The sequence below is a fragment of the Macaca mulatta genome, chromosome 11, assembly GCF_049350105.2.
Source record: "Macaca mulatta isolate MMU2019108-1 chromosome 11, T2T-MMU8v2.0, whole genome shotgun sequence".
Lineage (NCBI taxonomy): Eukaryota > Metazoa > Chordata > Mammalia > Primates > Cercopithecidae > Macaca > Macaca mulatta.
In genome coordinates, this window is record NC_133416.1 from 140073777 (window position 1) to 140610000 (window position 536224).

At 46.7% G+C, this 536224-nt stretch overlaps 12 protein-coding genes, 2 long non-coding RNA genes and 2 pseudogenes across 87 annotated transcripts; 9 read left to right on the top strand and 7 right to left on the bottom strand.

Annotated features, from left to right (window-relative positions):
• Positions 1 to 9629: 9629 nt before the first annotated feature.
• On the top strand, positions 9630 to 19485 carry PGAM5 (PGAM family member 5, mitochondrial serine/threonine protein phosphatase). Of its 2 annotated transcripts, none has more exons than XM_015109735.3 (6): positions 9630 to 9855; positions 13900 to 14078; positions 15988 to 16113; positions 16258 to 16346; positions 16524 to 16657; positions 18077 to 19485. In XM_015109735.3, exons 1-6 carry the CDS (start codon positions 9665 to 9667, stop codon positions 18225 to 18227), a joined length of 870 nt encoding a protein of 289 aa, XP_014965221.2. In that variant the 5' UTR covers positions 9630 to 9664; the 3' UTR covers positions 18228 to 19485. The 2 variants fall into 2 exon arrangements, with proteins under 2 accessions (XP_014965221.2, XP_028686071.1); XM_028830238.2 differs by having other exon boundaries at positions 16527 to 16657.
• Positions 19486 to 23910: 4425 nt separating this feature from the next.
• ANKLE2 (ankyrin repeat and LEM domain containing 2) lies at positions 23911 to 64454 on the bottom strand. The gene is made up of 13 exons (XM_028830239.2): positions 64240 to 64454; positions 57512 to 57970; positions 50390 to 50596; positions 48011 to 48204; positions 47521 to 47709; positions 41857 to 41979; positions 38517 to 38583; positions 33909 to 34081; positions 32451 to 32557; positions 31380 to 31570; positions 27379 to 27973; positions 25595 to 25726; positions 23911 to 24225 (listed from the first exon to the last, which is right to left on the bottom strand). The coding sequence occupies exons 1-13, from the start codon at positions 64418 to 64420 to the stop codon at positions 24024 to 24026; spliced, it is 2820 nt and encodes a 939-aa protein (XP_028686072.2). The 5' UTR covers positions 64421 to 64454; the 3' UTR covers positions 23911 to 24023.
• Positions 64455 to 67547: 3093 nt separating this feature from the next.
• On the top strand, positions 67548 to 73671 carry LOC114671014 (uncharacterized). Its single transcript, XR_003720921.2, has 2 exons — positions 67548 to 68351; positions 73374 to 73671. It is a non-coding gene; the product is annotated as an uncharacterized LOC114671014 (long non-coding RNA).
• A 420-nt stretch (positions 73672 to 74091) lies between these two features.
• GOLGA3 (golgin A3) lies at positions 74092 to 129135 on the bottom strand. 10 transcript variants are annotated; one of them, XM_028830242.2, is made up of 24 exons: positions 129028 to 129135; positions 121713 to 122047; positions 117568 to 117720; positions 114533 to 114645; positions 111494 to 112152; positions 110692 to 110803; positions 108661 to 108967; positions 105050 to 105252; positions 101467 to 101604; positions 99727 to 99888; positions 99038 to 99406; positions 96141 to 96218; positions 94031 to 94294; positions 91918 to 92012; positions 89970 to 90186; positions 87840 to 87983; positions 85926 to 86123; positions 84418 to 84534; positions 81393 to 81532; positions 80729 to 80861; positions 80007 to 80129; positions 78989 to 79153; positions 77667 to 77830; positions 74092 to 76368 (listed from the first exon to the last, which is right to left on the bottom strand). In XM_028830242.2, exons 2-24 carry the CDS (start codon positions 121867 to 121869, stop codon positions 76179 to 76181), a joined length of 4401 nt encoding a protein of 1466 aa, XP_028686075.2. In that variant the 5' UTR covers positions 121870 to 122047; positions 129028 to 129135; the 3' UTR covers positions 74092 to 76178. The 10 variants fall into 10 exon arrangements, with proteins under 10 accessions (XP_028686075.2, XP_028686074.2, XP_014965273.3 ...); XM_028830241.2 differs by having other exon boundaries at positions 117448 to 117720; XM_015109787.3 differs by lacking the exon at positions 129028 to 129135 and adding an exon at positions 128812 to 128880.
• A 9579-nt stretch (positions 129136 to 138714) lies between these two features.
• Positions 138715 to 173275, bottom strand: CHFR (checkpoint with forkhead and ring finger domains). 7 transcript variants are annotated; one of them, XR_013401726.1, is made up of 18 exons: positions 173204 to 173275; positions 172847 to 172997; positions 169200 to 169299; positions 164624 to 164733; positions 163071 to 163130; positions 162298 to 162519; positions 159753 to 159920; positions 156192 to 156351; positions 154220 to 154374; positions 153731 to 153893; positions 150867 to 151009; positions 149105 to 149221; positions 146044 to 146127; positions 145485 to 145657; positions 144568 to 144655; positions 142757 to 142864; positions 141294 to 141366; positions 138715 to 139878 (listed from the first exon to the last, which is right to left on the bottom strand). XR_013401726.1 is itself a non-coding variant. In XM_077955936.1 (18 exons), the coding sequence occupies exons 2-18, from the start codon at positions 172983 to 172985 to the stop codon at positions 139836 to 139838; spliced, it is 1929 nt and encodes a 642-aa protein (XP_077812062.1). In that variant the 5' UTR covers positions 172986 to 172997; positions 173204 to 173275; the 3' UTR covers positions 138715 to 139835. The 7 variants fall into 7 exon arrangements, 5 of the variants coding, with proteins under 5 accessions (XP_077812062.1, XP_014965265.2, XP_014965264.2 ...); XR_013401725.1 differs by having other exon boundaries at positions 149105 to 149224; XM_077955936.1 differs by having other exon boundaries at positions 145485 to 145555; positions 149105 to 149224; positions 159753 to 159842.
• Positions 173276 to 177270: 3995 nt separating this feature from the next.
• LOC114671016 (NHP2-like protein 1 pseudogene) lies at positions 177271 to 177917 on the top strand (annotated as a pseudogene).
• An 18474-nt stretch (positions 177918 to 196391) lies between these two features.
• Positions 196392 to 473579, top strand: ZNF268 (zinc finger protein 268). Of its 23 annotated transcripts, none has more exons than XR_013401724.1 (8): positions 449883 to 450183; positions 450330 to 450414; positions 457752 to 457937; positions 462405 to 462531; positions 462823 to 462918; positions 464369 to 464474; positions 468858 to 471507; positions 473405 to 473579. XR_013401724.1 is itself a non-coding variant. In XM_077955924.1 (8 exons), the coding sequence occupies exons 2-7, from the start codon at positions 450382 to 450384 to the stop codon at positions 468874 to 468876; spliced, it is 567 nt and encodes a 188-aa protein (XP_077812050.1). In that variant the 5' UTR covers positions 449883 to 450015; positions 450330 to 450381; the 3' UTR covers positions 468877 to 468920; positions 473405 to 473579. The 23 variants fall into 22 exon arrangements, 15 of the variants coding, with proteins under 15 accessions (XP_014965232.3, XP_077812050.1, XP_077812047.1 ...); XR_013401723.1 differs by having other exon boundaries at positions 449883 to 450015; XM_077955924.1 differs by having other exon boundaries at positions 449883 to 450015; positions 468858 to 468920.
• ZNF605 (zinc finger protein 605) lies at positions 202899 to 235379 on the bottom strand. Of its 10 annotated transcripts, none has more exons than XM_077955929.1 (6): positions 235316 to 235379; positions 225995 to 226168; positions 225793 to 225876; positions 221948 to 222123; positions 215474 to 215594; positions 202899 to 208696 (listed from the first exon to the last, which is right to left on the bottom strand). In XM_077955929.1, exons 3-6 carry the CDS (start codon positions 225809 to 225811, stop codon positions 206913 to 206915), a joined length of 2100 nt encoding a protein of 699 aa, XP_077812055.1. In that variant the 5' UTR covers positions 225812 to 225876; positions 225995 to 226168; positions 235316 to 235379; the 3' UTR covers positions 202899 to 206912. The 10 variants fall into 10 exon arrangements, with proteins under 10 accessions (XP_077812055.1, XP_077812054.1, XP_077812059.1 ...); XM_077955928.1 differs by having other exon boundaries at positions 225995 to 226207; XM_077955933.1 differs by lacking the exon at positions 225793 to 225876 and having other exon boundaries at positions 225995 to 226130.
• Positions 222497 to 223016, bottom strand: LOC144333221 (uncharacterized). The gene is made up of 3 exons (XR_013401731.1): positions 222897 to 223016; positions 222745 to 222853; positions 222497 to 222519 (listed from the first exon to the last, which is right to left on the bottom strand). It is a non-coding gene; the product is annotated as an uncharacterized LOC144333221 (long non-coding RNA).
• On the top strand, positions 253072 to 279723 carry ZNF26 (zinc finger protein 26). 3 transcript variants are annotated; one of them, XM_077955943.1, is made up of 5 exons: positions 253072 to 253576; positions 259627 to 259851; positions 274504 to 274630; positions 274904 to 274999; positions 277281 to 279723. In XM_077955943.1, the coding sequence occupies exons 3-5, from the start codon at positions 274531 to 274533 to the stop codon at positions 278624 to 278626; spliced, it is 1542 nt and encodes a 513-aa protein (XP_077812069.1). In that variant the 5' UTR covers positions 253072 to 253576; positions 259627 to 259851; positions 274504 to 274530; the 3' UTR covers positions 278627 to 279723. The 3 variants fall into 3 exon arrangements, with proteins under 3 accessions (XP_077812069.1, XP_077812070.1, XP_001084497.1); XM_077955944.1 differs by lacking the exon at positions 259627 to 259851 and having other exon boundaries at positions 273507 to 274630; XM_001084497.4 differs by lacking the exon at positions 259627 to 259851.
• LOC106992524 (protein tyrosine phosphatase type IVA 2 pseudogene) lies at positions 303970 to 304500 on the top strand (annotated as a pseudogene).
• On the top strand, positions 306549 to 329218 carry ZNF84 (zinc finger protein 84). 5 transcript variants are annotated; one of them, XM_015109772.3, is made up of 6 exons: positions 306549 to 306681; positions 310940 to 311144; positions 318786 to 318854; positions 318974 to 319100; positions 319778 to 319873; positions 326559 to 329218. In XM_015109772.3, the coding sequence occupies exons 2-6, from the start codon at positions 311130 to 311132 to the stop codon at positions 328535 to 328537; spliced, it is 2286 nt and encodes a 761-aa protein (XP_014965258.1). In that variant the 5' UTR covers positions 306549 to 306681; positions 310940 to 311129; the 3' UTR covers positions 328538 to 329218. The 5 variants fall into 5 exon arrangements, with proteins under 5 accessions (XP_014965258.1, XP_014965257.1, XP_077812052.1 ...); XM_015109771.3 differs by having other exon boundaries at positions 306549 to 306585; XM_077955926.1 differs by lacking the exon at positions 318786 to 318854.
• On the top strand, positions 352648 to 375764 carry ZNF140 (zinc finger protein 140). Of its 13 annotated transcripts, none has more exons than XM_077955946.1 (6): positions 352648 to 353091; positions 355181 to 355307; positions 355538 to 355636; positions 365749 to 365897; positions 368256 to 368322; positions 373837 to 375764. In XM_077955946.1, exon 6 carries the CDS (start codon positions 373914 to 373916, stop codon positions 374976 to 374978), a length of 1065 nt encoding a protein of 354 aa, XP_077812072.1. In that variant the 5' UTR covers positions 352648 to 353091; positions 355181 to 355307; positions 355538 to 355636; positions 365749 to 365897; positions 368256 to 368322; positions 373837 to 373913; the 3' UTR covers positions 374979 to 375764. The 13 variants fall into 13 exon arrangements, with proteins under 13 accessions (XP_077812072.1, XP_077812074.1, XP_077812071.1 ...); XM_077955948.1 differs by having other exon boundaries at positions 355541 to 355636; XM_077955945.1 differs by lacking the exon at positions 365749 to 365897.
• ZNF891 (zinc finger protein 891) lies at positions 383077 to 399082 on the bottom strand. Of its 8 annotated transcripts, none has more exons than XM_028830251.2 (6): positions 399028 to 399082; positions 398042 to 398323; positions 397192 to 397331; positions 394213 to 394325; positions 388331 to 390068; positions 383077 to 383633 (listed from the first exon to the last, which is right to left on the bottom strand). In XM_028830251.2, exons 5-6 carry the CDS (start codon positions 389983 to 389985, stop codon positions 383525 to 383527), a joined length of 1764 nt encoding a protein of 587 aa, XP_028686084.2. In that variant the 5' UTR covers positions 389986 to 390068; positions 394213 to 394325; positions 397192 to 397331; positions 398042 to 398323; positions 399028 to 399082; the 3' UTR covers positions 383077 to 383524. The 8 variants fall into 8 exon arrangements, 6 of the variants coding, with proteins under 6 accessions (XP_028686084.2, XP_077812065.1, XP_077812064.1 ...); XM_077955941.1 differs by lacking the exon at positions 394213 to 394325 and adding an exon at positions 386528 to 386644 and having other exon boundaries at positions 383502 to 383633; XR_013401727.1 differs by lacking the exon at positions 383077 to 383633 and adding an exon at positions 386500 to 386644.
• On the top strand, positions 399439 to 429650 carry ZNF10 (zinc finger protein 10). Of its 2 annotated transcripts, none has more exons than XM_015109755.3 (5): positions 399439 to 399565; positions 414766 to 414857; positions 422707 to 422833; positions 423501 to 423596; positions 427471 to 429650. In XM_015109755.3, the coding sequence occupies exons 2-5, from the start codon at positions 414825 to 414827 to the stop codon at positions 428934 to 428936; spliced, it is 1722 nt and encodes a 573-aa protein (XP_014965241.2). In that variant the 5' UTR covers positions 399439 to 399565; positions 414766 to 414824; the 3' UTR covers positions 428937 to 429650. The 2 variants fall into 2 exon arrangements, with proteins under 2 accessions (XP_014965241.2, XP_028686085.1); XM_028830252.2 differs by lacking the exon at positions 399439 to 399565 and adding an exon at positions 413444 to 413622.
• Positions 473580 to 487779: 14200 nt separating the features above from the next.
• On the bottom strand, positions 487780 to 505290 carry ANHX (anomalous homeobox). Its single transcript, XM_077955956.1, has 10 exons — positions 505203 to 505290; positions 503521 to 503791; positions 500658 to 500785; positions 496930 to 497053; positions 496048 to 496264; positions 495430 to 495550; positions 494647 to 494939; positions 490670 to 490817; positions 488698 to 488782; positions 487780 to 488392 (listed from the first exon to the last, which is right to left on the bottom strand). Exons 2-10 carry the CDS (start codon positions 503767 to 503769, stop codon positions 488306 to 488308), a joined length of 1452 nt encoding a protein of 483 aa, XP_077812082.1. The 5' UTR covers positions 503770 to 503791; positions 505203 to 505290; the 3' UTR covers positions 487780 to 488305.
• Positions 505291 to 536224: the final 30934 nt, after the last annotated feature.

A 536224-nucleotide genomic window follows, 5' to 3' on the forward strand; every position in this document is an offset into this window, starting at 1 on the left:
AAAGGCTGAAACATTCCCGTGTGCATGGACTGCATTTTGCCTCTCCGTCTGTCCGTCAGTGGCTAGACCGTTTCTAGCTCCCAGGTGCCGTGAAGGATGTGGCGGTGAAGACGGCGGCACTAATGCCTGCTCATGTCCTGCTTGCCGCGGGTTTTCAAAGAACTGCTCTTTCAGTTCAGAATATTTAAGGTGGGGCCGTTCCCAAAGGAAGCTTAGGGCATTTGCAAAAGTAACAGATGCTCTTGCAATTGATGCGGAAGGTGACAATTCTGACTGTCCCTCTAACTTGCCACTTCCCAGTGAGTCCCACCCCGCTGCCATGACGGAGGATTAAGAACCTGGATCTCCAAGCAGATTCTGGGTTAGAATCCAGAGATCACAGTACTGACACCGCTCAGGGTTGCTTTGTGCCAGACCTCTTCTGAGAGCTGCGCAGGGTTGGCATTATGCATCCTGCAGCATCCCGGAGGGAGGTGCCATTGTTTTCTCTGCTCCACATGTGGGGAATGCAAGACCCCTCAGCTAGCAAGAGACGAGTCCTGATTCAGAGGCAGTCAGCCAGGTCCTCAGCCACCGTCTTTACCACCTCATCACAGGGCATCAGAGTGTCACGGCAAGGCAAGGTCAAGAGAATTCACTGGAGAAGATTTCGCATGATGTTATGTGGCTCACCACAGCCCACATCCGGTCAGTTGGCTGAACACCCCTTTACTGAGTACTGTCAGGCACACAGGGGAGAGCGGAGACCGGCAGCTTTTAGTTTCACCCTCTTGAATAGTCATCAGAAAACAGGCTTTTTTTTTTTTTGAAGCGGAGTCTCGCGCTGTCGCCCAGGCTGGAGTGCAGTGGCGTGATCTCGGCTTACTGCAAGCTCCGCCTGCCATGTTCACACCATTCTCCTGCCTCAGCCTCCCGAGTAGCTGGGACTACAGGCGCCGCCACCATGCCCGGCTAATTTTTTGTATTTTTAGTAGAGACGGGGTTTCATCGTGTTAGCCAGGATGGTCTCAACCTCCTGACCTCAGGATCCGCCTGCCTCGGCCTCCCAAAGTGCTGCGATTACAGACGTGAACCACCGCGCCCCACAGAAAACAGGCATTTGTGAGTGGTTAAATGATCTGGCAATAGTTCGAGGAAGAAAAGCACTTCTTCCTATACGTAGGTCTGAGTGCCTTGAACAAATCATATTTTAATTATATTTGAACAAAATGAATCCATAAGAAAGCCTATAAAACTGCACTGAGTTGGAGTACCAGAATTCGTCACGTGTCACCCTAGGACCTCTTTCCCTCCAAGCATGCCATCCCTTGACCCTTTTTATTGAAATGAGATGGTAATGGAAGGACTTCAAGAAGCAAAAACAGTCTCTTGAGACAGAGGAAAGGGTTTCTTTACTTCCTAAGGAACGTAGTGCCTGCAATGCCCAGATATGACTCGTACAGCATTGCCCTTTGCATAGAAAAGAAGCCGTGTACAAGTTCAGATGGTCCAGAGCCCCAGGTCCAGCTCAGCTCAGCCGAGAGTGGAGGAGCTGATGCAGCTGCTTCCACCAAAGCCTCACGGCACAGCAGAGGCCCTGCCCCAAGTGTGTGGGGAAGTGGGTGTGGCAGGGTGACCTCTTCATCTGACTTCCTCAGGGCAGAAAATAAACACCCACTGTGACAATGACAGATCTCACCCTGCCTGGGATACCAAGGATCAGGTTTCTTGGAGAAACACAAGGCCAGTAAGCATGATTTCTAAGCAAGGGGCCGGGGCAAGGGATTCACATTCTTCCCTGTGCTGAGGAACAGCCTGTCTTTCCTTTGAAATGGGCAGAGCAGTGGGTATCTCTTGCTCTCTGGCACAACAGTGATCAGTCTGTGGGATGGGAATGTTAGCCGTGCTGTCACCCAGCATATTCGTTCCCGACGATGCTCTCAAATTCCCACAAACTCAACAGCTTAAAACAGGCTTCGAACTTTGGTTCTGGTGGTCAGAAGTCCAAGACGGGTTTCGTGGGGCTAAAATCAGGGCAGCTGGGCACAGTGGCTCACACCTCTAATCCCAGCACTTTGGGAGGCCAAGGCAGGAGGATCACGTGAGGAGTTTGAGACCAGCCTGGATAACACAGAGAGGTCCCATTTCTACAAAAAATTAAAATATAACTAGCTGGAAATGGTGCCATGCACCTGTGTACTCAAAGGCTGAGGCAGGAGGATCGTTTGAGTTCAGGAGGTCGAGGCTGCAGTGAGCTGTGATTGTGTCGCTGCACTCCAGTTAGGGTGACAGAGTGAAGCCCCGTCTCTATTTAAAAAAAAAAAAAAAGGCTGGGCGCAGTGGTTCAGGCCTATAATCCCAGCACTTTGGGAAGCCGAGGCTGGCAGATCACTTGAGGTCAGGAGTTCGAGACCAGCGTGGCCCACATGGCGAAACCCTGTCTCTACTAAAAATACAAAAAAAATTAGCCAGGCGTGGTAGCAGGTGCCTGTAATCCCAGCTACTGGGGAGGCTGAGGCGGGAGAATCGCTTGAACCCAGGAGGCGGATGTTACAGTGAGCTGAGATCACGCCACTGAGGGACAGAGCAAGACTCCGTCTCAAAAAAAAAAATTAAATTAAGAAAATGAGATGGCAGCCGCGGTGTTCCCGCAGCCGGCTCCGGGAAGAATCCATGTCCTTCCTTTCCAGCTTCTAGAGGCCCAGCATTCTTTGACTCATGGCCCAGTGTCACTCCAGCCTCCGCTTCCACCCCCTCATCTCCTCCCTCTGGCCTCCCTCCCTCCCTAAGGCCTGCTGTAAGTACTCTGGGAACCCCTGGATAATCCTGAAAACTCCTCCCATCTCCAGGTCCTTAATCACGTCTGCAAAGTCCCTTTTGCCACGTAAGGAAGCAGATCCACGGATTCCAGCGGTTAGCACACAGTGGCCGCATCATTTAGTGCACCACGCCCGGCCCTGGCGTCTCAAGGGGGATTCTCCCAAAGGTCTAACATAACTTGTAGAAAAAGCGGCTGACGAAACGATACAGTTGCTCACTCGACTGTTACACAGCGTGCAGCAACCTCCACTCAGGCTTCAGGCCAGCCGGCAGCCGTGTGGGAAGAATGTTCTGGGCCTGTTGCCTTGGCCGTTCCTGCAGCCAGCCTGTGTGGGCATCTTGAGAGCAGCCTGTCGTGCATTTATGTTTCCCCAGCACCCATGCAGTATCTAAAACAGTGGGCAGGAGTGAGGAAGGCAGCATCTTCTGCGGTGAGAAACCAATGGGCTCAGAGCGGTGGGGGCCTAGCGTGTGTTCGGCATGGCTCTCCCAGGCAGCACTGAGCCTTCCCTTGTACACACGTGTGTCCTTGCAGGAACCAAAGCAGTCACCTCCCTCAGTAAGGAGTGCTCTTTGAAGGCAAGACCCTTACTGTGCATGTCCAAAGTATGGCTTCCTATAGGCGCTCAGGTGTGAATTGAATTGAATTGAAGCTGGCTGAGGATTAGGGCAGAATTTATATATGAAAGCCAAGTTTGTAAAATTTTAGTTGTTTAAATCACAATTATTTAAAACTGTTTCCTAAATTTCAGTCAAGCGTACCTGTTCTATATCATTTTTCACTTACAAGTTTTAAAGATCTATGCTTAACTTTTTTTTTTTTTTAATAGAGATAGGGTCTTGCTCTGTCACACAGGCTGGAGTGCAGTGATGAAATCACAGCTCAAGACCAGCCTCACCCTCCCGTGCGAAGCATGGTGGCTCATGCCTGTAATCCCAGCGTTTTGGGAGGTCAAGACGAAAGGATCATTTGAGCTTAGGATTTCAAGACCAGCCTGGGCAACATAGCAAGACCTCATCTCTACAAAAACTTAAAATATTTGCTGGACTTGGTGATGTGCACCTGTAGTCCCAGCTATTCAAGAGGCTGAGGCAAGATCCCTTGGGCCGAGGAATTCGAGACTGCAGTGAGCTGTGATCACACCACCGCACTGCAGCTTGGATGGGTGAGACCCTATCTTTAAAAAAAAAATTCTGTATCATCAGGGTTCTGCAATTTCAGGATAATGTGTCTCCACTTGGTTCTTTTTATTCATTAGCTAGATTAGACACTTGATAAGTTTCTTCAACCTGTAAATGTATTCCCTTCAATTCCTGGAAACTTTCTTGCATAATTTCTTTGATAATTTTCTCATTATCTTCATAAGTCTCCTGGATTGGTGTTCTAATTTTATTTTTCCTTTCCAATTTACATTTTTTCCCTTTTTTTTTTTTTTTTTGAGACAGTCTCGCTCTGTCGCCCAGGCGGGAGTGCAGTGGTGCTATTTCTACTCACTGCAGCCTCCGCCTCCCAGGTTCACCCAAGTAGCTGTGATTACAGGCACGCACTACTACGCCCGGCTGATTTTTGTATTTTTAGTATAGATGGGGTTTCACCATGTTGGCTAGTGGCCAGGCTGGTCTTGAACTCCTGACCTCAGGTGATCTGCCAGCCTTGGCCCCTCAAAGTGCTGGGATTACAGGAGTGAGCCACTGCGCCCAGCCTAATCACCTCAGTTTTACATCCCAACCTTTCAGCTGATTTTTCTGTGTTCTTCTTTTGCTGGAGTGCAGTGGCATGATCTCAGCTCACTGCAACCCCCCTGTCCCAGGTTCAACTGATTCTCCTGCCTCAGCCTCCTGAGTAGCTGGAATTACAGGCACCCACCACCACACCCAGTGAATTTTTGTATTTTTTTTTTTAGTAGAGACGGGGTTTCACCATGTTGGCCAGCCTGGTCTTGAACTACTCACCTCAGGTGATTGCCTGCCTTGGCCTCTCAAAGTGCTGGGATTACAGGCGTGAGCCACCATGCCCAGCCTTCTGTGTTCTTCTATTCTTCATTTCCAAGCATCCCTTCCCAGCTGTTTTTCTCATTCTGAGACCACTCCTCCTTGGTAGTAGTCCATTGTTTCATGAGTATAATATCCTTTAAGATCTTAGTTACCTAAGTTTGGAAATCTTCTTGTATCTCATATGCTGTTTCTTTTTTTTTTTTTTTTTTGAGACGGAGTCTCGCTCTGTCACTGGGGCTGGAGCGCAGTGGCCGGATCTCAGCTCACTGCAAGCTCCGCCTCCCGGGTTTACGCCATTCTCCTGCCTCAGCCTCCTGTGTAGCTGGGACTACAGGCGCCCGCCACCTCGCCCGGCTAGTTTTTTGTATTTTTTTAGTAGAGACGGGGTTTCACCGTGTTCGCCAGGATGGTCTCGATCTCCTGACCTCATGATCCGCCCGTCTCGGCCTCCCAAAGTGCTGGGATTACAGGCTTGAGCCACCGCGCCCGGCCCATATGCTGTTTCTGAGTTAGTTTTTTTCTGTTTATTCATTTGTTTTGGTCTCCTTTTTCTTTTTCTTTCTTTTTTCTTTTCTTTTTTTTTTTTTTTTTTTTTTTGAGATGGAGTCTCGCTCTGTGGCCCAGGCTGGAGTGCAGTGGTGCCATCTCGGCTCACTGCAAGCTCCGCCTCCCGGGTTTACGCCATTCTCCTGCCTCAGCCTCCCGAGTAGCTGGGACTACAGGCGCCCGCCACCTCGCCCGGCTAGTTTTTTTGTATTTTTTAATAGAGACGGGGTTTCACTGTGTTAGCCAGGATGGTCTCGATCTCCTGACCTCGTGATCCATCCGTCTCGGCCTCCCAAAGTGCTGGGATTACAGGCTTGAGCCACCGCGCCCGGCCTTTTTTTTTTTTTGAGACGGACTCCTGCTCTGTCGCCCAGGCTGGAGTGCAGTGGCATGATCTCGACTCACTGCAACCTCCGCCTCCCGGGTTCACTCACGCCGTTCTCCTGCCTCAGCCTTCTGAGTAGCTGGGACTATAGGCGCCCACCACCACACCCAGATAGTTTTTTGTATTTTTAGTAGAGACGGGGTTTCACCGTAGTCTCGATCTCCTGACCTTGTGATCCACCCGCCTTGGCCTCCCAAAGTGCTGAGATTACAGGTGTGAGCCACCGCGCCCGGCCTTGGTCTTTTTTTCTTTTTAGAGACAGGGTCTTGCCATGTTACCCAGGCTGAACTGCAGTAGCTATTCACAGATCTCACTCATCAGCATGGGAGTTCTGACCTGCTCCATTTCCACCTGGGCTGGTTCACTCCTCCTTAGGCAACCTAGTGCTCTGCTTCTCCCAGGAAGTCACCACAGTGGTGTGTTAAATGTGGATATCCAACTAGCAAAGCACACTACAGCGCCGAACTCCTGGGCTCAAGCAATTCTCTCACCTCAGCCTCCCCAGCAGCTGGGACTGCACGGGTGTGCCACTATGCCTGGCTCTATCTTTCTTGATTAGGATTTCCTCAAATGTCTGTTGATCCTTGATGGTTCATTAATTTTTAAGAATCAGTGCTACTAAGACATTCTTTGGAAGCTTAGTGTGGGCTGCACATGTTAAATGGTGCCTTCACTGTAGGCCAAGCAAGCAGAGACCCACTTTTGTTGAGGATCACACGTTATCAAAAAGTGGGGTGTAAGGCCGGGTGCAGTGGCTCATGCCTGTAATCCCAGCACTTTGGGAGGCCAAGGTGGGAGGATCACTTGAGCCCAGGAGTTCAAGGTCTCTCTTTTTTACTGTGCAACACAAACCCCCGTCTCTACAGAAAATATAGAAATTAGTGGAGTATGGTGGCACATGCCTGTAGTTCCAGTTACTCTGGAGGCTGAGGCAGGGGAATCACTTGAGCCCAGGAGTTGGAGGCTGCAGTGAGCTGTGATTGCACCATTGCACTCCAGCCTGGGCAGCAGAGTGAGACCCTGTCTCTTAAAAAAAAAAAAAAATTTAAAAAACTTTTTTTTTTTTTCCAGACAGAGTCTTGCACTGTTGCCTGGGCTAGAGTGCAGTGGTGCGATCTCAGCTCACTGCAACCTCTGCCTCCTGGGTTCAAGTGATTCTCCTGCCTCAGCCTCCCGAGTGTGGGATTACAGGCGCCCACCATCACGCCCAGCTTATTTTTTCCGTTTTTAGTAGAGATGGGGTTTCACCATGTTGGCCAGGCTGGTCTCGAACTCCTGACCTCGTGATTTGCCCACCTCGGCCTTCCAAAGTGCTGGGATTACAGGCGTGAGCCACTGTGGCCCAGCCCATTTTCTTTTTTTTTTTTTGTTGAGACAGAGTCTCGCTCTGTTGCCCAGGCTGGAGTGCGGTGGCACAATCTCGGCTTACCGCAGCGTCCCGTTTTCAAGCGATTCTCCTGGCTCAGCCTCCTGAGTAGCTGGGATTACCAGCGTGCGCCACTATACCCTAATTTTTTGTATTTTTAGTAGAGATGAGGTTTCACCATGTTGGCCAGGCTGGTCTCGAACTCCTGACCTCAAGTGATCAGCCTGCCTCAGCCTCTCAAAGTGCTGGGATAACAGGCATGAGCCACTGCACCTGGCGTAAAAAAATACATTTAAAAAAAAAATCTTTTTTCTTGGGCTGGTCAGTTTCCACACAGAGGAATCCTTCAGTTCTTGTCAGGGCGTTGGGGGAAGGATGGTGGTGGTAGCTGAGCATGCAATGAGCCTAGTGGCCAACATTCTTGTGACTAACCGGATGAAAGGGATTAGAGGTCCTACTCTTCCTTATGTGAACTCCGTATAATCCCGTCTTTATTACTGCATCCCGATCCGAGCTATGCTTGGTGTCCAGAATCCTCCTGTTCAGGTCCCCTGGAATGGCCTTTCTCTTAGTGCTCCACGGTGATGAAAGTGAGCTAATCCCCTGAACATGTGTGTGAGAAAGGAAATGTGGAAGGCAACCTTTTCCTCTAAATGCTCCTGCTTTCAGTTCCACAGCTCTCAGACAGGAGGCTAGCGCTGCCAACTCCCAGACTCTTCCAGACTCACTGGATTAAATGAACTTGCTTCTTGGTTTCCTTCCACATAGGCACTGGTGTTCCATTTTCTCAGGTCCATAAAGATCTGATTTCCAGTTTTCAAACTTTTGTTAACTGATTTATCTGCTGTCGTTTCTTTTTTTAAAAATTAATTAATTATTTATTTATTTTTGAGACGGAGTCTTGCTCTGTTGCCCAGGCTGGAGTGCAGTGGTGCGATCTTGGCTCACTGCAAGCTCCGCCTCTCGGGTTCACGCCATTCTCCTGCCTCAGCCTCCCGGTAGCTGGGACTACAGGCGCCGCCACCGCACCTAATTTTTTTGTATTTTTAGTAGAGACGGGGTTTCACCCTGTTAGCCAGGATGGTCTCGATCTCCTGACCTCGCGATCCACCCGCCTCGGCCTCCCAAAGTGCGGAGATTACAGGCGTGAGCCACCGCGCCTGGCCCTGTCCTTTCTTCTTATGGACTCAACTATGTCCTTGTGGATTTTCCATTTTGTTTTTTATTTTTTAGCTGGAGTGCAGTAGTGCGATCTCAGCTCACTGCAGCCTCTGCCTCTCCAGTTCCAGAGATTCTCCTGCCTCAGCCTCCTAGGTAGTTGGGATTACAGGCGTGTACCATCATGCCTGGCTAATTTTTGTATTTAGTAGAGACGGGGTTTCACCATGTTGGCCAGGCTGGTTTCAAATTCCTGACCTCGGGTGATCCACCCGCCTCAGCTTCCCAAAGTGCTGGGATTACAAACATGAACCACTGAACCTGGCCAATTTTTTTGTTTTGTTTTTTTCAGAGTCTCACTCTGTCACCCAGACTGGAGTACAGAGGCACGATCCTGGCTCACTAAAACCTCTGCCTCCCGGGTTCAAGCGATTATCCTACCTCAGCTTCCTGAGTAGCGGGGAATACAAGCGCGCACCACCATGCCAGGCTAATTTTTTTGTATTTTCAGTAGTGAGGGAGTTTCACCATGTTGGTCAGGCTGGTCTCGAACTCCTGACCTCAGGTGATCCGCCCACCTTGGCCTCCCAAAGTGCTGGGATTACAGATGTGAGCCACTGCGCCTGGCCCAATTTTCCTTTTTTTATGTTATTAATTTTTTTTGAGACAGGGCAAGCGTCCAGCAATGGGTAAGCGGTGGGGTCGGTCCACACAGGCGTCCAGCAATGGGTAAGCGGTGGGGTCGGTCCACACAGGCGTCCAGCAATGGGTAAGCGGTGGGGTCGGTCCACACAGGGAGCGCCGGTCCCCCTGGAAGGAAACCCAGGCTCTAACGAGGTTCCTCTGAGGACCCTGCTAAGCGAAATGCGCCGGCCACAGAGGGACTGTCCCGCAGGAGGCCGGGACCAGAAGTAACAGCCGGGCCGAACCTGAACGCACTTCACGCCGCTTGAACCGCACACGCAGGAACGGCGCCGGCGGAAAAATTTATTTCGGGTTCTGCCACCAAAAACATATCCTTTAAACAAATCTGCCGCGGTTTCCCAACTCCCTTAAACCAGGGCCCCAAGTTCTCCTCCGAGTCTCCGCCCCGCACCCAGCCTCAAGCCTGGGCAGGCGCTTCCGGTGCGGAACCTTCTGGAAAGCACCGCACCGCCCTCCCGGCGTCTCCACAGCTCCGCCCGCACCTGCGCGCACCGGCGTTCGCGAGCACCAGTGACGGGACGGAAGAGTGACGGGGCAGGCGGCTCCGCGAAAACACCCCTTCGCTGAAGGCTGCCCAGCGCCCCGCCGCGCCCCAGGAGGCGGGACTTCCGTCCCCGCTTCCCGGAAGCGGCCTCCCGCGGAAGCGTGTCCCTCGCGGAGCGCCGTCGGGGCCGTGGGCGCCTGCGCGGGCCGGCGCGGGAGCGGGCGGCATGGCGTTCCGGCAGGCGCTGCAGCTGGCGGCCTGCGGGCTGGCAGGGGGCTCGGCCGCCGTGCTCTTCTCGGCCGTGGCGGTAGGGAAGCCGCGCGCGGGCGGGGACGCGGAGCCACGCCCGGCTGAGCCGCCGGCCTGGGCGGGGGGCGCGCGGCCGGGCCCCGGCGTCTGGGACCCCAACTGGGACAGGTGCGCGCGGGGCTGGTCGGGCCTGGGGTCGGGATGGGGGTCAGGGCCGGTGTTACCGTTGGGATCGGGATCGGGACCAGGTTCAAGGTTGAGATCGAGTCGGGATCTGGGGTCGCCGTCCGCTTCTCCCGGCGAAGGAACCGCCTTCCGGGGCCGCTCTGCGCTGAGGGTTCTGGGGGCGGCGGGCCCTTCCCGCCGGCTTCTGTGGGCCGAGCTCCGCCTCATCGTCGCCCTTCTCTCCGCCCCTGCGAGTCCGTCCTGGGTGCCGTCGCCGGAGCGCGGGCCGGGGCGAGGCTGGGGTGGAAGCCGGGCCTCCTCCAGGGGCGTTTGCCGGAGGGCGCCCGCCAGCCGCGTGCGGTTAATGAGCGTTTGAAATATGGCCCGTGTGATTCCTGAAGGGAATGCTTAGTTTACGTCAATTTTAAACTTAAGCAGGCCGGGCGCAGTGGCTCACGCCTGTAATCCCAGCACTTTGGGAGGCCGAGACAGGCGGATCACGAGGTCAGGAGGTCGAGACCATCCTGGCTAACACGGTGAAACCCCGTCTCTACTAAAATACAAAAAAATTAGCCGGGTGCGGTGGCGGCGCCTGTAGTCCCAGCTACTCGGGAGGCTGAGCCAGGAGAATGGCGTGAACCCGGGAGGTGGAGCTTGCAGTGAGCCGAGTTCGCGCCACTGCACTCCAGTCTGGGCGACAGAGTGAGACTCCGTCTCAAAAAAACAAAAACAAACAAACAAAAATAAATAAACTTAAGCAGGGCCGGGTGCAGTAGCTCACGCCTGTAATCCGGGCGTTTGGGAGGCCGAGGCCGGAGGATCGCTTGAGCCCAGGAAGTTGAAACCGGCCTGGGCAACATAGGAAGACCCCCATGTCTACAAAAATTACAAAATAAGTTAGCCGAGCGAGGTGGCGCGCGCATGTGGTCCCAGCTACTCGGGAGGCTGAGGCAGGAGGATCCCTTGAGTCCAGGGGTCCCAGGCTGCAGTGTGAGCCGAGATCCCGCCACTTCACTCTGGCCTAAGCAACAGAGCCTGTCTCAAAGGAAAAAAAAAAAAGTGCAGGTTTTTAACATTGGTTATGTGTTGAAATAGTATTTTTAGCATATTGAATTAAAAGTATGATCGAAATTCACCTGTTTCTTTTTAATGTTGCCGTTAGAAAATTTATAATTTTCACATGTTGCTGGCATTCTGTTTCTGTCGGCCAGGACTGCTCTCGAGGCAAGGATGGTTTGCCCAGTCCTAACTGCTCCTTATACTCAGTATTCTGAGAAAGGGGCACAGAATTATACTTACTACTGTGGTTGTGTTAAGTACTTTATATTACTTTTTTTTCTTTTGTTAACCTTATTTCCTCTATTATTAGCATCATACACTAAGCGTGGTATATATATCAAAATTAATGAGCCGTAACCCATACATTATTACTAAGGTTCATGTTTCACTGAGATTTCCTCAGCTTTTACCTGCTGTTCTGTTCTAGGATCCCACATGACAAGCAATCTTCATGCCTCCTCAGGCACGTTTTGGTGGTGATAATTTCTCAGACTTGTTTCGATGATCATCACTGTTTGACGCATCCTGGTCAGGGGTTTTATAGAAGGTTCCTCAGTTGAGATTTGTCTGAAGATTTTCTCATGATTAGATGGGAGTTACATTCTTTTTCTTTCTTTTCTTCTTTTTTGTTTGAGATGGATTTTCGCTCTTGTTGCGCAGGCTGGAATGCAATGGCGCAATCTTGGCTCACTGCAACCACCGCCTCCTGAGTTCAAGCGATGCTCCTGCCTCAGCCTCCCGAGTAGCTGGGACTACAGGCGTGTACCACCACGCCATCTAATTTTATGTTTTTAGTAGAGACGGGGTTTCTCCATGTCGGTCAGGCTGGTCTTGAACTCCCGACCTCAGGTGATCCACCCACCTCGGCCTCTCAAAGTGCTTGGATTACAGGCATGAGCCACCATGCCCAGCCCATTAAATTCTTTTTTAAAAATCAGTAAAATATTCTGAATTTCTTAGGCCTTTTTAAGGAAAGAAATTAAGGTTAAAGAACTTGAAGTAGGTTGGGTGCAGTGGCTCACACCTGTAATCCCAGCACTTTTTGAGAGGCTGAGGCAGGCGGATCACTTGAGGTCAGGAGTTCGAGACCAGCCTGGCCAACATGGTGAAAGTCTGTGTTTACTAAAAATACAAAAAAATTAACCAGGCATGGTGGCACACACCTGTAGTCCCAGCTACTCAGGAGGCTGAGGCAGGAGAATCACTAGAACCCAGGAGGTGGAGGCTGCAGTGAGCCCAGATTGTGCCACTGCACTCCAGCCTGGGCGACAGAGGGAGACTCTGTCTCAAAAAAAAAAACTTGAAGTAGAACCAGGAACTGAGCCCAGCCTTTCTCTTTTAAGCAGGTGTTCTGTATTTGCTTGCCATGTCTGGGGAGAAGTGAATTGGGCCTTGTGGGCTGGGAAAGACTCGTACAGACAGAAGGCATGAGCAACTACAGGAAGGTGCTAGAAGACAGCGTGTTTCCTCTTGAGTCTGGTGTCCACGCTGTAAAGTTCCAGAGCCTCATCTGGTGAAATCTCCCGCTTCTTCCTGGAGGTCTCATGCAGTGCACGGCTTCCTGTCTCTGTGCCTATAGCTCCCAAATATTTTCACCCTGACTCCCCCATACCTGCCAATTTGAGTCTTGGCCTGGTTTATGACAGGCCCCCAGGTCAGCGCAGCCCGAACAGAGCCCTTGAGTCACGACCATACCCTTCCACAACTTCCTTTTCTGCCACTGTCTCTGAGTAAACACCAGCAGGTTCCACTTCTGCTCTTCCCAGCTCTGCCGTGTTGAACTTTTTTTGTTGCTGTTCAGACAGGGTCTTGCTCTGTTGCCCGGGCTGGAGCGCAGTGCACTGCAGTGGCGAGATCATGGCTCCCTCCCAGGCTCAAGTGATCCTCCCACCTCAGCCTCCTGAGCAGCTGGGACTACAGCTGCGGACCGCTTTGCCCAGCTAACTTTTTAATTTAATATTTTTGTAGAGACGGGGCCCCCCTGTGTTGCCCAGGCTGGTCTTGAACTCCTGGGCTTCAGTGATCTGCCCACCCTGACCTCCCAAAATGCCGGGATCCGCTTTTTCAGATTCCAGCAGCTCCGGAACAGGACTTCATAATGGGAATGGTTTCTTCCTCACTGTCTGATGTGATAGTCACTATCCCATGTGGCTGCTGAGTGTTTGTTTATTTTCTGAGGTGGAGTCTCGCTATGTCGCCCAGGCTGGAATGCAGTGGTGCAATCTCAGCTCTTTGCACCCTCCGCCTCCCGGGTTCAAGCGATTCTCCTGCCTCAGCCTCCCGAGTAGCTGGGATTTCAGGTCTGTGCCACCAAGCCCGGCTGATTTTTTCCATTTTTAGTAGAGATGGGATTTCACCATGTTGGCCAGGCTAGTCTCGAACTCCTGACCTCAGTTGATCTGCCCGCCTCAGCCTCCCATATCCTGGGATTACAGGTGTAAGCCACTGCACCCGGTCCTGAGGGTCTAAAATGTGTTTAGTATGACTGAGGACATGATGTTTTAATTTTATTTAATTTTGCTTAAATTTTTAATTGAAACATCCTCATAGCTGGTGGCTGCTGTTGGGCATTGAAGTTCTAGGCTCTGTTGAAGCATCATGGTCAGGGAGGCTGTCCTGGTCCCGCGGACACTTTCCACCTGCCCACCCATAGCCGCTGTCCTCCTTCCTTTTCCATACCCACAGGTGCATTCTGGGTGGTCTGTCTCCTGCTGTTCACTGTCTGCCTCTCCTTATTAGAGAAGATGCACAGGGCTTTGCTTATCTGTTTTGCTTTCCAGCACATAATGCAGAACAGGCCTGGAACTAGCTTTGTGGGAGGGAGAGTAGCGGTATGCTCAGAGAGGCCTCCCCAGGGCTGTGTCGAGGTCCTTGTCTTCTCTCCATGCTCTTCCCAAATAGTTTGACAATCTGGAAATAACATCTTGTCAGAAAAACTCAAACTTGGGAACAGAGGTCACAAGGACCTATCTTGTATTTCAACATCAGGCGAGAACCGCTCTCTCTGATCAACCTGCGGAAGAGGAATGTGGAATCTGGGGAAGAAGAGCTGGCGTCCAAGCTGGACCACTACAAAGCCAAGGCCACACGGCACATCTTCCTCATCAGGCACTCCCAGTACCATGTGGATGGCTCCCTGGAGAAGGACCGCACTCTGACCCCGCTGGGTATGTGGCGAGTCAGACCCTCTGTGACTCCCTTGTGTGTGATGGGGTCAGACCCTCCGGGGACACCCTTGGGGAGGTGACGGGGTCAGACCCTCCAGGGACGCCCTTGGGGATGTGGCCAGGTGCATATCCTCTGCTGGTGCCTTGGTTACGTGATGCAGCTCCTCCGCAGACCCCCCCAGTCAGCTTTCTTGAAAGTGTTTGGGGCACTGGGTCTCCTGGGGCCCATGTCTGAGGCCATCACCCCTGAATCACACATTGACATTACCAGTAACTGTCCGCTGAACTTGGATAGAAGACAAGCTTTTAAAAATGTCTTTACCTTGGCCAGGCGCGGTGGCTCACACCTGTAATCCCAACACTTTGGGAGGCCAAGGCAGGCGGATCACCCGAGGTCAGGAGTTCGAGACCAGCCTGGCCAACACAGCGAAACCTCGTCTCTACTAAACGTACAAAAATTAGCCAGGTGCGGTGGCAGGCACCCGTAATCCCAGCTACTCAGGAGGCTGAGGCAAGAGAATTGCTTGACCCTGGCAGGTGGAGGTTGCAGTGAGCCAAGATTGCACCACTGCACTCTAGCCTAGGTGACAGAGCGAGACTCAGTCTCAAAAAAAAAAAGTCTTTACCTTTTAGCAAATGTTGGACCTATCTTGTTTGCATGAGACCAAATTTGGTACATATCCTAGCAGGGGTTTTGTGCCTGCTCGACGCCTTGGAAAGCCGCATAGCTTGTGCGCTCAGCTGCTCACCTGGACCTGCTGCCAAAGACCCTTCTCTTCTGCACTCACAGGCCTACTGCCTGGCGTCTGCTTTTTTTTTTTTTTTTTTTCCGGAGACAGAGTCCTGCTCAGTTGCCCAGGCTGGAGTGCAGATGTGATCATGGCCCACTGCATGGGTTCAAGCAATTCTGCCTCAGCCTCCCAAGTAGCTGGGATTACAGGTGCCCACCACCACAGGTGGCTTTTTTTTTTTTTTTTTTTTTTGGTATTTTTAGTAGAGACAGCGTTTCACCATATTGGCCAGGCTGGCCTCAAACTCCTGACCTCGTGATCCGCCCGCCTTGGCCTCCCAAAGTGCTGGGATGACAGGTGTGAGCCACCGCGCTCAGCCTGGCATCTGTCTCTCAATGCCCTGTTGAACAGGCAGGACTGAGCGACACGATCCTGCCTGTCCCCACTGGCAGACGCTGCATAGACAGCGCCCAGGAGGGTCCTTCCACCCTGTCCTTGTGTTCCTGTGCAGGTGGATCTGTAGGAGAGATGCCTAGAGAAGGAAATGTGGGGTAGGCTAAGGTAGAGTTTACACTTTGAAAAGTTCTTTAAATGGGATAGTGTCTGTTCATGCACATATTAAAAGTTCAAATGGTAAAAATGTGCAGGGCTGTCCTCCACAGATGCCTCCCTCAGCCCCCAGAACTGTCCCGGCTGCTTGTATACAAAGAAAGTGGAGTGACAGACGCAGCTGTGGCTGCATCCAGTGGACTCGGCCTTCCCGAGGGCCTTTCCACCTGGATGCCAAAGCTCACAAGAGAAAAGGTGTCTGCACTGGTGTCCGGCCCCATGTAGCAGCTCGGGGTGTTTAGGTCCTGCTGTGTTGGCCTCCGTCATGGCGTGTGCCTGGTGGACCCTGAGGCTCAGGTTTTGGGCATAGTTAAGTGACGGTGACGAGGGGACTCAAACCACCAGCCACTGTCCGATTTCCTGCAGTTGATGGAATCGGATGCTTTTCTTTTTCCTGTATGGGGGTGAAGACAGTTGAGTGCCAGCCCCTCAGGCCCAAGCCTAGGGAGAGCAGGAGCCACGGGATGCACTTGCTGCCTGACGCGGGCTCGTGCTTGTGGGTGGAGGAGGGCGCGTTTGCGGGCGGCGGAGGGGGTGCGGGTGCGGCACTGAGGTGTTTCACCCTCCAGGTCGGGAGCAGGCTGAACTCACGGGGCTCCGCCTCGCAAGCTTGGGGTTGAAGTTTAATAAAATCGTCCATTCCTCCATGACGCGCGCCATAGAGACCACTGATATCATCAGCCGGCACCTGCCAGGTAAGTGCGGGGTGCGGGGCCTCCATGCTTGCAGCAGTGGACGGCTCGCGGCAGGGCCCGGCCTGAACTCCTGGCCACTGGGAGGTCACAGCATCTCCGCCGGCACGGCCGCCGCACCCAGGGCTTCACTGTGCTTCTCCCCAGGCGTCTGCAAAGTCAGCACAGACCTGCTGCGGGAAGGCGCCCCCATCGAGCCAGACCCGCCTGTGTCTCACTGGAAGCCAGAAGCTGTGGTAAAAACCTCCCCAGGGAGCAGCTGCGTCACCCCTGCCTTTCGTGGGCAAAGCGGCCCTGCGGGGCTCACCGTCCATCACGTGTCCGGCCATCCCACGGGCTTCCCCGGGCAGCGATGGGGTCTGTCTGCCTTGCCCGTGTACTTCCACACTGACTGTTCCTCACTCTGCCCCCAGCAGTATTACGAAGACGGAGCCCGGATTGAGGCCGCCTTCCGGAACTACATCCACCGTGCAGATGCCAGGCAGGAGGAGGACAGTTATGAGATCTTTATTTGTCACGCCAACGTCATCCGCTACATCGTATGCAGGTAGGCAGCCACCGTGCTGGTTGTGGCCAAAATAATTTCACACCTAGAGAAAAGCACTGTGCTGTTCCGGCCGGCGCCGCAGGGCAGCCCTGAGGCGGCTTGGGAAGCAGCCTGAGGGTGGCCATGCCACCCACGGAGACAGGGTGGTGGGTGGCTCAGAGGCGGTGATGGCAACACCAGGCTTTTCCACAAATGCGAATTGTGCCTAAGAAGTGCATGAAGATGCCACGGCGGATAGATCTCATCTCTGTTCTTCGCTTTCCCAGAAAGGGACCTGTTCCACTAACTGGCTGCTCCCTGCGTTTTTTTTATTTTTATTTTATTTATTTATTTTTTTTTGAGACGGAGTCTCACTGTGTCTCCCAGGCTGGAGTGCAGTGGCGTGATCTCGGCTCACTGCAAGCTCTGCCTCCCGGGTTCACGCCATTCTCCCGCCTCAGCCTCCCAAGTAGCTGAGACTACAGGCGCCGCCACCTCGCCCGGCTAGTTTTTTGTATTTTTAGTAGAGACGGGGTTTCACCATGTTAGCCAGGATGGTCTCGATCTCCTGACCTCATGATCCGCCCGCCTCGGCCTCCCAAAGTGCTGGGATTACAGGCTTGAGCCACCGCGCCCGGCCGCGTTTTTTTTTAATACGGGAAAAGCAGAAATTAAATTGTGTTTACTCGTAAGAAGTCAGCGTTTTTCTGATTTGTGCAAATCTTGAGTTGGGGTTGGGCCCCTGTCCTAAAGAGCGCAGGTCTCCAAGTGTGATGGCTCAATTCACGTCTATCCCAGCCAGATCTTCCCCGAGAAGCCCCGATTGAAGATAGGAGCAGCTCGGCTTATGTGTACCCAGCCCTGAGGCTGCTCTGAAACTTCTTACTGAGGGGCTCAGCCCCCGTTCGTAAAACAGAGCCCCCCCGGCCCAGCCTCTTTTAAGGACAGAGCCCCCTGGCTCTAGTCCAGCCTGTTTTAAGGACAGACCCCCCCTGCCCCAGCCCGGCCCATTTTAAGAACATAGTCCCCTGGCTCTGGCCCAGCCTGTTTGTTTTTATTTATTTATTTATGTATTTATTGAGACGGAGTCTCGCTCTGTCGCCCAGGCTGGAGTGCAGTGGCGTGATCTCGGCTCGCTGCAAGCTCCGTCTCCCGGGTTCACGCCATTCTCCTTCCTCAGCCTCCCGAGTAGCTGGGACTACAGGCGTCCGCCACCACAGATGGCCAATTTTTTGTATTTTTAGTAGAGACGAGGTTTCACCGTGTTGGCCAGTATGGTCTCAATCTCTTGACCTCCTGATCTGCCCACCTCAGCCTCCCAAAGTGCTGGGGTTACAGGTGTGAGCCACCGCACCCGGCCTAGCCCAGCCCAGCCTGTTTTAAGGACAGAGCCCCCGGCTCTAACGTGCCCTCTCTCTCTCTCTCCCCCTCTCTCCCCAGAGCGCTGCAGTTCCCTCCCGAAGGCTGGCTCCGGCTGTCCCTTAACAACGGCAGCATCACCCACCTGGTGATCCGACCCAATGGCCGAGTTGCGCTCAGGACCCTCGGGGACACGGGGTTCATGCCTCCCGACAAGATCACCCGGTCGTGAGGGCACCGCAGGGCTCTGGCCTCTCCTTCCCTCTGTCCTCCCTGCACAGGCCGCACGCGCTTACGTTTTGTTCCCGAGGAGACAGGTGGAAAAGTAGAAACCTACAATGCTGCATCTGGGGAGTGACTTGTGGCCAGGCTGAGAAGGGGAGAGTTGGGATCAGACAGCCTGACTTCTATACAGGGTTTCATACCTGACCAAGGAACCCCCAGGATGGCGTGGGGTTTAAGGCAAAGACCTCTCATGCAGAAGTCAGGCCTGTTGTGGGGACCTGAATGAGGCCTGACCCAGACCACCATGTTCGCAGCCACGGCTGACCCGTGCCGAGGGTCCATGCTCCGTTGGCAAAGCCAGTCAGGCACGAGGGTGACTGAGGCACACGGATGAGGAGGGCACCCAGGTTCTGTTCACAACTCACTTCACCTCATACATCCTTTTAATTTCTTAAAACCCTCTTGTCATTTAAATATTTGTCGATTAAAGATTTTCTGGATGGGCACAGTGGCTCACACCTGTATTCCCAGCTACTCCGGAGGCCAAGGTGGGAGGATCTCTTGAGCCCAGGAGTTTTAAGACCAGCCTAGACAAGGCAACATAGCGAGACCCTGTCTCTACTAAAAATACAAAAGTTAGCTGGGCATGGTGGTGGGCATCTATAGTCCCAGCTACTTGGGAGGCTGAGGTGGGTGGATCACTTGGGCCCAGGAGTTGGAGGCTGCAGTGAGCTGTGATTTGTGTCACTACCCTCCAGCCTGGGCAACCAAGGGAGACTTAAAGCAATTTTTTTTTTTTTTTGAAACGGAGTTTCACTCTTATTGCCCAAGCTGGAGTGCAGTGGCGGGATCCTGGCTTACTGCAACCTCTGGCCTCCTGGGTTCAAGTGATTCTCCTGCCTCAGCCTCCCAAGTAGCTGGGATTACAGGCGCCCACCACCGCACCCGGCTAATTTTGTATTTTTAGTAGAGATGGGGTTTCACCACGTTGGCCAGGCTGGTCTCGAACTCCTGACCTCGTGATCCGCCCGCCTCGGCCTCCCAAAGTGCTGGGATTACAGGCGTGAGCTACCGCACCCGGCCGGGGATTAAAACATTTAAACGTGTTGTGTGTACCTAGATATTATGTTAATTTAGGAAAAACTAAAATTTCTATGAAGTGGTTGTGACTATTTTCTGTAGTCGATACAATTGGGATATCTGATCTATTTCTCTGTCTACTTTGGAAATGATTGCATAATAAAATTTTACTGTTTTTCTTAAAAGGACTAGTGACTGTGTTAAAAACAGGAAACTTCGGCCGGGCACGGTGGTTCAAACCTGTAATCCCAGCACTTTGGGAGGCCAAGGTGGGCAGATCACGAGGTGGAAAGTTCAAAACCAGCCTGACCAACATGGTGAAACCCCGTCTCTACTAAAAATACAAAAATTAGCCAGGCGTGGCGGGCGCCTGTAATCCCAGCTACTCGGGAAGCTGAGGCAGGAGAATCGCTTGAACCCAGGAGGCAGAACTTACAGGGAGCCGAGATCACGCCATTGCACTCCAGCCTGGGCAACACAGCGAGACACCATCTAAAAAGGAAAAAAAGGAAACTTGTGCAGTGTGAGAAACGATGGTGCCACCAGAACCCTTTGCACAGGGTCCCGTCTCCCCATGGTGTTGACACCTCTGCCTGTGTCACACCAGCTGCCTGCTCAGAGGACTTCCGCCAGCGGCCTGGGCCCTCTCCGAATCCCTGACCAGGATGGCAAGACTGACCAGTGGCTGTGGAGACAACAGCCACAGCAACCAAACGCCATTGTCTAGAAACAGTTTGATAAGCCAGGGCTGCGCCGACTTCAAAAACAAATACCAGGCACGCTCACGCTTGACCTCAGACAGGAGCAAGGCTCTCGCGGAAGGAGTCCGGGATGCTCTCAGTCAGCTGCACAGGCGCCCACGCCACAGTCCTAGGCGGGGCCTCTGGGGATGGGCGGCACTGCAGGGCTAAGCCTTTGTTTTGCTTGGGGCCCTGGCTCCTCTGTAAAGTGGGAAAGCTTGGAGGTGGGAGCGGGGCCAGCACGCCTGGCACCAAGGCGGTGCTCAGAGCAGGCACAGGGTTGCTGGGCGGAGAAGCTCATCGCAACGTGGAATGACCACACATCAGCTGGCCCTGACCCCCACCCAGCCCGCGGCTACTCCCGTCACTCACGTCACAGACCTGAGTCCCACCCACGTGAAGATCTGGACAGACTCCCAGGTCTAAAGGGGGAAGCGGAAGGGGGACCGTGAGCAGTTTTCAGTGCATCACAAGAAACCAGTGACCCAGAAGTCTTCGAAATGCTTATGCAAAAAAAAAAAAAAAAAAAAAAAACCAAAAGGAAAGAAAACCTGATGCTGCTGCTTAAGTCAGATTTGAAGTCAAGGATTTTGAAAAGTTAAGCCACAAACTCAGTGTGACTCATTCTTTAAGAGCACACGGCAATGATAACCTGTATTCTTGTTTTTCAAGTCTACAGCCCTTGGTATTCCCAGGCAGCCTCCAATCCAAGTCCTAACCAGGCCCTGCTTATCTGCCAAGATCAGAGACTCTGGATGTGTTCAGTGTAGTATGGCCATAGATGATTACCCAACTTTCTTGAATATGAAACTTTAAATAACTTTTAGTTTCTTTTTCTAGAGTAAATTCCCAGCAAACTTTTTTTTTTGAGACATAGTCTTGCTCTGTCACCCAGGCTGGAGTGCAGTGCCATGATCTTGGCTCACTACAACCTCTGCTTTCCAGGCTCAAGCGATTCTCATGTCTCAGCCTCCCAAGTGGCTTGTTCTACAGGCGTGCATCACTGCACCTGGCTCATTTTTGCATTTTTAGTAGAGATGAGTTTCACTCTGCTGGCTAGACCGGTCTGGAGCTCCCTGGCCTCAGTGATCCGCCCACCTCGGCCTCCCAAAGCGCATGAGCCACTGTGCCTGGTAGACGTTTCCCTTCTAGAATACCTGCTGTTTAAGTGGTTCTTACTTGGCCTTTTCCAGACTTCTGCATTTGGGACAGACGTAGATTAGCAAAGTGAGGACGGCTCCCGGTTTGGCTGGTTGCTGGTGGGGGTCTAATTTCTGAATGCTGGACTCAGGGCAGGCATGGCTGGGGAGAGGCAGGGAGGGGCAGGCAGGAGACTGGGGAGTGGGGGATCTGAAGACCCCAGGGATCTTCAGCGCACGAGTGTGCATGTTGTGAACGCCCGCACGGAGGGAGCCGTGTGAGGGGAAGGCTGGGTGCTTTGGACTGGGCCAGTTACAGGGGCCTAGTGACGTCAATGATGGATACTGTCCCCCGGTTGGGGACAGGCTGAAGACAGACTGAAGACTTCTCAAATGTTAGTAACGACACCCTCACTCTGGTCAAAGTGAAAACTGCACACAAGAAGCCTAAGTGAGACTGGTGGGAATGGCATGCCACCAAATGGCAGCCAGCTGCCAGGGACCGTCATGCCAACGTTTATCCCAAAGCCTTTTCTTGAGACAGCTAAGGAAGGAGCATTGGCAGGGCAATCTGCAGCTGGAGCAGTCACAGGGTTTCCAACCACGACAAGCAGACGCCTGCGCCCTGCATGCACAGCCAGGCCCCAACCAGGGTTCTGCCATCAGCCCTTCCTGGAAAAGCTCTGCAGGTTTCTGGAAATATCCAGACAACTCTGGAGGACCCAGCTGTGGTCCCTGCCATGGCGCCGCTGGCACGCCCACGGCTGGTATGCAGCACCATGGCTGCTTTTACCCCAGAAACGAGCAGCAGACTCCCCGGGCGCCTTCCTCACAGCTGCCACCACGCTGAAGCAGGGCACTTTCCAACCAAAGCCACCACAGCAACTGTTAATGTCACCAAGGTTCCCACTGCCAAGAGCAACAAGAAAATCTGTGCTCCTTTAACGGACGCCAGAAAGTCTTTCGCAACTTAGTCCAGAAAGGGGCCTAAAACCAGCAAGCAAATCTGAGGGCGCCCAGGCTGACAGCCGTGCCACCAAAATAGTGCCGTGTGCCCGGGCACAGGTGAGGGATCTTTCCAGAAGCTTAGAATTATTACCACGTGGTTCTGAAGTAACGCATTTCATTAAGTGTTTTGTGAAGGACATAAAGCCCCCTGGGGGACACGAGAATGCCTTCGTTGGGTCTGGAATCGCCTCCCACAAACAAACGGAGAAACAGTCAAAGGCGGCCTAAGACCTGGGAAATCAGGAGCAGTGGCCTATATACAAAATCAGGGCCAAAATCTTTTACTTTCTATTTGAATTTACAACCATATACAGACAATACGGTAAGATTTTAGAGAAAACAGATCATCACTATGAATATCCATATTCTGATTTCTTTTGAGAACCAAGATGCCTTTTGAAATGCTGCTGCTTAGAAGAGCACGTGTTGTCTGTCTGGTGTCTAGGTCTTGTCTGCTACAAAACAAACGAAGACACCCTGTGTAACAAAATCAGATTTTAACATTTAAATCTTGATTCCAATATTCCTCACCGATACCATCATATGAAAGAAATAAGCCTTTTTTTTTTTTAAACAAAGTTTCAATTCAGAATTTTTACAAACAAAAACAATCTTGTATCTACTTACTATCACTATATTCTCAAAAAGCAAGTTCAGGAAATTTAAAAATGATTTTTATAAAAGGCACTGAAGTTAGCAAAAGCATTGGTGGGTTTTCATTTTGGATGAAACACTGGAAATGTTCACAGAGTAACAACTGTGTGAGCAGGTGCCCGTAACACCCAGGAAGAAACCGACCTCCAGTTAGTACCTCCTGAGCACCTAGGCAGCTCCTCACACATTCTGACCACAGACCTTCATTCAAGCCAAGGTGAAGGCTACAATCAACACGGCAAGGAACCCAAATGGGACTTAAACCTCTGAACGCAACACTCTTTATAAAGGAGATCCCCACTGAAATGAGTTCCAAAATAAAGGGTAACTTTATCGTATAATCATTTATGCTCAAAAAAGCCTCAGAATAAACTTCAACACAGAACAATTACAGCTTGTATTACTGCTCCACTGGCACCTGAACAAAGCAGGCAGTGAAGGCTCGCATGCTGAGGAAACAGGGAACACCTGGGCTCCACTGCTGCTGAGCTCTGCGTGGCTCCTGACACCGCTCCTACGGGCTGCAAGACTTCCCACAGAGAAAAGCTACTTTTATCTTCCGATCAGTAACTTAAATATTCCGAACAACCCAAATTACAACAGTTGCTGCGAGTCTGAGGCGCACTCCGGGCTCCCTGATCCCAGCCGTCCACCTCACTCTGTCTGAACCATGAGACCCACGAGCGAACTAACAGGGACTCTGCCAGCATCATGCCACCCCCTGCCCCAGCCCAGGAAAAGACAAGGCGGCAAACAATTCATCTTGGTGAGCGCAGGCAGCGCGGGGACATCAGTGCTCACGCCTCCGCCAAGTCCTTCCTTGTCCACAGCGTTTGTTGGATGCTGTGGTTAGTACCTGGCTGCCTGCCTGCAACTGCCTCAGCACCCTTTCCTCTGCTACATTTCAGACCTAGAAATTGCCACCTAAAAAGTCCACCACTACCACATGGACATTTTCCAGAAAATTGGTATCTGAGTTTGCTTTCATTAACTTCTAACTTCCAAAATATCAGAAATCTAAGTTTTATATAAAACATTTAAATCTTCTAAAATTCTCACACCCTCAAAGTGAGGATTAATAATAATTTAATCAGAATATATTCCTTTGTGACAGTTTAGCAACAAACATATGATCTTTCCTTCTTTAAAACTGAAGAACCAACGGAGAGCCCAGTGCTAAGCCTACAGGGCGGCAAGCTCAGCCAGGCGCGCCATCCTGCGGAGCTGGTTCCCGTGCGCGGGGCTGTAGCGCCCAGGACTGCCCGGGCCCGGCTTTCCGGGGTTGCTCCCAGCTGCACTGTTTCTCCCCGGACTGTAGCTGTGAGGGCCACTGAGATCTGGCAGCCGAGACTTGAACTTTCCTTTCACCGCGGGACTGGGCCAACTGCGGAAAGCAAGAAAGAACTGTTAGCAGACGGGCAGGCCGGGAGATGAACAGCGAGAGAGTGGGAAAATAATGGCCCAGGACTCACGCACACGCGCCCGGGCAGAGAGGCACTGCTGAACCCTGGCACTGTGGGCACACACACCCGGGCAGAGAGGCACTGCTGAACCCTGGCACCGTGGGCACACATGCCCGGGCAGAGAGGCACTGCTGAACCCTGGCACTGTGGGCACACACACCCGGGCAGAGAGGCACTGCTGAACCCTGGCACCGTGGGCACACATGCCCGGGCAGAGAGGCACTGCTGAACCCTGGCACCGTGGGCACACACGCTCAGGGGGAGGAGAGGCACTGCTGAACCCTGGCACCGTGGGCACACGCCCGGGCAGAGGAGAGGCACTGCTGAACCCTGGCACCGTGGGCACACATGCTCGGGGGAGGAGAGGCACTGCTGAACCCTGGCACCAAGGGCACACGCACCCGGGCAGAGGAGAGGCACTGCTGAACCGTGGCACCGTGGGCACACACGCCCGGGCAAAGGAGAGGCACTGCTGAACCCTGGCACCGTGGGCACACATGCCCGGGCAGAGGAGAGGCACTGCTGAACCCTGGCACCGTGGGCACACACGCCCAGGCAGAGGAGAGGCACTGCTGAACCCTGGCACCAAGGGCACACGCACCCGGGCAGAGGAGAGGCACTGCTGAACCGTGGCACCGTGGGCACACATGCCCGGGCAGAGGAGAGGCACTGCTGAACCCTGGCACCGTGGGCACACACGCCCGGGCAGAGGAGAGGCACTGCTGAACCCTGGCACCGCGGGCCCATGGGCCTGGGCGAAGAGGAGGAGGAGAGGCACTGCTGAACCCTGGCACCGCGGGCACACGTGCCCGGGCAGAGAGGCACTGCTGAACCCTGGCACCGTGAGCACACACGCTCAGGTTGAGGAGAGGCACTGCTGAACCCTGCCACCGTGGGCACACGCACCCGGGCAGAGAGGCACTGCTGAACCCTGGCACCACGGGCACATGCGCCCGGGCGGAGAAGAGGCACTGCTAAACCCTGGCACCAACTGGGAGAGTCAAGCTCATGGGGGTTTCCAGGAGAATCCTGTGTGATCTGAGTAGAAACCCTGCTGCTTCCACCCCTCTAGCCCTCAGCTTGTCAGCAGCTGACCCGTTCGGCTTTTCCACCCAACTGGAGATCTGTCCTGTATGCAGAGCCACAACACCCAAACCCACAGCCTGGCTGACGGGCCTGCCGGCGTTAGGAAGAGCCACTGATACTTCCGCATGAACTGGAACTGGACCCTGCAGAAGCCAGCTTCCAACAGCTGCCCTGCGGATAACAGGCTGTCTGGGGCCCATGTACCTCTGTCTGTCCGAGGGTGAGTAGCACAGGACAGCAGTCTTCCATCTGTGCACGGCTGGGAACTGATGGGGGTCGACATCTGCACACTCAAGAGCAGCCAAAACATCCTGATCGAGTTTTGACGGCTCCTCTCTAGAAACCACAATACAAGAAGCAAAAACATCTTTGGTAAAAACATGAAGACCTCTAAAATAGCACTACTTTTTTTTTTTTTATTTTGAGACGGAGTCTCGCTCTGTTGCCCAGGCTGGAGTGCAGTGGCGCCATCTCGGCTCACTGCAAGCTCCGCCTCCCAGGTTTACACTATTCTCTGCCTCAGCCTCCCAAGTAATTGGGACTACAGGCGCCCGCCACCACCCCCGGCTAATTTTTTGTATTTTTAGTAGAGATAGAGTTTGGCCATCTTGGCCAGGCTTGTCTTGAACTCCTGACCTCATGATCCACCCACCACGGCCTCCTAAAGTGCTGGGATTACAGGCTTCAGCCACCGCGCCCGGCCTCCACCCACTGTTAAAATGCAGTTTTGCATATTTGCACCCTCAGTGCTCAGTACCAGAAGGTTAGGGACATTTATCCTGTTAGACTGAGACTGACCCCAAGATGGCTTTTCTTCCTAAAAGAATTTAATTCTTAGAAGAGATCATTCACACCAGTGGCAGGCACATCCCTAGCAAATAACAGCAAACACGAGGATCACCCACAGTCCAACCAGAAGAAGACCCAGAAAGAACGTCTAGAAGCTAGACTCAGAGACGGGAACTGAAAGCACATGGCGAGTCCACACGAAAGCTTGTGTGGGGGTCGGCGCGGTGGCTCCCGCCTGTAATCCCAGCACTTTGGAAGGCCAAGGCAGGTGGATCGCGGGGTCAGGAGTTCGAGACCAGCCTGGCCAACATGGCGAAACCGTCTCTACTAAAAATAGAAAAATCAGGCCGGGCGTGGTGGCTCAAGCCTGTAATCCCAGCACTTTGGGAGGCCGAGACGGGCGGATCACGAGGTCAGGAGATCGAGACCATCCTGGCTAACACAGTGAAACCCCGTCTCTACTAAAAAAATACAAAAAACTAGCCAGGCGAAGTGGCGGGCGCCTGTAGTCCCAGCTACTCAGAAGGCTGAGGCAGAAGAATGGCGTAAACCCGGGAGGCGGAGCTTGCAGTGAGCCGAGATGCGGCCACTGCACTCCAGCCTGGGCGACAGAGCGAGACTCTGTCTCAAAAAAAAAAAAAAAAAAAAAAGCCAGGCGCGGTGGCTCACGCCTGTAATCCCAGCACTTTGGGAGGCTGAGGTGGGTGGATCACAAGGTTAGGAGATCGAGATCACGGTGAAACCCCGTCTCTACTAAAAATACAAAAAATTAGCCGGGCGAGGTGGCGGCGCCTGTAGTCCCAGCTACTCGGGAGGCTGAGCCAGGAGAATGGCGTGAACCCAGGAGGTGGAGCTTGCAGTGATCCGAGATCGCGCCACTGCACTCCAGCCTGGGCAACAGCGTGAGACTCCGTCTCAAAAAAAATAAATAAAATAAAATAAAATAAAATAAAAAAAAGAAAAATCAGCCAGGCGCGGTGGCAGGCACCTGTAGTCCCAGCTACTCGGGAGGCTGAGGCAAGAGAATCACTTGAACCCAGGAGGTGGAGGTTACAGTGAACCGATATCACGCCACTGCACTCCAGCCTGGGCGACACAGCGAGACTCCATCTCAAAAACAGAAAGCAAGCAAGCGTGAGTGGGAAAGGAGCAGGTTCGGAAACAGCACCGCAGGCGTGCACAGGGCAACACAAGCCTACCCAAAAAGGAAAAGCCGCCTGGCCGGTTCCCTCGTGACCTCCAGCTGACCCTCGTGCCCGGGGCTGCTGGGACTCAAGGACATTTTAGCGATCCTGGCTGACATTTCGCTTTCCGTCCTCCTGCGGCCGGTCCCCAGTTGGTCTGCGGGAGGAGGCGGCTCTAACAAGTCTCTTTCTACGGCATCGATTCTTGAAGTCAGGATCTTATCTTTAGTTTTCGTATTTTCATCTGGTGTCTTAGAAACGCTACTTCCTACATTTTGCAAATTCAGTTTATCAAACTCAACAGTCAAATCCGAGACAGGTGGCAGATGGGCTTCCTCCCCACGGGGCGCCTTTGGTCTCTTGCCCACCAGGGTCCTGCTGTGACTCAGAGGATGGCAGAGCCCATTTCTGCTGCTGTGTGGACCGCCTGGCTCGGCGGCTTCTATGAGGTCTGCCTCCTGCTCCAAGGGGAAGATGCTGCACCTCGCGTATCCAAAAGCACCAACTGTGGGCGGGCTGTTATTTCGAGCTGCATTTTGCCGATTTTTTATTTCTTCCAAGCTCATGTCATCTTCATCTAGAAACGCCCTCACAGAAATGGAGTTGCTGCCTGTGAGGAGGACAAGGAGCACTTCAGTGACAGGAATGACAGGAAGCCATGGAGCTGCTCCGCTCCGTCCGTGACCAACCGCCATGACCCCAGCAACCACAACTCTTACATTCAAATCCTACTCATCAGATTTCACAATGGAAAACCACCCACACGACTCCCCGGGAAAGGGCAAACAGGACCCTGCAGATGCAATCAGGCTGCTGGGCCAGGCGCGGAAGCTCACACCTGCAATCCCGGCATTCTGGGAGGCCACGGCAGGGGGGTCGCCGGACCCCAGGAGTTCAAGACTGCCTGGGCAACATAGCGAAACCCCGTTCTCTATAGAAAAATTAGCTGCCATGGTGGCACTCACCTGTAGTCTCAGCTATTTGGGAGGCTCGAGTGGGAGGATCACTTGAGCCCAGGAGGTGGAGGCTGCAGTGGGCTGTGATGCCCCAGCCTGTGCCACAGAGTGAGACCCTACTTCAGGGAAGGAGGAAAAAAAAAGCTGCCAGGCTGACTTCTTTTCTTTCAAAGGAAGGGAAATGAAAGGCCAAGGGCCGCCCAGGTGATGGGTGAGATGACCGCCCTGCACCCCCAGCTGCCCTCCAGCCCTCACTCCAGCTCTGATCTACTGCAACCCCAGGGGCTCCGAGTGTCACAGAGCCCCACAGGATCCCAGAAGATTGTGCAGAACAACTCCATGAAGCAGCACTGCTGCGCTTTAGCTGTGAAGACAACATGGAAGAGCTCCTGGGCGCAGCCCTGTCCGACAGGCAACAGAAATGTCCCATTTGGTGTTCACGATGACGACCCTGGCCACAAGGGGGTCCAGAACACTTGAACTGTGGCTCGTGCTCCTTAGGAAATGAGTCAACTTTATGTAATAGTTATTAATTAAAATGTACATAGTCACAAGACAACACAGGAAGTGAGGCCACTTCATAGAAGGGAGTTCTGTGCCACCGTCAGCTACAGCACAGCAAGGTCAGATTTCAGTGCTTCCCGTATAACCACTGCACTGACTTCTCTCTAGTTCTATGGTTGAGAGTCACAGGTGACTTTCCAAGATTCATTGCTTCTTAGTTTAATGTATGTCAGTCATTTTCATTTTCTATCATTCCAGGGAGTTTGTTTTATAAATGAAGTGTCTTGTGGGCTAATGGCTCTATTCTGACCTTACACATTCACACTCACACACACACACACACTCACACTCTCACACACACACTCACACACACACACACTCACACACACACACACTCTCACACACTCTCACACTCTCACACACGCTCACACACACACTCTCACACACACACACACTCTCACACTCTCTCACACACACTCTCTTTGACATGCACACTCACACTCTCACACAGTTTAAACTGTGTATCTGCTTTTTTAGCAGGTTCAAATCTCTATTAGTAAATTTGTTTTTTTAAAAAATAGAGACGGAGTCTCACTATGTTGCTCAGGCTGCTTTCGAACTCCTGGGCTTCAGGAATCCACCCACCTCGGCCTCCCAAAGTGCTGGGATTACAGGCGTGAGCCGCCGCACCTGGCCATCATTGATGTTTTTATGAATCACTTTTAGATTTTGTGTAGATAGGCTGGGCGCGGTGGCTCACGCCTGTAATCCCAGCACTTTGGGAGGCCGAGGCGGGCGGATCACAAGGTCAGGAGATCGAGACCACGGTGAAACCCCGTCTCTACTAAAAATACAAAAAATTAGCTGGGCGCGGTGGCGGGCGCCTGTAGTCCCAGCTACTCAGGAGGCTGAGGCAGGAGAATGGCGTAAACCCAGGAGGCGGAGCTTGCAGTGAGCCGAGATCGCGCCACTGCACTCCAGCCTGGGCGACAGAGTGAGACTCCGTCTCAAAAAACAAAAAAAAAAAAAAAAAAAAAAATGATTTTGTGTAGATTAACCTCTTCCAGCATGATCTTTCCATTCACTGCATCCGTGCTTTGGAAGCACTTTGCATCCCAGTGTCTGAAATGCACCGCGTGAAGCGCTTAGCGTCCCGGTGTCTGAAATGCACCGCATGAAGCGCTTAGCGTCCCGGTGTCTGAAATGCACCACGTGAAGCGCTTAGCGTCCCGGTGTCTGAAATTCACCACGTGCGTCCCGGTGTCTGATATGCACCGCGTGAAGCGCTTAGCGTCCCGGTGTCTGAAATGCACCGCGTGAAGCGCTTAGCGTCCCGGTGTCTGAAACGCACCGCGTGAAGCGCTTAGCGTCCCGGTGTCTGAAATGCACCGCGTGAAGCGCTTTGCGTCCCGGTGTCTGAAATGCACCGCGTGAAGCGCTTTGCATCCCGGTGTCTGAAATGCACTGCGTGAAGCGCTTTGCGTCCCGGTGTCTGATATGCACCGCGTGAAGCGCTTTGCATCCCGGTGTCTGATATGCACCGGTATTCTGGTGTGCACTCCTCTTTGTCTTTTTCCTGAAAATATGCTAAATCTAAAATATCATAGTCTCAGCCAGTGGAGTTCAGCTATTATGAGTTTTGAAAAAATGGCACAGAATGAAACATATTAGATTTTGGGTAATGAAAAAACAAGCAGAAATAGCAATACTGCTGAAAGCGATGTCATTATTTTTCAAATATCCTCCCCAACACACACCCCATTTAACATTAACCTTCCCAGCACTCTGGGAGGCCGAGGTCAGGAGTTCAAGACCAGCCTGGTCAATATGGTGAAACCCTGTCTCTACTAAAACAAAATACAAAAATTAGCCGGGTGTGGTGGCAGGCGCCTATAGTCCCAGCTACTCAGGAGGCTGAAGCAGAAGAATCGCTTGAACCCAGGAGGTGGAGCTTGCAGTAAGCCAAGATTGTGCCACTGCACTCCAGCCTCAGTGACAAAGCAAGATTCCGTCTCAAAAAACATTAACCTAAATGAAAGTACCAGACAGACCTCTATATTAAAAACACCGACAGAAATGAGAAACAGATGTGTGTATCCTGTCAGACCCCGGCCACGGGGGGCCCGTCCCAGCTGCCACGGCCACGTCTGCACGTGCTTAGACCCCGGCCACAGGGGGACCCATCCCAGCTGCCACGGCCACGTCTGCACGTGTTTAGACCCCGGCCACAGGGGGACCCGTCCCAGCTGCCACGGCCACGTCTGCACGTGTTTAGACCCCGGCCACAGGGGGACCCGTCCCAGCTGCCACGGCCACGTCTGCACGTGTTTAGACCCCGGCCACGGGGGGCCCGTCCCAGCTGCCACGGCCACGTCTGCACGTGTTTAGACCCCGGCCACGGGGGGCCCGTCCCAGCTGCCACGGCCACGTCTGCACGTGTTTAGACCCCGGCCACGGGGGGCCCGTCCCAGCTGCCACGGCCACGTCTGCACGTGTTTAGACCCCGGCCACGGGGGGCCCATCCCAGCTGCCACGGCCACGTCTGCAGGAGCTTACCAGACATGGTGGCTTTATCTCGGCAGGAGGCTTCCCTTTCTCCTGTTTCTTGTTGAGCCTTTTTGCCTATTTCCTGCTGTGTGAGATATTCTTCTAGTCTTTGCAGGCCTTCCTGGGAAGACAGATCAACAAAACAGCCCAGAAATTCCCAGTATTCAACCCAGGGATACCCCAGCTCATGAGCTAGCTCTCTGTAAGAAATAAAACACAATTAACCAGTTACGACAACAGAAAAAATACTCAGAACTACACAGAAAAAAGCCACTAAAGCTTCAAGTACCAGAGCAATGTCTGCAATCATGGCTATAATTTTACTTTATCCTTAACTGGCGGCTAAAATCACACTTCGCATTTTCTGAAACCGCACTCCTCCTCACACTTCGCATTTTCTGAAACCGCACTCCTCCTCACAGGGTAAGCAGGACCCGGCAGAGCTCTCATGAGCTGTGAACCGGCCGCGGGAAGGAAGGAGGCCTCAGCCCGACAGATCCTCACGCCAGCAACCCAGGTCACACAGTTCAGCTCCCACAGACGGACGTGTTCATGACCACGGAACAGCCCTGTGAACTTGCCCGTGGTTCTAGTCACGGCACACGAAAGCCTGGAGGTCCTTCTGGGTTCCACTTGTACACCTGACAACGGGCACGTATTTTGCAAAAATATTCTAAACAATACCACGAAGCTTTATTTGATTACAACACAACTTAGCTTTGTGGCTGTGCACTTCTTTTCCCCAAGGAATCCATACCATTATGCGGTACCTTCTATAAAATATTAAGGCTCCTTAGAAACATGTCCCAGAATCAATAAAGAACTCCAACTAGAAAAGGAAAGAAGGCACTGCAGACATCCCCCAGGTGTGGGATGGAACTGGCTTAAGCTAGAATTCTGCAACAACAACTGCAGCGTGTCCAACATCCACAAGGAATTAGACCTTCATGAAAAGAACCAAGTCTCCCAGTAAAGGCTTCCTGGCAATTGGTACTTAGAAGCTGTGATTTGATTTTCCGTCATTAATGAAAACACGACCAACTGCGTGCTCCACAGTGCCACGGCTCAGCCTTTCAGTACCTTCCCACTCTCTCAAAGCCTCTTTCTGGGTCTGATTTCTTGACGTGGTGAAGGAAGCCTGCTTTCTCTCGAGGTGGAGTTTTCCAGAGTTTGCGAAAATCTTCTGCCTATGAAGAAAAAAAAATGTATTGAGCCGTGCCAGGCACCACGCCCCTCATCTGGGGAAATCGCAGCAGCTGCCTGTCTCCTGACGCCCCTCCTTCTCTCCCCTTCACTAGCAGATCCCTGGGCCACATGCCCACCTGTGGCATGGCTGAGTGGCCGCATGGCTGCACTCTGACCTGGGGGAGGGGAGGCGATCTCCTTTCTTGCAGCCCAGTCTGGGCTGTGAGGTTCAGAACCAGGAGGGCCCGAGCGTGAGGCCTCACCCTGAGGACAGCAGACGGCTTGGAGCTGCCACACCGACACACATCTAACACTGCTCCCATCGCAGGAGAAGAAACCAGCGTTGATCTTTCTTAGTCACTCTTCCTAGGGCTTTATGCTTTATGGATCTGACCTAATCCTACCTGATACCACCTAATTTTGGAGCCATTTTTTTTTTCTTTTGAGACAGAGTCTGTGATCTCGGCTCGCTGCAAGCTCCGCCTCCCGGGTTCCCACCATTCTCCTGCCTCAGCCTCCTGAGTAGCTGGGACCACAGGCGCCCACCACCATGCCTGGCTAACGTTTTGTATTTTTTTAGTAGAGACGGGGTTTCACCGTGTTAGCCAGGATGGTCTCCATCTCCTGACCTCGTGGTCTGCCCACCTCAGCCTCCCAAAGTGCTGGGATTACCAGGCGTGAGCCACCGCGCCCGGCCTGGAGCCATTTTCATCATAACTTATTTAGAAAGTTTTCAGGACAGGATTATATGTACAAGTCAGTATGTGAAATATTTCAATAGGAGAAAGAATTGAATTGTCAATTATAAATAAAAAAACGTGTACAACCTTTGGCCCACCAACACCATCATCAAGGATTTCTCCGAACATCGGGGATGAACCCGGGGGCTGAGGCTTCCAGGAGAGGGACTGGCCTGGAGCATTTCGTCTGAGAGGAAGCCAGTGGGGGCTGCAGCCATGGGGAAATGTGGTCAGGTGGACGTGCAGATGGAGCTTTCCTAGTCACAACGGGCAGCCTCGCTACACCAGCAAGGTGCCCTGAGATGGGCCGTCGACACAGAAAGAACAGGGCGACGCGTGCACAGGACGCGGCTGGCCCAGGGAATATCTGCTTTGTTGAGACGTGTGGCTCCCAGCACACCGGCCCTGGTGAGCAAGCCACAGAGCCAAGAACACACATTTCTCTGGCCGGTGTTCTCACCACCACTCACTGGTGGACGGTTTGAGATGAGGACAGCCCTGGGCTCCACAGGACGTGGCCCCTGAGACTACGCACAGGCCAAGGCTGGAACACTCAGAACTGCAGCATAGGGACAGCCAGGCACCGCTTCCAGAAGCTTCGAGAGCAGCTCACCTTGGCTGGACTCAGGGGCCCCGCGAAGGCTCTCAGGGTCAGCACTGGGTCTCGGGGGCTGCCTCCATGGCGGCTGACGTGAGAGGCCTCAGCCGTCTGGTCTGGGGACCACAGCTCCCCAATGACTGGAGAAGAAGTGTCTTCTGCTCTCAGGAGAGGCACGTAGTAGTGACCTGAGGGAAGAAACAAACACTGGCTGCAGGCTTCTGCCCCCTCCGCAGGTCAGGTCTGGTGATCAGCACGGGGGTCACACAAGCCCTTGCCAAGGCCTCTGCAAATGGATCCAATGGACAGGGCAGAGGCTGGTTTGCGCCAGAGCTCCCTTCACTTAATGCAAATGGATGCAATGGAAACAAAGTCACACGAGGTCTCAGAGCTCACTTCACTTAACCAGCCTCACTTTCCTCCACTGCTACAAGAAAGAAAAGAAAAGGAAGCCCCAGGTAGTTAAAGGACTGAGGGGTCAGACCTGAGTGAATAAGATTAGCACACAATAGGCGCTTAATACATTTTAAAAATAAGTTATATTTCATTCCAGCCAGGTGCGGTGGTTCACGCCTGTAATCCCACCACTTTGGGAGGCTGAGGTGCACGGATCACTTGAGGTCAGGAGTTCAAGACCAGCCTGGCCAACATGATGAAACCCCATCTCTACTAAAAATACAAAAATTAGCTGGGTGTGGTGGCACACGCCTACTCAGGAGGCTGAGACAAGAGAATCACTTGAACTCAGGAGGTGGAAGTTGCAGTGAGCCGAGATCACGCCACTACACACCAGCCTGAGCGACAGAGTGAGAATCTGTTTCAAAAAACAAAAAAAAAAGTTTTATTTTATTCCTTCTCTCTTTTCCCCTCTTAGTTTCAGACAGTCTCACTCCGTCACCCAGGCAGGAGTGCTGTGGTATGATCATGGCTTACGCAGCCTCCAACTCCCAGGCTCAAGTGATCCTCCCACCTCATACTCTTGAGTGGCTGGGACAACAGGCGCCACCACACCTGGCTAATCTTTTACTTTTTGTAGAGATGGGGTCTTGCTCTGTTGCCCAGGCTGGTCTCGAATGCCTGGATGCAAGCGATCATCCCACCTCCACCTCCAAAAGTTCTGGGATTACAGGTGTGGGCCGCCGTGCCCGGCCTCCTTGCTTCTCAATTCTGCCTCTGTGGTATTTTATCACAGGTGTGGGCCGCCATGCCCGGCCTCCTCGCTTCTCAGTCCTGCCTCTGTTCTAGTTTACAGTTTGCATCACTGAATACGCATCTCTCAACAGATCTGGCATCACACGGCACTTGGATGTGAAGTATGGAAAGCACAAGGAAAAGTAATGTCCTCAGGTCCCATGGGACAGTGCAATAAAGTCACACAGGATAGTGTCATGAGGTTCTGTAGGTTGCATGGAGGCCACACACCACCTCGTCCTGCTTTCAAACACAGACCCTGGAGACCTAGACTCAAGAGGCTTCCTTTACAGTCAGTCACGCTGCTCAGGAACGCCTGGGAATTTCTTATGTTAAAGGCTTATTATAGTTTTGTTTTTTTTTTTTTTTTTTTTTTTTTGGAGACGGAGTCTTGCTCTGTCGCCCAGGCTGGAGTGCAGTGGCGTGATCTCGGCTCACTGCAAGCTCCGCCTCCCTGGTTCACGCCATTCTCCTGCCTCAGCCTCCCGAGTAGTTGGGACTACAGGCGCCGCCACCACGCCTGGCTAATTTTTTTGTATTTTTAGTAGAGACAAGGTTTCACCATGTTAGCCAGGATGGTCTCCATCTCCTGACCTCGTGATCCGCCCACCTCGGCCTCCCAAAGTGCTGGGATTACAGGCATGAGCCACTGTGCCCAGCACTTATCATAGTTTTTATGCTTTTAATTTTTTTCTAATTGTAAAAGTGCTGTATGCCCATCAACAGTCGACTGGATAAAGAAAATGTGGTACGTATCGACCACGGGATATTAAGAACAAGATCATGTCCTCTGAAGCCACATGGATGGAGCTGGAGCTGTGACCCTAAGGGAACTGACACAGGCAACAAAACCAAACACAGCTCTCGCTTATGAGAGGAAGCCAAACGCTGAGACACATGGACGCAAAGAAGGAACAACAGTCAGCAGGGCCTGCTTGAGGGTGGAGGGAGGGAGGAGGAGGGAGAGGACTGAACCTACACTGATCACCTGGTGAAATAATCCACCCCCTACACCCCGGTGATGTGCAAGTTACTGATACTACAAACCTGCATGTGCACCCCTGGACCTAAAACGGAAATTAAGAAAAAGTACGGTAATTTCCATTCAAGAGTACTGAAGGTACTGAAGAATTTCCACTCAAGAGTACTAATTTTCCATACTGAAAATTAGGGTAACTCAAATACTCTATCTTACATTTTAATATCTTATATTTGAATGCATCATATGTACGTTGGCATTTTACAGGTAATGGCAGTTTTTTCCCTCTTTTAGTGGTACATGAAAAGAAAACATATAGTATATACAGTATACGGTGCATGGTAAGTATACGGTAGAATTTACCTATAATTTACTCATAAAATACTAACGTTTACTTTTTTGGCATATTGATTTGAGTCCTTTTTAACAATTTCTATCTACAGATGGAACTCATGGTCTCTGGACAGTTTTGTGCCTGGCTTTCTGATCCTATTTGTCCCTCATAACACTTTAGAGCCCCTCATCTTCACACAAGCGTGGGTCTCTCTGAGTGGTGGGAAGGGTGGGATGCAGGACGCAGCCAGCCCTGCAGCAGGCTCTGTGGCATGTGAAGCTAGTGACCGAGGCCCCAGCATGACCACAGACGCTGACCATGCCTGGGCTTTGCACGAGCCTCAGAAGGACCAGGAAGGAGATGCAGGCACTCTGGAGGTGCTGTGTAGCTCAGCCCACAGGAACATGGATCTCACAGTGCTGCCTTCTCCTCAGCAAACAGCTGCTGGGGCAGATCTTAGAGGCAACAGTGTTTTACTATCACACATAGGCAAGGACTTCTCGGACAGAAGTACTTCCTCAGTACCATCGTGAAGCAATGCCTAATGTCAGGGTTGCAAAGCATTTCTGACAGCGTGGTTTAAAAATCCAGAGCAGACTCTCAGTTCTTCAGGATGTTCTGGCAACACAGCCGTGTGTTCCAAGGGCCTCCAAAAGTTCCAGCTGGGCCTCTGGAGCGAGGCCTCAATGGCCCTGAGGAGGAACTCTCAGCGCTAGCAGCATGCAGGATTCATGTCCTGTGCACAGCTACACACGCAGAAGAAGTATAATTAACAAATTACACTTAGGATGGGAAGAGATCAGGGGACAAGCAGAGGCTCTTGATACCTTAGAGTGGGGTTGGTACACTTCCATACAAGGTCAGACAGTAAATAATTAGGCTCAGTAGGCCACAAGTCACTGTGTGCTGGGAAAGAACCCGGACAGTGTACAAATGGTGGTCATAGCTTTGTGCCAATACAATTTTATTTTTAAAAGCAGTCATTTGCAGACCCTGCTTTAAATGGAGACAGAGTTTTAGACAGGAATGGAATCCGAGACAGAGAAAAACAGGCAGGAGGGCGAAAGGACCTCAGCGTCTGCTTCAATCTCACCAGCAAGCAGAAGCTCCAGACTTCGGGCTAAGACAGCAAAGAAGAGGCGCTTCTAGACGTGTCATCTTCCAAAGTTCACGAAAACAGAGGAAGATGGCAGGGAAAAGCCATCTCTGAAACCAGCCATTTTCACACGCCTGGCACCTACAAACCGCGAGGCACAGGGGCCAACTGGAAGCTGCTGACTACAGGAGGGCGGTCCAGAAAGTAAAGCCTCTCCCAAAGGCGAGTGGGGAGGGAACATCCCAGAGCCAAGGCAGGAGCCGGAGGAGGAGGAGGAGGAGGGCGGCGGCTTCGGAACCAAAGGAGTGACGGGGCGACCCCAGGGACGACCCCCACCCCAACACAGGCAGAGAGTGACGGGGCGACCCCAAGGAGTGACCCCAGGGACGACCCCCACCCCAACACAGGCAGAGAGTGACGGGGTGACCCCAGGGAGTGACCCCAGGGACGACCCCCACCCGAACGCAGGCAGAGAGTGATGGGGCGACCCCAGGGAGTGACCCCAGGGATGGATGACCCCCACCCCAACACAGGCAGAGGGTGACGGGGCGACCCCAGGGAGTGACCCCAGGGACGACTCCCACCCCAACACAGGCAGACACACAAAAGCCAGGCCAGCCACCCAACCAAGGAGCTCTGGGCCCTGCCTCTCCCTGAGCTGTTCTTTGTCAACTGCAGGCTCTACCTGAAGAGAAGCCATCACAATGAAGCTGCTGTGGGAGAGACCTGTGGATCCAGGGGTGAGGCCACGGGCAACAGGCAGCGACACACAACCTCAAAAAAGTTCTCTCACAGAAAGCTCAAGGAACAGATACAAGACTTCAGAGAAGGGATAATAGGAAAAGAGGGGGCAAGTGAGCTGGGAGAGCTCAGAAGAAAGGATGATCCCGAGAAGAGGCTTCCGAGGGGAGCCGGCACACGCCCGGGGAGCTCAGAAAAGCAAAGCTCTGCTCTGTTCCCCCAACACTCCAAGGCCCTTCCCACCACGGATCCCACGATCCAGGCACCAACTCCCCATCTTACCCTTTAAATACTCTCTGATCCGCTCCTTCAGTTCCACAGATTTATTTTTGCTTCTTTCACAAATCACCTATTGAATAAAAAGTGTGTCTAAATCTTATTTGATTGCAATATTTCCTTATCATTACAATGATTTTAGAAAAGTAAGTTTTAAAGTCAGTAAAGCAGAATAGTATCTTAGTGCTAAAGATTTAATAAAGCTCACAATCAAAAAATGTGTGAAGAGTGCAGTCTTTCTAAAAGTCTAAGGGGACAGCTAAGAGAACACCCTCTGGGATTATGGGTAAATTTACTTTTTCTTCATGCTATTCTGCATTTTCTAACTAACTGTCTGCAAGGAGAGGAAAACATACAAGCACACGGTCAAGTAAAAGCAGGAGGCATGTGAACATGTTTCTAACTTTCTCAGGTGTCTGAGTTTCACTTACAAGAAGCCTCATCGGCCGGGCGCGGTGGCTCAAGCCTGTAATCCCAGCACTTTGGGAGGCCGAGACGGGCAGATCACGAGGTCAGGAGATCGAGACCATCCTGGCTAACCCGGTGAAACCCCGTCTCTACTAAAAAGTACAAAAAACCAGCCGCGCGAGGTGGCGGGCGCCTGTAGTCCCAGCTACTCGGGAGGCTGAGGAAGGAGAATGGCGTAAACCCGGGAGGCGGAGCTTGTAGTGAGCTGAGATCCGGCCACTGCACTCCAGCCTGGGCGACAGAGCAAGACTCCGTCTCAAAAAAAAAAAAAAAAAAAAAGAAGCCTCATCATACATAAGCTTTTTGTTGTGAGGCTGGGTCAAGGTGGAGCTCCTAATTAACACGGAACAAGAATGTTCTATTTTTGCCACTACAGAAATCAAATTTCTCAGCCTTGGAGAACTGCAGCAAAATACAAACTTGTGCTAGAAACTACAGAAAAATCAACAACCCTCAAATAAAAGGAAGGAAAGGAGCCAGCCTGTGAGAGAAACTGACTAAAACTAGGAAAACAACCACATTTTTGAGTCTGTACTGGATTGTAAGCTTTAAAAAGTCAAATGCTCGGCCGGGCGCGGTGGCTCAAGCCTGTAATCCCAGCACTTTGGGAGGCCGAGGCGGGCGGATCACGAGGTCAGGAGATCGAGACCATCCTGGCTGACACGGTGAAACCCCGTCTCTACTAAAAAAAAAAAAAAAATACAACAAAAAAAAAAAAAAAAAAAAAAAAGTCAAATGCTTTTTAAAATGCCAGGAGTTAGGCCAGGCGCGGGGGCTCACGCCTGTAATCCCAGCACTTTGGGAGGCAGAGGCGGACGGATCACGAGGTCAGGAGATCAAGACCATCCTGGTCAACATGGTGAAACCCCGTCTCTACTAAAAATATAAAAAATTAGCCAGGTGTGTTGGCGGGCGCCTGTAGTCCCAGCTACTCGGGAGACTGAGGCAGGAGAATGGCGTGAACCTGGGAGGCGGAGCTTGCAGTGAGCCGAGATCGTGCTACTGCACTCCAGCCTGGGAGACAGAGTGAGACTCCGTCTCAAAAAATAAATAAAAAAATAAAAATAAAAAATTAAAATAAAATGCCAGGAGTTTTTAGTTACCAAATGCCATTCTTATGCTGAATAAGTACAGATATTCTCACACACACACACACACAAATTAAATCATACATATGCAAAATAATGGCAATTTCTCAGTTGTAGAATTTTTTTTTTTTTTTTTTTTTTTTTTTTTTGAGACGGAGTCTCGCTCTGTCGCCCAGGCTGGAGTGCAGTGGCCGGATCTCAGCTCACTGCAAGCTCCGCCTCCCGGGTTCACGCCATTCTCCTGCCTCAGCCTCCCGAGTAGCTGGGACTACAGGTGCCTGCCACCTCGCCCGGCTAGTTTTTTGTATTTCTTAATAGAGACGGGGTTTCACCATGTTAGCCAGGATGGTCTCGATCTCCTGACCTCGTGATCCGCCCGTCTCGGCCTCCCATAGTGCTGGGATTACAGGCTTGAGCCACCGCGCCCGGCCTAGTTGTAGAATTTTCTGGTGAATTTTATTCTTTTTGGTCAAGCAGTATTTTAAATTTTCTATGGCAAGTGGATGTATTGCTTATGCAATAACAGCAGTTACAGAGGGGGTGTAGGAGAGGCCACTGTCACCGGAAGATTCTTACAGCTTTTATTTCTAAAGGGCTGCTAGACCGTGGACAGCTCACAGCTGTAATACACAGAAACATGAAACTTGTCTTTCAGTTCTCAGAAGGTCCAGATACGTCTGGCACTTTGTGGGCACAGAACGTACTTCTGCCCTTTGTAAGGTGCACTTTGCTCAGCTGCTCAGGGTCATGATGAGGCCTGACTGACCACGCTTTTCTGGGTCAGATGAGTACGTATGTGTGAGAAGCTTAGCACAGCGCTTGGTGCACACTAAGCTGAATACAATTTAGCTGCTTTCAGCATCGTCATCCTCACCACCATCGTCACCATCACCATCACCTCTGCCAACACCATCATCACTGCGATCTTCATCCTCACCATCACATCATCACCATCGCTATCTTCATCACCATCCTCACCACCATCATCCTCATCATCACAACCATCACCATCATCAGCATCATCATCCTCACTGTCACCATTCCCACAATCCTCACCACTACCACCATCACCACCTTCACCATCACCAGCATCACCATCATCACCACCATTCTCACTACCACCATCATCACCATAATCACCATCACCACCATCACACCATAATCATCACCATCATCATCACAACCATCATCATCCTCACCGTCACCATTACCACAATCCTCACCACTACCACCATCACCACCATTACCATCTTCACTATCACCACCATCACCATCTTCACTATCACCACCATCATTCTCACTACCACCATCATCACTATCACCATCACCATCATTCTCACCAGCACCATCACCACCGTAATCATCACCATCACAACCACCACATCCTCACTGCCATCCCCATCACCACCACCATCACCATCATTCTACCACCGTCATCACCATCACCATCACCACCACCATCATTACTTCTGTTCTCTTTGACTCTGGTCAACTGACGTGTTCAGAAAGGGAACTTGATAAAAGACTGTGAGCTGTTTAAAGCAACTGACTGCCAGTTTTAGGAAAATAAAATCAGCAAACCGGGTCAGTTCCTTCCCTCCTGGTTCTACAGATGCATCATCTTCACAAAGTGCATCTGACCCAACAGCCAGGGTTCTAACATGTCCCATAAGGCAAACACACTCACACAGAGCTCCTTGTGGCTTCCCTGTGCCTGTGATAACAGACTGTCAATTTATGTCTTTTCATTTCTAACTCCAGATAGTAACTGAATTTTAATAAGTACTTACATCTTCAGGTGTTTTATCATATTTATTCCTTGGGTTTTTTACAATCAAATGGTGTGACGAAAGCACGTTGACTACATCTGCACTTCCAAACTTACAAGCAAAATGCAACGGTGTGTCATAGCCCTGAAAAAAGGTGCAGAGGAAGCACAATTATTCACACGTGTCTCATGAGGTTGCTCTAAGATGAAAATAGATATTTATACATTTATTTATTGATTTTATTTTATTTTTTGAGACAGAGTCTCACTCTGTTGCCCAGGCTGGAGTGCACTGGCGTGATCTTGGCTCACTGCAATCTCTGCCTCCTGGGTTTAAGCGATTCTCCTGCCTCAGGCTCCCCAGTAGCTGGGACTACAGGCACCTGCCACCACATCCTTTTTTTTTTTTTTTTTTTTTTAGTAGAGACGGGGTTTCACCATGTTGGTCAGACTGATCTCAAACTCCTGACCTCAGGTGATCCACCCGCCTTGGCCTCCCAAAGTGCTGGGATTACAGGCGTGAGTCACCCCACCCGGCTTCTACTTTTTTTTTTTTTAAAAGACTCACAAACAAAAAGGCCATATAAGACGCTACTTTTATAACAGAAAAATAACTGGCATTCTAGCACATACCCACTTCATGACAAGGCTTGAGCTCAGCACACTGACCCGGGTGCCCAGGCCCTGGAGGAGCTTAAATTCTCCATAAACAGCGAACAGTAGCTTTAACCAGTACAGGGCCCAGTACAACGTCATGTAAAACATGCCCAGAAAATGAAATACACAGATGGGGACCACAATCGGAATAAAGCAAAGCCCACGAATTTGGCCTGTACTCAAAGAAAAGTCTCTGTGGCACGTGACACCCAGTAAACGAAACTCTTCACTGCTGACGATGCTGCACCACGCCCTGACTGGGAACCCAGGTCTCTGTCCATGACGCTGCGTCACGCCCTCCCTCCCCCATGGGGTCGCAGGTCTCCACGCCATCTGCCTGGAGTTCCCACAGCTGCACCTCTGATCCTTCCTTATGCTCTGGGCAGTCTCAATGTCACCTTCAAATGTGGCCTATAGACCAGCAGGCCTCATGGTCAACAGTGCCCCTGAGCCCAAGACCTGAAGGGCCAACTCCCTCCCAGGCACCTCACTTGGACATCCCACAGGCAGCTCCACTGCACCGTGTAGAAAACAGAATTCATTTACACCTAGCAGAGCCAGAAACGCCTCCTCACGTCACCTCTGATTACCAAGATTCTGGCTGTAAAGTGTCTGGTGGCATCGTATGCCATGGCGGCCACCCCTAAGCTTCTGCACAGGGAACAAAAACTCATCATGGACCCTGCGGCCTGCACTGACACCCCGCCTCCACTCCTTGGCAACACAGCCTAGGTCACCCGCAAATGTCCTTCTCCAGCTCCCTCCCACCATCACCCACTAGAGGTAATAACCCTTACGACTCGCTCACACGACCCCAGAAAGGTCTGGATGTTTGAATACACCACCACGCTGCCTGCACCCCATCCTTCTGTCCAGGGGCTGGTAAGCTTTCTTGGACAAGGACCAGACAGCAAGCATTATAGACTTTTGAGGCCATCCTGTCTCTGCCACGGCTACCCAACTCCACTCTTGTAGCAGGAAAGCAGCCACAGACAAATCCACAAATGAGTGTGGCTATGTTCCAATAAAGCCTTATTTACACACACAGATGGCAGCTGAGCTGGCTCCTGGGCTGCAGTTTGCTGGCCCCTCCTCGAGTGCAATGATTGCTCTGTGTTCTCCAACCCTCAGGCCCTTCTTCTTTTCTTTTTTTTCTTTTTTTTGGAGATAAAGAAGTCTTACTTTGTCACCGAGGCTGGAGTGCAGGGGCGCAATCTCGGCTCATTGCAACCTTCACCTCCCAGGTTCAAGTGATTCTCCTGCCTCAGCCTCCCTAGTAGCTGGGATTACAGGTGAGGATAATTTTTTTTTTTTTTTTTTTTTTTTTTTTGAGACGGAGTCTCACTCTGTTACCCAGGCTGGAATGTGGTGGCGCGATCTCGGCTCACTGCAAGCTCCGCCTCCCAGGTTCACACCATTCTCCTGCCTCAGCCTCCTGTGTCGCTGGCACTACAGGTGCCCACCACCGTACTCGGCTAATTTTTTGTATTTTTAGTAGAGACGGGGTTTCACCGTGTTAGCCAAGATGGTCTCGATCTCCTGACCTCGTGATCCCCCCGTCTCGGCCTCCCAAAGTGCTGGGATTACAGGTGTGAGCCACCGCGCCCGGCCCTAATTTTAGTATTTTTAATAGAGACAGGGTTCTGCCATGTTGGCCAGGCTGGTCTCAAACTCTTGACCTCAGGTGATCCACCCGCCTCAGCCTCCCAAAGTGCTGTGATTACAGACGTGAGCCACGGCACCCGGTCCTCAGGCCTTTCTTGGTCCACATTCTACTTTACAGGACTGAGGTTCCGGGTCCTCTGCTTCAGAAACATGACCGCCCCCCTCCCGCTTCCCAGGCCCTCTGCCGTGCATCTGGGCAGATGGTCTACACAGAAAGGACCCGCAACAGAACGGCTTCCTTCTGGCCCACCATTCTCCCCACTACACAACGGCCCTTTCCAACCTGTTCTGTACTCGGCAAACCTCACCACCCCGATTTCTGCCTGTTCTTGCTGGGTAACTTCCTGTAGTTCTGGCTGACCTTCTCTCCAGCCCTGCTTCTCACCCACACCGTAATCTTGGGATGTGATCTCTCCAAAAACCCTGGTACTTTCTCAAGTTATTTTTGGTCCACACTTTAATGATTCCTACTTTTGGGGGTTATAATAAACAAATGTAACCTGAAATATCTAATTTCAGTAATTTACTAAGTTTTCTTTCTGGACACACACATGCACATTTTCTGTGAATACTGCGTGAAAATAAGAACATGTATTCCTAGTCGAACCTCATTTCCTTACTCAGTTTGCTCACACTCAGCATAACTGACGCACTGTGATGTTACTCCCCCTTTCCTAGTTCATGTACACTATTGCTTTTTTGGTAACCACTGTTTTCACTTTCACCCCTTTGTATAATTTTGCTGGCTTGACAAAATGTCAACACTCCCCCTTTTCTCTCTTGTTGATTTAAAAATTATTCTTGCTTTTCAATTTTGCAGCTCAGTCGGGCGCAGTGGCTCACGCCTGTAATCCCAACACTTTGGGAGGCCAACGCGGACGGACCACTTGAGGTCAGGAGCTCAAAACCAGCCGGGCAAATATGGTGAAACCCTGTCTCTACTAAAAGTACGAAAATCAGCCGGGGGTGGTAGTGCATGCCAGCAGTCCCACTACTCAGGAGGCTGAGTCAAGAGCATCGCATGAGCCTGGGAGGCAGAGGCTGCAGTGAGCTGAGATTGTGCCACTGCACTCCAGCCTGGGGCACAGAGCAAGACACCGTCTCAAAAAAAAGTTTTTTTTTTGCAGCTCAACATATCATATTCACTGCGTTATCCAAATAACAAAATTATGCCTCCCCACAATATGCTTCTTTGACACTCTCTTCTACCCACCACAACACGACATTCCACACTCCCGGGTTTTACTAAGAGTTTGTAATTCCTGGCTCTAAGCTGTCACTGGGCTTTCCCTCACAAAAATACATCGATTCTTCAAGAATTCTTACTTATGCATTGTTCAACCACTGAAAACCATCCCTCTTTCGGTGGTGGGGACAGGGTCTTGCTCTGTCATCCAGACTGCAGTATAGTAGTGCCATCTCGGCTCATTGCAGCCTCTGCGTCCTAGGCTCAGGGGATCCTCTCACCTCAGCCTCCTGAGTAGCTGGGGCTACAGGCATGTGCCACCACCCCTGGCTAATTTGTTTTTTTAAATTTTTTGTAGAGACAGAGTTTTGCCATGTTGCCCAGGCTGGTCTCAAACTCCTGGGCTCAAGCAATCTGCCCACCTCAGCCTCCCTAAGTGCTGGGAGGCCATCCACATGAATTTAAACAGTCGTGTACCCAGTTTTACACTAAAGTTTGTAGCTGAAACAGATAACTGTGCTGTCCTTCCTAGGGGTACAGGAAGTGGACAGGGCAGAGGATTTGAAACACCGAGCCAAAGCCCAGGCTCCCTTTAAGAATCATGTTAGTGGCCGGGTGCGGTGGCTCACGCCTGTAATCCCAGCACTTTGGGAGCCCGAGGCGGGCGGATCACGAGGTCAGGAGATTGAGACCATCCTGGCTAACACGGTGAAACCCCGTCTCTACTAAAAATACAAAAAAAATTTGCCAGGCATGGTGGCAGGTACCTGTAGTCCCAGCTACTCAGGAGGCTGAGGCAGGAGAATGGTTGAACCCGGGAGGAGGAGCTTGCAGTGAGCCGAGATTGCGCCACTGCACTCCAGCCTGGGAGACAGAGCAAGACTCCATCTCAAGAAAAAAGAAAAAAAAAAAAATCAGGTTAGCCCGTCAGAATGTTGAAGGATTGAAGAGCCGCACCTCCTCCTTCCCTAACTCGCAGAAGGAGTGCAATCGCCCAGAAAGCCCTATGTGTTCCACGAGCTTCTTATCTTGAAATGTTGAACAAGAAAACTGTCCATTTTCTGAGACCCCCCAGAAAGTAAACTGATTATCAACAACTGCTTAATTGTTGCACTAATCTATCTTTAACGAAAAGCAAATTCGTTATTTTTTTTAAGCAATGGACTTTTCAAAAATTGAAATTAGGCAAAGCAGCTTAAGCCTCCTAATGAGAGAATATTATTTGTTCACTCAAGCTGAAATTCAAGCCTCACATTGCCTTATGCTTTGTTTATGATAAATATATAAATGAGGGTTGCTTAACAGCTGTGAGCACTGTGTGGGATTTTACACCTGGCCTGTGTGAACGCCTGTTCCAGTTGGGGTGTTGATTTGACTAATACGCTTGATCCCAGTGTATAAAACTTGCTTCTCTTTCTCAAGCAGAGCAGCTCCCCTGGCTCCCTACTCTGCCCTGAAGGACTCTTGGGCTCCTGGGGGTGGAAAGGGCCAAGAGAAGGAAAAGCCTGTCTTTAGCACCCTTTAGAAGAGCTGTGCCCCCTTCACAGTGCTGCCTTGCATGGGCCTAGCCCGGGGGGGCACTCATCAGTGACTCCAACTCGCCTGCTTGCTGCACTTGGGATGAAACGATCCCACAGGTCAGGTGGAGGGTGGGGTGTGGGCACTGGCCAGGATTGCTGTCGCCTTTTCTCAAGAGCGAGGAAGATCGTTCCTATTTCTAAGCAGTCACACCCCAGCAGTCTCTTTCTCACACAGTCCTGCATGTTAGGCGCCGTGGTCTGCAGGGGCAGCTCTGTGCCTCAGTGGCTCTTGGCAGGACACTGAGGGCCTGTCTGTGGTGTGCCCAGCTCTGCCACTCCCAGGAGGAGAAAGGCTGCTCAGCTCAAGGTATCCTGTTCAGCAGAGCAAATGTCCTCTGACAACCATGTCCCCAGACAGTTCAGACACCCTTGGGGACAGCACTGCACACACGACAAAGACGCAGGGGCCAGGGAAGCCCAGCACTCGGTGCCCTCTGTCCCGTGGGACGTGGTGAGAAGGCAGGCTGCAGGGGTGTAACTATGTGTCTTTTCCCCAAAGTTATTACACCAATGAGTAACTGGTCAATAAAGCATTCTTCTGGGGAAGAAATTTTAAACAATTTAAAAAAGAAAGCGTCAGTGGAGGGTGGGCACGCACCATCTTGTCGGGGGTGTTCAGATACAGGTCAACCACGTAGCGGATGCGCTTCTGCAGCATGGCCTCGTCGTCATCGGGGTACATCAGCCTCATGAAGTCGGGGTTCTCCAGGACGTCCAGAGTCAGCCGGCAGATGGAAGCCTGGTTCTCTTTGGCAGCAACATGCATCACGTTGTACCTGCACCCTTCCTGAAAGAGACCCGCACACTCTGAGCTCCCATCTGTGACACGTGGACACGTCTGTCGCGAGTGCTGCGATGGAACCGGCCAGGCCGCGCACCCACCCGATGGAACCGCACCTACCCGATGGAACCAGCCAGGCCGCGCACCCACCCGATGGAACCGCACCTACCCGATGGAACCGGCCAGGCCGCGCACCCACCGATGAAACCGGCCAGGCCGCGCACCCACCCGATGGAACCGCACCTACCCGATGGAACCGGCCAGGCCGCGCACCCACCCGACGGAACCGGCGAGGCTGCACACCTACCTGCACAATAGTTGGGTTGTCCCCTGAGCCAATCAGATAACGGGGGTTGCTCCAGATGAGGTCAGAAAAGGTGTCTTCCTCTCCCTTCTCCACAGCTTTCCGAAGCTTGGCGGTGAGGTCCTGCGTGCGGGGATTTTTATAGCTGTTCGCTCGCTCTTTGTTGACTGTTTCTGATTCGGACAAGCACAAACCATCTGCCGGTAGGAGACAGAATTTAAGAAAGATCAGTGTCACCAAGTCACTCATGCACCCTGTGACCAGGGATAAGGAGCTTTCCACACAGGCCTCTGGGCCAACTGGGAGGCACAGGTGAGAAACGACGAGATGGGCCTGCGGCCACCAGCCCCAGCATGTAACGGCAGCCAGCGCGCCCCTGTGAACAGAGCAAGTGGAGGAGAGCAGCCAGACCCTGCCGCAAGCTTGCTGGGAAACACTGAATGAGGCCAAGTTTGGTGAACTTTGTGTTTTTTCAGAGACAGGGTCTGGCTCTGTCACTCAGGCTGGAGTGCAGTGGCACGATCACAGCTCACTGCAGCCTCGACCTCCTGGGCTCAAGTGATCTCAGCCCCCCAAGTAGCTGGGACTACAGTTGTGTGCCACCACGCCTGGCTTATATCCGTATATATAAATGTATTTTTAAAGATAGGATCTCACTATGTTGCCCAGGCTGGTCTCCAACTCCTGGCTTCAAAGGATCCTTCTGCCTCAGCTCCCAAAAATGTTGGAATTACAAGCATGAGTCACCACAGCCGGCCAGTGAACTCTGAAAGCTTGGTCAGTAGGTGGAGGAGGAATAACGGCAGTTGTGGGCAAGGGAACACTCCCAGCAATCACACAAGACCTTCGATGTGCACAGTGTGGCTGCAAAGGATCACAGGATTAAGGAGCCACCACACCCTGCTGATTTTTTTGTGGGGACAGAGTTTTGCTCTTTCGCCCAGGGTGGAGTGCAGTGGTGCGATCGTGGCTCACTGCAACCTCTGCTTTCCGGTTTCAAGCAATTCTCCTGCCTCAGCGTCCCAAGTAGCTGGGATTACAGGCACCTGCCACCACGGCCAGCTAATTTTTGTATTTTTAGTAGAGACAGGGTTTCACCATGTTGGCCAGGCTAGTCTGAAACTCCTGACCTGAGATTATCCACCCACCTCAGCCTCCCCAAATGCTGGAATTACAGGCATGAGCCACCGTGCCCGGCATGATTTCTGTCTTAAAGTGATTTCCTTCTGAGGAATTCTCACAAACTGCAAAGAAGGAAATCTGTACCTGTTAGAAGCCACTCTGGTTTCCATCCAGGAAGCACCTGTATAAGGCTGACTGAGGACAGGCAGATGACTGGAGGGAGAGGGCGCCATTCCTCTGGAGTACCAACCCGCCAGAGAAGCCCAGACAACTGTGAGCTGGGAGAGGGAGCAGGAGCTGAGGCCAGACGAAAGGTAAAGGCAGAGGCTCTACCCCACACTGACTGTGAAGAGCCTCTTCACACAAAACCCGAGTTCTGAGCTAGGAGGTGGAGAGGAGGCAGACTTCGGGCTGGACAGTTCCTACAGACAAGCCCGACTTTTGCAGATGCCCTAGTCCTAGAAGTAGGTATAGCTTCAGGTGGGGAAGGACACTGCTCTCAGGATCCAAAAAGGCACAGTGGCTCACGCCTGTCATCCCAGCACTTTGGGAGGCTGAGACGGGAGGGTCACTTGATGCCAGCAATTCGATCAGCCTCGGCAACATGGCAAGACCCTATCTCCATAAAAAAATTTAAATTCTAGCCTGGCCAACATGGTGACTAAAAATACAAACATTAGTTGGGCATGGTGGCGGGCACCTGTAATCCCAGCTACTCGGGAGGCTGAGGCAGGAGAATCACTTGAACCCATGAGGCAGAGGTTGCAGTGAGCCGAGATCGCACCACTGCACTCCAGGCCGGGCAACAGAGCAAGACTCCGTCTCAAAAAAAAAGTTTAAATTAGCTGGGTGTGGTGGCGTACGCCTATTTCTCTCCCTATTTGGGAGGGTAAAGCAGGTGGATTGCTTGAGCCCAGGAGTTTGAGGCTGCCGTGGGCCATGACAGCACCATACTCCACTCCAGGCTGGCAAAACAAGACCCTGTCTCTTTACAAAAAGAAAAGAAAAAATCCAACAGGCAGCAAGGAGAGACGTGGGGACAGATGGAAGCAGCCACAGCGCTCTTTTCAGCTTCTCCACTCAAGATGCTAGTTACTGGCATGTCAGCATCAGAGCTAGCGTGGCTTCCTGGTCCACTGAGACGCCATCGACTCTACCCCCACAGAGAAAACAAGTTACCACATACGAGGAAAGAAGGCACAAAACAGGGTGGGATCTATGTGACAGGAACATCAAGATGTGAACTGCTGCATGATTTACCTTTCACCCCATCATTGCTAAAGAGTGGCGCTGTTTTCACAGGAGAAAGTGGTAAGGACGTTCTGCTTGGAGAAGGGAAATAATCACAAATTCCTCTGGCAAATTTCTCAGCGTCTTCTCTGGTAGAAAAAGCTTTAAATCGGGACCCTTTGATCATCTTGACAGCTTGCAATGCTTCTTTTTTATTTTCATAAACATGGATCCTTTCTGGGTAGGAAAAGTAACAAAGGAAAATCAGAGATGAGTGACTGGAGCAGCTGTCACCTGGTCCACCCTGGGCTTCATCATCAGCTTCCATGTCTGTTACCCAGTCGCCCGGCTTAGTTCAGATCTTTAATCTTGAAGAAAAAGGGCCTTAGCTAGCCAAAATAACACAGTTAACAAGCTCAATTGTGTGCGTATATGCATGGGAGTAACATGATACATATTATGTTCACATATGTAATTCTATATGGCAAGATTCTATCCTAAAAACTAAATTTCATATAAAGATCTAAATAAAAATTATTAAAAGGCAAATTAAAAAAAACTATAATGATGTCAGCCAAGAACAAAAGAGAACTTTAAACACAATTTTGAACAGGAAACGCCTATTTTTTTTTTTTTTTTGGTGACGGAGTCTCGCTCTGTTGCCCAAGCTCAAATGCAGTGGTGCGATCTTGGCTCTCTGCAACCTCGGTCTCCCAGGTTCAAGCGATTCTCCTGCCTCAGCCTCCCGAGTAGCTGGGATTACAATGCACCTGCCACCATGCCCGGTTAACTTTGTATTTTTAGTAGAGATGGGGTTTCTCCATGTTGGTCAGGCCGGTGTTGAGCTCCCGACCTCAGGTGATCCGTCCGCCTCAGCCTCCCAAAGTGCTGGGACTACAGGCATGAGCCACTGTACCCAGCTGGGAATGCCTTTTTAAACATGCCAAGAAACCATCCAAAACAAGCTAATTCTGATTATATAAAAATATGAAAGCTCTGTAGTGGAACTATCACAATCAAGTTTTGTATGAGACCATCGTAAATACATAAGATGCAAACTATTAGCCAGGAGACAAAAATTTCTGAGCAATATAAGAGAGGAATGGTTACTGTCCACTACTGGATAAAAATGGCCATGGTCCAGGCATAGTGGCTCACGCCTATAATCCCAGCACTTTGGGAGGCTGAGGCGGACGGATCACCTGAGGTTGGGAGCTCAACACCAGCCTGACCAACATGGAGAAACCCCGTCTCTACTAAATACAAAATCAGCCGGGCACGGTGGCGCACGCCTGTAATCCCAGCTACTTGGGAGGCTGAGGCAGGAGAATTGCTTGAACCCGAGAGGCGGAGGTTGCAGTGAGCCGAGATCGCGCCACCGCATTCCAGCCTGGGCAACAAGAACAAAACTCCATCTCATTAAAAAGAAAGAAAGAAAGAAAAACAAAGTCTACCTTGTGACTCTGTACTTCTACTTTCGTTTTTATAAAAATGAAAACAGGCCGGGCATGGCGGCTTACGCCTGTAATCCCAGCACTTTGGGAGGTCGAGGTGAGCGGATCACAAGATCAGGAGATTGAGACCATCCTGGCTAATATGGTAAAATCCCGTCTCTACTAAAAATACAAAAAATAGCCGGGTGTGGTGGCGGGCGCCTGTAGTCCCAGCTACTTGGGAGGCTGAGGCAGAAGAATCGCTTGAACCCGGGAGGCGGAGCTTGCAGTGAGCCGAGATCGCACCACTGTACTCCAGCCTGGGTGACAGAGAGAGACTCTGTCTCCAAAAAAAAAAAAAAAAAAAAGTGCACTTATATTACATTCAAAAACACACGTTACATATCATGTTCTAAACATCTTAAAAATAAAAACAATGTTCATGTATATAAATAATAACAGGATCAATCATGGCGAAAGCAGTGAAGTAGTTACTTCTCAGCAGTGAGATCTGAGACCAGAAGAGAGAATCTGGCTTTTACTTTAGATGCCACTTATAGAACATACACATTATAAGTGATTGTAACGAGCAACCTTTACAATAATAAAGATTAAAAATAAGGCTGGACGAGGTGGCTCACACCTGTAATCCCAGAACTTTGGGAGGCCGAGGCAAGCGAATCACGAGGTCAAGATATAGAGACCAGCCGGGCGCAGTGGCTCAAGCCTGTAATCCCAGCACTTTGGGAGGCCGAGACGGGCGGATCGTGAGGTCAGGAGATCGAGACCATCCTGGCTAACACGGTGAAACCCCGTCTCTACTAAAAAATACAAAAAACTAGCCGGGCGAAGTGGCGGGTGCCTGTAGTCCCAGCTATTCGGGAGGCTGAGGCAGGAGAATGGCGTAAACCCGGGAGGCGGAGCTTGCAGTAAGCTGAGATCCGGCCACTGCACTCCAGCCTGGGCGACAAAGCAAGACTCCGTCTCAAAAAAAAAAAAAAAAAAAAAAAGATATAGAGACCATCCTAGCCAACGTGGTAAAACCCCGTCTCTATTTTAAAAATACAAGAATTAGCCGGGCATGGTGGCACACTCAGCGACTTGGGAGGCTGAGGCGGGAAAATCACTAGAACCCAAAAGGCAGAGGTTGGAGTGAGCCCAGATCGTGCCACTGCACTCCAGCCTGGTGAAAGACCGAGACTCTGTACCAAAAAATAAGTAAACAAATAAATAATAAATGACAAAAATAAAAACTGCACTATGACCATTTCCCAGTGTCACTATTCTTTTTTTTTTTTTGAGACGGAATCTAGCTCTGTCGCCCAGACTGGAATGCAGTGGCACAATCTCAGCTCATTGAAACCTCAGCCTCCTGAGAAGCTGGGACTACAGGCGCCCATCACCACGCCCTGCTAATTTTTTGTATGTTTAGTAGAGACGGGGTTTCACCATGTTAGTCAGGATGGTCTCGAACCCCTGACCTTGTAATCTGACTGCCTCGGCCTCCCAAAGTGCTGGGATTACAGGCGTGAGCCACTGGCCTGGCCACTAAGTATTCTTTAAAAAGATCTTATGTAAGAATAATATTCCATTCTATTCACGGTGTTTAACCAATTATCTACTCACAGGTATCACCACAAATGATATCACAGTAACAACAATACTAATGACAGTGTGCAATTTCCGGCATTCCAGTCAATATTGAGTTCTCTTTTTTTTTTTTCCCCCAATGCTAAATCTTGTTTAAAATTACAATTCTTGGGCTGGGCACAGTGGCTCACACCTGTAATCTCAGCACTTTGGGAGGCTCAGGTGGGAGGACTGCTTGAAGCCAGGAGTTCAAGACCAGCCTGGGCAATAAAGCGAGACCCACTCTCTTAAAAAAAAAAAAAAAATTGATTACCTAGGTGTGGGCAGGCGAGGTGGCTCACACCTGTAATCCCAGCACTTCGGGACGCCGAGCCTGGTGGATCACTTGAGCCCAGGAGTTGGAGACCAGCCTGGGCAAAGTGAGGAAATCTCATCTCTACCAAAAATACAAAAAAATGACTGCACACTGGCACATGCCCGTGATGTCAGCAATCCCAAGCCGAGGTGGGAGAAGTGCTTGAGCCTGGTAGGCAGACATTGCAAAGAGTTGTTGAGATCACATCACTACACCCCAACCTGGGTGAGAGACAGAACCCAGTCTCAAAAAAAAAAAACCAAACATAAAAAAAAAACCAATTAGCTAGGCGTGCTGGTATGTGCCTGTAACCTTAGCACGCTGGGAGACCAAGGTGGGTGGATCGCTTGAGGGCAGTTCGAGAGCAGCCTGGGCAACATGGCAAAACCCTCTCTCTATAAAAAATACAAAAATCGGCCGGGCACGATGGCTCACACCTGTAATCCCAAAATTTCGGGAGGCCGAGGCGGGCGGATCCCAAGGTGGGCGGATCCCGAGATCAGGGGTTCGAGACCAGCTTGGCCAAAATGGTGAAACCCTGTCTCTACCAAAAATACAAAAATTAGCTGGGTGTGGTGGCAGGTGCCTGCAGTTCCCAGCTACTTGGGAGGCTGAGGGAGGAGAATCACTTGAACCCGGGACGCAGAGGTTACAGTTAGCTGAGATCGCGCTATTGCACTCCAGCCCAGGCAACAGTGCAAGACTCTGTCTCAAAAAAAAAACAAAAACAGCTGGGTGTGGTGGCTCATGCCTGGGTCCCAGCTACTCAAGCGGCTGAGGTAGAAGGATCACCTGAGCCAGAAAGGTTGAGGCTGCAGCGAGACGTCACTGTACCACTGCAATGCAGCCTAGGTGGCAGAGTAAGACCATGTCTCAGATGAATAAATTAAAAAAATAAAACGGCCGGGGGCAGAGGCTCACGCCTGTAATCTTAGCACTTTGGGAGGACAAGGCAGGTGGATCACAAGGTCAGGAGTTCAAGACCAGCCTGGCCAAGATGGTGAAACCCCGTCCCTACTAAAAATACAAAAAATTAGCCAGGCGCGGTGGCAGGTGCCTGTAATTCCAATTACTCAGGAGGCTGAGGCAGGAGAATCACTTGAACTCAGAGGGCGGAGGTTACGGTGAGCCAAGACTGCGCCACTGCACTCCGGCCTGGGCAACAGAGTAAGACTCTGTCTCAAACAATAAATAACTAAATAAATAATAAAATAAAATTACAACACTTTGATGCTGAAAATGTATGCATTCATTGGCCATTTGCATTCATTAACATAAAAGGTGTGCAGGTCACAATGCATTTTAAAAAGGGGGAGGCGACTGATCAACAAAGCTCCCAACCAAGAGCAGCAGCCAGCTAATGTCAATATCTCAGTCCAGCATATCGCACAGAACCAATCTACCTGACCAATTCTAATGTTAATATCTCAGTCCAGCATATCTCACAGAACCAATCTACCTGACCAATTCTAATGTCAATATCTCAGTCCAGCGTATCTCACAGAACCAATCTACCTGACCAATTCTAATGTCAATATCTCAGTCCAGCGTATCTCACAGAACCAATCTACCTGACCAATTCTAATGTCAATATCTCAGTCCAGCGTATCTCACAGAACCAATCTACCTGACCAATTCTAATGTCAATATCTCAGTCCAGCGTATCTCACAGAACCAATCTACCTGACCAATTCTAATGTCAATATCTCAGTCCAGCGTATCTCACAGAACCAATCTACCTGACCAATTCTAATGTCAATATCTCAGTCCAGCGTATCTCACAGAACCAATCTACCTGACCAATTCTAATGTCAATATCTCAGTCCAGCGTATCGCACAGAACCAATCTACCTGACCAATTCTAATGTCAATATCTCAGTCCAGCGTATCTCACAGAATCAATCTACCTGACCAATTCTAATGTCAATATCTCAGTCCAGCGTATCTCACAGAACCAATCTACCTGACCAATTCTAATGTCAATATCTCAGTCCAGCGTATCTCACAGAACCAATCTACCTGACCAATTCTAATGTCAATATCTCAGTCCAGCATATCTCACAGAACCAATCTACCTGACCAATCTCAGTCCAGCGTATCTCACAGAACCAATCTACCTGACCAATTCTAATGTCAATATCTCAGTCCAGCATATCTCACAGAACCAATCTACCTGACCAATTCTAATGTCAATATCTCAGTCCAGCGTATCTCACAGAACCAATCTACCTGACCAATTCTAATGTCAATATCTCAGTCCAGCGTATCTCACAGAACCAATCTACCTGACCAATTCTAATGTCAATCTCAGTCCAGCGTATCTCACAGAACCAATCTACCTGACCAATTCTAATGTTAATATCTCAGTCCAGCATATCTCACAGAACCAATCTACCTGACCAATTCTAATGTCAATATCTCAGTCCAGCGTATCTCACAGAACCAATCTACCTGACCAATTCTAATGTCAATATCTCAGTCCAGCGTATCTCACAGAACCAATCTACCTGACCAATTCTAATGTTAATATCTCAGTCCAGCATATCTCACAGAACCAATCTACCTGACCAATTCTAATGTTAATATCTCAGTCCAGCGTATCTCACAGAACCAATCTACCTGACCAATTCTAATGTCAATATCTCAGTCCAGCGTATCTCACAGAACCAATCTACCTGACCAATTCTAATGTCAATATCTCAGTCCAGCGTATCTCACAGAACCAATCTACCTGACCAATTCTAATGTCAATATCTCAGTCCAGCATATCTCACAGAATCAATCTACCTGACCAATTCTAATGTCAATATCTCAGTCCAGCGTATCTCACAGAACCAATCTACCTGACCAATTCATCTCAGTCCAGCGTATCTCACAGAACCAATCTACCTGACCAATTCTAATGTCAATATCTCAGTCCAGCGTATCTCACAGAACCAATCTACCTGACCAATTCTAATGTCAATATCTCAGTCCAGCATATCTCACAGAACCAATCTACCTGACCAATTCTAATGTCAATATCTCAGTCCAGCATATCTCACAGAATCAATCTACCTGACCAATTCTAATGTTAATATCTCAGTCCAGCATATCTCACAGAATCAATCTACCTGACCAATTCTAATGTCAATATCTCAGTCCAGCATATCTCACAGAATCAATCTACCTGACCAATTCTAATGTCAATATCTCAGTCCAGCATATCTCACAGAACCAATCTACCTGACCAATTCTAATGTCAATATCTCAGTCCAGCATATCTCACAGAATCAGTCTACCTGACCAATTCTAATGTCAATATCTCAGTCCAGCATATCTCACAGAACCAATCTACCTGACCAATTCTAATGTCAATATCTCAGTCCAGCATATCTCACAGAACCAATCTACCTGACCAATTCTAATGTCAATATCTCAGTCCAGCATATCTCACAGAATCCATTTACCTGACCAATTCTAACAGTCCTCACGTAGACTCTTCCACATAAAAATATTAACAACGGTTCTCAGTCCAGCGTATCTCACAGAACCAATCTACCTGACCAATTCATCTCAGTCCAGCATATCTCACAGAACCAATCTACCTGACCAATTCTAACAGTTCTCACGTAGACTCTTCCACATAAAAATATTAACAACGGTTAACTGGGGTGATGAGATGGTGGTGATCGGATTTTTTCTTTTTTTATCTGTACTTTTCCATTTTCACATGTCATCCCGCCCTCTGCATATATGCTCTGTGTGAGGAAATCCTACAGACGTCCCCATTACCATTTCTCGCTGGGATGTCCTCATATACTGGACACACCCCGTAGTACAAGGGCGGTTCCTTAGACGCAGTCACTCCAGTTCCGTAGGTGTCAACAGCACTGGGGGGCACCGAGCAGGTCTGAGATGTCACAGCTTCCTCTTCTGGAGGATTCAGGCCCACATTGTAACCAAAATCTCTGTCTTCAGAAAAACCAGCCTCATCAGTTAGGTTCCCTTCAGCTGACTTCAAAATCCTTTGTGTGTCTTGGCTGGGAGCTGTGGCACCTGCCTCATGGTGGTCGAAAGAAGGCAGCCTTCCTCCTTGCTCCAGTAAAGCCTGAGCCAATTTTTTCTCAAAAATGAACCTTGTAGTTGACGTAATGGGTCCACATTTCAATCCAGCTTTGACGATTTCTTCTCTAAGGTCATCTGGATTCAGAAGTTTCAATCGAGCCAACACAGCATCCATTGTCATTTCACCTAGGCCCAAGACAAAAAAATCAAATAGAGTCACAAAATACTAACACCTGCTGAAGCTGGGTGGCAGGTACCAGGGTTCGTTATTTAATGGCATCAGTTTATTTCATTAAAAACTTTTTTCTTGGCTGGGCGCAGTGGCTCATGCCTATAATCCCAGCACTTTGGGAGGCCGAGGTGGGCGGATCACCTGAGGTCAGGAGTTCGAAACCAGCCTGGCCAACATGGCGAAACCCCATTTCTACCAAAAATACAAAAAATTAGCCGGGTGCAGTGGCAGACACCTGTAATCCCAGCTACTTGGGAGGTTGAGGCAGGAGAATGGCATGAACTCAGGAGGCGGAGGCTGCAGTGAGCCAAGATTGTGCTCCAGCTTAGACAACAAGAACAAGACTCCAGATCAAAAAAAAAAAAAAAAAATTTCTTTCTTTTTTCCCAGGCAGGATTCCACTTTTCATACAAACTCTCTCCTTACTATAATGCCACCAAATTTTTTTTTTTTTTTTTTGAGGCAGAGTCTTGCTCTGTCACCCAGCCTGCAGTGCAGTGGCACCATCTCAGCTCACTGCAACCTCCGCCTCTTGGGTTCAAGTGATTCTCCTGCCCCAGCCTCCCAAATAGCTGGGATTACAGGCACCTGGCATCACGCCGAGCTAATTTTTGTATTTTTAGTAGAGATGGGGTTTCACCATGTTGGCCAGGTCGGTCTTGCACTCCTGACCTTAGGCGATCTGCCTGCCTTGGCCTCCCAAAGTGTTGGGACTACAGGCGTGAGCCTTTTTTTTTTTTTTTTTTTTTTTTGAGACGGAGTCTTACTATGTCTCCAGGCAGGCTAGAGTGCAATGGCGCAATCTCGGCTCACTGCAACCTCCACCGCCCGGGTTCAAGTGATTCTCCTGCCTCAGCCTCCTGAGTAGCTGGGATTACAGGCATGTGCCACCATGCCCAGTCAATTTTGTATTTTTAGCAGAGACAGGGTTTCTCCATGTTGGTCAGGCTGGTCTCGAACTCCCGACCTCAGGTGATCCGCCTGCTTTGGCCTCCCAAAGTGCTGGGATTACAGGCATGAGCCACCATGCCCAGCCCATTATATTCTTTAAAAAAAAAAAAAAAGTCCAGGCACGGTGGCTCATGCCTGTAATCCCAGCATTTTCGGAGGCCAAGGCGGGCCGATCACCTCAGGAATTCGAGACCAGCCTGGCCAACACAGTGAAATCCCGTCTCTACTAAAAACAATTAAAATTAGCCGGGCATTGTGGCACATGCCTGTAATCCCAGCTACTCGGGAGGCTGAGGTAAGAGAGTTGCCTGAACTTGGGAGGTGGAGGTTGCAGTGAGCCAAGATCGCACCACTGTACTCCACCATAGGGGACAAGAGCGAGACCTCATCTCAAAAAAAATTACCCAAGCATAGTGGTGCACGCCTACGGACCCAGCTACTCAGGGGGCTGAGGCAGGAGGATCACTTGAGCCTGGGAGGTGGAGGCCACCGTGAGCCAAGATGGCACCCCTGCACTCCAGCCTGGGCGACAGAATCAGACCCTGTCTCAACAAATAAAAGGATGGGGGGGAGTAATATTTCTGAATTTAAGTTTCCATAGGGTTCTGACTTTTAAAAACATGTTCGTGATTGACATACTCAAGAAATAAGTAAAGCCGGGCAAGGTGGCTCACACCTCTAATCGCAGCACTTTGGGAGACCAAGGTGGGTGGATCACGAGGTCAGCAGTTCGAGACCAGCCCGGCCAAGATGGTGAAACCCTGTCTCTACTAAAAACAATACAAAAATTAGCCAGGCGCGGTGGCAGGCGCCTGTAATCCCAGCTACTTGGGAGCCTGAGGCAGAAGAATCACTGGAACCCAGGAGGCAGAGGTTGCAGTGAGCGGAGATCGCCCCACTGCACCCCAGTCTGGGCGACAGAGCGATACTCCATTTCAAAAAAAAAAAAAAGAAACAAATAAGTAAATAAACAAAAAGATAGGGGACACCCAAATGGAATACCAGCCAGAAGAAACGAACCTAACTGGCTTACAAGTGAGTAACACACCGGAAGCTAACCCACATAACTTTGGAAAACTGAGTGACTAAAGTGCTCTAAGGAGAAAGACAAAAAGAAGTGTGGCCATTACAGTGTGAACAGCCTCTAAGCAGTAGGTCTTTTCACAATGCTGTAAGTTAGCACACTTACAGCTATTTTCTGTGGACTCTAGGGCAAAGCAAATCATTTGAATACATGGTGGCTGATGAGAGCCAGGACTCTCCATGACAGAAAGGAAAGTGGGAGTGAGAACAGGGTTTCATCAAATGATTCCTGTAAAGGGCAAGAGAGTAAGCATCTCAGACTCTATGAGCCAAAGGCCGTGTAAGTGCTCAAGAACAGCCACAGGCAGGGTGTGACAGCTCACACCTGTCATCCCAGTGCTTGGGGAGGCCGAGGCGAGAAGATCACTTGAGTCCAGGAGTTCAAGACCAGCCTGGGCAATGTGGCGAGACCCTCTCTACAAAAACTTTAAAAATTAGCTGAGTGTGGTGATGTACACCTGTGCTTCCAACTACTTGGGGAGCTGAGGCAGGAGGATAAATTAAGCCCAAGAGTTTGAGGATGCAGTGAGCCCTGTTTGTGCCACTGCACTCCAACCTGGGCAACAGAGCAAGACCCTGTCTCCAAAAAAAAAAAAAAAAAAAGAACAGCCACAGATATACACAAACAAAAGGGTATGGTTGTATTCCAATAAAACTTTACTATACTTAGAAAAATAGATGGGGGCCAGTTTGGATCAGTTTGCTGACTCTTGTATTAGAATAAACCCAGGGGCCCGGGCATGGTGGCTCATGCCGGTAATCCCAGCACTTTGGGAGGCCAAGGTGGGTAGATCATTTGAGGTGAGGAGTTTGAGACCAGCCTGGCCAACATGGTGAAACCCCGTCTCTACTAAAAATACAAAAATTAGCCAGGCGTGGTGGCGTGCACCTGTCATCCCAGCTACTCAGAAGGCCAAGCAGGAGAATCGCTTGAACTGGGCAGGCAGAGGTTGTAGTGAGCCTTGGCCTGGACAACAAAGTGAGAATCCATCTTAAAAAAAAAAAAAAAAAAAAAAAAAAAAAAGAGGCCGGGCGCGGTGGCTCAAGCCTGTAATCCCAGCACTTTGGGAGGCCGAGATGGGCGGATCACGAGGTCGGGAGATCGAGACCATCCTGGCGAACACGGTGAAACCCCGTCTCTACTAAAAAAATACAAAAAACTAGCCGGGCGAGGTGGCGGGCGCCTGTAGTCCCAGCTACTCGGGAGGCTGAGGCAGGAGAATGGTGGGAACCCGGGAGGCGGAGCTTGCAGTGAGCTGAGATCCGGCCACTGCACTCCAGCCTGGGAGACAGAGCGAGACTCCGTCTCAAAAAAAAAAAAAAAAAAAAAAAAAAGAATAAACCCACAGACGTTGCATTGAAATTGGAAGTATCAGTATGATCACATGGTCTTTGACATATCGATGGGTAAAGATGTGAGAAACAGCTAGGTCTGAAGACTGGGTAATGTTACATTAACAATTTTTTTTTTTTTTTTGAGATAGAGTCTTGCTCTGTCACCCAGGCTGGAGTGCAATGGCACGATCTCTGCTCACTGCAACCTCCACCTCCCGGGTTCAAGCAATTCTCCTGCCTCAGCCTTCCGAGTAGCTGCGACTACAGGCACCTGCCACCGCCCAGCTAATTTTTTGTATTTTTAGTAGAGACTGCCTCACCACATTGGCCAGGCTGATCTTGAACTCCTGACCTCGTGTTCCACCTGCCTCGGCCTCCCAAAGTGCTGGGATTACAGGCGTGAGACATGGCACCCAGCCGAGTATGCAACTTTTGAGATTGGCTTTTCCTAGTCAGCATAATGCCCTTGAGATCCACCTACGTGGCAGAGTGGACTGCTGCGGAGTGGCACCCTGGGGTATCAATGTTTAAGTTTAACCATCCACCTCTAGAGGGACATTTGAGTTATTTCAGTTTCTGGCAATTACAAATAAAGTTGCTATGAACATCAAATACGGGTTTTTGTGTGAAAATCGTTTTCATTTCTCTAATAAAAGCTCAGGAATGCAGAGCAGATTTAACTTCCTAAAAACCTTCCAGGCTGATTCCCAGAGTAGCTGCACCACTTACCATCCCCACTCGCAATGCACGAGACCCAGTTTCTCTAAATCTCTGTTGACTTGTGGTAATATCAGTATTTTTTTATTTCAGCCCCTCTCAAAACACCACCCCCAGCCACCTTGTCCACAGCTCTGCTTGGATGATGCTGGTGGTGACGGTAACAGAGCACTCAGAGGTGCTTAACACATACCAAGTGCTGCACTTACCCAACTCCCAAAAAATCTTAACTAGGTACTACTATAATCCCTATTCCTAAATGAGCAGGCTGAAGACAGGTTAAGCCCACAGCAATAAGTGGTAGGGCCGGGCGCGATGGCTCACACCTGTAATCCCAGCTACTCGGGAGGCTGAGGAAGGAGAATGGTGTGAACCCGGGAGACGGAGGTTGCAGTGAGCCCAGATCACGCCACTGTACTCCAGCCTGGGCGACAGAGCGAGACTCCGTCTCAAAAAACAAACAACAACAGCAACAAAAATAGAAAAATTAGCCGGGCTTGTTGGTATTCACGTTTAATCCCAGCTACTCGGGAGGCTGAGGCAGGAAAATCGCTTGAACCAGGGAGGCGGAGCTTCCAGTGAGCCGAGATCCTGCCACTGCACTCCAGCCTGGGCGACAGAGCAAGACTTCATTTCAAAAAAAAAAAAAAAGAAAGTGGGTAGGGCCAGGACACAAACTCACACAATCCGACAGGAATCCCCACTCAATCATTAGAAAGCACCGCTTCTCAGTGACTAACAGTCTGACAATCTAGAGTAAAAACAAACTCAGTTTCTCCCACTAGACTCTCGCAACATGCTTCAGACGCCAGATATGTGGGGGTTTTCTCGCCACGAATCACGCAGGTCATCAGTTCTGCAGTGGACACAGGCTGGGTGTCGTCTGTGCAGTTCCATCCTAACTCAGTCATCTATTCTGACAGCATCTTCCTGGACATACCAGCAGACCCCACAGGTTAAGGGCTCAGCCCCACAAGACTGTCCCCCACTTCCAGTGCCCAGGTTGTTTGACCTGCGCTTCGGACCGACTGGGTGTAACCGGGTAACCTCCTCAGGTTGTGTTAATTTGCTAGAGCGGCTCCCGAACTCAGAGCCATGTTTTACTTACATTTACCAGCATAGGATAAAGATTACAAAGAATACAGGTGAAGAGATGCGTGAGGTAAAACCGGGGGGGAAGGCTTGGAAATTCAAGGCCTCTCTGGGCACCGCCTCCAGGAATCCCCACGTACTATCCGGAAGCTCCCTCAACCCAGCCCTTTTGGGTTTTTACAGAAACTTCATTTCACAGGCATTGGTGATCAGCTCAACCTTCAGCCCTCTCCCCTCCCCGGAGGTTGCGGGTGGGGCTGAAAGTCCCCAGAACCTCTAACTCAGCCTTGGTCTTTCCTGCGACCAGTCCCATCCAGAAGCTCCCTAAGGGCTGCCGGCCACCAGTCCACTCAGCCTACAAAAGACTTCACATTGGAGGTCCCCGGGATTTCAGGAGTTGTATGCCATGAAAAGCGGATGGAGGTGAAACACACAGTTCACAGTATCAGTTACCTCAAACTTAAAATGACCAAAACCCACCTCCGCTCTCCACATCACCCAGACCCGACAGTCTACCCCAAAGCAATAAATGGACACCTTCTCCCGTTTCCTCCCGCCCCAAACCCCTAAGTCACATAGGCCTTTTCCGTCTCTGCCTCCTGTTCAATGACCAGTAACCGCAGGGGTTTCACATTCCAAACACATCCGGGACCCAGGGCTTCCTACCCGCGCCGCCCCCCCTTGGGCCATCCCTCCCCAGGTCTCCATCGACCGCAGCAAGGTTCTCCGCTAACGCCTCGCCGGGCTCCCGCCGCCTTCCCCGGAGGCCGCTCCCGAGCCCAGAAAGCTCTCATCCCCGAACCCGGCGTGGCCCCTGCCGCCCCCGCCCCGGGAAGCCGCGTTCCCCGCAACTGCCCTTTCCGCGGCCGGAATGGCCTTTCTCGAGCGGCCCTGGGAGAAAAGAATGGCCTTCTCCCGGCGGCCTCGCCCAACTGCTGCCGGCACCGGGAGCTCGAGGGGCGCGGCCCGGGACGGGGTCCCGGGGAGGGCGTCGGGGCGGGGAAGGGACCGGGATGCAGGGGCCCAGCGACCGCCTGGGCCTTACCTGGGGCGGGGGCGGCGGCCGCGGGCGGCGGAGGGCCTGGGGTCCCACTGCGGCCCAGACCCCCAGGCCGCGGGCCCAGCCGCCGCACCAGCCACCGCACAGCGATCAGCAGCACCGACGCGCCCAGCAGCTCCCAAGCCAGCGCCGCCCACTCGGCCGCCGCCAGCCGCGGCCACAGCATCGCCGCAGCCCGGGCCGCAGCCGCCTAGGAGCCCGCACCCTGCGCCGCGCCCGCTCCAGGACCCCGCGCCGGGCTGCCCGCGCCCTGCCTGACGGCGCCACGCTAGAGGCGGCCGGGGTGGCGCGGGGGACACGGGCGGCGGCCCCGCTCACGAAGGTCCGGCGAGGGCGCCGCGGTGGCCCCGGCCCTGCACCCCAAGCGGGCGGGGACGGGCGAGCGGACGGGCGGGCGCGGCAGGCGGGGCGCGGGCAGCCCGGCGCGGGGTCCTGGGAACTGCGCGGCGCGGAGAGGGTAATGTGTGGGCGGGGGCCGGGGCGGGGCTTGTTTACTGCCTCCCGGGCCCGGGCCTCCGCGGGGCGCTGCGCCTCTTCGAGAACTAAGCGGGCTCTGCCGGGTTCGTGAGCTCCGGACCCCAGGACCGTTTGCGGCCGCCGCCCCGTCCTGGAGCTGGAGTGAGGAGGCGCTTCTCACTTTCCTGCGAACCCGCAGAACGGGCGGCCGGCGCTGGGGAGGCCCCCGGAGCTTCCCGCTTCTTCACCAAGCGACCCTGACGCGCAGTCGAAAGCTTGGATTTTGCCGGGCGCGGCGGCTGCGTCCGGAGTCCCAGCGCCTTGGGAGGCGAGGCGGGAGGATCCCCTCGGCCCAGGAGTTCGAGACCAGCCTGGGCAAATATTTTGAAAGTCATGGTAAAAGCCTCAGTTACTTTTGCACCAACCTAATTGGGAGACCCTGTCCCGAAAAAGGGAGGAGGATTTTCCTGTATACAATTTAGATTTTTTTTTTTTTTTTTTTTTTTGATGCGGAGTCTTGCTCTGTCGCCCAGGCTAGAGTGTAATGGCACGATCTCTGCTCACTGCAGCCTCCGTCTCCTGTGCTCAAGCGATTCTCCTGCCTTTCCTCCCAAGTAGCTGGGATTACAGGCGCCCGCCACCCCGCCCGGCTAATTTTTGCATGTTTAGTAGAGACGGGGGTTTCATCATGTTGGCCAGGCTGGTCTCGAACTCCTGACGTCAAGTGATTGGCCTCCCAAAGTGCTGGGATTACAGGCGTGAGCCACCGCACCCAGCCTACTTTAGATATTACGAAATGAAAATGAAAGACCTGAAAAATACAATTGATATCCTTGGTTAAAAACATAATTGATCTGAGCGAGGTGGCTCAGGTCTGTAGTTCTAGCAACTCTGGAGGGTGAGGGGCGAGGGTAGTTTCAGTTCGGGAGTTCGAGGCTGCAGTGAGCGTGATCTCGCCTGTGAATAGCCACTGCATGCCAGCCTGACCGACATAGCAAGACCCCATCTCTTAAAAAATATCATTGGATGGTACTAATGGTTGGTTGGGCACTACAGAATAAAGGGTCAGTACATTTGAAGATGGGTGAAATGGAAATTTAAACCACGATGAGATGCTGCTTTAAATCCACCAGAATGGCTAAAATTTAAAAATTGGCAGTATCAAATTTTGCTGGCAAGAGCGAACACTGAGTTAACCACTTTGGAAAATAGTGAGGCAGTTTCTTACAAAGTTAAACGTATACCTCTGCTGTATTCTGAGTGTCTCTCCCCAGTGTTCGTATGTTGAAACCGTAACCCTCAAGGTAATGGTATTAGGATGTGGGGCCTGTGGGAGGTGATAGGTCAGGGGGCAGAGCCTTATATACTTTACTTAGAAGAGGCTCAAGAGGGCCGGGCGCGGTGACTCACGCCTGTAATCCCAGCACTTTGGGAGGCCAATCACTTGACTTTGGGAGGCCGAGGCAGGAGGATCACAGGGTCAAGAGATGGAGACCATCCTGGCCAACATGTGAAACTCCATCTTTACTGCTGGGTGTAGTGGCGCACGCCTGTAACCCCAGCTACTCAGGAGGCTGAGGCAGCAGAATCGCTTGAACCAGGGAGGCAGAGGTTGCAGTAAGCCGAGATCGCACCTCTGCACTCCAGCCTGGCAACAGAGCAAGACTCGTCTCAAAAAAAAAAAAAGTATGGTGCTTCAAACTAGGAACACCCCAAAAGTATGTCAGTAGGTGGGTAGATAGATTGTGAAATTGTCATAGGCACATACTATCATTATCACATGGTTATATACTATTCAGGAACGACATGGCTGAGTCTCAAAAGTACACCACGAAAAAGAAACCAAACTCAAGAGTGCATACTATATAATTCCATTTATGTCTTTTTTTTTTTTTTTTTTTTTTTGAGATGGAGTCTCACTCTGTGTCCCAGGCTGGAGTGCAGTGGTGTGATCTCGGCTCACTGCAAACCTCACCGCCTGCCCGCACCCTGCCACCTACACCAGTAAAAGCGATTCTCCTGCCTCAGCCTCCTGAGTAGCTGGGATTATAGGTGCGCACCACCACGCCCAGCTAATCTTTGTATTTTTAGTAGAGACAGGGTTTTGCCATGTTGGCCAGGCTGGTCTCGAACTCCTGACCGCGGGTGATCTGCCCATCTCGGCCTCCCAAGGTGCTGGGATTACAGGCGTGAGCCTCCCCGCCCAGCTGCGATTTGTGTCTTAACAGCAAAGCTTGTGGTGAGAGAACTCGGAACAGCAGCTGACTGACTGGGCTGGTTAAAGGGAAAGGGGCACAAGGAGCTTTCTCCTGTGACGGAAATACTCTGTATCTCGTCTGGGTTGACAATAAAGGCACATATTTGTGAAAACTCATCAAAGTTTTGGCTACAAGGTTCATAAATGGGAAGAAAACTCATCAAACTGTATGCTTAAAATATGCCTAAGTTTTAAAAAAAAGAATAAGGAGTACCTTGTTAGAATGAAACCTGCCATTGTTGTTTTTGATTTCTAGGTACTGTGAGGACAGATCTCTGTGCTCAGCGCCTCCCAGTTTTGACCCTTTATGAACGTGTGCCATCGTGTGGTGACAAGAGCACAGGCTCTGGGCTGCCACCTGGGTGGTGTCCGGTCTGCTGCCTGCCTCTGGGTAACTGTGGGTGAATCATTTCCCTGTGCCTCAGGTTTCTCATTGGTAAAATGAGGACAATCATAGTATCTATCTGACTGGGCACAGTGGCTCACGCCTATCATCCCAGCACCTTGGGAGGCCAAGGCAGGAGGATTGCTTGAGCCCAGGAGGTGGAGACCAGCCTGGGCAATATGGCGATACACTGTACTAAAAATTTTTTAAAATTAGCTGGATGTGGTGGCACATGCCTTGAGGAGGGAGGATCACTTGAGCCTGGGAGGTCAAGGCTGCAGTGAGCCAAGATTGCGCCATTGCACTCCAGCCTGGGGGAGAGAGACCCTGTCTCAAAAATAAACAAACAAACACATACATACATACATACATAAAAAGGTAATTACATAAGTCCTTGCTACAGAGCCTCCATACACGAAGGACTTTAATAACGAGTTGTTATACACTTTTATAAACTATAAATTTAAGTTTGACGTATATGCATGCTTTATAGGGGTGGCCGAGTTCTCGCCCATCACAGGGATCTTGTCATCTGAATCATAAACCCAGGCAGCTCTGGGAGAACTGAGAGCTCATTTGTTAAATGGTCAGCTGTAGTCAACTGTTGCCACCCAGCACGCACTCTCCAGCCTTAACAACAGAAGCTCCCAGTGGGCAGTGGAGACGCTCCCGTCTCCTAAACACATCCAGCGGCCATGTGACTAAGCAAAGGCAGCGGAGAGTGAATGGATGGTGACGGACGGGGCCACGCAGCCGGCCTTCTGCGAGCGCCTACAATGCACATCCCTGTCCTTTCTCTCCCTACTCACCTCAGAGGGGGACGGAAGGTGGGACTGGGAGAGCTGTTCTCAGGCTGGTGGACGCTGTGATCAGCGGAGACAGAAGGCACTTTTGTTCTGGGCACCGTGAAGCTGTCCTGGTCAGTCCTGTTTCCATGCTTGAGTGTCCGTGGTGCAGCAGCTCCACCATCCTTGACACCAGGACTTCTGTGGAATCCAGGTAAGCAGCTAGGGTCCTGGTAGGGCCATGCCCTCACCCCCATCTAATGCATCCACTCCCAGTTAAATGAGAACAGAATAATCACAGGAGAACATGGAGAACGACTCCACTGTTCTGAAGCCAACCCTGTATTAGCCACTATTTAACTTTAGGTAGAAATGAAAAAATTTGAGATGTAAACTCCTGCAGGTAGAAGTGGATTTCTCGTGAGTTAACAAAATGAAACTTACTAGAATCAACGGCCTTTTCTGAGAGCCATTCTGATTTTATTCCTAGTTGTAGTTTAACTTCTACTTCGTTTCTGATCCCAGATGACACAGGGGCCGTGTGAGCCCCAGGGACTCAGTGGAAGCTGCAGTCTCATAGCTCGAGGATTTACTCCCAACGGGCTGGGATAAGCCCTAGATGAGCAGGGAGTAGCTAATTTTTTCTTCCCCTTCTTTTTCAATATTAATTGGATTTCCTTAAAAGCCATGTCCATTAAGTCTGTTATCAATGGCTATTTAGCACTTGTGGAAACCCAGCCATATGTTACATACAGTAGGGTTTAGTCAGGAAAACAGTCCAGGCCAGGTGGTTCAGCAGAGAAAATGCAGGGGCAGGGACGGCAATTGCAGGACGCCAGAGGCCTTCAGGTGGAGATAACGGCCCGTAGTGGAAATGCAGACTCCAGAACCTGGTGGAACCGGGGCTGATGCCGGGGAATGAGGGTGGCAGGGGAGCTGCGACCGTGACCATCAGACGCCCAGCCACAGGGACTGCCTGATGCAGACAGGCGGCGGCAGTGGTGTGGGGGGGGCGTCTGTTTTCTGGGTGAAGATGGGGCATTTTGAAAGCATTGGGAAGATAAACCTGGCGTGTCCATCCAGTCTCCAGAAATGCACATTTAACGCTCAGAAGGAAATCTTGCAACAGTTGAGGTGCTGTTGGGAGGCTCTGTGAGCAGAGATAAGACTGCCCTGTGCGTTTCAGGACATTCAGATGTGACACTCAAAAATATTTCACCGTGGGCCGGGCGCGGTGGCTCACGCCTGTAATCCCAGCACTTTGGGAGGCAGAGGCAGGTGAATCACCTGAGGTCAGGGGTTCGAGACCAGTCTGACCAAAATAGTGAAACCCTATCTCTACCAAAATACAAAAATTAGCCGGGTGTGGTGGTGGGCGCCTGTAATCCCAGCTACCCGGGAGTCTGAGGCAGGAGAGTTGCTTGAACCCAGGAGGTAGAAGATACAGTGAGCTGAGATTGAGACACTGCACTCCAGCCTGGGCAACAAGAGTGAAACTCCGTCTCAAAAATATAAGTATTTCATGTGAAGGTGGAATCCAACCCCGACAATGTGTAGAAAAGCCCAAAAATCTACACAAATTCCTGAGCCGAGGGCTACGGAGATGAGCATCCTGGTAATGCCAAGGACACGCTGCCTTCGAGGCTAGAGGTTCCCACCTCATCAGTAACGGAGGCATCGCCAGCCCTCAGCTGCCTCGGGAGCCCCCGATTGGCCTTCACGCCTCCCAGAAGCTCCACCATTTCAGCCCTTAACTGGAGTCCAGACCTTAGAAATGTGGACACTGCGAAGGTCGCCAGCAGCAAGTGGTGGAGCCAGGGGGACGGCTGTAGGACGCCCCCACACACAGGCGAGCAGAGGGCGTTGCAAACATTGGCACAGGCGGCCCAGCAGCAGTTTAACATCTCGCCCTGTGTCCAGGAGAAAGGCCACTGCCCAAGTACCCTTTTTTTTTTTTTTGAGACGGAGTCTCCCTGTGTCACCCAGGCTGGAGGGCAGCGGCACGAACTTCAATCACTGCAACCTCCGCCTCCCAAGTTCAAGTGATGCTCCTGCCCCAGCCTCCTGAGTAGCTGGGGTTACAGGAACCCGCCACCATACCCGGCTAATTTTTGTATTTTTAGTAGAGATGGGGTTTCGCCATGTTGGTCAGGCTGGTTTCAAACTCCTGACCTTGAGTGATCCACCTGCCTCGGCCTCCCAAAGCGCTGGGATTACAGGCATGAGCCACCACGCCCGGCCTGCTTCCTAATACTACCTGAGGTCTCACATTTCCAAGTGATCTGGTGATTTTTAAATCCTGAGCCTCCCATCAGCGACAACCCAAATTCCTGACAATACCTGACGCCACTCTAAGCCAGGAAGAAGTGACCCATCCGTGTCTGCCAAAACCGCTCCTGACACCCACTGCTGAGCTCTGTAGCAGAATGCAGCGTGGAGCTTCGAGCTGCTGAGACAGACACAGCTGAAAATACACCTGTCAGCCAGTCAGTGCAGTGCCTGCAAACACGTAGCAACTCCATGGAGAAAAGGAAAACGTTCAGATATAAACATGTCCCCTTAAGGGTTATTATAAACAAAAAAAAGTTATATCCTTAATATTTCAGAAAGTTAAGGCCACAGAAGGTGGTCAGGGAATTTTTACTCCGATCTGTGTAGTAATTCCCTGGGTACAGAAGCGGGTAAAGCAGTCACAGGAAAAAGTGCATTAATCCCACAGGGCCAAGCCCGGCGACTACCACTTCCTGTCCCTTTTCTGTACTTTTTAAACCATGGTGGTGTCTACTAACGTCTAACTGAAAACTCTGTATCTGGTTAACTGTTTTTTTGTTTTTTTGTTTTTTTTTGAGCTAGAGTCGCACTCTGTCATCCAGGCTGGAGCGCAGTGGCGCGATCTCGGCTCACTGCAACCTCCGCCCCCCGAGTTCAAGCAATTCTTCTGCCTCAGCCTCCTGAGTACTGGGGATTACAGGCGCACACCACCACGCCAGGCTAATTTTTGGGTTTAGTAGAGGTGAGGTTTCACCATGTTGGCAGGGCTGGTCTTAAACTACTGACCTTAGGTGACCCACCCCCGCTCAGCCTCCCAAAGTGCTGGCATTACGGGCGTGAGCAACCACACCCAGTTTACACCTGGTTAACTTTTTTTTTTTTTTTTTTTTTTTGAGACAGAGTCTTGCTCTGTCGCCCAGGCTGGGGTGCAGTGGCCGGATCTCAGCTCACTGCAAGCTCCGCCTCCCGGGTTTAGACCATTCTCCTGCCTCAGCCTCCCGAGTAGCTGGGACTACAGGTGCCCGCCACCTCGCCCGGCTAGTTTTTTGTATTTTTTAGTAGAGACGGGGTTTCACCGTGTTAGCCAGGATGGTCTCGATCTCCTGACCTCGTGATCCGCCCGTCTCGGCCTCCCAAAGTGCTGGGATTACAGGCTTGAGCCACCGCGCCCGGCCTACACCTGGTTAACTCTTAATGATCAAAATCAAAGTACGGATGGAAAAGACAGAATCTGGGAAGTCACATTGCTGAGGTCTGAGAGTCATGACCCCACCGTCACCGCGGAGGCCCAGCAGAGGGCAGCACCTGCATGATGAGGCCCAGCTGAGGAGGCGCCGCACAGAGCGGCCACCATCCTTCCCCTGGTCCACCGGGAAGCTCGCTCCCCCTCCTGTATTCCTGGCAAATGGCAACGGGCGAAGTGTGGGCCAAGCGCGGAGGAGGCGGTGCCATGCGTCTGCTGTTGTCACAAGCCACAGAAGTTGGCTTCACTCCTGCCTGAAACCGGCAGGGCACTAGAATTCTCTTTTAAAGCATGTGTTGAACAGAGTGTGTAATAACATAAGATTAAAAAGTTACTCTCCAAACAACAAAATATAAATATTAAAATGAAGCTTCCAATGAATATGAAAATCTTTACCAAAAAATAGTTTATTGCACAAAATTTAAGGAATTCCCAAGCACACTTACATTTGTAAAAAAATCAACGTGCTTTTTAAAGTTACACTTTGTCAGACAAGGTGACCCCTTTCCCCAGAACAGCCACAACTTGAGTGCTCTCTTTTGTGAGGAAATTTTTAATAAAAATGAGTAACTCAAAAGCACTGAATTTTCCAGACCCTCTAACACATTTCCCTCAGGATCCTGTGAGAGCCTGAGATCACTGTATGATGAAATTTGCCTGGACCTTCCAGTCAGTGAGCTGAGAACGCCTCACACCACAGCATCACTCAAGTCCTCACGTCAGAGGGCTCCTCGAAGGGAGGCTCCAGGACGGTTCTCTCTCAGATTTGCTGGTCCCCTCCCCTCTGAGAATCTTCACATACAACATTCTGTTTTTGTTTTTAAAGACCTCAGGGAACTAGAACTCTTACGTTGTGGGAACCCTACACCAAGGAGAGCTGAGGGCAAACTCCCTAGCACAGCACAGTGCGGCACGGACTGCGTTCTGGGGGGCAGGGCCCTGCTGGACCCACCTGAGGAGAGTCCGTTTCACATCCTATCAAAATCACTGCCTGATCCATAGTGCAGAGGTTGGGAACAGGGGTGTGAGTCCGTAAGACCCGTAGCATCCATCTCACACACACCATGGAAAAACACATGAAAACCAAGTTAACGTTGTTTTGGGAGCGTCACAAAAACAACCAGTGACGTCGTGAAGTGCCCAAGCCTGTTGTGACACACAGCGTGGGGACAAACACGCCGCATAATGCTCTGGGGACCCTGTTTTCTAAGCAATACTCCCGACTTCACTGCCTTTTCCATGAGGATATTCCATCATTCCCACTGCTGCCCACAAGAAGAAAATAATTCAAACTTTACGCACTGAAGTAACTCTGGGAGGTAGAAGTGCCGGGAGAGTCCCTTGGAGATAAGAAAAAAACCTCGACAATAAAGAAAAAGCTGGCAATTTAAAACTTCAACTTCAGTCGGGGGTGGTGGTTCACGCCTTTAAACCTAGCACTTTGGGAGGCTGAGGTGGGCAGATCACCTGAGGTCAGGAGTTCGAGACCAGCCTGGCCAAAATGGTGAAACTCCACCCCCATAAAAATACAAAAATTAGCCCGGTGTGGTGGCGGGCACTGTAGTCCCAGCTACTTGGGAGAATGAGGCAGGAGAATGGCTTGAACCCGGAAGGCGGAGCTTGCAGTGAGCCAAGGTCACGCCACTGCACTCCAGCCTGGGCGACAGAGTGAGACTCTGTCTCAAAAAACAAACAAACAAAAAACCCAACTTCCTCTTTTAGGCATCATCTTAAGAAAGGAAGCCTGAAGGCAGTGTCCGTGTGAACACAAGAGGTCTCAGATCCAGAAGCACAAGCCGTGCATGAAAACACCGGAAGACTCACCGTGGAGAGCGAGGGCAGCCAGGCCCTGCCAAACCAGAGGGGGCCCTGGCACCGGCGGCCACAGAGCACCGGGGAGGTATCACGCCCAAGGGCACACGCAGGAAAAGCGGGGTGAGAAACGCAGAGCTACCTTCCCTTGAGTATTTTCACAATTAGTTTGTCCTAAGAGAAAAAAAAATACACGGTGAACATCGCTCACTCGAGGACTTTCCATGAGAAGTCGCTCCCCATCGAATGTGTGTGATTTCTTGATTTTAATTTTTAAAAATTTTCTTATTTTTTTGAGACGGGAGTCTTGCTCTGTTGCCCAGGCTGGAGTGCAATGGCGCGATCTCGGCTCACTGCAAGCTCCACCTCCCAGGTTCAAGTGATTCTCCTGCCTCAGCCTCCTGAGTAGCTGGGATTTATAGGCGCGCACCACCACACCCAGCTAAGTTTTATATTTTTAGTAAAGACAGGATTTTGCCATGTTGGCCAGAGTGGTCTGGAACTCTTGACCTCAGGTGATCCACCCGCCTCAGCCTCCCAAAGTACTGGGATTACAGGCATGAGTCACCACGCCCGGCCCGATTTCTTGATTTTAATATTAAAACAAAGGGGTAGTGCAGCCCAAATAAATAAGAATGTAAATTACTGTATTTTTCTTTTCTAAGGGTACAAGAACAATTTAGTAAATAACATATTCAACTTAACATAAAAAGGATATATTTATAATGAAATTTTCAAGTATTATTTCAAAATTAACCCTGTACAAATGATATATATATTTTGGAAGTTCTAATACTTGCTAGAGAATATTTTTTAAATACCAAACATCTTTGTGGTTAATGCTACCTTAACCTTACCAATTAACCTTCTAAAAGTATATTACAACAGAACACAAGTAGCATAAACATACCATACTGTTTTCTCCACAAAACAGACACAAGATACGGACATGAGCACATCTGGCCTGGCCAGTGACACTCAGAACCTCGTTTCAGACCCATATCTCTGCAAAGGAGGCCACAAGGACCCATTCTCTCTCTCTCCTCATACAATAAATATTATTTTAGATTTTCTTAACAAACTAGGGGACAACTTACAGACCCCAACTCTCGCAGTGTCTGCAATGTTTCAGGAGTTGGGGTGGGAAACGGAAGATCTCACACACGTAGTGCTGATTTTAAATAAGGCATCTGTCTGAGACACCTGGGGAGAGCACAGCCACCTTCCTCACGGTGCTGGCCTGTCTCTCCCGGAAATCGCCTCTGCTCTCCACATGATGCTGGTGTAAGCACAAAGGACCCAGGACTTCTCTTGGTGACTGCACGAGTACAGGCGCTCCCTCAGACACTGGTAAAGATTTTCACTTGGGCATAGAAGTGTGAGGCTTGTTACCACCCGCCATCTACACCTGGCTGTGGCTCCAGGAGAAACGGCAGGAGTCGCTGCAGGGAGCCCCTGGCCTGCTCTCCTCCTCCTCCTCCACCTTCCTTCCTCTCCCTCTGGCCTCTCCCTGTGCCCCACAAAGGTCAGATCAGATACAGGGCCTCAGTGTCCTTGTGCCTCCTGATGGCCTTCAGGCCTGACCAAGGGTCCAAGCTGCCGCTTCCCGGTGGCCAGCCATGGTGGAATCACACAGGACCAGTGGCCCGAGAGGAAGAGACCGGCAGGAAGGAAAGACCCTTAGCAACAAAGTAAAACCAGAACAGAGGACCTTTCTGTGTAAGAATATTTGGCTTTAGAAGGTAAATAAAATAATTATATTTCTTAGAACAGAATTTTCTGACATCCCTAAATCCTACAGGTAAATTATTCCCAACAAATTTTCAAAAGGCAATCAATAATAAGACAAATAGGTTCTTCTTAAATAATATGAGCATACGCTTGTTAAAGATTGGGTTACAGGCTGAGCGCGGTGGCTCATGCTTGTAATTCCAGCACTTTGGGAGGCTGAGGCGGGCGGCTCACTTGAGGTCAGGAGTTCGTAACCAGCCTGACCAACACGGTGAAACCCCATCTCTACTAAAAATACAAACATTAGCCTGGCATAGTGGCGAGCGTCTGTAATGCCAGCTACTCGAGAAGCTGAGGCAGGAGAATGGCGTGAACCCAGGAGGCGGAGCTTGCAGTGAGCCGAGATGGTGCCACTGCACTCCAGCCTGGGCGACAGAGGGAGACTCCATCTCCAAAAAAAAAAAAAAAAAAAAGATTGGGTTATGATCTTCATTGTCTACGTACACATCCTATGGTGGGATGGCTATCCAAAAAAACAAGCAAAAAGGTGCAAATAAAATTTCATTTCTGCAGAAAAGTAAAGCTCTTACTGAACGGAACAGGGAACTGAGACTGCAGCCGGCCTGGCCGGGTGCTGGTGCCGCACACCCCGTCACGCAGCCTCTCCCCGTCACCTGCAGAGAGCAGCGTCAGTCACCGCTCGGAAGACATGTCCTACAAGTAACCCTTCAGACACGTTCGAAGCTCCTTGCCGAGAGCCTATTAGGCTTTTAAGATTTGGTCATTCCATGGGAAAAGCTAATTGTAATCTTCGAATGTTTTTCTAATCCTTGGCTCTCATTCTGTTATATATTTTACTCCTTGTTAAAGGCAAAACAAAATTTAAATTTCATGTCTTAGAAAAACATCAGCCACACAATCGAATAAATAACATTGATAAGAGAGCATTCCGGACAGCGGTACACGGAGGCGAGTCCGCAGCAGTCACTGTCCCGGCCCTTCTTTGGAAGCCCTGCTCTGACTGTGTCTCTGGGCATTGCCACGTGGGTTGGCATGACCCCCAGGGGACGCAGGGCTGGCAGTGGCTGGTTCCACCGGAGTCCAGGAGGACAGAGACTCGTGCACCGTGAGGGTGTGCTCCTCCATCTGGCGCTGCAGGCTGTCCATCTCCTGCCTGGGACAGAAGAAGGAAGGCGGCCCAGATCACACACATGCCAGGCAGAACGTGCCAACCGTGGGCAGCCTCACTCGCTAGCACCTGAGTGGAGCTGGGCAGCTTCGGGGACCCGCAAACCAACCGAGACCACAGAAGCTCAGCTATTCTCGGCACCGTTCTCTACACTGTGCAGAGGACAGTCGAGGGCGTACGCAAGAGGACACAGGCTCAAGGACCAGTCCTGACCAGGCGGCAGGGTGGAAGCTGTCACTGAGGCCTGGCACACACGACTTCCATTCCGTAACCTTCCCTCGGGGTGCCGCCTGGCCCCACCCTACACATTTCACTGAGCCTCAGGCTGCCAGGTACACTGCGTGTGGCCTTCCAGCTTCTCAGGGCCTATCACGGTAGTTTAACTCCAGGCAGTTTCCGCCTATGAGTTCAGAGGCTGTGTGTGAGTTCCCCAACCTTTATATAAACCTCAGAGGCTGTGTGTGTGAGTCCCCCACTTATATAAACCTCAGAGGCTGTGTGTGTGAGTCCCCCAACTTATATAAACCTCAGAGGTTGTGTATGTGAGTCCCCCACTTACATAAACCTCAGAGGCTGTGAGTCCCCCCCCTTATATAAACCTCAGAGGCTGTGTGTGTGAGTCCCCCCCTTATATAAACCTCAGAGGCTGTGTGTGTGAGTCCCCCAACTTATATAAACCTCAGAGGTTGTGTATGTGAGTCCCCCACTTATATAAACCTCAGAGGCTGTGAGTCCCCCCCCTTATATAAACCTCAGAGGCTGTGTGTGAGTCCCCCCCTTATATAAACCTCAGAGGCTGTGTGAGTCCCCCCCGTTATATAAACCTCAGAGGCTGTGCGTGAGTCCCCCCCTTATATAAAACTCAGAGGTTGTGTGTGAGTCCCCCCCTTATATAAAACTCAGAGGTTGTGTGACTCCCCCCCCGTTATATAAACCTCAGAGGCTGTGTGTGAGTCCCCCCCTTATATAAACCTCAGAGGCTGTGTGTGAGTACCCCCCTTATATAAACCTCAGAGGTTGTGTGACTCCCCCCCGTCATATAAACCTCAGAGGCTGTGTGTGTGACTCCCCCCCCGTTATATAAACCTCAGAGGCTGTGTGTGTGAGTCCCCCCCCGTTATATAAACCTCAGAGGCTGTGTGCACGAGTCCCCCCACCTTTATATAAACCTGCTCAAACTCTGCTGGGCACTCATTGAGTGCTGGCACCAGGAGTGTCCTCTCAGCTAAAGAGGGCATTAATCTTTAAGACTAGCTGAAGTGCAACACAGAGTATGGTCGTACTTGAGCTGCTGGAGGCAGCTGTTCAGGTTCTTGAGGGGCTCCTTGCTCACGGCAGGCGGTGGCTTCAGCAGCTCCTCCAGCAGCGAGGCGGGAACCGGGCAGTCGGGGATCTTGATGGGCGTGGCGGGGTTGGAAGAGCTGGCCTCGCCTTTTGGCTCCTTTCTCTGTTTTGAAAAGCACATGATCGGCTTTCCCACCGTCCCCTCCCTCGGGTCAGTCTCACTAGCACAGCATGTGGCAGATGGGCCTCCCCAGCGGGTGACATGGGGCCTCTGGGAAGGGGACCATCCCGGCTGCCGTGACAGCACAGAAGTCCCAGAGCTCCAGAATAGCTGGCTGAGGAAACACCTTTATTCCTAAGGCACAAAACCACAGCAAGCCACAGAGACAACCTAAGTCCTGGGTCTGCAGCGGGGCAGGGCCGAGCCACAGACTTACAGCTCTCCCAGAGGCTTTTCCCATCAGAGACTCAAGGCCTTGACGTGGAATTTCCCTAAGAAATTAAGTACGTTTTCCAACTTAGGCTCCCTTTTCTAGGACTTCAGACTTTTTCCACAGATAGGCAGACGACGCAAAACGGCCTCTGAATCCCAGCGCTGCCCTCCCACCTGCCTCCTGGAAAGCATGGCCGTGGACTGAGCACAGAAAACCGCCGGGCGCCTGGGCACAGCTCCCGGGCCCCAGCCCTACGCACACAGCAGGGACTGCCAAGTCACAGACCAGCTGCTCATCTGCTTTACAAAGCACATTGTAACAAAGTGGTATTTGTTTTTTTTTTTTTTTGAGATGGAGTCTCGCTCTGTCGCCCAGGCTGGAGTGCAGTGGCCGGATCTCAGCTCACTGCAAGCTCCACCTCCCGGGTTCACGCCATTCTCCTGCCTCAGCCTCCCGAGTAACTGGGACTACAGGCGCCTGCCACCTCGCCCGGCTAGTTTTTTGTATTTTTTTTCAGTAGAGATGGGGTTTCACCGGGTTAGCCAGGATGGTCTCGATCTCCTGACCCTGTGATCCGCCCGTCTCGGCCTCCCAAAGTGCTGGGATTACAGGCTTGAGCCACCGCACCCGGCCAACAAAGTGGTATTTGAATTCAGAAATGAGGCAAACGCTGCTGGATGAATGAAACCAGAATGAAATGATTTCATCTGTCACCTGAGCAGGACATCTCATTATCACTGACTTTATACAGCCGCTGCTCAGCGTGGGCTAAACTACATAAATGGACATCCGTTTATGTCTGAATGACTAACATGCCTGCCAGCCTCCTGTCCAAGAGCATCTACAGCACAGCCTGGCCACCCCGGGAGGGACGCGGGCCTGAGTACCGTCTTGGCCGCACCGCGGCGCAGGTCCAGCTTGAGCTGCTGGTTCTGCTGGAGCAGGGTCTTCATGTTGTTCTTCAGCTCCGACACTTTTGCCTGGAGCATGAATTTATCCTTCTGGGTCATGGACAGATCTTCCTGGGCCATCTCCAACTCAGACTTGACATTCTGTGGAAAATGAAGTCAGATTTTTTAAGTTAACAGATCTTAAACATCCTGCCAAGATCCGAGTTTGTATTTTCACAGGTTAAGCACATGTGTGTCCTCCTCGGCGCCGTCTCGATGGTCCCAGTCCAGGTCCAAAATGCTCAGGACCGGAAGTGTGTCAACTTTTGGAATTTTGAATATTTGCATCACACCTGCCAGCTGAGTATCCGTAATCCAGACATTTGAAATGTTCCAATGAGCATCTCCTTTGTCATGCTGACGCTCGCAAAGTTTCGAATTGTGGGTTTTTGTTTTGTTTTGTGTTTTTGAGACAGAGTCTGTCTCTGTCATTCAGGCTGGAGTGCAGAGGCCCAACCACAGCTCACTGCCCAAAGCGCTGGGCCTACGGGCATGAGCCCCTGTGCCTGGCCAGATTTTGGGTTTTTGGCTGATGGATGCTCCTCTGCCTGTATCTATAAATAAATTCTCACTGTGACTCAAGCCCCTCATTTACGAGGGGGACTCAGCAATTATACTCCTTTCCCGAGCAGTCAAGACCGAACCCTGAGCTCTTTGTCGAGAAGTTTATTGCAGATTGTAAAATTTTTCCCATGCACCCTCCCATTTGCTGGACTCCATGAAATCACGTTCTTGGTCCATGTCACACAGCGCAGCCAAGGGATCGGAGCCGGCCCAGGCTTCAGCCCTGCCTCCGTCCTGCTGTGTGACGTGGACCAGGTGACTTTGCGAGCGCCGCACTGGACGAGGGTGCCAGCTCCCCGGGAGCCTGGCCACAGGCCGCACGGCACGGGAACCAGGGGCCGCCCCAGGACGTGCTGCTCCTGCCTGTGCCCAGCGCCTCACACACAGATACCTGCAGCAGCTGCTGTAGCCCTTCCAGCTCCTTTCTGCCCTGCTGCTCCGTCAAGTCCAGCTGCTGCTTCAAGGACTGGATTTCTCTTTCTTTCTGATCCACCTCCCATTTGAGATTTTCCATCTAAAGAGGGGAAAGTCACATGGCCAACAATATTGAAGCGGCTTTACCGCCCAGGAAAACAGCTCTAGCTATGTGTCCGTTCATTTGATTGATTTTTTTTTTTGAGACGAAGTCTCGTCCTGTCGCCCATGGAAAACAGCTCTAGCTGTGTGTCGGTTCATTTGATTTTTTTTTTTTTTTTGAGACAGAGTCTCGCTCTATTGCCCAGGCTGGAGTGCAGTGGCGTGATCTCGGCTCACTGCAACCTCCGCCTCCTGGGTTCACCCCATTCTCCTGCCTTAGCCTCCCGAGTAGCTGTGACTACAGGCGCCCGCCACCATGCCCGGCTAATTTTTTGTGTTTTTAGTAGGGACGGGGTTTCACTGTGTTAGCCAGGATGGTTTCGATCTCCTGACCTCATGATCCGCCTGCCTCGGCCTCCCAAAGTGCTGGGATTACAGGCATGAGCCACCGCTCCCGGCCTGGTTTATCTTTTAATACCATATTCAGAAAACCATCACTATTCCTCCCCACGTAGGACGGCGTGAAGTCACCCAGGACACCTGTGAGTCCAGCCCTGTGAGTCCAGCCCCGCAAGTCCAGCCCCCGCGAACCATCACCTCTTGGTTTCCCACAGGCTGTTTGCTGAGCTGCTCGTCCAGCTGCTTCTGCAGGAGCTGGAGCTGCACCCGGGCCTCGGCCAGCTCTGCTTGGAACTGTGCTATCTCCTGGGAATGTTTCCCCTCCCGAATCCTAGCGTAAAAAAACAAGAAAGCAGGGAACTGCCGCGCTCCTCCAGCATGCCCTGCCCTCCTGCTGGGAAACGCTGCCTGGGGAAGGCATCCATCCCGGCAGGTGCTGCGAGCTGCAGCCATGCTTGGTGCCTCAATGTGCACTCGGGCAGTCCTCACAAAGTGTCTGAGACTCACCCTTCGCTAGCTCCCCTCACGGATCCCAGAGACCACAGCGCCTGGGGCCCACAGAGCCACAGCGTCAGCCCCACGCCGGGCCGCCCCTTCTCGCCTCGGACCTGAGGCTAAGTACTCGTGCTGGGCGCTCTCTCTCGGGGGAGGACACGGGGCAGTGAGCGAGGCTCAGGCTTCTGGAGACAGACGCTGGGTGCCCCTACTCCTATGATTCACACTCAAGTGCTCGGCACTTTGCAAAATATAGATGACCCTCGCTGTGCTGAAGGTGATGAATTAGACCCCGCCCGTTGCCAGGACAGCCGTGTGTGAGGCCGGGCATGGCCCAGGCCCCGCTGTGCGGGGCCCAGGCACTCACTGAAGGTCGTCGGCCTCAGCCTGCAGCTTCTGCACCAGGTGTTCCTTGGCCTGCAGCTCCTTCTTCACCTCACTCAGCTCCAAGGAGGCCGCCTTGACGTGGCGGCGGTTGTGCCCGGCTTCCACCTTGGCAGCGGCCACCTAGGAGGAAGGAAATCACATTGTCCATACCCTGCATGGCACCTGCAGCTTTACGACACGCCGGACGCGGTGGGTGAATCCACTCCCGGCCCCGTGCACGTCTTGGCTGTGGCGTGTGCTTCTCCACAGGCCTGTCGAGGTCCTTGTAAAGATGAAACCACCTGACCCGGAGCGCGGCACACTCATGTGGCTGCTGCTGTCTGTTCAGTGAACACGAACATTCATTCGAGAACATTCATTCACAAACATTCATTCAAGAGTTTTCGGTCTAAACGGTTTTTATGGTCTTCTTCCAGTTTATTCACAGCCTGGACAACATAGCAAGACCATGTCTCCACAAAATATAAAAAACTCAGCAGGGCATAGTGGTCCCAGGTATTCAGGAGGCTGAGGTGGAAGGATCACTTGAGCTCAGGAGTTCTAGGCTGCAGGGAGCGTGATCGCGCCACTACACTCCAGCCGGGGTGACAGAGTGAGGTCTGGTCTCAAAAATAAAGTAAATAGGCCAGGCGCGGTGGCTCACGCCTGTAATCCCAGCACTTTGGGAGGCCGAGACGGACAGATCACGAGGTCAGGAGATAGAGACCATCCTGGCTAACACGGTGAAACCCTGTCTCTACTAAAAATACAAAAAATTAGCCGGGCGTGCTGGCGGGTGCCTGTAGTCCCAGCTACTCGGGAGGCTGAGGCAGGAGAATGGCGTGAACCCGGGAGTGAACCCGGGAGGCAGAACTTGCAGTGAGCCGAGATCGCGCCACTGCACTCCAGCCTGGGCGACAGAGCGAGATTCCGTCTCAAAAAATAAATAAATTTAAAAATAAATAAATAGGCCGGGCGCGGTGGCTCAAGCCTGTAATCCCAGCACTTTGGGAGGCCGAGACGGGCGGATCACGAGGTCAGGAGATCGAGACCATCCTGGCTAACACGGTGAAACCCCGTCTCTACTAAAAAATACAAAAAACTAGCCGGGCGAGGTGGCGGGCGCCTGTGGTCCCAGCTACTCGGGAGGCTGAGGCAGGAGAATGGTCTAAACCCGGGAGGCGGAGCTTGCAGTGAGCTGAGATCCGGCCACTGCACCCCAGCCTGGGCGACAGAGCAGGACTCTGTCTCAAAAAAAAAAAAATAAAATAAATAAATAAATAAATAAAAATAATAAAATAAATAAATACATTTAAAAAAGAAAGAATAATTGCAAGGCCAAGGCGGGCAGGTCATGAGGTCAGGAGATCAAGACCATCCTGGCTAACAGAGTGAAACCCCTCTCTACTAAAATACAAAAAATTAGGCAGGCGTGGTGGTGGGCGCCTGTAGTCCCAGCTACGCGGGAGGCTGAGGCAGAAGAATCACTTGAACCCAGGAGGCAGAGGTTGCAGTGAGCCAAGATCACGCCACTGCACTCCAGCCTGGCAACAGATTGAGACTCTGTCTTTAAAAAAAAAAAAAAAAAAAAAAAACCACTGAAAAAAATTAAGTGAAACCTAAGCACAGAGCGAAAGCTGGAGAGCTGGGGCACTGTGTGAGCCCAGCCTGAACCACAGCCCAGCAGCAGGCCCCAGGCAAGGGTTAAACGGCTGGGTGGATGAGGCCTGTGAGGCCAAAAGAAAGCTGTTAACTACTCCTATTAAAATACTCCTGCCACATTTTTTTTTTTGAGACAGAGTTTCACTCTTGTTGCCCAGGCTGGAGTGCAATGGCGTGATCTCGGCTCACTGCAACCTCCGCCTCCTGGGTTCAAGCGATTCTCCTGCCTCAGCCTCCCAAGTAGCTGGGATTACAGGCATGTGCCACCATGCCAGGCTAATTTTGTATTTATAGTAGAGACAGAGTTTCTCTATGTTGGTCAGCCTGGTCTCGAACTCCCGAACTCAGGTGATCCACCCGCCTCAGCCTCCCAGAGTGCTGGGATTACAGGCGTGAGTCACCGTGCCCAGCCACCTGCTACATGTTAAAATTAATTCTATTTATAAGAAAACTTTATTGTTTTACCCCTTTAAAAAAAAAATCAAGAAGCTTTTTATTTTTATCTCAATTACATTATCATAGAAAAGTTCTTAAAGGCTGTGGCAAAGCCAGGTCATAGGCATGAAAGAAGCTTTACTGTTAGGCCAAAAAGTTTGAATTGTGAAGCAATTATAACTTGTAATTTTTTACAAGTTCAATTCAAACAGGATTTAAAGGAAAAGTGATGTGTTCTTTCCTGCCTTTCTCTAGAGAAAACCAGTTATTTCTTGTGTTCCTCCTAGAAATTTTCTACAAATACATGAGCATCAAATGCACGCACACACACCATGTCCCAGGCACACACGTGCACGCACACCCCCCACGTGCACACACAGGGCAAGCGTGCTGAGTAGCTGCTCTGTGCCAGGCATGGCAGAGGTAGCCAGCAAGCAGCGTTCTAACGGAGGAGCAGGGCCCAGACAGGGCACCTGGGGGTCAGGATGGGCCTCTGCTGGCAACTTGACCAATGTGTCAGTGAACACAGGTGAAGCAGGGCAGGGGCCAGTCACAAAAAGACAGCTCTCTACACAGAGAAGGGTCCACAGAACCACCCCTTGTCTGCCGAACACAAATGGGATCCTACGCTATTCTCAAGTTTGCTTTTTCAATGCAACAAGACACACAGGACACCGTTCCTAGCACAATATAAATACACATGCACGCTGAGCTCATTGGCCCGTCCTCACGGCTGCACTGCCATTTAATCTAACACCACCTTCTAAGGACCAGACCAGGTGCTCTGCAGCCTCCATGACCGACAACTGCAACGCACCTTTGCTCTCTGAAACTGCTGGAAGGAGGCTGGTGTGTGAAGGACTCTGCATAGATTTCTAGGCACTGGAGCGTCCCCTGGAACGCCCTGTGAGCCAGAAAGTGGCACGCACCTGCTCCTTAAGGCTGTTCACCTTCTCCTTCTCCTTCTCTAGTGAGGCCTGCAGGGCCTGGACAAGCTGCTTCATCTGGCGATCCTCCTCTTCTTTGCGCTGCAAAACCGCCTGCACCTAGATCAGATTGCAGGACAGATAAGGACGTCAAATGGCAAACACACAAGGCTGCACACGTCACATCACAGGCGGAGGCACACGTCACATCACAGGCGGAGGCACACGTCACATCACAGGCGCAGGCACACGTCACATCACAGGCGCAGGCACACGTCACATCACAGGCGCAGGCACACGTCACATCACAGGCGCAGGCACACGCAGGGAGGCAGAGGAAACTCCACCTCTGAAGAATCTGTGACAAAAACAGAATCCTAGGTTGCGGGAGCACAACCACAGGGCCGCACTCAAGAACGTGGCACGCCTGTGGGCCCCATGGCTCCAGAGGCTGGGGCAGGAGGATTGCTGAAGTCCAGTAGGTCGAGGCTGCAGTGAGCTGTGATGGTGCTACTGCACTCCCCTCCACTCTGGGCAAAAAAAAAAAAAAAAAAGAATGGGCCGGGCACGGTGGCTCACGCCTCTAATCCCAGCACTTTGGGAGGCTGAGGCAGGCGGATCACCAGGTCAGGAAATCAAGACCATCCTGGCTAACACGGTGAAACCTCGTCTCTACTAAAAATATAAAAGATTAGCTGGGTGCGGCGGCGCCTGTAGTCCCAGCTATACCGGAGGCTGAGGCAGGGCAATCGCTTCAACTCGGGAGGCGGGAAGCCGAGATCCTGCCACTGCCCTCCAGCCTGAGAGACAGAGTGAGCCTCTGTATTACGAACAACAACGAAAAAAAAAGGAATGTGGTGGCTGGGAACCCAAAAATTACATATAAATCAGGGGTTGCGGCCAGGTACAAACAGAGCGGAAGTGGTGGGAGCTAGGGCAAAATATGGAACTAAGACGGGAGAGTCAACACCAGCAGCCTGATGTGGCCCCCATGATTTCCCTGAAATGCCCCGCCTGGTCCTCAATCCAGAGAGGCTGTGGAGCCTGAGCAGCTGAGTGAGACCCAGGTCAGTGTTCGAGTCCCAGTTCTGAACTGCGTGAACCTCTTGTTAAGTGCCCCCTACATACAATGTCACCACCTGGGACTGGAACTCAGCCACACCCGCATGGGAGGTCTGCCCCTCAACTGAGCAGGCCTGCCCGTGAACTAAACAGGCCTGCCTCTCAATTAAACACATCTGCCCCTCAACTAAACACGTCTGCCCCTCAACTAAACAGGTGAACTGAGCACACACAGGGGCTCCAGCCTCACCTCGGAGAGCCCAGCCCTGCACCAGCAGCCGGGGACCCAGGCCTGTGGGTCACCCGACTCCTGAGCCTGTTCTCTCGGCTGCAGGCCGGGTGGGCTAGAGGTCAGCACAGGTGACTGAATCTGGGTGAGAGTCTCGGAGTGCACGCAGCCTCAGCAACTCTCACGCCGCTGCTGGCCTGAGTTTGACGAGTTTGAATACCTGAAGGTTCAAGTGGACTAGGTCTGCCTCCCTCTTGGCCAAAGCTGTTTCTAGGATGCTGTTGTGTTCCCGCAGAGCTGCGTTGGACTGTCCAAGACCCGTAAGCTTCCCTTTCTCGTGCTCTAATTCGAGAGCCAACTTCTTGTTCGACTCCTCGAGGCGTTTTATCTTCTTCCTGAAGCCTCTGGATTCTTGAAGCTGAAACATACCAACGTCACCGTGAAATTACCCGCACTGGTGATTGGAGTTCACACACCCCAGAAACAGGTGTTTTCCATAAGAAAAAGCAGACACTTAGGCCAGGCGTGGTGGCTCAGCCTGGAATCCCAGCACTTTGGGAGGCTGAGGTGGGGGGATCACCTGAGGTGAGGAGTTCGAGACCAGCCTGGCCAACATGGTGAAACCCCGTCTCTACTGAAAATACAAAGACTAGCCACCGTCATGGTGCACGCCTTTAGTCCCAGCTACTCAGGAGGCTGAGGCAGGAGAATCACTCGAACCCAAGAGTGGAGGTTGCACTGAGCTGAGATTATGCCACTGCACTCCAGCCTGGGCAACACAGGGAGACTCTTGTCTCAAAAAAAAAAAAAAAAAAAGAAAAGAAACATCGAAAACTAAAACACAGCAATGGGCCGGGCGTGGTAACTCACACCTGTAATCCCAGCACTTTGGGAGGCTGAGGCGGGTGGATCACATAAGGTCAAGGGTTTGAGACCAGCCTGGCCAACATGATAAAACCCTATCTCTACCAAAAATACAGAAATTATCCAGGTGTGGTGGCAGGTGCCTGTAGTTCCAGCTACTCAGGAGAATGAAGCTGGAGAATCATGTGAACCTGGGAAGCGGAGGCTGAGGTGAGCCAAGATCGTGCACTCCATCCAGCCTGGGTGACAGAGCGAGACTGTCTCAAAACAGCAAAAACAAAAACAGCAATGGACACCACAGGACCGTGCTTGCTTCATGATATGAAGGCTGTTGTGGTCATGGTTAGTTGCTTCCCCAGGCCCCTCTCCTTCCTCCCCATGGCCAAGAGCCCAGCGTTCTCCTGGGGCCATGGGCTTCTGGAGAAGCCTGTCCAGGCAATGAGCCCTGGCCAGGCCACTCAGCAGGGTGGGCACAAGCAAAACCATTTCAGGACAGGACATAGTGAGTGGAACAGGCAGCCCTAGGGTGACAGAGCTCCACAGAGGGGGCTGGGGAGGGAGACAGGGGCCGGGAACCAGAGGGGCTGGGGAGGGAGAGGGGGCCGGGACACTGAGCTGCCACCAGCACCGCTGAAATGAGAACTGTCTCTGAACCTGAGACAGATCTGCGTTCTTTTTTTTTGAAACGGAGTCTCACTCTGTTGCCCAGCCTGGATTGCAGTGGCACGATCTCAGCTCACTGCGATCTCGGCTCACTGCAATCTCTGCTCCTGGGTTCAAGCAGTTCACCTGCCTCAGCCTCCTGAGTAGCTGGGACTACAGGCATCCGCCACCACACCCAGCTAATTTTTGTATTTTTAATAGAGACGGGGTTTCACCATGTTGGCCAGGCTGATCTCGAACTCCTAACCTCGTGATCCGCCCACCTCAGCCTCCCAAAGTGCTGGGATTACAGGCGTGAGTCACTCGCCCAGCCAAGTTGGGTTTCTTATTTGAAACCAAAGCGTTTGAACTGAGAAGGGCTGCACTGTGAATTCTGTAACCATTCCACCAAAGAGACGGTAACACAGTGATCCTCCCCAGAGGGCTGGACTGGAATCAGGGCCTGCCCCACCACAGAGCCAGAGGCTGACAGTCAGAAGGTGGCAACACCAAAAGCAACGCTAGGCGCACAGTGAAGTTTTGTTTTTCGGGCCACACGCGTGGTGGCATGCCCAGGGATCACGTGACCTGCCCCACGCTGCCGCCACAGCAGACAGCCAAACCTCACCTCGTCCTCCAGCTCCAGCACCTTCTCCCGGGACTCCTCCAGCTCCTGGCTGGTCAGCGCAATGACCTCCTGCAGTTCCTTTTCCAGCAGAGTCTTGCTGTGACTGACAGCCTGCAGCTCCGCCTCCAGGGCCTGGATCCTTTCCTAAGGGCCAAGACAGAACGGGCACTTGGTCACGGGACAGGCCCTGACCTCCCTCACTTCCCGTGGCACCTGCAGGCAGGAGGCTGTGTGGCTGCACACACCAGACACCAGTTGCCTGACACAGTCCCACAACCTTCCTTTATGTTCAAGGAGTTGAGTTAACCGACCACAGCATGCACACGATGACACACGGGGACAGCTGGGACAAACAAAATCATCTCTTCAGTTCAATGCTTCAAAAATACAGAAGAAAATCTGACCTGCAGATAATGGCTATAAATCACCACCTGTGGCAAGCAAGCAGCACCAGGTGTAATCAGCACCACATATGTGCTCACGCACCACACATCACACACACACGTACGTACCACACGCACACACACGCTCATGCACCACACGTGTTCACATCTCACACATGCACATACGTGCTCACCCCACACGCGTTCACACCCCACACATGTTCGCACCCCACACCACACACACACACGTGCTCACACCTCACACATGAATGGATACATGCAGGCACTGGTGTGCTCTCACACCCCGCCCACTTGTTGCCTCGATGGTGCCAGGCCCTTGCCAAGCATGTTCCAGTACCACCTAACTTAACCCTCACATGAGGAGGTCCTCATTCACCTCAGTTTGACCTCATTTCACTGAGGATCAAAAAGGTGAGAAATTTGCCAAAAGCCACCACTTGCGAGGGGTGAAGCCCGGACGGACACAAGACATCGGCTCGCGGCCGTGCTATTCCTCAGCTGCAACGATGCGGCGAGGGGCTGGCTCTGCCCGGCCTTTGCACCCTCCCCACCCCAGCCCTTAGTGAGCCCAAGGAAAATGGCAACTGAATCAATCTCCCCAACAGTTTACAAAGCAATCAGGTGAGAGGGAGCACTTGATTTATTCATTTAATTTTAGACAGAGTCTCTCTCTGTCGCCCTGGCTGGAGTGCAGCAGCAAAATCACGGCTCACTGCAGTTTCAGCCTCCCCTCCTGGGCTGAGGTGATCCTCCCACCTCAGCGTCTCAAGCATCTGGGACCACAGGCACGTGCCACCATGCCCAGGTAATATTTCTGTATTATTTGTAGACATAGGGTCTCATTATGTTGCCCAGGCTGGTCTCAAACTCCTGAGCTCAAGCGATCCTCCCGCCTCAGGCTCCCAAAGCACTGGGATTACAGGTGAGAGCCACCGTGCCTGGCTGAGTTTATTTAATTGCTGGGCTTACAGGTGTGAGCCACCAGGCCTGGCCGAGTTTATTTAATTTGACAAGAAAACCCCATGTTATGATACAGTCTCTTCTTACCCCTAAATTCTTAAGTGGACAGGAAATAGAAACAAACCACATGTAAGAAGAAATACTAAGTTGTCAGTGCAAGGACACGAACTGGAGAATAATAAATACAATGCAAATGAACTCACTCAGGTAGGATGATATGCCTACCACGTAAGGTAAGAGAGCACAGAGGGCTGCGGCCTCCACAGAAGGCCCTGCTCAGAGCCCTCCAGCAAGGGCACTGGCTTGTTCTGGGCCACCGCAGCGTGGCTACCTCTAAACGCTCCCCGAACCCTGCCAAACGCTGACCCCACACCCTTACTCCTGCTTCTCAGCGAGTGCGGAGGCTGCTGGAACGCAAGTGGACCAGGGCAGGCCCTCCCTCTGCCCCAAGGGAGCAGCTGAACTTCTCTGAGCCAAGGAGATTTCTTGAGGAAAATCAGGTGAAGGCCGCAGACCGCAGACCGCAGACCGCAGACCGCAGGCCGCAGGCCGCAGACCACAGACCGCGCAGGGTTCATGAGGGTCGCGGGGCGATGCTCCGTCACTGCGGGCTCCTGGCAACCTCGACGCTGAGCGGAGTTTAGAGGCTAAAGCCTCCCACGTGAGCTCGGCCCCGCGAGGCTTTAGGGGACAACCGCTGATGGAGAGCCCTTCCCCGCACTGAGGGGCTGGCAACCCTGGCCGGGGATGGCACGGCGTTACCTACATGTAGAGCCAGGCTGCTGTCACCGCTGCCGCCCTGGGCTCGGAGTTGGCCCAGCTCCGCGTCCGCAGCCTCCTTGGCCGCAAGGGCCTCCTGCAGGCGGCGGCTGAGGATGCCCACGGCATTCTCGTAGGCCTTGTGTTTGGTCTTCATCTCCTTCTGGGCGCTGGTCAAGTCTGAGCCCAGCCGCCTCATCTTCTGCTTCTGTTCCGTGATGGCCCTGGGGTGTCACGAGGAAGACACAAGAGGAAGCTGAATTATCCTCTGACGCGACCGTCTGGCATTCTGGTTCGCAACAGCAGGCAACAGGAAGTGCGTCTCAGAAGCCCCTTCTGAAGGACGGGCTCGGTGGCCGAGACCCTGGGCCACGGGGAGGCTGCCTCCGCTCACGCCCCACCCTTGCTCTCCCCAGAACCCGGCTGCCCTAGGAAAGCCGGGTGAGTGTGTGTCTGTCCTGTGGGGGCTGCACACAGCGAAGGATCAGTCCGTATCGGGTGTTCCCGCAGAGCCAGGCCAGCGGAAGCACTCAATGAATTTTCACCATTTCCACCACCAGCGTCAGACCTGCCCTCCTCTTGGGGCAGCTTATGAACGACCCTGTGAATGCAGAGAAAGAGTCTGCTCCTACCAAACAGAAACGTTCTTGAATATCGGTAAAAATTTCAACCATCAGATTCATGAGCAAATCACCAGCTGATTAAAGCAAAGCAGCACAGACGCCCACGCCTGGAATCCTGGAGGGCCGAGGCGGGAGCATCACCTGAGTCCAGGAGCTTGAGACCAGCCTGGGCAACATACTGAGACCCCATCTCTACAAAAAAATTTAAAAATTAGCCAGGTGTGGTGGTGCACACCTGGGGTCCCAGTTACTCCAGGGGCTGAGCTGGGAGGATCACTTGAGCCCAGGAGGTTGAGGCTGCAGTGAGCTAGGATAGCACCACTGCATTCCAGCCTGGGCGACAGAAACAGACCATTTCGAAAACAAACAAAATACCTCAAAACTATGCATTTAGCTGGGCATGGTAGCTCACATCTGTCATTTCAGCACTTTGGGAGGCTGAGACAGGAGGACTGCTTGGCCCTGGGGTTCGAGACCAGCCTGGGTAACATGGTGAGACCCCATCTCTACAAAAATGAAGCAAAGCAGCACAGGGCACAACGCCAGAGGAAGAAGGCCCGACGGCATCTGCGTGTGCAAACGTGTGCCGGCGAGGTCTGTGCACCACTGGGGTAAGGCAGCCCCGACGGCATCTGCGTGTGCACGCACATATTGACGGGCATGTGCCGGCAAGGTCTGTGCACCACTGGGGTAAGGCAGCCCCTGACGGCATCTGTGTGTGCAAACGTGTGCCCGCAAGGTCTGTGCACCACTGGATAAGACAGCCCCGATGGCATCTGTGTGTGCAAACGTGTGCCGGCGAGGTCTGTGCACCACTGGGTAAGGCAGCCCCTGACGGCATCTGTGTGTGCAAACGTGTGCCGGCGAGGTCTGGGCACCACTGGGTAAGGCAGCCCCGACGGCATATGTGTGTGCAAACGTGTGCCCGCGAGGTCTGTGCACCACTGGGGTAAGGCAGCCCCTAACGGCATCTGATTGTGCGCACACGTATGCACGGGCGTGTGCCGGCGAGGTCAGTGTGTTCATGTTTATGTGAGTGTGAGGTGTGAGGATGAACATTGAAGCGTCTCCCAGGGTAGGAGCTGGGAGAGGGGATGCTGCTGCACAAAAAGTCAAACGTAAAAACACCTGGGGAGCTTCTGTTACAGGAGCTTCAGCAAGTCCACGATCAACTCGGATCATTTCGCAGAGGAGCAGCCACCAAACCACACAGACTCCAAACCTGGACCTTAACGTTCCAGGCCACCACAGCACCTCCCAGGGAGGGTGTCCCCGCACAACAGCAGCAGCCCACGGGGCTCTCCTGCCTCCCCCGGGCACACGCGGACTTACTTCCGGGCTTCTTGCTGCAACTCTTCAATTTGTTTCTTCAGCACCTCGTTGGCCTCTGTGACCGCAACCATCTGCTCCTTATCGAACTGCAACGACTTCGGAAGGGAAGGAGGGCGTGAGGAGCGGCAATGAAACCCCAGCCTGTCTCCCCTCCCGGGCTCCAGCCCATCGCCCCTGCCGATGGCACTGCACAGGCTCGCCCTGGAGGACTTGCGCCTTGAGAAAAGTCCTGAGAGAGATATTTACCTTCTTACAGACCTACAAACCACTCTTTTTTTTCTTGAGATGGAGTCCCATTCTGTCGCCTAGGTTGGCGTGCAGGGGCGTGATCTCAGCTCACTGCAACCTCTCCACCTCCCAGGTTCACAGTGATTCTCCTGCCTCAGCCTCCCGAGTGGCTGGGACTACAGATGCCCGCCACCACACCCAGCTAATTTTTTTATTTTTAGTAGAGACGGGGTTTCACCACATTGGCCAGGCTAGTCTTGAACTCCTGACCTTGTGATCCACCCGCCTCGGCCTCCCAAAGTGCTGGGATTACAGGCGTGAGCCACTGCGCTCGGCCACAAACCACTCATTATTGAGACCAACGACTGTTTCCAAACACTGTGTCCAGAGCATCAGAGGCACAACAGGACATGACTAGTTCATAGGAAAGCCTGTGGACCCAGGACCTCTCCTCCTAACCCCTAGGACCCAGGACCTCTCAAGGATCCAGACCCCTCCTTAGAAACCCCAGGACCCCTCCCTGGAGACCCCTGGACCCATCCCCAGAGTCCCCGGGAACCCTCCCCTCAAGCCCCTGGGTTCCCTCCCCACAGCCCCTGGACCCCTCCCTGAGCCCCCAGAACCCCTCCCCAGAGACCCCTGGGACTCATCCCTGGAGACTCCAGGACCCTTCCCTGGAGCCCCCTGGATGCCCTCCTCAGCCTCCACTGTGAACACTGACGGCTGCGTCCCCCACCTGCTCCTGCCCTCGCAGCCTTTCCCCAGCTCCTGCGTGCTAGGCAAGTCCCCACAACCAGCCCAGACCTGCAGCTGTGGGGTCTGAACGTGCTCTGCGCCCACTGCTGTCTCCTCCAAGCCTCCTGCAACCCAAAGAGCCGGCGCTGCCCTCGGCCCACCTCCCCACCCCGGCAGCAGCGTTAATCCATCAGCCCCCACTTTCTGACACCGACCACGCTCCTCCATCAGCTCCTACTTTCCGACACTGACCGGCGCCGGCCATACCGCCTACTCCCGGCCTCACCCTGGCTCCTGATGAGCCAGACACGCTGACCAGTCCGCCTGCTGGGACCTTGGCTCGGTCCTCTCTGGCAACTTCAGAAACATCATAAGCAAAACGACCCTCCCCAAATTTACTGTTGCTCTCCCGATTTCTCATCTCGCCTCCCGGTTCCTCAGCCTGGATGTCTGGACAGGATCCTGGACTGTGGCCTCCATCCCGCACCCCTCACCCCTCACCTCCGGCTCACCTGCTCTGCCACCTGCAGCCGAGAAACTGTCACCAGCATCCCGGACACCCACTGCGTGCAGAAGCCAGCCCAGGCTCAGCTTCCACAGGAGTGTGACTGTCTCTGGCCGGTCCCAGCTCCGCACCCAGCCACAAGGGACTCCCAGGGTCCCCGGGCCCCGGTGCCCTGCCCCGACGTGGGGTCTCCACAAAACACTCACCCTTGCTTTACCCGCGACAGCCGCCATCCTCACACACTGGATCCCGGGAGCCCATGGCAATGGGGAGAAGCTGGGTGCCTCACGGGGCCTTCTCACTCCCTCCCTTCATGCAACATCGTCACCTGGACTTACCAGGCCTCACCTGACCGCCCCTCTGGGACCTATGCTCCAGGTGGGCCATATTCCCAGCTGTTCTTCCAAAAGCCTCTCCCGCCTTGCCACCGCCCTGCCCCAGACCCGGCCCCGCCCCAGACTCGGCCCCGCCCCAGACCCGGCCCCGCCCCAGACCCGGCCCCGCCCCACACTCGGCCCCGCCCCAGACCCGGCCCCGCCCCACACTCGGCCCCGCCCCACACTCGGCCCCGCCCCAGACACACGCGCCCCCAAGCACTTTGGCCGAATCCTCCCGATCAAGTGAGTCAGTCCGACACGGACGGACCTGCAAGTGTGTTTCCATCTCGTCTCGCTCCTTCTGTGCCGACTGGAGATGCCCTTCAAGGTCGGCCATCTGCTGACGGACCTGGGCCGCCTCTCGGTGCAGGCGCGAGAGCTCCGCCTCCGCGGTCCGCTTCTCCCCGTGCACTTGCATCAGCTCCTGCCGCAGCTCCTTCAGCTCCGAGTCCAGCCTTTTCCTGGTGGCTTTCAGCTCACTGATGAGCTGGTCTTTGGAGGTGGCGTCGCGCCGGTAGGCCTCCACCATCACCTGCCGAGACAGAAGCTGTGAGCCGACGCTGGGCGGTGGGCGCGGGGGACTTCTGGGGGTCACGCTGGCTTCAACAAAAATGTTTACCACTTACCAGGGACATAACTTTTTTGAGGTAAAGATACATTTCATCAAATTTAAGCCTTCATCGACTGAGACACACCGTTATTTACCCACAGGTGACATCACGGCCTGTTTAAACAAGAGTCTATGTGTGGTGCACGAGGCAGCCACACCAGCCTCCTAGAGGTCTCTTCAATTCCAAGGAGTCTGGCTCTCTCCAGCCTTCAACTGGACTGCTTTGCTTCCAACAGGTACTCCCCTTGCTTGTGGCTCAGTAATAAAACAAAGCAGGACTCACGACACTGCTCCAGGGGCCGCCCTTGCTCAGAAATAAAATACAGCAGGCCGGGCGCGGTGGCTCACGCCTGTAATCCCAGCACTCTGGGAGCCCGAGCTGGCTGATCGCCTGAGGTCGAGTTCAAAACCAGCCTGGCCAACAAAGGCGAAACCCCCATCTCTACTAAAAATACAAAAAACCAGCCAGGTGTGGTGGCACATGCTTGTAGTCCCAGCTACTCAGGAAGCTGAGGCATGAGAATCACTTGAACCTGGCAGTCAGAGGCTGCAGTGAGCTGAGACAGCACTACTACACTCCAGGCTGGGCGACAGAGCCAGACTCCGTCTCAAAAAAAATAAAACACGGCACTCACAACGCTGCTTCAGGGGTTGTTCTCGCTCAGAAATAAAACACAGCACCACGAACAATACAGCTTCGGGGGTCACCCTTGCTCAGATCCCATAAAATCCAACAGGAGGTACTGGCTTCACTGACACAAAATTTATATTCCATGTCTTTTTGGGTAATCATAATTTGTTTCAATGCTGGAACTCCATGTGCATTTTTCAGACATTTTAAATGGCAAACCCAACCTGTGTGAACAACACCGCACAACACACAGCCTCCCAGAGTGAGCACAACAGGGTATGACAGGCGCTCCAGTGACAGCCGCCCCTGGAGATCTGAGGGGCCAAGACCCCCACCTCGCTGTGGAAGTGCATCTTGACTTTGCAGATTAAGTACCTTTAAAAAAAGTTTGGCCGGGCGCGGTGGCTCAAGCCTGTAATCCCAGCACTTTGGGAGGCCGAGACGGGCGGATCACAAGGTCAGGAGATCAAGACCATCCTGGCTAACACGGTGAAACCCCGTCTCTACTAAAAAATACAAAAAACTAGCCGGGCGAGGTGGCGGGCGCCTGTAGTCCCAGCTACTCGGGAGGCTGAGGCAGGAGAATGGCGTGAACCCGGGAGGCGGAGCTTGCAGTGAGCTGAGATCGGGCCACTGCACTCCAGCCTGGGCGACAGAGCGAGACTCCGTCTCAAAAAAAAAAAAAAAAAAAGTTAAAGAGAGCCAGGCGCGGTGGCTCACGCCTGTAATCCCAGCACTTTGGGAGGCTGAGACGGGTGGATCACAAGGCCAGGAGATCGAAACCATCCTGGCCAACACAGTGAAACCCCGTGTCTAATAAAAATACGAAAAATTAGCCAGATGTGGTGGCCAGTGCCTGTAGTCCCAGCTGCTCGGGAGGCTGAGGCAGGAGAATGGCTTGAACGCGGGAGGCAGAGGTTGCAGTGAGCCGAGATTGTGCCACTGCACTCCAGTCTGGGCGACAGAGTGAGAGACTGTCTCAAAAAAAAAAAAAAAAAAAGAGTTAAAGAGAACTCAAGATGTTACCTGTTATCTTCTTCTCAACTCCAATGACACTGGAATTGCTAAGCAATTAAACCACACAAAACTCTGTTCATACGCTTATTTCAAGTGAAGAAATCAACAACACATTTTTACCTTTTGTTGAAGAAACTGTTCCTTTATTTTTTGCGTTTGCTTTTTCAGAGTGGCAGTCTCCTGCTGCAGGTGTTCCACCTGTGGGGAACATGTGCACAGACATTACACTGTGGGCTCCAGGAGAGGACACGTCCTCACAAATACTACACTGAGGGCTCCAGGAGAGGACACGTCCTCACAGATACTACACTGTGGGCTCCAGGAGAGCACACGTCCTCACAGATACTACACTGAGGGCTCCAGGAGAGGACACGTCCTCACAGATACTACACAGAGGGCTCCAGGAGAGGACACGTCCTCACAGATACTACACTGTGGGCTCCAGGAGAGGACACGTCCTCACAGATACTACACTGAGGGCCCCAGGAGAGGACACGTCCTCACAGATACTACACTGAGGGCCCCAGGAGAGGACACGTCCTCACAGATACTACACTGAGGGCCCCAGGAGAGGACACGTCCTCACAGATACTACACTGAGGGCCCCAGGAGAGGACACGTCCTCACAGATACTACACTGAGGGCCCCAGGAGAGGACACGTCCTCACAGATACTACACTGAGGGCCCCAGGAGAGGACACGTCCTCACAGATACTACACTGAGGGCCCCAGGAGAGGACACGTCCTCACAGATACTACACTGAGGGCCCCAGGAGAGGACACGTCCTCACAGATACTACACTGTGGGCCCCAGGAGAGGACACGTCCTCACAGATACTACACTGAGGGCTCCAGGAGAGGACACGTCCTCACAGATACTACACTGTGGGCTCCAGGAGAGGACACGTCCTCACAGATACTACACTGAGGGCTCCAGGAGAGGACACGTCCTCACAGATACTACACTGAGGGCTCCAGGAGAGGACACGTCCTCACAGATACTACACTGAGGGCTCCAGGAGAGGACACGTCCTCACAGATACTACACTGAGGGCTCCAGGAGAGGACACGTCCTCACAGATACTACACTGAGGGCTCCAGGAGAGGACACGTCCTCACAGATACTACACTGAGGGCCCCAGGAAAGGACACATCTGCAGAGATGTTACACTGAGGGCTCCAGGAAAGGACACATCTGCAGAGTTGTTACACTGAGGGCTATAGGAGGTGAATGTGTCTGCATAGATGTTACACTGAGGGCTCCAGGAGGGGGATGCATCTACATAGACATTACACTGATGGCTCCAGGAGGGCACACATCTGCACAGATGTTATAGGAAGAAGCATTTGTGTCCTGACGGGAACCGGTGGTTCCTAAGGCCTGGGCTCTCCCTCTTCACCACTGAGAACATGAAGGCACAGTGAGGGGCAGGGAGGTGGGAGAGGGGATGAGGCCAGGGCGCACTCCAGCCCAGGACTTGGCAAGCCTTTCTTGGAGATGCCTGATAGGAAACGACCGCAGCTCACAGGTTGCATGTCGGTCACGGCTGCTCAGCAATGCTCCCGCAGCACAGACGCAGCCCCAGTCTCTGCAGAGGCGGGCAAGCAGGGCTGTTCCAGTGACAGTTTACAGAACCCGGTGCTGGGCTGCGCCCACAGGCTGAGGTGCCGACCCCAAGCTTTGGTCCTTGTCCTGCAAAGTCTGTTGGAGCCCAGTCCATTCAGCCCAGGAGCTTTTGAGAAATGCAGAGCCTCGGGCCCCACGCAGACCCACCCCACAGGACTGTACTCGGAGGGCCCCACGCAGACCCACCCCACAGGACTGCACTCGGAGGGCCCCACGCAGACCCACCCCACAGGACTGCACTCGGAGGGCCCCACGCAGACCCACCCCACAGGATCTGCACTCAGAGGGCCCTGGAGGACTCAGGAACACGTGTGTTTGTGGAAACACTTCTCTACCTCAGCAAACAGCTCTCGGCACACACACATGGAGCAGTCGACTCCAGAAATAGGGAAAAGCTTGTTGAGGGCCTAGGTTTGCTGTCTGAATATAGAATACACTGCACGCAAATCCTAGTTATCACTAGAGCACGACTGGAGAATGAGCCTTTTTCCCTACAACATGGAGGGCGGTCCCTCAGGAGCCCCCCTGCGAAGGATCAAAGTGCCCGGCCAAAACTGGTTTTAAATAACATTCTCTTCTTGATGAACTCTGAAAACATCATGCTAAGTGAAAGAGCCAGTCACGGCCGCGTGCAGTGGCTCACGCCTGTAATCCCAGCACTTTGGGAGGCCGAGGTGGGTGGATCACGAGGTCAGGAGATCAAGACCATCCTGGGTAACACAGTGAAACCCCGTCTCTAATAGAAATACAAAAAAATTAGCCAGGCGTGGTGGCGGGCGCCTATAGTCCCAGCTACTCGGGAGGCTAAGGCAGGAGAATGGCATGAACCCAGGAGGCGGAGCTTGCAGTGAGCCGAGGTTGCGCCACTGCACTCCAGTCTGGGCGACTCAGCAGGAAAGAAAAGAAAGAACGCCGGGCGCGGTGGCTCAAGCCTGTAATCCCAGCACTTTGGGAGGCCGAGACGGGCGGATCACGAGGTCAGGAGATCGAGAGCATCCTGGCTAACACGGTGAAACCCCGTCTCTACTAAAAAAATACAAAAAACTAGCCGGGCGAGGTGGCGGGCGCCTGTAGTCCCAGCTACTCGGGAGGCTGAGGCAAGAGAATGGCGTGAACCCGGGAGGCGGAGCTTGCAGTGAGCTGAGATCCGGCCACTGCACTCCAGCCTGGGCGACAGAGCGAGACTCCATCTCAAAAAAAAAAAAAAGAAAAGAAAGAAAAGAGAGAGAAAGAGAGAAAGGGAGGGAGGGAGGGAGGGAAGGAGGGAGGGAGGAAAGGAGGGAGGGAGTAAGGAAAAAGAAAAGACAGACAGGAAGGAAGGACCAAATAAGCAGCATCACTACTGAATGGAGGGTTCTGATTCAAAACAAAACACAGCAGAATGCATTACCTGGCCGGACTTGATGGCCAATTCTTCTCTTAACTTCTCTAAAGTTTCCGACGTTTCCTCGGTACCTTCTTCCAAGCGTCTTGCTCCTCTGTCAAACTCCTCCTTGCCACTCTTGGCCGCCTGCAGAGCCGCCTCCAAGATGATCTTTTCATTCTGCAGGAGGCAGATTGTGTCCTCCCTGGAGGCGGCCTCGCCCTGCAGCTCCCCCAGCCTGGCCTGCAGCTCATCATAGTGTGTCTGCAGGGCATCGAGAGACTGCTCCCTGCTCTGCAGTGCCTCCTGAGTCAAGGTGAGCTGTTTCATCAGGTCCAGGTGCTCCTGCTGCAAAGCCTCAAGCTGCTGGTCTCGCTGGAGCAAAGTCAACTTCACCTGGAGAAGGAATGAAGCCCACATGGCTGCGCCGGCCCTACTCCGAGAACGTGAGCCCTTTTCCTGTTCGGGTTTCAAGTAATTTTGATGGACACCATGGAAGGTCTTTTTTTCACACACAATCCTGGTGCAGAAGAACCAGCAGGGCAAACACAGAGTCAGGTCTGCAGCAGCAGCAGCAGCATCTGACCAACAGCCCAACTCTCACCTGAGCAGACACGGCCCCACAGCAGAGGACCCCCCGGGTTCCTCGTGTGCAGTCCTGGCTGCTCGGGATCACCTGGGGCCTGGGTCCAGCCTGAAGGGCTGCAGGGACTTACCTGCTCCAGCTGCTGCTCCAGGGATGCTGCGGAGTCTGCCATCCTCTGCAGCCGCTCCCTCTCGCCTTCAAACTCTTCCAGCCTCCTCTGGAGGTCCTCCTCCACCATCGTCTTTGCCTCCTGAATCTGCAGGAAGGCTGCTTCCTGATCCAACATGTCAGCCTGGGCCCAGCAAACAACGCATTTTTAAAAAGGCAGGAAACCGTAATAGTGAACAGCAGCCAGCAAGTCCCGTGCTCTGCGGAGAAACTTACCACCCTGGCATGGGCCCCATCCACGTCCCCATCCTGTCTACCAACTGCAGACTGAGGGCCCCGGGTGAGCAGCTGGGCCGCCCACCAACCAGGAGACCGAGGCCAGGTCCAGCCCAGGCCAACAACCCCGTGTGAAGGACTCGGATCCACTGGTGAGCAGAACCTCCCGGCTTTTCTCGTGTGGCAACAGGCGGGTCACAGGTGCCTGCTTTCGGGAGTGAGACCCAGACATACTCTCACGAGAGCAGTGCTTGGTACCACCAGGTAAGAGAGCAGAGGCCCCTGCAGTGAACACAGCCTGCGTCCTGGCTGTGGATGAGCCCTCACATAGGGGTACACTTAGGGAAAACACAAATTCCTAACTTGAAATTCTTTTCAGTTCTTCTCTACTAAGCCCTTGAAGAACTATGGCTGACACAACACGATTCTTATCCGTCATCCCAGCCGGGTGGCCCAGCTGATGCCACAGAGAGATGGGAGCAGTCACAGAAGATGGGAAACCACGTGAGGCTGCGGAGAGCTCCCTGCACAAGGGAAAGGTCGGCAACGAGAGCGGCCCAGCATCATCCAGCACAGAACCTCCCTCCATACACTGCCTTGGGGTTTTACACCGTTCCTTCTTCTTTAATTTTTCCACAAGGTTATCGAGTAGGTGACACTATCCCCATTTTATAAAGATGAGGCTCAAGCCTGTAATCCCAGCACTTTGGGAGGCCGAGGCGGGCGGATCACCTGAAGTCGGGAGTTTGAGACCAGCCTGGCCAACACGGCGAGACCCCGTCTCTACTAACAATACAAAAAATTAGCAGGGTGTGGTGGCGGGTGCCTATACCACCAGCTACTTGGGAGGCTGAGGCAGGAGAATCGCTTGAACTTGGGAGGCGGAGGTTGTAATGAGCTGAGATCACACCACTGCACTCCAGCTGGGCGACAAGAGCGAAATTCCACCTCAAAAAAAAAAAGATGAGGCTCAGAGAGCTAAGAAATTGTCCAGGGCCCCACAGCTAAAGAACAGCTATCAAGGCTGCTGCATTTCTGTCCTCTGGAGATGGCTGGGCAGGCAGCGGCCATGACCTCAACAGTGTGTGGTTGCTGGAGGGTCAAATGGCAACGCAGGTTGAGTGCTTAGAAAGCAAAGAAAATCTTCTCATCGCTAGGCTTCGACAGGCTGTCAGGCACAAACTCACCAGATGCTTCCTCCTTACCTACTCTGTACCCACCGCCATCCCTGACTGGCAATGACTGACGGCCGGGGCCCAGGCCGAGGCGGGGCTGGCAGGGAAAGAGCCACACTGCACTAAGCCCCAAAGGTGAGGGATGAGGAGCGGGGTCCCAAAGCCTTAATGAGCGGTCACTGCAGGCCATCCATGAGAATATTTAAGAGATACACACAGAGAGATAGAACATGTAAGAAAAAACACACCGTATCTATGTCTGTGTATGTGTATGTTCTCCCAACCTTACACGGCCCTGGTCGCAGCCTCACCTCAATACCCTGCAGCTGTGCCGCGATCCGTCCTTTCTCCTTCATGGACCTGTGCTGAGTTTCCGTCAGCTGCTGGGACAGGGACACATTCTCGAGTTTCAGGTGCTCCAGGAGACCTGCCTGGGTCATCTGTCCAACCTTCAAAAAAAACCCCCACAAAGTAAAAAGTTGCTCAATTTCAAGCAAGAAATGCAGACCAGCCTGTCCCTGGAGGCCCCAGGATGAGGTCACTGGCTGCCCCTCAGTGTCTCCCACAGAAGCCCCACCACCCACCACACGTCTTCCCACATCAAAATACGCGCTGTCTGGGCTCTGTGTGCCTGAGTGGGAGGGCGGGCAGGCCATCAGCAAGCGCTCATCATGCTGTTTGTAGCTCATCAGACTGCGGTTTGTAGCAGGACCTACCCAAAAGTCCCCACTGACGAGGCATCTCTGAGCCCCTGTGGGTGACGAGCCTTATCTTAACTGACCAAATCCAGCCAGACACACACCAGGGCCTGCCCGACAGGTGCCATTCCCGGGACGCAGCCTTTACCGCCCAGCTAGGGCCTGGCCTAGACCCCCAGGTGCTCAGGCCCACCCTGGCCAAGCGTCTCATGAAAAAGCCCAGTCCCACGGCCCTGAGGAGGATGGCGTCAGCCGAGGGAAGTAGTACTGAAAGGAGATGTGAGGACAGCCTGGGGCCTGTGTCTGGACCTGCCCGCGTCGCCTGTTCCATGCTGCCTCCTGGAGAACGAAGTGCGAGACGTGACAGAAGCCACAGGCCCCAGGACCTCAGGAGAAGGTACACGGAGCCAGGGAAGACAGACTTTGCTGGGACTGTGTTTTGAGACCATGAAAGCAGAGTGCCTGCCTGGAATTCTCCTCCCTTCTGCATGTTACTGGGAATGAAGGGATACATTTGGGTACCAAAAAAATGTATTAAAAACTCTGATTAAGGAATGCTGAACCTGGATTCCAAAGGTATTTGGAAAAAGCAGTGAGGGCCCAGCACTGGCTCATCCTGTAATCCCAGCACGCTGGGAGGCTGAGGCAGGAGGATCGCTTGAGCCTAGGAGCTCAAAACCTGCTTAGGCAACGTAGCAAGACCCTGTCCTTACAGAAAATGTTTAAACAATTAGCCAGGTGTGATGGTGTTCAACTATGTCCCAGCTACTTGGGGGGCTGAGGCAGGCGGACTGTGTGAGCCCAAGGGGTCAAAGCTACAGGGAGCTATGATCGTGACAATGAATTCCAGCAGCCTGGGTGACAGGGCAAGACCCTGTCTCCGAAAAAAAAGCAGATAGGGCTCTGGAGCCACCATCGCTTTGAAGCTTCCTCTTTTGTTGTCCAGGCTACACCACCACACTTCCTTATTGGTTTTTTATTTGAGACAAAGTGTGGCTCTGTTGCCCAGGCTGGAGTGTGGAGTGCAGTGGCTCGATCTCGGCTCACTACAACCTCTGCCTCCTTGATTCAAGCACGTCTCATGCCTCAGCCTCCCAAGCAGCTGGGACTACAGCCACCCACCACCACACCTGGCTAACTTGTGCATTTTTAGTAGAGATGGGGTTTTGCCATGTTAGCCAGGCTGGTCTTGAACTCTTGGCCTCAAGTGACTGGCCCGCCTCGGCCTCCCAAAGTGCTGGGATTATAGGCATGAGCTACTGCACCTGGTCCAAACTATACTTCTAAAATACACCTGGCATGGCTTATTTCTTTAAATACTACCTCATATAAATGCACCGCAGTTTTAAAAAACTGTATTAATCTGTGTACTGACTTGTTTCCAAGTTATGTTGTACGTAGAACAAATGTTTTCCATATGGTTCTCTGGCTTAAAAAGTGCGTAATAGGTTGAGCGCGGCGGCTCGCGCCTGTAATCCCAGCACTTTGGGAGGCTGAGGCGGGCGGATCACAAGGTCAGGAGTTCGAGACCAGCTTGGCCAATATGGTGAAACTCCGTCTCTACTAAAAATACAAAAATTAGCTGGGCACGGTGGCAGGCACCTGTAATCCCAGCTACTCAGGGGGCTGAGGCAGAAGAATCACTTGAACCCAGGAGACAGAGGTTGCAGTGAGCCGAGATCATACCACTGCACTCCAACCTGGGAGACAGAGCAAGACTCCATCTCAGAAGAAAAAAAAAAACTAACAAAAATTGAAGAAAACTTCTATTGTATATATTTGTAAATCTAGACATAAAAGGAACATTTGGTGGAATTAGTATTTCACATTCCCCTCTTGAGAAATAAAGTTTTAATAAATATATAATATTTTATCTGGAAAAAAAAATTCCACAGCTAATTAAAAAATGACAGGCCAGGTGCGGTGGCTCGCACCTGTAATCCCAGCACCTTGGGAGGCTGAGGTGGGCATCACTTGAGCCCAGGAGTTCGAGGCCAGCCTGGGCAACATGGCAAAACCCTGTCTCTACAAAAAATACAAAACTTAGCTGGGCATGGTGGCGCATACCTGTGATCCCAGCTAGTTAGGAGACTGAGGTAGGAGGATCGCTTGAGTCTGAGAGGTTGAGGCTGCAGTGAGCCGAGATCACACCACTGCTCCAGCCTGGGTGACGGAGTGAGACAGTCTCAAAAAAAAAAACAAAAACAAAAAGACTAAGGCTGACCAAAGGCGCTCTTCAGCATCTCTGACATCATCCTAATTAGGCTAGGTGCTGAGACTCGGATCGAGGTGCACGTGAACCATTCGTCTGTCAGTCCGGGTGTCTCCAGCGTGTGGGCCAAGGGGCAGGCCTGGACAGACACACGCTCCCACATATGCGGGACCAAGCTGGACATGGGCGGTGCCCACTAACGAGTGGATGGGAGAGGAAAGTGTTTCCGACAGCATGTAGGAAATGCGAGGCACGCTGGAAAGATGTGGTCCCTGTGTGTCACTGAGGGCTCACATAGCAGAGAAAGGAAAAGCTCCAACCAGGAAGAGAACCCCACTGGCACCACACACCTGTGAGACATCGCAGCAGAGTGGGGAGGCCGGCGTGGGAGGGTCCTGAGACCCAGGCAGATGAGAATTTACAGGCATGCACCACCGTGCCCAGCAAGACAGGCTTTGGAATTGAAAATGCTGGCAGAGGCTGCTGTGGGTCTCCCATGTCAGAAGGTTGTGGGGAGGCCCACGGGACACATCCTACATGGGACACAGGGTGTGCTAGACAGCAGGTTAAAAACAAAAACATGTCTGTGAACTCTAAAAACAGAAAAATCGGCCAGGCGCGGTGGCTCACGCCTGTAATCCCAGCACTTTGGGAGGCCGAGGCGGGCGGATCACAAGGTCAGGAGATCAAGACCACGGTGAAACCCCGTCTCTACTAAAAATACAAAAAATTAGCCGGGCGCGGTGGCGGGCGCCTGTAGTCCCAGCTACTCAGGAGGCTGAGGCAGGAGAATGGCATAAACCCAGGAGGCGGAGCTTGCAGTGAGCCAAGATCGCGCCACTGCACTCCAGCCTGGGCGACAGAGCGAGACTCCGTCTCAAAAAACAAACAAACAAAAAAAAAAACAAAAATCTTTGGAAAAAGCACCGTTCTACGTGAAGACAAGAAGCGTGACCTGCCCTGGAAGGTAGACGGGGGCCGTACCTGGATGTGAGCCATCTCACCCTGCAGCCTGACGCGGGCCTCCTGGGCCAGGGCGAGCTGCTGCTGGTACCACTGCCGGACACTCTGCAGGGACGAGATCTCTGCCTGTGACGCCTTCAGCTTGCTGGTCAGTGTCGCCCGCTCCAGCTGCACCTGCTGAAGCTGGCTCTGCAAAGCTGTCATCTGCTGCCGCAGGTCGTGCACTGAAATGGGGCAAGCACAGCAGCTCAGGCCAGTGACAGCCAACGGGGGAGTCCGCAGCTCCGCGCGTGCGGGACACAAGGCGGGACTCTCAGCGGAGACCAAATAAGATCAGTTCCGGTTATTCCCCGTAGCTGACTCCATGAAGTCGCCGTGAACACGGCACTAGTGGACGCTGACAGATGCTGCTCCTGGGAGAAATGCAGGGTGAGGTTCCTGCAGGCCTCTGCTCAAGCATCTTCACCAGTTCATCGATACATAACCTCCGTTCTGTGTCTCCATTTAAGACACCTATTCAATACATAGCGTCGACTCATTCACACTGAGCTCACAGCCAACAGCAACTTGGCCAACAAGCCTGAGCAGAGCTTCTCTAGGAAATAATGATGGCCGGGCATGGCGGATCAGGGGACATGGGGGTGCAGGGGGCATGGGGGTGCATGCCCAGGAGATCCAGACCAGCCTGGGCAACACAGCAAGATCCTCCGCTCAAAACAAAATTAGCCAGGCGGGGCGACATGCACCTGTGGTCCCAGCTACTTGGGAGGCTGAGGCGGGCAGATCCTATGAGCCCAGGAGTTTGAGGCTGCAGTGAGCCACAACTGCCCCACTGCCCTCCAGCCTGGGCAACAGAGCAACCCATCTCAAAGACAAATGAATTTTTAAAAACAAAAATAAAATTTAAAAAAACAAATAGGATGAATTAAAAAAAATAAATCAAAAGAAAAAAATGAAGTACATCTCCACAGAACACCTCACATCCTCTCTGTGTTTAAAACCACTAGACAGTGTTGGCCGGGCGCGGTGGCTCACACCTGTAATCCCAGCACTGTGGGAGGCCGAGGCAAGTGGATCACCTGAAGTTGGGAGTTTGAGACCAGCCTGGCCAACATGGAGAAAGCCTGTCTCTACTAAAAATACAAAATTAGCTGGGCGTGGTGGCACATGCCTGTAATACCAGCTACTAGGGAGGCTGAGGCAGGAGAATCGCTTAAACCTGCGAAGTGGAGGTTGCGGTGAGCCGAGATCACACCACTGCACTCCAGCCTGGGCAACAAGAGTGAAACTCTGTCTCAAAAGCAAAACAAAACAACAACAATAACAACCAAAAAAAAACACTAGGCAGTGTTTGGGGCCATCTTAAACTGCAAAATTATCCCCAAAAGAAATAAAACGTGGCCCTGGAAAGAACTCCTCCGGCCCGGGCTGAGCGCAAAAGCAGGCAGAGCATCCTCTCCTCAGCGGGCGCCTAGGATGACTCACATACTCTGCTGCTCCACACGTGTCCATGAATACTGAGCTTGGGGTTCAAACAAATTTAATCAAGTCGGCAAATTCACACTTATGAAATCTGTGAAAACTGTCGTGGACGCCGAGGCTCTCGTGTTCGACCCAACGATGTCTACCAGCCATCAACAAACAGCAAGGGTATCTGTCGCCCCCCGGTCAGGACTGGGCAGCCTCACCACAGTTCAGGCTGTTTTTGCCGCCCCCCGATTACTGGTCAAGTGAAGCGTGGCAACCCACAGGGCCCCAAACTACTTTAGTGTTGAGAACTTTTTGGGTTTCATAGTTTTTCTGAAGGGACTGGGTATCACGAAATGCTCGACTAAAATATTAAAGCGGTTACAGGAGTACTACTGCCTCTCGGCTGGCTTTCTCTTTCTTGTATTGGAACGCAGCCTCTGTGACGCCAGCTTGTCACCCCCCTCTGTGTCATCAGATCCAAGACCCAGTCTCACAGCCTCATGGGCGAACTGGCTGACGTGGAGTCAGTCCTCCCGGTGGCTGCACCAACACCCCCTCGCTCAGGCGATCCCAAGTCCTGAGAGATGAGGCCACCGAGCAGTCTCCCTGGGAGGACTCTGGACCCAGGTCACTCCACAGTCCCCCAGGCTTTGGTCTTCAACCTTCTGACCCTGCTTCGCCCTCTCCTTCTCGCTCCTGTCCACGCCTGCTCTGAGCAGGTCAACCAGAGTCTTCTCCGTGCCTGCTGGGCACTGGAGTGTGGGCTCTGGGACTGGCCCAGACGGGGACTGAGGGGGCAGAAGGCGTGCTGCCAAGCCACAGGGAAGCCCGCTGCGGTTCCCGTGGTCCACCGTCCTACTTGTACTCGCTGGACGAGCCCTACAGGGAGGCAGCTGGACCGACACGCTGCATCCAGGGAGAAAAGGTTGCCAGACGGACAGTCAAGGAGCTGTTCTTGAATATCTTTTTTTTTTTTTTTTTTTTTTGAGACAGTGTCTGGCTCTGTCGCCCAGGCTGGAGTGCAATGGTGCGATGTTGGCTCACTGCAAGCTCCGCCTCCCGGGTTCACGCCATTCTCCTGCCTCAGCCTCCTGAGTAGCTGGGACTACAGGCGCCCGCCACAGCGCTCGGCTAATTTTTTGTATTTTTAGTAGAGACGGGGTTTCACGATGGTCTCGATCTCCTGACCTTGTGATCCGCCCGCCTCGGCCTCCCAAAGTGCTGGGATTACAGGCGTGAGCCACCGCGCCCGGCCTGTTCTTGAATATTTTAAATGGAATCTGCAATTCTGTGGAATAAGTGGGCAGCTCTACACCCCCGAAATACCACCGGACTTTTGAGGCAGGATGCATGTAAATGATCACTGCAGACAGTCCAGGGTCTGAGGTCGATCTCCAAGACCTAATTCATTCCCCTGGATGTGCATGCAAAAATGTACACAATTCCACAAGTTCAACTAAAAATTGTATTTCCTTTAGAAAAGTGGCCTCCTTATGTGTAAATTATAAACCAATGCAACCCCCACAGGGATAGTCACAAGCCAACAGAGCTGTCAGCACCAGCCCCAGCTCGCTGGGCGCCTGCCTGGATCGGGGGCTGGGGAAGGAGGAGGACGTGGCAGCGTGGTAGGGACCAGTCAGGGGAGGAGGAGGGCGCGGCCAGGAGGAGGAGGTGTGCCGGGGACCAGTTGAGGAAGAAGGAGGGCGGTGGCGGGGAAGGAGAAGGACATGGCCAGGGACCAGTAGAGGAAGGAGGATGGCGCAGCAGGGACCAGTCAGGGAAGGAGGAGGCCGCGGCAGGGACCAGTCAGGGAAGGAGGGCGTGGCCAGGGAAGGAGGAGGGTGTAGTGGGGACAGTCGAGGAAGGAGGAGGGCGCGGCAGGGACCAGTCGGGGAAGGAGGCGGCCACAGTGGGAACCAGTCAGTCAAGGAAGACGGCATGGCCAGAGAAGGAGGGCGTGGCCAAGGAGGGCATGGCTAGGGAAGGAGAAGGGTGTGGCAGGGACCAGTAGAGGAAGGAGGAGGGTGTGGTCGAGGAAGGAGGGCGCAGCAGGGACCAGTCGAGGAAGGAGGAGGGCGCAGCAGGGACCAGTCAGGGAAGGAGGAGGCCGCAGCAGGGACCAGTCAGGGAAGGAGGAGGGCGTGGCCAGGGCCTGGCCTCACCTGTGTTGTCCTTGCTGAGCATGCTCTTCTGCATGTCCTCCACTTTGGCCACGAGCCTCTGGTACTGCTCCTCGGCCACCTGCAAGTCGTTGTTGGACGATGCCAGGCTGGCATTTTTTGCCTCCAGCATGTTCTGCAGGTCGGTCATGGCTCGCTCCAGGTCCCAGCATGACTGCTTCAAAGTGTCCACCTCCGAGCTGAGCGAATCCTGCCGCTGCTGGCTGCTGTGGCTGCACTCCACCTGCGCCTGCAGCTTCGTGCTGACGGCGGCCAGCTGGGCCTGTAGCTCAGCCTTCTCTTTAAGTGCCTGAAAAGATCCCAACAACCACAATGACTTTCAGAAAACCAGTCACTTCCGTCCAGTGTATTAACAGGAACACAACTGGCGAGTCAGTCAGGGCCTGACGGGGGACCCTGAGACCCCCAGGCGCTCTCCCAGGGCCTGACAGGGGACCCTGCCCCGAGACCCCAAGGCACTCTCCCAGCACAGCCGTCCCAGAAGAAGGCGACTTTCCAAACAGGCCCAGGACGCACACGGAGCTGCACTAGTTTTGGGCCCAACTGCACCTGCACAGGGCAGCGCTCGGGCAGGGCTGGGGAAGCACCCTTCTCCTGCGAGGACACGGGAAACGTGTTCAAAACACCAAACGTGCACATGGGCATGCCAGATATGGCATGGATACGGCACGCGCACACAGAATGCCAGACGTGTAGAGGGACCCCTGAGAGATTAACAGTGGATTCGGATCTGGGGGGAAATGGGCAAAAAACACAGGCAAGGAAAGGTGGCTGCTTCCTAAGTGCGGCTCTAGGGGCTCCAGCCAGGGCCACGGGACACAGCACAGTCCTGAGTGACCACGGCAATGCTGTGTGGCCCCACGAGCAGCAGAGAATCGCTAGCGAAAATCACCCCACCACCGACCCCAACCGGCCCCCACCGGCCCCCACACTAAGGCCTACGGGGAGGGATCCAGTTCACACATCACCAAGACAACAAACACCCAAAGCAACTGAGGAAACACAAACTCAAGGATACCCTAGAGCAAGGGGCCAGCAACCACCACACCTGAAACAACCCTCACGATCGTGGTGTGGATGCAACCGAAGCACCGATCAGTGACCCCAAGAGGATAAGAAGACAAAGTGCAGTGAGAGCAAGCCACCATTCGAGAGAGTGGCTACACAGAGGAAGGGAAACGCGTCCGGCGACGGGAGGCTCACGCTGTAACGCTGGAGAAGTGACGACTGTACAACCAGAATTAGCCTCAAAACAGCCGAAATCACCTTTTCCGTAGACACAGCTTTAGGTGGTTTGTGTCCAAGGACCATGTTGTACAAGAACACCATCTTCAGCATGAGATGTGCATTTAGCAAGGCAAGCTCCCGGCGCGGTGAGCAGCTACGGCCCTGCTCTGCGGCCCCGTTCGCTGCAGGAGGCCCCCTCAGCCCCGTCGCCTCAGGGCCTGGGTGCAATCTCACGCTTCCACGACAGAAGCAGACAGCTGACCCCCACTGAACAGATTTACTCAACTGTCGGCAGACGGTAAATACCTAGCTCTTTGCTATGGGTAAAGTGCATACAACAAAATGACAAAGGAGAGCTGAAAAAGGGATGGAAAATGATGTTTCTGGCACATGCTAACCAAAGCCAGCGTGTGTGGCTTTTTCTGCTATAGCAAAACTAGTATCAGAAAAAGCAGAAAGCACTACAAAGAAACAAGGTTCACTGTGCCAGAAAAAGGTGCAACCCACCAAGAGAATTTAACTCTTAAGGCCTGTGAGACACCTAACATCTAGGAAATACTCTGGTGAGACGCAGGGAGAAATGGACCCACGCATGATGAGGCAGGAAACTCACACCTCTTTCTAAGGCTGACAATAGACAAAAAACGTAAAGATGCAGAACACTCGGCTGCCAGACACGCTGCGGCGGCTGATTCCCAACCACATCTTGAAACCTCGTACCCAGCAGAGGAGCCACACGTGCTTTCCGACTTCGCCGCCCGCTAAGACGTCGAGGGCGTCCGTTACCTGACTCGCCTCCAGTGACAAGGCTTCCAGCTGTCCTTCGAGTCGCATTTTCTCTTTGAGCACCTGCAGCATCTCCTCCTGGGTTTCTGCTGCAGAGCTCTCCAAGGACACGCTGGGGACAAAAGCACGGGTCAGGCCTGTGCGAGCCAGAGCCATCCTGATTTTCCTTCATATTCCTCCATGTTCTCCAAATTCCACACACCCCTGCTGCTCTCTCCCAATCTTTTTAAATTAAGTAGAGAGCTAAGGCTTGCATGAACGCACGGATGAACATTCCTGCCAACAGTCGGCACCTCACAACGCGGGAACCGTTAGGAAACGTGAGACGGGCATTGTGCAGCTTAGTGACAAGTATATGCAAACAGGAGAATGGATATTTTAATAACACAGACGATTGCTGATTATTCCAACTCTACTGCTTAAAAAACAGCAGACTTGGTATGAATGAAATGTTCATGTCAAGACTAAGGACAGAATCAGGAAGAAAAGCTGTGTATCCCTGTTCCAGTGCGGAGAGTCCTGGGCTGGGGAAGCAACATCTAAGGTCAGGCCCTCTGTCGGCCCCTCCCACCTCTGCTATGGCCCCACTGACCCCTGCCCGCCCCGCCCCCTCTGTCGGCCCCTCCCACCTCTGCTATGGCCCCACCGACCCCTGCCCGCCCCGCCCCCTCTGTCGGCCCCTCCCACCTCTGCTATGGCCCCACCGACCCCTGTCCGCCCCGCCCCCTCTGTCGGCCCCTCCCACCTCTGCTATCGCCCCGCCCACCTCCACCCGCCCCGCCCACCTCTGCTGTCCCCCCACCTGCTGCAGATGCTCTCTCTCCGACTCCGCACCTCCCCGTTGACCTCCTGCCCCTGGTCTTGGTGCTCAGCGGCTGCAGCCTGGAGGACGTCCTTAATCGAGGGGAACTGGCCCAGCGTATCCGCAGGAATCTCCTGGCCGTTGACCATATAGGGGGTGTCCTGCGTGCCCACCGTCTTCGACAGAACGCCATAGGTCCCTCGGGTGGAGGCGCTGCTGTACGATGAGCTGTCGCTGTCATTTCCATCCACCTCAGACACGCTGTCTCCAGCCAGGGAGGCGTTCTCCAGACGGTCGTCAGTGTCAGGGGACAGGCTGATCTCAGACACAACGGACGCTGCGCTGCTTCTGTTCTGCTTCAGGGAACCCTTGGTAGAATCGGGAACCGGAACATTTCCCCCGGAATTCCCAGCATTTGAATCTTCAGTTCTGTAATCGGCCAGAGACCGGATTTTGCTTGACTTGGAACTTTTTTTCTCCTTAGGGTGTGCCGGAAGCCCCAGGCTGCCCACCTTAGGCCCCCGAGGGACACTGGTGCGCAGGAAGGAATATTCTTTTGTCATAGCCACGGTGCTGGCCCTTGGCAAGTTTTCTGGGTTTAACATGAGCTCAGGATCAAGCGTGCTAGAAAGTCTCGTTTTGGTTGCAGGTTGACTGGACTGAGAAGAAAACAAAAGTACAAAAATTACATTTAAAATCCACAAGCAGCATTCTTAAAATTACCATTCAGAACGGTGGCACCGATTATACTCCCTCCACTGACAATCAGAGAGCACCACCTCCCCAGGCCCTCACCACACAGGGTGCGGCGAGGCCATCCTCGGTGGTCTCACTGCTGCAAGGCCCCACTCGAGTGACCAGCATGACCACCCCTGGTCTGAAGCACACTCTTCAGTGAATGACTTCAACACGTTTAAAACAAAACAGCAAGAACCTCCTCATCAGACTCCTCAACAAAACTTTCCCGGCTACTCTCCAGTTTTTTTTTTTTTTAATAAACATAGAAACTTTCTTCAAGGCCGGGCGCGGTGGCTTACACCTGTAATCCCAACACTCTGGGAGGCTGAGGTGGGCAAATCATTTGAGGTCAGGAGTTCAAGACCAGGCTAGCCAACATGGTGAAACCCCCGTCTCTACTAAAAATACAAAAACATGAGTCAGGCATGGTGCTGGGCACCTGTAATCTTGGCTACTCAGGAGGCTGAGACACGAGAATCACTGGAACCCAGGAGGTGGAGGTTGCAGCGAACCAAGATCGCTCCAGCCTGGGCAACAGAGTGAGACTCCGTCTCTCAAAAAAAAAAAAAAAAAATTAGCTGGGTAGGGTGGCACATGCTTTTAATCCCAGCTACTCAGGAGGCTGAGGCAGGCGAATCGCTTGAACCCGGGAGGCAGAGGTTACAGTGGGCCAAGATCACACCACTACACTCCTGCTTGGGTGACAAAGCGAGATTCTGTCTCAAAATACACATATATATTTTTTTCTTTTTTTCTTTTAACTGCTCATTGACAATGCACCTGGTCACCTAAACTCTGATGGGAGATGTACAAGGAGGTGAATGTTGCTTTCATGCCTGCGAACTCAACATCCATTGTGCAGCCCACGGATCAAGGACTAGTTTTGACTTTCAAGTCTTATTACTTAAGAAATACCTTTGTAAGGGTACAACTGCCATAGTCATGGTGATTCCTCTCACGGATCTGGGCAAAGTAAACTGAAAACCTTCTGGAAAGGATTCACCATTCTAGATGCCATTAAGAACATTCATGATTCATGGCTGGAGGAGTCAAAATATCAACATTAACAGGAGTGTGGAAGAAGCTGATTTCTACCCTCATAGACGACTTTGAGGGGCTCCACACTTCTGGGTCCACACACTGCACCCGGCCTTTTTTTTTTTTTGAGACGGAGTTTCGCTCTTGTTGCCCAGGCTGGAGTGCAGTGGTGTGATCTTGGTGGTGGAAACAGCAAGAGAACTAGAATTAGAAGTGGAGCCTGAAGATGTGATTGAATTGCTGCAATCTCACAATAAAACTTGAAAGGGAGGGCTGGGCGCAGTAGCTCACGCCTGTAATCTCAACACTTTGGGAGGCCAAGACCAGCGGATCATGAGATCAGGAGATCGAGACTATCCTGGCTAACATGGTGAAACCCCGTCTCTACTAAAAATACCAAAAACATTAGCCGGGCGTGGTAGTGGGCGCCTGTAGTCCCAGGTACTCGGGAGGCTGAGGCAGGAGAATTGCGTGAACCCGGGAGGCGGAGCTTGCAGTGAGCCAAGACGGCGCCACTGCCTGGGCGACAGAGCAAGACTCCATCTCAAAAAAAAAAAACACTTGAATGGGTAAAATCCTATCAAACAGCACTGCATGTTACAGAGACACCTTTTGTAAGAGAGTGAATCACCATGGCAAACTTTACTGCGGTTTGAAGAAATTCCTACAGCCCAATCTTCAGCAACCACCACCCTGATCAGTCAGGAGCCATCAAACTTGACGCAAGATCCTCCAACAGCACAGAGATTACACTTGCTGAAGGCTCAGATGATCGTCAGCATCTTTTAGTAATAAAGCATTTTCAAATTACGTGGGTACATCCGTTTTATTTAGACACAGTGCTACTGCACACTTAGTAAACTACAGAAGCGTATACACATAACTTCTTTATGCTCTAGGAAACCAAAACCATGTAGGACTTGCTCTATTGCAATGTTTACATTTTTGTGGTGGTCTGGAACTGAACCCACAGTGTCTCTGAGGTCACCTGTGTTTGCTTTCTTTGCTTTTCAATTGGCAGATTTAGAAATAAAATGTGCTTGTTGCAAAAGAAGCAGGACCAGGCAGGGGGCACAAGCCAGGCTCCTGTGGAGTCCCCCAGAGGTGGGACCCACACGACAGGAGCAGAGTCAACCGCTGCAGAGGCCCCTGAGCCCATGGCAGCTCACAGAAGCCAATGGCAGGTCCCAGGGTTATGTGGGACCAACAGCTGTCTCTAGGGCAGGAAGCTTTCCATGAGCTTGTTTGGGAGAGGGGACTCACCCTCTCCTGCTGGCGCTTCACCCTGTACTGTTTGAGCTGCTCTTCCAGCCACTTCCGAGCCTGAAGTCGGACCTGCTCCTCCTTCTCCAGTGGCAGGGAAGAATCTGTAGAGCCTGCAATGGGAAAATGGCCATTTGGAAACTCATCAAATACCAGGATGCAGAACAATCAGGCACAAGAACTTGGTCGTTTTGTACTTAATTACCCATATATTTTACACCTAAACAATGCAGAGCCATCTTGTTTGGAAGGACAATTTCTAGATCAAGAGAGAACTGTGAGCCCCTGACACTGACCACAGGCGGGAACCACCTCACAGGAGACACACTGGTCAGGCACTGGGTCTGTGATCCCAGGACGAGTACACCCCACCTGGGGGCATCCCCCGGTAAAACAGGAAACCACGGCAAGTGACTTTTTTTTTTTTTTGAGACAGAGTCTCGCTCTGTCTCCCAGGCTGGAATGCAGTGGTGCAATCTCGGCTCACTGCAAGCTCCACCTCCTGGGTTCAAGCAATTCGCCTGCCTCAGCCTCCCGAGTAGCTGGGATTACAGGCGCCCACCACCACGCCCAGCTAATTTTTTGTATTTTTAGTATAGATGGGGTTTCACCATGTTAGCCAGGATGGTCTCGGTCTCCTGACCTCATGATCCGCCCACCTCAGCCTCCCAGAGTGCTGGGATTACAGGCGTGAGCCACTGCACCCGGCCTTTTTTTTTTTTGAGACGGAGTTTCGCTCTTGTTGCCCAGGCTGGAGTGCAGTGGTGTGATCTTGGTTTACTGCAACCTCTGCCTCCTGGGTTCAAACGATTCTCCTGCCTTAGCCTCCTGAGTAGACGGGATTACAGGCATGCAACACCACACCTGACTAATTTTGTATTTTAGTAGAGGTGGGGGTTTCTCCATGTTGGCCAGGCTGGTCTCGAACTCCTGACCTCAGGTGATCCGCCCGCCTCAGCCTCTCAAAGTGCTGGGATTACAGGCGTGAGCTGCCGCGCCTGGCAGCAAGTGCCTTTTAACAACAGAAAGAACTGGGTTTAAAGCTGGAGCTGTGCCGAGCACTCTGAGGCAGGCTCAGCTCTCACCACGCTGCAACTTCCCCTGGCTTCACAGCAGGTTCTCCTGACCCCGCTGGGAGGAGCACGTGAAAAGCCGGCACTGTGGAGTTACAGGCAGTACCCAGCCACAGGAGCTCAGCCGCCGCTGGGTCACGAGACCCCGCGTGCATTTCCTTGCGCAGTTACATTTGGGGTCCGCTTTGACGCACAGCTCATCTCAGCTCCTACAGTCACAAGCCACGTTACAAAAAGGCTCTGGCAGTACTCAAACGGCTGAAGCCTGGCGCCAGGCGTCACTGCAGAGTAAATGCTGCACAGGCTCCGCCCTCCAGGGCTGGAAGCAGATTACCTCAGTCTCCAGACAGACGAGACTCCAATCCGAGGTCATGCTCCGGGACAGGAGGGGAAAATTATAACGTTTTAGCCAAAACCAGAATTTAAAATATCTAAAACCCAGACCGTTCATTTTGGGTGATGAAAGGGGTGCATGGTGCGTGCCAACGTGTTACAGTTACAAACCCAGGGCTCCACTTCCCAGGGCTGAGTGTGTGGCCCTTGTCCTTCCTAAGCTAACAGCAGACACAGCCCGATGGCCTGGGTGCCGACCAGAGAAGGGAAGCATAATCACGCAGCAACACTTTACACACGGCACCCTCCTTACATGTGGATGCTGAGGAGATGAGCAGCTACTGTCCTAAATAATCCCTAAAATCTGAGTAGTCACCAAGAATTTCACTGCAAATGTACCATTATTAGTTTATACATTTTATCACTGAAAAGATCTCTAGTCCTTTTCACGAGGCAAAGTGGTCCAGATGGCTAGACCGTAAGTAGCAAATGTAGGTCTACGGCCATCAGACAGATATTTACACAAGTCGGCAAAATGATCAGGGTTTCAACCAAACACTGATGCAGGAGACAGGCTCAGAGCCAGGCGCCAGCAGGAACAGGTGACCGGGGCATCCCACAAAGGCGTGCACGCAGACCCAGCACTGCTGTCACACGGGCACCTGGGCCAGAGCTCACACATCTGTAACTTTAGGACCCCAAAAGTAAATAAACTAAGTTGAAAAAAATCAGGAATCTAGACTTTTTTACATGCTACTTCTCAACTTAAACGCTGGCAATGAGTTTTCAGAATTGTTTCAAATAAACACATGTGAAATGCAGTTTGATTTCAGTAATTTGGGGGGTTTTGTTGTTTTTATTTAGTTTTAAGAAATTTTTAAAAATATACTGCAGGCCAGGCACAGTGGCTCACGCCTATAATCCCAGCATTTTGGGAGGCCAAGGTATGACGATCACTTGAGCCCAGGAGTTCAAGACCAGCCTGGGCAACATGGTGAGACCCTGTTTCTATAAAAAAAAAAAAAAAAAAATTAAGAATACCCGGGTGTGGTGGCGTGCACCTGTTGTCCCAGCTACTTGACGACAGAGGCAGGAAGATACCTTGAGCCTGGGAGGCAGAGGCTGCAGTGAGCTCTGACTGTACCACTGGACTCCAGCCTGGGCGACAGAGCAAGATCCTGACTCTAATTAAAAGAACAAAACAGGCTGGATGCCCACGGTCTGCTTACCAAGCACCTGGGTGACACAGGACATGCAGGCCGGCCTTTAACGCAAGAGCGTCAGCACCGCTGCCAGTCAGACCGTAGCAGAGCCTGGACTCCAACTGCATCTTCACTCTCTAATGTGAAGCTGTCTTTGCTAAACGCACAGCCCTGCATGGGACTTGGAAGGCACACAGCAGGCACAGGCACACAACGGCTCAGACAGCAAGTGCGCAGGGCACCTGCTCCCAAGGGGCTGAGCGACACGAACATGGAGAGTGGGAAAGCGGCGGGAACGGATGCTTACACAGTTGCGTTTCTTGCATAGGAAGACTGAGTCTGAGAGACTGCAAAGCTTCTTTTCTAACACTGCCCTCAGCACTAGTTCCCTGAGCCTTCCTTAGGTTGTCATGGAAACCAGCCACACCTGGAGAGGCATCAGGGCCCACTGGGCTTGTGGTGGGGTCGAGAGATGACGGAGGGTCTGGCGAGGGTGGCATTGGCCCGTTCTGACAGAGGCCTCCCTGGCCAGGTCCATCTGGGCTTTCTCCTTCCGTGGAAGCTCTGTTTACCTCAGCACCTGGAAAGACAGAGTACGCTGGACCACCGTGGATTTAACAACAAGTGATGTCGCTTTTCAGACACGCAGCTGGAGTAGGAGAGAAGAGGATCCAGACTCATGAGCACAGTACCTTCTCACCCCACAAAGGCGTTCACTCTGAGAAGAGCAGCCCATGGGCCCCGTCCCACAGCCGGGGTGGCCAGGATAAGGCCCACAGCCCTGCTGGTGTCATGTCCTCCCTGTAAGGTGAACTCACCCTCCACGCCTCCACTCTGGCTGTAGAATTTATGTAGTAACGACAGTAACATTTCCTCTTTTTATTTTTATTTTTTGAGATGGAGTCTCGCTCTAGTGCCCAGGCTGGAGTGCAGTGGCACAATCTCAGCTCACTGCAAGTTCCACCCACCGGATTCAAGCGATTCTCCTGCCTCAGCCTCCCGAGGAGCTGGGATTACAGGCACCCACTACCACATCCGGCTAATTTTTGGTCTTTTTAGTAGAGACGGGGTTTCACCATGTTGGCCAGGCTGGTCTCAAACTCCTGACCTCAAGTGACCCGCTCATCTGCCTCGGCCTCCTGGAATGCTGGGATTACAGGCGTGAGCCACTGCACCTAGCCAATGTTTCCTTTCCATTTAAGTAAAACCAATAAGAAATCTTATGAAAGTTGACTGTTTAAAACAAGCAAAAACCACAAACGCTTAAAACACAGCTGACAATCTTTCTAGCAGGCACTGGGAACAGCAGTGATAATCAGAGTCACAGCCTCACATTTACAAAGGCTGATTCTGGAGTCATTTCAAAGCCTAAGCCTATCCTCCAAGGCGAGGACCCTACGGCAAGGAAGTGGATTACGTCATCAGAACACCACCCGCGAAGCAGAGACAAGCCAGAACTGCGCTTCTGCTCAAACACTGCCTGCTGGGTAAAGGCCTGGGTTGAACCAGTGACAATTCTATACCCACGTGCTACCTCAGTTCACCCACTAACATGATTATATATAAATTACCCACAACACAAACTAAAACATATTTCCTCATCACACGGAAGAAAGACTTCTTTCAATGAAGTGATTTTCAGTCTTTTCCCTGCCCCCAACTGCTGACTGGCGGGTGGGTCAGTTCAAAGAACCAAGACATGTGAGGGGGAAGGGAGGGTCCTCAGGGGGTTCTGGCCCTGGTTCCAGTGGCTCTCGAGGCCTGGCAACACCCCTGCCTCTCACAGCGGTCGGCATTCCTTGGATCCTATGTGCATGCAGTAGAGTAAATTCGCTTTTTGCTCAGGCAAATTAAAAATGGGTTTCTTTCACTTGCAAATGTGAGTCCAAACACAGCTACTTACTGTCATGCCTCCTGAAAGAAAAACCAGAGTAAAAGCAGGGGTGCCACAGACAGGAAGCCAGAGCAAGGGGACCCCGTCAACGCACTGAGACGCCTTTCATGCAAACGACCCGGGAGCTCCACTGCTGGGAGAGGGGGAACCTTGCATTTCAGATAAAAGTTAATGGGTTAGGCCAGGCGTGGTGGCTCACGCCTGTAATCCCAACACTTTGGAGGCCGATGCAGGTGGATCACTTGAGGTCAGGAGTTCAAGACCAGCCTGGCCAACATGGTGAAACCCTCATCTCGACTAAAAAGACAAAAATTAGCCACGCACGGTGGCACGCATCTGTAATCCCAGCTACTTGGGAGGCTAAAGCAGGAGAATCACTTGAACTCGGGAGGTGGAGGTTGCAGTGAGCCAAGATCGCGACACTGCACTCCAGCCTTGGCGACAGAGCAAGACTCTATCTCAAAAAAACAAAAAACAACAAAAAAAGAGGTTGGCCACATGCAGTGGCTCTCGCCTGTAATCCCAGCACTTTGGGAGGTGAAGGTGGGAGGATAACTTGAGGCCAGGAATTCAAGACCAGCCTGGGCAACGGCAAGACTGTCTCTATAAAAAGTTTTTAAAATGAACCAGGCAACTGGGCACAGGGGCTCACACCTGCAATCCCAGCACTTTGGGAGGCCGAAGCGAATGGATCACCAGAGATCGGGAGTTCGAGACCAGCCTGATCAACATGGAAACTCCATCTCTACTAAAAATACAAAATTCGCCGGGCGCGGTGGCTCACGCCTGTAATCCCAGCACTTTGGGAGGCCGAGGCGGGCGGATCACAAGGTCAGGAGATCGAGACCACGGTGAAACCCCGTCTCTACTAAAAATACAAAATATTAGCCGGGCGCGGTTGTGGGCGCCTGTAGTCCCAGCTACTCGGGAGGCTGAGGCAGGAGAATGGCGTGAACCCAGGAGGCAGAGCTTGCAGTGAGCCGAGATCGCGCCACTGCACTCCAGCCTGGGCGACAGAGCGAGACTCCGTCTCAAAAAAAAAAAAAAAAAAAATTCCAAAATTAGCTGGGCATGGTGGCACATGCCTGTAATCCCAGCTACTCGGGAGGCTGAGGCAGAAGAATCGCTTGAATCTGGGAGGCAGAGGTTGCGACAAGCTGAGATCGCACCACCGCACTAAGCCTGGGAGACAAGAGCAAAACTCTGTCTCAAAAAAAAAGAAAAATCAGCCAGGCATGCTGACACGCATCTGTAGTCACAGCTACCCCAGAGACCAAGGCAGGAGGATTGCTTACGCCCAGGGGCTCATGGCTGCAGTGAGCTATGATTACACCACTGCACTTCAGCCTCCTCAATGGAGCAACACCCTGACTCTAAAAACAGTAATAAAATTTTTGAAACAGAAAAATGAAGAGGTAGAGGCTGCAATTAATCAAGCATCTTGCTCAAGGGCACAATGCTCCTGAGTGGCAGATCTAACAGCAGGTTCCATGGCTGTGGGTCTCAGAACCCCTGACCTTGGGCCTCCAAGCTGTCATCTGCCTCACCTGATGTTTTCGTAGCAAGGACCAGCGAAGCCATCCTAAGTGCCTGAGTATCATTTTACAGGAATTAGACTGTGATTTCTGATAGTAAATTAGCACATCTATAGTCTACTGTTTTAAAGCACTGAACCTCCTGGCCAGAAAGAGGCAGGAGAACTGAGTGAATAACTAACTCACCCTTTCCCTCTGACACGTGCATAGCCCCGGGGGGCTAACATAAAATTGTGCTCAGTAATCCTTAGATCTCTATTGAAATAGTTCTGAATTCTAGCTATTAAAAATTTGGCCACTGACCAATCAAAAAGGCAGAATTTGGCCAGGCACAGTGGCTCACTCCTGTAATCCCAGCACTTTGGGAGGCTCAAGTGGGTGGATCACTTAAGATCAGGAGTTCGAGACCAGCCTGACCAACATGGTGAAACCCCATCTCTACTAAAAATACAAAAAACAGCTGGGCGTGGTGGTGGGTGGGCACTTCAGGAGGCTGAAGCAGGAGAATCGCTTGAACCCGGGAGGTGGAGGTTGCAGTGAGCTGAGATTGTGCCACTGCACTCCAGCCTTGGCAACAGGACACTGTGTCACACACACACAAAAAAGGGGCTGGGTGCGGTGGCTCACGCCTGTAATCCCAGCACTCTGGGAGGCTGAGGTGGGCGATCACCTGAGGTTGGGAGTTCGCGACCAGCCTGACCAACATGGAAAAACCCTATCTCTAATAAAAATACAAAAAACAGCCGGGGGTGGCGGCGCCTGTAATCCCAGCTACTCGGGAGGCTGAGGCAGAAGAATCGCTTGAACCCAGGAGGTGGAGGTTGCAGTGAGCCGAGATCTCGCCACTGCACTCTAGCCTGGGCAACAAGAGTGAAACTCCATGTCAAAAAAAAAAAAAAAAAGGTAGAATTCTGGGCAGGGAACACGACAAAGACCCATAGATCCCTTCAGGGAAACACTGCTGCTGCCCCACAGGTGTCAAATGGCGTTCTGTTTAGCAGGAATGTGCCTGATCTAAAGGTGGCATCATTCAGTTACTAAAACATACTCTGAAGTGAAAAGCTCACAGTGGTCTCAACACCACGTCCTCCCTCAATACCACGTCCTCCTGTGACCAGCACACAGAGGAACCTGACGACTTACGCTGGGCTTTGTCCTGCTGGTCAGGTGGCACCAGCGGATCCTGGTCAGGTGGCACCACTGGGCCCGGGGGCTTCAGGGGGCCCTCGGGGAGAGCCAAGGGGCCACTGTGGGATCTGTCCTCCTGGAGGCCATCCTGCTCAGCCGACGCACCGTCCATGGTCAGGACGACACCAGCTGCACTGACGCCGTGGGGCTACAAGTGAACCTTGGTCAAGCGTGGTTTCTGCCATCAGCAACAGCCAAGAGCCCCTGGGAGGGGCCCCACTGTGTCTCCCATTTTCAGGAGATCGAATGACTCAAATGGCTTGAGGTTAAACCAGCTAATATCATGATACCTGACAGGAGAGAAAGAGAAAAAATGTATTATGAAACTTTTACTTGTCAGATTTCAAGTATCGATTACAAAATTAACATTTGGTTCCCAATTTGCATATGTACAAGAAACAAATACAGACTTTTTCATTCAGCAAATAATCCTGGAACGCCTACAATGTCCTAGGTTTTGCGGCTAAAATGCTGAACCAGCCACACTGGGCCCCTTCCTGAAGGAGCTTAATGTCTGTGTCGGTGCCAACTAAAGAACATCCTACCGGGACAGTGCGGCTTTCTGTCCCGGAGTAGCTGTATTGTGGAGTAGCTGTCACACAGGGCAACTGAGGAACTGAGTTTTAAATTTAAAATTAATTGGCCGGGCGCGGTGGCTCAAGCCTGTAATCCCAGCACTTTGGGAGGCCGAGGCGGGTGGATCACGAGGTCAGGAGATCGAGACTATCCTGGCTAACATGGTGAAACCCCGTCTCTACTAAAAATACAAAAAACTAGCTGGGCGTGGTGGCGGGCGCCTATAGTCTCAGCTACTTGGGAGGCTGAGGCGGGAGAATGGCATGAACCCGGGAGGCGGAGCTTGCAGTGAGCCGAGATCACGCCACTGCACTCCAGCCTGGGAGACACAGCGAGACTCCGTCTCAAAAAAAAAAAAAAATAAAAAAATAAAAAAAAATTAAAAAAAATAAATAAAATTAATTAATTTGGGCCAGGTGTGGTGGCTCACCCATGTAATCCCAGCAATTTGGGAGGCCGAGGCAGGCAGACCACATGAGATCAGGAGTTCAAGACCAGACTGGCCAACATGGTGAAACCCCATCTCTACTAAAAATACAAAAACTAGCTGGGCGTGGTGGTGCACACCTGTAATCTCAGCTACTCGGGAGGCTGAGGCAGGAAAGTTGCTTGAACCTGGGAGGTGGAGTTTGCAGTGAGCCGAGATCATGCCACTGCACTCCAGCCTGGGCAACAGAGTGAGACTCCATCTCAAAAAAAAAATTAGGCCAGATGCAGTGGCTCACACCTACTATCCCAGCACTTTGGGAGGCCGAAGTGGGTGATCACCTGAGGTCAGGAGTGCAGACCAGTCTGGCCAACAGAGTGAAGCCCTGTCTCTGCTAAAAATACAAAAAATAGCTGGGTGTGGTGGTGGGCACCTGTAATCCCAGCTAGTTGGGAGGCTGAGGAAGGAGGGTCACTTGAACCTGGGAGGCGGAGGTTGCAGTGAGCTGAGATCGCACCACTGCACTCCAGCCTGGGCAACAGAGGGAGACCCCATCTCAAAAAAATTTAAAAATTAAAATAGACTCGCAGGCCTAGGTGTGCTAGGGCACGCTCCCCTCTCAGCCAGTGGAGTGACTGTCCAAGGCCAAGGCTCCTGCTGGCAGCTCTACCCCTTCAGGTTGGACAGCTCAGATCTGGAGAAACAAAACTTTAAAAAGCAGGTGCCATGGATGTGGTAACTGTATACAGGGGGTACAAGGACACCAGAAAGGCAGCTGCCTTGGAGTGGGGGCACAGAGAGGGCATCTCACAGCAGGGCCCGTTCCCGTCTTTACCTGTAGCTGGGTTAGAGCGCTCTCTCTCTCTCTCTGTCTCTCGCATGCACACTCCTTCTCTCTTAGCCCTGCTGGGCTACATTCAGGTGAGCAAAACTTTGCCCAACATTTGACAAGTGATTATCCACCTTGAAATGTGCTGGTGATATTATTAACTTGTTTCCTTATCAACAGGTAAGATGCTAGCACGAGCTTCCATTCATTCTGCAGAAATGTTGGCATTTATTCCTTTAAAATCAGTTTCATATTAACCTACATTATGTTCCGTGTTTAACATTTTTCATGATAAACATTACACAACCTTCGCCTCTAGCTTACAAATCCCACACAGAAGGTACAGACAAGAAGCTCACGTGGGACTGCGCGCAGTGGCTCACGCCTGTAATCCCAGCACTTTGGGAGGCCAAGGCGGGCAGATCACCTGAGGTCAGGAGTTAGAGACCACCTGGCCAACATGGTGAAACCCCATCTCTACTAAAAATACAAAAAACTAGCCGGGTGTGGTGGCAGGTGCCCATAATCCCAGCTACTTGGGAGCCTGAGGCAGAAGAACCACTTGAACCTGGGAGGCAGAGGTTGCAGTGAACCAAGACCACACCATTGCACTCCAGCCTGGGCAACAAGAGTGGAAACTCCGTCTCAAAAAAAAAAAAGAAAAGGGCCGGGCGCAGTGACTCACGCCCGTAATCCCATAACTTTGGGAGGCCAAGGTGGGTGGATCACTGGAGGTCAGAATTTCAAGACCAGCCTAACATGGTGAAACCTCATGTTTACTAAAAATACAAAAATTAGCCAGGCATGGCGGCATGTGCCTGTAATCCCAACTACTCAGGAGGCTGAGGCAGGAAAATCGCTTGAACCTGGGAGACAAAGGTTGCAGTGAGTCAAAATTGTGCCACTGCACTCCAGCCTGGGAGACAAGTGCAAAACTCCATCTCAAAAAAAAAAAGCAGCCCACGTGGCTGGTCCTCGGGAGCACGTGTGCCGCTGGCCCCACAGCAGGATGTCCCTGTCTTTCTAGTTTTTACTCTCACTCTATCTGCCCTCTAGACTGGTCACCCGTAAAAGAGGAAACCCATGGTGGTGGGTGTCACCCAGTCCACTGACGCAGTCAGTAACTCACTGAAGGGCGTGCAGACCTGTATCTGCTCATAGCTATAATAATCCACCATTCCTCTCTGCCGCCTTGCATCCTACAGGCCAGAGACAGTTATGAGTTCATAAGAGTGTTGCTCAGAGCATTAAAAGATTACGTATGCTATTAGCATGAAACTAGCAGTAACGGTTTGTAACCAGAAAGCACGGTGAATAGAAATGTGTCATAACATTAGTAACTATAAACCCAGCACAGCTAATCAGGAAACTACTGTAAACAAAGGATCCTCGGAGTCTTGACTCAGGGTGCCTGGCACATATAAATATTTAAAGATTAAAACAATGTCTGAATCACAGAAGTGAAGGAAGTTACTGAGGCTGGTCAAGAGCTAATCCTGTGTGCAACAAATTCTCAATCTCACTTTTGTGTCTACGACCATCTAGTAACATCTTTCATCCCTGGATTTTCCAGGTGGGTGGGTGATAAAGGGGCCCTAGAGCCTGGGCAGGGATCTGAGCTACACACCTGTCCTTACACACAGCACAGAACCATCTGAAAATCACTTTCCAGGAAAACCACCGGGACCTCCACCAAGCCTGCCCCTCAGCTACAATTGCAGACACGCCCCAGGAGGGGGGGGGGGGGTCAGTCGGCCACACCCACCTGGGAGTGGAGAAGACACCCCCAAACAAGGGGAGGAGCATCAGCAAAGGCTTCCCGTTCGACCACAGACGAATTACAAACCGACACGGGATACACGAGTGGAATGTGGACTCTGCTACGCCACTGAATATTGGCACCTGCACATCTGGTCCTCCTGAAAACTTCCTAGCAAAAGAAAACTTGTGTTTTGCTTTGTGATGTCTTTGCTTCTGCCTTGCGGGGGTGGGGTGATGATATGGAAACGACCGTGTGTGGCTACGTGCGCAGTCCCTCCTGGCCCCTCAGGTAAAGGGTCTTGTCCATCCCCTCTGCCATCGTTGTACCTCACGTGGCCTCCACCACAGCACGTCATGTCTGCCACTGTGTGTGTGCCCATTACATGGCGAGATCCTTGAAGGCAAAGACTCATTCCCCATCTGCCTCCTACCACCTTGAATACTCCCAACTCCTAAAGTGCCAACGCGGATTTAATTTGCCGAATTAAATCTCCAGTTCTGCTGAGTACACTCCTCGGCTACAAAGCTAATGGTTCCAAAACAAAGTGATCAAGTATTTGAATCCTTGAGCGTCAATACTCCCTTTTAAAATATAGAAAACTCTAAACATCTGAAAGCTTCAGTTCCAATGAGGGAGTCCAGGGAGTTAGAAACTGGAAGAGCAGCATCACGACCACAGCCCAGGCACCACCACCTGAACAGAAAGGATGGGACGACCAGCAGGACCCGACTCAGTCATTACAGGCAGAACGTGCAGAGAACTGCTGCAGAGGCCCACAGCGACGACGCCCGGGCCTTACACTGACCAAGGAGGAGGAACATAGCCAACGAAGCTCAGGTCCACCGAGAGGGCATGCCAACACGGTGACAGCCAGCTGCACCAAGCTCTCTGAGTCCAGTGCAGTCACAGATTCGGCTCACATAATGCCCCTGCTGGCGTCCAAGCAGCCCACCCCCCCCAGAACGGGGACCCCGAGACAGCGACTGTAAGTCACAAAGACGGCCCCTGTTTATAGGCAGCTCCTCCTGAAGCCGGACCAGAGAGAGAATTCACTAACTGCCTGGAGTTTGCTGACAGCGATACTTCTTCCTGTAGGGCAATAAGCTGGCAGTCTCGGTCGATCCTCAGTCTTGCTTGATTTTTAGTTAAAATTCGGAATGACTCAGTCATCAGGGCCTCATTACCTCAGACGACTGACAAAAGCCAATCTCCGGGCAGCAAGGAGGAGGAGCAGCCAGTTGCCAGTGCATCACAGAAAGCTGTTATTAGGAACATGACTCGCTTTTGATTTTATTTTTTAAATAAAGAGGCCAGTCTGATCAGTCTCACTTATGATCACTTGCACTCCTACATCTCTAGAGGGAAGAGACGGCACAAAGCTGTCAGAACTCGGAAAGGTACACACAACCCTAGGTTCACAGCTGGGTAACATCAAGGGACTTCACACTGCAAAACCACCACCTCAGGCACCTACAGGACGTTCTGCTTCCCCCACACCTGAATTCTGTATACAGACATTCACGGCTCCATCTACTCCACCTCGTTTCAGCTGTCCTATCGGGTATGACAAACAACAGAGCACAGCCAAAGACCAAACACGATTTCCCAGGAAGACAGTACCTGGTGGAGGCCACACTAGTATCCAAAAGTAAACAGAGATCTATACACAAAGTGAAAACCAAAAGCAAGCCTCACGTCACTGCAGAGACGTAAAGGGCAGGCTTGGAAGTCGGCCTCAGCTCCCGACCCTCCACCACTTAGCTGTGAGATCCTGGGCTAAAGATTTAACCACTTTTAGCCTGTCTCCTCCCGTAAAACAACGAGAAAATGAGTGCAAAATTTTGCCAGGATTAAATACAACAAGGCACAGAGTCTGTCCCATGTCCTCAATAAAATGGCAGTAATTATGATTTTCCCTTTAGTTGTTGCTTGTCAAAATCGCTAAGTAAAAGCCAACCTAAGGCATTCTCACGTGGGAAAGTGCTACATTTTCTTTTTTTTTTTTTGAGACTGAATCTTGCTCTGTCACCTAGGCTGGAGAGCAGTGGCGCGATCTTGGCTCACTGCAAGCTCCACTGTCTGGGTTCACGCCATTCTCCTGCCTCAGCCTCCTGAGTAGCTGGGACTACAGGTGCCCGCCACCACGGCCGGGTAATGTATTGTATTTTTAGTAGAGACGGGGTTTCACCGTGTTAGCCAGGATGGTCTCGGCCTCCCAAAGTGCTGGGATTACAGGCGTGAGCCACTGCGCCCGGCCATGCTACTATTTCTTAAGGCAATGGGGCGGGGGGAGGGGGGGGGGCGGGGGGGGGGAAGCTCCTCTTCAATCTGAGTAAAGTCAAATGATTTATTTCCTTCTATACTGCCCGGAAAGCTATTAAAGGGTTATAAAGGGCTATGTTCATGTCATTTAAAAGACAATTCAAAATAACCCACGACGACGGGTGTGGCTGCTCACACCTGTAACCCCAGCACTTAGGGAGGTTGGGGTGGGGGAATCGCTTGAGGCCAGGAGTTCCACACCAGCCTGGGCAATACAGCAACACACCCAGTCTCTTAAAAAAAAATCCACGAGTCACCTGTAAATGGCTTACACTGTCCCAGTGACAATAAACTCCAATCTCTCACCAATCCAGCACCTGCCTACACCAACATCCTTACCTCCATCGCTTTCCCCCTGTGCCATTACACTCCAGCCACATTCTCCGCCTTAAAACGCCAACCTTTCTCCGCCCTCAGGATCTTCAAACTTTCTGCCTGAGACGTGTTTTTCTCACAATTTTGCCTGGCTTGTTTCTCGTCATAGAGGCCTTAGTACAGAAGTCGCCCGCCCCCCAGGCTCCCACACACCAACCACCGCCCGGTACCCTCTCGGTGGCGACCCTGGGCGTCCCTGTGCTAGGTGAGCTCGGCGGGGGCAGGGACCCAGGCCCACAATGACCAGGACCCGCCGCACGACTGACATTCGTCGGGTTCATACCCGTGACAACGCCCGGCCCCACTCGCTCTGGGCACCTGGAATGGAGACAAGTCCGCCAGCGACAAAGGCAAACAAGGAAGTGCTCGGACTCCTGAAACCCCGGCTTCCCACGAACCACCCGACACCAAGTCACGCTTGTCAGCTGCAAAGGGCCAGACTAAAGGCACAAGCACTGCCCGAGCGGTGGCAGTGGACAGCTTCAGGACATGCCGCGCTCGTCAGGCGCAGACAAGCATTCAGGAGGGCTCGCGGGCACCGGCATGTACAGAGTCAGCTCCGCTGCAGCTGAAGCGGGCGCCCAGGCCCGAGGCCACCGCAGCGAGGAGGGGGCGACTGGAACGGGGCCGTCCCGCAACGCTGCAGGGACGGGCCCAGGCCCCGCCGCCCCACGCCCGGCCTCCGCCGCAGCCCCTCGGGCCTCCCCGGCCCAAGCACGGCTGGAACCAGAGCCCTGAGGCGCCGCGTCACCCCGCCTCTCACCCTGCTGCTGCGGCAGCCACGGAGGCCGCCCGGCCCGGATGCTCCGGCAGAGACGTGGCCGTGCGAGGGGCGGGGCGAGCGGTGCAGCGGCCTCGGGTCCCCGGAAACAGCCTGCACGCGCTGCCTTCGTTCCGGAACAGAGACTGTCCTCCTCTTCTGCCAGCGGCCACCCCAGAGCCAGGGACGCTCTGGCCGCAGGGTCCGGATCGAGCTCACCTCGGAATGTCCTGAGGCCGGCTTCAGAAAGTGACCTTAGGAGTTTGCGGACCTTTCCCTCGTAGAAACACAACTTCCGGACGTGCAGGACCAACTCCTTCAGGAAGCTGAACTGAGCTTCCGGCGGAAGTGGCGTGGCCGGGGCTCGGCGGGGGCGCGGCCGTCCTCGGTGTGGGCGTGACTTCCCCGCCCGCCCTAGCCCGGTCCCCGCCCCAACCCCGCAGCTCCACTCGGCCGGCGCCTTTCGCGCTTCAGGTGCCAGTTCAAAGGCGACGCTGCTTTCGACCCTATTTGCTTCCCCTTTAAAAGGCAAAGCTGGACTGCGCGGGGCGCGGGGCGCTGGGGAACGGCTTTCCACCTTCCCTCGTCCGCCAGGCCGCTCTTCCAGCTGTGAGGAAGGAGGCCGCCTCGGGGTCCTCTGTGATGTTGCGCTCATCTCTGCGGATTTTGGATACAGCCTGTCTACGAACCTTTCTGGGATTTTGATGGGAACTGCTGCAGATCATTTGGGGAGCACGGGCATCGCTGACTCGGTCCTTCATCTGCGTCCATGGTGGCTTCTCCATTTATTTAGGGCTTTTGATTTCTTCCACCAGCATTTCGTAATTTCAGCATACAGATTCTGCACCTTTGAAGTGTATAGTATTTCACATCAAGCAACTGTGACACTGCGTTTTTGACATCGTTTTCTACGTATTCACTGTTGGTCTACACAAACGTGATGAATTCTATCTTGATTTTGTTATCCTGAGACCTCGCTGAACTCATTAGTTTGAGGGTTTATTTGACGTTTTGCCGTTGTCTGTTGTAAAATCCTTGTATTTTTTACATGGGCCATTATCTGCAAATGCAAATTCCAACTCAAAATGATCACAGACTGAGGCGTAAAATCTATGAATGAAACTATACAACTTTTAGAAGAAAACAATTTCTTACGTCTAGAGCTTGGGGAAGAGTTTCTAGATCTGACAAGCAAGCACAATTCACAAAAGTTGATAGCGTAAACTTCATGAAAAAATTAGAAACTTTTCACCAGACACGGTGGCTCGCACCTGTAATCCCAACACTTTGGGAGGCCGAGGCGGGCGGATCACCTGAGGTCAGGAGTTCAAGACCAGCCAAGCCAAATGGTAAAACCCATCTCTACTAAAAATAATTAGCTGGGCGTGGTGGCGAGCGCCTGTAATCCCAGCTACTTGGGAGGCTGAGGCAGAAGAATGGCGAGAACGCCGGGGGTGGAGCTTGCAGTGAGCCAAGATCATGCCACAGCATTCCAGCCTGGGCGACAGAGCGAGACTCCGTCTCAAAAAAAAAAAAAAAAAAAAAAAGGCCAGGCGCGCTGGCTCACGCCTTGTAATCCCAGCACTTTGAGAGACTGAGGAAGGTGGATCACAAGGTCAACAGATGGAGACTATCCTGGCCAACATGGTGAAACCCAGCTCTACGAAAAATACAAAAAAATTAGCTGGGTGTGGTGGTGCGTGCCTGTAGTCCCAGCTACTTGGGAGGCCGAGGGAGGAGGATCACTTGAACCCGGGAGGCAGAAGTTGCAGTGAGCTGAGATCGTACCACTGCACTCCAGCCTGGGTGACAGAGCAAGACTGTCTCAAAACAAACAAACAAACCTTATGAGAAAGACCACATTAAGAGGATGAAAAGATGAGTTACAGACTGTGAGAAAATATTTTCAAACCACGTTTGTTGAAGGACTAGTAGCTAGAATATATAAAGAACTCTCAAAACTTGATAGTTAAAAAAAAAAATACAATTATTCTGGGCACAATGGCTCATGCCTGTAATCTCAGCACTTTGGGAGGCCGAGGCGGGCAAATCACTTGAGGCCAGGAGTTTGAGACCAGCCTGGCCAACATGGAGAAACCCTGTCTCTACTAAAAATATAAAAATTAGCCAGGTGTGGTGGTGCACGCCTGTAATGCCAGCTACTAGGGTGGCTGAGGCACAAAAATTGCTTGAACCTGGGAGGTGGAGGTTGCAGTGAGCTGAGATCATGAGATCATGTCACTGCACTCCAGCCTGGGTGACAGAATGAGACTCCATCTCCAAAATACACACACACACACACCAGAAGACAAGCAAAAAACATGAAAAGACATTTCACTAAAAGGATATATGAGTGGCAAATAAGCTTGTGACCAGGTTCAGCGTCACTAGCCATTACAGAAATGCACATTATGTTGACTTCAGGTGCAGAAGCTCACGCCTGTAATCCCAGCACTTTGGGAGGCCGAGGCAGGTGGATCACCTGAGGTCAGGGGTTTGAGACCAGCCTGACCAATATGGTGAAATCCCATTTCTACTAAAAATACAAAAATTAGCTGGGCATGGTGGCAGGTACCTGTAAGACCAACTACGTGGGAGGCTGAGGCAGGAGAATCGCTTTGAACCCGGGAGGTGGAGGCTGCAGTGAGCTGGGATCGTACCACTGCACTCCAGCCTGGGTGACAGCAAGACCCTGTCTCAAAAAAAAAAAAAAAAAAAAAAAGACTGCCTTGGGATATTAGTATACACCTATTAGAACAGCTGAAATAATATACAGCAGTGGCAATATGGAATGCTGGGAGTAATGTAGTTCAGAGTAATCTCTCAAATAATACACAGCAGTGGCAATATGAAATGCTGGAAATAATCTAGTTTGGGGTAACTAATCTCTCCTACATTGCTGATAGGAACAGCAATAGTGCACCCACTCTGGAATACAGTTGGGCAGTTTCTTTAAAAAGTAAACAGTTTTATGACCCAGCAACTGCGCTCCTAGACATTCAGAGAAATAAACTTATGTCCACACAGAAGCCTGTACGTTACTGACCCCAAACTGGAAACAACCAAAATGTCCTCTGAGGTGGTTAAACCAACCATGGCTACCCACGCCACAGACACCACTCAGCAAGAAAAAGGAGCTGACCACTGATGTGCGCAATAACTCGGATGAAGCTCAAAGGCATTACACCCAGGGAGGAAAGCATCTCCAAAGGTCTACACTGCACGAACTGTATGACATGTCCACTTACATCACAAAATGACAGAATCACAGAGTGGTTGTGGGGGTCAGATTACTATAAAGGGGTAGACGGAGAGAGATTTTTGTGGTGACGGAACTATTCTGTATTTTGTGACCATGGTTACGTGAGTGTCCTCATGTGATAAAACGACAAAATGAAGAAAACACTCCACCAAGCTTAGTTTCCTGGTTTTTGTATTGCACTATCCTAAGGTGTAGCCAATGGGAGAAATCGGGAAAACATTTAATTAGCCTAAGATCCAGTATTTGATAGCACAATAGGGTGAATATAGTTAATAATAGTGTATTGTATATTTTTAAATAACAAAAAAAATGGAACTGGAATGTTCCTAACAAAGAAATGGTATAGGCTTGAGGTGATGGATACCCCAGTTACTGGGAGTTGATTGTTATACATTGTACATCTGTATTAAAACATCCAGGTACCCCATAAATATATACAACCTTTTATGTACCCACAATAATTTAAAATTTTAAACATTTAATTAGCAAGCAAAATTGGACAAATGCTTAATTTAAATACAGGCAGAAACAATGAATCTAATTATATATTAAATTGATGGCACAGTGTGGGAAAAATGCTAATCTAAGTAAAATTCTTAACAGCTTTATTAAGGTACAATTTATATGCAATAAAATATACCCGTGTTGTGTATGCAGTTCAGCAACTGTAGTAAATGTGCAGAGCTGTGCACCCATCACTCCAACCCAGTTTCCGGATACTTCCGTTACCTCAGAAGGATCCTTCTTGCATTCACTCCCCATCCCCTCCACCTAGCCCAACAACCACTCAGCCACCTTCTGTCTTTATGAATGTGCCTCTTCTGGACATTTCATATAAATGGGATCATATCGTATGTGGCTTTCTGGGACACCTTTTCACTTAGCGTGGTGTGTTTAAGGTCCCTCCGCACTGAGCACGTTTCCTCGTTGCACGATACTAGTGTCGGGATACACCCATTTGTCTGTCCATGCATCAGCCGATGGACCCAGAGGTGCCTTACGCGAGCCCAGCACTATTCTGCGTGCGGGGGGTCCCTGCTTTGGTCCAGCTTCATGTTTGTGTGGAGACCTTCAGAGGGCGGTAACTGATGAAAATAAAGCTGGGTGGAGTGTTTGAGCCGGAGGGGCTGCCATCTACATGGGGCCGTGGTTCCTGTTTATTGTGGCCTGCTGTGTGCAGGTACTATTCTAGGCGCGGTCCCAAGTCCCTGCTCTTACAGAACGTACATTCTAGTGGGGACCAGACAACAAGCACAGAAGGTGACAGGAAGAGTCAAGAAGAGACAGAGGCAACCTGGTGAGGCTCGCTGCTATTTCAGGCCGATGGTTGAGGGAGAACCTCTCAGGAAAATGTGAGCCAACAAAGTAAGAAACAGAGTTGCTGGGCGCGGCGGTTCACACCTGGAATCCCAGCACTGTGGGCTGTGGAGGCGGGCAGATCGCTTGAACTCAGGAGTTCAAGACCAGCCTGGCCAGCATGGTGAAACCCGTCTCTACTAAAAATGGGAAAATTAGCTGGGCGTGGTGGTGTGCACCTGTAGTCCCAGCTACTCAGGAGGCTGAGGTGGGAGGATCATCTGAGCCCAGGAGGTGGAGGCTGCAGTGAGCTGAGATTGCGCCACTGCCCTCCAGCCTGGACAACAGAGCAAGACCCTGTCTCAAAAAAATAAAAAATAAAAAAAAGGTAAAAGAAAGAAAAGGAATCATGCAGGTACTGGTGGGAACAGTGTCCCAGGAGAGGGAAAGGCAAGGACAGTGAGCACTCAAAGGCATCTCTGAGGAAGTAATATTTGAGCTGAACTTGCGTGACAAGGAGGACCCAGGCACGCACAGATCTGGGAGAAGAGCAGCGAGGTGAGGGGGCAACAATCAGAGCCACAAGAAGCCCCTGAAGAGAAGCCTGGGGCACTGAGGAGCCAGCAGGGACGACCCCTAGGGGTTGGCCTGAGCCACAGTGAGGCCATGCCACCTTCTGACAGTAGAGAGGGCAGGTCTGTGGGGCGCACCTGGTGGGCCTGGGGTCCCCGCTGGAAACAGCTCTCTCTGACAACATGAATCTGGGATGTTTGAACACCAAGTGGAGACATTAAGTCAGCAGTTAGAGCCGAGTGTCTGCCACAAAGACCTAGAGCTACAGGGTGAAGAAACATGCGGGGAGCAGGGAAGAGGGTGTTGGGTGCTCAGCCATGCCCCACACTCCACCTCCAACCACAGCACCTCTGAGAACAGACTGGACCTTCCTGAAAACAAACACCAAAGGGGAAGAGTGTGTGGGGGGTGGTGAGCTTCCTGTGGCTGCGCTAAGTTACCACCAACTTTGCTGCTTAAACTAGACTTACTCTCTTGCAGTTCTGGAGCTCGGAAGTCCAAAATGAAGGGGCAGGCAGGGCTGGTTCCTTCTGGAGGCCCTCGCAGGGAGATCTGTTTTCTTTTCTGTTTTGACATCCTGCCCTCCTCTCCCGCTGAAGGCCCTTGCTCCCCCTGCAAAGCACATCCCTCCCGCCTCTTCTCTGTCGCCAAGCCCCGGCCTCTGCTGTCACCAAGCCTCCTCTCCTTGCCTCCTGCCTTTGATTTCTTGCTTCCCTCTTTGATCTGCCCACCTCAGCCTCCCAAAGTGCTGGGATTCCAGGCGTGAGCCGCCGCGCCCGGCCTCTTGCTTCCTCCTTACGACGACTCCTGCAATTGCACACGGGGCCCACAGGATAATCCAGGATCCTCCTCTCATCTCAAGGTCCTTGATTCCACCATATCTGCAAAGCCCCTTTTACTGTGCAAGACTCAAGTGATCAGATACAGACATCCGTGGTGGCGGGACAGGTGGACATAGCTCGGCCCACCACGGGGTGTCAACAGTATCCAGCATGTGGGGTTTGCCAAATAACAAACAAAACCACCCAATTTTTACACAACCCCGTGGCGTGCGAGGTTTCATGGCAGAGTGTTACAGTATGTTCAAGTCCTAAATCCCAGGACCTCAGAGGCGACTGTATCTGCAGACATGGAACACGTCATGAATTTGCGTGTCATGCCTGCACACGGGCCACGCGAATCTTCTCTGTATCCAGTTTTAGTATGTGTGGTCTTTAAAGAGATGATTAAGATAAAATGAGGCCACTGGGGCGGGCCCTAATCCAATAGGACTGGTGTCCTCGCAGGAAGAGATTAGGGCACAGACACGCATGAAGAGAAGACGACGTGAGGACTCAAGGAGAAGATACTGTCCACAAGCCAAGGAGACAGACCAAAGAGGAACCGGCCCCTCTGACACCCTGATCTCAGAGTTCCAGGCCCCAGAACTGTGAGAAAATACTTTCTGTTGTTTAAGCCGCCTGTTCTGCGGCGTTTTGATCCAGCAGCCGGAGTGGACCCACATTCAAGGCCACTACTGGGCGAGGCATGGCTCACAAATGCAGGCTCCCAGCACAGCACACGGCCCTCACAATGCCAGGCTCCCAGCACAGCACACGGCACTCACAATGCCAGGCTCCCAGCACAGAGCACAACCCTCACTCCTGGTCTAATGGCCTTCAACATTCTCTCCTGCGTCCATCCCTTCCACACACATGCACAACCAAGTGTCTGCTCTGTGTGAGGAACACAGATAAAAGACCCCACCATCTAGACTCACCGCCTCAGGAGACAACCACAAAACATGAGTGACAGAGGAAGGAGCGACTGTTTGTGCCGCGGGAAAGATTTCAAGCCCAGGGGACAGCTCGTCAGGACCTTCACCGTTTGGCAGCCAACTGGTCACCCAGGGATCAGGAGATGCCGCCCTGGGGCCAAACATTTCAGACAAACAAACAACAGCGGGCGACAGGCAAGATCCCTGCTCTATTTTTCAGAGGGGGGAGACAAATGGTAAACAGATGTTTCCTTTCTGACAGTGACAGGTGCTGGGGGGAAACTAGAATGGCTGGCGGGGTTGGGGGTGGGGGCAGCTCTGCAGGAGTCGGGCTGAGCTGGAACCTGAATGAGGAGAGGCTGCGGATGGGGGAGGGGCCGGCACCTGGGGCTGGTTGTGGGAAGGAGCTGGCTGGATGGAGAAGCAGAGGAACACCCCAGGGGCTCCAGGAGGAGCAGGTAGGGAGAAGAGGTTTTTCTGAGGGGTGGAGGCAGGGGTTGTATGTGCTGGGCCTTCAAGGACCATGAGATGGTTATTCATTACTATGTAACAAACCACTCCAAATGCTGTGGTTTAAACAACTACTTGTTTCTCAGGATTATATGCTGGCTGCCTGGTGCAGCACTGTGCTGGTGTTTAACAACCTTCTCTCCAGAAGAAAACAAAAGCAATTAAAAACCACCCTGATTTGAAGCATTTACCAATTTCCACAGTGCAAACACTCCTCCCAGGGCCCATTCCCACCAGGCCAAGTGGGTAAGGCTGGAAGGGACGCCCTTCCACACCGGCCCCAGAAGCACACCCCTCGGGCGGCAGTAACAGGCAGGTGCGGTGAACTAACCAGAAAGTGGTGCATCCTGAGCACTCATTGCCTTTGTTTTCAGTGTAACTTAATTCTAAGTGTAGAGGATGCTTGAATAAGGGCGTCTACCAGTTACCAGCACTAGGCATTCCTGGAGGTGGCTCCCCCGAAGATCACCTGGCTCCGTCCTGCTGCCGGTCTGGTCAGCGCGCAGGTCTGCAGGGATAGGCTGCACTCTGCACGTGGCCGTCCGTCCTCAGGGAGGCAAGACCCGGCCTCTCCACACAGCTGCGTCCGAAGGCGCAGGAGCTGGCGTGCACGCCATGCCAAAGCAGAGCCCACGTGGAGGCAGAGGGCAGGGACGGCCCCGGGGACAGCCTTCTGGTTTCCCATCAAGCCAGGCGGGAGGGAAGATCTACTCCCAGCTTCCTAAATCCCCTCGTTCTCATGCTTTCCTTCCCTTCCCGGTGCAGGGCTCCCGGCGACCTAATGGCCCTGGCAGTGACACTGGCACCTCTTCAGGGAGGCGGCTGCAGCTGCCTCAGGGCCAGCATTGCTCCGCTCTCTCCAGGCTGCCAACCTGAAGCTGGGGGGGCTGTCACCAGGAACCCCTGGCTGGCAGAAGCCCCTTCCAAACTCAGCTGCCTCTCTGCTTTGGCCACATACCTGGGGTGAAGGCCGCGCTGTGCTGGGAGCGGCCCCTGGGCCCCTGGCTCTCTCACACCTGGGCCCGATCTCTCGCATCCTGCTGGCCCTGAGATCATTAAGATGACTTAAAGCAGATTTAAAACAGCCTTTGTAGCTGGCCTAGGGAGGAGGGTTGGCCTGAATCCCCCAGTCTGTTTTAAGCCAATCTGCCCGGACTTCCTGGCTGCAGTCGAGAGCCCTCACAAAGGCCATCTCAGGGAGGTCTCACTGGGGTGGATGGGCTCACCTAGAACCTGAGGCCCCCTTCCCTGGCTTGGAGCCTGGGCAGCACACGGAGGGGTGGGCACCAGGGAGCACAGAGGGAGCCGCAGGTGAGGAGCACGTGGGGAGACGGTCCGTGGGGCCAGCGGGCAGCTGCAGCCCTGCCCTGGGTTTGTTCCAAGGCTGGGCCCAGGAGCCAGGCAGAAGCAGTGGGATCTGCAGCGGCTGCCAGGCTGTCCTCCAGAAAGCCTGTGGATGACCCAAGCAGCCACCCCACGAGGACAGCAGGGCTCCAAAACCACCACAGTGCGTCAGTCTTGCTGGGTGGGATGGCTGGGTCTTGAGGACAAGGAAGTACAGAAGCTCACGAAAACACGGGATGAGTTCACGGCCACCTGCCTCCATAAAACACGGCTCCTTACCACACGGAGGGGGGGTAACTGCCCCGGTCCCAAGGCCTCCTCCCTCACATCAGAGCCAAACCCAAGCTCTGTTCCGACTGCTCCAGGCAGAAACGCCCTTCGCAGTGGGCCAGGAAATGGACTTCTCTGAAGGACTGAGGAAGCAGGAGTGAGTCCCTAGGACACCTGGAGCCCTGAGGCTCTCTGAGCTGCCCTGCCCTTCCTGAGCAAAGCTCTGCGTCCTCCACAGGGCGAGTGTTCTTGTTTCTACTTTTTGGAGATGGGAAGGGGTAGAGTGAATATCATCTGATCTAAGACACAGACACAGGGCAGCCATGGGTGAATGCCGACCTCCCCTCTCAGCCTCAGCCCTGCACAAACTCGCAACCTCCCCCCGCTCGGCCTCACCCCTGCACTAACTAGGTACCGCCCCTCTCAGCCTCGCCCCTGCATAAACTTGGGCCCTCCCCTCTCGGCCCCACCCCTGCACAAACTCAGGACCTCCCCTCTTGGCCCCACCCCTGCACTAACTCGGGACCTCCCCTCTCAGCCCTGCCCCTGCACAAACTCAAGACCTCCCCTCTTGGCCCCGCCCCTGCACAAACTCGGGGTCTCTGCATGGCGGCTTCATCTGGTGCTCAGCTGAAGACAAAGCCTCCACACTGGATGAACAGGTTGTGGTTTCCCAGCACTGGCCAAATGAAGAGACCTGAGCAGGTTTCACAGGATGCTCGGACTTCAGGCCCCAACCTCAGGTCAGGCGTGACTCCATGGAGACACTGAGGGACAGCAGGCGACAGAGTAACCATCACTAGCAGTGAGGTGCTCGGCGCTCACTCTGCACAGGGCCTGCCTCCCTCGCGTGGAGAAGTGAGGCAGCCCCACACACGAGCCCAACACGAGAGGGGAGGAGCGAAGGCGGCTCATTTATTAGAATATGCAAAAGAGAGGGCTTTCCTCCACAAACGCAGAGACAGTGCTGCTTCTCAGTTCCTATCAAGAGCAAGTCAACAGTTGAAAACTGTATTCCTGAGAAGCAAAAAAGTTACCAGTTTGCAAACAAGGATAACAGGTGATTTCAACAAAAGATAAAAAACTTTTTTTCCCAAAAATCAAAATTTCAAGTATTATTCCAGCTGACATGGCAAACCTAGCACAGGCGGAAGCCAAGGTGCCCCTCAGGCTCTGTAGGGTCTTGGAGGAAGGGCCCGGGCAGCATGAGGGAGCCGCGCGTCCTGGGCCCTGCGTCCAGCTCCGGGCTCGGGGCCGTGAAGGGAGTGGCGAGTCCTGGGCCCTGCGTCCAGCTCCGGGCTTGGGGCCGTGGTCACCCACAGGTTAGCAAGGAGCGACTAACTTGACAGCCATGTCGAGGGTTAGCAGTTTTGGACACTGGAAGTTTTTTTTCAATAAACAGAAGCATATGCTTATTCTTTCAAATACCATACTATACCCAATTTTAGTCAATTTGTAAATTATAAATTATATTATTTGTGCTACAGTTTGTGATATTTAAATCTTATTAGAAGATAAGCACCAAACCTATTAAAATAAAAAATATATAAAATGCTGTGGTTTTCCCAACAGCAGAATATTGTGTACATCCTGTAGGCTGTAAACTTATGCTCCCTTCTCCTGAAACAATGTTTTTGATAAACTGTCCCCTTTCTCCCTTGAAACTCTTCCTGAAAACAGACTTCTGCTTTACCTGTAGTTGCGGAAAACATACAAAAGAGCAAAACTGCCCTCTGGGCGGGACGGCTGTGTGTCACGGAAAGGCTTCGCCTCTGCTGCTCACGCCACCAGGAGCCCCACCCAGCACTCGCCAGGAGGGCGGGCTGTGGCCCCCGGGCTCCGGGGAGGGTCTCACTCAGAGGGTAAAGCTCCACAGAAGAGTCACCCCAGAGCACCTGCCGGAGACCCTGCGTCCCTCAGGGGGCCGTGAAAACGCCCTGACATGTTTGTCTCTGTATTTTAAAACTGCGCTCTCTTCCCCTTCAGTGCTGAAAGCCGCTCGGGGCCTCTGGATGCTTAGTTTTTGAACCTTGTCTGTTCACAGATATGATTGAATTTCCTGCCGGGAGAAAATGGCCAAATTACACAAAAGAGCATCAGAGAAGCATTCAAATAAATTACACGAGAGCACTGGAGAGGCATTCAAATAAACCCATTCTGAAACCATACACCAAAGAGCTACCTGAGAAAGAGTGTGTGCTTTCTACAAAATCAAAGCAACTAACCCCCAAAGGTAAACTTCTTTTTCCCTTTTGAAATTTTGAAACAGAAGTGAAACATCTGGCCACGCACAGTGGTTCATGTCTGTAATCTAGCACTTTGGGAGGCCGAGGTGGGTAGATCACTTGAGGTCAGGAATTCGAGACCAGCCTGGCCAACATGGTGAAACCCCGTCTCTACTAAAACTACAAAAAAAATTTAGCCTAATGTGGAGGCGAGCACCTGTAGTCCCAGCTACTCAGGAGGCTGAGGCAGGAGAATCGCTTGAACCCAGGAGGTGGGGTTGCAGTGAGCTGAGATCGCACCACTGCACTCCAGCCTGGGAGACAGAGCGAGACTCCATTTCAAAAAAAAAAAAAAAAGAAAGAACTGTAAACATCTTAGATAATTTTTTAAGAGAAGAGAATAAAAGCTGCACCTCCTCGGGCATCCCCGTGGCATCTGCTGACAGGGCTGAGGCAGACACGCCAAGCTGGACGGCCTGTGGCCACCTTTCCTCTCCACAGACCGTGGCAAGGAGGACCAGCATGGCTCTGCTCTCCTGATACACATTTCTACTGAAAACCGTCTGCCAGTCAACAGTGAAATCTTGTTTTGTGACAACATGGTCTCCTCCATGTGCTGTTTGTGCTCAAACACAAAGCAAGGTTTGTGTTCCACAAAATCCCTGCGAGGGAGGCACCTTATCTGAGTCCTCGCAGCACCTCGTCCTGACGGCACTGTCTCCATCACTTTCATCTGAACTCCTTGGCCACGGGAGTGACTTACACAATCACCTAACCTAAGAGATGCTTCCTGACCTACACCTCCCAGGGCAATGCAGATGGCGCCGTGAACCTTTAAGGACGCTGGGAAAGATACCACGTGAGGGTGACAATGTGACAGCGATCACAAATGCCTGCTCACGGTACGGACGAGAACCCAGCTGCGCAGCGCTATGCGAGGGGGCCCTGAAGCCCTCAGAGACTACAGCCTCCGACTTAGAAATGGCTAAGCCTGAAACGATGGGGTGTGCCCCGGATGCCTCAGACGACAGATAAACCAGCTCCAGACAGGAAGACACACAGGTGGAAGATGGAAATAAGACTGCATGAAATGAAGAGATAAAGGAAGAGCAGGATTTCTAAATGAAGATGTGGTTCCTAAAGGATGCAACCTGAGAGAAGGATAATGACCATATCAGCGTATTTGTAAGCAGGTGGTGAACTCATTCATCACCCTGCAGCTGACGCCTGTGCCCCCAGCTGCACTCACATGGCGTGGTGAGCTTTCACCTGAGTGCGGCAGTTACGGCCCCAGTAGCAGTCAGGACGGGATGTTACAGCCACTGGAAAAACAGAAGGGTTACGCATCTATGAGATGTACTGCACACACCCACTCCGCTACCTGAATTTCAGCAGAGACCCAAAGACAGACGTTGCGGGGGAAACGCACAGCCTCTGGTCCCTCCACAACTAGTCTCCTTGGACCGTTCTGAGATTTCAGGAAAGGAAACACATGTTTAACTAAAAACCCAATTGAGGGTCAGGTGCGGTGGTTCATGCCCGTAATCCCAGCACTTTGGGAGGAGAGGCGGGTAAATCAACTGAGGTCAGGAGTTCAAAATCAGCCTGATCAACATGGTGAAACCCTGTCTCTACTAAAAAATACAAAAAATTTGCCAGGTGTGGTGGTGGGCACCTGTAATCCCAGCTACTTGGAAGGCTGAGGCAGGAGAATCACTTGAACCCAGGAGAGGAAGGTTGCAATGAGCCAAGATTGCACCACTGCACTTCAGCGTGGGCGACAGAGTAAGACTCTGTCTCAAAGATAAATAAATAAAATAAATAAAAATTAAAAAATAAAAACCCAATTAAGGAAATATTTATTTATTTATTATTTTTTTTTTTTTTGAGACGGAGTTTCGCTCTGTCGCCCAGGCTGGAGTGCTGTGGCCGGATCTCAGCTCACTGCAAGCTCCGCCTCCCGGGTTTACGCCATTCTCCTGCCTCAGCCTCCCGAGTAGCTGGGACTACAGGCACCCGCCACCTCGCTCGGCTAGTTTTTTGTATTTTTTAGTAGAGACGGGGTTTCACCGTGTTAGCCAGGATGGTCTCGATCTCCTGACCTCGTGATCCACCCGTCTCGGCCTCCCAAAGTGCAGGGGTTACAGGCTTGAGCGACCGCGCCCAGCCCAATTAAGGAAATAAAATTACCCCAGCTTTCTATTGGATGTCTTTACGACTCAGTTTTAGAAACCCACGTTACACTCATGAATAACTGCAAACAGACGCAAGGCCTAAGACAACCACGGCCCGGCATGGCCTGTCTGTCCTGCCAGCTCCTGACTGAGGCCAAATTCTGCTTAGAACACAGAGCAAAGTGCAAACAGGTTGTCTGCTAAGAAGAGAGTGCTGGCCAAGCGGGGTGGCTCATGCCTGTAATCCCAGCACTTTGGGAGGCCAAGGTCAAGAGTTCGAGACCAGCCTGGCCAACTCTACTAAAAACACAAAAAGTTAGCCGGGCGTAGGGGAAGGTGCCTGGAATCCCAGCTACTCAGGAGGCTGAGGCAGAAGAATCGCTTGAACCCAGGAGGCAGAGGTTGCGGTGAGCCGCGATTGTGCCACTGCACTCCAGTCTGGGCGACAGAGCGAAACTCCATCTCAAAAAAAAACCAAAAAAAGAGTGTAGAAGCCAACCCAGACAGAACAAGAGCCGTGTGGGGTCGGGGTCCTCACCTGGCAACTCGGAAGCAGGAATGTTCCGCCGATACTGGTAAGTCAGCTCCCGGAAGCTGCGCAGGCCACAGCAGTAACACAGCACGGTGTTCCCCGTGACCCTGTAATCTGGAACAAACACAGCCTCATGCAGACACAGCCAGTTACCCAGCAACGCCACCTTCCCCACAGCAGCACACACAGACCACAGCAGCGGGAAACTAACGCGCTGACCATAATTGGGGTGAAGACAACGGGCTACACCATCAGAAAACAAGAACAAAGTCAACCTAGACAGCAATTTTTTCCTTTCTTTTTTTTGAGACAGAGTCTCGCTCTGTCGCTCAGGCTGGAGTGCAGTGGCGCGATCTCGGCTTACTGCAAGCTCCGCCTCCCGGGTTCACGCCATTCTCCTGCCTCAGCCTCCCGAGTAGCTGGGACTACAGGTGCCCACCACCTCGCCCGGCTAATTTTTTGTATTTTTAGTAGAGACGGGGTTTCACCGTGTTAGCCAGGATGGTCTCGATCTCCTGACCTCGTGATCCACCCGCCTCAGCCTCCCAAAGTGCTGAGATTATAGGCGTGAGCCACCGCACCCAGTCCTACCAATTTATTTTCTTACAGCAAATAATCCCACATGGATATAACATTTATTTTATTTATTTATTTATTTTTTGAGACCAAGTCTCGCTCTGTTGCCCAGGCTAGAGTGCAGTGGTGCAGTCTCGGCTCACTGCAACCTCCGCCTCCTGGGTTCAACTGATCCTCCTGCCTCAGCCCCCCGAGTAACTGGGACTACAGGCATGCGCCACCGCGCCCAGCTAATGTTTGTATTTTTTCAGTAGAGTTGGGGTTTCACCACGTTGGCCAGGCTGGTCTCGACCTCCTGACCTCAGGCGATCTGCCTGTCTCAGCATCCCAAAATGCTGGGATTACAGGTATGAGCCACCGCACCTGGCCCCACGTGGATATAAAATTTAAATATTAAAACTCCCAAAAAATTACTAAGAATAAAATGAGAAAATTAGCTATTTCTAAGTATGTCTTGGAACACCAAATTGCACAGAGGAAGGATTTGTACACTTGACAACAATTCAAACCTCAAAATGAAAATAAATACAACAAAAGTGAGCTAGTACTATAGCGGAAACATTTGCAACACAAATCAAAACGTGCTATACCCTTAATTAACAAAGATATCGGGCCGGGCGCGGTGGCTCAAGCCTGTAATCCCAGCACTTTGAGAGGCCGAGACGGGCGGATCACGAGGTCAGGAGATCGAGACCATCCTGGCTAACACAGTGAAACCCCGTCTCTACTAAAAAATGCAAAAAAAAAAAAAAACTAGCCGGGCGCGGTGGCAGGCGCCTGTAGTCCCAGCTACTCGGGAGGCTGAGGTAGGAGAATGGCCTAAACCCGGGAGGCGGAGCTTGCAGTGAGCTGAGATCCGGCCACTGCACTCCAGCCTGAGCAACAGAGCAAGACTCCGTCTCAAAAAAATAAATAAATAAATAAAATAAAATTAGCCGGGTATGGTGGTGCGCGCCTGTAATCCCAGCTACTCAGGAGGCTGAGGCAGGAGAATCGCTTGAACCCAGGAGGCGCAGGTGGCAGTGAGCTGAGATCACGCCCCTGCACTCCAGCCTGGGCAACAAGAGCGAAACTCCATCTCAAAAAACAAACAAACAAAAAACAACCCGAAAGCATCAGGATCGTTTTTCTTCTCTTCCAGGATGGGTGAAGGTCAGAGTTGTCACTGGGAGAGCAGACGGGCAGGTGCAGCCCTGGAAAGTCACACGCACCCTAGAGCAGGAGGCAAGAGAAGAGCTCACCAGACAGCAGGAACACTCCTCGCTGGAGAGCCACGAGGCTCTCGGTCAACATGTTTTTCCACGTCAGACCTCTGGTTGCCAGGTAATTCTGTGACGCAAAAAAAAAAAAAGAGGAATAAGCAATATTCGTTTAGAGGAAGAAACGCTGAAATAATGAGATAGAAAACAATTTCATAAAAGATCCCTGAAGGTGCAGAAAGCCGAAGCTCAGCCCCTTACGAGTGGCATTTGCAGAGGGCTGCACGTTCACAGCCTGCGGCACGAGAAGTCTTGTCCAGGAGCCTCCTGGAAGTCCCAAAAGGAAGGCTCACTTCTGACCTTCCAGCGTAGGAGTTATCAGAGGCCCTCAAAAGTTCTGCCAAGACCCTCACAGCCCAGGTGTGAATGAGACACGAAAGCCTGGCCACGGTGCACACAGCCCCACAACGAGCCCAGTCTGTTTGACAAGAAAAGCTGAGGACTGGGCATCTGTTTTCCGTGCCCTTTAAACACACACGAGCTGTTGAGCTCCTTCTGTGGGCATCAAAGCAGAGTGTGGGGCTGAGCGGGCACCTGCCAGGTGTGTCTGTGGCAAGCGTCAAGGCCCCACCACTGTGTGTGCTCTCGGCAAGAGGGCAGATGCGCACGTTACACACAGAAACCCAGAAGCCGAGGTAGCTTCCTAGATGCGGGAAAGCAAACGGCCGGAAGAGAAAGGGACCAGAGAAAATGCCCTGGTCCCGGGCAGCACTTCCAAGTTCCTCCCGAGAGCTGTGGGAGGCGGCTCCTATGGATCCGTGGCAGGAGGCACAAAAAGGAAACACCTATTTTTGGAATGCGGGAAAAACAGATAAACACCAATGGAATGCAGAGAACCAGCTGGCCGCACTAGCGAGAAAACGCGGCTCCCGGCTCCCCAGCCCGCGGCGGGTCAGTACCTTCAGGATGTCCGACTCGTAGCTGTTGTTGTTCAGCACGCCGTCCAGACACTTGTCACCCAGGTTGAGCTCTGCCGAGATGAAGGTGCAATGTTACCTGTTTATAAAGACGTCGCAGGAAAGCACTGTCTGCCCCACACTGAGGATAAACACATTTCTTTTCATTACAGATTCTAGAAGGAATAAGAAGTTCAGTGATAAAACTCAATTTTAAACACAGGACAAGTAGAAATGATTTCCATTCCACTCCCTCCTTAAAAAGATCAGCTCTCGAGTCACCCCAGCACCTAGTCTGGTATCGTGACACCAGAACCCTGCAGCAAGGATTCCGTCCTGGGAGTATGTCCCCTCATCCTTCCATTAAGGCTTGATTTTCAGCCAACACGAATCTGACACACCTCTGCAGATCAGCAGGAAAATGTCACCATCTGATGACATGACCAACCGTGGCCTCACCCCTGTAAACATCAGGCTATGGACCCCACCATCCCCTGCCCTCAAGTTCACCAAGAGAACATGCAAAGGTCAAAGCAACAGGGGCCCGAAGAGCCGGTATTACCACAGAACGGGGCCAGGCAGCCAAAGCAGCCGGTGCGGGTGCAGCCCCAGTACAGATGGCAGAAAGGCTGCAGGCAGACGGCACCTGTGGAGAGAGGACACTCGTTACCCGCAAGGCTGCAGGCAGACGGCACCTGTGGAGAGAGGCACTCGTTACCCACACCCAGTGCTGAGTCCTATCTCTGACACAATTCATCAGCACCAGGCTCAGGAGCTCAACTTGCTTTGGAAACATTGTTCAGGAGGAGTCTCATGGAACTCGGGGCAGGGCCACATCCCAGGACTGTGACGACGGGGAGTTGTAGCCCTGAAAAAAGGCCAGGCTCACGTTTTCTGTTTTTTTATTTTTTAGAGATGGTGTCTCGCTCTGTTGCCCAGTCTGGAGCACAGTGGCACAATCAGCTCACTGCAACCTCCGCCTCCTGGCCTCAAGGGATCCACCCACCTCAGTCTCCCAAGTAGCTAGGACTACAGGTGCATGCCACCATACCCGGCTAATTTGTTTTTTATTTTTGTAGAGACAGGGTCTCACTATGTTGACCAGGGTGCTTTCAAACTCTTGGCTTCAAGTGATCCTCCCACCTCAGCCTCTCAAAGTGCTAGTATTACGGGCATGAGGCATAGCACCCGGCCCCAGACCCATATCGTTTCTTACACTGAACACCACATGCTCATCCCAGGAAAACAGTGAGAGCCACGAAAGAAAAAAATCTCACCTTCTCCATCCCCCTAACACAGCTTCGATGGGTTTCCTTGTAGCTCTGAACATGCAACATGTTTGCCCCCAACTGCACATACTTTTTAAATTTTATTTTATTTTGAGACAGTCTCGCTCTGTGGCCTAGGCTGGAGTGCAGTGGTGCAATCTCGGCTCACTGCAACCTCCGCCTCCTGGGTTCAAGCGATTCTCCTGCCTCAGCCTCCCCAGTAGCTAGGATTACAGGTGCCCACCACAACTGGCTAATTTTTGCATTTTTAGTAGAAACGGGGTCTCACCGTGTTTGTCAGGCTGGTCTCAAACTCCTGACCTCAGGTGATCCACCTGCCTCGGCCTCCCAAAGTGCTGGGATTACAGGCGTGAGCCCCTGCACCCAGTCTAGGTGGCCTTTTTCTACCTAGGTATTTTTTCATGCCGTCACCTTGGTTTTGTAGACGTTATTTATTTTTTGAGACAGAGTCTCACTCTGTCGCCCAGGCTGGAGTGCAATGGCACAATCTCGGCTCACTGCAAGCTCCGCCTCCCAGGTTCACGCCATTCTCCTGCATCAGCCTCCCGAGTAGCTGGGACTACAGTTGCCCACCACCACACCTGGCTAATTTTTTGTATTTTTAGTAGAGATGGGATTTCACTATGTTAGCCAGGATGGTCTCGATCTCCTGACCTCGTGATCCGCCTGCCTCAACCTCCCACAGGAAATTATTTTTAATTGTCTGATATTCTATACAATGGAAATCCCTAAAATATAATATTAGTTAAACCCTCGCTAAAATTCTCACAGGGTTGAGTCCTTAAGTCTTCTAACGCCTACGGCCACTTCATAAATGCCTCTGTATACGAAGCATTCTCTATGAAATTAGAGTCGAGAGCTTGGGTTCCTGGGGAAAAGCTGGCCCGAGCTGCCATCTGCTGCCCACCATGTGTGTTAGGCACGGGGCGAGCTATTCTCTGCGGCTTCTCACCTGCCCTCCCGCGAGCAGCATCAGCAGCGGCCAGTGCCTGCCGTGGACGACCCGAGGCAGGGACCGTCCAGGTCACCTCGCCGGGTGTGTCCCAACGCTGCAGGCCGGGCCCCACCCCTGCCAAGCCCAGTCTCAGGGTACAGCCCCCAGAAGTAACCTGTTTGGTTTCCTGAGTGCCTAGAACATTTTAAGCCAATCCAGACAGAACCGGTGCTGCGGCCGCGCTGCTCACGCAGGGCTCGGTGCACACAGCAGCACAGGTGCCTGTGGCAGGAGTCAACTGTGGTGCTCAGCAGCATATAAGGAGCTCTGACAAATTAGGAAGTCATTTAAAAAAAAGGCAAAGGACATAAACAGACATTTCTGCAGGAATAAATTAAAACAGACATGAAATAAAGGACAAGCTCCGTTTTTAACAGTAAGAACTGTATGTGCGTGCATATATATATTTGTTTTGAGACAGGATTTCCCTCTGTTGCCAAGGCTGGAGTACAGTGGCACGATCTCAGCTCACTGCAACCTCCTCTCGGACTCAAGCCATCCTCTGGCCTCAGTCTCCCGAGTAGCTGGGATTACAGGTGTACACCATCATGTCTGGCTAATTTTTGTAATTTTTGTAGAGATGGGGTTTCACCATGTTGCCCAGGCTGGTCTGAAACTCCTGGACACAGAAAATCCATCTACCTTGGCCTCCCAAAGTGCTGGGATTACAGGCGTTAGCCACTGTGCCTGGCCAGAGTTGTATTTTTTTTTTTTTTTTTTTTTTTTTGGAGACGGAGTCTGGCTCTGTCGCCCAGGCTGGAGTGCAGTGGCCGGATCTCGGCTCACTGCAAGCTCCGCCTCCCGGGTTCACGCCATTCTCCTGCCTCAGCCTCCCGAGTAGCTGGGACTACAGGCGCCCGCCACCTCGCCCCGCTAGTTTTTTGTACTTTTTAGTAGAGACGGGGTTTCACCGTGTTAGCCAGGATGGTCTCGATCTCCTGACCTCGTGATCCACCCGTCTCGGCCTCCCAAAGTGCTGGGATTACAGGCTTCAGCCACCGCGCCCGGCCCTAGAGTTGTATATTAAAGCATCAAAATTCATCTAGGAGGTTTAACAGTGACACGTTAAAAAGCAACCACAGTGCTGGCAGCAGATGGACACAGATCCAGGCCAAGCCCCTGCTGGATGGAGATGTGTGGCCTGTGAAGGGGCAGTGCAACTAGCTGGTGGGAAAAGATGGATTATTCAATATGGTCACGTGGGGACAACTGATCACACAGATGGAAAAAAAGAAATGGCATCCTTACTTCATGGGGTACCCTAAGGCCAACACCATTTTGAAACCTGAGCCCCGAAGGACAGAGGGAGCCCGCCTGCGTTCCGTGGCACGGGCACTCACACTGCTGAGGGGCGACACGTGGGTCCTGCTCGCGCTCCGCTCTCCGGTCGGGCATGGGCTGGAAGCAGCAGGTGCACAGGGCGTGGCTTCCTTGCAGAGGGCACACGTAATCCTGGACTGCTGAAGCACACGCACATTTAGCGGGAGCACGTGGGACCCAGGGCAGAAAGACAGCAGGTTAGAGACGCCGCCCGGAAGCACAGTGAGGAGGTGCACCTGCGATAGCCGGGGAAGACATAGACCTACCCCGCTAAACCACCAGGGACCTTCTGCCACCCAAACTCGGGGAGTCCAAACGGATTAACAATAATGACTGGTTTAGCGACTAGAGCAAGATTTCAAAGACCTGTTGAAGGTTTTTCTTTTTTTTTTTTTTAGACAGAGTCTTGCTCTGTCACTCAGGCTGGAGTGCAGTGGCGTGATCTCAGCTCACTGCAAGCTCCACCTCCCAGGTTCATGCCATTCTCCTGCCTCAGCCTCCCGAGTAGCTGGGACTACAGGCACCCGCCACCACGCCCGGCTAATTTTTCTGTATTTTTAGTAGAGATGGGATTTCACCGTGGTAGCCAGGATGGTCTCGATCTCCTGACCTCGTGATCCGCCTGCCTCGGCCTCCCAAAGTGCTGGGATTACAGGTATGAGCCACCACGCCCGGCCGATCTGTTGAAGGTTTTCTACTATTTCCTATAAAGGGAGGATAGCCCCATAGAACCTATGACATAGAATAAAACAAGTTTTGTGTTCAATGTCCGCTCAGGTGAGAGAACAGCCATCTCTCAAATCAACAAAGAACAGGCTAGTTGCACAAGACCAATTGATGCGGCAGCAGAAGTCTGAGCCCACCTGGCCAAGTTCCCTGGACACTCACCACCCACACAGCAAAGACCCTGCGAGGTCAACATGCTGGCCATAAGGACAGCAATTTCACCACCCAGGTTCACCGAGCGCCCACTGAGGGATCCAGGACCCCAGAGGGAGGCGCTGGTCCCACCATGCAAAGGAAGGAGTCTGTCCAGTGACCCAAACGGAGCTGCTGAGTGGCGGAGGCAAACCCAGGCTGGTGGACAGGCGTCCAGGTGGACACTGCTTTGTCTGTTCTGTCCACGGGTTCTACAAGAAGCCACTGAGAACACAGCACAAGGATGTGGCTCTGCATCCATCCCAGGCCAGCGGCCTCGTGATGTGCTCAGCCCTGACCCATGGCCAGGACCCCAAGGGCCATCTTCCCATTCTATGAGTCCGGAGTGAGCAGGGCGGAGAAGTGCAGCCTCCACACCCCCTGCCCAGCTCTCCTCTGCTTTCCTGGATGGCACCTGACACCCCTTGCTGGAGCAGGCACCTGACGGGAAAACACTTCGCACTAAGCCAACTCTGGAGACATCGCCACTGCTGAGGAGAAGCCCCCTCTTACTTGAGGGACAGACACGCGATCATCACTTTGGGTCTGGCAAACCCACTGGGGGATGTGAGCTGCCCTGAGGCAGTGGCTGGGGAGGAGCCAAGTATTAAGGTCAGGTTGTTAATTCCCAGGAGTGTTCAGGAGTGGCTACGAATCAACAGTTATTTATCTGATTTCCCAACCCAAAATCAGTCACAAAAAGCAACAAACTGTGAGTGCAGGGAGACCACTGAGGCCAGGTCCCAAAGGGGGCAAGGGGTGCAGAGAGGAGGTGGGCAGAGTGTGGCCACGTGCACGTCAGCACCGGGCACAGCCATAAAGTGACTCGCGGGAAGGCTGAGGCCTAAGGGCGGCGTGGCTCACCTGTCGTGAGGCTGACGGACGTGGAGGGTACATCCCCCAGGGCCTGCGGGGCTCCTGGCTCAACCTCGGGTGCTGGGCAGTGGGGAGGCTGCGCCACCTGCCTTCTGTACTCAGGACACTGCCGGCACACAACGTATGGCTGGCTGCAAGGAAGCACAGGGCCGAGCTGTGTGCAGGCCCCCAGCCTCTCTCAGGCAGGGCCGGTGCAACGCGGATCCACAGCCGTCACAGCTCAGCTCCACCCTCGCTCAGCCGCTTGGTGTGAGGGGAGGGGCCAGGCCCCCTTCCTGCCCAGCACCACTGTGTTAGAGGAATGGGACCAGAACAGGAGTCGAAGGGCGAGGATGTGCCGCTCTACATCCCCAGCTCAGCCCCCACGCTTTGGAGCGCCGTCCCCGGGGCCACTCAGTCCCCACTGATGTGTGCTCCCAGGAGACGACACCAGCGCAGGGCAAAGGCCAGCACGTGCGAACACACCTCATGCTTCTCAGGATGCCACCTACTCTCCCGTTAAAAGTAGAGCATGGTGGACAAGGTACCGGGAGTCACACCAGGAGCCTGCAAGGCCCCAAATCACTTGTCTTTTCTACACCTCCCTTGTACGTCCACAAACGAGCAGATAAAAATGTAAACTGTAAAAAAAGAACCTGTCGAAAAAAATACACGAGGCTCTCATCTCCATCTGAAAGGCTTTTCTGCGCCTGACACCAAGGCCAGGGGCCAATAAGGCCAGCGGGTAAGACCTGACCAGATTAAAAAACAAAGCACGGTGAAAAGACACGTATTTTTTCATAAGGAAAAAATGTAAATGCAAATGAGATTACCTATTTTCCCTACTAAACTGGCAAAAAGCGCCCCTCGTGCAGACCTTGTAGAGCGCACTAGACGCGCCCTTTCCCATTGGTGTGGGGATAACAAACTTATCAAACGTCTGTCCAGGTCCAATTCCAGTCACTCTGTGACTCGACCGCTTCACGTCTAAATGCTGACGTCACTGCACGTGTGCACAAACACGGACGTTAAGAAATGCATAGCAAGAGCCGGGCGCGGTGGCTCACGCCTGTAATCCCAGCACTTTGGGAGGCCGAGGCGGGCGGATCACAAGGTCAGGAGATGGAGACCATCCTGGCTAACATGGTGAAACCCCGTCTCTACTAAAAATACAAAAAATTAGCTGGGCGTGGTGGTGGTGCCTGTAGTCCCAGCTACTTGGAGGCTGAGGCAGGAGAATGGCGTGAACCCAGGAGGCGGAGCCTGCAGTGAGCCGAGATGGTGCCACTGCACTCCAGCCTGGGCGACAAAGCAAGACTCCGTCTCAAAAAAAAATAAATAAAAAAAATAAAATAAAATAAATGCACAGCAAGTGCTTCCCAATTCAAATGCTGGGGACATTACCGAGCTGTATGTGCAGCCGAATCCGAGCTTCATAAAAACATTTGTTTCTCACGCCTGTAATCCCAGCACTTTGGGAGGTCGAGGTGGGCAGATCACGAGGTCAGGAGGTCAAGGCCATCCTGGCCAACGTGGTGAAACCTTGTCTCTACTAAAAATACAAAAAAATTAGTTGGGTGTGGTGGCAGGCGCCTGTTGTCCCAGCTACTCGAGAGGCTGAGGCAGGAGAATCACTTGAATCCAGGAGGCGGAGGTTGCAGTGAGCCGACATCGCACGACTGCACTCCAGCCTGGCGACAGAGCGAGACTCCGTCTCAAAAATAAATAAATAAATAAATAAAATTCGTGCTATTGCACTTCAGCCTGGTCGACAAGAGCGAAACTCCGTCTCAAAAAAAAAAAAAACCTGTTAGTATATTACATTTCATTTTGTTAACGATTAGGACGCATGTACGAATAGCTGGGAAGATGCAGCAAAATCTTAACGCAACCTGTTAGTATATTACATTTCATTTTGTTAACGATTAGGACGCATGTACGAATAGCTGGGAAGATGCAGCAAAATCTTAACGCTAAAGTGGTTTTTGTTCCCTTCTTTTTGCTTAACAGTCACATGTTAAACTTGGCAAAAGCAAACAAAGATAAGTTTTGGGTTTTTTTTAAATGTGTTCATTGTCTTTTTAAATATCATGGCCTTGACCCAACATTCAGACCCTGGACTTGTGCATTAGGAAACATCTACATGGCAGGCGATAAACAAGGTCTCTGAGGCCGGGACTGTCTGGTCCAGGTGATGGGGCCTCTTCCGTAATAACATCCTGACAAATGATAAACGTTGCAATTTATACTACAGGACTTTACAGTCACTAGATCAGCTACAAAGAATACATGAGCTTATGTGGGAAAAAATAACATATGGAATGAAGTCCCTCTGTCACAGCCAGAGATGCCAGCCCATGACGAGTCGAAGCCAAGGGAAGGGTGTCGGCCAAGGGTGCAGATGTCCCGGCAGCCGCCTGCGGCTGGCGCTCTGCTGGCTACCCGACTACCCCTGTAAGTGTTCACCCAGTCCCTGCCACGCCCTCTCAGGGGAGGTGCTAATTCTATCCAATACCAGAAACCAAGCTGAAGCCATTTAAGAGCTTGGCTGCTCAGGGGCAGAACCGGAACTCAGGACCCGCGCTGTCTACCCGGTGGTGAGCTCAGGGGCAGAACCGGAACTCAGGACCCGCGCTGTCCACCCGGTGGTGAGCTCAGGCGCAGAACCGGAACTCAGGACCCACGCTGTCCACCCGGTGGTGAGCTCAGGGGCAGAACCGGAACTCAGGACCCACGCTGTCCAGCCGGTGGTGAGCTCAGGGGCAGAACCGGAACTCAGGACCCACGCTGTCCACCCAGTGGTGAGCTCTCGGTCCTGGTTCTGATGCTCCTCCAGCTCCCATACTCTGCTCTGAGCCAGGGGCATGATTTACCTAATGTCCGAGGACTCACTGTCAACGTCTGACAGCTCCAGCAGGTCCTCTGAACTCCCTTCCTCATCAGAAAAAGACCGCCTAACTTTGGGCTGCAGCATGTCTTGAGTGATTTTATTCCTGGCATCCATACTTTGCACATCTTCTTCACTGCGACTCTTGTCTGGAATTGAAAGAACACAGCGCCATTGGCCAGCAGTGAGACACAACAGGCAGACACAGCTCACACTGCTGGGAGCTTGTGTGCACAGTGCTGTGGAAGAGGGGTCTGGGTGGACCGCCCTCATTTCCCTGGGTGCTGGTAGGTGGACCGCCCTCATTTCCCTGGGTGCTGGTGGACGGACCGCCCTCATTTCCCTGGGTGCTGGTGGACGGACCGCCCTCATTTCCCTGGGTGCTGGTGGACGGACCGCCCTCATTTCCCTGGGTGCTGGTGGGTGGACCGCCCTCATTTCCCTGGGTGCTGGTGGGTGGACCGCCCGCACTTGCCTGGGTGCTGGGTGAGGTACGCTTCCACGAGGTTGTTGAGGATGTGGTTTTTACAGATACGCTCCACAGGACAGCGGCAGGTGGGGCACAGGGACGAGCGCTCCATCCAGCCCGAGTAGCAAGCCGCGCAGAACGTGTGCATGCAGGGCTGCAAACTGAAAGCGTGAGAGGAGCAGTGTCCAGACAGTCCCACAGACGCAACCACCACCCTCGACCAAGGTCCACGGCAGCCCCACCACGGAAGGGCCTACAGGAGCCCAGCCATTGTTCAACCTAAAAACCCTTTAACTCAGTCTTCGTAAACGTAAAGAAATCAGAGGCCACGTGGCCTCTGTGTTTTCAGGAGGGACAGAGGTGAGATTATGACTTCAGGAACACAAACAACGAGACACCAAGTGTTTCTGGAACAGAAGCTGGAAGGTTCTCACTCTTGAGTTCCCACGGAAAAGCAAGGAGGCCCTTCCTCAGCTGCCCCTGCATTCATTCCGTGCTGAATACACCTTCCCAGCTAAGGAACATTTAAAATGTGCACAGTTCCTTCCATCTGTCTGCAGAGGTCACTGGGTCACACACGACCCACACACCCAAAACTTGTGGGGTCCACAGCCTCCAGCTCAGGGTTCCAGGTTTCCTCCCTGTTGGCGCCACAACTAAAATGCAAGTGGTGGCCATGCACGGTGGCCCACGTCTATAATCCCAACACTTTGGGAGGCCAAGGCGGGCAGATTACCTGAGTTCAGGAGTTCGAGAACAGCCTGGCTAACATGGTGAAACCCCCGTCTCAGGCCGGGCGCGGTGGCTCATGCCTGTAATCCCAGCACTTTGGGAGGCTGAGGCGGGCGGATCACAAGGTCAGGAGATCGAGACCACGGTGAAACCCCGTCTCTACTAAAAATACAAAAAATTAGCCGGGCGCGGTGGCGGGCGCCTGTAGTCCCAGCTACTCATGAGGCTGAGGCAGGAGAATGGCGTAAACCCAGGAGGCGGAGCTTGCAGTGAGCCGAGATGGCGCCAATGCACTCCAGCCTGGGCGACAGAGCGAGACTCCGTCTCAAAAAAAAAAAAAGAAACCCCCGTCTCTACTAAAAATACAAAAAAATTAGCCAGGCGTGGTGGCGCACGCATGTAATCCCAGCTACTTGAGAGGCTGAGGCAGGAGAATCACTTGAACACGGGAGGTGGAGATTGCAGTGAGCTGAGATCACGCCACTGCACTCCAGCCTGGGTGACAGAGCGAGACTCCAACTCCAAAACAAAAACAAAAACAAAAAACCAGCCTGGGCTACATGGCGCAACCCTGCCTCTACAAAAATACAAAAATCAGCAGGGTGGCTGGGAGCAGTCGCTCACGCCTATAATTCCAGTACTTTGGGAGGCGAAGGTGGGCGGATCACCTGAAGTCAGGAGTTCAAGACCAGCCTGGCCAATATGGTGAAACTCTGCTCTACTAAAAAATACAAAAAATACAAAAAAATTAGCCTGGTGGCACACGCCTGCAGTCCCAGCTGCTCAGGAGGCTGAGGCAGAAGAATCGTCTGAACCTGGGAATCTGAGGTTGCAGTGAGCCAAGATCGTGCCACTGCACTTCAGCCTGGTGACAGAGCAAGACTCCATCTAAAAAAAAAAAAAAAGGAATAAAAAATAAATACATAAATAACAATAAAATCAGAACATTAAAAAAAAAGTCAGCCAGGCATAGTGGTGTGCACCTGTAGTCCCAGCTACTGAGGAGGCTGAGGTGGGAGAACCGCTCAAGCCTGGTAGGGAGAGGTTGCAGTGGGCTGAGATAGCACCAACTCTTACCCGGGTGACAGAGACAGACCTTGTCTAAAAAAGAAAAAGAAAATGGTAACCTCAGCAGATGCCAGGCCAAACAGAACCTGGAGGCTTGTTTCATGCTCAGCCCTGCCCCACACTGGACGAGGAACCTGCAGTGCCATGTTCCATGAGCCAAGGGTGAACGCAGTCGCACCTCACGCAGTCGTGTAGCAGGTCCTGGCAGATGATGCATGTCAGCGTCTCCTCCATCTTGTCTGGCTTCCCAGTCGCTGCTCTGACGTCCTCCTGGACGGTTTGGGCGTTTCTACGCGGTTGTGCGACCAACAACTGCAGGTTCAGGTCAAGGTCCCCGTCTACAAGAGAAAGGGATGTGTTCTGACTGTCGTAACCGAGGAAATACATGCAGTCGTTTTTTTTTTCTTGAAACGGAGTCTTGCTCTGTTGCCCAGGCTGGACTGCAGTGGCGCGATCTCGGCTCACGACAAGCTCCACCTTCCAGGTTCACGCCATTCTCCTGCCACAGCCTCCCAAGTAGCTGGGACTACAGGTGCCCGACACCACGCCCCACTAATTTTTTGCATTTTTAGTAGAGACGGGGTTTCACCGTGTTAGCCAGGATGGTCTCGATCTCCTGACCTCGTGACCCACCCGCCTCGGCCTCCCAAAGTGCTGGGATTACAGGCGTGAGTCACCGCACCTGGCACATGCAGTCTTTTGAGCTGACAAACATCTTCACCTGTAGAAAGAGAAAATCTCCAGGCCACAGATGTTCAGAACCAGAAGCAGAAAACACAGAGGCCTTGCCTTATCTTTGTATTTCCAAAGCGCATCTTTGGCTGGGCGAGGTGGCTCACGCCTGTAATCCCAGCACCTTGAGAGGCCGAGGCGGTCTGACACCAGCCTGGCTGACACAGGGAAAACCCGTCTCTACTGAAAATACAAAAATTAGCCGGAAATCGCTTAAACCTGGGAGGCAGAGGTTGCAGTGAGTCAAGATTGTGCCACTGCAATCCAGCCTGGGCAACAGAGTGAGACACTGTCTCAAAAAAATAATAATTAAATAAATAGGGTATTTTTCAGAAGGTCCAAAATAAATCTCATATTCCAATAGGTTTAAGTTTTGTTTTAGAGACATGGTTAATAACATTAAAAAAGACATTCAGGATGTGAGTTAGTGTTGAAGGCCAGCTGTCAGGGTGTATGATGTCACTTTGTTTAAACACAAACTGGGACTCGTTTGTGTCACAGAGGAAAAGGCTGAAAACAGAGACTGAAGATGTCAACAGCAGCTCGTATTTTTTTCTTCTGGTGTGTTTTTTTGTCTTTTTTTTTTTTGAGATGGAGTCTCAAAAATGTGTTGTTGATTTCTTTACTTGAAACAAGCATACGAACAGTTTTGTGTGGTTTAATTGCTTAGCAATTTCAATGTCATTGGAGTTGAGAAGAAGGTAACATCTTGAGTTTTCTTTAACTTTTTTTTTTGAGACAGTCTCTCGCTCTGTCGCCCAGGCTGGAGTGCAGTGGCATGATCTCAGCTCACTGCAAGCTCCACCTCCCGGGTTCACACCATTCTCCTGCCTCAGCCTCCCGAGTAGCTGGGAGTACAGGCGCCCGCCGCCACGCCTGGCTAATTTTTTGTATTTTAGTAGAGACGGGGTTTCACTGTGTTAGCCAGGATGGTCTTGATCTCCTGACCTCGTGATCTGCCTGCCTCGGCCTCCCAAAGTGCTGGGGTAACAGGCGTGAGCCATCGCGCCTGACCCTCTTCGGGTGTGTCTTCATTTTTCTATAATGCTGAGATGTTGGTAATCATCAATTAATTTTTATTTTTAATTAAATAAACTGCACACAATTTAAAAAGCCAAATATTTACAAGAAGCCAGATGCAATGGCTCACAGCTGTAATCCCAGCACTTTGGGAGGCTGAGGCAGGGAGATCACTTGAGCCCAGGAGTTCGACACCAGCCTGGGCAATATAATGAAACCCCATCTCTACAAAAAATAAAAAAAAAAAAATTAGCCGGGTATGGTAGCACGCACCTGCGGTCCCAGCTACTCGGAAGGCTGAGGTGGGAGGACTCTCTGAGCCCAGGAGGCGGAGGCTGCAGTGAACCAAGACTGAGCCGCTGCGCTCTGGCCTGGATGACAAAGCAAGATCTTGTCTCTTAAAAAAATGTATAGATAATATATTTAGAAGAAAACAAAGGCAGTCACCTTCTGCCTCAGCCGCTCCTCACCTGATTTCCCTCCTTGGAGGAAAACTACTTTCATGTCTTTGAGCTGTTTCTTCTGGTATTTACCTCTGTGTTTCTAAGTTATCATGGTACATGTTGATTTATCAATTTTAGACATCATCCCTGACATCTATTAACGTAGAGCAAAACTCTGAACTGAGACCCCCCCACCAACATTATGTTAACACAACCATTAGTTCATGATATTGTATTTGTATTCTGCTTATGCAAGTATTCACTGCTGAGCCAAGTAGTGTACTAGATTGTTGTAGGACTTACACAATTTTTCATGTTTGCTAGAATTAAAATTTCCTGGCCGGGCCCGGTGGCTCACGCCTGTAATCCCAGCACTTTGGGAGGCCGAGACGGGCGGATCACAAGGTCAGGAGATCGAGACCATCCTGGCTGACACGGTGAAACCCCGTCTCTACTAAAAGTACAAAAAACCAGCCGGGCGAGGTGGCGGGCGCCTGTAGTCCCGGCTACTCAGGAGACTGAGGCAGGAGAATGGCGTAAACCCAGGAGGCGGAGCTTGTAGTGAGCCGAGTTGACGCCACTGCACTCCAGCCTGGGCGACAAAGACTCCGTCTCAAAAAAATAAATAAATAAATAAATAAAAATAAAAAATAAAATTTCCTCACTCCTGTGCTTATTTTTCCTATGTAACTGTTGCTGATCCTTTCCACACCTTCCCCATGCCGATCAACTCCACGTGTCAGACAACCTGTGAATGTGAAGATTTAAGCTACATTTTTAGAAATTATTGTCCTACCAGGACAGAGGACTTTCTTTTTTGATTTTTATTTATTTATTTATTTATTTTGAGACAGAGTTTTGCTCTTGTTGCCCTGGCTGCAGAGCAATGGCACAGTCTTGGCTCACCACAACCTCCACCTGCTGGGTTCAAGCAATTCTCCTGCTTCAGCCTTTCAAGTAGCTGGGATTACAGGCATGAGCTGCCACACCCAGCTAATTTTTGCATTTTTAGCAGAGACAGGGTTTCACCATGTTGGCCATGCTGGTCTAGAACTCCTGACCTCAGGTGATCTGCCCGCCTTGGCCTCCCAAAGTGCTGGGATTACAGGCATGAGCCACGACGTTTGGCTTGATTTTTATTTTTAGAGACCAAGTCTTGCTCTGTTGCCCAGGCTGGTCTTGATCACCTGACCTCAAGAGATTCTCCTGCCTTGGTCTCCCAGTGTTAGGATTACAGGTATGAACTACTGCACCTGGCCAGGAAGGAGAACTTTCAGATTAATTCTGCAACTCAGAACAGACTATTTCCAGACCAAGAGAATAGCCTGTAGTAAACCACAGTGCTATCGGGATTATGCAAACCACAAAAAACAGGCCCAGGTTTTCTGAATGAAAATGCCAGAGGTGTTCACAGGCATCAACCTGAGGCAGGGTCCATGTGCCCCTGCAGGAAGCAACGCCCCACAACACAGAGCATGGCAGCGGCCCCTGCACACCCCGGGAGCTCACGATAGGGCAGAGGACACACACAACCAGATACTAACCTCCTTTCATTTTCTTCTTCACGGGCTCCAAATCCTCCTGATCCTGGGGTTCCAATGACGAAAAGGATGCAGGCTTTCTGTCTGGGAGAGCTGAGGCAAAGCTGGAGATTTTATCACTTGCCACGGAGGGACCACATCCTTTAGGGGAGATGCCACCATCCCCAGACTCTGTGAGAGGAATCAAACAAGACAAGTGCTGATCCATCCAGCTCAGGAGAGAACCACGACTGTAGGGTATCACTGACTGGAACCCAGTGCAGCTGGCAACCTAAGATGCTTACCAGGAGTGTGTGCTCACTCAACTCACATCTTCACTGTATTTGTGCCCATCTCTGTGTGGGGTGGAGCTGGGGGCAAGAAGCGCATTCGCAGAGGAACAAATGCGGAAATGTCTTTGACCAGGTTTAGCCCTCGCGCGACAAGTCTAACTCAGGGTAAATCCACATATTTGTGGTCATATGATGCACACCGTGTCGTAAACTGTGTTAAAATAGAGGTTTGGGCCCGGTGCGGTGGCTCACACTTGTAATCCCAGCACTTTGGGAGGCTGAAGCAAGTGGATCACCCGAGGTCAGGTCGAGACCAGCCTGGCCAACATGGTGAAACCCCATCTCTACTAAAAATACAAAAAATTAGCCAGGCATGGTGGCGGGCACCTGTAATCCCAGCTACTCAAGAGGCTAAGGCAGGAGAATTGCTTGAACCCGGGAGGCGGAGGCTGCAGTGAGCCGAGATCGTGGCACTGCACTCCAGTCTGGGCAACAAGAGTGAAACTCCTTCTGGGGAAAAAAATAAAAATAAAAAATAGAGGTCAGAGGCTGGGCATGGGGCTCACACCTGTAATCCCAATACTTTGGGAGGCCAAGGTGGGAGGATCACTTGATCCCAGGAGTTTGAGACCAGCCTGGGCAACAAAGTAAGACCCCATCTCTACAAAAAATACAAAAAAGAAAAAATTAACTAGGCGTGACAGTACGAGCCTGTGGTCCCAGCTACTCAGGAAGCTGAGGTGGGAGGATCACTTGAGCCCAGGAGGTCAAGGTTACAGTGAGCTATGATCACGCCACTCTCCCCACCTGGGCAACAGAGCGAGACCTGTTTTTTTTTGAGATGGAGTCTTGCTCTGTCGCCCAGGCTAGAGTGCAGTGGTGCAATCTTGGCTCACTGCAACCTCCGCCTCCTGGGTTCACGCCACTCTCCTGCCTCAACCTCCTGAGTAGCTGGGACTACAGGCGCCCGCCACCATGCCCAGCTAATTTGTTGTATTTTTTTTTTTTTTTTTTTTTTGAGACAGAGTCTTGCTTAGTCGCCCAGGCTGGAGTGCAATGGTGCTATCTCGGCTCACTGCAAGCTCCGCCTCCCGGGTTCACGCCATTCCCCTGCCTCAGCCTCCCGAGTAGCTGGGACTACAGGTGCCCGCCGCCTCGCCCGGCTAATTTTTTGCATTTTTAGTAGAGACGGGGTTTCACTGTGTTAGCCAGGATGGTCTCGATCTCCTGACCTCGTGATCCGCCCGCCTCGGCCTCCCAAAGTGCTGGGATTACAGGCGTGAGCCACCGCGCCCGGCCAATTTGTTGTATTTTTAATAGAGACGGGCTTTCACCATGTTACCCAGGATGGTCTTGATCTCGTGACCTTGTGATCCGCCCGCCTTGGCCTCCCAAAGTGCTGGGATTACAGGTGTGAGCCACCGCGCCTGGCCAAAACTGGTTTTAAATAACATTCTCTTCTTGATGAACTCTGAAAACATCATGCTAAGTGAAAAGAGCCAGTCACGGCTGGGAGCAGTGGCTCATGCCTGTAATCCCAGCACTTTGGGAGGCTGAGGCGGGTGGATCACGAGGTCAGGAGATCGAGACCATCCTGGCTAACACGGTGAAACCCCATCTCTACTAAAAATACAAAAAACTAGCCGGGCATGGTGGCGGGCACCTGTAGTCCCAGCTACTTGGGAGGCTGAGGCAGGAGAATGGTGTGAACCTAGGAGGCGGAGCTTATAGTGAGCCGAGATCGTGCCACTGCACTCCAGCCTGGGAGACAGAGCGAGACTCCGTCTCAGCAATAGAAAAAAGAGCCCAGTCACAATAGACCACGCATGGTTCCATGTCTGTGAAGTGTCTAGAACAGAAAAATCCAGAGGCCAAAAGCACACACAGCTGCCAGGGGCCACGGGGAAGGGGACACGCAGAGTGACTGATGATGGGCACCGGTTTCCTTTTGGTGTCAACGAGTGGTGACGGTCCCACAACCTTGTGATGTACTAAAATCCACTGAAATGTACGCTTTAGCTGGATGACTTTTATGGTATGTGAATTATAATCTCAATGAAACTGTAAAATACACCATGGTACTAGAGTCCCTGATCTTCACTTCTCTTGGGAAGTAAAAGGAACAACACAGTCAATATTGACTCCTACAGAAATCTTACTAGTGAGAACCTCATGCCAGTCCTCAGTCGCTTATCTGTCTCTGTAACAACACAGGCAAAGAGTAGTGAACAAAAACTATGCAACCAGCACCAAGACCTCATGAGATGTGACCTCACCACAACTGGAGGAATGCTCTCGCCCTGCAGGAGGCGGCTCCGTGGAAGAGGCCAAGGCTGTGGGGAAGAGGTCTGACGTCGACGTTGATGGCTGTGGTTCCTCAAAGCACACCTGAGCGGTGGGCGACAACGGAGGGAGCCGGGGATCGGCCCCTGGCCCTGCACCTACACCTGCACCTGAGGCATCTTTGGTCCCATGGAACACATTTTCCTTGTTAGCTTCTGTAACCCAAAAGGAGCAGAAGGAGCACACATCCAGGGCTCAGGGAGACACTCTAGGGATTGAAACGCTCTTAAGAATGCAACAGCCCCAAGGCCAGGCACGGTGGCTCACGCCTGTAATCCCAGCACTTTCGGAAGCCAAGGCACCTGAGGTCAGAGGAGTTCGAGACCAGCCTGACCAACATGGTGAAACCCCATCTCTACTAAAAATATAAAAATCAGCCGGGTGTGGTGGTGCAACCCATAATCCCAGCTACTCGGGAGGTTGAGGCAGGAGAATCTCTTGAACCCGGCAGGTGGAGGTTGCAGTGAGCCAAGATTGTACCACTGCACTCCAGCCTGGGCAACAAGAGCAAAACTTCATCTCAAAAAAAAAAACGGGAGGCTGAGGCAGGGAAATCGCTTGAACCCAGAAGGCGGAGGTTGCAGTGAGCTGAGATCGCACCACTGCACTCCAGCCTGGCGACAGAGCGAGATTCCATCTCAAAAAAAAAAAAAGGAATGCTACAACTCCTAATATGCATCCGCTTCTTTGCTATAATCTTACTTACCAAAGGATTCTTGTGTCATGCCTTGCTTTTCATTTAAAGATTCATAGAGGTATGCCACGTCTAAAAGAAAATTAATCAAATCAGAAACGTGGTGGCCCCTGTGCAAACTGAGAACTCATTTTTCTCTCTGTTCTCCAGTCCATTTGTTTTTGTTGATTATTTTGACTCATCAGCTAATAACAAATTCATCAGTTCAAGAGTTTTTAAAAGAAGTAATCTAAAACATCTTTTCCAACTCAAAAGACATAAGCCTCGGGGAAAAATGGCATCAGGAGGCAGAAGGTGAAGAATCTATGTCTCACTTATAACTTCAAACTACACAAAGGAGCAGATACAAGAGCCTTCTGTGTGGCAGGGGCTGGTTAAGTTTATACTGAAGATGCCTAAGACATATTTGCCCCATTCTTCCTCACCACTGTGGTCTTTAGGTATTTCAGGGGTGGCCAGGTGCAGTGGCTCTTATCTGTAATCCCAGCACTTTGGGAGGCCGAGGCAGGCAGATCACCTGAGGTCAGGAGTTCGAGACCAGCCTGGCCAACATGGCGAAACCCTGTCTCTACTAAAAATACAAAAATTAGCCAGGTGTGGTGGCATGTACCTGTAATCCCAGCTACCTGAGAGGCTGAGGCAGGAGAATCGCTTGAACCCAGGAGGTGGAGGCTGCAGTGAGCCAAGATCACGCTGCTGCACTACAGCCTGGGCAACATAGCAGAGTGAGACTCTGTCTCAAAAAAAACATTAAATAAGTACTGGCCGGGTGTGGTGGCTCACGCCTGTAATCCCAGCACTTTGGGAGGCTGAGGTGGGTGGATCACCTGAGGTCAGGAGTTTGAGACCAGCCTGTCCAGCAGGGCAAAACCCCATCTCTACTAAAAATACAAAAATGAGCCAGGCGTGGTGGGGGGCACCTGTAATCCCAGCTACTTGGGAGGCTGAGGCAGGAGAATGGCTTGAACCCAGCAGGTGGAGATTGCAGTGAGCTGAGATCACGCCATTACACTCCAGCCTGGGCAACAAGAGCAAAACTCCATCTCAAAAAAAAAAAAAAAAGGATTTCAGGGGTGACCTTGGAAGGACTCCCATCACTTTCCTTGTCCTATACCGTCCTTCCACAAAACCAAAACGCAGACTTCTGGAGCTGAAAAAACTTACTGGAATCCAGTCTAACCTTTGATGTTTCTTGTAAGGTCTCCAAAAGCAGAGCCATCAGTGGCCTCCAGACCCCTGGTCCTAGGTTTTATCCCCGTAACTCAAGTTCTTCTCCTGTAGAACCTAAGCCATCCCCGTGAGTTTCTCCCTGGCTGCCACGTTGGGATTGGCTGCTCAAGGCCACGGTGGTATTCCTGAGGAATGGCTGGACTCAGGCTGCAAAATCGACACTCCCACTCCTCAACAGACACTATTCACAACAGGAACCCACGTGAGCAAGAAAGGGGGTGTAGCTGGGAGGAACGTTCCTACGGGAAGCGGTGTAGCCAGAAGGAACGTTCAGAGCGCGCCCTCGAGTGCACCCCTGTGTGCGTCTGACCCTGGCAAGCCTTCCTCTCTCTTACTGTGTTCCGGCTCATTCTTCCTGTACACCAAGTAGATGGCATCCCCACTCTGTAAAGGGCACGTCTGCTTCTTAACAACTTTCAGCTTGTTAATCACTGTTCCGTTGGTGCTGTAAAAAAACAAAACACAATTTATTCTACTTAAAGTAACGTGGAGTTACGAGATTTTTTTTCTAGCACCATCAGCAAAGCAGCTCAATATGACCATTCTGGGAATACTTGTAGGAACGGCATAAATATGTAACGTCGCACACATCCGTGCACCCCTCACCATTCTCTCGAGAAATGGCTCACCCACTTCTCCCTGACTGACAGCCTAACCAGGCACCACACCTCCTCACGTGCTGGGCAGCTCTGCTGCTGCAGGCCTAGGTTCTCTCCTGTTTGCCTCCTACTGGACCCGGAGGCCTCGCCTGCAGTGTGGTGCTTCCACCTCCAGCCTCCCCTGAGCTGGACTTGCACTATCCACAGTTCCGTTCCCTGCAGCCGTCACAACCCCGGGGAGCTCATGCCTCCAATAAGTACTCCCAAGAGACTGGCTCTGGGCAGAAGCGGAATAAATGCCGGGCCATTAGCTGCAGGACACGGCCCTGCGCTCAGAGCCTGTGGTCTGGCTGCCAAACCCCTCGAGGCGCTCTGCCCTGGGAGAGGCCAATTCAGATGCTGCTGACCCAGGGACAGACAGGAGGAGGCTAAGTTGGTGGGGCAGGAAGTGCCTCCTGGGGACCTCTGAGCAGAGACCTGATGGGAAATCAGGTGTTGGTCAGGTGACAAAGGTCCAAGAGCACAGCACACCCGACACACAAAACGGCAACCAAACAAAACGATTGATTTCAGCCAAATCACACGGGCCTCAGCTCTGCAGCCTCACTCCTGAGGCCCCAGCAGTGGACAGAATTCACATCCGAGTGACCACCAGTTTGCTGAGGTATGGGAGTGGCAAATGATTTCTGTAAACAGAGGATAAACAGTGTAGGTTTTGCCATCACCTGGTCACCTGGTCACCACTGCCACTACTCAGCTCTGCCATCTGTAGCAGGAAAGCAAATGCAGACAGTAAGCAAATGAACTGCCATGGCCGTCTCCCTGTAAAACCTTCAAAACCAGGCAGTGGCTGTGTGTGCCTGAGTTCTGCTGTTGCAGTACAAAGCTGACCCTGGAAGATGCGGTTTTGAGCTGTGCAGGTGCACTTATACACGGATTCTTTTCAATGACAGGTGCACTTATACACGGATTCTTTTCAGTGACAGGTGCAGGTGCATATATACATGGGTTCTTTTCAATGACAGGTGCAGGTGCACTTATACACGGGTTCTTTTCAATGACAGGTGCAGGTGCACTTATACATGGGTTCTTTTCAATGAGAGGGAGTGAACCCCACACACATGCTGGACTGACTTTCTGTGTCCTCGTGCTCCACAGGGCTGGCTACGGGGCGCGAGTACACACAGATTTGGGTGCATCGGGGCACTGGAGCTGGAGTGACTTAGTGTTCTCATGCTCTGCAGGGCTGGCTACAAGGCTGGAGTGCGCATGGATTTTGGGTGCATGCAGGGGGCTGGAGCTGGACTGACTTTCTGTGTCCTCATGCTCTGCAGGGCTGGCTACGAGGCTGGAGTGCGCACGGATTTGGGTGCATGCAGGAGCGCTGGAACCAATCCCCCCAGATGCCGAGGGGCGACTGCAGTCATCACTCATCCTCCTGCTCTTTCCAAACAAAAATCTGATTATTTCACTCCTCCGCTTACGCCCCTTCAATGACTCCTCACTGCTCTCAGGCTAAAGCCCAAGCTCCCTCGTGCGACTCTGCTGCTCACCACATGCTCTGACCACATGGCCCTGCTCATGCTCGGGGGCCCCCATACATGTGGTTCCTTCTGCTTGAGCAACCCTCCCCTCCAGCCCACCTCTGCCAAGAACGTGGCACACTCTTCTACATGCTGCTAGACGACCACCTGCCAACCCTGCCATAAGAACAGCACACTCTCCACACGCTGCTAGAAGACAGCCTGCCACTTGCAGCAGATCTAAAAGACGCACATTCTGGCTGGGTGCGGGAGCTCATGCTTGCAATCCCAGCACGTGGGGAGGCTGAGGCAGGTGGATCACCTGAGGCCAGGAGCTCAAGTCCAGCCTGGCCAGCATGGTGAAACCCCATCTGAGCCGGGCGTGGTGGCGTGCACCTGTAATCCCAGTTACTCAGGAGGCTGAGGCAGAAGAATCGCTTGAATCCGGGTGGCAGAGGTTGCAGTGAGTCGAGATCACACCAACTGCACTCCAGCCTGAGCTACAGAGCGAAACTCCATCTCAAAAAAGAAAAAAAAACGGAATAGGCACATTCTGAGTGACACTGACACAGGTTTCCCTTTCAAGAATCATCCCAAGAAAACAGACATGAAAGCAGAGTTTGGGAAAGAGTCACTGCAGTGTTATTTATAGTAAGAAAAAGTCAAAACAATAAATGTCCACCAATAAGGGAAGTGACAAAGAAACTATCCTAAAATGACAAGAAGATGAGATAGATGCAGACGCAGGGACATGTGAAGCGCTCCACACAACACTGTAAGTGAAAAAAGCTCTCAATCCACTCCCCTCGGCCTCCCAAAGTGCTGGGATTACAGGCGTGAGTGCCGGGCGCAGTGGCTCATGCCTGTAATCCCAGCACTTTGGAGGCGCATCACCCGAGATCAGGAGTTTGAGACCAGCCTGGCCAACACGGTGAAATCCCGTCTCTACTAAAAACACAAAAAAATTAGCTGGGTGTGGTAGTGCGTGCCTATAATGCCAGCCACACGGGAGGCTGAGGCAGGAGAATCACTGGAACTTGGGACGTGGAGGCTGCAGTGAGCCGAGATTGCACCACTGCACTCCAGCCTGTGACAGAGTGAAACTCCATCTCAAAAAAAAAAAAAAGAAGAAGAAAAAAGCTGACGCTACAACAGTATGCGTAGCGTAATCGCATTAATGCAAAATATATATACCTGCACATGTATTTCTTTTTTTTTTTTTTTTTTTTGAGACGGAGTCTGGCTCTGTCGCCCAGGCTGGAGTGCAGTGGCCAGATCTCAGCTCACTGCAAGCTCCGCCTCCCGGGTTTACGCCATTCTCCTGCCTCAGCCTCCCGAGTAGCTGGGACTACAGGTGCCCGCCGCCTCGCCTGGCTAGTTTTTTGTATTTTTTAGTAGAGACGGGGTTTCACCGTGTTCGCCAGGATGGTCTCGAACTCCTGACCTTGTGATCCGCCCGTCCCGGTCTCCCAAAGTGCTGGGATTACAGGCTTGAGCCACCGCGCCCGGCCACCTGCACATGTATTTCTAATGTATGAACGGGATTTTGGAAAGCTTTCCACTTTCTAAGTTGAATATCCCTAAGCTGAATGTCCTTAATCAGATATCTGAAGTCCTAAACTTTTTGAGCACCAATAAGACACTCAAAAATACCCACTGGAGCATTTCAGAATTTTGAATCAGACACGCTCAATTGGTAATTATAATGCAAATATTCTAAAATCTGAAAAAATTCAAAATCTAAACACTCTAGTCCCAATCATTTCAGATACTCAATCTGTACTTAAGTTGTACAAGAACGAGAATTTATTAGTTTTAAAAAACGATTTTTGGATTTGAGGGAAAGAAATCAAACCTGAATAGGCTTGCAAGAACTAAAAATTACGAGCATCTTTTAAGTCTTATTTCTGAGACATATTTAATTTGAATACATTCAAGAAGGGTCATAGATACCAAAGTGTCACTAAGTGTCCCATCCTGGAAACCAGGAAATACGTCTTCTTATACCTTGGGAGCCTAATTAACTACAGTCATGTCCCAGATAATAACTTTTGTTTTGTTTTGTTTTGAGACGGAGTTTCACTCGCTTCTCAGGCTGGAGTGCAATGGCACCATCTCAGCTTACCGCAACCTCCACCTCCCAGGTTCAAGTGATTCTCCTGTCTCAGCCTCCCGAGTAGATGGGATTACAGGTGCATGCCACTATGCCCAGCTAATTTTTATATTTTTAATAGAGACGAGGTTTCTCCATGTTGGCCAGGCTGGGCTCGAGTTCCTGACCTCATCTGCCTGCCTCAGCCTCCCAAAGTGCTGGGATTACAGGTGAGCCACCACGTCCGGCCTGATAATAACGTTTTGTTCAACAGATACATACACGGTAGTAGTCCCATAAGACTAAAATATCCTATTTCTACTGCACCTTTTCCATGTTTAGATAGATAAATACTTTTACCGTGGTGTTACCACTGCCTATAGCATTCAGTTCAGTGGCACGCTGTTCAGGTTTCCAGCCTGGGAGCAACAGGCTGCACCATGTAGCCTAGGTACGTAGTAGGCTATACCACCAGGTTTTGTTTAAGCATACTCCATGATGTTTGCAAGATGATGGAATTGTCTAATGACACATTTCTCAGACTGTATCCGTGTTGCTAAGGGACACGACTGTGCTGTTATCACACCAAAGACAGCATTTCTTCTGCTCCTCGGCCGTGGCACACAGCACACTAGCACGGAGTCGGGCTTCTTAAGGTACAAGAAGAAACACCAAAAGAAGCTCAGAACATACTCACCTGGTATCTTCCAGTGTCACCTGACCTGATTTTTCATCCACTACAATTTTACAGTGATCTCCAGAGACCAGTTTATTGCCGGGGAACGAAAGGTCGCAACCTACAAAAGACAGGGTGGGATGACATGGAATATGACTGTGGGAACTGTGAACCCTAATGCCCTTTGCTTTACCAAAGTATGTGGTTCAAACTCAGGATCCCCCTTGTACATATGTAAGAAAAACACTTAACCAAGACAGTTATGAAAAACAAATTTTTTTTTTTTTTAGACAGAGTCTTGCTTTGTTGCCCAGGCTGGAGTGCAGTGGCGCAATCTCAGCTCACTACAAGCTCCACCTCCCGGGTTCACACCATTCTCCTGCCTCAGCCTCCCAAGTAGCTGGGACTACAGGCACCCACCACCATGCCTGGCTAATTTTTTGTATTTTTAGTAAAGATGGGGTTTCACCGTGTTAGCCAGGATGGTCTCGATCTCCTGACCTCGCAATCCACTCCCCTCGGCCTCCCAAAGTGCTGGGATTACAGGCATGAGCCACCGCGCCCGGCCCGTCCTGAACCTTTCTGAATCCCCACCCTCTCAAAGACACCCATCAACACCTCCAGCTACACACAGCCTCTCAAATGACAATTTTACAGCCGGGCACAGAGGCTCACACTTGTAATCTCAGCACCTTGGGAGGCCGAGGCAGACAGATCACAAGGTCATGAGTTCGAGACCAGCCTGGCCAAGCTGAAAATACAAACATTAGCCAGGCATGGTGGCAGGCGCCTGTAATTCCAGCTACTTGGGAGGCTGAGGCAGGAGAATCGCTTGAACCTGGGAGGCGGAGGTTGCTGTGAGCTGAGATCATGCCATTGCACTCCGGCCTGGGCAAAAAGAATGAAACTCCGTCTCAAAAGAAAAGAAAAAAGAACAAAGGCTTTTAATATCTCATCATTAATCATTACTGCTTATAGTAATCTATAAGGATACATAGAGATACTATAAGACACTAAAGGCAATTAAAAAGTGAAGGGTTTGGTCAGGCGACAGTGCCATGCAAATTACTTTTCCCAAATGTTCCACATAGAATGACACCCTGAATCTGCTTTGGCCTGAGCCTTGCTCCCATCACTGACCTATGGGTGTGTGAATCAGAGACTCAATATTGTCAAGATGCCAGCTGTCCCCTAGGATTGTTTCATACATTCAAGGCAATTCCAATAAAAATCCCAGAGGGCTTGCAGACACTGACAAGCTGACTCTAAAGTTCACAGAAAAAAACTGTAGAATAACCAAAGCAATTTTGAAAAAGAATGAAGTTGGAAGACTCACATTACTTAACGGACTTACCATCATGCTATAGTAATCAATACAGTATTGTAGTCGTGTAAGGATGGCCAGAGACAAATGTAAAACCTAAAACTATGAAACTTCCAGTGGAAAAGACAGGTGAAAATCTTAGTGCCGTTGGGTCGGGCATGGACTTCACAGACAGGACACAAAAAGCACAAACCAGGAAAAAAAAAAGTAAGCTGAGGTTCGTCAAAAGTAAAATCTGGGCCGGGCGCGGTGGCTCACGCCTGTAATTCCAGCACTTTGGGAGGCTGAGGCGGGTGGATCACAAAGTCAGGAGATCGAGACCATCTGGCTAACATGGTGAAACCCCGTCTCTACCACGATTACAAAAAATTAGCCTGGCGTGGTGGCGGGCGCCCGTAGTCCCAGCTACTAGGGAGGCTGAGGCAGGAGAATGGTGTAAACCCGGGAGGCAGAGCTTGCAGTCAGCCGAGATGGCGCCACTGCACTCCAGCCTGGGCGACAGAGCCACAGAGCAAGACTCTCAAAAAAAAAGAAAGAAAAACAAATTCTGGGCTAGGAGATGTGGCTCACGCCTATAATCTCAGCACTTTGGGAGGCCGAGGCGGGTGGATCACAAGGTCAGGAGTTTGAGACCAGTCTGGCCAACATGGTGAAATCCCATCTCTACTAAAAATACAAAAAAATAGCCGGGCGTGGTAGTGCGTGCCTACAATGCCAGCTACACGGGAGGCTGAGGCAGGAGAATCATGTGAACCCAGCAGGTGGAGGTTGCAGTGAGCCGAGATCGCACCACTGTACTCCAGCCTGGGCGACAGAGCGAGACTCTGGCTCAAAAAAAAAAAGGCTCAGCGCAGTGGCTCACGCCTGTAATCCCAGCATTTTGGGTGGCCAAGGCGGGCGGATCACTTCAGGCCAGGAATTCAAGACCAGCCTGGTCAACATGGAGAAACCCTGTCTCTAATAAAAATACAAAAATTAGCCAGGCATGGTGGCACACGCCTGTAGTTCCACTACTCCAGAGGCTGAGGGGGAGAATCACTTGAACCAGGAGGCAGAGGGTGCAGTGAGCTGAGATCACACCACTGCAACCCAGCCTGGGCGACAGAGCAAGACTTTTTTTTTTTTGTTGTTGTTGTTGTTGTTGTTGTTGTTGTTGTTGTTGAGACAGAGTCTCGCTTTGTCGCCCAGACTGGAGTGCAGTGGCCGGATCTCAGCTCACTGCAAGCTCCGCCTCCCGGGTTCACGCCATTCTCCTGCCTCAGCCTCCCGAGTAGCTGGGACTACAGACGCCCGCCACCTCGCCCGGCTAGGTTTTTGTATTTTTTAGTAGAGACGGGGTTTCACCGTGTTAGCCAGGATGGTCTCGATCTCCTGACCTTGTGATCCGCCCGTCTCGGCCTCCCAAAGTGCTGGGATTACAGACTTGAGCCACCGCGCCCGGCCCAGAGCAAGACTCTTAAAAAAACAAACAAACAAAAATAAACAGGTGCAAACACATTATAAGGGGTGACAGTAAAAAAAAAAAAGAAATTTGCTTCCAAACAGCACATATCTCCCATCCTCGCTCCTTTTCAAAGTATAATGTCAGAGCTAATTTATTAATTTTCACACAAACTAAACATTTTTGTTGACAGGACCAGTGCATTTCCCTCCCCATACAAAGGCTACAGGAGAAAATCAAACTACCAGATGGTTACTTGGGAGCCTGGAGGCAGTGAATGTGGAGGCTGAGGGAACTTCCTCTCACTAATTGTATGACTTTGTTCAAGTTCTTAGCTTTCCAGGTTCATTAAATAAATAAATATTCTAGGGGCTGGGACTCGAGATCTTTGTTAATGTAGGCACTACAGCTATAAATTTCCCTAGAGTACTGCCTTGGCTGCATCCTAAACGTCTTTTGGTGTATTCTATTTTTGTTTCATTTGTCTCAAAATATTTTTAAAGGTTTCCCCCTGAAAAGACTTATTTGACCCATCGCTTGCTTTTAAGGGTGTAGTGTTTAATGTCCATATATCTGTGAATTTTCCACTTTTCCTTCTGTTATTTTTAACTTTGTTCCATTATAATCAGAAAAGATACTCTGTACAGCAACGAATGTGACAATATTGCATTCCGGAGAGTATATTAACACAACTACTTTATAAAGTTGTAACGAGGGCTAAATGATGTGCATGAATCATGCGCAAGAGTGGGTGGGCAGAACGCCGAATAAACACCAGTTCTTACGTGAGATTTCACTGCACCGCCGCCCCTGTGACCTGCCCGCAACCGGGTGGCTCTGCCCGGCCCGGCCCCCGGCCCCCGGCCCCCGGCCCCGGCCCCGGCCCCCGCCCCCGCCCCGCACCTCGTCTCCGCCCGATGGTCCACTCCCGCTTCCTCAGGAGGACGTGCGGCTCGCCCTCCTCGGCGCCCAGGCGCAGGAGCCGTCCCCAGGGCTGCGGCGGCGGCGGCGGCGGCTGCTTGCCTTCCTCGGGCCGCTCCATCGGGATTCACATCTGCGGAGACCCCGGAAACGCCCGTGGAGACTCCCGACCCCAGAGGCCGAGACTCGGCGCCCGCCCCACCCCGCGAGCCCTGGCCCGGCCGCCCGCGCCCACGCAGCCCCGCGGCCCGGCCCAGACGCCGGCGGGCGCCCCCTCCCACGGCCGCAGCCAGGTCCCCCTTCGCGGTCCGCCGCAGCCCTCTCGCCGGCCGCGCTTACCCCCGCCCTGCGTCGAACCCGGAACCGGCTGCGCCGCCGCCGCTGTCAACAGACATTGCGGCTCCCTCAGCTGATCCGCGGGGCGGGGCCAGCGGCGTCTGCGCCCCGCGATTGGCTGGTGGCGGCGCTCACCGAGAGCGGCGGCTAGAGCGGAGCCGGGAGTGGCCAGCGAGAGTAGGCGCGTGGCGGACGAGCGGCCATCTTTGATCCTGGCCGGGAGACTTCGTCGCCTGCGGATCACGGAAGTGGCTGCGGTGGGCGCCATGTTATGTTGGGGCAGAAAGGACGGGGAACTTCCGGATTGGAAGCCCTTAGGATTCTGAAAGCCCGGCTGAGCTGCGGATGAGTCCTAGGAGTCGAAGACGGTCCACCTTAGTTGTCACGAGGTAGTGCACGTGGAGACCCTTTCGGGTACAGTTGCACACAGCGGATCACACAGATCCGAAGTCTGAAGCACAGGGCGCGCTCCAGGAGTGGGAGCGGCTGCGTTGTGGGCAGGGCGGACGCGGGGCCACGTCTTGGCGGGTGTTTTGCGGTGTCTTCCCGTTCTGAAAGCGCGTACCCTTTACCTCAGTATCCCACTTTTTGGAATCCCGAGACGTTCACGCGTGTGCTCCAGAGAAGAGCGCCAGAGGGTATTCCCTGAAAGTGAAAGGTTGGCGAAAGCGGAGTAAACACGGCGAGGTGAGTCCACGCAGGGCGTCTGTGCGGTTTGAAGGAACCAGCCAATGTCTGCACTGATGAGGAGCCCCCAAGTGCGGTTTTAAAAGGGTGAAGCAGGACCCGCCGCAGTGATTTATGCCTGTAATCTAAGTGCTTTGGGAGGCCTAGGCAGGAGCTCGAGATTAGCCTGAGACCTCATCGCTACCAAAAAAAAAAAAAGTCGGCATCCATTTGTGTAAAACAAACCATATATACACACGTATATGCATATATAAACATTTGTATATATAGGTATAGGCATGTAGCAGGACGAGCAGCAGACAAAACTCATCAGACACCGAGTTAAAGAAGGAAAGGAAGGGGTTTATTCAGCCAGGGGCATCGGCAAGACTTCTATCTCAAGAGCCGGGCGAGTGAGCGATTCCTGTCCCTTTTAAGGGCTCACAACTCTAAGGGGGTGCATGTGAGAGGGTCGTGATTGATTGAGCAAGCAGGGGGTACATGACTGGGGGCTGCTTGCACCGGTAATTAGATCGGAACAAAGCAAGACAGGGATTTTCACAGTGCATTTCTATACAATGATTGTAATCTATAGATAACAGAACCAATTAGGTCACGGGTCGATGTTTAACTACCAGGCCCAGGGTGCCGCACCGGGCTATCTGCCTGTGGATTTCATTTCTGCCTTTTAGTTTTTACTTTTTCTTTCTTTGGAGGCAGAAATTGGGCGTAAGACAATATGAGGGGTGGTCTCCTCCCTTAGGCATAGTTATCTATACCTTGTAAACCAAAAATAAATTTGTAAGCCCCCCAACCAACTGAATGAACTGATTCTCTCAATGCCAAAGTTAACCTGAAAAACCAGTTCAGTCCCTGATGGGAAGCAGGGTTTGGACATGTCCCATTATACTCTCCTCCCTTTGGAATTCAGGTATAACTGACCAGCATCGACATTAAAACAGACACCTTAAGGCTGACCAAACAGACTGTAGTATTAAAATACATCACATGATAAATAGCAGGCCCTGGAAGAAAACGAAGTATTTTACCCAGCATTGCATTTCTTTAACATAGTTTTATATAGCCCTGCAGAACTGTCTCCTGGGGGAAATCTATTTTGTAGAGAATCTCCTTCCTTTTCCACATCTTTTCCTGATCCAGGAGAGAACGTAAGAGTCTGGCACCTTTTTAATTCTAATAAGAAACGTTTACCATCTATTCTTTCTAAAGCCTGCTGCCTGGAGCTGCATCCGCATAAGAATGGCCAGGATGGTGGTGTTCAAGCCTGTAATCCCAGCACTTTAGGAGGCCGAGGTGGGAGGATCGCTTGAGCCCAGGAGTTCCACACCATCCTGGGCAACATAGGGAGACCCCGTCTTAGCTGGGCGTAATGACAGCACATGCCTATCGTCCCAGCTACTCGGGAGGCAGAGGTGAGCAGATTCCTTTAGCCCAAGAGGCCGAGGCTGCGGTAAACCACAGATTGTGCCACTGCAATCCAGCCTGGGCAACAGAGACCCTGTCAAAAAAAATAATAAAATGGAACCTTGGGCTCCCTTATCTTAACCCAGACACTCCTTTCTATTGATTCCGGGTCTTTAGATAATAACCCTTTCAACCAAGTGCCAGTCAGAAAATCTTTGACTCCATCTATGACCTTTCTCCCTAAAATGTGTAAAACCTGCCGGGTGCGGTGGCTCACGCCTGTAATCCCAGCACTTTGGGAGGCCGAGGCAGGTGGATCACGAGGTCAGGAGTTCAAGACCACCCTGGTCAAGATGGTGAAACCCCGTCTCTACTAAAAGTACAAAAAAAATTAGTCGGGCGTGGTGGCAGGTGCCTGTAATCTCAGCTACTCAGGAGGCTGAGGCAGAGAATTGCTTGAACCCAGGAGGCAGAGGTTGCAGTGAGCTGAGATCGTGCCACTGCACTCCAGCCTATTGACAGAGTGAGACTCCGTCTCAAAAAAAAAAAGTATAGGCCGGGCGCAGTGGCTCAAGCCTGTAATCCCAGCACTTTGGGAGGCTGAGACGGGCGGATCACGAGGTCAGGAGTTCGAGACCATCCTGGCTAACACGATGAAACCCCGTCTCTACTAAAAAAAATACAAAAAACTAGCCGGGCGAGGTGGCGGGCGCCTGTAGTCCCGGCTACTCGGGAGGCTGAGGCAGGAGAATGGCATAAAAACCCGGGAGGCAGAGCTTGCAGTGAGCTGAGATCCGGCCACTGCACTCCAGCCTGGGCGACACAGCGAGACTCCGTCTCAAAAAAAAAAAAAAAAAAAGTATAAAACCAAGCTGTAGCCCCACCACCGTGGGCACAGGGTCTTAGGACCTCTTGGGACTGTGCTGTGGGCCGTGATCACTCACTTTTGGCTCAGAATAAACCTCTTCAAATATTGTACAGTTTGACTCTTTTAACTGATAATGTGTACATACAAATATGTTTATGAAAATCTCTGTAGAAAGGATACACAAGGAAATGGCGGTGGCTTCCTCTGGAACATGGACTTGAAGTCAAGGGGGTAATGAAGACTTACCTTTCACTATATATTTGTCTCAGTCTGAGTTCCACCAGAAAAACAGAACCAAAATCGGTAGGATGATGGAGAACACAGCATGACCCATGAATTCCATGAGCATGGGCCCACGGTGTACCTCATTTACTGTGAAGTGGGTACTTTGATCCGAAGCAATGCCATTGTTACAGGAAAAAGAGGAGTTCCAGTCCAGGCTCCATGAAAGGGTTCTTAGATCTTACACAGGAAAGAATTTGAGGTGAGTCACTGAGCACAGTGAAAGAAGCAAGTTTATCAGAATCTACTCTGTTACAGAATAAGGCAGCCTCAGAAAGCAGAAGGAGGAACGCTGTACCACAAACTCTTAAGGAGCTACAATTAAACCTGGAATGTGCAGATGTGCTCACTAAAGGTAAGGCTATTGGTGCTATCAGTGACCATTAATCCTTCAACCCAAGCCTGCTCATTAAGGTTCTCTCTGAGTAAAGTGGGCTGCACTCTTAGGACATCTGGACATTCTGCAGGCTTGGTGGGAGATGTCCCGTATGATCATAAATATTTCTGCAATTATAATTGGTGGTCAGCTTAGAATGTGGCTATTTTCAGACCATAACAACCCTACAGGTGCCTTGTGAGTGCCTAGCTACTCACCTTAGATAGAGTCATTCTAGTCATGTTTTATTAAACCAGAGCCCTGGTAGACAGAGCTTTCTCTATCGCCACAACAGTGGATAAGGCATTCTGTGAGTCCACTCATTCTGTGAGTTGTGGCACAGTCATTGCATGATGATGGAATGCTACTCTGTATGCCTCACTTTATGACTTGGTAGGTCAGATAACACTGAGTTCGTGATGAGCAGCTCAGGTCATGCAGTAACTTGGTGGTCCCTGGTTAATTATTCAGTCCCTAATACTGTCTAGTAGCAAGCCAAAAGCTGGTTGTCAAAAGAAGAGTTCGGGTGGAGGCAAGCGCTTCTCAGACCTCGGCTGCGCTGCCCTAGGAGTGCCGAGCCCGCAGAACCACAGCCATGACTGAGACCAATGTGAATCCGAAGGCCTAGCCCCTCGCCGATGCCCACCTCACCAAGAAACCACTGGAGCTCGTTCAGTAGTCATATAACCACAAGCAGCTTCAGAAAGGAGCCAAAGAGGCCACCAAAACCCTTAATGGGGGCATCTCTGAGTTCATCGTGATAGCTGCAGACACCGAGCCACTGGAGATCATTCTGCACCTCCACTGCTGTGTGAAGACAAGAACGTGCCCTACGTATTTGTGCGCTCGAAGCAGGCCCTGGGGAGAGACTGTGGGGTCTCCAGGCCTGTCATCACCTGTTCTGTCACCATCAAAGAAAGCTCACAACTGAAACAGCAGATCCAATCCATTCAGCAGGCCATTGAAAGGCTCTTAGTCTAAACCTGTGGCCTCTGCCACGTGCTCCCTGCTAACTTCTCCCACGAGGTTGTGTATCATATTGTCCGTGTTAGCATGTAGTATTTTCTGCTACTCTCTATTGTAAAATGTTGAAGTACCAAAAAAAAAAAAAAAAAAAAATTAATTATCCGCAGACAATGTCAGGGCTTTACACCAGAATCCTAAAAGTCTACATTGTGATTCTCCTATGCAGGCCTGCCAAGGCTCTACCCAGCATTGCTCTCTGCCACTGACATGTCAAGCAGCATTGGATCTGCTGGGTCATGTGACCAAGTGGCTGGGCAGCTTGCACAACAGCCTGCACCTGTTGCAGAGCCTTCACTTGTTCTGGGCCCCACTCAAAACTAGCAGCTGGCTGGGAGCTCAAGCCTGTCATTCCATCACTTTGGGAAGCCGAGGTGGGTGGATTGCCTGAGCTCAGGAGTTCGAGACCAGCCTGGCCAACATGGTGAAACCCCCGTCTCCACCAAAAATACAAAAAATTAGCCGGGTATGGTGATGCACACCTGTACTGGGGAGGCTAAGGTGGGAGGATTGGTTAAGCCTGGGAGGCGGAGGCTGCAATGAGCCATGATCATACCACTGCACTCCAGCCTGGGCAACAGAGTAAGACCCTGTCTCAAAAAACAAACAAAAAGAAACCTTTTATTTATTTATTTATTTTTGAGACGGAGTCTCACTGGATCACCTAGGCTGGAGTGCAGTGGCATGATCTTGGCTCACTGCAACCTCTGCCTCCAGGGTTCATGCAATTCTCCCTGCCTCAGCCTCCCAAGTACATGAGATTACAGGCGCCTGCCACCACGTCTGGCTAATTTTTTATATTTAGTAGAGATGGCGTTTCGCCACCTTGGCCAGGCTGGTCTCCAACTCCTCACCTCAGGTGATCCACTAGTCTCGGGCTCCCAAAGTACTGGGATTACAGGCGTGAGCCACCACACCTGGCCACGAAAAACCTTTTGAGATTGTCAGTGAGTCATAAAAAATTATCAACCATGGAAATTACCTTAAGTGAAAATGAGGTGAGCTAATAAGTACATTTTAAAAATATTACTGATGGACCGGGCGCGGTGGCTCACACCTGTAATCCCAGCACTTTGGGAGGCCGAGGCAGGAGGATCACGAGGTCAGGAGATGAAGACCATCCTGCCTGACATGGTGAAACCTTGTCTCTACTAAAAAACATGAAAATTAGCCAGATGTGGCAGCGCGCACCTGTAGTCCCAGCTACTTGGGAGGCTGAGGCAGGAGAATTGCTTGAACCCAGGAGGCGCAGGCTGCAGTCAGCCGAGATCGGCTATTGCACTCCAGCCTGGGGACAGAGAGAGACTCCGTCTCAAAAAAAGAAAAAAAAAAAAAAGGTTACTGAGGAATTTGCTTCCATTAAAACCAGAAAAGTAAAATTACATTTTACATTTTCATTTCTTTTTTTTTTTTTTTTTTTTTTTGAGATGAGTTTTGCTACTGTTGCCCAGCCTGGAGTGCAGTGGTGCGATCTCGGCTCACCGCAACCTCCGCCTCCCCGGTTCAAGCGATTCTCCTGCCTCAGCATCCCAGTAGCTGGGATTACAGGCATGTGCCACCACACCCGGCTAATTTTATATTTTGAGTAGAGACAGGGATTCTCCATGTTGGCTAGGCTGGGCTCGAACTCCTGACCTCAGGTGATCCGCCTGCCTTGGCCTCCCAAAGTGCTGGGATTACAGGCATGAGCCACCATGCCGAGCCCTTTTTTTTTTTTTTTTTTTTTTTGAGATGGAGTCTTTCTCTGTTGCCCAGGCTGAAGTGCAGTGGCATGATCTTGGCTCACTGCAACCTCCGCCTCCCAGGTTCAAGAAACTCGCTTGTCTCAGCCTCCTGAGTAGCTGGGATTACAGGCGTGCACTACCACACTGGCTTATTTTTGTATTTTCAGTAGAGACGGGGTTTCACCATGTTGGCCAGGCTGGTCTCGAACTCCTGACCTTAGGTGATCTGCCTGCCTCAGCCTCCCAGAGTGCTAGGATTTTCCTTTTTTTTTTTTTTTTTTAAGTGAAAGCAAGTTTATTAGAGATGTAAAGAAACAATGCTACTCCACAGGCAGAGCAGCCTATATTTTCCTTTTGATATGAACTGGGTTTATTTTTGTTTTGTTTTGTTTTTGAGATGGAGTCTCATTCTATTGCCCAGGCTGGAGTGCAGTGGCAGGATCTCGGATCACTGCAACCTCTGCCTCCCGAGTTCAAGCAATTCTTCTGCCTCAGCCTCCCTAGTAGCTGGGACTACAGGTGTGCACCACCACACCCGGCTGCTTTTTTTGTGTTTTTAGTAGAGACAGGGTTTCACCATGTTGGCCAGGCTGGTCTTGAACTCCTGATCTCAGGTGATCTGCCTGCCTTGGCCTCCCAAAGTGCTGGGATTACTGGCGTGAGCCACTGTGTCCAGCTGATATGAACTATTTTAACTGGAAATAATGTTTTTAGTTCTATTTTTTATTTAATTTCATCATTTTTTGGGGGGGACAGAGTCTTGCTCTGTCACCCAGGCTGGATGGAGTGCAATGGTGCGATCTTCACTGACTGCAGCCTCCGCCTCCCGGGTTCAAACGATTCTCCTGCCTCAGCCTCCCAAGTAGCTGGGACTACAGGCACGTAGTCAGGCTAATTTTTGTATTTTTAGTAGGGACGGGGTTTCACTGTGTTAGCCAGGATGGTCTCGATCTCATGACCTTGTGATCTGCCCACTTCGGCCTCCCAAAATGCTGGGATTACAGGCAAGAGCCGCCACACCCGGCTTAATGTTTTGAGTTTTAATACATGTACTTTGCAAAACTTTCTTCTTTACAACTACTTTAACCCTGTAGGGAAAATAAGACAGGAAGAAACGAATAAAGCACATCCACAGGAGTGCTCATTTTCCTTCTCCCAGACTCCCCAAGCTGTAGGCACCAACACTGTTCCCTGCAAGCCTCACCTGGGCCATGCACTTCTCTGGACTTGCGTGAATTTCCTCCCAGAACAGTCCTGATTAAGGAAACACCAGGTGCTCTCTGTTTCCTGCTACCAACCCCTCTGTGAAGGGAAATGCCTAAAACAGATCTCACTCAATGATTTCCAGAGAAAGTAAAGAATAACGCATGGGAACATTCCAGAACATGAGGGAATCTCTGCTTATGAATTTAAGGAAAGTGTCTCTGGAGGACGTCGAGAAAAGGGAACCCTCGTACATGGTTGGTGGGAATGTAAATTAGTACAACTACCATGGAGAACAGTTTGGAGGTTCCACAAAAAACTAAAAATTGAGCTACCACACGCTCCAGCAATCCCTGCTGGCTAGATACCCGAAAGAAAGGGAATCAGTATGTCTAAGAGATATCTGCACTGCCATGTTTGTTGCAGCACTGTTCACAACAGCCAAGATTTGGAAGCAACCTAAATGTCCATCAACAGATGAATGGATAAGAAAATGCGGCGCGGCCGGGCATGGTGGCTCACGCCTGTAATCCCAGCACTTTGGGAGACTGAGGCGGATGGATCATAAGGTCAGGAGTTCAAGACCAGCCTGGCCAAGATGGTGAAACGACGTTTCTACTAAAAATACAAAATTAGCCGGGCGTGGTGGCAGGCGCCTGTAATCCCAGCTACCCTGGAGGCTGAGACAGGAGAATCGCTTGAACCCGGGAGGTGGCAATTGCAGTGAGCCGAGACCACCTCCAGCCTGGGCAACAGAACGAGACTCTGTCTCAAAAAAAAAAAAAACAACTAAAAAAAGTTATGTATTTATTTAAAGACGGAGTCTTGCTCAGGTTGCCCAGGCTGGAGTGCAACGTCACAATCTCGGCTCACTGCAACCTCCATCTCCTGGATTCAAGCAATTCTCCTGCCTCAGTCTCCCGAGTAGCTGGAACTACAGGCACTCGCTACCATGCCCGGCTAATTTTTGTATTTTTAGTAGAAACGGGGTTTCACCATCTTGGCCAGGCTGGTCTTGAACTCCTGACCTCATGATCCACCCGCCTTGGCCTCCCAAAGTGCTGGGATTACAGGCGAGAGCCACGGCGCCTGGCCCATAAAAACATTTTTTAATAAAGGAAAATGACTCTAGGTATTCCCCAGCAGAGTTCCTCTGGGAAGTTTTTTCCTTACCAAGGACGCGGCTTCAAGTCATTCCCAAGCCCGGGCTCCCGGGTGGCTTCTGAGGAAACCAAGCTCCCTCACCCTGTGGCGTCGCCGCGGGCGAAATGCGCATGCGCGCCACGAGCCACAATTGTAGGGTTGGGCGCACCCTGCCGGCCACCAGGGGCAGCGCAGCAGCTCAGCCCTGCCCATCAGCGGAAGAAGCGCGCCACCCCCTGCCCGCTCCCGCTCTTTTCTGAACCATCTCTTCTTTTTTTTTTTTTTTTTTTTTTTTTGAGACGGAGTCTCGCTGTGTCACCCAGGCTGGAGTGCAGTGGCGCGGGTTTACGCCATTCTCCTGCCTCAGCCTCCGAGTAGCTGGGACTACAGGCGCCCGCCACCACGCCCGGCTAGTTTTTTGTATTTTTAGTAGAGACGGGGTTTCACCATGTTAGCCAGGATGGTCTCGATCTCCTGACTTCGTGATCCACCCGCCTCGGCCTCCCAAAGTACTGGGATTACAGGCTTGAGCCACCGCGCCCGGCCTCATCTCTTCTAAACTATAATTTTGGAAATCAAAAGTGAGGTGGAGCCTCCTCTTCTGTGGCTTGATAGGTGGGAGGGAGGTAACAAGAAGCAAAAGTACAAGGCCAATATATCAAAGTCAACTGAAACTGGAAAACTTTAAAAGCCTACCATGTGCAATAAAACAACAAAAAGAAATTCTTGGATACAACAAATCCAAGAAATCCTTGGATCTAACAAAATATGAACCTATCTGTATCCAGAAAACTATGAAACACTATTAAAAGGAAACGTAGGCCGGCACAGTAGCTCGCAACTGTAATCCCAGCACTCTGGGAGGCCCAAAGCAGAAAGGGCTCGCCTGAGGTCAGGAGTCCAGAGGGGCCTGGGAAATATGGCCAAGCCCCGTTGTTACTAAAAATACAAAAATTAGCCTGGCTTGGTGGTGTGCGGCTGTAATCCCAGCTACTTGGGAGCCTGAGGTGTAAGCATGACTTGGGCCCTGGAAACAGAGGCTGCAGTGAGCCATGATCGGGCCACTGCACTCCAGCCGGGGGAACAGAGGGAGACCCTATCTCAAGGGAGGGAGGGAGAGAAGGAGGGAAAGAAAGGAGGGAAAAGAAAGAGAGAGAAAGAGAAAAAAAAAGGAAAACCTAAATAAATGGAGCATACTCCTTTTTCATTATTGTAGTCACAATATTGCTAAGATGTCAATTCTTCCCAATTGGTGCCGCTCCGACAAAAATACCTGCAATTAATTTCGTAGATGTTGACAAACTGTTTCTAAACCTCGAATTGTAAATGCACCTCTGAATAATAATGAACTTGAAGAATTTAACTTCCAAATCCAAAGCTTTTAAAAGTTGCCAAAAGAGCACGATCTCTGCAAAAGAATGGGCATTCTTTCACATGAACAATATCATTTTATCTTATTTTTAATTTTTTTTCAGGGTGTTGCTGTCACCCAGGCTGGAGTGCACTGGCACCATCATAGCTCACTGTGGCCTCAAATTCCTGGGATCAAGGGATCCTCCCACCTCAGCCTCCCGAGTAGCTGTTACTACAGGTGCCACCACGCCTGGCTGGAACAATATCATTTAAACTAAGCTTACATAGAATGTATTAATAATACAATCACAGGCAAGGATCCTTGCTTCAAACGTGTTAGGAAGCTACAGAATTGAGGCCAGCCAAAACACATAAATCAAATCACATACATTTCTAGCTTTAATTTGCTTCCTATTTTCGTAGATGGTGATTTTCATAATGATAATACATGAGGTGGTCCTTATAATAACTAGATTCTATAGAGATGTGTATTGTATCAGCAGTCGTCTGGTGTAGAATGCCACTTCCATTACAGCTGCTGAACACAGTGTTCTCTACAATCAATTAAAAAATATATTTCAAAAGCCAGTTTCCCCAATACACCAAACGTCAACATTCACTGATGTACTGAAAACTTGTATTTGCCAACAATAGATTTCAGGGTAATTCATATTAAGATAGGATGGTTTTTAATATTATTTGAGGATAGCCAGGAAGTTTTGGTTGAGCAGGTTCTATTTTGTTTGAGTGGGTCCATTAAAAAGATTGTTATTATTGCCGAGTGTGGTGGCTTGTGGCTATAATCCCAGTACTCCGGGAGGCTGAGGCAGGAGGATGGCTTGAGCCGGTGTTTGAGTCCAGCCTGGACAACCTAGGCAGACCTCATCTCTAATAAAGATACAAAAATCAGCCTGATGCAGTAGCACGTGCCTGTAGTCTCAGCTACTTGGGATGCTAAGGCGGAAGGACCACTTGAGCCCAGGAGTTCCAGGCTGCAGTGAGCTATCATGGCACCACTGGACTCCAGACAAGTGGACAGAGACCCTCCCTCTAATAAATAAATCAATACATAAATGAAAAAATTTAAAAAGATGGTTATTTGTTGACTGTCAGGGTGATTTATTCCTCTAATGAATAGAATATTTACTAATAAGTGTATACCTTGTCATCAGTACTCCAGTTCTAGTTACAAATTGGTAAAAATTGAAATAAAATCATAAAACTAACCAGGAAAACATAGAATCTGTAAAACTACTCAGAAAATACTTGCTATAACAGATTACTCTCTCTGCTAAAGGGTCCCATGGAGAGAGATTTCTATGAATATCGAACAGTTAAAAAACTGAGACTGGGGCAGTGACAGATAATTCAGATTACAAAGCAAAAGGAACATAGGATTCAGATGAATACGACACCATGGTGAGACAAAATCTTTAAAGCACAGACAACTGGTTTTGGATGTAGAAGCTCATATTTTACTGAGTTAATTACTCACTGACGCGTAGTTCGCTTTTCAGCAGTGATCTCCAATCAGTCCCTCTTTTCACAGAAGCCAGTGCAGGAGAGGCACGCATCGCGGTCGCTTCCTGCCCCGCGCTCCACCGCCCCAGTCCGTCCCGGCTGCCGCCCGCCGTCCCCGAGAAACGCTCAGACGGTTTTCTGTTTTTTAAATTATACTTGAAGTTCTGGGGTACATGTGCAGAACGTGCAGGTTTGTTACACAGGTATACACGTGCCATGGTGGTTTGCTGCACCCATCCACCCATCATCTACATTAGGTATATCTCCTGATGCTCTCCCTCTCCTGGCCCCCACCCCCCGACAGGCCCTGGTGTGTGATGCTCCCCTCCCTGTGTCCATGTTTTTTATTTTTTATTTTATTTATTTATTTTTTTGAGATGGAGTCTCGCTCTATGGCCCATGCTGGAGTGCGGTGGCAGCATTTCGGGTTCAAGCGATTCTCCTGCCTCAGCCTCCTGAGTAGCTGGGATTACAGGCACGCGTCGCCACGCCTGGCTATTTTTTTGTATTTTTAGTAGAGACGAGGTTTCACCTTGTTGGCCGGGCTGGTCTGGAGCTCCTGACCTTGTGATCCGCCCGCCTCGGCCTCCCAAAGTGCTGGGATTACAGGAGTGAGCCGCCGCGGCCGGCCTCAGACTCTTTTCTCTAGGTGAAGCCGCGGGATGAACTAGCCCCTGCGGAAATTTAGAAACAACGACGTCCGTCAATTTCTGTAGGAAAAAGATACAGATCGTGTGACACGTCTTCTGGGAATGAAAGTCTGCTAAACTCGCCGTCACGAGTAGATGAACACATTTAAAGTTTGTATTTAAGAGGAAAATGCCAACGACACAAATGACCCAAGCGCTGGATGAAGCGGCGACCCAGGAGGGGGCTGGCCTGGAACGGGAACCAAGACGCCCGCTGGAAAACGAGCGGGGAAGCCCGGGCCGGGGGTCGCCGCCCCACACGGCGCACTCCGCAGCGACTACGCGGCTCCGGGTCTCGCCTGCGCCGGCGCCTCCTTCGCAGACGCGCTTGCGTGACGCGAGGGTCGGTTCACCCAAGCGCACGCGGAAGTCTCCGCCCCGCAGCCCGCCCAGTCCGGCTCCGGCGCAGACCCCGGCGGGTCCCAGCGGGGCGGGGCGGGGCGGGGCGGGGCGGGGCGGGGCGGGGCGGGGCGGGGCGGAGAGCCCAGGCCAACGGCAATGGGAGCCGCACGCTGCTAGGCAACATGCTGTCTCCCGGCAACGAAGAGGCGGGGAATTCGCCAACGTGTCTGAAACAGACAATTTTAGCCTACGGCTGTGGGGTCTTGGGCTTCCTGGCCAATGGGAATACTGAGGGGCCTGGTCTCTAAGCAACGCAAAGGCGAGGTGGAACCCAGCAGCGCTGACAGAGCCGCCTTGAAGGGCGGGAACGTATTACCCGTGAGCCAAATTTCAGAGCGTCGTTTGCCTTCCTGAGCCCACCAGCTTTCAGCGTTCTCCAGCCTCGCCACACCCCCGCCTCGGGCCATCCCCGCCCAGACGCTCATCCCCGCGAGAAGCTCAGCGCACCCGAGCGAGCCCGGCGGCTGCCGCGGGAGGAGGCGCCCGGCTCTGGACACGCCCATCAGGATGCTCAGTGGCGGCAACACCGCTTCTGCATTGATTTCCGCTTTACTTTTACTCTTTTCTTGGGTTAAAATTCAAACGCCGACCCGAGGCGTCAGAGATGGGCGGTCGTTGGGCGCAGTAGCGGCCCCCGGACGTTTGCGGTGGGACTGCAGGCTCGGAACGTGCGGACGGGACGTCGGAGGTGGGAGCCCCCTTGGGCCAGGCTGGATCCGGGCTGTGGTGCGGTGTCTCGGCTGTCAGTCACAGGAGATATGCAGGCCTCGTCATCTGGGGTCTTCTGTGTCAGTGATGTGGGGTCGGCCGGGTCAGAGAACGGGGAGGGGGTCTGAGGTCGCCAGTGGGAGGCCACTCCCAAAGTGATCCCCTCCCTCCCACCTGCTTCCCTGAGAAGAGCTCGCTTATCCTTCACGAGTCACAAAAGCCATCTTTGACGTGAAGACAACTTGATGAAAAAAATCCAAAGTGATTTTATATGCAGCTAAAATATTTATATATTAATTTTTATTGGAATATATATTTCAAATATGTACAGTTCACATATATATGACTTTTGAAAGTACACCTAGCGGCCGGGCTTGGTGGCTCACGCCTATAATCCCAGCACTTTGGGAGGCCGAGGCGGGCGGATCACGAGGTCATCCTGGCTAACACAGTGCAACCCTGTCTCTACTAAAACTTCAAAAAATTAACCGCGCCGGGCGTGGTGGCGGGCGCCTGTAGTCCCAGCTACTCTGGAGGCTGAGGCAGGAGAATGGCGTGAACCCAGGAGGCGGAGCTTGCGGTGAGCGGAGATCGTGCCACTGCACTCCAGCCTCGGCGACAGAGCGAGACTCCTTCTCAAAAAAAAGAAAAAAAAAAAGTAAAGTACAATGATCAAGGTAAGGATTTCTGGAGCCCCCCCCCACCCTTCAACCAAAAGGGAACTGCATCCCCATCTTTCTGTGCTTGGCAGAGGAGATTACGGCCTCTGGCCTGGCCTGGTATTATGTGGGAGCAAGAAAAAAAGGGGACAATTCAAACACATGTGTGGGGACAGAGGGAATGAGTGCAAGTGTGTATGGTCTGTGATAAAGCTGCTACAGAATTCGGAACGTGGCTCACATCAGCTTCCACAGCACATTACTCTGAAGGTCTGAAGAATCTTTACCTGATTTTTTTTTTAAAAAACAGTCTCACTCTGTTGCCCAGGCTAGAATGCAGTGGCGTGATCTCGACTCACTACAGCCTCCACCTCCCGGGTTCAAGCGATTCTAGTGCCTCCGCCTCCTGAGTAGCTGGGAAAACAGGCACCCACTGTGGGTGAGGGATTTACCCAGGTGCCGAGGCAAGAGACTGAAGGCACAAACTTTCAGTATAATAAAGAAAATAGTTAGAATAAGAATAGTTATACTACAAATTAGATATAGAGATGATCATGGACATTATCAATCATTAGCATAAACATTATTAATCATTAGCCTTTAATATCACTCTGTCGTATTACTAATATAACCTAGGAATAACCGGCGGGTATAGGAATAATCAGGTGCTGAAGGGACATTGTGAGAAGTGACCTAGAAGGCAAGAGGTGAGTCTTCTGTCACGCCCACATAAGGGCCGCTTGAGGGCTCCTTAGTCAAGCGGTAATGCCAGTGCCTGGGAAGGCACCCATTACTTAGCAGACCGCGAAAGGGAGTTTCCCTTTCCTTGGAGGAGTCAGGGAACACTCTGCTCCACCAGCTTCTTGTGGGAGGCTGGATATTATCCAGGCCTGCCCACAGTCATCCGGAAGCCTAAACCCCTCCCTGTGGTGCTATGCTTCAGTGGTCACGCTTGTCCACTTTCATGTTCCTCCAATACTCCTGGTTCCTCTTTGAAGTTCTGAGAAGATAGCGGTAGAATAGTGAAAGTCTTAAAGTCTTTGATCTTTCTGGTAAGTGCACAGAAGAAAACGCTGACGTAGGCTGTCTTCCCTCTGCTTCAGCTACCCATGAGGGAAGGGCACCCTGTCCTATGATCACATGACTTGCTTGACCTTCACAATCACTTGGATGACTCACCCTCCTTACCCTGCCCCCTTGTCTTTTTTTTTTTTTATTTTTTTTTATTTTTTTTTTGAGACGGAGTCTCACGCTGTTGCCCAGCCTGGAGTGCAGTGGCGCGATCTCGGCTCACTGCAAGCTCCGCCTCCCGGGTTCCCGCCATTCTCCTGCCTCAGCCTCCTGAGTAGCTGGGACTACAGGCGCCCGCCACCGCGCCCGGCTAATTTTTTGTATTTTTAGTAGAGACGGGGTTTCACTGTGGTCTCGATCTCCTGACCTTGTGATCCGCCCGCCTCGGCCTCCCAAAGTGCTGGGATTACAGGCTTGAGCCACCGCGCCCGGCCCCCCTTGTCTTGTATGCAATAAATATCAGCGCTCTTAGCCATTTGGGGCCACTATCGGTCTCCGCGTCTTGGTGGTAGTGGCCCCCCCCCGGGCCCAGCTGTTTTCTCTTTATCTCTTTGTCTTGTGTCTTTATTTCTTAAGATCTCTCGTCTCCACGCACGGGGAGAACACCCGCTAAGCCCCATAGGGCTGGACCCTACACCCACCACCACCCCCAGCTAATTTTTGTAATTTTAGTAGAGATGGGGTTTCACCATGTTGGTTAGGCTGGTCTCGAACTCCTGGCCTCAAGTGATCCACCTGCCTCGGCCTCCCAAAGTGTTGGGATTACAGGCGTGAGCCACCGTGCCTGGTCATTACCTGATTTTCTTGGTGGCAAGTGTGGGTGGCCTGGAAAATTGGGCATTGTTCCATCATTCTACCTCACCGCCCCTTGCCCCTCATCCCCACTCGGCCCATGTTGCATCTCCCCCGGTGCCATCCCCACAGATCTGAGCCACCCAAGCCCCAGAGTCCCCTGTCACTTGGCCACCCCCTAGGGCCCCACACCGTGTTTACCTGCCAAATGCTGCCCCCACCAGCCGGGAATATGCGCATGAGATACAGGCCTTCCTGTGACCTGGCTGGGACTCGCAGGGCGGTCATCGCGGACCCCCAGGTGGGCACAGGGGTCGCCCCCAACCCCGCAGCCTTTCCCGTCCGGCGCGCCCTCACACCCTTACCCTTGTGACCCGCGCGCCAAGACCGACTGGCGGATTGCAGAAGTGTCCGCGTTGAACCACATTTCTGAGTCCCGCTCGCTTGGGACTACACTTCCCAGAAGGCCGCGCGCGCCGTGGCCGAGTCCAGCGTGCCGAGTTCTCGGGGAGCCGCCAGTTGTCTGGGAGCGGCCTGTAGCTGTGATTTTTCAGGCGGGCTGCTTCTCCGAGGACCAATCTTAACTGTCTACCTAATTGATTTTTCCTTTTCTTCTCCCTCAATAATTTAAAGGGGCCTTGCATTCCTCAGATAAACAGACTCCTTTTTAACTAGCAAAACAATGGCCAGGTGCGGTGGCTCACGCCTGTAATCTCAGCACTTTGGGAGGCCAAGGTGCGTGGATCACGAGGTCAGGAGTTCAAGACCAAACTGACTAACACGGTGTAAACCCCGTCTCTACTAAAAATACAAAAAAATTAGCTGGGCACGGTGGCATGCGCTTGTGATCCCAGTTATTCAGGAGGCTGAGGCAGGAGAATTGCTTGAACCTGGGAGGCGGAGGTTGCAGTGAGCCGAGGCTGCGCCACTGCACTCCAGCCTGGGCAATAAATCGAGACTCCATCTCAAAATAAAATAAAATAAAAATAAATAAATAAATAAATAGGAAGACAAGGTTCTGTGTAGAGGAATCAACCTCAGGTTTGGAATGTGAAGTGGGCCCAGGCCCCAGTTTTCTTGGAAACTACAAAGTTAAAAGGAACACTGAAAACTGTGTCCAGAAAGCCGTTCTCTGAACCTTTCTCCGCGGGTGGGACATAAGGGCTGCTTCTCTGGGTCAAAGAGACTAAGGCAAGAATAGGATGTTTTATTTTTACTGATATAATTTCAACAGCAAAGTTTTTGATAGTTTATTATTTTGGAGATAAAGTTTTATCAGTAAGAGTGAGGAGGGGACCCTGCCCCCCGCCCAATGCGTATTTTTCCACATCAGTTGGATAAGCAGACCTTGCACTGTGGGACCCTAGGGCACTAAGAGGGGCTTCCCCCGTATGTATCACTCAAGGGAGCTACCCTGTTTCCTACATGGGCACCTGACCAGGGGAATGACAGCCTTTGCTGGTGTGTCATTATCAACTAAGACCTCTGCCGGAGAGGGGCCTGTCTCCCTTTCCTGATCATGGGACGCATGTGTTAACATGACCCCCCACTACCCTGTGACCCCAACACTCCACCCGCACATGTGTGGCGCTACCGGCCATGAACTGCACGTGGTCTTCTTAAAGCGCCGCCTGCAGTGCAGGCCCTGAGGGACAGCGGGGGCTTCCCCATTGTGCCCAGACATATGCCACAGGAAATGTCTGGTTTGGGAAGCCTACTGGCCCGTCAGTCTTCTTGACATGCGCTTTGGGTACATGAGATTACAGTCACTCAAACAGGGACTCCTTAATGAATATTTACAGCTTGTTTTTGGGAGAAATACTGTTTCTTGTTAATTTTGCATCTGGCTTAATTAATCTGTGTCTGTCCTTCCTGCCTGATGAATGGCAGATTTTAAATTCTCCATCTTAAGTTATTTTTATTTTTCCAACTTTCCCAAACATTGCTTCAAGGAACATTCTTGCACATATATCCTTGATTTGGGTGGAAGAGTTTCTTTCAGGGTGTTGATACAGTTTCTCTGTGTCCCCACCCAAATCTCATATTGAATTCCCAGGTGTTGTGGGAGGGACCTGGTGGGAGGTAACTGAATCATGGGGGCAGGTCTTTCTCGTGATGTTTTAATGATAGTGAATAAGTCTCAGATTGGATGATTCTATAAGGGGGGAGTTTCCCTGCACAAGCTCTCTCTCTCTTGCCTGCACCATCCATGTAAGATGTGACATTCTCCTCATTGGTTTCCACCATGATTGCAAGGCCTCCCCAGCCATGTGGAACTGTAAGTTCCTCTTTTTCACCATGTTGGCCAGGCTAGTCTCAACCTCCTGACCTCGTGATTCAGTTATCTCCCACTGGGTCCCTCCCACAACATGTGAGAATTATGGGAGCTGCAATTCAAGATGAGATTTGGGTGGGGACACAGCCAAACCAAGTTATCTCCCACTGGGTCCCTCTCACAACATGTGGTAATTACAGGAGCTGCAATTCAAGATAAGATTTGGGTGGGGACACAGTCAAACCAAGTTATCTCCTACTGAGTCCCTGCCACAACATGTGGGAATTACGGGAGCTGCCATTCAAGATGAGATTTGGGTGGGGACACAGCCAAACCAAGTTATCTCCCACCTTGTCCCTCCCACAACAAGTGGGAATTATGGGAGCTGCAATTCAAGATGAGATTTGGGTGGGGACACAGTTAAACCAAGTTATCTCCCACGGGGTCCCTCCCAAAACATGGAATTATCGGAGCTGCAATTCAAGATGAGATCTGCGTGGGGACACAGCCAAACCAAGTTATCTCCCACACGGTCCCACCCACATTTGGGAATTACGGGAGCTGCTATTCAAGATGAGATTTGGGTGGGGACACAGTCAAACCACATTACCTCCCACACCATCCCACCCACATTTGGGAATTACAGGAGCTGCAATTCAAGATGAGATTTGGGTGGGGACAAAGTCAAACCAAGTTATCTCCCACCGGGTCCCTCCTACAACATGCAAGAATTACGGGAGCTGCAATGCAAGATGAAATTTGGGTGGGGACACAGCCAAACCAGATCACTTACCAATTATGTGCTGTCCTGCTCTATCAATTCCTAAGAAAGGTGTGCAAAAATTTCCAAATGATAATGTGGATTTGTAATTTATTCTTGGGTAACTGTCCTATTTTGTATAATATATTCTTTTGTCTATGTTAATTTGACATTTTGAACATAGAATAATTATATCTTCACAGCAAATTGTACTTTCATCCTTACATAATGATCCTTTTTATACCTACTGATGGTTTCCCTAAAGCTTATGTTACCCAATTAATGTTTGCCAGGTATATATTTTTCCACTCATATTCAGTCTTTTTATAACATTTTAATGCATTTTTAAATAAACATATACATGGAATATTTTAAAGCATAATGCGACATTCTGCTTTTAAACTGATGAATTTATATGATTTGTGATTATTGATACAGTTGGCTGGGCACGGTGGTTCACACCTCTAATCCCAGCACTTTGGGAGGCTGAGGCGGGCAGATCACAAGGTCAGGAGATTGAGCCTGGCTAACATGGTGAAAGCCTGTCTCTACTAAAAGTACAAAAAATTAGCTGGGCGTGGTGGTGGGCACCTGTAATCCCAGCTACTCTGGAGGCTGGGGCAGGAGAATGGCGTGAACCCAGGAGGTGGAGCTTGCAGTGAGCGGAGATCACACCACTGCACTTCAGCCTTGGCAATGGAGCGAGACTCCGTCTCAAAAAAAAAAAAAAAAAAAAAAAGATTATTGATATAGTTATGTTTATTGCTATCATTTTACTTTTTGCTTTCCATTGGCCTAGTGTTTTTTATCCCTTATTATTTTCTATCTTCTTTTGGATTTAATCAAGCTTTCTAACTTCCGTTTTGAATATCTGTTCTTTAAGTATTAATGTTAAGATGTTTGCTATGTATACAAGACTTAACAAAGTGTAAAGGTACTTAATCTGCTCTCTCCATAAACAACAGAGAGGCATCCCAACTTTTTGTTTTGTTTTGTCTTGAGACAGAGTTTTCACTCTTCTTGCCCAGCTGGAGTGCAGCGGCACAATCTTGGTTAACTACAACCTCCCTCTTCCAGGTTCAAGTGATTCTCCCCCTCAGCCTCCCAAGTAGCTAGGATTACAGGCACCCACCAGCACGCCCAGCTAATTTTTTGTATTTAGTAGAGTCAGGGTTTCACCATGTTGGTCAGGCTGGTCTGGAACTCCTGACCTCAGGTGATCCGTCTGCCTTGGCCTCCCAAAGTGCTGGGATTACAGGCGTGAGCCAGTGCACCCAGTGTCCCAACATTTTTATCTCTGATCATCCTGAACACATACCATGCTACTCACTGTTTTAGTTCTTCATTATTTTTGTTGCAGAACCACTAACATTACATTATTATTGTTAGTTTACAGAGCCAATACTAGTTTAGGTTCACATGTATTACCTGCTGGCTTCACCCACTCCTTTTCTCTGATGGCAATCTTCGGAAGTTCCTTCAGTGAGGGTTTATTAGTGGTAAACTCTTTATCTTTGTTGTTGTGCAATGTCTAGAATTTTTGTTAAGTGAAGGTTTTACATTTAAATATTCATCTATTAAGTTTGAATATGGGATGTTTGAGTTTGAATATGGGATGAATCATGGATTGAGGTTCATTTGTTTTGTATATTGATTTTCAATTATTGCAGCACCTTTTTTTTTTTTTTTTTTTTTTTTTTTTTTTTTTGAGACGGAGTCTCGCTCTGTCGCCCAGGCTGGAGTGCATTGGCGCCATCTCGGCTCACTGCAAGCTCCGCCTCCTGGGTTCCCGCCATTCTCCTGTCTCAGCCTCCCGAGTAGCTGGGACTACAGGCGCCCGCCACCTCGCCCGGCTAGTTTTTTTTTTTTGTATTTTTTAGTAGAGACGGGGTTTCACCAGGTTAGCCAGGATGGTCTCGATCTCCTGACCTCGTGATCCGCCCGTCTTGGCCTCCCAAAGTGCTGGGATTATAGGCGTGAGCCACCGCGCCCGGCCTGCAGCACCATTTTTTAAAAACACTATTTTCATTGATTTGCCCTTGCAACTTTGTCAAAAATCAATTGACCATATACACAAGGGTCTATTTATGTATTCTCAATTATGGTCCATGATCTATGTGTTTATCCTTTCTTTGATAATGTTTAGATTGCTATATCTAAACATTATCAAATATAGCAATGTTTAGATTGCTATATGTTTACAGTAATTTTCAAAATCAGGGACTGCAAGTCTTCCAGCTTTGTTCTTCTTTGACAAAAGATGTTTTGGCTATTCTAGTTTATTCTGCTTTTCCACAAAAATTTGATTAACTTGTTAATGTCTACAAAAACTCCCGCTGGAATCTCCATTGGGATCACAATAAATTTATAGGTAAATCTAGAGAGAACTGACATTCTAATATTTATTGTTCCAAACCATAAACATGATACATATTTCCATTTATTTAGGATTTGGATTTCCCTTATTTCTCTCATAAGAAATGTTTTGACGTTTTCAACATACAGATCTTTTGTAACAACACTTATCTCCTTCCCACCGTCCTACTCCCATTTCTAAACCTTGGCAACACAAGAATCTGTCCTCCATTAAAAATGTCGTGATTTCAGAAATGTTATATAAATGGAACAATACAATATGCAACCTTATGGGACTGATTTGTTGCATTTGGTGTACTTCTCTAGAGATTAATCCAAGTTGTTGTGTATATCAATAGTCCATTTGTTTTCCTGAGTAGCATTCTATTTGTATGTGCCACAATTTGTTTAACCATTCACCTTATTCTCAGTTTTTGTCTGTTCAAATAAACTGATATTAATATCTGTGTACAGGTGTTGGTGAGAAAATATATTTATCTGGGATAAATCCCCAAAAGTGCAATTACTAGGTTATATGGTAATTTGACGTTTAATTCATAAGAAACTGCCAAACTGTTTTCTAGAATTGCTGTACCATTTTAGACTCCCACTGCTAATGTATTAGTGACACAGCTATGTACCCTCAACATTTAATGCTGTCACTTCTTTTTTTTTTTTTTTTTTTTGAGACGGAATCTCTCTCTATTGCCCAGGCTGGAGTACATGGTGTGATCTTGACTCACTGCAACCTCTGCCTCCAGGTTCAAGCAATTCTCTGCCTCAGCGTCCTGAGTAGCTGGGATTACAGGTGCGCACTACCATGTCTGGTGAATTTTTGCATTTTTAGTAGAGATGTGGTTTCACCATTTGGCCAGGTTGGTCTCGAACTCCTGACCTCGTGGTCCAACTGTCTCAGCCACCCAAAGTGCTAGGCTTACAAGTGTGAGCCACCATGCCCGCCACTGTCACTTTTTTGTTTGTTTTGAGACGGAGTCTTGCTCTGTCGCCCAGGCTGAAGTGCAGTGGCACAATCTGGGCTCACTGTAAGCTCTGCCTCCCAGGTTCAGGCCATTCTCCTGCCTCAGAGTATTTTTTACTTAAGCCATCTTGATATCTTGATAGGTGTGTAGTAGCACTTCATTGTGATTTGAATTTGCATTTCCCAAATCACTAATGATATTGAATGTCTTTTCTTTTTTTTTTTTTTTGAGACGGAGTCTCGCTGTGTCTCCCAGGCTGGAGTGCAGTGGCGTGATCTCGGCTCACTGCAAGCTCCGCCTCCCGGGTTCACGCCATTCTCCCGCCTCAGCCTCCCAAGTAGCTGAGACTACAGGCGCCCGCCACCACGCCCGGCTAGTTTTTTGTATTTTTAGTAGAGACGGGGTTTCACCGTGTTAGCCAGGATAGTCTCGATCTCCTGACCTCGTGATCCACCCGCCTCGGCCTCCCAAAGTGCTGGGATTACAGGCTTGAGCCACCGCGCCCGGCCTTGAATGTCTTTTCATGTGCTTGTCATTTGTGTATTTTTCTCAGTGATATATCTGTTAATGCCTACTGCTCATTTTCTAATTTTTTTTTTTTTTTTTTTTTTTGAGACGGAGTCTCGCTCTGTCGCCTGGGCTGGAGTGCAGTGGCCAGATCTCAGCTCACTGCAAGCTCCGCCTCCCGGGTTTACGCCATTCTCCTGCCTCAGCCTCCCGAGTAGCTGGGACTACAGGTGCCCGCCACCTCGCCCAGCTAGTTTTTTGTATTTTTAGTATAGACAGGGTTTCACCGTGTTAGCCAGGATGGTCTCGATCTCCTGACCTCGTGATCCACCCGTCTCAGCCTCCCAAAGTGCTGGGATTACAGGCTTGAGCCACCGCGCCCCACCTTTTTTTTTTTTTTTTGGCGGGGGGGGGGGTACGGAGTCTTACCTGCCGCCCAGGCTGGAGTGCAATGGAACAATGTCGGTTCACTGCAACCTCCAACTCCTGGATTCAAGCGATTCTCCTGCCTCAGCCTCCTGACTAGTTGCAACTACAGGCGCACACCACCACACCCAGCTAATTGTTATATTTTTAGTAGAAACGGGGTTTCACCATGTTGGCCAGGATGGTCTCAATCTCTTGACCTCGTGATCTGCCCACCTCAGCCTCCCAAAGTGCTGGGATTATAGGCATGAGCCACCGCACCCGGCCTGCTGTACAGTTTTAGAGATGAATTACATTCATGTATTTTGAAATATTCAACTTACCCTTGCATACGTGGAATAAATCCCACTTTGTCATGGTGCATACTTTATCTTATATATTTTGAATTTTGTTTTCAAATATTTTGTTGAGGATTTTCACATGTAAGTGTGATATTGGCCTGTAGTTGTGTGTGTGTGCATGCATGTGTGCATGCACTCATGCTGTCTTCGGTTTGGTATCAGGGTAGTGTAATACTGGCCTCATAAAATGAGTTGAGAGATATATTTCCCCTCTTCTATTTTTCTGGAATATCATGTAAAGCTGGTATGAATTCTCCTTTAAATGACTGATACAATTCTCCATCTGGGCCCAGAGATTTCTCTTTGGGTAGATCATTAGTAGTTCAATTTCTTTACTAGATATAGGGCTATTCAGATGATCAACTTCATCATGGGTGAATTTTGGTAGTTTGTGGTTTTTAAGAAATTAGTCCATTTCTTCCAAGCTGTTGAATTTATGAGTGTGAAGCTGTTAGTAGAGATCCTTTTTTTATTTTTGATGTCAGCGAGGTCTGTAATAAAATATTTATTTCCTTTTTAATACTGGTGATTTGTATCTTTATATTTCTGTCAATGTTGCTATAGGTTAATCATTTTTGTAAATTTTTTTAAGAATGAGCTTTTAGTTGTCCTGTTTTCTTTTCTTTTCTTTTTTGAGACGGAGTCTGGCTCTGTCACCCAGGCTGGAGTGCAGTGGCCGGATCTCAGCTCACTGCAAGCTCCGCCTCCCGGGTTTACGCCATTCTCCTGCTTCAGCCTCCCAAGCAGCTGGGACTACAGGCACCTGCCACCTCGCCAGGTTAGTTTTTTTGTATTTTTTTTAGTAGAGATAGGGTTTCACTGTGTTAGCCAGGATGGTCTCGATCTCCTGACCTTGTGATCCGCCCGTCTCAGCCTCCCAAAGTGCTAGGATTACAGGCTTGAGCCACCGCGCCCAGCCTAGTTGTCCTGTTTTCAATCACTGACTTCAGTTCTTTATCATTTTCTTCCTTGCATTTGTTTTGGATTTATTTTGCACTTATTTTTCTAGTTTCCTGAGGTAGAAACTTAAATTACTGATTTCACATCTTTCCATATTTCTAATGTACACATTAGAAGGGTAAAATTTACTTTTTTATATCAAGCTGTGTGTGTCTGCTTTTGCTTTGTTTTAGAGATGGGGTCTCACTCACTCTGTTGCTCAGGCTAGAGTGCAATGGTGTGATAACTCACTGTAGCCTCAGACTGGGCTCCAGGAATCCTCCTACCTCAGCTTCCCGCATCAGGCTAATTTTTTTTCCCCCCCCAAGACAGAGTCTTGCTCTGTCACCTAGGCTGGAGTGCAGTGATGCGATCTCGGCTCACTGCAACCTCTGCCTCCTGGGTTCAAGCGATTCTCCTGCCTCAGCCTCAGGAGGAGCTGGGGTTACAGGCGCCCACAACTGTGCCCAGTTAATTTTTGTATTTTTAGTAGAGATGCAGTTTCACCATATTGGCCAGGCTGGTCTCAAACTCCTGACCTCGTGATCTGCTGGCCTCGGCCTCCCAAAGTGCTGGGATTACAGGCTTAAGCCACTGGACCCAGCCTAAAAAAAAATTTTTTTTTAGAGATGGGGTCTTGACTGGATGTGGTGACTCACACCTGTAATCCCAGCACTTTGGGAGGCCAAGGCAGGGGATCACCTGAGGTCAGGAGTTCGAGACTAGGCTGGCCAACATGGCGAAACCCTGTCTCTACTAAAAATACAAAAAATTAGTTGGGCGTGGTGGTGCACACTTGTAATCCCAGCTACTTGGGAGGCTGAGGCAGGATAATTCCTTGAACCTGGGAGGCGGAGGCTGTAGTGAGCTGAGATCGTGCCACTGCACTCCAGCCTGGGTGACAGAGTGAGATTCCATCTTAAAAAAAAAAAAAAGGGCCGGGCGCGGTGGCTCAAGCCTGTAATCCCAGCACTTTGGGAGGCCGAGATGGGTGGATCACGAGGTCAGGAGATCAAGACCATCCTGGCTAACACGGTGAAACCCCATCTCTACTAAAAAATACAAAAAACTAGCCGGGCGAGGTGGCGGGCGCCTGTAGTCCCAGCTACTCGGGAGGCTGAGGCAGGAGAATGGCGTAAACCCGGGAGGTGGAGCTTGCAGTGAGCTGAGATCCGGCCACTGCACCCCAGCCTGGGTGACAGAGCAAGACTCCGTCTCAAAAAAAAAAAAAAAAAAAAAAAAAAGAGATAGGGTCTTGCTATGTTGCCCACACTGGTCTGGAATTTCTGAGCTCAGTGTTCCTTCCACCTCTGGTGCCCTAGTAGTTGGGTTTACAGGAATGAGCCACTGCACCGGGCAAGTTGTGTATATTTTGACAAATGAATAATTGTGCCACAAAAACACTAGTTTTTAATATTATTTGAACCATCTAATTACAGTTACCAGTGCTTTAGAAAACAAACCCACATAATTGCCTATGGGATGGACCAAATGACAGCTAACTGTTCATTGTCCTAAAGAGGAAAGTTAAAGGGGTGGAAAAAAATAACAGAAGTGGGTGGTCCTGCCAGGAAGGGGGTAAGTAGACAGGATTAGGCTGGAGATGTTTCAGCTCACACTCTCACTGAGGATAAAAGGAACAGACAAAAAACTGAAAGGGAACAGCTGCTTCTTTGGGTGTATCTGGATGCATATGGATTATAACAAATTGAAAACTGATGATAATTCAGATTTAATTTGGGATACCTGGTTGGAATGGAAACCAGAGTTTATTTGCAAATTGCTCCCAATGATCACACTCACACATATGAATTCATAAAACAGTTTACTCAGTAAACATGTGGGTACAGAGATTTTCTTTTCAAACAGAGCACAGAAGGGTCAGTAACAGGTTTGACCTAGCACAGCTTCCCAAGCACTGATGAGTGGATCAAACACTACAGCGTACACAGGATGCTCCTCACAGAATGAAAAACAGCTGCTCATTTTCGGTTAGCTATTAGCCTTCTAGCCCCACCCTTGTGGGTTTTTTTGTTTTTTTTTTTTTTGAGACAGTCTCACTCTGTCACCCAGGCTGGAGTGCAGTGGCACAATCTCGGCTCACTGCAAGCTCTGCCTCCTGGGTTCACGCCATTCTCCTGCCTCAGCCTCCCAAGTAGCTGGGACTACAGGTGCCCACCATTACGCCCAGCTAATTTTTTTTGTATTTTTAGTAGAGACGGGGTTTCACCGTGTTGACCAAGATGGTCTCGATCTCCTGACCTCGTGATCTGCCCGTCTCGGCCTCCCAAAGTGTTGGGATTACAGGCGTGAGCCACTGCGCCCGGCCTGTTTTTTCTTTTTTGAGACAGAAGCTCACTCTGTTGCTCAGGCTGGAGTGCAGTGGCGGTGCCATCTTGGCTCACTGCAACCTCCACCTCCTGGGTTCATGCGATTTGCCCACCTCAGCCTCCTGAGCAGCTGGGTTTACAGGTGCTCCACCACACCCGGATTTTATATATATATATAGGTTTTTAGTAGAGATAGGGTCTTGCCGTGTTGGCCAGGCTGCTCTTGAACTCCTGAACGCAAGTGATCCACCCACGTTGGCCTCCCAAAGTGCTGGGATGACAGGCGTGAGCTATCGCACCTGGCCAGCCTTACCCTTGTAATGAAGCAGTGAAGTACAGCTGGCCCAGATCTCAGCCAACATCATCTTCTGACAGACTCTGCTTCATGCAGATACATTACACACAACAGGACACAATGCACATGCCTTGTTCATACCCTCAGAGTTGCCTGGCAATTACCATGGTTTGGGGACGAATCTACACTAGACCTGCATGGCTGCAGTGGTAACACTCCATTGCTTAACTGCTCCTTTCACATGAGCACTCTCTAATGAAAATAAAAAGTTAATTCACTTCCCCTACCCCCTATTTTAAGTTTAAGCTTGAATTTTTTTTTTTTTTTTTTAGATGGAGTCTCACTCTGTCGCCAGGCTGGAGTGCAGTGGCACAGTCTTTGCTCACTGCAACCTCTGCCTCCTGGGTTCAAGCAATTCTCCTGCCTCAGCCTCCCAAGTAGCTGGGATTACAGGCACGCGCCACCATGCCCGACTAATTTTTGTATTTTTTTTTTTTTTTTAGTAGAGATGGGGTTTCACCATGTTGGCAAGGCTGGTCTTGAACTCCTGACCTCGTGATCCTCCCGCCTCGGCCTCCCAAAGTACTGGGATTACAGGTGTGAGCCACCATGCCCAGCTCACTTGATATGTTTTTTATAAGTATTTTTAGTGATAGGAATGCTTACTTGCTTTATTTATTATTTTTGTGGAGAACAAAGTCCCACTATGTTGCCCAGGCTGGTCTCAAACTCTTTGGCTCAAGCTCTCCTCCCACCTGGGCTTCCCAAAGTCCTGGGACTGCAGGCATGAGCCACCACATCTGGCCAGTAGGTCAGTAATGCCTTTTTTTCTCTTTTTTTGAGATGGGGTCTTGCTCTGTTGCCCAGGCCAGATTGCTGTGGCATGATCTCAGCTCACTGCAAGCTCTGCCTCCCTGGTTCATGCCATTCTCCTGCCTCAGCCTCTTGAGTAGCTGGGACTACAGGCACCCACCACCACGCCCGGCTAATTTTTTGTATTTTTAGTAGAGATGGGGTTTCACCTTGTTAGCCAGGATGGTCTCGATCTCCTGGCCTCGTGATCCGCCCACCTTGGCCTCCAAAAGAGCTGGGATTACAGGCGTGAGCCACCGCGCCTGGCCCTGGTCAGTAATTCTTTAATGCGAACTTCAAGTTATAAACTTCCCTTCACTTACATTTCTTTTCATCTTAGCAGTGAATGCCTCGAGAGCTACATTCTTTTTGCTGTGCACATTTCAAGATTTAGGTATCACTAACTAAAAATCCAGGCGTTCCTTTTTTGTGTGTGTGACAGAGTCTCACTCTGTCACCCAGGCTGGAGTGCAGTGGTGTGATCTCAGCTCACTGCAACCTCGGCCTCCTGGGTTGAAGCGATTCTCTTGCCTCAGTCTCCCAAGTAGCTGGGACTACATGCACACCACTATGCCTGGCTAATATTTGCCTTTTTAGTAGAGACGGGGTTTCACGATACTGGCCAGGCTGGTCTTGAACTCCTGACCTTGTGATCTGCCCACCTCAGCCTCCCAAAGTGCTAGGATTACAGGCGTGAACCCTGGTTTATTTAATGTTAGCATTCTGACATGATGTTAAATGACCTCGATACAATGAGTAATAATTATGTTCTAAGTTGCAAAGATCCCATAAGGAAAATAAAGAAGTATTAGATAGCATCACCGACTTCACAGATTTGGTCTCAAAGTAAATCTGCTACATACTAAATAATTTAAATTAATATGGTGATGGAGTGTATAGCATTGGAAGAAAACTTGTTGAAGAAAGCTTACTTTATTTTTATTTTTTTAAGAGGCAGGGTTTCACTCTGTTACCCAGGCTGGAGTGCAGTGGCCTGATCATGGCTCACTGCAGCCTCGAACTCCTGGGTTCAAGTGACCCTTCTGCCTCAGTCTCCCAAGTAGTTAGGATTACAGACATGCACCATCATGGCTAATTTTTTTTTTTTTTTTTTTTTGAGATGGAGTTTTGCTCTTGTTTCCCAAGGTGGAGTGCAATGGTGTGATCTTGGCTCACTGAAACCTCTTCCTCCCAGGTACAAGCAATTTTCTGGTCTCAGCCTCCCAAGTAGCTCAGACGACAGGCATGCGATACCATACCTGGCTAATTTTTTTGCATTTGGTAGAGACGGGGTTTCACCGTGTTAGTCAGGCTGGTTGCAAACTCCTAAACTCAGGTGATCCACCCACCTTGGCCTCGCAAAGTGCTAGGATTACAGGTGTGCGTCACTGCGCCCAGCCCAAAATGGCTAATTAAGATTTTTTTTTTTTGTAGAGGTGAGTCTTGCTATGTTGTCCAGGTGGTCTCAAATGCCTGGGATCAAGCGATCCTCCCCATTTGGCCTCCCCAAGCACTGGGATTACAGGTGTGAGACACCACTCCCAGTCGAAAGCTTACTTTGGATATAACTGATTTGAATTTTATTCTTGTGAAATAGTGACGAGATTTACATCGTCTACTTCTAAGCTGCAGACAGTCATCAAGAGGCAAATAAAATTTTCTAAGGTAAGGAGAGTGAGAATGGACTTTCCCCTTCAGTCTATGGCAAAATAAAGGGGGGCATGGGAGAATCCTGACGGTGGAAATCATTTTATTCTCATACACAGGTTATTACAGCACAATTAGGAAGAGACAATCACAGGCAACTCACAATGCTATATTCAAATTATGCCAAAGTCCCAACGTATTCATTTCATTTGCTAGTCAGTTCCTGAAAGACCAGAGCAGAGTGATACACAAGTTTATTAACACCGACTACAATGTCAATGAAGCCTTCTGGCATTTTTCAAAATAGAAAACATGTGTAAAGATCTTCAAAATGCAGGTCGAAATGCAAATTCAAGTGAAAGGAAAAAGCACTGCTGTGAAGCCTAATGGCAATTACTTCCTTTCAAAGGTTTGTGTCCCAGCCGGAGAGAATGACTGGTGGACAGAAGAGAAAGAAAGGCAAAATTCCTAAGGGAGAAATTAAAAAAATGATGGGGGTGCTGCCCTCTGCACTGGGCCTCTTTGGCAGTCTACTTCAACTTAATTTATTAGCGCCATAAGGTTGTAAGAGAAGCAACTCTGGCTTGATCTTAGAAAAGCTGATTTTCTTTTTGGCATCATATTTCTGGTGAGAACTGATGGGAAAGGTGGTGTGGATTCTTGGACAAAATCTGTAACATAATCTTGACTACTGAAGGGTAAAGACTTGCCCACAGGTTACAGATTACATGAATTACACACAATAAATAATAGCAGATGATGGGACAGGGATATTTTAATTGTACAGCATAACACTAGAGAGCTGGGAAGTGTGGGACATCATTCTTGTCTTTCTTCACTCAGTAACTGATTATCTTGTTTCTTGTCCATGGATAGTTAACCTAAATAACGATGCTTTTTGAAGGTTGTTTGGCTGACCCAGAGGTAGTAAAAGACTTCATAAGTCTTTCTATTACTGAAGAGGGGCTTAGTAATAACTGCAAGTCCATTTATATATGTAGCAGATGGTAACAATCTCCAGAGCCACTGACATATGCAGCAGAAAAGCACAAAGAACTTTGTATTTGTTATAATTTCTACTGCATTGTCCAAATACAGATAGAAAATACTGATATATAGTGTGGGGAATCTTGAGACATTTCAGCCCATGCACTATGAGGCACTTGTACTGATAACTGATTATCACAACTTTATTAAATGCCCATCATTTAACAGATGGCACAGAAAATAAATGGCACACTCAAAATATTAACTTAACAAATAAAGGCACTATTTACAAATATGTGTTCACAATTAAAGACACCCAACCAGTGGGTTGGGGAAGCACCCAGTAGTAAAGTCTGAAGATCATGGAGAGGGAATGATAACAACTGAAACCAAGAGATCTACGGCCATAGACGGGGGCTTCCCAAAGGGAGCTGTATCCTTATGGGAACACAGAAGCTACCTAAACCATAGTCCAGGCAGGAGGAAGGGAATGGTATAAAATACCTTTTTTTCTCCTCCCATCTGATCTCTTTCTGGTATCTCCCATTGTTCAAACCTATGAAGAAACCCCAGTCTCTAGAAGACAGTCTTGGGGGGGAGCAGAGCAGAAAATGGGGGAAAACGGATCAAAGAAATAGGGAACACTCAGCACACATGCAGATCCACAATCCACACAATTTCTGTCATGTGCCCGGTACAAATTCAAGTTACCCTGAGCCCGGAAGGAACAGGCTTCTGACTCAGATGATGCAGTCTACTCAACTATATTTAACAATTCACACTTAAGTGTTATCATCATCACACTTTACTTCTAAATAAACTCCAAATATGTTATCATTACTTTGGCTTTAAGCAGCCAATTCCCTTTTAAAAAGATTTTAAAAAGAGAGAAATATCTTTTATATTTACCCACATATTCACCATTTTCAGAACTTCATTCCTTTGTACAGACCCAAACTTAAGTTTTGTATTATTTTCCTGCTGCCCTCAAACTTCCTTTCATATTCCCCGAAGACAGGTCTACAGGTAATAAAATTATCTTTGATTTAGTTTGTCTGAAACAGTCTTTATTTTGCCTTCATTTTTGAAAACATTTTTGATGGAAACAGAATTCTAGGTTGCAGGGTTTGTTGTTTATTTCATTCAGGAATTTAGAGATAATACTCTATTGTTTTACAGCTTGCATAGTTCTCACCATAAATTTGCTGCCATTCTTTGTTCTTGTGTATGTATTATCTTTTCTTCTCAAGGTGTTTTAAAATTATTCTGTTTATCAGTGCTTTTCTTGAATGTGACTCTGAGGTGCACTGCTGTGAAATAAATTATGTTTATTCTACTTCAGGTCATTTGAACTTCTTGAATATGTGGGGGTATTGTTTTCATCAGATTTGGAAAATCTTTAGCCAATATTTATTCAAATACTTCTTCCTGCCTCTTCATTTTCTCCTCTCCTTCTGGGACTCCAGTTACACATATATTACACCACTATAACTGTTTTCCTATTCTCTTTAAGTCTTTTTTTCTCTCTCTGCATAACATTTTGGTAGTTTTTATTCTTACTCTTCAAGTTCACTGATTTTTTTCTTTTTCTGTATCTAATCTCTCCACTTGGGATTTTAACAAAATCAGAAGCTGTTTTCATCCCTAGAAGTTCTATTTTGGCCATTAAAAATATCTCTCATACCTCAGGTTTCATCAACTTCTTGCATATGTGGGGGTATTGTTTTCCTCTACTTTATATTTACAATAGCTCTTTTAATACCCTTGTCTACTAATTCCATCACCTCTGTCTTTTCTGGGTTTCTATTGATTTTTCTCCTGGTTATAAGTCATACTTTATTGCTTCCTTGCATGCCAGATAAGATTTTTTTTGGATGCCGAACACTACAGGTCCACAGTAGCTTTTTAATCTAGAGCTAATTAGCCTCACTACTAAAACAAAACCCTTCTAAGAATTCTACCTGATGCTCCATGTGTTAGAATCTGTTTCCACTCTGGCTGCTGAGAACATAAACTATTCCCAGCCCTGCATGAGTTCCAGGAATTGTTCAGCCTGCTGCTTTCCAGTGCTTCTTTTCCTGGCCTCAGTGCCAAGTCAGTACTAAGCCAAAGGACCAAGGGGACTCTCTGCAGACGTCTTGAGCCCTATCTCTAGGAAGATCCCATCTCTCCAGTACTTTCCCCTGCGAATTCTAGCTGCTGTGGCCTCCCTAACTGCCAATCCTGTCTCTTCAATTCAGCAAGATTTACTGTTTCCCTTCCCTGAACTGCAGCCTAGTAACTGCCATCAGGGGGCAGGCTGAGAAACCATAGTGCTCACCTCACTCTGTCTACAGTTTCCTGAGGATTACAAACCTGTGCTTGTCATATGTCTAAAAACCGTTACATATTATATGTATTGAACAGCTTCTAGTTGTTTAAGGCAGGAGAGAAAATCTACTGTGCTTGTCCTATGTCTAAAAACCATTATATATTATATGTATTGGACAGCTTCTAGTTGTTTAAGGCAGGAAAGGAAATCTGACTCTTGTTATTCCATCACAGCAGAAAGCAGAACTCTTCACATCTAAGTAAACACACCTAACACTTACAATTGACTGCTTTTTGTAATAATTTATATATAAAGAACACCACTTCCTTACAGAACTATTTCAATAGCATCACGCTTGTCAAATTCTTTACATTATTGAGACTACTCGTCAGTATGAACCTCTGTAGGTATTATTCTCAAGTGCACAGTGAGTTGTCCTTTCTTGAAATCTTTCACTTGCTTGTTATAACAATATAATTTTCTTCCTGTTTAGGTATTCTAAACATTTAATAAGCTGACTTTTGACTAAAAGCTTCTGTACTATCACAACACTAATAAGGTTTTCATCTCAATGAGTCATCCAATATGTAATGAGTAGTGTCTTCTGGGAGATGACTTTTTTTACATTGTTTACTTTTTAAAAACTCTTTCTAAATTCTGCATAGTGACTCTTGACTCCTCAATTCAAGCTTTTTCAACAGTCACTGCCTCAATAGGGTTTCTCTCCCTTATTCATCCTCAAAAGTGTTAGAAAGTATGACATTTGATAGCAACCTTTCTGAATTCACCAAACTTATGATTTTTATATTATATGATTTCTCTGATGTATCATAAGCTGCGACTTCCTGTTGAAGGTGGTCCCACACTCATTGCATCCATAGTATTTATCTCCTGTATGAATCCTCTGATGCCTCATAAGGTGTGACTTTCTCGTGAAAGACTTCCCACATTCACCACATTTATATGGTCTCTCTCCTGTATGAATTCTCTGATGTATAATGAGCTGTGCCTTCTCAAAGAAAGCTTTTGCACAATCGCTGCATCCATAGGTTTTCTCTCCCGTGTGATTTCTTTGATGCTTAATGAGCTGCACTTTCTGAACAAATGCTTTCCCACATTCATTGCATTCATAGGGTTTCTCCCCTGTATGAATTCTCTGATGCCTAAGAAGCTGTGGCTTCCAGGCAAAAGCTTTCCTACATTCACTGCATTCAAAGGGCTTTTCTCCAGTATGAGTTCTCTGATGATGAATGAGACTTGACTTCTCACTGAAGGTTTTCCTGCATTCACTGCATTCATAGGGTTTCTCACCTGTATGTGTTCTCTGATGTGATATCAGGCTTGACTTCTGGGTGAAGGCTTTCCCACACTCACTGCATTCATAAGGCTTCTCCCCAGTGTGTGTTCTGTGATGCGTTAGGAGCTGGGACTTCCCAAAGAAGGTTTTCCCACATTGAATGCATCCATATGGTTTCTCTCCTAAGTGAATTTTTTGATGTCTTATTAACTCTGACTTCTTAAAGAAGGCCTCTTCACAATCACTGCATCGATAGTTCTTCTCTCCTGTGTGAGTTATCTGATGTTTAATCAGCTGTGGTTTTCTGATGAAGGCTTCACCACATTCATTGCATTCGTAGGGCTTCTCTCCTGTATGAATCCTCTGATGCCTAATGAGAAGTGAGTTCCTGCTGAAGGCTTTTTGACACTCACTACATGCATAAGGTTTCTTCCCTGTGTGGGTCCTCTGATGAGTAATAAGCTGCGACTTCCAAAAGAAGGATTTTCCACAGTGACTACACGTATAGGGTTTCTCTCCTGTGTGCGTTCTCTGATGTGTGATGAGTTTTAATTTCTGCGAGAATGCTTTCCCGCACTCACTGCAACTGTAGGGTTTCTCTATTGTGTGAGTTATCTGATGTCTTTTAAGCTGCGACTTCCTACTGAAGGCTTTTCCACATTCACTGCATCCATACGGCTTCTCTCCAGTATGAATTCTCTGATGTAAAATGAGGAGTGACTTCCTACTAAAAGCTTTCTGACATTCGCTGCACCCATACGGTTTTTCTCCTGAGTGAGTTCTTTGATGAATAGTGAGCAGTGACTTCTGTGAGAAGGCTTTTCCACACTCACTGCATTGATAGGGCTTCTCTCCTGTATGAGTTCTCTGGTGAATAATAAGTTGTGACTTCTTGTTAAAAAATCTGCCACATTCCATGCATAAATAGACTCCTGTGTGTGTATGATTAGCAGTGAGCCATGGCTCTTTATTGCTGGGTTTTCTACATGTATTGCAATCACAGCATTTTATTCCACCATGGGTTCTGTCATGAATACAGAATAGTAATTTATTATTGAGCTCATCAATTTTCTTTCTTTCACCGTTATTTCTTGGAATAAGCAAATCAAAAGGACGTTTCAAACTTTTTTCTCCTGTGCCACATTTATGGGATCTCATTCCTACATGAACAACGTTTATGTTTGAATTAAATATTTTTCCAAAAACATCATATTTATGGCCTCTCTCCATACTTTTAAGGTTGTCTTGATTATCTCGGAGCCACATTTTGGGATTATCTAGCCAGACTTCTAAAAAGAGAAAAAAATGAACCATACTGTGTAATTCCTTCAATTATTATGCTTATCATGTAAAGCTTCTGAAATTGGGCCATAATCCTACTTTTTAAAAAATCTCTCAAATAATGTGTACTCATTGGGCATTGACAATTTTAACATAAATGAAAATTAATTTTTAAATTACAAATGTTTAAATACACGAACTTTTATTTTTATTATTTATGTTTTTGTGACGGAGCCTCATGCAGTCACCAGGCTGGAGTACAGTGGTGTGATCTCAGCTCACTACAACCTCTGCCTCCTGGGTTCAAGCAATTTCCTGCCTCCTCCTCCCAAGTAGCTGGGACTACAGGCATGCACCACAACACCCAGCAAATTTTTGTATTTTTAGTAGAGATGGGGTTTCACCATGTTGCCCAGGATGGTCTCAATCTCTTGACTTCGTGATCCACCCACCTTGGCCTCCCAAAGTGTTGGGATTACAGGCATGAGCCGCCGCGCCTGGCCTTATTTATTTATTTTTTTTGAGAGGGAGTCTTGCTCTGTCGCTAGGCTAGAGTGCAGTGGCATGATCTCAGCTCACTGCAACCTCCACTTCCCGGGTTCAAGCGATTCTCCTGCCTCAGCTTCCTGAGTATCTGGGACTACAGGTTTGCACCACCACACCTGGCTATTTTTTGTATTTTTAGTAGAGATAGGATTTCACCAGGTTGGCCAGGATGGTCTCGATCTCCTGATCTTATGATCCACCCGTGTTGGCCTCCCAAAGTGCTGGGATTACAGGTGTGAGCCACCACACCTGGTCAAATACATGAACTTTTAAATGAGGAAATATTAAATATACTCAAAGAACAGTGATCATGAGATGAAAGAGCCTGGAGCAATTTCCAATCAAATACTGAGGTGATTAGTTTATTTTTTTGAAAATAATCTACGATTATCTACCATGTGTCCAGAACTTAGTATGAGATCAGAGAAGAAAAGTGGTAAGTACACCACCATTAGAAAGCTTCACAATATAGTTAAGAATGTGATTAATAAAAACGCAACTATGTTGTTGAATAGTATAATAGAAAAAGGGATATAATGCAGAATAAATGTACAATACGAACTTTACACCTGAAAGATAAGAAACATTAAATTTTTGGGCCGGGTGCGGTGGCTCAAGCCTGTAATCCCAGCACTTTGGGAGGCCGAGACGGGCGGATCACGAGGTCAGGAGATCGAGACCATCCTGGCTAACACAGTAAAACCCCGTCTCTACTCAAAAATACAAAAAGTTAGCCAGGCGAGGTGGTGGGCGCCTGTAGTCCCAGCTACTCAGGAGGCTGAGGCAGGAGAATGGCGTAAACCCGGGAGGCGGAGCTTGCAGTGAGCTGAGATCCGGCCACTGCACTCCAGCCTGGGAGACAGAGCCAGACTCCGTCTCAAAAAAAAAAAAAGAAACATTAAATTTTTGTACTATTGTTGCATTTATAAAATATTCAGGATCATTACTTAAATCACTGATGTCAATAACTTCACCATCATCAGTAAAACTTCCTTTTGTAATTATCCAAGAGTTCTCCAGAGCTCAGTATCAACACTTTTATTTAACTTCTTCACATTCATCCTCCTTTAATTGAACCTATAATTGAATCTATAAAGTATATATTGTATCTATATGGAATGCTATCATTGGAAATTACTCCTAACCATAATAATTTTTTGTATAATAGTAGGACAGATATTTTCATCCAATAAGTACAATTGTTTGTGATTTCTACAAGACCATTTATTGCATATTTTTAAAGTTTATTGACTTTTTGATGATATTCTTTACTAGCAATTGTGGGATAATATTCTCAGGAAGTACTCTGCAAGATGAAAAGATCTGGCATGGTCTCAAATATAAAACGAGGCTGGACCTGGTGGCAGCTCACACCTACAATCCCAGCACTTTGGGAGGCTGAGGTGGGAGGACTGCTTATCTTCAACCCAGGAGTTTGAGACCAGCCTGGGCAACATACAGAGAACCTGTCTCTACAAATATTTTTTTTCTAAAATTAGCCATGTGTGGTGGTGCACACCTTAAGTCCCAGTTACTTGTGAGGCAGAGGGGGTGGATCACTATAGCCTGAGAGGTTGAGGTTGCAGTGAGCCATAACTGCATTGCTGCACTCCACCCTAGGAGACAGAGTGAGACAGAGGCTCAAAACAAACAACAAACAAAAACAAACAAAAAAACCCCAAAAAACTACTCTTTTCTTGAGGCTAAAAGCCTCATCTAATTTTCAGACATCAGAATTTCAGATGAAGCAGGCTGGCTGTGGTGACTGATGCCTGGAATCCCAGTACTTTAGGAGGCTGAGGTGGGTGGATCACTTGACCCCAGGAGTTCAAGACCAGCCTGGCCAACATATTGAAACCCCATCTCTACCCAAATACAAAAATTAGCCGGGTGTGGTGGTGCATGCCTGTAATCCCAGCTACTTGGGAGGCTGAGATGGGAGGATCACTTGAGCCTGGGAGGCGGAGGTTGTGTGAGCCAAGAGTGAGCCACTGCACGTCAGCCTGGGTGACTGAGACCCCATCTCAAAAATAAAATGGAACTTCAGAGGAAGCACCACTGCTGATATGGAAAATTAAAGAAAGGCTCAGTGTTGGTCAGGTGTGGTGGCTCATGCCTGTAATCCCAGCACTTCGGGAGGTCAAGGTGGGCGAATCATGAGATCAGGAGATCGAGACCATCCTGGCCAACATGGTGAAACCCCATCTCTACTAAAAATACAAAATTAGCTGGGTGTGGTGGCGCACGCCTGTAATCCCAGCTACTCAGGAGGCTGAGGCAGGAGAATCACATGAACCCGGGAGTCGGAGGTTGCAGTGAGCTGAGATCGCACCACCGCACTCCAGCCCCGGCGACAGAGCGAGACTCCTTCTCAAAAAAAAAAAAAAAAAAAAAAAGAAAGAAAGAAACATTCAGTGTTTCAGGTATAAATAAATATGATAATACTATTCACTGAGATGAAAAACACTATGCAAAGAAGTTTGAAGATCAAAAGCAAGAGTCATATGTAGCCAAATGTGAGATCCACTTGAAGAGTTTACAGAAAATTGTTTTATAAGATGTGAGAACAAAGGAAAACTATAATTTTAAATTAAAATCAAATCAAGATGGGTTAAAAATATGTCTATCCAGGCCAGGCGTGGTGGCTCACGCCTGCAATCCCAGCACTTTGGGAGGCTGAGGCAGGCAGATTACGAGGTCAAGGGATTGAGACCAGCCTGGTCAACATGGCGAAATCCCGTCTCTACTAAAAATACAAAAATTAGCCAGGCGTGGTGGAGCACACCGGTAATCCCAGCTACTCGGGTGGCTGAGGCAGGAGAATTGCTTGAACCTGGGAGGCGGAGGTTGCAGTGAGCTTAGATTGTACCACTGCACTCCAGCCTGGCGACAGAGTGAGACTTCGTCTCAAAAAAAAAAAAAAAAAAAAAGTCTATCCAAATTAATGAATTAAATGGTAAACAATAATAAAGTAGTTTATATGTAGACTTAAAAGTAGTATTTTGCGATTTTTTAGTCAGGATATCACTGTGTTGCCCAAGGAATGAAGAGGTAGGGTCATACCTCACTGCAGCTGCAAACTTCCAGGCTGAAGTGATCCTTCTGCCTCAGTCACACAAGTAGCTGAGACTGTTGGTGTGTGCCAGCATGCCTGGCTAATTTTTCATATTCTTCTTGTAGAGATGGTGTCTTGCTATGTTGCCCGGGCTGGCCTTCAACTCCTGGCCTCAAGCAATACTCCTGTCTTGGCCTCCCAAAGCACTGAGATTACAGGCATAAGCCACCATATCACGCCCACCAAAATGTCATTTTGATGGCACACAAACAAATACCCTCTTTCTTTCTTTCCTTCATAGTACTTATCAAATAGGTAATCCTTTTACTCATATCTCTCCCAGTAGAATGTAAACTGTATGAGGGTAGGGAACAGGTCTTTTTCACTAATGTACCCCCACTGCATAGCACATAACAAGCCCTCAATATAGGTAGGATAAATATTATTCACTTATCATTGAGCTTCTAAAGTAGTTCCTTTCAGTATCATTAATCTTGAGAATTTTGCACTTTAACACAAATGCTTCATGTTCAAATACTGAATTGCTGAATATTTTATGGTTTTATATTGTCTCCTAAATTAAAATCCTACAAAGTTATTTCATGACTCATTTCTTCTCAATTCCTCTCATTCCACATGAGAAGTGGGTCTAAATTAATAGGGGAACATAATATCTATCTTTACAGCTTTTCCAAACTGCACATACTCAGACCTAAAAAACAATGGGAATGGTACCTAGACATCTGCAACCTGAAATATTTCCCTGCTGTGCATTATGGCTCACTCCTGTAATCCCAGCACTTTGGGAGGCCAAAGCAAAGGATCACTTGAGCCCAGAGTTTGAGACCAGCCTGGGAAACATAGTGAGATCCTGTCTCTCCAAAAAAGCCAAAATTTTAAAAATTAGCTGGGTGTGGTGGTAGTCTCAGCTACTGGGGAGGCTGAAGTGGAAGGAGCTCATGAGTCCAGACAGGTCAAGGCTGCAGTGAGCTGTGACTGTGCCACTATACTCCAGCCTGGGTGACAAAGGGAGACCTTATCTAAAAAAAAATTAAAAATAAATATTTCCCAAAGTAGATGCTTAGATGGAAACTTTTCTACTGAAGGAACATCTGACAAACAAGACTTTTATTTGGCTCCATAATAACCAATTTTTAAAAATCAAATAAGTACATACCACAGATTCCACAGAGAGCACAGACTACGCTACTGGCCATCTCTCTTCATGGGGGAAAAAATCTTAGGACCTAGTTGTTTTAGGAATTTCAGACAATGTCTCATCAGGCCTGAGTTACTATATTATAGATGCTACATGGGTAGAGATTTCAGAAAAAGCTGTGAGTCGAGGAACATTCACTGGAGTTGAAGAAAAGAGCTGAAAGTGAAGTCTACCTGGGGAAACTGTACCATAATCAAAGGCACAGATGCAGAAAAAAATTTCAGAAGAGCGGTGAGGAAGAATCTAGCCGAAATGGAGTTAATAATGACTTCTGTGCACAGAAAAATAAATGGAGAGATAAGATGTTCCCATACCACGAAGTTCTTCAACATAAAGGTAACGGGTACTTAAACCCACCTGACTATGTGATGGGATGGGAGAGAAGCTTTAGAGAAGTTAAACACCAAATGTACCAGAAAAATGCACTGGGAACTGACTTGAAAATCCTTAGTCTGTACAGAGGAAGGTAAGAAGCAAAATCTCCTTACTATGTTTAAAGTATTAGGGTTTTTTTATGTGCTTTTGTTTTTAGAGACAAGGTCTCACTCTGTTGCCTAGCACATCCGTGGCTCACTGCAGCTTCCAGCTCCTGGGCTCAAGCAATCCTCCCACTTCAGCCACCCAAGTAGCTGGCACTAGAAGTCCACACCAGCATATTTGGCTAAGTTATTATTATTATTAGTAGTAGTAGTAGTAGAAGACATGGGATCTTGCTTTGTTGCCCAGGTTGGTCTCAAACTCCTGGCCTTACATGACTATCATGCCTTGCCCTCTCCCCAACCTCCAAAGCATGAGGATTACAGGCATGATCTACTGCGCCCGGCCTAGATCTTCATTCTGTATCAGTGGGTTCATCTTCTACTCTCTGTGGTTTTAAAATAGATATATATCAAATTACAGGAAGAGAAGAAAAATAATAAATTAAAAGTTTAAGTTTAAATAAACTCAAAGGCAATCAGTGTTATCTAAAAGAAGAAAAAAACTATAAATTCATAAAGAGAGCCTTAACAAAGAAAGTGGGGTTCTAAATGGCCATCAATCTGTGCCACTGAATAAGATGGATACATTTCATCATAAACTCCATAGAGAAAAGACACATCCCGATGTGGAGAACAGGTTATGGAGCACATCTGTTAAAAATCATGAAGAATTCGGCCGGGCGCGGTGGCTCAAGCCTGTAATCCCAGCACTTTGGGAGGCCGAGACGGGCGGATCACAAGGTCAGAAGATCGAGACCATCCTGGCTAACACGGCGAAACCCCGTCTCTACTAAAAACACAAAAAATTAGCCGGGCGAGGTGGCGGCGCCTGTGGTCCCAGCTACTCGGGAGGCTGAGGCAGGAGAATGGCGGGAACCCGGGAGGCGGAGCTTGCAGTGAGCTGAGATCTGGCCACTGCACTCCAGCCTGGGCGACAGAGCGAGACTCCGTCTCAAAAAAAAAAAAAAAAAAAAAAAAAAAAAAAAAAAAAAAAATCATGAAGAATTCATGTCACCAATCTTGAGTGAATTCTAAAGATTCAAGAACTTTAAACAGTTTTATAAACAACATTTTAAAAGTGCCCACCTGTCATCAAAAACCAGAGATTAAATGTTCACTGTATCTCATAAACCTGATTATTCCTCACCTGAAAAGTTTTAATTTAGGATTTCTTGACCTATTATCCATGGATCTTGTTGTTCTAGTTTGAGGTTTGAGAATTTGATAACCTGTCGATTGGAAACACAGAGGACTTGCACCTAACTGCTTGGGCTAAGAGTCTTAAATATGAAGAATGTTTTATTACAAAGGCTGTGAAATAAAAAGCAAGTGAATGAAAATCTTTCAATTTAGTATAAAAGTCAAATAATCTTTGACGTGTAAAACTTACGTCCAAAATCAACAAACACCTCACAGGCCAAACAGTTACTGGCCATACAGTAAGTTACATAAGAATGTTCTTACTCAAGAAGAAGAATGTTCTTACCCAAGAAAATCAGATTGCTATAGTTCTCCAACATCACATCTCTGTACAAGTTCTTCTGAGTAGGATTAAGTAGCTGCCATTCCTCCAACGTGAAATCCACAGCCACATCCTCAAATGATATCTGGAAAAGCACAATCCCTGTTAAACCTGAAGTGGTTCTCACTTGGTCTTGTAAAATACTTGCTTCTGTATTTGTGGTAGGCGGCCTCTAAGATGGCCCCAGTGACCTCTGACTCTGGTATTCATGCTTTTGCGTAATCCTCTCCTCTTGACTGTGGGCTGGACTCACTGACTCATTCTCCTGAACAGAACAGGGGAACATGATGAGATGCCACTTCCAAGACTAGGTTAGAAAGAAATGCAGCTTCTATCCTGGGCACTCTCTCTCTGGAGGAGTCTGGCTGCTGTGTTGTAAGGTCGCCATGTGGAAGCTCATGTGCCATGGAACTGAGGCTTCCCAACAGTCACTGAGCGAGCCTGGAGGAGCCAGCTCCTTCCTCGCTGCACCCTGAGATGACGGCAGCCCTTCTCAACACCTTCATCACTGCACCATGTGAGACCCTCAACTGAAACCAAGTGGGAAGCACCTGGCAGATTCCTAAGCCCAGAAACTGTGAGATCAATGTTTGCTGTTTTCAGCCCCTGAGGTTTGGGGTAATTTGTTACACAATAATGAATAACTAATACAATATAATATAATATAACATAATATAAAATAATCTTGAATTATGCTTTGAGCAAGAAATGTTAAAAAAATATATAATATATATATTTTATATAATTTATATATTATATATAAATTTATATATTTTATATTTTTATATAATTTATATATTTATATAATTTATATATTATATATATATATTATATATATATTTTATATTTGTACTCCAGACTGGAGTACAATGGTGTGATCTCGGCTCATTGCAACCTCTGCCTCCCAGGTTCAAATGATTCTCCTGCCTCATCCTCCTGAGTAGCTGGGATTATAGGCGCCCGCCACCATGCCCAGTTAATTTTTGTATTTTCAGTAGAGACGGGGTTTCACCATGGTGACCAGGCTGGTCTTGAACACCTAACCTCGTGATCTGTCCGCCTCGGACTCCCAAATTGCTGGGATTACAGGCATGAGCCACCGCACCCAGCTTAAAAATATTTATCATTGTGAATTCATTCATCCATCTACCTATCAACTGAACAAGAAACCAGAATAGGTTGTCTTTAAACAATACAGTGGTTCTCAAAGAAGGTGCCACTGGTATTTGAGAACCAATTTTAGCTAAGCAACATTGTCCCATGCAGTTAAGCCCTTCAGCATGCCTGGCCTCTGTCTACTAATGACAGTAATATCTCTCAGTCACTGGCTGGGCATGGTGGCTCATGCCTGTAATCCCAGCACTTTGGGAGGCTGAGGTGGGCGGATCTACCTGAGGCCAGGAATTCAAGACCAGCCTGGCCAACATGGCGAAACTCCATCTCTACTAAAAATACACACACACACACACACACACACTTAGCTAGGCATGGTGGCGGGTGCCTGTAATCCCAGCTACTAGGGAGACTGAGGCAGAAGAATCACTTAAATCTAGGAGATGGAGGTTGCAGTGAGCCAAGGTTGCACCCCTGCACTCCAGCCTGGGCAACAGAGTGAGACTCTATCTCAAATAAATAAATAACAAAACAAACAAAAAACCACTGTCTTCCCTCTGGGAGTGATTCTGCTCCCAAGTAAGAACAACTGGCCAGCTATTTTAGATATCTTCCAAAACACACGTATTGAGCAATTAAGATTCCAGGAACTATCTGGGTGCAGTGGCTCACTCCTGAAATTCCAGCACTTTGGGAGGCTGAGGCGGGTGGATCACCTGAGGTCAGGAGTTGGAGACCAGCCTGGTCAACATGGTGAAACCCCATCCTATTAAAAATACAAAATTAGCCAAGCGTGGTGGCACAGGCCTGTAATCCCAGCTACTCGGGAGGCTGAGACAGGAGAATCCCTTGAACCCTGGAGGTGGAGGTTGCAGTGAGCCAAGATTGCGCCACTGCACTCCAGCCTGGACAATAGAGCAAGATTCCATCTCAAAAAAAAAAAAAAAGAAAAGAAAAGAAAAAAGATTCCAGGAACCATAACACGTATCAGAAATGTAAAAATGAGTAGAAAAATATCATGTTCTCAAGTACCCTTCAGGCCAGAGTGAATAAGGTTACAGGACTATGAAACTAGCATTTACAGAATATAGAGACAAAACAGGGATAAAAACACTGGATTTGACAACACTGACTCAGGTGCTATAAAGAAGTAAGGCTTATGAAGGGTCTCTAGAAAGTCCTGGTCACAGAGGGGGATGAGGAAAAGGACACTCACAAGGCAGCAGCATGAGCAAAGGCATGGAAACAGAGTGTGTTTTCTCAGGGATGAAAGTTCAGGAATATAAGAGAGGAAGTAGGAGTGGCGGCGGTGGGAAAGGTCCTGGCCTCTTTAAAAGGGAAAGTGGAAAACTTGAGAGGTAAGCAGAGGCCAACCTCCATTTGGACTCAGGTAAATTTGAACATTCCTGTCCCAACAGTTACAAGGAACATAGAAGAAAGGAGAAAGGCTTAGAACAAGCCCAAGCATAGAGGACTAATAGGTTACTTTCCCTCATGAAGCTGGAAGACAAGGAGTACTCTGTGTGTGGGTAAATGAAAAATAAAAATCAAAGAAAATTAATTTCTTGCCTCAAATGTTAGTGTTACACAAAGAGGTCAGAAATGGTCCCTGAGAATTATAACAAGCTAGATTTATATGGGTGTATGGGCTGAACTCCAGTATAGATGTGTTTTGCAAAAACCTTAAGCACAGAGTTCTAAAGTGTTTTTGAGGGTGACGTGCATTCAGGCATCCAGCAGAATCAAATGCAAATTCTATTTAGAGAAAGAGATCCAAATAATTCTCACAAATAAAGGTTCAAGAAAAATGAGTACAGAGTAAAAGAGAAACCAGAATGCACACATTAAAAAAAAAATTGGCTGGGTGCAGTGGCTCATGCCTGTAATCCCAACATTTTGGGAAGCTGAGGCGGGCGGATCACCTGAGGTCAGGAGTTCGAGACCAACCCGGCCAACACGGGGAAACTCAGTCTCTACTAAAAGTGCAAAAATTAGCTGGGCATGGTGGTATGCGCCTGTATTCCCAGCTACTCAGGAGGCTGAGACAGGAGAATCACTTGAACCCAGGAGGTGGAGGTTGCAGAGAGCTGAGACCGCGCCACTGCACTGCAGCCTAGGCGACAAGACTGATACTCCATCTCAAAAAATAAATAAATAAAATAAAAAATAAATCTATTTATTTACTTATTTATTTTGAGATGGAGTCTTACTCTGTTGCCCAGGCTGAAACGCAATGATGCGATCTTGGCTCATTGCAACCTCTGCCTCCCGGGTTCAAGCGATTCTCCTGCCTCAGCCTCCCGAATAGCTGAGATTACAGGCACACGCCACGACGCCTAGGTAACTTTTATATTTTCAGTAGAGATGGGGTTTTGCCATGTTGGTCAGGCTGGTCTTGAACTCCTGACCTCAGGTGATCCGCCCACCTCAGCCTCCCAAAGTGCTGGGATTACAGGCGTGAGCCACCTTGCCCGGCCTGAGAAATCTAATTTTTAAAAAAGACAGGAGAGGTATAAAAGACTTGAGATATTTGAACTGTCAGCACAGAATATAAAATAAATACATTTAATATATTCAAAGAAATAAAAGATGCTAATGAAAGTATGAAAAAGAATCAGAAGACTATACAAATGAATAAACGGATTTGAAAAAGAATGAAATACAACTCCTAGAGATAAAGTGCATAGTAAGTAAAGTTAAGAAGTCAACGGAAGGGCTTAAGAGTAGATTAGAAAAAGATGAAGAGGGAATAAGTGAATTGGAAGACAGACCAGAAGAAATTCATAATGAAGCAAAAGAACAGAAATGGAAAATATAAAGCAACCCAGCTATATGCTGCCTATGAAAGAGGCACATTTATGTTCCAAATAGTTTAAACATAAAAGGACTCACATTACTTGATTTCAAGATTTCCTATACAAGCACAGTAATTAAGACAGGATGGAATTTGTGAAAGGATAAAAACACAGGTTAATGGAACAGAACAGAGAACTCGAAAATAAGCCCCTACAAATATACTCAATTGTTTCCCAAAAGTACAAAAAGCAATTCTACAGTCTTTGTGACAAATAATGTCAGAATAATTTTATACTCATAAGCAAAAGAAGAGATCTCAACACATACCTCACACCTTATATCAAAACTAACTCAAAATGGACCACAGACCTAAACATAAAAAACTATAAACCTTTTAGAATAAAACCAAAGAAAACCTGTATGACTTTGGGTTTGGCAATGAGTTAGATACAACACCAAAGGCCTGATCAATTTAAGAAAAATATTTGATAAATTGGACTTTCTCAAAATTAAGAACTTTTGTTCTGTGAAAAACAATGTTAAGAGAAATAGAAGATATGGCACAGACTAAGAGAAAATTATTTGCAAATTACATACCTGCTAAAGCACTCATATCCAGGATATAAAGAACTATTAATAAGAAAATAATCCCATTTTAAAAATTAGCAAAATATCTTGACATTTCACCAAAGAAAACACATGGATGGTGGCCAGGCGTGGTGGCTCATGCCACGCCTGTAATCCCAGCACTTTGGGAGGCCGAGGCGGGAGGATCACCTGAGGTCAGGAGTTTGAGACCAGCCTGGCCAACATGGTGAAACCCCATTTCTACTAAAAATACAAAAATTAGCTGGGTGTGGTGATGCACACCTGTAATCCTACCTACTGGGGAGAATGAGGGAGGATAACTGCTTGAACCTGGGAAGCAGAGGTTGCAGTGAGCCAAGGTTGTGCTACTGCACTCCAGCCTGGGCGACAAGAGTGAAACTCTGACTCAAAAAAAAAAAAAAAAAAAAAAAAGAAAATGCATGGATGGAAAGTACACATAGGAAATGATGTTCAATATCATGTCAAAAGGTGAATGCAAATTAAAACTATAATGAAATACTACTATGTACTTATTAGAAGGCTAAAACTAAACACACACACACACACACACACACACACCCCTGACAAATATCAGTGAGGATTCAGAGCAACAGCAACTCTCATTCATTGTGGTGGGCATGTAAAATGTACAGCAGCTTTGGAAAACATTTTGGCGGTTTCTCACAAAGTTGAACACAGACTTATCCCACAACCCAGCAATCCCACTCCTAGGCGTTTACTCAAGTAGTGAACTGAAAACTTACATTCACCTGAAAATTTATGTTCAAACCTATATGGAGATGAATGCTTTATTCAAAACTGCTAAAAAGTGGAAGCCACCAAGATGTCCTTCAATGAGTGAATGGATAGAGACTGTGGCCCATCCATACATGGGATAGTATTCAAGGGAACCACATGCCAAGAAAAAGGAACAAACTGCCGACAAGATATGAATGAATCTCAAAGGTATGCTGAGTGAGAAAAGCCACTGTCAAAAGGTCACATACATGATCCCATTTGTTTTTTTATTTTTATTTTATTTCTTGAGACAGAATCTCACTCTGTTGCCCTTTTGATAAGAGGAAACCACGTTAACTATCCCTACTTTTCTTTCTGTTATGGCTTCTGGGAATACCTGAGAAAAGCTTGCAGTTCAATTCTGTAATAGAGAAGGATCCATTTCTTTTTTTTTTTCGAGACAGAGTCTAGCTCTGTCGCTCAGGCTGGAGTGTAGTGGTGTGATCTCGGCTCACTGCAAGCTTCGCCTCCCGGTTTCACGCCATTCTCCTGCCTCAGCCTCCTGAGTAGCTGGGACTACAGGCACCTGCCACCAAGTCCGGCTAATTTTTTGTATTTTTAGTAGAGATGGGGTTTCACCGTGTTAGCCAGGATGGTCTCAATCTCCTGACCTCGTGATCCACCCACCTCGGCCTCCCAAAGTGCTGGAATTATAGGCGTGAGCCACCATGCCCGGCAGGATCCCATTTCTTATTGATCTCTTCCAACTTTAAGACTTTTGTATGACTCTTTTTCTAACTCTGTCACCCTGGAGTGCACTGATGTAATCCCAGCTCACTGCAATCTCCATCTCCTGGGTTCAAGTGATTCTCATGCCTCAGCTTCCCGAGTAGCTACGAGGCTAATTTTTGTATTTTTAGTAGAGACGGGGTTTTGCCATATTGGCCAGGCTGGTCTCAAACTCCTGGCCTCAAATGATCTGCCCTCCTTGGCCTCCCAAAGGGCTGGGATTACAGGCGTGAGCCACCATGCCCAGCTGAGACTTTTGTATGATTCTATAATCTACTATGTGCTTCTTTTGACATCTTCTTTCCCAAGCTTATATTTTCTCTTATTTAAATGTATTTAGACCCTTCTTTGTGTTGCAGAGATTTCCATAAGCCTCATCACATCCACGAAACAGAGGACAAACCGATAACCCACCTGTGACTGGATCATTTTCCACTGCTCTTGGGAAACCCGCTGTTTTGTGACTTCTCTTAGTCCTGACACCTGGAGTGGTCTCTGGTCAGTGGTCTGTAAACTGAGAATGCATTCTTGGTCTTGTGGGCTCTTCTTTCTTATCTCACATGAATTGTCTTGTTCCAGAGGGTTACTGCCTGTGGATGCAGTAGACATTTTATTTTAGATGATCTAATTAATTTGGAAACCTAAATCTTGGTGTTCTCTTGCTGGGAGCTCAGATTATTTAAAGCCTCAAACTAGATGTTGGGTAGGTTCACATCAGGGCTAGCAGGTGGGAAGCAGGGTGGAATGTGAGCTACTGGCATGTCTCCATCGGGTCTGACCTGCATCTAGGCCAGGTCTGCAGCACACACTGAACTTAACCACCCTGGCTCCACCCATAAATGCCAGATGGAAACCACTCACCCGGCTGGTTCAAGCAGACAGAGGAGCACCCCACACCGAGCTGCTCAGCACCTCCAGAGGAGCACCCCACACCGAGCTGCTCAGCACCTCCAGAGAAGCACCCCTACACCGAACTGCTCAGACACCTCCAGAGGAGCACCCCACACCGAGCTGCTCAGCACAGACACCTCCAGAGGAGCACCCCTAAAGCAAACTGCTCAGCACCTCCAGAGGAGTACCCCACACCAAACTGCCCAGCACCTCCAGAGAAGCACCCCCACACCGAACTGCTCAGCACCTCCAGAGGAGCACCCCTACGCCGAGCTGCTCAGCACCTCCAGAGGAGCACCCCTCACCGAGCTGCTCAGCACCTCCAGAGGAGCATCCCTCACCAAGCTGCTCAGCACCTCCAGAGGAGCACCCCACACCGAGCTGCTCAGCACCTCCAGAGGAGCACCCCACACCGAGCTGCCCAGACACCTCCAGAGGAGCACCCCTACACCGAGCTGCTCAGCACAGACACCTCCAGAGGAGCACCCCACACCGAGCTGCTCAGCACAGACATCCTGCAGCTCTGGAAATGCAATGAGGGCTTATTCATTCCGCAGAAATATTTCCTGGAGGTACCTAAATCAAGTTATTTGTGTTAAGTGCTACAGAGTAAAATGCAACTTATTTCTAGGCAGGGTGGTAAACAGAAAATGGCCTTTAGATGGAGATGGTGAATCAGCCTGGGGTTCTGGCTCCCTACCCCCAAATCAGCCAGGAACAAAAGGAAAACATAGATCAGAGGAACTAATATAAGAGTAAAAAAAGAAAAAGAGACACCCCTGGGCAGACGCAGGGTGGGGTGAAGCTGAGGCATGGGTTTGAGGCTGAGCAGGGCCTGGCAGCAGCCTACAGTAGATGGGAGGCAGAGGGGGCAGCAAGACACAAGGCAGGGAGTGTCGTATGTTGCCTCTTCCCCAGTTCACACTGGAACAGCTACCGCCTGCACTTTCTTCAGAAATCAGCAGTAACAGCCCAGGCTGCTGGTTTCCAAGGTGTACCTGAGGCAGACCCCAATCCCTGCAGAACCGAGGAATCATGGAGGGGTAAGGGCTGCAGCTGTTCTTTGGGTATTTTCTGACCTCCTGCCTCCAGCATCCCAGGGCTGGGAGTGTCAACTCACGAGCTGCCCGGAATGGGGGCAGCTCACAGCTGGAAGAGGGGGCACGATTTCCAGGTCTCCCCTTGGTCCGGGGCCCCTGAACGCTCCTCTGCTTCAAATCATCAGAAGTTTCAGAGACTAAAGCCTGGCCTTCAGCCTTTCCCCAACACGCATCTCCAGACAATGTGGGGGAGCAGCTGATACCCCGAGGGGAACGTGAGCTCACAGGCCTGGAAGAGCAAATATAGATTTAAAGGAAGAAAAAACTCTAATTTTCCCTCATACCAAACAGAGAAAGAGATTCACCCCCGTTTTTTTTTGTTTGTTGGCTTTTTTTTTTTTTTTTTTTTTGAGACGGAGTCTCACGCTGTTGCCCAGGCTGGAGTGCAGTGGCGCAATCTCGGCTCACTGCAAGCTCCGCCTCCCGGGTTCACGCCATTCTCCTGCCTCGGCCTCCTGAGTAGCTGGGACTACAGGCGCCCGCCACCTCGCCCGGCTAGTTTTTTGTATTTTTTTTAGTAGAGACGGGGTTTCACCGTGTTAGCCAGGATGGTCTCGATCTCCTGACCTTGTGATCCGCCCGCCTCGGCCTCCCAAAGTGCTGGGATTACAGGCTTGAGCCACCGCGCCCGGCTGTTTGTTTGTTTTTTAAGAGGCTCAGTTTTGCTCTTGTAGCCCAGGCTGGAGTGCAGTGGCATGATCTCGGCTCACTGCAAACTCCGTCTCCAGGGTTCAAGCGATTCTCCTGCCTCAGACTCCCAAGTAGCTGGGATTACAGGCGCCGCCACCACGCCCGGCTAATTTTTTGTATTTTTAGTAGAGACGGGGTTTCACCATATTGGCCAGGCTGGTCTCGAACTCCTGACCTCAGGTGATCCACCCGCCTCGGCCTCCCAAAGTGCTGGGATTACAGGCGTGAGCCACCATGCCTGGCCACATTCTTTTTTTGAGACAGGGTCTTGCTGTCACCCGGGCTGGAGTGCAGTGGCATGATCTTGGCTCACCGCAGCCTCAACCTTCCTGGGCTCACGTGAATTCTCTCACTTCAGCCGCCTGAGTAGCTGGGACCACAGGTGTGCGCCACCACACCCAGCTAATTTTTGTATTTTTTGTAGAGATGGGGTTTTGCCTTGTTGCCCAGGTTGGCCTTGAACTCCTGGGCTCAAGTGATCCACTGGCCTCAATCTCCCAAAGTACTGGGACTACAGGTGTGAGCCACCGTGTCCGGCCTCGTCGAACTTTTATTCAATAATAAAACTGTTTTTCTTTATTTTCTTTTTTTTTTATTTTTTATTTTTTATTTTTTTTGAGACGGAGTCTCGCTTTGTCGCCCAGGCTGGAGTGCAGTGGCCGGATCTCAGCTCACTGCAAGCTCCGCCTCCCGGGTTTACGCCATTCTCCTGCCTCAGCCTCCCGAGTAGCTGGGACTACAGGCGCCCACCACCTCGCCTGGCTAGTTTTTTGTATTTTTAGTAGAGACGGGGTTTCACCATATTAGCCAGGATGGTCTCGATCTCCTGACCTCGTGATCCGCCCGTCTCGGCCTCCCAAAGTGCTGGGATTACAGGCTTGAGCCACCGCGCCCGGCCTGTTTTTCTTTATTTTCTACTTGTGTGGAGAGGTCTTCTGGGTTGGCATATTTTAGGTTTATTTCCCCAACAGGCCAAATAATCGGGTAACTAAGTATAACCATTATTTTTAAAACTTTTTCAAAGACCACAAACTGCACAAAAGATATCATCTTAGGCAGAAGATGGAAAAGACTGACCAAGATTGAAAATAAGCATAATGAACTCAAGAAGTACCACATCCTGGTGCATGTGAATGCTTACACTTTAAATTTCTTCCCTGCCCATGGACCAGGCCACTTAGATTAAGCCACACATGGAGTCAGAGCCAAAGAAATTCAAGGACATGCAGCTGCACAGGGATGCTCTTTCCTTCATCAGAATGAGTTTGAAAGGAAATGTCCAAAAAAAGTTTCCTGTAAACTTGGGGACAAGAGGAACCGAAAATCTACCTCACATAACAATCCTGCCAAGCAACATTTGTCCAGCAATCACCGTCTACACCTGCGGGGCGAGGCCACGTGGCCCAGGAATGGTTGCCAAGCAGCGCCGAAGCTCCCAGGGCTGAAGCAGGTGACTCCCGAGCACACGGCAAGGGCCCCACAGGCAAGGGGCTAATCAGCCAGCCAGGAAGATATTGAGTGGCACGAGGCCAGCGGCACCTTTCCAGAAAGTGAGGTACACTGAGCGAGAAGACCTACAGCAAGGGCCTTTTCTCATCTTCGTCTGTCTTCACTGTCCCACAGAAACAGAGTAAGCAGTGACTGAAGTGTCCACTCCCCTGCCTCAAATGAGGGAGGAAAGTTAGGACTGGATATTAGCAAATGGCCGGGTTTTTCCCCAGGGCAACTGAGAAAAAAGAGTAGAGGCAGACGCCACCCCTCTGTGCAGTCCCCCACTTACCCCAGAGGCAGGCTGAGAATTAGACAAGGGCAGTTCCCAGGTGACCTCACGCTCAGGAACCCCACGGTGCACAGCCAGCAGCATCCACACCTGCAGGGCACAGGAGGCGGGGGCCGGCGTAGCTTGCGCCTGGCACCTGCGGAAGCAGACGTCAGTGTGGCTCGCGCCTGGCACCTGCAGGGAGCAGACGTCAGTGTGGCTCGCGCCTGGCACCTGCGGAAGCAGATGTCAGTGTGGCTCGCGCCTGGCACCTGCAGGGAGCAGACGTCAGTGTGGCTCGCGCCTGGCACCTGCGGAAGGAGACGTCAGTGTGGCTCGCGCCTGGCACCTGCAGGGAGCAGACGTCAGTGTGGCTCGCGCCTGGCACCTGCGGGAGCAGACGTCAGTGTGGCTCGCGCCTGGCACCTGCGGGGAGCAGACGTCAGTGTGGCTCGCGCCTGGCACCTGCGGAAGGAGACGTCAGTGTGGCTCGCGCCTGGCACCTGCGGAAGCAGACGTCAGTGTGGCTCGCGCCTGGCACCTGCAGGGAGCAGGAGGCAGAGACCAATGTAGCTCACGCCTGGTATCTGTTGGTGGAAAGGCATATGGGGTGCTTGTATTAACTGGCCATAAAAATATGGGACAATAAGTTGTGGAAAGCCACAAGAGGCCGCTGAGGAGGATGCCTTCTTATTGCCATTATGTTCCCATGTTCTGAGCGAGACTTGCTCTCTTATCCATGAACACTGTTTAAGGAGAGAGACGCTCCTCTGAAGCACTGGAATGTGGCCAGACGTGCAGGCTCCTAGTTAAGCCCGCTCCCACTAGCTACTCTCCGATAGGTTAAAAATATGCCGTTTGAGCACAAAGGAGATTCATTTAAACCGCCACTGCTATAGATTACACATAGGACGCACTGCTCCCTTCCACCATTTCGCCCTGAACGTTTGCTTTGTAGATCTAAGTGATTGTACTCAATAAACAGAGTGGAGACCAGAACTCTGGGCCTTTTGCAGCCTCCATTTTGCAATTGGCCCCCTGGCCCCCACTCTTTATACACTCTTAACCTGTCTCTTCTCATTCCTTAGTCGCCACCGGACTTTGGGTACCCTACGGGTGATGTTGAGGCTGGTCCCCAACAGCATCTGCAGGGAGCAAGAGGCGGAGACCAGTGTAGCTCGCGCCGGCGTTGGCTCCCGAGTTCTTTATGCCTCCCTCTCTGTCATTAAGAGAATCAAGGTAAGACTCAGGCCAGGGAGGGGAGACAGGTCCCAGTGTCAGCATGGACAGTTAACAACCATAGTCACTCTGGAAAGATTGGCTAAACTGTGGATTCTGACCCAAGCCGTGGTTAACGGCAGAGCAAGGACACTGAGGCAGGAGGAATTCCTAGAAAAGGCGGGAAAGCAGAGGCATGGCGCGGAGCTTCGCCCATTCACAGGAAGTGGAGATAAGGTCAGAGGCTCTGAGGGGACTCTCTCTAGTCCGCAGTGTGAAGGGCTTGTGGCTAGAGGCAGATCTCTAGTCCGCAGTGTGAAGGGCTTGTGGCTAGAGGCAGATCTCTAGTCCGCAGTGTGAAGGGCTTGTGGCTAGGGGCAGATCTCTAGTCCGCAGTGTGAAGGGCTTGTGGTTAGGGGCAGATTTCTTGAGAACAAACATCCTGGAAGAGCCCAGAGATTGGCATCCAAAGACGCAGCTCCTCCTCAGACGCCCAGGAGCTCCTTCAGGCTCGCGGCACAGAGCTCAGGGGTTCCACCGTCTAGGAGGCCCAGAGAGGAGCCCGGACTATAAAGAGACCCCATAGTTACCGGCACCCAAACCTGAGGTCCCTGAAATCAGGGTCCCCCCACCCTCCTGGAAGCTTCAAATTAGTTCGAACCCTTTTTGAGTGAATGCGGAGGGACCTCCTCCAGCTGCTCCTCCGGCAAAGGGAATGTCTTGTCCTGAGTCCAAAAGCAGCCACCTGGCCTCCCGCTTCAGAATCCTGAGTACTTAATCCCCCTGCTCTCACATTCACACCAAACCTCTCACTCCACACACACGGATACACAAGTACACGCACACACAGACATGCGAACACACAGATGCACACATACAGACACGCACACACAGACATGCACACATACAGACACGCACACACAGACATGCACACAGACATGCGCACACACTCACAGACACACATACAGATGCACACGTACAGACAGGTACACACAAGCACACTAAGACATGCGCACACAGATGCACAGATGCACACGTAGAGGCACACACAGACATGCACAGACGTGCACAGACGCACAGATGCACACATACAGACGTGCACACACAGACATGCGCACACACAGACGCACAGATGCACACAGACACGCACACACAGACGCACACGTACACAGACATGCGCGCACACAGACGCACATGTACACACACACACAGACATGCACACAGGTGCACACACAAATGCACACATACACACAGGCATGCACACATACTCAGGCACACTGATATACATGTACATCACACACTCAAGACACACACTGATACAGGTACACACAGACACATACACACAAAGACATGCACAGACACACTGATACACACGTACATCACATACAGACGTACACACAGACACAATGATACGTACATCACACACACAGACACACTGATATGTACATCACACACACATACACACACTGATACACACGTACATCATGCACACTCTCAGACATGTACACACAGACACACTGACAGGTACATCACACATACACACAGACGCATGCACACAGTGATACACACGTATACACAGACACGTACAGTCATGCACACATACACTCAGACACAATGATACACATACATCAGACATGTACATACAGATGCAATGATACGTACATCACACATACACTCAGACGCACACACAGATACACACGTACAGACACACAGACATGCACACTCAGACACGCTGATACATAAATCACACAGACATGTACACACAGACACAATGACACACATATACATCACGCATACACTCAGAGGCACAGATACACGTACACACAGACACGCAAACAGATGCACACACACTCGGATACAGTGATACACATGTACATCACACACAGACGTACACACAGACACAATGATACACACGTACATCACACACTCAGATGCACACACACGTACACACAGACATGCACACTTAGACACACTGATACGTAAATCACAGACATGTACACACAGACACAATATGTACATCACGCATACACTCAGACACACACACACAGATACACACATACAGACACACTCAGACGCACTGATACACACGTACATCAGACTCACAGATATGTACACACAGACACACTAATACGTACATCATATATACACACACTCAAGACACGTAGACACATACATCACATACACACTAATATGTACATCACAAACGTACATACACACTGACATGTACATCACATACACAGACACGTAAACACACTGATACACGTGTACATCAGACACGCACAGACACTGATACACACGTACATTACAAACATGTACACACAGACACACTGATACATACATCACAGACACACAGACACGAGCACACACACTGATACGTACATCACACACTCACAGACACGTACGCACAGATATGTACGTCACACAGACGTACACACACACTGATACACACGTACATCACACACACACAGACATGTACACAGATACTGACGCACATGTACATCACACGTACACACATACACATGTACACAGACGTACACAGAGATATGTACATCACATACACACAGATACGCATGCATATCACACATGCATATATGTACACACACTGATACGTACATCACACACTCACAGACACGTACGCACACACAGATATGTACGTCACACAGACGTACACACACACTGATACACACGTACATCACACACACACAGACATGTACACAGATACTGACGCACATGTACATCACACGTACACACATACACATGTACACAGACGTACACAGAAATATGTACATCACATACACACAGATACGCATGCATATCACACATGCATGTATGTACACACACCGATATGTACCTCACACATATACACACTCAGACATGCACACAGACGCATCAGTATATCATATATACAGACATGTACACACACTGATGTACACATACATCACAGATACACTCAGACACGTACACACACTGACACAATGATGCACATGTACATCATACACACAGACGTACACACACACACTCAGACATATCACAGACACACACAGATACACATACTGATGCACACGTACATCCCACATAACACAGACATGCACAAACTCACTGACATACACGTACATCACACATGCACACACACTGATACGTACATGACACACACATACAACACACATGACACATACACAGACAAGCACACACACTCACACATTGATACACCACACAGGCACGTACACACACACTGATACACACGTACATCACACGTGCACACACTCATAGACACACTCATACACATACATCACACACACTCATACACGTACACCACACATACAAATACACACATACATCACACACATATACTCACACTCAAACATCACACACACACATTCATACGTACATCACACAATACACATTCCCACACACAGACCTCACAGTTTCACACACGTACATATACCACATACACACATGTTCACACACACATCACACACACATTCATGCATGCATCACACACAGTCTCATTTACCCGCTAGGAAAGCAGCATTTGCTGAATTCTTATTACACACCAGGCACTGCTCTGCACACGTGGAAAAGACCACTCAACAAGATGTACGGCGTCTTTGCCCTCCAGGGAAACAGCCAAGTAAATAAATGATTTCTGACTGTGAGCGCTCAGAAGAAATTTTAACTGTGGGCCGGACGCGGTGGCTCACGCCTATAATCCCAGCACTTTGGGAGGCTGAGGCAGTAGGCAGATTACTTGAAGTCAGGAGTTCGAGACCAGCCTGGCCAACATGGTGAAATCCCATCTTTACTAAAAATACAAAAAATTAGCTGGGCATGGTGGCGGACGCCTGTAATCCCAACTACTCAGGGGGCTGAGGCAGAAGAATCACTGGAACCCGGGAGATGGAGGTTGCAGTGAGCTGAGATCACGCCACTGCACTCCAGCATGGGCGAAGTAGCGAGACTCTGTCTCAAAAAAGGGAAATTTTAACTGTGACCTAGTGACGGATGGACAGAAGACATTCCTCCCAGACGTCGGAGAGGCTTGTGGGAGGAGGTGGCTTTTAGCTGAGCCTGAAGCAGGAGGAGCCTACCACCGAAGGCTGGGCCGACCATACCACTCCAGGCACCTCAGATGCAAAGGTCTTGGGCGGAGGAGCCAGAGGTCATCAGGAGGGATGGAAGAGGCCCAGGAGGTACAAACAGCAAGGGGAAAATTCTACAAGGAGAAGACCTGAAAGCCAACAGGGTCACTGAGAACTTTTAAAAAGGAAATAATCACGTAAAAAGAGTAGTCACTGATCAACGGTCCCATGCTACAAGGAGAGGGCCAAAGGGCAAAAAGACTTGTCACACACGAGAGGCTTCACAACCATACGCACTCGGATCTGCTTCCAGACCCACCAACACGGACTTCCCAGGCCCCTGGATTACCAAGTCCCAGAGAGGGCCTCAATCATACACACACACCCCAGACACGAACTACTGAACTCCGCAGCCACAAGCACATGCCAACCTCCAGCGTCCCAAGTCCCCCAGTCACTCACAGTGACCACCTGAGAATTCTCCAGCTCCACATCCCAAGATGTCCCCAGATCACTGAATCCAACAGGCCTGCTTCACAGACCGGACCACACAACCACGGAACCCCATAAACTCCACTCCCACTCACTCATGTGCCCCTATCACTCCCACAGAACCACAACGGCTGACTTCACAGGCCACCCAGTCTCTCTCCCCAAGAGGCCGCTTCTCCAGGGCTTTCAGTGACACATGCTATGGGTTCCCCAGTGATCAACAAAGCCCCCAGGTGGTAACTCTAGTGACCCCACAACAGCCTCCAGAAACACCTGACCACTGACTCCACAGACTGGCACAATATTGGCTCCCAGACAACTAATCACAGATATCCAAAGGCCACTAACTTAATATTATTATTATTATTTATTTATTTATTTTCTTTTTGAGACGGAGTCTCGCTCTGTTGCTCAGGCTGGAGTGCAGTGGCCGGATCTCAGCTCACTGCAAGCTCCCCTCCCGGGTTCACGCCATTCTCCTGCCTCACGCTCCCGAGTAGCTGGGACTACAGGCGCCTGCCACCTCGCCCGGCTAGTTTTTTTTGTATTTCTTAGTAGAGACGGGGTTTCACCGTGTTAGCCAGGATGGTCTCGATCTCCTGACCTCGTGATCCACCCGTCTCGGCCTCCCAAAGTGCTGGGATTACAGGCTTAAGCCACCGTGCCCGGCCTATTATTATTATTTTTTAAGATGGAGTCTCACTCTGTCACCAGGCTGGAGTGCAGTGGCGCAATGTCGGTTCACTGCAACCTCCACCTCCCGGGTTCAAGCCAGTCTTGTGCCTCAGCCTCCTGAGTAGCTGGGACTACAGGTGCCCACCACCACTCCCAGCTAATTTTTGTATTTTTAGGAGAGATGGGGTTTCACCATGTTGGCCAGGATGGTCTGGATCTCTTGACCTTGTGATCTGCCTGCCTCGGCCTCCCAAAGTGTTGGGATTACAGGTGTGAGCCACCACACCCGGCCAAGGCCACTAACTTCGAACTCCACATTCACCGCAAATGGCAAAGAAACCATTATGCTCCCCAGGCTTCCCTCTCACTGACACCCACGGGGTCCCCAATTTCTCGCCCTCACCCACCCACACATCAATCACAGACACTTGCATGCATGTTTGGCATTCATCCCAAACATCAAACTCCCAAGCCCTCCGATCATTCCTCCTCACAGACCTCACTGCCCACCCCATCAGTCCTTCAGTCATCTCTGGTACCCGGTCACTGATACAAACAAGCTCCTTCTCACCTGGTTCCAACCCCCTCAAATAACAAAGCCAATGCACAGGGCACGAGCCAACAAAACCGTCCCCATTCAACGATGCACACTGGACCTTTTATTCCTAATCCTCCACAGGCCCCCAGACACTCACCTGGCGTTTACCATTCCTATGTCACACCATAGACCCCATGGGCCAGGCAGAGTCATCCCTACAGGCCCAACTGATGACTGGACCCCAGTGACTCCCACACAGCTTTTAAATACAGATGCCCAGACACCATAATCACCGGCACCCCCAAACCTCCACTTAAGAATCACCACAGACTGAAACCCCAAACACTGAGTCCCAAAGGATCCCCACAGAACTCAGACACTCCTGCAGGTGAGCTGGGGAGGGAGGGGAAGAGAAGGGTGGGGAGGTGAGCGGGGAAGGGAAGAGAAGAGTAGGGAAGGGAGGAGAAGGGTAGGAAGGGGAGGAGAAGGGTAGAAAGGGGAGGAGAAGGATGTGGGGGGGGAAGGGTGGGGAGGGGAGGAGAAGGGGCTTCAGTCACCCCTGCAGGTGAGGTGGGGAGGGGAGGAGAACGGGCTGCTGTCCTGGGACGAACACACTGGTCTCCATTCACTCACTTTATCAGGTGCCCAGGTCACGCGCTCACAGAGCCCCTCCCCAATAACTGACATTCTCAGACTTGCGCCACAGACCACCTAAATTGGACCCGTCACTCAATGCCAAGGGATCCCTAATCCCTTATCCCTGGGGCCCCCAAGCATTTGCCCCATGACACCCCATTCTCTAATCCACTCCATGCTGGAGCATTCACTGACACTCCCATAGCCCTTCCCAGACACCACCTGGAAAGGGATTGTGGGGCTGTGCAGAAATGCCGACCCCGCAGGCCGCTCCAATGACGCCAAGTACGACCCCGTTGTCCACGCACTCACAACCTGCAACGAGTCCACCATTAACTTACATCCAGACTCCCTTGTCACAAACACACAGCGCCCCCATTCCTAGTGCTTCAATCACAAGATCCCCAAACACAAGCACAGAAACCAACCCCAGCCACTCGCCAGCATAGGCCACCCCATACTCGCCTCCGCTATTGGAGACGGGTTGAAACAGCAACCACCGTTATTCAGCTGTCAAATAAAGCATGCAACTGGACACAGCAAAGACGGCTCCGAAAGGTTACTGGAAGTGGGGAAAAAAGACGCGGAAGAGGGTTGGGAAGGGGAAGGGGAAGGGGCTTCTGGGAAGAACCCCGAAGCCACGAGACTCACGTGCGTCTCTGCAAAGCAAAAAGGGATTTTCTTTCATAGAGAGACGGGAACAAGGGTAGCCAAGACCAGGCCTGCCAAGCGAGGTGGAAGTTCGCGCGACCAGAGAGCAAAGCAGAGGAAGCCTGACCCTGAGCCAGCCTGTTCTCTGCCGAGGCTGCGTGTTGGCTCAGGCCGGGGATGGGCCAAAGCTCAAGAAAATGGGGAAAGGAAAGAAGCTTGGCTAAAGTTTGGTTAAGGAACATTTTGCTCCGACCGCTCAGTGGAGTTCAGCCAGTCACTGATGAGGCAAGCGACAGCAACGTGGCGGGTCTGTGTGAACAAGGGGCATCCTGGAGGCTGACCTAAATCATATAGGGAAGGGGGGTCTTTGCAGCGAGTCATCTCCTGGAACCCAAAAGGGTGGGAAATTCCTCAGCCTTCACTGTTTCCAGGAGCACAAGGCTCTGGCGAAATTCAACACTGTCACAGCCGGCAGGCTTCCGTGAATGGAACCCACACAAGCGACCCCTAAACCCTCCCAAGCAGACCCCCGCAGAAGCCTCATCATTCACCCCGCTGGCCTCCAGTGCTCACCACAAGGCATCCAAATCATTGATCAGCAGAGTCCTAATCGCTGCAGACACATCCTCCACACGGCCTCCCAGGGGCCCCTCTCCCCCAGGGCCAAGAGCAGCCTCGCGTCCCCTTGCCCCGCCCGCGCTGCACCCCAAGTCTACAGGGACCTCCATAGGCCGCCAGTGAATCGCCCAGCTGACCCCAAATCTCCCCCGACCCCCACATTCAGCGCCCCGCCGCCGCCCGCCCTACAGCCCCCATCCCGCCCGCTGCCTCCCACCCCCGCGCGCCCCCAGGGCCCCGCCCGAGGCCCGCCGTCCGCGCATGCGCCCAGGCCGCCCCGCAGGCCTTTCTGGCCCCGGCCGGCAGCCAGCTCCGGCGCGCTGGGGTCACCGCTAGCCGGTCCGCAGCGGGGTCACCGCGACCCCCGGCGCAGACACAGAGCCTGCCTCCAGCCCCGCCGCCTAGTCGTCCCGCCCCCGCTGCACACTCCCTTACCCCTCGGACCTCGCAGTGCAGTGGTGGACACGGCCCCACCGCGGAAGTGAACGCGCAGAGAACTACATTTACCAGAGTGCCGCTCGCGCTGGAACCACACTTCCCGAGGGGCTCCGCGGTGCACTCGCCGGGGTCGCCCTAGGACGTTTCCGGTTGGAGAAGCCGCTTGGCGGGTAACTGGGGAGGACTGGAAGAAATCTAGGATGGAGCCAGCAGTGCTGGCCCAACATGTCTGTGAGAGAACCTAAAGGCGCCTCCAGGAGGACGCCTCTGCATCTTTTCCTTGTTTTTTTGTTTGTTTGTTTTTGGAGGCAGGGTTTCGCTCTGTCACCCAGTGGGGAGTGCAGTGGTGCTATCACCACTCATTGCAGCCTCAGGCTGGTTTCCCAACTCCTGGGTTCAAATAATCCTCCTGCCCCAGCCTCCTAAAATGCTGGAATTACAGGCATGAGTCACTGCGTCCGGCTTCTTTTCCATTTTACATCACAGCTGTAAGTAATATAGGTAAATTTTAGTGTTACGCGCGTTGCAGTGAGCCAATATCGTGCCATTGCACTCTAGCCTGGGCGACCGGGCGAGACTCCGTCTCAAAAAAAAAAAAAAAAAAAAAAAAAAAAAAAAAAATTAGCTGGGAGTGGTGCTGGGCGCCTGTAATCCCAGTGACTCAGGAGGCTGAGACAGGAGAATCGCTTGAACCCGGGGGGCGGAGGTTGCAGTGAGCCGAGATCCCGCCGCTGCACCCTAGCCTGGGCAACAGAGCGAGACTCTGTCTCAAAAAAAAAAAAAAAGGTTTTTGCCAGGCCGGGGGCGGTGACTCACGCCTGTAATCCCAGCACTTTGGGAGGCCGAGGCAGGGGTATCACCTGAGGTCAGGAGTTCGAGACCAGCCTGACCAACATGGTGAAATCCCGTTTCTACTAAAAATATAAAAATTAGCCGGGTGTGGTGGCTCATGCCTGTAATCCCAGCTACTCAGGAGGCTGAGGCGCGAGAATTGCTTGAACCCGGGAGGCGGAGGTAGCAGTGAGCTGAGATCACACCACTGCAGTCCACCCTGGGAGACAGTGAGACTCCGTCAAAAAAAACCCATAAAAGCATATTAATTTTTACATAAAAATGGGGAAAAACAGGAAACACACACAATTGGCAATTTAAAAAATTGGAATGGCCATAAAGACCAAATTCAAGTTTTTGTGAAATAATATTTAGCTCAATTCTATATTAGTAAATTTGGAGCCTGTGAGAGATGGGGTTTTGCTCTTGTTGCCCAGGCTGGAGTGCAATGGCGCAATCTCAGCTCACAGCAACCTCCGCCTCCCGCCTCCCGCCTCCCGGGTTCAAGCGATTCTCCTGTCTCAGCCTCCTGAGTCACTGGGATTACAGGCGCCCAGCACCACTCCCAGCTAATTTTTTTTTTTTTTTTTTTGAGACGGAGTCTCGCCCAGTCGCCCAGGCTAGAGTGCAATGGCACGATATTGGCTCACTGCAACCTCTGCCTCCTGGGTTCAAGCGATTCTCCTGCCTCAGCCTCTCGAGTAGCTGGGATTACAGGTGCATGCCACCGTGCCCGGCTAATTTTTGTATTTTTAGTAGAGATGGGGTTTCAACATGTTAGCCAGGCTGGTCTCCATCTCTTAACATCGTGATCCACCCACCTTGGCCTCCCAAAGTGCTGGGATTACAGGCGTGAGCCACGGCACCCAGCCACTCCCGGCTAATTTTTTGTGTTTTTAGTAGACATGGGTTTCACCATGTTGACCAGGCTGGTCTCAAACTTCTGACCTCAGTTGATCCACCCGCCTCAGCCTGCCAAAGTGCTGGGATTACAGGCCTGAGCCACTGCACCTGGCCCACATTGCCCCGGTTCTAATTGAAATTCAGACTTTATTTAAGCAACCCAATTCCGTGCTCAACAGAGCTAAAATTAAAATTCTGCTTTAAGGTGGTTTTGTTTTTGTTCTCGGAAAATGCTGCTGTTCACAGATTTATGATTTTCACTTTTCTCTGAGGTTGTGTTATTTATTAAATGACTCACTAGAATTTATACGCCCCTCCCTTTTTTTTTTTTTTTTTTTTGAGACGGAGTCTCGCTTTGTTGCCCAGGCTGGAGCACAGTGGCATGATCTCGGCTCACTGCAACCTCTGCCTTCTGGATTCAAGCAATTCTCCCATCTCTGCCTCTTGAGTAGCTGGGATTACAGACACCCACCATCATGCCCGGCTAATTTTTTGTGTTTTTGTAGAGATGGGGTTTCACCATGTTGGCCAAGCTGGTCTCTAACTCATGACCTCAGGTGATCTGCCTGCCTTGGCCTCCCAAAATGCTAGGATTACAGGCATGAGTCACCGAGCACCGCCATGGCCTTTTCTCCCATTCAAATTTTGGTCAGGAAAGAAAAGTTTCTCTCTCTCAAAAAAAGATTGCATGACTTAAGTAAAACTTATAAGTTAAAAAAAAAAAAAAAACTGGCTAAACTCTTAAGTTCAGTTCATTTGACATATCTAAGGTCCCATTTTAAATGACCAAAGCCAATAAAAGAACTTTCTATAAAGACAGAGATAAGTTTTAAAGATAAGACACTATTTCTCCCAGCCAAAAGATAGCTTAGTGACTAAGGTTTTGTGAAACTATTTAAGCTCATCCTTCATGACATACATTGGACCCCATAAGACTCCCCTCAACAAAAAACATACAAAAATATCCTAGTGCCCTAAGTGCCCCAAATTACTGGGTTTCACCAAGACATATAAGAGGAAAAAAGTGACTCATGGGTGACTCTTCAAGAAATAATCCTTATTAAGCAGCATGCCAGATCCAACAACTCTTTCCCTTTTGGTCTTTGACCATTAAAACAAAAACCCCAAATTATGGACAATCATCCATCTAACAATGAGTCTTTACCCTTCAAAAGAAATACACCTTTATGGCCGGATGCAGTGGCTCACACCTGTAATCCCAGCACTATGGGAGGCCAAGGTGGCAGAGCACCAGGTCAGGAATTCGAGACCAGCCTGACCAACATGGTGAAACCCTGTCTCTACTGAAAATACAAAAATTAGCTGGGTGTGTTGGCGGGCACTTGTAATCCCAGCTACTCGGGAGGCTGAGGCAGGAGAATCACTTGAAACAGAAAGGTGGAGGTTGCAGTGAGCTGAGATCATGCCACTGCATTCCAGTCTGGGCAAAAGAGGAAAACTCCGTCTCCAAAAAAAAAATACACCTTTAAGTAACTCCAGCTAAATTCATATTCATAAATAGTACTTATGATGTGACCTCCCATCAGTATCTTTTAAAATGGTCTTATTTAACCCATAAAGACCCAAACTACGAAGACCGAAATGAAATGCCATTAAAAATACCTAAATTAGTTCATTTATGTACATAATTTTTAAAAACTGAGTATAAATTTTTTTTTTTTTTTTTTTTTTTTTTTTTTGAGACGGAGTCTCACGCTGTTGCCCAGGCTGGAGTGCAGTGGCGCGATCTCGGCTCACTGCAAGCTCCGCCTCCTGGGTTCACGCCATTCTCCTGCCTCAGCCTCCTGAGTAGCTGGGACTACAGGCGCTGCCACCTCGCCCGGCTATTTTTTGTATTTCTTAGTAGAGACGGGGTTTCACCGTGTTAGCCAGGATGGTCTCGATCTCCTGACCTCGTGATCCGCCCATCTCGGCCTCCCAAAGTGCTGGGATTACAGGCTTGAGCCACCGCGCCCGGCCTAAAATTTTTAAAAAATTGAAAGTTACTTTCAATTTTTGGATGCTAAAAAGCATCCAAAGGAGACTCTGAAAATTTCTTTCCCTACAGAAAAAATTAAACTCTCTAGAATTATCGATATATTAAAAAAGGAAACTGTCAAAACTTCTTCTCACCCTTCTGCTTCTCCATCTCTTTATCCCTCCTTCTCTAAACTGCTTTGCCAAGACTTGGCTTCTTTTTTCCTCCTCCCACCCAATCACTTATCTTTTGTAAATTATTATGTATTAATGTGGAGTCCTAATTAGGGAAAAAGAGTCAGGGTAGTGGGAACAGGGGAAAGCAAAATAAGAAAGAAGAAAAAGCAGATAAGCTGTAAGTCTGCCTTTCCTAATGGTCCAGGACACAGAGTCGTCCTGTGCAAATAACTCACAATCTTCCTATGCCTAGCTATCGCCAGACTCTCAGCTGATACAAAAAATGCAAGTCAGCTTCCTGCAACCTTGGTGTTATCAGAAATGAATGTAACACTCTGCAGCCCAAAAACCACCTATTCTATCTCCAGGAAGTCTGCGTTTCCTTGCAGTCAGTTCCTCTCTTGCTGGCTGCCCATTACCTTCTTGAAAGTATTTTCCTACTTCCTCTAATAAATCTGCCTGTGTTAGTGAATTCTTTTTTTTTTTTTTTTTTCTTTGAGACAGAATCTTGCTCTGTCACCAGGCTGGAGTGCAGGAGCATGATCTTGGCTCACTGCAACCTCCGCCTCCTGGATTCAAGCTATTCTACTGCCTCAGCCCCCCGAGTAGGTGGGACTACAGTGTGCACCACCACGCCCGGCTAATTTTTTGCATTTTGGTAGAGACCGGGTTTCACCATGTTGGCCAGGATGGTCTCGATCTCCTGACCTTGTGATCCATCCACCTTGGCCTCTCAAAGTGTTGGGATTACAGATGTGAGCCACCACGCCTGGCCCTGTCTTGGTAAATTCTTTTACTCCTGTTCCACTTTCCCAGTTCCACTGCTTCCCCATGACCAGTTATATATCTATACAAGTTGTAAATATATATTTATAATTATATATTTAACATATATGCCTTTTTATTGTTCTGTACCTAACCTAACTCAGACCAAATAACACAGAAAACCCGTAACTACTACATCTTCAATATAAAATAGTAAGTATATCTTCCTCCCCAAGAAAACCACCTTAACTATTCAGACCATTATAATGCTACATTAAGCCTTATATATAAAAAAATTAAAGTTCTGTTAAACTTTCCTAAACGTTGTCTATATAAACGATCCCAGACTTCTACACTTCAAAACACAAACTTTCATTCTTTAAGATTTATACTTCCTAGGTGGCTATCCTCAAATTTTACACTGAAATAAACTCTATTTAAACTAGATACTGATCCTTTTAGTTATTTTATTTATTTGCTTTGTTTTTTTTTTTTTTTTGAGACGGAGTCTAGCTCTGTTGCCCAGGCTGGAGTGAGTGGTGCGATCTCGGCTCACTGCAAACTCCGCCTCCCGGGTTCACGCCATCCTCCTGCCTTAGCCTCCGGAGTAGCTGGGACTACAGGCGCCGCCACCACGCCCGGCTAGTTTTTTTAGTATTTTTAGTAGAGACGGGGTTTCACCGTGTTAGCCAGGATGGTCTCGATCTCCTGACCTCGTGATCCGCCCGCCTCGGCCTCCCAAAGTGCTGGGATTACAGGCGTGAGCCACCGCGCCTGGCCTATTTTATTTTATTTTTTTATTTTTGAGACTGAGTTTCGCTCTTGTTGCCCAGGCTGGAGTGCAATGGCGAGAACTTGGCTCACTGCAACCTCCGCCTCCTGCGTTCAAGCGACTCTCGTGCCTCAGCCCCCTGAGTAGCTGGAATTACAGGCGCCCTCCACCTCGCCCGCCACGCCGGGCTAAATTTGTATATTTAGTGGAGATGGGGTTTCGCCATGTTGGCCAGGCTGGTCTCCAACTCTTGACCTGAGGTGATCCGCTCGCCTCGGCCTCCCAGGGTGCTGGGATTACAGGAATGAGCCACCCACACCCAGTCAGATCCTTTTATTATTATTATTATTATTTATTTATTTTTTTTTGAGACGGAGTCTTGCTCTGTAGCCCGGGCTGGAGTGCAGTGGCCGGATCTCAGCTCACTGCAAGCTCCGCCTCCCGGGTTCACGCCATTCTCCTGCCTCAGCCTCCCGAGCAGCTGGGACTACAGGCCCCGCCACCTCGCCCGGCTAGTTTTTTGTATTTTTTAGTAGAGACGGGGTTTCACCGTGTTAGCCAGGATGGTCTCGATCTCCTGACCTCGTGATCTGCCCGTCTCGGCCTCCCAAAGTGCTGGGATTACAGGCTTGAGCCACCGCGCCCGGCCTATTATTATTATTATTATTATTTGAGACGGAGTCTTGCTCTGTAGCCCAGGCTGGAGTGCAGTGGCGTGATCCCGGCTCACTGCAACCTCCGCCTCCCAGATTCTGTCTCAGTCTCCCGAGAAGCTGGGATTACAGGCGTGCACCACCACACCCAGCTAATTTGTATTTTTAGTAGAGACGGGGTTGCCTCTTGTTAGCCAGGATGGTATCGATCTGCTGACCTTGTGATCCGCCCGCCTCGGCCTCCCAAACTGTTGGGATTACAGGCGTGAGCCACCCCACCGGGCCTGTTTTTTTTTTTTATTATGTTTATTATTTGAGACAGAGCCTCATTCTGTCGCCCAGTATGGGGTGCAGTGGCGCGATCTTGGCTCACTGCAACCTCCGCCCCCTGGGTTCAAGTGATTCTCCTGCCTCAGCCTCGGGAGCAGCTGGGACTACAGGTGAGCGGCACCACGCCCCGTAATTTTTTATATTTTTAGTTGAGAGGGGGTTTCAACGTATTGGCTAGGCCGGTCTCTAACTCCTCCCACCTCGGCCTCCTAAAGTGCTGGGATTACAGGCATGAGCCAGCACGCCAGGCCCTTTTAGTTGTTTTAGATTAACATATCCTAGTGCTGATTGTAGCCCTGGAGTCAGCTATTCCTGAAGCCTTCAGATCGGCTCCTTCAGTTATAAAGGCTCATAGATTTCTTCTGTTAGTCTATGCTAGTTTGAGTTATATTTCTGGCAGAGCCTTATTACAAATTTACTCTTTTTTTTCTTTTCATTTCTTTCTGTTTGAGACAGGATCTTACTTTGTGAACCAGCAGGAGTGCAGTGGTGCAAATACAGTTTGCACCCCACCTCCCAGGCTCAAGTGATCCTGCCATCTCAGCCTCCTGAGTAGTTGGGAGCACAGGTACATGCCACCATGCCTGGCTAATTTTTTTTTTTTTTTTTTTGAGGCAAAGTCTAACTCTGTTGCCCACGCTGGAGTGCAATGGCACGATCTCGGCTCATTGCAGCCTCTGCCTCCTGGGTTCAAGTGATTCTCATGCCCCAGCCTCCCAAGTAGTTGGGATTACAGGCACATACCACCATGCCTGGCTAATTTTTTGTATTTTTAGTAGAGACAGGGTTTCACCATATTGGTCAGGCTGGTCTCGAACTCCTGACCTCAGGTGATCCGCCCAACTTGGCTTCCCATACTGCTGGGATTACAGGCTTGAGCCACTGCGTCCAGACTAATGCCTGGTTAATTTTTGTAAAGACAGGGTTTCACCATGTTGCCCAGGCCGCTCTCGATCTCCTGAGCTCTAGTGATCCACCCACTTTGACCTCCTAAAGTGCTGGGATTACAGGTATGAGCAATTGCACCCAGCCACAAATTCACCCTTTTACTTCAAAAGAGTCTTAATACAAACTTACTGTAGTAATTATGTAGGGCATTCCCAGCATCCATTTCCATGCCAATTAAAATAACCTTAAGCTAAATAATTTAAAAATATAGAAGTAAAAGAAATCTGTGTGCAGCAAACCACCCGGGTGCTGAGGCAAGAGACCGAGGGCACGAGCTGTTCCAGCATAATAAAGAAAATACAGAGAATAGTTATACTAGAAATAGAATATAGGTATGATTATATATGAATATTATCAATCATTAGTTTGTAGCATCACTCTTTATTCCAATATTACAATAATATTTGTTCTACAATCATAACCTAGGAAAAACCAGGCCATACAGAGATAGGAGCTGAAGGGACACGGTGAGAAGTGACCGGAAGACTAGTGTGAGCCTCTGTCACGCCCGGACAGGGCCACTAGAGGGCTCCTTGGTCTAGCGGTAGTGCCAGCGCCTGGGAAGGCGCCCTACTTAGCTGACCAAGAAAGGGAGTCTCCCTTTGCCCGGGGAAGTTAGAGAAGACTCTGCTCCACCACCTCTTGTGGAAGGCCTGACTCAGGCCCGCCCACAGCCTCCTGAGGCCTAACCGTCTCCCTGTGATGCTGTGCTCCAGCGGTCATGCTCCTGTTTCACTTTCATGTTCCGCCCTGTACACCTGGCTCTGCCTTCTAGCTAGCAGTAGCAGAATTAGTGAAAGTACTAAAAGTCTTTGAAATGCAGAGAAGAAGTAATGGCATAAGCTGTCCTCTCTCTCCGTCTGCCTCAGCTGCCAAGTAGGGAAGGGCCCCCTGTCTGGTGGACACGTGACTCACATGACCTTACCTATCACTGGAGACGACTCACACTCCTGACCCTGCCCTTTTGCCTTGTATCCAACAAATAACAGCGCAGTCAGGCATTCGGGGCCACTACCAGTCTCCGCGTCTTGGTGGTAGTGGTCGCCCGGGCACAGCTGTCTTTTCTTCTCTTTGTCTTGCATCTTTATTTCTACAATCTCTCGTCTCCGCACACAGGGAGAAAATCCCACAGACCCTATAGGGCTAGATCCTACAGGCATGGTGGCACATGTCTGTAGTCTCAGCTACTCGGGAGGCTGACTTGGGAGAGCCCAGGAGTTTGAGGCAGCAGTGAGCCATGATTGTGCTACTGCACTCCAGCCTGGGTGACAGATTGAGACACTGTCTCAAAAGAAAAAAAAAATTTGAGCAGATCATAAAATAATCATTAAACTAAATGATAGCATTATTGTAACTCTGGTTTATATCTCCATATTTTCTTTTTTTTTTACATAATTTAAGAGATTAATGCATTTAAAAGAAGGATTAATGTATGTTTTAGGGCATGCAATGTATAAAAATGTAATTTTGTGACATCAACAAATCAAAGGGGGGCATCAGAGCTTTAAAGGAGCAGAGTTCTCATATGTTATTGAAGTTAAACTGGTAAAAATTCAAATTAGAGCACTATAGTTTCCTATGTTAAATATACTCCATATGGCAACCACAAACAAATAGCTATAGAATAGACCCAAAAGAACATCAGAAAGGAACTTAAACATTCTTCTATAAAAAATCAACTAGGCCAGGCGCGGTGGCTCACGCCTGTAATCCCAGCACTTTGGGAGGCCGAGGTGGGCGGATCACTTGAGGTCAGGAGTTTGAGACCATCTTGGCCAACATGGTGAAACCCCGTCTCTACTAAAAATGCAAAAAATTAGCCGGGCGTGGTGGTGTGCACCTGTAATCCCAGCTACTCAGGAGACTGAGGCAGGAGAGTCACTTGAACCTGGGAGGTGGAGGTTGCAGTGAACCGACATCGCGCCATTGCACTCCAGCTTGAGCAACAAGAACAACACTCCCTCTCAAAAAAAAAAAAAAATTCAACTAAACACAAAAGAAGACAGCAATGCAGGAAATTAGAGATAAAAAAGCTTATAAGCCTCTTCAAAAACAAAGCAAAATGACAGAAATAATAGCTTCTGGCCGGGCGCAGTGGCTCACGGCTGTAATCCCAGCATTTTGGGAGGCTGAGGCAGGTGGATCACCTGAGTTCAGGAGTTTGAGACCAACCTGACCAATATGGTGAAACCCTGTCTCTACTAAAACTGCAAACATTAGCTGGGCGTGGTGGCACACAACTGTAGTCCCAGCTACTCAGGAAGCTGAGGCCCAGGAGGCGGAGGTTGCAGTGAGCCGAGACTGCACCACTGCACCCCAGCCTGGGCGACAGAGCGAGACTCTGTCTCAAAAAAAAAAACAAAAAACAAAAAAAAGAATATCTTTCTCATTAGCAGTTAAATATAAATGATTAAACTTTTCAATCAAAAGACTTACATTTGAAGACTGAATAAAAATATGTAATTCAACTATATGCTGTTATAAGAGACTCACTTTACATCCAAAAACACAAATAGGGCCGGGCGCGGTGGCTCAAGCCTGTAATCCCAGCACTTTGGGAGGCCGAGACGGGCGGATCACGAGGTCGGGAGATCGAGACCATCCTGGCTAACATAGTGAAACCCCGTCTCTACTAAAAAAAATACAAAAAACTAGCCGGGCGAGGTGGCGGGCGCCTGTAGTCCCAGCTACTGGGGAGGCTGAGGCAGGAGAATGGCGTAAACCCGGGAGGCGGAGCTTGCAGTGAGCTGAGATCCGGCCACTGCGCCCCAGCCTGGGCGGCAGAGCGAGACTCCATCTCAAAAAAAAAAAAAAAAAAAACACAAATAGTAGAAAGTGAATGGATTGAAAAAGATATTCCATGTAAACATCCAAAAGAAAGCAGTGATGCTTGCATCAGACAAAATAGCCTTTAAACCAAAACAGATTACAAAACAAAGAATAACATTGTAGATTAATAAAATATTCAATATAGGACATTATAAATACTTATCTAATAGCATAAAAATATATAAAGCAAAAGCAGCATTCATAAGAGCAATATTCTAGAGTAATTGAAGACTTCTTCACTCTCTATTTGAAATATTTGCATCACTGTTGACAAGTGAAATCGACTTTTGTTTTCATTTTCTGTGATACCTTTTTAGGTTTACATATTATTGTTATAATTGCTCCAGAAATTCGGAAGTTGTTTTGTTTTGTTTTGCTTTTTTTGAAACGGAGTCTTGCTCTGTTGCCAGGCTGGAGTGCAGTGGCGCAATCTTGGCTCACTGCAACTTCCAACTCCCGGGTTCAAGTGATTCTCCTGCCTCAGCCTCCTGAGTAGCTGGGATTACAGGCAGGTGCCACCACACCCCGCTAACTTTTATATTTTTAGTAGAGACAGGGTTTCATTGTGTTAGCCAGGATGGTCTTCATCTCCTGACCTCATGATCCGCCTCGGCCTCCCAAAGTACTGGGGTTACAGGCATGAGCCACCGGGCCCAGCCAGAAGTATTATTTATTCTGGTATAATTTATGAGCATGGGATTATCTGGTCTTTGAAGTTTGGCAGCATTTTCTTATGAAATCACCCAAATCTATTACTTTTTTTGTGGGGTGGTTCTTGACAAGTTTATTTAATGAAAAGAAGACTTGAATTTTCTGAGGTAAATCTTGGAAAATTCAATTTTCCTTAGAATTTAACCATTTCATCTAGGTCTTCAAAATGTTTTTGCCTAGAGTTGGGCAAAAACATCTTTTATGATTAAAAAAAATCTATCTTCTGTTTCAGTAGTCATTTCCTCTTCGTATTTCTTATTTTGTATATTTGTACTTTCTCTCTTTTTGTTGGATTAGAATACCAAGTTGTTTGTCTATTTTGTTAATGTTCTTCAAAAACAAATGTTTTATTTATTAGTTCTACTGTTGTTCTGCTTTCGACCTCATTTATTTCTGCTTTTATCTCTCTCATTTCCAACAGTCAAACTCAGTGGCCTTAAAAAAGTTTTATTGAAATACAATTCACATTCCACAAAATTTATCGATTGTAAGTATTCAATTCAGTGGTATTAGTAAATCCATAGAGTTTTACTACCATCACCACAATGCAGCCTTGGAACATCTTCATTACCTCCCCAAAGTTCTTTATGCCCATTTACATTTAACCCCTGCTCCTACTCCTGTCCTTACGCAACTACTGATGTGGTTTTTCACTCTACAAATTTGCATTTTCTAGACACTATATCCACGAAATCATCCATGTGATGACTTTTGTGTCTGGCTTTTTTTTTTTTTTTGAGACGGAGTCTCGCTCTGTCGCCCAGGCTGGAGTGCAGCGGCCAGATCTCAGCTCACTGCAAGCTCCACCGCTTCCTAGGTTAACGCCATTCTCCTGCCTCAGCCTCCTGAGTAGCTGGGACTACAGGCGCCCGCCACCACGCCCGGCTAATTTTTTTGTATTTTCAGTAGAGACGGGCTTTCACCGTTTTCGCCAGGATGGTCTCGATCTCCTGACCTCGTGATCCGCCCGCCTCGGCCTCCCAAAGTGCTGGGATTACAGGTGTGAGCCACCGTGCCCGGCCTGTGTCTGGCTTCTTGACATTAGCATCATGTTTCTGAGGTTTGTTCACATATCAGGTACCAGCACTTCCCCCTCTTCTAACTGCTGAACAGTATTCCATCGTAGGGCTATACCACACTTATTTATCCAGGCATCATTTGATGGATATTTTAGTTGTTTTCACTTTTGTTTATCCAGTCAGCAGTTGATAGACATTTTGGGTTGTTTCCAGTTTCCGGCTATTATAAATAATATTGCTGGCTGGGTGCGGTGGCTCATGCCTGTAATCCCAGCACTTTGGGAGGCCGAGACGGGCGCATCACGAGGTCAGAGATCGAGATCATCTTGGCTAACACGGTGAGACCCCATCTCTACTAAAAATGCAAAAAATTAGCTGGGCATGGTGGCAGGCACCTGTAGTCCCACCTACTCAGGAGGCTGAGGCAGGAGAATCGCTTGAACCCAGGAGGTGGAGGTTACAGTGGGCTGAGATTGCACTGCCGACTCCAGCCTGGGCGACAGAGGGAGACTCCGTCTCAAAAATACTACTACTAATAATAATATTGCTATAAACATGATCATAAACGACTTTATACAGACATAAGTTTTCATTTTCTCTTAGATACCTAGGAGTAGAATTGCAGAGTCCTGTGGTAAGTTTATGGTTAACTTTTTAAGTAACAGCCAAACTGTTTCCCAAAGTGACTACCATTTTACATCTCACGAGCAAATCATGAAGGCTCCTTTCTCCACATACTTGCCTACAGTAGGTGTTGTCTGTTTTTCTTATTATAACCGTTCTATTGAGTTTTTACTGGTATCTCATTGTGGTTAACTTTGCTGTTCCCTAATGAATAATGACCTTGAGCATCTTTGTATGTGCTTATTAGCCATTTATATATCTTCTTTGGTGAAATGTATATATTCAGATCTTTTATTTGCAAAATTGGGTTGCTTGTCTTATTATTGAGTCATAAGTGTTCTGAATACAAGTCTTTTATCAGACGAATGATTTTCAAATATTTTCTTTTAGACCATGGCTTGTCTCCTCATTTTCTTCATACTGTCTTTTGAAACAGAAAAGTTTTTATATATTGACAAAGTTCAATTTACCAATGCTTTTATTTCATGGATCATGCTTTTGTTGTTATATCTGGAATCTCTTTACCCAACACAAAATTACAACAATTTTCTATTGTATTATAGTTTTAGCTCTTACTTTTAGGTCTATGACCCGTTTTCAGCTAATTTTCTTGTGTAACGTGTAAGGCAAGTATTCTTCTTCTCCTTCTTTGGCATGTATGCATCCGTTTACCCAGAATCATTTACTAAAGTCTACCTTTTCATCATTGAATTATCTCGGTAACTGTGTCAAAAATTAATTGGCCATAAATGTTATAATGTATTTATAGATCCTTACTTATTTTCCATTGATCTATTTACTTATCCTTGTGCTAATATCACAGTGTCTTCATCACTGTGGCTTTATAGCAAATTTAAAATCAAGTAGTGTAAGTCTTTCAACTTTACTCTTTTTCAAAATTGTTTTGCTATTTTTTTTTTTTTTTTGAGACGGAGTCTCGCTCTGTCGCCCAGGCTGGAGTACAGTGGCACGATCTCAGCTCACTGCAACCTCTGCCTCCCTGGTTCATGCCATTCTCCTGCCTCAGCCTCCCAAGTAGCTGGGACTACAGGCGCCCACCACCACGCCCGGATAATTTTTTATATTTTTAGTAGGGACGGGGTTTCTTTTTTTTTTTTTTTTTTTTTTTGAGACGGAGTCTTGCTCTGTCACCCAGGCTGGAGTGCAGTGGCCGGATCTCAGCTCACTGCAAGCTCCGCCTCCCGGGTTTACGCCATTCTCCTGCCTCAGCCTCCCGAGTAGCTGGGACTACAGGTGCCCGCCACCTCACCCGGCTAGTTTTTTGTATTTAGTAGAGACGGGGTTTCACCGGGTTAGCCAGGATGGTCTCGATCTCCTGACCTCGTGATCCGCCCGTCTCGGCCTCCCAAAGTGCTGGGATTACAGGCTTGAGCCACCGCGCCCAGCAGGGATGGGGTTTCACTGTGTTGGCCAGGATGGTCTCAATCTTCTGACCTCGCGATCCATCTGCCTCGGCCTCCCAAAGTGCTGGGATTACAGGCGTGAGCCACTGTGCCTGGCCACATTTTTACTTCTTTTATTAAATTTGTTACTATTTTATTCTTTTTGATGGTGTGAAATTGTTAACTTTAATATTATTCATTGCTAGTATATAGAAGTATAGTGTTTATATATTGATCTTGTAACCTTTGACCATGCTAACATCTTTTATTAGTTTCAGTAGTTTTATTATTATCATTGATTCCTTGAAATTTTCTATATACAGAATCCTGTCATCTGTAAATAAAGGCAGTTTTACTTTTTTCCAATCTGGATGCTTTCTTCTCTTTCTTTTCTTTTGCTTGACTGCACCAGCTAGAACATCCAGTAAATGCTGAACAGAACCAACTAGAACATCCAGTACAACGTTGAACACAAGCAACTAGAACATCCAGTACAACGTTGAACAGAAGCAACTAGAACATCCAGTACAACGTTGAACGGAACCAGTTAGAACATCCTTTACAACGTTGAACGGATCCAACTAGAAGATCCTTTATAACGCTGAACGGAACCAACTAGAACATCCGGTACAACGCTGGACGGAACCAGCTAGGACATCCGGTACAACACTGGACGGAACCAGCTAGGACATCCGGTACAAGGTTGAACAGAAACAAGTAGAACATCCAGTACAACGTTGAACAGAAGCAACTAGAACATCCGGTACAACGTTGAACACAACCAGCTAGAACATCCAGTACAACGTTGAACAGAAGTGTTGAAAGCAGACACCCTTGCTTGTTTCCTATTATAGGGGAAAAACATTCAGTCTTTCACCGTTCTGTAGGATGCTAGCTAGGGTTTTTTTAAATGCCCATTATCAAGTTGAGGAAATTCCCTTTTATTCCTAAATGGTTGAGAGTTTTTGCCATGAGTAGATGTTGGTTTTGCTAAATGCCTTTTGCTGCATCTGTTGAAATAGTCATATAGTTTTTGTCTTTTATTATACTGATTTTCAGTGTTGAACCGATCTTACACTCTTGGTATATATTCCATTTGGTCATGTTATAAAATCCTTTTTGTACGTTGCCAGATTCAGTTTACTAACATTTTTCTTAAACAGCTTTATTAAGTTATAATGGATATAGAATAAACTGCACATATTTAAACAATTTGGTAAGTTTTCACACGAGTAAACACCTGCAAAACCAGTTTGAGGAGAAAAAGAGTCCAAGCCTGTTAAGAATTTTTGTGTCTATGTCTATGGTACTACACACCATAGGAATATTGGTGTGTAGTTTTATTTTGTTTTTCCCTTGTGATGTCTTTGTCTAACTAGTATGACAATAATACTGGCTTCATAGAATAAGTTGGGAAGTATTCCCTCTCATCTATTTTCTGAAATAATTTCTGAAGAATTATCCTTTCTTCTTTAAATATTTGATGGAACTCACTAGTGGAGCCATCCACTCCCAGATTTTCTCTGTGGGAAAATTTTTAATTAATTAATTTCTTTTTTTGAGACAGGGTCTCATTCTGTTGCCCAGACTGGAATGCAGTGGTGGGATCATGGCTTACTGCAGCCTCAACCTCTCAGGATCAAGCATTTCTCCTGCCTCAGCCTCCCAAGTAGCTGGGATTACAGGTGTATGCCACCACACCTGGCTAATTTTTAAAATTTTTAATTATTAGGAGTATATAGTAGGTGTATACATTTATGGATTACATGAGACATTTTGATATAGAATGCATATTATTATGCAATGCATAAAAATCACATCAGGGAAAATGGGGTATCCTCAAGCATTTATCCTTTGTGTTACAAGCAATCCAATTATACTTTTAGTTATTTTAAAATGTACAATTAAATTATTTTTGAGTATATCCTGTTGTGCTAGAAAATATTAGGTCTTATTCTTTCTATTTTTTCTACCGAATGACCATTTCTATCCCCCCCAGTGTCCCACTACTCTCCAGCTGCTGGTAACCATCTTTCTACTCTTCATCATCATGAGTTCAATTGTTTTAATTTTTGGCTCCCACAAATAAGTGAGAATATGTGAAGTTTGTCTTTCTCTGCCTCGCTTATTTCACTTAATATAATGATCTCCAGTTCCATCCATGTTGTTGCAAATGACAGGATCCATTCTTTTTTATGGCTTCCTAGTACTCCATTGTGTATATGTATCACATTTCCTTTATTCATTAACCTGTTGATTGGCACTTCAGTTACTTCCAAATCTTGGCTATTGTGAATAGTGCTGCAATAAACAAGGGAGTGCAGACAGCGCTTAAATATACTGATTTTCTTTCTTTTGGGTACATACCTAGGAGTAGGATAGCTGGATTGTATGGCAGTTCTATTTTTATTTTTTTGAGGAACCTCCAAACTCTCCACAGTGGTTGTACTAATTTACATTCCCACCAAGAGTGTACAGGTGTTCCCTTTTCCCCATAACCTCACCAGCATTTATTATTGCTTGTCTTTTGGATAATAGTCATCTTAACTGGGGTGAGATAATATCTCATTGTAGTTTTGATTTGCATTTCTCTGATGATCAATGATATTGTGTACCTTTTCATATACCTGTTTGCCATTTGTATGTCTTCTTTTGAGAAATGTCTATTCAGATGTTTGGCTTTTTTTTTTTTTGAGACAGGTTTCACTCCTGTCATCCAGGCTGGAGCACAATGGTGCAATCTCGGCTCACTGCAACCTCGGCCTCACGGGCTCAAGCAATTCTGCTGCCTTAGCCTCCCAAGTAGCTGAGACTACAGATGCATGCCACTGCATCCGGCTGACTTTTGATATGTTTTGTAGAGACGAGGTTTCGTCATGTTGCCCAGGCTAGTCTCCAACTCCTGGGCTCATGCGATCCACCCACCTCAGCCCTCCAAAGTGCTGGGATTACAGACGTGAGCCATCGCCTGGCCATTTTGCACATTTTTAAATCTCGAAAGGTTAATCTACAATAGTGGTATTATCTGTGGGAGTAATTGGGGAAGCTGCATATCTTGTGACCAATCTACATCTTAGAATTCAGGCTCCTCTCCTCCCCCCAGCTTTGTGGTCTCTCATAGGTTTACAAAGGCAGTTGAGTTTTGGAAAAGGGTTATCATTTAAACTATAACCTAAGTGTCTTCCAAAGTTAGCTTGGCCTAAGCCCAGAAGAGCCAAAGGCGCGTGGGGTCGCGGGTTTGATTAGATTAGACCTCCCCCACGGCGATAATTTTCTCACTGATATAATTTTTGCAAAGGCAGTTTCATTATTGGTGTGGTTCTATTTATTTGTCTTTAACATCTACTATAGTTTCTTCTTTATGAAGTTGGTTACTCTATTATTTGGTGCACTGATTTCCAAACTGTTATTTAACCCTACGAATTGCAGCTTTTAGCTTTACAAAGCGTCCTTTTTTGCTGTGCCTTCTGGTCTGAACCCTATCTTGTTTGATATCAAGACCTCAGCACGCCTGCGTCTCTGCTGGGGTCAGACTTTGACTCAGTTCTACAGGCCCTGGGAAACTGGGCGTCCGGGCTCCGAGGATGGTACTGAACCTGGCGCAGCCGGGGGAGGGTGAACCAGGTGCCGCTGACGGAGCCCCCTCCCAACCTTCCTTTCCTGTCAGGCTGTGCCCCTCTCCAGATACGCTGCAGCCGGAAGTCAGGCCCGTAACTAGGGAGCCTTCGCCGAGGATTGTGGGAGATGTAGTTTTTCCGGGCGCTGTGGCGTCCTGGCGCATCGACGCATGACGCACTTCCGCGTGCGCCACACACCCTGTCTTAGTCGGGTGCGCGCGTGCGGGGCTGTTTCCGGGTTAGACTCAGTGGACCGAAATCTGGCCAGTGGGTGAACCTGGCTAGCCTCTGTGACCGCGGAGGCGCGGAGCTAAGCGGCTGGGATTATCCGGGGCAGACCAGGGACTTGACCAGCTAAACACCTCCGTCGGTTCGGGGCGTGGACGGAGCCAGGCTAGCCGCCTGCTCTCCCGAGTCAGGGCTGCTGAACGGCACAAATCCATCGGTGCGACTCCTGGTACCCAGACCGGGAGGCCGTCTAGTCACGCGCGCTCCGCGTTGGGCGAGAGCTGAGGAGCCGGCGTCCCTGCGAGCGACTCAGCCCCGGGACGGTCAGGTGCCTGGGGCCCAGGACCCGCACCTGTCTTCGTGCGGACGCATCCCTCGCGGTCTCTCCGCAGCCCGCGGGTCCTGCCCCCTAGGCAGCGCACGAACGTGGGCGTGGGGATGGCCACCAGTTTCCGGACAGCTTCGTGCTGGGTAAGTAGAGACTTTCCGTGTTTAAAAGTCGACTGGATACTGAGGGTGGCCACGTTGATCTCTGCAGGGTTACTCCCGGGAACTGAACTCACGTTCACCTGTAATTGTGTCCATAGTTCACTAGACTACCCTCCCCGCCAAACCGAAGCTCCTCTAAAGCTCACCCAAGCTCTGGTCCTGCAGAAACGTGCCTCGTGGTAATCTGTGACGGGCAATTATACAGCACTTCATTGCCAGCTGCGGGCCCTGAAATCTGAGGATCCTCCATCTTTTCGTGTTTTCTACAGAAAGTTGTCTTACGCAGACCGTTGGAACTTCGTTGGAGAAATTACCAGTTCCTCCTCTTTCGTTTGGCCAAATGCTTGTTTATGGAGTGTCTTTTTGTGTGCTGAACTCTAGAGCTGGTGCTGGCAATGCAGAGATAAGTTATGTATGTTCCTGATTTTAGAGGAGCTTTGGTTTGGTGGGGAGGGTAGTCTAGTGAACTGTGGACACAATTACAGGTGTATGAGTAGGGAGAAAAGGCTAGGAGCGGAGCTCGAGAGTCCAAGAGGTAAGGGGCGGGCCAGGGGATCATCTGGACTTTATGAATGATTGACGGAGTGAACCAGAGGGGAGACTTTACAAGGGACTTGATTGCCAAATCCATTGCACTCGGTGAGTGGTGGCGACGACGTTGCCGGATGTTGTGCTCTGCCACTGAGCTATACAGCTGGAGACTAGGAAAGCTGTTAGAAGAGGGACCCTGGGAGAGACTTTCGCAGGTGTTGAATATCCAATGCCTATATTTCAGCCTGTAACTCACATGGGAGGTCTAAACTGGAAATATCTAAAGACACCTTACTGTATTCGTGGAAGCTCAGAGTGTGACCAACTAGAACCCTCAAGAGGACCGAGGTGAGGACTCAAGTTAATGAAAGGAAAGGACACAGTGAGGAAGGCTGTGGTGCTAAAGAAGTGAGAGAAAGTTAGGAGTGGATATTTCCCCCCTGTGAGTTTGTTCCTTTGTCAGAGATCAGTTGACTATATTTATATGGGTCTATTTCTGGGCTCTTTATTGAGTTCTGTTGGTCTATTTGTTCTTTCACTAATACCACACTACCACACTGTCTTGATTTTTGTAGCTTTAAAATAAGTGTTTTTTGTTGTTGTTGAGACGGGAGTCTCGCTCTGTCGCCCAGGCTGGAGTGCAGTGGAACAGTCACAGCTCATTGCAGCCTCGAACTCCTGGGCTCAAGGGATCCTCCCGCCTCAGCTTCCTGAGTAACTGGGATTACAGGCACGTGCCACCACATCTGGTTAATTAATTTTTTTTTCTTTTTTTGGTACAGATAGGGTCTCACTGTGTTACCCTGGCTGGCCTGCAACTCTTGGCCTCAAGCACTTCTTCCTCCTTGGCCTCTCAAAGCATTGGTGGGATAACAGGTGTGAGCCACCGTGCCCAGCTTATAAGTCTTGAAGTCAGGTTCATTCTCCCAACTTTATCCTTCTGCTTCAGGATCCTGTTAGCTAATCTAAGTCTTTTGTCTGTCTAAATTTTATAATCAGTTCGTTAACATCTGCAAAATAACTTGCTGGGATTTTAACTGACAGTGCATTGAATCTGTAGATCAGGCTGGGAAGAGCTGAAGTCTTGAATATTGAGTCTTCCTATCCATGAACATGTTATATCTATCTAGTTCTTAGTTTTCGTTCAGCAGTGTTTGGTAGGTTTTCTCATATAGATTTTATATAATATCATTATATATTTTGTTAGACTTACGCCTAAGTATTTCATTTTTGTGTGTGCTACTGTAAATGGTATTGTGTTTTTTATTTCATATTCAGCTTACACCTGTGTACAAGAAAGGGGTTGACTTTTGTACGTTAACTTTGTATCCTGCTGCAACCTTGGTATAATCACTTAGTTCCAGGAGTTTTTTGGTGATTTTTTTTTTTTTGAGATAGAGTCTCTCTCTGTTGCCCAGGCTGGAGTGCAGTGGCGCGATCTCGGCTCACTGCAACCTCTGCCTCCTAGGTTCAAGTGATTCTCCTGCCTCAGCCTCCCGAATAGCTGGGACTACAGGCTCATGCCACCACTCCCAACTAATTTTTTTGTATTTTTAGTAGAGATGGAGTTTCACCATGTTAGCCAGGATGGTCTCGATCTCCTGACTTCATGATCCGCCCACCTTGGCCTCCCAGAGTACTGGGATTACAGGCGTGAGCCACCGTGCCCAGCCACTATTACTATTTTGAACAGACTAGGTCAACTAAGAATAAGAAAAATAGCTAGGCATGGTCAGGTATGGTGGCTCAGGCGTGGTAGCTCAGGCCTGTAATCCCAGCACTTTGAGAGGCCAGGGCAGGTGTATCATGAGATCAGATGTTCAAGACCAGCCTGGCAAACATGGCGAAACCCTGTCTCTACTACAAATATAAAAATTAGCCAGGTGTACTGGTGCGTGCTTGTAGTCCTGGCTACTCAGGAGGCTGAGGTATGAGAATCGCTTGAACCCAGGAGGTGAGGGTTGCAGTGAGTCAAGATCGTGCTACTGTACTCCAGCCTGGGTGACAGAGCGAAACTTCATCTCAACAACAACAAAAAAAGAAAAATAGCTAGGCATGGTGGCTGACGCCTGTAATCCCAGCACTTTGGGAGGTTGAGGGCAGGAGGCAACTTGAAGCCAGGAGTTTGAGACCAGCCTGGGCAATGCAGAGACCTTGTCTATACAAAACAACAACAACAACAAAAAACCAAGTGTGCTGGTGTGCACCTGGAGCCCCAGCTACTTGGGAGGTGAGGTGGGAGGATCACTTGAGCCCAGGAGTTCAAGGCTGTCGCACCACTGTACTCCAGCTTAGGCAACAGAGTGAGACCATCTCAAAAAAAAGATAAGAAAAAAGTTTTAATTTTACTTTCACTTATTCTTTCTTTGATGTTCTCAATTTTTAAAATGTATATCTGTGTCCGGGCCTGGTGGCTCCTCATCTCTGTAATCCCAGCACTTCGGGAGGCCGAGGCAGGCAGGTCATTTGAGGTCAGGAATTCAAGACCAGCCTGGCAAACATGGCGAAACCCTGTCTCTACTACAAATATAAAAATTAGCCTGGTGTAGTGGTGCGTGCTTGTAGTCCTGGCTACTCAGGAGGCTGAGGTATGAGAATCACTTGAACCCAGGAGGTGAGGGTTGTAGTGAGCCAAGATCATGCCACTGCACTCCAGCCTGGGCAACAGAGTAAGACCCTGTCTCAAAAAAAAAAAAAAAAAAAAAAAAGTTGTATCTGTTTCTGACCTGTATTTTCCTTTTCTGCCCAGTTAAGGCAAGTTTACTTGTAACAACAATAAATTATCTTAGTTTTTGAGAAAGTCTTTCTTTACTTTTGAAGGATAATTTTGCAGGGTACAGAATTCTGTTTTGATGGATTTTTTTTTTTTTTCTCTAAACAACTTAACTGTTCACTCCATTTTCCTGCTTGTGTGGTTTCTGTAGGTAAGGTATTTTTTTTCCCCTTAGGCTTATCTTTGATTTTTTGTGTTTTAAAAATGGTATGCCTACATGCAGGTTTTTTGGCATTTATCTTCTTGGTATTCTCGGATTTTCCTCCATCTGTGATTTGGTGTCTGACATTACTTCAGCAAAATTTTCAGTAATTATTGTGTCATATATAGATGCTCCTTGACTTAATGATGTGGTTACATCCTGATAAACTCATCATAAATTGAAAATCTCTTTGTCAGAAGTGCATTTTTGACTTATATTCAACTTATAATAGATTTATCCAGGTGGAGGCTCATTGTAAGTTGGGGAATGTACTGAATGTGTATTGCTTTTGCGCTGTTGTAAAATTGAAAAATACTAAGTCAAACCACCATGCGTCAGGCACTGGCTGTCTTTCTTCTGTTCTTTTCCTTTCCTTCGGGTATTTCCATTGTGCATATCTGTACCTTTTATGGCTGTCCACAGTTCTTAGATATCCTGTTCTTTTTTTTTTCCCCAGTGTTCTCTTTGCTTGGAGGTTTGATTTTTTCGCTCAATCTCATGCTGTCTACATAATACATAGCCGATCAAAGGCATTCTTCACTTCTGTACAGTGTTTTTGATCACTAGTATTTCTTTTTTTTTTTTTTTGTTTTTTTTTTTTGAGATGGAGTCTCGCTCTGTGGCCCAGGCTGGAATGCAGTGGCCGGATCTCAGCTCACTGCAAGCTCCGCCTCCCAGGTTTACGCCATTCTCCTGCCTCAGCTTCCCGAGTAACTGGGACTACAGGCGCCCGCCACCTCGCCCGGCTAGTTTTTTTGTATTTTTTAGTAGAGACGGGGTTTCACCGTGTTAGCCAGGATGGTCTTGATCTCCTGACCCCATGATCCACCCGTCTCGGCCTCCCAAAGTGCTAGGATTACAGGCTTGAGTCACCGCGCCTGGCCTCTTTTTTTTTTTTTGAGATGGAGTCTCACTTTCTTGCCCAGTCTGGAGTGCAGTGGTGCGATCTGGGCTCACTGCAGCCTCCACCTCCCGGGTTCAAGCCAGTCTTGTGCCTCAGCCTCCTGAGTAGCTGGGACTACAAGTGTGCATCACGGTGCCTGGCTAATTTTTGTATTTTTAGTACAGACAGAGTGTCACTGTGTTGGCTAGGCTGGTTTTGAACTCCTGACCTCAAGTGACTGCCTGCCTCGGCCTCCCAAAGTGCTGGGATTACAGGCATGAGCCACTGCGCCTGGCCTGCCCATGTATTCTTGCATGCTGCCTACTTTATTCACTAGAGCCCATAACATACTAATCATAGTTGTTTTAAGTTTTCTCTGATACCTTCAACATCCCTATCATGCCTGGTTCTGATGCTTCCCCTGTCTGTGTGTGCTTTTTTTTTTTTTTTTTTTTTTTTGAGACGGAGTTCAGGCTGGAGTGCAGTGGTGTGATCTCGGCTCACTGCAACCTCCGCCTCCTGGGTTCAAGCGATTCTTCTGTCTCAGCCTCCTGAGTAGCTGGGACTACAGGTGCACGCCACCGCGCCTGGCTAATTTTTTTATTTTTATTTTTATTTTTTATTTATTTTTTTTTTCTTTGAGATGGAGCCTGCTCTGTTGCCCAGGCTGGAGTGCAGTAGTGCTCTCTTGGCTCACTGCAAGCTCCACCTCCTGGGTTCACGCCATTCTCCGGCCTCAGCCACCCGAGTAGCTGGGACTACAGGCGCCTGCCACCATGCCCGGCTAATTCTTTTTGTATTTTTAGTAGAGACGGAGTTTCACCGTGTTAGCCAGGATGGTCTCGATCTCCTGACCTCGTGATCCACCTGCCTCAGTCTCCCAAAGTGTTGGGATTACAGACGTGAGCCACCGCACCCGGCCATTTTTTTATTTTTAGTAGAGATGGGGTTTCACCATATGGCCAGGCTGATCTCGAACTCCTGACCTCAGGTGATCTGCCCACCTCGGCCTCCAAAAGTGCTGGGATTACAGGCGTGAGCCACTGTGCCTGGTCACCCTGTCTGTGTTTATTTGCCTTTTAGTATTGCCTTGTCCCTTTTTGTTCGTGGCTGGACATGATGTACTGAGTAAAAAGATTTACTTTTAATAGTACTTTACTAATATGGTGGTGAGATACCGGGAAAGGGTGAGCATTCTGTAGGCCCCTGATTAGGTCTGTCTCTTTGTGAGCCTGTTCCCCTGGACTCCGAACCTCACAAGTATTTCCCAGGCCACCCCCACCCCATCCCTTAGATGGGACAGGATGGAATTTGGTATATTCTTTCCTCAGGTTAGTTAGGCTCTGACAAAACCTTAGTAGATTAGGCTCTGGGAACCTGGTTGAGCTCCTGAAAATAAAACTCAGAAAAGCTTGGGACCTCGTCTCCCTCCACTCCTACCATAAGTGGGTCCCCCTGGACTTTTTTTTTTTTTGAGACGGAGTCTGGCTCTGTCACCCAGGCTGGAGTGCGGTGGCGCGATCTCGGCTCACTGCAAGCTCCACCTCCCGGGTTCACGCCATTCTCCTGCCTCAGTCTCCCGAGTAGCTGGGACTGCAGGCGCCTGCCACCATGCCTGGATAATTTTTTTTGTATTCTTTTAGTAGAGACGGGGTTTCACTGTGTTAGCCAGGATGGTTTCGATCTCCTGACCTCGTGATCCACCCACCTCGGCCTCCCAAAGTGCTGGGATTACAGACGTGAGCCACCGCTCCCGGCCCCCTCGGACGTTTTAACTTCAGACACGTACACACCTAGCCTCTGGCAATTTGTCAGTTGCAGTTCAGGTATTTCTATCCTGACACTTTCTCACAGAGGTTTGTGCTCTGGTAAGTACTGTGTTTCTGCCTGTCTCCAATTTTGGGGACAGTGGTTTGCCCTGTATTTTCACTTCTCTTTCAGATCTAAGAAGAGTTGTTGATTTTTCAGTTTGTTAAGCTTTTTACTTGTTGTTAGGACAGAGTGGCTGCTTCCAGGCTCTTTACATGCAGAACTGGAACTATTAATTTTTGATGATACAGTTGCTATTTTTCTACATTCTCTTAGAACACAATTGTCTCTTATAACCACCCACCCATCCCAATCCCCTTTCTCTCCTCGGAGGTAATCGGTTTGGTGGCTATTCTTCTAGGTCTTTCCCTATACATTTTTAATGCAGATGTTTATATCCTTAAAATGTTTGTGTTGGTTTATTTTTGTGAAGTTGTATGATATTCTGTTGTATGAACATTTCGTAGTTTGTCTCTTGTAATCATCTATTATCAACATCAGTGTTTAGGTTGTTTTCAGTTACGGGCTATTTTCAATAACACTACTACGAATATTTTTGTACATTTCTTTTGGTAGACATCAGCTGTCATTTCTGTTAGGCACATACCAGGATTTTTCAGCCTCAGCACTATTGACATTTTGGACTGAATAATTCTTTGTTGTGGAGGAACGTCCTGTGCATTGTAGGATGTTGAGCAGCATTCCTGGCCCCGACCCATGTAGGTGCCAGCAGCACTGCCCCACTGTGACAACCGTAAATGGCTCCAGACATTGTCAAATGCCCCCTGGGGGACAAAATCTCCCTCTTACCCGTTGAGAACCACTGGGCACGTACTTACGAGTGACACCGTTGAGTCACCGTGTACATACATTTACATTTAGTACATACTCTCGGTTTTCCAAAGTGGCGAAATGACTTCACATTCCCAGTACCAGGAATTGAGAGCTGCATTTGCCCTAAATCCTTTTTTATTTTCGTGGAAAAGAGGTTTTCCACTTTTCAAAAGATTGCACCACTGTAGTTGATGTGGGTGTGTTGCGTAGGCGTTAGCAGTATTGCTCTCACCATGTGCTCACTGGACAGTAGCACAACCCCACGAGAAGGGTGGTTTGCTTTACATCCTTAACAGGCTTGTGTTGGCCATTGTCCCGCTGATGCTCATTTCAGGGATCAGTTGTTCGTTTCTAAATATCTCCTTGTTTTTTTTTTTTAAATTCCAATTCTCTTTTTATTCTCTTTATATAACTTCTCTGTATTTTAAATACTTATATAGTTATGTATTATGATAGTTATTTGTAATATTACTTGTCTGCTAACATCGTCTGGATCATCTGTGCGTCTGGATCAATTATCTGCCTATTCCTTTTGTCAGTCATATTTTCCTGCCTCATGTCTCAAAGTTTTTAATTTTTTGCTGACATTGTTTTAAAAGGAATAACCACAGAGGCTAAAGTTTACTGTTGTGGGTTTTTTTTGAGATGGAGTCTTGCATTGTCGCCCAGGCTGGAGTGCAATGGCGTGATCTCGGCTCATTGCAACCTCCGCCTCCTGGGTTCAAGCAATTCTCCTGCGTCAGCCTCCCCAGTAGCTGAGATTACAGGCGCCCACCACCATGCCTGGCTGTTTTGTATATTTAGTAGAGATGGGATTTCACCATGTTGGTCAGGCTGGTCTCGACAAACTCCTGACCTCAGGTGATCCACCCACCTTGGCCTCCTGAAATGCTGGGATTACAGGGGTGAGCCAACACACCTGACCTTACTGTTGTTTTATATCAGAGGATATTTCCCCTTTTCTCTGTCATGCAGTAGGGGAATGGCTGATCACTTCAGTTTAAACAGGAATTGAGCTGTTTAGGGGCTGGACTCTATTACCTGTGGCTTCGGGTTTCTGGATGGTGTATTTATTGCAGGCTCGTCTCTACTGGTACTTTGTTTCTGGAGCACCTTGAGGCTGTGGGAGACTCAGTCTGCCATTCCAGCCCAGCCTGCAGCTTCTTGCACTGACCAGCACTCAACACATGTCCCATGGGGAAAGCTCACTGCCCACTGGGGCGCATCAAAACCTTCACTGGTTTCTCTTTCCCTATCCTAGTCCTCTGTCTGGGCTGAGCCCTTCCTTCACTGCCCTCAAGCTGAGCAAATGACCCAGGTGGGCAACAGCCAGCAATTTTAGCTCACCTAAGAGCAGCTCTTTTCTCTCTGTAATTTTAGTTTATTTAGTCCTCCTTTCTTCCACAGGTCTCTGGTTTTTTAAAAAGATAAGAGTATTTAAAATTTTCTAGTTGTAGCAGCAGTAGTCCAAGCATATGATTTTATTTTACGTTAACGAGAGTTAGAATTATTAGATGAAATACAATGAAAATTTTTCTTGGTATTTTCATTGAGAATTTATCAAATTTGCAAATTAATTTGTGGAAAATTAATATCTTTAATTAATTAATTAATTAATTTGAGACGGAGTCTCACTTGCTTTATCACCCAGGCTGGAGTGCTGTGGCACGATCTTGGCTCACTGCCAGCTCTGCCTCCCGGGTTTACGCCATTCTCCTGCCTCAGCCTCCTGAGTAGCTGGGACTACAGGCACCCGCCATCACACCTGGCTAATTTTTTATATTTTTAGTAGAGACGGGGTTTCACTGTGTTAGCCAGGATGGTCTCAATCTCCTGACCTCGTGATTCGCCCGCCTCGGCCTCCCAAAGTGCTGGGATTACAGGGGTGAGCCACTGCGCCCGGCAAAATTAATATCTTTACCATATAAGTCTACTCATCATAAACATGGCATATTGCTTCAATCTCTTCTGTACTTACATATTTTATCATGTGTATTTTTTGTTAGGTTTTCCTGCATTTTAAATATTTTTATTTCTAAGTACTTTCTAGATTTGTTATGATCATATAGGCATTTTCTTATTATATTTTCTAGTTGGTTACTGCTAATGTACCAAAAAGCTGTTCCTTACTGATTTGTTTAAAAGTGCCACCCTGTTGACTTTTCTTACTGGTTCTCATGATTTTTTTGTTTGTTTGTTTCTTACAAAGAAACATTTGATAGGGACTTCCGAACAGAAGCCATGTCTGTGTTTCAGGTGGTAGCAAGACAAGATGGTGGATCCCTGCACTCCCAGACCCAGGGCATCTAGACCATAGGGAGGGGTGGTTCAGAAGGGATGTGTAGACAGTTGAAGTATGGTTACATCAAGGTTGTTTGACCTAAGGGTAGGATTTATGGTAAGTACCTGCTCTGACATAAGGAACAACAGATGAACTGGAAATCTTCCAGGCCTTCCCAGAACAGGAGTTCATCAGAAGCCCACGTGGTGGATGAGCTTCCAAGCTGGCTTTGGCCTTCACACTTCACCTCCCAACCCAGCTTTTCTATCTTAGGCACCCTCCTCTGAACCTTAGGGAGGGTGCTTGATATGGCATAGCTTTAGCAGCAGTGCATTGCAGTGGAAAACACATCAGGCCCAGGAGGATTCCAAATTAAGGAGATTCACAGCGTTGTTGAATCATTTCTGGTCTTCAGGATACTATGACTTTGGTTTTCTCAGATGAAGTAAAACAATGAGAGATACATAATAATTTGAATAGTAGAAATATAATGCCCGCAAGGATTACAAACGAAAGAGAACTTTTGATTGTGCCGGAACAACAGCAGCAAGTAACCTATTCCGTTAATGGGCCAACTAAAAGTATCATGAAGAAAACGAAAACCTCATTCCTTTTTCGGGACTTCTTTTTTTTTTTTTTTTTTTTTTTTTTTTTGAGACGGAGTCTCGCTCTGTCACCCAGGCTGGAGTGCGGTGGCCGGATCTCAGCTCACTGCAAGCTCCGCCTCCCGGGTTCACGCCACATTCTCCTGCCTCAGCCTCCCGAGTAGCTGGGACTATAGGCGCCCGCCACCTCGCCCGGCTAGTTTTTTTTTTGTATTTTTTAGTAGAGACGGGGTTTCACCGTGTTAGCCAGGATGCTCTCGATCTCCTGACCTCGTGATCCGCCCGTCTCGGCCTCCCAAAGTGCTGGGATTACAGGCGTGAGCCACCGCGCCCGGCCTTCGGGACTTCTTGTAGCCAGGAAATAATTCAGAATTAGCCCAAATTATAGGCAAATAACAAAAACTCAGAACAGCAATCAGAATCTAAAATTTTCTGTCTCTAGTTTTCCTACTTCTACCAAGAATAAATCATAGCAGGACCAATTTATTTGCAAATAAATTTTGGTCTCATACTTGGCCTGGTTATTTGCATAAGAATGGCAAGAATAGTGACCAGCCATGTAGGCTTCTTTTAAGTTGACTTTACTGGAGCTTTTTTTTTTTTTTTTTTTTTTTTTTTTTGAGATGGGTATACTCTCACCCAGACTAGAGGGCAGTGGTGTGATCTCGGCTCACTTCAGTCTTCGCCTCCCGGGTTCAAGCTGTTCTCCTGCCTCAGCCTCCTGAGTATCTGGAATTACAGGTGCCTGCCAGCACGTCCAGCTAATTTTTGTATTTTTAGTAGACAGAGGGTTTCACCATGTTGGTCAGGCTGGTCTCGAACTCCTGACCTCATGATCTGCCTGCCTTGGTCTCCCAAAGTACTGGGATTACAAGCGTGAGCCACCACTCCCGGCCTTGCTGGAACTTTTATAAGGAATTTTTGATTCGACTTTTTAAAAGCTTAGAAGGCCAGAAGCCAACCCAAGGATTTGCCGCTCGACTGTGCTTGTAACACCTGTATGAATTCCTGTCTTCTCGAGATCCCAAAATACCATGAGGTTCCTGAGCCTGTTAGAAAGTGACATTCTTTACTTGCCACAGGTCAGGAATCTTTAAGGTGGACAAGGTACCAGGCCAGTCTTTCCAAGGGGCTTTTTATCAGCTCTGTAAATCCAACCTAAATTTCTCAAAGCAGCCTGGTTATATCTGAAAATACGCCATTCCATTTGAGGCCTTGATACAATAACCAGTCTTTCCAATTGTGTCCTTTTGCAAAAGAAAACAGATTCTTGCTGAACTTATATAAATAACCGTATTACCATAAGATCAGAATACTCATGAATAGTTTCCAGATTTTGGAGAAATCAGGTAGAGAGAAAGGTAAATTTTGCTCACAAAAACATACTTTACCCAATTGCTCTAAGCTGTAAATAACTCAGAAAGATTCTTGACTCTTCTTTAATCAGAGCAGCAGCCTTCCAAACAGGATGCCATGTGTTCACCTTGGAACTGCCATCCACAAGTCAAGCAGCTCTTTGCCAGTCGGGTGAGAGCTGTTTATCAGGGACTGTAGAATCCAACAGCTGTTTACATAGTTCCAGAGTCAGTGGAACAGAAGCCGTATCTGTGTCTCAGGCAGCTGCAAAACAAGATGGTGGATCTCCACCAGTTCTCATTTTATCTCAGCTGATTCTCTTAGTTTTTTTGTTTGTTTGTTTGTTTGAGATGGAGTTTTGCTCTTTGTTGCCCAGGCTGGAGTGCAGTGACGTGATCTCGGCTCACTGCAAGATCCACCTCCCGGGTTCAAGTGATTCTCCTGCCTCAGCCTCCTGAGTAGCTGGGACTATAGGCGCCGCCACCACACCTGGCTGATTTTTTTGTATTTTTAGTAGAAATGGAGTTTCACCGTGTTAGTCAGGATTGTCTCGATCTCTTGACCTTGTGATTTGCCCGCCTCGGCCTCCCAAAGTGCTAGGATTACAGGCGTGAGCCACTGCCCCCAGCCGTCATGTGTTTTTAAAGGAAATGATTTTAATGGTTCATATAAAGTATGATATTTTCTTTTTCTTTCTTTTTTTTTTTGTTTTTTTTTGTTTTTTTTTGAGATGGAGTCTCACTCTGTCGCCCAGGCTGGAGTGTGGTGGCACAATCTTGGCTCACTGCTAGCTCCGCCTCCCAGGTTCACGCCGTTCTGCTGCCTCAGCCTCCTGAGTAGCTGGGACTACAGGCGTCCGCCACTACACCTGGCTAATTTTTTGTATTTTTAGTAGAGATGGGGTTTCACCGCGTTTGCCAGGATGGTCTCGATCTCCTGACCTCATGATCCACCTGCCTTGGCCTCCCAAAGTGCTGGGATTACAGTTGTGAGCCACTGCTCCTAGCCAAAGTATGATATTTTCTATAGGTTTAGGGAAGAAACACTTTATTGTGTCAAGGAAATTCCTTTTACTTTTAGTTTGCTTTAAATTCTGAGTTTTGAAAGTGTTGTTTTTTTTTTTTTTTTTTTGAGGGTCAGTCTCGCCCTCGTTGCCCAGGCTGGAGTACAATGGCGTGGTCTCAGCTCACTACAACCTCCACTTCCTGAGTTTAAGCGATTCTCCTGCCTCAGCTTCCCGTCACTACACCTGGTTAATTTTTTTGTATTTAGTAGAGACAGGGTTTCACCATGTTGGTCAGGCTGGTCTCGAACTCCTGACCTCAAATGATCTGCCTGCCTCGGCCTCCCAAAGTGCTGGGATTACAGGCATGAGCCACCGCGCCCGGCCAAAAGCGTTGAGTTTTATCATGTTCCTTTTGTTATGTCTATTGAGATGATTGACAGTTCTCCATGAATGTGCTAATGTGACTTATTTTATTCTTTTTTGTTTTTTAAAAATGTGGACTATCCTTTAATTCATTGGATAAACTCTTGGTGTAATTTGCTATGTACGTATGTACAAATACATGCTATGTGTGTATATATATATATACACACACACACAGCATTAGATTTACTTTACTAATATTTTTAAGTATTTTAATCAATGTTAATCATAAATGAGGTTAGATTACAGTTTGTGCTGTCCTTGTTTTGTCTATAGGGTTGTGCACCTTTGTGTGATGCATTATACAGGTGTCCCATCATTTCACAGCTCTATGTCAGATGAAATATACTGGGAATTTTCTGTTCTTTGGATGGTGTTAGAAGTTTTGTTAGTGTGGGACTGTTGCCTTTTTGGGAAGAGTATACTTTTGATCCTTTGACTACTACTTCAGTTTTTTAAAATGATCATCGACTAGTCTGTTTTTCTTTTCTTTTTTTTTTTGAGATGGGGTCTCACTCTGTCATCCAGGCTGGAATGCAGTGTCACGATCTCTGCTCACTGCACCCTCCGCATCCCAGGCTCAAGGAGTCCTCCCGCATCAGCCTCTCAAGTAGCTGGGACTACAGATGTGTGCCATACTCTGCTAATTTTTGTATTTTTTTGTAGAGATGGGGTTTCACCATGTTGCCTAGGCTGTTCTTAATGAACTCCTAGACTCAAGTGGTCCACCCATCTCTGCCTCCCAAAGTACTGGGATTACAGGTATGAACCACCATGCTCTAGCCCGGTTTTCCTAATTCTTGCTGGGGTAATTTTGGTTACTTTTATTTTCATAGAAAAATCTCCACTTTAAGTTTTCCAGTTTATTGGAACAAATGTATAAAAAGTCAGTTCTGCTATTTTGTTTGCTTTGACGACATGAACTTGTTTCCACACTATTGCTATATTAAGGAACAATGTGAGCTTTCCATCTGATTTCAGATAACCCTCTTTCCACCACCATGTAATAACTGGTCATTTTCAAGGTAAAGTGTCATATTTATTGTAGTGTTTATATGTTTGTTAACCATTTAGCATGTATAAAACTGCTACTGTTTTTATCACGTTCTAGGTTCTCTTTTTGTGTGTCATCGGTATTATGCCTTTACCCCATTTTCCCCATAAGCCCTATGGCTTTTTATGCAACTGAATGGTGTGATGTTTTGCAGCGTGTGCATCCCGTTACAGTAGAACTGTTTATCATAATCTCTTGTGAAATTTTAAGTCTCTTAGAGTTTGTGGACTGCTTCTTGGTCATAAAATTTTCTTTTAAAATTTTCTTTTGATCATGCTAGGTCAATTCAAAATTTTTACCATTATTTTGTATTTTATTTTTATTCTCTTATTTATTTATCCATTTTGAGATGGAGTCTTGCTCTGTCGCCCAGGCTGGAGTGCAGTGGCGCGATCTCGGCTCACTGCAGCCGCCACCTCCTGGGTTCGGGTGATTCTCCTGCCTCAGCCTCCCGAGTAGCAGGGATTACAGGCGTGCGCCGCCATACCTGGCTAATTTTTGTATTTTTAGCAGGACGGGGTTTCGCCATGTTGGCCAGGCTGGTCTTGAACTCCTGACCATAGGTGATCTACCCACCTCTGCCTCCCAGAGTGCTGGGATTACAGGCAGGAACCACCATGCTCAGCCTATTTTTATTCATATCAAGCTTAAAGAAATAGTAAAAGGCTTTAAATAAAATAGATAACAAGCCTCCTTGTCTACTTGCTGCTCCTGGTCTACCCACTCTTTGCTCTGCACCTTTCCTCTTCCATCCTGTGTCCCCAGAAGCAGCTGCTTTGGGCTCCATTTCCTCTTCTGGTGTAGACCTCAGCTTCTAATATGGTCACATCGACGTGATGTGTTTCATGTTTCTTCTCCCTCAGATTTAAAGTAACCAGCTTGACGAGTGGCCTGAACATAATAAGGGCACAGTAGTGTCTTCATGTTTCTCATCACAGTCTCAGGCTTGCTCTGTCAGCCCTTTCTTCCCTAGTGGTCATTGTGAGGAGAGCTGATGATGCTCTGATCACAGTCTTGTTTGTTATTAACTCTCAGTTACTTTCATGTATGGGAAAGTTCAGGCCACACTCTCACTCCAAGCTCTTGTACATCCTGTCATTCTAGCCTGCACAGGGGAGATGGAGGAGGCTTGTCTGTATTCCCACCCCATTTACTTGTTGCCCTCCGGTGGGGGCTCCTTCTGGGTTGGGATGGGAAGATCGGTGGTTAGAGGAGAAGATACAAAGGCCCGTGTTGTGTGGTGGTCAGTACCCAGTGTTATGACGGGCATCTGTGGGGTTTGTGGGGCTTGGTTAGAGCCTCTGACAGGGCTCTACCCAGCATTTCCGTGATGTATGTGATTCTTTCTCTCACTGCTTGCAGACTCACCCAGAGGTCCACTCACTGCCTCTTCCCCTGGGGTCTCCCTCCTGCAAGTAGTGCTGCCGAGGAGGGGCCTGCTAATGAGCTCAAGTGTCAAGTTCAGGAATCTTCTGGGTGTTCTTTGGGCCCAGGGAAACAGTGCCCTGCCTGAGGTGAGCTGCAGGGAGACGGTGCCCTTCCTGAGGTGAGCTGCTGAGCCCTCACTCCCCTGCTGCCTTTTAAAAGTCCCCCTGCAGTCTCTGCCTTCAGAATTTTTTGCAGGAAAGCAGTTATCGGATCCTTGTTTACTTAAATTCTTTTTTTTTTTTTTTTTTTTTTTTTTTTGAGACGGAGTCTCACGCTGTTGCCCAGGCTGGAGTGCAGTGGCGCGATCTCGGCTCACTGCAAGCTCCGCCTCCCGGGTTCCCGCCATTCTCCTGCCTCAGCCTCCTGAGTAGCTGGGACTACAGGCGCCCGCCACCGCGCCCGGCTAATTTTTTTTTTTTTTTGTATTTTTAGTAGAGACGGGGTTTCACTGTGGTCTCGATCTCCTGACCTTGTGGTCCGCCCGCCTCGGCCTCCCAAAGTGCTGGGATTACAGGCTTGAGCCACCGCGCCCGGCCTGTTTACTTAAATTCTTAAGCACATGTCAGTTCCTTCTGAAAAGTCCCCAGATGTAGCCTGATCAGTTCTTGCAGACGTCCAGGTTGTGTGTGGGGCGCTTGCACAGTCCCCTTTTCTTGGAGCCCCTCGTGTTTGAGAGGATGGATACCGGCTTCCCTTTATTCCCACGTGTTCCTAGCAAGGTCACTTTTCTCCTTCAGTGACTCACTTCTGTGGACTGCTTTCTGGTTGGATCTCCCCCATCTTCAGTCATTCATGCACCAGTTATTCACTATCTTCTTTCCTCCCTTTGTTATCCCCAGGCTTCTCCACCTCTTTAAAGGGGGAAGTTCTGTAGTTTGCTTGGCCAGGCTCCTTGGTGTCCTCCTGGCCCCCCTTCTGTCTCTAAGCGTGCCACAGTGTCTCTATGAGGTTGTGTTCTGGCTCTGTCCCCACAGGATGCCCAGAGTCCAGCCACTGCTTATCATCCCCATCGCTGTCACCTTGGCCCAAGCCGCCTTCTTCCATTGGACTAACACAGTTGCCTCCTAACTGGTCTCCCCGGTATCTCCTCTTACAACCCCCTCCGTCTTCCACAGCAGTCAGGGTGATCTCCTCAAAATACGAGTCAGAGCGAGAAGCCTTTCATTGCCTTCTCACAGCACTTGCATTTCTGCCCGGATATCATCTCATCAGAGAGCTGCCCTGATCCCCCTGTCTGAAACAGCACCCGTGCTTCCCTCTCTCTCATGACCCTGTCCCTTACCTGCTCGGATTTTTCGTTTGTTTGTTTTTTGTTTTGAGACAGAGTCTTGCTGTGTCACCCAGGCTGGAGTGCAGTGGTGCGATCTCTACTCAACTGCAACCTCCACCTCATGGGTTCAAGCGATTCTCCTGTCCCAGCCTCCCGAGTAGCTGGGATTGCAGGTGTGCACCACCACATCACGCTAGTTTTTGTATTTTTAGTAGAGACGGAGTTTCACCATGTTGGCCAGGCTGGTCTCGAACTCCTGAGCTCAGGTGATCCGCCCGCCTTGGCCTCCCAAAGTGCTGGGATTACAGGCGTGAGCCACGGTGCCCAGCCTGGATTTTGTTAAGAGTACTTAGCACCACTGGCGTGTTAGGTAGTCATGTGTTGGCTGAGTAACACCCACCCTGGAGACCCTAGGTGGGTGGGACCTGGGAGCCTAATTCGTATACTGCTTTTAGCTATTTTCAGTTCACACCTCGTTGTCCTCATGCAGGATGACTGTTCCCAGAGCTTTTAGGGCTTCTGTGGGAGAGATGGTTTGCTGTGCATCAGCTTACCTCTGGAGAGCTTCTGCTCAGGGAAGTCAGTTACCAGATTTTTGGCTTACTGTTTATTAAAAATTTATCAAAATATCTTACTGGCTTCTGTTTACGTATTTCCCTTTTTTTTAGAGGTGTGTTTGTGCATGCTATATTCCTGTATGTAATTTAAATGAGTCTCAGATAGAGGAGGATACTGATATGACGTCATGTTTAAATCTTCTCTCCATTCTCTCTGTTCCTACTTTCAAATCACATTTAGTCTCCACCTCAGCCTCCCTAATAAATCTTACAGCTTTGTAGGTGTTTTGATTTGTGAAATTATATATTGTAGAAAAGCCATCTAGCATAGAAGAATCATGGCCGAGTATTGGTGAGCCAGTAGGGATGGTGACCCACGCGGAGGTGCCTGAGCAAGAGGAGCTGTTGGCTGTAGTGAGACCTTCATGCTACTTGGGATGCATAAGAAATGCCTTTAGCGGCCGGGCGCGGTGGCTCAAGCCTGTAATCCCAGCACTTTGGGAGGCCGAGACGGGCGGATCACGAGGTCAGGAGATGGAGACCATCCTGGCTAACACGGTGAAACCCTGTCTCTAAAAAATACAAAAAAAAAAAAAAACTAGCCGGGCGAGGTAGTGGGCGCCTGTAGTCCCAGCTACTCGGGAGGCTGAGGCAGGAGAATGGCGTGAACCCGGGAGGCAGAGCTTGCTGAGATCTGGCCACTGCACTCCAGCCTGGGTGACAGAGCGAGACTCCGTCTCAAAAAAAAAAAAAAAAAAGAAATGCCTTTAGTTTAAGCCCCTTGAGTTAAACTGATGTAAAAATGCAATTATTTTGTGCTAATTCTGTGAGTATCAGCTTTCATTGATTTAGCATTTACCTGATATCTTTTTTCATTTATTGTCTAATTTGTATTTTTTTCTTTGGTGTATCTCATGAGTTTCAGACTGTCTTAGTTATGTTTTCAGTATGTTTCTTCTAACATGAATGTGTTCTTTGTCAGTCGGTTTTTTCTCTACTGTTTTGGAAGCTCTACTTCCTCCGCGCTCCCTCCCTACATTTTAGTGCTCGATTGTCTCTTAAGTCATTCGCAGACCCACTGAACGTTTCCCTTTAAACCAAAGTCTATACAGTTGCATTTTCTCTTTTCCCAAGTGAAAGATGTTTCTTTATACCTTCATTTTCTATGATTCTCATCTATTTGCATCACACACATGCTTAAGTCATATAGCTGATAATAATTTTAGTTCAGATGTGTTTGAATCAATATTTAGATTTACGTTCTGCTGCTCCACCAATTCTTTCTGTGTCTTAATGTTGTCTGTATAGGGTGTATTTTTTTTTTTAATTTAAAAAAGTTGTTAAATTTTTTTTTAGAGACAGAGTCTGGTTCTTTTGCCCAGTGTAAAGTGCAGTGGCACAGTCATGGCCAACTATCGCCTCAAACTGCTGTGCTCAAACCATCCTTCCACCTCAGCCTCCTGAGTAGCTGGGACTACAGGTGTGCACCACCATGCCCACACATTTTTTGTTACTTGTAGAGATGGGGTCTAACTATGTGACCCAGGATAGTCTCAAACTCTTGGCCTCAAGTAATCCTCCTGCCTCAGCCTCCCAAATGCTGGGATTATAGGCATGACTACCACACTTGATGGATATAGATTTTCCAGGTGCTTGTATATTTGAAAATGTCTTTTATTTTCCCTTATTCTTGCCTTTTAGTTTGGCTGGTATAAGATTTCAGCATCAGCATTGTTTTTTCTCCGTACTTTATTTCTCTCCCACTTTCAGGAAACATTGTTCTTTCCTTTTAGTTGGTTATCAGGTGTTCTCTATTTACTTTATTTTCAGACGTTTCATTACCATCTGCTTAAATTTGGACCTTTTTTTTTTTTTGGTTGACTTATCTTGCATTTCAATTGGTAGTTTTTTTATCACGTGAACTCCTGTATTTGTCTTCACTCCGAGAGAATTTTCAGGCCGTATTTCTTCGAACATTGCCCTATTATTTCTCTTATTTATATAAACCTACATTGGCAATTTTTCTATAAACTAGGAAAATCATTCCAGACTTATTTATTTATTTATTTGAGACAGAGTCTCGCTCTGTCGCCTAGGCTGGAGTGCAGTGTCATGATCTTGGTTCACTATAACCTCTGCCTCCCTGGTTCAAGCGATTCTCCTGCCTCAGCCTCTTGAGTAGCTAGGCTTGCAGGCGCCCGCCACCACGGCTGGCTAATTTTTGTAATTGTAATAGAGATGGGGTTTCACCATGTTGATCAGGCTGGTCTTGAGCTCCTGACCTTGTGATCTGCTTCCCTCAGCCTCCCAAAGTGCTGGGCTTACAGGCATGAGCCACTGTACCCGGCCTCCAGGTTTATTTTGTAGTCTAGCTCTTACCTGTTCACCCATTGTAGCCATCACTATGGTTTGAATGTGTCTTTCAAATTTCATATGTTGGAAATTTAATTCCTAAATTTATTCGTTGATGATATTTGGAGGTAGAAGGTATTTAGGATTTGACAAGGTCATCAGGGCAGGGACCCTATGATGGGATTAGTAGCTTTATAAGGATAGGAAGAGAGACCTGAGCTGGCATGCTCCCTGTCTCTCATCATGTAATGCCTTCTACCAAGTTACGACACAGCAAGAAGGCCCTCACCAGATGCCAGCACCATGCCTGTGGGCTTCCCGGCCTCCAGAACCTTGAGCTAAATGAACATTTTTCTTTATAAATCACCCAGTTTCTGGTATTCTGTTATAAAAATAGAAAACAAAGACAGCAATCTTTTCTGTGTCTGAAATATTTGCAGTTCCTTGAATTGACCAGGCTCTACCGTGTGTTCTGTGTGATGCTTGCTCCTGGTACAGGGACTGCAAATTATGTTCCAATCTATTTTTTTTTCTTTCTTTCATAATAGATTTGCCAGTTTTTCAGTTGGGCATATACAGAAACAGACTCCATTTCTGAATTTCCCTGCTGTTCCCTCCCAGCCCCCACTCTTTGCTGTTGCTTAGAATGCAGATGTGATGACTAGAGCCATCTTAGACTGGGTTGCCCTGGAAGTGGAAGCCGTGTAAGGTGGAGCAGAGATGGAAGCCCCAGACCAATTGCCTTCAGACTCCTGCAAGTAGAAGGATAAACTCTCTTGTTTATCCCCCTGTTCTCAGTTGAACCTCGTCCACACACCTCCTGAATTGCCCTTTCCACCCCAACTTCTTGAGGAACACATCATGAATCTTCTAAGACTACTTGAGTGGCTCTCTTCATTCCTGTGCAAAATGTACCCTGGATGTTTTTACCAAGGACTCAGAACACCTTATTTTGTTTGCATGTATAAATGTTCATTCCTATCTACAAGATAGAAAGCTTCTTGAAGACAGAACTGGATTTTATTCATCCTGAAATCTTCAGGACCCAAGAGAGTACTGGCAAATAGAAGCTCCTTGATTGATTTTTTTTTTCTTTTTTTTCTTTTGAGATGGAGTCTCACTCTGTCGACCAGGCTGGAGTGCAGTGGCGCGATGTCGGCTCGCTGCAACCTCTGCCGCCCGGGTTCAAGTGATTCTCCTGCCTCAGCCACCTGAGTAGCTGGGATTACAGGTAGCCTGCCACTGCGCCTGGCTAATTTTTGTATTTTTAATAGAGACAGGGTTTCACCATCTTGGTCAGGCTGGTCTTAAACTCCTGACCTCGTGATCCTCCTGCCTTGGTCTCTGAATGTGCTGGGATTACAGGCGTGAGCCACCATGCCCAGAACTCCTTGATTGATTTTTAATTCTCTCACAGAATAAATGCTAAACCGGACACAGGAAATAGTCGGTAGAGGAACATTTTTCCCTTCCCAGTTCCTCTGCATCTTTTCCACATCACCTAATGTAATTGCATCCAATTGAACAGGGTGTGTGTTATTTCAGGGATTATTGTCATTCAAGGATATATCTATGGAATTCACCTGGGATGAATGGCAGCTACTGGATTCTACACAGAAGTACCTATACAGAGATGTGATATTGGAAAACTATCATAACCTGTTATCAGTGGGTAAGTACTCCGTCTCAACATCACATCACTCAGATAGTGAGTAATAAATTGCCATCCCTTTTTTTGTTGTTGACCTACTCTGGGATCTCTGAAGTGCTTAATGATTATGAACTTGAACTTTAGGGGTCAAATTTCCTTCGTCCCTATTTGTCCCTCACTTCCTAATTGTAATCTTTCCCCAAGTGAGATGAGCAGTTTTACTCTGTAGCTCTTGATTCCTCGGTCCTGTCCCTAACAGGCTGGTCCCCACCCTTTGTGATTTCCCATCAACAGGGTATCATGGTACCAAGCCTGACTTAATCTTCAAGTTGGAACAAGGAGAAGATCCATGGATAATAAATGCCAAAATTTCCAGGCAGAGCTGTCCAGGTGGGTGAGTGAGAATGAGGAAGGTGGGAGGCATGGGAGTGAGCTGGTGAGTACCTGAGGAGTGGGCACTCGCAGTGTTGTCTTCAGAAATTCTTCTGGAAGTCCTTGAGCTACTGGAGCTGACTCAGGATGAAGCCAGGAGCTCCTCAGATAAGGAAATCGCCGTCACTCTTCATATATTTGGGTTTTCTCCCCCTCACTGTTGAGAGGCAGGCAGGCCCCTCTTCCCTGAACTCTGCTCCAGGCTTGCTTTTGGGTAAGTTTGCCTCCTCCCCACGGTCATGGTCATGGGTTTCATTGGGCATCGAGACCTTTAGGGGATTTCTTTTTCCCCTCACTTGGTGTGGCTCGTGGCCCTCTATTTCCCTTTCTTTTATTTCCTCCTTTGCCTTTCACAGTTAAATCCCCTAGACTTGACTCACAGTCTTAGCCCTGATGTCCCCTGTATCTTTGAGTGATTTTATACACCTTCCACTTCCCTTTTGCGTTGTCCAGAGGGGTATTTTTTCCAGTTTGGGTCTCCTCTCCTATGTTGTAACTGTCGAAAGACTCTTCCATTCTGAAGGTTTAAGCTTTCACCCCAGTGTTGTAACATCAAAATTGAGGTCTTTCTCTTTGGCACTTGAGTCCTGGGTTTTACCTGCCTGTAGGCGCGCTACCCCATGCTTTCCCAGACTTTACTCTCAGTTTCAGAAATGGGGATTTCCTTCTAAAATTACCACTCTTCCTCAAAAGAAATAGCCAGAGTCCTTCATTTTCTTCCACAAGTTTCTTTCTTAGTGTTTCCATCTCTAAGGAGCAGTGCCATCTTGCCATTCAAGCTGTTGACTCCTCCCCTTCTATGCTCCCACATCCAGTCCCTCAGCAAATCATCTTAGTTCTCTCCCATATGTTCCAAATTTCCTCAATTCCAGACATGTGTTAGGCCATTCTTTCATTGCTATAAAGAAACACCTGAGACTAGGTAATTTATAAGAAAAGAGGTTTAATTGGCTCAGAGTTCTGCAGGCTGTATGGGAAGCATGGCAACATTTGCTTCTGGGGAGGTCTCAGGTAGCTCCGGTCATAGTGGAAGTCAAAGCGGGAGCAGGCACATCACATGGTGAAAGCAGGAGCAAGAAGAGGCGGGGAATGTGCCACATAATATCAAATGACCAGATCTCACAAGAACTCACTATCATGAAGACTGCACCAAGCCATGAGGGATCTGCTCCTGTGATCCGGATGTGAACACTTCCCACCAGGCCCCACCTCCAGCATGGGAGATTATAATTCAACTGAGACTTGGGCGGGAATAGGTATCCAAAGTATATCAAGAAGTGTAGTTCAAATTATCTCATTCTGGACTGCTGCAATAACTGTCTAAAGTATTTCTCTGCCCTTTTCTTACTTTTTACAGAACAGTCAAACTGATCTTTTAAATGCAGAAGACTGAGATTTTCTGTAATTAAAAACCTTTAGGTTGGGCACAGTGGCTCACGCCTGTAATCCCAGCACTGTGGGAGGCAAAGGCGGGCGGATCGCTTGAGCTCAGGAGTTTGAGACCAGCCTGGCCAACAAGTGAAACCCCATCTCTACTAAAAATACAAAAATTAGCTGGGTGTGGTGGCGAGTGCGTATAGTCCCAACTGCTCAGGAATCTGACATGGAGGATCACTTGAACCCAGGAGGTCTAGGCTGCAGTGAGCCAAGATTGCTCCACTGCACTCCAGCCTGGATGACAGAGCAAAGACCCTGTCTCAAAAAAAAAAAAATCTTAGAAATGTAAAGAACTTTTTGCCATGGTTTTGAATAATTTGGTTCTGCTTTCATTCATTCACTCAGTGGGTTTTAGCTATCCTGGCCTTTTTCTATTTCTTAAACTCTGTCAGTCAGGCTTCCTCCTCAGGAACTTTGTACTTGGTGCTGTGGCACGATCTCGGCTCACTGCAACCTCTGCTTCCCGGGTTCAAGTGATTCTCCTGCCTCAGCCTCCCTAGTAGCTGGGATTACGGGTGCCCGTCACCATGCCTGGCTAATCCAAGTGCCAGTTTTAAACCTCTATTTTAAAAACTATTTTTGATTACTGGTAATTTGCTGCCAGTTTTCACGAGGGTCCTATTTTGGTCTGTTTTGATTCAGTTCCCTTGCCCCCATGCTTGGCCAGTATTTCTTTTGAACCAATGTGGTAGACTTGTTACCAAAAGAGAAAGGTTGATTACATGACAGTCCTAATACTGTTTAATTCCATATCAGGTTTATGTTATGATTCAAAAAGGTATCTTTTGTTTGTTTTTTGTAGATGGGTGGGAAGAATGGTACCAGAACAATCAAGATGAGCTTGAAAGTATTGAAAGAAGCTATGCTTGTAGTGTGTTGGGAAGACTTAATCTGAGCAAAACCCATGATTCTTCAAGACAGAGACTCTATAACACACATGGGAAAAGTTTGACACAAAACTCAGCTTCAAGCAGAAGTTATTTGAGAAGGAATTCTGATAAGTTTCCTGGTTATGAAGAACCATATTTTCTTAAGCATCAAAGAACTCATAGCATAGAAAAAAATTGTGTGTGTAGTGAATGTGGGAAAGCTTTTCGTTGTAAGTCACAGCTCATTGTACATCTCAGAATTCATACAGGAGAGCGGCCTTATGAATGCAGTAAATGTGAAAGAGCCTTCAGTGCCAAGTCAAACCTTAATGCTCATCAGAGAGTTCATACAGGAGAAAAACCCTACTCATGTAGTGAGTGCGAGAAGGTCTTCTCTTTCAGGTCACAGCTCATTGTCCATCAGGAAATTCACACAGGAGGGAAACCCTATGGCTGCAGTGAATGTGGGAAAGCCTACAGTTGGAAATCACAGCTTCTTTTACACCAGAGAAGTCACACAGGAGTGAAACCCTATGAATGCAGTGAATGTGGGAAAGCCTTTAGTTTGAAGTCTCCATTCGTTGTACACCAGAGAACGCACACAGGAGTGAAACCACATAAATGCAGTGAATGTGGGAAAGCCTTTAGGAGTAAGTCCTATCTCCTTGTTCACGTCCGAATGCATACAGGAGAAAAACCCTACCAATGCAGCGATTGTGGGAAAGCCTTCAATATGAAGACACAGCTCATCGTACATCAGGGAGTTCACACAGGAAATAATCCTTACCAATGCGGTGAATGTGGGAAAGCCTTTGGTAGGAAGGAACAGCTCACTGCACATCTGAGAGCTCACGCGGGAGAGAAGCCCTATGGATGCAGTGAATGTGGGAAGGCTTTCAGTAGCAAGTCATACCTTGTTATCCATAGGAGAACACACACCGGAGAGAGACCCTATGAATGTAGTTTGTGTGAGAGAGCCTTTTGTGGAAAATCACAGCTGATTATACATCAGAGGACTCATTCAACGGAGAAACCCTATGAATGCAATGAATGTGAAAAAGCCTACCCTCGGAAGGCATCACTTCAAATACACCAGAAAACTCATTCGGGAGAGAAACCTTTTAAATGCAGTGAATGTGGAAAAGCCTTCACTCAGAAGTCATCTCTCAGTGAGCATCAGAGAGTTCACACTGGAGAGAAACCGTGGAAGTGCTCTGAATGTGGGAAATCCTTCTGTTGGAATTCAGGGCTTCGTATACATCGCAAGACTCATAAATGAGAAATCGGAATGATGCAATGTGAGAAACTGATGTTCAGGAGACTTCGGATAATATAGACAGGATTTACAAGCAGGAGGCCCTAAAACTACACTCATGTCAAAAATCAGAGAGGAGAGAGACCAATCATATTTGGGATGAGTGTAAAAGCTTTCAGAAATAAGTTGCAAATCTTTGTAGATGAAAATAGTGGAAGGAATGCGGAGCAATAAGTGTATCAGATGTTGTAGTATCATCATGAAGATTCAGAGAATTTACACGAGGAACACCTTATAAGTCCAATAAATTAGGGAAGCATTTTCCCGTTGAAAGTGTGTTCCATGGAAAGTCACATTCCAGATTTGAAGCTGTGTTTTTGTAAAATAAAATCTCATTATGAACAGTTGACTTTTCATGGTGGAGTATAAAGTTGTTTTTTAAAAAATATATAAATAAAGTAATGTTCAGGAAAAACAGGGAACAGATTCTTAAAAGTTAAGGGATATTTCATATGACTTCCCTAAGTTAACACTGAAAAGTATTTCTAAAATTTTTAGTATTTTATATTTTAATGTAACTTGTTCTGTCTATCTAACTATATATATATATATTTGATAGTTTGTGGAATAATATCCCCCAGTATTTTCCATATTAAATGCTAATTGTCTTTTCTTTTTCATAAGCAGATCTGGTGTTTATTACAGGGCTGCCGCTTAAGAGAACTCATTGTAATGAACGTTTATTATATTTTGCAGTTCCGTGCCTGTTGTCCATTGATTGACATGAGCACCCTTGTTTTCTCTGGAGAAATACCTCCCCTCTCTGGGGTGCTTCCTGTGGTAGTGTCTTTCAGGTATCCGTTCCACTAGCTACAGGTGAGCATTTTACCCATTGTTGGATAATGGTAATCTCTTTTTCAGAATTTTGAGTCTGTAATTCATTCACACGTGAACCAGAAAATGTGAGAACTCATTCAATCTTGTCCCAGAATTCTGTTGAGAACATCCATTCATTCTGGCTAATTGATTACAAGAATAACTGTGGATACTATCCCTTTAGAACCTGCTTCTCTGATCTTCTGTTGTTTCCTCACTTCTCAATAAAAATGTCTTTTACTTTTTGTTGTTTTTGTTTTTTTTTCTTAAGAAGAATGACTTTCTATTTCTTTTTTATTTTTTTGAGACTAAGTTTTGCTCTTGTCCCCCAGGCTGGAGTGCAATAGCGTGATCTCAGCTCACTGCAACCTCCGCCTCCCAGGTTCAAGCAATTCCCTTGCCTCATCCTCCCGAGTAGCTGGAATTACAGCTGCCTGCCGCCATGCCTGGCTAATTTTTGTATTTTTAGTAGAGACGGGGTTTTACCATGTTGGCCAGGCTGGTCTTGAACTCCTGACCTCAGGTGATCCGCCCACTTCAGCCTCCCAAAGTCTTGGGATTACAGGTGTGAGCCACCATGCCCGGCCGGCTTTCTATTTCTTGTAACCTAAGGGCTTTAACTGATAAGTTGTTGCCTTGGTAACATGTAGTTGACAAAGTGGGGTATATGATTTAGGTTTGTCTGTTTTTCCTGAGACAAGAATATCCCATTCTTGTTTATATTTGAAGATAGCAACTTTTAGCCCATCATGTGAACTAGTGTTATTGTTTCTGTACACCTAGAATGTTGTAGTCCCTGATGCTGAAATTTTGGAAACACCGAAGAACTATAGCCTTTTAAGAATTTTAAATTTATGAGAAAATCTGAGATGGGACAGAGATGGCTGATTTTGATCATGCTAGATCTTAGATCATAAGAATGCCAGGCCTGAAGCCCTGAAATCTCATCTCAGGTTGGACTGTCAGACTCAGCAATTTTGACATTGCTGTAAAAGTTTCTTACAGCTGTGGGAGTGAGATGGTGGGAATCAAATAGTATATTTGGCTTGGTGAATTAAAGTCAGTTCACCTCAAATGTTTACTAAATCCCTTAATGTAAACATGCATTGAAAAAGTTATCCATAGGCCGGGCGCGGTGGCTCACGCCTGTAATCCCAGCACTTTGGGAGGCCGAGACGGGCGGATCACGAGGTCAGGAGATCGAGACCATCCTGACTAACACGGTGAAACCCCGTCTCTACTAAAAATACAAAAATTAGCCGGGCGTCGTGGCGGGCGCCTGTAGTCCCAGCTACTCGGGAGGCTGAGGCAGGAGAATGGCGGGAACCCGGGAAGGCGGAGCTTGCAGTGAGTGGAGATCGCACCACTGCACTCCAGTCTGGGCGACAGAGCGAGACTCCGTCTCAAAAAAAAAAAAAAAAAGAAAAAGTTATCCATATTCTCCCCTTCCCCCGCGCCAAAAAAAAGTTATCCCTTGATAATTTGAATAGGAATATCTGGGAAGAACCTGAGGACTCGGCCTAGCAAACTCTTCTCATGTACTTTGCACTGCAGGTGCTTCATTTAAGGATATAGACTAGATGTTGGCAATATATAAAATTCAAACTTGAGTGTCCATAAATAACTGTTGTTAGAACATGGCTAAATATATTTGTGTATTATTTGACTGCTTTTGCACAGCAATGGCACAGTTGAGTAGCTGAGGTAAAAAACCTGCCACCTCCTGATATAAATAGAACCCCTTCCCTTTTCTGGGAAAATGTGGAATTTGCCTTGCAGGAGGAAACTTATTCTACCAATTCCCCATGGCTTATTTTTACCAGTTTGGTAACAAGAATCTACACTGAACATGCCCTGGGATGGGATTGCTCATTTAGGGAATAGGTAGAATTCATAGAGCATTGCAGGAATGAGTAATATATCCAAACTTCTCAACATGACAAAACCCAAGGCAACGTGACAAAACCCTGTCTACAAAAGTTTTTTAAAAGCTGGGTACAGTGGTGCACACCTGCAATCCCGGCTCCTCAGGAGGTTGAGGCAGGAGGATTGCTTGAGGTCAGGGGTGCAGTGAGCTGCACTGCACTCCAGTCTGGGCAACAGGGAGACCCTGTCTCAGAAAAAAAGTCGGGGGAGCGGGTAGATACTTGTGAAATCCTTTGAGGGTGTTCAGTGAGGGCAGTTACTTACAGCATATACTTGGTGCGCTGACACCCAGCAGTGATGATGGTTTTGTTTTTTGGTTTTTTTTTTTTTGAGACGGAGTCTCACTTAGTCGCCCAGGCTGGAATGAATGGCACCATCTTGGCTCACTGCAAGCTCCGCCTCCTGGGTTCAAGTGATTCTCCTGCCTCAGCCTCTCGAGTAACTGGGATTACAAGGCTCATGCCACCACACCCGGCTAATTTTTGTATTTTTAGTAGAGATGGGGTTTTACCATGTTGGCCAGGCTGGTCTTGAATTCCTGACTTCAGGTGATCCACCTGTCTTGGCCTCCCAAAGTTCTGGAATTACAGGCGTGAGCCACCACACCTGGCCATGATGATGGTTTTAAAAGTTAGCTGCAGCAGCTAGGGCAAGACCAGATCCAATACTGGCTCATGGCAAGGGGAAGAACAAATGTCAGGAACTTTGCCATAATCTAGAAGAAAGAATGGTAATGCTTTGTGACATGCTGGGATTGAATCCACTATGTGTTCCTAAGACCCTAAGCCTTCTCCCTCCACCAAGACCCAACACAAATGTGTTATTGAAAGTAGTAGCTGCTGGCTGGGCGTGGTGGATCACCCCTGTAATCCCAGCACTTTGGGAGGCCAAGGCGGGTGGGTCATGAGGTCAGGAGATCAAGACCAGCCTGGCTAGCACGGTGAAACCCTGTCTCTACCAAAAATACAAAAAATTAGCCAGGTGTGGTGGTGGGCACTTGTAGTGCCAGCTACTTGGGAGGCTGAGGCAGCAGAATGGTGTGAACCCGGGAGGCGGAGCTTGCAGTGAGCTGAGATCGTGCCACTGCACTCCAGCCTGGGTGACAGAGCGAGACTCCGTCTCAAAAAGAAGAAAGTAGTAGCTGCTCTCCCTAGGCCGGGAATGTGGGTGAGAGCATCTGTTAATCAAATCCATCATCTCTTGGAGGATACTGTTCTTTCAGAAGACTGGTAATGGCCCTTAACAACTAAACTAGGTTGGTTTGATTAGTGTAGTGTGGTAGGGTGGGCATGGTAATGAGGTCTCCAGTTGATTGTTAATTGTGAACTCTAAGAATGGAATTCAACCCATTTAAGGATTTGTCTGTAAAATCGAAGCATCTGATGTAACAGGCAACATGAGTGCCATGGCCCCCAGCCCAACTTGCATACTTGCTTCAAAGAGCCCATGTTCCTTGAATTAGCCATAGGCCATATACTGTTGAAGAAAGAATATAATGTGAACCTATTTCCTGTCATTTTTAGGGTGCTATACTCATAACCCAAGTAGCTTCAGAGGCTGTTGAATACTAGCTCCGACCTCACATATCAGATCATAATACTGTGATCTGATGAGCCAAGTCGGAGTTCTGATCCAAGGAATGTGGACCATTGAATCTTCTCCAGTGGTTGTTTCCCAGGACATCATAGTCCAGTGCTGCTCTGGTAGGCAGTTTGTGCCCATGTAACTCACCACACAAATACAGCAATTCCTTAACGGGTCTGTACTCTCACAAGGCGAAGAGCCCACTCTGCCTCTGATGCCATGACCATGTCACGTGCCTGTTTATAGTTGGTAAATTCATACAGACTGCTACTAGCTTGCAGACCAGACCACATTTTAACAGTGTGTGCGAGATTTCAACTTTAAGACTTGTGGACTGCAAATTCTGCATTAACGGCAGAGCATCAGTGGACAGCATCCATAGCAAAAGGACAAAGTAGGGAAAGTCTACCCGCCAACAGAAGGAAGGGATGCGGAAGCTTGTACTGGGGACTGCGTGCAAAGTGTTTTTTGTGTTTGCAACATGCTCAGTTTTAAGGTCCCAAATCCCATCTGCAAGTTCAGCAACATTCAAACTATCAAATTCACGTAAAAACTAGTTCTGCGCTTGGGATAATTTGGTGCTGGCGTGGGCAAAGCCAGACGGTATCAGGGTAAACACTTCGACTTGCCTGTACAGGACTCCCTCAGGGAAAGCTTCACTGAATAGTGGCTCAGAAAAGCAGAGGAGTGGACAGTTACTAACCATGTTCTGTGGTAATCATTGGCTACCAGAGTATCTTTGCCTTGGTAAGAAATCCACATTTATTTGGTATCAAGGTAGTACTGTCCACAGGGAGGATGGAAACCTCATTTCCCTCTGCTACTGATTCGTTTAGGAGTCATGTGTCTGAGGCCCTGCCAATAACATATAACGAAAGTCTGCTGGTTATTTTCCAGGAATGGTATTCCTTGATTGCATGCAAACTCGCTTTCCCATTTGTTTTACATTGGTGTGTGATGATGTGATTGGTTTGTGATCAAAATAGGAAACATCTCACTAGGAATAGCACTAGAGGTGGCAAAATCCTGGCTTTTTGAAAATAATTGAATTGCGATCCAACCCTGGAACTACTTTCTTCCAAATTTAGTATTAAAAAAAGTCCTTAGTCTTTTTTGGGAGAGAGTCTTGCTGTGTCACCCAGGCTGGAATGCAGTGGTGCGATCATAGCTCCCTGCATCCTCTGCCTCCCAGGCTCGAGCGATTCTCATGCCTCACCCTTCCGAGTAGCTGGGACTACAGGTGTGCGTCACTATACCCAGCTAAGTTTTGTTTTTTCAGTAGAGGTGGGTTTTCACCATGTTGGCCAGGCTGGTCTCGAACTCCTGACCTTAAGTGATCTCCCCACCTCAGCCTCTTAAAGTGCTGGTATTACAGGCGTGAGCCACCACCTGTAATATATAAGAATGCTTTTAAATGCAAGTAAAAGAACCTGTAACTTAAAGTGGTATAAGGACTAGGGACTTGCAAGTATTATTTGAAATACCGAAGGGCATTGTTGAAACCCAGAGGTTCCCCATTGCTGTGAGATAACTGACTGTTGTGGAATGCTGTCCCGTTCTCCTGGGGCCACTGCTTTTACATCACGTAAATGGTGTTTATGAAAATCACGGCCAGGAGCAATGGCTCACGCCTGTAATCCCAACACTTTGAGAGGCTGAGGTGGGCAGATCACAAGGTTGGGAGTTCGAGACCAGCCTGGCCAATATGGTGAAATCCCGTTTCAACTAAAAATACAAAAATTAGCCAGGCATGGTGGCGGGCGCCTGTAATCCCAGCTACTCGGGAGGCTGAGGCAGGAGAATCGCTTGAACCCGGGAGGCGGAGGTTTCAGTGAGCAGAAATCACGCCACTACACTCCACCTTCGGTGACAGAGTGAGACTCCGTCTCAAAAAAAGGAAAAAAATCAAAGACACATGTACTGTGTATATGGCGCAGTCTTAACTGTGGCACGTGTCTATATCTTCACTTGCACGGGCCTCAATGATCAACTTGTGGCAAAAGAATAAGAAAGGGCCTGGCGCGGTGGCTCAAGCCTGTAATCCCAGCACTTTGGGAGGCCGAGGCGGGCGGATCACAAGGTCAGGACATTTGAGACTCCGTCTCAAAAAAAAAAAAAAAAAAAAAAAAAAAGAATAAGAAAGAAGAACTAAAAAAGAATGCTTGCCTATAGTCCCAGCTACTTGGGAGGCTGAGGCAGGAGGATTGCTTCAGCCCGGGAGGTGGAGAACGCAGTCAGCCATGATTGTATTCCAGCCTGGATGACAGGGCAAGACCTCGTCTCTGTAAAAAGTAAAAATAAAGACATAGGCCGGGTGCGGTGGCTCACGCCTGTAATCCCAGCACTTTGGGAGGCCGAGGCGGGCGGATCACAAGGTCAGGACATCGAGACCATCCTGGCTGACACAGTGAAACCCCGTCTCTACTAAAGAATACAAAAAATTAGCCGGGCGTGGTGGCGGCGCCTGTAGTCCCAGCTGCTTGGGAGGCTGAGGCAGGAGAATGGCGTGAACCCGGGAGGTGGAGGTTGCAGTGAGCCGAGATTGTGCCACTGCACTCCAGCCCGGGCGACAGAGCGAGACTCCGTCTCAAAAAAAATAAATAAATAAAATAAATAAATAAATAAAGACATAAACAAACTATATAATAATAGTAAAGAAGACAAATGTCAATGACGCTGAAAAGCCAAAAGCAGCCGAGAGGACAGTCTTGAGTAGAGGGCAGAGGAGTTCCCAAAGAGGAAAGTCCAGTCTGAAATCAGGCTGGAGGCCAAAAGGAACTCTTGACCTGAGACAGTTGAATATATTACTTCTACTGGCAAATAGAAGTGCTTCAAGCAGACATTTATTTAGAAATTCATGCTGGATGTTTATTGATGGAATTTTTAACTCTTTAATAGAAGTCTGAACTAAGTCTGCCATGTATTTTGGGGGTAAGTGTTGGGAGAAGGAAGTGACTTTTGGTTTTGTGAGTGTCTTGAAGATTTAAGGTTTATTGTGAAAAAGTGTAGGGGTAATTTTTTTTTTTTTTTTTTGAGACAGAGGCTCACTCTGTCGCCCATGCTGGAGTGCGGTGGCGTGATCTTGGCCCACTGCAACTTCCGCCTCTGGGGTTCAGGTGATTCTCCTGCTTCAGCCTCCTGAGTAGCTGAGATTACAGGCACGCGCCACCACGCCCGGCTAATTTTTGTATTTTTAGTAGAGACAGGGTTTCACCATTTTGGCCAGGCTGGTCATGAACTCCTGACCTCAGGTGATCCACCCACCTCGGCCTCCCAAAGTGCTGGGATTACTGGCGTGAGCCACCGTACCTGGCCAGAGCAACCTTAATTTTTAAAAACAATTTAGCTGCGCTTTTTTTTTTTTTTTTTTTTTTTTAGAGCATTACAGTAAAAGGAAAATAACAGCTCACTTTGGGGCCCAAGTATGAAATTTAAAATCAGCCCTACTCTGGCTGGGTGCAGTGGCTTATCCCTATAATCCCAACACTTTGGGAGGCAGGAGGATCACTTGAGCTCAAGAATTTGAGACCCGTCTGGACAACAAAGCAAGACCCTAGCTCTAAAAAAAAAAAAAAAAAAAAAATACCCAGGCATGGTGGATTATGGCTGTGGTCCCAGCTACTCTGGAGACTGAGGTCAGAGGATTGCTTGAGCCCAGGAGGTTGAGGCTGCAGTAAGCCATATTTGTGCCACTGCACTCCAGCCTGGGTGACAGAGGAAGACTTTGTCTCAGAAAGGAAGAAAAAAAATTCTGTTTGTATTTGTAATATGTTATCAGATATCATCATGGAGGTTGTAAGGATGGGAATATTGAAAGTCTGATATTTTATCATTGAGTTGCCCTTTTCCAATTTTACATGCTTAGGTTGATTTCTCAATAGCAGCAGTAAACATCAGAAGACAGTAAAAGAATGTCTTCAATGTGCTGAAAGAAAACATCTACTTAGAATAGAAGGGTTATTCACAAACCACGGTGAAATAATGTCATTTTAAACAAAATATTTAATACTAAGAAAGTTGGAAACATAAGTCAAAAAAATAAAAAGTCATGCTTGGCCAAATCTAAACAGACTTAAAAATCATAAGATGTAATTTGGTGGTACAAAAATATGGAAATAAACCCCAGAAAATAATAGTATGTAACAATGGAAGAAGTCTATTTAATAATTTTTAGGAGAGTAGAGATTCTGATTATCCCACATGACAGGGCATTAGACAAGGAGACCCACTTCACCACAGGTAAGGTGCAGTGGTGGTCCCATAACCAAGGGATCTATTGCTCACACCTTATGCTTACCTCACCACCTAGAAGCTGCTGGTGTGACAGCATCGGATGACCTGCTGAAGGTGGGTTGAAGTACCAGCTTAGTGACAGTACTTGACAAGCATAGGGCACCGTCCTCCAAGATGCAGTCCTGGAATCCGACTTTTATCTGGTAGTGATTACTCAATAGGGAGTACACACACGTCCAAGAGCCAAGGAGTGGGAATGGGATCAGCCCCACTTAACATCATTTCCAGTGATCAGTTTGGAGACTGAAGAGCAACAGTCTGAGGAATGACCCCAGGCAGTAATTTGTTTCCACAGAAAAAGAGCACCAGTAAAGGGTAGTTATGTAATAATAAAAGATAGTACAAGTGCAGATTTTTTATTTTATTAATAACTGATTAACAGTTATTATAGATCAGGCGTGGTGGCTCACGCCTGTAATCTCAGCACTTTGGGAGGCCGAGGCAGGCGAAACACGAGGTCAGAAGATCAAGACCATCCTGGCCAACACGGTGAAACCCCGTCTCTGCTAAAAATACAAAAACTAGCCAGGCGAGGTGGCGGGCACCTGTAGTCCCAGCTACTCAGGAGGCTGAGGCAGGAGAATGGCGCGAACCTGGGAGGCAGAGCTTGCAGTGAGCTGAGATCGCGCCACTGCACTCCAGCCTGGGCGACAGCGAGACTCTGTCTCAAAAAAAAAAAAAAAAAAAAAGCAATTATATAAAACAATATACAATACTGTTTGGATTATAACATACAGAAGTGTAATATGTCTGCCAATAACACCACAAAGGAGGAGGGTGGGAGAAAAGTCATGTTGGGGTAAGGAAATGGCTCTGGAGGCAAAGCCACAAGAATAAGCTGAGAGAACCAGAAATAGGAAATAAATAGGCTACTGTAACAAAAGCTGTCAATATATACTTTCTCTTCATTCTTCTCTCAGCTTCTTTAAATAAAATATATAAAGCAATATTTATAACAATGTGTTGTTGCATTTGTAACATGTATATAACAATACCAGCACAAAAGTGGGGGTGGGAGCTAGAGCTATATAGGAATAATGGGTTTATAAAAATCTTATTGGAATTAAGGTAGTATAAATCTGAAGTAGACTCTGATAAGTTAGTGTGTATTTAACACGCCCTAGAATGAACACTAAGGAAATTACTGCAAAAATATTGTAAGGAATAATTAAAGAAATAAAATATTACATTAGAAAATATGCACTTAAGGCAAAGACAAAAGTGAAGGAGAAATAGATGAATAAAAAATATGTGAGACATAAAATACAAAAGGGAAAGCAGCTTATGTAAATCTAACTATATCAATAATAACTTTTTTAAAAGAGGGTCTTGCTCTGTTGCCCAGGCTGGAGTGCAGTTGTATGATCACAGCTCATTGCAGCCTTGAACTCTTGGCTTCAAGCAATTCTCCCACCTCAGCCTCCATAGTAGGTGGGACTACAGGTGCATACCACCATGCCTGGCTATTTTATTTTATTTATAGAGATAGGGTCTCAAGCTCCAGGGCTCAAGCAATCCTCCCATTCTGGCCTCTCAAAGCACCAAGATTATAGGCATGAGCCAGCGCACCTGGCCAGTAATAACATTAAGTGTGAATGGATTAAACTGTCAAAAGACACATTGTCAAAGTGATGATAAAAAAATCCGTGTGTAGGAGACATACGTACATACTCAAAGATACAATTGGATTAGAAGTAAAGGATTGAAAAAGATATAAAATGCAAACAGCAACCATAGTAAATCTCCAGTGGCTTTCTAATATCCAACATAATAAAGTTTAAAATAAAAGTTTTACTAGAGATAGAGAGGTATTTTATAAAGATAAGTCATCAAGAAGATGTAACAATTGTAAATAGACAATTGGGATTACATCAAGGGAGGAAGCTTCCATACTGCTGAGGAAACGACAAAATAAAGAGACAACCCACAAATTGGGAGAAAATATTTGCACACTATCCATTTGACAAGGGGCTAATTACTAGAATATACAAGGAGCTCAAACAACTCTATAGCAAAAACAAAGAAAAATAACAAAAAAATCCCCCAAACTCCAAATCCAATTTTAAAGTAGGCAAAAGATCTGAACAGAGAAGACATGCAAATGTCTAACAGGTATATGAAAAAATGCTCAGTATCACTAATTATCAGAGAAATGCAGATTAAAACTACAATCAGATGTCATCCCTCTTCAGTTAAAATGGCTTGTATCAGAAACACAGGAAAGAACAGACGCTGGTGAGGATATGGAAGAAGGGCAGCCCTTGTACACTGTTGGTGGGAGTGTAAATTAGCACAGCCACTATGGAGAACAGTATGGAGGCTCCTCAGAAAAACTGAAAATAGAACTGTCATATGATCCAGCAACCCCACTACTGGGTAGATATCCAAAAGAGAGGAAATCAGTACATCAAAGGGACACCTGCACTCCCACATTTCCTGCGGCACTATCCACAAGAGCCAAAAAGACGAAGTCAGGCCGGGCGCAGTGTCTCGCCTGTAATTCCAGCACTTTGGAAGGCCAAGGCGGGTGGATCACTTGAGGTCAGGAGTTCAAGACCAGCTTGGCCAGCATGGTGAAACCCTGTCTCTACTAAAAATACAAAAAGTACTGGGTGTAGTGGCGGACACCTGTAGTCCCAGCTACTCAGGAGGCTGAGGCAGGAGAATCACTTGAACCTGGGAGGCGGAGGTTGCAGTGAGTTGAGATTGCATCACGGCAGTCAAGCCTGGGCAACAGAGTGAAGCTCCGTCTCAAAAAAAAAAAAAAAAGAAAACGTAAGAGCGCATCAACAGATGAATAAAGAAAATGTGATATATAAAAATACAGTCAATATGACTATTCAGTCATAAAAAAATAATAAAATCCTATCATTTGCACCAACTGGGATGGAACTGAAAGCCATTATATTAAGTGAAATAAGCCAAGCACAGAAAGACAAATATTGCATGTTGTCACTCATATTTGGAAGCTAAAAAAGTGGACCTCATGAAGATAAGGGTTACCAGAAGCTGGGAAGAGAGGGAGGGATGAAAGGGAAAAATATGAATGTATTTATTATTGCTAAACTGTACACTTAAAAATGGTAATGATGATATATATTTACATTTTATTTATATAATTTTGCCTCAATAAAAAAGGCAAAAAATATATAGCAATTGTAAACATATATGTACCTAATAACAGAGCACCAAAATACATCAAGCAAAATCTGACAGAAATGAAGAGAGAAATGGACAACTCAACAATACTAGTTGGAGACTTAATATCTCACTTTCAGCATAACAACAATTGTGTAAGTTGTGTAGGGGTGTCGTAACAACCACAAACTGGATGGCTTAACACAGATACATTGTCTTACTGTTCTGGAGGCTACATGTTTGAAATCAAGGCATTGACAGGTTTGGTTCCTTCTGAGGGCTCTGAGGGAAGGATCTGTTCCAGGCTCCTCTTGGCTTGTAGATGGCTGTCTTCTCACTATGTCTCATCACATAATCTCCCCTCTATATGTGCATATCTCTGTCCAAACTTCCCCTTTTTATAGGGACATCAGTCATAATGACTCTGAAGTCCTCATTTTAACATTATTACCTCTGTAAAGACACTCCAAATAAGGCGTCACTCTGAGGTATGGAAATTAGGACCCCAACATATCTCTTTGAGTTGGGGAGGGACACTGTTTCACCACTGAGGTGTTTAGGGATGTCGAGAAATTATGCCTCCAACCCATGCTCATACATTTCTTTTTTTTTTTTTTTTTTTTGAGACAGAGTCTCACTCTCACTGAGACTGAAGTGCAGTGGCACCCTGTTGGCTCACTGCAACCTCTGCCTCCCGGGTTCAAGTGATTCTCCTGCCTCAGCCTCCTGAGTAGCTGGGATTACAGGCGCCCATCACCATGCCCAGCTAGTTTTTATATTTTTAGTAGAGACGGGTTTTCACCATGTTGACCAGGCTGGTCTTGAACTCCTGACCTCAGGTGATCCACCTGCCTCGGCCTCCCAAAGTGCTGGGATTATAGATGTGAGCCACTGTGCCCTGCCAATGCTCATACATTTCAAGAAAAACATTTATTTGGATGGGCACGGTGGCTCACGTCTGTAATCCCAGCATTTTGGGAGGCTGAGGCAAGCGGATCACCTGAGGTTGGAAGTTTGAGACCAGGCTGGCCAACATGGTGAAACCCCCATCTCTACTAAAAATACGAAAATTACCCGGGTGTGGTGGCGGGCACCTGTAATCCCAGATACTTGGGAGGCTGAGGCAGGAGAATGGGGTGAACCCGGGAGGCAGAGGTTGCAGTGAGCCGGGATCACACCACTGCACTCCGTGACAGAGTGAAACTCTGTCTAAAAAAAAAAAAAAAAAAAGAAAAAGAAAAACGTTTGTTTATAGAGAAAGCTAACATGGTAAAAATTTGAGGAATTTTGGTAAAGAATATTTACAAATTCATTATCATTGTGTAAATTCTGTATTACTCTTTAAAATTTCATGTTGTATGGAGTCATTTCTAAATTTTAAAAAATTTTAGGAGGATACTAAGGATAACTATAAGCCAATCAATATAAAAACAGATAACAAAATTTTCAATTTTTTAGAATATTGCACATTATCAAAACTGACCAAGCAGAAAAAGCAAGACTGAATAAAATCAACAATAAATAAGAAAATTGGAGTATCAAAAGCTTCCCTCAATGAAATATAGCAAGCCCAGATGAATGTCCAATAAAATGTTCACAAACATTGAGGACTTGATTATCATTAGGTTATGTAAGCGGTATTAGAAATTTTTTAAAATATTGATTACTTCCGCTGGGCGCGGGGGCTCATGCCTGTAATCCCAGCACTTTGGGAGGCCGAGGCAGGTGGATCACGAGGTCAGGAGATTGAGACCATCCTGGCTAACATGGTGAAACCCCGTCTCTACTAAAAATACAAAAAATTAGCTGGGCGAGGTGGTGGGCGCCTGTAGTCACAGCTACTCGAGAGGCTGAGGCAGGGGAATGGCGTGAACCCAGGTGGCGGAGCTTGCAGTGAGCCAAGATCGCCCCATTGCACTCCAGCGTGGGCGACAGAGTGAGCCTCCGTCTCAAAAAAAAACAAAACCAAAAACAAAACTTTTTATGTATAATATATATTATATATAAATTTACATATTTTATATTATATATATAAATTTAGAAGAGATAAATATATATGTCTTCCAAATTCACCTAGAAATTCTTTTATAACCTTTACACCAAATCAGGATAGAGACAGTAGAAGAAAGAAATACAGGTCAATCTAATACATGAAAATTTTCTGAGTAAATGAAATCCAGGTCTCTTTCTCCATACATTTGTATATAAGGTTGACCCATAGGAAATTACAATAATCAACCATGTTTTACGTATGTGGCAGATTTTGTTTTCTGAGGCAGGCTATGACAGTAGCTGCCATCTCATCTCCTTTCCTACAGTGTCATCTTGCCGCTCCTCCCACTGATAGTCTTGCCCCATCCTTTGAGTTTTGTTGGCTTGTGACTCACTTGTAGCCAAAAGAGTGTGGAGGAAGTGATCATGTAAGACTTTGCAGGATATAAAAAGGAATACGGCTTCTGCCTTGATTTCAGAGATCCTTCATTTGCCACGTAAGCAGTCCTTGAAGCTGCAGTGCTAGGAGGAAATCTCAAATAGTCCATATAGAGAAACCACACAGAGAGGCTCTGAGATGACATAAAAAGAAAGAGATGCTTGTCCAGCCCCTTATGCTCCCGTTCCATGCCTTTCCGGCTCCATGAGAGATCCTGACCCAGAAGTGCTCAGTCAAACCTCTCCTGAATCCCTGATAAACAGACACCATCAGAGATAATAACGTCTTTGTTGCCATTTGTGCTATAATGTTTTGAGGTGACGTTTTAGACCACAGCAGGGATTGGAATATCGTGTTGGAAGTGGGGTGCTACTCACATGCATCACTGGCCTGGGCACTGGATTATGAGCAGAATCTGAAAGGCCCTTGAGTAAAATGTCAGTAAAACTCAGTGAGCTTTGGGGATGGTATTAGCAGAGTCTAAAAATCATCAAGGAGGTTGCTGGTGAGGGCTTGAAGGAACACAGGAAAGCATTATTGAAACATGGAGAAAATGAGACTTTTTAATGTAGTGACAGGATGTTTATCAACACTGTCACTTAATGTAAATTGAAAATAGAAAGTGTACCTCATCACTTCAGTGATAGAGCTAAGTGTTCTCTAGACGCAGGGTTCAGGATGCTACCTGGTTTTTCATTGCTTATAATAAAATGAGAGAGGAAAGAGAACTAAGAAATGAACCATTCCATGGGGAAAATAAATGGCCCAGAACAGTCTTTTCAGCTTGTAAAGCATTCTCAAAGTAAGAAAGCTCCTCAGGGAAAAGACACAATCCAAGACTGGCTATAGTACCCTTGTGTAAGATTCCAGAAATGTCTAATGTGCTATCTCCTTACCCCCTTCAATGAATAAACAAAAAGAACTTCTAAGGACTTGAGGGAATGCTTCTGTGAACCCTCTCTCATAAGCAACAGAACTGCCAAGAATTTTAAAGGTGAGGTCCCACACAAGGCCCACAGAGAGCCCATGGTAGAGAAAGTCTTATTAAGACATTTTGGGGTATGGCTTTTGTCTAATGGGATGGATTGTACATAGATAGATAAAAATCCCACACGTTTTTAAAAACAGTGATGCTAACTTGACAGATATGGACAAACTACAAAAAAGATATTTGAACTCTCAACCTTTTTGCTCAGGAAGGAGGTTGAGAAGGATACTCAGTTGCAAACATGGTCACATTTTATGAAAAACCATGGATGACTCAAGACAGCAGAACTAAGATCCAGAGGGTAGAGCAAAGAGCCATGGAGGAGAAGTCCAAGAAAGCAGAACCAAACCCTAACCACCGAACTGGTAATGGGTACCCAGTAGGATTTAAGAATTTCTATGGAACAGTGACTACTGTGTACCTCCTCTTGTCCCCACTTTTTTTGTTTTGTTTTGTTTTGTTTGTTTTTTGAGACGGAAGTCTGGCTCTGTCGCCCAGGCTGGAGTGCAGTGGTGGAATCTTGGCTCACTGCAAGCTCCGTCTCCCAGGTTCACGCCATTATTTTGCCTCAGCCTCTCAAGTAGCTGGGACTACAGGCGCCCGCCACCACACCTGGCTAATTTTTTGTGTTTTTAGTAGAGACGGGGTTTCACCGTGTTAGCCAGGATGGTCTCGATCTCCTGACCTCGTGATCCGCCTGCCTCGGTCTCCCAAAGTGCTGGAATTACAGGCATGAGCCACCGCGCCCAGCCTTGTCCCCACTTTTGAATAGGAGTATTGATAACAGTTTTTCTATGTCTGCCCCACTGTTATGTCCTGGGTGTGTAAGATGAAAATAACTTGTCTCGTATTTCACAGGCATTCAGATTGGGAGAAATAGCACCTCAGGAACTGCATCCTCAAGAGCCCCATCTGCACCTGTAGCAGAGTCTGACGATGAGATCCTGGTCTTCAATCTGATATTATAGTGAGATGAGACATTGGGATCTTGGGGAGGAGATGGCTATACTTTGCCGGGGGGTGGGGGGGATGTGAATTGTTACAGCGAGAGGGCCGACCGTGGTAATTCCAAACATGGCAAAAACAGTATCTCTTATCGCACATTCTCTTCTACACTGTGACTGCTGTTTCTCCCATGAGAGTTGAGGTCGACACCAGCTCCTTGAACCTGGGTTGACTTGTAATTTGCCTGTAGCCAAGAGAATGCAGCCGCAATAGGCCCGGTGCAGTGGCTCACACCTGTAATCCTAGAGCTTCAGGATGCCAGGGTGGGAAAATTGCTTGAGCCCAGGAGTTTGAGACCAGCCTGGGAAACACCGTGAAACCCCGTTTCTATTTTAAAAAGCAAAAAAGAATGCAGCAGAGGTGAAGCTGTGTAACTTCCAGAGCTAGGTCGTAAAAGGTGATGCAGCTTCCACCTTGTCACTGGAATTCACACTCTTGCACCCCTTGGCAGCCAATGACCCTGAGCTGCCCTGTGGTAAGAAAGCCCAAACTAGGTCACACACAGACTACATCAAGAGTGAGGGATGCGTAAAGCACCCCCAGGCATTCCAGCCCCTTCTCTTCTAGATCTAGCCTTAGAAAAAGCTGCCTAGCTGAGCCTGTCTTGAATTCCTGACCCAGGAAACTATTAGATATCATAAGTCACTATTTTTTTTTTTTTTTTGAGATGGAGTCTCACTCTGTTGCCCAGGCTGGAGTGCAGTGGCACGATTCTGGCTCACTGCAACCTCCTCCCAGGTTCAAGCAGTTCTCAGCCTCCTGAGTAGCTGGGATTACAGGTGCCTGCCACCATACTTGGCTAATTTTTGTACTTTTAGTAGACATGGGGTTTCACCATCTTGGGCAGGCTGGTCTTGAACTCCTGACTTCATGATCCACCTGCCTTGGCCTCCCAAAGTGCTGGGATTAGAGGCGTGAGCCACCGTGCCCGGCCAATAAGTCACTCTTTTTTTAGGTAATCAAGTTAAAATAATAAGTCACTAAATTTTGAGGTGTTCTGTTATGTAGAAGAGTGACTGGACCAAGCCACAAAAAGGACAACTTCATACAGTTCAACTTTTTTTTTTTTTTTTTTTGGTACAGAGTCTCACTCTGCCACCCCAGCTGGAGTGCAGTGGCATCATTTCAGCTCACAGCAACCTCCGCCTTCAAGGTTCAAGTGATTGTTGTGCCTCAGCCTCCCAAGTAGCTGAGATTACAGGCACCTGCCACCAGCCTGGCTAATTTTTGTATTTTTAGTAGAGACGGGGTTTCACTCTGTTGACCAGGGTGGTCTCGAACTCTTGACCTCAAGTGATTGCCCGCCTTGGCCTCCCAAAGTGCTGGGATTACAGGTGTGAGCCACTGCACCTGGCTAGTTCAACTTTATAAATAAATGTCAAAGATAATTCAATATTAAAGTTTATTTACCATTTTAACCAGATAATGTAGAAATAGGGTGATATGAAACATAAGTACTTATATAGTTTAAGAAAAATAAACTATATAAGTAAATTGTTTATGTTCAATAAATTGGAGCAATTCTTTGTTATAAAATTCTTAAGAAACTCAGAATAAAATGCAACACCCTTTTCTCATGATAAACCTCTCAGCAAACATACTTCAAGCAGAACCTTACAAACAGTATAATTAAAATGAGGAACCACTGAGATCGTCGCTCTTTCTCATTATTTCTCCCTGGCATTGAGCTGGAGTCGAAACCAATGTGGTACAGCAGGATGAGCCACAGACAAAACTTCTCAGACACCAGATTAAAGAAGGAAGAGGTTTTTTATTCGGCTGGGAGCGCTGGCAGACTCACGTCTTAAGAGCTGAGCTCCCCGAAAAAGAAATTTCTAGCCCTTTTAAGAGCTTACAACTTTAAGGGGTCTACGTGAAAGGGTCGTGATAAATCAAGTGTGAGGAACGTGACTGGGGGCTGCATGCATCAGCTAACAACAAAAAGTTTTACGGTGCTTTCTCCTACAATATCTGGAATTTACAGATAACACAAGTAGTTTTGGTCTGGGGTTAATATTATTATTATTTTAACCACCAGGGCCAGGTGGTGGTGCCAAGGTTGTCTAGCTATTTATCTTCTGTTTCTTTCCAACTTTCTGCTTTCCCCCTTCTCTCTTGTCATAAACTAGGGAAAAGGGGAGGTTGGGGAGAAGCTGGGAAGGACAACAGAAGTGGTGGTCTCATGTTAGTGGTAAGACAAGGAATGAAGATTAAGAGGTATATTGGACTGGAAAGAAAGAAATATTTTTGGTTGTTTGCAAGCAAGATCTTGTGATGATTAATGTTAGGTGTCAGTTTGACTGGATTAAAGGATACCCAGATAGCTGGCAAAATATTATTTCTGGGTATGCCTGTGGGGCTTTTCCAGAGGAGACTGGCGTTTGAATCAGTAGAGTAAGGAAGATCCACCCTCACCCAGTGAGAACGGGCACTGTCCAATCTGTTGAGGGCCCAGACAGAAGAAAAAGGCTGATAAGAGGTGATTTCACTGTCTCCTGGAGCGGAGACACCATCTTCTTCTGCCCTTCAACATCAGAACCCGGGGTCCCCGGGCCTTCAGCCTCCAGCTGAGAGTTAAGACCCTGGCTTCCCCGGTTTTGAGGCCTTGGTACTTGGACTGAGCCACTCTACCAGCTTCTCAGATTTTCCAGCTTGCAATTGCACATTTGTGGGACTTCTTATAAGGACACTAATCACCTTCTGTAATCCCACGAGCCAATTTCCATGGTGAATCCCCTCCCACACATCTGTTCGTCTACCTCTCTAGCCTATTGGTTCTGTCTGTCTGACTAATACAGATCGAAGAAGTGACTTCAGCATTGTTCCAAGGTACGTATTAATACTGTTGCTGTTTACTGTTCATCTTAGTCTACGCAGCCTGCTAGAAGAAACTATTACAGACTGGGTGGCTTAAACAACAATTTATTTTCTCACAATTCTGGAGGCTACAAGTTTGCAATCAGTGTGTCAGCAAGATACGTTTCTTTTAAAAAGTTTGTATTCATTAGTGTTTTAAGAGATGGGGTTTCACCCCGTTTCCTAGGCTGGAGAGCAACGCTGCAATCATAGCTCACTGCAGCCTCGAACTCCTGGACTCAGGTGATCCTCCTGCCTCAGCCTCCCAAGTAGTTGGGACTATAGGCAACCACCATCCCACCTGGCCAATTTATTTTTATGTTTTAAGACAGGTCTTGCTATGTCGCCCAGGCTTAGCATGATGGGTTTCTGGTTGGGGCTGTCTCCCTGACTTACAGATGGCTACCTTCTCACTGTCTTCACACGGCCTTTCCTCAGTGGGAGCTCAGAGAGCGAGTGTGTGTTCTCTGATGGCAGCGGCAGGCTATCCAGAGTGGCCACTGCCATCGGGCCGGCAGCAGCGGCAGGAGCGGCTGTGGGGGCAGCAGTGGGTCTCCCGCCCTGTGTCCCAGAGGCAGCTGATGCGCTGCCTTCACCCTTGTGTGGCTGCGTGGTACCCGCTCCCGGCCCCTGGTCCCCCGTGGCTGCTCTCACCCGCCGCCACTGCCGGGAGGGCACGGGGAGGAGGCAGAGCTGGACCCGAGAGGATGCTGCACGGAGCTGGCAGGAGCCAGGGACAAGCAGGAGCCCTCCAGAGCCTGCTGCCCTGGAAGCCACTGCGATAGGGCCAGGCTGGGCCACCCGTGATCGGGCAGAGAGGGGCAGGCAGAGAGGGGCCCAATGAGGACCTGGAGCCCCCACCCCAGGCTGCCAGGAGGCTGCGGCCAGGGCTGCCCGCCCATTGCACAAAGCAGGCCAGAGCCCTGCTCTCCAGGCGCAGGACCCGGGCATCTCTGAACTCTGCACCCTGAGGCCCGGGTAGGACCCCTCCCCCGACAGGCTCGGGGGTATCTCCTCCTGCTGCCTGGCCTTGCCTGGCCTCTTCCTGCTCCCAGCACCCAGCCTAATCTTGGAGCGCGGTTGGAGTTGAGCTCAGGCACAGACACAGCCCAGCCGGGTTTGCACATGCTCAGGGCGGAACTGACACACCAGCCTCCTGCCGCCTCAGACCCGCCAGACTTCGGGTGCCAAAGATTGCAACGGGGAGGCCAAGGCGGGCCTGAGGGCAGCTCGGCGCTGGCCTACAGGTGCCCCTTGGTGCAAGCAGCCTGAGCGCACAGTGACAGGAGACAGGCTTCTGGGAGGAAGGGGGCGGGTCCCTGGTGAGGCCCCAGCTGCAGTCCAAGGAAGGCCTGAAGACTGGGGGGCCAGGATGCCAGTCCCACGAACCCGGGGTGGGAACTTACGGTTCATGGCCGCCCATGAACCAATCGGCAAGCACTTCCTTCTCTCTCAGACCGGTACAAGCCCCAGGCTCAGCCAGAGGTGAACAGACAGTGGGACCATCTGCCTGCAGAGAGGGGCCACTCACTTTAGGGCCTCCTCTCCGCTGAGAGCTGAGCCCTCGTCAGGACAACCAGCTGCAGAGAGGAGCTACCCTCTGTGCCAAGAGCTAAACACCGCGGGACAACACCGCATTCTCCAGTGCCAGCCATGGAAGCTGCTTGTGGTGCGCCGAGTCCAGCCACAGCCCCACAGAGAGCTGACACTCATGCCAGCACCTGGAGCTGCCTGCCCCACAGCAGCAGCCAGCATGTCTATGCAGTGGCTGAATCCCATGCTTGCTCACACACCCCTTGCTGCTCCACGCCTGCCTCACAGTCTCCCTTAGAGGTGTGGGATCTGGGCTGGTAGTGTGAGCTCAGCACAACGTGCTAGGCCAAGGGGGCAGAATGAGCCCAGCGGGCCTGAGCAAAACTCGAGCAAAGGTGCCACCGGCCACAGAGGTTTCTGACAAGAAAAGTGACACCCCAAAGATCCCATAACATCTTTTTTTTTTTTTTTTTTTTGAGACAGTTTCACTCTTGTTGCCCAGGCTGGAGTGCAATGGCGCAACTGGCTGACTGCAACCTCTGCCTCCCAGGTTCAAGCAATTCTCCTGCCTCAGCCTCCCGAGCTGGGATTACAGGCATCCACCACCACGCCCACTAATTTTTGTATTTTTAGTAGAGACAGGGTTTCACCATGTTGGCCAGGCTGGTCTCGAACTCCTGAGCTCAGGTAATCCACCTGCCTTGGTCTCCCAAAGTGCTGGGATTACAGGCATGAGCCACCACTCCTGGCCTCTCATGACCTTATTTAGCCTTAATTATTTTCTTAGAGATTCCACTTCCCAATACAGCAACACCGGGGGTTAGGGCTTCATATGACTTAAGGGGCACATTCAGTCCGTGACTCTACCAACATCCAATAAGACAACACTATAGGCTGGGTGTGGCAGCTCACGCCTGTAATTCCAGCACTTTGGGAGGCTGAGGCGGGTGGATAACCTGAGGTCAGGAGTTCAAAACCAGCCTGGCCAACATGGTGAAACCCCGTCTCTACAAAACTACCAAAAAAATTAGCCAGGCTTGGTGGCGAGCACCTATAATCCCAGCTACTTGGGAGGGTGAGACAGAAGAATCGCTTGAACCTTGGAGGTGGAGGTTGCAGTGAGCCAGGATCGTGCCATTGCACTCCAGCCTGGGTGATAGAGCGAGACTCCATCTCAAAAACAAACGAACAAACAAATAAAAAATGTTATAAAAAACCCTCATATTCATTATAGCAATAGAAATGATAAGCTACTTAGAAATATATCTTATAAAATGTTAAATTTAAAATGAGAACTGTCTGGGAATAAATCTTCTAAAAACCACATATAAACTGAGAAATTATGAATACAATAATGTTTTTTTTTTTTTTTTTGAGACGGAGTCTCGCTCTGTCGCCCAGACTGTAGTGCAGTGGCCGGATCTCGGCTCACTGCAAGCTCCGCCTCCCGGGTTCACGCCGTTCTCCTGCCTCAGCCTCCCGAGTAGCTGGGACTACAGGCGCCGCCACCGCGCCCGGCTAGTTTTTTTGTATTTTAGTAGAGACGGGGTTTCACCGGGTTAGCCAGGATGGTCTCGATCTCCTGACCTCATGATCCGCCCGCCTCGGCCTCCCAAAGTGCTGGGATTACAGGCTTGAGCCACCGCGCCCGGCCTAATAATATTTTAAAGTTTGTAAAAGAAAAACTAAAAAATGGGCCGGGCGCGGTGGCTGATGCCTGTAATCCCAGCACTTTGGGAGGCCGAGACGGGTGGATCACGAAGTCAGGAGATTGAGAGCATCTTGGCTAACACGGTGAAACCCCGTCTCTACTAAACATTCAAAAAAATTAGCTGGGCGCGGTGGCGGCGCCTGTAGTCCCAGCTACTTGGGAGGCGGAGGCAGGAGAATGGCGGGAACCCGGGAGGCGGAGCTTGCAGTGAGCTGAGATCCGGCCACTGCACTCCAGCCTGGGCGACAGAGCGAGACTCCGTCTCAAAAAAAAAAAAAAAAGTAAAAAAAAAAGTAAAAAGAAAAACTAAAAAATGGAAAGATATGTTTGTTACTGAGCAATAGGCTTACTTTATGACACCCGCAGAAGCCAACATTATGGTTCCCTCTTTGGAGGAAAAAAAAAGCTTTATACCAAGTCAACTGGCAAGGAGACAGGAGGCAATGCTCAAATCTGTCTCTGTGATTAGGGGGTGGGTCAAGTGTTGTTGTTTTTTTTTTTTTTTGAGACGGAGTCTCACTCTGTCGCCCAGCCTGGAGTGCGGTGGCGCGATCTCGGCTCACTGCAAGCTCCACCTCCCGGGTTCACACTCTCCTGCCTCAGCCTCCCGAGTAGCTGGGACTACAGGCGCCCGCCACCATGTCTGGCTAACTTTTTTGTATTTTTTAGTAGAGACGGGGTTTCACTGTGTTAGCCAGGATGGTCTCGAGCTCCTGACTTCGTGATTCACCCGCCTTGGCCTCCCAAAGTGCTGGGATTACAGGTGTGAGCCACCGCGCCTGGCCGAGGTGGGTCAAGTTTTTATGGCATTTCCAGCTAGACCCAGATGATGCCAATACAGCTGGCCTGCCAGGCTGGTGATGGTAACAATCAGAATTTAAAGCTTTTTGCATTGCATGTGCCAAGGCAATTTTGGCTCTGTATTTACCTGCAACAACTTAAGAAATGGTTAATTTGTTTGAGCTGGTCCCACAGTTACAGGTACCCCCCTTTTTGTGCACTCCTCAATCTTGAGGGAAGTGGGGTGATGACCATTCTAGCTACTTCATGCTTCCAAGGCGCGCAGGTCTGAGTACCAAGAATGCATGAGTGGGGCTACTGACATACAAGATAGCTCTGCTCCATCTGTACATTGACAAGAAGGAAAACGAATCCCAACATACATACAACTATAGTTCCTAACTTAATTAGACCCTCAGAAATAGATCTTATCCGTGATGGCATTAACAGAGGCCTGGTTGGCATCTTGAGTGAGCTGTTTCCTTCAGCTGCCATCTGCTTCTGGCCCTCTAGTTTGATCAGGCAGAGGCTGGTTTTAGACTCTAAAAGGAATGAAAATATGGATAAATGGCTTTTCCTTTATCTGGAGATCCAAGAGCCCTTGCACTTTTTTTTTTTTTTTTTCCTGAAAAGTACCTGAAGATCAGTTAGGGGTTCACAAGTGTATTCCTGGGTGGAGAAATTAGTTGTGGGCTTCTACAGCCATTTGGGGTTTGGATGACTTGGCCCTACTGCTTCCTGTTGTCTGTGGTAAGTGTGACCTGTGTAATGAGGGGCTGAGGAGAGTTTTAAATATTATCAGATACTACTTTTTTATTGGAGATGGGGTCTTGCTCTGTCACCCAGGCTGGAGTGCAGTGGACAGGAACAATCTTTACTGGTGATTGATGAACCCAGGGCTTGACTCCTTTTAACTTTATGAATGAATGGGTTACCAGGAGAACTTCAGAAGGGTCCATTCCATTTGGGCTGTATTTGGTCCTCAGGGTTGTGATATTTTTGCAATGCACTGCCAGCTTCTGTCTGTTAATAACTTCTCAATATTTATGCTTGCATAATCTTAAGTTTTGTCTGAGGTTTCTTTTCAAACCATACATTCATCAATTTTGTTATCTTTATGCTGTTTAATAAATAGAAAATTTTCCTTCTTTTAATTCCTCTGGAATTGTGTTTTCAGCTTTACTAAAGGTATATCTGACAATTTAAAATTGTGTCTAGGGAGTGGCTAGAGTGGCAGCTGGGCAGCAAGACTAACTCTGGATCCACCAGGCCAGGTGTTGTGTGCAGAGGCTGGGGCAGCCCAGTCCCCAGCACACCAGCACTGTTTTGTGATGTTGCACATTTATGGTGACTCTGAGTGTGGTAGCAGATTTCTGCCAGGCTGAGCACAGCATTTTCACCGACAAATGAGCTTTGAGGTTCTACGTGCTGTCATCAACACTGCCTTGAAAACTCGAGATACCAAGACTGGCCTCAGAAATAGATACCTTTTAAAAAAATTGCAAGTGTATTTCTTTTTCTTTTTTTTTTTTTTTTTTTTTTTTTTTGCGACGGAGTCTCGCTCTGTCGCCCAGGCTGGAGTGCAGTGGCCAGATCTCAGCTCACTGCAAGCTCCCCCTCCCGGGTTCATGCCATTCTCCTGCCTCAGCCTCCCGAGTAACTGGGACTACAGGCGCCCGCCACCTCGCCCAGCTAGTTTTTTGTATTTTTTAGTAGAGACGGGGTTTCACCATGTTAGCCAGGATGGTCTCAATCTCCTGATCTCATCATCCACCCGTCTCGGCCTCCCAAAGTGCTGGGATTGCAGGCTTGAGCCACCGGGCCTGGCCGCAAGTATATTTCTTTTAGCGATTCCAGTAAAATTAAGCATCAAGTAAGCACAAGTGGAAAGTGACCTACACTTTTAACTTGAACTGAAGGTAATAAGGGCTGCTTAAGCTTTGTATGTCGTTGGATTTTTTGGAGTCCGGAGGTGTCCATTTGCAGAAATTGAGGCCTAAATTGAGGTTGGATTCCAGTGGGTTCTGAATAATTCTGCTTATCTTGAAGATAGTAGCTTCATAAGGAATAGACAAGTTAAGTCGAAAAAAACACTGATCAATAATAGGCAGTCTAGTGATCTAAAAATAAAAGATTAAAAAGTTTTCTGCTGTGAAACATTTCAAGATTTATTAATTTCTTTTCACTTTCCCCATTACACACATGCTCACACTTTTTCTTTGCCAAAATGGACTGACTGTCCAGCCCCTGTGGAGATCTACAGGAACATGCATTTTCTCATAACCCACAAGTCTACCAGTGCCACTGCAACAGGTTCACAGAGGAATGTGAGAAGTGTGGAGTGACACTTTTGGTTTGAGTTTGTGATGCTACATTTGGTAAAGCTCCAGTTGAAAAACAAGGAATCCACATTTTAGATTGGTCATTTGACGATGAAGCTCCACCACCTAATCAGATAGCAGATGATTGGCTAAACCTGTTAAACACCAAATGGCATGAAAAGCCAGATTGCTGCATGGCAGTGCATTGTGTTGTGGGATTGGGAAGGGCACCTGTGCTGGTGGCACTTGCTTTGACTGAATATGGAATTAAGCATGAAGATGCAGTTCAGTTTATAAGACAAAAAAGAAGGGGAGCATTCAATTCCAAACAGCTGCTTTACTTGGAGAAATGCCAACCTAAGATGCAATTACACTTCAGAGATACCGGTGGGCATTGCCATGTTCAGTAGAAATGTAAATGAAGGCCGGCTTGATTGTGGCACTTTAGAGGAACTCTTAGTACTTGGAAGCGTGAATCTGGAGTCTTAACTGTATGATCCAAGTAGTGATAGGCTCAGTACTCAGCCACTCTCCCAGTGGCTGGAAAAATGCAAACAAAAGAAATCCCTCTATAACATCAATAAAATGTTTAAGAAAAAATTAAATAAAATTGTATCTATTCAAGGTGACAACAGGATCTTTTGATATATCATTGTGAAGAGACTGACACAATCCACTTAATGAATGTATCCATCACCTCACATAGTTACCCTTTGGGTATGTGTGATGAGAGTATTTCACTTACTCTAAGTGAATTTCAAATATACAATACATTATAAACTGTAGTCACCATGCTGTCCATTAGGTCTCCAGAACTTATTCATGTTATAACTGCAAGTTTGTTCTCTTTTTAAAACATCTGACCGGCCGGGCGCGGTGGCTCAAGCCTGTAATCCCAGCACTTTGGGAGGCCGAGGCGGGCGGATCACGAGGTCAGGAGATGAGACCATCCTGGCTGACACAGTGAAACCCCGTCTCTACTAAAAAAATACAAAAAAAAAAAAAAAAAAACTAGCCGGGCGAGGTGCCGGGCGCCTGTAGTCCCAGCTACTGGGGAGGCTGAGGCAGGAGAATTGCGTGAACCCGGGAGGCGGAGCCTGCAGTGAGCTGAGATCCGGCCACTGCACTCCAGCCTGGGCGGCAGAGCGAGACTCCGTCTCAAAAAAAAAAAAAAAAAAAAAAAAAAATCTGACCAACATCTCATTTCCCACTCTCGCCACCTGACCTCTGGTGACCACACTTCCACTGTTTCTATGAGTTTGCCTTTTTAAGATTCCACGTTCAGGCCGGGCGCGGTGGCTCAAGCCTGTAATCCCAGCACTTTGGGAGGCCGAGGCGGGTGGATCACAAGGTCAGGAGATCGAGACCACAGTGAAACCCCGTCTCTACTAAAAATACAAAAAATTAGCCGGGCGCGGTGGCGGGCGCCTGTAGTCCCAGCTACTCAGGAGGCTGAGGCAGGAGAATGGCGTGAACCCAGGAGGCGGAGCTTGCAGTGAGCTGAGATCCGGCCACTGCACTCCAGCCTGGGCAACAGCGTGAGACTCCGTCTCAAAAAAAAAAAAAAAAAAAGATTCCACGTTCAATTTCCTATGTTTGTAGTTATTTCTCTTTTTTCATCTCTCTCCTCTCCTCCATCTCCCCGGCGCCATCTCTCTTTCATAAGCATCGTGACTTACCTATAATTCTCCCTACCACTCGAGTTATGGATCAGCTTTACTTTTTTTCTGTTAATTCTTAGCTTCTTTCCGTAAATATATTTATGTTTTTGTGGTTTCCTCAACTGAAGTCAAACCAATTGTCTTTTTAAAGTATTGGTGGGCCGGGCGAGGTGGCTCACGCCTGTAATCTTAGCACTTTGGGAGGCCGAGGCGGGCGGATTGCCTGAGCTCAAAAGTTCGAGACCAGCCTGGGCAACACGGTGAAACCCCGTCTCTACTAAAATACAAAAAATTAGCCGGGCGTGGCGGCGGGAGCCTGTAGTCCCAGCTACTCGAGAGGCTGAGGCAGCAGAATTGCTTGAACCCGGGAGGCGGAGGTTGCAGTGGGCCGAGATCGCGCCACTGCACTCCAGCCTGGGCGACAGAGCGAGACTCCGTCTCAAAAAGAACAAAAAAAAAAAAAAAAAGAGTATTGGTGGATTCGGTTTCCCTTCATGTTTCTCAGAAAACCGTGTGAGCCAGTTTGGCGTCACTGCGTCTCCAGGCGACAGGCACTTCCGGATGCGGGGCACCCTGGGAAGTTGAGTTCGCGGTGGCTCCGTCCTTCGCGCATGCGCATATGCACTCGTGGCAAAGCTTGCTGGCGGCCCTTTCTTCCTCTTTGTCCTTCGCTGCCACGTGAGAGGGGAGTGTGCGCGTGTGCGCGCGTGCGAGTGTGCTCGTCTGCAGTCCCCTACTCGTCCCGGCCCGTTCGGAGCCGCGGGAGCGCACAAAGGCCGGCGACTCCGGCGCGTGCGCGGGGCGCGGGACCGGGCGGCATCACGTGATCGCGGGGCCGCGGGCGCGCGTGCTCGAGCGCGACTCGGCGGCGGCGTCTTTTGTGAGTTTAGTGCGTTTAATGCGGGGCCGGCGCTGGGGGCTCCAGGGATGGCGGGGGAGGCGCGCGGGAGTGGCCGCGGAGGGCTTCGGCTTCAAGGTCCTGGACGTCCGCGCGCGGACTCGGGGCTGGGGCGGGGTGGGGCTGGGCCGGCTCGTGAAGATGCCGTGGGCCGCGGAGCCGCGCGGGTTCTGGGCTGTGGGGCGGGCACGGCCTTTCCCGAGGCGCCGCTGCTGGGCGTCCTTTCAGGCGGGCGTGGAGGCGCCGGCGTGGGCCTCGCGTGCGTTCGGCCTCGACAGCGGGCCAGCCCCGTTGCCGAGCCGTGGCCCTGAGGCGCGGCTGCCCTGCTGGACCGCATCCGCCCGCAGCCTGGCTCTGCCGGTGTCGAAAGAGTCTTTTAAAGCACAGGTGTGAGCCACCATGCCTGGCCCTGTATTTTTTAATGGTTACGTTTATTGACTGTTTTACAGTTTTTTAAATTACTTTTGTCTTTTGTATCGTGTGGCGACATCTCCCCTCAAATTATGCATATAATTCACCTGTGGTTTGTTTTTTTTTTTAAGACATTCTTAGGGTTTCCATTATTTTAAAATTTAATCCATCTGGAAGTAGTTGTATGAAATAGCTACCTTTATTTTCTTTCAAATATTCTCGTATTCATTAAATAATTTAGTTTTACTCATGGCTTTGAAGTGCTACATCTATTACATGCTGACTCTGGCATAGACAGTTCTGCTTTTTTCATCTGTGTAACCTCTCTGAAGCCACTGTCAGATGTTATAATTATTATAATTTATATGTATTACAGTAGGCCTGTTCACATTCATTATTTTGTATTTCCAAAAGCGTCCAGGGTATGCCTGTAGCCCCAGCTACTCTGTAGGCGGAGGTGGGAGGATCACTTGAGCCCAGGAGTTCAGGGCTGCAGTGAGCTATGGTTATGCCATTGCGCTTCGGCCTGGACAACACAGTAAGACCCTGTCTCAAAAAAAAAAAAAAGTGTTCAAACTGTTCTTGAACCTTTTTCCTTACACGTAAACTTCAGAATTTTGAGATTCTGAGTGGAGTTGAACGAGTTATATAAATCATTTGAGGTCAAATTACCTTCACAATATGAAGTCTTCCTATCCTAAAATAAAATCGAATTATAAATTTCTTTAATTCTATTTTTATAGTTTTCATTGGTGTTTTTAGTATGCTTCATATGGATCTTGATATTCCTACATATTTTATGACTTTTTTTCAATTATGAGTTGGATTTTATTTTTTCATTATTTTATATAAGTTGTTGATATCTTTTTTTTTTTTTTTTTTTTTTTGAGACGGAGTCTCACGCTGTTGCCCAGGCTGGAGTGCAGTGGCGCGATCTCGGCTCACTGCAAGCTCCGCCTCCCGGGTTCCCGCCATTCTCCTGCCTCAGCCTCCTGAGTAGCTGGGACTACAGGCGCCCGCCACCGCGCCCGGCTAATTTTTTTGTATTTTTAGTAGAGACGGGGTTTCACTGTGGTCTCGATCTGCTGACCTTGTGATCCGCCCTCCTCGGCCTCCCAAAGTGCTGGGATTACAGGCTTGAGCCACCGCGCCCGGCCAGTTGTTGATATCTTACAGAAATAAGGTTATTGACCTGGAAAGATGTTCTTCACATAATGGGAAAAAAACAAAAACAGTTTTTAAATATGACCCTATGCTTCCATTTTATGAAAAATGTCACAATAGTTTCCATCATCTCAAGAATGGTTACCTGTGGTGAGATCATAGATAACAGTTCTTATTTAGCTTGTGTACATTTTTTATGTTTTGCCATCATATTTTACTTTTATAATAATAATTATAGCTAATATATGTTTAGTGTGCCTGTGTGCCAGCTTCCGTTCTAAGATTTATGTATTATCACAATTTAAGGTGTAAAGGAGTCATTTCTTGTATAACTGGGAGAAACTGCTGTGTGTTTCTGAGTTGGCACTGAAGTTTGAACCACAAAAAACAAGTTAAAGTGCTGCTTGTTAGTGTGGTACAGGGTTGAGGCAGGCCGTCCTTCATTTGTGTTTTTGTGGGAATTAGTGACTGAATGTGTGCATGGGAATAGGAGCTGACTCCAGGATTTATGTTGTGTGTTTGTACATGTAGATACGCACAAATGACGATATGACTTTAGTAGTACATGCTTTCAATGTAGCAGGATAGAGAATTAACATTTGAATTTTGTTACTTACTAAATGTACAATCACAGGCACATTTTACGATCACTCATTGTCCCAGTTTTCTCTTTGTAAAACGGAGATTATGTTAAACGCCTCATAGGGTTGTGCATAGGGTTGTGCATAAGAGTTACATTTAAAATGCTTAGTATATTGTCTCACATATAGAAAGCACTGGAACGTTAGCTGTAACAGTTATTACAAGGCCCAAGTCACTTTCCTTTTAATACCTCTTTTGTTTCTTAGACTCCCATTGTGAGGCCCACTTTATCCTCACCATTGTAGCAAATACAGAAATTGAGGCTTTGAAGGCAAGAAAGGAGGGGGAAAAAACAATAACCGCAATAAGCATTAAATGTATTCAATTTGTCAGTTAAAAGACAGACTGTTGGTTTGGATTTTTTTTTTTTTGAGATGAAGTTTCACTTTTGTTGTCCCAGGCTGGAGTCCAGTGGCACAATCTCCACTCGCTGCAACCTCCACCTCCCAGGTTCAAGCAACTCTCCTGCCTCAGCCTCCCAAGTAGCTGAGCTTACAGATAGATGCGTGCCACCGCGCCCGGTTTATTTTTGTATTTTTAATAGAGACGGGGTTTCATCATGTTGGTCAGGCTGGTTTCGAACTCCTGACCTCAGGTGATCCATCCGCCTTGGCCTCCCAAAGTGCTGGGATTACAGGTGTGAGCCACCACGCCTGGCCAATTTGGATTTTTTTTTTTTTTTTTTTTTTAAACACCCATACATTTGAGCTCTGAGCTGCTTATAAGGGACAAAGATAATGATGTTGAGATTTTAAGTGTAGTTGAACAGATGATAACATACCAGGTAAATACCAAAAGAATGCTGAAGCCAGTTGTGGTGGTTTATGCCTATAATCCCAGCACTTTGCGGGGCTGAGGCGGGAGGGTCACTTGAGCCTAGGAATTCGAGACTATCCTGGGCAGCGTAGTGAGATCCTGTCTCTACCAAAAAAAAAAAAAATACAAAAACAGTTAACTGGGCATGGAGGCACACAAACCTGTAGTCCCAGCTACTTGGGAGGCTGAGGCAGGAGGATCCCTTGAGCCCGGAGTTCAAGGTTGCAGTGAGCTATGATTGTGCCACTGCATGCCAGCCTGGGTGAGGGAGCAAGACCCTACCAAAGAAAAAAAAAGAAAGAATGCTGATGTTGCAGACTTCGTCTAAGATAAAATAGATTTTAAGGCAAAAAGCATTATTTGGGGTATGAAGCATTGTTACACAATGATGTTTTAAAACCCTCTATTTAACCATGACGCATCAAACAATATAGCCATAAGCATATAATCCAAACATCAGCAGAATTATAAGGAAAAACTGACTAATCTAGTCATATTGTGAGATTTTAACCCATTTCCTTCTGAAATGGATAGAATTGACAGACATAAGTTAAGGATATATATATATATATTTTTTTTTTTTTTTTTTTTTTGAGACGGAGTCTCGCTCTGTCGCCCAGGCTGGAGTGCAGTGGCCAGATCTCAGCTCACTGCAAGCTCCGCCTCCCGGGTTCCCGCCATTCTCCTGCCTCAGCCTTCCGAGTAGCTGGGACCACAGGTGCCGCCACCTCGCCCGGCTAATTTTTTGTGTTTTTAGTAGAGACGGGGTTTCGCCATGTTAGCCAGGATGGTCTCGATCTCCTGACCTTGTGATCCGCCCGTCTCGGCCTCCCAAAGTGCTGGGATTACAGGCTTGAGCCACCGCGCCTGGCCAAGTTAAGGATATATTAATAGAAGATTTTAATAGGAAACTAGGCTCAGAATGGTGAAATTTGTTTTTGCCAAAAGTCATCTAACTGGTAAAGGAAAAAAGTTGATTGAAACTCAAATCTGTTTTCATACAAATCGTATAAACTGTATTTTCCTAACAGCACCTGTTAGACTGACTTGCATTTCGGCGTTCACAGTGAATATTGAGTGAATCTCACAGTTACTTTATTTCTGATATTTCCTTATCTGTTTGCAGAGACCTAGGCTTCCACTGTTCCATTTTACTATATTCTGTTTCCCTGAGAACCTGTTTCAGTTATATAGCAAGCATACCTCTGGCCTTAGATGATCATTAATTCCAAGTTCCTAGCAAGATAGAAAAAGATTTCATGTGCAATGTGAATATACCAGTTGAAGTACATTTCTCCCAAAGTCCACAGATCCTGGTCCCTACAAATAAGCGTGCTCATGTGAGATAAAAAAGGAGTTGCTGGAACCAGGAATTCATTCTCAGTGTAGAAGACCTAGCCAAGCCCTCTCTCCACAGTTTTGGGGCAGAAGCAGAAGAGACGCACAGTAGAACCCGTCTCAGCCTTGCTGATCATCTCGTACAGCAGCAGAAAATGACCATGTTACAGGTGAGTTGATTGTTTAGTTCTTATTTTTTCCCAGGGAATTAAAAGAGATGTGTAAGCCTTCCAGTGAAAAAGAAAAGTTTAAATAGTTAAGAAATCAGAGGAAAATAGCCTCAGAATAGATGATCAGGATTGGAACAAAATTGGCACAGTGATACATTAACTATTGGACAGATTCTTAGGGTTGAGTATTTATAGCATATTTAAAGCCATAACATCTTACATAATTACTGCATTTGAGCTGCAAACTTTGTTTTCAAATTTTTGGCAGTCGTAATAGAGAAATGTGAGCTTTTATATGCTTTGCATGGTTTAAAGGTAATTGCCCATAGGAAGTAAATATTTCTTGGTTATCAGGTGTTCGTTTATTTTTCCTTGATGAAGTCTTATGAATAAGAGATATGCAGTAGTTCCTCCTTATCTGCAGTTTTGATTTTTGCAGTTTTAATTTCCTAATTTCCCATGGTTTGAAAATATTAAATAGAAAATTTCAGAAATAAGCAATTTGTAAGTTTTGAATTGCTACCTGTTCTGAGAAGCGTGATGAACTCTTGCACCGTTCCACCCAGGACCTGCCTCATCCCTTGGTCCAGCAGATGCATGCTGTATATGTTGCTTACCTGTCAGTCACTTGGGAGCCATCTGAGCTGTCAGATCAGCTCATGGTAATACGGTGCTTGTATTTTTGTAGCCCATATTTTACTTAAAATGGCTTCCATACATAAAAGTAGTGATGCTAGTAATTCGGATATATCAAAGAGAAGCTCTAAGTGAAAAGGTGAAAATTCTAAACATAACGAAAAAGGTAGGCTGAGGTTGCTAAGGTCTATGGTAAGAACAAATTTATTCATGAAATTATGAAGAAGGAAAAATAAATACATGCTAATTCTGCTGTCACACCTCACACTGCAGAAGTTATAGTCTCAGTGTGTGGTAACTTTTATTACACTATGTTGTTATAATTGTTCTATTTTATTATTGTTGTTATTTATTTTTTACTGTACCTAATTCATAAACTGAACTTCACCATAGGTATGTATGTGTAGGAAAAGAGCATAGTCTTTATAGGGTTTGGTACTGTCTGGTTTCAGGCATCCACCGGGGTCTTGGAACATCTCCTTTGTGGATAGGTGGGGGCTACTGTGGTGGGTAAATGTTCTCAAGAGAAACACTAATAAATGCATGAACCTTACGGCATTTTTCATAGCATTCTTCAGAGTATGTCCCAAGGATAGAATGCCAGAGCAGGACTTCATGACCATAATTATTTACTTTTTACCTTTTTAAACTGTAAGGCCTAATTTACATGCCGAAAAGTACGTTTTAAAAAATACAGTTTGATGAATTATTGTCAGTGGAATATGCATGAAACCACCACTCAGGTCAAGAAATAGAATATTCTTAGCCCAGATGAGTCCCTTCATTGCCCTCTCCCAATTATCACAGCCTCTTCCTCCTGACAGAGGTAACCAGGATCCTTTTTGGTAAACATTTCCTGACTTTATAGTTTTGCTCCTCTCTGCGCATTCTTAAACACTATATTTGATTTTGTCTGCTGTAGGATATGCTCACTTCTGTCTTCTTTCACTTCACATTTTGTGACATTCACTACAATTGCAACTGCAGTCCTTCCTCCAATTGAGGTGGCTTCTTTATTTTTTATTTTGTTTGAGACAGAGTCTCACTCTGTCGCCAGGCTGGAGTGCAATGGTGCAGTCTTGGCTCACCGCAACCTCTGCCTCCCGGGTTCAAGTGATTTTCCTGCCTCAGCCTCCCGAGTAGCTGGGACTACAGGCACCGCCACCACACCCTCGTTAACTTTTTCTGTTTTTAGCAGAGACGGGGTTTCACCGTGTTTGCCAGGATGATCTTGATCTCCTGACTTCGTGATCTGCCCGCCTCGGCCTCCCAAAGTGCTGGGATTACAGGCGGGAGCCACCGCGCCCGGTGAGGTGGCTTCTTGATGTCTAGTCAGTGTTCGCATTTCCAGGTCTCTCGTAACGTTCAGAGGTTGGTGGTTGTTTGTTTGAATCAGAATCCCAGGAAGGTTCATACAATGCAGTTGGTTCATCTGTCTCTTCAATCTCCTTTAATCCGTTGGTTCTTACTTTTTTCTAGCCAAATTATTCGTTAAAGAAGCCAGGTCATTTTTCTGTATAGTTTCCTACTGTGTGGATTTTGCCACTTGCAACAGTGTTGTTAATGTTTGTCACCTGTATTTGGTGGTGTTAATATGTTTGTCATCTGTATTTGCTATAAATAGGTAAATTTAGAGTTGTGCTGTCCAATACAGAAGTCACTGGCCACACAGGACTATTTAAATTTAAATTAATTAAAATTAAATCCCACAGTCACGCTCGCCACATTTCAAAATGCTCAGTAGCCACAAGTTAGATATCCATGAATTGGATAGCGTAGTTAAAGAATATTTCCGTCATCACAGAAAGTTATGTTGGACAGATCTGATCTAGAGGGTTGGTCACATTCAAGTTTAGCTTTTTTGGGCAAGAATGCTTCAGAGGTTGTGGTATGTACTTCTTTCAGAAGACACATGTTTGCTTGTCTTCTGAAAGAAGTTTGCTTGTGGTAACATTTATTTTTTTGAAACGGAGTCTCACTCTGTCACCAGGCCGAGTGCAGTGGCGCAATTTTGGCTCACTGCAGCCTCTGCCTCCTGGATTCAAGTGATTCTCCTGCCTCATCTTCCCGAATAGTTGGGACTACAGATGCACGCTCCCATGCCCAGCTAATTTTTTGTATTTTAGTGGAGACGGGGTTTCACTGTGTTGCCCAGGCTGGTTGCAAACTCCTGAGCTCAGACAATCCTCCTGCCTCGGGCTCCCAAAGTACTGGGATTACAGGTGTGAGCCACTGCACCCGGCCAGCATTTTTTAAATGATCATGGCATAGATGGATTATTTCATTGGGAGTTGCAAAATGGTGGCGTTACTTTGATCATTTCTTCTTGATCAATAAGGCACAGGTTTCATCTTTTTGTCCCAAACCTGCCATTAGTCATTTCTACAGTAAATGGTATCTGAAATTTTGTTATTTGAAAGACTTTTCTTGCTAAAACATGGAAGTACGCTATATTTTGGCATATTGACTTTGTATACAGGAACTTCTTTTTTATTTTTATCTTTTATTTTTTTTTTAGGCAGAGTCTCACTCTGTCGCCCAGGCTGGAGTGCAGTGGCACAGTCTCGGCTCACTGCAACCTCTGCCTCCCGAGTTCAAGCGATTCTCCTGCCTCAGCCTCCTAAGTAGTTGGGACTACAGGTGTGCCACTGCACCCAGCTAATTTTTTTTTTTTTTTTTTTTTTTTAGTAGAGATGGGGTTTCACCATATTGGCAGGCTGGTCTCAAACTCCTGACCTTGTGATCCACCCACCTCGGGCTCCCAAAATGCTGGGATTAAAGGCGTGTGCCACCACACCCGTCCAGGAACTTCTTAAGCTCACTTATTAGTTCTAATGATTTTTCTTTAGATTTGATTAGATTTTTCATAATCACAAAAACATCAGCAATAACTTTTTTTTCTTTTTATTTTAAGAGGTATGGTCTCACTCTGTCACCCAGGATAGAGTGCCTTGGCACAGTCATAGTTCACTGCAGCCTTGAACTCCTGGACTCGAACATGCCTCTCACCTCAGCCTCCCAAGGAGATGGGACTGCAGACACATACTACTAAGTCCAGCTAGTTTAATTTTTTTTTTTTTTTGGTAGTGACAGGTTCTCACTATATTGCCCAGGCTGGTCTGGAACTCTTGGCCTCAAACAGTTCTCCTGCCTCACCCTATCAAATAGTTGAAATTATAGGCATGAGCCAGCACACCTGGCCAGATCATTTTATTTAAATGTTTGGAAGAATCACCACTAAAACTAGATAGATCTTGCATTTTCTTTGAGGGAAAGTTTTAAATTGTGGGGTCAGTTTCTTTAACTGTTACAGGATTAATTCAGATTTTGTTTCTTCTTGTCACTTTGGGTTCATTGTTTTTCAAAGAATATAGCTATTGGCCGGGTGCAGTGGCTCACACCTGTAATCCCAGCACTTTGGGAGGCTGAGTAGAGCGGATCATGAGGTCAAGAGATTGAGACCATCCTGGCCAACATGGTGAAAGACCATGTCTACTAATAATACAAAAAGTTAGCTGGGCATGGTGGCGGGCACCTGTAATCCCAGCTACTCGGGAGGCTGAGGCAGGAGAATGAACCCGGGAGGCAGAGCTTGCAATGAGCCGAGATTGTGCCACACTGCACTCCAGCCTGGGCAACATAGCAAGACTCCGTCTCCAAAAAAAAAAAAAAAAAAAAAAGGAATATAGCTATTTCATCTAAGTTGTCAAGTATGTTGGCGCAAGTTTATAATATCTTTTTTTTTTTTTTTTTTTGGAGACGGAGTCTCGCTGTGTCGCCCAGGCTGGGGTGCAGTGGCCGGATCTCAGCTCACTGCAAGCTCCGCCTCCTGGGTTTACGCCATTCTGCTGCCTCAGCCTCCCAAGTAGCTGGGACTACAGGAGCCCACCACCTCGCCCGGCTAGTTTTTTGTATTTTTTAATAGAGACGGGGTTTCACCGTGTTAGCCAGGATAGTCTCGATCTCCTGACCTCGTGATCCGCCCGTCTCAGCCTCCCAAAGTGCTGGGATTACAGGCTTGAGCCACTGTGCCCAGCCTATAATATCTTTTAACAGCCTTATTGAGGTATGACCTCAATAAGATCCTCCATTTTAATGTATAATTCAGTGATTTTTAAGTAAACTTATACTGTATAACCATCATCACAGTCTAGTTTTAGAAGATTTTCCTCACCCCAAAACAATCTTTGTGACATTTTTGGTCAATTCCTTTTCCCACGCCAGCCTAAGACAATAATTTGCTTACTCTCAGCCAGGTGCAGTGGCTCACACCTGTAATCCCAGCACTTTGGGAAGCCGAGGTGGGTGGGTCACCTGATGTCAGGAGTTTGAGACCAGCCTGGTCAACATCGTGAAACCTCGTCTCTACTAAAAATACAAAAATTAGTCAGGCGTGGTGGCAGGTGCCTGTAGTCCCAGCTACTCAGGAGGCTGAGGCAGGAGAATTGCTTGAACCTGAGAGGTGGAGGTTGTAGTGAGCCAAGATCAGGCCACTGCACTCCAGCCTGGGTGACAGAATAAGACTGTGTCTGAAAAACAAACAAACAGAAATTAACTGGGTGTGGTGGCATGCACCTGTAGTCCCAGTTTCTCAGAAAGCTGAGGTGGGAGAATCACCTGAGCCTAGGAGGCAGAGGTTACAGCGAGCTATAATTGTGCCACTGCACTCCAGCCTGGGTGACAGAGCAAAACTCTGTCTCAAAAAAGAAAGAAAGAAATTTGCAGTTATCTGAAGTGCTGTTCCCTTTAAGTGATGTGATTTTTTTTTTCCTTCTAGCCATGTATGATGTGTCTGGGAGTGGATTTCCTCACTAGCCATGTATGATGTGTCTGGGAGTGGATTTCCTCATGTTTATTGTCTGGCATTGACTGAACTTCTTGAATGTTTTGGTTTATATCTTTTGCCAGTTTTACAGAATATTCAGCTATCATTTCTTGAGACTTTATTTTCACCATGCTCTTTCTTTTCTCTTTCTGGGACTCTATGACACTCACGTTAGATTCTTTGGTATTATTTGATAGTGTCCTGAGCTCTGTTCATTTTTAAGTCATTTTCTCTCTGTTCAAAACTGACAGTTTCTGTAGATCTGTCTTCAAATTCTTTGACTCCTTTTAAAGCGTATCGTGTGCTATTAGGGTCAAATTTATTTTTTGATTTTCCGGTGGCATTCTAGATTTTTAAAAGATGTGTGCTTGTGTTTTCTTTTTATCTTAGGAGACTTTGACACAGAAATCCATCTTGATCCAAAATCTAGTCACCTTTCTAAAATCTGTTTGGTTCTATCATCCCCTTTCTTGTAAGGTGTTTCATGGCTAACTTGGCAACAAGAAAGTGTCCTAGCTAAACTAACCACTTTCTGCCCCAGCCCCCACTGTGGCCTTTAATCTCATCACTATCCCATTCCCTATTATCCTGTCAGACTGATGTTTTTGTATCTCCTCAGTCCTCACAGTTTTTTGTTTTTGTTTTTTAAATCAAAGCTGCTTCTCCCAGAACGCCTTTGCCTCCTCTTTTTTTGTGGAAAACAACTAATTTTCTAAAACCCATTTCAATTTTACCTTTTGCATAGAGCCTAAGAGTGAAGCGCTCCCTGCTTTTTATCCACACTGTACTCTCCTTTATTTCTTAGTTATTATAAATTTATTTTATTTGTAAGTGCATGTTTGCAGCCCTCTGTAAGACAATGTGACTTTTGAAAGTATTATTTTGTTATCTTCCTTCTTGGCATTTTTGTGTATTGGTTTGTTTTTGAGATGGGGTCTCACTCTGTCTCCCAAGCTGCAGTGCAGTGGTGCAATCACAGCTCACTGAAGCCCCGACCTCCCAGGTCAAGCAGTCTTCCCACCTCAGCCTCCCAAGTAACTGGGACTACTGGCAGGTACCACCATATCCAGCTAATATTTATATATATTTTGTGTGGATTCAAGATCTCACTATATTACTCAGTTTGGTCTCAAACTTTTGGGCTCAAGTGATCCTCCCGTGTTGGCCTCCCAAAGTGCTGGGATTATAGTTGTGAGCCCCCTTGCCTATCCTATTTTCTTTCTTTTGCTACTTCCTCTTCCAGTGCCAAATTTGAGGTTCAGTAAATATTTTATTGGTGGTTCAGGGGGTTTAAAGTCTCCTATTCCAGTTTGTGTGTCTTCTGTGAAATCGTCAGAATCAAAATGGAGTCACTAGTGTGAATTTTTTTTTTTTTTTAACCCCGACAGGTAGAGCTGGGGAAGCCTGTGAAAAGAGTGTTCTCACACTTGCAGGCCTGATAAAAATTATCACAAAAGACTGCAAAAGCCACAGCCTTGTACAAAGGCCATTGAAGCCTTACACAAAAATACTTTTATTGGGACATCTGCCCAGCAGCTGCCTGTCCAGCTTTGGACTGGTGTCACCCTTATTATTGATCTTTGTAGCCAGGGAGAACTGTTTCAGAACAATTACGTGATGCACCTCTTTTTTTTTGTTTTGTTTTTGGTTTTGAGACGGAGTCTTGCTCTGTCGCCCAGGCTGGAGTGCAGTGGCTGGATCTCAGCTCACTGCAAGCTCCGCCTCCCGGGTTTACGCCATTCTCCTGCCTCAGCCTCCCGAGTAGCTGGGACTACAGGCGCCCGCCACCACGCCCGGCTAATTTTTTGTATTTTTTTTTAGTAGAGACGGGGTTTCACCGTGTTAGCCAGGATGGTCTTGATCTCCTGACCTCGTGATCCGCCCATCTCGGCCTCCCAAAGTGCTGGGATTACAGGCTTGAGCCACCGCGCCCGGCCACACCTCATTTTTTTCGTTTAAAAACTTTCGTCTTTCTTCCCATCCAAGTAATAACCAGGCCCGACCCTGCTTAGTTTCCGAGACCGGGCGCATTGAGGGTGGTATGACTGTAGACACCTTTGTCTTTCTTTACTTCCCTGAATACACATGTAGTTTACTGTGGCACGTGTCTTCCCATGGCAGTACTCTGTTCCCAAATAAACATAATTTTCTTCTGGAGAGCCTCTCTCTTTATTCTTCAGGTTAACAGTTGTATAAATGGAAGGATGGAAGAATGCACAATGACATTTTATCACACAAAATATGCAAAGGTAGGGACATGGCATTTTGTATAACTTGTTATGAGAATAAAGTGCTCAAACTCCAATATTTTTTTCTCACATCATACAGTGTTAACTGCTTCAGGTTTACTAGCATTGTGCTCTTACAGGAGTCATTCTCATTTGATGATTTATCTGTGGACTTCACCCAAAAAGAGTGGCAGCTCCTGGATCCCTCTCAGAAGAATTTATACAAGGATGTGATGTTGGAGAACTATAGCAGCCTAGTGTCACTGGGTAATAAAAGCTTTCTTGAGTATCTCGGACCATGCCCAATGCATTGCCTTTTATTTTTAGTTGCTGGGAAGTTTCAGAAGCCTGTAGTTAGGCTTCTGAAATTTTTAATGATTTTAGACCTGAAATTTAGATCACAGTTGCTTGGACTATGACACCAAGAAAGTATTTGGGTCTCACCTTTCAATAATGAAGTCGTAAGTTTGTTATGCAGCCTCTGAAACTTAAGTAGTAATAGTTTGAGTAATAGTTTGAGCAGTAGTGGTAGCACCTAATGCATGTAACTTACTGTATACCACATCTTATACCACGTGCTTTACATATATCAACTCATTTAATCATCAGAGATTATGTGGCTAGTACCGTTATCCATTTTTCCTGATGAGAAAATCAAGGCCAAGAGAGGTTAAGTAACTTTCCCAAGAACTAACAACTATTAAATTAAAGAGCCTGGATGTAAACCCAGGCTTGCTGGCTCCAGAGCCTCTAAAGTGTTCAGTGGCGCTTTGTACTAGACCCTATTAGCCACCAGGGAGACTGTTACTGTAACTTTGAGAATTACTTACTCTGTTGAGGTACAGCTTTATCAGGCCAACTGTGATGTGAAACCTTGCTCATCTTCAGAGGCCCTAAACCCCAAGCATTTGGGCCCAAGGCCTTTGTAATTTTTCCCTTAACAGGGTATGAAGTTATGAAACCAGATGTCATCTTCAAATTGGAGCAAGGAGAAGAGCCATGGGTAGGAGATGGAGAAATTCCAAGTTCAGATTCTCCAGGTGAGTGTGTGAGAACCAGGCAGATGGGAGAAAGCGGAAGTCCCGTGTCATCTGGTCACTGATGGGTTGGCCTCTCTGAAATGTGCTTTAGGGATCTCTTTCCAAAATCTCTAAACCTTCAGTGGTACCTCAGAACAACTGACATTAGCTACTCAAGTAAGTCACATTTAGACGTAGCTTCTTTATAGCTTAAAATGAAATGTGTCCTGCTTATCTTGGCCATGACGTTATTCTCTGTGACATCTAGGACCTTGACTTCTTGTTTGGTATTCTGTCCTCACATGTTTAATCCCTTTCAGTCCCTGCTTCCCCTGTGGTCAAAGACACCTCCGTTTGTCTATTGAAGCATCTCGATTTTGTCTTCAATTTGGGTATCTCTGATGCCCAAAAGACCACCCTCCAAAGCCCCAGTCTGTTCAGTCTCATTATATTAGAAAATGGAGCCATTATTTCTCCCAATTTATCCTTATCCTCCCTTTTAAATTAGGTTCCTTTGTGTTTTTTTCCTGCAGATTAGACACCATGAAGTATATGAATAATCCCTTTCCTTTTTTTTTTTTTTTTTTTTTTGAGACGGAGTCTCGTTAAGGTCACCCAGACTGGAGTGCAATGGTGCGATCTCAGCTCACTACTCCACCTCCTGGGTTCAAGCGATTCTCCTGCCTCAGTCTTCCCAGCAGCTGGGACTACAGGCACATGCCACCATGCCCGGCCAATTTTTTTTTATGGGACTACAGGCACATGCCACCCCGCCCGGCCAATTTTTTTTTATTTTTAGTGGAGACGGGGTTTCACCATGTTGGCCAGGCTGGTCTCAAACTCCTGACCTTGTGATTCGCCTGCTTCGGCCTCCAAAGTGCTGGGATTACAGGTGTAAACCACTGCACATGGCTGAATAACGCCTTTCAACCATCCTTTCATGTTGTTTTAAATTTTTTTTCTGTTGGGAAAGTATCTTTTTAAAGCCTTCCTTCCTCAGCTTCCACTTAAAACCAGGTCCGTGATATCCCATTTTTGAAGTTGTCAAATTGCTAGATAGATCCAGTTTTTAATATTTTACAAGCTACCTTAATGATGCCACCATATTTTATTTCCTAAAGCTTCCCACACTACTCTAATCAGTTGAACCTCTTTACTCATTATCTGCTTTGTGACATTGACTTACTTCAGGTTCCCTCCAAAGCAGACCCTCAGATACTTATGTGAGTGTAAGAACTTATTGGGGACGTGGTCCCCACAAATGTAGTGAGAGAATGGACAAGTCAGACCATGGAAGTGCTGGGGGCATTAATGCCAGTGAAGGGTGGGCTGATGCTCTGACTACTGCTGTGGGTAGTGGATGCTCAGTTCTGCTGAGTGCCTCTGAGGCACTGTGAGAATATTCCTCAGTCTTGACACTCTGAGGTACCAGGAAACCCAGGTATTTATGTACTAACTCCCATCTCTCATCTTGAGGTTTCCTCTGCCACAGTAAGTATCCAGAATGTCCAGGGTCCCTTCATACAGACTAGTCTTGTGCTTTCAGCTCGAGAAGGTTCTTGGGTAGAGAGTCGTGAGTGCCTCCGGTAGGAATCTGGTCAGCGTATGGGTGGGGCGGTGGCAGCATCTGCTACAGACTTGTAATCTTTGCTTTCAAGGACCTCCATAGTATGACACTATTGCTGCCTGTTCAGTTATTTCTTCCTTCCCCCCATTCATGGTCAGTTCCATTTAAACATTTCTCAAGTGTTTTCAGATATGTAATGTCTTGAACTTTTGAGGGTATTATACTAGTGACCTAGAAATTCTTAATCCTTTCCATAGGAACTTGGTTTTCACTGCATTCATATTTATGAAATGTTCCTTGACTACCCCAGCCTAAATTTTTCTCAGCTTTTGCTGAAGTCCCATCTGTGACCTGATCATAGTATGTATAATATTTTTTAGAACGTTGGTCCCTGAGCTTTGTTTGCACACATGGATGCAGGGGCTTATAATTAAATGTCTTCACTTTAGTTATAGAACGTGTAATATTTGATAAATTTCTTTCCAAAAGCCTTGTGTTTGTTTTTATAGACAGGGTCTTGGTCTGTTGCCCAGGTTGCAGTGTGGTGGCATGATCATAGGTCACTGCAGCCTCAAATTCCTGGGCTAAAGTGATCCTCTTGCTTCAGCCTCCTAAGTAGATGGGACTACAGGTGTGTGCCACCATGCCTGGTTTTTTTTTTGTTTTGTTTTGTTTTTTGTTTTTTTGTTTTGTTTTATGTGGTAAGACTGGGATTTGTAATTTGAGAAACTTCTTGTCGTTTTTATGTGCCCTTTTTAGTTGAGATCCACTCACCCAGTGGGGTTAATCCTTTACTGAAAAGGATTACAAAGACAGACCAGAAAATAAGTTCCAGAAACATAGGAGTTAAGAAGATGAGACATTTGTGTTCTTTTTTAAAAAAAATTCAGCACGTAAACACTGAACATTTGTTTTATTGCAAGGCAGTGGAGAGCTAATTATCAAGATTACACAAATGGGGACTGTGTGTCAGGGTCTCCAAGATCCCCCCATGTTCAGAGTCACTAGAAGGACTCACTGGACTCAGCATATTTGTACTTATGACTAAGATTTATTACAGTGGCACTATAAGGACACAGCTGGATCACAAGTGAAAAAGGCACAGGCAGAGTCTGAAAGAACCCATTTGCAGGCGTCCTAAGCTCCCTCCTTCCCGTAAGGGTCAAAGTTTACTATCCCCCTGCAGCAAAAATATAGTAACACGTGTGTTTGATGTTTCTGCCCAGGAAAGACCATTAGAGATAAGTGCCCAAGGTCTTTACTGGGAGCTGGTCCTATAGGTATTCTCTGCCTAACAGGTGCTGATCATACTGTTTGTATACAGTCTTAGCATAGTAATTATCAGTTAGGAAATAGTAGGGACATTCCTGAAACCCATGTTCTCAGATGCCAGCCGAGGGCCAGTCTTGCAAACAGGACTTTCTATGGATGGTAGTTTCGGGCCTGAAGCTCTTTTCTACACAGACTACTTCAGAGAAAATAGAGTATTTATTGACTTCTTTTATTTTTAAGTTACTGTGCTAGGTACTGTGGGTATAATAGAGCATTAGAGATATATATTTCCTGCTGACATAGTGTTTACTTGCTAGAGGACAAAAAAAGAACAGGGTAGTAAGTAAGCAGGAAAAAATTCAGATCCTGCTAAGTGTTATTACAGAAATAAATTAGGTGAGAGAATGGGTTAGTCTGCTCAGTCTGCCATAACAAAATATCATATTCTGGGGAGCTTAAACAACAGAAATTGGTTTTCCAGTTTTGGAGATGGAAAGTCCAAGGTCAAGGTACCAGCATGGTTGTTTTCTGGGGAGGGCTCTTCCTGCCTTGTGAAGAGCCACCCTCTCACTATGTGTTCACATGGCCTTTCCCCAGTGTGTACATGGAGAGAGAGAAAGAGATAGATAGATATAGATGGATCTCTTGTGGGGTTTCTTTTTTCTTTTTCCTTTTTCGAGACAAGGTCTCACTCACCCAGCCTGGAGTGCAGTGGCACAATCATGGGTCACTGCAGCCTTGACCTCCTGGGCTCAAGTGAGCCTCCCAAGCATCTGGGACTACAGGTGTGCATCACCACACCTAGCTAATTAAAAACAGGTTTTTTTTTTTTTTTGTACAGACACAGTTTCACTGTGTTGCCCAGGCTGCTCTCAAACTCTGGGACTCAAGTAATCTGTCTGCCTCAGCCTCCCAAAGTGCTGAGATTACAGAGGTGGGCCACTGCCTGGCCTCATATCTATTTTTGTAAAGATGATAACCCTGTTTGATCAGGGTCCTACCCTTATGACCTCATTTAATCTTATTTCCTTAGAGGTCCTATCTCCAAATACAGCCGTTCTGGAAGTTCTTCAGTGTACAATTTTTGAGGAGATACATTTAGTCCATAACAGAGAAAGACATGGGAAAACTAATTGTAGACATGAAAGATGTGAAATGAGCATGGGAAAGAGTGTCTCCAAAAGGAATGACAAATAAGAATATGTTAAGTCAGAAAATGGTTTAGTTACTTTTAGAAACAGAATGGAAGCCCATGTGGCTGAGGTCAGTATGCCCGAGAGATGCAGATAAATTGGAGAGAGTATGGGAACTAGATCATATCTCAACTTGTAGGCAACACAATGGAGTTATAAGCGAGTCAAGAAATTTTGAAAAGTAAAATCTGATTTAGAATTGTGAAAGTTTATTCTCACTGCCAAGTAGAAAATGTAATTGGAAGCAGGGAAACCAATTAGCAGGGTATTTCATTGAGATAATGTGATAGTTTAGAATACAGCAGAGAAAGTGATGGAGAGAGTGGGACTATTTGGGATATACCACAAATGACCAAATATAAGGCAATTACATTTTTCTAAAAGGAAAAAAAATAAAGATGGGGGAAGGCAGATGTAAATTTAAAACACATACTTAAGTATTAATAGTTCAATAATTTAATAACATTTAAAATAACATGAATGTAAGTTTAATTTATAAATGTTTCATTTTCTGCACCCATATTTTCTGATACCATTTTGTCGAAACTTCACATACATCTCAAAATTAATATGTTAGGCCTAACACAGTGTCAATTGTGGGGGCCTGCACCTGTAATCCCAGCAACTTGGGAAGCTGAAGTGGAAGGACTACTTGAGCCTAGGAGTTTGAAACCGCCTGAGCAACATGGTGAGATCCCATCTCTACAAAAAATTCTAAAAATTATCTTGAGCATGGTGGCATGCACCTGTAGTCCCAGCTACTCAGGAGGCTTAGTTGGGAGGATCAGTTGAGCCCAGGAGTTCAAGGCTGCAGTGAGCTATAATTGCACCACTAAACTCCAGCCTGAGTGACAGGGCAAGACCCTGTCTCAAAAAACAGAATTAATATGTTTATAGTGGAGTCTTGATTTGAACCCATGTATTTCTCCCTCAGTTTTCCTTAATGCATTAACACCATAATCTACCAAATTGTTCAAACTCCAAACCTAAGGGTAATTCTAGATTCTCTTTTTTCCTTTATTTTCTCCATACCAAATACATCAGCAAATCTTATTGATTCTACCTCCACCATATAATTCTACAAATATATTACCTAGGCCGGGCGCGGTGGCTCAAGCCTGTAATCCCAGCACTTTGGGAGGCCGAGACGGGCGGATCACGAGGTCAGGAGATCAAGACCATCCTGGCTAACACGGTGAAACACCGTCTCTACTAAAAAATACAAAAAACTAGCCGGGCGAGGTGGCGGGCGCCTGTAGTCCCAGCTACTTGGGAGGCTGAGGCAGGAGAATGGCGTGAACCCAGGAGGCGGAGCTTGCAGTGAGCTGAGATCCGGCCACTGCACTCCAGCCTGGGTGACAGAGCAAGACTCCGTCTAAAAAAAAAAAAAAAAAAAAAAAAACAAATATATTACCTTCAGTTGACATTTAAATTTGTAGAATGTTTTCACATTACTGATTATCTTTCTTACCTCTAGGTACAACCTCACAAAAAATTTGAAATATAGATTTTTGTTGAAAAATGGGCCCAGCATGTTGACTCATGCCTGAAACCCCAACACTCTGGGAGAGACCAAGTCTCTTACTGGTTTGGGAGGCTAAAGTGGGAGAATTGCTCGAGCCCAGGAGTTCAAGAGCAGCCTGAACAACATAGGGAGACCCCATCTCTACAAGAACAACAAAATTAGCCAGCCATAGTGGTTGTACACCTGTGTATTCTGGCTACTTGGGAGGCTTATGTAGGAGGATCTCTTGAGCCTCGAGGTTGAGGCTGCATCACAACACTACGCTTCAATCTGGTCAACAGAGCAAGACCCTGTCTCAAAAAATACATATTTTGAAGTTCACTTATAATAGTATAAATGGTTATATCATGAGGATAATGGAAATAGAGCTATATAACAACTGACTGTCAAACTGTCAGATTATTTTTAGAATGGGAACTTGGGTCTTGGGATGGTTTTAGTGAAAGTACACATGGATTTTAAAGTTCTGTGCCTGAATAGTTTAGATGAAAGATGATATGGTTTGGAAAATGTGTTGCATAAGTGGCTTTCTTAATAGCAACGTGAAGATGCATATGGCAAGCTTAAATAAAACTTTAGAATGAGAACCAATATGCAAAATATTTCTCATTCTTTAAGCTTGAAATGACTACCTAATTTTTCTTTCAAATATGTTCATTTTCTTCTTAGTATTTACTACAGTGTACAGTTTTGTTTTAAAAATATTATTTCTTTATCTTTTCCATTACAATGTAAATTTTATAATAACAAGAGCTTATTTTTTCTTTTGTGTCTCTATACCTCACACACTACCTGGGCATAGTATATACTCAGAAAGTATTGAGTGAATTAATTACTCAAAACATTGGGTCAAAGCTTCTTCCAACCTTTTTTCTTTGCTTTTCATTGCTTTTCATGTGTTTTTTACATTCTCCATTTAATAAACATAGTTGTCAACAACCAAAGGTGACTTAATCTCCAGTCAGTTTCCTGTTTCTGTTTTGAGTAGTTCCTTGCAATACCTAGAAGATTGTTATTATACTTGGGACTTACTTCAGACTAGGAAACTAAGCCTTAAAAGCAGCCAACCTCTCAACATAGCATTTCTAGTTTTTTTTTTTTTTTTTTTTAGAAAGCACAACCAAACTTTTTTTTTTTTTTCCTTTATAGAAGTCTGGAATGTAAATGGTAACATGATGTGGCACCAGGATAACCAAGACAAGCTTAAAATTATAAAAAGAGGTCATGAATGTGATGCATTTGGAAAAAATTTCAATCTGAACATGAACTTTGTTCCTTTAAGGAAATCAAACAACGAAGGTGACTTAGATGGATTGATTTTAAAACATCATTTAGATTTGCTTATTCCAAAAGGAGATTATGGAAAAGCAGAATCAGATGACTTTAATGTGTTTGATAATTTTTTTCTCCATTCCAAGCCTGAGGATACTGATACCTGGTTAAAGTACTATGACTGTGATAAATATAAAGAGAGCTATAAAAAGTCACAGATTATCATATATCATAGAAATCGTTTAGGGGAGAAACTCTATGAATGCAGTGAATGTAGGAAGCGCTTCAGTAAGAAACCAAGTCTCATTAAACATCAAAGCAGACATATAAGAGACATAGCCTTTGGCTGTGGTAATTGTGGCAAAACCTTTCCCCAGAAGTCTCAGTTTATTACACATCACAGAACTCATACAGGAGAAAAACCTTATAATTGTAGCCAGTGTGGTAAAGCCTTCTCCCAAAAGTCACAGCTCACATCCCATCAGCGGACACATACAGGAGAGAAACCCTATGAGTGTGGCGAATGTGGGAAAGCCTTCTCCCGGAAGTCACATCTCATATCGCATTGGAGAACACACACAGGAGAGAAACCCTATGGATGCAGTGAATGTGGGAGGGCCTTTAGTGAAAAGTCCAATCTCATTAACCATCAGAGAATTCATACCGGTGAGAAACCTTTTGAATGCAGGGAGTGTGGGAAAGCCTTCAGCAGGAAGTCACAACTCGTTACACATCACAGAACTCACACAGGAACAAAACCCTTTGGATGTAGTGATTGTAGAAAAGCTTTCTTTGAGAAGTCAGAGCTTATTAGACATCAGACAATTCATACTGGAGAGAAACCCTATGAATGCAGCGAGTGTAGGAAAGCATTTAGAGAGAGGTCCAGTCTCATTAATCATCAGAGAACCCACACAGGAGAGAAACCTCATGGATGCATTCAGTGTGGGAAGGCCTTCTCCCAGAAGTCACATCTCATATCGCATCAGATGACACACACAGGAGAAAAACCCTTTATATGCAGTAAATGTGGGAAAGCCTTCAGCAGGAAATCACAGCTCGTTAGACATCAGAGAACTCATACGGGAGAAAAACCGTATGAATGCAGTGAGTGTGGGAAAGCTTTCAGTGAAAAATTAAGTCTCACTAATCATCAGAGAATTCATACAGGAGAGAAACCATATGTATGCAGTGAATGTGGGAAAGCCTTTTGTCAGAAGTCACATCTCATATCACATCAGAGGACACATACAGGGGAGAAACCCTATGAATGCACTGAATGTGGGAAGGCCTTTGGTGAGAAGTCAAGTCTTGCAACTCATCAGAGAACTCATACTGGAGAAAAACCGTATGAATGCAGGGACTGTGAAAAAGCTTTCTCCCAGAAATCACAGCTAAATACCCATCAGAGAATTCACACTGGAGAGAAACCCTATGAATGCAGTCTTTGTAGGAAAGCTTTTTTTGAGAAGTCGGAGCTAATTAGACATCTGAGAACTCATACAGGAGAAAAACCTTATGAATGCAATGAATGTAGAAAAGCCTTCAGGGAGAAGTCAAGTCTCATCAATCATCAGAGAATACATACAGGAGAGAAGCCTTTTGAATGCAGTGAGTGTGGCAAAGCTTTCTCTCGGAAGTCCCACCTTATACCACATCAAAGGACACATACAGGTGAGAAACCCTACGGATGCAGTGAATGTAGGAAGGCCTTCTCTCAGAAATCACAGCTGGTTAATCATCAGAGAATTCATACAGGAGAGAAGCCTTATCAATGCATTGAATGTGGGAAAGCTTTTTCACAGAAGTCACAGCTCATCAATCATCAGAGAACTCATACAGTAAAAAAATCCTAGAAATACAGTTAATAGTAGTCTTTGACAGATCATCTTGGACTTCAGAAAATGCAATTATGATAACATTTTTAGACAGTCACATTGTGTTATGTGTCTGCACTCCTTGAGGGTGAGAACTCTAAATGAGATGGTGTATGGAAAGCTGATCTTAATTCAGAGTGAACCTATGAATGCAGTGCATCTCAACAACTTTTCAAACCATAGTGAAGCCTTACAGAGTAGAACATTCACAGCAAAGAAGAATCGTGTGAATATCAAAAAGCCTTCCAGAAGTCAAGTCTCCTAAGCTATTAGACATATTCCCACTGGAGATGAGGGAAAACCCCATGAATGCAGGAAATGAGGCAATATTTTTAAGAAATGACAGTTCATTGTACATAAGGAAATGCCCTTAGGAATGAAGTTCTATGAAACTACTAAATATGGGATAGTGCAACAAGAAACCAAACTATTTTGTATTTTGGAGAATTCATATTATGGAGAATCTAACAATTTAAAGACACTGGGAACACTTGCCCCTCAGTATAGTACTGGCAAGGGAAGCCATACACTTTTTGTAGACATGGGTACCAAAAATACCCAATTCTAAGTGGTTGACAGTTGTTCACTTTGAAGTGTGAAGTTTTAAAAATATGTGAATAAAATTATGTGAATAAATTGGCCATTGAAACATCTAAGAAATTTCTTAGTGGTATTTGTGGCTTATCTTCTAGTGTCACATATGTTTTGCGTTTTGAACTGACATATAATTTAATGTATTTGGGATTATGAAATGCATATGCCTTATAGTGCCTCTGATGTCTGTGAAGACACACTACACACCACTGGTTTTTATTTTTTAACAATAATATAGAGAATGGAAAGTCATGTAACATGGCTACATTAATAAGTACCTTGAGTGATAACCCATTTCTTTTTCCTTATTATAGACATACATAAGGGGTCTTTTGTTTTTACTGACCTTTCTATTCAGTAACTGAAGCCAACATTATGTAAGTCTTCTGCATCCTCAGAGTCTGAGTAACAGTTTATATAAAATAAATATGCAAAGGCAGGAACCACAGAATACCATAGTAATATATATCTGAATTAGCAAAATAAAGATATTTGAACTACATTACAACACCCAAACTAAATGAAATAAAGTAGTGCTGTATCAAATCTTTTTCTCATTTAGTGAGATGTCTCCATGTATTTTATATATATATATATGTATCTTAAGTGATATGTAACCCAAATACCACTATTTTAATTTACTGTGATAAAGTATCATGGATATTTTGTGCTGCTATTATGCTTTTTGTGTTGCATAAAATATCTTGTAAAATTTAGATGAATAAATGAATTATTAAAAAATCACATTTCGGAAGATGTAAAGTATTAGGGAATTTTATGCTGGAAAAACATTTCTGACATTCAAGGAAGCCTATTTTCTAGCAAATTTCTGTGGTCACTGGAAAAGTACATATGATCCTGAACTTACAATGGGGTTACATCCCAATAAACCCATTGTAAGTTGAAATTATTGTAAGTCGAAAATGCATTTAATACACCCAACCTACCAAACATCATAGCTTAGCCTAGCCTACCTTAAACATTCTCAGAACACATTCTAATGCATCGTCTATTTTATCAAAAGGTGTTGAATATCTGATGTAATTATTGAATACTGGAAGTGAAAAATAGTAGTTGTATGGATACCATTGTAATGTTGAGAAACTGTAAGTCACATCCTCTTAAGTCAGGAACTGTCTGTATTAGGAAACAAGATTTCCATTTTATCATTTGAAACGTATTTGACTCTTTCCCTAGTTGCATTATCCCCATGGAAAACTTCACATTGAGAACTTAACATTATTTAAGTATACTTCCATAAAAATGCATGAACCATCCCTTAGCTAAGTAAGGATTTTGTAATGTTCTCTCAATGTTGCTTGACAAAGTTAATATTTTTTTGTATGCTGATGAAATTTAGAAAAGTCCAATATTGAGCTTGATTGCAAACTTACAAAAAATCAAGGCTTCACCTTTTATGTTCAAATTGTTGTATCAGTATGGTATTTTGCACCTTTACCATGAACAGTATTTTCTTCTTTAATTATTGATTTTGCAACATTTTGGGAAAGTTGGAATTTTAAATAATTTTCTAAACCAGCATACCAGTTCAACAGCCAAATAATTCTGTCTTTCTGTGCTGTAATTTTAAAGCATCTAATTTTCCAACTTTTTATTCATACTCAAGTGTATGAACTTCCTGGCTGGGCATGGTGGCTCACGCCTGTAATCCCAGCACTTTGGGAGGCTGAGGAGGGTGGATCACTTGAGGTCAGGAATTCAAGACCAACATGTTCATGGCCAACATGGTGAAACCCTGTCTTTACTAAAAATTGGCTGGGCGTGGTGGCTCATGCCTGTAGTCCAAGCACTTTGGGAGGCCAAGGCAGGTGGATCTAGAGGTCAGGAGATCGAGACCATCCTGGCTAACACGGCGATACCCCATCTCTACTAAAAATACAAAAAATTAGCCAGGCATGGTGGCAGGCGCCTGTAGTCCCAGCTACTCGGGAGGCTGAGGCAGGAGAATGGTGTGAACCCGGGAGGCAGAGTTTGCAGTGAGCCGAGATCGCGCCACTGCACTCCAACCTGGGTGACAGAGCAAGACTCCATCTCAAAAAAAAAAAATTAGCTGGGTGTGGTGGCATGTGCCTGTAATCCCAGTTACTTGGGAGGCTGAGGCAGGAGAATCACTTGAACCCGAGAGGTGGAGGTTGCAGTGAGCCAAGATGGCACCACTGCACTCCAGCCTGGGCAACAGAGCTAGACTGTGTCTCAAAAAAAAAAAAAAAAAAAAAAAAAAAAAAAAAACTTCCTACTTTTTAATATCTCAAAGTCATTTTACTAGATGTGGGAGACCAACTAATGCAAATGAACAGTTAGAAGGTGATGTTGTACTTTGTGATTTTTGCCCTATTTTTTTCTTTCCATCTATTATCATTCTCTGTCCAATCCCAGAGACTGATTCATTAGGTCTTGGAAATTCTAGATTATTCTATTAACTGTTAAGCAGTTAAACCTGATACTTCCTACACTCGATAACGGAACTTCAACATTAACCTATTGATTGAATGCCCAAGAACAAACATTTTTTCTAAACATCAGGTGTTATGGGGAGGATTGACGCTGACAATAGAAGTCTAGTTAAGAACTGATGCAGAGGTTCAAATACATTGTGCAGTAGTCACTAGAACTCACCTTCTAAAGTGTCATGAGAGCTCTGATTCTGAAATTAGAGATTTTTTAGTGTGTTTTTGAAATTACTTTGTAAACCACAAAATTATGTCTCTGCATTGTCCCTTATTGGTTCCTACCACAGATTCTACATCAAGAAGAAAGTTTTAGAGTGGATTTATTTTTGATTTTATGGAGCACAATAAGGTACCTTGAGATAGCATACTAAGGGAGGCCAAATACAGGAAGCATCCCCTTTTCTTGTTTTCTTACTGCCCAGATTTTCCCACTGACCTGGAATTGCGCACAGTTCTACAAAGGATAATTTACATTGTTTTCCTTTTACTAAGTAGTGGGTTTTCCTTAAGGTCCAGACTGAATTTTGAGGCCTGTACCAGGATTGCCTTCTGTGTAGCTTTTCCTTGCAGGATCTGGCATCATTATCTATGGGTCCATATACTTGTGATACTTTGGTTTCAGGAACATCTCTTTTAGAATGTTGACATAAAATGCACCCACAGAATGCCAGATTTATCAAAAGTAATTTTCTAGCAAAATCTACAGCAGTGGCATTTGGAATCTACATTTGAGACCTTCTCAGTCATTCCAGCAGTCTATGTCCAGGTTGTCAATTTCAGAGGTCTTATTAATGTCTATACAGGTACCAATAAGCTTTCAGATGCTCAACACCTACCCCTGGCCTAGCTGCTGATAAACTTAACCAATCAACCCTTGCAGATGCATGCATGTTTTCTGCACCTTGCTATCATTTTTCGGCCCATTTTTCACATGTATACATAGTGATTATTTTTAAATGCAACCCTGATTACACATGCCTCGTTGAAATATCGTGTGGCTTATTGTGGACTTAAAGTGTAATATTCTCCTTATGGTATACAAGGACTTTTGTACAAACCAATGCCTATCTATCCACTGTCATTTCTGAAAACTTTTCCTCCTATGCAATATTTTCTGGCCTCTGTGAACAACTTGTAGTTCCTTGAGATTTCTATTATTGCATTACGTTTTTGCAAATCTGCAATTGAAATGCCCTTGTTCCTTGTTAATGCCTATTGAATCTATATGAACCTGTACGTGTGTTTCTCACTGTGATAATATAACCATTGCATGTTTTATCTTTTCCACTAGAAAGTTTCTAGAAAGCTAGGACTATCTTTTTGTCTGTGTAATTTTAGCATCACAAGGTATATTTAAATGTGGGTGCAGTGAGTGGCTGTTTTCTGCCACATGGAGAAACATGGTCTGCAGTGAGAGAGAAGAATGAAGCCATCATAGAAGCAAAATCAAGAAAGCGTCCTGATTGTGTTCCAGTACCTGGTTCTTCTGGTCTTCGTGTCCAGGTCCACCTCTGCCCTTTTCATGCCTTGATTGTTGAATTCTTCTGTGAGATACTCCAAATATCCTAATAAATTCTCATGTTTGCTTCATCTGGCTCAAGTTGTGTTTGTTACAACCCAAATATTTCTAACAGGAAATCAGGCTATGTCGTAACTTGTTCTCTGGATGTGGTTACTGAGAAGTTTGGGTGCAAGATGTCTATTGAGGATCAACAGCTGTGAAATGATCGAAGAAGTAAGAAAACATTGAGCTGAGGAAGAATTCAAATTGCACTGCATTGGAGCGAGCAGGGAACTCTGGAACATGTACTGCCCATTGGAGTGCCTCGTGTTGAACCAAGATGGCCAGGCCTTTATAACCCTGTGTTGCTCACCCCATCACCCAGACTCAGGCTGCCCTGGGAAGGAAGCAACCTTAGGTGAAGCAGCTCTTTTCTTAGGTGATGTTGCTCATTTCAGCTGAGGCCAGCTTCACAAGTGGAGGCTCTCTGCTGATGACTCTCCCTGCCCTGGGCAAGTCCCACCTTGAGGAGAGATCTGAGTCATGATGCATGTTTGTGATCACACAGTCCATCCTTCCCACCGCTTAGATCCCCTTGTCTGTGTTACATTTGGGAAGCTGCTGCTCTAGGATTCTGGTGGGGCTCTCTGAGGAGAGACTAAGAGAAGGAATATTTGTAGGACAAACCACAGCCCCTAATGTTGCAGTTGCTGTCTGTATTACTCGCTGTAGATTCTCATCACACTGTTAGCACCTCTGTGGACATAAGTGACTTTCGTGGTAGCTTGTCCCAGACCCTTATTCCTGAGGGGGTCAGAGCCCTGTTCACCATGTCCTTTTCAGATCCAAGTTGCTGTATTTGTCCATTTACATCACAATAGGGCCAGGAAGTTCAAAGAGGCACCTAGGTGGACCACCTGAGTGCCACTCCTTTTTTCTCCTGCCCTGTTGTGTAAGCAGCCATACCTTCTGATGATCAGTGTCAATGCCCCAGCAAAGAGTGGCTTTTCTGGCATGCTGGTCCCTGGACACAAGGGTACAAAGTTCCATGCTGTATCTGTAGTTTGTAATTTAGAACACTCACTCTGTCCTCTGGTGGAAAGTGCCCCCTTTGGGACTAATCCTTCATGTTTGACCTTTATACAGTGCTGTGTTTTCAAAGAGGACACATGGGTTTGGGGACCACAGTGTGGAAGCAGGAAGATTACAGATGATCCTCTGGGGGGACCTTGTGCTTCCCATAACCACAACTCTGGGGTTGAGAGAGTTAATATTGCCCTGGGAGCAAAACTGTAGTTATACCATTGTCCATTTCATGTATATTGTTTGGTTTTTGTTTTTGTTTTTGTTTTGAGATGGAGTCTTGCTCTGTCACCCAGCCTGGAGTGCAGTGGCGCGATCTCAGCTCACTGCAAGCTCCACCTCCTGGGTTCATGCCATTCTCCTGCCTCCGCCTCCCGAGTAACTGGGACTACAGGTGCCCACCACCACGCCTAGCTAATTTTTTGTATTTTTAATAGAGACGGGGTTTCACCGCGTTAGCCAGAATGGGCTCGATCTCCTGACTTCATGATCCACCCGCCTCAACCTCCTAAAGTGCAGATTACAGGCCTGAGCCACTGCGCCCAGCCTTGTATATTGTTCATTTCATTGCCCACTTCATTTCACTTGATATGAATGCAAACATTTATCCTTTTTTCTGAATCAGGATATTAAAAAATGCATTTACTGGATCAGTAGCCATATACCATGTATCTGAGGCTGTATTAATCTCTTCTAGTGGAAATATCACATCTGGCCTAATGGCTGTAATCAGGACTACTACTCCCTTGAGCTTGAAGTTGAATTGCAGTTGTGAGTAGTTTTTACTAGAGAGAGGATGGGAACCATCACTCCTAAATCTTTTATATCCTGAAATGTGACTCTAATCTCTACTACTCCCCCAGAGATTGTTCTTATTTACTATCTTGGGTTGATTGTAGTTTGAGGCTTCCACGTGGCCTTTCCTGCCACAATAGTTTTTTTTCCTGCAAGCCAAGGACCTAATGCCACTTGTGATACAGCAGGTGTGAGCTGCTTTTTGTGCAGCCAAATGCCCTCTAACTTTCACAGCTGCAATCAATTGTCTATTATTTGGCCTCAACTGTTTGTTACCTTTATGTAGAGCATCAGTGGCTTTTAGCAGTAGCCACTGTATTAGTCCATTCTCATACTGCTATAAAGAAATACCCCAGATTGGGTAATTTATAAAGAAAAAGAGGTTTAATGAACTCACAGTTTCACATGACTGGGAAGGCCTGACAATCATGACGGAAGGTGAAGGAGGAGCAAAGACACATCTTACATGGTGACAGGAAGGAGAGCGTGTACAGAGGAACTGCCCTTTATAAAACCATCAGACCTCATGAGATTTATTCACTATCACAAGAACAGCATGGGAAAAACCCATCTGCATGATTCAGTTACCTTCCCTGGGTCCCTCCCGTGACACAAGGAGATGATGGGGGCTACAACTCAAGATGAGGTTTGGGTGGGAACACAGCCAAACCATATCAGCCACTCAAATCTGTTATTTAATAATAATCTATCTCCTAAGTTCAAACATCTGTTACATAACACAGGTGCTGCCTCTTAACTTACTATTGGTGAACTATTTAATGATTGAACCACCTCCTTATGCCAGGGCCTCTTTGTGCTCCACCTGCCACAGTGGTGGGGTTCGTATGTAAGCTGGATAATGAGTAATCCAGTTCCAAAACTTTGGCCCATGCTTTGCTATTTTGGAGCGCCTCAATAATGGTACAAGCTGCAATCCATTGGGTTTTCTGAAAGTCGACTCTGAGATATACTTTGGAGGTATTCACTGTAGATCAGTATCTGTGAAAGGAAAGAGAAAGAAGTAGGATTAAGCAAAAGAAAAGGTTAAACTGCAATGCAGATCCTACAAAACTGCTCCCAACTCAGAATGGATCTCTGTGGTGAGTGTTGCCTGACAGGGTTCAGGTGTCAGGCAAGCATGGTCTAGTCTGTGTTCATACCTCTTTCAGTCACTGAATACAGCCTGACCTGGGAAGAGGGGTGACTTTGGACAAAGCTCTTCTGCAGCAAAGGCTGACCACGAAGGGCTTGACAGGTGAGGGCTGTCTGCTAACTGAACTTCCCACACTTGTACTACAAGCCTTTCCTTGAAGGGAGATAGAAATAGCACATCCTCATGCCTACTAAGGCACACTGTCCCAAATTTGATGGTCTCAAATACAATCTTCCCTTACACTAGAAAATCTTATTTCATTGACTAAGTCAACATTTTAAAAGTAAAGGCTAACCTCCAAATTCTCTCTAGAGGAAATTCAGGTGAAAAGAGCACTGAACTAAGGATTCCTACAATAACCATCCAGTGTAGGATAGGTCTGTGTGAAAGGAATGGCCACATTATGGGAATAAGGGCAAAATTACATGGCATAAAATTGTATGTTTTTAAAAAAACATAAAGACATTCTCTGAAGTTGCTGATGTGACTTGGATGCAGGAGGATATTTCAAATGATGATGTATAAAATTTCCGGATCAACTGAGCTTCACAAACCAGGATGGCTGCATTTGGTGTCCTGAGATGGTTTGTAAGACTTCTCAATGTGATGAGAAATACGTAAGCTGTGATATCCATTTTTTGTTTGTTTGTTTGTTTGTTAGTTTGTTTGTTTTTGAGACGGAGTCTTGCTCTGTCGCCCAGGCTGGAGTGCAGTGGCCAGATCTCAGCTCACTGCAAGCTCCGCCTCCCGGGTTCATGCCATTCTCCTGCCTCAGCCTCCCAAGTAGCTGGGACTACAGGTGCCCGCCACCTCGCCCGGCTAGTTTTTTTTTTGTATTTTTTTAGTAGAGACGGGGTTTCACGATGTTAGCCAGGATGGTCTCGATCTCTGACCTCGTGATCCGCCCGTCTCGGCCTCCCAAAGTGCTAGGATTACAGGCTTGAGCTACCGCGCCCGGCCGGCAGTTGGAGTACTTTCTACATTGGATTCTTGTTCTTTGGTTAAAAGCCACTATAGTGGGAAAGGCCAGGTGAAAACCTCTGAATCCCACCCCAAAGGTAAGATCACAAATTAAAAACAATATTGCATTTTGGGGAGAAGAGTTGGAGGGAGTGACGGAGGTGAGTGCGACTCGTAAAGACCTAAAGAATGTGGTAGTAGTGCCCCTGTGATACTATTATTTAATTCGATAACAGAGACCTCGTAGTGACCTGACAAATCCTAGAGATTGACTACAAGTGAGCTTAGCCAGGTCCAAGTCCCGCTTGCAGACAGGACATTGTTTCTAAAGCAGATTTCAGTGGTCTTGGGTCGGGAAATCAATTCTTTTTATTCTATTCAGGAAAAAGAATCAGAAAATGTATGCATTAACATGGGACAGACAATACTGTGCATTCGCAGTTTTACCCCAGGCCTGTCATAATATAATCTGAATAGAAGTAGACTGAACATTTTATAGAACATCACAGTAATACAATACGGCAGCAAAATCATGCCAGTCAGGCAGGATAAGTAGGAAGTGGCCAGCAGGTTGGAGACACCACATGCATTCTAGAGGATTGGTGACAAACCGTTTAAAAATCTAGCAAGTTACCACAAAAGATAGCATATAATTCAGTTTTTCCACACTGCTTTATCAATTCTTGAGGAAGTTTTTGTCGATTTTTTCCTGCTAATTTTATATATTTATTGATATGAAATTACAGATATGTTCCTACTGATTTTAAAATCTCAGACGGGCGTGCTGGCTCATGCCTATAATTCTAGCTCTTTGAGAGGCCAAGGTGGGAGGATCGCTTGAGTCCAGGAGTTCGAGACCAGCCTGGGCAATATAGCAAGTGAGACTCCATCTCTACAAAAAATTTTAAAAATTAGCTGGGCGTGGTGGTGCTTGCCTGTAGTCCCAGCTGCTTGGGAGGCTGAGGTGGGAGGATTGCTTCAGCCTGAGAGTTCGAGGTTGCAGTGAGCCATGAACACACCACTGAACTTTAGTTGGGTGACAGAGTGAGACCCCATCTCAAAAAAACCCCAAATTTGGAAGCTCTTCTGTATTTGTAGTTATATTGCTTTTTTATTAATAATATTTATTTTTTACTTTTATTCTTGTTTTAACTTGGCAAAATTTGTGTATTTATTAGCTTTTACAATAAACAAGACTTTGGTTTTATTGATCTATTTGTATCTTTGTTTCTACTTAGCTGATTAGCTGAAAGCTGAACTTGACAGGCCAATATTAAGGTAAAGTAGAGATGTCAAAAATTTATTGGCATAAATATAGGGATTTAAGGAAATATTATTAATATAGATTTGTCATAAGTACTACACTCACTAATTCCTCTGATTTTGACCCCCAACAGGGGCCAGAGGACAGTTCTTTTTTTTTTTTTTTTTTTTTGAGACGGAGTCTCGCTCTGTCGCCCAGGCTGGAGTGCTGTGGCCAGATCTCAGCTCACTGCAAGCTCCGCCGCCCGGGTTCCCGCCATTCTCCTGGCTCAGCCTCCCGAGTAGCTGGGACTACAGGCGCCCGCCACCTCGCCCGGCTAGTTTTTTGTATTTTTTAGTAGAGACGGGGTTTCACCGTGTTAACCAGGATGGTCTTGATCTCCTGACCTCGTGATCCGCCCGTCTCGGCCTCCCAAAGTGCTGGGATTACAGGCTTGAGCCACCGCGCCCGGCCCAGAGGACAGTTCTTTCACCATGAGAAATTACTTGGTAAAGGGCGAACCAGCCTCATGTAAAAATGTGGATATAGTTGTGTGTTATAGATACTGACAGTAAAATGAGATTCCTGATGTCAAAAGGGATGATAGGTTCTGGAATGGAACAGTTCTCACAGCAGAATTTACTCACAAGCAGCAAGATAGGCATGGTTAGTGCGGGAGGGTCATGATCATAATGGTAATGAGAATTGTTAAACCTACATAAACCTTTGGAAGTGGTTAACTGATCAGAGATCTTAAAGGCCAAAATAGGCCAGGCGTGGTGGCGCGCGCCTGTAGTCCCAGCTACTCAGGAGGCTGAGGCAGGAGAATTGCTTGAATCTGGGAGGTGGAGGTTGCAGTGGGCCGAGATTGAGCCACTGCACTCCAGCCTGGGCGACAGAGCGATACTGTGTCTCCAAAAAGAAAAAAAAAAAAAAGAAAGAAAAGAAAAAAAAGGCCAAAATAGATGAACAACTTGTCAAGGTCTTACCTTATTTTGAGAACCAAAAATACAGAAGAAACGAGGTATCTTTGAAAATGGAGCTTCAATTGCATCACAAGCATACGCTATACAACTTGGGATCCATCAAGAGGCCTATTTGTTAGAATAGAATTTCCAAATGTGTTCTATGCTGCTTTCCAAATCCAAAGAGGTCTACCAAGCATTTTACCTCTGCATGGGTGGAGTACAAATTGCAATAACTTGCCTTTTCCCTTAAAGGGATGTCTTAGCATTCCTCCATTCACTGAACTAAAAATTTCATAAATGTCAGGCCCTTAAATCTTCTAGCACATATATGTATTATTAGGCCACTTTCAGTACTTGCTACTTCTTACATAAAAATTACAGATCTGAGCCAGGCGCGGTGGCTCACTCCTGTAATCCCAGCACTTTGGGAGGCCGAAGCGGGTGGATCACGAGGTCAGGAGATTGAGACCATCCTGGCTAACACGGTGAAACCCCATCTCTACTAAAAACACCAAAAATTAGCCAGGCGTTGTGGGGGCCTGTAGTCCCAGCTACTCGGGAGACTGAGGCAGGAGAATCGCTTGAACCCAGGAGGTGGAGGTTGCAGTGAGCCGAGATGGCAACCCTGCACTCCAGCCTGGGTGACAGAGCAAGACTCCATCTCAAGAAAAAAACAAAAAACAAAAATTACAGATCTGGGCCGGGCGCGGTGGCTCAAGCCTGTAATCCCAGCACTTTGGGAGGCCGAGACGGGCGGATCACGAGGTCAGGAGATCGAGACCATCCTGGCTAACACAGTGAAACCCCGTCTCTACTAAAAAATACAAAAAACTAGCCAGGCGAGGTGGCGGGCGCCTGTGGTCCCAGCTACTCTGGAGGCTGAGGCAGGAGAATGGCGTGAACCTGGGATGTGGAGCTTGCAGTGAGCTGAGATCTGGCCACTGCACTCCAGCCTGGGCCACACAGCCAGACTCCATCTCAAAAAAAATAAAATAAAATTACAGATCTGTTCTCCACAGGGCCCAGGCCACCATCTCTGGTCTCTGGTTCAACTGTGGCTTTCTGTGGGGTCAGATACGATATGTTTTAAATATTGCTTTAACAAATTTTAGTCTATTTATTTGCTTTGCTTTGCTTTTTTTTTTTTTTTTTTTCTCAGACATAGTCTCACTCTGTCATCTAGTCTGGAGTGCACTGGCACTCTGGTTCACTGCAGCCTTGACCTCCCAGGCTGAAGTGATCCTCCCACCTCAGCCTCCCAAATAGCTGGGTTACAGGTGCGCACCACCATGCCTGAATAACTTTTAGTAGAGATGAGTATCGCGATGTTTTCCAGGCTGGTCTCTAACTCTTGGGTGCAAGCAATCTGCCTGCCTTGGCTTCCCAAAGTGCTGGGATTACAGGCTTGAGCCACTGCTATGAATTCTTATTATTTCTTCAAAACATCTAAAATTTTTTTTTTTGTTTGTTTGTTTGTTTGTTTTTTGTTTGTTTTTTTTTTGAGATGGAGTCTCGCTCTGTCGCCCAGGCTGGAGTGCAGTGGCCGGATCTCAGCTCACTGCAAGCTCCGCCTCCCGGGTTCACGCCATTCTCCTGCCTCAGCCTCCCGAGTAGCTGGGACTACAGGCGCCCGCCACCTCGTCCGGCTAGTTTTTTGTATTTTTTAGTAGAGACGGAGTTTCACCGTGTTAGCCAGGATGGTCTCGATCTCCTGACCTCATGATCCACCCGTCTCGGCCTCCCAAAGTGCTGGGATTACAGGCTTGAGCCACCGTGCCCGGCCCTAAAATTGTTATTGATATAATTTGCATATAGCCAGGCATGGTGACTCATGCCTGTAATCCCAGCACTTTACAAGGCTGAGGCAGATGGATCACTTGAGGCCAGGAATTCAAGACCAGCCTGGCCAACATGGTGAAACCCCGTCTCTACTATAAATACAAAAAAGTAGCTGGGATTGAGTAATCCCAGCTACTCAAGAGGCTGAGGCAGGAGAATCACTTGAACCCAGGAAGTAGAGGTTGCAGTGAGCTGAGATCGTGCCACTGCACTCCAGCCTGGGTGACAGAGTGAGACTGTGTCTCAAAAAAATTGCGTATAAATAAATGTACTTACTTTTCTTTTTTTTTCTTTAGAGATTGGGTCTCACTATGTTTCCTAGGTTGGACTTGAACTCCTATGCTGAAGTGATTGTCCTGCCTCAGCCTGCCTAGTAGTCGGAACTAAGGTGCATACTACCACATCTGGCTAAGTGTACGTATTTCTAATGTATAATTCAAATTCTATGAGCTTTGAAAAATGTCTGGGCCGGGCGCGGTGGCTCAAGCCTGTAATCCCAGCACTTTGGGAGGCCGAGATGGGCGGATCACGAGGTCAGGAGATCGAGACCATCCTGGCTAACACGGTGAAACCCTGTCTCTACTAAAAATACAAAAAACTAGCCGGGCAAGGTGGCGGTTGTCTGTAGTCCCAGCTACTCGGGAGGCTGAGGCAGGAGAATGGCGTGAATCCGGGAGGCAGAGCTTGCAGTGAGCTGAGATCCGGCCACTGCACTCCAGCCCGGGCCACACAGCGAGACTCCATCTCAAAAAAAAAAAAAAAAAAGAAAAGAAAAATGTCTGTGGCTGTGCAACCACAGCTCCTGTCAAGATGTAGGACACTTCCATTACTCCAAAATATTCCCTTGTTTCTCTTCCCAGTCAAATCTCACTCCATCACTGACCCCAGGTAACCGCTAATCTCCCTTCTAACACTATAGATTATTTTTGTCTTTTCTATAATTTTATATAAATGGAAATTATGGGCCGGGCGCGGTGGCTCAAGCCTGTAATCCCAGCACTTTGGGAGGCCGAGACGGGCGGATCACGAGGTCAGGAGATCGAGACCATCCTGGCTAACATGGTGAAACCCCGTCTCCACTAAAAATACAAAAAAATTAGCCGGGCGAGGTGGCAGCGCCTGTAGTCCCAGCTACTCGGGAGGCTGAGGCAGGAGGATGGCGGGAACCCGGGAGGCGGAGCTTGCAGTGAGCCGAGATCGCGCCACTGCACTCCAGCCTGGGCGGCAGAGCGAGACTCCGCCTCAAAATAAATAAATAAATAAATAAATAAATAAATAAATAAATAAATGGAAATTATGCAAAAAGTATTTGTTTTTGTCTGGCTACTTCCACTCTGATGTTTTTGGGATTTGTGCATGTTGTGTGTGCATCAGTGGTTTGTTTCTTTTTATTGCTGAATATTCCTTTGTATGAATATACCCAGTTGTCTGTCTGTGCACCTGCTGGTGGACATTTGGGTTCAGATTTTTGGCTATGAAGAATAAAGCTGAGATACCACATTACACCCATCATAATGGCTAAACAAAACACTGCCAATACGATGTGCTGACAATAATGTGGAGGAACCAGAACTCTTAGACGTTGCTAGTGGGAATTAAAAAAATAAAACCACTTTGGAAAACAGTTTGACAGTTTCTTAAAAGTTGAATATATGCTGGCCATATCATTCAGCAATTCTACTCTTCTGCATTTACCAAGGAAAATGAAAATGTTCCCAAACACTTATACACTAGCGTGCACAATATCATTTTAAGAAATGTTTAGGCGGCCGGGCGCGGTGGCTCAAGCCTATAATCCCAGCACTTTGGGAGGCCGAGATGGGCGGATCACGAGGTCAGGAGATCGAGACCATCCTGGCTAACCCGGTGAAACCCCGTCTCTACTAAAAAATACAAAAAACTAGCCGGGCGAAGTGGCGGGCGCCTGTAGTCCCAGCTACTCGGGAGGCTGAGGCAGGAGAATGGCGTGAACCCGGGAGGCGGAGCTTGCAGTGAGCTGAGATCCGGCCACTGCACTCCAGCCCGGGTGACAGAGCGAGACTCCGTCTCAAAAAAAAAAAAAAGAAATGTTTAGGCTGACCTCTTCTGATCTCTGCTGCTGAAGCTGTAAACTGAGGATCAGAGAAAAGGAAAAAATGAGTCATTAAAAGAAGAACCCTGAGGGGTGTGTGTGTGTGTGTGTGTGTGTGTGTATACTTATTCTTATGTCTATATCTCTATATATACAGATCTCATATATATATAATATAGAGAGAGATCATATATATATCCTTATTCTTAAAAATACATCCAGAAGATGACTTCATGTGGCAGAGCCCTTTCGAGCAGAAGCATCCTCTATGTGTTCTCTAGGCTACTGAAAATAATTTGATTTAAAAATTTAATTTAATTTTTTTTTGGTGGGGGATGGAGTTTTGCTCTTGTTGCCCAGGCTGGAGTGCAGTGGCAAGATCTCGGCTCACCGCAACCTCCGCCTCCTGGTTTCAAGTGATTCTCCTGCCTCAGCCTCCCGAGTAGCTGAGATTACAGGCATGTCCCACCCACACCCAGCTAATTTTGTATTTTTAGTAGAGACGGGGTTTCTCCATGTTAGCAAGGCTGGTCTCAAACTCCTGACCTCTGGTGATCTGCCCGCCTCGACCTCCCAAAGTGCTCCACTCCCGGCCAATTTAATTATTAGAGATAGGATCTCACTCCGTCACCCAGGCTAGAATGCAGTGGTACGATCATAGCTCACTGCAGCCTTGAACTCCTGTGTTGAAATGATCCTACTGGCTCAGCCTCCCAAATGGTTAGAACTACAGGTGCACACTACTGTGTCTGGCTAATTAACTTTATTTCTTGTAGACATTGGGATCTCGCTGTGTTGCCCAGGTTGGTCTTGAACTCCTGACCTCAAGTGATTCTCCTGCTTTGGCCTCTCAAACTGCTGGGATTACAGGAATGAGCCACTATGTCCAGCCCAAAGCATGTTTTATCCAATACATGTTGTTTGGACCTACAGCCAAGCAGTTTGTACAGAATAATAATGTTGTATCCCTACATCACACTCAAAAAGATAAATGCCAGAAAGGAGAATTCTACAATTGGCATGTAAGAAACAGTACAGTAGCTCACAGCTGTAGTCCCAGCACTTTAGGAGGCCAAGGTGGGAGGATTGCTTGAGCCCAGGAGTTGATATCAGCCTGGGCAACATAGGGAGACCCTGTCTTTACAAAAAATAAAAATTAGCTGGGCAAGGTGGTAGAGGCCTGTAGTCCCAGCTACTTGGGAGGCCGAGGTAGGAGGATCCCTTGAGTCTGGGAGGTTGAGGCAGCAGTCAGCCATGACTGCACCACTGCACTCCAACCTGGGTGACACAGTGAGACCCTGTCTCAAAAAAAGTAAAAACATTATATATAATTATATTAATATCTATAATGTGGATAAAAAATGTTAAAACATGCACTAAGGAGAACAACTATAAAACATAGATTTCACCCGCATAAAACGTAAGGTTATAGAAAGTAAAACTGTCTCCTATAAGTCTTTATTGGCTAATTTATGAAAAATGTATACAATGAGACTGTGCACAGACCTTTACAAAAAAAATTGAATATACTAATTCAAAACATATTTTATGAACCTTTACCTACCATGTACTACCTATAACATACCACTGTTCTAGGCAAAGCGTAGAAGTCTGAGTGAGACCAGATTTCTTCTCTCCCAGAGTTTATATTTTAACAAGAAGAGACAAATATATATATATATATGTATATATGTACATACATGTATATAAAAAGTGTAGGTACATATAAATACACTTTTTAATTATATATACATATACTTTTTAATATTTGAATAAATGTTATGATAAAAACAAAACAGGGTAATATGATACAGATTGATTTAAATGTGAGGAAAACTGCAATTGGTAGTTTTTTAAAATCTTATTCAAGCTTATTTAATTTTTAATTTTTTAGGGCCGGGCACGGTGGCTCAAGCCTGTAATCCCAGCACTTTGGGAGGCCGAGGCGGGCGGATCACGAGGTCAGGAGATCGAGACCATCCTGGCTAACATGGTGAAATCTCATCTCTACTAAAAAATACAAAAAACTAGCTGGGCGAGGTGACGGGCGCCTGTAGTCCCAGCTACTCGGGAGGCTGAGGCAGGAGAATGGCATAAACCCGGGAGGAGGAGCTTGCAGTGAGCCGAGATCTGGCCACTGCACTCCAGCCTGGGCGACAGAGTGAGACTCCGTCTCAATAAAAAAAAAAAAAGAAAAAAAATTTTAATTTTTTATTTGAGACGGAGTCTGGCTCTGTCGCCCAGGCTGAAGTGCAATGGCGTGATCTTAGCTCACTGCAACCTTCACCTCCCAGATTCAAGCAATTCTCCCACCTCAGCTTCCCGAGTAGCTGGGACTACAGGTTTCCGCCACCACGCCCGGCCAATTTTTGTATTTTTAGTAGAGACGGGGTTTCATCACATTGGCCAAACTGCTCTCCAGCTCCTGACTTCAAGTGATCCACCCGTCTCAGCCTCCCAAAGTGCTGGGATTACAGGCGTGAGCCACCGTGCCTGGCCTTAATTTTTTAATTTTAAATTTAATTTTATTTTAGATTCAGGTCCCTTTACTCTTCTTCTTGCTGTTAGAGACAGGGTCTCACTATGTTACCCAGTCTGGTCTCAAACTCCTGGCCCCAAGCAATCTTTCCACCTCGGCCTCCCAAAGTGCTGGGATTGCAGGTGTGAGCCACTGCACCTGGCCCTTTCACTCTTTACTATAATTGTCTTAAATCTTTCCTCTATATACAGTGAAGTCTTACGTCAGATGATGTTAAAATTTTTGCTTCAACTATTGAGCGTGATTTTAAAAACTCGTGAGAAAGGTAGGTTGTTACATTTACCCCAATTTTAACCCACTCCACAGTTTTTTCTGTCTTTTTGAAGTTCCATCCTGTTACCTTTCCAGTCAGAGATGCTCTGCGAGTCAGTCTTGAATGGCAGTCAACCAATTATTATTTTCCTTCATCTGAAATGCTTTTATTTTTTCTTAATTCCTGATAGGTATTTTTGGTAGATACAGAATTAGAGGTTGACAAATCTTTCAAGCACTTGAAAAATCTGCCACTTCCCTCCAGCTTCCATGGTTTCAGATGACAAAGCTACTGTCATTCAAATTGTTGTTACCCCACAGGGAATGCATTTTTTTCTCTTAAAACTGAATATAGCCGGGCGCGGTGACTCACACCTGTAATCCCAGCACTTTGGGAGGCTGAGGCAGGTGGATCACCTGAGGTCGGGAGTTCAAGACCAGCCTGACCAACATGGAGAAACTCCATCTCCACTAAAAATACAAAATTAGCCTGGGTGGTGGCGCATGCCTGTAATCCCAGCTACTTGGGAGGCTGAGGCAGGAGAATCACTTGAACCCGGGAGGCAGAGGTTGCAGCGAGCCAAGATTGTGCCATTGCACTCCAGCCTGGGCAACAAGAGTGAAACTCAGTCTCAAAACAAAACAAAACAAAACAAACAAACAAAAAAACTGAATATAATCACAATGGAATTTCTAATAAATTTTGCAAAAGGAGTTTGGCAAGATTATTTTAAAATTTATCTGCAGCCAGGTGTGATAGCTCACACCAGTAATTCCAGCACTTTGGGAGGCTGAGGCTGGAGGATCACTTGAGCCCAGGAGGTTGAGGTTACAGTGAACCATGATTGCACCACTGCACTCCAGCCTAGGTGATGGTGTGACCGGTCTTAAAATAAATAAATAAATAAAATTTTCAGGAGATCGAGACCATGCTGGCCAACATGGTGAAACCCTGTCTCTAATAAAAATACCAATATTAGCTGGGTGTGGTGGTGGGCGCTTGTACTCCCAGCTACTCAGGAGGCTGAGGCAAGAGAATCGCTTGAATCCAGGAGGCAGAGATTGCAGTGAGCCAAGATCGCGGCACTGCACTCCAGCCTGGCAACAGAATGAGACTCTATCTCAAATAAATAAATAAATAATAAATAATAAAATTTATCTACAGGGTAAAACACATAAGATAGTCTAGAAAATGAGAAAAGAAAGAGTAAGAGGATGTGCCTTACCAGAAAGCTACAGTAATTAAGACCATATAATATTGGCACAGAAATAGGCAATGAGATCCATGTAACAAAATAGAAGATTCAGAAAGAGACCCAAATATAAGGAAAATTAAGAGTGTAGGAAATATTTTAAACATTGGTATATGGATACCCTTTTTAAACAAGAGAAATTCAAAAGCCAGAAAGGAAAAGACTTTTAGATTTGACTACGTAAATACTTACAGCACAGGTTGGGCGCAGTGGCTCACACCTGTAGTCCCAGCACTTTGGGAGGTCAAGGCCGGCAGATCAGCTTAGGTCAGGAGTTCAAGACCAGCCTGGCCAACATGGTGAAAGCCCGTCTCTACTGTAAATACAAAAAATTAGCTGGGCAGGTGCCTGTAATCTTAGCTACTTGTGAGGCTGAGGCAGGAAAATAGCTGAAACCCAGGAGGAGGGGTTGCAGTAAGCTGAGATTGTGCTATTGCACTCCAGCCTGGGCAACAAGAGTGAAACTCCATCTAAAAAACGAAAAAAAAATTAGCCAGGCACGGTGGCGTGTGCCGGTATTCTCAGCTATTTGGGAGGCTGAGGCATGCGACTCACTTGAACCCAGGAAGGTGGAGGTTGCAGTGAACTGAGATCGTGCCACTGTACTGCAGCCTGAGTGATGGAATGAGACTCTGTCTAGAAAAATAAAATTTAAAAAAAAAGCTTATAGCACACAACCTTACTATATACAAGGGAAAATATAAGTAACGACTTGTGAGAATATGCTATATTTGCAACATATATACAAAAGGCATAAAATCCCACTATGCAAAGAGCTTCTACAAATTAATTATAAAAACATAGGGCTCCTAATAGAAAAGTGATTCATAGCAAAATAATGGTTCATAGCCTTTGCTATCTTCACAGAAGATAGACACTAGTCAATAATCAGTTTCATATTATCATAAAAAGTAAATTAAAACACGATATCACTTTACCTCACAATACGACAAAAGTTAAAATTTGATAATATGTATCATTCCTTCAGTCAATAAATATTCACTGAGCACCAAGTAGCATAGTAGTCATCATGGGTACAGTGATGAACAAAATGGTGTCTAGATTCATGGTGCTTACAGTCTAGTGATGTAATCACTAACAAAATAATCACATGAACATAAGTACAAAATTACAAACATAATTGCAAATTAAGTAAATGCTAAAGAGAGTAAGTCTAGGGCATAATCATTGGGACCTTACTGATTACAATGGGATCAAAGAGCACTTCTCTAAGCAAGACTTGCTGGGCTGAAATGTAAAGGATGACCTGAAATGAACTAATGAGGTTATGGTGTGAATGGATAGTCACCTTTTTTTTTCAGACGGAATTAACGTGCTCAAAGATCCTTAGGCACATGACATTTGAGGAAACAAAGTGCAGTTAGAGAGGAGGAAAGTCATGTAAGAAAAGCTTGAAAAGATGGGAGTAAGATCCTGCAGCCTGTGGACCACATTAAGGACTTCTGCCTTTACTTAAGAACAATTAAAATCATCAAGTTATGTTAAGCAGAAGAATATGAGCAGAATTGCTTTGTAAAAATCAGGCTGACTTCGGTGTGAAGAAAAGATATGGGGAAATGGATGAAGTGAAATCTTCGGCAAGATTCCAGGTTAGAAAGGATAATTTGGACAATATTAATAAAGTTTGTTTTTTGTTTTTGTTTTTGTTTTTTTTTTTTTGAGATGGAGTCTCGCTCTGTCACCCAGGTTGGAGTGCAATGGCCAGATCTCGGCTCACTGCAAGCTCCGCCTCACGGGTTCCCGCCATTCTCCTGCCTCAGCCTCCCGAGTAGCTGGGACTACAGGCGCCGCCACCTCGCCCGGCTAATTTTTTGTATTATATTTAGTAGAGACGGGGTTTCACCGTGTTAGCCAGGATGGTCTCGATTTCCTGACCTCATGATCCGCCCATCTCGGCCTCCCAAAGTGCTGGGATTACAGGCTTGAGCCACCGCACCCGGCCAATATTAATAAAGTTAAACATGCACACATCATTCTCTATATGTCCCCAAATTAATTTTCTTCTCTTCTGAACTTGTTTCTTTTCCTGGGTTCATCATCTCAGTGAAACAAAATAGCTATGAGATCTGGGTGCGTCATCTGTAGGGTAACTGGAAGCTGAAGCCATAAGAGTGGACGGCCATGGCGTAAGTCTTTAAAGAAGGAAATTCTCTGAGCATATGACCCTAACAAGAAACTTAGTTCTTCCTTCCCTTCTATTTAATTGGATGATATCCAATTCATCACCCAGTCCTTTAGATTCTCCCTTTAAATTGTTTCTCAAATAAATCCCCTCAATCCATTCTCTGCACCAGTTCAGATTAGTTTCCAGAATATTTAACTATTGCCCCTAGTGGCCTTCTTCCCTTCAGTTCACCATGAACACGGGCAGTGGAATGCAAATATGATTATACACATCCTCCTTAGAATTTTAATGGGCCTTCCCAGCTTACTGAGCGACATCCAAGCGCCTTCACAAGGACTTTTTTTTTCAGTCTCCTGTCTTTTCACCAGGTCAGTGAATTTCCTCTTTTTTTGCCCTCTTCCATTTTGTATAATGGGCTTTTTCTTTTTTGTCTCTCTTTTTCATAAACTGTTCCCTTGATCTGGAACAATACTCCTTTGACTCAGTGGGTTGAGTTTTCCCTTACCTCGTATTTCAGTTGGTGTTCTTCAAGGACAGGGATGTGACTGGCTTGCTTCCCCAAACCTCTCCTACATGCCCAGGACAGTGCCCCACACAACGCTGGGAGTAAAGGCGCTCCCAGGTCACTGGGCGTCCAGCCCCTGTAGATCCAGTGCCTCTTTCCAGAAGGCTTCTGGGGGAGGGCTCCAGCTGGAGCACATGAAAAACCAGGGCCGCTCCAGCGTCTGCCTTCCTTCTCAGGTAACATGAGCCTGCTCAAGGGTGTGCGGTTCCCAAAGGGAGAAGCCGTGGCTGTGCCAGTACCAGGTACAGTCGGGGTCGTCCATAAGGCCACAGGGGACTCGGGGTCGCATCCTCTGAGACCACTGTTTCAAGGTGGCCAGGGAGTGTTGCACCGATTCTGGTTATTACAGTTATACGAAGCCAAAGTGTCAGAGGTGTTTGAACCAGAGCAACTCCATCTTGTGTTTTTATTATCATTATTTGCTGTTGTTGTTGTTGTTTTTTGAACAGCCTCGCTCTGTCGCCCAGGCTGGAGTGCAATGGCACCATCTCAGCTCACTGCAACCTTCACCTCCCAGGTTCAAGCAATTCTCCTGTCTCAGCCTCCTGAGTAGCTGGGATTACAGGTGCGCACCACCATGCCCGGCTAATTTTTCTATTTTTAGTGATGGGGTTTCATCATGTCGGTCAGGCTGGTCTCAAACTCCTGACCTCATGATCCGCCAGCCACAGCCTCCCAAAGTGGTGGGATTACAGGCGTGAGCCACCACGCTTGGCCTTGTTTTGTTTTTTTGAGACACAGTTTCACTATGTTGCCCAGGCTGGAGTGCAATGCCAAGATCTTGGCTCACAGCAACCTCCACTTCCCGGGTTCAAGTGATTCTCCTGCCTCAGCCTCCCGAGTAGCTGGGATTACAGGCGCCTGCTACCACACCCGGCTAATTTTTGTATTTTTAGTAGAGATGAGGTTTCACCATGTTGGCCAGGCTGATCTCAAACTCCTGACCTTGGGTAATCTGCCCGCCTCGGCCTCCCAAAGTGCTGGGATTACAGGCATGAGCCACTGCTCCCAGCAACTCCATCTTAAACAAGAGCTGGGTAAAATAAGGCTGAGGCATACTGGGCTGCGTTCCAAGACCGTTAGGCATTCTAAGTCACAGTATGAGACAGGAGGTCAGCATGAGATACAGGTCATAAAGACCTTGCTGATAAAAGTTTACAGTAAGGAAGCCGGCTAAAACCCACCAAAACCAAGATGGCAATGAGAGTGACTTCTGGCTGTCCTCAGTGCTACAACTTCCACTGTCAGAGGTGGTTGAACTAGGGCAACTCTATCTTTAGTAGGGGTAGATAGAGTTGGGTAAAATAAGGCTGAGACCTGCTGGCCTTCATTCCCTGGAGGTTAAGGCATTCTTAGTCACAGGATGAGATATGAGGTTGGCACAAAATACGTGTCATAAACACCTTGCTGATAAAACAGGTTGCAGTAAACAAGCCGACTAAACCCACCAAAACCAAGATGTGTGATGAGAGCGACCTCTGATTGTCCTCACTGCCCACCAGTGGCCATGGCAACATCAGGAAGTTACCCTATATGGTCTAGAAAGAGGAGGCATGAATAATCCACCCCTTGTTTAGCATATAATAAAGAAATAACCATAAAAATGCGCAACCAGCACCCTCGGGGCTGCCCTGCCTATGGATTAGCCATTCTTTATTCCTTTACTTTCCTAATAAACTTGCTTTCACTTTATGCATTCGCCTCGAATTCTTTCTTGTGCGAGATCCAAGAACCCTCTCTTAGAGTCTGAGATCCAGACCCCTTTCCAGTAACAAAAGGTCTTGGACTGAAGTACTGACTCCACAGTCTTTAAGTATCCTAGTTATTTAATAGTTGCGGTCTCGGGCTCTTGTTGGGTCGCGGTGGGTTCTGGGAAGTGTAGTTCGCCTGAGTCTCCAGTTCCTTGTCTCTGGGCGGTGTGTGCACGCCAGCGAGGCACTGTGGGAGTCGTAGTACGGGAGGAAAACCCTATACCCTCTCTCGTGGGCCGCAGGAGTTTGGGGGAAATCTAGTCGCTAAAGCCCTACATAGTCTTCCGGCTTTGGGCGTGGCCGCGATGCACTCTGGGAGTCGTAGTAGGGGAAGACAGTCCTCCGCCCTTTTGCGCAGGGTCGCAGGAGGTTCTGGGAAGTGTAGTTGCCTGAAGCTCGTGTTCTTTGTCTTTCGGTGATGTGCGCGTGGCCTCAAGGCACCCTGGGAGTTGTAGTGGGGCGGGGAAAGTCATTTGCTTTCTCCAGCGGGGTCGCGGTTGTTTCTGGGAAGTGTGGTTGCCTGAGTCCCGCGTTCTTCGTTTCTCGGCTGGTTGTGCGTGTGGCCGAGAGGCACGCGGGGAGTTATAAGAACCGAAAGCCCTGTGTGGTCTCCCGCGGGGGGCCGCGGTTGTTTCTGGGAAGTGTGGTTGCCTAGGTCCCGAGTTCTTTGTTCCTAGGCTCTGGCGTGGGAGGACAGCCCTATGCTCTGGAGCGCGGGGCCGCGGGGCCTTCTGGGAATTGTAGTTGTCCCAGGCCCTCGTTCTTTGTTTCCTCGCGCGGGAGCGCGGCGCTCTGGGAGATCCAGTAGGAACGAAAACCGTATGCCCTTGCGCGCAGGGCCGCATTTCTGGGAATTGTAGTTTTTGAGGCAGGCGGCCTGGTGGGGTGACGTCCGCGAGGCTTCTGAAGACGCATTCCTGCGACGCCCGCGGTGGGGCCCTCGGGGGCGGCTCCGAGCGTCTGGCCTGTGTAGGCAAGGAAAGGAGAACCCCGGTCTGCGCCGGATGGCCCCGGGCGGTGACTCGGTCCGGAGCCCCGGAACGCGACACCCACCTGGCCGGAAGCACAACGGAAACGCGCCGTCCTGTGGCCACTGTTAGGTGGCCGGGTTCTGGGGAGGCGCGCCGTGGCAGGAGGAGAAAGCCGGCGCCGGTGGTCCAAGCGCCCTCTCTCGGGGCCCCGCTCTCTACGTGGGAGGCGCGGAGCGGGGACCACGGGAATCCCCAGTGCGGGATCTAGTGACTTGGGCGCGGCCTAGCTGGCCCGTTCGCTCAGGGCTCCTCTCTCTGCCAGGTCTGCCATTTTACACTTTCTGATCTCCTCGGTCCCTTCTGTGAGCTATGTCTCAGGTAAGCTGATGATATATATATATATATATATATATATATATTTTTTTTTTTTTTTTCTTTGAAAGACAGAGACAGGGTCTCCTCCTGTCGCCCAGGCTGGAGTGCAGTGGGGCGATCATAGCATCCTGTAACCTCAAACTCTTGGCCTCAAGTGAGCCAACCCATTGAGCCTGTCTCCTCTTTTCTTTGTGAAGTGCAGCCGTATTTTTCAGGACTTGGGACGTGGCTTTCTCTTACAACCACCTGCCTGGCGGAACCCCAGGACCCTGTCCCCTGTTCCTCCTTTTCAGGTGCTTATACTTAAGTATACATGAAGAGAGTGACAGGAAACTATCCAGATGTGGGCGGGATTTCTGACCTGGCTGGTATGTTTTAGGGTGGGAGGGTAGGGTGCCAGCTGTTACATTGCCTCTTCTTCCCACAGTATTAGAACGAGGAGTGCTTTGCGTTACTCCAGCGCCCCTTCATTCATTTATTGAATATGTTCTTACTGAACCTCTACTTTCAGTGGTTCCCACAGTGTGATCCTTGGACCAGCAGTATCAGCATCATCTGAGAACTTGTTAGAAATGAATATTCTTGAGTCCTACCCCAGACCTTCTGAATCAGAAACTGGGAATTTGGCCCAGCAATCTAACAGTCCTTCCAAGTGCTTCTAACGCTCAGCTCATTCTATGTCTGGAGGATGCAGAAGTGACCAAAACAAAATCTCTGAACCCATAGAGCTCATTTTTCTGACATGACATAAGGAACACATTTTTATTTTGATTGGGGCTAAGAGTTTGGCTGGTAATTGTGCTTCACAGCAGTGGGGATAACAGGGTCAACTATTCAAAATGAGTCCCTCATTTTCAGTTCCACTTCTTTGTCCTACTTTTTGTCATACTTCTCTCCAAATTCAGAGGCTTTCTGAGTTTTTCTAGGGAATCCAATTTTCACCTCTGCTGCAGATCTTGCTGTGTAGGAAACAGCTGCTTTATTAGTCAACAGTCTTTAATCACTTTTTTATTAAACTTCAAAACTGTAAAATATAACTGCCATCCATCTGGGGCTGCTACTAGTTTGAGACCTTTTAAATTCCCATTCATGCCTTATAGATCTATGTGGATCACTCAAGTGGTGCAAAACCAGGCTGCAAAGCAAGGGCTTCTATATTTTTCTCCCTAACTCCGAGGGAAAGTGCTTTAGGTTCTATCCTGGGAGGTGTTACATTCTCTTCTTGCAGAATCAAGATTCTTTACTGCCTATCCTCCTTGTTCTGTGACATTGACAAAATTACCACTAAGTTTCACAGGTATTTATTTAGGATTAGGGGTGACTGGAACAAACTTGAGACTATATGCCCCATTTGAAGGGTTCTGCTATTATCTGCTATAGCCAATTATTACCCTGAAGAAATTCTGGCTGAATTATATTAAAATAGGCTGATATTGGCCGGGCGCGGTGGCTCACGCCTGTAATCCCAGCACTTTGGGAGGCCGAGGCGGGCGGATCACAAGGTCAGGAGATCGAGACCACGGTGAAACCCTGTCTCTACTAAAAATACAAAAAATTAGCCGGGCGCGGTTGTGGGCGCCTGTAGTCCCAGCTACTCGGGAGGCTGAGGCAGGAGAATGGCGTGAACCCGGGAGGCGGAGCTTGCAGTGAGCCGAGATCGCGCCACTGCACTCCAGCCTGGGCTGGGCGACAGAGCGAGACTCCGTCTCAAAAAAAAAAAAAAAAAAAAAAAAAATAGGCTGATATTAAGGAAAATATACATTATTTATTAACATAAAGGAATACTGTAAAATCTTAAGAATTTTTACAACCAATGCCAAAAATCCATATTGTTCATATGTATAATCCTTTATTTTGAACAAAACTGTAAATTGTCTCAGGACAGATAATTTATGTTTTTTCTCCTTTTCTCCAGTTATGCAACAAAACACAAAAGCTAGGCTCTTCATTATATAATTACTCAGAATTCTGAAAACTCCCATTGTTGCTACTTAGACACATTGCCTAACCTCCAGAGTGAGACTCATTTTATACTTGCAGGGAGTTTGGGAGCATGGGTCCTGGTCATGCAGATATCTGTGTGTCATTTCAGGGGTCAGTGACATTCAGAGATGTGGCCATAGACTTCTCCCAGGAGGAGTGGAAATGGCTTCAGCCTGCTCAGAGAGATCTGTACCGATGTGTAATGTTGGAGAACTATGGCCATCTGGTCTCACTGGGTAATTATTCCTCTTCATCTCCCTCAAGTCAAAATTTGACCTTTAGGGTGGCTGTTACAATTATCTGGCTGAATATTCCCAAGATAGGTATGGGGTTTCTTAAAATTAGTAAGATGGGGACGTAAGTGTACCTTATTTTTAGACATTTTAAAAACTTCCATCTGACATTTCTTTTGTGGCCCTTGTTAGGATTCAACAACTGATTTTGAATTTATTTCATTTTCTGCAAGCAGGTCTTTCCATTTCTAAGCCAGATGTGGTTTCCTTATTGGAGCAAGGGAAAGAACCCTGGCTGGGGAAAAGGAATGTGAACAGAGACCTGTTTTCAGGTGAGTGAGTTGGAAGCTGATGGGAAAATTTTTTTAAACCACTCAACTAGTCAATGAGAAAGGAATACTTTTTAATATGTTGATTGGAAAATTTTCCCTTAAAGATACCAGAGATAGGCCGGGCGCGGTGGCTCACACCTGTAATCCCAGCACTTTGGGAGGCCAGGGCAGGTGGATCACAAGGTCAGGAGATCGAGACCATCCTGGCTAACATGGTGAAACCCTGTCTCTACTAAAAATACAAAAAATTAGCCGGGTGCGGTGGCGGCGCCTGTAGTCCCAGCTACTTGGGAGGCTGAGGCAGGAGAATGGTGTGAACCCGGGAGACAGAGCTTGTGGTGAGCCGAGATTGTGCCACTGACTCCAGCCTGGGAGACAGAGCGAGACTGTGTCTCAAAAAAAAAAAATACCAGAGATATAAAGACTGAAGTTTCACTTACAACTCCATAAAGGACTACTTCATACCCAGTTCTCTTTGTTTTTTCTATATTACGTAACAGCTAACATACTCAACCAGTTCTCACTTTATACTTCCTCTACTTTCTCACAGGTATCTTTTTTGTTGTCATTGTTCGTTTTGTCTGGTCTGTGAATTTCATTTCTTTTTGTTTTTTCCTCCCTTTCTTTCTTCAAATGGACATATATTTCTATTGCCTAAATCCAACCTGAGAAAGAAAGAAAAATTAAAAAGTACATATATTGCTGTTCTATTTAATCACCTGGAAAGGATTAGCTCATTACTCTTTAATTAACTGATATTTATTCCTTCACATACACTCTTAATATTTACAGAAATTTTAATCTTGTCAATCTTAAGACTCTCTATTAAATGCTACAGAGACTAGAGGGTGTATAAAAGTGTAATAACTATCAAGGAATTCATGGCCTAGTGATGTGTCTAAATAACTTGCATTAGATATCCTCAAATTAGCAGTTCAGCAGTGAAAAAAGGAATTTCCAGTTGGCGTTTTAGGCTTGGATAATTTGGATACAGATTTCAGTAGAGAAACAGACAGAAAAGGGTCATTTTTGGAGAAAAGGTGATGAATTCTGTAAGTTCTGAATTTTGTAAGTTCTGTAAGTTCTATAGTTGATTCTACAACAGTTTTTTTTTTTTTTTTTTTTTTGAGACGGAGTCTCGCTCTGTTGCCCGGGCTGGAGTGCAGTGGCCGGATCTCAGCTCACTGCAAGCTCTGCCTCCCGGGTTCACGCCATTCTCCTGCCTCAGCCTCCCGAGTAGCTGGGACTACAGGCACCCACCACCTTGCCCGGCTAGTTTTTTGTATTTTTTAGTAGAGACGGGGTTTCACCGTGTTAGCCAGGATGGTCTCGATCTCCTGACCTCGTGATCCACCCGTCTCGGCCTCCCAAAGTGCTGGGATTACAGGCTTGAGCCACCGCGCCTGGCCTACAGCAGATGTTTAATGGAGGTACACTGATTTTTAGAGAAAAAAGGAGGAATGCATACATTTTATGAGGCAGCAGCTTAGGACTGATGAAACAGGTGCCATGAAAACTGAGCTGTAGCTTTAAGGAGAGTAGTGGTTGTTAATATGAAATGCTGCAGAGTTCGTTAGGAGAATGTCCAGAAGGATTTGCAAAGGAGGTACTAATGTGGGCTGAAGCCATGAGGTGGAACAGGTGCAGGGAAACTTCGTTTAGTGGGAGCAAATGAGGAAAAATATCCTTTTTGAATTAAAAAATAACAAAACCGATAAAAGTATGTACGAAGGAAGTGAGGAAAAAGGAAAACATGGAAGTTGTCTCTAATTCTACTACTTTTTTTTTTTCTTTTGAGACAAAGTCTCGCTCTTGTACCCCAGGCTAGAGTGTGATGGCACAATCTCAGCTCACTGCAACCTCCGCTGTCCGGGTTCAAGCGATTCTCCTGCCTTAGCCTCCCGAGTAACTGGGATTGCAGGCGCCTGCCACCACGCCTGGCTAATTTTTGTATTTTTAGTAGAGATGGGGTTTCACCATGTTGGCCAGGCTGGTCTCAAACTCCTGACCTTGTGATCCGCCCACCTAGGCTTCCCAAAGTGCTGGGATTAAAGGCGTGAGCCACTGCGCCCAGCCTGATTCTACTACTTTAACACAGTTCTTGAAGTTTTTATGTGTTCCTTCCAGTATCTTATTTTGAAAATTCTTTTCATTGTGAAATATCACACACAGACAGAAGTAATGCATGAACATACATGTATACTTAATAAATTACTATAAGGCAAACACCCATGTGACCAAGGTCAATAAGCACAACACTGCTAGGTTTCTTGCAAGCCTTCCGTGTGCTCATCCTCATCCTCCAATAAAGCCAATCATCTCTTTGCTCTTATGGTAAAGTAGCTTCCTTGGTTTTCTTTATAGTTTAATCAGCTGTTTGCATTTGTGTTCATTATAGTTTAGGTTTGTGTGTTTGTGAACTTTATATAGAAAGATTTATAATGTATTTATTGATTTGCTTCTCCAAATTATTTTAAAAATGTTTTTGGCTGTGCATGGTGACTCATGCCTATAATTCCAATACTTTGGGAGACTGAGTTGGGAGAATCACTTGAGGCCAGGAGTTTAAGACAAGCCTGGGCAACCTAGAGAGACCCTGTCTCTACAAAAAATTTTTAAAAGCTAGCTAGGCATGGTGGCATGTGCCCATAGTTCTAGCTACCTGAGAGGCTGAGGCAAGAGAACCACTTGAGCCTAGAAGTTTCAGGCTGCAGTGAACTGTGATTGTGCCACTGCACTCTAGCCTGGGCAACAGAGCAAGACCCTATTTTTTTAAAAGTTAAAAAAATTTTTTTTTCGTTGTACAAGTAAGTATACTACAATTTATTCTTTCTACTATTGAGGGCTTCTTTTTTGCACATTTAGAGATACTGCAAGCAATGTTGTTACTGTGCTTGTATCCTGATACATATTGGCACGTTTCTCTGTGGTTTATATATAGGACTGGAATTGCCAGGTTGGAGGATAATGCACCTCTTTAAGTCATTAGATAATGCCAAAATGTTTTCCAAAGACCCTTGACTGACTTATACTCCCACAAACACAATAAGTGAATGCCTCTGGGCATCATAATTTTCACCTATCAGAAGGGTGTGCAGTGGTAGCTCGTGGTTTAAACTTGCATTTATCAGGCTGTTAATGAAGTTGAGCACCTTTTCACATGTTTATTGAACATGTAGGTATCCCCATCTGCGAAGTACATCTTGAAGATTTTTGCTCATTTATCTACTGGATTCTTTTATTGATTTGTAGAAGTTATATATTTTAGATAGAAATCCTTTGCTAATTATATGTACTTCAAAATCTTTCACATGTGGCTTATTTTGTTTTACCTTCATAGCTTATTTTGATGAACAGAAATTCTTAATTTTAGTGTAGTCAGATGTATCAATCTTTTCCTTTATGTTTAGTATTTTTTTAGCCTGTTTAAGAAATATTTCCCTACGAAGGGATTGTGATGAAGACATCTTCCTATATTTTCTTTTTAAAAAGCCTACTTGTTTTGCGATTCACATTTAGATCCATTGTTCACTTTATTTTGTCATGTGAGTTAGTAGTCAACTTTGCTATCTTCTGTATGGAGATCCAGTTATCACAGTACCATTTATTGATACATCAACCCTTTTCCTCACTGTTTTGAAATGTCAATTTTTGTGTTTGTGTGTTTCTAGGTTCTCAATTCTCTTTCATTTTTCTCTTTGCTCAAATCTATACAGCCTTAGTTATAGATTTAATGATTAACATTTTATTGTATTTGTCTTACCCCTGCCCCTTTTTTTCTCTGAATTATTTTAAGTAAACAGGGCTACCATTTAAGAGTTGTTGCTGCAACCTAGTGTAGATCTAATCATTACCTGAACTATGTAGGTATCCAGGGAGCTGAGGGAGGTAGACAGATTGGAAATAAAGTGAAGAAGTAGACTCAAAAGGACCTGGCAATTGGCTAGATGGCAGACATGAAGAAGACTGAGAAGTTGTGGTTGACATTAGTCTTTTTGGTGGTATGATTGTTTCCTTAGTAAAAAAAGGATCAGCAAGTTGGTAGGGGAGGAGAAGATTATATTGAGACTTGTTGAGTTTTGGGTTTCTGTGGGATATGAATATATAAATCCAGTAGGCAATTGAGTATCATATTCAAGAGGTTTCAAATGCATATGCCTAAGCCCCACCCTGGAAATTCTAAATTGGTAGGTTTGGGGTGGAACCAAATAATTTGCATTTCTTTCTTTTTTTGGCTAGTCCAAAAAAAAAAAAAGCAGTGGGAGTGGAGGAGAAACAAATCTGTAACTAGTTGTGATCAATGACTTGTAAACTCCACTGCATTCCGACCAGCCAGAATTTGCATTTCCAACAAATGACCAGATGATGCTGATGCTGAACTAAAGTAGACATTTAGGAGTTACCTGCACAGCTTCTTAAAATTTTGAATTTTCTTTGTAAAATCGTTGCATTCTGTTGTTTATTCTTAAGCAACTTTCCTCAGTTTCTTTTCTAGATTGCTTCTCTATAGGAATGTTAGTGAATTTGTATATTTATATCTCTTTATCTTTATTATAGAAATAAAAATACGGTTGGGTGCAGTGGCTCACGCCTGTAATCCCAGCACTTTGGGAGGCCAAGGTGGGCAGATCACCTGAGGTTAGGAGTTCAAGACCAGCTTGGCTAACATGGTGAAACCCGTCTCTACTAAAATACAAAAATGAGCAGGGTGTGGTGGTGTGCGCTTGTAATCCCAGCTACTCGGGAGGCTGAGGCGGAAGAATCGCTGGAACCTGGGAGGCAGAGGTTGCAGTAAGTCGAGATCATGCCATTGCACTCCAGCCTGGGCGACAGCAAGACTCTGTCTAAAAGAAAAAAAGAAAAAGGAAGGAAGAAAGAAGGGAAGGAGGAAGGGAGGAAGGAAGGAAGGCTCTAAATCTTTCTAGATTTTTTTCCTGCAGATACCATTGTAGTATATAGAATAGTTTCACTGCACTAAAAATTCTCTGTGTTCTGCCTAATCATCCATTCCTAACCCTTGGTATCCACTGATTTTTGTTACTGTCTCCATAGTTTTGCCTTTTCCAGAATGTCGGAGAGTTGGAATTAACCTTTTCAAAATGGCTTATTTCACATAATAATGCATAGTAATATGCATTTTGGTTACTTGCATGTCTTTTCATGGCTTGATAGCTCATTTCTTTTTAGCACTGAATAATATTCCACTGTCTGCATGTACTGCAGTTGACTTATCTGTTCACCTACTTAAGGACATCGTGGTTGCTTCCGAAGTTTTGACAATTTTGAATAAAGCACATCTGTGTGCAGGTTTTTGTATGGGCATAAGTTTTCATTTCATTTGGGTAAATACCAAGGAGTGTGACTGCTGGGTCCTATGGTAAGAATATATTTAGTTTTGTAAGAAACTGCCAAAATATCTTCCAAAGTGATTGTACCATTTTGTGTTCCCACCAGCAATGAATGATTGATATTATCATGTGATTTTATTTTTTTATCACAGTTGGTTGTTGGATTTTGCTGATGCTTTTATTGCTTCTGTTGATATTATGTGATTTTACTTCTTTAGCTTGTTGATGTAATGGATTACAATTTACATTAATTGATTTTCAAATGTTGAACCAGCCCTGTATACCTGGGATAAATTCCACTTGGTCATGGAGTATAATTCCCTTTATACATTGTTGGATTAAATTGACTAATATTTTGTTGAGAGTTTTTACATTTATGTTCATGAGAGATACTGGTCTGTCATTTTTATTTTCTTATAATTCCTTTGGTTTTGATATTAGGGCAGTGCTGGCCTTATAGAATGAGTGAGGATTATTCCCTCTGCTTCTATCATCTGGGGTTTGGTATAATTTCTTCCTTAAATGTTTGGTAGAACTTACCAGTGAACCTTGATGCTTTTGTTTTTGAAAGTTATTAATTATTCATTTGAATTTTTTTTTTTTTTTTTTTTTTGAGACAGGGTCTCACACACTGTTGTCCAGGCTGTAGTGCAGTGGTGCAATCATGGCTCACTGCAGCCTCAACTTCCCTGGGCCCAGGTGATCCTCCCACCTCAGCCTCCCAAGTAGCTGGGACTACAGGCACACTCCACCATGCCCAGCTCATTGTGCATTTTTTGCAGAAACGGCGTTTCACCATGTTGCCCAGGCTAGTCTTGAATTTCTAGGTTCAAGCAATTCTGCCCACCTTGGCCTCCCAAATTGCTGGGGTTATAAGTGTGAGCCACCGCACGCAGCCTCGTTTGATTTCTTTGCTATTCAGATAGTTTTCTCCTTATTGTGTGAGCTTTGGCAATGTATGTCTTTCAAGGAATTGGTCCATTTTATCTTTGTTATCAAATTTGTGGGCATAGAGTTATTCATGGTATTCCTTTATTATCCTTTTTATATCCATGAAATTTATACTGAGGCCCCCTTTCATTGCTGATATTAATAACGTGTGACATCTTTTTTTCTTAATTAGCCTGGCTAGAGGCTTGATTTTAATTATCTTTTCAGAGAACTAGCTTGATGTGGTTGCTTTTCTCTATTAATACCCTATTTTTAATTTCATCAATATTTGTGCTTTTTTTTTTTTTTGAGACAGAGTTTCTTTTTGCCCAGGCTGGAGTTCAGTGGCACGATCTCACTCACTGCAACCTCTGCCTCCCGGGTTCAAGTGATTCTCCTGCCTCAGCCTCCCGAGTAGCTGGGATTCCAGTTGCACGCCACCACGCCCAGCTAATTTTGTATTTTTAGTAGAGATGGGGTTTCACCATGTTGGCCAGGCTGGTCTTGAACTCCTGACCTCCCGTAATCCACCCACCTCAGCCTCCCAAAGTGTTGGGATTATAGACGTGAGCCACTGCGCCCAGCCTATTTTTTTTGAGTCAGGATCTTGCTCTGTCACCTAAGCTGGAAAGCAGTGCCACAATCATAGCTCACTGTAACCTAAATTTCCTGGGCTCAAGCCTTCCTCCTTCCTTAGATTCCAAATAGCTATGAGTACAGACACATGCCAACACTCCTGACTAAATATTTTATTTTTTATTTGTAAAGACAGAGTCTTGCTATGTTATCCAATCTGGTCTTGAACTCCTGTCCTCAAATGATCTTCCCACCTTGGCCTCCCAAAGTGCTGGGATTACAGGTGTGAGCCACTGCACCTGGGCCCTTTGATTTTTCTTTTCTTCTTCCTTTGAATTTAATTTGCTCTTTTAAAAATTTCCTAACATAGAATGTAGATGATTGATTTACATTTTTTCTAATACATTAATTCAATGCTGTAAATTTTTCTTTAAGCACTGCTTTCACTGCATCCCAGATTATCCCACTGAAGTACACTATATTTTCGTTTTCATTTAGTTCAAAATATTTTAAAATTTCTTTTTAGATTTCTTGTTCATGTTACTTAGAAGTGTAGTGTTCAATGTCCATGTGTTTTGAGATTTTCCTTTTAATCTTTCTGTTATTGATTTCTGGTTTCATTCCATTGTGGTCTGACAGCACACATTATATGATTTCTATTCTTTGAAATTTGTTAAGATGTGTGTTATGACTAAGAATCTTGGTGAATGTCTTGTGAATTGGAGACGAATGTGTAATCTGTTGTTGCATGAAGTAGTCTACCGATATCAGTTGATTGATGGCGTTAAGTTCAGCTATGTTCTTGCTGATTTTCTGCCTGCTGGATCTGTCCAGTTCTGAAAGAGGGGTGTTGAAGTCCCCAACTATAATAGCGCTTTCATCTGCTTCTCCTTACTGTTTTATCAGGCTTTGCCTAATGTATTTTGATGCTCTGTTGTTAGGCACATGCACACTAAGGATTTTTATGATTCTTTCTTGGAGTATTGACCCCTTTATCATTATGCAATGCTCTCCTTTAACCTTGCTCTGAAGGTGATATTTTCCTTGCTCTGAAGTCTGCTGTGTCTGAAATTTCCTTGCTCTGAAGTCTACTGTGTCTGAAATTAATTTAGCTACTCCTGCTTTCTTTTGGTAAGTGTTAGTATAGTATACCTTTCTCTACTCACTTATTCTAAATCTATATGCATCTTCATATTTAAACTAGGTTTCTTGTACACAACATATAGTTGGGTCTTGTTTTGTGCTGCACTCTGACAGTGTCTTAAGTTAGTGTATTTAGACTGTTGACCTTTATTTATTTTTAAAATTTATTTATTTTGTGGCTGGGTGCGGTGGCTCATGCCTGTCATCCTGGCACTATGGGAGGGCGAGATGGGCGGATCATGAGGTCAGGAGAGCGAGACCATCCTGGCTAACATGGTGAAACCCCATCTATACTAAAAGTATAAAAAATTAGCCAGGCGTGGTGGCAGATGCCTATAGTCCCATCTACTTGGGAGGCTGAGGCAGGAGAATAGCGTGAACCCGGGAGGTGGAGGTTGCAGTGAGCTGAGATTGCGCCACTGCACTCCAGCCTGGGCGACAGAGCGAGACTCTGTCTCAGAAAAAAAAAAAAGTATTTATTTTTTTTAGAGACAGGGTCTCCCCCCGTTTCTCAGGATAGATTGCAGTGATACAGTTATAGCACACTGCTGTCTCAAATTCCTGGGCTCAAGAGATCCTTTTGCCTCAGTCTCCCAATGTGCTGGGTAAATTATAGGCATGAGGCACCACATCTAACCTCGTGTGTGTGTGTGTGGTTTTTTTTTTTTTTGAGGTGGAGTCTCACTCTGTAGCCCAGACTGGAGTACAGTGGCACAATCTTGGCTCACTGCAACCTCCACCTCTTGGGTTCAAGTGATTCTTCTGCTTCAGCTTCCCGTGTAGCTGAGACTACAGGTGCCCAACACCACACTTGGCTAATTTTTGTATTTTTAGTAGAGACGGGGTTTCACCATGTTGGCTAGGCTGGTCTCGAACTCCTGACCTCAGGTGATCTGCCCACCTCGGCCTTCCAAAGTGCTGGGATTACAGGCACGAGCCTCCGTGCCCGGCCCTCTTTTGTGTTTTTTTATTAAGCATTTTACATGATTTTATTTTCTCCTCTTCTCTTAGCATATTGATTATACTTCTTTTTCTTGTGGTTGTCCTAAAGTTTGCAATATACATTTTTTTTTTGAGATGGAGTCTTGTTCTTTCGCCCAGGCTGGAGTGAAGTGGCATGATCTCTCCTCACTGCAACCTCCACCTCCTGAGTTCAAAGGATCCTCCTGCCTCAGCCTCCAGAGTAGCTGGGATTACAGGCGCGCATGCTACCATGCCTGGCTAATGGTTTGCATTTTTAGTAGAGATAGGGTTTTGCCATGTTGGCCAGGCTGGTCTCAAACTCCTGACCTTAAGTAATCCACCTGCCTTGGCCTCTCAAAGTGCTGGGATTACAGGCATGAGCCACCACACCCAGCCTACATTTATAAATAATCCAACCCTACTTTCAAATAATACTATGCCACTTCATATGTAGTGCAGGTACCTTATAATAAAATATTTCTTATTATTTCCTCCAGTCCTTAGTATCACTGTTATCATTCATTTCACTTATATGTAAGCTATAATCATAAAATACGTTATTATTATTATTATTTTGGAGACAGAGTCTTGCTGTGTTGCCCAGGCTGGAGTGCAGTGGCACAATCTTGGCTCACTGCACAACCTCTGCCTCCCAGGTCCAAGTGATTCTCCTATCTCCGCCTCCTGAGTAGCTGGGACTACAGGTGTGTGCCACCACGCCCAGCTAATTTTTTGTATTTTATTTTATTTTATTTTATTTTATTTTATTTATTTATTTATTTTTGAGACAAAGTCTCGCTCTGTCACCCAGGCTGGAGTGCAGTGGCACCATCTCGGCTCACTGCAACCTCCGCCTTCTGGGTTCAAGCGATTCTTCTGCCTCAGCCTCCCAAGTAGCTGGGACTACAGGTGTGTGCCACCACGCCCGGCTAATTTTTTGTATTTTATTTTATTTTATTTATATATTTTTGAGACAGAGTCTCGCACTGTCACCTAGGCTGGAATGCAGTGGCACCTTCTCAGCTCACTGCAACCTCTGCCTTCTGGGTTCATGCCATTCTTCTGCCTCAGCCTCCAGAGTAGCTGGGACTACAGGTGTGTGCCAACACATCCAGCTAATTTTTTGTATTTTATTTTATTTTATTTATATAGTTCTGAGACAGAGTCTCGCTCTGTCACCCAGGCAGGAGCGCAGTGGCACCATCTCAGCTCACTTCAACCTCCGCCTCCTGGGTTCAAGCGATTCTTCTGCCTCAGCCTCCCGAGTAGCTGGGACTACAGGTGCGAGCCACCACGCTCAGGTAATTTTTGTGTTTGTAGTAGAGACAGGGTGTCACCATATTGGCCAGGTTGGTCTCGAACTCCTAGACCTCATCATCCGCCCGCCTCGGCCTTCCAAAGGGCTGGGATTACAGGTGTGAGCCACTGCACTTGGCCTTATATTTTATTTATTTTTTGAGGTGGGAGTCTTGCTCTGTCACCCAGGCTGGAGTGCAATGGCTCACTGCAGCCTCTGCCTCCTGGGTTCCAGAGATTCTCCTGCCTCAGCTTCCTGGGTAACTGGGATTACAGGTGCACGCCACCACGCCTGGCTTTTTTTTTTTTTTTTTTGAGAGATGGAATCTCACTGTCGCCCAGGCTGGAGTGCAGTAGCGCGATCTTGGCTCACTGCAAGCTCTGCCTCCCGGGTTCACGTCATTCTCCTGCCTCAGCCTTCCGAGTAGCTGGGACTACAGGCGCCTGCCACCATGCCTGGCTAATTTTTTGTATTTTTTATAGAGACAGGGTTTCACCGTGGTCTCGATCTCCTGACCTCGTGATCCGCCTGCCTCGGCCTCCCAAAGTGCTGGGATTACAGGCGTGAGCCATTGCACACGGCCTAATTTTTGTATTTTTAGTAGAGGTGGGGTTTCATTATGTTGGCCAGGCTGGTCTCAAACTCCTGACCTCAGGTGATCTGCCTGCCTGGGCCTCCCAAAGTGCTGGGATTACAGGTATGAGCCACCATGCCTGGCCAGTTGTTTGTATTTTAGTACAGATGGGGTTTCACCATGTTTTCCAGGCTGGTCTCAAACTCCTGAGGTCAGGCAATCCACCCACCTTGGCCTCCCAAAGTGCTAGGATTACAGGCGTGAGCCACTGTGCCCGGCCAATACATTGTTATTATTTTGAACAAACTATTGTCTGTGAGGTTAATTAAAAATAAGAAAAATAAGGCTGGGTGCAGTGGCTCACACTTGTAATCTCAGTACTTTGGGAGGCTTAGGTGGGAGGTGCTTGAGCCCAGGAATTTGAGGCTGTGGTGAGATATAATCTCAACACTTTTCTCTAGCCTGGGCAATACAGCAAGACACTCAAGACCCTGTCTTTTAAAAAAATAAAATATTTATTTTACTTTTACTTATTTCTTCTTAAATGGTATTCCTTTCTTTATGTAGGTCTGAGTTTCTGACGTGTATCATTTTCCATCTCTCTGAACTTCTTTCAACGTTTCTTTCAGGGCAGGTCTACTGGCAACAGATTCCTTTAAAAAACTTTTATTTTTTGTAAGAGAGTAATTTCTCCACTTTTGAAGGACAATCTTACAGGCTACAGAATTGTGGGCTGGAGAGTTTTTTTTTTTTTCCTCTCAGCACTTTAAATATTTTACTCCACTCTGTTATTTTTCATGGTTTCTGAGAAGATCTGATGTACGGTAGTCCTCCCCTATCTTCAGGGGATATTTTCAAAAACTTCCGATGTATGCCTGAAACTGCAGGTAGTATTGAACCTCATTGCCATTGGTTAGAACATGTTTCTGTTCATGTCTTCCACCCAAAAATGTAATGCCTTTTCCGTTTTCCTTTTTTTTCCCTTTTTTGACAGGGTCTCACTTTGTCACCCAGGCTGGAGTGCAGTGGTGTTATCATAGCTCACTGCAACCTTAAGCTCCTGGGCTCAAGTGATCCTTTCACCTCAACCTCCTTAGTAGCTGGGACCACAGGTGCATGCCACCACACTTGGCTAATTAAAAAAAAATTGTTTTAGAGATGGGTACTCAAATCTTGCCCAGCTGGTTGCAAACTTCTGGCCTCAAGCACTTAGGCAATCCCCTTGTCTTGGCCTCCCAAAGTTCTGGGATGACAGGGATGAGCCACCTTCCCTGGTCCTTTTACACCTTAACTAAGTACTTCTGCACTGTGGTTGTAACTTTTGCAGTTTGAGGTGCAACAGCAAAACTAGCTGAATTGCTTTTTTTCTTCCTCATATGAATAGAAGACTCATTCTGCTGTAATCTTAGCAACATCAGCATATGAGAGGGTTTTTCCTTATTAAGTGGAGAAGAAATTTCACATTTTCACATTAAGCACTTTGTAGCTTCTGTTTGGCATGTCTGAATTGCCAGCGTCGCTACTCTCATGCTTTGGGGCCATGATTAAGTAAAATAAGGGTCAGTTGAACACAAGCACTACGATACTGCATCAGGGGATCTGACAGCAACCAAGTGACTAACAGGTGGGTAGCATCCGCAGCGTAGATATGCCAGGCAAAGGGATGATTCACATCTGGGGTGGGATGGAGCAGGATGGTGCGAGACATCACACTACTCAGAATGGTGTAGTTTAAACATGAATGATTTCTGGAATTTTCTATTTAACACTTTTAAATATTGAACAAAGGTAACTGAAATGATGAAAAACTACAGATGAGAGGACTACTGTAATTCCCAGCCTTGTTCCTTTATAGGTAAGGTTTTTTTTTTTCCTTTTACTTCTTTCTTCTTTATATTTGATTTTCTGAAATTGGAATATGATATGCCTAATTGCAGGTGGTTTTTTTTTTGTGGGGGGCGAGGGGGCACTTATCTTGCTTGGTGTCCTCTGTGTTTCCTGGATCTGTGGTTTGGTTTATGACATTAATTTGGGGAAATTCTCCATCATCATTTCCTCAAATACTGCTTCTATTCTTCCTTCTCTTTTAGTGTTTCTATTATGCATATGTTACACCGTTTGTAGATGTCTCACAGTTCTTGGATAATTTTTTTTCCCTCAATATTTTCTCTCTTTTTCAGTTTTGGATGTTTATATTGAGATATCCACACACAATACTCATGAGCCTATTGAAAGCATTCTTTATTTTCATTACAGGAATTTTTATTTCTAGTATTTCTTTTTGATTCTTTCTTAAAATTTTCATTTCTTACATTATCCATCTTGTCTTGCATCTTGTGTACTTTTTCTCAATAAAACTGTTAGCGTATTAATCATAGTTTCTTAAATTCCTGGACTGATAATTCCAACATCCCTACCATATCTGTCTCAGATTCTGATGCTTATTCAATCTGTTCAAACTTTTTTTTTTTTTTGCCATTTAATATACCTCATAATTTTATGTTGAAGGGTGGACATGATGTACTGAGTAAAAGAAACTACCTTTCGTAATGTAGTGGTAAGGTGTTGGGGGAAGAGAAGCATTTTGTAATCTTAAAATTATGGTAAGCCTGTGCTTCTGGACTAAGAACTTAATTAGTTCTTTTTTTTTTTCCACCTTATGTGGGACAGGATGGCTAGAAGGGGCCGGAGTAGGATATTTCCCTTTCCCTTAGTGGAAGGCTAGAGCTGGCTAGAGTTTGGTATTTCCTTTCCCAAGGGTAGGTTAGGCTCTGGTAAAATATTTTCTCCTGAGGGCAGGCCTTGTTAAGAATGGAATACTCTGGTCTATTTTTAAAAATGGCTATTTTTATCTTAGCCCTTCCAAAAACACAGGGGAAGTTTTCTCCAATACTCACTCTGAAAACAGGATAGAGCTCCTGAAGGTGACACTCACAGAACCCTAGGGACACCCAAGACTAGAGTTTTGAGCCACAGACTTGTCCCACTGAGCTTCCAGCTATTCACCAATTACAGTGCAAGTTCTCCTATCCCAGCACTGGTTCCTGCAGAGGCTTCTGCTTGTGGGTTTCTCTTCTGGTGAGTTGTCACTCACCGTATCTTCCTGTCTCATTTTGGGGGCAGTTGTTTGCCCTGTTACTGCACTTCTCTGAGGGATCTTACAAGAGTTTAGTTTGTTCAACTTTTCACTTGTTGTTAGGACAGAGTAGTGACTTCTAAGATCCTTGTAAGTCAGACTGGAAACTGCAAGTCTCCCTGCCATCATTTTCCATAATTTCCTTCTTCCTGTATTGATCTTAAATAACGTTGGCGACAGAAGATATTGGGCCGTTTTCCCAAGAAAAGAGTGAATACATCTAAAAAATTTCCTTTGAGTATATTACTTGCTGGTTTATCAAATGAATCCTTTATTACATCAAGAACGAAACCTTGGTGGCTCATGCCTGTAATCCTAGCCCTTTGGGAGGCTGAGGCGGGCAGATTGCCTGAGCTTAGCAGTTCAAGACCAGCCTGGGCAACACGGTGAAACCCTGTCTCTACTAAGATACAAAAATCGGGCCGGGCGCGGTGGCTCAAGCCTGTAATCCCAGCACTTTGGGAGGCCGAGACGGGTGGATCACGAGGTCAGGAGATCGAGACCATCCTGGCTAACACCGTGAAACCCCGTCTCTACTAAAAATACAAAAAACTAGCCGGGCGAGGTGGCGGGCGCCTGTAGTCCCAGCTACTCCGGAGGCTGAGGCAGGAGAATGGCATAAACCCGGGAGGCGGAGCTTGCAGTGAGCTGAGATCCGGCCACTGTACTCCAGCCCGGGCTACAGAGCAAGACTCCGTCTCAAAAAAAAAAAAAAAAAAAAAAAAAGATACAAAAATCAATGAATCAATCAAACCATTAGCCAGGCGTAGCAGTGTGTGCCTGTAGTCCCAGCTACTCGGGAGGCTGAGGCAGGAGAATTCCTTGAACCTGGGAGGCAGCAGCTGCAGTGAGCCAAGATTGTGTCACTGGACTCCAGTATGGGTGACAGAGCGAGACTCTGTTTCTTTTTTTTTTTTTTTTTTTCGAGACGGAGTCTCCCTCTGTCCCCCAGGCTGGAGGGCAGTGGCACGATCTTGGCTCACTGCAAGCTCCGCCTCCCGGGTTCACGCCATTCTCCTGCCTCAGCCTCCTGAGTAGCTGGGACTACAGGCGCCGCCACCACGCCCAGCTAACTTTCTATATTTTTTAGTAGAGACGGGTTTCACCGTCTCTACTAAACATGTTTCACCATGTTAGCCAGTGATCTGCCCACCTCGGCCTCCCAAAGTGCTGGGATTACAGGCGTGAGCCACTGCGCCCGGCTGAGACTCTGTTTCTTAAAAAAAATGATAAAAAGAAACCTTGTATCTATAGGCTTTTAATAAGCACTGAATTTCCTCGAATCCATTTGGCATCTATTAAAGAGTATGGAGGTATAGTAGGAGATGGGAAGAGGTGAGGTGATTGAGGAAGGGAAGTGGGTGAAGGGACATGTAATTAGCATTCTACTTTTATATCTTCAACATTGTTTTCTTGATTGTGTTTTTTTACTCTCGTTGTGAGAAATCATATGGCAAATAATCTGTGGAATTAACCCCATTTTTTCTTTTTTCTTTTTAATTGACACAATCACTGTACATGTTTATGAAGTACAATGTGATGTTTCAATACATGTATACATTGTATAATGATCATATAAAGTTAATTAGCAAATCCATTATCTCAAATGTGTATCATTTCTATGTGACAAGAGCATTAAAAACTTCTCTCTATTTTGAAAGATACTTATTAACTATAATCACCCTACCATGCAAGAGAACACTTGAGCTTATTCTTCATATCTAATGATAACATCGTACCAGTCCAATAACCCCCCCCTTTTTTTTAAAGACAGGGTGACATTCTGTTGCCTGAATTCCTGGGTTCAAGCAGTCCTTCCACGTTACTCTGCCAAGTAGCTAGAAGTACAGATGCACACTACTATGTTTAAATTTTTTTTTTTTTTTTTTTTGTAAAGACACAGGTCTCACTTTGTCACTATGTTGTTCAGGCTGGTCTCAAACTCCAGGACACAAGTGATCCTCCAGCCTCAGCCTCCCAAAGTGTTCAGATTACAGGCATGAGCCACACCCGGCCCCAACAGCTTTTTCTATTTTTTTTTTTTTTTAATGTCCAGGTTCACTTGGTGTATTTCAGTTCCCAACAAATTTCCTTGAAGCACTGCTAGATGAAGCCTTTATCTACTGCAGTGGATTTTTATATCTGATCTCTGGTCTTTGATACAATGTTTACCCTAAGTATAATGAACTTGTTCTTGTGTCTCATATCAATATTTTCTTCTGTGTTCTCTTTCCCTATTTCTATCCTCAGTTCCTCACTTTACATCTACAGGGCTCTTATTTAGGTACTCAGTAGATACAGAGTTGGTTTAAAGAAGAGGCAAGAAAGGAATTTAAAGTTTTATCTGTATTGACATAATTATTTTAATAGCTGTCTCACTGCCTCCCCTATCTTAATCTTTCATGTATCTTGTGTACCTACTGTATAGGTACAGATCTTGATCCATTGTTGAGATATGTATTAAATACTTCATCAAAGAAATGTACATTCTACTTTTCCTTAAAAGCTTGCAGTGAGAGTGATAACAGATAACATTTTTTCCAAAGTGTCAATGTACATTTGACTGAAATGAAAAATATATTTTTAGATATTACTGGGAATTTTAAACTTATGTAAAAGTTGTTAGTACAAAGAATGCCCACATTCATCTTTGCTTATACCCATTTGCCTTATCATTTGACGTATGATTTTTTTTTCTGAAACATTTGAGAATAAGTTTTATATATTATGGCTTTTTACCGCTATACACTTAAGTGTAGGTTTCCTAAAGATATGAATTTTTTTTTTGAGATGGAGTCTCGCTCTGTCACTCAGGCTGGAGTGCAGTGGCACAGTCTTGGTCACCGCAACCTCTACCTCCAAGGCTCAAGCGATTCTCCTGCCTCAGCCTCCTGAGTACCTGGGACTACAGGTGCATGCCACCATGCCCGGCTAATTTTTTGTATTTTTTTTTTTTTGAGACAGAGTCTCACTCAGTCGCCCAGGCTGGAGTGCAGTGGCGCGATCTTGGCTCACTGCAAGCTCCGCCTCCCGGGTTCACGCCATTCTCCTGCCTCAGCCTCCTGAGTAGTTGGGACTATAGGCGCCTGCCACTACTCCCAGCTAATTTTTTTGTATTTTTCATAGAGACAGGGTTTCACTGTGTTAGCCAGGATGGTCTTGATCTCCTGACCTCGTGATCCGCCTGTCTCGGCCTCCCAAAGTACTGGGATTGCAGGTGTGAGTCACCGTGCCCGGTATTCTTAGTAGAGACAGGGTTTCTCCGTGTTAGCCAGGCTGATCTCAATCTCCTGACCTCGTGATCCGCCTGCCTTGGCCTCCCAAAGTACTGAGATTACAGGTGTGAACCACTGAGCCTGGCCAAGAGTATGAATGTATTTTTAAGGAGACATTTCATATTATTTCAAAAATCTGTTCCCATTTAAAAATGATGAAGTCCACTGTTAAAATTTAGCATGGAGAAAATTAGGGCTTATGTTTGCCAAACACATTTGATATTAAGACACCGTATTTTTCTTTCCAACTTTCATTTTAGGTTAAAGGTTACTCATGTTACATGAGTAAATTGTGTGTCATGGGGGTTTGGCGTACAGATAATTTTGTCACCCAGGTAATCAGCATAATGCCCGATAGGTTTTTAATCCTTACCCTCCTCCCACCTTCCACCCTCAAATAGGTCCCAGAAAAGACATAATTGTATCAAATATGAGCTTCATAATAGTTCAGAGGGTAGAGCTGGAGTGAGGATCACAGGCTAGTTTTCAGAGAAACTGCTTTTTTTTTTCATTTAGAGTAAGTTATTGTAAAAGGTTCCAAAGGCACTAAATGAACAGAATCTCATGTCTTTGTGCGATCTGATGGACACTTGCAGTGTTCAGTAGCAGCATTATGAAACTGCCATTTTTAGATAATTCTGGCAGTCAGACCATTTAAATGGTAGTGAAGAAGACTAGCAACCTGTTCTTCACAAATACTTATCTTTCTGATAGCTCTATTTTCCCCGCTCTTTCAATTACTTATATTTACTCTTTCTCCTTATTTACCTATATCTCTATCTCTATTTGATCTTTTCTTAAGTTCTGGGCATACTACTCAAGATTTCAGTCACAGCTGTGAAAGCTGTTACTGATATGATTTTTAAAAACTTCATTCTGTTGCTAAAGAAGGGAGAAATGGCCTTATTTTATTCAATACAGGAAAAATGAACATTCACTTCTTTTTGGTATCTTTCAGTTTCAGAGTCAAGTGGTGACATCAAAGACTTTTCACCAAAAAATGTCATTTATGATGACTCATCCCAGTATTTGATCATGGAAAGAATTCTAAGTCAAGGCCCTGTGTATTCCAATTTTAAAGGAGGCTGGAAATGCAAGGATCGTACAGAGATGCTGCAAGAAAATAAGGGATGTATTAGGAAAGTAACAGTCTCTCATCAAGAAGCCCTGGCTCAACATATGAATATCAGTACTGTGGAGAGGCCCTATGGATGCCATGAGTGTGGAAAAACTTTTGGTCGACGCTTTTCCCTGGTGTTACACCAGAGGACTCATACTGGAGAGAAACCATATGCATGTAAGGAATGTGGCAAAACCTTTAGCCAGATTTCAAACCTTGTGAAACATCAAATGATACATACTGGAAAGAAACCCCATGAGTGTAAGGATTGTAATAAAACATTCAGTTACCTTTCATTTCTTATTGAACACCAGAGAACACACACTGGGGAGAAACCTTATGAATGTACTGAGTGTGGAAAGGCCTTTAGCCGTGCCTCCAACCTCACTCGACATCAGAGAATTCACATAGGAAAGAAACAATATATATGTAGGAAATGTGGGAAAGCATTTAGCAGTGGCTCAGAACTCATTCGCCACCAGATTACACATACTGGAGAGAAACCTTATGAATGCATTGAATGTGGGAAGGCATTTCGCCGTTTCTCACACCTTACTCGACATCAAAGCATCCATACAACCAAAACCCCATATGAATGTAATGAATGTAGGAAAGCTTTCCGTTGTCATTCATTCCTTACTAAACATCAGAGAATTCATGCTGGAGAAAAGCTCTATGAATGTGATGAATGTGGCAAAGTTTTCACTTGGCATGCATCCCTTATTCAACATACGAAGATTCATACTGGAGAGAAACCCTATGCATGTGCCGAATGTGATAAAGCCTTCAGCCGGAGCTTTTCCCTCATTCTACATCAGAGAACTCATACTGGAGAGAAACCCTATGTATGTAAGGTATGCAACAAATCCTTCAGCTGGAGCTCAAATCTCGCTAAACATCAGAGAACACACACTCTTGACAACCCCTATGAATATGAAAATTCATTTAATTACCACTCATTCCTTACTGAACACCAGTGAATTTACACTGCAAAGAAAAACTACGAATGTATGAAATTTTTTTTATAGAAGTATAATGCCTTACTTTTACTTCGAAGAACTCTTGGAAAGAAGCCTTATGTGAGAGTGACGAATGTGAAGTAATATGGCCCACAATTTATTCAACATCCTGGAGGAAAAAAACCCAGAAATATGTGGAAAAGCCATTAATAACCACTTCTTTTTTTTTTTTTTCCCAATAAGGTGAAATTGATATTGTTGAGAAGATTCTTCTTCCATCTGGAAATATTGAGAAGACTTCATTTGGTAGGATTCCCTTACTCTACATGTGTAAATTCCTACCAATAAAGAATACATATCCAATAGATTGGAGAAAGCCAGAGATTATTAGCCCTCATTCTGCAACCGTCAACCAGGACAGAATGCATGGGCAAGGGATGAGCTTTACAAAGATGTACTTTGGAGATCAGGATATTCATGTTTAAGTAAAGTGATACAAACACAGTGATTCGGGAATGCCTTCATTTACAATGCAATACTTAAATTTTAATACTCTCGTAAGAGAAAAAGCAACTGTATAAAAGAATGTAGAGTAACTTTCTGCAATATTTCAAACCTATATCAGAGAACTACACTGTGGGAAAACTACCATTGTAACGAGTGTAGCAAAATCATCTTAGATATCTGAAAAATCATACTGGATAGAATCTGTGAGAAAGGGTTCTATTTTGAGGGAAGGGGGATTGCTTTTTGTTTTTTAAGTGAATTCAGAAAATGTTATAAATAAATCTTTTGGTTTATTATAAACCTTCTACTTGCTGATTTTTTCCCACAGCATGTGATTCCAAAAGTGTAACTACAATGTTGACATAAAAAAAAAGAGTCGTGTTTTTTTTGTTGAAACATACAAACATAACTAGAAGTGTTTTTAGGTGTTTTATGGTTTTAACTTTCAGACCGAGTTTGGATTTAAGGTAATGCTAACTGACAGTTATCCTTGAATCTGACTATAGACAGTTGTTATTCAGTGTGAAATAAGTATAAATAAGATACATCACAGAAAATTACCAAGGTGCTCTTCCTGTTTTGTTCCATGTACAGTAAAACCATTCTTTTGTAAGCATGTATTTAAAACTGTTCTGGCATTATCAGCTGCCCAGCTGGCAAAGCTCACACCATCAGGGTGAGTTTGCTTTAATGAGGAAGGTAAGCAATTTTATTTTGTAGAAAGAGAAGTAGAGAATATGAATAGGAATGAATTTAGCATTAATGGCTGCATTGAGGGCACATTTGTAGAAGGTGTTATTAAATACAAGTAGTTTTGTAAGATCTGAAATTTATAAAAGTTTTAGCCCAAAAACACCTTATTTACATGAACTAGAGTTCTAAATACATTATTGGAAGTACATTTCTTCAAACCTGCCATTGGCATGCCATATTGGTACATACATTTAGAAGCTTCTCAACTTTCCATAAGAGTTGTTTAGGAGGGGCTGATTTATCTTACAATAGTGTACAGTCAAATACAAGCAGCATGCCTTATTACATATGGGTATGTAATACCTGATTTGGTTTTCTCAGGCAGCAATGGTTTGTATCAGGGTAAAAATCAAGTTACACTGTCAGCAGTATTAGGATATGAAAAACTCATTTATTTATTTATTTAAGGGTATACTGGATTTCTCCCATTATCTGCTCCACATCTACTCTCCTTCCTACTGTTTACTCTGTGGGGATGCACCTCATGAACTATATTAGAGGTCATCAAGCTACAGCCCATGGGCCAGGTATTTCATTTACATAGTCTATGGCTCCTTACCTCTACAACTGAAGAGTTTAATATACTGCCATAAAGGCTAAACATTTACTATCTTGCCCTTTACAGAAAAACTTGGCCAACCCCTTACTACATCAAATCTTTGCGCTCTAGTTTTTGTTTAGTGCAGCCAACATTGAGAACATTTATTTTGGAGCAATCTCCAATTAAGCAAAGTGATACAAACAATGATTTTGGAATGCCTTCATTTATAATGCAATGCTTACATTTTAATACTCTTGTAGGAGAAAAAGCAACTGTATAAATGAATGTAGAGTGACTTTCTGCAGCATTTTGAACCTACTTCAGAGAATTACACTGTGGGAAAACTACCATTGTAATGAGTGTAGCAAAATCTTAGGTATCTGAAAAGTCATACTGGATGGAATCCAGTGTCCAATCTTTTGGCAACCCTGGGCCACACTGGAAGAACTGACTTGGGCCACATATAAAATACATGAACACTAATAACAGCTATCAGTTATTGTGGCTCAAGAAAATTCTTCTGGTGTAGCCCAGGGAAGCCAAAAGATTGGATACCCCTGATTTAGAAGGAGATGTAAATATTAGAATGAATTACTATGTTCATTTTGTTCCCTTAGCGAGAGAAAGGCCAAACAACGCTCCCATCAGGGTATTAAGAAATACATTGTACCACTATCCTTGGACAACTGTGTGGTACCTACCCTCTCTAGATTGTAGATGATGCAGAACTTCTATAATGAAAGTAAGATCCCAATTTCAGTAGAGATCATGGGATCTTGGCATGGGAGGGGTTGGGTAAAATTTGCACCAGAGTCCAGGGGATGCACTGGTAATGAGAATTTTAACCATATAGGTGGCAATGGCTAAATGATTATGGGGTTCCTAGAAATAAATGGATAGGCCACAAATATACTATCTGACATATGGTTGAAGCCAGTTCACAGTCTTAAATATTCTCAACTGAGGGAGAGGCAGGTCCCTTTAAGAAAGACTATTGTAGGCCGGGCGCGGTGACTCAAGCCTGTAATCCCAGCACTTTGGGAGGCCGAGACGGGCGGATCACGAGGTCAGGAGATCGAGACCATCACGGTGAAACCCCGTCTCTACTAAAAATACAAAAAACTAGCCGGGCGAGGTGGCGGGCGTCTGTAGTCCCAGCTACTCGGGAGGCTGAGGTAGGAGAATGGCGTGAACCCGGGAGGTGGAGCTTGCAGTGAACTGATATCCGGCCACTGCACTCCAGCCTGGGCGACAGAGCAAGACTCCGTCTCAAAAAAAAAAAAAAAAAACAGACTATTGCAGTGGGGGCCAGGGGGCTCATATCTACACTGTGAAAAACTGCTAACTTCTATTTTCATACTGAGCTAAAATATCCTTCAGAAATAAAAGTGTTTCGGAATAAAAACAATGGAGGAAACATGGCAGCATGCTTATGCTGAAAGAAATACTAGTTTTTCATGTAGTATGAAATCTGAGAAACTTGGAAATGCAGAAATAAAGAAGTAACACTGGAGGGGTAAATATGTTTATAAATACAAGTCAGGTGTTAGGAAATTATGGTCTACGGACCAAATCAAGGCCTTTAAGCTACGAATGATTTTAACATCTTTAAAAAGCTGCTTAGAAAAATAAGAATATGCAACAGTGACCATATATGGCCTGCAAAACCTAGAATATTTACTCTCTGGACCTTCAAAGTTTGTCAACTCTGATAGAAATATTGACTTTACGTAAGAGTATCTGGTGGATTATAAAATACACATCAGACTAAATAGCGCAACAATAGCACAAGAAAGGAGGAAGATGGTTAAAAGATGAGTCTGGGAACATTGTGAAAGTAGTAAAAGTATTAATTTGGCTCTCATAATCTGGGGGCTGGTTAAGTGTGTTCTATTTGGGGAAATTCGTAAAGCTGCATGCCTTTATGTATTATTATGTATTATGCTTCAGAAAAAAAAAGTTTTTTTAAAAGAACTCTCCCAGAAGATTAATCTTCAGTATTGGAAAAAGAAGTTACTATGAATGCAGAAAGGGGATAGAGCAGCAGATGCAATCAATATTAGTAAAGAACAGTCGTGGGAGAATGACCACAATTCTGTACTTTTTTTGGAAAGCAACAATCAAATGCTTTGGGAGACTTAAGATACTCACAAATAGGTAAAGCTGGGTTAACTTTTGTTGCTGTGATGTGCCCAAAAGAATTTTCTATGATACCTCAATGTTTCTAAGGACGGGGGGCTAAGTGATTCATGCCTGTAATCCCAGTACTTTGGGAGGCTGAGGCAAGCAGATCACTTGAGGTCAGGAGTTTGAGATCAGCCTGGCCAACATGGTGAAACCCTATCGCTACTAAAAATACAAAAAATTTGCTGGGTGTGGTGGTGCATGCCTGTAATCCAAGCTACTTGTGGAGGCTGAGGCATGGAGAATTGCTTGAACCCAGGAGGTGGAGGTTGTAGTGAGCTGAGATTGTACCACTGTACTCCAGCCTGGGCGACAAAGCAATATTCCATCTCAACAAAACAAAACCAGAAAAAGAAAAAGGACAGGAAATTTGTTAAATCCCTCTGAAGAGATCCAAGAAATTTCAGAGCAAAAAGAGGTACCAAAACCTGCATATTGGGTACCAGTGATTTGGAAGAAAGAGTCCAAGTCCTTAGCAATAGTTTAAAAAGTCTGCCTTTAAAAGGCAGGACACAGAAAAAGTGGCAAAAACTGTAAAAAAATTATCTGGTATGTTAACAATTCTTTTAAGAAAAAAAAAGGCAGAAAGATTGCTTGAGCCCAGGAGTTTGATACCAGCCTAGGCAATATAGTGAGACCCCATCTCTACAAAAAATATAAATAAAAAAATTATCCAGGTATGACAGCACATGCCTGTGGTCCCAGCAACTGAGGAGGCTGAGGTAGGAGGATCACATGAGCCCAGAAGGTTGAGGTGGCAGTGAGTTGAGACTGTGCCACTACACTCCAGTCTGGGCAAGAGTGAGACACTGTCTCAAAAAAAGGGAGAAATAAATATTACAGAAATAAGTTTTTAAAATAAATTCTGCATCATGAATACCCACAATATCACAAAGGACAAAATTACACAGAAAAAATGGATATTGCATCAAAAAATATTTTAGAAAAATCAAAACTCCCATGAAACTGTGCTCATAGGTGGAAAATATAATTTTATGTGTTTGACATGCATTTCTTAAGTTAGAGGTGAATTTAAGTCGTGACATGTATTAGCCATGAATTTCCTGTTTATGCTAAAACAAATCTCATTGTCTTTTAAAAAGTGAATGCAACTTATGAAAAGATTAAAAAGGAAACCCAATAACTATAGAAAATTTAACAATAAAGAAAAATTAAAAAAATTAAAAAGTGAATACTAAGGAAATTAGTTTTCGGCAAATTTCATACATGAACTATTGCAAATAAAAAGCTTCCTAGTCGCTCAAGATTTTTTTATACAAAAGTGTGATCTTTTTAAAACACATAATTTCAATCTTTGAAAAATGTAAATAGTTCCTCATAACTCTTCAAATAAAGTATAAACTCATGTCATAGCTGGCAAGGTCTTTTATTATCTGGCCCCTGCCTCCTTTCAATCTGGTTTCATATACTCTTCTCCTTACCCTTTTGCCTAACCGTTTTCCAGTTACTGGATTTACTTTCTGTTCCACAAATATGTCAAATCCTGGTGAGTCCTTTTGCTCTTGCTGTTCTATTTAGAAAGCTCTTCCTCTGTCCCTCCGCCTCCTGCCCATGGAGCCGGAATAAGGAGCTCCCTACTCCTCCTTTACCTTCGTATTTCAAGTTAAATGTTAACTTTCTCATGTAGACCTTTCCTGTCTGCTCTTTCTCATTTTTTTTTTTTTTTGGAGACAGAGTCTTGCTCTGTTACCCAGGCTGGAGTGCAGTGGCACTATCTCGGCTCACTGCAACCTCTGCCTCTTGGGTTCAAGTGATTCTCCTGCCTCAGCCTCCCAGTAGCTGGGACTACAGGCGCGCGCCATCACGCCCAGCTAGTTTTTGTATTTTTAGTAGAGCTGGGGGTCTCACCATGTTGCCTAGCCTGGTCTCGAACTCCTGAGCTCAGGCAATCCACCCACCTTGGCCTCCCAAAATGTTGGGATTACAGGCGTGAGTCACCGTGCCTAGCCCTGACTGCTTTTTCTAACACAATTCCCTGTTCTAATCAGAGAATCTTATTTGTATCCTTCATATTTTGAATTCTGCCTAGAGTAAGAGGAAGTCTAAAAAGTATCCACACCCTTTATCAACACTTTCAAAAAGTTTGCCTTTAAAAGGTAGTAAATAGAAATGGTAAGTTAAAAAATATATTTTCCCCAGCACTTGGGGAGGCCGAGGTGGGCGGATCATGAGGTCAGGAGATCGAGACCACCCTGGCTAACACGGTGAAACCCCGTCTCTACTAAAAATACAAAAAATTAGCCGGGCGTGGTGGCGAGCGCCTGTAGTCCCAGCTACCTGGGAGGCTGAGGTAGGAGAATGGTGGGAACCTGGGAGGCGGAGCTTGCAGTGAGCCGAGATAGCGCCACTGCACTCCAGCCTGGGTGACAGAGCGAGACTCCATCTCAAAAAAAAAAATACATATATATATATATATATATATTTCAATTTTTAAAATCTGGTATTTAAAAAAATGAAAAGAATTTATTTGTCCAAAAATATCCTAAGCAAATTACAACTTTGAAGATATTAAAATCATGCTTTAAAAAGTATTAAGAATGATAGAATTATTTTTAAAAAATAGACCACAGCTCTGTTCACTAAACTAGGCATCTTAAAAAAAGACAAAATAAAAAAATTATGATATAAGTAACCATTGATAAAACTTTGGTGTTATGTCTCCATATTTTCAATGCACACACACATATTTATAACATGCATTAAAAAGTCATACCATAATATTTTGTGACTATTTAAAATTCATAATGTATCAAATATATCTCCACATGTCAATCCACACAGAATTACATTTTAATGACTGAATTATATTCCATTTTATTATACTGTTACTGGGAATTTAGGAATTTTCCAGTTTTTCACTAGGGCATGAAACTGAGGTGAATATTGTTACTTATGCATGCTTATATGAAAAATCCTTTTATAATATCTGTTTAAAATATTTAGGTTTCAAATATTTAAAGGTTATAAATATTCCAGCTTTGGACATTTATTGCTTAACTTTCCCAAGTTTTTTTTTTGGTTTTTGTTTTTAGACAGGGTCTTACTCTGTCACCCAGGCTGGAGTGCAGTGTTGCAATCACGGCTCACTGCAGCCTCAACCCCACTGCAGCTCAAGTGATCCTCCTACCCCAGCATCTCTAGTGGCTGGGACAGATTCATGCTACCATGGGCAATTTTTTTTTTGGTAGAGATGGGGTTTTGCCATGTTGCCTAGGCTGGTTTCAAACTCCTGGGCTCAAGCAATCTACTCATCTCAGCCTCCTAAAGTGCTTGGATTACAGATGTGAGCCAGCATATCCACCCAGTAAGTTTGTACTAATTTATGCTTCCATTGGTAGTCTACAGCAAGTATACCACACACTCACCAATACTTGGTCAACTCATCCCTTTTCATATTATAATATATAATGGAACAAAATATGAACACTAGCTCTACAAAAAATAAACTAAGCTTGTGTAGTGAATGGGGTGGTGGTGAGTGGGATGAGGGAAGAGAGGAGAGGGACTAGGAGAGGGACATAATATAAATAACATTAAACTGCTGTTGTCCTAAGTCTTAGTTTCTGCACACCTGTTATGGTGGAACATTTTCCTATACCTAGAAGAAAAATTAATTCCATGCATTTTTACTGTAATGGAGTCTCATGTTACTCAGGCTGGTCTCAAACTCCTGGGCTCAAACAATCCTCCCACCTCAGCCTCCAGAGTAGATAGGACTACAGGCACAACCCACTGCACCCAGCTCCTTGCAACTTTTACCTCACAATCACTTAAATAGCTTTTAAGTTAAACTTCCACTAGAATGCTAAAAGAAAAGGCACAAAATTTGTTGAAAAACCGTAAATGTTTAACTGAACACCTACACTGGGCCATGTAGTAAGAGTAAAACAATGAAAAATTTGGACAAAGTTCCCACCTTACAAAAACTTACAGTGTAGAGGGCACAATACACAAACAGGCAATACAGTGTGAAAGTGTGAGAAGTATTGTTAAAGCAGATGAGGGATACAATACCTAAAGGATAAACAGGACACGTTAAGTTAGGGAGATGGTGAAGATAAAGGGAATAATAAGAGATGAGGCCTGAAAAGGCAAGTAAGAGTTTGAGGAAGGTCTTGTAAAAAGATTTTATCTTAATTGGAGAAAAATGCCAGAAGATGATTAAAAGTGAAATGTTGTATGATCAGGTTAGTACGTTAGATGGATCACCCTGGGAAGTGTCGAGAACAGCTGATATAAACAATATTATTGATTGCAGTATTGTTATAAAAACTCTGGAGGCAAATGGATTATATTATGGTACAAGCATATAATCAAATGCTAAGCAGCTATTACAGATGAAATAGAACTACATGCACTGACACAGAAAGATGTTTAAAAAGATGTCAGATAGGCTGGGGATGATGGCCTCATGTTTGTAATCCCAGCAACTTGCAAGCGTGAGATGGGCGGATCACCTGAGGTCGGGAGTTTGAAACCAGCTTGACCAACATCGAGAAACCCCGTCTCTACTACAAATACAAAATTAGCCAGGAGTGATGGCACATACCTGTAATCCCAGCTACTTGGGAAGCTGAGGCAGAAGAATCGCTTGAACCCGGGAGGCAGAGGTTGCCGTGAGCCGAGAGACCGTGCCATTGCACTCCAGCAGGGAAACAAGAGTGAAACTCCTTCTCAAAAAAAAAAAAAAAAAAAGGATGTGGGATAAAAGGTATAACTCAATTTTTATAAAATGAAAAAGTTTGTATGTACACAGTCTGACGGAATGCACATTCACCTACAATATTAATTTTTTAAGGCACCAGAATCTGGGGTTTCCCTTCTGTGTAGGGCAGAAGTTATTTACACTGTTTTCTTCTATGCATGTATTAGTTTTATAATTAAAAAACACAAAGTTTTTTTTTTTTTTTTAATAGGATACCATGGCACCTGCATAAAAAACATACTAAAGCAAAGTACTATTCAAGTCAGAGAAACCAGTTAGGAGGCTATTGCAATAAAATCCAGGTGAGATGCCGGGCGAGACCGTGCCTGAGTCTACCTGCTGGTGTACAGGATGAGTATTCCTTATCCAAAATGCTGGGACCAGAAGTGTTTTGAATTTTGAAATATTTGCATTATACCTACCAGTTGAGCATCGCAAATCTGAAAATCCAAAATTTTAAATGCTCCAACGGGCATTTCTTTTGAAAGTCACATCAGCGCACAAATAGTTTCAAGTTTTGGAGCATGCTGAATTTCAGATGTTCAGATTTAGATGCTCAATCTGTTCCAAGATCACTGGGCCAAAATTAGAGTGAAAGTCCAGTCCCAACCAAACAAAGTACAATCCCTTGCTGAGTACTCCTCAAGATGATCTTACCCAAGAACCGCATGCAGTTGGGACCATTTTCTCGAGACAGAGTCTTGCTCTATCGCCCAGGCTGGAGTGCAGTGGCGCGATCTCGGCTCACCGCAAGCTAAGTACCCATCATCTTCTTATAGACTGCTGGAATCTAACCTATACTCCCTCTGAATTTTGTTTTCACTGGTCATGGCCCTGGTCTGATCTTTTTTCCTATCAATACTGTCATAACAATCTTCTGTATTTCTCAGGCCAAAGCCACAAACCCTAAACCCCTGCCCTTCTGGAGATTCTTTCATGGTGCCCTCTGAGAATCACCTAATAAACTCCCTTAATATCCTCAACTATTTCCCTGAACATTTCCTTTCATTAAACTTGGCTGTTCCCTGGGGAGCAAAAAACCCCTGACAACAATCACATCACAAGGGGGCTTATTCCCATTATTCCACATATCCACAGGCTGGAAGTGGGACCAGTATCTTCCTTGCTCCCTAACACTGCTTCTAACCATTGCAGCCTGGTAAAAACCAGTCCTTCCTTTCAGGCTCATACCATCTAATTATACCACATTCTACCTCTCTTCCTGGCTATCTTTTATTTTTATTTATTTATTTATTTGAGATAGTCTCGCTCTGTCGCCCAGGCTGGAGTGCAGTGGCGCAATCTTGGCTCACTGCAAGCTCCACCTCCTGGGTTCATGCCATTCTCCTGCCTCAGCCTCCTGAGTAGCTGGGATTACCAGTGCCCGCCACCACACCTGGCTAATTTTTTGTATTTTTAGTAGAGATGGGGTTTCACCGTGTTAGCCAGGATGGTCTCGATCTCCTGACCTCATCATCCACCCGCCTCAGCCTCCCAAAGTGGTAGGATTACAGGCGTGAGCCACCGTGGCTGGTCCTATCTTTTATTTAAATGACCTCTCCTCATTCATGTAAGACTTTGCTACTTGCTTATGAAACCTATAATCATCTATCTATATTTTATTGGCCAGGAACAGTAGAAATGGCATCTCTTGGCTACAAAGGGGTTGGGATAAGTAGTTTTGTAGCTAAACACAATATTACTGTTAGCAAAACTGAGAATCTATTCATAAAGAATAAAAAATATATATATTTAGTTAGTACTTAGCAGTGGCTGCCACACAGTAGTTCTTAGGAAACACAAAATAGCATTATATAGTTCACATATTCTGACCACTGCTCAGTGAACTTAGGTGTAAGGAAACAAACAGGTAATTTAAACCAACCCACCCATTTTTCTAGTCCTGAGAGAATGGTGGAAGTACCCCTCTGCCTCATGGCAAACACCAATCCTTTTGTTTGTGCTCTAAACAGCGACACCCCATTCTCAGAAGCTTATATTAAACTTTACTAAGCTGCATATTAAACCTCACCATACTACATTCATCACATTAGAATTCAAACATGTTCTAGTTTTTCATATTTTAAACATATTATCTTTACTCCAAATCTTTCTCCAGCTACTACCATTTCTCCTATTATTCAAACTTGTCTATATCCAGTCTTTACTTCTTTGCCCTTCATTGATTCCTAAAGTCAGCCCAATCTAGCAACCATCTTCAATGTACCAGTTATTTTGAACTGCAATCACGAATGATCTTCACATGGCTGTATGTGTTTACCTTTTTAGACTTCATTTAATTTGATCCCTAACACTAAAAAGTTACCTTCACCATTTTTTTTTTTGAGACGAAGTCCTGCTCTGTCACCAGGCTGGAGTGCAGTGGTGAGATCTCATCTCACTGCAACCTCAGCCTCCCGGGTTCAAGTGATTCTCCTGCCTCTCAGCCTCCTGAGTAGCTGGGACTACAGATGTACGCCACCACACCCAGCCAATTTTTGTATTTTAGTAGAAACAGGGTTTCACCATGTTGGCCAGGATGGTCTTGATCTCCTGATCTTGTGATCTGCCCGCCTCAGCCTCTCAAAGTGCCAAGATTACATGTGTGAACCATCACGCCTGGCCAACTTCACTTTCCTTTTTGAAACTCGTTTGTCTTGGTTCAGTGAAACTCCACTCTTCTTGTTTTCTTATCTCTCTACTATGGTTCCTTTAAATGTACATCTTCAGGGTAGGTGGCAGACATTCTCTTTTCATTCTTATTCACCTTCACAAAACTTGTTATAGTCTCTTTACTGATGTCACTAAAATTTGTATCTCTATCTAGACACCTCCTCAGTTCTAGAATTGCATACCAACCTCTTCATCTGGATGTCTCACCATCCTGAAGCTAACATGAATAGCTACAACAGCAGCCACTGCCTTCTTTCTTCCACCGTATGCCGCTCCTGTATTTTGTTAGAACTAATCTGGTATCTGCAAGACCAAGCAACAAAATCTCATGCTTTATTTAGCATTTAAAATTTGTAACTTCCCCTCGATCTGAAAACTTTCTGTAGTTCCAACACTGAAATGTTGGGATACTCTTTTTGCTGCTCTAAACACTTGCTTTCAGTGATCTTGGCTCTATCTTCCTCTGCTGCTTAAGCATAAAAGTTCTGTCAACATTCCTTTTCCATATTTTTTTTTATGTTCCTCTTCAAATGTGTACATCCAACATAAAACATTTAACTCTATATACCTGTTTTTCTACAATATCGTGACTGCGTTGACTGTATTTATGTAGTGCTTTAAAAAAATATCAGTAAAAGCCAGGCATGGTGACTCATGCCTGTAATCCTAGTACTTTGGGAGGCAAAGGCAGGAGGACTGCTTCAGCCCAGGAGTTTAAGAACAGCCTGAGCAATGTAGGAAGAGCCTGTCTCTACAAAATATATATTTTTAAAATTAGCCAGGCATGGTGGCATGCATTTGTGATCCCAACTACTGAGGAGACTGTGGTGGATCACCTGAGCCCAGGAGGTCGAGGCTGCAATGAGCCATGACCACACCACCGCACTCTAGCCTGAGAGACAGAGACTCTGTCTGAAAAACTTAAAAAAAAAAAATCAACTAACATATTTTTATCAGCCTGGCAAGGTGGCTCATGCCTGTAATGCTAACACTTTGGGAGGCTGAGGTGGGTGGAACACCTGAGGTCAGCAGTTTGAGACCATCCTGGCAAACATGGTTAAACCCCGTCTCTATTAAAAATGCTAAAATTAGCCAGGCGTGGTGGTGGGCACCTGTAATCCCAGGTACTCAGGAGGCTGAGGCAGGAGAATCACTTGAATCTGGGAGGTGGGGGCTGCAGTGAGCTGAGATTGTGCCACTGCACTCCAGCCTGGGCAACAGAGTGAGACTCCATCTCAAACAAACAAACGAACAAACAAAAAACTTTATTTTTCTCACAGAGAAACATGTCCAAATACAAGCAGTGCAGGGCTGCTACAACTATTTAAAGATTTCTTTGAGGAACAGGGATCTCTTTCTTCTATTTCATCCCTTGGCCACAGTTGTCATTTTCATGGTCACAAGATAGCTCTTTCAGCAGCTTCAGGAACGGCCAAGTCATAGGGACAAAGATGAAGTGCAAAAAGTAGAGGACAAGATAGATAGTTTTGTTCTCAGTGATATGTCTATTTTTTAATCAGCAGGAATGAATGATATGGCTACCCTTAGCTACAAGAAGTCAAAGAGTTCTATAACCACATACCTTATTGTTCTTGGCCAGATGGAATTCATTAGTAAGGAAAGATGAGCTCAATGTTTGGTTGGCTGCTAGCAATAGCAGCCTCACTGGGCCAGAAAACAACTTTCATAAAAACACCAACAAAGCAGTAAAATATAGTCCGGATTCTTTGAACACAATGGAATTAACCCAGGAACCAACAATAAAAAGATAACTGAAAATATACATACCTCACCTATTAAAAATACCTAATTCCAAACAGCCATGGATCAAAAACAGTTGTAATTAGTATTTATAGAACAAAATGTTGTATTACGAAAGAGCCATTTATAACCTTAAATGGTTATTTTAGAGAACAAAGACTGAGACAAGGAGCTTGCAATCCACCTTAAGACAATGAAAACAGCAATTCTACATTCGTTAACACTTACACAGTTTCTCTCTCAGTATGAATTCTCTTGTGTATAATAAGTGAAGAGCTCTGACTGAAGGCTTTTCCACATTGAATGCATTCATAGGGTTTCTCTCCAGTGTGAATTCTCACATGCCTCCTAAGGGAAGAGGAAACACTGAAGGCTTTCCTACATTCCTTACATTCATAGGGTTTCTCTCCAGTGTGAGTTCTTACATGCATTCTAAGGGATGAGAGCCCACTGAAAACTTTCCCACAGTCACTGCATTCATAAAGATTCTCTCCGGTGTGAATTTTCTTATGAACTTTAAGGTGAGAGCTCGTGTTGAAGGCTTTTCCACACTCACCGCATTCATAGAGTTTTTCTCCAGTGTGTATTCTCTTGTGTACTATAAGGTAAGAGCTTGTACCAAAGGATTTTCCACACTGATTACATTCATAAGGTTTCTCTCCAGTGTGAGTTCTCATGTGAGCCTTAAGGGATGTTTTTTGACTGAAAGCTTTTCCACACTGATTACATTCATAGGGTTTCTCTCCAGTGTGAGTTCTTATATGTCTCCTTAAGGTTGAGGAATCATTGAACACTTTACCACATTCTTTACATTCATATTGTTTCTCACCCATGTGACTTTTCTTGTGTAAAGCAAGATTAGAAATCCTTTTGAAGGCTTTTCCACATTGATTACATTCATGTTTCTTTTCAGTATGAGTTTGTCCTTGTTTCTTAAGGGATGATTGATGACACAGGGTTTCATTTTTATTACATTCACAGGAATTCTGTACCATATGCAAATTGTTAGGTATGTGAAACATATTATGTGTGAAGTGCATTCCATGTTTAGAATATGTGTACTCTTTTTGTACTGTTTGATTTCTCTGAAGATGCCACAGAGTTGTATCACATTCATGACTTTCATAGAGCTTCTCACTTACAGAGTTTTTCACATAATTGTTTATGATTGAATTGTGTTTCAAACATCCAATCTCTGAGTAACATTTTTGGCAATGTTTACTGGCGAAAATGCTCTGTGAAAAAATAAGTTTTGATCTAAGTTTAGAGGTTTCCTCTAATTCATGATCGTCACAGAATAGCTCCTGAGATACTGTTTTCTTTGGGGCATATGTCACTTGCCTCCAATGTTCCCCTGGAATCTTACACTGTTTTCTGATCTTATGGAATTCCCAGTCTTCTTTTAATGTGGAGGACCAATTATGCATTGTGAATTTTATCATTTTCACTGCACTGGATGGCTCCTCCCATAAAATTTTCTGCACAGTTGATTCTGTGGTTTTAGGTAGAATCTTCTGGTCTGGACAGATGCCTTGGGGAATTCTCTTTTCCATATTCCTTATCTCTTCTTGATCCAATGGGGAGATCACAGTAAGCTTGCACAATTGATATTCCACGGAGGTGAGATTTCTATAGTTTTCCAACATCACATCTCTGTACAGACTTCTTTGAGCAGAATCCAGCATCATCCACTCGTCCTGAGTGAACTCCACAGCTACATCTTTGAAAGTCATTGGTTCCTGTAACCAGGTTGTCAGAAATATAGTAATCATCCTTTCCTCTTCAGCATTTCTCAGATGGAAATGGGCAGAGTCCTGTTTAGTGAAAGCCCATGTGGAAGATAGGTCCATAACTGCCATTTTTATGAGTACATAAGCCTGCATAGTGGAGTGGAGAGATCAGGATGCTTCTGTTCTTGTTTCTCCAGTCCAGTCACAGGAGGGATGCATTTCACCCAAAGTCCTCCCTGTAGCCAAAGAAGCAGGTTCAGGTAAGAGAGCTGGAAACAGGGACCCATTTGGGGAAAGGTGAATACAAAATTGTAGACCCTCCCCATTACATCCCAGCAAGGTCTAATGAGCTTAAAATCTTTACTGGGATTTGTACCGACATGCAATATAATGATCCTTACCCACTTCAAGAAATACCATCCTGATTCTTTGTACTGGCTTCTCCTTCAGACCACTTTGAGCTCTGGGTGGATGGGGCATGAGTTATTTTAAAAAATTAAAACTGAAGAGAACCAACCAGTAAAAACACATGGCTGTCAAATTAAATTTAATGTACTACTTGCTACTTTTTTTTTTTTTTTTTTTTTTTGAGACAGAGTCTTGCTCTGTCGCCCAGGCTGGAGTGCAGTGGCGCGATCTCGGCTCACTGCAAGCTCCGCCTCCCGGGTTCCCGCCATTCTCCTGCCTCAGCCTCCCAAGTAGCTGGGACTACAGGCGCCCGCCACCTTGCCCGGCTAGTTTTTTGTATTTTTTAGTAGAGACGGGGTTTCACTGTGTTAGTCAGGATGGTCTCGATCTCCTGACCTCATGATCCGCCCGTCTCGGCCTCCCAAAGTGCTGGGATTACAGGCTTGAGCCACCGCGCCTGGCCACTTGCTACTTTTTTAAGTTAACTTTTTGGGACAGAAAAATTGGCCGGGCGCGGTGGCTCAAGCCTGTAATCCCAGCACTTTGGGAGGCCGAGGCGGGCGGATCACAAGGTCAGGAGATCGAGACCACAGTGAAACCCCGTCTCTACTAAAAATACAAAAAATTAGCTGGGCGCGGTGGCGGGCGCCTGTAGTCCTAGCTACTCAGGAGGCTGAGGCAGGAGAATGGCGTGAACCCAGGAGGCGGAGCTTGCAGTGAGCCGAGATCGCGCCACTGCACTCCAGCCTGGGCAACAGCGTGAGATTCCGTCTCAAAAAAAAAAAAAAAAAAAAAGAAAAATCATTTCCCTGTGAAACACACCTGTTATATATAAATTTCTTCTGTAACTTGTTTACAAGAATAACCTTACAGGACTGACAATTTGGCTGCTACCCTACCAAGGAATTTTATTGAAGTTAAAGGTGTATATGTGACTTTGAAACACATGTTCATTTCAATGAGAACATATGGACACAGAGTGGGGAACACACACTGGGACCTGTCGGGGGAGGGCAGCAAGGAGAGCATTAGGAAAAAGAGCTAATGCATGCTGGGCTTAATACTTAGGTGATGGGTTGATAAGTACAGCATATGTTACCTATGTAACAAACCTGCACATCCTGTGCATGTACCCTGGAACTTAAAAGAAACAGATGTTCATTTGATTACTTCCAGTTTAACCTCCCTCCCTAAAGTCCATATTGTCATCTATGATAGTTTATTCTATCTAACACTTGAATGGGGTCAAGTGACAAAGGAAGAACCATGAACTGCATTCCCAAGTTTGGAGTGAGGCACTAACTATTAATATTAGATACTGTACTCTCCTGGATAATTTTTATAATGAATTTAATATAAATAACAAAATAACATATAGTGTAAATACAAAAGATACATGCTTGGGGACTTCAAGAATCACGACAAAGCACGAAACAATTTATTACACTAATATTTTTAAAGTTCTCACTTTTTGAAGACTAGGTAGTTAACCATCAAATGCAAGTCTTCTCTGTCAATACTGTACATCAATAGAACTCAGTTTTAATGGACAAAATTATAGAACTGACATTTTTATTTAGACAAAGATCTTTGACAGGTAGATTCTTTGTCCCTAAACCAGAAGTGTATATAGGTCTGTCACTTTAGGGAAACTCATTTAGAAATAGATTTTATCTGATTTGTTTACTGTATTCCTAGTACCTAGAAGAGTCCTCAGTCCATGGCAGAACTCAACAATTTGAGTAAACCAAATGAACCTATGATAATTAAGGTTTTGTACATGGGGGTATTTCTTCCATACCCACACCCTTCTTTCAAGAAGGAAAAGGAAATCGTCAGGCTTCTGGGTTGGGTACAGGGGCTAATGCCTGTAATCCCAGCACTTTGGGAGGCCACCACAGATGATTGCTTGAGTCCTGGGATTTGAGACCAGACTGGGTAACATGGTGGGACTCTAGGTCTCTACAAAAAATTTAAATATTAGCCAACCATGGTGGCATGTGCCTGAAGCCGCAGCTACTCAGGAGGCTGAGGTGGGAGGATCACTTGAGTCCAGGAGGTCGAGACTGCAGTAAACCATGTTCATGCTACCACACTCCAGCCTGGGCAACAGGGTGAAATCCTCTGCTTGAAAACGAAAACAAAAACAAAAACACACACAAACAACAACAACAATAACAATAAAGAAAGTTAGGCTTCCTCTTCAAGAAAGAAAATATGTTTGCCCTGTAGTAAAAGATGTTAAGAATTGTATTGCAGGTTTAACCCTTCATTCCTCATAGTTTTATTTCTTTTCTAGTTATAGGACTAATTACAAACACTAAACAACTTTACTAAACAACAGGAAAAAAAATTTGAATAAATGTTGAGATTCACTAGGTGAATCACCGTAGGATTTTGATTAATGTATGGATTTAACAGGGATTTCCTGAAATGTAGTTTTTAAAGTTCTATAGAAAATTAAAGATATATAAAAAAGGCAAATACTTTAAAATGCCTTACCCTATTACATTTCAAAATACATAATAAATCTCTAGTAAGTAAAACAATCATATTAGGGCAATAATAGAAAACAAAACAGTATCTTCAGAAACAGATTCATGTGTAGCTAGACATTTAGTACATAACAAAGATGTCACTTTAAATCGGTGGGGGGAAGGATGAACTATTTAATAAACGATATCAAGACAAATGGCTTTCTGTTTGGAAAAAAACACACCCTTCACATTCACAAATTCCAGATGGATTAAAGATGTGCATATGTGTTGAACAGGAATTCCAGAAGAGGGGAAAAAAAGGAAATAGAAAAGAAGCAATGTGAGATATAATGATTGTTTTTACTCCAAGCTGAAAGAAGGATACATAAGTCCTTGATCTGAAAGCCTGTATACCATGTGCCATGTAGAATACATTTTAAAAATATACCAGCTACCAGCTACACTGAAGGTAAACTACAATATCAAGAATAATGTGTAAAACTTTAAAGTTACTGAAGAAAAAAGGCTAATTATATACAAGGGAATATCCATTATACTGACTACAGAATTCTCAGTTGCAAAGATAGAGGCCAAGAAGGCAATACAATAGTATCTTCAAAGTACTAAAGGAAAACAACAACAACCTAGAATTCAACTGTATGCTAAAGACTGAGAGCAATATAAAAGGCATCTATGTGGGTGTGTGTGTTTACCACTCAAGATAGTTCCTGAAGGAACTACTAAAAGGATGTAAGCTGAACTCAAAAGCAAGCAGTGGGGTGGAGGAATAAAACGAAAGCAAAGGAGGAATTCAGAGGAAACAATGTAAGAAATAGAAAACAACAAACTTCAAAGCAACAACAGCATATTCAAAAGAGCAGACAGCAAGAGAAACTGGAATTAAAACAACATGGAGACATAATTTTTCTATGGAAAAACCATAAAGACTTCAAATTGTATAAACGTTATCTGGACCATGAGTCAAAGAAATAAATTTTAAAAATTCATGAGAAAACAGAAAAATCTGAACACTGCCTATATATTTATTATTTACTTATTTTTTAGAGGCAGAGTCTCACTATATTGGCCAGGCTGACCTTGAAATCCTGGCTTAAGTGATCCTCCACCTTAGCCTCTTAGCCTCCGGAATGGCTGGGACTACAGGCATACCCTCCCCACCCCACTCCCTGGCTTTTGACTATAAATTTGATATAAAGGAATTACAAATTTTGCAGGTGTGAGAATATCCTACTTAAGAAGGAGTACTTATCATTCAGAGATACATTTTGAGCTATTTACAAATAATATATAATGTCCAAGATTTGCTTCAAAATAGAACAATGGGGCCTTCTTCACAAGATGGTGCTGATGGCGAAGAAGGAAACTCCTGCCTCTCCTAAGGCTAAAACCAAAGCAAAGGCTTTGAAGGCCAAAAAGGCAGTGGTGAAAGGCATCCACAGCAACAAAAAAAAAAGAAGATCCACATGTCACTCACCTTCTAGCAGCCCAAGAACTGAGACTCTGGAGGCAGCCCACGTATCTTCAGAAGAGCACCCTCAGGAGAAACAAGATTGACCACTGTGCTATCATCAAATTCCTACTGAGTGTCTGCCATGAAGAAGATAGAATGTAACACACTTGTGCTCATTGTGGATCTTAAAGCCAACAACAAGCCTTCCTCACAGGCTTGTGAAGAAGCTCTATGACACTGATGTGGCCAAGGCCAACACCTTGATCAAGCCTGATGGAAAGAAGAAGGCATATGTTTGACTGGCTCCTGGTTACCATGCTCTGGATGTTGCCAACAAAATTGAATAATCTAAACTGAGTCCAGCTGGCTAATGCTAAATATGTATGTCTTCTCATCAGGAAACAACAAAATAGGATGATTGGTACACTATACTATTATACTTGTATATGTGTTTGAAAATTTCGTAATTTGAAAAATAATCAGAGATATTTCCTCTATGAAATAAGAATAGAACTCTATGGATTTTTTTGTAATTTCCCAGGAAATTAAAAATTATAATGTAAAAACTCCCCCAAAAGGTACAAGGGTTAAAAGATAAACTTAGGGCTGGGCGTAGTGGCTCATGCCTGTAATCACAGTACTTTGGGAGGCCGAGGCAGGCGGATCACGAGGTCAGGAGATTGAGACCATACTGGCTACTGTGAAAGCCCGTCTCTACTAAAAATATAAAAAATTAGCCAGGCGTGGTGGCAGGCGCCTGTAGTCCCAGCTAAGCGGGAGTGTGAGGCAGAATGGCATGAACCCAGGAGGTGGAGCTTGCAGTGAGCCGAGATTGCGCCGCTGCACTCCAGCCTGGGCAACAAAGCAAGACTCCGTCTCAAACAAAAAAAAAAAGAAAAAAAATAAACTTAAGGAACTTTTCTAGAAAGCTGATCTTGGCTGAACACAGTGGCTCACTCCTGTAATCCCAGCACTTTGGGAGCCGAGGTGTGCGAATCACTTGAGGTCAGAAGTCTAAGACCAGCCTGGCCAACATAGTGAAACTCTGTCCCAGCTAAAAATACAGCAACAAAAAAAGGTGGATGTGTTGGTGCACACCTGTAATCCCAGCTACTCGGGAGGCTGAAGCAGGAGAACTGCTTGAACCCAAGAGGTAGAGGCTGCAGTGAGCCAAGATGTGCCACTGCACTCCAGCCTGCACAACACAGTGAGACTCTGTCTCAATAAATAAATGAATAAAGCTGATCTAAAAGAACAAGAGTAAGTGAAAAAAAGACAACTATATGAGCAATTTTAAGGTCCAACCCCAGATTACTCAGAGTTCCAGAAAGAAAAAAAGGGAGGAAGAAACAAATATGGGAAAACTTTTTTTTTTTTTTGAGACAGAGTCACTCAAGCTGGAGTGCAGAGGCGCAATCTCAGCTCACTGAAACCTCCGCCTCCCAGGTTTAAGCAATTCTCTGCCTCAACCTCCCAAGTAGCTGGGATCACAGGTGCCGGCCACCACGCCTGGCTAATTTTTGTATTTTTAGTAGTAGAGACGAGGTTTCACCATCTCGGCCAGCCTAGTCTTGAACTCCTGACTTCATGATCTACCCACTTCGGCCTCCCAAAGTGCTGGGATTACAGGCGTGAGCCACAGTGCCTAGCCAGAAACTTCTTATTCCTTTAAAAAACACAGTATCTAAGAATTTATCCATCAAAGCAAGTAATTTCTTTAAATATTAGAACACACATCATCATGAAATCTTTGAATACCAAAGAGCTCCAAGAGATGATAAACAGATTACACAGAAAGCAACATTAGCAGGTATGAAATAGGACTTCTCAACAGTAACGGTAACACTGCCCCATTTCCTATCCAGCTTCACTGGCTTTCAAAATTCTAATGGAAAGTAACTTCCCACTGAGATTTGTATACTAGGTGAAAACACCACACAAATGTGAGGACAAAGTAATTTCTATTCATTTCTACAACTTTAATATATGTAAATCATATGGACCCTTTTTCAAGGCAGTAAGATTACAATCCAGCAAACAGGAATAGAAGTGCTTTATAGGAAACAGGAGATCTAACACAGAGGTGAGATGAGGAAACTGATGAGGGTAAAAGGGAAGCCCAGTGGTATGCCAGTGTGCTGCATGCCTACAGAGTAACTGATCAATCTACATTGTAGGGGGATGTCCAGAAAAGGAGAAAAGTGGTAAGACTGTATGACAGATTAGCCCTTGAGGAAAATGGAACCAAAAGACATTTTACATAGATTTAAGAAAACCTAAGTAAATGAATAAAAAAGGCAGTCATTATAAACAAGAAAGGTAAACCTTGTACAAGAAAGAAACATTGGCCGGGCGCGGTGGCTCAAGCCTGTAATCCCAGCACTTTGGGAGGCCGAGACGGGCGGATCACGAGGCCAGGAGATCGAGAGACGATCCCGGCTAACACGGTGAAACCCCGTCTCTACTAAAAAATACAAAAAAACTAGCCGGGCGAGGTGGCGGGCGCCTGTAGTCCCAGCTACTCGGGAGGCTGAGGCAGGAGAACGGCGTAAACCCGGGAGGCGGAGCTTGCAGTGAGCTGAGATCCGGCCACTGCACTCCAGCCTGGGTGACAGAGCAAGACTCCGTCTCAAAAAAAAAAAAAAAAAAAAAAAAAAAAAAGAAAGAAAGAAACATTATGGTTCAGTACTACAGACTAGTCATCAAATGAAAACACTGAACATATTTATCCAAAATTTGTGGGAGATAATTACATTGTGATTTAAGGATGTGGAAAGAAGGCAGCCAAAGTTTTTATTTAAAAATAATGTCTGAAATCAGTGAATAAAAAAATACTGAGAGGAGTTCAAAGCCAGAATTGCTTAAATATTTTCAAGTGGTTGCCACTGGGAAGAGATGGGGTTAAGGTGTTACTTTTTTTTTATTATGAGTCTTTCAACATATTCAGCTCTTAAAAATGTACACACACATTTCTTGGAGCACAAATAGAAATAAATTAATTACCCAGTCAAATCAAGCAGCAGATGGCCAGGTGTGGTGGCTCATGCCTGTAATCCTAGCACTTCGGGAGGCCAAAGCGGGCGGACTGCCTGAGCTCAAGAGTTCGAGACCAGCCTGGGCAACACGGTGAAACCCCGTCTCTACTGAAAAATACAAAAAATTAACCGGGCATGGCAGCGTGCGCCTGTGATCCCAGCTATTGCGGAGGCTGAGGCAGGAAAATGGCTTGAACCTGGGATGCGGAAGTTGCAGTGAGCCGAGATCCTGCCATTGCATTCCAGCCTGGGCGACAGAGAGAGACTCTGTCTGAAAAACAAAAACAAAAATTGGCCGGATCAGCCGGGCTTGATGGGGCGTGAGGCAGGAGAATTGCTTGAATCCAGGTGGCGGAGGCTACAGTGAGCCGAGATCATGCCACTGCCCTCCAGCCTGGAGACAGAGTGAAACTGTCTCGGAAAAAAAAAAAAGGTAGGAAAACAGCAACAAAGTAAAAGAAAATTTTAAAATTAAGAGCAAAACTTACTGTAACAGGACCCGCCCCCAAAAAAAGACCAAAACAACAACAACAAAAAAAAACCAAATCTACATTTTTGAAAAGACTAATGTACACTGATACCTTATAGGAGTAATCAAGAAAAAAAGAACACCTAGATAATTAGGTTCAAAAAAGAAAAAAATAACAATTACAGCAGTTATTTTAAAATATTAAAAAGTAGTGATTTTAAAAATCACCACAGAAATTACTTACAGTGATAAAATAGCATGGGCAATTTTATGCCAATAAATTTGAAAAATTACACTAAAAACAATTATCTAGGAAAAGGTATCTAAAACAGAATACAAACTAAAATACCTAATCAATGAGACTTTTAAAAAACTGAGTCAGGACCGGGTGCGGTGGCTCACTCTTGTAATCCCAGCGCTTTGGGAGGCTGGCAGATCACCTGAGATCGGGAGCTCGAGACCAGCCTGACCAACACGGAGAAACCCCCGTCTCCACTAAAAATACAGAATTAGCCACGGCGTGGTGGCTCATGCTTGTAATCGCAGCGACTCCGGAGGCTGAGGCAGGAGATTCACTTGAATCCGGGAGGCGGAGCTTGCGTGAGCCGAGATCGCGCCATTGCACTTTAGCCTGGGCAACAAAGAGCGAAACTCCGTCTCAAAACAAACAAAAATTGAGTCAGAAGTTAAACGCGTACTAAATAAGACCAAAGGTTCTGCATGCAAATTGTACCAAACTTTTGGAGGCGGGGCGGGGGGCGGTGGGGGGTGGTGACCTGTTTTACAGAATAGAAGAGACTGTGCTGTCCAAATTATTATGAAGTTTATAAAATCTTGTTAGTATAACGGGCAAGGAGAGTACACAAAAAGATTAAAATGCAATCTTGTGAGCATAAGTGAAGTCAAAGGGAGACAGCCAATTGAATACACCAGAGTATAATGCAATAGGTGAAAAAAACTATGGCTGTGATTCAACCCATTATTAGATTTGGAGATTCAAGAGGCTGCTGGACAGGGAGGCGTGCACCCTCAGCCCTCCCGTGTTGCTTAGAAAAGGAGGCAAACGCGCGCCCCCGGTCCCCCGGCGCTCCCTGCGTGGCACACACAGCCAGCCCGGGACCCCTCCGCCCCTCGCGCCCCTGGTCCCCGCGCGCCACTCGCACCCGGTAAGGGGCCCCTCCTCCCTCAAGGGCCTCTCCCACCGCCGCCTCCCAGGCAGGCTCCCCGAGGCCCAAACTTCCGTGAGGCGACGCCTGCACGCAGGAGAACTCAGTGGGCGAGGCTGAGCCCACGAGACGCATCCCGGTTGAACAAGCCACCGCCCTGCACGCTCACCCATCCTCGGCGCCCGCCTCCAGGCGCCCGCGGTCCAGCCTAAGGGGGACGTAAGGCCGAACTACGTTTCCCAGGAGCTTGTGCGCCGCCCCGCGGAAGGAGCGTGGTCCGTGCGTCACGAGCGCGCTCTCGGCGGAAGGCCCGTCACGGAAGTGTCCGTCACGGAGTGGCGGCTGGGGCGCCGGCGGGGAAACGCCGATTCTAGGATCCCGGGGCGCGCGGCTGACGGGCTGGGGGCGGGGTGCGGCCTGAACGCCAGGCTGGGGCGCGTGCGTCACGGTGTGTGTGAGGGGTGCGTGTGCGTGCGTGCGCGGCAGGGGCGGGCGCAGGACTAATGGGGCGGGGCGGGGCGCGTGCGCGTGCGTGACGTCAGGCCACGGGGAGGTGGCGCCGTAGTGCCGGGCCGGCCTCAGACACCGCTCTGACGCCGCTGCTCGCGCTGCGCGGGGAATGGAGTCGCGTTCTCTGTTTTGCCGTTGCTGCTGCCTTTGTGACGAGATCGCTTTCTCCCATCGAACCTTCTAGTTGCTTATTGCAGGTATACACGAAAGTGCTGAATTTTGTGTTTGCATCGTAATGAGACGCGTGTTGAACCCTTTAGTAATGTAGCAGTGTATTAGCTTCGTATTTCTAGGTAGACGGTAATTTTGTCAATGAAAAATTCTAACGGTGATAGTCACCCCTTGCCGGAGTCACTCTCCCTCGCGCGGCCCAGGCGTTCACGGCGGACGTTCTTGTTCTGTGGAGAATAACGGCTGCGCCTGGAGATTGACGCAGAGTGGGCGGCGGTGGTAGTAAGTTTGAGCCAGGTATTTTGAGTAATACAAAATAAGGTTTCTTCTAGTCTAACTTCCATTTTTCCCCCAGCTGGGATAGATGTTTAAAATTTTACCAATGGCCTTTCTAGCATTTATTGAAATAGTGACGCCAATTTGTGTGTGGTCTTTTGAAAACAAATCCTGCGTCTCTAGCTCCTAGCTTCCTCATCTTCAATTTTGTTTTTTAATCAAATAGGTTAACTAGAGGTGTGTTTGTTTAATCTACTTTTTTTGTTTTCAGAGACAGATGATAAGTTTACTATATTTTTATTTTCCCTTGACGCTAGATTTGTTAATTAAAATTGTATATAGGCCATCTAACACATAATATGAGTGTCAAAGATAAGGTTAACATCAAGATTTGGTACGTAGATCCCACCCAAAGTGTATGCAGAAGTTGAACAATTTCAATTCTAGCTATACATTAATTGCAGAAAGAGACTTAATTAAAAAAAAAAAAAGTAAAAGGGAAGGCAGGATGTCACCCAGAATGCCAGCCAACAAATATTATTAGGTTAGAGATGACTGCAGTTAGCTCTCCGAGAACTGGATAGCTCACCTCCTCCCTACCACTTTGAAAATCACTTCCACATTAACTTTTGTGACACAACTAATCTCTTCTGTTTTATTAAAATTGTTCCCCATCTTCCAAAGCCTCCTGGATGGTAAGTTGCACACACTCCTGCCTCTTTTTGAAAATTACATTTGTTTTTTCATTACTTCTCTCACCATGCATTTCTTTAGTTCTTAGCATATGCCAGTCACAAGGGCAGAGATTTGAGATACACATCGTAAATTAAATGAGAATATATGCTTATCAGTATTTTATGTAAGCACCGTCTGGAAATTCTACTTAGGACAATATTTAAGTAGATATGAGGCTTACCTTCTGGAAAAGAGATTACAAAATTATCCTTATTAATTAAGTCCCCTAAATGAGAAGAGATTCAATTATCAATAATTTGTAGTAAAGTGACTGAAAAGGAAATAATAAGCTAATAGATTGACTTGCTGTCCTCAACAAGTTAGCACATACTTTTATTTTTAAAAAGTCTACACAATAGGAATAAAATAATTTTAGCTAGAAATATATGTGAACTATATGAGAAAAACTTCAAAACCTTACTACGCAATGTAGAAGAATAAAGGGTAAGAATAAAAACAGATTTGTTTATAGATTATATTCAGTTGTCAAGAAAATCGGAGAATTTTGTTTTGTTTTTGTTTTGAGATGGAGTTTTGCTCTTGTTGCCCAGGCTGGAGTGCAATGGCGCGATCTTGGCTCACTACAACCTCTGCCTCCAGGGTTCAAGCAATTCTCCTGCCTCAGCCTCCCTGGTAGCTGGGATTACAGGCTCCTGCCACAACGCCCAGCTAATTTTAGCTCTTAGCATATGCCAGTCACAAGGGCAGAGATTTGAGATACACATCATAAGTTAACGAGCAACAAGAGCGAAACTCTGTCTCAAAAAAAAAAAAACAAAACATTATTTTAAGGAAACAGAAATTTCTTATTGTTAATATCTCTGTTGTGCCTACAAGAGACTCTTTCATCAGCAGTACTCTTTCTGGCATGTCTCATGTCAGCCAGGACTTTCAATTCTTCTGGCTATGAAGCAAGGTTGGGACTATGATATAGGCCACCTTTGTCTGTATATGTGCCTCTTTGTCTTATGATGAACATCCAAGAACATTACTTTTTTCTCTTTCCACACAATGTCTCCTTGCTGCCTGATCCTAACATTTCCTGTTAAATATTTTATTGTGAAAAATTTTGAACATACGGCTAAATTATAAGAAGTTTACAGTGAATACTTATAAACCTTCCCATCTAGACTCTACCATTAATATTTCACTATACCTAATTTTAACAAATACCTGTCTGTCCCTATTTTTATTCATCAGTTCATTGTATTTTTTTATTTTTTTCAAAGTAAATTGACATGGGTACATATTCCCTAAAAATTTCAGAATGCCTGTGTATTAACTAGAATTCTATATTTGTTTAGGTTTTTCTTTAGATGTGAAATGTACAAAACATGAAAAGTGCAAATCTTAAGTGTACATTTGCTGAGTTTTGACAGATGCAGTGTCTTTGCCTTTTGTATCTTTAAATACATCTTTGGCATGTCTATTGGCTACTGAGTTTTAACTTTGTGGCTGCTGGGTCCTTTTTGCTGATCATACCTTGCCCTTTGCTGAAGCAAATACTGGTAAACCTTTTCAGAACTTGAAGAGACTCTGTTGTCTTTATTAATGAACTCTATGTCCCCAAGTGAAATGCTGTGCCTGACGAGGTTGTGCCTGTCATTGTGAGTGCTGGTTAAGTATAGACAGATGTCAGAGTGAATGAATGTGAAGTGCTAAGCACTTTACTAGCCTCTTCCCAGGATTTTGAATGAGATTGTCCTAATTCTCAAGTGGTTCACTATCTCCTAAGGGAGACAGACAAATTTTGGTACTGTAAGGCAGTGTTGAAGTGCTAGAACAGGGCATGGGCAGAGTCCTTCGTGTTTACTGAGGATAGAACCACTGATTCTCTCTGAGACAGTGGGAAGGCCTCACAGCAAAGATGGCATTAAAGTGATCCTTAGAGAATATGGGGTAAATGTAGTGGGAGTTAAGTTGAAAAGGGTCAATAGTTGTGAAACTTGTACGCTAAATGTTTGATTGGAGCTGTGCTTTGGAACTGCTTGTGCCTCAAATAGTGACTTTCATAGCCTTCTTGCTGATACTTGAAGCTTCTTTTCAGCCCATCTCTGCTCTTGTGGCAGGCAAAATAATGGCTCCCCAGAGATATCACCGGCACCTGGGAATATTTTACCTTATATTGCAAAATAGAATTTGCAGATGTGATTCAGTGAAGGACTTCAAGATGGGGAGAGATTACCCTGGATTATTTCGATGGGCTTAGTGTAATAACAGGGGTCCTTAAAAGTAAAAGAGGTGGGTGGCTGGGCGCGGTGGCTCACGCCTGTAATCCCAGCACTTTGGGAGGCCAAGACGGATGGAGATCACCTGAGGTCAGGAGTTTGAGACCAGCCTGGCCTACATGGTAAAACCTCGTCACTACTAAAAATACAAAAAAAAAAAAAAAATTAGCCGGGCGTGGTGGTGGGCGCCTGTAATCCCAGCTACATGGGAGGCTGAGGCAGGAGAATCACTTGAACCTGGGAGGCAGAGATTGCAATGAGCCGAGATCATGCCATTGCACTCCAGCCTGGGCAACAGAGCAAGACTCCATCTCAAAAAAAAAAAAAAAGTAAAAGAGGGGGAGAAGAAGGTGAGCATTCAGGGAAATATAACCGTGAAAGAAAGGCACAGAGAAATGTATCATTGCTGGCTTTGCAGGTGGAGGAAGGGTCAGGAGCCAAGGAGTGTAGATGGCCCAGACACTGGACGGGGCAAGGAAACAGATTCTTCTCTAGAGCTTCCAGAAGGAACACAGCTCTGCCAACACCTTAATTTTAGCCCTCCGAGACCTGTATCAGACTTCTGACCTCCAGAACTGTTATATAATAAATGTGTGTTGTTGAAAACCACGAAGTTTTGATAATTGGCAGTGGTGGAAAACTAATACAGCCCTCTGTCCTTAAGAGTTTACCAAAGCAAAAATGGTCTCCCTTACTCTTCTTTGGCATTATATTTTGACTTTGCCTCAGAAGAAAAATGGTGTGATTATAAATATTTTTTGTGACCACATCTGGTAGAAAATACAGACTTCATTGTAACATTCATGTTCACAAACTGAATTATAGTCTTTGTCTCCTAGGAGATTTTACCATTTGGAGGTGAGAAGAAAAGTCTCCTCTTTGCAAATGTAAAGCTCACATTGTGGAATGGCTGCTCTTGTACTTTCTGACTCTTAACATTGGACCTTTTCTCATCGTTGTTCCAGTTTCTCCTTCCCCAGGAAGTTTTGCAGATTTCTGCAACCACATTCTTTTATCCATTCTCTTCATGTCCATGGTACTAGACTTTTAACATCTTTCCATGGTTACAATCTGCTTGAGGGAGGGAAATTATTCTCATAGTTGGCGTTCATAACATCTTAAAAAGAGCTTCTCAGGTAGGGGACAGTCAGTCACTCTTGATAGCTACTTGAATGCCTTTTGATCTTAGTGTGTGCGTATTGAATTGTCTTTTGCCTTTCATGGGTCTGCCTTGTCTTACTGGGAAGATTATTGGATCTCAGAGCCTCCAGACTACCTCTCATCTTTTGTTCTTACACAGCAGTGACCGAGTAGTAAGTTGGACTCCAAACTCTGCACTGTGAGCTGGGAAAGGGCACTCACTGCTCCCTGAATACCAAGATCCATTATGCTGCTGCAGCCAAAACAGGAAATAAATAATGCTGGACATCATCAAGCAGAGGATTTGAAACAGCTTTCCTCTGTGGCGTTGCAGTGTTCCAGGATTTCATTATATGAACTGAGCCTACCTTGCCTTCTCATCTCTGGAGGCTCTTCACTTCACTGCTCATGTCATCACTGCTGTGTGTCTCAGACTTCCACTCATGACCCAAACAGCACAGCCTCTGCAAACTTCAGTATCCCTCTTTGTGACTCTTACCCTTTGTTCTCCTGGCTCTTTTATGTCCTTATTCTCACTACTGTTCTTGGAGGTTCTCCTCAAATTTGTCAGCTCCTTCCTTGACTCACGTCTATACCAAAACTAGATCCTGTTGTTGATTGCACACATTTCTCACATAAGGCATTCTTCCTTCCCTTGCTCTGCGTTACCTGCACACATAGAAATCCCAGCCCAGAACCACTGCACAGTGTGCCTTTTCTTCTGTCCAGGCAGCGAGTGCTGCTTGAGGAAATCACAGCTAGGCAGACAAGTGTGACAGACATACTCTCCATAACCTCAGCTTATCTTTTGTCAGCAGCTTTTGCTAGTTTGTCACTGCATGGCCCAAACCTTTATCACTGTCCTCAATGATCATGGCCTCCTGTTGTTCCTCTCATTGTTAGCATGTAGCCTTGCTTTCTTTTTTGACTCACATTTTTATTGAACTGCCTGCTAATTGTCAGCATCCCACCTATCCTGACTTCCAGGAGGTAGGAGAGAATGAAGCATCCTTCTTCCTTTACAAACCTGATGCCTTCATCAGAGATTTGACCCCATTCTTTCCCCCTTCTCGCTCCTCTAGTTCCAACTCCCTTGTCTTAATTGCTTCCTCTGTTTTTAGTCTCCACTCTGGCCCCACCACCTCTTCCACCTGCCCTTTCTCTTCCTTCTCCACTTCCAGACTTTTCATTCCTATTGTGGAATTTGTCTGCTGTTTCCACCAGTGTATTGAAACTGATCTCCTTAAATTATTGTGAAGGCTTATCTAACCAATCCAATACCTTTCAATCCTTAATTTATCTAATGCTATTTTGATCTACCCGTCCTTGAAATTTTACATATCTTAGATCTCTCTATTTGGTGGTTCTCTGCCTCCTTTTTGGGCTTCTCTTTCATTTGCTTCCTAAATGTTGATTTTTCTCTATAATGCTGGTCCTACCATTTATTTTACTCTTCAAGTTCTCTTTGGTTGGTTTTATGCCATGGTTTCATCTGGTAACACCATTACGTGGGACTATTGAATATTACTGTTTCTTAGTAAGCTTTGTATGAAATATGTCACAGGGTTGTTGATAGTAACATATGGTCCCCCTTAGACTCCTTTATTCATGTGTTTACTTAACCTATATCTTATAGCAGGAGAATATAGTTACTCTTAAATATGTGACGAAAGACCATCCTCCTCCCGAAAAGCTTGTCCTGTTTGAATATATAGCCAGGCAGCCTGAAAGGATTCAGATGGAATGCAGATGTGGAAGGCAGATGACGCACATCTGGATAACCCTCACATGTAAATACAGCCTTGTAGATGCCACTTCTCTGTGGCTTACTCACTGTGTTCATGTGGCCTACTCACTATGTTCAAAACCAATCACATCATTTCTCTGATACCTAACCCTTCTGATACTGTTCTCCATTTAGTCACACAGAAACCTGAGAGTCATGTGAAGCCGCTAGCCCTTTCTCACACCCACATTCAGTCAAATTCCAGGACATACTGATCATACCCAAATCTACCTGCTCTCCATTTCTACCATCATGGCCTTAATTTGTGTTCCCAAATCTTTTAGATTAAAGTATTAGCCTCCTACCTGTTTTTTTTTTGTTTTTTTTTTTTTGCTGCTATTATATCTTCCTCTAGTCCATTACACAGGTACCCCTAGAAGAGCACTTGGAAGACACTAATATTGTTTCCTGGCTTACAACATTTAGGAAAGAGTCCACATTTTTGCGAATGGCATTCTTGGCTGGCTGTGACCTAGATCTGGCCTTGCACACCTCTGGCCCTGTTTCTTTTTGTTCCCTGGCCTAAACTATATGCACTAGAAGTATTGAACTTCTTCCCCTTACACATAATCTTCTCAGGCACTGCCTTTGCTCACGATGTTCCCCATCCTCCCTTACCTACCAAACCAGCTCTGACACTCAGCCCATTCCTCCCTGAAACCATTAGGCTGTGTTAGAAACCACCTTCTATGCTCCCATGAGCCCTTGTCCATTGCCATTATTATAGCAGTAATCAAACTCTACTGTAAAGTGTGTTTTCAGTTTCTTCAACTAGCCTGAGTTGCTTGAGGTAAGGGATAAATGCCTTGTTCACATTTCTATCCTCAGGGCCTGATACAGAGCTAGAAACATAAGTGTTTGGTAATGATTTATTAAAATGGCAGAAGTTCCAGATCTATACCACTAAGATAGTTATTAACTTACCAAGTGTTTCCTCAAAAATAAACAAAACTTCTGCCAGTATCCCTGCTCTGAGAATGACTGTGATACTTTAGAGAAGTCAGTTTTGGCCAGTCACATAAAAGGATCCTTTGTGATGGATCTGATTACTTCGAGAATGGTAGAAACCTAGAGTTAAATAAATAATGGTTTACACCTGTGTTTCTCAACCTTGGCTAGACATTCATTTGTACCAGGTGGAGCTCTTAAAAAAAAAATCCTTAACCCCTTCTCAGATAATTAAATCAGAATCTCTTGGTGTGGGACTCAGGTATCAATAAATGCCAAACATACTTAACAATTCCAGTGTGCAACCAGAGTTTAAAACCACTGGGTTAGGTAAAGGTTTGAGTGAGTTATCTAGAAGTAGTTGCTAAGGGAAATTAGAATTGAGTGAGACCTAACCTAAGTTATTCATAATTATGGTAGTTATCAGAGTGGAGCTTATATGCCTGTCTAAACCAGCAACCTTACTATAGTTTTGTTTTTTTTAAAATGAGATCCTATTGAAAATTTATTAGTGACCAGAAATGTTGAGACCCTGTCTAAAAAAAAAAAAATTAGCCAGGTGCAGTGGCTCATACCTATAGTTCTTGCACCTTGGGAGAATCACTTGAGCCCAGGAGTTTGAGACCACAGTAATCTCCCTAGGATGCCAGTACTATTTCCAGATATGTCATTTGATTAACAGTATCTCATATATTGACTTGTGATTGACTTCTTTGTGATTCCACACATATGTCCTAATCCTGCCCTGTGCAACAACTCAGAATAAATATTACTCTGAGGAGAGGATGTACAAATGTGTGAAAATTATTTTCTTGCTTCCTTTAAGTAATTTTTTTCAGGCTGAATATTTCCAGTTACTTCAGCCTTTGCTTATCTTGAAAAGCAAGCTCTATGAGGGAAGGACCCATGTCTGAATGGCTACTACTCTATTCTTAGCCCCTAGAATAGTACTTGGCATATTGTAAGTACTCAGTTAATGTCTGGTGTAAAAAGGGATGAATAAAGGAACCATCTGGGTTCATTCACCTCTTTATCTGACTTCTTAAAAGGAACCTTGTACTCCTGTGATAACATCCATACAAAGTATATATAGCATCCACTTGTATAGCTTAATTTCCTTAAATAGTATGTCATTGCCTTCATTGTCAGCTAAAATTTGTAGGCCGGGCGCGGTGGCTCAAGCCTGTAAACCCAGCACTTTGGGAGGCCGAGGCGGGCGGATCACGAGGTCAGGAGATCGAGACCATCCTGGCTAACACGGTGAAACCCCGTCTCTACTAAAAATACAAAAAAATTAGCCGCGCGTGGTGGTGTGCGCCTATAGTCCCAGCTACTCGGAGGCTGAGGCAGGAGAATGGCGTGAACCCGGGAGGTGGAGCTTGCAGTGAGCCACGATCACGCCACTGCACTCCAGCCTGGGTAACACAGCGAGACTCCATCTCAAAAAAAAAAAAATTTGTAACTGATCTTTACTTATATTGCTGGTGAAAGGATTAAAAACAGGGTAAGGACAGAGACCTGTAGCTGATGTCAGAGACCTCTCTTCGTAAGGACATGACCCTTCGGTCAGCTAATTGTGGATCTCTCTTGCTGTACTGTAATTCAGTCATTGTTGCTGCTGCTTTTGGTGGCTGTAGGAGCAAAGAGTAAGAAACACTAAAACTCCTTGGAGAAATTAGGTAATGACATAAGAAGGGATAATGTTTGATCTTGCAACATAGATAAGGTTTTACCAAGAGACAAGAAAAGGAAGAACGGATCTGGCATAGGAATAGCATAGATAAAGATGTTCAGGCAACTCAAGTGGTTCAGCATGGTTATAGGGAAATGTATGGTAGTTTGATGAAACATTTAGGGCTTAGGGAGGTAGAAAAGCCACAATCACAGAGGATCCTAAAGCCATGCTAAGGACTTAGTGCATTTTTCTATATGTACTGGGAGACCAAAAGGGAATTTTAAACAGGGAGTGAAACTTCTGTGTTTTACAGAGGTGATGTTGCTGCAGACACTCACTGGAGTGTGAGAGACCAAAGGCAAACAAGTCAAGTAGGAGGTTTCTAGGTCAAGAATTATGAGGGCCTGAAACAGGGCCATGGCAGTAGGAGTTGGAAGAGATGGATGGAAGACACTTAAGAGGGGGAATTTACAGATTGTGGTGACTGATTGGATGTTAAAAAGAAACTCTAGAAAGACACTTGCTGGTTGGGCACAGTGGCTTACATCTGTACTTTGAGCACTTTGAGAGGCCCAGCAGTTTAGGAGGCCAAGGCACGAGGACTAGTTGAGGCTAGGAGTTCTAGACTAGCCTGGGCAACATAATGAGACCCCTATCTCTGCAAAAGAAATTTTTTTAATTAGCCAGGCTGGGCATGGTGACTCACACCTGTAATCCCAGCACTTTGGGAGGCCAAGGCAGGAGGATTGCTTGAGCCCAAGACTTTGAAAGCAGCCTGGGCAACATAGTGAGATCCTGTCTCTACAAATTTTAAAGATTAGCTGGGCGTGATGGCATGTGCCTGTGTTCCCAGATACTCAGGAGGCTGAGGCAGGAGGATCACTTGAGCCCAGGAGGTCAAGACTGCAGTGAGCTGTGTTTGTGCCACTGTATTCCAGCTTGGATGACAGAGTAAGGACCCTGTCTCAAAAAAAAAAAAAAAAAAAGCCAGGTGCAGTGGCTCACACCTGTAGTTCTGTGTACTTGGGAGGCTGAGGAGGGAGGATCACTTGAGCCCAAGAGTTTGAGGCTGTGGTAAACTATGATCATGCCACCACACTCCGGCCTGGGTGACAAGAATGAGGCCTTGACTTTGAAAAAAAGAAAAGAAAGACACTTGTGTTGCTGGGTCACTAGACGTCTTTTTTTTTTTTTTAATCTTACCCCGTGTCAGGCACCATTCTATGTTTTACAAATACTAACATTTAATTCCCACAGTAACCCTATGAAGTCAATACTATTTTATCCCTCTTGGTCTTGAAAACCACTGTTTAATGTATTTTGTCTGTTTTGCTGTGGTCAAGAGGTTAATTCTGTTCTCTCGTGTTCCATCTCGGCTGGAAGCAGAAGTTTATAAAACATTGCATTTTAGGCCGGGCGCGGTGGCTCAAGCCTGTAATCCCAGCACTTTGGGAGGCCGAGACGGGCGGATCACGAGGTCAGGAGATCGAGACCATCCTGGCTAACACAGTGAAACCCCGTCTCTACTAAAAAATACAAAAAAACTAGCCGGGCAAGGTGGCGGGCGCCTGTAGTCCCAGCTACTCGGGAGGCTGAGGCAGGAGAATGACGTGAACCCGGGAGGCGGAGCTTGCAGTGAGCTGAGATCCAGTCACTGCGCTCCAGCCTGGGGGACAGAGCGAGACTCCGTCTCAAAAAAAAAAAAAAAAAAAAAATTGCATTTTAAATTTATTTTAAATTTAGATTTTTTAGATTTCCATTTTTTTGACTACTAAATTTGACTATTTCCTATATGTTTACATTTGCATTTCTTTTGTACTTTGTTCCTGTATATTGTTTGCTCTGTCTTTTGAAGATTTAAGGGTTTCTTTTTCAGTTTTATGCACTGTCACATAAGTAAAAGCAATATGGGCCGGGCGCGGTGGCTCAAGCCTGTAATCCCAGCACTTTGGGAGGCCGAGACGGGTGGATCACGAGGTCAGGAGATCGAGACCATCCTGGCTAACATGGTGAAACCCCGTCTCTACTAAAAAATACAAAACAAACTAGCCGGGCGAGGTGGTGGGTGCCTGTAGTCCCAGCTACTCAGGAGGCTGAGGCAGGAGAATGGCGTGGACCCGGGAGGCGGAGCTTGCAGTGAGCTGAGATCTGGCCACTGCACTCCAGCCTGGGCCACAGAGCGAGACTCCGTCTCAAAAAAAAAAAAAAGTAAAAGCAATATGGCTTCTGTAAGAGAGCATCTTACAGCAGGAGAATTCTGGAGATCTGCAAAAGTTCTCCCTGAAGTATTCAGCAGAATACAGATCAGTACATACATGTGAGGAAACTACTTGAGCCAGGGAAAGAGTCCTCTAAAGGATTATTGGGAACAGTATCTGTTGTTCACATAGGGCTGAGAAGAGCGTCTATTCCCACCAGCCAGACTGGAAAACTCTTCCAATTCCTGGAGCATTGGATAGGTCGTGTCTACCCGATCAGTATCTATCAAGAAGGTCTTGCTTCAGCGTGGGGGATAATTAGCCCTATACTAGGCACTGCTAAATCTATCTAGCAAATTGTAAAAGAAAGACCCAAAAGGATCAAACTGTTTCCAGGTAACCTAACTGCATCCTAAAAGAAAGCTTAAGGAAATTTATAGTAATACAAAAATACCCAGCATCCAGTACGATAACATTCACAGTATCTGGCATCCAATCAAATTCACCAAGCATGCAAAGAGATGAAAACATGGCCCATAGTGAGGACGATAATAATGATTTGAAACTCATCCAGACTTAACATAGATCTTACTATTAGCAGAGGAGGACAGTAAAACATAGTTATAAATGTATTTCATATTGCTAAAAAGGTAAATACAGCAATAGAAAGTATTAAAAAAAATTGAGATTCTAGGGAGAAAACTCATATTGTCTGAAATGAAAATACACCAGGTTAACAGCAGATTACATTTCTAGAAGAAAAGTTGGGTGAACTTAAAGGCATAGCAATGTAAAACTATCCAAAATGACATGCAGAGAGAAAAAAGAAACCAGAAAAAAAATGAAAAGAACTTGAGTAAGCTGTAGATAGCATCAGGTAGCCTACTGTATGAGTAATTGGAGTCCCTGAAGAAGAGAGTAAAGGAGAGATGGAGAAATATATGAAGAAATAATGACTGTAAATGTCAAAACTTAATGAAACTATAAACCCGCAAATTCAAGAAGCTCAAGAAACCCTAAACACCACAAACATGAAAAGTATGCCAAGGAAAATAATAATCAGATTACTCAAATCAATAAAAGAGAAAATCTCAAAAGTAGCCAGAAGGAAAATACATGCTATATACAGAGGAATAAGGGATTACGTTGGATTTCTTACCAGAAATAAGACGTCTAAGAAGAGTGGAACTGTATAAAGTACTGAAAGAAAAAAACAACTGTCTACCTATTAAATAGAATGACACGTTCAGGAAAAAACGTCTTTCAACAACAAAAGTAACTCAACCTATAGAGTGGGAGAAACAGGCCAGGTGCGGTGGCTCACGCCTGTAATCCCAGCACTTTGGGAGGCCGAGGCAGGCGAATCACCTAAAGTCAGGAGTTCAAGACCAGCTTGGCCAACATGGTGAACCCCCGTCTCTACTAAAAAATACAAAAAATTAGCTTTGCATGCCTGTAATCCCAGCTACAGGCTGAGGCACAAGAATTACTTGAACCCGGGAGGTGGAGGTTGCAGTGAACCAAGGGCGTGCCACTGTACTCCAGCCTGGGTGAAAGAGTGAGACTCCATCTCAAAAACGGTGGGAGACACTACTTGCAAATCATGTCTCTGATAAGGGTTTAATATCTAGAATATACAAAGAACACCTACAACTCAACAATACACACAACCCAATTGTAAACGTGGGCAAAGGACTTGACATTTCTGTAAAGAAGATATACAAATGGCTAGTAAGCACATGAAAATATGCTCAACATCATTAGTCATTAGGGAAATGTAAAAGCTACAGTGAGATGTCACTTCATCCCAACTACGATGGCTGTAATTTTAAAAAATAGAATAACAAGTATTTGGCAAGGATGTAGAGAAATTAGAATATGCATATATATTCCTGGTGTGAATGTAAAAATGATGCAGCCACTATAGAAAACAGTTTGGTGATTCCTCAAAAAGTTAAACATAAAACCATATGACCCAGCTGTTTCAGTCCTAGGTGTATACCCAAAGGAATTGAATGTAGGAACTCAAACAGATACTTGTATGCCAGTGTTCATGGCAGTATTATTCATAATAACCAAAAGATGGAAACAATGCAAGTGTTCATCAACAGATGAGTGGGTAACAAAATGTAGTCTCTAACCAATGGAATATTTGGTTATTAAAAAAGACTGAGGTTCTGATTACATGTTAAAACATAGATGAACCTTGAAAAATGTATACTCAGTGAAATAAGCCAGAGTCAAAAGGGCAAATATTGTATAATTCCACTATGTGACCTAAGTAGAGTAGGCAAATTCATAGAGACAGAACGTAGATTAGGGGCTTCCAGAGGAATAGGGGAGAATATGGAGTTATCAGTGGATACCAGTTTCTGGAGTGATGGAAAAGTTTTGGAATTACATAGTGGTGATGGTCGCACCACACTGTGAATGTAATTAATGACACTGAATTGGATACTTAAAAACAGTTAAAATGGCAAAAAAAAAAAAAAAAAAATACATACATATATGTTACTACAATTTTAAGAATTATATAATATACCAAAACCCACTGAATACACAGTTTAAATGGTTGAATTGTACCATATGGCTGTTAAAAAAAAAAAAAAAGGGCACAAAAAAGACATTGTTAGCTATAAAAAAGCTGAAAGAATTTATCACCAGGAGACCCTTGTTACAAGAAACGTTGGCCGGGCGCAGTGGCTCAAGCCTGTAATCCCAGCACTTTGGGAGGCCGAGACGGGTGGATCACGAGGTCAGGAGATCGAGACCATCCTGGATAACACGGTGAAGCCCCGTCTCTACTAAGAAATACAAAAAACTAGCCGGGCGAGGTGGCGGGCGCCTGTAGTCCCAGCTACTCGGGAGGCTGAGGCCGGAGAATGGCGTGAACCCGGGAGGCGGAGCTTGCAGTGAGCTGAGATCCGGCCACTGCACTCCAGCCTGGGCTACAGAGCGAGACTCCGTCTCAAAAAAAAAAAAAAAAAAAAAAAAGAAACGTTAAAGAATGTGCTTCAGAGAGAAAGGAAATGAAACCAAATGGAAATCTGGATCTACACACACGAGTAAACAGCACTGGCAAATGGTAACTACATAGGTAAATATACAATATTTTTCCTTAATGTTTAAATTGTTTTTAAAATGTAATTGGCTATATTCGTTTTCTGTTGCTGTGTAGCATATTACCACAAACTTGGCAGCTTCAAACAGCACTTCCTTATTATCAGCTCTGTTGGTCAGAAGCGGTGCAAGCACAGCATGGCTGGGTTCTCTGCTCAGGGTGTCCAAAGGCTGAAATCAGGGTCTGTCACCTAGACTTGAGTTCTCATCTGGAGGCTGTGGGGAAAAATTCACTTTCAAGCTCACTCTTCTTGGCGGAATTCAGTTCCTTGTGGCTGCAGGACTGAGGTCCCTGCTCTCTAGCTGGCTTTCAGCTGGTGCTGCTCTTTGCTGCTGGAGACTACCATGTTCCTCACACTGCACCTTCCATCTTCAAGCCGGTAATGGTCCATCACATTTTTCTTGGGCTTCAATCTCTGACTTCCGTTCTGTGACCAGCTGGAGACAACCTTGTTTTTTTAATCTGTAAAGTGAGACTGTTAGATTAGGTCAGGTTTGGTTTTTTCCCCCTCAAAAAAAAATTTGTAATGGTAAGTAGGATCATTCCGTTTTAAATCTTCAAATGTGGTGTGGAACTCCAGCGATTAAGGGGTAAAAATGGCCGGGCGCGGTGGCTCAAGCCTGTAATCCCAGCACTTTGGGAGGCCGAGACGGGTGGGTCACGAGGTCAGGAGATTGAGACCATCCTGGCTGACACAGTGAAACCCCGTCTCTACTAAAAATACAGAAAACTAGCCCGGCGAGGTGGCGGGCGCCTGTAGTCCCAGCTACTCGGGAGGCTGAGGCAGGAGAATGGCGTGAACCCGGGGGGCGGAGCTTACAGTGAGCTGAGATCCGGCCACTGCACTCCAGCCTGGACGGCAGAGCGAGACTCCGTCTCAAAAAAAAAAAAAAAAAAAAAAAAAAAAGAAAGGGGGTAAAAATGCAATTTATGTAGCTCTTCTCTTCCTAATCTTAGGGAGCTTCGGGCACTGTAGATTTGCTTATAGAATGTCTCTGATGTTCCTCTGTATAGTGGGTGTTTGTGTCATACCCAGCTGGTATGAGGAAGTTTAGGCTGTCAATTTAGGGAGCCTCCCAGTCATAGCAAACTTAACTTATGTTTCTTTCTTTTTCCTAGCTTTGTCTTCTTAGCACTCTGCTATCACTCAAGGAAGTATCATCAAGAACAAGGAGGACATGCATGCTAAGTCACTAACTGCCTGGTCCCAGGTAAGCTGTGCTTTCTCCCCAGTTTCCAACTGGGAATTCCTTTTTGTTTTAGTCCCTTTGCCAGAGAACTTCAGAAATTATATCTTCTCCAGCAGACTAGGATTAGGCTTTTGTTTACTTTATTTGTAGTTGTAGTTTTATTTCCTTTTAATACAAAAGAAACACAACGCAAGTTTAACAGTAACATTGGTGGGAATCAAGTGAGGTGACATCAGACTTCTTCCCAAAAAGAAGAGAGAACTGGGAATGTTGATGTCTCTCTGTGGTTTCTCTCAGGCCTGACTGTCTTGGGTGTGGTGCTTACTGTGTTAATTCCTCCGTGGGGAACCCATTTGGAGGAACTCAGGGACAAGTTACATAGTTATCAAAGGATAACTGCAAACAAGGTGCAAAGAACTCTGAGGAGAACAGAACCTCAGTGAGCAGTGTGGCCTGGCGACATCCAGGCTGAGAGACTGGTTCTGGTGCCTATTCAGCTTCTTCCTCTGGAGGGTCCTTCATGCAGACCTTGACAGGTAATCTGGGGAAGGAAGGTGAGACTGGAGCCGAGGTTCCCTGGCCTGTCTGGAGGGCTCAGCCCCACATTGGAGTGCTCTGGGCAGGTGTTTGGCATATGCATTTAACATGAGGATATTTAAATAGTTTAAAGGTTCAGAAGAAAACTTGCTGAAATGACATGTATGCCAACACATTAAGGATGACTTGTGATTGCCCAAAGAAATATGAGAGAGCTGCGTTTGTGAAGGCCCAGACTTTTGAGAGAGCATGGCCTGTTTGAAGAGGTAAAAGCAGTTTAGTGCAGCCCAAACACAGAACCAAGAGGGGAATATGGGCAGTGTGGGCCTTCCAGGCCTGTTTGGCACTGACTGCAACACAGATATGTTTGCATGGGGCTAATGAGACTCCTCACAGAAGGATACACAGTGATAACAAGGCCAACAAGAACTGAAACAAATACCCAAGAGATAACTGATGAGGCTGGTTGAGCTGATGAGCTTGTGAAGGAGGCTGAGCCAGAGTCTTCTGCGAGTTAAAATGAAAACCAATGTGTACAGTATAGGGAAAGATGGTTTTGCAGGAATGAGAACATGACTCAACTGTAACATGCTGCTCTATTGACTAAAAGGTGAGTTAGGAAGAAGACATCACTGTGGGCTTTGGTCTTTCCCTCTCTTCTGTTATTATAGAAATTTTCAAATATATACAAAATAAAAATAGTAGAATAGTAGTAGAAAATATGACAGAATGGAATGAGATGAGTGTTATATTTAAAATGGACTGGAGGCTAAGGCTAATACAAGAAAAAGATCAGCAATTTGTGCTGATCAAAAATTCAAAAACAGGTATTTGCAAACAGTTATTCTTTTTTTTTTTTTTTTGAGACAGAGTCTTGCTCTGTCACCCAGGCTGGAGTCCAGTGGTGCGATCTCAGCTCACTGCAACCTCCACCTCCCAGGTTCAAGTGATTCTCCTGCCTCAGCCTCCCAAGTAGCTGGGACTGCAGGCATGTACACCATGCCTGGCTAATTTTTTGTATTTTTAGTAGACAGGGTTTCACTGTGTTAGCCAATCTCAATCTCCTGAACTCAGGTGATCCGCCTGTCTTGGCCTCCCAAAGCTCTGGGATTAAAGGTGTGAGCTACCCCACCTGGCCAAACAGTTATTCATTTACAATTGAAATAAAGGCATTTAAAAAACAATAAATAACACAATTCAGGATAATGCTTACTTCTAGCAAAGAACAAGAAGCACATGAGATTTAAAAAGTATTAGGAGGAATGAAAGCATACTTAGTCTATATACCTTCTTGGCATGTCTGCATATGCTGGACTGCAGCGGATGGCACTTCTCATCTCTGTCTTCTTTAACACTGTATTGCACTGTGTGTTAGTGTGTATAATACTATGAGACAGATGGTATTTTACAGCTAAGAGAACTGACTCGTGGTGAGGTTAAATAAACAAACATCATCCAATCCAAAATTTAAAGTGTGCAGACCAGGTGAGGTGGCTCATACCTGTAATTCCAGCACTTTGGGAGGCCGAGGTGCGCAGATCACCCGAAGTCAGGAGTTTGAGACCAGCACAGCCAACATGGTAAAACCCTGTCTTTACTAAAAAATACAAAAATAAGCCAGGCGTGTGGTGGCGTAGTCCCAGCTACTCAGGAGGCTGAGGCAGGAGAATTGCTTGAACCCGGGAGGCGGAGGTTGCAGTGAGCCGAAATCATGCCACTGCACTCCAGCCCAGACGTTAGAGCAAAACTCTGTCCCCTGCGCTGTTCCCCGCCAAAAAAAAAAAAAATTTAAGATGTACAGATTTGACCACGGATTCGCCTGATTTCAAATCCAGTTATTAACTAACATCTCATGCACCTTTCCTTTTAGTAGTGTCACCATGACATGCTTTGTCTCTGTGTTTACAGTAAAAGTGCAGTGTATTTCTTGTGGGAATGCTAAAACCACCAGACCAGAAATCAGATAGCCACTTAAGTTAAAACTGGGCAGGCTTCTTTGAAACCATGAACAGCAATGAATGAGTCAAGGACTAGCGGAAAGTAGCAGGCACACTTAACTTCAGTAATATGAGAATGAGGTGGGAGCAGAGTGTCATCACCATTAGGCCTGAAGGGATGAGAACAGGGACAGGTTCTGGAAACCAGACTTGTGGTTCACAGAGGCTGTTCCCATCTGTCAAGGGAATGTACCTCCATCACGTCACCACCACTGCACTGGGGCAGCTTGCCATATCCAACTGGTGATCTCCATTGGTGAAATAGAAAGGCAGAGGGCAAGAGAAATCTTTGGTATAATCCACACAGCTCGCCCTCCCTGGGAACAGAGTAGGGTGGAGAGGAAACCTGGAGGGAAGGAGAGAAGATATCCAGCATACAGATCTCATAGAACATTCCATTTTAAATATTTTTATTTATGTTTCAGTTTACATACAGTAACGTTTTCCCCTTTGGATTTACAGTTCTGTGATTTTTGACAAACGTATATAGTTGTGTAGCTACCACTTCATTCAAGATACAGAGCAGGCCGGGCACAGTGGCTCATGCCTGTAATCCCAACACTTCAGGAGGCTGAGGCGGAGGGTGGATCACCTGAGGTCAGGAGTTCGAGACCAGCCTGGCCAACTTGGTGGAACCCCGTCTCTACTAAAAATACAAAAATTAGCTGGGCGTGGTGGCCGGCACCTATAAACCCAGCTACCTGGGAGGCTGAGGCAGCAGAATTGCTTGAACCCGGGGAATGGAGGTTGCAATGAGCCAAGATTACACCATTGCACTCCAGCCTGGGTGAAAGAGTGAAACTCCATCTCAAAAAAAACAAAACAAACAACAAAAAAACCCACCAAGTTACAGGGCAAACCCATGATCCTAGAATTCCCTATGTGCAACCCCTTTGTATATAGTCCATGCTTACTCCCCCTCCAGCCCCTTGACCACTGATCTATTGATTTTTACCTTTTCCAGAATGTCGTATAAATGGGATCACATAGCACGTAGCCTCTAGCTCCTTTCATAAAGCATAATGTGTCAGAGGTTCATCTGTTGTTGCATGAGTCAGTAGGATATTCCTTTTTATTGCTGAGTAGATTTGCATTGTGTGGCTGTACGACGCTTTGTTTATGCATTTCGTGTTAAGGGACATTTGAGTTTCTTCCAGTTTTTGCCAATTTTAGATAAAGCCCTTTCTCAGGTTTATGCATTTGCATACAGGTTTTTGTGTGGACATAAATTTTCACACTCAGGTATTTAGCCAAGAGAATGATAGGTGTGTGCCAAGAGTATACATTTAACTTTATGAAAAATATGCAAATTTTCCAAAGTGGTTGTAGCATTTTCGCATTCTCACAGTGATGTGTGAGAGTGGCAGTTATTCTGCATCCTCACCAGCACTTGGTATCACACACTTTAAAAGTTTACCCTTTCTAATAAGTGTCTTTACGGTATCTCACTGTCGTTTTAACTTTCATTTCCCTAATAAGTAATGACACTAAGCATCATGTGCTTTTTTTTTTTTTTTTTTTTGAGACGGAGTCTTGCTCTGTCACCCAGGCTGGAGTGCAGTGGCCAGATCTCAGCTCACTGCAAGCTCCGCCTCCCGGGTTTATGCCATTCTCCTGCCTCACCCTCCCGAGTAGCTGGGACTACAGGCGCCCGCCACCTCGCCCGGCTAGTTTTTTTTGTATTTTTTAGTAGAGACGGGGTTTCACTGTGTTAGCCAGGATGGTCTCGATCTCCTGACCTTGTGATCTGCCCGCCTCGGCCTCCCAAAGTGCTGGGATTACAGGCTTGAGCCACCGCGCCCGGCTCATGTGCTTATTTATTACCAACTACCTATATTCTTCTTTGGTGAAATGTTTATTTTAGTCTTTTGCTCAGTTTTCAAACTAGTCTGTTTTCTTACTGAGTTGTTTTTTTTTTTTTTTGAGATGGAGTCTTGCTCTGTAGCCCAGGCCGGAGTAGAGTACAGTGGCACGATCTCAGCTCACTGCAACCTCTGCCTCTCGGGTTCGAGCAATTCTTCTGCCTCAGCCTGCCGAGTAGCTGGGACTGCAGGCGCTCGCCACCACACCTGGCTAATTTTTTTCTTTTTTTTTTGTATTTTAGTAGAGACGGGGTTTCACTGTGTTGCCCAGGCTGGTCTCGAACTCCTGAACTCGGGCCATACCGAGGCCTGTCTCGGACTCCCAAAGTGCTGGGATTACAGACATGAACCACTGTGCCCAGCCTCTTAATTGAGTTTTGAGGGTTCTCTGTACCTTACACGTACAAGTTCTTTGTCAGATAATGTGATTTGCAAATATTATTTCCTGGTCTCTGGCTTGTCTTTTCCTTCTCTTAGCAATGTCTTTTGAAGAGAAAAAACTTTTAGTTTTGGTGAAGCGCTCACTTTGTCAATTTTCAATTTGTTCTTTTTTTTTTTTTTTTTTTTTTTTTTCTGGAGACAGAGTCTCATTCTCTTGCCTAGGCTGGAGTGCAGTGGCGCAATCTCAGCTCACTGCAACCTCTGCCTTCAGGGTTCAAGCGATTCTCATGCCTCAGCCTCCCAAGTAACTGGGATTACTTGCATGCACCACCATGCCCAGCTAATTTTTGTATATTTAGTAGAGATGGTGTTTCACCATGTTAGCCAGGCTAGTCTTGAACTCCCGACCTTAGGTGATCCTCCTGCCTCGGCCTCCCAGAGTGCTGGGATTACAGGCGTGAGCCACCATGCCTGGCCTATCAATTTGTTCTTTTATGGATCATGCTGTTGGTATTACTGCTAAGAACCCTCTGAAGAACTCAAAATGACAAATGTTTTTTTCCTATGTTTTTTTATAGAAATTTTATAAATTTATGTGTTACATTTTGATCTATTTAGGATTTGAAATTTTTTTGCAGATTGACACATTTATCAGTATGTAATATCCCTCTTTATCTCTGCTAATATTCTTTGTTGTTAATTCTATGTTGTCTGATATTAATACAGCCACTCTAACTTTCGTATGATTAGTGTTTTCCATAATATATCTGTTTCTGTCCTTTTACTTGTAACCTCTCTAGGTTGTATTCAATATTTTGTTTTTGTTTTTGTTTTTGTTTTTGAGACAGAGTTTCACTCTCGTTCCCCAGGCTGGAGTGCAGTGGCGGTATCTCAGCTCACTGCAACCTCCACCTCCTGTGTTCAAGCAATTCTCCTGCCTCAGCCTCCCGAGTAGCTGGGATTACAGGCATGTGCCACCACACCCAGCTAATTTTGTATTTTTAGTAGAGACAGGGTTTCTCCACATTGGTCAGGCTGGTCTCGAACCCATGACCTTAGGTGATCCGCCCGCCTTGGCCTCCCAAAGTTCTGGGATTACAGGTGTGAGCCACAGCGCCCAGCCCAATGTTTTTTTTTTTAGGTAGCAGATAGTCGAGGCTTGTGGTTTTTTTGTTTGTTTGTTTTGAGGCAGGGTCTCATTGTTGCCCAGGCTGGAGTGCAGTGGTGTTATCACAGCTCACTGCAGTCTGGCTCAAACTCCTGGACTCAAGTGATCCTCCCACCTGTCTCCCTAGTACCTGGGACTGTAGGCTTGAGCCACCACATCTGGCTACTTTTTAAATTTTTTGTAGACATAGGATCTCCCTGTGTTGTCCAGGCTGGTCTGAAACTCCTGGGCTCAAGGCTTGTAGTTTTTGCTGTTGCCTTTTTTTTTTTTTTTTTTTTTTTTGAGACAGGTTCTCACTCTGTTGCACAAGCTAGAGTACAGTGGTGTGATCACAGCCCACTGCAACCTCTGCTTCCTGGGTTCAAGTGATCCTCTCACCTTAGCCTCTCGAGTAGCTGAAACTACAGGCACATGCCACCATGCCTGGCTAATTTTTGTATTTTTTGTACAGACAGGGTTTTGTCATATTGCTAGGCTTGTCTTGAGCTCCTGAACTCAAGTGATCCACCTGCCTCAGCCTTCCAGAGTGCTGGGATTACAAGTGTGAGCCACTGCACCCGGTTGCTTTTTTTTTTTCTTAATACATTTTGGTGACCTGTTTTTTAATTGTTATGTTTAGACCATTTTTGTTTAATGTTATTATTGATACAGTTGAATTTCAGTGTGTTATTTTATTATACGTTCTCTGTATATCTTTTCCCACTTCTTAATTTACTGCCTTTATTTGGATTATTTGAATATATTTTAGTATTTCACTTAATGTCTTGGTTTTTTAGCTTTATATTTTTGTACTTTTTAATGGCTGCTGTAGGAATGAGAATATACATACCTAATCTTTTACAGTCCACTTAGAGTTAATTTTTACCACTTCAAGCAAAATCTAGAAGCCTTACAATGTATAGGTCCCTTTATGTCCCTTCCTTTATGTTAAAGTTGTGTGTGTATTGAGAAACTGCACCAGAAAATATTACAGGTCTTTCAGCTGTTCTATATATTTTTGAAACATTTAAGAGAAGAAAACAAATCTATTATATTTACCCAGATATCTACTGTTTTTGTTATTTATCTTCCATTTCTGAGATTTCAGGTTTCTCTCTGGTATCATTTCCCTTCTGCCTGAAGAACTTCCTTCAGCACATTTTCTAGAGCAGATCTTCTGCCAACAAATTCTGTTAGTTTTAGTTCGTTTGAGAATATCTTTATTTTGCATCAGTTTTGAAAGATATTTTCACTGGATGTAGAAATTCTGGTTTGTCTGTTCTTTCAGCATTTAAAAACAAACAAACATTATTCCACTGTCTTCTGACCTTTATAGTCTTTGATGGGAGACCCTCAGTCACTCAAATAGATTTTTCTCTAGATATAGTCAACACTTATTTTTGATGTGGCTGATAAGGGCCTTGCATCTATCTCCTGTTTCTTTGTCTAATTGTTTTGCTACTGCTAAAATATAATCTTCCAACTCTTCCATTGTTTTTTAGTACCTACCAATGGTCATGAAAAATGTTTTGGATAATTATTTTAGGTTATAAAATATGGCTAGGGTGGTAAATCTCTTAAGCATTAAGGTGTACTCGAATTAGGTTTTTTATCTTACATAGTGTAAAAGTGGGTTAACTTTTTGGGAGAATAGATGATTCACCCTGCCATAGCTGTTTAAAATTTAATTTAAATAAAAATTCTTATGACAGTTTTTTTTAACCTAAAGCATCATATAAAACTTGTTTTCAGACAGTAGGTACCTAATAGCCATTCCTTTTACGACCTGACCAGAATAAATAGTACTCACTCCTTGAATAAATTGGGGTCCATCCACTTTACCTGCCCCAGTGCTGTCAGCTTAATTTCTTTTCCTGTTAGCAGTCAGGAAAGGGGGATAGTAAAGATACATATCTGGTGCAATGCAAATGTGTTTGATGTTGTAGACACTGGTGACCTTCAAGGATGTATTTGTGGACTTCACCAGGGAGGAGTGGAAGCTGCTGGACACTGCTCAGCAGATCGTGTACAGAAATGTGATGCTGGAGAACTATAAGAACTTGGTTTCCTTGGGTAAGACTAGCTCTGTTTTTGAAGATTGTGGTTCTCCTTTGATCAAAAGGTACGAGACCCTGAAGTATATATCTTTGGAGTACAGGCTTGGCATTCAGAGACCTCATTTCTTTGAGGCATAGAACAGGGTTTTTTTACTCCAGCTTTTGTGGAAAACTTGTTTTAATGTATTGAAGTTTTAAAAATGCCTCTTTAAAAAATGCCTCTTTTAAAAGTTTTCCGGTTGGGCGTGGTGGCTCACGCCTGTAATCCCAGCACTTTGAGAGGCCGAGGTGAGTGGATCACAAGGTCAAGAGATTGAGACCATCCTGACCAACATGGTGAAACCCCGTCTCTACTAAAAATACAAAAATTAGCTGGGCGTGGTCGCGCGCGCCTGTAGTCCCAGCTACTTGGCAGGCTGAGGCAGGAGAATCACTTGAACCTGGGAAGCGGAGGTTGCAGTGAGCCAAGATTGTACCACTGCACTCCAGCCTGGCAACAGAGTGAGACTCCATCTCAAAATAAATAAATAAATAAAATAAAAAAGGTTTTCCTGCCTCTGTCAACTTTAGAGTCCCTGCCAGTCCTGCAGAGGGTTGGGGGGTCAGGTTGAATCTGAGATGTTTCTTTGTGCCTGCCCCAGAGCTCCCCTGACTCTTACCCCGTTGTCTTTCACTGTGAACAGGTTATCAGCTTACTAAGCCAGATGTGATCCTACGGTTGGAGAAGGGAGAAGAGCCCTGGCTGGTGGAGAGAGGGATTCACCAAGAGGCCCATCCTGGTGAGGACCAGACAAGAGTTGTCATAGGCAGTAGCCCAGATGAGCTGTGAGGTGCTAGCACTTCTAGAGATAGTGGTAACTGGCCCTCCTCACAGGTCCTTCTTCATGGGAAGATTGAGTTTATCTGGCCCCTATTTCCCCACTGCCAATCTTTATATTCCATTTGCATTGAGAGGCAAAGGTTTCTCCATCTGTTGACGTGCTTGGTTTCAGCGCTGCACATGTCGCTCTCCTGATTATTACCGTTATTACCACTAACCTATCTTCTTGTGCTCTTGTTTGTCATAGAATCACTTCTTGCATTTTTGCCTCTCTTTCTTTCACGTGACCCCTTCCCACAACTCAGTTATCTGTGCAAGCTCTGGAGTAGGACTCTTACCACCTTTTCTGAGAGTTTGTTTTCTGTCAGGTAGAAAACTGCTGCAGAAAGCTCATAATTCCTGTTGCCTCAACTCTCCTTCCTTTCCAAAATGGCTGCTCACAGAAACACCGGTTTTTCTTACTGTACTTTAGATCTTTTATTTTTTTTTGAGGTGGAGTTTCTCTCAGTCTCCCAGACTAGAGTGCAGTGGCGTGATCTCAGCTTACTGCAACCTCCGCCTCCCAGGTTCAAGTGATTCTCCCGCCTCAGCCTCCCAAGTAGCTGGGATTACAGGCATGCACCACCATGCCCAGCTAGTTTTTATGTTTTTAGTAGAGATGGGGTTTCACCGTGTTGGCCAGGCTGGTCTCGAACTCCTGACCTCAAGTGATCCGCCCACCTCGGCTTTCCAAAGTGCTGGGATTACAGGCGTGAGCTACCATGCCCAGCCTCTATCTAGTTCTGTATTTAATGTTTTAAAAATCTATTTCTAGGCATTTCCCTGCATCTCAGACTTTGAGTGTGATGTAAATTAAATCTAAGTCTTACTTGTCCTGTAATTTAGCCTCAAGTTCTTTCCCATGAAGCCTTTTATGATTCCTCGTTAAGTACCGGCCTCTTCCTCTTCTGAACTTCCACTTAGTTTAAATCTCTACTTTAAAATATTATCATAAGCTCTTTTTTACTTTTTAGTATTTGCCTTGTAGCTGATTGTATCAAAATGCTGTCTCAAAGCAAGTCTTTCAACTGCCTTGGGACCATGGGAGGAAATATTGTTATATTTTCTTTATTACTTACCTTCTTTCTTTCTTTTCTATTTGTTCATCTAGTAAGCTTTCCTGAATGTCTATTGACAAGTATCCAAAAATAACAATTATTAACTGGATCCAGCAGTTTATATTTTTATTGAGAGAAGGCGGGCAGATTACGAGGTCAGGAGATCGAGACCATCCTGGCTAACACTGTGAACCCCGTCTCTGCTAAATGTACAAAAAAAATTAGCTGGGCGTAGTGACGGGCACCTGTAGTGCCAGCTACTCGGGAGGCAGAGGCAGGAGAATGGCGTGAACCCAGGAGGCGGAGCTTGCAGTGAACTGAGATCGTGCCACTGCACTCCAGCCTGGGCGGCAGAGAGAGACTCCGCCTCAAAAAGAAAAAAAAAAAAAAGAAATACTCAGACTTCTTCATGGGCTTAAATGCATGGAGTTTTACAGAATCTACAAGGCTGTGAAATTCATTATCAAAACAAAAAATATAATGTGTGATAATTTTAAAAAATCAGATGATTAGTTGATTAATGGGTCCAATAAACTTCAACAATAACTTACTGGCATGGCTATGTTACATAATATGTGGAAGATTTTAGGATATTAATAAAGCACCTCATTCTTATGATCAAACTCTCCACTCAGAATTGTCCTCCATTAGTGCTCAGCACCCCGCTTATACATATTCTTCATAAAATCTTCCAGTTGGCATTTGTAGTTTGAAAAACTTCTCCATAAGATTTTATGATGTTCTGGATTGGGGAAAGAGGGGGAAAGGGTGGTGTATTTCCTATTAAAAATCATCAGGATGGGAAAGAAACTAGGAACTAACAAAGTGCCAAGTGACAGTGAGGACTGGTGGGGGTGGGATTGTATAAGGAAGTCATTTAGGGACCAGGCCTGGCAGAGGGATCATTTACCAGGTGTATTAGTTTCCTGGGGCTGCGGTAGCAAAGAACCAGAAGTTAGGTGGCTCAGAACAACCAAAATGTATCATGTCACAGCTGGAGGCTGTAAGTCTAAAATGAAGATGTCAGTGGGGCTCTGTTACGCTTCTAGGAGAGTGTCTTTCCTTATCTCTTCCAGGTTCTGCTAGCCCCAGGTATTCCTTGGCTTGCGGATATATCATTCCAGTCTTGGTCTCCATATTCACATGGTCTCTTCCCCTGTGTCTCTGTGTCTCTTTTAATGAGGACCACCATCATATTGGATTAGGGGCCCATCCTATTTCTGGTACTACCTCGTAACTTATTACATCTGGAAAGACTGTATTTCCAAATATGGTCGTATTCTGAGAATCTGAGGATTAAAACTTCAACATACCTTTTTGGGGGGGATACAGTTTAACCCATAATACTAGGTAAGAGTGGAATGTCACCCTATCATGTAAGATGAAGTGGTATTATCAATGTCACCCCATTCATGTAAGATGAAGTGGTATTATCAGTGTATTTTTTAGGTTTGGGATTATACATTTTACCTGAAAGACACTGAGAAACAGATAAAGCTCTTATTCAAGGGAAATAATTTGCTGTAATATACACAGGTAGCAGATGGCAGAAATTCTAAGAGAGTATGGGTCAGGCCTCAGATTCTAAGTTCACATCTTGTGGTAGTAGTCCTATCGGTTGTTAAGTCCTTATGTTTCAGAACAAAGAAATCAAAACAGAAAATGAGAAGAATGATAATGATTATTGTAAATCTTACTGCTTTGACCATAAATGTGCCAGAGACTGTAATAGGCTCATGCTTTATATAATATGATCATCTGAAATAGCAGATACTGTCATCCTTAAATTACAGATAAGCAAAATGAATTCTTAAAAGTTTAGCAACTTGTCTAAATTCACCACTAGTAATAGTATAAAACTTAGATTAGAACTTGTATCTTGGTAACTTTTGTGCAGTTACTCTTCCACCTTGTCATGCAGCCGCTCTGACAGGTCTGTTGTGTCCGTCATCTGGGTGTTATTCTGTAGTGCTTCTGTGATTTGGATAAAAAGCATTGCCTGATGTATGTCTGTATGCATGGTTTAAGAATACTAAATGGGGCCAGATGCAGTGGCTCACGCCTTTAATCCCAGCACTTTGGGAGGCCAAGGTGGGTGGATCACCTGAAGTCAGGAGTTCAAGACTAGCCTGGCCAACATGGTGAAACCCTGTCTCTACTAAAAAGATAAAAAATTAGCCAAGCATGGTGGCAGGCACCTGTAATCCCAGCTACTTTTGGGAGGCTGAGGCAGGAGAATCATTTGAACCTGGGAGGCGGAGGTTGCATTGAGCCGAGATCGCGCCATTGCACTCCAGCCTGGACAAAAAGAGCGAAACTGTGTCTCAAAAAAAAAAAAAAAAAAAAAAAGAATACTAAATTGATAGTAATGTGAAGAATGTGTGTCAGGGGAAAGTCCTGACAACAAGTAGACAGGTGAGGAACTTGCATTGTTAACATCTGGATTAGGAAATGGAAGTGCAGTCCTTTTTATGTAATTTCCCTTATTTCTACCCTCACCATTGATATCCTGAGTCCTATGGCTTCTCCTTACTCCTTTTGCCCCTTTTGAGTACTGTATACCCCAATGCATTTACTGTTTACTGCTCCATTCTTCCTTTTCTCATTCTCTATCAAAGTTACAAAGCCATATTTGAAAGCAACTGTGTACATCTTGCATACTTTGTCTCCATATACTTCCTACCATTCTCACTTTAATACTGTCTTTAGTTACATGAAGATTTTCATTTCTTTCAGATTCAGAGACTGCATTTGAACTCAAATCATCAGTTTCCAGCAGGAGCATTTTTAAAGATAAGCAATCCTGTGACATTAAAATGGAAGGAATGGCAAGGAATGATCTCTGGTATTTGTCATTAGAAGAAGTCTGGAAATGCAAAGACCAGTTAGACAAGTATCAGGAAAACCCAGAGAGACATTTGAGGCAAGTGGCATTCACCCAAAAGAAAGTACTTACTCAGAAGAGAGTCTCTGAAAGTGGTAAATATGGGGGAAACTGTCTTCTTCCTGCTCAGCTGGTACTGAGAGAGTATTTCCATAAACGTGACTCACATACTAAAAGTTTAAAACATGATTTAGTTCTTAATGGTCATCAGGAAAGCTGTGCAAGTAACAGTAATGAATGTGGTCAAACCTTCTGTCAAAACATTCACCTTATTCAGTTTGCAAGAACTCACACAGGTGATAAATCCTACAAATGCCCTGATAATGATAACTCTCTTACTCATGATTCATCTCTTGGTATATCAAAGGGCATACATAGAGAGAAACCCTATGAATGTAAGGAATGTGGAAAATTCTTCAGCTGGCGCTCTAATCTTACTAGGCATCAGCTTATTCATACTGGAGAAAAACCCTATGAGTGTAAAGAATGTGGAAAATCTTTCAGCCGGAGTTCTCACCTCATTGGACATCAAAAGACCCATACTGGTGAGGAACCCTATGAATGTAAAGAATGTGGTAAATCTTTCAGCTGGTTCTCTCACCTTGTTACCCATCAGAGAACTCATACAGGAGACAAACTGTACACGTGTAATCAGTGTGGGAAATCTTTTGTTCATAGCTCTAGGCTTATTAGACATCAGAGGACACATACTGGAGAGAAACCCTATGAATGTCCTGAATGTGGGAAATCTTTCAGACAGAGCACACATCTCATTCTGCATCAGAGAACCCATGTTAGAGTGAGACCCTATGAATGCAATGAATGTGGAAAGTCTTATAGCCAGAGATCTCACCTTGTTGTGCATCATAGAATTCACACTGGACTAAAACCTTTTGAGTGTAAGGATTGTGGAAAATGTTTTAGTCGAAGCTCTCACCTTTATTCACATCAAAGAACCCACACTGGAGAGAAACCATATGAGTGTCATGATTGTGGAAAATCTTTCAGCCAGAGTTCTGCCCTTATTGTGCATCAGAGGATACACACTGGAGAGAAACCATATGAATGCTGTCAGTGTGGGAAGGCCTTCATCCGGAAGAATGACCTCATTAAGCATCAGAGAATTCATATTGGAGAAGAGACCTATAAATGTAATCAGTGTGGCATTATCTTCAGCCAGAACTCTCCATTTATAGTTCATCAAATAGCTCACACTGGAGAGCAGTTCTTAACATGCAATCAGTGTGGGACAGTGCTTGTTAATACCTCTAACCTTATTGGATACCAGGCAAATCATATGAGGGAAAATGCTTACTAATAAATACGGGAATTTTTCACAAAGAGCAATAACTTTGTTTTGCATTGGAGAACTCCTGGATATATGCTGTACAAATTGAATCTATGTGGAAATGCTTTCAGTCTTGTTACTATCATTTTGCACATTACAGAATTGGTCCTGGAAGGGAAAGAAACCACAGATTTCAGTACACAAATCCATCAGATTTTCTTCTTTTCATGAATTCCTACAGAAGTAATTGGCCTGGGAGCATTCTTGACCAAGTCTTAAATGCTAGAATCTGAGAAGGAATTATTAAATAGGTGAGTTGTTGAGCAAGAACCCCTTCATTTGAAAAGAAATGAGTATGCTACTGTAGGGAGAGTTGTTGCTGAGAATTAAGAAATGATACAGTTAATGCAACAAAAGATGGAAAATAATATTTCAGTCAATATGTCATTGTTTACTTGACTTTGTCTCTCTTCTGGGACATTTAGTAGTGTTTGGTATGTTTTCTGTGTCTGGTAGAAACCGTATTTTGGTTTGCAGCAAGGAAAATGCTTATAATGTAGTACAATTAAAAACAACACATCTCCACTACCAGTACTAACCCATTTTTAAGTATATTTGCATGTGGGCAAGAATTGAAAGTATATAGATAATTGAACAGAATTGATTTGTTAGATAATGGGACTTTGAGTTTTATAGTCTGTTTAATGTTGCTGTAATAATTAAAGAAACTTTTAAATATTGTAAGAGGATATCTAGTTTCTGTATTCTACCATCAAAGAAGCTTTTGAGTACCACCTGTTAATGAGCTTTCCTATTCTAAATTGTTTTGGGTCACAGAGTTCCACTTTTTCCACTCTTTTTAGCATTGCAAAAGCTCCTGATAATTTAAAAACATAGTAATTCTCTGGATGTTAGGACTTAGGGGAACACTGGGCATTTGGACATATCAGGGAGGGGTCCCAATTTTATTGGGAACAAGTATTTAAACAATATTTAGAGCAAGTGTCCTCGTGTGATAAACAGAGCATGGCCTAAAGATGCCCTCCATCTCAAGGTAGTCTTTTATCTTTATAAAGAAAGATTAAGAGCATAGACTTGAGCTAGACTACCCAGGTTGAAACCCCACTAGCTGGGTGATCTTGAACACGCTGCTTAGCTTCTCTGTGCCAAACTTACTGATATCCTCCTCTGTAAATTAGTGATAATAATAGTACTTACCTGGTAGGATTATGGTGAGTATTAAATGAGTAAACAGAAACAGCTTAGAATAGTGCCTGACATATATTATGTTCTCTGTAGTTACTGGCTGTGATTATTAATATTATTGCCCCACCCTAATGTCTGTTGTTTAATTGAAATCTGCTTGTGTGCTTATAAAAATTTACTGAGTTCTCACTTCCCTTACAGTCATACATGGTTTTTCCCTTTTGCCTAAATCAGAACTCCACAACCTGGGAAAATCACTGACAAATAGTTGATGTAGGTTTCATTCCTGAGGATCAATAAACAACTTGTAATGTTGTATACACATTTATTCTGTTTGCACAAAGGTTTTCCATTCTAGGGAGAGGATCACAGTCTTCAGATTCTCTGGTAGGTTAGTAACCCACAAAAGATTCAGGAAGACGATCTCTTTTAATTTTCTGTTTCATTCTATAAATCAATCTGTTGTGTATAGGGACTGACCATGCATGATTCTGCATTTCCTAGCAGAAATATTAGATGCTTAATGATTGATTGTTGAATGATAGATGAAGTATTGCTGAAGCCAACCCGAGATCTTGATCTCTCTCTGAGGAAAAACCTAGAAATGATGGTTAGAATCAGGAGACTTGAGAACTACAAGGAACATGACAGCCTCTAGCTCATACTTGTCATTGAGATCAAGTGAGTTGGCCCAGGTCTCACATTTTCAATGAAGTCAGACTCAGAACTAGGTCCTGGGTTCCATGTTTCCTGCTGCTCTTCTCACTGTGTACATACCGTGCCAACATATAACATGCCTATCAGAAATGGTTTTCATTAAGGGAGAATAGTCACTTAACTGGGACTTTCAACATTTCTAATAACCTGTGGCTCAATTTCCTCAACTGTATAATGAGGATACTACTAGTATCTACCTCAAAGTGTTGTCATGTGGATTGAGATGATATGTATGAATCACATAAAAGAGTGCCTGGCACTTAGGTGCTATTAATAATATTACTATTGTTAACACCTTAAGGATCTAACTTGTAATGGAGACAGAAATATGTATGAGGATCACTGAAATATTTATGACTGCATAATTCGCAAAATGAAAAAATGTACACTAGCATAATATCTGTGGCGTAACTGTGTAATAGAATATTATGCAGGCATTAAAATATGTACACAGAAAGTTTGGTAACAGGAAAAATGCTATTGTGTGTTACAACAAAAGCATGATAAATACTTGTTAATATGGAATAAGCTCAAATATGTCAAAATAAATGTATTGTAAAAAATGAATGTTGCCCGAAACTAAGGAAATTTGTCAAAATATTAATAGTAGCCTATATATTGGGAAAATTGGTGTTTCCTTTTCTATTTTTACACTTTTCAGTTCTTTCCAAAGCCTCCTGAAATAATGTATCTTACTTTTAAAATTAGGAAAATAATCTCCTCAGTGATGGAATTTCTTTTTTCTTCAAAAGCTCATACCAAGGTCTGGTGTGTTGGCTCATGCTTATAATCCCAACAACTTGGGAGGCTGAGGGAGGAGGATTTATTGAGTTCAAGACCAGCCTGGGCAACATAGCGAGACCCTGTCTCTACAGAAAGTTTAAAAATTAGGTGTGGTGGTGCATACCTATAGTCCTAGCTACTTAAAAGGCTCTGAGGCAGGAGGATCACTTGAGACCAGAGTTTGAGGTTGCAGTGAGTTATGATCACAGCACTGCACTCCAGCCTGGGCAACAGGGTGAGACCCTGTCTCCAAAAAAGGGGTGTGAGGGCTCATACGTGTAACTAGAGGCTGGGCACGGTGGCTCACGCCCATAATCCCAGCACTTTGGGAGGCTGAGGCGGGTGGATCACCTGAGGTTGGGTGTTCGAGACCAGCCTGGCCAACATGGTGAAACCCCATCTCTGCTAAAAATACAAAAATTAGCTGGGCATGGTGATGCACGTCTGTAATCCCAGCTACTTGGGAGGCTCAGGCAGGAGAATCGCTTGAACCAGGGAGGCGGAGATTGCAGTGAGCTGAGATCACACCACTGCACTCCAGCCTGGGTAACAGAGTGAGACTTCTTTTTCCGTTTAAAAAAACAAAAAAACAACTAGAACCTTAATAAAGGAATTTAGCAAGGTCATAGGATATGAGGTTACAAAAATCAATTTTATTTCTATATACTAGCAGTGACCAATTAGGAAATGAAATTGGAAATACAGTTCCATTTATAATGATAGAAAAAAGTTAGGTTTTGAAGGAAAGGTGAGGGTTAGAGAGAGAGAGAGTTAGTGGCTCAACAGAAACACAGGTTTATTGCCAGCAAAAACCTGCAGAGAGGGGATCAGCTTAGTGTCGGAGCCCACTGCTGCTTTCAGGCTAGGGTAATTATAGGTCTGGGTGGAAGGGGTCTGGGTGGTATGGCTTGCTGCCCGGCAGGATTTGATAAAGGTGTTTGTGTAGTCAGGTGGTTAGATAGAATGTTTCTCATGGCCCAAGACCCTGTAGAATGTTTCGCCTTGACCAGGGTCTGTGAAATGATTGGGGATTTATAAAATGATGCAGCTTTGACTAACAGTGACCAATTAGGAAATGAAATTAGAAATAGAATTCCATTTACAAAGATGGAAAAAATGTGAAATACTTAGGCAAATTTAATGAAACATGAAAGACCCGCACAGTGAAAAGTATAAAACATTGCTGGAAGAAGTTAAGGAACATATTATAACAATAAATAACACAAAAGAAATGGAGAAATATACCTTGGTCAAGGATGGGAAAACTCAGTATTGTTAAGATGGCAGTCCTCCCGAAATTAATCTTTTTTTAAATTATTTTTGAGATGGAGTCTCGCTCTGTTGCTCAGGCTGGAGTGCAGTGGGGCAATCTCTGCTCACTGCAAGCTCTGCTTCCTGGGTTCACGCCATTCTCCTGCCTCAGCCTCCCAAGTAGCTGGGAGTACAGGCGCCCGCCACCTCGCCTGGCTAATTTTTTTTGTATTTTAGTAGAGACGGGGTTTCACCGTGTTAGCCAGGATGGTCTCGATCTCCTGACCTCATGATCCGCCCGTCTCAGCCTCCCAAAGTGCTGGGATTACAGGCTTGAGCCACCGCGCCCGGCCAAAAGTGACTTTTTCACCAGATGTGTATATATCAATGTTGAGAACACAAGAAACATGAAAAAAGAAAAAAAAACTGAGGAAAAAATGACACCTCCAAAGGAACACAGTAACTCTGCAGCAAACAAGGTTGCTGACCCAGAAAAGTTAAATGAAGTCTTGAAGAAGAAAGAAAGCCTTTCCCAGGCAAATAAAAACCAGTAGACTGGCTGGCTATACAAGAAATTTGTACGGGAGTCCTACACCTGGAAGCAAAAGAACAATATCTACCATCATGAAAACATATGAAAATATAAACCCTACCACTGGTAGAGCAAACACAAAAATATGGAAGAGAAAGGACTAAAATCTTCAGGCTCCACTTCAAGTTTCCTTGCTATTTCCACCACATCTGGATTTACTTCCTCCATGGAAGTTTTGAGTTCCTCAAAATCATGAGCATTGGGATTAACTTATTTTAAAGTCCTATTGCTGATATTTTGACTCCCTCCTATGAATCACAAATGTCCTTAATGGCACCTAAAATGGTGAATCCTTTCTAGAGGTTTTTCCATTTACATCGCCCAGATCCATCAGAGTAATCACTAGCTATGGCAGTTGTAGCCTTACAAAATATATTTTTGAAATAAGACTTGAAAGTTAAAATTACTCCTTCATCCATGGGCTACAGAATGGATATTGTGTTAGCAGGTGGTTAAATAGCATTTATTTCCACCAGAGCTCTTGGGTGACTAGGTGCATTGCCAATATGCAGTACTATTTAGAAAGAAATCTTTTCTTACTGAGTAGTAGGTCTCAACAGTGGGCTTAAAATATTCAGTAAACTATGTTATAAACAAATGTGCTGTCACCCAGGCTTTGTTATTTCATTTATAGAGTACAGCAAAATAGGTTTAGCATAAATCTTAAGGGCTCTAGGATTTTCAGAACAGTAAATGAGACAAACAAAAGGAGTTGGAATTTGTTACTGTACTACATGAAATTCTAAAGAGAATCCTTCAGTTTGAAATGAAAGGATACTAGACAGTAACTTGATGGTATATAGAGAGTAAGAAAGATTTTCAATAAGAAAAGACTACATGGGCGCATATAGAAGCTAGTGTCAGTGTAAAAGAAAATACATAAAAACTATAAATTTATGTTATCAGACACACAATATATAATGATGTAACTTTTGACAATAACATAAAGGGAACCAGGGAACGGAGCTATATAAGAGCAGAGTTTTTGCGTACTATTGAAGTTAATTTTGTATCAATTCAGACTATATTGGCCTCAAATTTATTTGGAATTCTGGGGGCTGTGAACAGCCAAAACAATCTTGAAAAATAAGAATAAAGTTGGAGGACTCACAATTTCTGCTTCCAAAACTTACCACAAAGCTACAATCATCAAAACAATGTGGTACTTGCATAACTATAAACATTTAGATCAATGGAATAGAATTTAGAGTCCAAAAATAAATCTATACATCTATGTCCAATTGATTTTTACAAGGGTGCCAAGTATATTAAGTAAGGAAAAGTAATCTCTTTAACAAATGTCACTGAATGACTGGATTTCCACATGCAGAAGAATGAAGTAGGCCTCCATCTCACACTACATACAAAAATTAATTCAAACTAGACCAATGACTTAAAACTGTAAAACTCTTAGAATAATAAATAAAGGGAAATCCTCATGACCATGGGGCCGGTCATGGTGACTCATACCTGTAATGCCAGAACTTTGGGAGGCTGAGGCAGGAGGTTCACTTGAGCTCAAGAGTTGGAGACCCACCTGGGCAACCTAGCAAGATCCCATCTCTATTAAAAAAAAAAAAAGAAAAAATATTCACAACCTTAGATTTGGCAATAGATTCTCAATTATGACACCAAAAGCACAAGCAATAACAAGAATAGATAAATTGGACTTTGTCAAAATTTTGAAATTTTGTGCATCAAAGGACATTATCATGAAAGTGAAACAATAACCTACAGAAATAGAGAAAATATTTGCAAATCATATAAGAGTTTAATATCAGGAACATTTAAAGAACTCCTACAACTCAAAAAACAACCCCACTGAAAAATGAGTAGAGACATGAATAGACGTTTCTCCAAAGAGGATGTGCTAATGGCCACTAAACATGTTAAAAGATGGCCAAAGTTATTAGTCATTTGGGAAACGCTAACCAAAACCACAATGAGATACCACTCCACACCTTGTAGGATAGGTGTAAATTTTTTTTAAAGCAGAAAGTATTAAGTCTTATTCCCCAGTGAATGGGTATATTCAAACCTACCCCTATAGGCCAAGGGAACCGAGAAGCCAAAGAAAGAAGCTGACAAATACAGTTTCTCAGAAACATTTAATAGGGTCTTATAAACAGAAGCAATGTCTTGGGCAACTATGAGACAGTGGATTACTGCACTCACCCTTCAGAAAGAATTCTTTATATCACAAGCTTTTTTGTTAAGACGTGTTCAGCTAGCCATGTTTCAGACTCTCTTGCAAAACTCATGACCAATGGGAATTTAGATAAGCATCTTTATGAGGGATTGTCTATGGTACGGGAATCGTTTTTTGACCTTGCCGTAGCAATGTCTTGGTATGCATGATTCAAACATTAGTCATTATGTCAGTTTCATTTCAAGATGGGTTACTCTTGACAGGCAACAGACTGTTTTCCTTCAAATGTTCGGTAAGGATGTGGAGAAATTGGAGCTTGGAGCCCTTGTACATTGCTGGTGGGAATGTAAAATGGTTCAGCCACTGTGAGAAATGTTTTGGTGGCTTCTTGGAAAGGACATAATTGCCTATGACCCAATAATACCGCTACTGTGTATATACCCCAATGCATTGAAAATAGGGAGTCAAACAGATACTTTTATGCCAATATTCCTTGCAGAAGTATTCATAATAGCCCAAAGGTGGATCAATCCAAACGTCCATCAACAGATAAATGGGTTAACAAAATGGAGTATACAACAGGACATTAGTCATAAAACAGAACCAAAGCTCTGGTACATGCTACAACATAGGTGAACCTGAAAAACATTATGCCAGTGAGATGAGCCAGACACAAAAGGCCAAAGATTGTGTGATTCCACTTATATGACCTAGGTAGAATAGGCAAATTCATGGAGACAGAAAGTAGATCAGAGGTTTCCAGGCAAATAAGGGGAATGGGGAGTTACTGCTAAATGAGTACCAGAGTTTCTGTTTGGAGTGATGGAAGAGTTTTGGAATTAGTGGTGATGGTTACACAACATTGTGAATCTAACTAATGCCATTGAATTGTATGCTTAGCGACGATTAAAATGGAAGTTTTTATTATATATATATATCCATAATGAGATAAAAAGAAATTTTTAAAATTTAAAGAGAGCAATTTTAAAATGTTAGATAGTCAATTTTAACATCATCTTGAATTTTGCATTTCAAGCACAAGCTAATTTCCCCTCACAATCATTGTGTGTGTGTGTTTGGGGGTGGGTGTTTTCAGGTCTTTAGTATATATTTATTGATAATGATAGATGACAAGAAATTTTTATGCAAATGTGATTTATGAAAAAACATTTTTAAAGAGAACTGGTTGTGGTGGCTCATGCCTGTAATCCTAGTGATTTGGGAGGCTAAGGTGGGAGGATTGCTTGAAGCCAGGAGTTCGAGACCAGCCTGGGCAACACAGGGAGACACCATTTCTACAAAAAAAATTTAAAAATTAGCCAGGTATATATGTTATATATATTATATAATGTAATATACATAATATGATATATATTATACAGTTGCACCCTGTATTCCTAACTACTTGGGAGGCTGAGATAGGAGGATCACTTGAGCCCAGGAATTTGAGGTTGCAGTGAGCTATGATCGTGCCACTGAACTCCATCCTGAGTAATAGAGTGAGACTCTGTCTCTTAAAAAAAATTTTTTTAAAAGAATAAATGTAAGAAAGACTTTCTAAATATAAGGGTAAATAGAGGTGAAATGTAAGGAGAAGAAAAAATATATACCATGCATACAGTAACCAAAAAAAAAAAAAAGCTTGCATGTCTATATTAACATCAGACTATGGCAAGAAATATCATGAGAGATAAAGAGGAAAATTTTATAATAATAAATGGCAAACTCGACAGGAAAATCTAAATGTCTTAAATAGATAGCTTGAGACATAAGCATATTCCAGCTTGATTACTGTGACAACTTTCTGTAGTAGAGGATCTGCCAGTGTTCATCAAAACTGTTTGCTTTTTCCTCATTAGCAACTCTTTCCAAACACACCTTAAGTTACATGGAGTCAAGTGACCAAGTTCTGGCCATGGAATATGGGCTAAAATGGGATATACTGCTTTCAGTCCTGTCCCATGTGATGAAGAATAAACATTCTTTAAATTATTACATAAAGTGGGAAAGACTGTCAGGGAAACTTGAAAAATAATTAGACATGAATAAAAATATTACTTTGTATTTTCAGTGTAAGTCTAGCATTATTTAACACACTCTTCCATATTATATCTGCTTTTCATTGTCTTTGAGATATTTTACAACCCTATACTTTATCAAAAACTCATAATACAAGTTATTATTATTTATAGAAATGCAAATATATTATGTCTAGTTGAATGCAATTCTTTAGTTTTGCATCTTTTCGTAAATTCATCCTAGTATTTCTTTCCTATATATCTGTGGTTCTTTGAATTCTTCTTTGGACTATTTACAACAGCTTACTGGTACACTCATTAATTAAGAAGGTAATTAAAATATTTGGCACATGTTTATGTTTGTATGAGAGTCGTGACTTTATCTTGTTTTTTGAAACAGGGTCTTGCTTTGTCACCCAGGCTGGAGTTGCAGTGTCGTGATAATGGTTCACTGCAGTGTTGACCTCACAGGTTCAGGTGATCCTCTTACCTCAGCCTCCTGAGTAGCTGGGACTATGGGTGGCACACCATCATGCCTGGCTAATTTTTTTTTTTGGTATTTTTTTTGTAGAGACAGGGGGTCATGCTATGTTGCCCAGGCTGGTCTCAAACTCCTGGAATCAAGCAATCCCCCCATCTTGGCCTCTCAAAGTTCTAGTATTACAGGCATGAGACACTGTGCCCAGCTGATTTTATATTTTTAAAAATCTTGTGACAGTTTATTAAACACCCTGTATAAGTTCCACTCTCTCTCCCATCCACCATTTGCAAGCTGGATTTTAACGTAAGAAATCTTTCAGAATCACATACTGAAAACAGTAGACTCTGTAAACATGGGTCTCTGAATGATTCAGTTTAGCAGAGACTCCCCCCGACCCTCATTGCACTAATATAAGTGAAAACATAAGGTACAAATTACATATCATAAAATGTAACCATTTAATGTATATAATTTCATTTTAAAACTATTTTTACAGAATTGTGCAACCATCTCTATAATTTAATTTTAGGGCCGGCCATGGTGACTCACACCTGTAATCCCAGCACTTTGGGAGGCCGAGGTGGGTGGATCACCTGGGGTCAGGAGTTCTACACCAGCCTGGCCAACATGGTGAAACCCCGTCTCCACTAAAAAAATACACACACACACACACACACACAAATAGATGGGCATGGTGGCACACACCTGTAATCCCAGTTGCTCGGGAGGCTGAGGCAGGAGAATTGCTTGAACCTGGGAGCCAGTGGTTGCAGTGAGCTGAGATGGCACCACTGCACTCCAGCCTGGGTGACAGTGAGACTCTGTCTCAAAAAAAATATTAATGTTTAGTACATTTTCATATACCCCCCTCCCCAAAGCTTCATATCCACTAGTTATCAGACCTAGGCAACCAATATTCTACTGTTTCTATAGATTTGCCTTCTGAGAACATTTCATGTAAATACTATCATACAATATGTGGTCTTGTAAGACATACTTCTTCCATTCACTATAATGTTTTGAGGTTTATTTGCTCAGACATGTACTAGTACTTAAGTCCTTTTTTGCCTAATAGTGTTACATTGTATAGATTTGTCTCATTTTGTTTTTCAAACATCAGTTGTTGGACATTTGGGTTGTTTCCACGTTTTGGCTACTATGAATAATGCTTCTGGGAACATTTATGTACATGTCTTTGTGTGAACATTTCTTTGTCTTTCTTCTTTTTTTTTAAGAGTTGGAGGTCTCACTCTGTCACCCATGCTGGAGTGCAATGGTGTAATCATAGCTCGCTGAAGCCTTGAACTCCTGGGCTCAAGCAATCCTCCCACCTCAACCACCCAACTAGCTGGGACTACAGGCATGTCACCATACCTGGATATCATTTCATTTATCTTGGGTAACGAGCTTTGCTAAAGAGCACTTTGGGAGACTGAGGCTGGAGGATCACTTGAGGCCAGGAGTTTGAGACCATCCTTGGCAACACAGTGAGACTGTATCCCTCCAAAAAAAAAAAGAAAAAAAAAAAAGTCAGGCATGGTGGTGCATACCTGTAGTCTTAGTTACTTGGGAGGCTGAGTTGAGAGGATCACTTGAACCCAAGAGTTTGAGGTTACATTGAGCTATGATTATACTACTACACTTCATCCAGGGCAACAGAGCAAGATCATGTCCCTAAAAATAAAAATAAAATAAAATATATAAAATGTTTTAAAGTCTGATTTTTTAAAGCCTGACATACTTCTTTTTTTTTTCAAGAGACACATAGGCTGGAGTATTGTAGCATGATCATAGCTCACTGCAGCCTCGAACTCCTGGCTCAAAGGATCCTCCTGCCTCAGCCTCCTGAGTAGCTGGGACTACAGGTGTGCACCCCCACCCCAGCTAATTTAAACAAATTTTTTAGAGATGAGGTCTTCTCAAATTGCTCAAAGTGCTGTGGTGGCATTAGCCACCACACCCAGCCTAGTTGACATACTTAATCTACCTGAGATTTATTTTAAATATATTGTGAGACAGTCATCTTTATTATATTATTATATAGCTACTTTGTTGTTCCGATACAATTTATTGAAAAGTTTATCTTTTCCATAATGACTTTTCCCCTAATATTTTCTTATGAAAAATTTCAAACTTAGAGAAGAGTTTAAATAATTTTACAGTAAACACTGATATTCCCAATTTTAAGCGGTTATCTACTGTGTTGAAATTTGCACTGATGGTACAAAACGATGGTAGGTAAAACTGCTGGCACTTCAGCATGAATCAAGGTAATAGCAAAAAAAGATATTTATTAGTAGCCATTGTATTCTTCATCACTACACATTCATAGTTTTGTTCGTTTGCTTGAGACAGGGTCTAGCTGTGTTGCTTAGGTTGGAGTGTAGTAGCATGGTCATAGCTCACTACTGCCTCAAACTCCTGGGCTCAAGCAGTCCTCCTGCCTCAGTCTCCTGAGTAGCTAGAACTACAGGTGCTCACCACCGGACCCAGCTAATTTTATTTTATCATGGATGGGATCTCGCTATGTTATCCAGGCTGGTCTCATACTGCTGGCCTCAAGTGATCCTCCCACCTTAGCCTCCCAAGTAGCTGGGATTACAGAGATGAACCATTCCACCCAGATTTGTATTTTTTAAAGGAAGTCGATTTAACTTCAGGATGTCTTTGATAAAGCAGTCAAGAGTCATTTTATTAAATAACAACTCTGAAATACATCTTTTTTTTTTTTTTTTTTTTTTTTTTTTTTTTTTTTTTTGAGACAGAGTGTTGCTCTGTCTCCCAGGCTGGAGTGCAGTGGCTCGATCTCAGCTCACTGCAAGCTCCGCCTCCCGGGTTCACTACATTCTCCTGCCTCAGCCTCCTGTGTAGCTGGGACTGTAGGTGCCCACCACCATGCCCGGCTAATTTTTTGTACTTTTAGTAGAGACAGGGTTTCACCGTGTTAGCCAGGATGGTCTCGATCTCCTAACCTTGTGATCCGCCCGCCTCAGCCTCCCAAAGTGCCGGGATTATAGGCGTGAGCCACTGCGCCCAGCCTAAATACATCTCTTTTTAATATCTGTGCAATGAACATTCTGTGCTGTATACTGAAGTTCCGTAGTTGTCTCAAGAAACAGCATTTGTGTGATTATTTGCATTGGGAGCTGAACTTTAAATTGGGAGCTGAACTTTGCATTAAAGAAGGACCTAGCCGGGCGCGGTGGCTCAAGCCTGTAATCCCAGCACTTTGGGAGGCCGAGACGGGCGGATCACGAGGTCAGGAGATCGAGACCATCCTGGCTAACACGGTGAAACCCCGTCTCTACTAAAAAATACAAAAAAAAAAAAAACTAGCCGGGCGAGGTGGCGGGCGCCTGTAGTCCCAGCTACTCGGGAGGCTGAGGCAGGAGAATGGCGGGAACCCGGGAGGCGGAGCTTGCAGTGAGCTGAGATCTGGCCACAGCACTCCAGCCTGGGTGACAGAGCAAGACTCTGTCTCAAAAAAAAAAAAAAAAAAAAAAAAAAAAAAAAAAAAAAAAAAGGACCTAGAAAGCTTGGCAGGTATTCTCTCAAAAATCAACCAAATAAACTTGTCACTTAAAGGAAGGCAAATGACAGGGTTTTATTTATTTATTTATTTGTCAATATAAAAGTAGAATTTTCAAGAGAAAAATACAATTTTGGTTTTTTTCCCCCAAGATGGCTGACTAGGGCTTTTTCAGGTCACCTTATCCACTTCCGTGAACCAAAATAGTGTCTGGGCAATCACACTTTGAACATATTATCCAAGAGGGAACATAGGAGTTCAAAAGAAAAGCAAAGGGAAACTCCAGAATCTGGGAAAGAGAAGGAGGGCAAGCAGCCTGCATGTTTGCAACTGGCCAAAAACCGGGAGTGAATCCTGATATGGGAGAGGGTAACTGAGTGCCTTTCTGTGGTCCACTTTCCCTCTAGGGAATTGTGCAATCCAGGCCACAGGAGAGCACTCTGATCCTCCTAAGCCCTGGATCTAACTTGGGAGCAGTCAGTAGACTGTGAGTAGGAGCTGATTTGGGAAGTATCCCACGCGCTCCCCAAGACCTGGGCGTCTACAATAATAGGATGTTATTCTCAATCCTAGCTCTTATAAAACTGTGCTGAGTCCAGGGAGCTAGCAGTGGCATCAGTTGATTGTGCTCGAGACTCATGGTGGGACTCAGGGAACTGGGACTCAAGTTGGTGAGGGACTCCTACAGCCAGAATGGAGAATCGGGTATGGTGTGGGCTCCAACTGCTGGCACTTGAACTGGGCTGTCCCCACCTTCTGACTGGAGCAGGGGGAGAACTTCTGGGGAGGCATGGTATTGAGCCAGGCAATGACTCCTATTGCCTGGGGCTGCATTGCAGAGTAGAAGGAAACTGCAGTGACTGAATAAATATCCAGATTTGCTGACACAGTCTGGGTTGGGGAGTGAGCCTTACTGGGACTGAGATGTGACAGGGAAGCAGGCCCCACTCTTGCCTGCCATGGCTGCAGTGCTGAGACTGCCCTACTCTCTCCATGCTGAGCCGCTGACACAGGAGCACTTGCCCCTAAGCTGGGCATTTCACTGTGGGCCTGAAGACTGCCCCACCAGCCTTGTCAGTGTTAGTGCATGCACCTGTCATCGGTGATCTCAGTGCAGTCTTGCTTGTTCCAGCTCTATCCAGCCTTGCCATCCCTCTGAGAGGGCATGTGGGATCCTGGCCCCTGGGGGTTTCATGGCCCAATCCACCACCTGGGACACCCAAGTACTTCTTCCAAGGAACCAAGGTTGGGCAGAAATCCCACTGCTACTATTGTAGCTAGCTCATACCTAGAAGTACCACCTACTGGCCTGGATGCTGGCCCACACAGCCCACTGAAACAACTCCTCCTACAAGAGCACAGCACTTAGGAATGAGAATAAGTGGTATGGTTTAGATCTGTGTCCCCATCAAATATTGTGTTACTTTGTAATCCCCAATGTTGGAGATGGGGCTTGGTGGGGGGTGACTGGATCATGGGGGAAGATTTCTCATGAATGGCTTGACACCATCCCCTTGGTGCTGTCCTTGAGGTGGTGAGTGGTTTCCCATGATATCTGGCTACTTAAAAGTGTGTAGCACCCCCCCCCCCCTTACTCTGCCTTGCTCTTGTTCTGGCCTTGTGAAATGCCACCTATCCCTTTACTTTCTGCTATGAATGTAAGTTTCCTGAGGCTTCTTCAGAAGCTAAGTGATGCTAGCATCATGCTTCCTGTACAGCCTGTGGAACTGTGAGCCAATCAAACCTCTTTTCCTCATAAATTACCCAGTCTCAGGTGTTTATTTTTTATTTTTAAATTTTTAAATTATTATTATACTTTAAGTTAGGGTACATGTGCACAATGTGCAGGTTTGTTACATATGTATACATGTGCCATGTTGGTGTGCTGCACCCATTAACTTGTCATTTACATTAGGTATATCTCCTAATGCTATCCCTCCCCCCTCCCCGCTCCCCACAATAGGCCCCGGTGTGTGATGTTCCCCTTCCTGTGTCCAAGTGATCTCCTTGTTCAATTCCCACCTATGTATGAGTGAGAACATGTGGTGTTTGGTTTTCTGTTCTTGCTATAGTTTGCTGATAATGATGGTTTCCAGCTGCATCCATGTCCCTACAAAGGACACAAACTCATCCTTTTTTATGGCTGCATAGTATTCCATGGCATATATGTGCCACATTTTCTTAATCCAGTCTGTCACTGATGGACATTTGGGTTGATTCTAAGTCTTTGCTATTGTGAATAGTGCTGCAATAAACATACGTGTGCCTGTGTCTTTAGAGCAGCATGATTTATAATCCTTTGGGTATATACCCAATAATGGGATGGCTGGGTCAAATGGTATTTCTAGTTCTAGATCCTTGAGGAATCACCACACTGTTTTCCACAATGGTTGAACTAGTTTACAGTCCCACCAACAGTGTAAAAGTGTTCCTATTTCTCTACATCCTCTCCAGTGCCTGTTATTTCCTGATTTTTTAGTGATTGCCATTCTAACTGGTGTGAGATGGTATCTCATTGCGGTTTTGATTTGCATTTCTCTGATGATGAGTGATGATGAGCACTTTTTCATGTGTCTGTTGGCTGTATGAATGTCTTCTTTTGAGAAGCGTCTGTTCATATCCTTTGCCCACTTTTTGATGGGGTTGTTTTTTTCTTGTAAATTTTTTTGAGTTCTTTGTAGGTTCTGGATATTAGCCCTTTGTCAGATGAGTAGATTGCAAAAATTTTCTCCCATTCTGTAGGTTGCCTGTTCACTCTGATGGTAATTTCTTTTGCTGTGCAGAAGCTCTTTGGTTTAATTAGATCCCATTTGTCAATTTTGGCTTTTGTTGCCATTGCTTTTGGTGTTTTAGTCATGAAGTCCTTGACCATGCCTGTGTCCTGAATGGTATTACCTAGGTTTTCTTCTAGGGTTTTTATGGTTTTAGGTCTAATATTTAAGTCTCTAATCCATCTTGAATTAATTTTCATATAAGGAGTAAGAAAAGGATCCAGTTTCAGCTTTCTACTTATGGCTAGCCAATTTTCCCAGAACCATTTATTAAATAGGGAATTGTTTCCCCATTTCTTGTTTTTGTCAGGTTTGTCAAAGATCAGATGGCTGTAGATGTGTGGTATTATTTCTGAGGGCTTTGTTCTGTTCCATTGGTCTATATCTCTGTTTTGGTACCAGTACCATGCTGTTTTGGTTACTGTAGCCTTGTAGTATAGTTTGAAGTCAGGTAGTGTGATGCCTCCAGCTTTGTTCTTTTGGCTTAGGATTGGCTTGGCAATGTGGGGTCTTTTTTGGTTCCATATGAACTTTAAAGCAGTTTTTTTTTCCAATTCTGTGAAGAAAGTCATTGGTGGTTTAATGGGGATGGCATTGAATCTATAAATTACCTCGGGCAGTATGGCCATTTTCACAATATTGATTCTTCCTATCCATGAGCATGTTATGTTCTTCCATTTGTTTGTGTCCTCTTTTACTTCACTGAGCAGTGGTTTGTAGTTCTCCTTGAAGAGGTCCTTTACATCCCTTGTAAGTTGGATTCCTAGGTATTTTATTCTCTTTGAAGCTATTGTGAATGGGAGTTCATTCATGATTTAGCTCTCTGTTTGTCTGTTACTGGTGTATAAGAATGCTTGTGATTTTTGCACATTGATTTTGTATCCTGAAACTTTGCTGAAGTTGCTTATCAGCTTAAGGAGATTTGGGGCTGAGATGATGGGGTTTTCTAAATATACAATCATGTCATCTGCAAACAGGGACAATTTGACTTCATCTTTTCCTAACTAAATACCCTTGATTTCTTTCTCTTGCCTGATTGCCCTAGCCAGAACTTCCAACACTATATTGAATAGGAGTGGTGAGAGAGGGCATCCCTATCTTGTGCCAGTTTTCAAAGGGAATGCTTCCAATTTTTGCCTGTTCAGTATGATATTGGCTGTGGGTTTGTCATAAATAGCTGTTATTATTTTGAGATACGTTCTATCAATACCGAATTTATTGAGAGTTTTTAGCATGAAGGGCTGTTGAATTTTGTCAAAGGCCTTTTCTGCATCTATTGAGATAATCATGTGGTTTTTGTCTTTGGTTCTATTTATATGCTGGATTACGTTATTGATTTGTGTATGTTGAACCAGCCTTGCATCCCAGGGATGAAGCCCACTTGATCATGGTGGATAAGCTTTTTGATGTGCTGCTGGATTAGGTTTGCCAATATTTTATTGAGGATTTTTGCATCGGTGTTCATCAGGAATATTGGTCTAAACTTCTCTTTTTTGTTGTGTCTCTGTCAGGCTTTGGTATCAGGATGATGTTGGCCTCATAAAATGTGTTAGGGAGGATTCCCTCTTTTTCTATTGATTGGAATAGTTTCAGAAGGAATGGTACCAGTCCTCCTTGTACCTCTGGTAGAATTTGGCTGTGAATCCGTCTGGTCCTGCACTTTTTTTTTGGTTGGTAGGCTATTGATTATTGCCTCAATTTCAGAGCCTGCTATTGGTCTATTCAGGTATTCAACTTCTTCCTGGTTTAGTCTTGGGAGAGTGTAAGTGTCCATTTCTTTTAGGTTTTCTAGTTTATTTGCATAGAGGTGTTTATAGTATTCTCTGGTGGTAGTTTGTATTTCTGTGGGGTCGGTGGTGATATCCCCTTTATCAATTTTTATTGCGTCTATTTGATTCTTCTCTATTTTCTTCTTTATTAGTCTTGCTAGCAGTCTATCAATTTTGTTGATCTTTTCAAAAAACCAGCTCCTGGATTCATTGATTTTTTGGAGGGTTTTTTGTGTCTCTATCTCCTTCAGTTCTGCTCTGTTCTTAGTTATTTCTTGCCTTCTGCTAGCTTGTGAATGTGTTTGCTCTTGCTTCTCTAGTTCTTTTAATTGTGATGTTAGGGTGTCAATTTTAGATCTTTTCTGCTTTCTCTTGTGGGCATTTAGTGCTACAAATTTCCCTCTACACACTACTTTAAATGTGTCCCAGAGATTCTGGTATGTTGTATCTTTGTTCTCATTGGTTTCAAAGAACATCTTTATTTCTGCCTTCATTTTGTTATGTACCCAGTAGTCATTCAGGAGCAGGTTGTTCAGTTTCCATGTAGTTGAGCGGTTTTGATTGAGTTTCTTAGTCCTGAGTTCTAGTTTGATTGCACTGTGGTCTGAGAGACAGTTTATTATAATTTCTGTTCTTTTACATTTGCTGAGGAGTGCTTTACTTCCAACTATGTGGTCAATTTTGGAATAAGTGCAATGTGGTGCTGACAAGAATGTATATTCTGTTGATTTGGGGTGGAGAGTTCTGTAGATGTCTATTAGGTCCACTTGGTGCAGAGTTGAGTTCAATTCCTGGATATCCTTGTTAACTTTCTGTCTCATTGATCTGTCTAATGCCGACAGTGGGGTGTTAAAGTCTCCCATTATTATTGTGTGGGAGTCTAAGTCTCTTTGTAAGTCTCTAAGGACTTGCTTTATGAATCTGGGTGTTCCTGTATTGGGTACCTATGTATTTAGGATAGTTAGCTCTTCCTGTTGAATTGATCCCTTTACCATTATGGAATGGCCTTCTTTGTCTCTTTTGATCTTTGATGGTTTAAAGTCTGTTTTATCAGAGACTAGGATTGCAACCCCTGCTTTTTGTTTTGTTTTGTTTTCTATTTGCTTGGTAGATCTTCCTCCATCCCTTTATTTTGAGCCTATGTGTGTCTCTGCGTGTGAGATGGGTCTCCTGAATACAGCAAACTGATAGGTTTTGACTCTTTATCCAATTTGCCAGTCTGTGTCTTTTAATTGGAGCATTTAGCCTATTTACATTTAAGGTTAATATTGTTATGTGTGAACTTGATCCTGTCATTATGATATTGGCTGGTTATTTTGCTCGTTAGTTGATGCAGTTTCTTCCTAGCATCGATGGTCTTTACATTTTGGCATGTTTTTGCAATGGCTGGTACCGGTTGTTCCTTTCCATGTTTAGTGCTTCCTTCAGGATCTCTTGTAGGGCAGGCCTGGTGGTGACAAAATCTCTAAGCATTTGCTTGTCTGCAAAGGATTTTATTTCTCCTTCACTTATGAAACTTAGTTTGGCTGGATATGAAATTCTGGGTTGAAAATTCTTTTCTTTAAGAATGTTGACTATTGGCCCACACTCTCTTCTGACTTGTAGAGTTTCTGCCGAGAGATCTGCCGTTAGTCTGATGGGCTTCCCTTTGTGGGTAACCCGACCTTTCTCTCTGGCTGCCCTTAAGATTTTTTCCTTCATTTCAACTTTGGTGAATCTGACAATTATGTGTCTTGGAGTTGCTCTTCTCGAGGAGCATCTTTGTGGCATTCTCTGTATTTCCTGAATTTGAATGTTGGCCTGCCTTACTAGGTTGGGGAAGTTCTCCAGGATGATATCCTGCAGAGTGTTTTCCACCTTGGTTGCATTTTCCCTGTCACTTTCAGGCACACCAATCAGATGTAGATTTGGTCTTTTCACATAGTCCCATATTTCTTGGAGGCTTTGTTCATTTCTTTCTACTCTTTTTTCTCTACACTTCTCTTCTCACTTCATTTCATTCATTCGATTTTCAATCACTGATACTCTTTCTTCCAGTTGATCAAGGCAGTTACTGAAGCTTGTGCATTTGTCACGTAGTTCTCGTGTCATAGTTTTCATCTCTATCAATTCTTTTATGGTCTGCTCTGCATTGATTATTCTAGTTATCCATTCATCCATTCTTTTTTCAAGGCTTTTAATTTCTTTGCGCTGGGTACATAGTTCCTCCTTTAGCTCTGAGAAGTTTGATCAACTGAAGCCTTCTTCTCTCAACTCGTCAAAGTCATTCTCTGTCCAGCTTTGTTCCATTGCTGGCGATGAGCTGTGTTCCTTTGGAGGGGGAGATGCGCTCTGATTTTTTGAAAAAAATCAGTGGGCGCCTGTAGTCGCAACTACTTGGGAGGCTGAGGCAGGAGAATGGCGTGAACCTGGGAGGCGGAGCTTGCAGTGTTATATATACACAATGGAATACTATTCAGCCATAAGAAAGAATGAAATTGTCTTTTGCAGCATCATGGATGGAACTAGTGGCCACTATCTTCAGTGAAACAACTCAGGCACAGAAAGAAAAATACATGTTTTCACTTTAAGTATGAGCTAAAGGATATGTACACATGGATGAAGAGTGTGGGATGATAGACAATGAAGACTCAAAAGGTGTTGGGGGGTTTCAGGGACAATGATAAATTACCTAAATGGTACAATGCATATAACGTACAATAGGGCATGGATACCTTAAATGCCTTGACATCACCACTACACAATTGATGCATGTAACAAAATTACACTTGTACCCCATAAATTTATAGAAGTTTTTAAAAGCCAAAAACAAAAGAATTTTAGAAAACTTGTATCTGCCTTTGTGAATGTCACCCCTTCCCAATACTTAAGATCAATAATGATGTTAGTGGATATTTTCAGTTGGTGCAAAAGTAATTGCATCTTTTGCCATTAAAGCCGCAATTACTTTTGTACCAGCCTAATAATTCTTTCTGTATAATGAAATGTGTTGACATTTGCAAGAGCTGCAAAGCTCACTAAACTGATATTTTCCAACTGGGCAATGCATGATGTTATGAAATCATGCATGATAAAAGAATCCATTCAAAGTGCAATGTAGACCAATGGATTTTATGTAATAGAGTAGAAAAAGTTCATCTGCATGGCTTAAGATTGTACACTAACAAACCTATCTCTTGTTCGACTTGTATCTTTATATACTTTAACAAAAACAACATATGCAACAGATTAAACATAGAAGCAGACATGAGAATCCAGCTTTCTAGTAAGTCAGAAAAGACTTAAACATAAAACGAAGCCACTCCTTACTAAATTTTTTCTTTTGTAAAATATATGTAATTTTCATTAAAATATTATTTATGTTAACATGTAATGGGAATTTTATGAATCTGTGTTATTAAAATGTGAAGCAAAATAAGACTTTTACCATTTCAGTAAAGCATGGGTTAGAATACTTGTAACCTAATTTACATCCCTCTAACCGTTGAGCAATTGGTGTCAAGTATTTTGATTCCCTTTATAATTTAAAACTCCCAAGTATGGGAGCTCAGGGACTGGGCCAGGAGGGACGAGCTTTCGGGTCACTTTAGCACGCCCCCTCCCGGTGGCCCTTGGCCGGGGCCCTCCGGTGACGGAGTAACTCCTCGCAGAGGCCTCTGGGAGTTGTAGTTTTTCGCCTTCGACTCTCAATGACGCAATTCCTGTGCGACACACGTAACGGCCGCCATTGCTCTGCGCCCACGGTGAGACCCTTGTTCCGCAGATAGCGTTCATCACCCGTCGTGGTCACCGGGTTACCCGAGTCTGGAGTGGTTGCGAACCCTTCTGGCTGCAGATTCGGAGGTGGAGGCCGTACCCCGGACTCTATCCTGCCGCCCCTTCAGGGTTTGGAGGAACCGGAGGCGCGGAATTCCTCCAGTTCCAAGGCGGCGGGACGGGACAGAACTAATCTGCCTTAACTCTCTCCTGCTGCAGACCCGGGGCGGTTGCCTGACCCTAACCTGTGTGTTGGTGAGGGGGTGGAGATGGTGAATCCCGTGGCTGTGGGCGGGAAGGAGCCTCAGCTCCGAGAATGGCAGGCAGCCGTGGTGCCTCGGACCCGCCTGGGTTTGGGGACTGCTGGGAGACCGCTTTCTTCACTGTGCTCTCTCTTCTAGTATCCCTTGCGTCCTGTCACCTCCAGCGAAGCACACAAAAGTGACCGTAGGGATGGCCACCAGGGTCCGAACAGCCTCTATTTGGGTGAGTAGGGGTTTTCTTTCATTCTTTTTTTTTTCTTTTGAGACGGACTCTGTGGCCCAGGCTGGAGTGCAGTGGCGCGATCTCGGCTCACTGCAAGCTCCGCCTCCCGGGTTCACGCCATTCTCCTGCCTCAGCCTCCGGAGTAGCTGGGACTACAGGCGCCCGCCACCACGCCCGGCTAATTTTTTTGTATTTTTAGTAGAGACGGGGTTTCACCGTGTTAGCCAGGATGGTCTCGATCTCCTGACCTTGTGATCCGCCCTCCTCGGCCTCCCAAAGTGCTGGGATTACAGGCGTGAGCCACCGCGCCCGGCCTTCTTTCATTCTTGAAAAGCTCTCCCTGAATGCCAACGTGCGCGCACTCCATCTACTCCAAAGTCTGAATGTGCGGGGAGCTTTCTCACCCTACCGCTCTTTTAGGCAACTGGATTGTCGTTTAGAGCATGTTAGACTTTTCAGAAATGCTTCTTGTCATCCGACTTCCTTTTTTCCTCCTTTCCTCAGTCTCTTTTCTGACAACTTTGTACGTTGAACGTTTGAGTTAAACAAGGGATACTAACCTCTTTCAGTTTTTTCAGCCTGCATTTACTGAGGGTCTTCTGTATCTGGGATCTTTGAACCTTATTTTGGAAATTACAGACTTTTTTATTCACTTGTTCAACATTTTTGTTTATTTTATTTTGTTTGCTGGACCCTGGGGCAGGTGCTAAAAATGTAAAGATGGGTTGCTCATTATCCCTGTCTTGAAGAACAGTGGTCTAGGAATGGCGCATAAGAAAGACACAATGACAAGTTAATGAGTGCTCTGGGAGCAGGCTGTGGAAATACACGGGGGCATGCAGGAATGAATCAATTTTGGAAGTAAGGACACCCCCTAACCCCTTACTCCCAGATGCTTCAATGATTCAGAGAGTCTTAAACTTGGGTTTGAAAGATGACATACCTAAAGTAGACAAAGGATTAAAACTAGCCTGGGAAAAAGAAGTAACATGCAAATTAGGCTTGAAATGACCTCATATGGTGAACTTTGGGCACTTAAGGGTTGCTGAAATGTAGAGTTTAATGGTGATAGTAGAAGTGTATATTAAAAAATGAGGCTAGAGCCGTAGGCCTAAGATCATAGAGGGCTTTGAGGACCCCATTAAAAACTTGGATTTTATCATATAGGGCAGGCGGTCCCTAACCCTCAGGCTTCAGACTAGTACCAGTCTGTGGCCTGTTAGGAACTGGGGTGCATGTCAGGAGGCCAGTGGCAGGTTAGCATGATCGCCTGAGCCCCGCCTCCTATCAGAGGTGAGTGGCGGGTTAGTGAGCATGACTGCCGGAGCCCCGCCTCCTATCAGAGGCTGCATTAACTTCTCATAGCACAAACTCTGTTGTGAACTGCACATGCAAAAGATCTAGGTTGCGCACTCCTTATGGGACTCTTAACTAATGCCTGATGATCTGAAGTGTAACAGTTTCATCCAGAAGCCATTGCCACTCCCTACTCCCTGTCCATGGCAAAATTGTCCTCTACAAAACCAGTCCCTCGTTGGGGACTGATGGTATAGGGGAAGGAGTTTACTTATTTAAGTGTTTTCACAAAGAGTTTGAGGGTAGAACAGTCTAGTCTGCAGCAGGTAAGAGAATATAAGGGTTTAAGTAAATTAGTGGTTTTGAGAAAAGAGAGGAGGTAGCTGGGTGCAGTGACTCACACCTGTAATCCCAGTTACTCGGGAGGCTGAGACAGGAGAATCACTTGAACCCAGGAGGCAGAGGTTGCAATCGGCCGAGATTGTGCCACTGCACTCCAGCCTGGGCGACAGAACAAGACTCTGTCCCAAAAAAAAAAAAAAAAAAAAGAGGTAAAGAGGCAGAAGAAATTAGATTTCATAACTAGTTGGGTGCAGTGGTAACAGAGGCAGAAAAGCCAGGGATGACAACTAGAGTTGTACTCTGTGGGCCTGGTTGGGAATGTCACCATTTGCTGAGTAAGGGAAGACTATCAGAATTGTGATTGATAGAGGGGGGAGATTTCAGTTTTATATGGATTGGCTCCTCTAGGTAGAGGTTGCTAGTGGGCAGGTGGGCAGGCATGTGTTTCAAGAGAAAGGTCTGGATGAGGTTGCACCAATTAGGTGTGGCCAAAGTAGCTCAGGGAAAATGTGTACCATAAGAAGATAACTGAGGACAGTGGTCAGGGAAATGACAAGAGAAAGCAGGGGAAGAGGTGTTGGAGACTGAGATGGAATCCAAGAAAAGTGAGACAAAATAGATACATGTAATTCACACTTAAAGAAAAGGAAACCTCAAAAATGCTTGTCAAGTGACATGTATGAGGGAGATCAAGTAATATTAGATCATTGTCTTAGTCTGTGCTGCTGTAACAAAATATCACAGACTGGGCAACTTATAACAGATACTACTTTCTCATGATTCTGGAGTCTGAGAAGTTGAAGATCAAGGTGCTGGTAAATATGGTATCTGATGAGGTCTGCTGTCTGTTTTCTTTTTTCTTTTTTTGAGACAGAGTCTCTCTCTGTCCCCAGGCTGGAGTGCAGTGGTGCAATCTTGGCTCACTGCAACCTCCGCCTCCCGGGTTCAAGTGATTCTCCTGCCTCAGCCTCCCAAATGGCTAGGACTACAGATGTGCGCCACCACCCAGCTAATTTTTTTTTTTTTTTGTATTTTTAGTAGAGACGGAGTTTCACCATGTTGGCCACAATGGCCTCAATCTCCTGACCTTGTGATCCACCCGTCTTGGCCTCCCAAAGTGCTGGGATTACAAGCATGAGCCACCACACCTGGCTCTGCTCTCTTCTTTCTTTTTTTTTTTTTTTTTTGAGACGGAGTCTCGCTCTGTCGCCCAGGCTGGAGTGCAGTGGCGCGATCTCGGCTCACTGCAAGCTCCGCCTCCCGGGTTCACGCCATTCTCCCGCCTCAGCCTCCGGAGTAGCTGGGACTACAGGCGCCCGCCACCACGCCCGGCTAATTTCTTTTTGTATTTTTAGTAGAGACGGGGTTTCACCGTGTTAGCCAGGATGGTCTCGATCTCCTGACCTCGTGATCCGCCCGCCTCGGCCTCCCAAGGTGCTGGGATTACAGGCTTGAGCCACCGCGCCCGGCCTGCTCTCTTCTTTCAAGATGGCACTTTCTGCTACATCCTTACATGATGGCAGGGGGCAAAAAGAGAAGACTGCTGTGTCCTCACATGGCCAAAGAGATGGAAGGGCCAGACGGCTCTCTGAAACCTCTTTTAAGGGGTATTAATCCCATTCCTGAAGGAGAGCCCTCATGATTTAATCACTATTAAAAGTCCCCACCCCACCCCCCTTTTTTTTTTTTTTGAGGCTGAGTCACTCTGTCACCCAGGCTGGTGTGCAATGGCAATCTCTGCTCACCACAACCTCTGCTTCCCGAGTTCAAGTGATTCTCTTGCTTCAGCCTCCTGAGGAGCTGGGATTACAGGCACATGCCACCACACCCAGCTAATTGGCCCCACCTCTTAATACCATCACAATGGGGCTTAAGTTTCAACATGAATTTTGGTGGGATGCAATCATTCAAACCATAGCAGTCATAAAAACCTAAATTGAATTTAGTGGTGATGGGCTGTGTGTGGTGGGTCACGCCTGTAATCCCAGCACTTTAGGAGGCGGAGGTGAGCAGATCACCTGAGGTCAGGAGTTCGAGACCAGCCTGACCAACATGGCGAAACCCCGTCTCTACTAAAAATATGAAAATTAGCTGGGTGTGGTATTGGGCAGCTGTAATCCCAGCTGCACGGGAGGCTGAGGCAGAAAAATCGCTTGAACCTCGGGAATCGGAGGTTGCAGTGAGCCGAGATTGCGCCACTGCACTCCAACCTGGTGTCAGAGCGAGACTACGTCTCAAAAACAACAAAAAAGAAATGACTGGTGGCTACTTTAGCTTGGGTTCTCAGGGAAGGCCCCCACTAAGGAAGTGACATCTAAGTCTGAGTTACAATAGCAAGCCAGCCTTGTTAAGAGCAGGTAGAAGATCATCCAGGATGGGAACAGCCAGGGCCAAGGCTGTAAGGCAGGAGAAGTTTGATGCCTTTGTAACCTGGAAGGAAGGTCTTTGTGGCTGGGGGTAGGGAGTGAGAGAGAGGAGAGCAGATGAACACAGGTGGCCAGAGGCCAGATCAGGCTAGGAAACCATGGGGTCCAGGAGAGGGTGTGGTGCTAAGAAAGGGAGCAACATGATCTGCTTAGGATTTCCAAAGACCCTTCTGAGTGCTGAGTAGAGAACAGGTTGTAGGTGGACAAGAGTAGACACAGAAAGGGGGAAACGAGACTGATTAGGTGACTACAGTGGTTCAGACAAGAGATAGCAGGGATTTTGTGTAGTGTGGTAGAAATGGAGACACTAGTTAGAGTTGGGGGATGTTTGAAGGTGGAGTCCTCTTTTCTAAGAACCAGCATATGCTTTTCATCTTGGTGATTGTCATTTTGTAGTGTGGTTTATTTTCATTAAGTATTCCTGGTTTTTGGTTTTGTTTTCTTTTGCCATTTCAACCAAATGTTAATGCTCAGTGTCTACTACGTATGAGGTTCTGTGCTAAATCTTTTATTAGGTATTACCACGTTAAAACCTCACAGTGGCCAGGCGCGGTGGCTCACGCCTGTAATCCTAGCACTTTGGGAGGCTGAGGCGGGTGGATCACCAGGTCAGGAGATCAAGACCATCCTGGCTAACACAGTGAAACCCCATCTCTACTAAAAATACAAAAAAATCAGCTGGGCGTGGTGGTGGGCGCCTGTAGTCCCAGCTACTTGGGAGGCTGAGGCAGGAGAATGGCGTGAACCTGGGAGGCGGAGCTTGCAGTGAGCTGAGATCGTGGCACTACGCTCCAGCCTGGGCAACAGAGCAAGACTCCATCTCCAAAAAAATAAATAAAAAACAAAACCTCACAGCAGTCCTAGCCCCAGGTGGTGGTGAATACTGTTATTCTCCTTTGATGAGTAAGGATACTGAGGCCCAGAAAGGGCTAGTTGGAGACCAGGTGGCACCCCTGGTCAGTGTAGAGCCAGGACTTAAAACCAGATAGTCTGGCTCTATGTGCATTTTCCTGGCCTGTGTACTCTATTTAGTCTCTGGATACAGGTTGAGGATTTCTTTTTTTTTTTTTTTTTTTTTTTTTTGAGACGGAGTCTCACTCTGTCACCCAAGCTGGAGTGCAGTGGCCGGATCTCAGCTCACTACAAGCTCCACCTCCCGGGTTCACGCCATTCTCCTGCCTCAGCCTCCCGAGTAGCTGGGACTACAGGCGTCCACCACCTCGCCCGGCTAGTTTTTTGTATTTTTTTAGTAGAGACGGGGTTTCACCATGTTAGCCAGGATGGTCTCGATCTCCTGACCTTGTGATCCGCCCTCCTCGGCCTCCCAAAGTGCTGGGATTACAGGCTTGAGCCACCGCGCCCGGCCCAGGTTGAGGATTTCTTAAGAGGCAGAGATTCTAGAATCCTCGATCTTGAAATGTAGAGCAAAATGTAGAGTGGGTGGATAGTGCCCAGTGTACCCAGAGAAGGCTCTGAGAGATAAGCTGTTGGTTTCCAGGGAATAATCTTTTTTTTTTTTTTTGGAGACGGAGTCTCGCTCTGTTGCTTAGGCTGGAGTGCAGTGGCACTCACTGCAACCTCTGCTTCCCAGGTTCAAGCAATTCTCCTGCCTTAGCCTCCCAAGTAGCTGGGACTACAGGTGTATGCTGCCACGCCTGGCTAATTTTTTTTTTTTTTTTGTATTTTAGTAGAGATGGGGTTTTACTGTGTTGCCCAGGCTGGTCTCGAACTCCTGAGTTCAGGCAACTCACCCGCCTCAGCCTCCCAAAGTTCTGGGATTACAGGCATGAGCCACCATGCCCAGCCTCCAGGGAATAATCTTAATGTCCATTAACGGTGAATGATGAAATGTGATGGAATACTATTCAGCAACAAAAGGAACAAACTATCTATATGTGCTATGACAAGTATACACCTCATTATGCGAAGTGGAAGAAACCAGACACAAAAGACTAGATACTATGTTATCCCATTTCTATGGCAAACACATGCATATACATATACTAGCAATGCCCCTTCTTTTTTTAACACAAAAGCCAGCTTTCTGTATGTAGTATTCTTCCCCTTGTCGTCATCCCTCAGAGTATGTATTGATCATTGTATTATACCAATACTGGTGCATAGAGGTTGTTCTCTCTTCCCTGTCTCTGTCACCGTTTACTGCTGTGTAGGTGGCCATAGCATTTTCAACCAGTTATGTAGTTATAGATATTTGGGTTATAAAAATGCCTCGGTGAACAGCCTTTTCATGTCGTTTCATTGTTTCTTTTTCTAATTTTTTATTCCCTTTTTTTAGGCTTTCCCTACTTTTCACCTCTGCTGCCTTCTAGGTCATTGCTACTTTTTTGTGTTCCTCCTAATTTAATCTTCATTTCTGAATTTTATTTCCTAATTTATTCTGATATTTCTCATTTCACATTTTCCAGATGTCTAAGCATCTACCTTCTAGGCTCTTTTATTTTTTGTAAATCTGTCCTCTCAAAGTTTCGTTTTTCTGATTTCTTTTTTTTTTTTTTTTTTGAGGCGGAGTCTCGCTCTGTCGCCCAGGCTGGAGTGCAGTGGCCGGATCTCAGCTCACTGCAAGCTCCGCCTCCCGGGTTCACGCCATTCTCCTGCCTCAGCCTCCCGAGTAGCTGGGACTACAGGCGCTGCCACCACGCCCGGCTAATTTTTTTGTATTTTTAGTGGAGACGGGGTTTCATTGTGTTAGCCAGGATGGTCTCGATCTCCTGACCTCGTGATCCGCCTGTCTCGGCCTCCCAAAGTGCTGGGATTACAGGCTTGTGCCACCGCGCCCGGCCTCGTTTTTCTGATTTCTTTTACTTCATTGTGAAATGTTGTGTAACAGTTTTTATGTGGTCAGATATTTTGGTTATGTTTTTATTGTCTGTCAGAGCCTCATTTGGTTCCTTTTTCCCTAATAATAATGTTATATTCCCGCTGCCCTCCCAAACCAGCCTATTAAGACGCCATTTGGTTTGTGGCAGGAAGTCCCTGTTTGGAGCTAGGATGAGCCAGGATCTTTCTGTAGCTTTGCTGTTTGAGGGCCCTGCCTCTGTTTTTGTCATGAAGGGCTCAAAACACGGCCTGAACTCTTGGTGCTAAGCCTTGTCAGGAAGCCATTTCTTTTCTACCTCTAACCCTGCATTTCCTGAAGTTAAACCTGCCTTGTTTTCTAATGTGTTTCTCTCACGTTTATGTGATGTGACCCCTATTTCCTTTTTCCAGAAGTAAATTATGCTTCCTAAAGTAAATTTGCTCTTGAGTCCACAGGTCCCACCTCTCCAAGAACGAAACAGTTCATGGGATAGGATCAGAAAGCTCCAAGGGCAGGAATCCGTCTTGGGCCTGCAGCACCTCCCTGGAGCACCCAGGCAGAAGCGGAAGAGTCGCAGAACAGAGAAAGTCCTAGAGTGGCTGTTTATTTCCCAAGAGCAGCCAAAAATCACCACGTCCTGGGTGAGCTTCTCATTTGTTTATTCCTAGTGTTTTATTTATTACTTTTTTTTTTTTTTTTTTTTTTGGTGTGGAGAGGGATGGAGATCCTTAGGTCAAAGGGTTAAGTTAATCACTCCTCAGTTCAGGTCAAGCACCCCCCCCAACTTTTTTTTTTGTGACAGGGTCCTGCTCTGTCGCCCAGACTGGAGCGCAGTGGTGCAGTCATAACTCGCTGCAGCCTCCAACTCCAGGCTCAGGTGATCCTCCAGCCTCAGCCTCTTGAGTAGCCTCTTTAGTGCCACCATGCCTGGCTGAGGTTTTTTATTTTTTATTTTTTTATTTTTTTATTTTTATTTTTATTTTTTTTTTGTTGAGACAGAGTCTCGCTCTGCCACCCAGGCTGGAGTGCAGTGGCCGGATCTCAGCTCACTGCAAGCTCTGCCTCCCGGGTTCACGCCATTCTCCTGCCTCAGCCTCCCGAGTAGCTGGGACTATAGGCGCCCGCCACCTCGCCCGGCTAGTTTTTTTTTTGTATTTTTAAAGTAGAGACGGGGTTTCACCATGTCAGCCAGGATGGTCTCGATCTCCTGACCTCGTGATCCGCCCGTCTCGGCCTCCCAAAGTGCTGGGATTACAGGCTTGAGCCACCGCGCCCGGCCTGAGGTTTTTTATTTTTAGTAGAGAGAAGGTCTCCCTATATTGCTCAGGCTGGTCATCAACTCCTGAGCTCAAGCGGTCCCCCTGCCTCAGTCTCCCAAGGTGCTGTGATTACAGTCATGAGCCACTGTGCCTGGCCTGTGGCCCTTTTATCATTGGTTCATGTAAGGTCCTTTCTGCCTTTATTTATATATTCTCTTATTTCCTCATCATCAATGTCCATCTCCTTCCCCATCCCTAAAAAGTTATTTTGTGTTTTATTTGTATCCTGTTTTCAAAAAAATGTGTGTTTACAAAATATGTATTGTTCTGGAAGCTTGTTAGAAATGCAGAATATCAGAGTTCACCTCAATGCTGTTAATATAAGACTCTTCATTTTAACAAGATTAAGTGATTCATGCACATTAAAGTTTAAAACAAACTTTATATGAAGCCTATATTCAAATTTTTACCTGGGGTGCTTGTTTTACTTCCAATATTGGCTTGCTTTTTTACTCTCTTAATGCTTACTTTTGATGAACAGGTATTTCTAACTTTTACTGAGTCTGTATTGCACATTTTTTTCTTTTATTGCTAATGACTTTTGTGTCCTATTTTTTTCTTATCCTAAGCTCATAAAGATCTTTTTTTTTGTTTCTTTATTACCTTACCTTTAACTTTTAGATTTACCGTACGTTTGGGATTGAGTTCAAATCCATGAACACAGGGTCCTCCCATTATTTAGATCTTTGATTTTTTTTTTTTTTTTTTTTGAGACGGAGTCTCGCTCTGTCGCCCAGGCTGGAGTGCAGTGGCCGGATCTCAGCTCACTGCAAGCTCCGCCTCCCGGGTTCACGCCATTCTCCTGCCTCAGCCTCCCGAGTAGCTGGGACTACAGGCGCCCGCCACCACGCCTGGCTAGTTTTTTGTATTATTTTTTTAGAAGAGACGGGGTTTCACCGTGTTAGCCAGGATGGTCTTGATCTCCTGATCTCGTGATCCGCCCGTCTCAGCCTCCCAAAGTGCTGGGATTACAGGCTTGAGCCACCGCGCCCGGCCTAGATCTTTGATTTTTAAAAGTCAGTGTTTATAGTTTTGAGCATACAGATCCTACACAGATATTTTAGATTTATATGTAAGTTCTTTCTGTTTCGTTGTTGCTGTTGTAAACAGTATCAGTATCTTAAATTTTTTTTTTTTTTTTTTTTTTGAGGAGTCTTGCTCCGTCACTCAGGCTGGAGTGCAGTGGCACGATCTGGGCTCACTGCACCCTCCGCCTCCTGGGTTCAAGCAGTTCTCCCGCCTCAGCCTCCTGAGTAGCTGGGACTACAGGTGCGCACTACCACACCCAGCTAATTTTTGTATTTTTAGTAGAGACGGGGTTTCGCCATGTTGGCCAGGCTGGTTTCAAACTCCTGACCTCAAGTGATCCACCTCCCTCGGCCTCCTAAAATGCTGGGATTACAGGTGTGAGTCATGGCACCAGCCAGTTTCTTAATTACAAAATAAAATGATTTATTGCTGTTATATAGACATATAGCCAACTTTTATGTATTGACCATGTATCCTGTGACCTTGCTACATTCACTAGTTAGTTCTAGGAACTTTAGATTTTTTGATATTTTCTTTGTAAACAGTCATGTCATCTTAATCTTTTTGTTGACATCGTCAGTTTCCTTCTTACTCTCTCTGTAAAAAAGGACAGTTTTGTTTCTTTCCAATCTGTATGATGTTAACTGCAAATTTTATTTCTTTTTTTTTTCTTTTTTTTGAGATGGAGTCTCACTCTGTCACCCAGGCTGGAGTGCAGTGGCACCATCTTGGCTCACTGCAAGCTCCGCCTCCCAAATTCACGCCATTCTTCTGCCTCAGCCTCCTGAGTAGCTGGGACTACAGGTGCCCACCACCATGCCTGGCTAATTTTTTATATTTTTAGTAGAGATGGGGTTTCACTGTGTTAGCCAGGATGGTCTCGATCTCCTGACCTCGTGATGCACCCGCCTCGGCCTCCCAAAGTGCTGGGATTACAGGTGTGAGCCACTGCGCCTGGCCCAAATTTTATTCCTTTAATAGATATATAATTATTAATTAAGCTTATCTATTTGTTTGTTTGTTTGTTGTCTTGAGATGGTGTCTCACTCTGTCGCCTAGGCTGGAATACAGTAGCACGATCTTGGCTGACTGTAACCTCTGCTTCCCGGGTTCAAGTGAGTCTCCTGCCTTAGCCTCCTGAGTAGCTAGGACTACAGGTGTGTGCCACCATGCCCAGCTACTTTTTTGTAGTTTTAGTAGAGACGGGGTTTTACTGTGTTAGCCAGGATAGTCTTGTTCTCCTGACTTCGTGATCTGCCTGCCTTGGCCTCCCAAAGTGCTGGGATTACCGGCGTGAGCCATCCTGGCCCGTTTATCTGTTCTTGAGTAAGTTTGGTAATTTGTGTCTTCCAAGTAATATGTCCTTTTCATCTAACTTACCAAATTTATGTGCATAGAGTAGTTTGTCTTTTCATGTCTGTGGGTTCAGTAATGATAACTTCTTTTCATATATGATACTTGCCATGTATGTCTTCTCTTTTTGTTTTAACGTAAGTTTTCATTTCATTTGTATAAATACCTAGGGCGTAGTTGCTGGATTATATGGTAAGACTGTTTAGATTTGTGAGAAGTTGCCAAACTGGCTTCTAAAGAGACTCTGCCACTTTTCATTCCCACCAGCAATGAATAAGAGTTCCTGTTGCTCCACATCCTCTCCAGCATTTGGTGGTCAGTTTTTTGGATTTTGTCCATTCTCGTAGATGTGTAGTGGTGTCTTACTTTTGTCTAGATTTGCAATTCCCTAATGACATATGGCATTGAGCATGCCTTGTATGCTCATTTACCATCTGTATATTTTCATGTCTAGGTCTTTTATCCCACAGAGTGGCTGCTACTTACGGCAGTTACCTTTTTAGTCCATAAAGTTTTAATGTGTCTTTTCTTCTAGGTACCTATAGTACCCTTTCACAGATTCCACCTGACCCTGTCAAATAGCATTGCTTACTTCTTCCTTTGTGCCCATGTTGTAATCTGTGTTCTTTTATTTTAACTTCGTTGACTTCCAGTTGCATTTGCATATGTAGCTTTCCTTCCTTGTGCAGTGCTGAATGCTTCTTGGGGGCAGGACTCTATTTCATTCATTTTTATATTCCCGGCACCTAGAGGTCGGTAACTGTATTGCAGATGTAGGAGTGATCATTCGAACTTCTTTGTCTGACTGTCCTGCCTTTAGTACTGAATGTCCCATGTCTGAGGACCCTTGTATAGATGGTTTCTAGGATAGCTTAAAACTTTAAAGAGAGTTTATTGCATTTGTTAAAGAGAGTTTATCTAGTTGTCAAATGTTAAATGAAAGATGACTGATTTATGGCCAGGCGCGGTGGTTCACACCTGTAATCCCAGCATTGTGGGAGGCCCAGGCGGGCAGATAATGAGGTCAGGAGATCGAGACCATCCTGGCTAACACGGTGAAACCCCATCTCTACTAAAAATACAAAAAATTAGCCAGGTGTGGTGGTGGGCACCTGTGGTCCCAGCTACTAAGGAGGCTGAGGCAGGAGAATGGCGTGAACCCAGGAGGCGGAGCTTGTAGTGAGCCAAGATCACACCACTGCACTCCAGGCTGGGCAACAGAGCAAGACTCCGTCTCAACGAAAGAAAAAAAAAAGAAAGATGACTGATTTAATGCACATTGATGCATGTTTTCAGTACAATTTTTGTTCTCACAAAGTTGAACATCAGTAATAGACACCCTAAGCAGCTAGTTTTCCACAAACCTAGTAAAATAACTTGAGATTGGATGAGAGTATTGTATTTCAGGGACCATTGTCATTCATGGATGTGTTTGTGGATTTTACCTGGGAGGAGTGGCAGCTGCTAGATCCAGCACAGAAGTGCCTGTACAGGAATGTGATGTTGGAGAACTATAGCAACCTGGTGTCCCTAGGTAAGTGCTGCCTCCCTGAGGAGGTGTGTGCTTGATCTCCAGGCTTCTTCTTGGTTGCTGAAAACTGGAGGCCTTCTGTGAAATACTTAGTGATTTTGGTCTTAGATTTTAAGGCCAGATTTTCTTAGTTCCCTGTTGGCAGCAGAGTATGCCAGTTGAATGGTCTTTACTTTGCCAAATTGCAACAAGGCAGCTTCATCATGCTACCTCCAAACCAAATCTTCCCCATTCTTCAGAATCTCTGAATCCCAACCTGTTTGTTCCAGGTTGTCTGTGATTTTCTGTTTATAGGGTATCAACACACCAAACCTGATATCATCTTCAAGTTGGAACAAGGAGAAGAGCTGTGTGTGGTGCAGGCCCAAATTCCAAATCAGTCCTGTCCAAGTGAGTGATGGAGACAAATCTTTTCCTCTTTATTCAGAATTAGCATGAATTCTAATGTGATGTGCTCCTCTTGTTTGTACTGTGCCTCACGTAATACCATGCGCTCTTTTTTTTTTTCTTTTTTTTGAGACAGAGTTTCACTCTGTTTCCCAGGTTGGAGTGTAGTGACATGATCTCGGCTCGCTGCATCCTCTGCCTCCTGGGTTCAAGCAGTTCTTCTGCGTCAGCCTCCTGAGTAGCTGGGATTACAGTTGTGCGCCACCACGCCCAGCTAATTTTTGTATTTTTAGTTGAGACGGGGTTTCGCCATGTTGGCCAGGCTGGTCTCGAACTCCTGACCTCAAGTGATTTGCCTGCCTCAGCCCCCTGAAGTGCTGGGATTACAGGCATGAGCCACCACGCCCAGCCTTACCATCCACTCTTAATCTTCTGGTTGGCGTCCTTATTTCCCTCCTTACTCTGTCTTGGTGATAGACTCACTTCATTATGCATTTTAGCAAACCTTTCCTCTTTCCTTCACTTGATGTGACTCTCATACTCCTTCTCTTTCCTTTCTGTAGTTTGAAAATTACGTTTAAATCCCTTACACATAAATTCAACAGCCACAGTCCCATCTTCCTTCTTTTTGAAACCTGTTAGTAGATTCTACCCCTTTTATGCTTCTCTATGCTAATGGCCTTTTTTTTTTTTTTTTTTTTTGAGACAGAGTGTCACTCTGTCGCCTAGGCTGGAGTGCAGTGGCACGACCTGGGCTCACTGCAAACTCTGCCTCCCGGGTTCACGCCATTCTCCTGCCTCAGCCTTCCGAGTAGCTGGAACTACAGGCGCCCGCCACCAAGCCTGGCTAATTTTTTGTCTTTTTAGTAGAGGCATGGTTTCACCATGTTAGCCAGGATGGTCTCGATCTCCTGACTTCATGATCCACCCACCTCAGCCTTTCAAAGTGCTAGGATTACAGGCATCAGCCACCGCGCCCAGCCTTGCTAATGGCTTTAACATTAATCACTCTGTACCTTCTGAGCACATTCCTTTGTCATTTGATAGTGCCCATGATCCTGCAGTGACACCTGTTGATCCTGCTCTTGTGCTGCATGACCAAGCACTTTTTCCCTTCATGTTCTCCTGGGCTTCTCTTGCTCTTCTGAATCCAAGGGGTCTTTATTCTTCATTTCCCTCATATAGTGTAACTTTTAAAAGGCTCACATATTAGCTGAGCATGGTGGTGTGCACCTGTTGTCCCAGCTCCTTGGGAGGCTGAGGTAGGAGGATTGCTTGAGCCCAGGAAGTTGATGCTGCAGTGAACTATGATTGTGCCCCTAGACTCTGGCCTGGGTGATAGCGAGATCTCATCTCAAAAAAAGAAGACTTCTGTCTGAGTCCATTTGTGTTGCTATAATAAAATACTACAGACTAGGTAATTTTATAAAGCACAGAAATTTATTTCTCACAGTTTTGAAGGCTGGAAAGTCCAAAGCCAAGGTGCTGGCAGGTTTGGTGTCTGGTGAGGGCCTGCTCTGTGCTTCCAAGATGACTCCTTGTTGCTGCATCCTCTGGAGGTGAGGAACACTGGGGGACAGAAAGAGGGCAAAACAGGCCTAAGATCGTTCCCTCAAGCCCTTTTAGAAACCACTAATCCATTCATTAGGGCAGGACTTTGTCTTCTTCTCTTAATACCACCACAATGGGGATTAAGGTTCAACATGAATTTTAGAGGGGACACATTCAGACCTTAACAACTTCCATTCGGAAGATTTAAGCTCTTTTCCTCTACTGGTAATTGATAGCCACAATGGTCTTTTATCTGCCCTTTGGTCCTGGTTTAGATTGATTCACTGGCATCTTCCTTGTACCACTCCCTGGCCTCATTTTCAGAAACTGAAATTGTCTCTCCCACTGCTCCATAGCCACCTACATACCACCTTCTTTTCATCTTTCTTTTTGTTCATCCTGCTGTTTCTTCCATTTTAAGGTTTTTTTCCTAACACTGGATAAGTCAGCTTGAATTTCCTTTCTGTGCAGGGCTCCCTTACTAGTTTTGGTACAGTCTGTTAGCATTTTGTTCCTTTAAAAAGAGGTCTTTTAAAACCCTCATTGTCTCAATTCCCACTCAAAAAGAGGCCAATATTGTCATGTCTGGATTGTTGTACTTAGCTAAATTTATTCATTTTACTCTTTTTATACTAATTCATCTTTGGTGTTACTGTCAGATATGTTTCCCTGAACACCCCATTTATTCTATCACTAGCTTGACAGCATAAATCAACAGTTAGTCCTTGTATTACTAGGATTGCTTCAGCTGCAGTTGTTGGTCAATCCCAGACCAACTAATTTAAGAAGTGATTTATTATTACACATCACAAAAAGTCCTGAGGTGGGGCAGCTCCAGGATCAACTAAGTGATTGACTCACTCAATCACCAAGGGCCCATCTAGGTATGTTGGCATTTTCCTTAGGTTATCTTCTTTAATGATCCTCAAATGGCTCTTGCAGTTCTAGTTGATGCCTGTGGATATACCAGTGGCTAGTGAAATAAAAAGGGCTGTTTCTTCACACATGAGTCTGTCAGACAAGAAAACTCATCCCAGGAGGTCTCAAGCAGACTGATCGTGTTCAACAGGCTAAATTTTTGTCACATGCCCCTGTCTGAGGAAGGCTCTGGAAAGGCAAATGGGGCTATCTCTGTTGGCTTAGATAAATTATGCTTTACCTTTTGGAAGCCGGGCTGGGGATAGAAATGGGTCCTCACTTCCCTGACTGAAGCACATCACCGTAAGGATGGGGGTGGAAAAGAATCAGGTTACTGCCAGCCAGGAACAGGGCAGAAGAACCACTGGGTAAGCAGCACTGTCTGCCTTCACCTTCCTTGGCCAGGCAGCACCTGTCACACCCTTCTTCCCAACCATCCATCTTCAAATATTTGCTGCAACCCATATGTTTATTCTTATACTACATTAATACAAGTCTAGGATCCTGTTCCCATTCAGAGCTGGGAGTAGTTATCTATGGTCTATAGACCTATAATCAAAGATAAATTAAACACATCCAGTCATCCAAATGTAGCGGGATAGAGACAAGTCTAGGGTCCCCCAGTTCCAGGAGGGCAGCAGCAGTGAACATCACATGGTAGCCACTGGTTTACACTCTAGGCTTTGTCAGGATTTCTTTCTGTGGCAGTGAAATAAGCTACCTGAGGAACCTTTGTTTCTGCTCTGCAAGCATAATTTCCTTTTCCATCATCATCTGTGATTAAACTCAAGATGGTCACTGGGGAGACTGCTTTTCTGTAGCTTCAGAATCTCAATTCTCTTGGTGTTTATTTGGGTTCCCAGTGATTGCCTTTGGACCACAGCCAGGAACCATATTTAATATGGTCTTGAATCATATTTAAATAATTTTCAAGCTTTAGAAGCCTGGGCCGGGTGCAGTGGCATTTGTCTGTGATCCCAGCAGTTTGGGAGGCCAAGGTAGGAGGATCACTTGAGGCCAAGAGCTTAAGACCAGCTTGGGCAATATAGTGAAACCCCAGCTTTACCAAAAATTTTTAAAAATTAGCTGGTCATGATGGCTGTTGCCAGTGGTCCCAGTTACTTGGGATGTTGAAGTGGGAGGATCAATTGAGTCTGGGAGGTTGAAGATGCAGTGAGCAATGATTGCACCACTGCACTTGAATCTGGGTGACAGAGAGGGATCCAGTCTCTTGTTTTGTTTTGTTTTGTTTTGAGATGGAGTCTTGGTCTGTTGCCTAGGCTGGAGTGCAGTGGTGCAGTCTTGGCTCACTGCATCCTCCACCTCCCAGGTTCCAGCGATTCTCCTGCCTCACCTGAGTAGCAGGGATTACAGGTACGTGCCACCACACCTGGCTGATTTTTGTGTTTTTAGACAGGGTTTCACCATGTTGGTCAGGCTGGTCTCGAACTCCTGACCTCAGGTGATCTGCCCGCCTCAGCCTCCCAAGGCGTTGGGATTACAGACATGAGCCACTGCGCCTGGCAAACCCTCTTTAAAAAAAAAAAAAAAAGGCCAGACACTCTGGCTCATGCCTGTAATCCCAGCACTTTGGGAGGCTGAGGCAGGTGGATCATGAGGTCAAGAGATCAAGACCATCCTGGCCAACATGGTGAAACCCCATCTCTACTAAAAATACAAAAATTAGCTGGATGTGGTGATGCATGCCTGTAATCCCAGCTACGGGAGGCTGAGTCAGGAGAATTGCTTGAACCTGGGAGGTGGAGATTGTAGTGAGCCTACATCACACCACTGCCCTCCAGCCTGGTGACAGAGTGAGATTCCATCTAAAGAAAAAAAAAGAAGCCTGTCTTTTAGTTACTGGGTTTGGTATTCCCTGATTTTTTAAATTCTTTGAACTCCACCTTGGGGTGTCAAGTATAATCCTATTTTTGCCATTATTGTTACAAAGAGCATGCTGTAGAGAAGATACATTAGATTTCAAATGATGAAAGCAGAGCTATAGGAACCAAGCAAAGATAAGGATGGGTATGTTACCAGCAACAGAAGGAATGGAAGGATAAAATATAGGATTTGATAGTTAGGATGGCTTCAGTATCAAACAGCTGTTTGCCTACCCTGTGCCCATTCTTTTCTATGACTGCTAGAGAAAACATCTTCAGTGTCTTTTTAACTCTTGTGGTAGTTGCCTCCATATTTCTAAATAACCAGCTTATTCTGCTACACCTTGGCTTTCTCCCCTAATGATTGCTTAGTATAGAAAGGTGATTTACTTCTCTTTCACTCTTCTCCGTCCATACCTTCCCACCGTATGCACACTTATGATGGAGACATGTCTCTTCACGTGTTCCCATACCTCCATCATTCTGATGCAGTTATTTCATGTTTTTGGTTAGATCTGTCTTCAATTTTTATGTTGGTATGACTGTAATTTCTGTTTATAGGTAAATCATGAAAGTATACAGTGATTTATTTTTGTTTCTAAATTTGTATTTTTTTCTGTAGTTAAGTTTTTGTTTGTTTAATTTTGTTATCATTACGGTATTAATCATGTATTTAACTGCAGACTCTCCTTTCAGTATCTGAATATTCTTGGCTGATACTTTCAGCCAAATTATTAATTGTATTCCTTTTTTCTTCCTAGTGATACTGACTGCTAAGTTTTTCTGACTTCCTTCAGAGTAGCTTAGTTTTTCTTAAGACCTTCTGTGCAATTTTTATCCTAGGATCTCCTTTTTGATTTTATTTTCTATATCCTGTGTCATTTCTTTTCTTGGAGCAACTCGAGTAGCTTCCTGGAAAAGGGTGATAGAAACATTGAGACCTCTGTATCTGAAAATGTTTTGACTTTATTCCTCATTGCTCTGTTTTCTGTCCTCTAGTTTTCCTAATGAGAAGTCTGATGGCATTCTAATTTTTGTTACATTGTAGGAAGCTTTTTGTTTCGGTTTTGATTTCTCTGAATAGTTTTAAGAACTGCTTCTTGTCCTGTTAGGGAATGATGTTCCCTCTCAGTTTATTTTTATCCATTTGCTAGGTATTGAGATGTTATTCCCAGGAGGACTGTGCAGTAATCTGCATTATCCTCTGCCATTTCTTTAGAAGGTAGCATAGTTTTTGGCACATAGTAGGCATTTAATAATTATTTTTTGAATAAATCTAATGTTCATAGATCCCTAATGACATCTTTATATTATCTTCATTGTTCCTTGTGCCTATTTTGCCTTCTTTATCTAATATGCAAAACTTTTTAACTTCTTATCAGTTTACTATGCCTGTCTTCAGTTTGGTTTTTTTTTTATTTTTCTCAGTATCCAGTAGTTTGAGTGTTTTTACACCTGAGAATTTATTTATATTCAGATCTGATATCTGAAACTAAAAAACCTCATGATATGGCATTTCATAGGCAACTTTCTAGTATACTACAATCATGTTGTTATTTATAACATATGACTAATTGTTCTCATTTCTAGACACAGTCTGGAAAATTGATGATCTTATGGAATGGCATCAGGAAAATAAAGACAAGCTGGGAAGTACGGCAAAAAGCTTTGAATGCACTACATTTGGAAAACTATGTCTTCTTAGTACAAATTATCTTTCAAGACAAAAGCCTCATAAATGTGGCACGCATGGAAAGGGTTTGAAATATATAGATTTCACTAGTAATTATGCTGGAAAAAATCCTAATGGGTTTCAGGTACATGGAAAATCATTCTTCCATTCTAAACAGGAGCAAAGTGTTATAGGAATAAAATACTGTGAAAGTAATGAATCTGGAAAAGCTGTCAATAAGAAATCGCAACTTATGTGCCAACAAGTGTATATGGGCGAAAAACCCTTTGGATGTAGCTATTGTAAGAAAGCCTTCAGCAGCAAGTCATACCTTGTAGTGCATCAGCGAACTCATGCAGAAGAGAAACCCTATGGGTGTAATGAATGTGGGAAAGACTTCAGTAGTAAATCATACCTCATTGTACATCAGAGAATTCATACAGGAGAGAAACTGCATGAATGTGGTGAATGTGGGAAAACATTCAGTTTCAATTCACAACTTGTTATACATCAGAGAATCCACACAGGTGAGAATCCGTATGAGTGCTGTGAATGTGGGAAAGTCTTCAGTAGGAAAGACCAGCTTGTTTCACACCAGAAAACTCATTCAGGACGGAAACCATATGTGTGTAATGAATGTGGGAAAGCTTTTGGTTTAAAATCACAGCTCATTATACATGAAAGAATTCATACAGGAGAGAAACCATATGAATGCAATGAATGTCAGAAAGCCTTTAATACAAAGTCCAACCTTATGGTACATCAGAGAACCCATACAGGGGAGAAACCTTATGTTTGTAGTGATTGTGGAAAAGCCTTTACATTCAAATCACAGCTCATTGTACATCAGGGGATTCACACAGGAGTAAAGCCCTATGGGTGTATTCAGTGTGGGAAAGCATTCAGTTTGAAATCACAGCTCATTGTACATCAGAGAAGTCACACAGGAATGAAACCTTATGTATGCAACGAATGCGGCAAAGCCTTCAGGAGCAAGTCTTACCTTATTATACATACAAGGACTCATACAGGAGAAAAACTCCATGAATGCAACAATTGTGGGAAAGCCTTCAGTTTTAAATCACAGCTCATTATACATCAGAGGATTCATACAGGAGAGAACCCCTATGAATGCCACGAATGTGGGAAAGCCTTCAGTCGGAAATACCAGCTTATTTCACACCAGAGAATTCATGCAGGAGAGAAGCCTTATGAATGCACTGACTGTGGAAAAGCTTTTGGTTTAAAGTCACAGCTTATTATACACCAGAGAACTCATACAGGGGAGAAACCATTTGAATGTAGTGAGTGTCCGAAAGCCTTTAATACAAAGTCAAACCTGATTGTACATCAGAGAACTCATACAGGAGAGAAACCCTATGGTTGTAATGAATGTGGAAAAGCCTTTACGTTCAAATCGCAACTCATTGTACATCAAGGAGTGCACACTGGAGTGAAGCCCTATGGATGCAGTCAATGTGAAAAAACCTTTAGTTTGAAGTCCCAGCTCATTGTACATCAGAGAAGTCACACAGGAGTAAAACCATATGGATGCAGTGAGTGTGGGAAAGCCTTCAGGAGCAAGTCATACCTTATTATACATACGAGAACTCATACAGGAGAGAAACCACATGAGTGCAGGGAATGCGGGAAATCCTTTAGTTTCAATTCACAACTCATTGTGCATCAGAGAATTCACACTGGAGAAAATCCCTATGAATGCAGTGAATGTGGAAAAGCCTTTAATAGGAAAGACCAGCTCATTTCACATCAGCGAACTCATGTGGGGGAAAAGCCTTATGGGTGCAGTGAATGTGGGAAAGCTTTTAGCAGCAAGTCATACCTAATTATACACATGAGAACTCATTCAGGTGAGAAACCATATGAATGTAATGAATGTGGGAAAGCCTTCATTTGGAAGTCACTACTCATTGTACATGAGCGAACTCATGCAAGGGTAAACCCTTATAAATGCAGTCAATGTGAGAAATCCTTCAGTGGGAAGCTACGCCTTCTTGTACACCAGAGAATGCACACAAGAGAGAAACCATATGAATGCAGTGAGTGTGGAAAAGCCTTCATTAGGAATTCTCAGCTCATTGTACATCAGAGAACTCATTCAGGAGAGAAACCCTATGGGTGCAATGAATGTGGGAAAACCTTCTCTCAAAAATCAATTCTCAGTGCACATCAGAGAACACATACAGGAGAGAAGCCTTGTAAGTGCACTGAGTGTGGGAAAGCCTTTTGTTGGAAGTCACAGCTCATTATGCATCAGAGAACTCATGTAGATGACAAACATTGATAATTTTATGAAACTCCAGAAAGTGAATTCACAAGAAATCACAAAGTCATATATAAAGAGAAACTCTGTAAGTGGAATCATCTTGTCATCTTCCAGAAAACTCAATAGAAACTTCATGAATACACAGCATATGGAAAGGCATCTACAGAAAGCTGTTCTTTACATACAGAAAAAATAGTAGAAAATACACAGAAAACTGAATTTAGTAACCACTCTGAAAATTCTCAGCAGCAAGTCATACCTTTTTTAAAAAGTTCATACAGGTGAGGAACCATGTTAAACAAATGTTGTAAAGTCATTTATTAACATAAGATTCACAAAGAGGAAACTTCATGAACCAGATGAATATATAATAGACTTCTTTGAAATTCATAGTTTACAGGATTTTAATGAGAGAAATTATTGAGCTAATGAATAGCAGAATTAACAAAAGTACAAACATTTTATGTATCGGAAGCATATACCTTGGAGGAACCATGCTGTAAGGGAAAGTTTAAATCTGGAAATGACAGACCCCTAGGGAAAAAATATAGGAGTGAACATCTATGAATGTATCATATAAGCCACAGCTGGACTGTTAACCTCACCTTATATCAGAAGCTTCATTCTAAAAAAAAAACCCCAACCTATTTTTATATTTTAATATTAATTTTGAAGAATGATTTCCTTTTGGAATCATTTTAAGAGAAATTTTATTCCAGGTGTTCCAAATTTTCAGGAAAAGATTTGAGTAAATTATAAGATACAGATTATTTCATTGTACAAGTGAATCTAGTAAGGCGGTTAACAAGAAGAAGTTACATATCAGAGCCTGCAGGGATATTTAGATATCTTCCTATGTATACTACATAATATGAACTTGGCAGTTTGGCATTTTACTTGTGAATGCCGTATGTGAGACAAAAGTAAATATCTTCCAGAGATTTCTACTCTGCATACCAACATTGTTTCTTTGTGGCTTACCAAATACAACTTGTTACTAGAATGACTTAGTAAAAATGCATTTCCACACTGCAAACATTTTGTTGTGTATCTTCTGCCCTTTGGAAGCAGCCTTGGCAGCAACGTCTTTAGTTATAGTAATCAATATAAGGCATACTTCATGTGTTTGTGTAGCCTGGAATGTATTCTACTGTCACTGGTTAGAACATCTTGATTTCCTCTTAGAGAAACATTCCCTCACAGTATATGCAGTCATGATGGAACCACCATTCAAGATGCCCTGCCAGGGACTTGGCATGAGCACTGTTGTCAGCTGAGGCTCAGAACTGTACATGGTTAACAGGTTTTTCAGGTTCAGAAAAAGCAACATGAGCTTTTGTTCTATGGTGGTATCTTGATGTAATAAGTAGCTATTTCAGTAGAGGTTCCTAGAACAGCTTTTGTTACTGTCATTTTCTTAACCTTGTTCACTTGTCTTTTATTTTGAGCTATTGGGTGTGCTTTTAATACATTCCTTGTTGGATTGCATTAGCCATTGTGTATCTGTGTATGTAGCTTACTAAATCAGACTGCTTCAGAAATGGGTGGTAGAGAGAGGTGTAGGCAGAAGCTTGCAAGGATATGTGGATATTTGGAAACAGCTGTTTCCCAAGACAGGATGGAAGTCCTTCAAGTCTCCATTTATATTCCACAGCAGAAACTTGGCCCATGCTATGAAGTCATGAAATGAATTGTTGGCATCATGTGCTCACTGAGGCTCTGGGGAAATGGATAAGTTGTCACTGAAAAAATTTAAACAATTCTGGAGTGTGATCAAGAGGGACTGCTTTTGATACCCATGTATATAATGATCTTAAAACCTCAATTTAAAATTGCGTGTCGTCAGTGATACTACTTAGTTATGTGTAGCTGTAGAGTCAGAGTGGTGAAAAATTCTGCCAGTTGCTTACTCACAAAATTAGTTTTATTCACTACCTCATCAGGTTTGTTAGGTGAGTGGGCATTAATCTGTGAATAGTGCTACCCTGGCAGTTAGATTAGGGCTATCTTGGAGGAATATGAGGATTCAACACTGCAAATATTTCTGAAACACCTTCTGCTTTGTACTCTATTAGAGGAGGGAACCCTGTCTCTTGCCCAAAGAAATTGTCATCCTTGAAGGTGAGGAATTTTAATGGTTTCTGAATACCTAACTATTATTGTGTTCTGCTTATACAGAATCCAACCTCAAGATACCTTGGGTGAAGAATGATGATTCACAGAAGGGAAGAGAAATCTTACATAAATAATTGCAGATATTTGCTAAAGTGTATCCCCCAATCCGGGAAATACTGTAAAGGTGTATATTATTATTGATGTACCAAAGAAGACAGAATAAATTCATAAGAGAAAATTTATATTCAGCTTACTACTACCTAGGGTTAGATTTTAGTTTGTTGCTAGTCTACACGCAGCCTTGCTTGGTAGAAGCCAGAAGTGTTGACAGTATTGAGGACAGCACTCAGATACTGTGGGAAAGAATAATACTTGATTAGGACTTAATACTGTTTAATGAAATGAAAATTTTACAAAATAGAAATTGAGTCACTGGTTTGTAAATCTACCTACTCTTTCTACCCCAGTCCCAGAAAAAAAAAAAAAAAGACATTCCAGAGACTTTTCAGGAATAATTATTAGTTACAAGAAAAATCCAAGGAAAAGATAACCCCAGTATTTTACAACTTCCCCATCAAATAGGAATTTAGGAGAAAAAATGACTTGCAAACCATATTTGTAAACATAGATTTAAAAATTCTAAGTGGAATTATAGCAAAGCAATGTATAGCTAACAACAAGAAAGTCATGATATTATTAGGTTTAACAGACTATTAGTGATCCAACTTCCTTTGTTCATTACCAGCAGAATCACTATTATTTATAATGGCAGTATGCCCACTTAAAAAGAGAGAGATAGGGCCAGGCACAGTGGCTCACACCTGTAATCCCAGCACTTTGGGAGGCTGAAGTGGGCGGATCACCTGAGGTCAGGAGTTCGAGACCAGCCTGGCCAACACAGTGAAACCATCTCTACTAAAAATACAAAAATTAGCCATGTGTGGTGGCAGTGTGTGTGTGTGTGTATGTATGTGTGTGTGTATATATACTGCATATGTATGTGTTATATACATACTGCATGTATGTGTGTATATACACTGCATATATTTGTGTATATATACTGCATATATATATATATATATTATTTTTTTTTTTACTGTCTTTGCTGCCAAGTGTGGCCATGCTACTAAGTTTTGAATAATGGAAGTTGTTGAGAAGATCTAATGGGAAGGTCCCTTAAAAAGGTAAGCAGACAACTGGGGAAAGCCCCTTTGTGCCTTTTAACATTTTTTCTTTTTTATCTGCATTATTTAATCTCCGATGGTGTAGGAGATTCAGCAATTATCATAGCACTTAAACTCATCCTGAAGATTTAGGCCATCTGCTGGAATGTATAGCAGAAAAAGTGATGTGACTCTGATAAACAGGATGCTATTTTGCCAGCTTTAGACTACCTACATCTTGGTATCTTTTACATGAAAGAGAAATGAACTATCTTAAGGCACCTTTTCTCTTTGGGATTGGAGGGGAGTTGGTTCTGTTAAATTGGGCTGAACCTGATCTTAATGGAAACAAAGTAGTATGTTTGGGTTGAGTGTGGTGGCTCACAGCGGTAATCCCAACACTTTAGGAGGCCAAGGTGAGTGGATCATTTGAGGTCAGGAGTTTGAGACCAGCCTGGCCAACATGGTGAAACCCCTGTCTACTAAAAATACAAAAAAATAGCAGGATGGCAACAGGTGCCTATAATCCCAGCTACTTGGGAGGCTGGGGCAAGAGAATCACTTGAATCCAGGAAGCGGAAGTTGCAGTGAGCCAAGATCATACCACTACTCCACCCTAGGTGACAGAGCGAGACCCTGTCTCAAAAAATAAGAGAGTAGGTTTGGAAGATTTAATATTAGAAAATATTTTAATTAACTTCATTACCAGATAAAACTCATAGGGATTGTCTCAGTATATGCTGATAAATCACTTGATGGAATTTAATACCCATAGATGACTTTCAAATACTATTAAATTGGGAATAAAAATTCCTGTAACTTGGTAGGGAATATATGTTCCAAAACACATGTTTGGAACATACGTTCTGAAAACACAAGTCATACTTAATGATAAAATAGATTTCATTTAAAGTAAAATTAGCCAGGTGCAGTTCCTCATCCCTGTAAGCCCAGCACTTGGGGAGGCTGAGGCTGGAGGATTGCTGGAGCCCAGGAGTTCGACACCAGCCTGGCCAACATAGGGAGACCCTGTCTGTACAAAAACTTTTAAAAAAGATTAGCCAGGTGTGGCCAGGCACCGTGGCTCACACCTGTAATCCCAGCACTTTGGGAAGCCAAGGTGAACAGATCACTTGAGGTCAGGATTTCAAGACCAGCCTGGCTAACATGGTGAAACCCTGTCTCTACTAAAAATACAAAACTCAGCCAGGTGAGGTGGCATGTGCCTGTAATCCCATAAACTTGGGAGGCTGAGGCAGGAGAATTGCTTGAACCCAGGAGGTGGAAGTTGCAGTGAGCCAAGATTGTGCCATTGCACTCCAGCCTGGCCGACAGAGCAAGACTCCATCTCAAAAAAAAGATTAGCCAGATGTAGTGACATGTGCCTGTAGTCCCAGCTACTGAGGAGGCTGAGGCAGGAGGTTAGCTTGAGTCCAGTAGTTCAAGGCTACAGTGAGCTATGAGCATGCCCCTTGTACTCCATCCTGGGCAACAAAGTGAGACCCTGTCTGTAAAAAAACAAAACAAAATTACAAGAGTGTGCATCACTTTTATGAAATGAGTAACATCTAGCCAATGTGTGAAAACAAGGAATGTAAGGAATTAGGGATGGGTGCAGAAACAAAACTGCCATGAATTGGAGATGCAATTGTGTAATTAGGAAACCCAAAGTAAACCACAAACAAATGTTTAGAACTGCCAGTAGAATAGCAAGTATGCCATTGTCACTCAGCATCCATGGAGGATTAGTTCCAGGACCCACCCCCCAACCACATGGATGCTCAGGTTCCTTATATGGCATAGTATTTGCATTGTGTGTGTGTGTGTGTGTGTGTGTGTTTGAGATGGAGTCTCACTCTGTTGCCAGGCTGGAGTGCAGTGGCACGGTCTTGGCTCACTGCAACCTCCGCCTCCTGGGTTCAAGCGATTCTCCTGCCTCAGCCTCCCAAGTAGCTGGAATTACAGGCATATGCCACCATGCTCAGCTAATTTTTGTATTTTTAGTAGAGATGGGGTTTCACCATGTTGGCCAGGCTGGTCTTTAACTCCTGACCTCGTGATCCACCCACCTCGGCCTTCCAAAGTGCTGAGATTATAGGCGTGAGCCACCAGCCTGGCCAGTATTTGCATATTTTCTATGCACATTGTTCTGTATACTTTAAATCATCCCTACCGATAGTACCTAATCCAATGTAAATGCTATATGTAAATAGTTCTTATACTGTATTGGTATTTATGTTTTCATTGTTGTTAATTATTTATTGGTTTTTCAAATATCATTGAGCCAAGGTTGGTTGAATCCATGAATATAGAGCCCATGGATTTGGAGGTCCCTGTGTGTGTGTGTATGTGTGTGTCTTAAATAATACCACTGTGTCCTGCAAAAGACATCTTACTAAGCAGAAATTAATGTCACATCATTTAAGATTGTCACTGTGTCATGAAAGATTTTGTCAAACATGACAATTATGTCAATTGAAAACAAGGTAAGTATACTTTTAAAATATCGTTGACAAAAATTAGCAAAAGTACATAGGATTAACAATTTTATGTAATCCCAGCACTTTGGGAGGCTGAAGTGGGAAGATTGTTTCAGCCTATGAGTTTGAGATCGTCTGGGCAACATTGCAAGACCCTATCTCTACAAAAAAATAAAAAATTAGCTGGGTGTGGTGGCATGTGTCTGTAGTCCCAGCTATGCGAGAGGCTGAGGTGGGAGGATCACATGGGCCTGGGAGGTTGAGGGTGCAGTGAGCTGTGATTGCAGCACTGCACTCTAGCTTGGGCAACAGAGTGAGACCCTGCCCCTAAAAAAGAATTGTGTAAAATCTAGAAAAAGGAAAAATTAAAAGTCAAATAAGAGAAACCTATTGCATCAAAGTGGAAACCTAGAGGAAATGGTTGATTTCCTAGTACAAATACACATGTTAAGACCTTGAAGGAAAGTATTAAGAAATTAGCATAGAAAAGCTTAGAATACTGCTTCGAGAGCGCCCATTGAAAAAGTCCCCAGGGTCACACAGGTTCACAGCTGAGTGTTAACTAACCTTTAAGAAATTGATTTTATTTAAAATGGTCAAGCCCTGGGGGAAAAAAAGGGTTGACTTCAATTAATTTTATGGCATAATATCAATTTTATTTTATATATTTTTCTGAGACGGAGTCTCACTCTGTTGCCAGGCTGGAGTGCAGTGGCACAATCTTGGCTCACTGCAACCTCCGCCTCCCAGGCTCAAGTGAGTCTCCTGCCTCAGCCTCCTGAGTAGCTGGGACTACAGACGTGCACCACTACGCCCAGCTAATTTTTGTATTTTTAGTAGAGATGGGGTTTCACCATGTTGGCCAGGTGGTCTCGACCCTCATGATCTGCTCCCATCAGCCTCCCAAACTGAGGATTACAGGCATGAGCTACTGCACCTGGCCTAATATATTTCTAATGTATGATGTCAGTGTTTGTAAAACAATCTTTTATGCACGAGTATAGCTATAGAACCAATTAACTGTGACCTTCTCAGGAAAAGAAGGAAAAATGATGAGTTAACATCTGTTAAAGCCACAAACTCATTTTTTTTTTTTTTTTGAGACAGAGTCACTCTGTTGCCCAGGCTGGAATGCAGTGGTGTGATCATGGCGCACTGTAGCCTCAACCTCCCCTGGCTCAGGTAATCCTCCCACCTCAGCCTCTGGAGTATCTGGGACCCACAGGCAAGTGCCACCATACCTGGCAAATTTTGTGTATTTATTTATTTTTGAGATGGAGGCTTGTACTGTCGCTTGGGCTAGAGTGCAGTGGCGTGATCTTGGCTCACTGCAACCTCCTCCTCCCAGGTTCAAGCGATTCCCCTGCCTAAGCCTCCCAAGTAGCTGGCTTACAAGCACCCGTCACCACGCCTGGCTGATTTTTTGTATTTTTAGTAGAGATGGGGTTTCACTATGTTGGCCAGGTGGTCTCAAACTCCTGACCTCGTGATCTGCTCTCCTTAGCCTCCCAAAGTGCTGGGATTACAGGCGTGAGCCACCAGCCTGTACTTATTTTTCTTAATTCTTTGCTAAAGGGCCAGGTAGAATTATTGATTAATTGATTGATTGTAGAGATGGGGTTTGCCATGTTTTCCAGTCTGGTTTCAAACTCCTGGACTCAAGCAGTCCACCTGCCTTGGCCTCCCAAAGTGCTAGGACTACAGGCGTGAGGCACTGCACCCAGCCATAGATCTTAAATAAATTCTGATTTTGGTATAAATGATATATTTAAACTTAAAGTTGCAAGTTTTAACATGTCTATTCTTTAATTTTCAATATTGTTTCAACTGCTTGTTAGAAACACCATTAAAACATTAATAAAAAGGCTGGGTGGGAGGCTGAGACAGGAGAATGGCATGAACCCGGGAAGGTGGAGGTTGCAGTGAGCCAAGATCGCACCACTGCACTCCAGCCTGGGCGACAGAGCGAGACTCCATCTCAAAAAATACATAAATAAATAAATAAATAAATAATAATAAAAAGGCTGGGCATGGTGGCTCATGCCTGTAATTTCAGCACTTTGTGAGGCTGAGGCAGATTGATGTCTTGAGGTCAGGAGTTCGAGACCAGCCTGGCCAATAGGGTGAAAGCCCGTCTCTACTAAAAATACAAAAATTAGCCAGCTGTGGTGGCACACACCTGTAATCCCAGCTACTCAGGAGAACTGCTTGAACTGGAGAGGCAGAGGTTGCAGTGAGCCGAGATTGTGCCATTGCACTCCAGCCTGGGCGGCAGAGTGAGACTCCGTCAGGAAAAAATTGATAAAAGCAAGTACATAGGGTGCACATTTGCCCTTCCCTGTTGGGATCCAGGGTGGCCCCACAGGTGCTTGTTCATCTCCAGCTTTGACCTGGACTGTTCTAGTGTTTTGTCTCAGTGTTTCTCCCTTTTTTGTACCAGGATTTCTCCCCAGAAACAAACACACATGTATAAAAAGTAGTTTGGCTTGCTATAAAAATGACTAGTGGAAACCTCAATAGAAGTATGATTTCCTAAAATAAATCTTGTTCAGATATTACAGGACAAAGTAAAACACACAGCAAAGCTCCCTCCCCAGCACTCAGGGTGCAGGCCCCGCTTTTCCTCATCTTTTCCTCCTGTGGCCCCCATGTATCCCAAAGGTGAGGTGACATCTCCCCAGATGGGTCTGGAAAATGCTGTGGGTGTACCCACAGGAGTCTTCAGATATGTAAGCTCTGGATCTCACTGTGATGTGCCCCCTGGGGGCTCCGCAGGTTGGGAGGAAAAGGAAGCTTTAGTCCTCACTGTGGTTGCATCCCCCACCAGTGGCCCTCAGGTTGGTCCTGAGAAGGAAGTTCCGGTGCTCAGTGTGATGTACCCCCACCCAGAGGTCCCCAGGTCCTGAGGAGAAGGAAGCTCTGTTCCTCACTGTGGACGCAGCCCCCAGGGGTCCCCGGATCAGTCCTGAGTAGGATACTTTGGTCATCGCTATGATCTACCTCCCAGGGGTCCCCAGGTTGGACCTGAGGAGAAGGAAGCTCAGAACCTCACTGTGGATGTGCCCCACGAGGGTCTCTAGGTCAATCTTGAAGAGAAACAAACTCCGGTCTTCGTTGTGGTTGTGCCCCACAGTGGTCCCCAGGTTGGCCAGTGGAGAAGGAAGCTCTGGTTCTCAGTGTGATGCACCCCCCAGGTTGGTCCTGAGATGAGGGAAATTCTGGTCATCACTGTGAAGTGCCCCTCGGGGGTCTCTGGGTGCTGAGGAGAAGGAAGGTTTGTCACTGTGGATTCCCCCCTGCCAAGGGTCCCCAGGTCAGTCCTGAGGAGAAGGCAGCTCTGGTCTTTACTGTGATGCAGCCCCAAGGATCCCCAGGTCCTGAGTAGAGGGAAGGTCTGGTCCTCTGGATTCAGCCCCGAGGTCTGTGAGCAGAATGCAGGTGCTGCAAGCAGGCTAGACAAGGTGTGTGTGTGCACCCTTCCTGATACCTAGGCACAGTCTCGGATGGTCAGTGTTTCCTGTTGGTGATGGCCATGTGCCCCCTCTTGCAGTCCCAGTGAACCCCTGAAATTCAATCTTATGATTTTCCATGCCATAATTTTGGAAAATGAAACTGAAATAGAGCCCACCATTCCATGCCTTAATTGGAATGGATAGAGACAATAAAAGGCCAATAGATAAAAGTCAAATGATTTTCTATATATTAGAAATAATGTATAGGAATAATTGGAATTTGTAATGAAAAAAATCATTCAAAAAAATCTGAAAAAGTGTATGCCAAATGTACCAAAAAACCTAAAATTGAACAAGAAGACAACCCAATTAAAAATGGGGGCAAATCCAAATATATACTTTCCAAAGAAGATATACGGATGGCAAATAAGCATACCAAATAATGCTCAATGACACTTGTCATGAGGGAAAAGCAAAATAACAATGAGAGCACTGCACATCTATGAAAGTGACTACGATCTAAAAAGTAAATTTGCAATTGCAACAGAAACTGTCATTCATTGCTGGTGCAATGCATAATAGTATAGCCACTTTGGAAGACAGTTTGACTTTTCCCCAAAGCTAAACAAAGCTTCACAATATGAGCCAACAATCACACTCCTAGATATATAGATAACTGCTTTGAAAACGTAGGAGTCTGATCTAAACAAAACCCAGCATGTACTTATGTACAGCAGCTCTTTTCGTAACAGACAAATACTTTAAGGAGTCAGGATAACCTTCAATAGTTGAATGAATCACTAGGCTGGGGGTACATCCATGCAATGGAATCCTGTTCACAAGAGCAAACTGTGAGGCCATGCAGGACATGGATGAATCTGATAGGGATATTGTTAAGTGAGAGAGGCCAGTGTGAAAAGGCTGTATGATCCTATTTCTATGGTGTTACAGAAGAGCAGAAACTACAGAGATAGCAAACATATCTGTGATTGATGGTGGTTTGTAGAGGGCAGGGAGTGAGTTAAATAGAATAGGATATAATGATAGAAACAGGCACAAATGGGCCTTTGGAGAACGTACTCCCTCTGCTTGGTGAAATCATGCTGGGTGTGTGTGGAAGAGCCTGGGATGTATAATGCCAGCATGAACAAAAAGGCCACTTAGCACTCCAGGAGAGAAGGGTCTTCTTTCATCACACATGAAATTATTTCAGGACCAGTTCCAAGGAAGACTTGTGTGTGTGATTTTATATCTATATAAATAAATATAATATAAACATATATATAAAATAAGAAAATTTACCATTTTAACTATTTTTAAGTGTACACTTCAGTGACATGAAGTACATTCCCATTATTGTGCAACTATCATTTTACATTCCACCAGCACTGCACAAGGCTTACAATTTTTCCATATACTTGCCAATATTAATTAGTTTATGTTTGTCTCTCATTTCATAGGCATGATCATGGCTCACTGCAGCCCCAGCCTCCTGGGCTCAAGGGATCCTTCCACCTCAGCTTTCTGGGTAGCTGGAACTACAGGTGCATGCCACTATACCCAGATAGTTATTTGTTGTTTTTTGAAATGGAGTTTCACTCTGTCACCCAGGCTGGAGTGCAGTGGCACCATCTCAGCTCACTGCAAGCTCCGCCTCCTAGGTTCAAGTGATTCTCCTTCCTCAGCCTCCTGAGTAGCTGGGATTATAGGCATGTGCCACCATGTTCGGCTATTTTTTTCGTATTTTTAGTTGAGACGGGGTTTCACCATCTTGGCCAGGCCAGGCTAGTCTCAAACTCCTGTCCTCAAGTGATCCACTCACCTTGACCTCCCAAAGTGCTGGGATTACAGGCTTGAACCACTGCACCTGGCCTACATATTTTATATAATATACACTCTAATGGGTATGAAATGGTATCTCACTGTGGTTTTGATTTTCATGTTCCTAACGGCTAGTGATGTTGAAAATCTTTTCATCTACTTGTTGGCATTGGATTTGGCAATGATTTCTTGGATGTGACACTAGAAGCATGGGAAACAAAATTAAAAATAGATAAATTGGGCCGGGTGCGGTGGCTCAAGCCTGTAATCCCAGCACTTTGGGAGGCCGAGACGGGCGGATCACGAAGTCAGGAGATCGAGACCATCCTGGCTAACACGGTGAAACCCCGTCTCTACTAAAAAATACAAAAAAAACTAGCCGGGCGAGGTGGCGGGTGCCTGTAGTCCCAGCTACTCGGGAGGCTGAGGCAGGAGAATGGCGTAAACCCGGGAGGCGGAGCTTGCAGTGAGCTGAGATCCCGCCACTGCACTCCAGCCTGGACCACAAAGCGAGACTCCGTCTCAAAAAAAAAAAAAAAAAAAAAAAAAGATAAATTGGACTTCATCAAAATTGAAATCTTTTGACATCAATGGACACTATCAAGAAAGTGAAAAGAGGCTGGGTGCGGTGGCTCATGCCTGTAATCCCAGCACTTTGGGAGGCCAAGGTGGGAGGATCACTTGAGGTCAGGAGTGCAAGACCAGCCTGGACGACTTGGCAAAACCCCATCTCTACTAAAAAAAAAAAAATTAGCTGAGTGTGGTGGCATGTACCTGTAATCCCAGGTACTCCAGAAGCTGAGGCAGGAAGATCACTTGAAGCTGCAAGTGGAGGCTGCAGTCAGCCAAGATCATGCCACTGCACTGCAGCCCAGGTGACAGAGCAAGAAAGCAAGATTCCGTCTCAAAAAAAAAAAAAAAAAGGCCAGGTGCGGTGGCTCACGCCTGTAATCCCAGCACTTTGGGAGGCCAAGGCGGGCAGATCACGAGGTCAGGAGATTGAGACCATCCTGGCTAACATGGTGAAACCCCATCTCTACTAAAAAATACAAAAAATTAACCAGGCATGGTGGCGGGCACCTGTAGTCCCAGCTACTCGTGAGGCTGAGGTAGGAGAATGGTGTGAACCTGGGAGGCGGAGCTTGCAGTGAGCCCAGATCTCACCACTGCACTCCAGCCTGGGCGACAGAGCGAGACTCTGTCTCAAAAAAAAAAAAAAAAAAAAGTGAATATGGGAGAAAAGACACTGTAAAATAATATACCTGATGAGGGTCTAGTATCTGGAATATATAAAGAACCCTTACAACCCAACAACAAAAAGCCCAAGATCAAAATGAAGAGACTTTTCTGTAAATAAGATACACAAATAGCATATGAAACAATGCTCAACATAACTAGCCATCATGGAAATATAAATAAAAAATATAATGAGATAACATTCCATACCCATCAGAATGGCTATTATTTTAAAAGCAAACCAGAAACAAGTGCTGACAAAGAAGTGGAGAAACGTGAACACCGCTGTAAAATGGCAAAGCTGCTGTGGCTGACCCTTGCTACAATATGGAGGAAAAACATTGTGCTGAGAACCCAGCACAGGGCCACACACCTTAATCCCAGCTACTTGGGAGGTTGAGGTGGGAGGTCGCTTGAGCCTGAGAGTTCAAGTCCAGTCTGGGCAGCAGAGCAAGACTCCATCTCTACAAAGATAAAAACAATGTGTAGAAAGAAGCTGGACACAAAAAGGTCACATAATGTATGATACCACTTAACATGAAATACCCATAATGGGTAAATCCAGAGACAACAGGCTGTCGGGTCGGAGGGAGGATGGAATGTGTGACAGCTGCTTAATGGAGAGAGGATTTCCTTTGGAGTGATAAAGCTATCTTGGAACGAAGAGGTGGTGGCTGCACAATGTTGTACATGAACTAAATGTCACAGAAGTGTACATTTTTAAAAGTTAATTTTATGTGTAAATTTTACCTCAATAAAAAAATCTAGTCCGCAGCATTCCCTCACCAGGGTGAGCCCTCTTAGCCTCGCGTTTAAGCCCCTCCACAGCCCAGTGCTGCCTGGGCCTGGCCAACCACATTTCAGACATGTGCTCCAGCCACACCATCTGCCAGCTCCTAAACCTGTGGCTGTTTCGTCATTCCAGGTCCAGGTCACCTTCTCTCTGATGCCGTCACAGACACCGAGTGATCAGCAATGCCTCCTTAGGGCACACGGGGTCTTCTGAAACTTGCTTTGCTGTAATTCATACCTCAGCACATGATCTCCCAGGGTTGTCCCGTTTCAACAAGGAGAAATCAGTGTTTTCTGACCACCACCATGCAGGTGTCTTGCTCAGGTGACTCACGGCAATCTGCTAGGTATGGCTAGTTCCTTTTGCAGAGGGGAGGGCCAGGCTCAGGTGACTGAATGATTCACCTGCAATCACACAGCCTCCAAGTGGCTTCACATTCAGGTTCCAGCCCAGAACCCAGTCTCCAGGTGCCACTCAAATTTGTGAGTCGTATGAACCTGTGTCCAGGCCACACAGGAGAGGTAACCCAGCTGTGGGGGCGCTTGTCTGGTCATGAGATGGCTCAGGCTCCGCGTGAAGCCTCATGAGCCACACAGACCCTATCATAAATACACCAGCCTGGGGCTCCCCAGAGGTCAGCTCCAGGAAGTGGAATCATGCTAGTATTGTAATATTTAGTTAGAACTGATACCACCTGCACCTCGCTGCCATCCACACCCCTTCCACTCTCTGTATGCTAAAGATCAACTCTAGGGCCTGCCTCAACCCTGATGTTTCAGCTCCACTGAGGTCCCCTAGAAAACCTCAGGGGCTCTGCAGGCAAGCAGAGTGGGAGGGATGCCATCTGAGTCAGAAGGGGCTTTTGCCTTTGGGGGCCTGGGACTGTAAATACTTTCTGCCTACGCCACAGGAGGCATGGGAGCCCCCAGGAGAGGTCCCCTGCTGTGGCTCAGCATCCAGAGAAGGACCAGCCTCTGGTTTTTCCTGCCTTCAAAACACCAGCACCTCAGCCCCAGAACAGTCTGAGTCCAGCCTTTACTGGGCAAGGGATCCCAATGCCAGCCCCAAATCCAGCAGTTAGGCCCTCCGGTGAACTGCCTGGAGCACCAGGTACAAGGATGGGGCACCCTGGGAGGGGCCATGGTTACCTGGCACCAGCAGGGATGTGGAGATCACCGGCAGAGACAGACACACTGCTGGGATTGAATTATATCCCCCAAATTCATATGTTCAAGTACTGACCCCCAGTAGCTGTGAATGTGGCCTTACATGGAAATAGGGTCTTTGCAGATGATAAATGTGAGATGAAGTAATTACAACCAGCCTTAATCCACTATGATTGTGTCCTTATAAAAAAGGGGGAATTTGGACACAGACATGCATACAAGGAGGAAGGCTTGTAAGACTGAAGCTTCGATGTCACAAGCCAAGAAACAAGCAGAACTGGGGAGAGGCCTGGGGGCGATCCTTCCCACTCTTCAGAGAGAGCGTGACTCGGTCTCCTGGATTTCCCAACTCGGAGACGACAAATCTCCATTGCTCTAAGCCTCTCAGTTTGTGGTGCTTTGTTACAGCAGCCCTAGGAAAGGAACACAGGCATGCTCCATCCACCACTCTCTCCAGACCACAGCTGCCTCCTAAGCCCACCCGAGAGGGCGAGTCAGGGAAGTAGGGCTCTTCATGGGCCACCACTGCTATTGGGTGGTCATTTCCACTCTGTCTGGAAGTCCTGGTATCAGTTCTCAGTCTCCTGGAGCTGTTTTAGCTTCCACCCCACTGTCCCTGGGGCTGTCCTGAGCCTCCACCCCGCTGTCCCTGGGACTGTCCTGAGCCTCTACCTTGCTGTCCCTGGGGCTGCACCTGAGCCTCTACCTTGCTGTCACTGGAGCTGCCCTGAGCCCCCACCTTGCTGTCCCTGGAGTCCAGAAAGCCCAGGGCTGGTCAAACCCCACCCCTCATACCTCTCTTGGCCCCTCCTCCCAGCCGTCAATCCACTGGAACAGCCATTATGTCTCTTCATTCTCTAGACAGATGCCTCAGGAAGGCACAGAAAGGGGTCACACCACTTGGTTATGGTGCCTCACCTGTGTCCACTGGACTCAAGCTGGTCCTTTAATGGAGTGAGGGCAGAACAGGCTGTGGGGCCACATGCCATTGTCACAGAGGCCAGGGATAAAGCCAGAAAGGAGACGGGAAGGAAGGGCCTGTGGGTAGCAGCTCCTCCTCACAGGTGAACAGAGACGGTGAGGAGCGTCCAGCTTCCATCCTGGCAGGACCTGCAGCCACTGCTAGGGATCCCCTTTCAGGAGGTCCAGTCCTAGCCAAGGGCTGGCTCCAGAGACTTTAGTCCATTTTCTCTAGAATGGACATGATACAGCTGAGTCAGGACTCTAGAACGTTCAGGATAGACCTGCTGAGGACAGGAGGGAACAACATGCCCTGGAGATCCTTGTGCAGCCTGGGCCTCTGGCTGTGACCAGCTAGCACCCAGTGCCTCTTTGCTGGGTCTCTGGGCCCTGCTGGTTGCAGGAAAGGCCCCAGCCCAGGGCTGGGTTAGGCCCAGGCTCTGTGTTTCCTGGGAGGGCCAAAGGGTGGTGCCTCCCATAGCAGCCCAAGGCACAGTAGTCACTGCCGCCGCTTCTGCCCTCTGAGTCTGGGGGAGCCGGCCTGTGGGGAACATGGGGGCCGGTTCTCCTGCGACAGGTAGGCAAGCAGCTGTGCCCTCCACTCCACACCACCCTGCTGGCAGCACATTCTTCAAACTCAGGATGGCTGGGAAGCTGGTCCCAGTGCCCTCCTGCTTCTCCAGGCCTGGGGATTGCCAGGGATGCATGGGGCCACAGGTGAGCAATGCAATGGTCGCCAGATACCAAAGTTCCTGTTCTCTTTGCCACACTACCCCATTCCCTTCCTATCACAATACCCTTCTCCAACCTCCGTCGATTCTCCTGTTCCCCCGACCCCCACCGTCAGATCTCCCAGCCATGGCTCCTCCTCCTGTTCCACCCATGACCCCACAGGAAGGTTGGTATTTGTGCTCCTGTCTCTCACAGAGCAGCCTGGGAGCTCCTGAGAGCAGGGCCAGAGTCTGAATTCTCTGGGTTAAGGGCTATTGACCTCAGCCCAGACCACTTGTGGCTCTCCCCTGAGATGTGCACGTGGTCAGGTGAGCACAAGGTCAGTCACAGACACTCCAAAACCCACAGTCCACACCTAGGGCTACCATAACCGACCCAGAAATTCAGCTTCCAGGAATTTATCCTAATAATAACCAGGTGAAGGGCAAAGGGCAGAGGACAGGGTTGCCCACCCAAATGCTGCATATAAAACAGACACTAGAAACCATCCAGATGTCCATCTGTCGGACACTGCTGCATGATTAATGTACACCCACATCATGAAACGCTGGCCCCGGGTGGAAAGGCTGATGTTCATCTCTGTACTTTGGCATGGACAGATGCCCAGGATACATGGTTAAGTGAATACAAGGGAGTTCAAAACATTAAACTTTAATTGACATTTGTGTCATAGACACAGTGAATTACAACCTGAAGGGAAAACCCAGCCTGGGCCATTCGCAGACAGGTCTGCCTCCCAGTACTCGAAGTCCCTACACACAGAAATCTCAGGACACTCCTCATACCTCACTCAGTTAACTTGGTGGAGAAGTCCGGCCTTGTGCATGGGCAGATGGCAAGGCAGCCAGCAGCGGAACACTCCCCTCTCTAGAATGGCCTTCTCTGCCCACAAGTGCCCCGGAGCCTGACTGATCCAGAGCTGCCTGAGTGGGACACCTTTGACTTCTGATCCCATGAACATTTCTCAACTACAGGAAATTGCCAACCAAACTATTCAAACATGGCAGTGGGAAAGAATCAATGCTTTTCAGCAGAGCCCCCAGGGGAACTCTAGGGACCTTCATTTTGTATTCAGGATAAAGCTCTGCAACTCCTTGTGTTGACCAGCCAGACCATCCACACCTGCTCCTCCTGGGGTGCCGCCTGGCTCCTGAGGATAGTTCAGCCCAGGCTGCTCCCTGAAAACTCAAGGAGCATCCTGGCTCCCCAGAAGGCATCACCAGAGGCCTGGCTGTTGGAACACTGCACCTGGAAGAAAACACAATGTTAAACAGAGGCTTCCTTTCCAGGCTCAAGATCGGCCTTCCCACCTGGGCACCTCCTGACCTTGGGAAGACCCCCCCAAGTCTGGGCTCAGGAGGGAACGCTGCCCCACAGCATCCCTCACCCCAGCTCCCAGTCCAGTAATGTCTAGCCACAAATCATCCTTGTCCCTTGTTCATCTTTGCCTGGTGTATTCCCTCCAGTGGCACGAGCTGAACCCTCCTCAGCACCATGAGCTGCAGATCCAGGAGTAAAGAGGGAATCCTTTGGTGCTCACAGGGAAGCCTCACCTGGCTGGAGGGCAGGGCCTGGCTCAGCTCCATGGCAGACACAGGGCCAGGGAAGGCAGGTGGGGCTGGGGCCAGCTCCAGAGGGCTGGAAAAGAGACAGTGTAAGGATAGGCCTGTCTCAAGGGGACACTGGGTGACAAAATCCACCCAGCTGTGCTTTCTTCCTCAACAGGAGCCATTCTAACACTTGACTTATCAGAACACTCTCTTCCTGCAGGGTTGTAATGTATGTAGGGTGTTAGGAGGGGAATGTTACACGGAGAGCAGGGTCACCTGGTGGGTCATAGGGGCAACTGCATAGAGGGCTCAGAGCAGGCTCATGGAAGAGCCAGTGAGCAGAAATGTGGAGGAAACAGAGACCTCAAAGGAGGAACAGGCCTGGGCTGTGGAGACAAGACTTCAGGCAGCAGGAGGGAGAGCAGGGATGCACGGCACAGTCACTCAGGGCCAGGGTCAGTGGTTCCTCAGCAAGGTCAACGCATACCTAGCACGTGACATGGCCACAGCTCTCCTGGGCATGCACCATGAGAAATGAAAGCAGGTGTGCAGACTATACACATACAGGATGTTCACAGCAGCCTTATCTGTGATGCCCCCAAATCCCCATCCATAGGATGAGGGTGAAGAAGCTATAGCACATCCATGCCGTGGCACGTCGCTCCACAGAGAGGAATGAACTGTTCATGCATCCACAACACAGTGACTCTCAAAGTTGTCATGCAGAGTGAAGGAAGCCAGACCAGACCAAAACAAAGACCCGAAAGTATACCATATTTACGTGAAATTCTATAAAATGCAGCTAATCCTTAGTGACAGAAGCAGATCCATGGTCCTGGGTGGCCAGGGAGAGGCGAAGGGCAGAAGGGTACACTGAAGACCTTCATCACAGTGGTGGCCTCGTGTGGATGCGAAAGTCACACTGAGAAAATTCAGGTGCTCCATCTACACATGTACAGCCAATCACACCACAACGAAGCCACTCTGAACGAAGGAACTGATGTTCTCAGGTTGAAGCATGGCCTTCAGATCGGAGTGGGGAGGCATGGGAGTTGGGGGAGCAAGAGGAGGGGTTGAGATGGCCACGTGGAGAGGTCAGGCAAGACACGGGACACCGTGGCCATGGCAGACTCTGCCTGGTGTCAGCTCTTAGCCATGAATGGAAAAGTGAGTCCATCTGTGTGGTGTACATTTTCTCACAATCTGGCTGTTTCAGCAAGCAGACCATGTGATTTAGGGGCCGTTCCCCCTTTTCTCCTCTGTCCCCCTGTAATTCTGCCCTCACTAGCACGAGCCTTGAGTCAACCTGGTTTCAGCTCCCTGATGAGGGAGACCCCACACCCTCGGGACCTGCTCTGCTCCTGGTGGCCCTCCTGTAGAGAAGATGGGGCGTCTGCTAGAACAGGAGTGGTGGGGGTGGTCGCCTCCCCACCAGAGGACCCCAGGCCACCCTGCCACACTCCTCCATCCCTCCTGTCTCTGCAGGATCCCACCTGCTGTGCTGGCCCCGAAGGCCCTGGTCATCTTCTGTTCTGAAGTCTACAGCACTAACACTATCAACAGCAAGTGTCAGGGAGGCTGTTCCAGACCCCCCAAGTCCCTTTAAAACTACAATTCGGAATAGAAAATCGGGATCTTGATTCTGCTCAAAAACTGACAGTGTTTGCTCAGGGAAAAGGAAACCCTAGCAAGAGGCTGCTGGGGTCCAGGGTGATTTGTGGGGAAGGGTGAACCCTGATTATGACCAATAAATGGGATGCCCACATCTGCTCTGATGTTTTGGGGTGCTCTTTTGAGAGAAAAACTACCCTTTTCTTCGTAGATGTAGGCTGGGGGGGACTGTTACAGTTTTCAGCAATCCAAAGGAAAGGGCCCTATCTGCACAGTCTGGGATGGTGAGTCTATAAATTGGGCATTACCATACCTTGTGGCCCGTGGTAAGTATTGTCCAGGCCTGTGGCTCTTCAGGGCTTACCTCTGGGTGAGGATGAATTCAGGAGCTTGCAGTGGGGGCTGTGTCACCAGGAGGCTGCCCACCCGTAGCTCTGTCTGTCCACCGCTTGTGCCCAGACCCTCCTCCAACTGCATGCTCTGGGGATAGCCACTGGGGGGGCCAGCAAACCCTGCATGTAATGAGATTCCACAGCACACTGGTAGGAGAAAGGAGCACAGCCCACGTGTGACGCAACCAAGACCTCAAAGCAGATGCAGCCTGCGGCCCCACCAGCCCGGGCCACGTGAACCAGACTCACGGTCCCCGGGCCTCAGTCTCCCTCTCTGAGGAAGGAACTGTCGCAACCATCGATCTCAACAGCCTTTCCAGGCTTCCAGAGACCAAGATGCGGTTGCATTCTGCTGACTTTAAACGCTGCTGTCATCACAGACCTCATGTGCCTTCAGTGCCAGAGTCAGAGTCTGCAGCTTGCTCCGCCCTGCTGCTGCAGAAGAATGTGCTAGGAGCCCTCAGTCTCCTTTTGTGGCTGGTTCACGGAGTGCTCAGCCACCAGCCCTTGGTGGTTTCCACTGTTACCTCCTACCAAGGTTACCAAGATGCCACTGAGGTATAAGCTGTCACTAGTTTCCACTCCCGGTGACTTTCCAGAGCGTATCTCAGAACATCACCCGCTCTTAGGCAAGCTACTGTGGATTTGGTCAATTCTGGGTGGACATTTAGGAGAGCTGTGGCCTGAAAAGGCAGGATTTTTTCCTGCCCTGAGTCTATTAGGCTGTAAAACAAGCATTAAGATAGCCCTGATCTAAAGACACAGAACAACAGGCCTCGGGGTGGGGCTCATGTGGTCCTCCTTCCTGTACAGCAGGGTGACCACCTATCCTGGCGCCCAGCTGCCCAGGGCCTTCTTAGGTCACAGGGACCTTCCTGACCATGTGCCCGCTTTCTGCTATTCCTTCTTTCATGCAGACCTGACAGACACTCCGGAGAGAAGAAATAATGTTCAAGCACCAGTTTGGACATTCTGCTTCCATCCATCATAGTACAGCAATAGATTACACATTCTCTTTCCAAGAGAAAGGGAAAGCCATGAGCACAACGTCCACTTTGTGCAGCCCATGGGGATGGGGTGTCTGGCAGGGAGCTGGGGTGTGGGGCAGGGGCTGAGATTCCCAAGGAGCTCAAGAGAGGGAGAACATCCAGGTGCCCAGGCAGCAGCAGGGAACCTGAAGGCAGGGGTTTCGACAGACAGAACAAAGGACTTCGCTGATTCCCACACAACATCCCCCCTCACTTGTGCAGGCCCCAGGTTTGAAGACCAGCTCCTCTTGTCCCAGTGTGAACACATCCAGTGACCGTCCCCACTCCAGCCTCGTTAAGTATAGACAGGCACATGTGAGTCTCCAACAGTTAAATAAAAAGGACAGCAAAAAAGGCAAGGTCAGTATGATCAAACTGACAAGTCCTCTCCAGAGCAGCGAGCCCTAAGATCCCTTCCTCTTTCTGGCCCTGCATCAAGGAAGGGCCAGAATCCACAGTCCCAACAGTCCTGCGTTCAGTCAATGAAGCACATTAAAAAAAATTATTATTAGGAACCTCAGAGAAGTATAAGATATTGCATCCATAGAAAGTAACATAATCTATGAAGGAAGAAGAGTTCAGAGATCTGTAAAGAAGGATTGAAATTCTCTTAAGATATACAACTGTTGGCCGGGCACGGAGGCTCATGCCTGTAATCCCACACTTTGGGAGGCTGAGACAGGTGGATCACTGGAGGTCAGGAGTTCGAGACCAGCCTGACCAACATGGTGAAACCCCATCTCAACTAAAAATACAGAATTAGCCAGCATGGTGGCACATGCCTGTAATCCCAGGTACTTGGGAGGCTGAGGCAGAAGAATCGCTTGAACCTGGGAGGCAGACGTTTCAGTGAGCCGAGATCGCGCCATTGCACTCCAGCCTGGGCAACAAGATCGAAACTCCGTCTCAAAAAAAAAAAAAAAAAAGATATACAACTGTTAAAACAAAAAAAATCAGATAACAGAATTTAAGAAATACCCAAAACACACATGCAATTAAAAAGATACAAGATAAAAGGTAAATTCTCTGGGAGACTGGTCCCAGAGTTCCAACATCCAAATAACACTTGTGCTTTAAAGAGAGAGCTGAAAACATGGAAGCAGGAACCTATCAAAGATATTATCAAAGGATATTAGAAAAAAATGCCCAGAGCTTACAGGAGACCTTATTATTATTATTTTTTGAGACAGAGCCTCACTCTGTCACCCAGGCTGGAGTGCAGCGGTCCAATCTCGGCTCACTGCAACCTCCACCTCCTGGGTTCAAGTGATTTCCTGCCTCAGCCTCCCATGTAGCTGGGACTACAGGCGCACGCCACCATGCCCAGCTAATTTTTTTATATTTTTGAGTACAGATGGGGTTTCAGCATATTGGCCAGGTTGGTCTCGATGTCTTGACCTCATGATCCGCCTGCCTCGGCCTCCCAAAGTGCTGGGATTACAGGCGTGAGCCACTGCGCCCAGTCAGGAGACCTTATTTTTTAAGATTAAAGTCTTAACAGCAAGATGAAGTAAAAAGACCCACACCTCGGACCCTCAGTGTGAAATTTCAGAACTTTAAGACCAAAAAAAAGAAAAAAAGAAAAGAAAAAAAGAATCTAAAAGCTCCAAGAAATTATGAGGGGTAAAAAGTATTTCAACTCAGAATTCCGTCCTTGCAAAATTGTTAACCAAACTTGAGAACAGACTAAAGACATTTTTCTAACAAATGAGGACTCGGATAATTTATCTTGCAGGCACTCTTTCTCGCAAAGTTAACTGAAACCGTTGGCAAACGAAACAAGGGAGTCAAATAAAGAAAGACCCAGACCTGAAATTCAGGACACCCTGGAGTAAACCCAGGGACACAGCATGGGAGCACTGTGGACAGTGGCTTCACTCCAGGCCTAGGGAGCTGCCACTTGGATGGGAAAAGGAAAATGGAGGGCCCCCAACAGTGAGTTTTTAGATGGGATGCTTCAAATGCTGGAAGATGTTAAAAATGTGATAAAAACAGACAATGTAAAAAGAAAAAGGAAAGGCATGGAAAAGCTCCAAGAAGAAAAAAAAGCTGAAGAGAAAAGATGTATATACCCATAGAATATTAAATATAGGTGAATTTGGCTGGGCACAGTGGCTCACACCTATAATCCCAGCATTTCGGGAGGCTGAGGTGAGTGGATCACTTGAGGTCAGGAGTTTGAGACCAGTCTGGCTAACATGGTGAAACCCCATCTCTACTGAAAATACAAAAATTTTGCCGGGTGTGGTGGCAGGTGCCTGTAGTTCCACCTACTCAGGAGGCTGAGGCAGGAGAATTGCTTGAACCCAGGAGGCAGAGGTTTCAGTGAGCCAAGATTGTGCCACTGTACTCTAGCCTGGGCGACAGACTAAGACTCCATCTCAGAAAAAAAAAAAAAGAAATTTCATAGAGCCAATTTCCTCCTTACAAAGTGAGAAATCACACGATTCTGGACAAAATATACATCTAAATACATATTCTTTAAATGATTTTACAGCTTCAGTAACTTAGAAACTAAAATCATGGGATCTCTACTACAGGTAAGGGGGGTGGACAAGTGGGGAGTCTAAGGAGCTCAGCCTCCTCTGCTGCACCCGGTGTTAACAGATAAATCAAGTGGACTGCAGTGGAGAGCAGAGGATGGCAGCTCCTTCCTTTCAACTTAACTCTTCCTCTCCAGTGATATGCATACACACATACACACCCACCCACCCACACACACACACACACTAAAATAGATGAGAAATAATCTGGGATGTTTGTGGGAAGAGTCTTTGTTCTGGCTACATTGGTTCCAGGTCTAATGAAATACCATGGGTTCAAGCCATGTGGCCCTACCCACACTTCTATCCCCTCAAACAGGACCTGAGTAGTCACAGTGTCTGGTGCTGAAACTCATGGTCTGTCTGCAGTGGACCCACCTGTAGGGCTGGGATCTCCAAGCGTGGCAATGGACACAGCCACAGCGGTGTCTGCAGGGCCCATCATGAAGTCCAGCCCGTGGCTGTGGACCAGCTGCCCAGTCTGGAAGGAAACTTCCTTGGAGGACGCCAGTGCAAGAGACATCAGCCAAGATTCAGGGGCAGCCAGAGAGGGGTCCAGCATGTCATTGCCAGCAGCCAGAGGGCAGAGGCCAGGGCCAGGGCAGAAGACGGGGAGGGTGGCAGGATCATGGCCAGGCCCCTCCTGGTACATCTCGCCACCTGGCAGAGACCTGGGGGACATGGAGAACACTGTCTCTTGGTGGGCAGAGCCTCCCTCAGGGCAGGGCAAGAGGGAGCACAGGGTGCACAATGGTGCTCAAACAGCACTGGTGTGCAGTAGGAACTCAACTGGCTAGTATTAACTCAATGAAAATCAAAACGGACGAAGTACTAGAAACAAACCACAGGGACAGCTGGGTTTGTCTTTAGGTGGCCGGCCTGCATGTGTTTCTTTCTAAGTCTGTCCCCACATTATCCAAGACAGACATGAACTCAGGAGATGAGTCAGGCGGCAGGAGCACATGTGGGGTCAGAAGAAGCTGTCCCCCACCCTAGTCCCTGACGTGGGCTCCTTGCTGGTGGCTTCCCTCTCCCTGGGGTCTGACCTGATCCCAGTGTGGGGGTCCTGTCACCCCTATGCCTACTCCATGCCCCAGTCTCCACTTGAGGAAAGGGAACTGAATAAGTGAGATGATTCCATGGCTGTGGAGATGATAGTACCTGACATCCACTGGCTTTGAGACTGTCTCATCTGCAGGAAAGGCTGTGGCTAAGGCCAGTGGCTCCCATGGTCCTTGGGTGGTCTGTGGGGACTGTGGAGGCCCCTTTTCCTCACGTTCCTCTGAAAGTAATGAGATGGGAGGGGAGGCTTAGTGAGGCCCTGGTTCCCAGCCTCCTTCCCAGCAGGTATGAGCAGCCCTGCCGATGGAAAAGGTTGTTGCCATGGGGCCATCCCAATATTTTTGCTTCTTGTCCTATCTTTGGTGTGAACCAACGATCCCTAATTGCCAACCCAGGACACCCCAAATCCTGGTGCTTGGTTCACTTCTCAAACTGACTCACCAACTCCTCCTCTGGCCACATGATACCCTCCTCCCCAGCCCAGCTCCTGGCCCGGCCACACAGTCACCTCGAAATGCAGAGGGGCAGCCACAGCCCAGCCTGTGCCAGTCTTGAGCCTCAGACCCTCAGACCCTGTGATCTTGCTCCCACAGAGGGACACCTGGAACCTACTGATTGGGGGAGGGCTACCCCTGTAACCAGCGTGGCTACCTAGGCCCGGCCCATCAGAAATCAGCTCCCCAACTACCAGGAGACTGGGGCCCTCGAGCCACTCACCTGACCACTGAGGCCTGTCCACAAACCCAGAGTCAACATGGGGGTTGCCTGAGGGCTGCAGGAGGTCAGGACCCCTCTCCCTTGCACCAGGGTCTTCAGCTGTGGCCTGCTGGGCTGGCTCCATGTGCTGGGGAAGGGCTCTTTGGCGGCGCCGGTAATTGGCAAACCAGTTGTACACCTGCTCAGGGGTCAAGCTTGTCTCCAATGCCAAGTTCTCCTGCCCCCAAACAACAACACTTCTAGCCCTGCTTCCATTCCCTGAGGACAGGGGGTGTGTAGAAGTGGCTCTGACAGCTCATTTACACCAAGAAAGGGGCTGAGAGTCCAGCCTAACCTCTCCAAGGACAGCAGGGAGCAGCGAGCATGAGCAGAACATGCAGGCCTCACCTCCCTGGGCTGATCCCCATGCCCTGAGCAGTGAGGCCAGGTCAGGCTGTCTGCACAGCCACACGTGCACGTCCCCCTGAGTGGGGCCCTTGCTAGGTCCACCCAGAAAACATGCCCGGGGCCACCCCAAGCCAGTGGAGGGAACCACACTGCCTGTGCCTGGCACAAACCCACTGTGCAGTGGAGAGCATGTCGGCCGGTGGATGCCTCGACCCATCGTCCCGGTGCCTGGCACACAGTGGGTGCTGAGTGAGCAGCCGTGGGGCCACAGACACGATGTTATGACTCCATGTGAGAAAATGAAACCTTTCATGTGGCAGACAGGACAGTCTGCAGGGGCTGCCTCTCAACAAGGTCCCTGTCCAGAGGAGCGGCTGAAGCCAACAGCACCCTGGGGGATGGGGCCACTGAGGAGCCTGGGGTGGGGGTATCCCCTTGGGGGAGGGGGAGGCACCAGGCGGGGACCCCCTGGGTCCTGGTGTCTTCTATTCTTACCCTCTCAGTCTTGCTGGGGTTGGTGTTCACCCTCACAGCGAAATCGTGCAGCTTCTCACGCACCTCTCTGGGGAAGTTCCGGCTCTTCAGCCCCTCCGGGCAGAGGGAGGGGGGCGGAGGGTTCCTGGGTGAGGACAGTGAGGAGGTGGTAACAGACAGGACCCCTCCAAATCTGTTCCCTTCTCCAGGCCTGGCCCTTTGCAGAAGGTGACACTTCCTTCCCTGTGCCTCCTCCTGGGGGATGCCTCTCTGCCTCCAGTGAGTGAAAACTAGAGTCTCTCCCACAGACATGTACAAGCCCTGACATACACTGTTCCAGAACATCTATAGGCGGCTCTGAGGAGCACCCTCTGTGGGCCCTTGCAGTGCTCCTGGGCCCATGGAGCTCCCGTGGATGGCCCTCCTGGACATACACACAGGCATCCTCACCCATGGAGGCCTCGTGCACGGCCTTCCTGGACGTACTCACACACAGGTGTCCTCAGCCCACGGAGCTCCCGTGGATGGCCCTCCCGGACACACACACACACACTGTTGTCCTCAGGACTTGGCTGCCACCCTGTGTGTGCTTTCCCATGCAGTGCTTTCTGTTCATCGCTGGTTTCCAGGTATCAGCCCCATTCTTGCATGAGTCCTCTGAGGCTTGCAGCACTCACACCCCTGCCACCCTGCATGGCCACGTCAGCTTTCTCCCTTCTTCTCTCACCCCCAACACCTCCTCCCAAGACTCACTGTCCTTGGGTGATCTGGTTGTCATTTCACCAACATGTTCTCAGAAGAGAAGCATCACCTGTGCCCCCACCAAACCTGCCAGCCCTTCTGCACTCCCCAAATGCCTGTGGGGCCCCTGGTGAGGGGGGGCTCCAGCCGTGGCACCTGCTCATCCCTCACATCACTAAGAACGCTCCCCTGAACTAACTCCCTGCTTCCCACCATCAGAATTTCTTCTAGTAAGTCATTCTCATGAGCTACTAAGCTCTGTAAATTTCTCACCTCCAGTGGTTACCCCATGACTCTGCTCCCGTCCCAGCTGAACTTCTCAAACAATGATCTTGGATCACTGCCACTGTCTCCCTGTCTCCGTGACACGCCTAGATCCCTGCACCTTACCACTAAAAGCACTTGCCCAGTTCACAAAATCCAAAGTTCATTTCTCAGCTCTCCTCTTAACTGGCACCTCCTCAGCCTCACTGGTTTCTGAACTCTGTGTACTTCTGGATTTCCTCTTCCTCTCACTGGCCATGTCTCAGCTAAATCTTCCTTATCCTCCTCTGGGCTGCAAAGTCCCAGAGGTCTGTCCCCTGAGCATAGAGGACCCCTCCTTTCTCTGTGCCCTACCAGGGTATCAGTGTCACTCACAGAGATGACAAAGGGACACATGTCTGAGAAGTGCTGGAGCTGGACACCGGGGGTGTTCCAGCTGGTTATGCTCCTCTCTAGTGCTGAGCTGATTTGAATATTTCATAAGAAAAAGATGACATATGCACCAATATTACTTGTCTATAGAAGACGTGTCATCCCAGTGCCTACTTGGACATCTAAAATGCGTCTCACACATCACGAATCCCAAAAGAACTCCATCCCCCTTCTCCAAACTTTTCCCCAGACCCTGTGCACCTCAGTGAAGGAACCCTCATGCCCCTGGTGGTTCCCACACAGGCCAAGAGCCCTGGAGTCTACTTCAGTCCTCTCTTTACCTCCTTCAATGTGTTCAGCCCACCAGCAAACCCCCCAGCTCCACCTCCAAAATCTACCCTGACACAACCCTGTCCACTTTCCCCAGCCACTATCCCAGCCCTGTGCCATGCCTGGAACCTCTTAGAAACTCCAGCATCTACTCCAGATCCCTGTATCTGCATCTGGTGTGACTCAGATGCCATCCCTTCCTGACACCCCCCGGGGACCATCAGCATGGTCATAACCCAAACCAGCAGCTACCATGGCTGCAGGCCCAATGTCCTCCTGCTGCTCATCAGCCTCTAAGGCAGGGTGGGTGAATCCATTCCACCACCTGCTTCTACAGTCACAGGCTAAGAATTGTTTTCACATGTTTCAAGGGCTGTGAACACATACACCCCGAAATATTTCCCATCTGGCCCTGAACACCAAGCTTCTCTGACCCCAAGTCTTTGAATGTGCTGCCCCTTCCTGGAAACTTCTGCGCACGTGGCTGGCACGTCACCACACTCAAGACTCTCCTCCAAGACTAGGACCAGCCTGCACTGACCACCCCATCTAAAGCAGCCAACCTCGCACAGCCCTCTTCTGAACCTATTCTCTGCATAGCACTTCTCACTCTCTGAATTATGTGATCTACTCTATTTCCTCGTCTGTCGGCCATTGTCCACATCCCAATGTCAGTTCCATGGAGGCAGAGCCTGGCCTTCATCCCCAGCACCTCCCAGAACCCAGCAGGCAGGGGACACTTAACAAACATGTCGACAAGATGACAAGATGACACCACTGCACTCTGGAGGGCTGCCAGCATGCCCACGGAGGGCTACAGTCACATCCCCTGAAGACCCCACAGCTGATTTACTGCAGGGCTTCTGACGACTTGTCTTACTGTGTCACTCTGTTTGATGGGTACCACACAAGAACATTCTCTGGGCCAAAAAGGTACCCAGGTCTTCTTCCTCCAGCGACCAGTGTTCTTACCGACCAGGCCCTGTGGCTCAGGAATCTTTCATGACTTGGGCTGTCAGGAGTCCACAGCAAGATCTACAGCCCTTTCCTGACCAGTGGAGAGCACCTGAGATGAAGAGTAAAGGCTACCAGGAGTTTGAGACCAGCCTGGGAAACACAGCAAGACCCTGTCTCTACAAAAAATTAAAACTTAGCCGGTCATGGTGGTCACAGCTACTTGGGGGGCTGAGGTGGGAGGATCGCTTGAGCCCGGGAAGTTGAGGCTGCAGTGAGTTGTGACGGTGCCACTGCATGCTCGTCTGGGCAATGGAGCAAGACCCTGTTTGAATTTTTTTTAAAGGCTCCAATTTCTCAGTGTCTGGGCTAGAGTCCTGGCTTTGCACCTCTCTCTTGTGTGGAACCTCAGGTTACCCTTTCTGTGCCTCCGTTTCCTCATCCGTAAGTGGTGATGATGGCGATAATAATAATTACTAGTAGTAACATAGATTTAGTGCTGATAATGGCGGCGATGACAAGGACTACCACTTATTTAGTGCCTATCATGTGCCTGGTACTGTTCTGAGCACCTGGCGTGTAACTCGTGCTAACACTGGCAACATTCTCACTCTCACTTCTTTGAAAGCCCTTGCAGCCCCTCAGTGGCCACCCAGAGCCCAGATGTGGGGATTAGATGACCTGGGGACACATGCTGTGCCGCTCCCACCTGCCTTCCACCTCCACTGTTCCTGGCCCAAGGGCCCCCTTTCTGGCCAGTCCCTGGGTGGATGCTGGGCGGAGATGATCAGGATGCCCACCTCCTGGCCTTAGCCTCAGTCACCCTGCGGTCAGCCATCCATTTCCAGCCAGCAGCTGACTGAAGCAGCTGGTGGAGAGTGCAGCTCAGTGACCAGCATCCAGCACAGGTGTGACCCACACTGAAGCCATGTTATGCTGACTACACTGTGACTATTACTGCTCTGCTGGACACTTCCCGTCCGCACCTCCTCACCTCTACTTTGCTTCAGCCCCTCTGGGGTTTGCACGGTCCGTCTAATCCCTCGGGATCCCCATTAAATATGCACAAGTAAAGGCTTCTGGGTTACCTCTTCCTGCAGCGGAACTTCTGCACCGGGGTGAGCGCAGCCACGCCCAGCCTCCTCATGACCAGATGGTAGTGGATGTCGTTCCAGAGCTGCACCAGCTCCTGGCTGCCTCCTGGCACCTGGCACCCCTGCCAAGAAGAGTGTACTGAGCCCTGGCCACCTGCCCATCCTGGAACACTGCTGGGACCTGCGTCTGCCATCCCAAACCGACTCAGCCTTGGGGAAGGCAGTGATGGGAAGAGCAGGGTTCTGGGTTCAAATCCACTGATTTTGCAAAGTGCCAGTGTGGCCACGCAATGCAGGCGTGAGTCAGACGGCCCCTGCTCCATTCTCAGCAGGCTCAGCGGTATGACCCTAGGCCTGCCAGGTCACCTCACAGACTTTGGGCAGATGCACTCACATCAGTCTGCCTTTAAACCTTCAACCCTCCCCAAAACACAAGATGAGCACAGCTCCCAGATGTACCTCAAAGGTAAGGCACACGTGGCAAGGGAAAGTCCAATAATTCTCTTTTGGCCAACAGCAAAGGAGAGGTGGAGCAGTGGTTATAACCACGTGGTGTGATCTGAGGGCCTGATGTGTGATTCAAGTCTTATGTGAAAGACCTTTGTCTCCCAGCAGTAGTACTGACCCCTCGGGTACTTGGCACATTCTAAGGTGAGGGGGATGAAGGGGTCCCGTCCACGTAACCAGACTTTGCTGATGATGGAAGATGCCTGGTGCTGGTCTCCCGTGATTCCTGTGTGGCTCCCATAATTTCCTCAATTCCAATCATCTGCCACAGGAGTGATCCCTGTGGCCCCACACTGGCCTTTAACTACAGTGTTGCCTGGACCATCCTGGCAAGGGAGGTGCTGAGAATCATTCAGCTTTCTCTCTGAGGCATCAGAGAGGCCCAGTCTTGCTCAGCAGTGACCCCACAGAGCCGATGGCTCTGTGCCCCCATCTCCTCTCAGCACGCAGCCTTCAGGGAACCTGCATGGGAACCTCCCCCTGCCCTGACTTGGGGGCAGGACTGGGCAGGAACACCCTGCACAGGCTGGGGTTGCTGCCCGTTCTTGACGTGGTGGTCCCTTCATGCCTCCCAGGTCTCAGCCACAAGTCACCTCCTCAGACATACTCATGGGTCACCCTGACTGAGCTTCTAATTCCTCTCCAGGGGGTTTTCATCACTGATGCCAGCGGTTGCCTTCACCGCAGTTGTTACAACTCTAACTCTGCACTCCCTCGTTTGTTTACTTCATTTATTTTGACAGATTTGAAAGACCTTGAGCCCTGCTAGGTTCTAGGTGTCATGCTGTGTGTTAGCCAATCTTGCAGTGAGAAAGGCTGTGGCGGCCCTGCCTTGTGGGCCTTCAGTGCAGTAAGGGAGGCAGATGGAAGGCACAGTGACAAACCACCTTCTTTTTTTTTTTTTTTTTTTGAGACGGAGTCTCGCTCTGTCGCCCAGGCTGGAGTGTAGTGGCTGGATCTCAGCTCACTGCAAGCTCCGCCTCCCCTCAGCCTCCCAAGTAGCTGGGACTACAGGCGCCCACCACCTCGCCCAGCTAGTTTTTTGTATTTTTTAGTAGAGACGGGGTTTCACTGTGTTAGCCAGGATGGTCTCGATCTCCTGACCTCGTGATCCACCTGTCTCAGCCTCCCAAAGTGCTGGGATTACAGGCTTGAGCCACCGCGCCCAGCCGACAAACCACCTTCTAGTTACAAACACAAGAAGGGACAGAAAAGGATAATGAGGGGGCAATACTGGAGCGTGAGGGAGACACCACCTCCATGGGCTGCCATTTAAAGTAGAAACCAGAAGGGTAGGAAGGCACCAGCCACACGGAGAGCCAGGCGCCAGCCTCTAACAGAGGGAAAGACACCTGCAAAGGCCTTGGGACAGGGAAATATCTCGGGAGTTGGAATGGCAAGGAGACTGGTATGGCCACTGCAGAGGAGGCTGGGAGGAGCCAGAGGTGAGAGGACGGCAGCAGGCTCAGGCCCCGGCTCTGGGAGCCACTGCTCAGGGGCACACCATGACACCATCTGCATTGTAAAAACTCCCTCTGGCTGCTGTGTGAACAGGTGGAGGAGCAGGAGGACACCACACTAGCTTGGTGGAGGGGGGGGTGGGGTTGGAAGGAACTGAGTATCTTGAAGGTAAACTCACAATGAATTATGCATGAACTGTATTACAGGGTCAAAGAAAGGAAAAATAGGCATTCAAATTCCTTTTTGGAAACCCTTTGGACCACACGTTTTCTGCAATTCAGAATTTTTCAGATTTCAGCAAGTAACACAGGCATCCGGCACATGACATGCACCACTCAGCACCACCTGGGGCAGTGTCCTGTCATCAAGCATACAAAACGTTCAGTGGTCACATTAGTTGGAATAATAAACACTGTAAATAGCTTCAGATCAGCACAGGTCAGGTTCAATGCCTAATGCGTTGAGGTTGAAGGTACCAGCAGGTGAGTGACAAAGACACTTTTGTTTTTCAGAGTTCTCCAATGCAGCCAGGGAATGAGAGGGGGTCTGTCTGAATGCCTTGCTAAGATGTTGGCTCTCCAAAGGCAGGACTGCATTTTATTCACTCACTTTGTTGGCATCATGCCTGTCACAGATCACCACTCAATAGGGATTTGACGAATGAGTAGTTTTAACTCAGATTACCAAACTAGTTAGAGTTCAGTAACATGAGAGTGGACTAAGCTTATATAAAATCCGCCTCCCACGTTTTTCCAAGGCCTGGGGTTGGACCTCCAGCCAACGGGTTCCTACTAACTCCCGGGTATTACTGCAGTGCCTGGCATGGGTGGAGGCTGCCTGGAGAAGTTGCTACTTCTCTCTGTACCCCACGCCTGTAGCCCAGGCCTACCTCTAGGAGCCGGCAAGCTGCCTGCTGCTGCTCCTGCTGGTCCAGGACACGAGCACACGCCAGGGCCACATCTGCATTGTCCAGCAGGTGCAGGCGGAGGGGGCTGTCCAGAATGGCTGCGACCAAAGGCTGCACTTGGGCAAGGTCATCCTGGAAATCTCGGCACAGTCTGCCTGCAAGGGTTACCAGCTCTGCTGGGGGTGCGTGGGTGTCCTCATGCTCCTTCAGCAGAGTCAGGAAGCTCTGCATCCTGTGCTGGGTCGTGGCCACTCTGCCAACACAGAGAACAGTCACAGGAATGGCCAACACTGACCATGTCCTTTCCATCAATCGCCCAACCCACTCTGCAAAGCAGGTGATGCCACGGCTCGTGAGCCATGGACACTTGTAGAGTAGGAATAAGACCTCACACATTCCGAGAGAGGGCACCACCATAGCAGACATCCTCTAGAATTTCCTTCTAATCCCCAAAATACTTTAGTCCTTAACAAACACGGCTGTGCACCAAGCACTGGGCTGGGTACTGTCTGCAACAGCTCCTCCACTTCTCTGAACCTTCCACCTGGCACCCTGGTCCACAGCCCACCCTGTTCCTCTCAGCTCTGCTTGCCCTTCCTTTCCTCCACGCTGTCATACACGTCATGATTATGTTTCATCTCACTCCTTCTCTGGGCTCAGTAGGGTAGGGACCTTGTGTGCAGGGGTCACCAGTAGATGCCAAGGCCTTCCATCTGAATCCACATACATGCACTTGTTTTAACAGCAGAAACTGCTTATGCCAATACTTAATCCAAACAGTGTCAAAGACACACTTCGCAATCACACGCTTGGTCCTGCATCCACACAGGAGGAACCTTGACTTGTTCTAACGGGGCCTCACCTGAGGACATTTAGGCAGCTGCCAGTGACTGCTTTTCCCAACATAAAACCTTTCCCAATCGATCTTACTTCTGCGGAATACACTGTTATTCCAAAAAGTTTGTAAACCCTCACGCCTCAAAGAACCAGCTAGGCTGTGCGCTCCCTGGCGAGGGGTTCTTTCTGCCTGCATCATCTCCCGTGCCCGCCAAGGGACACGACCTCGTCTACTCCACCCTTCCTGGGCTCTAGCGCCATCTCACCCAGGTCCCGAGTCAGGGCTCTGCGTTTCCAGCTGCCACAGTGGGCAGGAGGCCCTGGAGCCGGGGTCCCTTGGGGGAACAGAGGCTGCAGAGGCCTTGGAGGAGGGCAGAGGAGGCTCCCAGGCCTGGGTTTCCTGCAACGCCAACCCCCACCGGCTCTGGGAGGGGCGGGGTTCCTGCCATTTCAGGAAGGAAAAAGGTTCCCGTGGGGTACCTTGGCCTGTCCGCCCAGTGCCCTGAGGGGCACCCGGCTCCGGCTGGAGGGGAAGGGTCGCGGGAGGTGGCTCTGCGTGGCTCCCTGACTGTGGCGGGACCCCCCCCTCCATGGCCCCCGCCTCCCTACCTTTCTGGCGCGCGGCTCCCTGAGGCCGAAACTGCTGCCTGGGGCTCCAGCCCGGGAGGCTCCGCCCTCAGCCTCACCCCGGCCCCCGCGCCCCCCTCACCCTCCGGGGGCCCCCTTACCCTCAGGGACTCCTGCCCTCGTGCCCCTCACCCTCCAGGACCCCTCTGCCCGCGCGTCCCTCACCCTCCCGGACCCTCCCCTGCCCGAGCGCCCCTCACCCTCCGGGACCCCTTCAGCCCTGGCGCACGTGCTTGGCGCGCACCCGGGGCTGGCGAGGAGGCGCGGGGCAGCGCAGAAGGTGCGGGTGCTACAAAGTATCCAGGCCGCGGCCAATCCCCGCGAGGCCCCGCCCACAAGCCGTCCCGGGGACCCGAGCCCCTCAGCCTCCCGGACAACCGCGGAAGCCGGGGGAGCTGAGGGGTCTGTGGGAGATCTGGTGTACGTGGCATCTGCGGGTCCGAGGAGTCCCGGGCGTCCCGGGGGACCTGGGGTTTCTGGGGTGCGCAGTGCGGGGTCAGAAAGGCCTGGAGCTTTGCGTTCTCGAGCGCTGGAAGGAGCAGGCCTGCGGATCGCGGGGTGCGGGGTGGGTGGGGGAGGGCGCCGTGACCCCCGCCCTGCAGCGGAGCCGAGGGAGTCGTGACCCACGGGTGACCCTGCGCTGCCCGCCCTGGTGCTGGCGCCGGCGCAGGCGCAGCCGAGTCAAGCTGGGGTCGCGGCTCAGCGGGGCGCAGCGCTTTCCCCGCGCGGGGGAGGAGGGCGCCGCTGGAACAGACCCCCAGGGGACGCGCCCGGGTCCAGGCGGAGTTCCGACCTCAGCCTTGGCGGGGGCTCCACCCAGGTGGGCCCTGCGGGCGGTTCCCTCAGGGGAAGCCTAGAGCAGCCTGACCACGGCTGACCTCCGTGACCCCCGGCGCTCCGGGCACAACTGGGCGATCCGGCGGCGGGGGTGGGATCCTCGCAGACCTGGTCAAAAGGTGGCTGGGAGATGACTGAACACCCCAAGTCCTGGCACGGGCACAGTCCAGCCTCTGCCGTTGTGGAGTTTATAGTTTTTTTGTGTGTGTGGGTTTGTGGTTTTTTTTTGTTTGTTTGTTTTTGGGGGGGAGGGGTTGATGTTTTATACAGTAAGTTCGGAAGGTACCCGGCAATGCAAGACCAAAGACCTTGAGTTGTTTGTTTAGAGGCGCGGCCTCGCTGTGTGGCCCAGGCTGGAGTACGGCGGTGCAATCAGAGCTCACTTCAGCCTTAACCTCTTGGGATCAAGTGATCCTCCCGCCTCAGCCTCCCAAACCACAGGTGCGCGCCACTGTGCCCGGCCTTGAGTTGGTTTTCAAAGGTAGTCAAGGTCTAACTGGAAGGAAGAAAGTCAGTAAATGCATAAGACACGCAGGATAAACATTTCAGTGTTTGTTCCAGTGAAGATGTGAAAACAATCCAAGTCTCTGGCGGAAGATTTGAGAAATAAACCAGGTTCAGACAGGGGATGGGTTCCTGGAAGGTTATTAGTAGCGATGCTGAGGTCGCTTGGGCCCAGCTGATGATCGTGATACATTGTACAGCAGAATGCTGTGTTCTAAGACAGATGTAGGAGTCCACGTGGAAAGCGGAGATAAAATGATGCATGCCACATCCTAAACCCTGGTGGCTCTGGAGTGATTCAATTACCACTTTGTTTCAGTATCTTCTTTAGGCATTTTAATTTTCTTCTTTTTGCTTATTCACATTTTCTAATTTTTATAAAATGCTTCTGTGGTTTTCTATTTTTAAAGTTCGTTTTAAGGAGTGGAAAGAACAGGACAAGGTTGTGGAGAAGCAGCATTGACTGACCGAGTCTCTTGGGACTGGAGACCCCTGAGGGGGTGGAGAACAGACTGCAGCTGTCTGAGGTGCAGAACAGAGGAGAGCAATAGTCCCGATTGCTCACTACCGTTAAGCACCAACGAATGTAAAACAATGGGGCCAAAAATGTCGAAGTATCTACATTGTTCGATTTAAATGAATTCAACACACTTTTAATGTATTTTTATTTTTTTAGGCACATGACCTTGCTGTGTTGCCCAGGCTGGCCTCTCTTAATTGTCAGACTCGAAAGTCTACCTTCTTTTTAATTTATTTTATTATTTTTTGAGACGGAGTCTTGCTCTGCACCCAGGCTGGAGTGCAGTGGCACAATCTCTGCTCACTGCAACCTCTGCCTCCCAGGTTTAAGTGATTCTCCAGCCTCAGCCTCCCAAGTAGCTGGGATTACAGGCGCGCACCACCATGTCCAGCTCATTTTTGTATTTTTAGTAGAGATGGGGTTTCACCTTGTTGGCCAGGCTGGTCTTGAACTCCCGACGTCACGTGATCTGCCTGCCTCAGCCTCCCAAAGTGCTGGGATTACAGGCGTGAGTCACTGTGCCTGGCCAAGAATGAACCCTTATTTATTTATTTATCTTTTAAATTTATTTATTTATTTTTTTGACACGGAGTCTCAGTCTCTGTTGCTGAGGCTGGAGTGCAGTGGCATGATCTTGGCTCACTGCAAGCTCCGCCTCCCGGTTTCACGCCATCCTCCTGCCTCAGCCTCCTGAGTAGTTGGGACTACAGGTGCCCGCCACCACACCTGGCTAACTTTTTGTATTTTTAGTAGAGATGGGGTTTCACTGTGTTAGCCAAGATGGTCTCGGATCTCCTGACCTCGTGATCCATCCACCTCGGCCTCTCAAGGCCAGGATTACAGGCATGAGCCACTGCACCCGGCTGATGAACCCTTTTTAAGCATTACTTTTAATAAAGGGTAGTGCAAAAATTTGAGTTACCAGTGCCTATTGTAAATATACACTGTCTCCCCTTTCCCTCCATGCTCTCTAATGTGAAATACAATTGGTAACACATCATACATTCTAAGGCATACTTACTCACTATTTCTAGATTTTCTCTTCCTTCCTGGACCCATGCTTCCTGGGGTAGACTGTCAGTTTAGTTACTTAATAGCTGTGTGACCTTGAGCAAGTTACTGATCCTCTCTGTACCTTTTCTCCTCTTTGGCATAATGGGGATAACAATAGGGCCTCTTCCTTGGTGGGACTGAGGTAATTAGAGTCAATATTCAGTAAGTGCTATTTTTGTCATCATTTTGTCTTCTATATACACTATCTTTAGCACATTCAAAATCTGGTAAGTTTTCTATCGTTATGTGTCTTTTTAACAAATTTCCTGGGAATTCCTGCATTTCTTCCATCGTAATTAGCTGAACCACAAAAGGCTGGAAGATGATTTAGGTCAACCTCGTAAGAACCTTTGTTTCATCCTGAGCTGCTGTCTTCTGTCCCAGGAACGCGCACCATCACCGGTGCTCCCCTGAGGGAGCCCTGCCCTATCCGTATCTTGAAGTTGCTGGATGGCCCTGGGTTGAGTGCCTCTTAGGAGAACTGTCCAATGTCTGCCTGCTAATTAGGGGGCTCATAGCTGTTGGGGATCAGTCTTCAGGCCCCTTATGTGGGCTCACAGAATTATAGAGAGCCAGTCTTCTGGGGAACACCAAGGGAGATATGCGGGCAGGAAAAGAGAGGGCGTGTCTGGCGTCCTGGGTAGAAATTTGTAGAAGGACAGAGGGAGCCTAGGGCTTCGGAGAGTGATTCATCAGCCCTTCCTTTCTTCTTGGAATTTGAGCCCTTATAAAGCAGATGTGGACAGGGCCAGAGAATAGGAAAACAGGATCATCCATTTAAAGCACCCCCCAACATATGACCCAGAGAGGATTAGGAATGACCCCTTCTTTGGTGTGACAGCCCTGCTCAGAGGGCCAGAAGCTGTTCTTTCACAAGCTCAGAAGGGGCCGGCTGCAGCCCTGCAGTTCCTTCCTCTGGGTCATGGTCAAGGCTGCTCCAATCACCTGAGTTGTAATCTCACCCCTCAGCATAATAACCCAGCAGGTGGGGAACATGACACCCCCTGGATTGTGGATCTATAAGCACCACCCAGGTGTCCCAGATGACTTTTCTTCCAAATAAGGCTGAGAATGGGATGAAAGCAAGTGAAGTATCAAAAAACTCAGTAATCAATATAAATAATATTGCAATGCAGTGTTTTTATTTTATTTTATTTTTTTGAGATGGAGTCTTGCTCTGTCACCCAGGCTGGAGTGCAGTGGCTCGATCTTGGCTCACTGCAAACTCCGCCTCCTGGGTTCACGCCATTCTCCTGCCTCAGCCTCCTAAGTAACTGGGACTACAGGCACCCGCCACCACGCCTGGCTAATTTTTTGTATTTTTTAGTAGAGTCGGGGTTTCACCATGTTAGCCAGGATGGTCTTGATCTCCTGACCTTGTGATCCGCCCACCTCGGCTTCCCAAAGTGCTGGGATTACAGGCGTGAGCCACATCACCCGACCAATGCAGTGTTTTTAAAAAACCAAAATATATGTTAAAGAATCTATGATGAACAGAATATCAAAATTTAGGATAAGACAATGTATATTATTGAGTTTTCCTTTACCTGAAGCTTCAAAGAAGCAATAGTTGCTTCTTTCCCTCGTAAGTCAGGTACAGGATGGGGAGTGGTGTTGGAAAGTTCAGAAGTATTTTTGGAGCATATGTGCCAGGTCATCAAATGCTCCCATGACACTGCCATAACTGCGACATGACAAAATGCCCACCTGAGGTAAGTCATGGGTCTGCAGTCACAGAAATGGTACAGGGGTGGTTTGATTAAACCAAAGCATTTTAAGTTACCAGAATATTTCCTGTGAACAGTGGTTTAGAGATAAAAGCCAACGAAAATAAAAGTACATCGTGAAAGGACAGAATGATAAAGATTTTTAAATCTGTCTTTTCTCTATGGAAGTAGATATTCGTCAAAACAACTGATTCTTAAAAATGTACATGTTTCTATAATCACAATTTCTAAAAAGGGTTAGTGTTAGAGTGAGAATTTAGGGATTAGGCATCGGTTAAGGGTTAGGTGTTACAGAGAAGAATTAGAGGTTATGGTTTAGGAGTTAGGTGTTATGGTTAAGAATTACAGGTTAGGCCAGGTGTGGTGGCTCATGCCTGTAATCCCAGCACTTTGGGAGGCCAAGGTGGTTGGATCACGAGGTTCAGAGATCGAGACCATCCTGGCTAACATGGTGAAACCCCGTCTCCACTAAAAATACAAAAAAATTAGCTGGGCGTAGGGGATGCATGCCTATAGTCCCAGCTACTTGGGAGCCTGAGCTGGGATAATGGCATAAAACCCGGGAGGTGAAGCGTGAAGTGACCCGACACTGCGCCATTGCACCTCAGCCTGGGAGAAGAAGCAAGACTGTGCCTCAAAAACAAAACAAAACAAAACAAAAAAAGAATTACAGGTTAAAGTTTAGGGGTTAGTGTTAGAATTTGGGATAGGGATAGGGTTCGGGTTGGCTTTGAGTTTAGGGTTAGGGTTTAGGGTTAGGGTTAAGCTTAGGGCTAACATTAGTGCTAGGGTTAGTGGTTAGGGTTAGTGTTGCGGTAGTGTTGGGGTTAGGGGTTGGCGTCAGAGTCAAGGGTCGTGGTAGGGTTAGGGTTAAGGTTAGGTTAGGGTTAGGGTAGGGTTAGGGTTGGGGTTGGGTTAGGGTTTAGGGTTAGGGTTAGGGTTGGGGTTGGGGTTGGGTTTAGGGTTGGGGTTTGGGTTAGCTTTGGGTTATGGTTAAGTTTGGGGTTGGGGTTGGGGTTAGGGTTAGGGTTATGGTTAGCAAATTTCTCCACTTGTCGACCTTTGTTTTTAACTGAGCGGGAATTAGGAGAGGAGCCTGGTCCTCTCCACACAGCTCAGCAGGTACACTGCCCATGTCCCTGTGCAGAACAGCGGTTCCTGTAGGGCTGACATGTGTGGTCCAAGTAGCTGTGAAATTTCTTGTGAAGAAAACGCACAAGGAGGACATGAATGAGCTCAGTGGAGGAGGGGCACTACCCCGGGGGACGTCCACATACATGGACTTGTGAACCCCGAATATCTGCGATGGCCTCAGTCAATTTAGAAAGTTTATTTTGCGAAGGTTGATGATGCATGCCTGGGACACAGCCTCAGGAGGTCTTGACGACATGTGCCCAAGGTGGTCGGGACACAGCTTGGTTTTATACATTTTAGGGAGACAGGAGACATCAATATATGTAAGATGAACGTTGGTTCCGTCGGGAAAGGCGGGACAACTCGAAGCAGGGAGTGGGCTTCCAGGTCACAGGTAGGTGAGAGACAAACTGTTGTATTCTTTTGCGTTTCTGAATAGCCTCCCCAAAGGAGGCTATCAGATATGCACTTATCTCAGTGAGTAGAGGGGTGACTTTGAATAGAAGGGGAGGCAGGTTTGCCTTAAGCAGTTCCCAGCTTTTTTCCCTTTAGATTAGTGATTTTTGGGCCCTCAGTTTCATTTTCCTTTCACAGGCTAAACAGCTTTAGGAACTGAAAGGTTCATGAGGCTGTAAGGAAGAGTCGAGTTGCTCCAGGTGAGTCTTGGCCACAACAGCATGCAGGACCTGGGCACACACGAGGGGCTCCTGGGAGGGTTCAGGAAAGGGAGCTGTGAACCCTGACTATCTGAGATGGTTTCAGGTGATTTAGAAAGTTCATTTTGCCAAGGTTGAGGGTGTGCACCCGTGACAGCCTCAGGAGATCCTGACAACAAGTGCCCAAGGTGGTCAGGGCACAGCTTGGTTTTAGGGAGACATGAGACGTCAGTCAATACATGTCAGAAGGGCCGGGCGTGGTGGCTCAAGCCTGTAATCCCAGCACTTTGGGAGGCCGAGACGGGCGGATCACGAGGTCAGGAGATCGAGACCATCCTGGCTAACATGGTGAAACCCCGTCTCTACTAAAAAAAAAATACAAAAAACTAGCCAGGCGAGGTGGCGAGCGCCTGTAGTCCCAGCTACTTGGGAGGCTGAGGCAGGAGAATGGCGTGAACCTGGGAGGCGGAGCTTGCAGTGAGCTGAGATCCGGCCACTGCACTCCAGCCTGGGCAACAGAGCGAGACTCCGTCTCAAAACAAAACAAAACAAAACAAAACATGTCAGAAGTACCTTGCTTCCATCCAGAAAGGTGGGGACAACTGGAAGCAGGGAGGGGGCTTCCAAGGTCACAGGTAGGTGAGAGACAAATGTTGCGTTGTTTTGAGTTTCTGGTTAGCCTCTCCAAAGGAGGCGATCGGATGTGCACCTATCTTAGTGAGGAGATAGATGATTTGGAATAGAATGGGAGGCAGGTTTGCCCTGAGCAGTTCCCAGCTTGACTTTTTCCTTTAGCTTAGTAATCTTGGGGCCCCAAGATTTTCTTTTCACAGAGCCTATGACTGGATTTGCATTTTTAGATCCTGTGAGGAGGCGGCTACACACATGCAGAAGTCATGCTGGTGGCCTGGACTCCGAAGGGAGAGAAGTGGATTTGAGAGACATTTAGGAGGTAGGATTGCCGGGGCCTTGGTGATAGCTTGGATGTGGAGGGCGGAGCAGGAGGGGTGTCAAGCAGATATTGCTGTTAGATTACCACCTGGGATATTAGGGAGAGTGAGTGGGCTGTTTTTTCTTTGTTAGGCAGAACTTGGTTTTGTGGTGCAGTAGGGCGCCTCAAACCAAAGGCCTGACTTCCTCGCACAGGCCAGACCCCACATGGCCGTTCCTGTGACTGCCAGGCCACTTTGAGGCTGAGAGAGGTGGTTTTGTCTGGCCTCTGCCCTGCACGTGTTTACGAATGACTTCTCTGTGTTGGCAGATTTGGGGGTCCACCAGATAGGATCCTGTGAAGACACTGCAAAGGTCTTTAGTCCAATTTATAAAACATCTTTTTGTTCATTATATCATTTCCACAATCAAAGATGAATAAAATATACAGAGGTTTATTTAGTGAATAAGGTTGATGGTGCATCTGTGCTAGGCAGTGTTTTAGTTCGTTGAGACACCAAGGGGTTGAGACAATCCTTTACCTTGGAGTTTTGTGTCTGTAAGTCCTGCTGTTGAGAGCTGTGTGTGTTAAAATGTCTGATTTGGGCAGGTGAGATCTGGGCCGTCTGTAAGGTTAGGTGAGAGGAGGTTGGTGTCCAGCAAGTATCCAGTGCCCCATCAACATCCCAGTTCTTGTCCACCAATCTTCCAGTTCTAGGACTGATGCGGAGGCCCTCAGAGCGACTTCAGAGGAGAAGTAGTGTGCTCTGTGGCTGTCTGTTTTGGAGTGTAAATTGTAAATCCTCTGCAAACAAGAAGTTGGAAACAAGTAGCGTTTCAGCTTGAGTTTCTTGTAAATGGCTTGCAGTTGTATGAACCAGAGCATGTAATACCACAGGGCAACACGAGGGTCCCTCTATCACCATTTCTCCCAGTGGCCTAGGTGGGGATTTAAACAGAATAATGTGTGCAGCCTCATTGTGTGAAAGTCCAGTACTTTGTGCTTGGAGTGTCATCAGGGAAGGGCCCCTGACTTTGAAGGCTGCTATGTCTCGCTCTGTGATAGGAGGCACAACGTGGCCTTGGTCTTATGAAGACCTTGGGTGCCACAGCTCACTTCAGCCCTGATCAGCCTGACGCAGGCGCTGGGTCCTGGTTCTGGAGGTGAGAATACACCCTGGGCTTCCACTGCATGGCTGCACTGTGAGCATTCAGGTGCTTATTTGGGGACTGATACGAGTCCTGTGCCAGATGCAGTGATGCACACCTGGGAACCAAGGGTCCCTGCTTCTACTGAAGAATCTGGACAGATGTAAAAGGTAAGATAGGCTGGGGGTAGGGGTTAGGGTTAAGGTTAGGCTTGGGGCTGGGGTTGGGATTGTGGCTAGGGTTGGGGTTGTGTTTAGGGTTATGATTAAGGTTTAGTGTTAGGGGTTAGGGTTTTAGTGTTAGCATTTTAGGGTTATGGTTAGGGGTTAGGGTTGGGGTTATGGTAAGGTGTTAAAGGTTAGGGTTAAGGTTTAGGGTTAGGGTTGGGGTTAAGGGTAAGGATTACAGCTTTTAGGGTTAGGGTGCTTGTCAAAATGGGTCCACCCTCTTCCAGGTAGCCCTGGCTCTAGGCCCTCTTTTATGTCCTGGCCTGCCCCACCAGTCCCCTGGAGCCCTCTGCTGACCTAAACTCCACGCTGTATATTCTTACTTATTAGTGGGACATAAGCTATGATGATGATTCCAAGGCCTAAGAATGATAAGTGGGCTTTGGGGACTTAGGGGGAAAAGTGAGAGGGAGGTGAGGGATAAAACCCTACACATTGCGTACATTGTACTTTGCTTGGGCTATGGGTGGACCAAAATCTGAGAAACCATCAATAAAGAACTTTAGCATTTAACCAAAACCACCTGTTCCCCAAAACTATTGAAATAAAATAAAATAAAATAATAACAACAGATATCTTATTCCTTTGGTAGACCACATGGCCTAGCTCAAGAATTTACTAAATACTTGTAAAATATAAGAATAGATGGAACAACTGGGTAAGCACAGCTCATGCAGAGATGTCCAGCCATTTCAGAAGTGTTAAGGTTCCAAGCAGTGTTCCCTGCGCAGGCCCTGGGGTACCGCATTTTTGGGGAGGCACTGCCATCTCAAGCCTCCTTGTTTATGGCTCATGTTCTAACCCTCACACAGCACATGCTTGTCTTTAAAAACATCAAGGTGAAATAAACCACATGTTAATCAAGGTAGAATAAGTGGGCAATTAGAGAACCCACATAATTTAGTTGTATAATAGTAAGCTTCTGCTGCATATTTAAAGGAAAATAGATAAGATAATCTTTTTTATAAAAAGTATAAATTATTCCACTGTTTCTGAATACTCACTGCTAAAACTCCACACTGAAGCACTGCCCAGAATGGTGGCCCGTGAAGCATTCTCAGTCTGGGACACATTATTCCTCTTCTGTAAAAACTGCACCACATGGCCGGGCGCGGTGGCTCAAGCCTGTAATCCCAGCACTTTGGGAGGCCGAGACGGGCGGATCACGAGGTCAGGAGATCGAGACCATCCTGGCGAACACGGTGAAACCCCGTCTCTACTAAAAAGTACAAAAAAACTAGCCGGGCGAGGTGGCGGGCGCCTGTAGTCCCAGCTACTTGGGAGGCTGAGGCAGGAGAATGGCGTAAACCTGGGAGGCAGAGCTTGCAGTGAGCTGAGATCCGGCCACTGCACTCCAGCCTGGGTGACAGAGCGAGACTCCGTCTCAAAAAAAAAAAAAAAAAAAGGAAAAGGGCTGCTTTATGATTTCCTTGTGCCTTCAAAGCACACACAAAGAAAATATCAGTTAGTAGTTTCTCTAGTAATTCCATCTGTAACATTGAGCATTTAAAAGTTGTTATAATACATTTAAATACCATGCCCATACAAGCACATTATAAACTGTAGCATTAATGAAACAATTAAATATCCCAACTTAACCTGTCTTCTTGTAAGCCATGAAATAAATTTCTCCCACTATCTCTATGAATATGTTTACCATTTGTGTAAATATACCACTGAATAGAGATAGTAGACAATTTATATTTTGACAGCAATCCACTAGTAAAATTACACACAAAAAGTCTGCTATAACCTATGTGCATTGGCAGATGCAATTAAATGTGAGCCAAGGCACATTTGTTCATGCATGTGTTTTTATGATTTTGTCTGTTCGGTTTTTGACTGACATATTTATAATACAGAATGTGAGAAGAGTTAGCTCTTTGTAGTTATTTAGCTGTAAGACATAGAAAACTGTTCTAGAACCTTTAAAAAGCAGTTGCAGGAATTTTTTTAAAGTCCCTGAAATTATAAGTCAAGATATTATTTTAAATTATTATCCTTTGAAACTACTTTTCTGTATACATCAAGATTTATCAATAACATATAAACAAAGTAGGAAAGTATGGTTACCATATTGTATAATGGCACCTCATGTTGCTTATTTCTTTTATAATTAAGTCATAAATTGAGCTCACAAAAATATTTACATTAATAAAATGATTATCATTGGTAATGTTTGAGTTTTTCTTGTACATTTTTATGTAACAACAAAAAAAGTTTTTACTATTAAAAATGGTTTTAAAAAAATTGGAGCAAGCCTAACCTTCATTTTATAAATACAATAACCTGAGGCTCATCAGGGCTGGTGACTCTCACAGGCGCACACCCAGCATTGCTGGATATCGGCTCAGGATCCAGAATGACTTTGAACAATTCATGCTAAATTAATAAATGCACTTTAAAATAGGCCCATATTAATCCCAAAGTAACTAAACCTGTGGAATTTGTAAAAGAAGGTGTTTATGAATGAGGACGTGGCCTTTCAACATTAGTTCTGATTCTCCCCTTTCTAAAAGAATCTACAGTCTCTATTTTCCCATTACGAGATTTCAGAGGAGACCCTGGTGGCGGCACTTACAGCAGACATCACAGATGTCTGAGTGTTTCGGTTGAGGACGGTAAAGGCTTTGTTTGTTTCATAAAACCTTTGTTTTCCAGGGGAGAAAACACAGGTTGAGTCTAAAGTCAATCCTCCCATCGAAATATTTTAATGACTCTGAAAAAAGTTGTTGTGTTTCACAGATGCAAGCGGAGCCGTGCAGTCCTGACTTCTGAGTGGAGCTAGAGGAGAATGATGTTAACGTGTTTGCACTCCTTGCTCAATTTTTAAATATAAATATACTTAAGCACTGCTTTTTTTTTTTTTTTTTTTTTTTTTTTTTTTGAGACAGAGTCTCGCTCTGTCGCCCGGGCTGGAGTGCAGTGGCCGGATCTCAGCTCACTGCAAGCTCCGCCTCCCGGGTTCACGCCATTCTCCTGCCTCAGCCTCCCGAGTAGCTGGGACTACAGGCGCCCGCCACCTCGCCCGGCTAGTTTTTTGTATTTTTTAGTAGAGACGGGGTTTCACCGTGTTAACCAGGATGGTCTCGATCTCCTGACCTCGTGATCCACCCGTCTCGGCCTCCCAAAGTGCTGGGATTACAGGCTTGAGCCACCGCGCCCGGCCTAAGCACTGCTTTTTAATGAGAATAAAATAGTTTAACAATGTTTACGCACCTATTTTAGTTATTACATTCTCTAAGCTATTTTTATCTTCACAACCATGGAAGCACTCCACCGTCTCCATTTCAGAAAGTAGACAGTAACTGAACAAAACTGTCCACTTTTAAAAAACATGATTTATTTCATTATGAAAGTTCATAGTTGATGTAATTAATACCTTTTTGTGGTCTTAATTCAATGGGTGTGGGCATCTGCACGCTGTCGTGGGTCCACCATTGTGGTGAAATCGCACACAGTGGTCTCACTTCCCTAAACAGCCAGGGCTCTCTGCCCATCCATCCTTTCCTCTCCCCAACCCCTGTCAACCATTGATTGTTTTTTCCCTTTTCCAAAATGTCACGTAATTGGAATCATACAGTATGTAGCCTTTTTGGCTTCTTTCACTTAGTGGTATGCATTTTGGGTCCCTGTGTGCCTTTTCATGATTAGATAGCTCGTTTATTTTCTCACTGAATGATATTCCATGGTCTGTAGGTACCAGAATTTATTTATGCATTCACCTACTAAAGGACAGGTTGGTTGCCTCCAGTTTCTGGTAATCCTGAATAAAGCTCTGAACATTTCTGTGCAAGTTTCTGTGTCGACATAACTCTTGATAGAATGACAAGGAAAGGTGTATTTGCCTGATCCCAGGAATCAATATAAACATCCACGATAACCCCACCTTTTTAAAAAATGTATGATTTGGATGAAACAAGAGAAAGAGACTGACTGTTGCTGAGTCCCTGCTGCAGTCCTGACACAGCTGGAGACACCCTGCTCTCCTGCTTTCCTTATTTTTTTGATGCTTATGAGGACCATGTTGTCTGAGGAAGACGGTTCCCATCCAACTCTGCCCCTGGTGTGTCACGTGCCAGCCTTGTCAACACACACGAGAACCTGACAGGGTGAGTGTTATAACCCCATCTATAGAAAAGGAAACGTCTCTAAAGTCTTTAGCATCTTGCCCGAGTTCGGACACTTAGCAGAGGCCTGAGTTTAGATGCAGCCCCATCTTGCTCTTTGACAGCCTCAGCACCACATGCCCTGGGTGACCCACGCAGTGAGTCACTGACAGCCCTCGTGGTTGGCCTGTGGCACAGCACGGAGCAAAATGGCCCACTGACCTTTTCAGATATTCAGGCAATTTGTGATAGAGCATATGCGGTCACTCCCAGCTAGTTATGTTGTTCAGTTTAATAGAATACCTAATTCTATGTTTATTATGAGTAAAGGGAGATTTCTTGTGGGGGTTTTTTTTTTTTTTTGAGACGGAGTCTTGCTCTGTTGCCCAGGCTAGAGTGCAGTGGCGTGATCTTGCTCACTGCAAGCTCCGCCACCTGGGTTCACGCCATTCTCCTGCCTCAGCCTCCCGAGTAGCTGGGACTACAGGTGCCTGCCACCACGCCTGGCTTTTTTGTATTTTTAGTAGAGATGGGTTTCACCGTGTTAGCCAAGATGGTCTCGATCTCCTGACGTCATGATCCGCCCACCTCGGCCTCCCAAAGTGCTGGGATTACAGGTGTGAGCCACTGAGCCCGGCCTCTTGTGGTTTTTAAGAATATGAAGCATATCTATTTTGCCTACAAGTTGGAAGTTCCAATACTACAGGAAGCATAAGAGCAGGTTATAATGATGGGTCTTGTATAAGACTGAATTCACATCAAACTGAATCAGTAACTCCACTGTATGAACAGGGTGAGACATTAAACATTTAATGAAAAGAATTCCTTTCTTAGGTCACAGCAAGGACTAGATATATCTAATTATGCCCAGTAAGATGTATTGTGATATTTACAGTTAATCACTCATTTAATTCAAAGGGTATTTATTAATCGTCTGCTCTGGGCATAACATCAATCGAAAGCAATGTGTTCACATGGAAAAAAAAACTTACCTGAGGTGGCTGGGTGCAGTGGCTCATGCCTGTAATCCCAGCACTTTGGGAGGCTGAGGTGGGTGGATCACCTGAGATCGGGAGTTTGAGACCAGCCTGACCAACATGGAGAAACTCCATCTCTACTAAAAATACAAAATTAGCTGGGTGTGGTGGTGCATGCCTGTAATCCCAGCTACTCAGGAGGCTGAGGCAGGAGAATCGCTTGAACTTGAGAGGAGGAGATTGCAGTGAGCCGAGATTGTGCCACTGCACTCCAGCCTGGGAAACAAGAGTGAAACTCCATCTCAAAAAAACAAAAACAAAAACAAAACTTACCTGAGGCTCTAAGTCAACTTTCCACAACCAGCACACATTTCTAATTTGAAATACATATGTAAAGCTTTGAATGCATAAATAGCTATCCCAATGTAGAACTAAGTCAGTAGTTGCTTTGAATTATTTAAATTATCCTGGGAATCAGAAAGATATGTCTACATGAAACAATAAAGGTTATATTAGAATTAGTAAACTTTAGAAGACCATTTTAATCTTGATATATAAGCATACTACCTAGTCACGCTGTTTAAATACATCTTCAACCTACTATTTTTAGATTTAAGTAAATCATTAAACTTTAAAGTTGGAAAAGATTCCAGTGTTAGAGCTATAGACTATAAATCCTGAATATTTTTCTAAAATTTTCGAGTTTTTATCTGGAAATACAGATTTTCCATGTCTCTAACAACTGCAAGAAATTTCACTTGGAGTCTCCACATAGTCAACTATGTGATGGCAACATCAGTGTAATAGATACTATCACAAACATCCTGTGACTTTTATATGTATGTTTTAAAATACTTTAAGTTCTGGGATACATGTGCAGAATGTGCAGGTTTGTTACATAGGTATACATGTGCCATGGTGGTTTGTTGCACCCATCAGCCCATCATCTAAATTAGGTATTTATCCTAATGCTATCCCTCCCCTAGACCCAAACCCCACAACAGGCCCTGGTGTGTGATGTTCCCCTCCCTGTGCCCATTTGTTCTCATTGTTCAACTTCTACTTATGAGTGAGAACGTGTGGTGTTTGGTTTTCTGTTCCTGTGTTGGTTTGCTGAGGATGATGGTTTCCAGCCTCATCCACGTGCCTGCAAAGGACATGAACTCATTGTTTTCTATGGCTCCATAGTATTCCATGGTGTACATGTGCCACATTTTCTTTATGCAGTCCCCAGCTAACTTTTGTATTTTTAGTAGAGATGGGGTTTCACCATGTTGGCCTGGCTGGCCTCAAACTCCTGGCCTCAAGTGATTTACCCACCTTGGCCTCCCAAAGTGCTGGGATTACAGGCGTGAGCCACCACGCCCGGCTGAGGTCAAGTTTTGGAGTTTTATCTTGTTCTTTTATTGGGCCTTGTTTCTCTGTTTGTGTGCCTTGTAACTTTTTTTTTAACCGAGATTTGAATATCTAAAAAACGAATACCTCTTACAGTCTTTGCATACTGGCTTTATGCAGAGGAAGACCTTCACCAATCGCCTGGCTGGAGTTCTAAAACTTCTTGAACCTGTTTTGATCTCTTGCTCTTCCTGGCATCTGGCCACAGAACTGCGGCTCTAGTGTGCTTCTTCCCTCTGTTTTCAGTGGCTTCCAAAATTCTGGCGCTAATCCCATCAGTGCTTTGAGTCAGGTGAAACAGAAAGCAGCCCCCTGGGCAGCCCCGACATGAGTCAAAATGTTTGGTGAAAGATCAGCTCTTTTGTTTCTGTTCCAAGGGGAGAGCTTGAGTGTGAGGAATTTTCTCCTGATTGCTCTGTACTGTACGGCATAGGGGAGCAGCACTAATGGACACACCAAATGCTATGAATTGTCCTTCCCTTTTCACTGAAATCCCTTCTTGGTTTTACAATGGCCTAGGTGCTCTAATTTCTCAGCTTGTTTATAGGATTTTCACAGAGGTATTCTGGTTGGATATTGATGTTAACTTGGTATCTCCGTGAGGAAAGAACGGGCTGTAGCTTTCTAGTCCATCGTCTATTGACATCTTACTATACAATATTTACTTACTTACTTAATTTATTTATTTTTGAGACAGGGTCTCCAGACACTGCGGTTTCCCAGACTGGAGTGCAGTGACACAATCTTGGCTCACTGCAGCCTCCACCTCCCAGGCTCAGGTGATTCTACCTCCTCAGCCTCCTGAGTAGCTGGCACTACAGTCACACACCACCATACCTGGCCAATTTTTTGTATTTTTTTCTTTTAATGGAGACAGGGTTTCACCATGTTGCCCAGGCTGCTCTAGAATTACTGCACTCAAGCAATCTGCCTACCTCAACCTTCCAAAGTGCTGGGATTACAGGTGTGAGTCACCATGGCCTGCCCTATGCAATTTTTAAATTTGTGAGTTTTCAGATGTTATCTAATGACTTCCTATTATGGTGAATGAAGTTTTGTTTTGTTTTTGTTTTTGTTTTTTAGATAGTTTTGCTCTTGTTGCCTAGGCTGGAGTGTAGTGATGTGGTGTCGGCTCATTGCAACCTCCACCTTCTGGTTTCAAGTGATTCTCCTGCCTCAGCCTCCCCAGTAGCTGGGACTGTAGGCACCTGCCACCGCACCCTGCTAATTTTGTATTTTTAGTAGAGATGGGGTTTCGCCATGTTGGCCAGGCTGTTCTCTAACTCCTGACCTTCTGATCCTCCCGCCTCAGCCTCCCAATGTGGTGGGATCACAGGCATGAGCCACCATGCGTGGCCCTGAACATTTTTTAAAATCTAAATTTTACCCGTTTCTTACACTCTTTGTTTTCCCAAATTGTTGAGAACAAGCCCCCAAATCTGGCCATAAACAAAATCTCTGCAGCACTGTGACATGCTTGTGATGGCCATGATGCCCACGCCAAAGGTTGTGGGTTTACTGGAATGAGGGCAAGGAACACCTGGCCCACCCAGGGCAAAAAATCGCTTAAGGGCATTCCTGAACCACAAACAATAGCATGAGCGATCTGTGCCTGAAGGACATGCTCTTTTTTTTTTTTTTTTTTTTTTTTTTGTTTTGAGACGGAGTCTCGCTCTACCGCCCAGGCTGGAGTGCAGTGGCCGGATCTCAGCTCACTGCAAGCTCCGCCTCCTGGGTTTACGCCATTCTCCTGCCTCAGCCTCCCGAGCAGTTGGGACTACAGACGCCTGCCACCGCGCCTGGCTAGTGTTTTGTATTTTTTTAGTAGAGACGGGGTTTCACCGTGTTAGCCAGGATGGTCTCGATCTCCTGACCTTGTGATCCGCCCGTCTCGGCCTCCCAAAGTGCTGGGACTACAGGCTTGAGCCACCGCGCCCGGCCAGGACATGCTCTTGATGCAGATAACTAGCCAGAGTCCATCCCTTTGCTTTGGCCCATCCCTTTATTTCCTGTAAGTAATACTTTTAGCAAATCTATAATCTATAGAAATAATGCTTATCACTGGCTTGCTGTCAATAAATATGTAGGTAAATCTCTGTTCGAGGCTGTCAGCTCTGAAGGCTGTGAGACCCCTGATTTCCCACTCCACACCCTATATTTCTGTGTGTGTATCTTTAATTCCTCTAGCACCACTGGGTTAGGTCTCCACGACTGAGCTGGTCTCAGCAAGTGGTGCCTATACGTGGGGCTTGAACCCAGGTTGAAGGGTCGCCAGAGCCACAGTTGGAGAATGTGGAACTAAGCTGGAGGATACCCGAGTACTCTTAAGGAATCCCTGTGGTGAGTTAGAAGGGGAACTTGAAAGCATCAGGGTAACAATGGGACAAGTGCGGACTCTGGTTTGTTCCACCTGGGAACCTTTTCACACTAATAAGGGGGAAGGAGAGTATCATGAAGAAGTGACAGAGCAGGTTTGTTTACCGGCTAAAGCTAAAGTGGCAAAGGAGGGAGACGTTCATCCCTACCCTTCTGCGCCCCCTCCTTATTTTGAAGAAAAAGAGTGGCCTGACCCTCCAGATCTTTCTTTCCCAGAGGCCACTGGGTGAAAAGTAGTTGCCCCAGTGACTGAGCAGCACCTTGAGTGACCGCTGTCAGTTCTATTCAGGTAGGAATCCAGCAAGCTAGAAGAGAGGGTGGTATAGAGGCCTGGCAGTTCCCTGTTAGAATACACCCCCCAGATCAACAGGGAAATATTATAGCTACATTTGAGCCTTTTCCTTTTAAATTACTCAAAGAATTTAAACAAGCTGTTAATCAATATGGACCAGATTCTCCTTTTTTAATGGGATTGTTAAAGAATGTTGCTGTTTCCAGTGGGATGATCCCTACTGACTGGGATGCTCTTACTAGAGCTTGTCTAACTCCTGCTCAGCTCTTACAATTTAAAACTTGGTGGGCAGATGACACTTGCACTCAGGCTTTTTGCAATGCCCAGGCCCAACCTCACATTAATATAACTGCAGACCAACTTTTGGGGGTTGGCTACTGGGCTGGTTTAAATGCATGAGTGATCATGCAGGAGGGTGCCGTAGAGCAGCTTAGAGGAGTGTGCATTAGAGTGTGGGGAAAAAAATCACTTCAGGAGGACAGCAATACCCTTTCTTTAGTGCTGTAAAGCAGGGACTTAAAGAACATACATGGATTTTGTAGCTTGGTTACAGGAGTCTCTTAAAAAGGTGATTGCACATTCGGCTGCTCAGGGTATAGTGTTGTGTTTATTAGCTTTCAACAATGCTAATCCCGAGTGCCAGGCTGCTCTGCGACCTTTTAGAGGGAAAGTACATTTAGTTGATTATATCAAGGCCTGTGATGGTATCAGAGGTAATCTGCCTAAAGCTACTTTGTTAGCACAGGCAATGGCAGGACCGAGAGTGGATAAAGGAAATACTCTGTTTCCTGGAGCTTATTTTAACTGTGGGAAGCATGGTCATACTAAAACAGAATGTAGAAAAAGATCAGCGAGTCAGGCCACCACATAGGGGAAAAAAGAAAACTGCTGATCCAGAAATATGTCCAAAATGTAAAAAAGGAAAACATTGGGCTAATCAGTGTCACTCTAAATTTGATATAGATGGGAACTCGATTTCAGGAAACACTGTGAGGGGACCGTCCCAAGCCCCATTCCAAACCAGGGTATTTCCAGCTCAGGCCATTCCCTCATCCCTGTACAATGTCTGTCCCCCATTACAGCCGGTAGTGCCACAGTAGATTTATGCTGCACAAAAGCTATGAACCTTCTGCCTGGGGAACTCCCGCAAAAAGTTCCAACAGGGGTCTGTGGACCCTTGCGACTGGGGATGATAGGATTACTTCTAGGAAGGTCTAGTTTAAATTTAAAAGGAGTACAAATACATACAGGAGTCATTGATTTAGATTACACTGGGAAAATTCAAACTGTTATATCTAGGTCTGTTCCTTGGAAAGCAGAGCCAGGAGATCGTATAGCACAGCTCCTGATTGTGCCGTATGTGGAAATGGGGAAAAGTGAAATTAAATGAACAGGAGGATTTGGAAGCACAAATAAACAAGGCACAGCAGCTTATTGGGTGAATTAAATTACTGATAAACGTCCTACCTGTGAAATAACTATTCAGGGAAAGAAATTTAAAGGTGTGGTAGATACAGGAGCAGACATTTCAATCATTTCTCTGTAACACTGGTGATCTACATGGCCAATTCAATTTAACGTAGTTTAATTTATCATAGTTGGAGTTGGTAAATCCCCTGAAGTATATCAAAGTAGTTACGTTTTGCATTGTGAAGGGTCTGATGTACAACTTGGGACTATTCAGCCGATTATAACTTCTATACCTATAAATTTATGGGGGAGATATTTGTTACAACAATACAGAGCACAAGTTCTAATTCCAGAACAATTACATAGCCCTCAAAGTCAACATATGATGCATTAAATGGGGTATGTCCCTGGTATGGGACTAGGAAAAAATTTGCAAGGTTTGAAAGAACTGCTTAAGTGGAAAGACAAAGTTCCCGCCGAGGTTTAGGATAGCATTTTTGATGGTGGCTATCGTTAAGCCTCCAGAACCTATACCTTTAAAATGCTATCCAAATTGGCTAGAACAATGGCTGCTGAGTAAAGAGAAACTGCAGGCTTTAGAGGACTTGGTTACTAAACAATTCTCAATAATCATTTTCCAAAAATGAACCCATGTTACTGCCTCTGGTCTCAAATGCAGATGCAACGTTACCTGGAAAGAAGCTAAAGCTGGGTGGTTCCAAGATGGCCAAATAGGAACAGCTCCAGGCTACTGCTCACAGCATGAGTGACACAGAAGATGGATGATTTCTGCATTTCCAACTGAGGTACCAGGTTCATCTCACTGGGGCGCATTGGACAGTGGGTGCTGGAGAGTGGGTGCAGCCCACTGAGCGAGAGCCAAAGCAGGGTGAGGCATTGCCTGACCCAGGAAGTGCAAGGGGTAAGGGAATTCCCTTTCCTAGCCAAGGGAAACCCTGACACACAACACCTGGAAATTCGGGTCACTCCCACCCCAATACTGTGCTTTTCCAAGGGTCTTAGCAAATTGCACACTAGGAGATTATATCCTGCACCTATCTTGGAGGGTACCATGCCCACGGAGCTACGCTCATTGCTAGCACAGCAGTCTGAGATCTAACTGCAAGGTGGCAGCGAGGCTGGGGGAGGGGTGCCCACCATTGCTGAGGCTTGAGTATGTAAAGAAAGCGACCAGGAAGCTCGAACTGGGTGGACCCCACCGCAACTCAAGGAGGCCTGTCTGCCTCTGTAGACTCCACCTCTGGGGACAGGGCATAGCCAAACAAAAGTCTGCAGAAACCTCTGCAGATTTAAATGTCCCTGTCTGACAGCTTTGAAGAGAGTAGTGGTTCTCCCAGCATGGAGTTTGAGACCTGAGAACGGGCAGACTGCTTCCTCAAGTGGGTTCCTGACCCCTGAGCAGCCTAACTGGGAGGCACCCCCCAGCAGGGGCCGACTGACTCCTCACACAGCCAGGTGTCCCTCTGAGATGAAGCTTCTAGAGGAACGATCAGGCAGCAACATTTGCTGTTCAGCAATATTCACCATTCTGCAGCCTCTGCAGCTGATACCTAGGCAAACAGGGTCTGGAGTGGACCTCCAGCAAACTCCAACAGACCTGCAGCTGAGGATCCTGACTGTTAGAAGGAAAACTAACAAACAGAAAGGACATCCACACCAAAACCCCATCTGTACGTCACCATCATCAAAGACCAAAGGTAGATAAAACCAGCAAGATGGGGGAAAAACAGCAGAAAAGCTGAAAATTCTAAAAATCAGAGTACCTCTCCCCCTTCAAAGGAATGCAGCTCCTCACCAGCAATGGAACAAAGCTGGATGGAGAATGACTTTGATGAGTTGAGAGAAGAAGGCTTCAGATGATCAAACTTCTCTGAGCTAAAGGAGGAAGTTCGAACCCATCGCAAAGAAGCTAAAAACCTTGAAAAAAATTAAACGAATGGCTAACTAGAATAACCAATGTAGAGAAGTCCTTAAATGACCTGATAGAGCTGAAAACCATGGCATGAGAACTACGTGACAAATGCACAAACTTCAGTAACCGATTTGATCAACTGGAAGAAAGGGTGTCAGTGATTGAAGATCAAATGAATGAAATGAAGTGAGAAGAGAAGTTTAGAGAAAAAAGAGTAAAAAGAAATGAACAAAGCCTCCAAGAAATATGGGACTATGTGAAAAGACCAAATCTACGTCTGATTGGTGTACCTGAAAGTGACGGGGAGAATGGAACCAAGTTGGAAAGCACTCTGCAGGATATTATCCAGGAGAACCTCCCCAACCTAGCAAGCCAGGCCAACATTCAAATTCAGGAAATACAGAGAATGCGGCAAAGATACTCCTCAAGAAGAGCAACTCCAAGACACATAATTGTCAGATTCACCAAAGTTGAAATGAAGGAAAAAATGTTAAAGGCAGCCAGAGAGAAAGGTCGGGTTACCCACAAAGGGAAGCCCATCAGACTAACAGCGATCTCTCAGCAGAAACTCTACAAGCCAGAAGAGAGTGGGGGCCAATATTCATCATTCTTAAAGAAAAGAATTTTCAACCCAGAATTTCATATCCAGCCAAACTAAGTTTCATAAGTGAAGGAGAAATAAAATCCTTTACAGACAAGCAAATGTTGAGAGATTTTATCACCACCAGGCCTGCCCTACAAGAGATGCTGAAGGAAGCACTAAACGTGGAAAGGAACAACTGGTACCAGCCACTGCAAAAACATGCCAAAATGTAAAGACCATCAGTGCTAGGAAGAAACCACATCAACGAATGAGCAAAACAACCAGTTAACATCATAATGACAGCATCAAATTCACACATAACAATATTAACCTTAAATGTAAGTAGGCTAAATGCTCCAATTAAAAGACACAGACTGGAAAATTGGATAAAGTGTCAAGACCCATCAGTGTGCTGTATTCAGGAGACCCATCTTACATGCAGAGACACACATAGGCTCAAAATAAAGGGATGGAGGAAGATCTACCAAGCAAAAGGAAAACAAAAAAAGGCAGGGGTTGCAATCTGAGTCTCTGATAAAACAAACTTTAAACCAACAAAGATAAAAAAAGACAAGGCCATTACATAATGGTAAAAGGATCAATTCAACAAGAAGAGCTAACTATCCTAAATATATATGCACCCGACACAGGAGCACCCAGATTCATAATTCCTAAACAGTATAATTGTGAATTAGTGATGAACATATTTTTGAAAGTTCTTTAAGAGATTCAAGCAAGCACCCAGGTTTGAGAGCCATTGACACAAGGCAATCCTGTCACTCACAGATGAAGCCGTTAAGACATCCAGATCAGTCAGAGCTGATAGTCACTGCACACTGGTGGATGTGCCATGGGCACTGCTGATTGTTATGACCACCATCTTTTCTCATTGGTCAATGGCCATCCTGTGTCCATAGTGATGGTTAGTGTCCATGATAATAATTTCAAATACAATTATATTTTGCAGCTAATAAGTAGAAATATGAAAGATCTGATAAGAGTTCATTATACCACAACTGACAAGGATATCTGAGTGTTTTTTTCTGTGGCATACAACATTTAAAATAATAACTGGAATTATGACTCATAACTCTATACCAGTACATAGCATGAATAAGGAGGATGTTGACAAATTTCCAGGAATTTTATATAATTTCTGAAAACATAACATTTTACCCATACAAATATAACAAAGGTTAGGTATCTCTTTTTATTTGTATATTTTGTATGGTTTTCCTTTTTTTTTTTTTTTTTTTTTTTTGAGACGGAGTCTCACTCTGTCTCCCAGGCTGGAGTGCAGTGGCGCGATCTCGGCTCACTGCAAGCTCCGCCTCCCGGGTTCACGCCATTCTCCTGCCTCAGCCTCCCAAGTAGCTGGGACTACAGGCGCCCGCCACCTCGCCCGGCTAGTTTTTTGTACTTTTTAGTAGAGATGGGGTTTCACCGTATTAACCAGGATGGTCTCGATCTCCTGACCTCGTGATCCGCCCGTCTCGGCCTCCCAAAGTGCTGGGATTACAGGCTTGAGCCACCGCGCCCGGCCTGTATGGTTTTCCTTATAAAATATTACATCCTATTTTTCTTGCACAACATGTCCTACTTTTCTTACATACTTTGCATAGAATTGTTTCTAGTTATTCTATTATTTCTAGTAGTGTTTTGTTTTTTTTTTTTTTTTTTTTGAGACAGAGTCTCACTCTGTCCCCTGGGCTGAAGTACAGTGGCATGATCTCAGCTCATTGAAAGCTCCACCTCCCGGGTTCACGCCATTCTCCTGCCTAAGTCTCCTGAGTAGCTGGGACTATAGGCGCCTGCCAGCATGCCCAGCTAATTTTTTGTATTTTTAGTGGAGACATGGTTTCACCGTGTTAGCCAGGATGGTCTCAATCTCCTGACCTCATGATCCACCCACCTTGGCCTCCCAAAGTGCTGGGATTGTAGGCTTGAGCCACTGCACCTGGCCTGTTTCTAGTAGTTTTATTTACATATATTGATTATAATTTTAATACTTTTATTTTCCAGAGAAAACTAGAACATAGCCAGTTTTAAACTGTCATATGTTAGCATTCTGTAGTAGATTAGAAAATGTATGAGTGCAGTGAGCCAAGATTGCACCACTGCACCCCAGCCTGGGTGACAGAGAGAGACTACATCTCAAAAAAAAAAAAAAAAAAAAGAAACTTGTTTGTTTTTATTTAATAGTGATAACTCTGAAGACATAGTTGTTTTATTACACAAAAAATATTAAATTTATCTTATTTAACTAAGTTGTATCCAAATCATGTTCACTTGAAAAACATTTGGATCAGTTGCTATATTTCTAGGAGTTTGGGGGATATTTATTTATAAATGATTTTTTTTTCCAAGCCAAGTTAGAACAGAACACTTTTAGAGGATTTTATAAATGAATTTTGCAGTGCTATCCAGAGTTAAGAAAAATCACATATACAGAACATGCATTAATAGACATACAAATAGAAATCTCATAGCTTTCATCCTGAAATTTTAGCCACGAATCAGGCATAAATATTCTGATGGTTAATTTTAGACGTCTGCTTGATTGGATTGAGAGATACTAACATAGCTGGTAAAGCAGTTTCTGGGCATAAGTGTGAGGGTGTTTCTGGAAGACACTGAGATAAGGAAGATCCACCCTGACCCACTGTGGATGGGCACTGATATGGTTTGACTGTGTCCCCACCCAGATCTCATCTTGAATTGTAGTTGCTATAATCCCTACATGTTGGGGGAGGGACCCGGTGGGGGACGATTGAATCATGGTGGTGGTTACTGCCATGCTGTTCTCATGATAGTGAGTGAGTTCTCATGATCTGATGGTTTTATGACTTAGCACTTCTTGCTGCTGCCATGTGAAGAAAGACATCTTTGCTTTCCCTTCTGAGGCGCCTCCAGCCATGTGGAACTGTCAGCCCATTAAACCTCTTTGTTCTTGGCCGGGTGTGGTGGCTCATGCCTGTAAACCCAGCACTTTGGGAGGCCGAGGTGGGCAGATCACGAGGTCAGGAGATCAAGACCATCCTGGCGAACACGGTGAAACCCCGTCTCTACTGAAAATACAAAAAAATTAGCCTGGCGTGGTGACGGGCGCCTGTAGTCCCAGCTTTTAGGGAGGCTGAGGCAGGAGAATGGCGTTTACCCAGGAGGCAGCAGAGCTTGCAGTGAGCGGAGATCGCGCCACTGCATTCCAGCCTGGGTGACAGAGCGAGACTCCATCTCAAAAAACAAAACAAAACAAAAACAAAACAAACAAATGAAAAATAAACCTCTTTGTTCTTTATAAATTGCTCAGACTCAGGTACTTCTTCATAGCAATATAAAAATGGACCAATACAGGTTTCATCCAATTACTTGAGAGCCCAGATAGAACAAAAAGGAAGAGGAAAGGTGAATTATCTCCTTCTGAAACTGAAACATCCTTCTCTTGCCTTTGACATCAGAACTTCAGGGTCTCAGGCCTTTGGCCTCAGAATGAGAGTTACACCATTGGCTTAACTGATTCTGAGTCCTTTGGACATGGACTGAGCAATGCTACCAGCTTTCCTGGTTCCCCAACTTGGAGACAGCCTATCGTGGACTTTCTCAGCCTTCATAATTATGTGAACCTTCCTCATCTGTCTATCTACATATATCCTACGGATTGTGCCTTTCTGGGGAACCTTGACTAATGTGATGACAATAATACAAAATTCACTAGTTTATATCGAAGACTTGGTTTCTGTCTTTACCCCATTTGATGTTTGTATTATAACTGTGTTTCTGGAAAATGGAACAAGTTTTTATCTTCTTCATATGAGGGCTAAAGCTTTTTTCTCACCAATATTTTTGGAGATTTTTAAGATTTTCAAGATTTTCTTTTGACATATAATGTTATGAAGCTGAGAATTAAATTTTTTTTTCTATTTTATTTTTCAGCCTCAGGTGTTTGCTTTTGCAGATCCTTGAGCACATCGAGAGCTTCCAAGGCATGGAGTGGGGTGCCTAAAGTTTCAGTGATTATAGGGAGTTGAGAGACTCAATTAGGAAAGGAAAGGTCTAAAGGAGGCAATTTGGAAGATAAAAATTTTCTCAAAAGAACTAAATAATTAATTTTCTCAAAAGTTCTAAATAATTCTTGGTAAAGTCATGCAAACAGGAAAGGAAGTAGACAGAATTAGTTCCATATTGGTGGAACACATAGCAGAGGTTTGAGAAGGGAGAATTTAGTCAACTGAGAAGTTCCTATAAAAGGAGCAAGACCAAGATCACAGAGACACCATGAAACAAAAAGCCAGGAATAACTTCCAACCCAAGAGGAGAACAGAGAGGCCTCAAAACGAAAGCTAGGATAAGAAACTTCTAGCCCAAGAGTTACCTTTCAGACAAAGAAGCCTGAGATTCCAACCCAGCTTCAGAGGGTACTCACTCAAAATGTTACTCAAACTGTAGGCTTTTTAATGACTTAGCCATGCATGCAAAAGGCATTCCCTAAGGTGGCACAGAAGATGGAGCCCCCACATCCAAAGATAGCCAAGGAGAAAGAAAGACCCCTGTTGCCAGAGTCAGTGGGCAAAGGCAACAGAGAAAGAGACAAGGGTCCTTATGGGATGAGACCCTTGCAGATTTAGACTTATACAAACTCCAGAGAACTGGCAGGATGACAGCCATAAATGGGGTACCAACATTTCTACTCCTTGGATTACAAGTTCTCAGGCATCCAAAATGATTTACAAAATGAAGATTTCTAGGGCTTCTGTGGGAGAGTATGGAAGGTCTTTATGAACTTTTTAATGCTGTCAAATGAAGAATGATGAGCTTCATCAAATCGGAAAGGAGAGATTTCATTATGTTTTTGTTTTTTTGAGCCGGAGTTTCACTGTTGTTGCCAAGGCTGGAGTGCAGTGGAGTGATCTTGGCTCACTGCAGGCTGCACCTCCCAGGTTGAAGTGATTATCCCGCCTCATCCTCCCTAGTAGCTGGGACTACAGGCATGCGCCACCATGCCCAGCTAATTTTTGTATTTTTAGTAGAGACAGGGTTTCACCATGTTGGCCAGGATGGTCTCAATCTCTTGGTCTCAGGTGATCCACCCGCCTCGGCTTCCCAAAGTGCTTTGATTACAAGCATGAGCCACTGCACCCAGTGAGAGATTTATTTCCTATAAAGGGTTGCAGTCTGCAGGATAGTCCTGAGAGGCTAGGAAGCATAACCTCCAGCCAGAAATCAGAAACAGACACTTCAAGGGAGAGGTAAAGGAAATAGTAATTTATACTTAGTGGCATGGCCAAATACACATACTTGATAAGCTCTAGGAGGAGTCATGCATATTTCTGAAAGGAGAAATGCATGCATGCGCAACTGAGTTTCTTGCTCCTTCATGGGTCCAATGTACAAAAAAATGGCAGTGTTAGCATGATCCCAGGGTGGAGTTTTCAGCCCTCTGACATTAAAAGGTGAAACAGAGGATATTAAAATTCGTTCTGTGCATCCTGTGTATGCTGTCCAGAACCTCTCCATCATGAGTGGTCTCTTATCAGGCAAGAGAGGGGAGGCAGCTTCAGGCAGTTGGTTGAAATCAGTGGTGGAGTCTTTTGAAAGGCTTGTTTCCGTTAAATCCTTACGGAAGAAAGCCTCATCATGGTTAGCAAAGGAGGGGGTATAACGAGGTGTATCTGACCCCTGTCATCCCATGCTGCCCAACTTGTAATAGGGGAGGAAAAATAATTTTCTGTCTACCTTAATGGAATTCTAAGATGGGACCCTCTGTAAATCCAATAACTCAGTTTTGAAAGTCACTCTGGGATCCCCTCAGCCAAGAGTGGGTCTGTTCAGTCATTTGGGAGCTTATGATTTCATTTTCATTTATCAGTGCTAATGGGAATGAGTAGGCTGTCTTCCTGGCAGCTGAATTTGAAAGAAACTCCTTGGATGGGGTTAATGGCAGCTGTATTTTCTGGGAGCTCTGCTATAATTAGATAAAGTAAGTTCTGGTGAGATTTCTTTCTTTATCTTCAGTATCTCAAATGTTTTTATTTAAATAATCTTTATAACAACTCATTTTTTTTTTTTGAGACAGAGTCTTGCTCTGTTGCCCAGGCTGGAGTGCAGTGGCACGATCTTGGCTCACTGCAAGCTCCACCCCTCAGGTTTATGCCATTCTCCTGCCTCAGCCTCCCAAGTAGCTGGGACTACAGGTGCTTGCCACCACACCCGGCTAATTTTTTTTGTATTATTATTTTTTTTTTAGTAGAGACGAGGTTTCAACATGTTAGCCAGTATGGTCTCGATCTCCTGACCTCGTGATCCACCTGCCTCGGCCTCCCAAAGTGCTGGAATTACAGGCATGAGCCACCGTGCCCGGTCCCTATGACAACTCTTGATGTCTGAGTGGGTTCCCACACAGTCATCTGTTGTAAGAGTTTCTGATTCTGGCCGGGCGCGGTGGCTCACGCCTGTAATCCCAGCACTTTGGGAGGCTGAGGCAGGCGGATCACAAGGTCAGGAGATCGAGACCATCCTGGCTAACACTGTGAAACCCCGTCTCTACTAAAAATGCAAAAAATTAGCCGGGCGAGGCGGCGGGCGCCTGTAGTCCCAGCTACTCGGGAGGCTGAGGCAGGAGAATGGCGTGAACCCGGGAGGCAGAGCTTGCAGTGAGCGGAGATCGTGCCACTGCACTCCAGCCTGGGCGACTAAGCGAGACTCTGTCTCAAAAAAAAAAAAAAAAAAAAAAAAAAAAAAAAAAGAGTTTCTGATTCCTTTTTTTCCTTTGGTCATTATGAATAGGGCTTCTGTACATAATTGCATGGTAGCTTTTGTTTGGAAATAATATCAAAGTAGCTGTCAAAATACTTATGAATGTGATTTTTGGATTATAAGGTGAGACTTGTTTAGCTTTGGGAAAAACTGCCCAACTTGTAACAGGGGAGGAAAAATAATTTTCTCTCTACCTTTACAGAATTCTTAGATGGGACCCTCTGTAACAAATAACAGATTAAAATGAGAAAAAAGTAGACAAGTTTAAAAACATATATACCTTTTGGATACATGGGAGATACTCAGGAAAAAATGAGTAAATCCCCAGCAGGTGGCTTTCAATGAAGTGTAAATGCTATCTTCAACTTAAAGAAAGAAGATTTGGCCGGGCGCGGTGGCTCAAGCCTGTAATCCCAGCACTTTGGGAGGCCGAGACAGGTGGATCACGAGGTCAGGAGATTGAGACCACCCTGGCGAACACGGTGAAACCCCGCCTCTACTAAAAAAAAATACAAACAAACTAGCCGGGGCAAGGTGGTGGGCGCCTGTAGTCCCAGCTACTCGGGAGGCTGAGGCAGGAGAATGGCATGAACCCAGGAGGCGGAGCTTGCAGTGAGCCGAGATCACGCCACTGCGCTCCAGCCTGGGCGACATAGCGAGACTCCGTCTCAAAAAAAAAAAAAAAAAAAAAAAAAAAAGAAGATTTGAGGCTCAGTAGTGGGGAGGTAACAAGCAAAAGCACAGTAGACAAGGGTAAGTTTTCTTATACAAACTTAACTCCATGCATTCTCTGTTGATAAGACTCTTTTAGTGATTTAGTCATCCTTCTCTTCTTGGTTGGTGCTGAGAGAGAGATATTTTAAATGGGGATTTCTTTTATAGATGTAAATTTTCCTTACACAAGGGTAACTTCTACTCTGTTTTCACAACTTCCTTTTTTAGCATTTTTTCAAAGTAATCATTTCAGAATAATTCTTATGCCAAAGGGATATATTTTGGGGTGGCATATTCTGGTCTTACACACCGTCTTCCACCAGCAGTGAAGAGTTCTTGTTTTTCCTCCAGCAATTTGTCATTTTTTGAGTTTAGCAGTTCTAACAGATATAGACCAGCTGTGCTATCTCATTGTGGTGGTTTTCAGTTCTCTAGTATGTTGAGCATCTTTTTGTATGTTTACTTGCCATCTGTAGATAGTCTTTGGTGAGGTGTCTGTTCAGAACTGTGTGCATTTTTAACTGAGCTGTTTAACTTATTGTTTAGTTTCAAGAATTTTGTATATATTTTGAATACAAATTCTTTCTCAGATCTATATTTTGCCAATTTTTTTTCAATATGTGGCTTGTCTTTTTGTTCCCTTAACAAGGTCTTTTCCAGAGTATAAACTGTAAATATTAAGAAATCCACATTGTCATTTCTTCTGCGTATATCAACCTTGTGTGTCATTTGTTAAAATTCATTACCAAACCCAAAGGCACATAGCCTTTCTTCCATAGTTTCTTCCAGAAATTGTATAGTTTTGCATTTTTAGCGTAAGGATGATTTTGAGTGATTATTTGTGTAAGTTGTAAAGTTTTCATCTACACGCATATCATTTCCTATGGTTTCCAATAATCATTCCCTCTCTATTTTTGGGAAAGACACAGGGTAGTGGGCTCTGTTAGAGCAGATAGACGGCTAGACATGAAGAGGAGGGGGAGCTCCTGAAAAAGGGAAAGTCTGGGAAGGCTCACCCAGAGGGACCACGAAAAATTCACATTTAGTGGCATCTGTAATGCTGGAGTGGATGGGCACTTGTCAATTGTGGGTAGGAGGGAGAAGAGGTACCTATGCAGAAAGAAACTCCCTAGAAATCCTCTTAAGATGCCCTAGTCATCATTCACTCTGCAGTAATAATATCACAATATTGCTAGCTACATGCTGATAAGGACAAAGGGGACATTCTTAAAAGAAACCTGGCACCATAAGTAGAGATTAGGGCAGAGAAGCACATTGAAAAGAGATAGACGCAGTAGGTACAAATGTGACCGCTGTCAGCCTGCCTGGGATGGCGGGAAGGAGCCCGGTGCCAGAGTGGATTCGGATCGATCACCACACACGTGCCTCATCCAACAGTGAGGAGGTCCCACAAGCCTAAGTGGGGCAAGTCAGGGACCTAAGGCAGTAGCAGGAAAAGCAGACAAAGAAAACAGGCAGAGACTTGAGACAGAGGCAGGAATGTGAAGAAGTTCAAAATAAAATTCCCTGCACAGGACTGTCAGGCTGCTTTCCTGCATGATCAGCCTACTCCTATTTTTCTACAATAAGCTCTTCACACTGTATTTTTTTGAATGAAGTTATCTGCCATCTTTGTATTATCTCTTGGTGAAAACCTTTCTTCCAAGTTAGACAAGAACCGGGACATCAATTTCCAGAACAGATGGCGCTTAATAACTGGCGCTCCGACTTTAAGTGGTGCAGGAGGCGGCCTTTAGGGGGCGCCAGCCGTCAAACCTGGAGTGAGAGGGCCCTGCACAGTCCCCATCTGCCTGCAGGTGTTGTGCTGCGACAACACTGCCAGCAAGAGGGCCCAGCAGTGTCCCCAGCTTCCAGCAGGGGGCGTACGACGACTATACTGTGAGCAAGAGGACCCTGCAGTGTCCTTAGCTGCCAGCAGGTGG

What these genes read in the sequence shown, in the direction of transcription:
- ZNF605 (XM_077955929.1), bottom strand. An exon ending in GGAAAATGATCCAGTCACAG is followed by an intron (nt 215,595 to 221,947) that starts GTGGGTTATCGG and finishes GTGCTTTTCCAG; the next exon opens with ATATCATTTGAGGATGTGGC. An exon ending in TAGCAATCTGATTTTCTTGG is followed by an intron (nt 208,697 to 215,473) that starts GTAAGAACATTC and finishes TTCTCTTTTTAG; the next exon opens with AAGTCTGGCTAGATAATCCC.
- ZNF26 (XM_001084497.4), top strand. Translation starts at nt 253,544, where the DNA reads ATGGCCACCAGTTTCCGGACAGCTTCGTGCTGG. An exon ending in TCATAACCTGTTATCAGTGG is followed by an intron (nt 274,631 to 274,903) that starts GTAAGTACTCCG and finishes TCCCATCAACAG; the next exon opens with GGTATCATGGTACCAAGCCT. An exon ending in TTCCAGGCAGAGCTGTCCAG is followed by an intron (nt 275,000 to 277,280) that starts GTGGGTGAGTGA and finishes TGTTTTTTGTAG; the next exon opens with ATGGGTGGGAAGAATGGTAC.
- PGAM5 (XM_015109735.3), top strand. Translation starts at nt 9,665, where the DNA reads ATGGCGTTCCGGCAGGCGCTGCAGCTGGCGGCCTGCGGGCTGGCAGGG. An exon ending in CATCAGCCGGCACCTGCCAG is followed by an intron (nt 16,114 to 16,257) that starts GTAAGTGCGGGG and finishes GCTTCTCCCCAG; the next exon opens with GCGTCTGCAAAGTCAGCACA. An exon ending in ATCCGCTACATCGTATGCAG is followed by an intron (nt 16,658 to 18,076) that starts GTAGGCAGCCAC and finishes CTCTCTCCCCAG; the next exon opens with AGCGCTGCAGTTCCCTCCCG.
- ZNF268 (XM_015109746.3), top strand. Translation starts at nt 450,382, where the DNA reads ATGGCCACCAGGGTCCGAACAGCCTCTATTTGG. An exon ending in CAAAAATCACCACGTCCTGG is followed by an intron (nt 457,938 to 462,404) that starts GTGAGCTTCTCA and finishes ATTGTATTTCAG; the next exon opens with GGACCATTGTCATTCATGGA. An exon ending in TAGCAACCTGGTGTCCCTAG is followed by an intron (nt 462,532 to 462,822) that starts GTAAGTGCTGCC and finishes TTCTGTTTATAG; the next exon opens with GGTATCAACACACCAAACCT.
- ANKLE2 (XM_028830239.2), bottom strand. Translation starts at nt 64,420, where the DNA reads ATGCTGTGGCCGCGGCTGGCGGCGGCCGAGTGGGCGGCGCTGGCTTGG. An exon ending in AGATAAAGCCACCATGTCTG is followed by an intron (nt 27,974 to 31,379) that starts GTAAGCTCCTGC and finishes TCCTCCTCACAG; the next exon opens with GCAGCAACTCCATTTCTGTG. An exon ending in AGGCGGCTTTTCCTTTTTGG is followed by an intron (nt 25,727 to 27,378) that starts GTAGGCTTGTGT and finishes TGTGGTTTCTAG; the next exon opens with AGAGGAGCCGTCAAAACTCG.
- ANHX (XM_077955956.1), bottom strand. Translation starts at nt 503,769, where the DNA reads ATGCAGAGCTTCCTGACTCTGCTGAAGGAGCATGAGGACACCCACGCA. An exon ending in ACCCCAGCAAGACTGAGAGG is followed by an intron (nt 496,265 to 496,929) that starts GTAAGAATAGAA and finishes GTTTGGGGGCAG; the next exon opens with GAGAACTTGGCATTGGAGAC. An exon ending in GAATTCATCCTCACCCAGAG is followed by an intron (nt 488,783 to 490,669) that starts GTAAGCCCTGAA and finishes TCTCTTTTCCAG; the next exon opens with CCCTCTGGAGCTGGCCCCAG.
- ZNF10 (XM_015109755.3), top strand. Translation starts at nt 414,825, where the DNA reads ATGCATGCTAAGTCACTAACTGCCTGGTCCCAG. An exon ending in TAAGAACTTGGTTTCCTTGG is followed by an intron (nt 422,834 to 423,500) that starts GTAAGACTAGCT and finishes CACTGTGAACAG; the next exon opens with GTTATCAGCTTACTAAGCCA. An exon ending in TCACCAAGAGGCCCATCCTG is followed by an intron (nt 423,597 to 427,470) that starts GTGAGGACCAGA and finishes CATTTCTTTCAG; the next exon opens with ATTCAGAGACTGCATTTGAA.
- ZNF140 (XM_015109764.3), top strand. An exon ending in TGGCCATCTGGTCTCACTGG is followed by an intron (nt 355,308 to 355,537) that starts GTAATTATTCCT and finishes ATTTTCTGCAAG; the next exon opens with CAGGTCTTTCCATTTCTAAG. An exon ending in GAACAGAGACCTGTTTTCAG is followed by an intron (nt 355,637 to 373,836) that starts GTGAGTGAGTTG and finishes GGTATCTTTCAG; the next exon opens with TTTCAGAGTCAAGTGGTGAC.
- GOLGA3 (XM_028830241.2), bottom strand. Translation starts at nt 121,869, where the DNA reads ATGGACGGTGCGTCGGCTGAGCAGGATGGCCTCCAGGAGGACAGATCC. An exon ending in TGGAGCAGCAGCTGGAGCAG is followed by an intron (nt 99,407 to 99,726) that starts GTAAGTCCCTGC and finishes TTCCTTCTCCAG; the next exon opens with GTGAAGTTGACTTTGCTCCA. An exon ending in ACAGCAGCCTGGCTCTACAT is followed by an intron (nt 87,984 to 89,969) that starts GTAGGTAACGCC and finishes CTTGGCCCTTAG; the next exon opens with GAAAGGATCCAGGCCCTGGA.
- CHFR (XM_015109778.3), bottom strand. Translation starts at nt 172,985, where the DNA reads ATGGAGCGGCCCGAGGAAGGCAAGCAGCCGCCGCCGCCGCCGCCGCAG. An exon ending in CTGCTACACGACTGCGTGAG is followed by an intron (nt 154,375 to 156,191) that starts GTGCGACTGCGT and finishes TCACGCTTTCAG; the next exon opens with TTTGCAGCCCTGCATGCACA. An exon ending in ACGTGTCGCCCCTCAGCAGT is followed by an intron (nt 146,128 to 149,104) that starts GTGAGTGCCCGT and finishes CTCTCTCCACAG; the next exon opens with GTGCCGTCTGCCTGCAGCCT.
- ZNF84 (XM_015109772.3), top strand. An exon ending in ATCACACAAAATATGCAAAG is followed by an intron (nt 318,855 to 318,973) that starts GTAGGGACATGG and finishes GTGCTCTTACAG; the next exon opens with GAGTCATTCTCATTTGATGA. An exon ending in TCCAAGTTCAGATTCTCCAG is followed by an intron (nt 319,874 to 326,558) that starts GTGAGTGTGTGA and finishes TTTCCTTTATAG; the next exon opens with AAGTCTGGAATGTAAATGGT.
- ZNF891 (XM_077955940.1), bottom strand. Translation starts at nt 389,985, where the DNA reads ATGCAGGCTTATGTACTCATAAAAATGGCAGTTATGGACCTATCTTCC. An exon ending in CATACTGAGAGAGAAACTGT is followed by an intron (nt 383,634 to 388,330) that starts GTAAGTGTTAAC and finishes TTTTTTGAGAAG; the next exon opens with GAGTTTCACTCTTGTTTCCC.